We start from the raw sequence: 576,716 nt of genomic DNA, 5'->3' as shown, positions 1-576,716 counted from the left end.
GCCAAGCAGAAGCAGTTTTACGGCATACTCCAGGCCGATTTTAATTATTAAATCTATTTAAACTTATATTTATATATTTAAAAGATATAATTATTATTTGTGAACCTAAATTCCTTTAGCATTTATTATTTAAGGAAAATTATGTTATTTGGAATGATTTGTTATTAATTTAATATAATAATAATAATAAAACAAAAAATTATTTTAGGTAAATATTTTTAAGTTTTGAATTATTAAGCTATTAGTTATATTAAAAAGATGAATTCTTGATTATTCAAAAATGATTTAAATCTTATTTCTATATTTTAATTTATAAAAATGTAAAATTTAAATTTTAAGTAATTATATTTACATTTAAACATTTTATTAAAATATCATTGATAGTTCTATATAATATTCTTTATTTTATTAATTACATATCTTATTCATTTATTAATAAACATATTGATTAGAAAATATATAGTTAATAACAAGAGTGATGTGGATGTTGAGTCATATTCATTTATTAAATGGAAGAAGAATGAGCAATGCACAAGTGAGATGTTATCACCAAAATTGTGTGAGGATAGTTTAATTCCCCAAAATGGTTTTCATCTGAAATGTTGGTTGATCTAAAGCCCTATAAATGGTGTTTTGACCCTGCAATGAAGGGTGATTTTTGTCATATTTTCCTAGCCCACTAACGAATTTGGTGTGACTTCAAACTTTCTAATTTTATTTTAATAGCCAATGACTCATAATGTAACAATCCAATAGTTATAATAATCACATACACACATTTTCACCTTTAAAGGTTGTGTTTCTTAGTGATTATGTATACATGTGACACAAACATTTTCAATTCTGCCACTCACTCTTTGCTCCTTTATAGGGTGGATGGTGGCACTGAAAATATATCTCTCATCCACAAGTTAACTTATACTAATTATTATATTATATATTGAGTTCATTTAGAAGACTTAAAAAACAAAATTTGAAAATAGTATATTCTCTAACATATCGGGTGAAAGGATTCTTTTTAAATATACAAAAATACAAATATTTGGCAGTTTAAAACTATGAATGGAGGGTTTGAATTAAGTTAAATGAAAATATGAAAAAAAGAAAAGAAAAGAAAAAAGTAGTCCATTAGTTTTCATAATCCTCATCTAAGATATATAATAGTTGTGTCATGTCACCATATTGGGAGTAGAAATTAACAAAAATGGTATATATTGAAAATAGGGGCATTTTAGTTAGAAAGGTACAATTAAAACTAGCTGAGCTTGAATTTATTGTGCATTTAAAAAATTGGATGGACCAACAATAAAGTGCATAGATGTTATGTGACTAATGGTATTGTTGTGTATCATAGCATCTAGAGGAGGCTATAGACAATGTAGACCTACTAAATCAACAAGAGGGAAGTGGGTGGCCATAGAATTGGATATAGAATCTGCATATACAATAAAGGTAAGAAGACAAAGAAACCTCAACCAAAGGAGGATGGTGTTTATGAATTGATAAATGCTACAACATAGGCGCGATAAATCTATATAAAATATGTTTTTATTTTTTTCAAATCCAAAACATGATATCGATATGTCAAATATATGAGTAAAGTGAGGTTTTGTGTTGGATAGCATATTGGTTGAAATTATATAATTGGTGTGCTAAACATCCTCAACCAAAGGAGGATGGTGTTTATGAATTGATAAATGCTACAACATAGGCGCGATAAATCTATATAAAATATGTTTTTATTTTTTTCAAATCCAAAACATGATATCGATATGTCAAATATATGAGTAAAGTGAGGTTTTGTGTTGGATAACATATTGGTTGAAATTATATAATTGGTGTGCTAAACATCATTGAATATGTTATGTATTATAGGGGAAAGATGAGGTCATGGCAACAGATCGTGTCATATTAAATAAGGACACAAAAAATGTCGCAAGACATCAGGTAATTATTAAATTTTGACTTAACTTAGGAAGAATTTTGTGATATGTCCATCCATTTTCACGGTATTATTAGAATTTATAGTGTATTATCCAGCCTTGAAATAAATTAATGCATGTTTTTTATATTTCAGATAGAGATTGGAAAAAGTACACAACCTAAGCGTTTAACTAGCAAAAGAAAAAAAACATATGTACGTGGGCGTAGACCTAAAACTATTAAATCATGAATAAAACAGTGGGTGGAAGAGGATATGACATTGGATAATTCATACACAAAAAATAATTGCACTGAAGAAAAGGTTGGTCAAGACTATAGTACATGGGATGGGATTTGTTATGTAATATTTGATTATATTTCTTTGAAATTGATACATTTATGATTTATCCAATTCTTTTCAAACATTAAATAATGGTTGTGTTTGTCAATATGTAGAATATGATGATGAAATAATGACTATTAATACCCAAGTTTATCTAACTGGGCTATTAATATTTAGATGGGATGATCCAAACCATTATTTAAACAATGTCAAGGTGAGAAGAGCATATTTAAAGATAACTCTACCACCTGAGAAATTTGAACTGATGAGATTCACATATACTGATGACTGTAATATGCTACCAACTAGAAGCCTTAATGATGATGAGCATGACAGTTAAAATACAATGCATGAAGAAGGATTGAATGAGATTCTTACAAGTTTATTTGGGGATGGAAACAATGATGACAATAATGATTGTATGATTGATAGTAATGATGACAACAAGGGTAATTACCACCAACATAATGTTGGTGATAACAACCTGCTGAAAGAATCCATTAAGTAAGCAGAAATGACACCTGTGTTCAAATCGGGTGCAAGTAGAACCTCAAAACTTGCATGCACATTAATATTATTAGAAATTGATTCACTATTTGGTTGTTTATAAAAAGGATTCACCACCCTATTGAAGTGAGTTGACATCTATTTCTTACAATGCATTGCCAATTAGTCTATGTAATCCGTAAACATTCATCAATTTTATTTATATTTATTTAAGGAGATTTGAAAACCATAAATTGCTTATGAATAGTCATAATATAGATTGATATGTCAAACATGTTCATAATAAGTCAAACATTCAATTGATATAATCTTTGGCAACCTTACAGGGCACTAAAAACTCGAATATTTCCTTAAGAGAATGTGTTTCCATCAACTTGCAAAGAGGCACGTCAGTTGTGGGTGAGCAGGGGATTGAATATAAGAAAATTCATTCATGTAAAAATGATTTCATTTTATACATAGATGAATATCAATACAAGGAAGAATGCCCTGTATGAAAAGAGAATAGATATCATACAGATGTACAAGGTCCTACAGTTCCAAACAAGGTTTTACATCACATGCCAATTATACTTAGAATTAAACGAATGTTTCGTTGCAAGTCACTTGCACCATTGATGGACTAGCATGAAAAGAACAGGAGTAAAGATGGATTCATGTGAATTTCAGTCGACTCCAAAGCATTGAAACACATAGAGGAAAAATGGCCAACAAAATTCAAAGATGAACCTCATAGTATTAGTTTTGGTCTTTCAAATTATGGAGTGTTCCCATTATCTTTCATGATCTAAAATTATAGTGTTTTTCTAGTCAAATCGATAGTATACAATACTCCCCCATGGATGAGTGTTAGAAAGGAGCACCTTATGCTGACTCTCATCATTCCAGGAAAAAATCAAGTTAAAAACATGGATGTTTATCTTGTGGCTTTTATTGATGAGATGCAACTGCTATGGAAAGGCATAAGAATGTATGACATATCACGTCCTCCATCAAATAGGTCTTTCATGTTGTATGGTGTGCTATGTTGGACTATTCATGATTTCTCAAGACTTGGTTGTTTTTCCGATAAGATAAATAACAAATTACCTATTTACACTCATAATTTATTGTCATCCCAACTTTCATACTTAGTTTTATACTATTATTTTGATGTTATTAACCTTATTGAATTGTAGGGCTTCAAACAAAGGGGATATTTGCATGTCCAAGATGTGCAGAACAATTTCAAGGGTGGTATTCTAAATATCTGCATAAATATGCAATCAACATGGTTTTTCTACCACCAGATAATAGGTTTAGAAACCACCATAAGAATCAATTTGATGGAAAAGTTGAAAATAGGCCCTCCCATGGTTATGGGTCCACTTGATTGGCTTAAGAAGTATGAAGATGTTGAATTGAAAGCTTGGTGGGATTTTTTTGATGGGGATGATTCTATTGAAGAACCAGAATAAGTTATTATTAAGATGCCAAAAGGGATGAAAAGGAAATCCATATTTTATGAGCTCCTATATTCGAAGGATCTATTAATATCTCACCTATTAGATCCCATGCATGTCTTCAAAAATGTCCCAGATTCAATTTTTCGACATATAGTAGGAAAAGAGAAGGACACCTTGTCTTTGAGGAGAGATATTTCTCTTTCGCATACCAAATTTGATAGAAAACATATGTGGCCAAATAGGGAAAATGAAAAATATGCATAATCTCCATGGATTTTGAAAAAGAAAGAGCTAGACCAACTAGAAAATGACATTTGTTTAATAAGGACACCTCCTGGCTATGGGTCTTCATTAAATAAATCTTTTACAATTGATGGACATATCACAAGATTTAAAACACATGATTTTCATAACTTTATGAAGGTATTATATATCATCATTTAAAATTTATTGGTAAAATTTATTAGGTACTAAATATATTCTAATAGTGTATTATCTGACAAAAATAACTAATGATGATATTTATTAAATGTGTTTGACAACATATCATGCCATTCGCAATTAGGGGGGATCCATGTCTTACAGTGGACTTGAGGAATGCCATAAGTCGATTGTTAGCATTTGCAAGGTATGTAGTATGGAATGTTCATGTGTGAGAGACATAGAGATATTTAATTTTTTCCTAAATGTTCATAATAATTTAGTATTCTTATATTAGGTGGGTGAAATCCAAGGATATCCACGAATGTGAAATGCCAAAATGGAAGAAGCAAATTGCAGAAATTATATGTGTATTTGAGAAGGAGCTCCCTACAAGTTTCATGGACCTACAAGTCCATTTAATTATACACCTAGTTGATGGCATTGAATTGGTGGGTGTCGTATCGATGAGGTGGATGTTTTTATTTGAGGTATATGAAAACTCTAAAAAAATATGTCCGAAAAAAGACACATCTAGAGGGTTGTATGGCTGAAGGGTATGTATTGAATGAAGATATTTTTCTTCCTATGTGAATTCCTTGGTAAGGATTTTGAATATGGGTCATGTTTTTGGGATGAAAAATGAGCATTAGATATTATTCATGGAGAAAAACCATAATCTAATGGTGTTCAAGTAGAAATTAGTAAGTAAACTCATGATCATTGTGGTTGCTTTTATTGTGATCATTAATTTACTCTATAATTTATTTTTCAAATTAACAACATGACCTTTGGAGTTTGAAATAAGCACGTTGACATGTAATAGGTGTAGATGAATTTTTTATACTCAACAAGTTCATTTTTTACCACATGGACTTTATGAACAAATGGATTGATTTGCCTGATAAAAAGAGAGAATACATGTTAGAAGCAAGGAGACAGTTTAAGAGATCGAACCCAAGGAATACCCCATTTCTTATTGATCTACAAGGGGAATGGGCCAAACATTGCACAATAGAATGGGTTCTTGTGTTGGGTTGTGTTATATTCTTTCCACGACGTGGGGTTAGAGGGGGGGCGGAGCCCCCCCTTCGTTGCGTTGATTGTGCAACGGGGGGGCGGCAGCCCCCCTTGTCTGGGGGGTTTGAGGGGGTGGGTAGCCCCCCTCTACGGGGTTTGGGGCAGCGCCCCGGGGAATTATTTTTTTGGACCCTATATTAGGTTGGGTGGACCTACCTATGGTTTTGTGCATGGTTTACACACATGGTTTTGGCCGCGATGGTTTTCGGTCCATGGTTTTGGACGCAATGCTTTTCGGTCCATGGTTTTGGATGCTTCGGCATGTATAAATATGTATTGTAACATTGAAAGGAATATAATGAAAAATCAATCTGGTAGTCCCGGTTTTGGGATCCAGGGGAAAATATTTGTGTATATGTGTTTTATGTGTTATGCTCTTGCATTGTTTATTTTCTGTGTTTTAGAATTCGTATGCAGGTAATTTTTGTACGGGGTTAAAACCTACATCTTGAACAGATTAAAAATAAAAGAGAAGATACAATTATAGATTCAAACATAACAGAAGATGAAATCAACATGTCTAGAGGATGTGAAAGAAAGGTACAACTGGAATTTTACAGAATGTTGTTTCTTTACAGTTTTGACACTATTAACTATTTTAATATTAGTCAATATATTTGTTTTAATCGAAATAAATTACCTTTCACGAGAAAGGAAATATCCAGTAATGTGGGCATATGGTCGAAATTATCGTGTAGAATGTGTAGATGTAAAGAGAAAATCCTTTGATTGTGGCATCATGGTTGACTTCAAGCAATCCAGTCAATCAAGATCAAAAGATAAGAATATTATTGAAGGGAATCTACAATATGTTGGGAAAATACAAGAAATTATTGAGTTGGATTACCACTCTTTTAAATGTTATATTTTTAAGTGTAGATAGTATGAAGCATTTGAGAGGACATGTATACATGATACCCATAGTGGATTGTTTTCTATAGATTCCTCAAAGTTCCTACTGGAGGATAAGGAACCTTATGTTCAACCAATTCATTGTGAGTGGGTATTTCTTTAACTCAAATAATTAGAAGCGATAGTGATACATTGTTTATTGAAAATATATACATGTGTTTATTAATCAATAAATATGTTATAATATATGTCTAATATATGTATGTACTCGTTCATGTAAAGGTATTTTTCTATGAAGATATTCTGGACCAAAAATGGATATTTGTCATACATTATGATCCAAGATTAAGGCATGCATTTGATGATGCATTAGTGGATACTAAGAAAAGGAATGATGGCCAACAAAATGAGAGAGAGGGATTAGAGAAAATTGAAGAATTTGACATCCATGATGATGCGGAAGATGGTTATGTTCAGGAACAAGAAGATAACATTAATACAGAGTTACATGATGTTACGGAAGACAACAATATGGATGGTATAGAAAATGATGATCCAGATACATTTGGTAACAATATGGGTTGTCTATAGTCGGATTTCAATAATGATGAAGATGATGCAAGTCGAGAAGAGGATGATGATAATATTAACTACTTGAAATATCATATGAACATTGACAATGATACAATGGATGACATTGTTACAGAAAAGGATTTTAATGGCCAAGACTTCTAAATTTTCATAATTATTTATAATCCTTGTTTAAAAAATGATGATTCTTAGAGCCTAAAATTTGAAATGCTTCAGTATTATTTGTGTCAATACAAATTACCAATTGCAATATCATTAAAGTTTTCAAGATATGGTATGAATTGTTGGCAGAAAAAATTAGGATTACTTGAATTCTTCTTCCATTCATTTTGTATCAACATATGTTCATAAAAACATAAAAGTTAATAACATATTAATGTTTGTATCTCACAATGATTTGAATAAGCAACTTTGTTAACTTCATTAGTTTTATAATGTTTGCATTTTCATTTTGGTTGAACCGCTTTTAGATTTAATGATTGATCCAGGTAGGCTTTAATTTTTACAAGACTGTCGCACAAAGTCTATGCTAAGGCATATGATGACCAGTATAAAATAATCTCAACCCAAAGTTGTTGCACACATACTCTCAGCAATCAACAAAGTGGTTACACACTCCACATAGATTAAATATGAATAAATATTGCATAATAAGCTACGTTTTCATTCAACCACTCTCACAACACTCCTAAAAACCATCACTCATTAAATTTGCACACATAAAAGGAGTGCATTCCAAATTGTAACAACAAAGAAAATAGTTCACTGCCACACTAAACTAAGGGACATCTACAAGACTTAAGTTGTCACACCATCCAAAGATTACTGCAATTAATTAAATTACACATAATTAACTATAGCAACGGTGGTACTGGTCCCCTAGATCCAGGTGACCTAAGGGTGATTTCCCTAACAGAATGATGGTTGCAAGGTATCCTTCAGCTCATGGAAAACACCTATCCTCATTACTCCACCCATCCCTTCTCCTCAAAATGCTCAAAGCACTCTCTCGATTGAGGCTCTTTTATCTCGTAGTGGCCTAGCCTCCCTATTATTCTTCCTCTAGTTTCCTACCCTTGTGATCCTAGTTTCTCCCTCTGACCTCATCCCTCTGCCTCACTTACCTTGCATCACACTCACGAGCGTTGACAGAGGGAGAGGTCACCACCTAGGTCGGGGTAGAGTTCGTGGACGACCCCCAACCACCCTATATGAAACCTCCATAGCCACTTTGTTTGAACACAACATACCTGATCACATTTACAAAAAGGTGGTGGCCATGGAAGAAGAGGAGACCCATCGTGGACGTCCTTCCCTCTGGGCCCTCCAAAACATCCTGGCTAGGCATTTGAAGGACAAGGAAGAAGGTAAAACCAAGGCCACAAACTGAATTGTTTAGGTCTTCATGCTCTTTAGACACTCGTCCTCGTCCCTAAAGATTTTTTCCAAAGACCTGGATATTATCTACCCTACCAACATCCTTCCCTTGATGTGTCTTTTGCACACTCCCCTCTAGCTAGTTCATCCCCTCCCCACTCTCGCAAAGCTCCTATGCCTCCCTCTATGCCCCTTTCTCCCCCACTAATGATTAGATCCCCCCCCCTTCTCCCCCTCATCCCAGCCCATACGGGTGTTTCATTGTGGAGGAGCTTCCAGAGGCTACCAGTTCGGTGTAGGCTCGTGGAACCTCTTAGGCATGTGGTGGCTCTAGTTTAGCATCAGTTTGGCTTCACTATGACACGTGTTATATGTCGACCACTTGATCAGCACAAGGTTGGTTCTCTCTGTATGGTTTGCAGAACAATCTCATTTTGGCTTAATGGTGATCAGTGTGATATCACCCCTCATGCTTGTCCCATAAATGCCAAGTTTGCAAGTGAGGCACCCCCAGTTTTATTACAATTCACATTTTCAACCACCCCTTAGACTACTATCCAGAGACTATGAGACTCAATCCTCTTGTGTAATTTGTATGGGCACACATTTTTTAGAAACAATTTGGAAGTTGTAAGCTCTGGTTTCCCCCTTTAGGGGTAGATAACTTTTGATTTTTCTCTCTAGTTTCCTTTTTCTGAGGCAAAGATGAAACCTCATGGTTGTAAATAATGTATATTTCGTTGAGTTAATATAATGTTCAAGATATGGTATGAATTGCTGGCAGAAAAAATTATGATTACTTGAATGCTTCTTCCATTCAATTTGTATCAACATATGTCTGTGAAAACATAAAATTTAATAAAATATTAATGCCTGTATCTCACAATTATTTGAATAAGATTTCTTAACTTCATTATTTTTATATTGTTTGCATTTTATTGTTGGTCGACCCTCTCTTACATTTAATTATTGATCCAGATAGGCTTTAATTTTTACAAGGTTGTTGTGCAAATTCTATGCTAAGGCATATGATGACTAGTATAAAATAATCTCAATCCAAATTCATTGCACACACATTCTTAGTAATCAACAAATATATTACACACTCCACACATATTCAATGCGAAGAATTATTGCAGAATAAGCTACTTTTTCATCCAACCACTCTCACAGCACTCTTGAAAACCATCACTCATTCAATGTGCACTCCAAACTGTAATAGAAAAGCAAATAATTCACTATCACACTAAACTGAGGGACCGGTCCAGGGCTTAAGTTGTCACACCATCCAAAGCTTACTCCAATTAACTAAATTACACACCGAATTAAATATAACAATAATAGTAACAAAAATCACATAAATGAGAAATATTTATGTAATATGTCATTCAAAGACTCTCATAGCACTACTGAAAACCATCACTCATTCAATTCTGCACACATAAAAGGAAGTGCAATCCAAAGTATAGCAACAAAGCAAATAATTCACAACCACACTAAACTGAGGGAATGGTCCAGGACTTAAGCTGTCAAACCATCCAAAGCTTATTGCAATTAATTAAATTACACACAAAATTAACTGTAACAACAGTAGTAATAACGATCACATAACTAAGAAATATTTATGTAATTTGTGATTCTACCACTCTCACATCACTCATTCAATCTACACACATAAAAGGAAGTGCAACCAAACTCTAATAGCAAAGCAAATAATTCACTACCACACTAAACTGACGTATCGGTCCAGGACTTAAGTTGTCACAACATCCAAATCTTACTCCAAAACACACATAATTAACTGTAACATCAGTAGTAATAGCAATCACATAACTGCCCACGAGGGTTTGGATTGACGGTGAATGGGTGCATTGTTAAGGCACTCCTTGTGATAGGTCACCGGTTCAAATCCCCCGTGGGTACTTAGGTAGTCTTAATTAGAAAAAAAAAAATAGCAATCACATAACTGAGAAATATTTATGCAAACTATCATAAAACCACTCTCACATCACTCTTGAAAACCATCACTCATTCAATATGCATACATAAAAGGAAGTGCAATCCAAATTGCAACAGCAAAGCAAATAATTCACTTCCACACTAAACTGAGGGACTGGTCAAGGACTTAAGTTGTCACAACATCCAAATTTTACTGCAATTAATTAAATTACACACATAATTAACGATAACAACAACAATAACAATAATCACATAACTGAGAAATATTTATGAAATTTGTCATTCAACAACTCTCATAGCAATCCTGAAAACCATCACTCATTCAATTTGCACAGATAAAAAGAAGTGAAATCCAAACTATAACAGTAAAGAAAATAATTCACCGCCACACTAAACTGGGGGATCAGTCCAGGACTTAAGATTTCACACCATCCAAAGCTTACTGCAAATAATTAAATTACACACAAAATTAGTTGTAATAGTAACAAAAATCACATAATTGATAAATATTTATCCAATCTGTCATTCAACCACTCTCGCATCACTCTGTTGATGGTGCTGGAACTGCCAACATGTCATGGGATCTCCCCTATAAGAAGTCCCAATTAGACCTTAGACCGTTTGGTGTAGGAGTCTTAGTATTGGGTCGTATGGTAATGCCTTGACCACGATTTCGCACATAGGCGAGTAAGATAAATCTGTTGGTAGCAAGCGTGTGACAGCTGCAGCAAACCAAGGAAGGTGCATGAGAGGTTCTAACACACGGGGGTTGAGATGAGTGTGCTCCTTGGAAACTTGTGATAGCACACAGTTAATAAGGGAACACACGAGAAAAGATACATCACAACATGGAAGGAAAGTTAGCAAGCAATCCAAAATGATGGTTAAAGCAATAGCACATTTCAGAAATATTCATACATACATACACATATTAGTCTACACATGCATTCGTAAGAAAACCAATACATATATCATTTACAGTAAACTAGATAGCATAGAAGACAATAAAAAATATGTATGAAACATGTTGGCTCTTGTTATATTAAGAAGTATAAGTTCCAGTCATACAATACATCCATGTCCAACCACTAGTCTCGATAGCATAATGTTACAACCACAACAGCCTGCTCCTCCAAAGAGATGTACTAGCTCTGTGCAGTGGAGAAGCCAAGGCTCGTTGCAATACTATCCACGCTCTCTCCAAGATAGTTCTGACCAAAAACCTTTACAATGATTTATGAGGAAATATTTATAGCAAAGGGTGCGGTGACCCTTGACACTTCCCTTTGTGATAGTTCAACTACGCTCATGACTCTTCGTCTACTCTATGGTTGTTACATCCAACTGTCGACACTTGACTTACACTTGACAAGACATTACATTATAATGCACATGTACCAATGTGAGACAAAATGGCTTGAGCAAGCCATGCTAGACATCACTCTGGCTTAGACAACCATGGAAGTCCAACTCCTCAACATCATCATGTTGATTGATAGTAACATATTGATGCCAAGATTGGTAGTCCTTGATGGTGTTTGTGTGCTTTGCGATGACATTTGTCTGAAACTTGACTCTTGCCTCATGTTGTACTATGTAACAAACCCCCCCCCCCCCCCCCATTTATAAAAAGTAATAGTTAATATTTGACATATAAATGGGGACCCTTTTAAATTTTTAGGCCTTGAAAATAAATTCTAACTCTACAAATTTGCCTTAAAAAACCTTTAAAAAAAAATAACTCATGCTTTAAGCTCTTATCGCAAATCACATCTCGTAGTTTTCCCATGTAACAATTGTTAACATTCCATTGAAAATTCCAAAATGCGATATGCGATGAGGTCCCCACTATGATTTTCCAATCACAACACTTTAATTACACGCGATTGCACTTCACAAATCACAAATTGATAAAGCATGACATTGTTTCACCCCTTAAGAATTTGCGAAATGCGATATTGCGATTTTCGCAATCACATTTCTCATTAACTCCGAACAACGTTATATGGCAACGTTTGAAAGTTGTTATGCGCAAATAAAGTGTGAAGCGTGGAAAGTTACTGAGTTTTAATGAAATATTAAGTGGTTTGATAGAGTAATTAATGTTTAACAGCTTGAGGAAAGGAATTGATGTTTTCAAGTTATGGCTAGTTAACACACAAATCTCATGCAAAATATTCCCATGATTCAAAGTCATTTCAAAGAACTCTCAACCTTAATTTCCCTCCATTGTGTGCACTGATATATCTCTTTCATTTCAGGCAAGCTTCAAAAGAGATGTCATTACTGAAGGTGATGAAAAATCAGAAGAAGCAGAGCATTTCAGATCCTGAGGTATCTGAGATGTCGCTCATATTCGCTGATACAGTTTGCAGTGCCGATGGAGGAGCGACAACATGGGAAGTCATATATAACAGACTTGAAGATGAGTGGCCTCAAATTATTGTCACAAGGCAACAACTAACTCAATAAAACCTTCGGGGGTCCAATTCAAAGATGCTTCTTGCTCCTTCCTTCACAAAATAGGAGAAAGAGCCAAAATACTCCTATATACTGACATGATTAGATGGGTGGTGGAAAATCTCAGTATTGAAGACAGGAAATTCAGGAACTCAAAGATGGAGCTAATGGGGCCATTCAAAGTTGAAGACCTGAAGCAAATGTATCATATACCTGACCCTCAAGACATATATGACAAGTCATACTTGGCCAACTTTGCAAAGAAGAATGAAGAACCCTTCAAGATGATCCAAGGCTGGAGGGTCCTAGAGAACAAATTCAAATATGATAAGACGGGTATGTACCCCATTGCTTCTTTGGAAAATCCCCATAACTATGCAGCTTCTATGTTATGTAGGTTATATGGATTACCTAATAATACCAAATTCTCTATAGAATGGGTCCCTTTGATAGATGTGCGTGTCAATTCTCACATAATGAATTGGGCCACTATCCTATTTGATAATCTAGCCATTTCCATTTCCGAGTATCATTAGAAGAGATCCACCTCCACAAAGAACCTTCCTCCATTTTATTTCAGTGCCTATATCATGGATTCCATCTATTTCTGTACTAAGTTTCCAATCATGGGTTGGAAATGGACTTTGCAAGAGCCCTACCCCATCCATCTCAGCCACAAACATATGTGGGAATCCCATTATATACCCCATTTTTATAAAATATGCCATGGTGTTATTTTACCATTGCATCAATTGATTTTTAATAAGAAAGCCCCCAGGTTTTCTAAAGAAGCCGCTATAGACCTTCTCGTAGTAGGCAAGTATTTTGTTGAAGAATGGTTTACATATATCAAAGTTTTTGGCAGTATAGTGGACCTGCATGTACTCCCTTTGTATGTCTCCGACAAGCTACTAGCAAGAGAAATAGCTCACCAAACTGTGGGTAAAGGCTTAACCAAAACCCTAAAAGATAAAAAAAATTCATTGTGGCCATCCTTTCCCATCCGGTTTGGTTCTTTTTCATTGTCAAATTTCAACCATGCGAATAAGGAAATACTAAGCCTAGAGAGCCTTAGGCTCCATACTCTGCCAAAGAGGCAATTTGACCTAGACAAGATAGCTCACAATATTACTACTGCAGTAAATATCAAGCCATTCAACCATGAAGCTAATGATTCTAAAGATCTTTTAAAATCCATTGAATCATTCAAACAAGCATTCGATTGGGCAAAGGAAAATTTAAATCCTGATGATTTTGAAAATTTTCAAGAATTCAAAAGTCAGAGGCTCGAAACAATCCCATTGCATTTGTTAAGATTTGATGACAAGCCTACGCCTAGTGTAACGATCAATAGTGAAGGACCAAATTCTCTCATAGAATCTCAAGTGGATACAGGGAAAGCCCAGGATACAGGGAAAACATAGGATACAGAGAATACATCGGAACCCAACAGAAGGTTAGCCGAAAAACAGGTCATAAGTGACCTAACTAAGGATACCAGTCCCGAAATCAAAAGCAACGAATTGGAGTAGGAATGGGACCAATTTAAGAAAAGGCTATAGGATACTCCTAAGAAAATAGATGCCCAGGAAACCATGGAATATCATACTCCTTTGCAAACTCAGAAAACTTCAGAGTCTGAACCGATGGATGAGCAAGGCACAAGTTCACAACATACAGAAATCATTCCTGCTTTGTCCACATTGGAAATTATCCTAAAGGTGACTGAAATTCCTCCTTTAGATGTGTTCTACATCCCACTACATAAGGTTGTAGTGAGAAGATAGAGGAAAAGAAGGAGGGTGGAAACACCCGAGATCCCACCAGGGAATGAGTTGATGGACATAGTTTGGAAGGATATTCCTTCCAATCCTGCTGAAAATTTGACCAGATTGTCGTAGTTTACAGGGGCATATGCAACTGCCACCATGGATAAAGCCACTGAGGTATCTATTTTTTTAAGGGAGAGGGAAGAAAAGATAGTATAACTCGAGCAACAACTACAAATCGAGAAGGCAAACGTGAACCATCAAGCTGCTAAACAAATAGCCCAGTTGTAGCAGAATATGAAGGTATTAAATATAAGCCATGAAGCCAACATCTCTGCGAAGAACATGCAAATCCAAGAATTGAAAGAAGCCATGGAAAAATATAAAGATGTCCCTACTATCGATGAATTCATCAAAGAGGCATTAGAGCTAAATTCCCTTCTATCAAAACAACAAGATCTATTTTTCCAAAGAATGTCGCATGTCACTCCTTATCTGATCACTAGTGATCAGTTAACAGATAAGGCGATTGATCAGAGAACTAAATTTAATGATTTAAATACAAAGATCTTTGAATTCATTGAATGGAAAGAAACTGAAGAAGGAAGGAGAGCTAATCTGCCTGAGATTGAGGAGACACATAAGGACATTTTATTCATAGATTGGGATGCGCAGATCAAGCGGGCTGAATATGCAGTTGCAAGAGAAGCATGAGTGGAAAAGAACATAGTAAAAGCAGTAAATCACACCTTTCACATTACCAACTTGATGAAAGAAGGCAATCCAAAGACGTTGCCGAATTTGAATGACTTGGATAAAAACTGGAAGGCAAAGGTTAAAACCCAAAGGGAAGCAATCACAAAGTTATCAAAGACTGACTGGGAGTCATATTGGCAATTCCTTGTCAAACCTCACAGCCAAATAATGACGCTCAACTGTTCACTCCATTCAATGCAAAGGATGTTGTCACCTCTCACAGATGTTATCTTCACAAGACAGGTCAAAACAAAGTTTGGGGTACCTCCTCAAGTGAAACCGATGTCCGATATATGTGATATAAAGGAGAAGCTGGCAGACAGCAAGTCATCTTTATAACCTCTGCTCATCAAATCATTTTTATTTTTAGAGTTAGTTGCTAGTTAAGAGGAAGGTTGTTTGAAACCTCCTCAAATATTTTGTATAATCTATTTTTGAACTTTAGTTAGATAGTATTTATACCCTTCTCATGCATTTAGAGAAGGGTCCATAATTTTATCAAAAACATTTGCAAAGAATGCACTTCTGTAAGTTTGTGAATTCCTTGATGAAATTATGGAACATGGTCATTTATTTTGAATATCAGACTACTTTCCTTTGTTGATGCACTACTATATGCTTGGAGAATAATTTGATCTAAAGAAAGGAGTTGATCTATGTCATTAGTCAAATGAGCAAAACCTCACATATATGGTACTTTTATCTTGTATGATTAGTTCTGTTTTTGTTTAATTAGTGATAACATTTTGTTTTCATGAATTATATATGGAATATGTTCTTTATGTTATGCATTAATTGCACTACTGTATGATGCCTAGCTGAAAGTATTTATTTTCATATATGATAATTAGATATATGCGATATAGTTTATACATTTATTGGACTAACTATTTAGTCAAATAAATTATCTTTACATGTTTTCATCTTTGTTTAATACATGAATGATCTTTATTATCACTTAACAAACATATATCTTTTTAGGTCGCATATCGCACATAATACCTGGGTTTATATTAGAATAAGTTAGCTAGAGATTTGCATGATAGAATAGGCCATTTAGTTATCATTATTCTTACTGCAATCGCTTCAAAACCACCCATTCTCATTTTAAAACCCACATTGGGAAACTGGTCCCATCATCCCCAGTCGGAGCCACCACTTCAAACGGAAAAGGAGTTGTCTTTAAGGTCCAAACCGGGTGGTTATCCCCCATGTTGGAGTAGTAGAATTTTGAGGCTTCAACATTTTGGCGCTAGAAGGAGGGCCATCCAACTATGAATGGCATATAAATCTAAATATCAATTGAAAAACGTTCATAAGAGTCAAAACCCCTCCACAACTTCTACTTCTTCTAGATCTCGTTCAAAATCTCTGGATTAGAAATCTGAAGTTGTAGAAACATCTCCCTCATCTCCTGAAGTATTAAGACAACCACCTTCTCTAGATTACACTCCCGAGTCTCCCGAAGTTCACTCCTTGATACATAAATTGGAACAAATATCCATTTCTGTCGAGAAACTCGAGAGACCCGAAACCTTTCAAGAAAGTGTCACTTCCTTATTACGAGAAACTGGTGTATTAACTCGATTACAAAGTGAAAGGCTCATAATAACTCCTTTTGAGTTTCCCATTCATTTGCGACCTAAGAAAGTTTCCACATCAAGATCTGAATCAAATACCAGCAAGATCACATCACCTTTCCCTCCATTTATTTCCCCATTCACTTCTACTCAATCCACCTCTTCTCAACTATCCATTTCTTCAACTAGTACTGCTACTAGTAGTACTAATCTAGTAGTAAGCTCTTCACCATCCATACCTACTTCTGGACCGGCCTTCCCATTTTCCCAGTCTCCAACTCAAGTTATGGCCAATCAACCCGCTCAACCTTGGAAAAATCATGGTGTTGTACTGGTTGCTAATCCAAATGCTCTCCCAGCAAACCCGAAAAAATGGTTACCTAAGTATAATCCTGATGATGGTCTTCCTGCTAAAGAACATCTAAATAACTTTATGTTAGCCATGAATCTTAATGAAGTTTCACATGAAGATGTTGTAATTAGATTGTTTCCTTATACTTTCCAGGGACGCGCAGGATCTTGGTATTTTTCCCTTCCAGCAGGCTCAATAAGAAACTGGGATACCAGTGAGATCACATCACCTTTCCCTCCATTTACTTCCCCATTCACTTCTACTCAATCCACCTCTTCTCAACTATCCATTTCTTCAACTAGTACTGCTACTAGTAGTACTAATCTAGTAGTAAGTTCTTCACCATCCATACCTACTTCTGGACCGGCCTTCCCATTTTCCCAGTCTCCAACTCAAGTTATGGCCAATCAACCCGCTCAACCTTGGACAAATCCTGGTGTTGTACTGGTTGCTAATCCAAATGCTCTCCCAACAAACCCAAAAAAATGGTTACCTAAGTATAATCCTGATGATGGTCTTCCTGCTGAAGAACATCTAAATAACTTTATGTTAGCCATGAATCTTAATGAAGTTTCACATGAAGATGTTGTAATCAAACTGTTTCCTTATACTGTCCAGGGACGTGCTGGATCTTGGTATTTTTCCCTTCCAGCAGGCTCAATAAGAAACTGGAATACTTTTCAATAAATATTTCTTGCAAAATTTGGTGATGACAGGGCTATAGCATCTTTAGTCAATGATCTTTCCATCCTAAAAGCAGGTTCAGATGAAAGGATCAAAGAATTCAACTCCATATTTAACAAGCTACTGAGCAAAACCCCAACTGCCTATAAACCTCCAGTAGATGTACAAATAGAGTGGTACATATCCTCCCTTCCCTCTAATATCGTAATTTTTGTAGATATATCCAATAAGGATACCCTTGTAGAAAACATGAAAGAAGCTCTATCTGTAGAAAGAATAATTATTGCCTTAGAAAAGAGATCACAGATAGAAGAAAGGAAATCAAAGAAAGTAACATTCAAGGATGATTCAAAAAAGAAAGCTCCAAAGGACCCTTTCTACGTTAAAGGCCTTCAGAAGGTGTTAAAGACCATGTCAAATGAAATGGTCGAAATAAAGAAACAAGTTACAGAATCATCTTCTCCCAAGAAACATTTTCGCTCATTTAAGAGAAATCCTTCTTCTACATCTCAGCCACCAAATATTATTTCAAACACTGAATCTGATCAAGAACTGGAAGAAGACTCACCAACCGAAGAAGAACCTAAAACTGAAGAAGAAGTTGAGTTAAATGGAATGTGGGACTTCATTCTTCCAACTGAAGAGGAAGCACAAGCTATGCTAGTAACTACAAGAAGTAAAAACTCTCCTGATATGTCTACAACAATTCAGAAACAGAAAGCTGCTACTCCTGTAAAGGAGAAGACAGTAAGTAAGAAATATAAGACTAATCAAACTGATTCTATTCCATTAGATCCTCCAACTACTTCCAAAACTTTAGTAATCTTGGATACAATGGAATATAACATAGTCGAAGATATGAAAAAGACGAGAGCAAATATTTCATTACATGAACTGACTAAACTCAAACAACAACAGAAAACCTTACTCAGAGAGTTAAAAACAGTTCATCTAGCTCCTTTACCATCCGATGTGGTCACTAAAGCTACTTATGATATGGGAAAACCTCCTTCATCTTCAAACAAAGTAAATCCCATAGGTCTAGTTCTGATAGGTGATAGATCTATTTCTCATACACCTCCATTTCTTCTTACTTATGAGATTTTCAACAGAAACATCCATAATTGCCTTGTTGATTCAGGAGCATCTTCAAACATCATGCCAAGGACTGTGTGCACCAAATTGAATATTACACCTCAAAAATCTTCTGTGCACATAGTCCAACTGGAAAGAACAAAAGTAGAGGTACTTGGAGAAATGATATCAGTTTCAATCAGGCTTTCCTCCAACTCAAAAGTTTCACAGATAATCGATATTTTAGTGGCTGATATCCTTGAATTTTATGGTTTAATTCTAAGTAGGGATTGGTCTGAAAATTTACATAGATACTTTGCAACTGATTGGTCTCACATGTGGTTGCCACATAATGGTAAAGCTAACCAAATCAAAGTAGACCATGAGAAATTCATGAAGTACACAGTCATTAATATCAAGGGAAGAAATGAGCCAGTATCTTTCACCAATAATATCATCGGAAACTACTCAGCTAAATCATTCTTGGGATCCTTCAATGCACAAATATATCCCTTCTCGGATAATGTTGTAGTATCTCAGATAGAAAAAAAAATCGCAAACTGATGCTTCCAAATGTATAGATCTAGTTGATAAATTTGTAAATAATTCATTGTTCTGGACTCTTTATTTTGATGGTTCCAAGTCTGGAGATGGTGCAGGTGTTGGATGTCTCCTAATCATCCCGCAAGGAGAGAAAACCATGTTAGCCTGCAGGCTTGAATTTCAATGCACTAATAATACAGAAGAATATGAAGCATTGATTTGAGGGTCGTACAAAACCATTGGCCTTAATGTCAAGTATTTGCAAGTAAATGGAGACTCTGAAATAGTCATTAAACAGGTAAGAAACACAATCCATTGTGTCTGGGCATCTCAAACATTATCAATCCCTAGCCCAGAATATTTTACTTCTCACTCCACTGCTTTCAACGTTTCTTCAGTCCCTAGATTAAAAAATGCAAGTGCTGACATACTTGCCAATGTAGCATCTAAGATTATACCTTCAGAGGAATTTAGTCTAGATAGATTTTCCATAGAGTTAGTTTTCAGACCATCCATTCCTGATAATGTAACAAATTGGAGAGTGTTTAATAATGATGCTGATATAATCGATTTCCTTACATCAGAAGGATCTTATGAGGAACAAATCATAGATGAACATGAACATGACTTGCAAATCAATCATAAACAAGATCAAAACCCAATTCCAAATTCTGTAGTCAAAATGGAAGATCTCTATGATTTGAAAGACAGATTTAAGAAGATTACCAACTCCAAGACTCAGAGTTCTACTTTGAGATTTGAAGTGGTAAACCTAGGTACATCTGAAAAACCTCAAAATGTCAACCTAGGTCTTGGTTTATCATCCGAAGAAAGGATGTCATTCATTAAGTTGTTGAAAACATATAAAGGTGTCTTTGCCTGGGATTATTTAGATCTTAAGACCTATGATACCTCTGTAATTCAACATATTATACCGATAACCTCTAATGAGAAACCAAATCAACATAAACTTAGAAAGATTCATCCAAACCTTGAAAGTCAAATCAAATCTGGGTTGAACAAACTTCTAAAAGCAAAGATAATCTTTCCCATTAGACATTCAAAATGGGTATCAAATATGGTTCCTGTCAGGAAAAATAATGGAGATATTAGAATTTGTATTGATTTTAGGAACTTAAACAGAGCTTGTCAAAAGGATAACTTTCCTTTGCCTACCATGGAGCAAGTATTGCAATCAGTTGTAGGTTCTGAGGTAATGTATTTTCTAGATGGATTTTTAGGATACAATCATATTCTTGTACATCTAGATGATAGATTTAAGACAACATTCAAGACCAAGTGGGGGACATACGCTTATCAGAAGATGCCTTTTGGACTCATCAATGGAGGTGCTACATTTCAACACGCCATGGATATTGATTTTAATGGTCTGATTAATAAATCAATTACTATTTACCTAGATGACATTATAGTCTACTCTAGGAACATAAACAATCATTTGAATGACCTAAATCATATCTTTGAACTATGCAAGAAATATGGCATTTATTTGAATCCCAAAAAGTCATACTTTGCTTTAGCAAAAGGCAAGCTTCTCGGATTCATAGTGTCCAAGAAAGGAATTTATATTGATCCTGATAGAATCCAAGAAATTGAAAAGATTCCTCTCCCACATAACAAAAAGACCATGCAATCATTCCTAGGCCAGATCAATTTTGTAAAAATATTTGTTCCAGATTTCTCACAAATTGTTTTACCCCTTCAATCAATGATAAGAAAGAATGCAATCTTCAAATGGGGTAAAGATGAAAGAGAGTCATTTGAGTTAATCAAAAAATCTATCATCATTTCTCCTTCTTTAACAACTCCGGAATTTCTCAAACCTTTTGTGTTGTACACTTTTTCATCTGATACATCATATGCAGCAGTTTTAACATAGTTGAACGATCAAAACATAGAGGCACCTATCTCTTTTTTCAGTTCCAATTTACAGGGTGCCGAGTTAAACTACTCAACTATTGAGAAACAAGATTTTGTTGTCTTTAAAACCTTAAAACATTTCAGACCTTTTCTCCTAAAAACCCATACAAAAATAGTAGTACCTTACCCTGCAGTAAAGCAATTATTGATTCAAAGGGAAGTGGGGGAGAAAAGAGCCAATTGGGTCACTGCACTTCAAGAGTACGATGTAGAAATCCAGCCAACTAAAATTGTTATGGGCCAAGGTTTTTGTAGGATTCTAACTGGAGCTTCCCACTTATCAATAGAAGAAGACCAAGGTAATGAAGTGAAAATATTAGAGGTAAGCCTCAACAATGCACAATCACAATATGCTGATTTGAAGTTTTATTTTAAAAATGGATATGCTCCTATTCATCTCAATTATAAAACAAAGTGTGCTTTAAGGTTGAAATCAAATCAGTATGAATTAATTGATGATGTATTATTTAGAAAAAATTACGATTCAATATTATTAAGATTCCTAGAAAATCTTGAAGGTGAAACAGTTATGTAGGAGCTACATGATGGACTAGCTGGAGGTCATTTCGGAGGAAACACCACAGCTCACAAAATCCTACATGCAGGTTATTATTGGCCAACACTATTTAAGGATGCACATGACTATGCAAGAAAATGCAAAACTTGTCAAACTGCAGCTGGAAGAGAAAAGAAACCAGCATTCCCTTTGTAGCCAGTGAATATCCAACAACCATTTGAACAATGGGGGTTGGATATAATTGGTGAGAATGTTCCCAACTCTTCCAAGTAGCACAAGTACATCCTTACAGCTATTGATTATTTCACGAAATGGGTAGAATCTATCCCACTAAAGGTAGCTAATATAGAAAGTATTACAGAATTTATTGATCAGTACATAATCACCAGGTTTGGCTTACCCATAGCTTTAATGTTTGATAATGCATCTTATTTTTTCTGGAAATACTATCATAGAATTTTCTTTAAAAAGAGGTTTCAAATTGAAATATTCAGCCAACTGTTGTCCACAAGGTAATGTATCAGCCGATCGACAAAAAAAAAACTTATCAGAATCATCAAGCGGACTATAGACCAAAATCATAGGAATTGGCACAAAGCATTGGCATTTTCTCTTTGGGAAAATAGAATAACATAGAAAGCCCCAATTGGTTCTTCTCCTTTTGCTTTAGTTTATGGAAAAGAAGCAGTTCTCCCCACAAACATAGCAATCCCATCTCTCACCCTAGTACAATTTATCAATGAAAATCCTTCCTCTTCTCTTCAAGAAAGACAATTTCAGATCCTTAAGATTGAAGAAGAAAGAGAAAAGGTTAAAGCTACCCATTCCCATCGTCAGCAGTTATTCAAAGCCTCTTTTGATGCAACCTCTCCCAGTCATAAAACTTTTGAAGTAGGTGATCTGGTTCTAAAATGGGACAAAGCACATGAGGAAAAAGGTAAGCATACCAAATTCCAAAGACTGTGGCTTGGACCATTCCAAATCATTGATAAAATTGGTCAATCAACATTTCTCTTACAAGATCTGTAAGGTAGAATAGATTCCTTGCCCGTCAATGGGCAGATTCTAAAAAAATACTTTTCCTAGAAGACAACCTCTTCTAATTTTGTATCATATTGTTTTTAAGATACTTAGGAAAATAAACGTTAAAGTAGTATTTACTTTTTGGCTTCTCAAAATAAAGTCTCTGATAATATTTTGATTTTTTACTTCTATAAGTAAGAAAAGTTAAAGAAATAATTAGAGCATTTGAGTATCAAAATGAACCTTATTTCTTTGGAAAAACTTGACCTCGCCTAAAACACTTATTCTATGAACAAGCTCTTATCTTTATAAGATATAGATGTTTTGTTATCAGTCAATAAAAGAATCTTTAACCTAGTAAGGACTTTCTACGTATGAGTATCTCAAAACTCTATTATTATCATCCAAAACTCTTAAAAAGGGCCAATGATTCACCCCATCTAATAAATTTTTCTTTTTTCAGAGTGTAATTCTAAAATATACAAAACTTAAAAAATAATAAGTCTCATTACGAGCTTATTTACCATGATCATAGGGGAATAATTAAACTGATATTACCAAAACTGCATATCAAAACAGGGTAATAGCCAATGATCTAATCAATCAAAGGACAAGGGGTCTCATCAAGAGTCAGCTTGTTCATTTTAGTTACAACTAGTGAATGGCATTGTCATTATTGGGTTACCAAGCCTAGACAATGTCTTTTAAGAAACTTGAAAAGAAAATTACATGAAAAGAAAAACAAGGTCCAAATGAGAAAAAATCAAAAGAATATCATTTTGAATTTTGAAAATTGCTTCGGATGGGATAATGAATCATTGTTGGTTAAAAGATAACCCTGCCGAGGCTATGAATGCCTGCTGGCAGCAAAGGCTCTATCTATGATAAATGAGTAAACAATAAAAACTAATCTATAGAAGACACCTGCTATATCTCTTTAAATCTTAGTATTGACTGATGCAAACATTTGTATTTTTATCACTACAAGAGTAAAGTAGTTGAATAGATAGATTGAGTGAGTGATTATGATTTTAGAGAAATATTTTTTGGTTTATAACTCATGTAATTATTGTTCCTATAACTCTTCCTATTTTGAAAGTTTTAGAAATTTCAAAAGACCAATCGGAGATAGTTGGTTCTCCCAAGTGAATCGCCAATTGTTGTACTATGTAACACCCCCATTTATACAGAGTAATAGTTAATATTTGACATATAAATGGGGACCCTTTTAAATTTTTAGGCCTTGAAAATAAATGCTAACTCTACAAATTTTCCTTAAAAAACCTTCAAAAAAGAACTCATGCTTAAAGCTCTTATCGCAAATCGCATCTCGCAGTTTTCCATGTAACAATTGTTAACATTCCATCAAAAATCCTGAAATGTGATATGCGATGAGGTCCCCGCTGTGATTTTCCGATCACAACACTTTAATAACACACGATCGCACTTCGCAAATCACAAATTGATAAAGCATGCCATTGTGTCACCCCTTAAGAATTTGCGAAATGCAATATTGCGATTTTCGCAATCGCATTTCGCATTAACTCCGAACAACGTTATATGGCAACATTTGAAAGTTGTGATGTGCAAATAAAGCATGAAGCGTGGAAAGTTACTGAGATTTAATGAAATATTATGTGGTTTGACAGAGTAATTAATGTTTAGCAGCTCGAGGAGAGGAATTGATGTTTTCAAGTTATGGATAGTTAACACACAAATCTCATGCAAAATATTCCCACGATTCAAAGTCATTTCAAAGAAGTCATAGCCTTAATTTCCCTCCATTGTGTGCATTGATATATCTCTTTCGTTTCATGCAAGCTTCAAAAGAGATGTCATTACGGAAGGTGATGCAAAAGCAAAATAAGCAGATCATTTCAGAGCATGAGGTATCCGAGATGTCACCCATATTTGTTGATATAGTTTGCAGTGTCGATGGAGGAGCGACAGCATGGGAAGTCATATATAATAGACTTGAAGATGAGCGGCCTAAAATTACTGTCACAAAGGCAACAGTTGACTCCATAAAACCTTCGGGGGTCCAATTCAAAGATGTTGCTTGCTCCTTCCTTCACAAATAGGAGAAAGATCCAAAATACTCCCATATACTGATATGATTAGATGGGTGGTGGAAAATATCAATATTGAAGACTGGCAATTCAAGAACTCAAAGATGGAGCTAATGGGGTCATTCAAAGTTGAAGACCTGAAGCAAATGTATCATATACCTGACCCTCAGGACATTTATGACAAGTCATACCTGGCCAACTTCGCAAAGAAGAATGAAAAATCCTTCAATATGATCCATGGCTGGAGAGTCCTAGAGAACAAATTCAAATATGATAAGACGGGTATGTACCCTATTGCTTCTTTGGAAAATCCCCATAACTATGCAGCTTCTATGTTATGTAGGTTATATGGATTACCTAATAATACCAAATTCTCTATAGAATGGGTCCCTTTGATAGATGCATGTGTCAATTCTCAAATAATGAATTGGGCCACTATCCTATTTGATAATCTAGCCACTACAATTTCCGAGTATCATCAGAAGAGATCCACCTCCACAGAGAATCTTCCTCCATTTTATTTCAGTACCTATATCATGGATGCCATCTATTTCTGTACCAAGTTTCCAATCATTGGTTGGAAACGAACTTGCAAGACCCCTATCCCATCCATCTCAGCCACAAATAGATGTGGTAATCCCATTATATACCCCATTTTTATAAAATATGCCACGGTGTTATTTTACCATTGCATCAATTGATTTTTAATAAGAAAGCCCCTAGGTTTTCTAAAGAACCCGCTTCAGACCTTCTCGTAGTAGGAAAGTATTTTTCTAAAGAATGGTTTACATATATCATCATTTTTGGCAGTATAGTGGACCCGCATGTACTCCCTTTGTATGTCTCCGACAAGCTACTAGCAAGAGAAATAGCTCACTAGACTGTGGGTAAAGGCTTAACCAAGACCCTAAAAGATAACAAAAGGTCATTGTGGCCATCCTTTCCCATTCAGTCTGGTTCTTTTTTTTGGCAAATTTCAACCATGCAAACAAGGAATTACTAAGCCTAGAGAGCCTCAGGCTCCATACTCTGCCAAAGAGGAAATTTTACCTAGACAAGATAGCACACAATATTACTATTGCAGTAAAGATCAAGCCCTTCAACCATGAAGCTAATGATTCTGAAGATATTTTACAATCTGTTGAATCATTCGAACATGCATTCGATTGGGAAAAGGCAAATTTAAATCCTGATGATTTTGAAAAGTTTCAAGAATTCAGAAGTCAGAGACTCGAAACAATCCCAATTGCATTTGTTAAGATTTGATGACAAGCCTACGCCCAGTGTAACCATCAATAGAGAAGGACCAAATTCTCGCATAGAATCTCAAGTGGATACAGGGAAAGCCCAGGATACATGGAGAACATAAGATACAGAGAATATAGTGGAACCCAGCAAAAGTTCAGCCGAAAAACAGGTCATAAGTGACCTAACTAAGGATACCAGTCCCGAAATCAAAAGCAACGAATTGGAGAAGGAATGGGACCAATTTAATAAAAGGCTACAAGATACTCCTAAGAAAACATATGCCCAGGAAACCACGGAATATCACACTCCTCTACAAACTCAAAAAACTTCAGAGTCTGAACTGATGGATGAGCAAGGGACAACTTCGTAGCATACAAAAATCATTCTTGCTTTGCCCACATCAAAAATTATCCTAAAGGTGACTGAAATTCTTCGTTTAGATGTGTTCTATAGCCCACTACATAAGGCTGTAGTGAGAAGACAAAGGAAAAGAAGGAGGGTGGAAACACCCAAGATCCCACGAGGGAATGAGCCGATGGACATAGTTTGGAAGGATATTCCTTCCAATCCTGCTGAAAATTTGACCAGACTATCGCAGTTTACAGGAGCATATGCAACTGCCACCATGGGTAAATCCACTGAGGTATCTATTTTGTTAAGGGAGAGGGAAGAAAAGATAGTGCAACTCGAACAATAGCTGCAAATCGAGAAGACAAATGTGAACCAGCAAGCCATTGAACAAATAGCCCAATTGCAGCAGAATATGGAGGTATTAAAGATAAGCCATAAAGCTGACATATCTGTGAAGAACATTAAAATCCAAGAATTGCAAGAAGCCATGGCAAAATATAAAGATGTCCCTACTGCCGATGAATTCATCAAAGAGGCATTACAGCTATATTCTCTTCTATCAAAACAACAATATCTATTTTGTAAGAGAATGTCGCATGTCACTCCTTATCTGATCACCAGTGATCAGTTAACGGATAAGGTGATTGATCAGAGAACTGAATTTAATGATTTAAATACAAAGATATCTAAATTCATTGAATGGAAAGAAACTAAAGAAGGAAGGAGAGCTAATCTGCCCGAGATTGAGGAGACACATAAGGACATTTTATTCACAGATTGGGATGCGTGGATCAAGCAGGCTGAATTAGCAGTGGCAAGAGCAATAGGAGTGGCAAAGAACATAGTAAAAGCAGTAAATCACACTTTTCACACTACCAACTTGATGAAAGAAGGTAATCCAAATACGCTGCCGGATTTAAATGACTTAGATAAAAACTGGAAGGAAAATGTAAAAACCCAAAGGGAAGCGATCACAAAGTTATCAAAGACTAACTGGGAGGCATATTAGCAATTCCTTGTCAAACCTCACAGCCAAATAACAACGCTCAATTGTTCACTCCATTCAACTTAAAGGATGTTTCCACCTCTCACAAATGTTATCTTTGTAGGACGGGTCAGAAATCAGTTTGGGGCACCTCCTCAAGTGAAACCGATGTCTGATATATGTGATCTAATGGAGAAGTTGGCAGACAGCAAGTCATATTTATAACCTCTGCTCATCAAATCGTTTTTATTTTTAGAGTTAGTTGCTAGTTAAGAGAAAGGTTGTTTGAAACCTCCTCAAATATTTTGTATAATATATTTTTGAACTTTAGTTAGATAGTATTTATACCCTTCTCATGCATTTAGAGAAGGGTCCATAATTTTATAAAAAACATTTGTAAAGAATGCACTTCTGTAAATTTGTGAATTCCTTGATGAAATTAAGGAACATGGTCATTTCTTTCGAGTATCAGACTACTTTCCTTTGTTGATGCACTATTGTATGCTTGGAGAATAATTTTATTTGAAGAAAGGACTTGATCTATGTCATTTGTCGAATGAGAAGAACCTCACACATATGTTACTTTTATATTGTATGATTAGTTTTTTTTTGTTTAATTAGTGATAACATTTCGTTTTCATGAATTATATATGGAATATGTTCTTTCTGTTATGTGTTAATTGCATTATTGTATGGTGCCTAGCTGAAAGTATTTATTTTCATATATGATCATTAGATATATGTGATATAGTTTATACATTTCTTTGACTAATTATTTAGTCAAAGAAATTATATTTACATGTTTCCATCTTTGTTTAATATGTGAATGATCTTTATTATCACTTAACAAACATATATCTTTTTAGATCGCATATCGCACAGAATACTCAGGTTTATATTAGATTAAGTTAGATAGAGATTTGCATGATAGAATAGGCCATTTAGTTATCATTATTCTTACTACAATCGCTTCAAAACCACCCATTCTCATTTTAAAACCCACATTGGGAAACTGGTCCCATCATCCCCTGTTGGAGCCACCAATTCAAATGGAAAAGGAGTTGTCTTTAAGTTCTAGACCGGGTGGTTATCCCCCATGTTGGAGTAGCAGAATTCTGAGGCTTCAACACCTCCATAGTATGTAGGTACACTACTCGGGATCCTCTGTCCAACTCGTCTGAAAGCATGCGCATCATTGTCTTCAATGTGGCCAGACCAACAACATACTTGTGAATGATGTCTGTGTTGATGGGAAAGTTTGGTTTGGTGGCAATGTGCATCAATTCGTCGAAGTACGAGTTAAGCTCTAGTCGGACATGTGCCTTTGTCTTCACTTGGGTGAGAGTCCCAATAGATGGGATCGCATGTATGCGCGCCACAACATCCATACTCTTGAATACTCATGCATGGGAAGCCTGTATGCTAGTGATGAGCTACGGGAGCTCTTCATAGTTGCGGATTTGACTCTGAATACATGCTTTCAGCTCGACCACATTGGCCCTCATCATCTTAGGAAAGTGAAGTGGGGCTCCCTTGTATTTCATCATCCATGTTTTCATGTCATCAACAACAACATGCAAGTTCGTCAAGATACATGCTCTTCTAGCACATCGTCGTTGCCATCTGTTGAGATGGATGACTGCCTTATGCATGATACCAAACTTAGAGTACAACACTAGCGTAACTATGTCAAGGGACAATACTTCATCTAGTATTGCCTTCTTCAGTTCATCTTGGGTGGACGTTGTCACCAACTCTCCTCCTTGCTTGGTCGTTTGTAGTTCCTTCGCCTTTCGCTCATTCTTAGCTATCAGAAGGCGAACACTTGAGCTAGTGGCTTCAGCATGCACTATAGTTGCATTGGCCAAGGCTATTGGATGTTTGCGCACATTAGTCATGATCACTCATTCCTCAGCTTGCGTAGGAGATGTATGATCCTCCGGAGTGTAGCTGAGAAGGTGAGCACTTGATGTAGTGGCTTCGGCATACACTTTAGTTGCATCGGCCAAGGCTACTGGATGTTTCTGCACATCAGTCACGATCACTCGTTCCTCAACTTGCGTAGGAGGTGTATGACCCTCTGGAGTTGACACTCTGCGAGACTGCACAACTCTATGTTGAGATTTGTCGAATGAGATGTTGTGCATCTCTCCTTCCGGCTGATCACCAAGGATCTAAGTGCCTCCTTAGTCAATTGAGGCTTTCCCGTCATCTGGATGCGGTGAAGTAAGTAATTCAACCTCTTGGTGGTGAGGCATGAGGTTGGTGTCCTGTTCCAACTCTTGCTGCTCCATGTCCGCATCCAACTGTTGGATTGCTTGTTCTATCTCATGAGTGAAGTCTTGCTCCTGCGATGGTTCACCTTGTCTACCTGATGCCAGCTGTTCTGATGAATCCACTACCTGTATGGGTGTTGTTTCATATTTTTGCACATGTTGCGCCCCCAGATGTACCTGTTGTTGTTGTGCTTCCCTCTCCTGTTTTCACAACTCTTGTTCCTTCCAGATTTGCTCCCTCAACTCATGCAACTCCTTCTCTACTTCTTCCATTCTTCTCTTATCCCTCTGCCTTTGCATGATTCGCATGTCGCGCTAGTTCCTCTTTGCCTCTATAGCCATAGTTGCTTTCTCTTCCAATGGATCTGCTCGGAACTTGCAACTTTGCTCCTCCTCCATGCGATCGACAATCTTCCTCTTGCCCTTGTCGCATATCGGTATGCTTGCCTCTGCTACTACTGCTGCTATTGCTGTTGGTGCTCTCTGGGATGTTGCTTCGCTAACCACTCCATAGTGAAGTTGACCTTTTCACTGGGTCTGGAGAAACTGTAGCAATATCTCCGTGGGTCCTCCTCAACCCAATGAAATGCCACATTGATCCAGTTGAATTGTACTCTCCTGCAATGATCCTTCACAATGCAATGCGGGTCATACGGATTGTAACTTCGAAGGTTGAATGGATACTTCTTCATCTGTTCTGATTCAACATCCACTTGTTTGATACTTTGGATCTCATATAGCCCAATCCGCAACAAAGAGTGGGCCAAGGTGCCTTCTTCTTCCGGTGCAGTCAAGTTGTCAATCTTGCGGAGATGTGATATGCTACTTCCTGCATGACGAGTATGACCAAGGAAAACTTCAATAGAACATGTGGAGGCTTCTCCACGCTGAACATTCGGATGAAGGTGTTGGACAGTGAGGCATACCAATTAGCAATGTCTATCATTGCCTCCATTACTTCCTTTGACATGCAGAGTGGATCCTGTTCGAATATCATCTTGTAAACTAGGGTGAAAAAATGATTGGACAACCGTGTGATTCCTTATCTGAAGTTACATTTAGACAACAACTTGAAATATGTGTTCACAGTAGTCTCCATCGGTGACCATGCCCACTCCAAGCCCAAGAACTCTTGTCGGGTACAGATTGCATCTAAGATGTAGGCGGACATGTATATATTTGCATGCATACCTCCGGGTGACTGTCGAGCCTTCGTTACTTGTTCCTTCAGCTGATGAGCCAACATGTCGGACCAGTTACATGGCTTTCCTTCTCTGACTAGTTGGTCCAGCGTGATCACCCAACTCTGTGGGAAGGTTTCCGTGCTTTCTTGGCCATACAGTCGACATGAAAATATGACCAAGTATTGATACGCCTTCCATAGTATCTTTGTCTTGTAGATCTAGTTGGGTGTCAACCTGAATCGAGTCGACTCCTTTACCCAGTTCTTCAGAATGTCTCTGGAGTTAGCACTGTTGTTGGGTAAGCTGAAGGGAGTCTTCATGATAGTCGCGGGCTCTAACATCTGATACATCTCATCATAATCTCATGCCCAGAAGGTTGCAAGCTTCGTCCCACTGACACTGCTCAAGGTCATCGTCTTGGGATCAGTGTGAGAGATGATCCAGTGTATCATGTTCGCGCATGGGAACACGGGGTATCTGCATGTAATTTGGTACAAGCCAGACTTGTGAATGTTCACATACACCTGACAATCTTCGAGGTCTTCCTCAAAAGTTCCTACAAATGCTTCATTGACCTCTTGCCATTTTAACTTTATGTCCTTGTATAGAAATAGCTTTGTATCTTCATAGATGGGTAGATTAGAGGACATTCGCTCAACTGTTGCTCCAGCTGCATTTCCACCAGTGTCCTATGATCTTGCTCTCTTGGAGGCCATTGATCCTGTAATGATAAGAGGCGGATGAACACCTGAAAGATCTGGAGACAAAGCAATATGCATGGCAAGAAATTTGTTAGCGAAAACTAAAGAAAATTTGGGGAATGACATAGCACATACCTAGGGAACTGATAGGAAAGATTGTGCAATTTCTTCTGGGAGGCTGGGTGACTGGCTACTAGAACTGCGCAAAAGGTAGTCTGGGTTATCTGGGAGGCAAGACTCATTGTTGGATTTGCGCAATGTTCAATCTATACTGGCTGTTGGATTTGTGCAATGCGCAATCTAGACTGACTTTTGACTGCTGGGATTACACAATGCGTAATTCCAGTTGGGAGTGACTGCAGGCTCAAGGACTGCATTGCGCAATTTTCTAGGCCAGTAGTCACTGTCCCTTATAAATGCGCAAAACAATCTTAGAGGACAGTGCCTAGGTAGAAGTGCGCATTTCTGGAGAGGAAGGTAGAGCCTTCCTTCCCTAGATTGTGCAATGTTTTTCGATGAAGGCAGAGTCCGTGCCAAGGTTGGCCAGAATCACCGACGGAAAACTGAAAGGAAATATGAAAGTGAATGCACAATGACACTAAGTGAAAGAAGAAGTGATTGACAGTGCATGGAAACATGAATGAAAGATTCAGTAAATAGACCAACATGCATGTGGGTGAAGCGAGTCTCCAATTTGGCGACTGTTCGTGCAAAACAATTTCATGCATGTGACTTCAATGAGATAGCAATGAAAACTGAAAAGGTGCTAGGAAAAGCTAGTATGCATGTAAACGACAGCAAGTGTTCAGGGAAATCAAGCAAACAGCACTCACACAAGCGAAAACACAGAAAGCGATAGAAATGTGAAAAAGACAAGTTGAGGCCACTTAATCGTGAATAGCTAAGCTGGATGTGTTGAAGAGTCTTGGATGTGCAGTGGGATGTTAGAGCTCTAATATCAATGTGAAAGAATGAGCTCTGATGTGTCAAATAAATAAGTTTTCAGCTCATGACGCACATGCCATAAATCTAGGGAAAAACGACACTTGGAGGAAAGTTTCTAAAACAACTTTGCATGTAACCTCCAACTGCTAAAAATATCTCCCTGAATCATGGGATGCCTTTTACATGTTGCCTTTTTCTATTCTTGGAAAAAGCAAGCCATGCATGCAAGTTAAGTTTCCTTGGTCCTGGGTGGAACTGGTAAACCCAACTGCTCATGCATGAAGCTACTCAACTGCTGGAAGGAAATGCACACTTCTCGCTGGGAGTTGGGCTGGTTTCCCAGGAGATTTGTGCAATTTATGGGCAGAGCAGCTGACTGCTACCTAGATTTACGCAAATTCTACACTGAGCAGCCCTGTTGGGGAAAATTGTGCAATTTTCACTGTGAGGGTTGACTGGCAGAATTGCGCAATTCTGGAGCCCAACAGGCTGCCAAACAGGATTGCGCAATTTCTAGAGGGAAGGTTGGTTTCCCTCCAGAATTGCACAATTTCTTGGGGGATCTGCTCAGCCTACAGCTGGACCAATTTTGAGTGAATAGCTTGTGAGGGGAATGCATCAAGCTATGATTGACAGGTTGCCTTTGTGCAAGAAAAACACTAAAGCTTGTGTACTTGACGAAGCAAGACAAGGTGTTGTGGAAAGTTGGTAGGGAGGCTCCAAAATGAAGCTAAGGAAAAATTTTGGAGGGTGGTTGTAGCCGCCACAACACTTAGCAACACACTAGTAGAACTCTAGCTCTTTGAATGGACCTTGTTCGTGAAAAGCAAGTCTAACACCTCTGGAAGTGTTGTTCAGTTCTCAGCTCATATTAGTGTCGCATTAGGTTGATTGTAAGATGTAGCATCTTCCAAGCTCTTGGTCGATTGACACACATTCCAAGCCAAGGAAACACAGTTGTTTCGATTGGGGTTGAGGGGTATATTGGTGCACAAGAAGTATAGTCGTCAGAGTCTTAGTTTCATCTCTAGTGTTGCTCCACTGTCAGCAGGTCGAGACAGAACCCAGCGAAGTCACATAGGAGCACAAGCATGGCTCCACTGCCAGCAAGCCTCGTCATTACCTCGGTGGAGTTACTTGCATCACCTCTCTGCACAGGAAGCCTTTCTCTTATTTTTCCTTATTCATTTTTCATTTTGAATTTTTCTTACTTTTCAATTTTTTCATTCCTCATTTTTCTCAACTATGCATAACACTTATTCATTTCAGAGGTGGAAGAGGGATCCTGACTTATTGAGAGCAGAAGAGGTTGTTCTAGCAGAGACGTAATTTATTGTATCTCTGGCATGCTTGTTAAGGTTTTCCCCCTCACCTTACTCTACTTGATTGAGCTGACAAGGGTTAACCCAAAAATAACCAACTAGAGTAGGTGACACTAGTTAGCACACAAGCGTTGTGTTTTCACCAAGGTTCACTTCGAACGGTACATATTTTATTCGACGTATCATGGACTAAAAGTAACAAGTTCTTCATACAGAGGCAAGATGACAGATAACCAAGTAGTGATATTTGTACATGCCCTCTTGTACTTTACCCAGCTTGTTTCAAGAGTCATACATGGTTTCATGCGAAACTAACCTACGAACAAAACAAGCGAACTAACAAACAAAAAAACAAAACAAGAGCATAGGCAAAAGTGAAAGAAAATCGAGTAAGAAAACAAGAAAGCAAACGAACAAACAAACAAACGAACAAAGCAAACAAGCATGCAAGCAAACTGACTGAAAAAAAAAAAAAAAAAAAAAAAAAAAAAACAAAAAACAAAAAACAAAAAACAAAAAACAAAAAGCAAAAAGCAAAAAACAAAAAAAAAAAAAAAAACAAAAAACAAAAAACAAAAAAAAAAAAAAAAAAAAACAAAAACAAAACAAAACAAAAAAAACAAAACAAAAAAACAAAAACAAAAACAAAACAAAAAAAAAACAAAAAAAAAAAAAAAAAACAAAAAAACAAAAAAAAAAAAAAAAAAACAAAACAAAACAAAACAAAAAACACTACTCCTACTCCTAAACTAATGGTGCATGGGCATGATCACGTGAAGTGATATTTCCAATGCATCCACCGGTGCATTGGTTGACCCATGTTGGTGAAGGTTTGGTCCTCGAGCAACCCAGTTGTGTGAACTAGCAAAAAAGAAAGATATAATAATGAAAACAACCACACTTCGTGTTTCAAAGTGCCCACAGGACATAAGTGAGTGCAAGTGCATGACAAGCAGTCCGTGGACTTATCACGGTGTTGTATGATACTACATGCAGCTTTGAAGCATAAGAACACTCTTGATTGTGACATGCAAGCAAATGAGAGAAACAAAGATAACTTGTGTCATGCACATGTGCTTGCAATGTAAGATTCCTCCAATGCATGAGAGATAGGACCATGCATTTCGAGTGGAGGAAGCATGATCTGTGTGTGAGATTGATCTTCAATGCATACAGATGAGTGATGAGGAGCCTTGGGTGATTGAACAATTTCCTGATCGAAAGTGAGACTAACCCCAAGAGACCGAGGGCCTAACATAACCATCTGCTAGGGCTGAAGTGCCTCGACAGTCTTGGGTGTTTCAACTTCATCGTCAGATAGATCATCATGAACTGGTGCTTTGAAAAATCAACTGCGATAGGAACATGATCGTGATTGAATATGGGAGAAAATGGATCACGACAACCACGATCAGAAAAATCAATGATTTCATTGGCATCCTCATGATCTGATGAATCAAACAGAGGGGTAGATGAGAAGCGAACAAATTCATCCTCTATGTTTCCGGAAAAGGCAAATGAAAGATCAAGTGGATTTTCAATGAAAGACTTATCCTCTCTATTGTTGGATGATGAACTGACATCCGGTGTGTCCTGTTAGTGATCAACAATGGGTGCATCTATGGATGAAAATACACATCTAAAATCAAGGATGGCAGGTTCACCAAAGATGTTAGGAAGGAACAGAGGAGGGTCAGACAGAAGGGAGTCATCCTTCGTCGAGTGTTGATGCTCAAGCTCCCACTCATACTCTTCATGAATGACAATGCATGTTGTTTGTGCAACACCAACTCTGTCAGTGGCTTGTTCCTCGTTCACAACAAGTGCAGATTCTGACATGGAAGAACACAAGATAGTATCATCCAGAGGAACAGTCGAGTGCGAAGACAGAGTTTTCAAAACAGAATGCATATGACAACTCGATGGACTCACAACCAAATCTACGCGAAAATTAAGCGAAGTGATGTTGGGAGGATGTGAAAGTTGAACAGGTGTGTGAGCATGATACTCAACATCACTTGGCAATGGTGGAGTTGTTTGATGAAGGGATGGCAGACATTCACTCATGATTGTGACCGCATCCATCTAAGATTACGTAGCTCCATCACTGAAGAATGTTGAGAGAGGCTTGATTTCAAACTTATTCTTGAGACAAGCAGATTTCTTAACACAATTCTCGAATCGATCCCAAATATAGAGAAATTTCATCTGGCTCCTCGGAGCTTGAAATTGCAAGTCACCGAAGCGCTGCCAAAAATCCATGATCGATTCATGCGGAGCCTTCCATTGTTGTAGCAGTGTTTGGTCGAGATGGTCTGGATCAAAATGATAGCAAGTGTCTTTAATGAGATCACAGAAGTGCTCAAGTGAGTGCACAATGTTAGCTAGTAGGTTGAACAACCATCGAAGTGGAGATTCGTGAAGTGTGTATGCAAGCGGCAAGCTGGCTTATTCATCAGAACACCCATATTCCTCATGAATCATGGAAATAAAGCCATGTAAGTACTCAGGCCAGGCCACTTTCCCTTCACCATCATACGTGTAAGTGGAAAAGTGATCGAAAAACTCCCTCGTGATAGTGACATCTTCATTATTTGAAAAACAACGTGTAGGGAGAAGAGTGCAAGAATCCATGAAAGATATACAAAGGTTCAAAACTGGATGAGAGGACACAGCTTGTCATCTGGCCTTCCTTCTAGCGCCAAAAATGTTGACGGTGTTGGACCCGCCAACGTGTCAGGGGATATCCCCGATAATAAGTCCCAATTAGACCTCAGACCATTTGGTGTAGGAGTCCCAGCTGTGGGTCGTATGGTAATTCCTTGACCATGATTTCGCATAGAGGCAAGTAAGATAACTTTGTTGTTAGCAAGGGTGTGACAGTTGTAGCGATCCAAGGAAGGTACATGAGAGGTTCTAACACATGCAGGTTGAGATGAGTGTGCCCCCTGGAAACCTGTGATAACACGCAGTTAAGAAGGGAATGCACGAGCAAAGATACATCACAACATGGAAGGCAGGTTAGCAAGCAATCCAAAGTTATGGTTAAACCAACAGCACATTTCAGAAAGATTCATACATACATACATAGATTAGTCTATACATGCATGCATAAGCAAACCAATACATATATCATTTAGAGTAAACCAGATAGCATAGAATGCAATACAACATATGCATGAAATGTGATGGCTCTTGTTATATTAAGAAGTGTAAGTTCCAGTCATACAATACATCCATGTCCAACCACTAGTCCCAATAACGGAATGTTACAGCCACAACCGCCTGCTCCTCCAAAGAGATGTACTAGCTCTGCATAGCGGAGAAGCCAAGGCGTGTTACAATACTGTCCAATATCTCTCCAAGATAGTCTTATCGGAAGCTTGGCTGACCAAAAGCCTTTACAATGAGTTATGAGGGACTATTTATAGCAAAGGGTGGGGTGACCCTTGACATTACCCTTTGTGACAATTCAACTACCCTCATGACTCTTCATCTACTCTATGATTGTTACATCCAACTATCAAAACTTGACTTACACTTGACAAGACATTACATTACAATGCACATGTACCCATGTGAGACAAAATGGCTTGAGAAAGCCATGCTAGACATCACTATGACTTAGACAACCATGGAAGTCTAAAACCTCAACATCCTCATATTGATCGACAGTAACATACTGATGCCAAGATCGGTAGTCCTTGATGGTGTCCATATGCTTCATGATGACATCTGTCTGAAACCTGACTCTTGCCCCCATAGCATCTGGGTACACTACTCAGGCTCCTCTGTCCAACTCATCTGAAAGCATGTGCATCATTGTCTTCAATGTAGCCGGACCAGCAACATACTTGTGCATGATGTCTGCACTGATGGGCAAGTCTAGGCTAGTGGCAATGCGCATCAATTCGTCGAAGTACGAGTTAAGCTCTAGTCAGACCTGTGCCTTTGACTTCGCTTGGGTGAGATTCCCAATAGATGGGATCGCATGTGTCCGCATCACAACATCCATACTCTTGAATACTCGTGCATGGGAAGCTTGTATGCTAGTGATGATCTGTGGGAGCTCTTCATAGTTCCAGATTTGACTCCGGATACGTGATTTCATTTCAGCCGCATTGGCCCTCATCATCTTAGGCAAGTGAAGCGGGGCTCTTTTGTATTTCATCATCCATGTTTGCATGTCATCAATAGTCGTATGCAAGTTTGTCAAGATACGTGCTCTTCTAGAACATCGTTGTTGCCATCCGTTGAGATGGACAACTACCTTATGTACGGTACCAAACTTAGAGTACAACGCTCGCGTAACTGTGTCAAGGGACAATACTTCATCTAGTATTGCCTTCTTCAGTTCAGCTCGGACGGACGTTTTCACCAACTCTCCTCCTTGCTTGGTCGTGTGTAGTTCCTTCGCCATTCACTCATTCTCAGCTATCAGAAAGAGAACACTTGAGCTAGTGGCTTCGACATACACTCTGGTTGCATCGGCCAAGGTTGTTGGATGTTTGTGCACATCAGTCACAATCACTCATTCCTCAACTTGCGCAGGAGATGTATGATCTTCTAGAGTTGACACTCTGTGAGACTGCACAACTCTATGCTGAGATTCATCGAATGAGATGTTGTGAATCTCTCCTTCTGGCTGATCACCAAGGATCTCAGTTCCTCCTTGGTCACTTGAGTCTTGTTCATCATCTAGATGCGGTGATGCGGGTAAGTTGACCTTTTGGTGGTGAGGCATGAGGCCGGTGTCCTATTCCAACTATTGCTACTCCATGTCCACATCCAACTGTTGGAGTGCTTGTTCTATCTCATGAGCTAAGTCTTGCTCCTACGATGATTCACCCTATCTGCCTGATGCCAGCTGTTCTGATGAATCCACTACCTGTAGGGTGTTGTTTCATCTGTTTGCACATATTGTGCCCCCTACTGTACCTGTTGTTGTTGTGCTTCCCTCTCCTATTTGCGCAACTTTTGTTCCTTCCAGAGTTTCTCCCTCAGCTCATGCAACTCCTTCTCTACTTCTTCCATTCTTCTCTTATCCCTCTACCTTTGCGTGATTCACATGTCGTGCTGGTGCCTCTTTGCCTTTATATCCATAGCTCCTTTCTCTACCATTGGATCTGCTCTCAACTTGCAGCTTTGTTCCTCCTCCATGTGATCGACAATATTCATCTTGCCCTTGTCGTGCACTGGTATTCTTGCCTCTGTTGTTGCTAGTGTGGTGCTCTCCGGTATGTTTTTTCACGTTGCTTCGCTAATCACTCCATAGCGAAGCTGACCTATTCATTGGGTCTAGAGACACTGTAGCAATATCTCCATGGGTCTTTCTCGACCCAATGAAATGCCCCATGGATCCAGTTTAATTGTACTCTCGTGTAGTGATCCTTTACAATGCAATGCGGGTCATACGAATTGTAACTTCGGAGGTCGAATGGATACTTCTTCATCTGTTCTACTTCAAAATCCACTTGTTTGATACTTTGGATCTCATATAACCCAATCTACAATGGAAGAGTGGGCCAAGGTGCCTTCTTCTTCCCATGCAGTATAGTTGTCAATCCTTCTGAGATGTGATATGCTACTTCCTGCATGACGAGTATGTCCAAGGCAAACTTCAGTAGAACATGTGGAGGCTTCTCCGCGCTGAACATTCAGATGAAGGTGTCAGACGGTGAGGCATACCAATTAGCAATGTCTATCAGTGCCTCCATTACTTCCTTTGACATGCAGGGTGGATCATGTTCGAATATCATCTTGTAAACTAGGTGACAAAATGATCGGGCAGTCGTGTGATTACCCTCTAAAGATGCATTCTGACAACAAATTGAAATATGTGTTCATAGCAGTCTCCACCGGTGACCATACCCACTCCAAGCCTGGGAACTCCTGTCGGGCACAGATTGCATCTAAGATGTAGGCGGACAGGTAAATCTCTGCATGCATACCTCCGGGTGACTATCGAGCCTTCGTTACTTGTTCTTTCAGTTGATGAGCCAACATACTGGACCAATTACATGGTTTTCCTTCTCTGTCCAATTGGTCCAGTGCAATCACCCAAATCTTTGGGAAGGTTTTCGTGCTTTCTTGGCCATACAGTCGACATGCAAATATGACCAAGTATTGTTATGCCTTCCACAGTATCTTTGTCTTCTAGATTTGGTTGGGTGTCAACCTTAATCGAGCCGACTCCTTTACCCAGTTCTTCATAATGTCTTTGGATTTAGTACTGTTGTTGGGTAATCTGAAGGGAGTCTTCATGATAGTCGCAGGCCCTGACATCTAATACATCTCATCATAATCTCGTGCCCAGAAGGTTGCAAGCTTCGTCCCACTAACACTGCTCAAGTTCATCGTCTCGGGATCAATGTGAGAGACGATCCAATGTATCATGTCTGCGCATGAGAACGCGAGGTGTTTGCATGCAATCCGGTACAAGATGGACTTGTGAATGTTCACATATACCTTATGGTCTTTGAGGTCTTCCTCAAAAGTGCCTGCAAATGCTTCATTGACCTCTTTCCATTTCAGCTTGATGTCCTTGTCTAGAAACATCTTTGTATCTTCATAGATTGGTAGAATAGAGAAAACTCGCTCAACTGCTACTCCAGCTGCATTTACGTCAGTGTCCTATGATCCTACTCTCTTGGAGGCCATTCATCCTATACTGCTAAGAGGCGGATGAACACCTGAAGATCTAGAGACAAAGCAACATGCATGTCAAGAAATCTATCAGCGAAAACTAAAGTAAATTCTGGGAATGACATAGCACATATCTGGGTAACTGATAGGTAATATTATGCAATTTCTTTTGGGAGGCTGGGTGACTGGCTGCCAGAACTACGCAAAAGGAGGTATGGGATGTTTGAAAGCAAGACTAGCTGCTGGATTTGTGGAATGTGTAATCTAGACTAGCTGCTAACTGCTGGGATTGTAATTCCAGTTGGGAGTGACTGCAGGCTCAGAGATTGCATTGCGCAATTTTCTGGGCCGGCAGTCATTGTCCCTCAGAAATGCACAAAACAGTCCTGGAGGAAAGTGCCTGGGTAGAAATGTAAATTTTTGGAGAGGAAGGCAGAGTCTTCCTTCCCCAGATTGTACAATGTTGTCTCAGTGAAGGCAGAGTCTGGGCCAAGGTTAGCCAGACTCGCTGACGGGAAACTGAAAGTAAATATGAAAGTTAATGCACAACAACACTAAGTGAAAGTAGAAGTGATTGATAGTGCATGCAAACATGAATGAAAGATTCAATAAACGGATCAACATGCATGTGGGTGAAGCGAGTCGGCGAATCGGTGACCGTTCGTGAAAAATAGTTTCATGCATGTGACAGCAGTGAGATAGCAACGAAAAATGAAATAGTGCTAGGAAAATCTATTATGCATGTAAACAACAGCAAGTGTTCAGATAAATCAAGCAAACAACACTCACACAAGCGAAAACACAAAAAGCGACAGAAATGTTGAAAGAGGCAAGTTGAGGCCACTTACCAGTGAATAGATGAGTTGTATGTGTCGAAGAGTCCTTGATGTGCTGTGGGATGTCAAAGCTCCAAGATCGACGTGAAAGAATGAGCTCTGATGCGTCGAATAAATAATTTTTGAGCTCATGACGTGCATGCCACGAATCTAAGAAAAAGCGACACTTGGAGCAAAGTTTCTAAAACAACTTTGCATGTAACCTTCAATTTCTAATAATAGCTCCCTGAATCATGGGATTCCTTTTGCATGTTTCCTTTTTCTATTCTGGGAAAAATCAAACCCTACCTGCAAGTCAAGTTTCCTTGGTCCCGAGTGGAACTGGTCAACCCAACTGCTCATGTCTAAAGCTACTCAACTGCTAGAAGGAAATGTGCATTTTTGGCTGGGAGATGGGTTGGTTGCCCAGGAGATTTGTGCAATTTCTGAGCAGAGCAGCTGACTGCTGCTCAGATTTGCATAAATTTTGGACTGAGCAGCCCTGCTAGGGAAATTGCACAATTTTCATTGTGAGGGTTGACTCGCAGAATTGCGCAATTCTGGAGCCCAGCAGGCTGCCAGACAGGATTGCGCAATTTCTGGAGGGAAGGTTGGTTGCCCTCCATAATTGCACAATTTCTTGGGGGAGTTTCTCAGCGTGCAACTGGACCAAGTCCAGATGAATAGCCTATGAGGGGAATGCATCAAGTTGTGATTGACAGGCTACCTTTGTGCAAGAAAAACACTGAAGCTTGTGTACTTGACGAAGCAAGACAAGGTGTTGTGGAAAGTTGGTAGGGAGGCTCCAAAACGAAGCTAAGGCAAAATTTTGAAGGGTGGTTGTAGCCGCTACAACACACTCCTAAAAAGCATCACTCATTCAATTTTCACACATAAAAGGAAGTGCAATCCAAACTATAACAGCAAAGAAAATAATTCGCTACCATGCTAAACTGAGGGAATAGTCCAGGACTTAAGTTGTCACACCATACAAAGCTTACTAGAATTATTTAAATTACATAGAGAATTAACTGTAATAGTAGCAGTAAAATCAAGCACATAACTGAGAAATATTTATGCAATTATGTATTCCACTCTAACTAACCAGTGATCCCTGCTAAGGAGGGACCTTCCTCTTCAGCAGGGGCTAGTGCACTAAAAATCACACAAACTACTCGGAGGGAATTATTGAACCATAAAATTGATATTTTCATTAATAAAAGTATCAGGATTACAAAGCTCTGGTGTTTCCCCTTTCCAATCCTATTCTCCAATTCTTCGCTCTAGCCCTCGCGAGAAAACAATCATCTCTTTTAGATATCTTAATTAAAATGGTAAGATCATCATGAGAATCTTTTGATTCTCATGTGGTCTTAAAATAAAACAATATCTTAACAATTAAAAAACGATTTCCATAGAAGCGGTAAAACTATAATAGTTTCCTTTAATTACAAATAGAGTTACAAAAGATCTAAACCAAATGATTTTGATTCTCCACAAATAGTCATGAGTTATTTCTTTTGACTTTGACACACTCCTAGATCCAGTCTGATTAGGAAGGGTAGCACATGCTCAAGAAATTTTTTGTGTAACAGTAACATCTCTCAAAACCTTAATTGATACAAATTGGTAAAGGAACTGAAATGTAATCATGTAACAGTGAGCTTCGACAGACCATCGAAACTTGAAACAACCCATAGATTAGTTTTATGATAAAAACCAACCTAAGAAATTAGTTCTAATGTCAAATTATAAGTATAATTGAAGTAAGAAAACAACAAGTGAAAAATGACATGCTTAGGTGAATAAGGTTTGTTACAGTAATAAGATATGGTCCTTTTGGTCAAAAAGGAATAAAATAAACCGGAAAATAAGTAGGAAAAAAATGACAATTATGTGATCCGACATCTCCCCCCGGCTTAATCTTTTTCATGTCCTCATGCAAACTCATGTCACTGATGCCTTTTATGTTGAGAGTGAAATTGTGTGAGGTTGTATTCCCTTCCATGTATTCACCTCTGGCCCTATATCCTCGAGAAATAACCAATTCTCCCTCCCAACACTTATCAATAATAATATATGGATGTTGATACCAATGGGTGGGTAACCAAACAAGAGGGAACTTAAATCTAAGTCTTATCCAGCCTGCACCAATCTTCCTAATACAGTAAACATACCGAGGAACTCTAAAAAGTGCTTGTTCAAAATTCTAATAACATTATGTGTCTCCCTTCTTCAATCCTTTTCAAGAAATATCCCATCTCAACTTACTTCCTTCTAAGATACCAGTTCTCATTCCTTGTATATTTCTCTGGCATCTCCATAGAACTGATCCTCGGTGGTCCATCCACAGTGTCTTAGTGGCTGGAAACTACCATATTTTATTGTATTTGTGTGAAACAACTTCCACTAAACCAAGTACTCCCATAATAAATAATTATGCCCGTTCTTAATTAGTTGTTACAGTATCATGGGAAGTCAACCTATCTCATTTTCGATAAAAAGAAATAGAATCTTTGAGTTGTACATCTCCCACATAGGGTATCAAATTGAATGATTCATCCCAAAATCAAGTGATATCATGCAAGTACAACTCGCACAACAAATATTGTTCTAAGAAATTATCACTTTGAAATGTTTCTAGGAAGTTGTGTATCTCCCTTGTCTTATATCGTTGCTTTTCCTTCACGGTTGTTAATTGGTTGCTTTTTCTTTTCCTCGTGTTTCTTTAGGAAGATGACTTCATCTTTGTGAAAGAGTGATAATTTATCCCACTACTCTAGTGCCCTCATCAAATCTTCAAATTTAATGTGAGTGATTTCAAATGTTGTTTCAACATCCTCCTTCTAATCCTTTTCTCCTCTTGTTTCATTAAAATTGGAAAAGATGGAGGAAAGTAAACTTAAAACTGACAATGCATACTTATCAGAACTTCAGAAAAATTACAAACTCATGCAGCAGCTACAAAAGTATGAAGACCAGTCCTTTGTAATTCAAATGTTAGCAGAGGCTAAGAACAACATTTGGCAAAACATAAATGCCAACATAACAAACATGTGGCCCTCAATACAGATCATTTTTTAACAAGAGGAACTTATACACAGAGTTAAGACAGCAGTAGAAAATACAAAGGTGGATTTAGAGCACAGGCCAGAAGAAGCACAAAGAATCATCAAGTTCCTAAATTCCAAAACCAAGGAGGAACTAGAAGACTTGAACATTCCAGACAGAACAACAACAGTCATGGAAGTTAAGAGGATCTTGACTAAGAAGAATTTGATGATACAGTTGGAAAATAAATGTAAATATCTTGAGTTGCAGGTCAGAAGATTCAATATAAAATTCACATTGCTGCAAGAAAAAGGCTTGCCTACTCTCAAGAATTCTAATGGCCAATTGATCCCATTAGAAAATTATCAAGAACAACTATGCAACATAGGTGTTGATACTTCCAAGTTTACAAAAGCCAAAGGAATGATCAGTGGGGAAGAATTCATACAGGGATTCAGTTTGATTTGAATATCCAGCACGAGGTCCACCACCTTTTTGTAAATAAACCAACTTTTGACACTTACACCGAGGTGGATGAAAGGTTCAGGAATATGGTTAGTTTTTCTATCCCAAGTGAAGAAAGGTGGGACCAATTGCTAGAATTGGTCGAGTGAAGTTAAAAGAAACAACATTTCCAGGAAAGCAACAATAGTCATCACCAGACTCCTACATAGCCTCAACAACGTAGCAAATATTCAGTAGATTTTCCTACTATATCTAGAAATATCTATGTTTTTAAACAGATATTATTTTGTAAATGTATTTTATTTGAAATCCAATCTGAAATGTAAATATTTCTATAAATACTTAGAATAGAGACTTAGAAATGGTTGAACCATTGTGATAGACTTTGAGTAGACTTGTATCCTTTGAAGTTATTTCTGAAATAATAAAAGGATTCTGGATTCATTTCAAAACAGCTTGTGTCCTTGTAAGTTATTCTTTGTTATTATTTTTCACTGTGTTTTAATCTACATATGCTTGAAGTTTGTGGGAATTCTGGGTATGATAATATTGATTTTCAATTTATCTGAAATCCCCTTTGAAGTTATAATTCTTTACAAAGAATAGTTTTTTTTCCAAAGGAAAAAACGAAACTTTTTATTAAGATTATAAAAAGTTTACATTGCATATGCCGAAGCATCATTGTTCATTCTGAGTTTCTGTCAAGTCTGGATTACAAAAATTTCTGCCTTATGCCTGAAAACAGTTCCATTTAGGTGCTGTAGCTATCTCTGATTTGTGTTGTCCTGTGATTCTTTTGTGCCGGTGAGTCATACACAGAGACTATGAAACGATCATGAAGGAAAACAACAAAACCGGGTCTCCTCAGAATTGAGGAAAACAACCCGTCACTATACCTGAAAAGTTTAAATAGGCCGCAATATCGTAGCTGTTGGTTTTGAGGTTTTATATATAATACAAAATTTTGTTGATAGTCAGTAAACAAAAAATTCCTGCCAAAGATATCAGAAAGGTTGATTATAAGGTGGCTGGTCCGATCTTCTGATTTGGCCTTGATCGTCTTCTACTATTTGCCAGCTGCCCAAATCCTGTTGAAGACCATCTTTAGAGAGCTTATCCGCCATGTCATTTCTTTCCCTGTAAATGTGACATATGGAAAAACTGTTAAACATTGTTTTCAGTCTTTGAACTTCTCCCAGAATTTGTTTTAAAACTTGATTGCTGCATGTACTTTGACCATTTACCCATCTGATCACGTTTTGGGAATCCCCAAAGATTTGAATAGTGAGGGTGTGCCTTTGGATGAGCCAACATAAAAGGAGTTTGAGGGCAAGCAATTCTGCAAAATTATTGGAGCCTGTTCCTAGCCCCACGGAAGCTTTTAGAGAGTGAGATGGGTTTTCATGGATGACAAGTCCTGCTCCTGCTTTGTTGTTTTGAGATGCACCGTCGAAAAAAGCCCAAGGGATTCCTTCTGAGATCTGTACTTCAGGGACAATTCTTTGGGAGGAGGATTCCTTAGGTTCTGGAATGCTAGAAAAGATGGCAGCACCCTGAATTGCGGTGAGTGCTACAGGGGTATCTTTGTCCTGGAAGATGCTCTTGTTTCTAGCTATCCATATCCCCCAACTGATGATTAGGGGGAGGTTGCGCAGGTTCCCATCCGGATGCTCATTCCACCACTTCTGCCAGGCTTCTTGAATATTGTTGCCTTCCCAGACGAGCTTTTTGTTCAATAAGTTTCCAGTCTCACCCCATATCTTTAGTGATTCTGGGCATTTAAGAAAAAGGTGGTTAATGGATTCTACTTCTGCTTTGCATAAGGTGCATCTCCCAGGCCCGTGCATGAATCTGGTCTGCAGAATATCCCAAGTTGGGATTTTGCTCCTTAAAATGCACCAGAAAAGGATTTTAGATTTTGGAGGGCTCTTAAGTTTCCAAAGCTGTTTCGACCACCACTCCGGATCTCCCCATCCTTTCCTTGTCATAAGGAAGGTATACCCATTCTTTGGGGCATATGTCCCGGAGTCTGCATGAGCCCAGATTAGCTCATCTTGCCTGTCGCTCAGCCTTACATTGGACCTGAAGAGTTCCTGAGTGAAAGCATTCCAATCATTCCACCATCTTTGCTCCAGATCCAACTCTTCTCCATTCTTCCAAGCTTGCCCCCAAATGGATGAGAAACCTGGTTTCTCCACTTGGCTGAGGAAGCGGAGATCTTTTTCTTCCAACTGCTGAACCAGGTCAGGGGAGAGGGCATAGTTGCCATTACAGCCAACCCAGGGGTCCTTCCCAATCTTTACCTTTTCACCATTCCCGATCTTCCAAGCTAATCCTTGCTCAATCACCTTAAAAGACTCCAAGGTGGCTTTCCAAATAGCAGAAACATTCTTTTGGATCTTGTTTGGGTTCCTGATCCAATCTTCCAGGGGAGTTGGATCAATATATTTTCTTTTTACCGTTCTTGTCCAGAGGTTTTCCATCTTTATAAGGCGCCAACCTGATTTGGCAGCCAAAGAAAGTCTGAAATCTGGGAGGCTTTTTATCCCCCAACCACCCCAATCCTTTGGTCTCGCCACTTTCTCCCATGCAACCCAAGGGAGAACCGAGTTTTCTTTGGTCCCTGCCCACAGAAATCTGCTGCATATTCTCCTAATTTTCTCCAGGACTCCTTTTGGGACCCATGTTAGAGCTGCCCAGTAAACTGGGATGGCTAGAAGCACGGATTTTATTAAGGTCAGTCGCCCTGCTCTGGAGAGCCATTTGAAGCTCCAGTGACTGATTCTTGCTTCAATCTTTGCGATTAGCCAAGACCAATCCTCCTTCCTATAATCATTTGGCTTCAGCCAGAACCCCAGATACTTGAAAGGGGAGCCCATGTTGCACATTTCATATGGAAAGAATGAACTGAACTGCTCCTTATCGAGTCTGTTTAAACCTTCTTCAATGATTTGAGATTTCCTGGGATTGATCTGCATTCCGGTAGCTTTCAGAAAGAGCTCAAAGATAATTTTTAACTCCTTAAGTTCATTGGGGGAGCCATTAGTAAAAATCAGGATATCATCTACAAAAAGTAGGTGAGATATGAACAAGTTTACTGCTGCCTCAATACCATTTATCTTACCTTCCCTTTTGCTTTTATGAATCAGCTGACTTAGACCTTCAGCCACTAGGAGGAATAACAAAGGGGACAGAGGGCAGCCTTGCCTCAGCCCTCTCTGTCCTTTGAAGAAAGAGGTAGCAGCTCCGTTGATGAGGATAGCATAGCTGACATCTGTTATACACCCCATGATCCATCTGATGAAGTCCACTTTGAAGCCTAGGTGCGTTAGGAGCATGCGGATATATGTCCAGTTTATCCTGTCATATGCCTTTGAGAGGTCAATTTTAATCACCGCTCCCCTCTTGTTTTTCATCTTAACACTGTGAAGGACCTCCTGAGCCACACCAATTGCCTCATGGATTTGTCTTCCGTTCAGGAACCCAAATTGTTCAGGAGAGATATGCCTTGATAAAATTGGTTTGATCCTGAGAGCTATTACTTTTGCGATTATCTTATAGATGTTGTTGCATAAGGAAATAGGTCTGAAGTCCTCAAAGGATTCCGGAGCTTCCTTTTTAGGGATGAGGGCGATGAAGGTTGCATTGAAAGGACTGTAGACTTCTCCCTTCGATCTTGACTCCTCTACAACTTCTGTGATTTCTTCACCTATCTGCTCAAAAAAGTGTAGGAATAGCTCTACTGACCAACCATCCGGGCCAGGGCTTTTCTCTTTTGCCATAGACTTTATTACACTTTCCACCTCCTCCTTGGTGACAGGATCCATTAATTGGTCCGCTTCTTCCTCCTCCACATATCTGTGGAAACACTGCGCTGTTTGGATGACTTCCGCTATGGTGATCTCACCAGGGTCTTTGAATAGGGATTGGAAATGATTCACCCCGAGGGATGAAAGAGCCTCGAAAGTCTTGGCTTCCCTTCCATCTTCAGATTTTAGGCTCCAGATAGTATTGGCGCTCTTCCTCCCTTTAGCATAGTTATGAAAAAAGCTAGTGTTTTCATCCCCTGCTTTGAGCCATATTGCTCTGCTCTTGAGTCTCCATTCTTCCTCCTTTGCCAGCAGAATTTGATTCTTGAGCTTCTCCAGGCCTACAATTTTCTCCTTAGAATCTTGTGTCGCATAGCTGTCCGCCTCTATGCTTTCAAGCCTTTGGAGTTCCTCATTTATCCTGGTTAAGTCCTCATTCTGTTTTAGTTTCCTGTCCTTTGCCCATAAGATTGTTGCCTTTTTCAATCTTTTGAGATTTTCCATAAATAAGAATCCTTTATTCTCTTGGGATCCTCTGACAGGGTGAATCCATGTTTCATTAAACAGCTTGTTATAGGATTCATCTTGGAGCCAGGAGGCATTAAATTTGAAAGGAGCAGGAGGTTTTGTGGGACCTTTGGAGAGCTCAATATATATCGGAAAATGATCCGAGGGCCCCCCTTCTTCTACCCATTGCCTGAATAAAGGAATTGCAGCAGCCAGGTCCTCATTGATTAAGAATCGGTCTAGTCGTTTTGCCACCCTCGCTTCTCCTACTCTTTTATTCCGCCAAGTAGGTTTCAGCTTGATGAGATTTGCTTCTATTAGATTGTTTGAGGCTAAGAGGTTCATGAAGAAATCAGATTGCGGATCCTCTCTTGCATTTGGGCCCCAGGTCTCCGCTCTACCTAAAGAGAAGTTTAGGTCTCCTCCCATCACCAAGAATTTATTCTTCACGAGCGAGCTCTCCATCAAACCATTCCAGAAGGGAATCCTTCCTTGACATGGCCCATATATATTAATAATAGTAAAAGGGAAATCAAAATCCGTAGATTGACACTCAATCCCCATCACCTGCTTCATTCCCCATTGATTCCGGATCTTGATTCTGCCTTCTCTGATCCCCACAGCCAAGCCACCTGAATGGCCATCAGCATCCAAGCTGTGAATTCCCATCCTGGGAGAAGTGCTTTGAGCAATGATACAATGTCCTCCCCTTTTCCCAGGGTCTCCTGGAGAAGGATTACATCCGCCTTGGAGTTCAAAACTAACTCCCTCAGGGCCAGTTTTTTGGGTTTACTGGCTAAACCCCTACAGTTCCAAGAGGATATGATCATTTTAAAACAGGGCCGGGGCTTTGCACTGCTCTAAGTGCCCCTGTGATAGAAAGCTGCTTCCCATCTGCCACATCGAAAATAGCCTGGACTTTGGCCGCAGAGAGTTTTGACTTCCTACCCCTTTTTTTCCCGGGCTGGGACAGAGAAGGGGAAGGATCAATGCCCCCCACAGAAGGCAAAGAACCGGGTTTTGTTACCAGAGAGCGAAGGTTATAAGGGCATTGAGGAAGCTGGGCCTGGGAGGAGGGATCAAGGCAACACCCATCACGATTCAAATCCAGGGAAGGAATAGCAGCCGATAAGTTTTCAATACAGTTTTCAATACAGGTTTCCAAATTGCCATCGATCGAGCTTACATTTTTAACAGTTAGTTCGGGAGGGGAAGGATTAATGAGCGGATCAGCAACTAAATGATCATCCAAACATTCGTCTTTATTTGCAATAAGAGGAGAGAGGGATGGATTCAAATGCATACCCTTTTGATCCTCGACAGGGCTTGGGGCTGTGCTTGGAGACTCCTCGACCGCGGGCTTCGATGCTTCCTCTGGGTGCGCTCCATCTTTCGGCAAATCCTTCGGAGGTTCCTGAGTGTCAGCTTCCTGAGCATGGCTCCCCTGTTGCAGGTCTATGTCCATTAATTCCTCCTCCTGTGTTACAGAGAGCTCTTTGTTATTTTGATGCTGAGAACGCTGATAGATCATTTCCGTCCTCTCCCTCGTTCGCTGGAACCTCCTCCTCCGTCTTCCCAAGGGGCATTCCTTAGCCAGATGCCCATATTCGTGGCATCGGTGGCAACGGAATGGCAAGTACTCATAATCCAAGATTTGTTCGAATACATAATCCTTATATTGAAGATTGATTTTCTCTGCCAAACCTCCGCTAGGATTAAGGCTTACCAGGATCCGCGCCATGGCCCTGTTGTTTGTTTCCAGAAAAGACATATCAGTCTCTAGGTAAGTACCCAGTCTATTCCCGATCGCCTTAAACACTGATTCAACCCAGAGGAACGATGGCAAGCCTGGCGCCCTTACCCATACCGGAAAGACATCAACTTTTTCATGAGCTGCATCAAACATGGGGCTCCATTTTTTGAACAGCACCGGAATGTGCCCAAGAGACCAGTTCCTCTGCAATACCCATTCTGCTGCCTCTTTGGATTCAAAACGGACCGAGAACCATCCTTTTGGAAGTGTCAGGACCCAAAAATCTCTGATTAGGTCCGTTTGCCAATTCTGCTTCCCCCAGGATTTGATGAATTCAGAAGAAAAAATCTTCCCTCTTACTCTACCGACCAGGGTACTTTCAGCTACCTCCAACACTTCTTCAATTTTGACGTCCATCCCCAATACCAGGTTTCCTTCAACCCCTTGAGATTTAATCAATCTCTGTTTTTTCCTTTGCCCTTCTGAGAGTTTTGAAACTCTGGGGATGTCTCCTAGGGCTTCATTCTCCTGCTGCCCTCTATGAGCGCTAGGGCCGGGGGATTGGGAGATAAGGCTAGCCTCCAGGCAATGCTCCTTCGACGAATTTGGAAGAAAATTTAGGGAATCAAGACGAGTCTGATTGGTTACCTGAGACCCCTGAATTGACCGCCTATCGTCCCCCCTTGGATCCTGGGGTTCTTCAGGACGCTGATCCGGCCCTCCTATCTCTTTTGCGCTATTTCTGCAGGCTGCAATTGAAGCCCTTGTGATGGGTGCCGAACTTCTCGCATTTCCAACCGGGCTGTGCCCTAGCTTCGCTCCTAAGTTGACAATGTCTTCCAATCCGCCGGAGAGGACCGGTTCTGCAAACCCTAGAGACCCTTTACTTCCGAAAGGTGGGTTGATCGGGTTTGTCTGCGAGGTCCTCTGACTCGAGCTTTGGAGCGAATGTTGGAGCTTTCCTCCCTGATACACATTTACCGTTTCACACCGGTCCTTAGGCGAAATGGAGGGTATATGGATCTGTTTCTCTGGCTCCGAACAGAACGGACGTGTGGCTAGGGCTTCCACCGTTCCGAAGTAATGTTCAACGTTCTGGGGGGTTGGGTCTTTCCCCCAAACGGAGAGAATATCTTCCATGGATGGGTCTAGATCGATACCCTCATCCGAGATAACCATGGTTACTATCTGAAAAAACAGTCGATGTCGGATTGTCGGGTGCTGAGAGGTCACGGTCCGTAAAACCTATTCCTGTTTTCCCCCTGCAGGAAATTACCTTCGCGCTTTGCAGCTACAATGCCCTCCAGGTGTCTGTACTTTGCCGTGGATAACCTCCACCTGCCGATAACCTCCTATCTACCACCGGGACGGGAGCGACTGCCGATCTTACAAAGAATAGTTAATTAAACTATATGTTTGATTTAACTCCTCTACATCACTAAATATTCACTTTCCCTTAAGTTTCAAACATATATTGTTTGGTTGTAAAATTATTTTACACCCATCCACTGTATGTGACTGGTTAAATAATATGTTTGATGTTTAACAAATCATATAGTTTCTAAAGTTTCAACCTTACATGTCTCATCAAAGCTAAATTACTATTAGAGGTGAAGAATCATCCCTTCTAATAAATCATAATTAATTAAGAAATTGCACTTGTTTAAATAGTTTAGAGCTTTGGTCATCCAAAAACTTTAAAAACCAACAAAACATTATAGATGTGATGGCATAATTCCTAACCTAGAATTATCTTCAGAGGTACAACACTCACAATGCCTTCTCTCCTCTTCAATATGAAAGTAAATGCTCTTTTTGCAATAAATTTGGGCATAAAGAATCTGAATGCAGGAGCAAAGGACGACCAATGAGCAAATGGCAACAACATCTAAGGTATGGAAGAAGAAGACCACCAAATCTGAGAATTGTGGTCTAGCTTTATATGTAGGAGACCAAGAAAACATGTGTTATATTGACAATGGATGCTCAAAACACATGAAAGGTGATAAAGGTAAGTTTATGTCTTTTAATGAGAAAAAGAAAGAAAATAATGTAACCTTTGGAAATAATTCACCTACTGCTATCAAAGGAAAAGGAATTGTTTTGCTAAAAGAAAAAGTTAAAGCTAGAAATTTTTATTTGTTGATGGTTTAAAGCATAACTTGTTAATTGTTAGCCAGATATGTGACCAAGGGAATGAATTTGTTTTCAGATCAAAGAATTGTGTGGTTCGAAATCTCGATACAGGAAAATTCGTAATAAAAGGAACAAGAAATGCAGGTAATGTTTATGCCTTGGAAAGAAGTCTAGAACAATGTTACCTAAGCAAACCATAAGAAAGGTAGTTGTGGCACAAAATATTGGGACATCTAAGCTTTACACAAATACATAAGGCAAGCAAGCTAGGATCAATTTGTGATTTTCTGAACAACTCTCTTCTAGAAAATACTATATGCAAATCATGTCAATTTGGTAAGAAAACTAGGGTACAATTCAATGCCAAAGAAGGTTCCATAAGTAAGCCACTTGAACTTATTCATATTAATTTGTGTGGGCCAATGAGGAAAAAGTCACCTAGAGGTGAACAATATTTCATCTTATTTATTGATGACTTTACTAGAATGTGTTGGATTGGTTTATTAAAACATAAAGATGAAGCATTTGATAAATTTAAGGTCTTCAAATCTTTAGTAGAGAATGAGTTAGACTTAAAAATCAAATGTCTCAGATCTGACAAGGGAGGAGAATTCATATCAGATGAATTTTTTGATTTTTGTGAACAACATGGCATCAAGAGACAGTTCTCTATAGCTAAGACTCCTCAACAAAATGGGGTAGCAGAAAGAATGAACAAAACAATTCAAAAAATGGCACATTCCATGCTTGATGAGTCTGGGACACCTCATACCTTTTGGGGTGAAGCAACACATACAGCGGTAACTATTCTCAACAAAGCTCATATCCATGTAAACAGTGATAAAATGCCTTATGAACTTTGGTTCGATAAGCCTCCAACTGTCAAGCATTTTAGAGTCTTTGGGAGTAAATGTTACATAAAGAATAATAATGATAAGCTTGGCAAGTTTGAAGCTAGATCAGATGAAGGAATTCTACTTGGTTACTCCTCTAGAAGTAAAGGATACAAATTCTACAATAAAAACTTCAAAAGATAGTTGAATGCATTGATGTTGTGATTGATGAAGCATCCACAAGTACCAAAAGGGAAGCACCAGCAGATGACGAAGATGCTCCTACAACAAGCCAAAATAATGTTGAAGAAAGAATCAATGAAGCATCAAAATAAGGAAGTGACAATACAAAAGCATCAAAAAAGACTCCATCAAGGTATGTTCATAAAAATCATCTAGAATCTCAAATCCTAGGTAATAAGGAAACTGGAGTACAAACTAGAGGAACTCTTATTGGAACTCCTAATTATCTAGCCTTACTATCCACAATTGAACCAAAAAATATAAATCAAGCAAGCAAAGATGAATATTGGGTTAAGGCTATGAATAAAAAACTTGACCAAATAGAAAAGAATCATACATGGGAATTAGTACCTAGACCTCATGATAAGAATGTTATAGGGACAAAATGGGTATTCAAAAGTAAATTGAATGAGAATGGAGAAGTAATTATAAAGAAAGAAAGACTCGTTTGCAAAGGCTATGCTCAACAAGAAGGAATATACTGTGAAGAAACATTTGCACCTATAGCTATACTAGAAGCCATAAGAATGTTTCTTGCCATTTCAAGCTTTCATCATTTCAAAGTCTATAAAATGGATGTTAAATCTGCATTTTTAAATGGGGACCTAGAAGAAGAAGTCTATATTGAACAACCTGAATGGTTTATTCTAGGAAATGATGAAAAAAAAATTGCAAACTCAAGAAGGCATTATATGGGCTAAAACAAGCCTCTCGTGCATGGTATTATCGTCTTGAAAGGTATCTTCAACAATAAGGCTGCACCAAGGGGTTTGTAGATAGAAATTTATATATAAAGGTGGAGGACGGTAAACTTTTAATTGTTGTTGTTTACATGGAGGACATCATCTTTGTTAGTAATGAAGAATCCATGAGTCAAAGGTTTGCCTCTATCATACAACAAGAATTTGAAATGCCTTTACTTAGTGAAGTAACATACTTTCTCAGTTTACAAGTACAACAAGCAAAGAATGGAAATTTTCTCTCACAAACAAAGTACCTCAAGTAGTCTCAGTTCGCATGATGATTCTCCTACAGTCAACCAACCAAAATATAGATCCATGATTGGAAGTCTACTTTATGTCACAGGAACGAGACCATATATCAAGCATGCAGTTGGGATTGTTGGCCGATTCCAAGCAAATCCAAAAGAAGCACATCTTCAGGAAATCAAAATAATATTCAAATATCTACAAGGCACTCAAGAATTTGGATTTTGGTATTCCAAATATGCAGATCTTACTCTTCATGCTTATACAGATGCAGATTGGGCAGGAAATTTTGATGATAGAAAAAGAACTAGTGGAGGAGCATTCTATATGGGACCCCACTTGGTATCATGGTTCAGCAAAAAACAAAGCTCAATTACTTTATCTACTGCAAAAGCAGAATATGTTGTTGTTGGATCTTGCTACACACAACTTCTCTGGATGATGCAAACATTATAGGATATTCAAATAAATTTTTCTCCACCCATTTCAAATCTATGTGATAATACAAGTGCCATTAGTATTTCGAAAAATCCTGTTATGCACTCTAAGACCAACCATATTCCAATTAAATATCATTTTCTAAGAGAACAGATGCTTGAACAAAAGGTCAAACTAGAATATGTTTTCTCAAAAGAACAAGTTGCTAATATATTTACAAAAACTCTTCCATGTGATGCATTTGAATATCTCAAACATAAATTGGGAATGGTCTCTACTTCATCACTCTGTTAATATTTCAAGATCAGAGGGAGCAATGTATATGTTGTCTTGGAGATGATTATCATGATTGCTTTTGATATCCATATTTTTATTACTAACAATGCATCTGGTATAGTCACAGTGAATAGGATCAGATATTACAGGCTCAGGGGGAGCCATAGTTGTGAAATTTCAATTTGTTACCTTCTATATGTGGATCCTATGAATAACAGTCATGTATATATGCAAGCTCTAAACTGAACAGTCACGCATGTTTTTCTATGATGAAGAAATAAGCTCCAATTTTTCTTGTTGGTTCTAGAATTGGTTAAGTACAATCTGCAGATATGGCATGGGTTCAGGGCGAGCATTTTCTATGCTTCTAATAGTGCATTGTTGGCATTATGTTTGCTTTAGAATGCCTTGGTATATAATGATGTTTATCAATGGTGATGTTGCTTATGTTGATGAAGTTCTTGATTAATGATGCAAAAGTACAAGTTGTTGTTCATGTTGCTACTAACATATGCTTTTAGTGCAGATCCTATATGATATATGATAGTTGTTGATGACTATCATGGTCTTATTGAGGTATTTTGTCTTGATTATCAGTTTCATATATGTCACTTGTGTTGAGTCGATTTAATCATTGTCAATTTGACTGAATCGCAACCATTAATTATCAACCTAGGGTAGGTCTATTTATTTCAAAGGAGTATGCATTGTTTGTGTCGATACACTTCAGCCAAGAGTAAAAATAAAAGACAAAACAAATGTCATTGAATTTAATTGTAGAAAGTAACACTCATGCAGAAATCAAAAACATTCTACAGAAATGAAACCATACTTCATGTTACCAAGGAAAAGGCGTGCCACACACCATACCACTAACTAAGTCGGTTAACTAAATATTATGCTCAAATCAATCCTGTGTGACAACATATCAGAAATCTAGAAACAGAAATAAACCCATTCTGCAAATTACATGGCGATAGAAATAACTTCACACTTACTGAAAGGAACAATAATTAATCTACCACTATGCTACTGTTGCTGCTGCAATCCCTGCTAAAGAGGAGGGCCCTTCCTCCCTAGTAGGGCGCAGGGATGAAATGTGAATTAGTTAAATTCCCAACACCACGTTTGTAAAAACATCAAAACGCTATTCTTTGTATTAAAATGGTTATGAATTACAGAAGAAAAATGACGATAATGTCCCCCATTTACATGGAACTGGGTCCCCTTTATAAGATTTACATGTCCAAAATAAGAAACAAATCAGTCATGAGAATCTCACGATTCTCATGCTGATCAATATCGAGAGAGAATAGAAATCGTTACAACAGGTTCCAAATACAAGGCTTAATGTTGTTACATCTTTTCTCAAAATCACAACTGCCTTGATTCCTTAGTCGCCCATAGATAATACAATCTTTACGATAGTTGTCTTGTGGAATAGTCAACAAGATAGTTGTGGTGTAGTCAACATCCTGCGGTGTAACAGTGATTCGAGGTGTAACAACAATGGTTGAGGTGTAGTAGCAATTCAGGGTGTAACAAAAATGGTTTGAAATAAAAATTACTCAAAACCCCTTTGTGAATTATCACACCATTGTTCATCCTTTGGTCGTGGACTTTGGAGCATCACTTGAAATAAATAGAGCCAAAGAACTTTTCTCCATATTTTCCTTGGTTAGCCATCAAAAAGATATCACCTCATTCATATTTAACAAAAATGGAAAAATAATATGTCTTACAAAAATGGATTCTTATAAGTAGGAAAAAGGTAATTATGATATAAATTCCACAGGTTCAGATGTGAAATGGTCAAGGATGGGAGGGAAATGGTGTCCAAAATATGCACAAAACTTGCACCCAACATCTCCCCTAAGCTAAAGTAATTGCATGTCCTCATGCAAAATACTTCAAAGCTTGTTGCTATACTTCATATGTAGTTCTGTCATATTATAGGCACTAGCGGTGTCCTCCTCAGCATACCTGTAGCCTTGAGTGGCCATTAGCTGATGTGGCCAAGATTCCTCCTCATAATCACACAGTTCATACTAAGGCTGGTACTCCTCCACTGGTAGCCAAATCAAAGGATACTTAAACTTGAGTCCTATCTAAAAGGCACCCAATAGATCCACAATCTGGGCATGCTCTGGGACCTGTGCAATGGCAACCACGAAATTTTGAAAACCAAACAGGTCGCTCTCCTGTAGTCCTACAATACTCACCTCTATGCGTTTCTGGCACCCTGTTAGTGCACAACTCTTCATCTGCACAAAAAGGTTGAGGCGGAGCTTCACAATTCTTCTCATGTAGATGGTTTCCTATTCCCTGACATCCGGAACACTCAAAATTTTCCTAAAAAGTCATCTTAATTCTGCGTCCATACCTGGTTCAGCCTGGATCATTAATGTTTCCTTCTCTTCATTCGCATCCGCTGACTTCATAGCCATGTGCCATTCTATCTGATTTTTCATAAAATAAATAAAGGCACAACTGCAAATCGCCCATGTAAGAAAGAACACACACAACCATGTGCGTACTAGCATGCTCACAAATTATATTATGAAGGAAAATCTCGCAAAGCAAGCTTTGATCATGGAAATCACAGGCACGAAAAATGTCCAAAAAGGTTCAGGTAGAATTACCCAAATATGGTCTATTTTCATAGACCGCCTTCAACTGAAACAAGAAAAATCGTTCCCACAGAAAAACTAGGTAGGATGGAGAGGGTCTTCTACACCCTAACAGATTTAGGGTGATTTCATGCAGCTTATGTTTATCATTCGTTAAATCCCGAACCTGTTGTTGCAACAACTGCAACTTCTCTTCTTTCTTCTTCATAGCTGCCTATTTCCCCATCTTTCCCATTTTTCTACCAATTCCTTCTCAACCCATTTCTCCTTGAGCGAGTTTATTACTTTCTGGTATGCCGCCAATGAGATCCCTCCTTCTTGCAACAAGATTGCCTATTTTTTCCACTTCTGCAACTCTGATGTCAATAAAACTTTCTCCGAACACCATCTTGATCAAGACCCTATGTTCATTCACATGCAATATCACTTGGGGGTGTAACAGCATCCCAAGGATTGAGTTGCTATGTTTCAGCTGTTGGTTCTTGTGTAACAGCAGCGTCATTAATGGGTTCTTGTGTAGCAAACTCTTCTTTTCGTCCTTAGGTAGCTTCTGCCTCTATTGTTGGTTCTTATGTAACATGGGGGTTTCACTGGGGGAGCAATACCATAGCACGTGGATTCATATTAGGGGATATATATTGTGGAAAAAATGACATAATATATTGAACATATAATAGGGGGTAAAGGATTTTTATATTGGCAAGTATAAAAAATGGAGCTCAAAGTTAGCGAAAAAATATAAAGGGGTATAAAAAATGTTAATGAAAAAATGGATACCTACAATATCTAGTGAAAGTAGGGGTTATTTAAATTGGGAAGGTGCATTGGGTTTGTATTGGTTGGGGGTTAAATAATGTGATTTTAAGAGCTATTTTCCAATATGTAGTCAAATTAAGGGTATTTTTTAGTATGCCATGAATGCACGTGCTATGTCAGAGGTTCGTTGAATGAAGCCCCCGTGTTGTGTAACAACAGTGTCGTAAGTAGGTTCTTGTGTATCAGCTCTTGGTTCACTACCCATGGGATTCTCTATTTCAACTGCTGATTCTTGTGTATCAGCAGCGTTGTCAATAGGTTCTTGTGTAACAGCTTCCCAGGGTTCGTTCTGAGTTTCCATCGAGATGGTGCTCACAACACAGACTTTGTATCCGGTTTTTGCTAGGTTTGTGTTGCATGTCGCACGCAAAGGACCTTCTGCAAAATCTGCCCTCATTTTTTCCACTACTTCCGCCAAGGTATCCAGGCCTGGGACCTTTTCTTCTGCTCTACTTCCTTCTAATTACTCCCTTAATTTTTCATTTTCTTCTTCTAAATTTTTTATTTTAAGTAGCAAAAACTGAGTCTCATCCTTACCTGGTAGAGGGTCTTCTTCCGGATGGGGTTGTTCCCCTTCTTTTTGCTTCCCTGTGTCCTTGCTCGGTTCTTTGTTGGATGAAGGTGAAGGTTCCAGCCGTGAACTGACTTTTACCCTTTTCTTCGGTATCCTGCTGCCTATCAGCTTCTTCAATGATCTTTTCTCGATCCTACCCTCCGAAGATTGGCCTCGTTCTCCAGTCTCCCTTGCTTCCTTTGGGGCGTCAGGGATTTCAGTTTACCTCTTGTGGGAGGTCCTTGTCTTTCTACTCATAAATTCTTCCCAACTTCTGCCTTGTCATTCCAATGCATCCAGTATGATCAATTTAATAAGACCGTGATTGGTGACACAAGTTTCTAGGTGTGCAACAGTTTTTACAGCTGCATACATGTGCCTGATGTTTTCTAACAAGAAATATGGAAGGTTAACCAGTTGCATGTGTCGCAAGTGGTTTAGAAGTGAAAAATGGTAGTTGAACATGATCGTTTCCCTTCCTTTGCAGGTAATGTACTTGATAATGTACAGGGAAACATCTCCCCATAGCTGAGGGAGTGACAATTTGTAAATTCCCCTACCCTTCTTCTCCAATTTTTCCTATCCTCAAAGGAATTATTCCTTAAGAGAGGGATCATTTCTCTTTCTACAGAACCACCATTTCCCCACAATCTGTAGTGATGTCACACCGAAAATCACTACTTCTGTCACTTCTAGATTTAACCCCTGAACTTCCTTCTGGTTTTTATGCAAGTTCCGAGCGAATTCCATGGCCACTAACTCCTCTGATGCCTTGATCCATTAGAAAAATTTGAACTAGCCCGCTTCCTTAAAGACCTTGCATGCCATAGGGAAATTATCCAATGCTTCAGTCCAATGATGCTTTTGTCGGACTGCTACTCCTCCCATCTCTCTCCCAACACCCTTTACTCTTCTCTTTCTCTAAAAATTTGGGAATAAAGGTGCAATGCTTCGCTGAGGTTGATGTTAGGGCAGTGAAATAGGAAATAAAACAAGGATTTCAGGTTAGGGAGGATCGTACTACACACGGTATGGTTTCATTATTGGTCTGGATCATGGAGATCTAGCGTTAAATTCATTTTAATTCTTGGCATGATTGAAATAAAGGGATAATGATGACAAAGTTTTAATAATGATTACCGATTTTAAATTCGAGATCATAGATTACGAAATGATTCGTCCTCTCCCCTGAGTTTAATGTGACATCTGTCCTCGGCTGTCTAAAGAGATACCATATTAATTGCCATGATTGTTAAACAAAGGGAATAAGTGATTTACCTTTGTATGACATACCTAACGCGATGTGGCAAGAAAGGACTGGTAACAAGGATCAATGATATATTAATTCTAGTGATGATGTGCTAGTTGTATGAATTGCTCCCGCAGCATAGTGCTAATGAATACTCTCTCTTTTCTATATTGTGGCTGACGATTTTGTTGATGTGACTTCTTACAGGTTGACAGTTGTTACACATGTAACAGCAGACCCAATTTCCACGTTATTTTTATAATTGTTTCTTATTTACGTGATTCTTTAAATACTTACAAAAATAATTTACAAACATATTCTAATATAACTTGTAACAACATAAAAATAAAATATGCATGAGTTACATAATGTTGTTACAGAGGAAAAATAAATTTGCAACAGTTGCCACATAGTGGTTTTTAGCTATCACAATCGGTCTTTCTGCACCCCAGAAGAGGTTTTCACAGTCATATTTTTATTTATATGTTTTTATTGCTCCTTTTTTTATTACTGTTGGGTGTAACAGCTACCAATAGAAGTTGGTTTTTGGCTGTTACACTTATTAGAGAATTAAGAAATTGGCAACATAGGGGAATTGTCCCTTGCCTTCATAATCTGAAGGTTAGAATCCGTGACAGTGTTGATGAATGATTCCTTTGAAGCAGGTTTGTGATATAGCCGAAGACGGTGCCCATTAGCAAACAATGGTGTCCTAGCACTGTCAATGGTTACTAAATTTATAGTCCCATTATCGAAGACTATGTCAACTTCATAAGGACCTAGCCACCTACTGCAGAGCTTCCCTTTAAAATCCTTAAATATTGAATCATATAAAAGAGTCCAATCTCCTTTTTGAAATTTCTTCTTTTTAATGAAATTATCATGCCACTTAGCTCTTTGTTGTTGGACAATGTTTGTTTGTTGATTGGCAGCTAATTGTTTCTCATCTAGTTCATTAAGCTCATTCAACTATTGTTTTTTTGTTGTTGCCAGATAAATTTACTTGTAGTGTTGTTCTTAATGTCTTAATTTCAAATTCTATAGGAAACAGAAGATTTTTAACATACACTAATTCGTATGGTGAGAACCCTGTAGTATTACTCCATGTAGTCTAGTATGCCCACGGCACTTTGGGAAGTTTATTAGCCCAATTTCTTCGATGTCTAGCTACGATCTTGGTAAGAATTCCCTCAATAACCTTTTTGGTTCTTTCTACTTCGCCATTTGCTTGTGGATGATAAGGCGAAGTTATTCTATGACATATTTGTATTTTTCAACCAGGTTCTGAATCAAATGAGATGTAAACTAGGGTCCTCCATCTGTCACTATTTCTTTGGGTACTCCAAAGCGGACAAAAATATCTTCAAACAAGAATTTTGAAATAGTCTGCTTTGTAGCTCTGGTTAATGCTTTCACCTCAACCCATTTTGTGGCATAGTCTGTGTAGATCAAAATGTAGGATTTCTACTGATATGACGGGTTAATTGGTCCTACAAAATCTAGGGCCCATTTCTCAAATGGTTCTAAGACTATTTGAGGTTGCAACGACATCTCGTCTTATTAGAGTGGTTGACCCATTCTCTGGCAGCTGTCACATCCCTTCACGAATTTCTTAGCATCTTGGAATATTGTGGGCCAATAGTATCTTGTTGAGAGCACCTTGTATCCTGTTATCTTATCTGCAAAGTGTCCTCTGCAAGGTTCCTCATGACAAGCTCGAAGGATATCAAAAATTTCATCCTCCCTTACACAACGTCTGATCTAATGGTCTAGCCCAGTGTGATAGAGATTTCCTTCTATCCATGAGTATCTAGCACTTTGATAGACAATCCTTTTCTTTTCCTTATAGGATAGGTGTTAGGGAAATTTTCCTGTAGTAAGATAATTAGCTATGTATGCATACCATGGTGAGTGAACTGTAATAGCAAAAAGATATTCATCCAGGAAAGAAAATTCAATAGGCATGCTTTCACTACCAACATTCAGCCTAGAAATAAAATTAGCCACCACATTATCTTTCCCAGGTTTATCTAGGATATTTATATAAAATTCATGTAATAGCAATAACGACCCTCTAATCCTACCATTAGTGGCTAGTTTGTTTATCAAAAAATGAATGGCAGAGTGGTAAGTGTGTACAAACACTTGATATCATGTGATGTAGTGATGAAAATTATTGATGGCATGCACTACTGCAAGGAATTCCTTCTCAGTCATTATGTAATTGAGTCGAGTTGGAGTCAATTTTTTGCTTATATAATAAATGGAATATGGTTTCATGTCCTCCAGCTGGCCCAAAACAACTCCCACAGAAGTATCAGATGCGTCTGTAGTGATATGGAATGGAAAATTCCAGCTCGGACCCCGCAAAACAGGAGTTGTTGATACACAGTCTTTTAGTTTCACAAAGGCTTGCTCACGTTTTCCTATCCATACAAACTCTACATCTTACATAAGTAAATAAAATAAAGGAGATGCAATCTTTGAAAAAAAATCTATAAATCTCCTATAGTACCCTACATGACCCAAGAAACTATGTACCTCTTTCTGTGTCTTGGGGATTAGGATTTTCAAGATTACCTCTATCTTAGTAGGGTCCACTTTAATCCTGTTAGCTGAAATAAGATGTCCCAGCACGATCCCTTCATTCATAATCATGTGACATTTCTCAGTACTCAAAGAAACATTAGTCTATTCACATCATTCTAATACTTTTTCCAAATTAACTAATGTTGTTTCAAAGGCGTCCCCGTAGGGTGTAAAGTCATCCATGAAAATTTCTAGACAGTCATTCAACAGATCCGAGAAAATTCCTAGTATCACCCTTTGGAAAGTTGTTGGTGTGTTACAGAGTCCAAAAGGAAGAACCTTGTATGCGAAATTTCTGCAAGGGTAGGTAAAGGTAATTTTATCTTAGTCTTTCGGGGCAATCTGTATTTGGTTGTACCCACTAAACCTGTCTAAGAATGAGAAAAAATTATTTTCGGACAAGGTATCAAGGACCTGGTCTATAAATGGCAAGGGGAAATGGTCCCTTTGAGTGGCTTTTTTAAGTTCTCTATAATCCACACAGACCCTCCACTTTCCATTCTTTTTGGGGACAATGACAAGTGGAGATACCCATTGACTATCAGAAATGGGATAAATGAAGTTGGCATTCAGGAATTTCTGTAATTCTTCTTTTACTACCTTCTTTAATGCAGGGTTCATGCATCGATGTGGTTGTCTCATTGGATTGCAACCATCCTTCAAATAGATTTGGTGAGTGAACAGACTGGGATAGATACCTTTCATATCTGTATAATCCAATGTAAACGCATATTTGTACTTCTGTAACAGTTGTAACAACAATCTATTCTTCTCAACAATCAAGTTTGGATTGACATTAAGATATTTGTCTGGTTTTATTTCAATAGGACTGTTGTTAATACTTGGAGTGGTCTTCATTTGTTCAATGCTTAAATCTTCTACAGCATCTTCCTCCTCCAAGTCTTCAATGGAAGTAACAGAAATTGAATTACTAATAAAACCACTTATTATATCATATTTCATTTCATTCTTAAAGTATTGTGTCTTCTCGAAGGTGAGAATTGGTTGTGAGTGATCTGACTCGGGTTCAAATTCATCCCACAAGGGGTTTCCCGAATCCGTATCTGGTTTTCTGGGGGATAAAGGCTAATATTCTTGGTGGCCTTGTCATCAGAAATCATCATAGATCCAGACCTGCATCCTATGAATTCATCTGCAATGGCTAGCCACGGCCTTCCTAATATTAAAGGTTGCCCCCTCAGGTTTGATTTAGTTTGTAAAATAAGGAACTCAGCTGGATATCGCCAAGAATTTACTATGATCACTATGTCTTCTAACATCCCCTCAGGTCTGACACAGAACCTATCTGCGAATTCCAACATCGTAGGTGTGTGTCTTAGTCCATGTAACCCTAAGGTGATGAAGATCTCTTTCATCATTACATTAATGGTTGCCCCTAAATCAATCAATGTATTGGTAATGGTCTTGTCATCGATGTAAACAGTACCAGTAGGATTCCCTGTATCATTGTATTTGGTTAAAGGGGGTTGATCAATCATCAACTTGGACAACTTTCCCATCACATGAATAGTAGCAGGGTCCTTAGGCTTCCTTCCAGGTTTTTTAACACACAGGTCCCTTACTGTTTTTGCATAAACAGGCACATCTCTGATAGCATGTAGTAGAGGAATCTGTATGTGTAAGTTTCTCAACTCCCTAAGAAAATATGATTCCAGGTGTGAAGTCATACTAGTTTCTATTAGCCTTCGAGGATATGGAGGGTGTTTATTTGTTATAGTCAAATCAGTTGTTACAGGTGTATCAACTTTACTCGAACTGGTTGTTACAGGCACAACAGTCCCTTCCAAATCAATTGTTACAGGTGTGACAGTAGCATCAAAATCTGTAGGATCCCCCTTGCATGACTCACATTCTTCTTCGGCTATCATAGGGGAGAGATTTGGGTTAACCACTTTCCCTGAAGGAAGATGGATTTCGTTATACCCGAGAGGATTGATACAATAAGTCTGAAAGGTAGTCAAGGGTTCAATTTTCTGGGCCGCCTTATTGTTCAGGTTACGGTTAGGTTGCACAGGTAATTGGGGTCGTATAGAAGGTATAACAATAGGTGTTTGAAAGGTGGTAGTTGTAACTATTGTTGTACTGGTATTATGGGGAACTAGACCTAGGGAATTTCCTCTCCAATTATGATTCCAAGTATATGGTTACGATGGAGGTCATTGGAAAGGGTGTCGGAGGAGGTGCAGAGTACTACCGTGGAAATTGTTGAAAATTATATGTATTATTCCATGGATTAAAAGGAGAGAAGTCTTGAGGCATATGTGGGGGTCATGGTTGTCATGGTTTCCTGGATCCAATGAAGTAGGAAGATTGAACCTCCTCGCTTGATTCCTTAAGTACAGCTTTCAATCTGGGAAGCTCTAGTCATTGACCTGTGGAATGCTCTAGATCACAAATGCACAGGCTGATGTTGTTTACCCTACATTCCTTCCGGGAATGCTTGTCTTTTCATATTGGGCGAACACGGCTAAAGTTGCATCAGCCTCATCTTGTGCTTTCTTCACTTGTTCCATCGTTATTTGAGCAGACATGGTATTGAGAATATCGGTTTTAAGATTCTCGAACAAGTTTTCGATTTCTGCCCTAGTCACACCACCATTTGTGGGTTTCTGTATCCAGGTAGAGGCATCTTGTACCATGCTTCTCCCCTTCAAAGATCCTCTAGAGCATCTCAAACAAAGCTTTATTATCTTAGAAATTGGTTCCTAAGATATGTCCCCCTTCCCTAGTAGATTTAGGGTATCAAGGCAGTCATCTCTCATTCCCCTTATGAATATGGTCTTCAATATTTCTTGATCTAAGTCATTGTGTTTAGATCTCTGCAAATTGTAATGGAATCGCTCCACATAGTCCTCCAAGCTTTCTTCCTCCTTTTTTGTCATCCTAAATATTTCTTCCCTCAAATCTCTAGTTCTACAATAATCTTGATACTTAGATAGGAATGTCTCTTTCATTTCGCTCCACGTCTGAATGGTAGCAGAGCCTAATCACATGAACCATATCAATGCTACTCATTTTAGAGTAGCAAGGAATAATTTTAGCTTCTGAGCATCTGAAATATAATCATAGCTCCTACACAAGACATCAAATTCAAACAAGAAGGTGTCAGGGTCTTCTACAGTCATTCCTTGAAAAGATGGGAGAGATGACAAAGGAATGTTTTTCATGGGAGCCTCGCCTCTGATATCCCCTATTGGAAACTCAAAGGTGGTAATGGTGGAATTTGTTTTACTATTGTTTTTATTGTTGTCCCCCATTGTTGATCCTCGTGATCCTTGCAGTGACGGGTCTTCTTCAGACTGTTTTGGTGACTATCTTGTGGGTGAAGATTTGTTAATTGATAGCTCTGGCTGCTTCGGGGCTGGCTATTTCACTGCAATGCCCGAATCGGGATATTGATAAGTCATTGAATTCTTTTTCATATCAAGCTCTTGGTGTTCCCCACCGATTTCCCCTTGACCCTCAGCCCTAAGGTCCTAATCACTAGCCTTCCATTGTTGCTCCTAATTTGGATACTTAGCTTTGGGAGTGGTTCCACTAGTTTTAGGATGATACGGTCTAGAGACAGAGGAACTGGATGCCTCTATTCTTATTATGGGAGTAATAGCTTTTTGTGGCCCTGTTTTCCTTGTGTCCCTCTGAGAATTTGACTGTTCTTTTTCTGCTTTTGAGATTAGCTCATGAAAAAATGTTTTCCTCCCCAAATTTGCGCTCTCCTTATTTCTTTTATGACCCTCTTTTCCTGTGATTTATTAGAGTGGTTGTACTTTTGGATTTCTGTTATTCCTAAACTTTACACATGGACCCTATGTGTATTTATTCAAGCCCTAAGTGTCTCATCTTATACAGTGGTGAGCCCACTTAAGTATATTAGATCGATGCGCGGGTTCTTACCTCTCGTCTTACTGCCCAGCACCTATAAAGCTAAGAACACATCTAAAGAATCAAGGAATTCATACAACCTAAGTGTTCTAGTCACCACAGTGGTGATCTCACCCAGGTATATTATATCGATGCGCAGGTTCTTACCTCTCGTCTTACCGCCCAACACCTGTACACTAGAAACACTTTGTTAACAAAACACACTTGGCTGATCACACCGTCAACTGCCTTCCCCAACAACGGTGCCAAAATTTTGAGTCGATTTAACCACTGTTAATTTGACTCAATCACAACCATTAATTGTCAACCCAGGGTAGGTTTGTTTATTTCAAAGGAATATGCATTGTCTGTGTCGATACACTTTAGCCAAGAGTAAAAATAAAAGACAGAACAAATGTCGTTGAATTTAATTGCAGAAAGTAACACTCATGTAGAAATCAAAAACATTCTACAAAAATGAAACCACACTTCATGTTACCAAGGAAAAGGCGTGCCACACACCATACCACTAACTAAGTCGATTGACTGAATATTATGCTCAAATCAATCCTGTGTGACAACATATCAAAAATTTGGAAACAAAAATAAACCCATTTTGCAAATTACACGGTGACAGAAATAACTTCACACTTACTGAAAGGAACAATAATTAATCTACCACTATGCTACTGTTGTTGTTGCAATCCCTGCTAAAGAGGAGGGCCCTTCCTCCCTAGCAGGGTGCAGGGATGAAATGCGAATTAGTTAAAGTCCCAACACCATGTCTGTAAAAGCATCAGAAATGCTATTCTTTGTATTAAAATGGTTATGAATTATAGAAGCAAAATGATGATATTGTCCCTTGTTTACATGGAACTGAGTCCCCTTTATAAGATTTACATGTCCAAAATAAGAAACAGATCAGTCATGAGAATCTCACGATTCTCATGCTGATCAATATCAAGAGAGAATAGAAATCATTATAACAGGTTCTAAATACAAGGCTTATTGTTGTTACATCATTTCTCAAAATCACAACTGCCTTGATTCCTTAGCCGCCCATAGATAATACAATCTTTACGATAGTTGTCCTATGGAATAGTACCCACAGTCCTAGACAGTTGCGGTGTAGTCAACATCCTACGGTGTAACATCAATTCGAGGTGTAATAGCAATGGTTGAGGTGTAGCAGCAATTCGGGTGTAACAACAATGGTTTGAAACAACAAGTACTCAAAACCCCTTTGTGAATTATCACATCGTTGTTCATCCTTTGGTCGTAGACTTTGGAGCATCACCTGAAAGAAATAGAGCCAGAGAAATTTTTCCATATTTTCCTCAGTTAGCCATCAAAAAGATATCACCTCATTCATATTTAACAAAAATGGCAAAATAATATGTCATAAAAAAATGGATTCTTATAACCAGGAAAAAGGTAATTATGATATAAAGTCCACAGGTTCAAAGGTGAAATGGTCAAGGATGGGGGGAAAAAGGTGTCTAAAATATGCACAAAACCTGCACCCAAAAATTTGATGTAAAGGTCATGTAAAGACCTATGATGTAATAATTGTAAAATTTAGTCATATATGGACTATTGTGGTGAAGTCATGTAATCCCATCTTCTTGGGCATGTGATGTAGTTTGTAACCCTACTGTGATTGGGTGGTTGATGTAAGTTTGAGTCCTTGGTGATAGGAGAAGTCATATCCACTTGATTCATAGATTCATGTGCTTCATTACACATCCTTCAGAAGTTTCAGCATGTGCTCAGCGGGAGCATGGTCAGTACTCAGTTTTCATACTCAGCAGCTCTGATCTAGAGTGCTCAAGAGAGAATCCATCATCCAGCATTGGTCAGCCCTTTGTCCTTGATGTTAAAGGAGGAGAGTAACTTGGTGTTTGAAAAGCTTGGTGTTTCTACATATTTGTTTTCAGGTATCTACAGGTGGTGGTGACCAAACACCAAAGTGGTTGTCATCAAGTCCAAAGGGGGGGATTATTGGCATTATGACTAATGTGTTGTCCTTTATGGAAACCTACTTGATGAGTTGTCTTTTGATGAAAACCTACTTGATGAAGATGTCAACAGGATGTGTTTCATGTGACAAAGACATTTGGTCAAAGGCATAGCAGTTCAGAGATAGAGGAATGATAAAGATGAAGTTTCAAGAAGTATATGCGGGTTTTGTGAAGAAAAGTCGCGTATACACGCGAGTATGAAGAAGGAAAGGAGCATACAGTTTCTACACCATGGTATTCTAAATACCAAGGGTCTTTACCATAGTATTGACCCATGGTATTGAGCCCAACAACGGATATTTGATCCCATCAAAGAATACCATTGGCATAAGTGTGGTTTTGACTTGTGGTATTGGATAAGGGCTAAGATATATAAGGAGATGAAGGTCAAAGTACTTTGTGTGTGCAAGTAATGAATATTTCATGAATAGTTAGATCTGAAGCAAGTGTGCATGTTATGGGCTATTAATGAATTGTTTGATATGAAACTAAGTATGCCCTGGGAATTTGATGATGGATCAGATCTAATAGATCTGAAATGACTATCTTGATAATGGATTGGTTTGATCTGTGATATTTATGTCTGATGTGTGTTTTATTATGATGCCAAGAGATGAATATGTTCTGAATATTTGATGTGCAGCAGAGCTTTAAGTCAGTATTTACAGATCTATACGTGAGTTTTATATCTTGAAAGGCATGTATCTACATTGGTTTGATGTTCATAAGTAGTGTATCTATTCAAATATATACGCGGGTTTCATTCTTGAAAAGTGCGTATACACACGGAAATGCTTTCTAGAAAGCGCGTATATAAGCTAGGGTTTTGCTAAATAAAATGTCTTATCAGTCTAATCAATCTTGTTGTGTTTCTATTGTCTATCAATGAAGTCTTACGTGATAATCTGGGATTAACAATGATGTTTGAAGTTGAATTGATTGATTGAAGAAGTGATGATGTTGCTAGCTATAGGTGATTGAAGATCTATGATAGTTTCATAATGATCCAGTGTTTCATGGTTTAAATCAGTGTGTGTTTTAGATTAACAATGATTCAGTTTCAGGGTTATGTGTTGTGAGATATGTACGTGGGTATGCCTCATGAAAGCGCATACATATGCGGATATGCTAGAGAAAAGTAGCGTATATATTCTAATATTTTATTGATCAGGGTTTGCAGTGACAGAATCTAGTTTATGTGATGAAAATTATGTGGAATTTGATCCCATCAACGAATATTTGATCCCATCAAAGAATACCATTGGCATAAGTGTGGTTTTGACTTGTGGTATTGGATGAGGGCTAAGATATATAAGGAGAAGAAGGTCAAAGTACTTTGTGTGTGGAAGTAATGAATATTTCATGAATAGTTAGATCTGAAGCAAGTGTGCATGTTATGGGCTATTAATGAATTGTTTGATATGAAACTAAGTATGCCCTGGGAATTTGATGATGGATCGGATCTAATAGATCTGAAAGGACTATCTTGATAATGGATTGGTTTGATCTGTGATATTTATGTCTGATGCGTGTTTTATTATGATGCCAAGAGATGAATCTGTTCTGAATATTTGATGTCCAGCAGAGCTTTAAGTCAGTATTTACAGATCTATACGTGAGTTTTATATCTTGAAAGGCATGTATCTACATTGGTTTGATGTTCATAAGTAGTGTATCTATTCAAATATATACGCAGGTTTCATTCCTGAAAAGTGCGTATACACACGGAAATGCTTTCTAGAAAGCGTGTATATAAGCTAGGGTTTTGCTAAATAAAATGTCTTATCAGTCTAATCAATCTTGTTGTGTTTCTGTTGTCTATCAATGAAGTCTTACGTGATAATCTAGGATTAACAATGATGTTTGAAGTTGAATTGATTGATTGAAGAAGTGATGATGTTGCTAGCTATATGTGATTGAAGATCTATGATAGTTTCATAATGATCCAGCGTTTCATGGTTTAAATATGTGTGTGTTTCAGATTAACAATGATTCAGTTTTAGGGTTCTGTGTTGTGAGATATGTACGTGGGTATGCCTCATGAAAGCGCATATATATGTGGATATGCTAGAGAAAAGTAGCGTATATATTCTAATATTTTATTGATCAGGGTTTGCAGTGACAGAATCTAGTTTATGTGATGAAAATTATGTGGATTGGTATTCTGGTGAATGAGTTTACAGTGATCTAACTAGTTTGAGATTTATTTGGGTCTCAGTTGGTACAGTGATTAAGTGATTTGATATGATGATTGGTTTCAGTTTTATTATTAGATGGTAGTGGATCCAGTCTGAAATTTTGATGAACATGGCCTACAAATTTGATGTTTTGTATCAGGTGGATCCAGTGTGAAAATTTATGAAACGCAATCCACGGTAGTGCAGGGGTTTGGAGCTCCCTTCCAATGGGTGCTAGAAAATGAGAGAAGGTTGTAGCCTTCTACAGGTGGGTTCCTGCGTTCTGGTATAAGCCTGCACTAGTACAATACTGTAAGAATTATTTCATCATAATAAAAAGAAGACAGAGACGACAACAGAGGTCGTTTTTCCCACATTGGGTTTCCACCTAAAAATCATGGTGTTCATATGTGTTTTTTATGTGTGATGCTTTATTCTATTCTTACTGCATATGGTTACTATATATCTAATGTTGATGAAGTACTAACATACTAGTTCAAGATAAAATTGACTAAAAAACTAAGTTGACTGGATATATGCTAGTTGTCTGCATTAAAGTCGCGTACATACACAGGTTTACTTCATAATAGTCACGTACATAAATCATAATAACAAAATTACATCAAGTTTTGTTAAAATATTGATTCACCCCCACCCCCTCTTAGTATTTTTCTAATAGGGGTCAGCAAGTTACTACAGGAGGTTCATCAGGACCTTCTCACAGATTGTTTATCCTATTGCGTCATTGCAAAGGAAAAGTAAGAAATTTGAATGGATAGAGGAATGTGGAGCCAGTTTTGAGCAGTTAAAGCAGTTGTTGACAAATGCTCTGGTTCTAAATATTTCATATCCAGATAAAGATTTTGTGGTATGTGCAAATGCTTGCAAGAGAGGGATTGGTAGAGTCCTTATGCATGAAGGACATGTAGTAAGCTATGAATCAAGAAAACTTAGTGATCATGAGAATAATTATCCAAGACATGATCTTGAGTTGGCAGCGATCATCCATTCTTTAAAGATGTGGAGGCAGTATCTTCTTAGTAAGAAGTTCATCTTGATGAGTGATCATAGTGGATTGAGGTATCTATCTGACCAACTAAATCTAAATGCCAGGAAATCTAGATGGTTGGCCATGATTATTGACTTTGACCTTGAGATCAAGTACATTAAAGGTAAAGAGAACAGGGTTGCATATGCTCTTAGGAGGAGGATACAGGTGAATCATATAGCAGCTATGAGCTCCTATGGGACAGATTGATAGGATCGGATCTTGCAGGTAGGTCAGTAGGATGACAGGTATAGGGAGCTTATGCAGCGGTTACACCAGGGTACAGGTGATCAAGATGTGGACTATCATCTCACAGCAGATGGCTTGTTGAGATTTAGGGACATGATATATGTTCCAAGAAACAGTGAGCTCAAGAATCTTATCTTGAGGGAATTTCATGCTAAGCCATATTTAGTTCACCCAGGATATCAGAAAACATTGATAGCAGTGAAGAATTTCTACTATTGGCTGAATTTGAAGAAATAAGTGGCAGAGTTTGTGGCTAGGTGCTTGGATTGTCAACGGGTAAAATCAGAGTATAAGAATCCATGTGGTCTACTACAGCCGATTCTGATTCCAGAGTGAAAATAGGAGGTCATTTCCATGGATTTCATCGGAGTTTTTTTTAGGACATCTAAACAACATGATTCTATCATGGTTGTGGTAGACAGTTTGACAAAGGTAGCGCACTTCATTCTAGTGAAGTCTACATATTCATCTAATGATGTAGCACATGTATTCATCACAAATATAGTGAGGTTGCATGGTGTAACAAAGAAGATCGTATCAGATAGGGATGCCAAGATCACTTCTAAGTTCTCGAAAGAGTTATTTGTAGGTTTGGGTATATAGTTGGCCTTCAACACGGCTTATCATCTACAGACAAATGGACAAACAAAGAGGGTCAACAGGATATTAGAGGATATGTTGAGGATGTATGTGATGCATTAGTAGCAGAAGTGGGAAGAGTACCTTCCACTGGTTGAGTTCGCTTATAACAATGTGTATCAGGAATATTTGAGGATGGCTCTATTTGAGGCATTGTATGGATGGAGTTTTAATACTCTCATTAGTTGGAGTGATCCAGTGAACAGGGTGTTGATTGGACCAGACATGTTGGCAGAGATGGAATAGTAAATGCAAGTAATCGAGAATAATTTGAAGGCATCCCAGGACAAGAAGAAAATTTATGCAGATCAAAACAGGTTGTTTAAGGAGTTCCAAGTTGGGGAACAGGTATACTTGCGCATCAAGCCCAAGAAGATCTCCTTAAGGATTGGATCATGTGCCAAGTTGACACCTCAGTATTTTGGACCTTTCAAGATTCTTGAGAGGATTGGACCCATAGCCTATCGACTTTCACTGCCTCTCAGAGTGGAATTCCATGATGTTTTCCATGTGTCATTGCTTAAGAAGTATGTTAAAGATATTGATCATGTGATTGACTGGTCTATATTACAGGTGGAACTAGAAGGAGTTGGAACCTCAATGCATTTTGCAGAGAAAGATGCTCATGCTCTAGAACAAATTAATTGAGTAGGTTAAAGTGCAATGGAAGCACTTTGGGCCTGATGAAGCTACATGGGATATGGCAGATCAAATGTGGGCTATGTATCCTTCTCTATTCACAAGTTGAGTGAATATTTGTGGCATATGTTTTGGTGTGATGTTTTGGTATATGTATATATGTATATATGTATGTGGATGTAAATATCACCATGAGTTGTGTTATAAAGCTCCAATAAGAGATATGGGTGTCATGTCATTATGATTGTCATGTGATAATGCTTCTCATGGTGGTTTCCTTCTCAACAGGATGATCATTGTAAATATTGCAACAAGCTAAGTTATAAATCTCCATGGGAAGTATGTTTTTCTTTCGGTATTCTTGTTGGTTGAAGGTGTCATTGAACACCGAGGATGGTGTTCCCCTAAGGGGAAGGGTTATGTAACAACCCTAGTCAAAAATCCATGTAATAAAATTAATAAAGGAAAAATAATAACCATGGTCATGGAACACGTATTCCAAGCTGAATGTTGGGAAAAAAACATAGTGATGGGGATCACTCGTGATTAATTAATGGCTATGGAAATTGGCAAAGGCAATGGAAAAGGCTTTGGAAAGGCATGAGGCATTAATTGGCATTTTATTTATGAAAATAATGGAAATTAGGAAAAAAGGGAGGTGAAAGGTCACAAGTGGCATGTGAGGAGGAAAATAATGGAAAATTGAAGAAAATAGAGGCCTCATTAATAAAAAGGCTTATGAGGATCAATTTGTAGCTTTTGGTCAATTCATATTTTTGTCAGATCAATTTTATAACTCTCATTTTCTTCTCTTTCTCTCTCATACTCTTCGACACTTAGAGTTTTCTGGGAGCACTCTTGGAGGAGTGTGGCATACTTGGAGTTTTGGAGCAAGAAGGCAAAGGAAGAGCAGGAAAGCGCAAAAGGACATCGGGATCAAAAACTACATCGGGTTTTTCTTGCAGTTACCGAGTTGCATATATGATTTCCTTGCTAGTTTTGGCATGCATGGCATATGCATGTGGTTCCTTGGTTATGATTTGTCATTAGCATGGAGGATTTCCTGGACTGATGGTGGATTTTCCTGGCCTTGCAATTTCTTGGATAGCCATGGTGTTGTGGGTATCTTTCCTTTTGTTTTTTGGTTGGTTCTTGTTGGGTAAAATTAATTGCTTAATGAATAAATAAAACAACTAATCACCTAGACATTAATTATCAACCCGAGGAGCGTATTTTTATTTCAAGGCAATCGACAAAATATATGCATAACAATACCAACAGTTAACACTAGTTCTATATGATTGTAATCAAACTCATTCAAAAAGAAATAAAATGTAAGACTTGAAAACCAATACTAAATCAAAAAGAAGAAAGTAAATGACAGGAAAAACAATTATGCTAATCACACAACTTGAATCATTTCTAAATTAAATCACACTTTGCTAAATTGGAAATTTAAGATATTGCACTCAACATAATTCAAATGCTAATCTAGAACAATAAATTAAATGAAATCTAGAAATTGGATGAAATAACAAATCTGGAAAATGCAGCAAACAACAAATTAGTTAAAAGAAAGGAAATCTTCTTCAAGGAATGACAATTGAAATTCAAATCAACAAGAACACAACTAAACTACTATAGATGTTCAAGGCAGCACCTCGTCCGAGGTAGTGGGCCCAGCTGCCCAAGACTTAGTTCTACCTTGAGAAATAACTCAGATCAGATTACAAATAAGAGATGTAGAACTCAATGGATAACTTCCTTCATTAAAACATATGAGAGAAATAATTACAGCATAATGAAGCTCTTAGCTTTTCTCAAATTCAATAATTGTTCATCTCCCATCTCTCATCTCTTACCTATTCTCCTACATCCTATCTAAGAATTTTCCATCTCCTATCTACTAATTATCTCTCATTATTCCCCACTTATCCTTCTCATTTATCCTCTAATTCTCTTCTAATTCTCCTCCTATTATCCTCCATTTCTCCTTCTCTCTTCGGTCTATGTTTTCATTTAAATACACAGAGAGCAAAGAGAAGTTACAACAAAGCTGATTACAAAATGATTTCCATTACAAATTTGGATTTTACAAAACAAATTGATCAGCAAGATCATATCTGAAAGATCTTTCCATCAACATTCAGCAGGAACAAGTCAAATTTGGTATTGCAATTAGAAGAATTTGGAAAACGGCCACAACAGTAAATTTAAGAAAATCGTCTTCGAAGAACCTTCTGTTTCTCTTAACATAGGCCAAATTTTGGAAAACTTCTCATTATAAAACTAATTTGGTCCGTTTTGGAAAAAAAACCCATGTTTCGGATTTTCCAGATTCTCCCTCATTTGACCGAAACGTCTAATGCAAAATCGTCACTTCTTATTCCAGCGAATTTTTGAGTTGGAATATTTAATTATGGGTTGGAGATCAAATTTGCAATCTGGAAAAGATCTTGGAGGCTAAAATCATGAGTGATGTTACAACAAAATCATTAATAAACCATCATTAGTAAAATCATAATAATAATCATCAATTTATTAAAAATAAAGGAGAAGAAATAATATTTATCCATAAGAGCATAAATAATTATAAAATGGAATTATATGATAATTTATGATAAATTATGTAATAAAGAATGGTAGAAATGGATGAAATAGACGTTAAAAAGTGATAATAATAATGAAAAATTAGTGGCCCAACATACCCCCAAACTGAATATTTTGCATGTCCTCATGCAGCCCAAAGCCTCTGTATTAACCAAGCTATAATACAAAATTTTTCATCCCAACTCATGAAATTGATGGAACAAATGACTTCTTCCTCAAATAGTGAATATTCAATTTTAACAATGTTAATGAAGGCATAACAAATTTCATATTGACTTTCAACTATATGTATATGAATTTGCGGCAAAATATAATATAAGTAATGTCAAATTTCATTAACCATTTTCTCAAAAACTACAAACTAGATTTTACTGAAATTTGGCAAGCAGATTTCTACCATATTAATGCTTCTCTAATCCAAAAATCAGATTGTTTTGATGCGTGGATGATGAGATATAAACAAAATGGATGTATCTGACAGTGCATGATTTCTAAATTTTGACAAACTAATTTAACTTGAAATTTTCTAGGTTTGTGTATTTTAATGATACCTCTTTGTTGTCCAAAAATCAAAAGAATTCAATTCATAGTTTTAAAGATATACTCAAATCAATTTCTGCACTATATAAAAATGAAATTTTATGCCTTAAATGAGAAAGAAAGTAGAAAATATCCATCATGTGTAGCAATTCCTCCCCCAAACTGGAGAATTAGCATGCCCTCATGCAATGCTAGAAAAAAAATATTAGGTGGTTGCTACACTCGTTATTGAAATATATACTTGGTGTAAAACAACATGGAATAAGGGAGGTGTTGAGAACAAATAAAGAGATATATGAATGATAAAGAATATTAATGGCATGGTCATAATAAATAAATGAAAATAACACTCCCCCAAACTAAAAGATTTTATGTCTCTGAAAATGGGAAGTGGTAAAGATGTGAAATGAATAATTCTCAATGGATTTTCATGAAATTCTCCTAAATTTTTAATAAATCATCAACTTATGCTATTTGACCTCAAGTTTTACCTCCAAAAAAAAATGTGGAATGACATGTATGAACTGGCATTTGTTGAAGCTGATGTAGGTTGAGCTGATGTTGAAAGTGATGCAAAAGGTGGAAGCCATGTAAGTATATCATGTCTGAACGATTGTTATTGTTCACGAGTTGCTCGAGTCTCTTCTGTTAGTTGCAATAGTGTGGGCTCGCTGCGAATAGAGTTGCCCCCCATACTTGTTTTTCTCCTGTAAACAAATCACTATTCTGCATGCAAATTTCTTGAATCCACGGTTTTAGTTTTGAACAACAATAGATAAACCGCATGCAAAGATTTCAATCAGAAAAACTTTTGTACAAAGGCAATAATAATATTTTGTCAAATCAACAAGTTATGGCGGAGTTCAATAAGTATTACGCATGCTATCCCATAATGCATACATTCCCCCCTCTAATTAGAAAAGGGTGTCCATGACCATAAAGCATAGGAAAAAGGGAAAGGACGTTGAGGATTCATAAATGCAGTAGGAAAATCAATCAAAGCAGCGTAAATATGGCGAAAGCAATCAGAGCAGTACAGGGCAAAAGATTTGAAATTCCCGTAAAATAAAACAGGGATATAGATCATTATGTAAATAGATATTTATCTTAGGTGGAAAAATATGACGAAAGCATGACAGGTGATAAATGTTAATGACAGTTGGTAAAGTGATTAGACAATAATGATATAATGCATATCAGATATAGTTTACCATGCATGTTGGCTAATTGAATTAAAAATTTTGCTCAAATGAAAAATTCTCCTTTAGAAACGAATCCATAGGTGGTAATAGGGTAGAGAGTATTTGGAAGTGTAACATAGTACTTCAATACCGCAAGCAAAGCCACTGCTGCCAGCAGGTGTTCATAGCCTCGACAAGGTTTCTTTTTAACCCAAAAAAGATTCAGAGTCCTCCATTTAGTGTTTAGATGGTTTTCTGTTTTTTATTGTTATAAAAAGACCACTATGCTGGCATGGTAATCAGATAATCATAGTGCCATTCACTAGGATATAACCAAGTGATGAGGCTAGCTCATGATAAGACCCCCTATCCCTTTGACAGTTTTAACTATCAAGAAGGTCATTACCTTGGTGTGGTGGTCATAATGGAATGTCACATGTTACACCCTTATGATCATGGTAGGCTGGCTCGTGATGAGACCCCCTATCCTCTTTAAGACAATGCTTGTTACATTTTCATCTTTTTATATTTTAATGCTTTTATTGTAAAGAGAGGGAGGGTCATTTACTCCTTAAGAGTCAGGGATGGCATAAAAAATAAAAATAAAAATAAATGCCAATGAAAGTTATGCTTACCCCCCATATCATCATATCAAAGGGATTTATCCATTTGAAAGTGTAAAAGATAAACTAACATGGTATTAGAATAATAAATCATTTTATGATGTGTCTAAATAGAAGATATTCAACCAGTCATTTTATAGGTGCACCATGTCAGCTTCGGAATAAAGATAATCATCAAAAGGTTTTATAAGTCATAATGGTATTAATATTACTGTTTTTCTTTATCTTAGGCACAAATCCAACCAGATGGCTTTTTTTATTCAAAACATAAAAGAGAAAGAAAAATGGCAAAATGAATGACCGGCGATGGAACAGCAAAAATAAATCATAGTTATTCATTCTACTAATTTAAACAACAAACACACAAAAAACAAAATCGGGGTTGTTCAATTGATTGAACAGCAATCGTTCAATCGATTGAACAACATACACTCAAAAAGTGATGTTCAATTGATTAAACAACAATTTTCAATCGATTGAATATCAAAATCGAAAAGAAAAACATGCAAAAGTGTTGTTTAATCGATTGAACAGCAAACATGCAAAAAGTATTGTTCAATTGATTGAACAGTAATCGTCAATCGATTGAACAGCAAAACGCACAAAGTGTTGTTCAATCTATTGAACAGCAATCGTTCAATCGTTTGAACAACAAAAATAAAAAAACGCAAAAGTGTTGTTCAATTGATTGAATAGCAATCATTCAATCGTTTGAACAACAAAAATAAAACACGCAAAAGTGTTGTTTAATCGATTAAACAGCAATCGTTCAATCGTTTGAACAGCAAAAATAAAACACGCAAAAGTGTTGTTCAATCGATTAAACAACAATCATTCAATCGTTTGAACAACAAAAATAAAACGCGCAAAAGTGTTGTTCAATCTATTGAACAACAATCGTTTAATCGTTTGAACAGCAAAAATAAAACACGCAAAAGTGTTGTTCAATCGATTGAACAGCAATCATTCAATCGTTTGAATAGCAAAAATAAAATACGCAAAAGTGTTGTTCAATTGATTGAACGGCAATCGTTGAACAAAAAAATTAAAACACGCAAAAGTGTTGCTCAATCGATTGAACAGCAATCGTCCAATCATTCAATTGTTTGAACAACAAAAATAAAACATGCAAAAGTGTTGTTCAATTGATTGAACAACAACTGTTCAATCGTTTGAACAGCAAAAATAAAACACGCAAAAATGTTGTTCAATTGATTGAACAGCAATCGTTCAATCATTTGAACAACATAAATAAAACACGCAAAAGTGTTGCTCAATTGATTGAATAGAAATCATTCAATCATTCAATCGTTTGAACAGCAAAAACAAAACACGCAAAAGTGTTGTTCAATCGATTGAACAACAATCATTCAATCATTTGAACAGCAAAAATAAAACACGCAAAAGTGTTGTTCAATCGATTGAACAGCAATCGTTCAATCGCTTGAACAGTAAAAATAAAACACGCAAAAGTGTTATTCAATCAATTGAACAACAATCGTTCAATCGTTTGAACAGCAAAAATAACACACGCAAAAGTGTTGTTCAATCAATTGAACAACAATCGTTCAATCATTTGAACAAAAAAATAAAAAACACAAAAGTGTTGTTCAATCGATTGAACAGCAATTGTTCAATCATTTGAACAACAAAAATTAAAAAATAAAAACACAAAAGTGTTGTTCAATCAATTGAACAGCGATCGTTCAATCGTTTGAACAGCAAAAATAAAAAGAACGCAAAAGTGTTGTTCAATCGATTGAACAGCAATCGTTCAATTGTTTGAACAGCAAAAATCAAAAACGCAAAAGTGTTGTTCAATTGATTGAACAACAATCATTCAATCGTTTGAACAGAAAAAATAAAAAACACAAAAGTGATGTTCAATCGATTGAACAACAATCGTTCAATTGATTGAACAACAAACACGCAAAAAATACACACACACAAAAATAAGTGTTGTTTGATTGATTGAACAACAATCGTTCAATCGATTAAACAACAACACACACACAAAAATAAGTGTTGTTCAATTAATTGAACAGCAATTATTCAATCGATTGAACAACACTTACTAAACACACGCAAAGACAAATCTAATTTGTTCATTTTACCGAACAACAGTTGTTCATTCACCAACAAAACGGAAACTACAACTTTGAAGGAAGCAATACCTGAAATACAAAAACATAAGAAAAATCAGAAAAGAAACAACACTTTATTTAAAAATAGTAAATAAATAAATAAACTAAGTTACAACAACTATGATGTTATTTCCTAAGGGAATATCAATCTCTTATTGAAAAAATAAATAAAAAATGATCTCTTGGAAAAATGTTTTGGCAATAGTGACATGAATCTTCAAATGGAAATCAATTCTCCATTTCTTCTGTTATGAATCTGTTAGGTAATGAATTGGATGAAATTCCCTTGTTTCATTAAAATTTCTTTCAAGAATCGCTCGTTCATAAATTGACTTCTTTTATTCTCCTGGAACCTGCAAAAAACGAGTGTCTACCTGCAATAAAACATGAAATCGTGGAAGAAGAGAGGTGATCAGGCTCTCATAATCCAAGACATATGAAAAAAATAACAAGTAGTTACTCTATAAAACAAATCCACAGAAAGATAAACAAAGAAAAAATTATTTGTCACTTGTGGGAGAGCAGTGGTCGACCATACTAACCAGCAGTGTTTTAATCATAACTCCTTTGTTTTTCGTCTGATTTGAGTGATTCCAAAGCCAAATGAGAGCTACTTAAAATTCATATCACCAATAGAAACAAATTTTAAAAATTCAATGATATGATATGTCAATTTTACTTAGAACAACCTGCATAACAAAGTCATTTTTTATTACCCAACTTAGACCAACATTTGATATTTTAAGCATAACTTTTTTGTTTGATGACGGATACAAATTGGAGATTAAATTAGATTAATTATTTATCTCCAATAGAAACAAGTTTTGAAGATAAGAAGAATTTATGGGTCAAATACACAAGTAAACAACTAGAAAAACAGAGTTTTAAAAGTGCATATTTACGATATACAGTCAGTATTGTGGTCACAACTCTCTTATCCGATATCAAAATTGAATGATTCAAAATTCCTTGTAAACTAGATTCATATGGGAATACACCATAGAAACAGGTTTAAAAATATAGTCATTTAGGCCTCTAACAACTGATTGTCCTAACTCTGATCCTAAGCTGCCTACTAGAAACCCTATCACTGTTTTGGTTATAACGTTTTCGTTTCAAATCCAAATGGAGTGATTCAAATTGGGTTGGAAAGTAGAAATCAAGGGCTACTTAGGATAGAAACATATTTTAAAAATATTCACTTTTGGTCCCTCAAAAAATGACTGTCCCGATTGTGTTTTCAAAATTTTCATCAAGCCCGCAAGCCAAAAAAATATGATTTTCAATCAATGTTTCCAAATTGGTGATAAAAATGAATACGAGTGTTTGTAGAACTATTATTTTCAATATAATACATCTACATACACAAATAAATTAAAATATTTATCACCGATGTTGATTTCCACAACGTGTTGCAACAAAAACAATTATTTTTACATAAATAAATAAAAATGTATTTATTTATGTCGTTATTTATTTTATTTTCTACACTAACCTACTCTACTTTGAAAAATGAATATGCTTATGTATACGAGTACTTCCAGTGGAACCATTTTCGGAATAAGGCCTCAAGTATGTAGATACCCAAATTTGAAAAATGCATGTTAATAAATAATAGGGTATGAGAAGCCAACTTCCCTTGAAAAGATGGTGTCAAAAATTGTTGAAGAATGGAGTGATGCTGCAAACAAATGATGGAGTGAAACCAATATTCAATATATCCTTTACTTTCTTGATTTTCCATAGCCATCATATCATGAAGTTCTTGATTTTTTAAAACGGCTTGTTGATGCAGACTAGAAGAAACCTCATTTTCTTCCATAACTTTGACAATTTTTGGATTTGAAACATTCTCAATCTCAATATAAGTTTTCTACAATGGTGCATGTGAGATAGAATGGGTGGGAAGGGTAGCTAAATTTTGCAATTCAACACTGAAGCATGTTGTATTGGTTTATTACTATGAGGGTGTGGAATGAGTTGAGCAGGAAATTGTGTAGGGCATGGAGCATTTTTTATGATGTAGTTTACTGGGTTGTGTGGATGATTTTGATAGGCAAGCAAGATGTTGTGGAAGAATGGTGAGGAATATGAATGATTTGTTTGTGCTACAATATGAGGGAGAGTAGTCATGCAATCATAAGATGAATCTTTCCAAACTTGTAGACAAGATTGGTGGGGGTTATATTGAGATTGACATGGCTACCCTAACACAGGAGTATTCCATAATGGATTATGCAAGTAAGAAAATGGAGAGGAAGTGTTTTGAACCATACATGTAGGCCACGCTTTCCATGGTTTTGAAATTTTAGCAGCTTCTCCATCTATTTGGTATGATGCTTCCATCCTAGACAAGAAAGAACAACTATATATGGGATGCTCCTTTTGGCAATGAAGGCAAAACACTTCAACAAATTCTGCTTGATTTTTCTCAACCTACGAAACATGCAATTGTGTTTAGAGAGCTAATAAAATCATATTTAAAATTTTCAAATAAAACATTGATTTTAGCTCTTATGTCTCCTGTTCTTGTAGTAGATTTGGAAAAGATGGAAGAAAATTCTCTAGAATTCTTACCAACCTTGGAGATTCCTCTTGAATACCTTATGCATAAATCACAAACATCATCATATGATAGCTGAAAAACATCACCTTTTCTTATCAAATTTAAGAGTTCTAAAAATTCATCTTTGATTCCGTTAAGAATGAGTGTTTTTAAGATCTCTTTGCCAAATGCTGATGTTTTGATTTTTAAGGTTGTATTGAAATGGCTCTACATAGTCCTCCAAGCTTTCATCTTCCCCTTGTATCATACTGAAAATATTTTCACTATTCTTGCAATAGTCTTAGTACTTCTTCAAGAGTACATTCTTCGTGTCCTCCCATGTTTGGATGTAGTTCCCACCAAGGCTCATGAACCATCAGATTGTTGCTCCTTTTAGAGTAAGAGGAAACACTTTCAACCTTTGATCATTAGTAAAATAATCATATCCTTTATAAAGTACTTCAAACTCAAATAAGAATGTATATGGATCTTCATTTGCCAAACCATGAAAATTTGGTAGAGTAGATGGGGCAATGCTGTGAATTTGTGTCACTCCTCCTAGATCTTTGATAGGGAATTCAAAAGTAGCAATGTGAGCCATTTCTTACCATAATAGAAGATGTTCTTCATGTGTTGCTTTGAGGCTCCTCCTTCAAATGTTCCTGTCAATTGGTTAGTGGAATGGGTGGTGCTTACATCACCACTTGAGTGGAATTATGAGATTTTTTTCAAAATTCTACCTTTAAAATTCCTACTTCTATCAGTGCATGCTATATGACCTAAGCCTGACTATTGAGGGTAGACCCATCACTGGTTCCCCAGGATGCACATGTAGGTTCTTAACTTTCGTCTTCAATATCCAGCTCTCATGAATTCAGGTATGCATCTATAACCAAATATTAGTATGGTAGTGAAATTTGACTGTCTCCCCAGCAACGGTGCCAAAATTTTGGGTAAAATTAATTGATTAATAAATAAATAAAACAACTAATCACCTAGACATTAATTATCAACTCGAGGAGCGTCTTTTTATTTCAAGGCAATCGGAAAAATATATGCATAACAATACCAATAGCTAACACTGGTTCTATATGATTGTATTCTACACTATCAAACTCATTCAACAAGAAATAAAATGTAAGACTTGAAAACCAATACTAAATCAAAAAGTGGAAAGTAAATGACAGGAAAAACAATTATGCTAATCACACAACTTGAATCATTGCTAAATTAAATCACACCTTGCTGAATTGGAAATTTAAGCTATTGCACTCAACAGAATTCAAATGCTAATCTAGAACAATAAATTAAATGAAATCTAGAAATTAGATGAAATAACAAGTCTGGAAAATGCAACAAACAACAAATTAGTTAAAATAAAGGAAATCTACTTCAAGGAATGACAATTGAAATTCAAATCAACAAGTACACAACTAAACTACTGTAGATGTTCAAGGCAGCACCTGGTCCAGGGTAGTGGGCCTAGCTACCCAAGACTCAGTTCTGCCTTGAGAAATAACTCAGATCAAATTACAAATAAGAGATGTAGAACTCAATGGATAACTTCCTTCATTAAAACATATGAAAGAAATAATTATAGCATAATGAAGCTCTTAGCTTTTCCTCAAATTCAATAATTGTTCATCTCCCATCTCTCATCTCTTATCTATTCTCCTACATCCTATCTAAGAAGTTTCCATCTCATGTCTGCTAATTATCTCTCATTATTCCTCAATTATCCTTCTCAATTATCCTCTAATTCTCCTCCTATTATCCTCCAATTCTCCTTCTCTCTTTGATCTCTGTTTTCATTTAAATACAAAGAGAGCAAAGAGAAGTTACATCAAAGATTATTACAAAATGATTTCCATTACAAATTTGGATTTGGATTTTTTCCATGAGATCCCACATTCATGCTTGGAATATGGCACGGGGGTGATTTGATGAAAGAAATATTTGGTTCAGCCAATCTATGGTCGAGTGGTACATGGAAGTCCTAGACCTAGTTGCATTTTGCATATGTTAATAAGAGTTACTTTCCTCTTGTACTCTATGGGTAAATATACTTGTTCATATGTGGTTTTTATGGTTGTCTTATCTTTGTTATTTTTGTTGAATATATGTTGGTTATGAGGATGTTTTATGACAGTATTTGTTGAAAATGCAACAAGAAAATCCTGGTTTAATTTTCCCTTGAATTAAATTAGGAATAAAATTGTAATTCCATGTCACGAGACAACTTGTATGAGTTAACTAAGTTAATTTGACCTAGTTGGCTCAGTTAATTCGAGTTGAGGGTCTAACTAGAGTCATGTAGAGTGTCTCCTACTTTATAGGATCCCTGGTTGAGTTTATTTTGAGTTGTAATTAAATAATTCAGTCTAATTGAGTTAAAGTGAGTTAAACTAGTTCCAACTGATGAAGGAACTAGTATGAGCTCTAATATTGGGGTGTTGCTTTATGTGTTAAACCAGTTAATTGATGATTCAGCCATAAATAATGCATGCATTTCCGATCTGAGAGTTACCCAATTGAGATTGGAGTTAAAGGGAATTGTACTATCAGTTTTATAATCATCCAAATTGTACAGGTGGTGCATGCAGTCAGAGGAAGGCCTATGATGGATTGTGAAATTCCAATTGAGGAGTTTCTCTAATTAATAGGGGTTAATTCCCAAGGAAACAACAGAAGGAAATAGGGACTTGGGCAAGTAGAAAATTGGTTAAGTATTGGCCTAGGCTTGTCTAGGAAGCAGCGAGACAGATAGATATAGTGCGGAGGTTGCTCGGGTTTGATAAAAGCATTGTAATCTTATCATATTTTCTTACTAATGAAATATACATATAGTAGGGTTTTTAGTTGTGGCTTTCCCCAGGAAATCATTGTGTAATGTGTTGATTGAATTATTTCTCTTGTATGCTTCATGATTTCTCGATCGATTAATTGTTTTCGCTAATGAGTAGAGTAGATTCAAGTCTTTTGTTTTAGAAAATTACATAAGCAGTTTGAATCTACAAGGAATTTATACATGGTATCAGAGCTGAAATCACACTAGAAGAGAAGAATATGATTTTGTCTTTGCAGGTGAAATCAAATTTGTAGGATCATTCTTCAGAGCCAGCAGGATGTTATTCTATGGATTGAGACTCGAGTATGCCCTTGAGGGTAGCTCGAATTATATTGCTTGGAAGGACATGATGGAGGCAGTGTTGGAAGACAACGAGCTGAAGGAATTCATAGACAATGATATTCCTAAGCCTCCAACAATTGATTCTCAAGATCTGGCAGAGTGGAAGAAATGTGTGGCAAAGGCGAGGAGGATCATACTAGAAGGAGTTCGAGATCATATTGTCTCGAATCTCCATGGGAAGGATACACCATATGCAATGTGGAAAGCCTTGATAGACTTGTTTCAGAATAGTAGTGACCACAGGAAGCTAGCACTAAAGGACAAGCTTTGGAAGATCAAAATGGAGAAGGGCAACACAATACCACAGTACTTGAGTAGGTTCACCCAATGTCAGGATGAGCTTGGGAGAATTGGTATTACAGTTGTTGAAGATGATCTAGTCAACCTAGAACTTCTAGGCCTTCCCAAGAGTTGTCACAGCTACCAGGATTCGGTAAATGGGAGGGAGCATCTACCAAAGTGGGAGCATTTATGGTCCAACTTGGTGCAAGAAGAGATAATGCGAAACACCAGAGATGGGACCTCATACAAAGAAGTGGAATAGGACTTTTCACTAGTCATAAAAGTAAATAATGCTAAGGGAAAGAAGTCCCAAGGTGAGTAGGGCAAGAAGAAAGACTTGTCCAACATCAAGTGCTTTCACTGTCATGAATTCAAGCACTATGCCACGAAATGTCCACACAAGAAGGAAGCAAGAAGGAGTCTGTAGTAGCAGCAGCAGGTGAAGCTCTAGCTTCACAATTTGAGCTTGATTTTATTCTCATTGCATGCATAGAAAGCACTATAATGGAAATCATGTGGTATCTCGACAACGGCGCCTTGTTCCATATGACAGGGAATAGAGATCTCTTCAGTGACCTAGAGGAGAAAGATCTCTAGTAGAAAATTGAGTTTGGAGATGACAGGAAGTATAGCGCGACTGGTATCGGTACAATTAATTTTTAGAGGGAGTCTGGCTCCCCTCTCAGACTCAAGGATGTGATGTATGTACCAGGTCTAAGAATCTTGTTTTCTTCACAGTATTGGAAGACCATGGCTACATTGTTATATTTAGCAAAGGAATGTTTTTCCTTAGACACATCGCCACGAGACAGGTGAAGAAAAATGGTGTGTGAGTCAAGAACCTGTGTGCACTTGAGGTCAAAGATGCATGTAAATCCTTGAGGAGCAAGGCAAAGGTTAGAGACTTGGTGGTTGAGAGGGAACACAATTTACCTCCCAAAATGGAGCCTCAGAAGCAACCTCAACAAGTTGTGGAGCAGCCACAATAGGAGAAGCAGAGAGGATAAAGACTGGAAACATCCACTCAAGTAGAGACCTCTATTAGGGAAAATTTTGAGGTAAGTGGGCAATGGGAGAACATGTAGCCATACCTCCAGGTGTGAGGTGAGGCGATGTGAAGCAATAGTCCCAAGAGTTGCAAAAATTTGGGCAGGGTCTATTGAGGTGTTTTTTGTCTCATGGATCATTACCTTGCTATGGGGACCCACAGTATTCAGTAGCAAGCAGATCAATATCAGGCAGATACTGAGGACTGCAGAGCAGTGTTGACAGCAAAGTAGGAGGCTTAGTAGTAGAATCAGCAATAGCACGGTTTTCCCAGTAGACAGTTGCAGATTAGTGATTACTTTTATTTATTTTTTATTCTCAAAGCCAGATGTTGTAGTAGCAATAGCAATAGTGAGAGGTGTTGCATGCAATACATTACAAAGGTGTTGGATCAGAGTAGATGTGAATCCATTTCTTGTTGGGAGGGAGTGTTGAAAATGTAACAAGAAAATCCTGATTTTATTTTCCCTTGAATTAAATTAGGAATAAAATTGTAATTCCACATCACAAGACAACTTGTATGAGTTAATTAAGTTAATTTGACCTAGTTGGCTTAGTTAATTCGAGTTGAGGGTCTAACTAGAGTCAAGTAGAGTGTCTCCTACTTTATAGGAGCCCTGGTTGGGTTTATTTTGATTTGTAATTAAATAATTCAGTCTAATTGAGTTAAAGTCAGTAAAACTAGTTCCAATTGATGGAGTAACTAGTACAAGGTCTAACAGTGGGGTGTTTTTTCATGTGTTCAACCAATTACCTAATGATTCATCCATAAATAAGTCATGCATGTCAGATCTGAGAGTTACCTAGTTGAGATTAGAGTTCAAGGGAATTGTACTATCAGTTGTATAATCATCCAGATTGTACAGGTGGTGCATGCAGTCAGAGGAAGGCCTATGATGGACTGCACAATTCCAATTGAGGAATTTCCCTAATTAATAGGGGCTAATTCCCAAGATAACAATGCAAGGAAATAGGGACTTAGGCAAGCATAAAATTCGTTAATTATTGGCCTGGGATTGTCTAGGAAGCAGTGAGACAGATAGAGATAGTGCAGAGGTTGCTCAGGCTTGAGAAAAGCATTGTAATCTTCTCATATTTTCCGACTAATGCAATATACAGATAGCATGGGTTTTTAATTGTGGCTTTCCCCAGGAAATAATTGTGTAATGTGTTGATTGAATTCTTTCTCTTGTGTCCTTCGTGATTTCTCGATCGATTAATTATTTATGTTGATGAGTAGAATAGATTCAAGTCTTTTGTTTTAGAAAATTACATAAGCAGTTTGAATCTAGAAGGGATTTCTATAGTTTTGAAGTATGGATTTCATCATGTTTTGATTAGAAAATTAATGAACAATGAATATATGACCTCATCATCTATTGCGATAAGGCAACAATGTTTTCTTATGAATGTCAGATAAGTATGAGACCCTTATGCTCATATTTGTGGTTATGACCTGTAGATTTCATATTTGTGATATGTTTGACGAAATGTCTGTCATGGCTAGTAGGGGTCCAATCAATTCCTTTTTCAAGTATTTACATTAGTAACCTTGTTTTGATGTTATTTTTCATTTCTAGAAGTTTCATGAAGTTCTGGGCAATGGCCTGAGACCTAACCCTGAAAATGTGGCACAGAATCTGGGGTCGCTAGCTCAGAACTAGATGAAAAAGTATCCATTCATTGGCATGCCCTTGCTATGGGAGTGATTGGAGGGTCACAGTCACATGCATGCCTTGTCATGGGAGCGATTGAGGCTCTAGGTCAATGAAAAGGCAAGTTGTCTCAGGAGTTGGTCACCTGGAAGGTTTGGTTGGCTCCTTAAGGTTCTACAGCATGTGTAGAAGGTTAGATTGGTTGTGTTTTGTCATTCCCACATACTTAAATATACATGAGGAGTTGAATCATATCATAGTATCATCTCGTCACATTTTTGCCCCATCGGACTAGTTAACTTGGGTAAATGTGTGAGGAGGGTGTTTAGGAAATTTGTAATCTCTTGTTTTCAATTCGAATTCATAAGTAATATCAAATTTATATTAATTTCTACACTAACGTTAGCTTGGTAATTTCCAGGTGGCAACAATATCCAATCATGGTGCTCATTAGTTCTCTAAGAAAATAGTATGAATATGGGGTCTATCCAAGTCAATTTTAATGCTCTACATCTGTTGATTAGAACGTATAGTGCAACATTCATTAAACAAATTTTCATCAAGGAATAATTAGAAGAAATAAAACATGTGGTTAAACTTGATTCTAGTTGTAATATACTTTATTAATCACACTAAGGAATGACTTTACATCAAAAAATATTGCCATACAGGAACTACAAATCATAAATAACATAAATGAGAGAAAATGACACACAACATGAATACCTTGTTCTTCCTCTGTAGTCTTTTACATACTAGGTGCCTCCATCTTCATCCTTGACATTTTTGGTTCAATATTTATATTTGATTTCCAACATTGTTATTTTAGTGATTTTCTTGGATTTCCATGTTTCACTTGTTATTTTTTAGAATAGTGACCTCTAATAAAATAATATCACCCTGATATTGAGGTCGCTAATCTCAATATGTATTATTTTGTATTTTATTTTATTTATTTATTTATTTATCTATGTAACCCAGAAGATTTAACAATTGGGTCAATCTCGTACATGTGTGACACAAGGTCGATTATGGCCACTACCATTATACCTCTGGGGGCCTACAACCTGTCCTCCTCTACGTATACTAGATCATGACTTAGGGATTGAACCTTGGATCTCTTGGTTTGCATGACTTCACATCACTTTGATCGCCAATTGAGCTACCCCTGGGATAATATGTGTATTAACTTTAACTCCGAGACTTTTCCACAATTCCATTTGATTTCACCAAGCATACAAAAAGAAAATGATCTAAAGAATTCACCGTGATTTGAACCAAGTTCATACCTCAACAAAAAAATTATTGGCACACCACAATGAATAGATTCTACATAGCTTCTATATGAACCGTTGGCATGATGCCTACAAATTTTTATTTTCTATTTAAAATTATACCTAAGTTACCTCATACATTGATGCATTGCAGCCAAAGCAACAGAAAATCTCCATAACTCATTAGCCTTGTCAGATTCTATTATTTTTAGTGCTTTCTTGTGAATATATGCACTAGCCGAAAATAATCACTCATGTTATTTTATCCACTAACTTTGTTCCCACCCTACTGTCAGCTCTGCTTTCTCCCAGGCTCTCTTTCCAAAGAGAAAACCACAGAAGGAGGTACTCCTCACTAGACCTGCTCACTATGACTAATGTCTTGATCCATTGTCATTGTTTGCCACACCTCTTACATGTGTCCTATGTAGAGAATTCTAATGCTAACAACCAACTATACCATGGGTATCTTGGCTTAGGCTCAACCTAGACAATACACACACACACACACCATGGGCATGCACTAATCATATTGGTAGAGAATAGAAATAATCTCTAACAGATTTTCGATCATTGATTCTAGGTGCCTCACTTATTACTCTCAAAAAATGCCTTTTTAATATTTATAATATCCTATTAGATGTCTTCCACATCCTTTATCATTAGCTTTCCTCTTTGCAATTGGTTTTCATGTGTACCCTTTTTCCATAATAACTTGCTACACCATGACCATATCTATACCATCAAATTTCCTAGAAGACCTTATCTTTCCTCATCTTCACTCTATGAGACATTATCCCACAATTATTTCTCATCCTTTTCTTTCCTTTTTTCTAAATTGGCATAGATCTTTGAAACTATAACATACATGCAGAATCGCTATAGATCTACCAATGACCCTTAGCAGTTGAAGGAGAATATGTGTGTGTGTGTGTACGTATCATTTGGTTTTGGCTTTGTCATTAATTTCATGCTTATTTAAAACTAATCAAAAGGTTCCTTTTCATGGTTGGTCAAATTTAGAATAGATTTGGATGATGAATTCAAGTGAACCTGTGTATGTTGGTATATTGGATGATGAATTCAAGTGAACTTGTGTATGTTGGTTGGTGATTGTTCAACAACTTAATTACATAACCGCTTTTTTCACTCTAATTATTTGTATCACATGAACTTATTCTTTGATACAACAATGTATCTAATCTTGAATTTGATTTCTATTATTTGAATCTAAGTATAAGTGTAGAAGATTATGGCAACCATTTATTCAGTTAACCATATATGTACATGTGTCCAATTAATTTAATTCGTGTGAACTATTTCTGATATTTATCGATTTATTTTAATATTAGATTCAATTCTAGTCCAGCCACCTTGCTCTTCATTTGGATTGGGGTTGTTCCCTCTCTTGCTTGAGATAGGATCAAGTGATTTATTTTTAGATTAGTGATACATAATTATTTATGTAATATGGATATTATCTTAGAATGCATTTAGATTTAGGAAATCATATTAGAAAGTATCCTTTAGAGGAGAAATTCATTTAGTGGCAACCGAGCCCCCATACCAGTGATCTCCCTAATGTTGGGTTGGTCATTTCCAGGTATCAACAGTATCCAATCATGGTGCTCACTAGTTCTCTAAGAAAATAGTCTGAATATGGGGTCTATCCAATTCAATTTTAATTCTCTACATTTGTTGATTAGAACTTATAGTGCAACGTTAATTAAACAATATTTCATCAAAGAATAATTAGAAGAAAGAAAACATGCAGTTAAACTTCATTATAGTTGTAGTAGACTTTATTAAGCACAATAAGGAATGACTTTACATCACAAAATATTGCCATATGGGAACTACAAATCATAAATAAGAGAAATGAGAGAAATTTTCACACAACATGAATTCCTTGTTCCTCCTTTATAGTATTTTACATACTAGGTGTCTCCATCTTCAACTTTGAAATTTTTGCTTCAATATTTATATTTGATTTCCAACATCGTATTTCAATGATTATCTTGGATTTCCATGTTTCACTTGTTATTTTTTAGAATATTTAACTCTAACAAAATAACTTCACCCTGATATTGAGGTCACTAATCTCAATATGTATTCATTTTTATTTTATTTTATTTTTTAATTTCTTTTTTTATATATTTATTTATGTAACCCAGAGGAATCAGCAATTGGGTTAGTCTCATACTTGCATGACACAGGGTCAATTCTAACCACTACCACTACAATTTTGGAGGCCTACAAGCTATAATCTTCTCCAGGGGATTGAACCTTGGATCTCTTGGTTTGCACAACTTCACATCACTTTGATCACCAATTGAGTTGCCCCTAAGACAATATGTGTATTAACTTTAACTCCAAGAATTTTTGACAATTCCATTTGATTTCACTAAGCATACACAAAGAAAATAATCCAAATAATTTACCATGCTTTAAACTAGGTTCATACCTCAACAAAAAAAAAAAATGGGACACCATAATTCACAGATTCTACATATCTTCTATATGAATCGTTTTCATGATGCCCATGAATTTTTATTTTCCATTTAAAATTATATCTAAGTTACCTCATACATTGATGCATTGCAACCAAAGCAACAAACAATATCCATAACTCATTAGCCTTGTCAGATTATTTTTCTTTCAGTTCTTTCTTGTTATTATATGCCCTATGTCAAACATAATTACTCATGTTATTTTATCCACTAGCTCTATTCCCACCCTACTACTAGCTTTGCTTTCTCCCATGATCTCTTTCCAAAGAGAAAACCACGGGAGGAGGTACTCCTCATTGGACCTGCTCACTACGACTAATGTCTTGATCCATTTCCATTATTTTCCACACCTCTTACGTGTGTCCTATGTAAAGAATACTAATTCTAACAACCAACTATACCATGGGTATCTCGGACTAGGCTCAACCTAGACAATACACACACACACACACCATGGGCATGCACTAATCATCTTGATAGATAATAGAAATAAGATCTAGCATATTTTTTATCATTGATTCTAGGCACTTTACTCATTCCTCTCAAAAATGGCCTTTTAAGATTTATAATATCCTATTAAACGTCTTCCACGTCCTTTATCATCAACTTTCCTCCCTGCAATTGTTTTTCATGTGTACCCTTTTTCCACAATAACTTGCTACACCATGACCATATCTATACTATCAAATTTGTTAGCAGACCTTCTCTTTCCTCATATTCACTCTATGAGACGTTATCCCACAATTCTTTCTTATCCTTTTATTTCTTTCTTTTATAAATTGGAATAGATCTTTGCAACTATAGCATGCATGCAGAATCACTATAGATCTACCAGTGACCCAAGCAGCTGAATATGAATACCATTGTTAAGGATCACCAACATTACAACAATACTGATTGTTTTATATCATCTTGGTTAAGTTTGGTTTTTCTAGCCATAGTTAAATAATTGTTAGCAACTTTCAAGATCATGTTCAAGGGGTAAATTTTCTACACCTAACTAACTATAAATCAAAACAACTTCACTGCTACCTGATCTAGGGCGCCTTCCACAAGCCACCTTGATTCTTAAAGCACTAACACACCAATAAATTCATAATCTCTTCCAACAAATTAGATTGATCAAGAACATCATGGTTTTAGTTGCTTCGAGTAGAGGCTCTTGATCTAGAACAAAGTCCATCCATCAGTCAAGTAGCATCCCAAATAACAGTCGCTTATCCATTTTCAAATACCTTTATTCATTCACCCACCATCTCAGTTATATATGGGAGGGAGTCCACAATACAACTCTAGCCCCCACGTTAATATTCTCGTTGATCTTCACATATACTAATTCTCTTCACTCCCTAGGTTAGAGTTGCAGCGAGGATGTCGGTGGCTTGTCCTCGCACAGACTTGTATTTTCCTCATAGGAGAAATCAAAGACAAGCCATCTCCGCTCAAAAAAAAACAAAATAGATCAATGGACAATAATTATAGACAAGCCATAGAATAATTCCGCATTGAAGTATTATCTACTCTACTCTCCTACACATGTTACTCATAAGATTTCATTTTTTTGGGTCGTCCTACTAGGGAGTTGATCTTAATTCCACTATGATACCATGTAATTAAATGAGAGAGGATACATTATTACACATACCAAAAATTGTGTGTTGTCTCAAGATAGACACACTATCTTAGTCATAATAATAACCAATTGAGATAATATCTCAACTTCACACCAAACTAGGAGTCAACTAGCTTGACAAAATATCTCAAATCTAGCTAAATCTAATGACCTCCTAAAGGCTAGGAAACAAACTCCTTATGTAGAGACAAACTCTACCCAATAATGACCAATAATCATAACCAATAAAGATCCACCTTAACTCTAGATCTACCAAGGGCCGAGAGAAATCAAATCTCCCAAGATGCAAACTTCTTTTTGAATGCAAAACTTGAGGGAAGGTTTGCACCTTGAGAAATTTGATTCCTTTCAATCTTGGTAGATTGGAGTTAAAATGGATCCATGTTGGTTTTTAATAATATTATTTATATTTATATAAATCTCACATTTCAATAGATAGAGATATTCTTATTTTTAATTTGATTAAAACCCTAATAACCTCATTATGCATATAGTTAGATGTTTTATAATTCCTTTAATTACATTTTTTAATATGATATATGTGTGTTTATTAAATATATGTTTTGAAATATTAATCATTATTATTAGACCCTGCAAAGGCGAGACTCTAGTAATTGATTTCCCTATTGACTACTCTTAGTTTAGCATTAACCAATGCAACTTATAATGCTTAGCTTTGAAAAAAAACATTTATTTTTCAATATTATTAAAAAAAATATTTTTCAAACATTTTACTCACAATAGATAACTCGGAGGTCTTATTGTAGCCTTTGCACAATATAATGTAATGTGGACAATTGTTTTACATATTTTATGCCATAATTTAAGATATATTTGTATTTTATGGTTATGGTTGTGTTGTGACTATCAACAAACCCCCTTTTTATTAGTGTTAGTAATAACATTAATAAATGGGGACCCTTCCAAAAAATAAAATCTTAGCATTTAATGTTGCCTTTTTGTTTTTAGAATAAAACAATATGTCATATTGGAACTTGCTAAAACAATGGGAATTTACCTTTTCATACTCCAAGCGCATAAAACTTCATGAACTACGAGTTTCCTTATAAAAAGCACTACATGACCATAAGGCCTAAGAAAAACTTTATAACGGAAAATCTTGAATATTTAAGTAAGCCATAAAAAACCTGCTTTAGAAAATATTATTCTCTCATCGCAAAAGGTTACAACGGACATCCCTTATAAAAGTTACTCCTTGAAAATGCGATCTGCGAAAATGCGAGATCATGAAGCTTACAACCTCATCGCATCACAAATTCCAATATCGTGGCACTACTTTATGTAACATACCGAAATATTGTGAAATGTGATAGCGTCTCGCAAATTGCATATCGCAGCAAATCATGTAGTGATGGTTTTTAACAAGAACAGGTTTTGTGATATAGCGATCTGTGATATTGCGAAGAAAATACCAAAATCACTTTTATCGCAATTTGAAGGGCTCAGAGTTCTAGGATAGTACTTTCCGGTGTTCGATGCAAATTTATGAACATTAAAGTTTAGCATAATGGTCCATTCGTAGTCATTTATTAAAAACGATTAGGATCAGTGTAAAGAACTATTTGACGCAAGTTGATATCTTTTGATATGATTCAGAATTAAAGATCTCTCGTCACCTTATTTTCGTCCTTATATTGATTATTCATGTATTAACTATCATCTTTATCATATTTTTGCTCTCTGTTTGCAACTTTCAGGAAGAACACACAGAGCATAATACACGAAGAAATGGGGAAGAAAGGCAAGGCTCCTGCGTCTGAGAAGACAGAAATGACCCCATTATTCACAGACACTACCTGTAGTCGGGACGCAGGGATATCTACGTGGGAAGCTATGTATCAGTTGTTGGAGGACGAACAGCCAAGAATTATGGAAGTTACAGTTACAGCAGATGGATGTGGCTCTTCTGAAGCATCCCTAACTGAACTTACAGGCTCGTTTCTACACCGCATTGTTACAAGGCCGAAGATACTCCCCTACACTGACATGGTGAAATGGATTATAGATGACGCAGACATATCCGACAAAGAGTTCAAGACGGACAGCCAGGAAGTCATGGGGTCATTTTCTCCAAACAATTTGAGGCGTATGTACCACTTACCAGAACCCCAGGCCAGCTACAACAAGCAATTTGTCAAGAAGTTCACCGAGGAGAATGAAGACTTGGCAGAATGCACAAAGCACTAGTCAAACAATGAGGAAATATTAAAAAAGGATAAAAACGGTATGTACCCCACTGGCTCTCTTTGTTCTCCTTGTCGTTTTGCTGCTGCAATGTTATGTAGATTGTTTGGGAAACCAGACATCAACAAGTTTTCATTAGAATGGTTACCTCTAGTGGATGCAGCTACAAATGCCACAATAATGAATTGAGCCCAAATCCTGTCAGACAATTTAGCCACTGCAATTTTAGGGTATAGAACTAAAAGAAGCTTTGCTTCAAGGGTTTACCCTCCATTATTTTTGAGCGCCTATGTTATGGACGCTATTTGTTTTGTTTATGAATTTCCTATTATGGGATGGCGGTGGATGGTACAAAATCCACTTCCCATTCAGATATACCACAAAGTATTGTGGGAATCCAATTTCATCCCACATTTCTTCAAAATTTGTCATAAAGTTATGCTCCCGATTTATAAAATACTCTACAACCGAGATGCCCCAAGGTTTTCCCCAGAAGCTGAAGTGGATATTATCTCCGTGGCAAGGTGGTTTGGGGAAGAATTGTTCACGTATATCAGAGTTTTTGGCAGCATTGTTGCACCCCATGTGCTACCTTATTACGTCCTAGACAAACTGATGGCTAGGGAGATAAGCTATCATACCTGCGGCATGGGGGGAATGAGCAAGGTACTGAAAGATTCCAAGAAGGCCATTTGGCCCCAATTTCTTGTAGTATGTGGAGCATTTGCATTGCATGATTTATGTCATGCTTTCAAAGAAGTTGATAATGTATTATGTTTACAACTACCAAAGTTTCCAGGGAGGCAATATGATCCCTTTGGTGTTGTAAGTAATTTTACTACAATGGTTAAATAAAAAGTATTTTCCCATGAAGAAGATCCCTTTGATGATGTTTTTCTACAGAAAAACACCTTTAGAGAGGTCCCGCATATAGCACGAATTGTTTTTGACCAAGAAAGTCTCCAAAAATTTGACAATTACAGAAAGCAAAGGTTATCAAAGGTCCCATTTGACCAATTACGCATCGATCAATAAGGGAGCCTACTCCCAATGTTAGCATAAGTGAAGGTTCAAAAGAGAAGTCCAAGACAAGTTCTGAAAAGGAATCAGCTAAAAATTCTGGTGATCAATCCAAGAGTGAACACAGCAGAAGCAAGGAGTCAATAAAAGACACAGCTCAATCTACAGCAAAGCCTGATCAGCAGGCTTTGTCCCCAAAACAAGCTGAAATTCCCACTCCTCTTACAAAGCAAATAAAGCCACTCGTAATTGATCTAGAAGGGGAATGGGAGAATTTTAATAAGATACTTAACACAAAAGAACAGAGCGCAGAGCCATTGAGAAATCCAAAAGAGACGACTACGGAGATGGTAATAGAAAAGGCTATCAATACTTAGGAAACGGAGCACATTCCTATTGCTCCCTCATCTGAGATCATACTAAGGATAGAGGAAATTTCTCCTCTAGATGTATTCTGTAGCCCTCAACATAAGGCTGTCGTCAGAAGGCAAAGAAAGAAAAGAAAGCTAGATTTTGTGCTCGCTCCTGAGGATGAACCTATGGATGCTCTTTGGAAAGACCCCTCTACAGACCCGTCGAAAAATCTCACTAGACTGTCACAGGTAGCAGGTGAATACACTTCAGCAACTATTGATAAATCAATAGAGGTTCAATTATTACTTAAAGAAAAAGAAGATAGGATTTTGTTTTTGGAACAGCAGTTACAGCAAGTCAGCATCAATCAACAAGCAGAAACACAGTTGGAAAAACTCCAGCAAGACTTCCAGCAAATGCAATTGGCACATCAAAGCAGTTTGGTTAGTAAAGAAGAGAAATTACAGGATATGATAGAACTGCATAAAGACGATCCCAAATTTGGGGAGTTCATCATAGAAGCACTTGCTCTCAATTCCCAGCTTTTGCAACAGAAAGAACTACTATGCCAGAAAATTTCGCAATGGAATTCCCATTGTGAAATGAGCGATAATATTACAAATCAAGTCATAGAATTATGACTTGAACATGATTCAATTTTTAAGAAGGTCTCAGACTCCTTGAACTGGCAAAAATCTGAAGAAGGGAAAAGAGCAGACATGCCCAAAATTGATGAATCGCACAAAGAGATTTTATTTGCGAAATGGGATTCTCGGTTAAAAGAAGCGGAACAGGCAATGGAAGAGGCAACAGCAGCAGCAAACAGTGTCACTGAATGCATAAATGAAAATCTGCACAAGGCCAATTTGGTAGCAGAGACCACCCCGGGCTTCCTTCCAAAGGCACAACAGCTTCAAATAGTGTGGAAACAAATAGAAGAGGAAAGGGTAGAGGCGATTAAGCAGGTAAATAAATTAAACTGGGAAACATACTGGTAGTACCTGGTAAAACCACATAGCCAATGGATGACCCTGAAGTGCCTCATAACTTCTGCTGAGAAGATAGTGCAAGCTCTTGCCAACATCGTATCTACAGGACAGTTAAAAGTTGAAGTTGGCCAACCAACACTCTTGAAACCGATGTTGGATATTTGTGATCTAAAGGATCATATGCAGGATTTATCATAGATACAGTTTATCTTTGTTTTAGTTTATTTTTTCTTAAAATGAGACAGGTTGTTTAAACCTCCTCATCTATTTTTGTAATATTTATTTGTAGATTTCATAGAGTAGTATTTAAACCCCTCTCATGCATTTAGAGAGGGGTCCAGAGTTTTATCAAAAACAATTCTTCAGAACGTGCATTCTGCCCCCCACTGAGGAGGTTTTGGTAAAATTAATGGAACAAGATTTATTTCCTATATGAGTTTAATATTTGCTACTGAAATGCACTTTTGTACTCTTAGTGGATGTTAAGTGATTTGAAGATAGATCGATATTGTTGCAGCTCATAAGTAGAACATATTACAAATGTTATTTTTATCTCCTAATACTTTTTACTTATGTGTCAAGCGATAAATCATTTTCAATTATTTATATATGAAAGTTTGAAATGTTTAGTTATCATTATTGCACTTCTGTATGGTGATGACTTACTCTTTATGCTGAATATGTGAATGACTCTTATGCGATATATTTCTCATAATTGTTTCGGCTAATTTCTTATACGAAACAATCATTTTTAAATGGATTCTATTCTCATTGTGATTGAATGATCTTCATTATCAATTGCTTTTAGAAATTATTTTAGATCGCATAAGTAAGCGTTACTCTCGGGATAGTTTTAGAATTAGATGTTTTCTTTGATTATGATAGATTGCATATAGTAGTTAGAAGATAGATTAGATTTAGAACAAGTATTCACCCAATAAAACTCCAAAAAGAAAAACATCATCCCATTAGCACACACATCATAAACAAATTGGGAAATTGGTCCAATCATCCCCAATCGAAGCCACTATTCCAAACAGAAAAGGAGTTGCATTAAGGTCCGGACCGGGTCGTTATCCCCCTTATTGGAGACCCGATTTTTCGATCCTTCAACATATTTGGCGCTAGAAGGAGGGTCTGACTTTGAATGGAAAGTAAATCTACATCTTCACGCCATTCTAAGAATAAAACTCCCTCACCATCACCCTCAACTTCTCGTTCGCATTCCAAATCTTCCATCTCTGAACCAGAAGTTGAAAAGAAAAATATAGAGTACATTATTGAAATCCCAAACAAGCCAGATCATTCTTCTTCAAATCCCCCTGAGTTACAAACTTTAATTCATAAGTTATAGGGAATTTCATTATCTCAAGAAGAATCTGATTTTTCCCAAGGTAGTGTCACTTCTCATCTGACCCCGTCTCAATGACTGACTAGAGCACAAAGCAAAAAGCTAGGAATCCCACGAGTTGAGTTTCCTTTACCAAGTCGTAAGAAAGCTAGGAAAACGCCAGCAGCATCTCAGAGTGGGGTTCTATCATCATCTTCATCTACCATCCCATTTATATCATCACAAGGTCATTCATCCATCCCTTAACTCCAGATTGTGGTTCATACAGGTACAGGATCAATATCTTCCTCTACCCAACCACCTTCAACTACTGCCACACCTCCTCCTACTCATACTCCAACAATGGCAGGAAATCCACCACCAAGGCCATGGGCCAATCCAGGAGCTGTAAGAATGCCTGCACCTTTATCGCAATTACCAGCTCATCCTGAGAAATGGCTCCCCAAGTTTAATCCTGACAATGGCCTATCAGCCGAAGAGCACATAAATAATTTCATGTTGTCTATTAATTTAAATGGAGTAATAGAAGAGGACGCAGTTGTATGATTATTCCCCTATACTTTACAAGGAGCAGCAGGATCATGGTATTTTTCATTACCATCAGGCTCCATTAATAACTGGGATACATTTCAAGATCATTTTTTAACAAAATTTGGAGATGATCGATCTACAACAACCTTAATAAATGACCTCTCCAATTTAAAAGTCGAACCAAGAGAACCAATTAAGGATTTCAATTCTTGCTTCAATAAATTATTAAACAAAATACCAGCAGCGTCGAAGCCTAGCAATGAAGTCCAAAATGAATGGTATATTTCCGCTTTTCCTTCAAATTCAGCCATCTTTGTAGATAGAGCTACCAAGCCAACATTAGCTGAAAACATGAAAGAGGCGATAGCTGTAGAGAAACGTATCCTAGTCGTAGAAAAGAAAAACACCGTAGATGAAAGAAAGTCTAAAAAAGTGTCTTTTAGAGATGATCCTAAGAAAAAACAATCAAAGGACCCATTCGACCTGGAAGGATTACAGAAAGTTTTGAAAACCAGGTCCAACGAAATGGTTGATATTAAGAAATAAGGAGAAGAAACCTCTTCTAATAAACCTTTTAAACCCTTCAGAAGAAATCCTTCAACTGATCCTAAACCACCAAATGCTATAACAAACGCAGAATCAGAAGGGGAAGAAGAAGAAGTTTCGAATGAGGAACAAACTGATGATGATGAAGTCGTGGAACTACAAGGAATGTGGGACTTCATTCTTCCAGATGAAGAAGATCAAGATGCATTACCTGTTGCTACTAGAAGTAGAAATCAACTTAATCCTCCACAATCCAATTCTAAACAGAAAAACCCAAGCCTGACTCCTAAGGATAAAATCACAAGTAAGAAACCCTCACCAAAAGCTACTCAGACAAACCCAATTCAATCTGATTCAACAACTCCATATAAAACGCTTATCATTTCAGATGAAATGGAATATAACATTGTTGAAGATATGAAGAAAACCAAGGCAAACATCACTTTTCACGAGCTCAGCAAATTAAAACATCAGTAGAAATTTCTCTTGAAAGAACTAAATGCAGTACCTATTACGCCTCTTCATGCCGCTGTAATTTCACAAGCTACTCATGAAATGGGAAGACCTCCGACTGGCATTGCAAATAAAGTCGATCCAAATGACATTGCTTTGATTGGGGTAAGATCAAAATCCCATACTCTGCCATTTCTCCTTACCTTCAAAGTTTTCAATAAAAATTTGCATAACTATTTAGTAGATTCCAATGCCTCATCTAAAATTTTGCCTAAAACAGTTTGCGCAAAGTTAAATGTCCAACCTCAGAAATCTGCAGTATGAAAAGTACAGTTGGATCAGTCTCAAGTAGAGGTTATCGGTGAACTTAATCAAGTGACCATAAGGCTTTCATCAAACCTGAAGGTATGTCAAGTTATTGATATACTTGTCGCAGACATCCCTGAATTTTACGGATTAATCCTTAGCAGGGATTGGTCAGAAAAGCTTCACGGTTACTTCGCGACTGACTGGTCTCATATGTGGCTCCCTTACAACGGCAAACCAAATCAGATCAAGGTTGAACGAGAAAGACACCAAAAGTATATAGTGACAGAGTTAGAAGGAGAAAACGAGCCTGTAGCGTACAGCAACAACATAATTGGAAATTATTCTATTGATTCGTTCTTAGGGAATTTCAACGCTCATACTTCACCTTTTTTGGAAATTTCGTTTTATCTCAGATAGAAAATTTCTCTCAAACGAACACTTCTAGATGCATTAATTTTGTAGATAAACCTGTAAATAAAACTTTGTTTTGGAAATTATTTTTTGATGGTTCTAAGTCTAATGATGGAGCAAGAGCAGGTTGTATATTAGTTAGTCCAAAAGGAGAAAAAACCATGTTAACATGTAGACTCGAGTTCGATTGCACAAACAACACTGCTAAATATGAAGCGTTAGTTCAAGGGTTATACAAGGCAATTGGGCTTAATATCAAATACCTGCAAGTATTTGGAGACTCTGAGATTGTTATCAAATAGGTAAGAAATACTATACATTGTCTGTCAGGACACTTGAAGCACTATCAATCGTTAGTACAAGACCTGACCTCACACTTTATAGCATTTAATATTTCATCCATTCCAAGACTCCAAAATGCTAGTGTTGATCTCCTTGCTAATGTAGCTTCCAAGCTTATTCCATCAGAGGACTATAGCCCAGACAGATTTTCGATTGAATTAATCTTTAGACCCTCTATTCCTGATAACATTACCAACTAGAGAGTTTTCAACAATGACCTTGATATTGTGAGTTTTCTGACATCAGAAGGCTCTTACAATAATTAGATAATTGATGAAGACCAACACGACAAGCAGCTGGAACAAGGAAACAGCTATAATGTTATACCAAAGTCCGTAGTCAAGTTAGAGGACCTATATGACTTAAAGGACAGATTCAAACGGTCCACCAATTCAAAACTTCAGAGTTGAACTCTGAGATATGAATTAGTGAATCTGGGGACTGACATAAAGCCGCAGAACATCAACTTAGGTCTTGGTTTAACATCTGAGGAAAAATCAGCTTTCATTTTACTGTTGAAACAATACAAGAGTGTCTTTTCCTGGAATTACGATGATCTTAAAACTTACAACACTTCGATTATGCAGCATACAATCCCGATGATCTCTGATGAAAAGCTTGCTCAGCAGAAATTGAGGAAAATCAATCCTAATTTGGAAAACCAGATTAAGTCTGAGTTGAACAAATTACTAAAAGCCAAGATTATTTTTCTTGTTAGGCATTCCAGATGGGTCTCCAACTTGGTCCCAGTCAAAAAGAAAAACGGTGATATCCGGATTTGTATTGACTTTCGAAATCTCAATAAAGCTTGCCAAAAGGATAATTTTCAACTGCCCCCTATGGAACAGATATTACAATCGGTCACAGGGTCTGAACTGATGTCCTTTTTAGATGGCTTCTTGGGGTATAATCAAATCTTGGTCCACCTAGATGATCAATTGAAAACTACATTTAGAACAAAATGGGGCACTTACGCGTATCAAAAGATGCCATTTGGGCTAATCAATGTCGGTGCCACGTTTCAAAGGGCCATGGACATTATGTTTAAAGGATTAGTGAATAAGTCAGTGGTGATTTACTTAGATGACATAACAGTGTATTCTAAAAAACGCAGTAATCATCTCAAAGACTTAAAACAGATCTTCCAACATTGTCAAAAATATGGAATCTCACTTAATCCAAAAAAAATCTTTTTTTTTTTGCGTTAAGTGAAGGAAAGCTTCTCGGATTCATAGTGTCTAAATCTGGAATTCATATTGACCCAAATAGGATTAAGGAAATTTCTGAGATATCTTTACCCCATAACAAAAAAGCGATGCAGTCTTTCCTTGGTCAGATCAATTTTGTTAAAATATTTGTCCCTGACTTCTCAAGAATCGTGTCACCTCTCCAAGCCATGATAAAGAAAAACTCTCTCTTCAAATGGGGTCATGCAGAACATGAAGCGTTTGGCTTGATAAAACAAGCGATTATAAATGCCCCATCTCTAGCAACTCCAAACTTTTCTAATCCTTTCACTCTGTATACATTCGCCTCTGAGAAATCGTATGCTGCCATACTCACACAAGCAAATCAAGATAAAGCCGAAGCCCCAATTGCCTTCTTCAGTTCAAACTTGCAAGGAGCTAAATTAAATTACTTTGATGTTGAGAAACAAGCTTATGTTGTATTCAAAGCAATTAAGCACTTCAGACCCTTCCTTCTCAAGACTCATACCAAAATAATAGTACCATTTCTAGCGGTAAGAAATCTTTTGGTACAGAAAGATGTGGGCGAAAAGAGGGAAAATTGGGTCACAACCCTGCAAGAATATGATGCTGAAATTAAACCAGCAAATATTGTAAAAGGTCAAGGTTTTTGCAGGATGTTGGCAGGAGCATCGCACATATCAAAAACGCAGTCTCCAGACAGTGAAGTACAAGTGTATGAGGTAAGCCTAAATGACTCTGAATCAAGGTATGCTGATATCATGTTCTACTTAAAAAATGGATATGCTCCTCCACATTTGAATCATACAAAGAAAAGAGCCCTAAGGCTAAAAGCTAAACAATATCAAATTGTAAATGATGTACTCTTTAGGATGAATTATGATTATGTTCTCCTTAGATGCCTTGAGAAATCTGAAGCAGAAAAAGTATTGCAGGAACTCCATGACAGACCAACGGGCGGACACTACGCAGGAGATGTGACAGCACATAAAATCCTGCATGCAGGCTACTACTGGCCAACTTTATTTAAGGATGCACATAGCTATGTAAGGAGATGTCAGATTTGTCAAACTGTTGTTGGAAGACAGAGGAAACCATCGTTGCCATTACAGTCGGTCAACATCGATCAGCCATTTGAACAATGGGGATTAGATATAATAGGTGAGATCGTTCCTCATTCTTCTAAACAGCATAAATACATCCTTACAGCTACTGACTACTTTACCAAATGGGTACAATTCATAATCAACTCTGAGAGTATCATTGAATTTATAGATCAATTCATAATCACCAGGTTTGGCTTACCTTCTGCTTTAATGTTTGATAATGCATCATATTTCTCAGATAATGCTATGACTGAATTTGCGCTCAAAAGACGTTTTAGGCTTAAATATTCTGCTAATTATTATCCGCAAGGAAATGGGTTGGCTGAATCAATAAACAAAAACCTTATTAGAATCATTAAACGAACTATTAATCAAAACCATATAAACTGGCATAAGTCTTTAATGTACGCTCTTTGGGCGGATCGAATAACTCAGAAAACTTCTATTGGCACTTCTCCTTTTAATTTAGTTTATGGGAAAGAAGTGGTCCTACCAATAAATCTAGTTGTTCCTTCTTTAGCCTTAGTTCAATTCATTGAAGAAGCCCCTTCCTCATCCTTGCAATTAAGACAATTGCAGATCCTTAAGCTTGAAGAGGAATGAGAAAAGGCCAGAATTACCCATGCGCATCATCAACAATTAGTAAAAGCTTCTTTTGATTCAAACTCGATGTCTAGAAAAGATTTTCAACTTGGAGACTTAGTATTAAATTGGGATAAATCCCATGAAGAGAAAGGCAAGCATACTAAATTCTAACAGATGTGGCTTGGACCATTCCAGATTGTCGAACTCATCAACCCATCAACTTTCATGTTACAAGATTTAGCAGGAAAAGAGAATCTTTACCTGTTAATGGATAGATCCTAAAGAAATATTTGCCATAGAAGATGATCTCTTCTATTTCCTGTAGATTATAGTTTTTAGTTAAGTTTTCTTTTGATAATAAAATGGGGTTGAGAATGTTCACTTTTGGTTTTTACGAAAAGAATAGTGTCTCATGTCAATTTTGTTTTTTCGCTTGTATAAATGGGAGTGGTTAGGAAAATTAATCTCCATTTTTGAAACATAGGGTCAAGTGCTATCATTCTGAAAATTTTACCTGTTCTTTTGTTTCAACTATACAAGTTTTGGTTAGAATCAACCTTAGGAAGAAGTTTTCCTTATATCAGTCATAAAAGGTATCAATAACAAAACAAAGATTCTCTGTGGAAAAGTTATTTTTAAAACTCTACAATTGTCGTCCAGAAGAATTCTTAAGGAACCAATGACTTCTCCCCCACTCAAGGAAATTGCGAGATTCAAAGAGTAATCCAACTATGCACTTTAAACTTAAAGAATAAGAGGTCTCATCAAGAGCTGGCTTATCATGATCATAAAGATTATAACTAACTGACATTGCCATACTGCATATCAAAACAGGGTAATGGCTCAAGATTGTTTCAATCAAAAGATAAGGGGTCTCATCACGAGCCAGCTTGTTCAGTTAAGTTATAAATCAAGTGAATGGCACTGTCAATTTTGGCCACCAAACCAAGACATTGTTCTTTAAGTATTAAAAGAGAAATAAGAAAAGGAAAAAAGTAATAAGTGCATATGATGGTTTATCTTTAAAAATTGCATGTTTCTCAAGCGGGACACTGGATCATTGCTGGGTAACAGGTAACCTTGTCGAGGCTATGAACGCTTGTTGGTAGCAGAGGCTCTACCTACGACAAATGAGTACACCTAAACTGATCTAAGAGATGTCTTTGTCTTTATCTTTACAACCAAATAATGACTAATGTGAGTAAAATGACTAACTCTGGGAAGAAGATAATTAGAATAAAGATAGTTAGAACAAGATGTTGTTATTAATAAATAGCACTATTTACCTTATATTTCTAGAATGAAGTTTCATTTTCAAAAACCATTTCTATTTTGGAAGTTTTAGAAAATTCAAAAAATCAACAAAGGTAACTGGTTCTTCCAAGTGAATCGTCAATTCTTGTGACTATCAACAACCCCCCTTTTTATTAGTGTTAGTAATAACATTAATAAAAAGGGACCCTTCCAAAAAATCAAATCTTAGCATTTAATGTTGCCTTTTTGTTTTTAGAATAAAACAAGATGTCAAAGTGGAACTTGCTAAAACAATGGGAATTTACCTTTTCATACTCCAAGCGCATAAAACTTCACGAACTATGAGTTTCCTTATAAAAAGCGCTACATGACCATAAGGCCTAAGAAAAACTTTATAACGGAAAATCTTGAGTATTTAAGTAAACCATAAAAAACCCGCTTTAGAAAAGATTATTCTTGCATCGCAAAAGGTTACAGCGGACATCCCTTATAAAAGTTACTCCTTGAAAATGTGATCCGCAAGAATGCAAGATCATGAAGCTTACAACCTCATCACATCGCAAATTCCAATACCGCGGCGCTAATTTATTTAACATAACCAAATATCGCGAAATGCGATAGCGTCTCGCAAATTACATATCAGAGCAACTCATGTAACGATGGTTTTTAACAAGAAAAAGTTTTGCAATATAGTGATCTGCGATATTGCGAAGCAAATCGCAAAATCACTTTTATCGCAATTTGAAGGGCTCAGAGTTCTAGGACAGTACTTTCTGGTGTTCGATGCAAAGTTATGAACATTAAAGTTTAGCATAACGGTCCATTAGTGGTCATTTATTAAAAACGATTAGTATCAGTGTAAAGGAATATTTGATGCAAGTTGATATCTTTTGATATGATTTAGAATTAAAGATCTCTCGTCACCTTATTTTCGTCCTTATATTGATTATGCATGTATTAACTATCATCTTTATCATATTTTTTCTCTCTGTTTGCAACTTTCAGGAAGAACACACAGAGCGTAATACACAAAGAAATGGGGAAGAAAGGCAATGCTCTTGCATCTGAAACAGAAATGGCCCCATTATTCACAGACACTACATGTAGTCGGGACGTAGGGATATCTACGTGGGAAGCTATGTATCAATTGTTGGAGGATGAACAGCCAAGAATTATGGAAGTTACAGTTACAGTGGATGGATGCGGCTCTTTTGAAGCATCCCTAACTGAACTAGCATGCTCGTTTCTACACCGCATTGCTACAAGGCCGAAGATACTCCCCTACACTGACATGGTGAAATGGATTATAGATGACGCAGACATATTCGACAGAAAGTTCAAGACGGCCAGCCAGGAAGTCATGGGGTCATTTACTCCAAACAATTTGAGGCATATGTACCACTTACCAGAACCCCGGGCCAGCTACAACAAGCAATTTGTCAAGAAATTCGCCAAGGAGAATGAAGACTTGGCAGAATGCACAAAGCACTAGTCAAACAATGAGGAAAGATTAAAAAAGGATAAAAATGATATGTACTTCATTGGCTCTCTTTGTTCTCCTTACTGTTTTGCCGCTGCAATGTTATGTAGATTGTTTGGGAAACTAGACATCAACAAATTTTCATCAGAATGGTTACCTCTAGTGGATGCATCTACAAATGCCACAATAATGAATTGGGCCCAAATCCTGTCAGACAATTTAGCCACTTTTAGGGTATAGAACTAAAAGAATCTTTGCTTCGAGTGTTTACCCTCCATTCTTTTTGAGTGCCTATGTTATGGATGCTACTTGTTTTGTTTCTGAATTTTCTATTATGTGATGGAGGTGGACAGTACAAAATCCACTTCCCATTTAGATATATCACAAAGTATTGTGGGAATCCAATTTCATCCCACATTTCTTCAAAATTTGTCATGGAGTTATGCTCCCGATTTATAAAATGCTCTACAACCGAGATGCCCCAAGGTTTTCCCTAGAAGCTGAAGTGGATATTCTCTCCATGGCAAGGTGGTTTGGGGAAGAATTTTTCACGTATATCAGAGTGTTTGGCAGCATTGCTGCACCCCATGTGCTACCTTATTACATCCCAGACAAACTGATGGCTAGGGAGATAGCCTGTCAGACCTGCGGTGTGGGGGGAATGAGCAAGGCACTGAAAGATTCCAAGAAGACCATTTGGCTACAATTTCCTGTAGTATGCAGAGCATTTGCATTTCATGACTTAGGTCATGCTTTCAAAGAAGTTGATAATGTATTATGTTTACAACTACCAAAGTTCCCGGGGAGGCAATATGATCCCTTTAGTGTTGTAAGTAATTTTACTACAATGGTTAAAATAAAAGTATTTTCCCATGAAGAAGATCCCTTTGATGATGTTTTTCTACAGAAAAACACCTTCAAAGAGGTTCAGCATACAGCATGAATTGTTTTTGACCAAGAAAGTCTCCAAAATTTTGACAATTACAGAAATCAGAGGTTATCAAAGGTCCCATTGGACCAATTACTCATCGAACCAATAAGGAAGCCTACTCCCAGTGTTAGCATAAGTGAAGGTTCAAAAGAGAATTCCAAGACAAGTTCTGAAAAGGAATCAGCTGAAAAGTCTGGTGATCAATCCAAGAGTGAACATAGTAGAAGTGAGGAGTCAATAAAAGACATAGCTCAATCTACAGCAAAGCCTGATCAGCAGGCTTTGTCTCCAAAACAAGTTGAAATTCCCACTCCTCTTACAAAGCAAATAAAGCCACTCGTAATGATCTAGAAGGGGAATGGGAGAATTTTAATAAGATACTTAACACGGAAGAACAGAGCGCAAAGCCATCTACAAATCCAAAAGAGATGACTACGGAGATGGTAATAGAAAAGGCTATCAATACTCAAGAAACGGAGCACATTCCTATTGCTCCCTCATCTGAGATCGTACTAAGGATATAGGAAATTCCTCCTCTAGACGTATTCTATAGCCCTCAACATAAGGCTGTCGTCAGAAGGCAAAGAAAGAAAAGAAAGCTAGATTCTATGCTCGCTCTCGAGGATGAACCTCTGGATGTTCTTTGGAAACACCCCTCTACAGACCCGTCGACAAATCCCACTAGGCTCTCACAGGTAGCAGGTGCATACGCTTCAACAACTATTGATAAAGCAGTAGAGGTTCAATTATTACTTAAAGAAAAAGAAGAAAGGATTTTGTTTTTGGAACAACAGTTACAGCAAGTCAGCATCAATCAACAAGCGGAAACACAGTTGGCAAAACTCCAGCAAGACTTTCAGCAAAGGCAATTGGCACATCAAAGCAGTTTGGTTAGTAAATACGCTTCAGCAACTATTGATAAAGTAGTAGAGGTTCAATTATTACTTAAAGAAAAAGAAGATAGGATTTTTTTTTGGAACAACAGTTATAGCAAGTCAGCATCAATCAACAAGCAGAAACACAGTTGGCAAAACTCCAGCAAGACTTCCAGCAAAGGCAATTAGCACATCAAAGCAGTTTGGTTAGTAAAGAAGAGCAGTTACAAGATATGATAGAACTGCATAAAGACGATCCCAAAATTGGGGAGTTCATCACAGAAGCACTTGCTCTCAATTCCCAGCTTTTGCAACAGAAAGAAATACTATGCCAGAAAATTTCACAATGGAATTCCCATTGCGAAACGAGCGATAATATTACAAATCAAGTCGTAGAATTATGACTTGAATATGATTCAATTTTTAAGAAGGTCTCAAACTTTTTGAACTAGCAGAAATCCGAAGAAGGGAAAAGAGAAGACATGCCCAAAATTGACGAATCGCACAAAGAGATTTTATTTGCAAAATGTGATTCTCGGTTAAAAGAAGTGGAACAAGCAATGGAAGAGGCAGCAGCAGCAGCGAATAGTGTCATTGAATGCATAAATGAAAATTTGCACAAGGCCAATTTGGTAGCAGAGACCACCCCAAGCTTCCTTCCAAAGGCACAACAGCTTCAAATAGTGTGGAAACAAATAGCAGAGGTGATTAAGCAGGTAAATAAATTAAACTGGGAAACATAATGGCAGTACCTGGTAAAACCACATAGCCAATGGATGACCCTGAAATGCCTCATAACTTCTACCGAGAAGATAGTGCCAGCTCTTGCCAATGCCGTATTTGCAGGACAGTTAAAAGCTGAAGTCGACCAACCGACACTCTTGAAACTGATGTTGGATATTTGTGATCTAAAGGATCAGATGCAGGATTTATCATAGATACAGTTTATTTTTGTTTTAGTTTATTTTTGCTTAAAATGAGGCAGGTCGTTTAAACCTCCTCATCTATTTTTGTAATATTTATTTTTAGATTTCATAGAGTAGTATTTAAACCCCTCTCATGCATTTAGAGAGGGGTCCAGAGTTTTATCAAAAACAATTCTTCGGAACGTGCATCCTGCCCCCCACTGAGGAGGTTTTGATAAAATTAATGAAACGAGATTTATTTCCTATATGAGTTTAATATCTGCTACTGAAATGCACTTTTGTACTCTTAGTGGATGTTAAGTGATTTGAAGATAGATCAATATTGCTACAGCTCATGAGTAGAACATATTACAAATGTTATTTTTATCTCCTAATACTTTTTACTTATGTTTCAAGTGATAAATCATTTTTAGTTATTTATATGAAAGTTTGAAATGTTTAGTTATCATTATTGCACTTTTGTATGGTGATGACTTACTCTTTATGCTGAATATGTGAATGACTCTTATGCGATATATTTCTCATAATTGTTTCGGCTAACTTCTTATACGAAACAATCATTTTTAAATGGATTCTATTCTCATTGTGATTGAATGATCTTCATTATCAATTGCTTTTAGAGATTATTTTAGATCGCATAAGTAAACGTTACTCCCCGGATAGTTTTAGAATTAGATGTTTTCTTTGATTATGATAGATTGCATATAATAGTTAGAAGAGAGATTAGATTTAGAACAAGTATTCGCCCAATAAAACTCCAAAAATAAAAACAACATCCTGTTAGCACACACATCATAAACAGATTGGGAAACTGATCCCATCATCCCCAGTCGGAGCCACTATTCCAAACAGAAAAGGAGTTGCATTAAGGTCCGGACCGGGTGGTTATCCCCCTTATTGGAGACCCGATTTTTCGAGCCTTCAACAAGTTGCAATATTCATGCATGATTTTTAGATGTCTGTAGTGATTTTTTATTTTTAAACTCTACAAGAAAATCATCCAAAATAAAATCTTTGAAAATAGCTCATACTCATGTAGATAACATATTTATCATAAGTTACTTCGCACTATTATTATGTTGATAGGCATGTCTATTTTGGAATTAGTCTTCCAAAATAAAATTTTAAGATTTATCTTAAAAGTAGTTATGCACTTTTGATCCTTTTAATTAAATTGATTAACTAAAAAAATGTCATATGAAGTGAGTTATGTTTTTGGGGCATGTGGTATTGATAATCCATGGTATTGGTCCAAAGCCTATTTCCAAATTAAGAATCCTCTTGGTAGAGTGAGGATAAATATCCATGGTTTAAAATCTTGTTCCATGTTCTTTTAAATGTATATATATTTAACTTATATATTAATTCTTTTATAATTAACCAGTATAAGTCCATCCTAACCATAGATCTAGGATGTGTCAAAAGGGATCAAATCTTTTCAAGTGCAAACCAGTTTTAGAGTGCAAAATTTCAAAAAAGTACTGTATCCCTCGCATCCCTTATAAATTCCAATGAATTTGTCGTGATTTTCTCTCTATATATATACAATGTATACTTTTTCATTATTTAAATTGTACTTTTGAATTTTATATAGAGTACATAACTTAAAGTGGTAGGTTCAAAAAATCTTTGTTGGATTTTAGGGAAAATTGACAAAAAAAATATACCTTAAAAAAACAAAATGTAATATAGTGAATTTAACCATAAAAATTTATTTTTTTCAATTACTTTATATGATATATACATAATTTTCTTTTATAACAATGTATAATATATACATAATTGACATTAAGGACATTTTATTTATTAACTATGTTGTCTACGTTAAAATGGTTTTTTGTTATTAATAATTTTTTAAATATATGTCAATATTACTTATTCCTACATATTAAAATATTTTATAATGATTCACGTTGATTTTTTTAATTATATGAATATTTTTTAAATGTTATATATTAATAATTGAAATAATTACACATCTTCCTCTTATTATTCTTGTTAGGGATTAATTGTTATTTTTTGTTTTATTTTTTAACTTTCAATTACTTTTTTTCTTTAACATTGAATATTTTATTATATACAACATTAAAATATGTTACTTTAACATTTTATTTCTATATATAGATATATATGAAGTTGATATTGACATGAATTAGTTAACATAGATCTTCAAATAGTTTATTTAAATCTTGTGTTGAAATAATTTTGAAAAATATAAGGTTTAAACATCTCTCTCACAATTTCTTTTTTACTTATAATTACTTTTTCTCTTTTGAAAGTTGATATGAAATTATATTATTTCATGTGGACATCCAAATATTATATTTATCACTAAGAGTGAGTGAAATACTTTTACAACATGGAGCTGTAATATGAGCTAGTAGAGATGTAACATCAGCTAGTAGAGGTCCATCTTAACTCCTGATAGGGATCCTTGAGGTGCAAACCTTTCCTATAGTTTAAGAATTTTTGAATAGCATAGTTTAATTAAAGTTTTGTTGTGTAACCATATTCCTTTGCCAAAGGAACTTTATATTCTTTTTGTTTTCTTGAATATTGTCTACCCTTAATTTCCTTTGGTGATTAATAATATTATGGTTTATATTGAGCCAACATATATTTTTAAAAACAAATTAATGTAACATTACGGGACAATATCTTCCTTGTACATTGGGTTGTATTACTCTTCTCCACGTGAGAAAAAAGCGAGTGACCATAGTGAGGTTGGGATTATTGACGTTTTATAATGTTTTTAAGTAAAACTACCTAAACATGCATATGGCCACTTTTCTTTTCTATTTAGAGAATATTTTATTTTATTTTAGGAGGGACACGTGTCAATGACGATGTAACAGCCTCAATTAAATTTCATGTAATAAAGGATAATAAAGGCAAAATAAAACCAATGTCATGGGAAACATTTTCCAAGTTGAATGTTGCACAAAGCACTATAGTGGCACCACTTTTGGTTTATTTATGGCTATGGAAATTGGCAAAGACATTGACAAAGGCAAAGAGGCATTAATTGGCATGTAATTGTGAAAACAAAGGAAAATAGGAGAAAATGGAGGTGAAGTGACAAAGGAAAAGAGGCAACAATTGGCATTTAATTGTGAAAAAAAAAGGAAAATATGAGAAAAGGGAGGTGAAGTGACACAGATTTGCATGCTAAGGAAATTAGAGGAAAACTAAAGGAAAATGAAGGTAAAATTAGACATCAATAATAAAAAGGCATCAGAGACCAATTCACAACTTTTGTCAGTTTTGGCTTGAGGATAGTGTTAGACAGAGAAAGAGATCCAAGAAAAGAAAGCAAGCAAGTAAGCAAGAAAAGGAAGGAAAAGGAAAGTGAAGGAAATGTAGGTTTTAACCCTGTACAGAAATTACCTGCATACAAATTCTAAAATTAGAAAATAAACAATGGCGAGAGCATAAAACATAAAACATATATACACAGAGATTTACAAAAAATAAATAATAGCGAGAGAATAAAACATAAAATAGATATACACAGAGATTTACAGAAAATAAACAATGGCGAGAGCATAAAACATAAAATAGATATACACAGAGATCTTCCCCTAGATCCCAAAACTGGGACTACCAGATTAATTTTTCATTATTTTCCTTTCAATGTTACAATACATATATACATGTTGAATCATCCATAAACCCTAATTCATTAACCCTGGATTAGAACATAATCATAGTTCCCTTGACCGGATCTACAAAATACCATGGACAGAAAACCATCATGCCCAAAACCATGTGCGAAATCCATGCACAAAACCATAGGTAGGTCCGCCCACCTAATATAGGGTCTTAAAAAAAATATCTCAAGATGTTGCCACGGACCCTGTGCAGGTCAGCTACCCCCCCCCCCAACCCCCGCAACACCTGACACAACATACAGGGTGGGTTGCCACACCCCCCCCCCCCCCCCCCGCTTGGGGTAGTCATGGAAAGAATGTAACACAACCCAACATGAAAGCAAGGAGAAGGTTGAATTAGTAGCTTCACCAGGAGGATTTTGCAGGTGTGATTTCCTAACCGAGGTGTGAATGCCTGGTACATGCATTTGTTTATCTGATAAATTTGTTTTCATTAGCATGGGTTTTTCCTGGTTTGAAAGTGGTTTCAGCCTTGCCTTTCCATTTCCTAGATAGCCATGGTGTGATGGGATTCATTATTCATTAAGGTTTGGATTGTTGAAAAGTTTTTGAGTCAATGAGGTGGTCTCAGGAAAGTTCCCAATGGTTACAAATGGAGATGGTTTTCTTTGGGAAGCCCTTGATAGGTGGGTGGAGACAGAGAAATTTCTCAAGGTATGGTGAACAAAGTTTGACGCATCCATGCTTGTTTTAGTTTTGTGATCTCAGGATCAAATTAGGTGAGATCAAGGTAGCTTGAAGGTGGAGGTGCTTTAACCTCTAGAGTCCTTGGTTGATTGTGTCTTGGTTTATCCCATATGATCCCATATTCATGCTTGGAATATGGCACGAGGTGATTAGTCGAAAGAAAGATTTGGTTCAACTCAATATATGGTCAGGTGGTACGTGGAAGTCCCTGACTTGGTTGGATTTTGCATATGTTAATAAGAGTTATTTTCCTATTGTGATTTATGAGCACTTGTACTTGTTATTATGTTGATTTGATGGTTGTTTTTTCATGGTTAATATTCTGGTTATATGTTTGTTATAAGCATGGTTATATGATGTGCTCTAGTTATGGCCCTTGTTCATGATTTAATAAGTAATTGAATGATTGATGAATTCATGGGATAAAAAGTGTTGTTGCAACTACTTGAGATGACATTAAACCTTCTCAGTGATTTTGAGATGAAGTTCATAGTTTAAGATCAGATATGCATTCATGACTTGTAACTCACATGTTTTACCATATGTTTGACAAAATGTCTAGTGTGTTATAGGCAGTCTAGGTCGAGTTTATGATTCAAGTTTGAAGTTTTAGCATTTTTACTATGTCAAATATGATTCTAGACAGTTATAGGAAGTCCTGGGCAGTGGTCTGGAGGCTAGCCTATAAAAGTGGCTTAGATCTCAGGACCGTTGGCACAGAACAGGGGAAATTAGGTCATAATTGCATGGAAGCAAGCCTATGCATCCATTTGGAGGCCTATAACCACACTCGTGCCTTGTTTTGTGTGTGGTTGGGGTGTTAGGTCACTGAAAAAGGGTTCCAGCTTAGGCATGGACCACCTGGGGTGGTTTACATCGTTTTGAGGGCTCTGTGGTCTTTGTGGTCTCTAAGGGATGTCAATATAGTTGTCAGTTTATCAGCCCCACTTCGATAACTGGAACTTGGAGGTCGAACCATGTCATAGTACCACTCAACTTTACATTTACCCGGAGGGCTTATAAAAACAGGTAAATGTGGGGAGGGGCATGTTACAAAAAAAATCACACATTGCCCTCATATTGGGATATAAAATGTGTGTCTTTGTGTAATAATCATAACTAGCCTAGATTCATCTTAACTCTTGATCAATGAAGCATCGAGAGGGATCAAATCTCGAGGTGTAAACCTCTTTTTTGAGTAAAAACTTGAAGAAAGTTTTTCACTTCTAGATATTCAATCCCTCTCATAGCTTGATAGATCCTAAGCTAAGATGGATCTAGGCTACTTTAATTGTTAATTTTATTTTTTTGGTTTAATTTTTATTTTTATGTAATTTCACTATGTCAAAATGTTTTAATTTATAACTTTATTTTCCATTTTCATTTTTATTTTTATGTAATTTTACTAGGTCAAAATGTTTATATAACAGAATATAACAATACATTACAACATCACTTTCATACGGGATGGAGAGTGTCTCTCTACTCAAAAATGTAATAAAATTAAATTATATATATATATATATATATATATATATATATATATATATATATATATATATATATATATTTTGATTGTGAAATGAGAGGTGGTTTTTAGGCATGTGGTATTGATGAGCCATGAAATTGCCCCATAGTATGGTATGGTTAATAATATCCATGCTAAATTGGAGTGAGTATCCACCGTTAAAAAATATTGTTATATTGTAACTATTGTTTTGATTGTAAAATGAGAGATGGTTTTTGGACATGTGGTATTAATGAGACATCACATTGCCCATGGTATGGTATGGCTAATAATATTCATGGTAAAGTGGGGGTTAAAAATCTTATATTGTAAGTATTAATTTTTTTGTGTCTTAATAAAATTTAAATATGGTTACAAAATTATTATTTTAATTTATAAGGTAAAATGAATTTTAATTTATAGCTACTATTTATATCTTATAGGCGTAGTCTAACTTAGAGACCAAATAGTCTTTTTCGAGTGAATATCCATGGTTAAAAATCTTATATTGTAAGTATTAAGTTTTTTTGTCCTTATTAATGAAATTTAAATACGGTTACAAAATTATTATTTTAATTTATAAGGTAAAATGAATATTAATTTATAGCTACTATTTATATCTTATATGAGTAGTCTAACTTATAGGCGAAATGTCATTTTTCACCAAAATCCAGCAATACAATTTCAAGATTTGTTGTTGTTTAAAATACATTTTTGAATGCATGCACCTTTAAAATCCCCTAGGTAACTTGAATTATGCATATTAAACAATTTAAACTCAAGTTTTTAAAAATCTCTCTTGGATTTTGATTAAAATTAACTAGAAAAATGGTCATGAAAAAGGTCATTTCGCCTAGAAGTTAGACTATGCCTATCTTATATATTTTAATGTGATAGAGGTGTAGATATATCTCAAAAGTAATTATAATCTTTTTCTTTTACATTTAATTAAAAAATATTATAAAATTAAATTCAAATTAAATATTTATAAAATATTTAATTTTGAAATGAAAGATGGTTTTTGGGCATGTTGAATTGATGAGTCATGGTATTAGCCCATGGTATTGTAACAAAGTCTATGGTTAAACATATTGTTGTATTGTAAGTTTATTGTAAGTATTAAAGTTTTTATTTGCTTATTAATTAAATTTAAATATGATCATTGAATCATTAGTTGTTTTATAAAGTAAAATGGATCTTAATTTAGTGGTCATGTTTATATATTTTATATATTTTAATGCAATATGTATATTATACTTTTCTTTTATCTAAAAATTTATTCCTAATTTTATTAATAAAAATAAAATTACAATGTAAAAATTTGAATTTTATTATTTTTATTACTTTTAACTTTTTAAGGACACTACAACATCTCCACGGTACTGGGCTCTATATTACTTTTAACCAACATGTAAATGTTTACCATGTTTTGACGTTTATTGTGGATTGATGTCTATCACCATTTACCAACCATTATGGTTGCTCTCGTTTATGTTTTCCTCATAAGTAATCTGTAAATATGTAGACTTACTATTGGTTACTATCCACCAAAATGTATGCTAGTCATTGTGCCCCTGTAAGCAATTAATTTATCTACTTCACATCTCAATTTATGAGTCCCTATCAAAGCAAGACTTTTGCCTATTGATCAATGTAGGTTATAATTTTTTATGTAATTTTTCCCAAAGCATAATTTCTAATTTGAGCTCAAGGACTTGTAACACTTGTTTCTTTTTTTAAAACTTATTTTACAGTGATATGCATATTATGGTTTTCCTTAGAAAAAATTGTTTATAATTCTATTAATAAAAAGAAATTACAATACAATAAATTGAATTCAATCAATATATTATTTGTATCACTTATTACTTTTTTAATTGAATGACATGACATTATGTGTTCTTATTATTATTTTTTGATCTAATGCTTTATTTTATGGACATTATAGCATCTCTTCCATATTAAGTCCACATTTGAATCTTTACACTCACTTACAACCACTACAACATATGCCCCATATTAAGCCAACACTTAAATTTCTACACTCATTACGAACACTACAACCTCTCCCCCACATTGGGTTGTAGAGTGTCTTTCGATGCAACAACCACAAATATGATCACACTAAGACAAGCATGAGTTATAATGGAATTATATATTCTAACAAAGGCAAGGAAAAACTAAATGGTACTTGGGACCTTGGGGCTCAATGGTATATGTGTTCTCATGTCCATCATTAAGGACATCGTGATTAATTTGATAGGTGTGCCCTAAGATCATATTGGTGCACTCCAATCGAGCCACATCACAATTGATGTTGTTAATGTAGGGTTTTATGGAAAAGGAAATTTAGTGGCATTGTGCGATAAAGAGAGGGGTGCCTTACTTAGCATGGTATGGTATGGTTAAGGATGGGGTGTAATGGTATGGTTATATTAATAAACTAGGGCTTAGGATATGAGATCAAATTTGTATATATTGTCAATAATTGGATCATGCATGGCTTGATTTGCTAATTATGACAAAAGAGAGAAGAATAGGTAGAAGCTGAAGAGGTAGCCAACAAGGCAAGATTCGAATTCAAGAAGAATGATTGTTTACTTTAAGGAGATATAATTTTGGGAGTGAAGGTTCAATGGTGGGGGTATTAAGTAAATTTTTAGCCTCTTTATGAGCTTTCAAGGCATGACGGTTTATGGTGTCATGCATGGATGTGTGATGAAAAGTGAAAAATCTAATGCTACATGGGTGAGTAAAGGGGGTGTGGGGGAAGGGTGAGAGGGTGAAAGGTAATAAGTTAAAAGGGAAGCTAGAAGGGGTGATTGGAGGCATTTATCCTTTCTATATTAAGGAAATTCTTGAAAGCCTCATCAAGAGTATGTTGGTAACCAAGATAATATCATATTTCGTAGAAGGTTATAAACCAAAGTTAAATTTGATAATAATTACCTCTTCAAGGTTGGTGATCTACCATTGAGACTAAAGCATGCAAAAAAACCTCAATGAATAGCTGCATTATCTACCAAAAGAGTGTTGTAATTGCAACCAACTTGTAAGGAGATTCTCATGATAATCAAGTGAATAAAAATGTTGTGAAAAACAACTATGAATGTATTCCATAGGTTGGATACATCCTTATTTAATTCGACGACCAACGAAAGGTTAATCTAAGTTGATCTAACATTGCATTTAAGTTTGCAAATTATGGGAATATTAATGCCACTAGTTAAGTGTAGGACCCCCTAGATGTTGAATATCATGTGCTAATTTTTCAGCATCAATGAGTGTTTATTGGACATATAAATAGATATCAAAGTTATGAATATGAGTGTAACCATCCCTCCCACATTTACCCAAGTTCACAAGCTTGCCAAGGTAAACATGAGACGAGTGTCATTGTGACATGACCCAACCTCCAAGTTCTAGTTAATGAAGTGGGGCCTACAAACTGAACATTTACTAACATCCTACAGGGACTACAAATCACTCAGGATTTGGACAACCACCCTAGGTGATTAATCCCTAAGTTTGAACCTTTTTTCACTGACCTAGCACCCAAAACACATGCACAAAAGGCAAGGGTATGGTTATAGGCCTCCAACCACACGCATAGGTCTGCTTCCATATGGTTATGGCCTAAATTCCTCAGTTCAGTGTCTGTGGTCTCGAGATTTGAGCCACTTTTCCAAGTTAGCCTCCAGACCACTGCCCAAAAGTTCCTGTAACTTTCCATAATCATATTTAACATGATGGAAAAGCTAAACATTCAAACTTGAATCATAAAATTGATCTAGACTGCATATAACACACTATACATTACATCAAACATATGGAAAGCATGTAAGATACATGTCATGAAAGCATATATGATCATAAATTGATAGTATTCATCTGAGAATCACCAAGAAATCTCAAACCCCTCTCTAACTAGCTGCAATAACACTTGTTAGTCCATGCATTCATCAACCATTCCATAACTTATCAAAACATGTAAAGAGCCATAGATAGAATACATCATATAACCAACAAATAACCAGCATAGAAACCATGGCAAATCAATCATCACATCACCATCATAATCAATACAAATGCTCATAGATCACAATAGGAAAATATCTCATATTAACATGTGAAAATACCACCAAGTTAAGGACTTCCATGTACCACCCAACCATATATTGGGTTGAAACAAATCTCTCTTTCAACCAGTCACCCTCGTGCCATTCCAAGCATGAATGTGGGATCTCATGGAATAAACCAAAACCAAACCAAACCATGGATTCCCGAGGCCAAACCACCTCAACCCTCAACCACGGTGATTCCACCTCTAAAGTTTGGAAATCACTAACATCAACCAGATAGGTCTCTACCCAAGCTTTCCAAGGCTTCAGGAACTAGTAACTTAACCCACAACTTTCTAGGGCTCCATAGCATTTATTCCAACCACATATCCAGGAACTAGTAACTGAACCCACCAAGGGCTACAGAGTGTTTGTCCCAACCAATGGCTCCAGGAACTAGTAACTCAACCCAAGTTGTTTTGGGGCTTCTAGAGCATTTGTTCCAACCCACGGCCATAAGGAACCTAAGCACCAATAACATGGCTATCCAGGAAATGGGAAGGCAAGGATAAAACCCACTGTCAATCAAGGAAACTATCCATACCAATGACAACACGTAACCATAGACCCACATGCATATACCATGCTTCCAGGAATCAACAAGGAAATCACACATGCAACCTATTACCTGTAAATCAATCCAATTGCAGTTGATGAACCATTGTTTCCTTGTGCTTCCATGTTTTCTTTTGCCTTCTTTCTCAAAATCCAAGTGAATACTAGAGTGCTCCAAGCATGCTCCAAGAATGATCTAAGATTTCTCAAAGTGTGAAAGAGTATGAGAGAACAAAGCTAAACTGACAAAAGGTTGTGAATTGATCCTCATAGGCCTTTTTTATTATTGAGGCCTCTATTTTCTTCATTTTCCTTCATTTTTCCTCTAATTTCCCTTGCATGTAAATTTGTTCCTCTCCACCTTCCTTTTCTCCTATTTTCCTTTATTTTCATAAATAAATGCCAATTATTGCTTCTTTCCTTTGATAATTCCTTTGCCAATTTCCATAGCCATTAATTAATCACAAGTGATGCCCACTAAAGTTTTTTTCCCAACATTAAGCTTGGAATGTGTGTCCCATGACCTTGGTCTTTTATTTACATGGAAAATCAACCAGGGGTTGTCACAAACCTCTCCCCCTTAGGGGAACATCATCCTCTATGTTCCATGACACCTATGACCAACAAACCATTGAAAAACAAAACATACTACCCATGGAGCTTTATAACATAGCTTGATGCAATATTTACAATGACATCCTGCTAAAAAACAAAACAAACATATTGCTTATTGGAGCTTTATAACACAACTCATTGCGATATTTACAACAAAATCCATATACATATACATATACCAAAATCACATTTGCTTGAACCAACAAATAATGAAGGATATAAAGCCCACATCTGATCATCCATCTCCCATGTAGCTTCATTGGGCCCAAAGTGGTTCCATTTCACTTTAACCTATTCGATTTCTCTATTATGGAGCATGAGTTGTTTCTGCTGCAATATGCATTATGGTTTTGGCTGGAATTCTCCCTCTAGTTCCATTTATAATACATATGATTCAATCACATGATCAACATCCTAGACATATCTCTTAAGAAATGAAACATGGAAAACTATTGATTTGTGTAGCTTGGGAGGTACTCCAAGCCCTAGGGTTCAGGGTTTGGAGGTCAAAACGCCACAAGAGTCACTTGTGGGCTTGGAAACTGTTGTCAACTTCTAAAAATAGAGTTCCTGATGTACAAAGAGTACCAAATAACATAGAAGTTTGAAACCATATTCCAAGAAACAGAAGCTCTCAAAGCTAAATTGGATCTTCTCCACTGGATAGTGTTCGGAATAAGATTTCCAATGGTGAAAATCCAAAAACAGACTCTTAGATCAGAAGTTAGAGCGGAATATACCTTTTCAAAGCCAGAAAACAAAGAAAAATGGCTAAGGGTTAAGCTCATCGCAAATCACAATCGGGGCTTTACTGAAGCAGCAATAAGCGAAGACATCGATATATGCGATCGGTCGATCGTCGATATCTCAAATTTCAAATTGACAGGTCTAAGGTAAGGCATATAGGCAATCGGAGGGTCTCGACACAGTCTAGTGGATTATCGACGATTCTAGACAAGACTGGGGTTAAAAAGACTATGAAGTGGAAGATTCCCGATATAGTGTAAAGAGCCAAGAGGGGTCAAAAACCATTTAACAAAGGATTGCAGCGAAAAACCAAGGTCAGGTGGGCCCTTTTCTCTCACCTCTCACAAAGCGACACGTGGTAGTGATGATGTCACCCATCGCAAATTGGTAATCGGTGATCGCATAAAGCAAAGGTCCCTCCTCCACCGAAGTCCCTTCCCACCTGCGATTGTGATATGTGAAAGACCCTCCTGGATGCAATAGTTTATGCATCCTGCTTTCTGGAAGTCTCACGTCCAGACAATCGGCCAGCGCTAGGAAATGAGGTAAAGAGGCCCTCCCTCCCGTATTGCGATTGTGATACCACGAGTGGGCCCAATCCCTCAGATCATCGATCGCAAGGGTCAAGGGGAGTCCAAAGGCCCTAGCACCCGAGGACTAAACACCTGGTCATAGCCCCCATTCACATGTAGAAAAAGCGGTTGGAGTGGATCTAAAGGCCCCGTCTTGTAAAGGCTTTTAATGGAATATCTAGATACAAGAACTCCACGACCAGGTAATGAAGAACTTTAAAGGCCATGTGGGTTGGTAGCTATGGCATTTAATAAAGGAGATGGAGCATTCGAACTCAAGATGGACAGACCTAGACAGGCCCCTTGTGACACGAAATCCGGGTCGACGCTGACAGAAGTAAACGAGGACTTGGAAGCTTAGGAGGACTCGATTATCCATCATGGTGCCCCATACAGGGGGAAGACAAAGTACCACCCAGGCGACCTCTTCTTCTGTACTGTGGCATTAAATTGATAGTTGTCCACTCTTAGCTTTAAAGGATGAATGATTCAAGTAATAAAGGTAGAAGTGACGGGAATCGGTTGAGCAACATAGGAGGCCAGACAGTGAGAAAACTACAACCCGAGGTAGAGGTGATCACAGGGATGGGCACATAGATAATTTATTGATGTGTTCATCTACTCAATTGACCCGTTTTTGTAATCATGTAATGTGTCAACCCTTTAATGAGGCAATTAATATGTTGTAATGTTTTTGGGCCACAGAGCCATCCCTGGCTGAGACAGTTAGTCGATCTGACAGCTAAGACTCGGCAAAAGATATTTTGTTGTATTGAATGTTCAAACTCTCCCCTCTCCAGATAAATAGGGGGAAGTGACACTTTACAGAGGTTCAAAATTCTTAAGAAAGAACTACATGTATTTTCAGGTTGTATGACTTTAATATGCATACCTTTTAGAATATCAAGGAAATGGTGGTGATTCCCCTTTCGAGTAATACAGTATGTTCTCCCTCTGTTAAAATCCATTATGTTCATGTTTCTTCTTTGAATTCATGTAATCATAGCAGCGAGAAATATTTCAAACTTCTTCACAGATTCATTTGTATCGACTTGTTAATGCTTGTGCCTGTATGGATTATTGAAATTATATCTTTAAAATTGCGCTCCCTGAATCATAGCACCCATTCTCTCTTTTGTCCATTATATCCACCTGTAACTCATATAAGTGTAGAAATTCTTGATGCTTCGAGCTCTATGTGTTAAGTATATAATTCTTGATGCTTCAATATTTATGTGATGAGTTACTCCTTCTCCTTATCCTCTCTTATTGCTCTATCAAAGCTTATTAAATTGTAGGACCTTGAACCACTCGGCCCCCACTATTTTATGCATATATTTATGTGATTTGTATATGTGAAGAAGTACCAAAAATTCATGGTTTTCTCCTTTAGATGAATGAACCAACCCATTCCATTTAAACATATATATGTGTGTGTGTGTGTGTGTGTCCTATTTCCTGAGAATCATACGAGACACAAAGACTCTAGATGTGCCCAGGCACTAGTCTTGAAAGCAATCTGAGATTTTCTCTGGGAGCGACAACATCTTCTGGCGTCGTTGTCAGGGATCGTATTGAAGGATTTTCCCTTGGGATACAATAAGTTGAGCACTCTTTGTGTAGGTGAGAAAAGATGTTATGATTTCATCCAAATCACCTTGGTGACTCCACAAACCTCATTATCATTTATCATCCTAGATTTTAAAAAGCCTCAAACTCACTCAGATACCTCTCAGCGAAAAACCTCATTTGTATCTGACCCAGAAAAAATAATTTTCGGGAAAGTCTAGAAGGAGAAAACTCCTACTACCTATGCTACCATCTCATTAGTATTTGAAGCTTCCTCATCCAGCTCCCAACCCACTGTTACTCACTACTCGGGATTTACTCCTAAGACCCTTACATACCCTACTTTCAGTCTAGCCACTCCAACCATTGTGGTTTTGGCCCAAGTTCCTCTGGAAAATATTAACCCCCATCCATTAATCCATATGGTTGTTCTGGGTTTTTTGCTGAATAAATATGCCCACCTTGATTTACCTTAGCCCTTAAGTGCTATGCCCCAGGACTACCTAAAGCTTCTGCCTAGGTTCAATGGGGAGGATGAAAACACTGCACAAAGACACATTGAAACCTTTTGTGCTTTTGCTGAGAATCTAAATGTAGAACAACTAGATGTGGTCCTGAGACTCTTTGTACAATCCCTTGATGGAGAAGCCAGAAAATGGTTTAAATCCCTACCCAATGCCTCCATCACTACCTGGGAGGAACTTGAAAACTATTTCACACAAAAATGGGGTGAAAAGAGAAATCATGAGTACCTCCTCACAGAGTTTAATGCTATAAGGAAGAAGCTAAAAGAGGACACTTCAGAATTTATAAAAAGGTTCAATAAGCAGTATAATAACCTGCCTGGTGAGATAAAGCCTCCTCTAGTTGCTGCTCGCGTAGCTTTTTTGGGAGCCTTTGAATCTGACTTTGGTTTTACCCTAAGAGAAAGGAAGTCTCCCACTTTAGATCAACTCCAAGTCGATGCTATGGAGGTGGAAGCAAATTTCACCTCTGCAGGGAATTCAAGAGGAAAGCAGGAACCTACTGAGGATAAAAGAGGGGAAAGAAGAAGCATCCTCCTCTGGTCAAGCCAAAGAATCACCAGATCTGGAGTGGAATGAACTGGATAAACTCATTAGGATGTTATCACATAAGGTTGGAAGGTTGAACTTAAGAACAAGAGTCTCTCCAAACATAATGATCAAGGCAACAATGGGGTTATAACCCATAGTATAGAAGGCCTCCATTGCAGATACTTCCAAGGGAAAGAAAGGAATAACTCGATCAAATACCTCATCCTCTATATTTAGAAGATGATCCCGATGAATAATCGTTGAATACAAGATGATCCTGATGAATAATCGTTGAATACACATGAGATGCAGGGAGACTTGTATTCTGCTTTGTCTAAAGAAGAACATGAAAATATGGCTCGCCAGGAGACCAATCATGATAGAGAAGTAGCGAAAAATGAGGAGGATATAGATTATTATTGTACACAGTTTTCGGATTTCATGCAAGCATAGATACACCAAAGGTATGATCTAAGATCTTTAAGAAAGAGGTCGAGGGAACCAGAACAACAAGAGGGAACTACTCCCCAAGATATTCCCCCAGTACCAGATAAAGGGAAAGGTAAGCTGAATCCTAACTTGTCCAAGATTAAAGTCTCCTCAAATAAGGAAAGAAATAGTTCTGAGGAACACATAGAAAAGAAGGCACCTGTTCTACTAAAAACTTCCAGTGGTAAGGAAGGAGAAGCAGAGCCAGGAGGTATAGAAAAAGGCCAACCTATGTTTAATCTTCAGAAGGAGATTGAAAAGATAAAGATTCATGTTCCTTTGATTGAGCTTCTAAAGCAGCCTACTTATAAAGCTCAATTCTCTCAGTTCATGCATCCATCCACCTCTTCACCCACCCACTACTGTTTAAAAATTCAAGAAGAAATACCAATGGTTGTTTTTGGGCCTCATGTGGAAGAACTAGGTCCTTCTACTACACCCTTCTATGTGACCATGGTTATCCATGACCTCTTACTGCATAATTGCATGTTGGACTCCAGACCCTCACACAACCTCAGGCCATTAGAAAGGATGGAACAGCTTGACTTACAGATCACCAGGCCCTACAAGGACCTATACTCCTTTGACTCTACGAGGGTCAAATTCTTAGGAATGATAAAAGATCTGGTGGTAAACCTAGCTCAAATCCATATGAAGAGTGTGGTAATGGACATAGTAGTCTCCAATATTCCCCCTCGATTCGGCATGCTCCTATCTAGGCCTTGGGGTTCCAAGGTGGGGGGTTCGATCAAGTTATATCTAACTTATGCCACTATTCCCACTTTTGGAGGCAAAGAAAGGAGGTTGTACAGAGAGTCCAAGTTTGTAAAAACCGTGACCCCAACTAAAGGCTCAAAAAACTCCCCAGTGCATGGAAAAGAAAGTGACCTCTCCTACCTGTTTCTAAAATAAGAGGATACCATCTTAGAAGAAACATCAATACACCTAACAAGGCAATTAGAACACCATCACACAAATGAAAACAAATTATGGAAATTATACTTTGACGGAGCAAATTCCAAAGAGGGAAATGGAGTAGGAGTATTGTTGGTATCTCCTGAGGGCAGCTTGATACCCCTCTGATTCAAGCTGGAGTTTGAGGAAACCAACAATGTGGCAGAATATGAAGCTTTTCTCCTTGGGCTACAAATAACAAAGAATATGAATATTGAATGCCTAATGGTCTATGGAGACTTTGAGTTGGTTGTAAGGCAGATCAGAAATCAGTGCCAGGCCAAACACCCCTGTTGTTTAGGCATTGTTGTCTAGGCAATCCTCTCTACAGACAAAGATGATCCCTCTACCCCAATGAGTGGGACTAGCAACCTACGTGACAATATACTGGACACTTTCCTAAGTTACAATTGAAATAAGAGACGAAGAAGATGGCCTACCTCATTCTGATGCTAGCACGTTTTCCTTTGTTGAAGACCTTGAATCACTTGCGTCATGGGCTTGGTCCTGCTGCTCACAGCGTTTAAACACCAACACAAGATTTCAAGACACAAAAAATCATGCAAATACAAATATCATATTCAAAAGTAACCAACTTAATAGATCAAGGAGCATTAAGATAAATGATACATAAACATACACATTTGTGGAAAATGAACCAGCAGTTGTATATTAATACAATAAATGAGGAATCATACAACCAAGCCTTGATGTCAATAGGCTCTCCTTGAATGAATGTCCAAGTCCAATATAAGCTCTCCAAGCACTCCTTCTCCAAGCCAAATGAGTAGCATATAGGCACAATCTTAGCATAAGGGTGCAAATAGACAAAGACCAACCATTTGGGAATGGGAGAGGATGAATATATAAGCATGGAAAGGGAGTTAGGATCTCTCCAAAGATAGGATTAGGCCCTCATATCAAGAAGTTAGCTCATAGGGATAAGACCAAAAGTCCAAGTTGAGAGAACTCGACCTCATCCACGTCAAACAACCTCCAACTCGTTACTCCGGAAGCTTCTAGATCACGAAGCTTCTCATCCTCTTTTAGAAAATTTCCTTTTAGGGATCATCACGGGTATACAAGCAAATAGAGTGATGGAATCGTAGGGTTAGTATAGTGCAACTAGCTACCATTGCAGTTTTCAGTATCATAAGAGCAATGATCCTCAAATTAGATTTTTAGAGCCATTTCCTTCAAGGGAAGCTCAAGGCATTTCCAATTAGTGTTTTAGGGAGGATCTGAGTTGCATATTTGAATGAGTACACTGCATGATGGTCATGGGGCACTTCAGGGTATGTCACAGGGAAGTGCAAGAGGTGTGATAAAATATTGTGTAACAGATGCCCCCTAAAGCATGAAGGCAGAACAGGGAGTGATGGCTGAGATGCTTTATGAGCTTTTGCAAGGACGAGAAAAAACATTGTCAGGAGACCTGCAAATCAAGGATGCATATACATATACATATCTGATATCAAAACATGAATCCACAGTATGGACGCAACCATTTAGATAATAAGGACTATGTGAAAGGATCCATGGTATGGGCACAACCATCCAAATGAAAAGGATCATCTGTAAATCTAAGATCCAAGGTATGGATGTAGCCATCCAAGATAGAAGGATCACCATAAATGTAAATTCCCACGATATGGTCACAACCATCTGTATAGCAGAAACATGTGTACAATCATGAATAATACATAACTCCACGCAGCCTGAGTCATATCAGACAAGACTCAGGGTCTTGCACTCCATCCCAACCTGATCAAAGTACGAATTGTAACATGCAAATGAATGTGTCAAAGTCGAACATGCTAGAAAAAAACCTGATTACCAGCCACATCACAAGGTATGATAGTACAATCTGTGAATGTGAAAAAAAAGTTGAAGTCGAAACACTCATGGAATCAACCGATTGAAGGCCAATGATGAAAACTTGTCGTCAGATGCGAAGAACTTGCCATTAAGGCATGCAAGCTCTAAGGTATTGAAAGGGAGTTTCTAAGTCGCCTTCCTGGATAATGAGCAGAAGTCAACAGGAAGTGACCCGTCGAAGGAGGGCCATGATGAGTCCCCCATTATCAACACGAAACAAGGAATAAAGTGGAATGAAATGGATAATATCCAAGACTGTAACAATGGGTCAAAATATGTATAGGTAATAGACTGCATATAGGACTTCTCTTGAACATTGGTGACACGAATCTGGATTGTGACAGCACTTGACTCACATAGGATTAAAGGTCATGATGACAAAGTGGAATAATCAATTGAGAGGTAAAATGGATTACCCAAACCCGGAAGGACAAGTGACAGAGTGAGGATATCCCAAACCCGACACGAGAAGTAGAAGAGTGTCATGTTCAAGAGAGACATGTTGCCTATACAAAGGATGTTTCACTTTCACTTTTTCCCCACTATTTCTAGTGAGTACCTCTTTATTTTTACACAAGCTTGAAGAGGATACCATATGCTTGTCATATAATTTCACCCTTTAGATGAATCCATCCTAGTAAGTTTTACGAGTCCTTGGAAGGAGAAACTTGGGCTCGTCATGGTGACAAGTCTTTCGTCATTTAATTTTTACGAGTCCGACAAAAGAGTAACTCAATATCTTTTTCATATTTAGAGAGTTCGAAAAAGATATGAAAAATAAAACTCCATCAAGTCACTTTTCGTAATTTGTCTCTCAAATCTAGAAAGGTAGAAAACAATATTCGAGAGAACCTCTTGACCATGTTGGCCAAGGTGTACCTTTTTCGTAAATAGTCAATCTCAGCATGAAAAATGCGTAAACGTATACTAAGATGACGTCAATTCATTTAATTTAACAAGTTTGAAAAGACAAGTACTCGACAATATTTTCATTTTTCGAGAGTCAGAAAAGAGCTTAAAGATTACTCCTCCAAAAGGAATGAGTGGTATAAAAGGATAGCAACTGGTTCCAGTGATGATGGAACCGCTCAAAACATGTAAGGGTCAAGAGGCTGGCTAATAAGACCACTCATCACATATGTTCCTCAGGCATAGGTAAAACAACCAAGTGAAAGCATATGATCGGCCAAAGAGATGGTGACGATGGAATGAAAAGACCAAGGCTCATCTGGAAAAAATCGACTGATAAAAATGGAAATCACGAGATGTAAAATGGGAATGGTTTCATTTTTACACAAGCTTGAAACATGGGAAACTATGCTTGAGTATACTTGAATATGGTTTCATTTTTCCACAAGCTTGAAATGCAAACAAACTATACTTGGATTTCGTTTCATTTTTAAACAAGCTTGAAACAAAGATAAACTATGCTTGACTTTGTTTGCATGCCCCCGACATCATGACTTAATATGTGGTACATGCCCCCAAGCTTCAGCTCATTCACCTAAGTAGATTATTGGTTACTAACTTGTGGATGGAATGAAGGTTCACTTATGAGATCAAGTGAAAGACTCGACTGGAATTTTACAAGATCTAATCAAAGACTCGAATTTGAAGGGGATTGGTTTCATTTTTTAATGATTTTGACACAGGAAAAGAACCATGCTCATGACACCTTGTTTCATTTTTTAACGAGCTTGACACAAGTAAAAGAACTTTTCTCATGGAAACCTATTTCATTTTTTAACGAGGTTGACATAGTAAAAGAACTATCCTCATGGTCCTTTGTTTCATTTTTTAAGGAGCTTGACACAAGACAAGGAACTCTACTCCATATCCCTTGTTTCATTTTTTAAGGAGTTTGACACAATACAAGGAACTCTACTGCATATCCCTTGTTTCATTTTTTAAGGAGCTTGACACAAAACAAGGAACTTTGCTCCATGCCCTTTATCACAGCCCAAAAGAGGCCATGGCTTCCAAGAGGTTCTCATCAGATGGGAGAACAATACTCTAGAAGGGATACATGTCCAGGGATCCAAATGAAAAATTGGTCTCCAATGCCCCCAGTACATGGTGCATTACATCACCTATTAGATCATCAGTAGATGTGGGCATGGAACAGGTCGCCATGTAATTAACCTGTGGTGGGGGTGATATTGCTTGCGTATAAGAAACACTTAGGGATGATGGTTGATTGGGAGTTGAATCAAGACCAATGAATGTAAGTTGATCAATGATCGCAATGATTCCTTCATGCGGGAAACACATCACTCGAAAGAGAGAAGAAACAAGGGCTCTTAGGACATAAACATAGTCACGGCCAAGGAGTATATTAAAATATAAAGGACCTTGGACAACCATCACATCTATATAAATAGTCTTTCCTCCCAAAGTAATAGGTAACTTAGGAAGGACCCCTAACAGCTAAATGGTTCCTCTGTTAAAAGCTAACAAATTCTGGGTGATGGGGACAAGCTGAGGAGAACCTAAAGCTTGTCAAGAAGTTGAGGATAGAATGATATCAGATGCACCCTCATCTATGAATGTGCTAGGTACGGCCATATGGTAAGCATGTATTGTAATCTGGAAAGGCACATAAGATGGAAGACGATATCCTGCCAGCTGACTCCAATCAAAAGAAGTGACTAATCTACTCGGAGGGGGTGTCATAGGAACGTGAGAGCTTCCCTCTTTCTCTATGGGAATAGGAGAACTTCTTTCATGCACTTCAGGAATGGGAGGATTTCCCTCCAGTTCATTTGAAACTCAAGAAACCAGAAGAACCTGAGCAGTATGAAGTTCACTCTCTACTGGGAAGGTACGGTTAATTGAAGATGGATCCAATTCTACCATTTTCTCAACCAATGGTTGGTTGAGAATAGACTCATGAGACTCACTTTCAGGGAGACTGGGATTGACCAAAGATGAATTTTGATCAATCATTGGATCAACTAGTGAAGGATCAAGGGAAATCTTTCGATACCAAGTCGGAAGACGAGTTTGAGAAGTTTTAAGGTTTTCCAACTCTTTGGAAGCTTCATCCATAAGAGGAAAAAGGTGAATGGGATGATTACCTTCACACAACTTACAAGGAAATTTGACTTTTCCATTTTTCCCATGAGCTTTACTGTTACTAGTTGAGGGTTTATCACCAGCATGATCACCAAAGGCTGATGACAAAGGTTGAAGTGAACCTGTGGACCACAATTCTAAGACTTTAGGAATACCAGGACAATTTCGAAGAAGGTGGTCACCCTTACATAACATGCAAGGTAATTTTACTTTCGAGGGTTGGTGCGAAGATTTTTCGTCATTAGTTGCATCGGTAGCATCGGTAGAAGGTGAGCGATCAACTTTAGGATCAAATTGAAGTTGATGTTGTTCAGGTGGAGGAGAACTCGATTGAAAAGAAGTTTGGACACACGGAATCACTGAGGTCGAAAACAACCAAACTGGCAGACCAATGGTCAATCCAGGAAGGGACAACGTTTCCATATAAGGAGCACCAACATTTCCAAAATAAGGGAAAGGACTAAGATTCTCGTCAAGGGGATTTCCTTGGTTGATAGACTCAGGAAATGTTGCCATTAGTATCAACCTAAGATCTACTAAGGAGTATTTCCATAGGAACGTTGTTGTTCCGCGGTCAATTAATTGATTTTAGAAATTTAGAAAAAAATAAATAAAAAAGGGGTAATCTAGGCAAGAGGGTTTACCAAGTATCCATGAACCAAAATATACACCTTATCTGAAACCAATGACTTTACTTACGGCGGCCAATCTCCTTGAATGTTGTGTTCGGTGTATCACGTTTACAAGGCGGCCGACTCGGTTACCTGTGGCTAAAGGATAGCAACCTAATGGGGTCTCCTAATATATACGCAACGATACGGGGAGCACAAGTCCATGCTAGCACTTTCTAATGAAGAATCATTCGATGAGAGTGTCCCTATATACTTATCATACTGAAGTGCTTCCGATATACCCGAAAGTACTGGAGAACATTCTAAATACTTCCATACTGGGATGGGATTTCACCCTCGGATACACTACACGCAGTTAGCGACAGCTTCTATGTTTAAAGACGTCGGAACACGTCTCTAGCCTAGACCTCTAGATATTTACGTTAAGTTCCAAATGCTCCTTAAGTTAATTGAGGTAAATTTTAATGTTTATCTTCAATTAAGTTTTGGTTTTAAGGCTCAAAATGATGTCACCTGAACACCTATGATGCAACTATATGAGAAAAGGAAAACTTTTCGTTTCAATGAAAGCTAGACTAATCAAGGGAAGAAATTTCAATCAATAATGCATCAAACAAAACACATCATGCGAAAATGCATTTCACTAACTTTCATTTTCATCTTCCAAATGCAATGCCAAAAGTAAAAATATTTTCATTTTTCACTATCCTAAATGCAACTTTTTCGAAAGCAAAATGATTTTGACTTTGCTAAGATGCATTTATATGAATTATGATTTTATTTTCATTTTGAATGATTTGATGCACCTAATACAGTTTTTAGCTCTCAATCACTGAAAAGTGTTATCTACTTTCAATGATGAACCTCAAAAACAACTTCTCAATGAAACTAATCTAATGCATTTTGACGAAAAGTAAATTTCGAAATACAAGCTAAAATAAATGCAAAATGATGTTTCCAATTATTTCCACATAAAACAACACTCAATCAATCAACAAAACAAACATCTCAATGGCACCAACAAGCAGCAGGCGATGACCAATTGACTAGAATCCCTAAAACTCAATCAGGTTTCACTTCAAATCCAATGAGACAAATTTTGCAAATTAATCAAGACAATCAATCAAAGAACTAACAAATTCAAGCATACAAGATAGGAAAATACCTTAGGGGCCAAGACACACTGGATTCTAAAGAATAAACCTTAAAAATCGTCACATTCAAGGATCATCGCTACTTTATATACCCAAACCCATGACGATTGGGTTATCATCGCTACTTTGCATATCCAAATCCGCGATGGTTAGGGTCATCAGCACTACTTTATATAGCAAAAGTAGTGGTGATTTCAACGTGACCAAACAATGAAGAATTTTTTTTCCATCGCGACTGTACAGGTAAAAACTCACAATGCCATCGCAATTGTTAGATCTAAACCTGCGATGGGTGAGGAATATGGGGAAAAAAAGATTCCAAGAAACAATCCAGACTTAGAAATCTAAGGTAGTAATCAGTGATGGTATGAACCCAGACTGATGCAGACAAAGCCGAGAAATCGACAATTGGTCTAACTAGTCAAAGGATCTAATTGAAGGAATGGATGGAAAGGATTATAGCATCCCTAGTTGAGTGGCCATTTTGTTGCCTAGGAAATCCTCTCTGCGGACAAAGACGATCCCTCTAGCCCAATGAGTGGGATTAGCAACCTACGTGACAATCTACTGAACACTTTCCTAAGTTACAATTGAAATAAGAGACGAAGAAGATGGCCTACCTTGTTCTGATGCTAGCACGTTTTCCTTTGTTGAAGACCTTGAATCACTTGCATCACAGGCTTGGTCCTACTTCTTATAGCATTTAAACACCTACACAAGAGTTCAAGACACAACAAAGCATGCAAATACAAATAGCATATTCAAAAGTAACCTACTTAATAGATCAAGGACCGTTAAGACAAATGATACATAAACATACACATTTGTGGAAAATGAACTAGTATTTGCATAATAATATAGAAAAGGAGGAAGCATACAACCAAGCCTTGATGTCAATAGGCCCTTCTTGAATGAATGCCCAAGTCTAAGCTAAGCTCTCCAAGCACTCCTCCAAGCCAAATGAGTAGCATATAAGCACAATCTTAGCATAAGGGTGCAAATAGATAAAAACCAACCATTTGGGAATGGGAGAGGATGAATATATAGGCAGGGAAAGGGAGTTAGGATCTCTCCAAAGATAGGAATAGGCCCTCATCTCAAGGAGGTAGCTCATAGGGATAAGAATAAAAGGTCAAGTTGAGAGAACTCAACCTCATCCATGCCGAACAACCTCCAACTCGTCGCTCTGGAAGCTTCTAGATCACAAAGCTTCTCATCCTCTTTTATAAAATTGCCTTTTAGGGATCATCATGGGAATAAAAGAAAACAGAGCAGTGGCATCGTGGGGCTAGTATAGTGCAACTAGCAACCATCACGGCTTTCAGTATCATAAGAGCGATGATTCTAAAATTAGGGTTTTAGAGCCATTTCCTTCAGGAGAAGCTCAAGGAATTTTCCAATCAGTGTTTTAAGGAGGATCTACGCTGCATATCCAAATGAGTACACGATGGTCATGTTTCGGGCACTTCATGGTATATCACATGGAAGTGCGCGAGGTGTGACAAAATATTGTGTAACAACCCCAGATTGAGGACATACCAGAATGAAGTGCGAGATTTAATTGATAATTTCTTCCTGGGCTTTAATATCCAATTTATGCCCAGAGAAGGAAACAAAATGGTTGATTCCCTTGTTGTAGTATAAAGCAATTTCAAGCCCCACCCCCCCCCCCCCCCCCCCCCCCCCGCCCGAAAAAAAAATTCTCCTCAAGTATGAGGTGGAAGTCAAATATAGACCCTCTATACCTAATAATGTCAAGCACTGGCAGGTATTCAAGGACGATGAGCAAGTGAAAATAAGTCATTGGGGAGTTCGCTAACTCAACCATCGATCAAGAAGAGGAAAAAGAGGTAGATCAAGAAACCACTTCATGGGAATACACAGTGGTTGTACAAAAAATTCTACAACTGAAAGGGAATACCATTCCTCATGGACAAGTCCCGCTGGAAAGACTTTTTAACAAGGGATGACATAACCTCCAAACCAATGGCTTCGGAGATGGATGATCAAGCAGAAGATTGCAATATTGGCTCAGAGGATGAACCCCAGATGGTCAAGCTATCAAAAGGAATCCCCTTGAAATATAAACAAAGGTACTTAAATCTATTCAAAATCTACAATGATGTTTTTGCCTAGTCTTATGAGGATTTAAAAGCATTTGATACTAACATCATACAGCATAAGATTCCTTTAAAGAGTGGAATAAAACCATGCAAGTAGAAACTTAGGCAGATAAATCCACTCTTACTCCCCTCCATTGAAAAATAAGTGAGGAAACTTCTACAAGCCAAAATCATAATGCCTTTAAGGTATTTGGAGTGGGTGGCCAACTTAGTCCCAGTCCGGAAAAAGAATGGAGAAATAAGGCTATGTGTATACTTTCGGAATCTGAATAGAGCGTCATTGAAATACAACTACATGATGCCTAAGATGGATTATATATTGCAGAAGGTGGTTGGCTCAGTCAGAATGTCCATGACGGATGGGTTCTCTCGTTACAACCAAGTGGAAATCCACCCTGATGATCAAAAGAAGATTGCTTTCAACACCTTGTGGGGAACATTCATGTATGCTCGCATGCCTTTCGGTCTTATTAATGCAAGGGCCACATTTTAGATAGCAATGGATATAGCTTTTATCAGCGAGAAAGAAAAATTCGTGGTGGTTTATTTAGACGATATCATAGTCTTTTCTAAGATTGATGAAGAGCGCATCCTCTAGTTGAATCTCACCTTTGAGAAATGCAGGAGGTATGGTCTTTCTTTGAATACTAAGAAATCTCAGTTTGCCCTGAGTGAGGGGAATCTACTAGGACACATAGTAGCACAGGAAGGATTGAAGATCAATCCTAAACGAGTCGAAGCCATCAGTCATATTCCTCTACCCAGGAATAAGAAAGAGGTCCAAGCCCTTTTGGGGAGAATAAATTTCTTGAGGAGGTTCATACCCAACTATGTAGAAATAGTCAAGGGTATTACAGATATGCTTAAGAAGGAAAATGAAGTCAAGTGGAGCCCTTCTCCCCGAGATTCTTTCATTAGAATTAAAGAAGACTTGGTTGAAGCCCTGGTACTAGTCAACCTCGATTATTCAGCACCTTTCTATATCTTCTATTTTGATTCTATGCATAATATTGCCACAGTTCTGCTATAGAATAATAAAGATGGTTATGAACAACCCATCGCCTTCTTCAGCCAAGTCGTGAGGGATGTTGAATTGAAATATAACATCTTGGAGAAACAAGCCTATGCACTAGTCAAGGCTTTGAAGGCATTTCATATGTATGTGCTACAATCTCAAATCACAGTGTTTGTCCTAACGACTGCGGTCAAGGACATCCTGGTGCAAGGAGACAGTGAATGAAAAATGAGTAGGTGGATAGCAAAGATACAAGAATATGAGCTAGACATAAAGCCTACTAAGCTCATAAAAGGCCAAGGGTTGGCCAAGGTTTTATCTTAATCTAATTACCAGGCTTTAGGGATAAACCTGGTAATAGAGGAAGGCAGACGAGAGGATCATCAGAAAAGGATTAAAACATCCAAGTAGAAGATCTATGCTAAATATGAGGGATCACCCTCGTATAACAAAATCATTCATTATCTCTTATTCTTGAGGTGCCCGCTGGGGTTGGATAAATCCAAATAATGAACTTTGAGATTGCAAATGAAAAAATATATCATATCCAATGGTCTACTCTACTGGAAGGACCCGGTGGGAGTATTGATGTTATGTTTGTTAGAAGGAAAAACCCATAAAGTGATTGAGGAATTTCATGGAGGAGTTTGTGGAGGTCATTACAGCTGGAAGACCACAGCACATAAACTCCTCAAGGCAAGATTCTATAGGCCTACATTATTTGGAAATGTTCATTCCCAAGTCAGGTCGTGCCAGAAGTGCCAAGTGTTTTGTGAGAGACAAAATCTTTCTCCTCTCCCCCTGACAGTGGGGACTATACTTCATAGGAGAAATAAACCCATTGTCCAATTGCTAACACAAGCGGATATTAATGGCCACAGATTATTTCACCAAGTGGGTAGAGGCCATCCCAGCTAGAAACGCCACAGACTCAGTGGTAATTAAGTTTATGGAGGAGAACATATTATCTCGCTTTAGTTGTCCTATCAAAATTATCACTCGCAATGCTCAGGTCTGCAAATTTGCCAAATTCACTAGCTTCTTCCATAAATTCAATATCATCATCGGGAACTCCACTACCTACTAACCTCAAGGTAATGGCTTGGCTGAGTCCTGAAACAAAATTGTCGTGAGGGTGTTGAAGATGACCATCACCTAGAACCAGAGGAACTGGGACTCCCAACTAAAGTTCTCCCTATGGGCCAACCGAGTAACTCCTAAACGATCCACTGGAAAATGTCCTTTTGAGCTAGTGTATGGTAAGGCTGCAGTCTTCCCGATCCAATTAGCTATGTCAGTGGAGAAGTTACTACAAGAATCTGAGGAAGAGCCAAGTGCCTTGACACGAAGGATAAATCAGCTGGTCGAACTTCATGAAAACAGAGAACAAGTGAGGGACAAATTGTCAAATTACCATCAGATGATGAAATCCCTGTTTGACAAGAATGCCAAGGATCGACCTCTTCAACCAGGAGATTTAGTTCTCCGATGGGACATCTGACGGGAAGACAAAGGCAAACACAGAAAATTTGATCCACTATGGTTCGGCCCTTTCAATATTGCGGAAGAGAGAGGAAATAACACATACCTGCTTGAAAATCTAGATGGTGAATCATTGGAACTGCTAGTAAATGTTCAGTTCCTTAAACTCTATTTCCAAAACTAGAGGTACCTGCCTTGCACTCATTATAGATATCGGTGTGTGTATTGTAATTATTATATGAAATTTCTAGTTTCTATTGAAAATTCCACTTTCACAAAATTATTGTTTGTTTAGAAAATACTCCATGCCCAAAGAAGAAGTTCACAGTTTACAGGTTCTCAGCACCTTGCTAAGCAAGGAACTGTCCCCAAGTGGAGCCAATGTTGTCACCTTCTGAACACAAAGCTCCTGTTGTACAAAGAGTACCAAAGAACATAGAATTTTTCAACCATCTTCTAAGACACAGAAGCTCTCAAATATAAATTAGACCCTCTCCACTCGATAGTGTTCATAATAAGCTTTCCAACGGTAGGTGGAAGTCCAAAAATGGAGTCCTGGATCAGAAGTTAGAGCAGATTAAAGATACCTTTTCAAAGCTAGAAAACAAAGAAAAAATGGCTAAGGGTCAAGCTCATCGCAAATCGCAATCGAGGCTTTACTGAAGCAAAGGAATGGAATACATCGAAATCGGTGGGTCCAAGGGAAGGCAGATCGGCGATCGGAGGGTAACAGGCATAGTCTAGTGGCTTATTGGTGAATTTGGACGGCATTGGGGTTAAAAAGACTATGAAGTGGAAGAGTCTCGATATAGGGTAAAGCATCGGGAGGGGCCAAAAACAATTAAACAAAGGATTGCAACAAAAAACCAAGGCTAGGCGGGCCCTTTTCTCTCACCTTTCACAAAGAGACACGTGGCAGTGATGACGTCACCCATCACAAATCGACAAACGGTGATCGCACAAAGTAAAGATCCCTCTCCACAGAAGTCCCTTCCCTGTGATTGTGATATGCAAAAGACTCTCCTGTTACACAACATTTTGTCATTGTCCTTGTACTCCCCATTCCTTGATACTAGAGGACCTCTACAGTGAACCCTGCATGCTTTGCCTTCATGGAGAAACTCCCATTATGTCCCTCTTCACGAGCATATCGCTTCCCTTTTGCACCATTTCCCCATAAACTTTTGTTTTTCCCAATTTACAAGACCGGCACTAATGGCCTTTGTCTCCCCCATGCTGATGTGCAGAGATTAGCACTATTCCCCACGCCAATTGGTGCGAATGAGTTGTGTTCCAGTCGCGTCGGTCCTATTATGGAAAGTTTTTTAAATTAGAGCTGAAGCTTCCATCTCTAGAAGCTTTGTAACGGAAGTTTGGTAAATGGTTTGGCCGGATGGGGTCGAGGATGACAGTTTGGGCTTCTTTCCCCTATAATGATGGAACTACCTCAAGGGATAAGTCCTTCTCCAATGAGAAGAGGATCCATCTCCCATCCATCTTTCCTATATAAACCTCCCTTCTTCCCAAGCACAAACTAGTGATATAGTTAGAGTGTTGGCTGAGTGTGAATATACTATTTTTATTTGACAAGCAAGCTATTACTAGTTGTAGCCATCTAGTTGTGTAAGGGATAAGTGTGTTTTGGTTTGGAGTGAAGCCTAAAGGGAAGAGTCTTTAAACTATTGTTGTTTGAAGCCATCATGAAGTGCTAGAGGAAGTATGTAGGAACCTGGTCTTGTCAGAGGAAGACTACGATGTCAAGATGGATGGTTGTAATCTCTCTTTGATATTAATATATGCAACTATCGATTGATTTCCTACATGTTTTGTAATATTACATATTCATGTCTTGATGCTTCTTGACTCATTAAGTAGGTTGGATTGCAATTTGTCTATTATTATGTTTGTGTGTTGTTGTTGTTTACTTGTTTCAGGAGCTTGAAGAAGGAAGCGAGAGATTGTTGGAGCGAGCAAGCGAGGACATCATTAAGCAAGATAAGCGACCAAGAGGTAGGCCCTCTTGATTGATTCTAACCTAAGGAAATCTTCCATAGAATGTACTTATTGTGGCTAGACCCTTTATTGGGCTAAAGGAATTCTAACCTAAGGAAATATTCCATAGAATGTACCTGTTGTGGCTAGACCCTTTATTAGGCTAAAGGAATTCATTTGTGTCGGCACTTATAATTTTACTTCACCACACCTCCTGGATGTGATAGTTTTTGCATCCTTCTTTATGTAAGTCTCATGTCCGGACAATCGTCCAGCGCTAGGAAAGGAGGTAAAGAGGCCCTCTCTCTCGTATTGCAATTATGATACCCGAGTGGGCCCAATCCTACAGATCAATTATTGCAAGGGTCAAGGGGATTCCAAAGGCCCTAGCACCCGAGGACTAAACACCTGGTCATAGCCCCCGGTCACATGAATCAAAAGGGGCTATATTGGATCTCAAGGCCCCATCCTGTAAAGGATTTTAATGGAAAATCTAGATATGAGAACTCCACGACCAGGTAGTGCAAACCTTTAAAGGCAAGGTGGGTCGGCAGTTGTGGAATTTAATAAACGAGATGGATCATTCAAACTCGGCATGGACAGACCCAGACAGACCCCTTGTGACACGAAATTTGGGTCGACACTGACAAAAGTAAACGAGGATTTGGATGCTCGGGAGGACTTGATTATCCAGCATGGTGCCCCATACAGGGGGAAGACAAAGTACTACCCAGGCGACCTCTACTTTTGTATTGTGGTATTAAAATGATAGTTTCCCACTCCCAGATTTAAATGATGAATGATTCAAGCAATAAAGGCAGAAGTGACGATAATTGATTGAGCAACATAGGAGGCCAGACAATGAGCAAACTACAACCTGAGGCAGAGGCGATCACAGGGATGGGCACGGAGATAATTTATTGATGTGTTCATCTGCTCGATTGACCCGTTTTGTAATCATGTAATGTGTCAACCCTTTAATGAGGCAAATAATATTTTGTAATGTTTTTGGGCCACAAAGCCATCCCTGGCCAAGACAACTAGTCGATCTGACAGCTGAGACTTGGTAGAAGATATTTTTTGTAATGAATGTTCAAACACTTCCCTCTCTAGATAAATAAGGGGAAGCGACACTTTACACAGGTTCAGAATTCTTAAGAAAGACTACATGTATTTTCAGGCAGTACGACTTTAATATACAGACCTTTCAGAATATCAAGAAAATGGTGGTGATTCCCCTTTCGAGTACTGCAATATGTTCTCCCTCTGTTAAAATCCATTATGTTCATGTTTCTTCTCTGAATTCATGTAATCATAACTGCTATAAATATTTCAAACTTCCTCACAAATTCATTTGTATCGACTTGTTAATGCATGTGCCTGTATGGATTATTGAAATTATATCTTTAAAATTGCGCTCCATGAATAATAGCACCCAGTCTCTCTTATGTCCCTTATATCCACCTGTAACTCAGATAAGTGTAGAAATTCTTGATGCTTCGAGCTCTATGTGATGAGTTACTCCTTCTCCTTATCCTCTCTCATTGCATTGTGAAAGCTTATTAAACTGTAGGTCCTTGAACCACTCAGCCCCCACTATTTTATGCATATATTTATGTGATTTGTATATGTGAAGAAGTACCAGAAATTCATGGCTTACTCCTTTAGATGAATGAACCAACCCATTCCATATATATGTGTGTGTGTGTGTGTGCGCGCGTGTGTGTGATGTCCCCTATTTCCCGAGAATCATACGAGACACACAGACTCTAGATGTGCCCAGGCACTAGTCTTGTAAGCAATCTGAGGTTGTCTCTGGGATCGACAACAGAACCCAAGTATGGGGTTTTGCGCCAAATAATGTTTTGGGCATTTCTGTGGGCACATTTCTACATGTGATGGCATGAGACAATAGAGGGCGGAAAGGAGAATCCAACTCTTCGAGAATCATCGAATTCCAAGTTGTAGAAGTGGAGATATGAATTTTTGAGGTTAATTATGGAGTTTACACATGTGTGTCAAGGTCGGATTGGTGTAAAGTTGACATATGACACTTGTGGAATCCCTTGTGTGACGTAAGTTGACATATGACACTTGTGGAATCCCTTGTGTGACGTTTCAGGAAGCCCCTCTCTTTGGTATAAATAGAGGGTGATGTGTGAGGTTATTTCTCATCCATTGTGCAACACACATAGCCAACAAGATCTCATTGGAGGAGAGACATAACTTTGTTTTAGGCCGCAGAAGTGAAGGACAAACCAACGAAGTTTCAAGGTCTATTTTAGGGATCTTTTGGAGGGATGAGTTTACTGTAAGGGAGGCTGATGTATCTCCCTCGAGGGCCGAGGCAGAGGAATATTGTTTTAAGGGTTGTTTGAGGTGGTTCTTGGGTGGAGAAGCCTTGGGAGAAGCAGTGAAGGTTGTTGTCAGTAGGTCACAGGCCCTACCTCACTAGTTGAGGGCAATGTAGGGAATATTGAGGGTTCTTTATGCCCAGAACAACAGAAAACTAAGTAAATACCTCTCCAAGGGTGGGTCGCAGTCAAGGAGGTTTGTTTGGGTGACTCTTTAGGGGATGTTGCAGCAGCCCAAGATGCCCTAACCAATCACAGTCACAATATCAGTATTGCATGCTTGAAATAGCAGTGTGATGTGTGTTGGGTCATTCTTTTTGGGTCAGATTTAGATCATATTTTTGAGCATTCTGTGGGAGCCAATTTGGAGGCTTGGTTGGGTGATCGAAAGTCTTCATCATTGCAAATCTTGTAGTGTAGTATTAGGCATAATTGGTCTAGTGGAGTGCAGCGTGTTGATAGCCCAAAGTAGCCCAAAGTAGCCCTAGACAAGCTATCTTGAAGTGAAAAAGAGGAGTTCAAGGTTGGGTGAAGATTGGTGTTGAAGTCTAGTACCTTGATGGACAAAGGTGACTGCTAGCCTAGCAGTTTGGAGCTCGGGAAGTGGCCAACCTAGAGAGAAGATTGAATCAGCGCATGTACCTGCAGCAAAACTGACTTGAATCAATGCTAGGTGATAGCCCTCCTGGAGTCTCGATGTGTTTTCCTTTGAAGGACTAAGGGGAAGATAGTGAGAAGTAGGAAGTGAAGGACCGACAAGACAAGATACGACATTGAGTCTGTGCATCATGTTTTTCATTGTATCTTGTATACTGTAGACTATTGTATTATTCGGATTTGGTTTAATATAACAAAAATTGGGTTGTACATTATTGTACAATATTTGTTAAAAATTATGTTAGCGTCACTCTCATGTGTTAAAAACAATTATAAACCAAAGTTGGATTTAATCCTACCTTTCTAGATTGAGTTTGTTCCTCATGGTTAGGAGTCATTTTAGGCCTATTTAGTTGAGAGATTCTCTCCAACTAGTTAGGCTCCTAGATTAGTTTTTGGTTGAGAGATTTTCTCAACCATAGTGTCCAAGATAGACGCACTATCTTGAGACAAATTCTCCTCATGTATTTATATGTATCATAAACATTATTTTAATAATGAGAATGTGAAGAATACATCAAAGCTAAGGCCTTTTCCGCCATGTCTATTTTTTAATGTCTCCGTTATTTTAATGTTCGTTTATTGTAAATTCTTCATTGTGGTATAAGAGCCATATGGTGATTCTCAATGCATATCAGTTTTTTGTAATTAAAGGATAAATGGAAGGTTGAGTGGAATTTTATTGAGCGGATCGAGTCAAATATGAATGTAGTATGGTGTCAACAAAAATTGATTTCGCAAATACGATGATCACATCTACGTTGGAGATGAGCGTGTCTATTGCTACCAGAATTGTGAAAAGAGAGTCTATATCCAAGGTCTATCGATCTTCATATGTAGCATCCTTCTTAAAAACATCCGATGCCATAACATCATGATAAGGCTTTGCTCTAATCTCACTATCCATCGTATCACTCAGTGCGCCACGAGCTCCTAGTTCTTGGCTGCCATATGTGTTTTCATGTATTTCTTTAACATCTGCATTTTTCATCCCACTGTCAACTTCTGAAAGAATTTCTTGTTTTATATCCCATTCTTAACATGAAAATACATTTCATCGTCGATGTTATTTAAAGACTGGTATTTTTAACTTCCTATTCTCAATAGAAAGCCCGAGAAATTTTTCAGCGTTCTGTTTTGGAACAATTCGACTACAATAACAACTATGAGGCGAACTGTAGATGCTACCACCAATAAATGAACCAATCCATCTAGCGGTGAAGTTGTTGCTATGTGAGTGAGACACAATATACAACTGCACACACATGTTGTTGTTGCCTGTATTCAGTCTAAGAGAAAGATGAGGTTATATTTAGCATAAAAAGAGGCGAAATAGGATTTAATGATATCCAATGGTACATGATCAGTTGATGTGGAGAGAAATTTGTGAATGACATCCTTTTTGGATCGATCAGTTGACGGATTTGATGCGGTCTCCGTGATTTCAGAGAGCTGAATACAGAATGCAGAGTGAGAGGTTGTTTTTTTCGGAGTGGAATTTGGTGCATATGAAGTAAAACGACGGATTTTCTGCAAACACAACGCAGCAGAGCGATATATTTTTCCCTAATGTTTATGGTGTTTTTGTCGAGTTTCCTGCAGGCACCTTGGAGATTTTGGGACATAAATGTATAAAGATTCGAAATCGTGGCACGACATTGATGCTACATTGTGCCAAGGAGCTTATTTTAGGTTGAATTTCTTTTTTTTCAGAAGAAAAAAACCAGATAGATTATATTAAGAGAATATAATGAAACTTTGATACAGCAGTCAAATATTCCATATTGCCTGGAGACAACCACGGCAGAACAGAAAAAAACCGAGAATGGAATATAGATTGACTATGCGGAGAAAGTCCCGTGCCAGCATGAGGCAAAATGAGATCATTGGTCCTAATGAGAAAGGGAACAGAAATAGCGAGAGCACCATAAGCATATCGACCCAGCGAAGACCGCGGCTGGAAAAGTATACAAAAAAGTCAACATCAGAACCTGTAGGAGAGAGATCCCTACACATCAAGAGCAATAGAGAAATCAGATATCCGCAGCAAGATGGATACAAGAGGAGTTCTGAGATCTTGGAAAATACAATCATTTCTCCACTTCCATAAAAGCCAGATAACCGAAACAAACATGGAGCGAAGAGAAATGCTTTGCTCACTCCACCACCTGTAACCCTCCTGTACAGAAGCAAAAACGCGGTAAGGGAAACAAAAGCACATTTACATTTTACGTTGAATTTCAACTACGTGAGTCTGAGTTATATTATTGTGTATATCATGTAGAGGTGTGAAAGAGTCAACACCAGTTGGGGTTCAAGATCCACGTCAATCTAAAGATAGGCATTGAGCGTGGATGCAGAGAAATAATGCATTGTGAAGGCGTGAGATTTCGAAGGCTTTGCTAGGAGTTATGTCTCCCGTGCTGAGATGTGGAGGCAATTACTATCTTGTCATCGTCTAATTCAATGACAGTGGAGCATATTCATCCGTGCTCGTAATATTTTCCATTGCTCCTTTTGCGCGTGGGAGAGACAATGTGGAAATCACTGGACATCGTGGAGATCGATCAGCCTTAAAACGCTTTCAGCCCACGTCAACAATATTTTTGCACGGGTAGAAGGTATTATTAAAATCTCATACTTCATAAGGTTTGACTTGCGTACTTCATCTTCATTAATGCATAATGCCCACGAATTTTGGTTAAGATATATGGGAATAGTTTTTAATCGTTAAAAATTTTTAAAGAAAAACTTTTTATTATTTAATTGTTTTAACTTTAAAAACCAACCAAAAAAAATAAACCTTGTATGAAGAAGAGAAAGCGGGTATCACATATGTGTGATATGTGAAGATTTTAATATGTTTGAGTTTTAAGTGGGCATAAATTAGTGAAAGAATTTTTTGGGTGTGATAAGGTGTATTTGGAGCCTTGTATAAAGAAGAAAAAGTGGGTATATCATATATGTGTGATCTATGAAGATTTTAATATGTTTAAGTGGGCATAAATTAGTGAAAGAATTTTTGGGTGTGATAAGGTGTATTTGGAATGTTAAGGGAATTTTTTTTTAGAGAAAGTCATTGTTGTAATCAAAAGTAACGTTTTACTTTGAGAGAGATTGAGTCAGTGAACATCCAATTTCTGAAGGCATTTTGATTCCAGAGTTTATGAGTGTGGGATTCTCATTACTTGAGAAGTCTCAACGACGATGTTGTGAAGGTTGATGTAATTCAATACTTAATAAAGACATATTTTTGTGTGGTGTTGAAGTGTCCTAGATCCACCCGAAATTGAATAAGAGGATCTTAGGTACACTATGAGTATGCTTGTGATGGCTCATGCATTTTTGGATTCATGATGTTGCTTATTTTTTGTGTCTAGTTTTGACACTCTCTTTGTAATATGGTACACACGGAGTACACAACAAATGCATGCACATAATAAACTTTCTTTAAGCTTATGTAATCAAGCAACCTACAAGCAATCAAGAAGCCACAACACATAATCAAGTTGTCAACATTAGCATTCAAAGACTATTCTACATCAACATCCAATCAAGTTAATGAAGTTGTCATCTACGTCAACAATCAACTACATCAACAACATTTGCATCAATTCAAAATCATTTTTTTGGAAAATGCACTTGCACCATATTTTTTAAGAATAAGCTCAGTACAAAATTGTAACTTGAAAATCATAACTTGTAAGTTAGCTTGTAATCAAAGTCAAATTGAGTTGAATTGTAAGGGTGCATTCTCGGTTGAAACCAACACCCAAACTTTAAATTAATAGGGAATCAATTAAGCCAAGTGAGTCCATTGTTTTTAACGGAGTCATTCAAATCATTGTAAGCATTTCTCTTGGGTGCATTTTCGATAGTATTTGACACCCTTCTCTTGATCAATCAAGTGAGCGAGTTCAAGCAAGTGCAAAGTGCAAGTAAACAAGTGCACAACATCAAGTGAGCGAGTTCAACTCTAAAGCAAGCAAATGTGATATTCAAACAACAATCAATCATGTTCATATCTACAACAAGTGAGTGTGAGTTCTAGTATTCAATTATTCAAGTGAGCATGAATCAAAGCAAACAAGTTTAACCAAGCAAGAGATCAAGCAAATTCCAAAGCAAGTGAGCATGATAAACTAAATCAAGTGAGTGTGAGTTCAAGCAAGCAAGATCAAGCATTCAAGCGAGCGAGTTCTAAAAAAATCCAGCAAGTATTAAAAGCAAGCAAGTGTGAGTTCTAGCAAGTTCACATGGAAAAAAGCATTCAGTTGTTAAAGATTCTTAACAATTTGATCCTCTCAACTGCTGAAGACATGGTGCAAATCAGCAAAGCAACTCTTGTTGATATTTCAATGAATCTACAACAGGCACATGAAACAATTGAGTTCCTTCAACTGGAGTCGCAACTACAAAGAGATGAGTTGCAACAGAAGGGTGATGCTTCCAAGTCTTTCAACCATATAGATGAAGATAAAGATGTTGATTCCAAGTCACTCATCCAAACAAATTCAAGTGTAGAAGTTGTCCATGATCAAATTGAACTTGCTTCTTCCAAACCAATCATCAAGCCATGGGAAGAACTCCAAAGTAACAAAAATCGACGAGGATTAGGATATGACAAAGATGAAAACAACTTGCATATCCCAAATTATTCTAAGCCGATCAAGTTCATCAGTGCAGGATTTCTTGATCAAATAACATCAACAAGCCATATGCAAACATTTTCAAAGAAAATGTCACATGGAAGATCATTGTTTTGATCTCCATCCTTGTCACCATTGTGGAAAGCCAAATCAATCATCATAGAAATGTTGCAAACAACACCAACCTACTAGATTAAAGATCAATTATGCATGGATTAATCCTTGGGAATGGTCGTCAACAGTGTAAAATGATTGTATAATTTTTACAACATAATTAAATCTCACCTATTGCAGCAAACAATCAATTGAAGATGGTACTCTCATGCACCTGAAAGTAAGAGTACAACAGTGAAACTCTCTTACACCTAAAGGGGGGGAGTTCAGAAATCAAGTGCAAATGATTGTCTCTCCTTTCAGCTGACAAAGGGGGGAAATGATAATGGAATTAAGGGTGGCTGTCAGACTGAAAGTTTCGACAACATCAACAAAATTAGCCAGTAGGCATCATCATCAAATCAGCCAGTGGGCATCATCAACATTTTCTCAATAGACAAGCAATTGGGATGTTGATTGAAAGTAAAAGACAGATGGATCTTTTTGCAGCTTGGAACCTGATGGAGTTGTTAAGCAATTTTTAGAGATGTATCAGACTTGCAGCTAATTCATGTTCTCTTTAGATTGGATTTTTTCCAGCATCCAGCTTTGGCGATTTTTCAGGCAATGTTTTTGAGGATCAACAGTTTTAGCATGAGAACTTGGAAGATGGTTCCTAGTTCTTATTTTGGACTTATCATTGAGGGGGGGAATGTTAACCTCACTCTCATGTGTTAAAAACAATTATAAGCCCAAAATAATTAAATTAATTAAAATCAAGAAAGTTGGATTTAATCCTACCTTTCTAGATTGAGTTTGTTCCTCATAATTAGGAGTCAGGTTAGGCCTAGTTGGTTGAGAGATTCTCTCCAACTAGTTAGGCTCCTAGATTAGTATTTGGTTGAGAGATTTGCTCAACCATAGTGTCCAAGATAGATGCACTATCTTGAGACAAATTCTCCTCATGTATTTATATGTATCATAAACATTATTTTAATAATGAGAATGTGAGGAATAATACATTAAGGCTAAGGCCTTTTTCCGCCATGTCTAGTTTTTAATGTCTCTACAATTTTAATGTTTGTTTATTGTAAATTCTTCAAATTATGTATACTTGTGCATATGTGATTTACTGCTTTATATTTTCCTTTGTGCAAATTAGTTCTTTTTGATATTCTTGGTTTGGTAGCGTCAAAGATTTTAATATTCTAACCTAGACCCAAGGTCGTGGAAATTCAACATGGTATCAGAGTGTGCATGAGCTACTTTGGAAGCCAATGAATCAGAGTTGTGCATAGAGAAGTACATCTTAAGAGGAAGTTGGTCACATTATAGGTGACAATGTCGAAGTTGTAGGCTAGTATCTGGTATGAGGACATGTTGGAGGGGTTGTCCAACTATAGTCCATGGAAGGAAAGGATCAATTTGGTCTTGCAGGTCAACAGGATCTAGGAGTTTGTCGAGAAAGCCATCAAGAAACCAACTAATCCAAAGGAGTTGGAAGTGTACGAGGATTTGGATATGAGGGCAAGATTGATCATCCTAGATGGTGTGAAGGATGCCCTAATACCTCATTTGTCCAGGAAGAACACCGCGCATGAGATGTGGATGGCTCTTCATAATTTGTTCCAAAATAAGAATGAGAACCAGGTACTAGTATTGGAGGATAAGTTGAAGTCCACTAAGATGATAAAGGGTGAAGGCATGAATTTGTATATAACAATATTGTTTCAGATCAAATATGATCTTACTGCCATCGGTGTGACTATTTCAGATGGAGATATGGTGAGGATTTCCTTGAAAGGGTTCACTGAGGAACGGAATCCCTTCATTAAATGGATTGTTTCCAGAGAGAAATTACCAGAATGGAATAGGTTGTGGGATGACTTCATTTAGGAAGAGTTGTGAGATGAGGATATTCATCCAAAGAATAAGACTTTCAATGATGATGTGGCACTTGCAGCATGAATGAAGGGTAAGCAGAAGAAGGAATTGAGTAAGGTCAAGTGTTTCAATTATGGCGAGATGGGTCATTTTTCGTCAGATGTCCGATGAAGAATAAGGGCGATGACAAGAAGAATAAAGGAAAGCAGGTCGTCGGTGTTGCCACTTCTACCGAGATAGATAATCTTACTAAGAGATTGGAGGAGGATGACTTTGCTATGATCTCTCATTTCTCGTAGGGTATTGTCGATGAGGATGAATGGTACGTGGACAGCGGTGCGACGAAACATATGATAGGGTCATAGGAGGTTTTTAAGACTCTAGCTTAATGGGACTGGAAGTTTCACATGGTGTTGGGCAACAAGAGTCAGTTGGAGATCCGAGAATCAGGTGTTGTGTCATTCAAGATGTAGACAAGACGTGTGATGCGGGTCCAAGATGTACGTTTGTACCAGGACTCAGATATAGCGTGATTTTCATCTCGATGATCAAAAGGAATGGGTTTGAGGTATTTTTCTTGGATGGGAAGGCAAGACTCAGGCCTATATGCTTTAATTTCGAAGGGATTGTACTCAAATTTAGAGAGAATGGTCTCTGCAGGTTGACGAGCAAGCCTGTGGATCATGGAAAGAAGCAGGTGGAGTAGGTGCAGGTTACAGAGAAGTAGGAGTAGGTGTAGGATTTAGAGGAGAAGGTACAGGTTCCCGAGAAGAAGTTTCACCTTCCTAAGAAGAAGGTCCAAGTTCCACAGACTCATAGGGAGTCGAGTTCGAGAGGGAGCTTGCAGATTTAGAGGGAGATTACGTAGTCCAAGAAGAGTGCATGGTTAGTAGGGAGCAAGGGTGCACCTACAACTACCAAGAAGGAATCATGGAGAGATTTTAAGACCTTACAAGAAAAGAATAAGAAGTAGGGTGCTTCCAGCAGTGATAGTGACACTTCGGAGAGAGGTGTAGTTCATAAAACAAGGATTGTTGCAATTATGAGCGCCAGGAGTTGGGAAAGTGTTGCAAGTCGTGACGATGATGATGAGTTACTGCCTAGTCTTGGAAGTACCTCCCTCACTAAGAGGGAGTGTTGATTTGTGTAGCTTTGGAGGTACTCCAAGCCCTAGGGTTCAAGGTTTGGAGGGAAAAGCGCCACAAGAGTCACTTGTGGGCTTGGAACCCAAGTATGGGGTTTTGCACCAAATCATGTTTTGGGCATTTCCATGGTACATTTCTAAATGTCATGGCATGAGATGATAGAGGGGAGAAAGGAGAATCCAACGCTTTGAGAATCGTCAAATTCTAAGTTGTAGAAGTGGAGATATAAATTTTTGAAGTTAATTATGGAGTTTACACTGTTGGAAACACTGAGAGGGGAAGCAAATCAATATTTATTTTCAATTTTTATGTTTACCAATTAAGATTATTCACAATTATAGTCAGAAAAATAAGCAATAAGGATTTTATTATAAAGAAGTGAGGACATCAATCCTCTTTTACAAAAATTTGAGTACAATGATGTTTGAGGGCACCAACCCTTAAATCTAGCAATCTCCAACCTATTGCCAAGCTTCAACTTGTATTTTTGTGAGGCTCCAACCTATAGGGATCCAACCCTATTGTTCTCAAGGATCCAACCTTTTTTTTAAGAGGCTCCAACCCCTAGGGCACCAACCCTTTAGTCTTCTTAATAAAAATGAATACCTTACTTGAATTTCTCCACTACACTATTCAATTCTTCACTTGTCCAATAGCTCCAAAAACACCTAATGCTTCACTGTCCAAGGTTTTCAATCTTTTGTTTACGCTTCCACCACTTCAAGTCTGACTTGTTGACTGTTTATGCCTTCACTAGATGATCACAGTAAACTTGATGATGTTACCATAGTCATTCCATTATTGTATCTTCACTGATTTATCCTCCAAAGTGTCACTTGTTAACTAGGTTGCAATAGGTCTAAAAGATTGACCTTAAATCAATGCACTGTAGGTGCAACCAATTGTGACTGACTATAGATGATTTGAGCTTATGGTGGAGTCTGAGATCATTGTGGTGGGGTCTGAGCTCCTCTAGTGGACTCTGAGCTTACTATGTTGGGGTCCGAACTCCTATAGTGGATTTCGAGCTCAATGCAGTGTGGTATGAGTTCCTGTAGTGGATTTTGATCTCACTATGGAGGAGTCTGAGCTTCTGTGGCTTATCCAAATCAACCAAATGTTGTCCCATAGTCCAACCTTAACTCCAACAAATAATTTACGTGCTCATTTTATCACAGGTTTGAGGGTATGGTAGCTCACTGTTATAGTACCAAAAACTCCCAATTTTCTTGTACAATAGTTCACAGGAAAAGTTTACCAAAGACCAAGATTTCGTTTCTTCATTGTTTCAATAGTTTGAAAATCTCCACTGAGTTTTGATCCAAGAGGTCTGATATTTATTCAGATAGGTCTTGTTGAAGGTTACAAGGCATTGTCCTATATCAAGGGTATTGTCCCTTATTGTTGGTCCAAATGTTCCATAGGTCCAAGAGACTTGTTTCATCAAGTTTTTAACCCAATCAAAATTTACAGAATTGCTTCCTCTTCTCGGCCTTAAGCTTCCTCTCCTCGGCGCTGTAAAGTTCAAGAGTTGTGAATTGTTCACTTCTCTATATAATCCTTGACCAAATTTAGTGGGTTGATATGAAGGTCCGAGTTTCTATTTATATGTATTTTAATTTGAAATGAAGGTACACGTCCTATTGGAGTGAATCCGACTTAGTGTAGGTGAACATAGGTTGGCTAGGATAAAAAATCGGATATATGACCTTAAAAAAAATAAAAATAAAAAATATCTTCGGATAATGGGAGTTAGGAGGTGAGTGAGGGGCCACTAGAAAGATAAAAGAGTCCTCTACAATATAGTTAAGGATTCATTGTAAAATGATGTCTACAAGAGGTAAAAACAATAATTTTCTTTATGATTGTTTGGAATTTTCTAGTACAGGCCTTGGGATTTTTAGGATTCTCCATGTATAAAGATATTGGGACAAAATGAGGGTTAGGGTATTTTTATTAGGGCTTCAAGTGAGATCTCCAACCATCATTCAAGTGTGTCATATATGGTCTCCAACTGTCATGTGTCCAACCATCATCCATGTCATCATATCGTATCCAAGTGTATTATCATAAATGATAATTATTGACCAACAATCTCCCCTTTGTCTTTGCTGGAAATCTTCTTTCTTCCAACATTTTCTCCCCCTTTGACATCAATGGAAAATGGGGTGTCCAAGTACTCCCCCTATCAAGTTGCTTCTTGTTATGTTTCTCCCCATGTCATGTTACCTCTACCCTTGTCGATGTGTTCTCTTAAAGTGATGCAAGACAAATGACCCACATCTTTTGGTGAAGATATTCAAATGCTTCTCGTGGTAGGGGTTTTGTAAACTATATCTGCAATTTTCTCCTTTCTATTGAAATATTCCAACTTGATATTCTATTCAGCAACTTGTTCACAGAGAAAGTGGTATTTGATTGGAATATGTTTTGTCTTTGAGTACATAACTGGATTCTTTGAAAGATTGATGGCGTTGGTGTTGTCATAATAGATGATGATTGGTTGATCAGTCTCTATGTTGACATATTTCAATGCTTCCTTCATCCACAATATTTGTGTACAAAAAGATGCAGCAGCTATATATTCGGCTTCATCTATGGAGAGAGACATAGAAGATTTTTTTTGCTAAGCCATGACACTAGACAATCTCCCATGAAGAATGAATTTTTGCTAGTACTTTTTCGATTGTCTATGCTTCCAGACCAATCAGCATCGGTGTAGGCTATCATGGTAAGATTTGTTCTTTTGGGATACTATAGGCCAAAATTAGGAGTACCTTTCAAGTATCTAAGAATTCTCTTCATAGCCAACAAATGGGATTGCTTAGGAGCTCATTGAAATCTTGCCATCATTCCTACTGCTTGCATAATATCTGGTCTTGAAGTAGTTAAGTATAGAAGAGCTCTAATTATTGACCTGTAAAGAGTTGCATCTATCAAAGGGGATTCATCATCTTTGCTCAATTTGCAATCTGTAGTCATCGATGTGCTCATAGGAGCACATTCTTTCATCCCATATCTCTTAAGCATGTCTTTAAGGTATTTTGCTTGGGATATGAACATACCTGCTTTAGTTTGAGGTACTTGAAGTCCAGGGAAGTAAGATAGCTCACCAATCATAGAAATTTTGAATTGCTTCGACATGTTTTGAGCACATTCATGACTTACTTCATCATTATTGCTGGTAAAAACCAGATCACCAACATATACAAGGGTAACTAGTAATTTATCCTTGTTTATTTTCATGTAGAGATTACTTCCTACCACTCCCTTTTTGAAGCCTTGTTGTTGTAGATAATGATCCAATCTTGTGTACCAAGCTCTAGGAGCTTGTTTCAATCCATATAACGCCTTTTTTAACTTACATATGAAGTATTTTCCTTCTGCTAGATCAAACCCTTCTGGTTGCTCCATGTAGACTTCTTCCTTTAGGTCACCATTCAGGAATGTTGATTTCACGTCCATTTGATAGACTTTGAATCCTTTTGAACAAGAAAATGCCAAAAACATCCTTATAGCTTCCAATCGAGCTACTGGGGAAAAAGTTTCTTCAAAGTCAATTCCTTCAATTTGTGAGTATCCTTTACAAACAAGCCTTGCCTTATTTATGATAATCTGTCCATCTTCATTCATTTTGTTTTTGAACACCCACTTGGTTCCAATAATATTTTTATCTTTTGGATGAGGTACAAGTTCCCATGTTTCTTTTTTTTCGATTTGAAACATTTCTTCTTCCATAGCATTTATCCCATGAGGATCCTTACTAGCTTAAGCAAAGTTTTTTGGTTCTATCATGGATAGTAAGGCAACATTATCTTTTCTTGGTGTATTTTTCATCCTTCTTCGGGTTTGTATTCCATCATCTGTATTCCCAATAATCTGTTCTTCCGAATGGTGTTTTTGAACAAATTTTACTTTTGATGGAGTCTGAGATGGTTCCTTTTTATTTTCTTGATCATTTTCTTCCTTTGTTGTATCTTCTTCAAAATCTTCAAGAATAGAATCTTCTTCACAGACTTCAATTTCCTTTTCTAGGAGTGCCTCATCAATCTTCACATCAATTCTTTCTACTATCTTTCGTAGTTGATTATTGTAGCATTTATATGCTTTTCTCCTTATAGAATATCCAAGAAATATTCCTTCATCAACACGAGAATCAAACTTGCCTAGTGAGTCATCATTGATTTTCATAAAGCATTTACTTCCAAAAATTATGAAGTATTTTACCGAAGCAAGTCTTCCTTTCCATAATTCATACAAATTTTTGTCATTATTTGGTCTTAGTTGGGATCTATTCAAGGTATACACTGCCACCACAACTGCTTCTCTCTAAAACTTGGCTTGCAAATCCGCTGCTAGGAACATTGTTCTTGCCATTTCTTGCACGGTTCTATTTCTTCTTTTCACTACTCCATTTTGTTTAGGAGTTCTAGCTATAGAAATTTCTCTTTTGATTCCATGTAGATCACAAAAATCATTGAATTCCTTTGAAGTAAATTATCCTCCTCTATCTGTTCTAAGACACTTGATTTTTTATTTTTTTTCATTTTCCACGAAAGCTTTGAAATTCTTAAAACATGCAAATGCTTCAGATTTAAACTTTATAAAGAATACCCACATCATTGTAGTATAGTCATCTACAAATTGAGCAAAGTACCTTTCGCCTTGTAGAGATGGAGTTCTAGTTGGTCCACATAAATCAGCATGTATGATATCCAAAGGTTTTGAAGTTGAGAGTTCCTTAGCCTTGAAGCAAATTCTAGTTTGCTTTCCATGTTGACATGGGCCACACACAACCTGTCCCAGATTTACAATATTTGGAATGTCCCTTACTGCACTTGTTTTTCTAATATTAATCAAGTTTTCAAATTTTAGATGTCCCAATCATTTGTGCCATAACCAACTTTCATCTGTTTGACTCATATAGCATTTTTCTTCTTGAATCTTACTCAAAATGTATACGTTAGCAGATGTTCTTTCTCTTTTTCCCACAAGTTCTCCTAAGAAGTATTTTCTTATCTTGTAATATTTAGTACTGAAAATAACATTATGTACTTGGTCACAAATATGCCTAATGCTTAGAAGATTGTGTTTCAGCCCTTCCACTAGTAATGCATTTTGTGCTTTTCCCTTTCCATTAACAAGAGCAATTGTCCCTTTTCTAGAAATTTTAGCGGATCCACTTCCAAAAGGATACATTTCCATCCTTTTTTTTAATGAGATAAACTTCTTTTGGTCACTTGTCATGTGTCTAGAACATCCACTATCCACAAACCATTGATTTTCATTACTTTGTCACATAAATCTAAACCACATTTATCCATAGTGGGTTTTTCCTTTTTCAACTCTTCCCTTTTTGACTTAAGTGGAAAATTTTGTGCATCATGACCAAAATCATTGCACTTTGAACATTCGAGGTCATAATTAGCTAAAGGGTCAAATGAATTGTAGGTATTGATTTGACCTTTTTCTTTTGAACTACGTGGCTTGCTTTGACAATTGGTCCTATATCTTGAGCTATTATCCTTATAAACCTTTGAAATGCTTAGCTTGATGACCAAAATTTTTACAATGGAAACAACAACCAAGAAAAATAGTTTGATACCTATTAGGATAGCCTTGACTTGATGTAATATTCTTCCCTGGAGATAGCTTTCCTTCATTCCTTGGTTTGTTGTAGGTGGTCCTTTGTTCTTGGTGGAATGGCTTCTCTTCTTTTGGATGTTTGCAAAGGATGTCAGCATAACTTCTTTATATTATTTCATTGGCATTCTTCTTTGATGATTCGCCTTTTAAACCAATTCCAGACTTGTCATGTGGAGGTTTTTGAGTATTAAGGATGTTATCAAGAGTTTGAGAGCTTTTCCAACCTTTTTTAACTTGATCCAATTCTTTACTTAGAGAAACAATTTCAACTTCATGTTTTTCGCAAATTTCTTCTCTTTCTTTTAGTTTATTGTTCAAGAATTCTTCCTTCCTTTTTGCTTCTTATTTTTTCTACTTTGAGAGAAATGACCTTCTTTCTTAATTTCTCATTTTCTTCAATGGAACTCATTAGCAATTCATCCACATTTCCTTCATCTTCTTGTTCAGAATCATCATCATTTGTAAATGCCATGAATAATACTTCACTGCTTCCAGCATAGTCATCTTCTTCATCGGACTCATCATTATCTCTTTTGTGTAGAAAGGTATTTTTAGTTGATTTCTTCTTAGTAATCACAAATTCTTCTTCATCAAAGTCATCTTGTTTGGAGAAAAAAATATTCTTATTAGATCCTTTCTTATTGAACATTCTCTTTTTATATTCATCTTCATCATCTCTGTCATGTTTATGAGGACATTTTGCAGCATAATGTCTTATTCTTCCACATTTAAAACAGATGAGAGGATACCTACCTTTTAGCTTGGATCCTTTCCTTAGTTTTCTTATGAATTGTGATAATTCAGATTTAGTGTCAGAATCATCGCTGCTATAATGACAATTTTTCCCTTTCTTTGATGACTTTGAAGACTTGAATGTTTCTTCCTTGGAGTTTGGGATTCCTTTTCTCATTTCATATGCAATGATAATCCCATGAATTTCATCCATATTTAAAGTATCCAAGTCCTTTATTTCTTCTATGGCACTTACTTTGGAGTCAAATCATTCTGGAAGTGATCTCAAAACTTTTTGGAAAACTGTGCTTTCTTCAATGTTTTCTCCTAGGCCCTTGAGTGAGTTGACAACTTCATCCACTTAGAGGAAAAACGCTGCAATATATTCTTCGTCGTCCATCTTAAGACTCTCAAATTTTCTTCTATGTGTTTGGATTTTTTCCTTTTTTATCTTGGAGTATCCAGCATAGATAACAATAAGCTTGTCCCACATTTCCTTGGCAGAATCACAGTTCATAACTTTTGTAAATTATGAATCAAAAATTCTTGATCTGTTGGTGGAGTAGCTGGAGCTTTATACCTATCCAAAACTAATTTCCATACTTCATGTCCAAGATACATTATATAGAATGTCATCCTACGCTTCCAAAAGCCAAAGTTTGTTCCATCAAATTGGGGGATTTTTCCTGAATCCTGATTCTTCATTGTGACTTAAGAATCCTTCTTCCAACTGTTAGGTTGATTATGAAGAAGTTGGCTCTGATACCAATTGTTGGAAATACTGAGAGGGGGGTGAATCAGTATTTATTTTCAATTGTTATGTTTACCAGTTAAGATTCTTCACAATTATAATCATAAAATTAAGTAATAAGGATTTTATTATAAACGAGTGAGGACACCAATCCTCTTTTACCAAAATTTGAGTACAATGATGTTTGAGGGCACCAACCCTTCAATCTATCAAGTGCCAACCCATTTCCAAGATTCAACTTGGACTTTTGTGAGGCTCCAACCTCTAGGGATCCAACCCTATTCTTCTCAAGGCTCCAACCTTGTTTTTTAGAGGCACCAACCCTTTCGTCTTCTTAATAAAATTGAATAATTTACTCACTTGAATTTCTCGACAAGACTCTGCACTATTCAATACTTCACTTGTTCAATAGCTCCAAAACACCTAATGCTTCATTGTCCAAGGTTTTCAATATTTTGTTTAGGTCTCCACCACTTCAAGTCTGACTTGTTGACTGCTTATGCCTTCACTAGAAGATCGTAGTAAACTTGATGATGTTACCACAGTCATTCCATTATTATATCTTCACTGATTTATCCTCCAAAGTGTCACTTGTCAACTAGGTTGCAATAGGTCTGAAATATTGACCTTAAATCAATGCACAGCGGGTGTAACCAACTATGACTGATTGTAGATGATCTGAGTTGATGGTGGATTTTGAGCTCACTGCGGTGGGGTCCGAGCTCCTATAGTGGAGTCTGAACTCACTATGGTGGGGTCTGACCTCCTATAGTTGAGTCTGAGCTCACTATGGTAGGGTTTGAGTTCCTATAGTGGATTCTTAGCTCACTGTGGAGGATTCTGAGCTTTTGTGGCTTATCCAAATCAACCAAATGTTGTCCCAAAATCCAACCTTAACTCTAACAAATAATTTAGGTGCTACTTTTATCATAGGTCTGAGGATATGGAAGATCACTATTATAGTACCGAAAACTCCCAGTTTTCTTGTATAATAGTTCACAGGCAGAGGTTAACAAAGATCGAGCTAATGTTTCTTCATTGTTTCAACAGTCTGAAAATCTCCACTGGGTTCTGATCCAAGAGGTCTGAGATTTCTTCAGATAGGTATTGTTGAAGGTTGCAAGGCCTTGTCATAAATCAAGGGTATTATCGCTTGTTGTTGGTTTGAATGTTTCACAGGTCTGAGTGACTTGTTTCATCAAGTTTTTAACCCAATCAAAATTTTCAGAATTGCTTCCTCTTCTCGACCTTAAACTTCCTCTCCTAGGTGCTGTAAAGTTCATGAGTTGTGAACTGTTCACTTCTCTATATAATCCTTGACTGAATTTAGTGAGTTGAAATGAAGCTTTGAGTTTCTCTTTATATGGATCTTACTTTGAAATGAAGGGACACATCCTATTGGGGTGAATCTGACTTAGTGTAGGTGAACATAGGTTGGCTAGGATAAAAAATAGGATATATGATCTTTAAAAAAAAAATCTAGACTACTAGGAGTTAGGAGGCAAGTGAGGGCCCATTAGAAAGAGGAAAGAGTCCTCTACAAGATAGTCAAGGAGTCATTGTAAAATTATGTGTACAAGAGGTCGAAAAATAATTTTCTTTATGACTGTTTGGAATTTTCTATTACAGACCTTGGGATTTTTAGCATTCTCCATGTATAAGGATATTGGGACAGAATGAGGGTTAGGGTATTTTTATTAGGGACTCAAGTGAGGTATCCAACCATCATTCAAGTGTGTCATATATGGTTTGCAACTTTCATGTGTCCTACCATCATCCATGTCATCATATGGTATCCAAGTGTATTTTCATTAATGACAATTATTGACCAACATGCACATGTGTGTCAAGGTCAGTTTCATGTAAAGTTGACCTATTACAATTGTGGAAGCCCTTGCGTGATGTTTTAGGAAGCTCCTCTCTTTGGTATAAATAGAGGGTGGTGTGTGAGGTTATTTCTCATCCATTATGCAACACACATAGCCAACAAGAGCTCGTTGGAGGAGAGACATAACTCTGTTTTGGGCCGCAGAAGTGAAGGACAGACCAACGAAGTTTCAAGGTCTGTTTCAGGGGTCTTTTGGAGGGTCAAGTTTGTTGTAAGGGAGGTTGAGGTATCTCCCTAGAGAATTGAGGAAAAGGAAGATTGTTTTAAGGATTGTTTAAGGTGGTTCCTGGGTGGAGAAGACTTGGGAAAAGCAACTAAGGTTGTTGTGGGTAGGTTGCAGGCCCTACATCATTGTGTGAGGGAAGCGTAGGGAATATTGAGGGTTGTTCATGCCCAGAACAACCGCAAACTAAGTAAAGACCTCTCCAAGGGTGGGCCACAGTCAAGGAGGGATTTTGGGTGATTGTTTAGGATTTGTTGCAGTAGTCCAAGATGCCCTAACCAGTCACAGTCACAATATCAGTATTGGAGACTTGAAACAACAGTGTGATGTGTGTTGGATCATTTTTTGGGTCATATTTAGATCAGATTTTTGGGAAGCCTGTGGGAACCAATTTGGAGGCTTGATTGGGTGATCAAAATTCTTCATCGGTGCAGTTCTTGTAATGTAGTATTGGGCATAATTCGTCTAGTGGAGGGCAGTGTTTTGATAGCCCAAAGTAGCCCTAGACAAGCTATCTTGAAGTGACGAAGAGGAGATAAAGGTTGGGTGAAGATTGGTGTTGAAGTCTAATACCTTGATGGAAAAAGGTGACTCTTAGCCTAGAAATTTGGAGCTCGAGAAGTGGCCAGCCCAGAGAGCAAAAGTGACTTGCATCAATGTTAGGTGGAAACCCTCCTAGAGTCTCTATGTCGTTTCTTTGAAGAACTAAGGGATAGCTAGTGAGTAGTACGGAAGCGAAGGACCGACAGGACAAGATACAACATTGAGTCTATGCATCATGTTTGTCATTGTATCTTGTATACCATAGACTGTTGTATCATTCATATTTGGTTTAATATAACGAATATTTGGTTGTAAATTATTGTACAATATTTGTTAAAAATTATGTATACTTGTGCATATGTGATTTACTACTTTATATTTTCCGTTGTGGAAAGTAGTTCTTGTTGAGATTATTGCTTTGGTAGCGTCATAGATTTTAAGATTCTAAACTAGACCCAAGGTTGTGGAAATTCAACAAAAACATCATGGAATTTCACTATCGAAGGAAATGCAAGTTGGTAGGCCACTGGTCCAATCCTCTCAAGGATCTCAAAAGGAACGCAATATCGAGGTGCCAGCTTGGCACATGATCCAATGCTTAAGGAGATCCTATTGGGCTTGATGCAAAAGTACACATGCTCCCCAACCTAAAACTCCTTAAAAGATTTGTGTTGATTTGTTTAACTCATTTTCATGTCTTGTGTTCCCTTCAAATTCCTCTTAATAACTTGCATTTCTTGTTCCATATCTTCCAACATGTTTGGTTCAATCATCACACTATTCACTAGATCACTCCAACTTATAGGATTATTACAACTCTGCCCATAAAAAGCCTCTAATAAACTCATCTTCAAGGATTCTTAATACCCAATATTATATGAAAACTCCACCAGTGGAAGATATTATTCCCACTACCTATGTTGATGTATGACATACATCCTCAACATGTAATCAAAAATCTTGTTAACACTCTATGTTTGTCCATATGTATGCAGATGATAAGTCATTCTGAAAGCTACTTTGTCCCCAATCCTGCAAATAGCTCCTTCCGAAACCTGGAAGTTGTAACCCCCTCCTCCCACATCTACCCAAGTAACCATCCAACCGGGGTAAACATACGACGAGAGGACATTACGATATAATTCGACCTCCTAATTTACGTTAAGGAAGTGGAATCGACGGAAACACACCTTAAAAACCTTCAACATTAGCATTAGGACCCTCAAGAACCATCCCAACCTTTCTGCCAACCAGCCCCTGGGTCCCATTGAGATTTTAGAACACTTGACACCTGGACGCTCCCATTCTATAGGCCTGCCAATGTCTAGAAGGCACTGGACGCTCCCATGCTATAAGCATGCCAGCATCCAAGGACTATTTTGCTCAGTGTTGTGCCAATGTCCCCGGGATTTGAGCTACTTTTTCAGGCCCAGAGCCAAGGTCATTGACCAGAATTAAATGACACCTTTAGAATAGTAAGATAACAGGGAAATGACAATACAAACGCAATTACTTGAATAAGACTTTGACTTGACCCCTACTAGCCATGACAAACATATCACAATATGTAATCTACAGACGTAAATAATAGATCTAAGTATAAGGGTCTCATACTTAGCTGAGAATCATTAAGAGGCACAGATGCCTCAACACACTAACTGCCACTTCATCCATTAGATCATAGATACATTATTCATTCATTTACAAGTAAAAACATGACGAGAACCATACATAGCTACTTTCATAAAACATATACATAACCAACATAATAGCAACATAAATACCAAGGAAATCACAACCATACAATCCAGACATAAACCAATATAATACTCATAGAAATACCAGGAGAAATAACCTCATATTGATGATGCAAAATCCAAACCCGAGATGGGACTTCCACATTCTACCCGATCATAGAATGGTTGAACCAAATCTTTCTTCAGCCATTCACCCCTATGCCATCTTCCAAGCATGAATGTGGGATCTCATAGAAAACATCAATCCAAGACCATTCAAGGCTTCCAAAGGCCAGCCACCTCAACCCATCAAACAGTGATTCCACTTCATGGTCAGCCATCAAAAAACCATCATCAGATTGGTCTCTATCCAATCCTTCCAGGGCTCTAGAGCGTTTGTTCCAACCAAGGCTCTAGGACTAGTAACTCAACCCATATCTTATACCGGGCTCCAAAGCATTTGTCCAAACAAGGCTCCAAGACTAGTAGCTCAACCCACCAAGGGCTCTAGAGCGTTTTTCCAACCAATGCTCCAAGGCTAAGAACTCAACCCAAGATGTTACAAGGCTCCAGAGTGTTTTTCTAACCAAATCTCCAGGAACTAGTAACTCAACCCAAGCTAAGTAAACATGAGAACCAACCCAAAACAAAACAATGAAAATAAATCCACAATCACCATGGATATCCATGAAATGGCAAGGCTAGGAAAATCCACTGTCAATCCCATCCATCCTCCATGCTAATGATAGATCATGACCAACAAACCACATGCATATGCCATGCATTCCAAAACTAGTGAGGAAAACATACATGCAACTCGGTACCTGCAAGCAAAACCCTTTGTAGTTGTTGATCATGATGTCCTCTTGTTCTTTCCTGCTCTTCCTTTGCCTTCTTGCTCCAAAAAACCAAGTATGCCACACCCTCCAAGAGTGATCCAAGAAAATCCTAAGTATCCAAGAGTACAAGAGAGAGAATAATGAGAGAGCTCCAAAACTGAACTAATAAAAGATTACCAACTGATCCTAAGAAGCCTTTTTATGAATGAGGCCTCTATTTTCTTCATTTTCCATTATTTTCCTTCAATTTCCTCCTCACATGCAACATGTGACCTTTCACCTCCATTTTCTCCTAATTTCCATTATTTTCATAAATAAATGTGCCAAAAATGCCATTTTGACTTTCCAAAGCCTTAATCATTTCCTTTGCCATATTAACTGAAATGAACACCCACACTAGGATGTCTCACCCAACATTCAGCTTGGAATAAGTGTTCCATCAACCGTGGTTATTATTTTTCCTTTATCAACTTTTATTACATGGAATTTTCACCAAGGATGTTACAGAACGTTCCCCCTTGGGGGAACACCGTCTTCGGTGTTCAACAAAACCTATAACAAAAAAATTGTTGTAAGCAAAAGATATTGTCGATGGAGCTTTATAGCCTAGCTCGTTTCAGTATTTACAATGATCAACCTGCTGAGAAGCAAACCAATACGAAAACATAACATCATAATGACATGGCACCCATACCACTTATTGGAGCTTTATAACATAGCTCATGGCAGTACTTACATCCATATACATATGTACATATACCAAATATCACCAAAAAATATACCAAAAAATATACCAAAGCATATACCAAGACATATACCAAACACCATACCAAAACTGCTTTGCCTCAACCGGAAAAAAAATAAGGATACATAGCCAGCATCTGATCTGCCATCCCCCATGTAGCTTCATCGGGCCCAAAGTGCTTCCACTGCACCTTAACTTGCTCGATTGATCAGTTCCGGAGCATGAGCACTTTTTTCTGCAATATACACTGACGCTCCGACTCAAATTCTTCATCTAGTCACATTATCAACATATTTAACATACTTCTTAAGCAATGACACATGGAAAACATCATGGACTTTCATTGTCGGAGGCAGTGCAAGTTGATAGGCTACCATCCCAATCCTCTCAACAATACTGAAGGGTCCACAAAACTGTGGTGCCATCTTTGGATGTGCTCCAATCCGCAAGGAGTTCTTCTTTGGTTTTATGTGCAAGTACACTTGTTCCGCAACCTGGAACTCCTTGAACAACCTGTTTGGCTCTGTCTAGCTCTTTTTCCTATCATGTGTTGCCTTTAGATTTTTCATGATTACCTACATTTCATGTTCCATGTCTGCCAACATGTTCGGTCCAATCAACACCCTGTTAACTAGATCAATCCAGCTAATGGGAGTATTGCAACTCCGTCCATATAATGCCTCAAACAGACTCATCTTCAAAGATTCCTGATACCCATTGTTGTAAGCGACCTCTACCAATGGAATATATTCTTTCCACTTTCGTTGTTGATGCATCACATACATCCTTAACATGTCTTCCAATATCATGTTGACCCTCTCAATCTATCCATCTGTCTATGGACGATAAGTTGTACTGAAGGCCAATTTTGTGCCCAAACCTGCAAACAACTCCTTCCAAAACTTGGAAGTGAACTTTGCATCATTGTCTGACACAATATTCTTCATAACACCATGCAAACTGACCACATCTCTTATGAATACCTATGCTACATTGCTAGCTGATAATGTAGACTTCACTTGAATGAAGTACACAACCTTTGTCAACCTGTCCACAATAACCATGATGGAATCATTATGTCTCGTTATCCTCGGCAAACCTATGATGAAGTCCATGGAAATGACCTCGGTCATTTCCATTCTGGAATCGCAATTGGCTGTAGCAGTCCACCTGGGTTCTTACATTCTACCTTCACACATTGACAATCAAAACACCTAGCCACATACTCTGCTACATCCTTCTTCAAATTCGACCAATAATGAAATTTCTTCACTGTTGTTTCTGTCTTATGATAACCTAGGTGACCTGAATATGGTTTTGCATGAAACTCTCTCAAGATCACCTTCTTGCGCTCACTGCTATCTGGTACATATATCCTGTCTCTGAATCTAACCAATCCATCTACTGTAAGGAAATAGTCCACATCATATGCACCTGCACTTGTACCTGTACCTGCACCACCACATGTACCTATACATGTACCACGATCTATACATGTACTACCACCTTTACCTGTACCTATACATGTACTACCACATGTACCTATACATGTACCACCATGTACATGTACCTGTACTCTGTTGCAACTTGTGCACAATCTCCATATACCTAACATCTTGTTGACCTGCCTACAAGGTCCTATCCTATAAGTCTGTCCCATAGGAGCTCATAGCTGCTAAGTGATTTAGATGTATCCACCTACTAAGGGTGTCTGACACCCTGTTCTCTTTACCTTTGATATACTTGATCTCAAAATTGAACTCACTGATCGTGGCCAACCACCGAGCCTACCCACCATTCAAGTTCAGTTGGTCAAATAGATATCGCAAACCAATATGATCACTCATCAACACAAATCTCCTGCCCAGAAGATAGTGCCTCCACATCTTCAATGCATGTACGATTGCTTCCAACTCAAGGTCTTGCATAGGGCTCGTGCTCATTCAGTTTTCACGACTAATAGCGTACCACCTGTCCATCCTGTATAAGGACTCCACTAAGTCCTTTCTTACAAGCATCTATGCATACTACAAACTCTTTGTCTAGATCTACAATATTTAACATTGGTGCATGTGCCAACAATTGTTTAAGCTGCTCAAAACTAGCCTCACACTCCTTTTTCCATTCAAACTTCTTACCTTTTCTCTGCAGTGATGTAATAGGATAAGCGATTTGTGAGAATTTCTTGATGAACCTCCTGTAATAACCTTCCAACCCAATGAAATATCTCACCTCATCCACATTTCTAGGAGATACCCACTCTGTGATGGCCCTTATATTTTCTGCATCTACTACAATACCCTCCTTAGAGACAACATGCCCCAAGTAATGTACCTCAGTCTGAAAGAAACTGCACTTGCTGAGCTTAGCATACAATTGATGCTCTCTCAACAACCTCAACATTGATGCTAAATGATCGACATGCTCTTCCTCATTTTTATAATGTACAAATATGTCATAAATGAACATAATAACAGACTTATCCAAGTACAGATGCAACACACTATTCATCAAGCACATAAATGTAGCTGGAGCATTAGTCAAACCGAATGGAACTACAACAAACTCATAATGCCCATACCTGGTCCAGAAAGTTGTCTTGTAAATGTCCTCCTCTTTGATGCATACCTGATGATATCTGGATCTCAGATCAATCTTCAAGAACACTGTTGCTCCCTTCAACTGATCAAACAAGTCATCAATCCTCGGCAACATATACTTGTTCTTAATGGTCACTCTGTTCAACTTTTTATAGTCAATGCATAATCTAAAAGTACCACCTTTCTTCTTTACAAATAAGACCGGTGTGCCCTAAGGTGATACACTTGGCCTAATGTATCCCTTGTCCAACATTTCCTTCAACTATAGCTTCAACTCTACCAACTCAGGTGTGCTCATCCTGTAAGGTGCTTTTGATGTCGAAGCTGCCCCTAGCACCAACTCAATAGAAAATTCTACCTCCCTGTGAGGTGGCAACTCTAAAATATCCTCAAGAAATACATCCTTGAACTTATGTCGAACTGGGTAACTTCTCAAGACATATGCATCCTCAACTTCCTTACCCTTGTCACTAGAGATGTGTACTATGAATAACACACACCCTTTCTTATGACTATGTTTTGCCTGCATAGTTATCACCATCCTAACTGATGTGGCTTTCTTCTTTCCCCGTAAGACTCTTGGTTCCCCATTTTCATCCAAGCACTCAATGGCCTTGTCATAACAATCCACCTTGGTTCTATGAAGGTACAACCAATCCATGCCCAACAACATATTGTATGATCCCAACAGTAATACATTCAAATGTGTTGCAGTAGGCATACCATTCAAATCAAATGCACAAGCTCTTACCCAATGGTGAATTCGCTTCTTTTTACTTGTAGCTAACTCCACTAACCAAGATTCTGCATGCAATTCCTTACTCAAACCACACTTATCCACCAAGTCAGGACTAACATAGCTATAATTAGATCCAGGGTCAATCAAAATAAAAATAACTTGATCACAAAGCTTACCGTCCATCTCAATGATAGATGTATGATGGTCTACACGTTTGTTATCCAATTTGGTATAGATACAAGGAACACTCTGACCAACATCCCAAATAGTTTGTGCCTCCTGTGCACTATATATCTGAGGTCTACAACCCTGATACTGCGAGAAATATCTCATGTGATGATCCTCATCCAGCAACGCACAGGCTCCATATTCAGCTCCTCAGTTCGATGTCCCTATCCTCTATCAAATGCATTGAACCTCTTAGGTGGTGAAACATTCTCTTTATTACATGAAGCTTGTGGTCTTACTCGCTTCTTGTCCTATTTTCCCTTGTTCTTTGCATTACCTTTCTAGTTTGGCTTAGTCTAAGACTTGCGATTCGATTATTCGTAGCAATGCTTTAGATTTCGAATGGCCTCCTCCAATGATCCAGGCTCATCAAACTCAATTTTGTCTTTGAATGCCATCAGTAACCCACTAGTGAATTTTTTAATCTTGGCCTTCTCCTCCTTGAGGTAAGGCACATACCTTAGTAGCTCCAAGGACTTGCTAGTGTACTCATCATCTGCCATAGATCCCATCTTTAGCTCATAGAATTATTTTGCCTTGTCATCAAACTATCTCTCTGATAGATACTTCCTCTTGAATAGTTGCTCAAGCTCATTCCAAGTCAATTCTTCCTCGTGTATAACTTTGACATTCTTCACATCTTCCCACCAAATGTTTTCTTTACCTTTAAGACTGAATGTAGCTACTCTGGCTTTCATGTTCTCTGAATAGTCATGCAACCTAAAGAACTTCCTCATACCAAACAACCATGCCTTTGTGTCTTTTGATTTCTTCATCTCTCCATTAAATGTTGGTGGTTTTTCTTTCTTAAACTCATCCAGCAAGTATCCCCTATCACTCCTCTTGTACGGATGATAACGATATCAATCAGCATGCGTGGCAGAACTAGAACTAGAATGGTACTTGTGTTTGTAACCTCTCCTATCCCAAGTGTCCAACATCTGACATCTCTCACTGTGTCATCTCTATCTGACCTATGACCACCATGTGACCTACTTCCATATGACCCATTCGTTTTGTCCTCCTACTCATGGTTGATCCGAAGTGGTCCATGTCGCTGCAAATCTGACAAACTCTGAAGTATCACTGCATTTACCTTGCTAGCTTCTCATGTGCCTGTATGATTCTATTATTATCTGCCTTACAACTCCTTATCTCTTCCTTTAAGTTTCTCAGTGTATTTTCCAAATCGAAAGAATTCCCAACACCATATTTCTCATCTGATTCATAGGGAGAGTCTTTGTAGTCTACCATCTTGCTAGCCATTGGATATTTCTTCCTACAAGGTATGTCATGTTAGCTAAACCAAATAACAATAAACCAATGTACCTTAGTATAGTTCGGGGAGGATACCTTGTCTGCAAGATCAACAAACCAGCATGATACATGTATAACATAGTCATGATAGCATATGGAAACATAACACATAACCATATACCCATGCAACCATCATTCTAGCTAGGGTCCATTCATCAATGCATGACCTCATCAACAACACATACCGTGACCTCATGCATGACAACAACCATTACATCACTATACAGTTAACCACATGCATAAGCAATGCGTAATCCACCACACACATGCATAAACGAACAATACTTGTAACCAAACCTACAAGAATGTAACCAAGCATATAAGAATGATACATGTAAGCGACATGTAACTAGTCATACACTCATGATGATGCACTCCACAATAGCAACATCAACTTCCACATGGCGACAACACACTAACTGTTGGGGCCTTCGTTTTTAATTTTGGTTTTTGTGGGAAGGAATGCCAAGAAGAGGTGGTGGGGACAACGGTTAGGGTTGCAAAGCTGACAGCCAAGGAAAGGGATGGGAACTAAGAGTGAATGGGCAGTTGTGGCAAGGTGGCGGAAGTGAATAGAAGCAGTCGAGCAAGGGAAAATAGAAGGAAGTCAAGGGCAGAGTCAGTCGAGCAGAACTGGCAGTGGGAATGCTGGGCAAAGGATGAAAGGTGAAAGATAGCGCGAGGAAGGGGTTGGTGGTGAAACAGGAGAGAAGGGACAGGATCCAGAGAGTCGGATTAGTTGCAAAAAGTTTAGGACTCTCCTCTGCTCTGGCTATGACCATTCTCTATAGTTGTGTTCTTTGGGGTTATGCTCTTTGTGTATTTGATGAATAGGCTTCAAGCCTTTTGTAATTTGTTATGTACTCTTTTATATGCCAGTTAATGAAAGAAGTAGTTTGGAATCCTTATTGTATTGTTTTGTTTCTTGTGGGTTATTTAAAATTTTAAATGAAAGATCATTAGTCAGGTAGTTTCTTATGATGATAGGAATAGAACAACATGCTTGGATAGTACAGAGGGTTGAGGGCTTTGAGCTATTGATGTCTATTAATTGCATCTTCCTTGATAACCCCTTCAGCCCCATCTAACTTCAGTCATGGCACGCCTCAGGTGAGACTCCTTGCCCCTCCAGGTAAGGTGAAAATTTTGGCATTATCCTAGACTAGAGCAGAGTCTTGTTGGCCTCTTGAGCCTGAACCCAGGGTCTCCTCCCTGTTGTCATTTTCATGCCAACAAATGGTTCTGTTGCCAGGACCCAAAATCAAAAAGAGGGTTTCGGAATATGGTATCGAGGATTTTTAAAAAATAAATACAACACTGGTGGGACGACCAAGTGGATCGGTTTGTGTCACAAGAAGTTGTCCTTCGAAGTCATACTATCGCTAAGGTGAATGACAAGATCTTGTACTCAAAAGCTGCAAGCAGTCAGTACGAGATATTCTGGTGTAGGTTCCCAGAATAATTGTACAATTGGTTGTGGAGACTGTAAGTGAAGGGTCATCGAGAAGAATAGATGCCATCCCGTCACAGTTAGGCCCTCGCTGATATTGCAATGCTCCACCACCTAGACATCGATCTGACAAGGGTGGTAGATTTTTGGATACAAACTACTCTCGAGGGATACATGATCGAGTTCATGGTGGAAAGATATCAGTCCTTCTCGAAGGCTGATGTTGTGTTCAGATCTGGGCTAAGAGGAAAATTGTTGAAGGAAGTACCTCTTTGGATTAAGATTTTGATGGTGGAAGAAGGTTTAATTTCTTTCCAAGGGTTGAGCATGGAAGCTTAAAACTCCAGTGCTGGGGGAAGGATCAAAAGGGGGAAATTATACTAAACGGGGACTGTGATGCCGCTGAAAGGATGGATGTAGAATATTCATGGAGGGTTAGGGAAGTAAGAGCGTAGAGGAGAGCGTTGATAGTAGAGAACCGGCAAGAAAGGGCCATGCATGCAATGAAGTGTAGGCAGAGGGACCACACCAAGCAAGAGCGGTGTCGAAGGGTCCCGAAGGAAGAGATGAGATACCAGAGAACTTTGGGTATCTAGTAAAGGATCCTGCCATTCTGGCTTGAGAGTGTGCTAGAAGCACAAAGCCTTGGGTTCCAGGATATTGAGATCCTTGCAATCCTATATTACTAATACTAGTATTCCCACTACTGTTAGAGGTACCAAAATTTGTCTTATATCTAACATGCACACTATGTATCCATATTGTTTTAAGCGACTTAGCAACAAATTTACCAGGACTGTTGTAAATTACCAGGGGAAGGTTGGGGTGAACGAGGATGTGGAGCAACACTGGTACCTATGTGAATACATATGGAGAGCTCACCAGATGCCCGATAATGTGAAGCTGATCAAATTTTAGACCACCCTTAGGGAGAGAACCCTGAGATGGTTTATCAAATGGGTAGAGTTAAACCAGAATCCGACTGTAGATGACATCAAGAAGAGCTTCATGCAAGAATTCAAGCTTCCCCAAACAGATCAGCAAGGGTTGTCGAAGTTATGGGAGATAAAATAGCGGGAAGGGGAAACTGCCTGGGAGTTGATGCAGAGGTTCAAGGATGCGATCGGCAAGTTGAGTTACACCATAGACCCCAATCACCAGAGGGATTGGTTTATCAAGGCACTCCTACCCCTTACTCGGATGCCCTTAACACAATAGAATATTGAGACCCTGCAGGATGCTCTAGAGCAATAAACTCACATAGAGGCTATGGAAGGATATCCACGAGTATCGGTGGGGACAAGGTCACAACATCCATCAATCATGGGGCTCCAACACCATAGATCTAGCCTTACGGAGAAATTGAAAGACTTACAGTCGGTCCACCCAGCGATACCCAACATGTGGTGCACCCATTGTTTGGTTGAAGGTCACGTCGTGACTGAGTGCCCAAGACTGAGAGGCACGAGTACTACTTCAGGGCCCATCAGACCATTGGGGGCTCCACTTATAGTAGGAGTCACAGGGGTAGGATCTCGAGGGGAATTCACAGGCTGAAACCAACCTGAGTATTGTGAGGTCTGTAGGAGCTATGGACACTCACCACGATTGTGTCTGATATTGCATAAGTACTCAACCATACCAAACAATAAATACTGTGAGTTCTGCGCATCCACGACTCACCACACAGACCAGTGTCAAGCATTGGATGCACTAGCAGAGCGACTAGACTGGTCGACCTTCAGGATCAATGAGACTACTCATGGAGGGCGAGGAGGAGGAGGAGGAGGAACGAGAGGAGGAAGAACAGGGGGCAGGGGACCTGTGCGATGCTACAACTGTGACCAAGAGGGACATGTCACCAGGGACTGTCCTCTTCCAAGAAGACCTTGGTGCTCTCAATGTCGGGTTAACGCACACGCAACAGAGGATTGCCCCGAGTTGATTGCAAGATGGGAAGAGCGAACCAAGCATTGGGGAACTAACTTGATCAATGTAGAACTAAGGGATACTGAAATAATCCCATTGTCCAACATAAACATAGTTACTAGGGGTGGAAAGAAGACAAGGGCTGACCGGGGTAAGTGAGACCAACCCCCGATTATTCGAGTACCTTCCCCAAAACAATCATGCGACCCTCGAAAATAGAAGCAATACTATCAAGAGGCAACAAAGTTGTTCGAAAACTTGGTGGGGTCCCATAAGGACAGGGTGCAAGACTTGGTAAAACCCATTTTTTCCCGCCCAATTGAGGAATGGTTCAGATTGTTCTTGCAAATTGTCGACAATGATCAGATGTTAGGAGAGTTAAGCATAAGTCTGAAAATAGTTCTGTCGGAAGGATAAATTGGGGAAGAAGGAATCTCAGCGAATCTGTCGGAGAAGCACATGAGAAGAGTCTGAAGAAATAAGAAGAGAACAGATAGGGAATTCAGAATTGATGCACAAGTGGTAGGATTCCAAATCAAAGATACAATGTTAGACCTAGGTTCAGACATTAACATTCCACCGAGGAAATCATGGGAGGCACTGGGGAAACCATAGCTGAAGTACTCAATAATCTAACTACGAATGGATAACCAGTAGTGCACTTTTCCCATCGGAAGGCTGGAAGAGGTGGAAGTAGATGTAGAAGGAGTGAAGACACAAGCAGATTTCGAGGTGATAGATATAATGGGTGACAAAGATCCTTACCCATCACTGCTCGGCATTGACTAGGATTATGAGAATTATGTTGTCATCGATCTCAAGAAGGAGTTAATGATCTTCAAGGTGGAGGGGATGCGGGTAATACAGCCACTAGATCCATACCAGGGGCCAAGATTCACGGATCTGGTAGATGACTGAGATGAACTTGGAATGCTAGACCAACTCTATCGATTAACAGCAAGAAGGAGAGAGGATTACATCAATCCCATGGCAGAGGGATCAGTGAGTTAGAGGAGTATACAGAGCTTAGAGGTTAGCTCTGAGGCCACATGGGATGCTTGGCAGTAAGGAGTATACGAATTCAATACCAGATGTTGTGTTATGATATGCCGCATCAACTGGATGGAATAAAGGTAAGTGATTATCCCACTTTTCATGGCATAGATTCAGTAAATGTATTTCTAAATAAGGTTGATAGCACCATAACGGAAAGCCACAAGCTACCATTTTTGGACATTGCACTGCAAGGAACTCTAGTGTGCTGGTGGGGATATCACTGCAACACCCTTCATGACTGGGATAAGATCAAGCGGGCCCTGAGAGAAAGGTTCAATAAACAAGGGGACCGACCGCGAGAGAGTGTAAAATACGGGGGGACTCTGATCCCCAGAAACACCTAGAGAGATGCATAGACAAATGGAACAGGGAAAGGATCCCAAAGGAACTGTGGGTACACATGTTTATACACACCTTGGGTACAATCCCTCAGGCATGGTACATACAGGAAGAAATTCGAAGACAAACCAAGGATTGGGACACTGGCTGAACAATTTAGTAGTAGTTTCTCATTCAAGGATAATGATAGATGGCTAACCAAGGCTCTCTATGATATCAAAATAATCATTTTCACATCAGGGCAGTTGTGGGAAGGGTGCATTGACGAAAAGTTCCTATAATACTTTTACGAATTAGGGTACCCAGAGTTCATGGCTTGTAGGAAGGTGAGCGCAAATCCATAGGAGGATGATTTAGAGGGATTGAGGCACCTGACATTTCAGGAGACTGAAGGAGAAAGGGATATTCGAGAAGGACTGGTAACAGATGCCCCTCACTTGCTCCTAGTAAAACTGAGGAAGCACAACATTGGAACAGAAGAGAAACCTAAGATGGCATCAATCAGGGACTACTGGGATGAGCACACGACTAAGGAAATTTTTGATCTGTTTCGGGAGTATGAGGACTTATTCCCAGCTTCAATCGTGGAATTAAAAGGAATCAAAGGAGACATCGGGGAAATGAAGATTGTGCTAAAGCCTGATGCCAAGCCTATGAAGCACAGACCATATAGGCTGAATCCAAGAGTAAAATAAAAGGTCAAGAAGGAGATAGATAAGATGTTGGAAGTAGGACTCATCTTTCCAATAAACGAAGTAGAATGCATCAACCCAATAGTGATCTAGAACAAAAAGGATGCCACAGAGATAAGGGTCTGTGTAGACTACTGCAGCCTCAACAATGCTTGTGTACACAACCCATTCCCCATGCCTTTCAGTGATGAGGTCTTGGATAATGTTGCGGGGAATGAAGCCTACTCCTTCACAGATGGGTTCTTAGGGTACCATTAGGTTCGAATAGCAGAGGAGGACAAGAAGAAAACAACGTTCACCATGGAATGGGGCTCGTATGCATACCATGTCATTCCATTTGGCCTAAAGAATGCGCCTGTCATTTTCTCCCGAATTGTTATCGTTGCATTCAGATATTACATTCACCGATTCTTGGAGGTATACATGGATGATTGGATAGTTTACAACCTGTTGATGAAGCATGCCAACTTACTCAGAGTGATGTTTTATCGATGCAGACAATTACAAATCTCTCTAAACCTGAAGAAGTGTATCTTTGTAGTTCTATTTGGTACGTTGCTAGGCCACATCATTTGCAAGGAGGGTGTTTATGTGGACCCTGCAAAAGTTGTGGCAATTGTAAACATGGACCTGTCGGCCAATGTGAAGCTGTTGCGATTTATCTTGGGCCACACAGGGTATTAGCGCCAATTCATCTGCAACTATGCGTCCATCACCACTCTCGTGGAGAAGTTGCTCAAGAAGACGAAAGGATTCAGATGGATGGAGACTTGTCAAGCGAAATTAAACATCCTGAAGGAAAATTTGGTAAGTGTTCCCATATTAGTATACCTGGACTGGAATAATCAATTCCACGTACATGTCAATGCATCAAACATTGCTCTAGGGGCAGTGTTGGCACAACCAGGAGAAGGGAACTTGGATCATCTGATTTACTTTGCAAGTAGGAAGTTGTCGACTGTAGAAAAGAAATACACCACAACCAAGAGAGAAGAATTAGCCATGGTGTACTCCTTGCAAAATTTTCAGCACTATTTACTTGGAGTCCCATTCAAATTCTTCACAGATCACTCGGAATTAAAGTACTTGGTCAACAAGCTAGTCTTATAGGGAAGAATCTGCAGGTGGTTGTTGTTGTTCCAGAAGTTTACATTCATGTCATCATTAAACCAGGTCGGTTGAATGTGGGACCTGATCACCTCTCGAGACTGGAATCAGGGGAAAGTAGGGGCTCCCTGGATGACCAACTACTAGATGCTGAATTATTCCTCATAGAAGCAATACCAGATTACTTGGAGGAAATCACAGTTTTCCTGGCCACAGGACAATGTCTAGTCCAGGTATACTAATATGGGAGCACTTACCAGCTTATCCTTCAGGGAAATTTCCAATCCAGGTATACTAATATGGGTAGGCCACAATTGGTATATCAGTTGGGCCTCAATCAGGTCTTGCGGTGGTGTCTCCTTCAGCATGAAAGGCCAGATGTCCTATGGGAGTGCCACTCTAGGGTTGTGGGAGGACATGGCAGAGGAAAAGCAACGTTGAGGAAGGTTTTGCAAGTAGGGTTATGGTGGCCTACACTCTACAACGATACCAAATAATATGCAAAAGGGTGTGATGTATGTCAGAGAATTGGAAAACCGTCACATTGTGATGAGTTACAAATATTTGAGAAGTCAGCAGTGGATTTCATCAATTCAATCAATCTGTCGGCACGTTATTCTCAAGGACGGTATATCATGACATTTACTGCGTATCTCACATGATGGGTGGAGGCAGCACCAGTGAAATATTGTACAGCAGACACAACCGCGATGTTCATTTTTGAAAACATCATATCAAGGTTTAGGTGCCCAAAAAGCCTGACAAGTGACCAAGGAAGTCATTTTATAAATGAAACAGTTATGTCATTCCTGCATAATTTCTTAGTCCAACATCATAAGAGCAGCCCATACCACCCTCAGGCTAACAGGACGGTTGAAGCCTTCAACAAGATACTTGAAAAGGAACTAACAAAGATATGTTCAATGAGTTGAGATGATTGGGATGAGTGTGTACCAGCCACACTATGGGAGTATAGAACGACAGTAAAGCGATCACACAAGAAAACACCTTTCCAGTTGGTATATGGACAGGAAGCCATGGTACCAGCTAAATTTGCAGTACCGAGCATCTTCATTGCTCAAGCTACAAAGATCACAAATGATGCATCACTACAAAAGAGCTTGGAGGAATTTATGGAATTAGATGAAGCCAGATTTCTAGCTAAATTCCACCAGTCTATTGAGAAAAGGAGACAAAAGGCATCACACGACAGGCACATTAAGAAAAAATCATTCACAATCGAAGGGCAAGTTTTATTGTATGACAGAAAGTTCCAGAAGTTCCCAGGCAAGTTGCAGATGCATTGGCTAGGTTTGTTCATAGTTGTGGAGATTAGGAAGTCTAGAGCGGTGAAGCTCATGCAACTAGACAGAATATTGATACCGAGATGGGTAAATGGCGCACACCTGAAGCCTTTCCACCAACACAAAACCCAATTTTCTAATTTATGGGTTCTTTGAAAAGGGCCCATGGGTAGGTTTAGAGTCAGTAGGAATAAGTAAATAAAGCAGTCAGTATGTTTATTTCTTTACTTCCAACACAAGAAATCCCACGTGTTAATTCAGTTACGACACCTATGCCACCTCACTGCAACTGACTATGGTCAGGGAGGTCAATCACACATTTCACAAGTCTTATCCACCATACTTAGAGTCTTCTCTGTAATAATTAGGCAATAATACCCGTGTAAGGTAAATTTCCATCGAATCGTTTCCTGTTATGGAAAGAATTAACTAATAAACATCTGCCATTACGGTCACATTATTACCCATCTGCTCCACTTTGTACTTTTTCCATGATACGCCATCTAAGTCAAATACAACTCAGCCAACGACAGGTTAACACGATCAAGTCTGCATACGGAAAGTTGTCATAGTAATTAGTTAGCGAGTCTAGTCAGAAATGTTGTGTCGAAGTTGGTCTACTTAATTTGCATGGCTATGGAAGAAGTTTAAGAATTTCCAACTCAGGGGAAAAAATTGTTCGAGTGTCGGTTTGAATCTCAAAAATGTCTCCCAAGCATTCGCTATCAGCCTCTTGTATCTATTGTTTATCAATGACGCTACAAAATGACGAAGATAATCTCAATAACTAAAGATAAATTAGATGAGTGAATTACTATTTTGGAAACATTATATGGGAAATACGACAAGGTGACGCTATTTGACAACAACCTCTCAGATTGTTTCCAGTTTCCAGCGCTCAAGCGAGAGGTATATATAAAAGAATTTATGAAGGGTGATGGAACCAGGGCAACGAAGATCAAGGAAGCATTTCAAGGAATTCAGTAGTCGACATTCATCAATTTGAGAAGTCTACCAGTCTTTGGAATGTCTTTTGCTACAGTGCAATGCACTAGGATTCTAGTGATAAGGATGCATCGTGGTTCGCTCTAGTTAAACAAGGAATATCCAATCCATGTGGATGACATTCAATGCCTCACCAGATTATTAGTAACAGGGAATGCAGTCTCGATAGCATTCCAAGCAGGGGCAAAGCGAATCAAGAAAGAGGGAGACAACAACTATTACAACAAGTATAACACAAAGCGCAATGGCAAGGGCACTAAGATAGATTTAATCAACATAGACCATATCAGATTCTCCTGCTATATCATTGTCGAGAAAGTGATGTGGCATTCCTCCAGGAATGGGTATACTTTGGACACCATATCAGTTGCAGAACATTGTTCTGAAGGGGTTTCGCTCAATTGGTGCATGTTCCTGCTAAATAAGTTATTTGAAGCATGCGAGGATGTCTACAAATGAAGCAAAATTTTCATTTTCAGGTATTTAATCATGACTTTGGTGATGTCGAAATGGTGCCCACCAATAGGGAGGATAAACACCATGGAGAACATCCGGGGATCCCAGTAGAAAAGATATCAATGAGGTAGCCTTTAGTGACTGGTACAAGAAGATGCTCGCGATCATAAGGGTAGCAGAAAGAATCCCCAAGGGGCTGCTTGATAACTACTCGCAAGAAATTTGGTTTGGGGTGACACATCGCCAAACTTACCTCAGGCCATAATGTGTCCACCTAGAGACTTTTCAAATGAGGCCGCATAATTTTACATTAGCAGAAGGGGCATTCCACATAGAGGTCGGGTCGTAGCTCAGGGTCGCCTATGAAATCAAGGATGGCCAATAAAAATATTTGTTCGGGGGTATGCAATCGCATCTACAACCTTTATAGGAGATGTGGCTGGGAGCAGTAGGAAGAGGGGGGCGGAGAAGGACTTATAGCCAATGGTTAGGAAAATGGAGAAATATATGAGTTCCCTTAAGTAGACCCTTGCCAGCTTCACAAATTCATTAGGCACAACACCTTAGACTATTACTTTTCAATGATTTAATTTGTTCAATCCAATCATTACTACTCCCCTAATTGTGGCTATCCCCCCTCGCAGCCGTCATTCTCAGTCAAAGCCAACAATCCCCAAGCCCAGGAAGCCCAAAAGTACTAAGGTATCAGCAACCAAGAAGTAAAAGACCATGCCTGACATGCCTATTTTTTACCTCACCGGCGATGGACTCCAGTTAGTGTCGACCTCCCCAATCGTTGAAGAAACCCCATAATTCACCTCTATTATTTCACCCGGGTCGTGGGATCCATCCCCTCACATAAATTCTACATCCGCGACCCTGTCTGACACCATCCCCCCCCCCCCAGTACCTGGATAGCCACCAAAGAAATGGAAGTTGATTCGGTTGTCCAGTCCACCATGTCACTCAACGGGGGTGAAGGCCAAATTGTTGTCCAAACATCCATGATATCCCTATTACTAGGCTCGGGCCCAGTCCCAGGCGAGACACTCGCCTCACAACCACACTCCGCCGCGATCGAACCATTTAAGGCCTCATTCCCGATAAAATTCCCAGTTATTCCAGACCCGATCATTATCCCTCCCATTCCTCAATTTGTTGAAACCACACAACCTGCAACCTCCCCCCAATGCCACACTGAAAAATCTATTACTAAAGGCCAATCCCTGCAAAGTAGTTTCTTGGACCCATTCATGATGCATCCCAAAAAACTTCAGTGTTGATCCTCTACACAATTGTTCGGGTTTATCCAACAGGAAGCATAAAGGGCTGAAAATATCCACAACGACCTTGTTATCGAGCACGAGAAACAGAAGCAACAACTTGTCACTATTACGGCGAAGCGAGATTAGATCTGACATACCAATTAAGAGATGCAATCACAAGTTGAGTAGGTCACCTAATAACTATGATCCCTTTGGCCAATTGTGTTTGATTTAGTCATTGAAGCCCCCAAGGATTTTTCAGCATGCGCATTGGTCGATTGCTACAACCACATTCAGGTACCATGCATGAACCTTGTGGCTACCAACAAGGAGCCGAAGAAGAGTCAAGATGGTGTGAGATCAATGTTTCCCACTCTGTCTACTAGCTACATCACGGAGATCGAGCAGAAACTCAACATCGTTGCTACACTGAAAGCTTCTCTCACTGATGCCCTAGTGAACGGATATGTGCTAATGGAGCAGGTCCACAATTGGTTAGGAAACTTGGCCTTGAAAAACCATCCAGTGTATCCACGTCACCACTGACTCCAACAATGCCTCACTGATAGCAAGAACTATAGGGACAAATGGTAGCTAAAGTAGATTAATGAAGAGATTGCCTCACTCGAGGCCACGGTACAAAAAATTTAGGAGGAATCGACCAAGACTAATAAGAAGATTCATGATCTTCGGCCACCGGTTCATAGGCACGTTATTTCTCTGTGAGAATTATGTGACGAGGTATAAGAACAATGGAGAACCTTGCAGAACATTTGGCCTAATCAACTGAACTCCACAACAGCAGCTGAATTTCTCCAGAAGGCCGATACAATCACAGGTGCCTGGCAGACTACATTAGACGACTATAACCGCTTCCGCCAGGAGGCAATTGTCACAGTCCCAAAGTTGGGGCCTTCATTTGAAGAAGAAGGCCAAAGTGTAGCAGAAGAATCCTCGCACAAAGTAGGACCAACACAGCTAGAGGATGAAGCGGCAACCCTACAAGAAGAGGAACCAGCACGGCAACAAGCAATAACAGTAGAGGCACTACCAGGAACAAAAACAAATATGACAACACTCGAGATAGATTGACTCGGGGATGAGTCAAAGAACTGTGGTCAGGGCTTGTTGGGGCCTTCATTTTGAATTTTTGGTTTTTGCTAGAGGGAATGTGAAGAACAAGTGGCGTGGACAACGGTTAGGGTTACAGAGATGACAGCCAAGGAAAGGGACAGGAACTAAGAGTCAATGGGTAGTTGCGGCAAGCTGGCAGAAGCGAACAGAAGTAGCCAAGCAAGGGAAAATAGAAGGTAGTCGAGGGCAAAGTCAGCCAAGCAGAATTGGTAGTGGGAATGCGGAGCAAAGGATAAAAGGTAAAAGATAGCACGAGGAAGGGGTTGGTGATGAAATAGTTGTGTTCTTTAGGGTTATGCCCTTTGTGTATTTTATGAATAGGCTTCGAGCCTTTTGAAATCTATTATGTACTCTTTTATGTGCCAGTTAATGAAAGAAGTTGTTTGGAATCCTTATTGTATTGTTGTGTTCTTTAGGGTTATGCCCTTTGTGTATTTTATGAATAGGCTTCAAGCCTTTTGAAATCTATTATGTACTCTTTTATGTGCCAGTTAATGAAAGAAGTTGTTTGGAATCCTTAATGTATTGTTGTGTTTCTTGTGGGTTATTTAAAATTTTAAATGAATGATCATTAGTCGGATAGTTTCCTATGATGATAGGAATAGAATAACATGCTTGGATAGTACAGAGGATTGAGGGCTTTGATCTATTGATGTATGTTAATTGCATCTTCCTTGATACCCCCTTCGGCCCCATCTAACTTCAGTCGCGACATGCCTTGGGTGAGACTCCTTTCCCCTCTGGGTAAGATGAAAATTTTGGCGTTTTCCTATACTACATCGGAGCCTTGTTGGCCCCTTGAGCCTGAACCTAGGGTCTCCTCCGTGTTTTCATTTTCGTGCCAACAAAAACCATGATCAACATCATGCAAATGCAACAAGCACATGGAATGCAAGCATAAGAGACACACATGCAATTGACATAAATACATTAACAACACACACAACCCATCCAATTTGAGGGGTGAACCATACTCTATTACGACTTTGTAACCCCCTCCTCCCACATCTACCCAAGTGACCAACAAACCAGGGTAAACATGCAACGAGAGGCCACTATGATATGATTCGACCTCCTAAGTCACATTAAGGAAGTGGAATTGATGGAAATACACCTTACAGACCTTCAACATCAGCATTAGGACTCTCAGGAACCATACCAACCTTTCTGCCAACTAGCCCCTGGGTCCCACTGAGATTTTGGACCACTTGACCCCCGGACACTCCCATGTTATAGGTCTGCCAGTGTCTCGGAGGCTCTAGACGCTCCCATGTTATAGGCATGCCAGCATCCAAGGAATATTTTTCTCAGTGTTGTGCCAGTGTCCCGGGGATTTGAGCCACTTTTCAGGCCTAGAGCCTAGGTCACTGCCCAGAATTGAATGACACCTTCAGAATAGTAAGATAACAGGGAAATGACAGTGCAAATGCAATTACTTGAATAAGACCTTGATTGTACCCCTACTAGCCATGACAAGCATTTTTTCAAACATATCATGCATATGTAATCTACAGGTGTAAATAACATACCTGAGTATAGGAGTCTCATACTTAGCTAAGAATCGCTAAGAGGCATTGATGCCTCAACACACTAACTGCCATTTCATCCATTAGATCATAGATACATTATTCATTCATTTACAAGTAAAAACATGATGAGAGCCATATATATCTATTCTCATAAAACATATACATAACCAACATAATAGCAATAGAAATACCAAGGAAATTGGAGCCATTTAATCCACACATAAACCAGTATAATACTCATAAAAATACAAGGATAAATAACTTCATATTGATGATGAAAAATCCAAACCCGAGATGGACTTCCACATTCCACCTGATCATAGAATGTTTGAGCCAAATATTTCTTCATCCATTCACCCTCGTGCCATATTCCAAGCATGAATGTGGGATCTCATAGAACACATCAATCCAAAACCCTTTAGGACTTCTAGATGCCAACCACGTCAACCCATCAAACAATGATTCCACTTCACTGTTGGACATCGTAAAAACATCACCAGATTGGTCTTTATCCAAGACTTCCAAGGCTCTAGAGCGTTTGTTCCAACCAAGGCTCCAGGACTAGTAACTCAACCCACATCTTATACCAGGCTCTAGAGCATTTGTCCAACCAAGGCTCCAAGACTAGTCTCTCAACCCACGAAGGGCTCCAGAGAATTTATCCAACCAAGCCTCCAAGACTAATAAGTCAACCCAAGTTGTTACAAGGCTCCAGAGCATTTGTCCAGCCAAGGCTATAGCAAATAGTAACTCAACCCAAGCTACGGAAACATTAGAACCAACCCAAAACAAAACGAGGGAAATAAATCCACAATCACCATGGCTATCCAGGAAATAGAAAGGTTAGTCAAATCCATTATCAGTCTTGGCCATCCTCCATGCCAATTATAGACCATGAACAACAAACCACGTGCATATTCCATGCATGCCAAAACCAGTGAGGAAAACATACATGCAACTCAGTACCTGCAAGCAAAACTCATTTTAGTTGTTGATCTCGATGTCCTCTTGTGCTTTCCTACTCTTTCTTTTCCTTCTTGCTCCAAAAATCCAAGTATGCCATACCCTCCAAGAGTGCTCCAAGAAAACTCTAAGTATCCAAGAGTATGAGAGAGAGAGAGAATAATGAGAGAGCTCCAAAACTGAACTGAAAAAAGGTTACCAACTGATCCTCAAAAGCCTTTTTATGAATGAGGCCTCTATTTTCTTCATTTTCCATTATTTTCGTTAAATTTCCTCCTCACATGCAACTTATCACCTTTCACCTTCCTTTTCTCCTAATTTCCATTATTTTCATAAATAAATGTTCCAAATTCCATTTTTCCTTTCCAAAGCCTTATCCATTTCCTTTGCCAAATTCCTTAGCCATATTAATCAAAACGAACACCCACACTAGGATGTCTCGCCCAACATTTAGTTTGGAATAAGTGTCCCATCAATTGCGGTTATTATTTTGCCTTTATTAATTTTTATTACATGGAATTGTCACCAGGGTTGTTACAGAAGTGAACTTGGCATCTTTGTCTAATATAATCTTCTTGGGAACACCATGCAATCTCACTATCATCTTGATGAAAATTTGAGCTACCTCACTAGTTGAATTCACAGACTTAACTGCAATGAAGTGTGCTACCTTACTTAAATTGTCAACCACAACCATGATGGAATCATGTTGTCTCGATGTCCTTAGTAAAATTGTAATAAATTCCATGGAAATTGCTTCCCATTTCCACTCTAGAATGGGAATTGGCTATAACAAACCACCTAGATTCTTACACTCTACTTTTACTTGCTGACAGTCCAAACATTTAGTGACAAACTTAGCCACCTCCTTATTCAAGTTTAGCTGATGATAGAACTTATTAACTGTCTTTAGAGTCTTCTAATATCCCAAGTGACCTTAATATGGGTTGACATGAAACTCCCTCAAGATAAGCTTCTTGAGCTCGCTATCATCCAACACATAAATCTTGTTCTTGAATCTGACCAAGCCATCTGATTTAAGATGATACTCCTCATTCTTATCACCTTCACCCTGAGCTTGTAACATGTGCCTCAACTACTAATACATGTCATCATGTTTCCCATCCTGCAAGATCCCCTCCTGCAAGTCTGTCCCATAAGAACTCACTATTGCAATGTGATTTGCCTGCACTCTCATGCTGAGAGCATCTATAACCATGTTTTCTTTTCCCTTGATGTACCTAATCTCGAAGTCAAACTCGCTAAGGGTAGCCAACCATCTAGGTTGCTTGGCATTCAGATTGGGTTGAACAAACAATTAACTCAGTCCACTATGATCACTCATCAAAATGAATCTTCTACCAAGAAGGAATCCCTCCACATCTTTAAGGCATGAATGAGAGATGACAACTCAAGATCCCGAGTCATGTAGTTTTTCTCATGCTCATTCATCTTCCTTGACTCATAACATATCACATGTCCTTCCTACATTGAGACTCGACCAAGTCCTCTCTTGCAAGCATCTATACATACCACAAACTCTTTGTCAGGATTTGGAATCTTCAAGACTGCAGCATTTGTAAGCAAATGCTTCAACTACTCAAAACTAGTTGCACACTCTTCAGTCCATTCAAACTTCTTTCCTTTTCGGTGCAAGGATGTAATATGATAGGAAATATGTGAGAAGTTCCTGATGAACCTCCTGTAATAACCTGATAGTCCCATCAATGATCTAACCTCTTCCACATCCCTAGGAGCTAGCCACTCCATGATAACTTTAATCTTTTTCGGGTCCACTGTTATACCTTCCTTGGAAACAACATGTCCCAAGTACTAAACTTCAGTCTGAAAGAAACTGCACTTGCTAAGCTTGGCATACACTTGATGCTCTCTCGACAATCTTAACACTGATACTAGGTGCTCTGCATGCTCTTCCTAATTCTTAGATCATATCAATATATCACCAATAAACATTATCACAAACTTGTCCAAATAAGGACGCAACACATTGTTCATCAAACACATGAAAGTAGTTGGAGCATTAGTAAGACCAAAAGGAACCACTACGAACTCATAATGTCCATACCTGGTAAAGAATGTGGTCTTGTAAATATCTTATTCTCTGATGCACACCTAATGATATCCTAGTCTCAAATTAATCTTTGAGAACAATGTTGCTCCCTTCAACTGATAAAACAAATCATCAATTTGTGGCAAAGTTTACATGTTCTTGATAGTCACCTTGTTCAACTGTCTGTAATCAATGCACAACCTGAGAGTATCATCCTTCTTTAAAAACAACACTAGTGCACCCCAAGGCAACACACTTGGCCTAATGTATCCCTTGTTAAGAATTTCCTTAAGTTGCAACTTCAATTCCACCAACTCTAGAGTGTTCATCGTGGAAGTTTCCTTTGACGTTGGTGTTGCTCCCAACATCAACTCAATAGAAAATTCCAATTCCATATCAGAAGGCATCTCTAAAATATCTACTAGAAATACATCCTGAAACTGCGGCAAAACAAGATACCTCTTCAAGACTTTAGCATCGTCAACATCCTTCCCTTTGTCACTGGAAATATGAACTGCAAACAATACACATCCTTTTCTACAATTGTGCTTTACTTGCATAGTTGTAACCATTCTCACTAACGTAGGCTTCTTCTTTCCATATCATCAACCACGCACGCAATAGCCTTATCATAGAAATATACCTTAGTCTTATGAATGTACAACCAATCCATGCCTAAAATAATGTTGTATGAACCCAAATGAAGCACATTTAGATGTGTTGATGTAGGCATACCACTCAACTCGAATGCACAATATCTCACCCAAAGATGAACTCTTTTCTTGGTCCCTACAAATCATTCAGGAGCTAGAAACCCACCCCAGGTGATCAATCCCTGAGCTGGAACCCTTTTTCACTGACCAAGCACCCCAATTGCATGCACAACAAGTTAAGGGTGCAGCTATAGGCCTGCTTCCATGCACTTATGGCCTAAATTCCTCATTTCATTACATGTGGTCCTAATATCTAAGCCAATTTTCTAGGCTAGCCTCTAGACCACTGCCCAGAACTTCCTATAACTTTCCATAATCATATTTAACATAATGGAAAAGTCAAACATTCAAACTTGAATCATAAACTTGACCTATACTACCTAGAACATGCTAGATATTTCATTAAACATATGGAAAACATGTAACCTACAAGTCATGAATGCATATTTATCATAAACTAATAGACTTCATCATAGAATCACCAAGAAGGCTCCAAGCCCTATCTAACTAGCTACAATAACACTTGTTAGTCCATGTACTAAACAACCATTCCATAACTTATCAAAACGTGTCAAGATCCATATATATAATACATCATATAGCCAGCAAATAACCAACATAGAAACCATGGAAAATCATCCATAACATCACCATCATAATCAATACAAATGGTCATAGATCACAATAGGAAAATATCTCATATTAACATGTGAAAATGCCAACCAAGTTAGGGACTTCCACGTACCACTCGACCATAGATTGGGCTAAACCAAATCTCTCTTTCAGCCAATCACCCCTACGCCATATTCCGAGCATAAATGTGGGATCTCATGGAATTAGTCAAAACACAACTAAACCAGTGCTTCCATAGGTCAAACCACCTCAACCACAGTGATTCCACCTCTACAGTCTGGAAATCACTAACATTAACTAGATTGGTCTCTGCCCAAGGTGTTCAGGGTTTTAGGAACTAGTAACGCAACCTACAACCTTCCAGGGCTCCAGAGAGTTTGTTCCAACTGCAGCTCCAAGAACTTTTAACTCAACCCACCAAGGGCTTCGGAGCGTTTATCCCAACCAATGACTCCAGTAACTAGTAGCTCAACCCAAGTTGTTCTAGGGATTCCACAACATTTGTTTCTACCCACCGCCGTAAGGAACCTGAGCACCAATTAGAAAATCAAATGGAAGAAACCCAAAACATCATGGTTATCCAGGAAATGGCAAGGCAAGGCTAAAACCCATTATCAATCCAAACAAATCTCCATGCCAATGACAACACATAACCAAAGACTCACATGCATATACCATGCATCCAGAAATCAACAAGGAAATCACACATACAACCGGTGACTTGCAATGGAATCTAGTTGTAGTTGTTGATCCCATTGTTTCCTTGTGCTTCCCTGCTTTCCTTTGCCTTCTTTCTCCAAATCCAAATGAATACTAGAGTGCTCCAAGCATGCTCTAAGAATGCTCTAAGATTTCTTTAAGTGTGAAAGAGTATGATAGAACAAAGCTAAACTGAAAAAAGTTTTTGAATTGATCTTTTGAAGCCTTTTTATCATTGAGGCCTCTATTTTCTTCATTTTCCTTCATTTTCCCTCTAATTTCCCATGTATGAAAATTTGTATCTCCTCATCTTCTTTTTATCCTATTTTCCTTTATTTTCATAAATAAATGTCAATTATTGCATCTTGTCTTTGTCAATGCCTTTTCCAATTTCCATAGCCTTTAATTAATCACAAGTGATTCCCACTAGAGTGTTTTTCCCAACATTCAGCTTGGAATATGTGTCCCATGACCTTGGTATTATTTTATTTACATGGAAAATCAACCAGGGGTTGTTACACTGAGACTCTACATTCTCCCCATTCATAGTGTCATTGAGGGATAGAAAGGTGCACATCTAGTTGAAGCATTGAACATGCTTTTTGCATGGTAAGAAACTCAAGGCACATTTATTGTGGTCTTGGTTCTCTTGGGTGAGGTGCAAGACCTGAAGAAGGCATTGAGTGATATCCGTGTTCTTTGTCACGATGAATGAGGGTGTCACTGATACACAAAATAAAAAATTGAAGTTGTAAAACAAAATAATATATTTGGATTGGTATGCAACTAGCACATAAAGGATTTAGGAGGCAATGAGGGATCCTTAACCTAGATCTATCTAAGAGGCAATGTATAATCCTCAAGCTAGATGAAGGAGAGTAACATCTTTGAAAAGGTCATGAAATCCTACAAATATGACTAGAAAAAGGTTACCAAGCCACTCTCAATGTCTTGATACCAGATGATATAAGCAATAGGCCACATTAAATAAAATGACGAGGCAATTTAAAAATTCAATCAAATAGTGAACATAAGGACTACTTAAATGTACACTAAAATACACCCTTGATGATTTTGTCGTACATGTATTTATACACATATGAGAGAGAGATTCCTTTGAAAGTCTCCTATGAAATGAGAAATAATAAATAATAATAATTATTAACTACATTATAGACAATCATTTTATATTATCACCAAAGATAGGGTTATCTTTAATTCGGGAAGTTAGAACTTCTTTTGCAATGTGCTAAACATTATCTAATGCTAGGTATGCATTATTGGTCTGGGCATTTCTCTAAGATGGGCACCCTCATAATCCATATTAGGTACATGGTTAATTAGTGGGGCATAGTTAACTATGGAAAACTATATGTAGCATGGTTAATTATGGTCAATCTTGGTCACTCATCAATATTAGGTGTGTTAGTGGTGTTAACTATTGCCAACAATATTAAGAGGTTAGTGGTGTCATCAATATTAAGAGGATAGTGGTGTTAACTATTGCCATTTTAGGGTCAAATTCAACAATGAACATATGTTGTCTGCCATACACTAAAAGGAAAAGACCCTATAGTGGAGGTTTTTGCGGAAGCCCCTATAAAAATAGCCCAAAATTCCGTTTGTAGTAGAGGTGGGCGGGCAGATGTTTTAGCGGATGTTTTTTTAACTGTGCATCTATAATATACAAACACACCAGTGCTTTACTATACATATAAGCATTAGTGACTAATAGAACACGATGCACCATGGAAGATTTATTAAAAACAAAAACAAAAAAAAAACAATGCGCTAAATAAAAAAGAGCATCGGTGCATATACAACTCGATAACACTGGAAGAGGGTTAAATTTACAAAAATGTCGATTGCAAAATTCATTTCACCCAATCCAGTACTATACTGTAACACGACCCGGTGCTAAACTAGTACTCTAACGCCCCAATGCATACATAGTATAGCACATTATCGAAGCGTTATTTAAAACAATGATCCGCTACTTATATATAATGCCATTAGGGGAATTTTGAGGTCTAAATTGGGCCTCCTAAGGAAATTATAAAATGATAGTGGAAATAAGAAAACAATATTAGATTACATCATCAAATTTTAGGGGAAAAAACAAACAAACAAAAAACAAACTACTTTTTCAACACGTATTTTCAACTTATCTCCCTATGGATTTACTCAAAATTTGAGTGGGAACACTCGTTGGATGCATAGTTTGATTCTTCATCCAAGGAGTACCCATGTTGCATACCTTCGGTGGACCCTGCTACACAGAAAAAGAGAATTACATGAAAAAATGTGATTGCAATCACGTTTTTTCATGTATTTCTCATTTTTCGTGTAGCGGGGTCCACCTAAAGTATGCAACATGCGTACTCTTTGAATGAGGAATTAAATTTTGCATCCAATGAGTACTCCCGCTCGAAATTTGAGTAAAATATTTGGGAGATAAGTTGAAAAAATAGTTTTATTATTTTATTATTTTTTAATCTTTTTACTTTTTTACCCCAAAAATGGTGCATCATCCCGCATGCTTGACATCATCATCTTGAATCCTATTGGTTCTTATAAAGTTTATTTTGGTTGTACATTTTTCTTAGGAGGCCCATTTTAGACCTCAAAAGTTCTCTAGTGCATTGGTGCTTACACTACTCAATATCATCGGATAAAGGTTAAATTTTAAAAATGTTGGTCCTAAAATTATTTTCACCATATCAATGTTATATCCACTTGAAGCACCAGTGTTGTTATTGTATTAAAACGCCCTAATGCGTACTTAAAAAGAGCACTGCTATAGGATTTTTATTTTATTTTTTAAATGTGGAGCTATATTCCATTGAAGCATCAGTGTTATTCATGTATTAAAATGCCTTGATTTTTCTTAGAAAGAGCACCACTAGGGGGTTTTTAATTTTAAAAAAAAATGTGGTGCTATATTCCCATGAAGCACTGGTGTGGTTCATGTATTAAAACGTCCTAGTGCATCTTAACAAGAGCACCACTATAGGGTTTTTAATCTAAAAACAAAACAAACAAACAAACAAACAAACTACTTTTTCAACACGTATTTTCAGTTTATCTCCATATGGATTTACTGAAATTTTGAGTGGGAACACTCGTTGGATGCATAATTTGATTCTTCATCCAAGGAGTACCCATGTTGCATACTTTCGATGGACCCCACTACACGAAAAATGAGAAATACATGAAAAATCGTGATTGCAATCACGTTTTTTCATGTATTTCTCATTTTTCGTGTAGCGGGTTCCATCGAAAGTATGCAACATGGGTACTCTTTGGATGAGGAATTAAATTTTTCATCCAATGAGTACTTCCGCTCAAAATTTGAGTAAAATATTTGGGAGAAAATTGAAAATATAAGTTGAAAAAATAGTTTTATTATTTTTTTAATCTTTTTACTTTTTTACCCCAAAAATGCTGAATCATCCCCCATTGTTGACATCATCATCTTGAATCCTATTGGTTCTTATAAAGTTTATTTTGGTTGTACATTTTTCTTAGGAGGCCCAGTTTAGACCTCAAAAGTTCTCTAATGCATTGGTGCTTACACTACTCAATATCATCGGATAAAAGGTTAAATTTTAAAAATGTTGGTCCTAAAATTATTTTCACCATATCAGTGTTATATCCACTTGAAGCACCAGTGTTGTTATTGTATTAAAACGCCCTGATGCATACTTAAAAAGAGGACTGCTATAGGATTTTTATTTTATTTTTTAAATGCGGTGCTATATTCCATTGAAGCATCAGTGTTATTCATGTATTAAAATGCCTTGATTTGTCTTAGAAAGAGTACCAATAGGGGGTTTTTAATTTAAAAAAAAAAATGTGGTGCTATATTCCCATGAAGCACCGATGTGGTTCATGCATTAAAAAGTCCTAGTGCATCTTAACAAGAGCACCACTATAGGGTTTAAGAAAAAAAAAAAAAAATGGTGCTATCTTCCCATGAAGCACCATTTTTTTTTCATGTAATAAAATGCCCTGATGTGTCTTAGAAATAGCATTTATGAGCAGTTTTTAATTTTAAAAAATGCATTGCTATACTCCCACAAAGCACAGGTGCAGTTCATGTATTAAAACACCCTAGTGTGTCTTAACAAGAGCAACGTTATAGGGTTTTTAATTTAAAAAATAAAAAATAAAAATTTGGTGCTCTTGGAAACAGTATGCACTGCCGCGTTATAATAGCGCACTTAAACAAGGTTTAAAAAGAAAAAAACCTATGATCCATAAATTCCATTTTTACCATCTGCAGTGTTGTATAGCTCTGAAGCACTGGTGCCACTCTTGCCTCACGCAAGCGCCCTATTGCCAGTGCTTCTCTTTCTCACCATCCTTTCGTACCATGCTCAATGTGTGGCTTTCCAATTTTCTCAAATGGTGGTGAAATATTTTTTTCTCAATTACATGTCAACTATGCCTCCCCGGTGACCAAATGTCCGGGAAATATCTATGTTTCTCTCTAATTTAATTTTTTAGCGGATTAGAATTGCAAAATAGGTCCAAAAATCCATTCTTTTTGAATATTTTTTTCTTGTGTGGTTTTTTCGACAGGCTGGGTTGGCACCGATAGCGGTGCACCTTGTAAATTTACAAGGTGCACCATAATTCGACGCTTAAATCTAACACACTGTGGTGTTGTTAGTGCGTCTTGTAAATTGCAATGCACACTGGTAACAATTATAAATCGTACGTCAGTGCGTATATTTATAGGTTACTCCTGGTGTGCTTATATTTACCAAACGCACCACACACATAATATATAAAAATTATAGCTCGATGTGTTCAATAACATGAGTGTCCCGTACCGACACAGAAAGGTTATACGTACACACAGGTGCATAAGGTTGTCTTGACACACCGCGGTGAAAATGTATGTGTGGAACCAAAGTGGTGCGTCATATGCATGTACACATTATTACCAGTGTTGTTGTGTTTGATAGTGCACCGAAGCCGGTGCATTACTTTTTTTTGGGCACAGAAGGATGATTTTTTTCTCTTTTAAATTGAAATTTATGTATCCATATTTATAAATACATTTTCATTTAATAAATATATATATATATATATATATATATTTTATGTATGAGGCTAATGTATTTTATATGTTAATCATGTAATAGAGATGTCAACAGAGGGAGCAACAACATGAGAAGGAGAAAATGGCAGACCAATACAATGTGGTTTGACCATGGGAGTGTTGTGGGGAAAAGTATCCAACACGGAATGACCCTATCCCACTCTAAGGGCGATAGTTCCTTAGCAACAGCTGAAGCAAAGCTATCTAAAGTTACTTCTTTATGACATGCAAGAGATGAAAGGAAGAGATCCACTTACCGATGTCTTGCGCAAATGGTCGATCCAATCTCCTCTATTTGCCGCTTGCTCCCAGCTCCAAGTCTTCTCACGGGCCCAGCTACACGAGATCCTGCAAACAAGACAAGAAAAGGAAACTACAAGAAGCATGCATTCATAATTGATTCAAGGATTAGCATAAATCAAATACGCAAGTAAGACAATACACCATTGAAACACATGCGAATAGAAGAACCTCAAATGCTTTATTAATATAAGGAAGTAAGGTTCAGGCGGTGATACAACCATAAGAGGTCCAATCCAGCATCACCTTCCCGACGGAAAGAAATCTCCTCTTCACCTCCCTCAAGCAATCACCCAATACTCTCAACTGTAAACCAACAGCAATTCTTTGCACTAAATTCCGCCCTCCAAGATCCCATGGGATGAGATCCTTATATAGAGTTTTGGAGTGAAGATAAGTCAGCTTGATGTGTGACTTGTTGTCCTCTTCAACTCCAGTTGTTCTTCAGTCCTTCACTCGGAGTTTCTACCTTCCACTTGGAGTTTTAGAAGCTCTTAACTCATCATTAGGCGAATCTTCTGATCCAAGTGTCATTTTGGAAGCTTCCTGGGCACTGGCACATTGAGGAAAGATTCCTCCACATGTCAAAGTACGCCCAGCGCAGGTAGCCTTTGTTCCACTTGCTATGCAACGCAGGTACACCATAGAGCTTTTGACATTCAGCGCAGATGCTTAGTGGAGCAGCTGCTTTGATCCAAAATTGACCTGTTTTTGAGTGTTTTTCAGTGGAGAACTGATCTGAAGTGCTGTGGTTTGCTGACCTTGTTCCTCTAGGGGTAGGAACAACATGTTTAGGGACTTTGGATCCCTCAGATTATTGACATTTCATGCTCTATGTTGTAAGGCACAAAAATGTCTATAACAGGGAGGCACAAGAGAGGGAGAGAGATTTATACCCTTGCCCTATTAGCGCAACAACCAAAGCACTCTTGAGGAATGTAGGCCTCCTTAAGTACTATGAGGAGGCTACATCCAGCACACTTTGGCTTTTTGGCACAACTAATCCATTGATGGAATATCCAGGAATAGTCTGTCCACGTTGGTCTTGAGACATGGTATAGGCCTCTGAGGAGGACATATATTTTATCATTGGCTTATCTAGGAGAGGGGGAGATTTTCCTAAGTTCCCTGATGTCCCCCATGGGGTTTCAATAGAGAATCGGCTTGTCTACTCTCAGAGATATATTGGGGGTCATGTAGTTTCTCTAACATATTTTCAAGTATGTGGTGGATAGCTACGAATTGCTTCTTTTGTTACACAGGAGGTTAGGTGCCTCTCATTATTAGTGACCACCATTGCACACTATACTAGTGATGGGAAACACATTAATTTCCATCTTTTGTATTATGTCGATTCTTTGATGCAGATGCCACGATCTATCAGATGGTTTTCCATTTTTTTAGGTAGTTTTGTAGGGCTTTAGATAAATGGCATGTGATTATGCATGGGAGGACAAACTTCCCTTTCGCTTCATATCTTTTTTGTTTATTTTTTAAGAGGTTTCCAAAGACGAGGCCTAAATTTGATCATTGCCCTCTGAGGCTGATGACTGAGGTGCGGATGCGCATGTGGGGCCAAATGATGCCCAAGAGGGACCTACCAGAGTATCCAACCAGGATTTTCGCCCAAGCATTGGCACTACTGGCTAGTGAGGATGACCACATGTTTATCTTAGTGTCATGTCCATACACGGGGATGGATTAGAGACAGTGTCCCAACATCCTCTTCACATCGAATGGGCCTGCAGATGATAGAGGTAATATTGATGTTTTCTTTAAATTAATCTAGTTTCAATTTATTGCCTTAATTAATTAGAATAAAATTTATTCTAGCACATTATTTAACTTGTTTTATTAAATTGTTTAATGAAATTGTCTAATTATTGTCGTGCACTATATATTTTATAGGCATCGGAACATTCGTTGGGGACTTGCCTCCTACCCCACTAGAGGGATCATATGCAGAGATGGGTGAGGCCTAAGAGGGTGAGGCACATGATCCTCAGATGCAAAGAGGTAGCGTGGGCATCCAGGCCCGTAGGGATGGTCTCAAATTTAGGATGGACTACTGCGACCAATTGTATAGACTTTTGGTGGAGGAGGGACTCCACCCTGCAAGGGCTCAAGACATCAGGGCATATCCTAGGCTTCTAGAGCTCTTCAGGGACTTCATGCGTGATATGATGACTCTTATGCATCATATCGTCGGAGACACCATGCTACTGGCAGCGAGGAGGGATGTAGGTCATGCAACAAATACATCACATGAGTCTTCACACAGTGCTATATTGTTAGATCATGATGATGAGGGTGGTGATCATGCTTCTGGTAGTACTACCCCATCGGATCATGGTTAGGGTGTCGGTGATCCTTCTGGTAGTACTCCACCTCATTATCATTTGCCTCATGATGATCACCTAGTATTGGCGGCGGTGCCTCATGTTTCTCCTAAGAGAGCAGAAACGCCACCTTCTCCTCCACCTGATAGTTCAATTGTTGAGGCAATACATGACCATCTATAGTCTTCTGCTATAGACCAAGCTGCCACTACTATGTCTGTTGTATCAAATATTCGATAACAATTATTTGACTTGTGTGTGTGTCTGTGTGTACGGTGCATTTTTTTGGTTCATGTTTATGTACTTAATTTATATGTTGGTGTTGTCCACAAGGTCTTGGATAGACTATGATCGGGTGCTTTGTTAAGGCACTCCTTGATGTCAAGTCACCAGTTCAATTCCTTGCCCCGATCAAGGTGATATATTGGACATGATGAAGATGTAGTCTTTCCAAGCTTACCAAATATATATATATATATATATATATATATGTTGGTGTTGATTTGTATATTGTTAGGTCGTGTTAGATATGTTCATTTAATGTGTTGGCAAATAGATGTGTATGTGATAGCATTTATTTGACATGAGATGTATATTAATTTGAGGGTGTGTGTGGTGATGATGTTAGATTACAATGCTTGTGTTTTGTTAGATTTATCATGATGATGATGCCCTGTTACATTATTATATTTGTGTGCTAGCTAATGGAATTTATATGTGTTAGAGGTGTATATAATTAGACGATGGTAGTGAATTTGAATATGTATCTTAGGTGATATTTAAGTTTGTTAGATGGTTATCATCATAATGTTTATTTTTTTGAAATAATATTTATTATAGATTATGTAGTGGTGAACCTATATCAAAACTTTATAGATTAAATTACATGCAAAACAACTTACTTTAAAAGAAACATGCAAAGATTTTTTTATGAATTACAAAGTTTAGTATGATTGAAACTATAATTTTAAAATTACCATAAATATTTTTCTATTGCTTATATAGTTCATTCATATTCATTCTAACCTAATTAATAAAATATTTCAATACTCACAAGGAAAAAATAACTAAAGGTAAAATATTTTAGTTAGTTTTTAGTGAGACGAAAATGTGTAACTCAATCAATTTTTATTATAAAATAATAATAATAATAAATTATTCAAAAATACAATTTATACAATGAAAAATTACACTATGTTCAATCTATATATAGAGATAGAAAACCACTATAGATCCATCTTAATCACAAATTTATAAATCACTTAAAGAGATTAATTTTCTTGTTATTGTGGTTTAAATTTATCTTCTTCTTTTTTAATAATAAATATGAGTTAAATAATACAAAATCCATACTATATTAAATTTAACTCTTTGACAAATAATATATTTGATTATTTATTAATGAACAACTCAAGAAATATTATTTTTTCCACATACTTATCACGAGATAGTCACTAAAATTCGTGTTTTCACATTTCTCCTAGCTAATATTACATCATGTTCACAATGATAAAGACATGTCTACTTTAAATAATTTACTTATAAATACATAAAAATATATATTTATTTTAGAGAATCTAAATAGGAAAGAAAAATGCATCACCAAGTCTATGAAAGTCAAACAAATGCCTCTTAATCACCATCACATTATTTATCATTTAATTATTAGCCATAAAATATTTATTAATTCAACTTTTTATAATTAGCATTGAAAATAAAAGTCAAAATTGTTCCATTGTCCATGAATTAAAAATTAAAACCTTTCATGCATCCATGTAAGCCCATGTGTTTCTCTTATGGTCCATAAAAAGTTGTAAACAACATTTTATACATGCATAAGACCTTCGTTTATTTTACATAATGTTGAAAGAATTGGCATTTAAATGTAGTAAACATGACTTTACCTCTCATGTCAAGAATTTAATCTTACATATTAATACATAATTTTTTCATTGTTAAAGTCCTCAGATTTATCACTACATGAATTATATTGATTTTGAAATAAACAAGAAGAAGAAAACATGTGAATTGATTAATAAACCAATAAGTATATAAATCTAGAATAAATCTTCAATGTTGTTTCTAAATTCACTATTTTCTCATTTTGGTTATATTCTTCTCAATTTCCTATTTGAGAAGGATTGTGACCTTGAATCCTTATTATCATAGATATTGTACACCATGTTTTAAACTGCATTATATTTATGGAGATATGTTGCATAGTGAAAATAAGGGAGGTTATTTTAGTAGGCCTTTTAGTACACATATATAGCACAAATATGATTTTCCTTCTCGACTTTCTATCACTTTGTGAGTTATTTTAGATTTATACTCACAATGTCATTTGATAAGGGAGATAATATAAGTATATTTAAATTGACATATTAATAAAATATAGTTGTAAATTGATAACTCATGCTTATAATTACAATATTTTGATCCACATACTTATCACAAGATAATCACTAAATATATATTTATTTTACATAACCTAAATAGGAAAGAAAAATTCTTCACAAAGTCTATTAGAGAGTCAAACAAATGCCTCTTAATCACCATCACATTATTTATCATTTAATTCTTAGCCGTAAAAGATTTAATTCAACTTTTATTTATAATTACCATTAAAAAGAAAAGTCAAAATTGTTCCATTATCCTTGAAAAAAGAATTAAAACATCTCATGCATCCATGTAAGCCCATTTGTTTCTCTTATGGTCCATAAAAATATGTAATCAACATTTTATACATGCATAACACCTCCTTTTAGTTTACGTAATGTTGCAAGAACTGGAATTTAAATATAATAAACATGACTTTACCTGTCATGTCAAGAATTTAATCTTACATATTAATACACAATTTTTTCATTGTTAAAGTCCTCATATATTTATCACTACATGATTTATATTGATTTTGAAATAAACAAGAAGAAAAAACATGTGAACTGATTAATAAACCAATAAGTATCTAAATCTAGAATAAATCTTCAATGTTGTTTCTAAATTCCCTATTTTCTCATTTTGGTTATATTCTTCTCATTTTCCTATTTGAGAAGGATTGTGACCTTGAATCCTTATTATCATAGATATTGTACACCATGTTTTAAACTACATTTATATTTATGGAGATATGTTGCATAGTGAAAATAAGGGAGGTTATTTTACTATATTGAAAAACTTTGACGATGGTTGTAGTAGGCCTTTTAGTACACATATATAACACAAATATGATTTTCCTTCTCCATTTTCTATCACTTTGTGAGTTATTTTAGATTGATACTCACAATGTCATTTGAGAAAGGAGATAATATGAGTATATTTAGATTGATATCTTAATAAAATATAGTTATAAATTGATAACTCATGCTTAGAATTACAATATTTTGATCCATCTTGATGTCTATCCAAAGCCTATAGAATAAGTCTACTGTAAATTATATTTAAACACATTAAACAAATATGTTAAAATTTTAATTTTTAAATTATAAATTACACAATTGGAAATACTTAGTTTTAAGTGTAAAAATGTTTCCACTACAAAAAACATGTAAAAATGTTTGTGAATCTTACCAATTATATAAAATTCCAACAAGACGAATAAAAAAACAATATAATTAGCGAAATAAAGAAAACAAAAACATACAACAATAGTATAAATGATGAAATAACACAAGTACATATCACTCTTCGTCGTCATCACCTTATTATCTTCCTCGCTTGGCATGATAACATTATTGTTCTCAAAAATATGTTTTGATCCAAGGTCATGTCTTAATACAAACCACCAATCCCTATCCAACACATATGGGTAAAAAAACACTTGGTTGCAGTGTTTTAGGAAAACAAAAGGCTCCCTATCTTCATGCCACATCTTTCTAGATTTGATAGATATCGACCCACTATTGTGATCTTCCTTTACATTATTCTGATCAAAGGTGTCCCACCGCTTGCACCTAAAAATAACACATTGGAATGAAGAGAAGTCCACTTGAATGATCTCTTTTATCTTTCTGATGTAACCTAACGTCCCCTGTAGTAGGTTTTGATCATGGTAGCTAGCACGACTAGATTGGTCAAACTCGACTTCCACTCCACAGTCTTGTGTCATGCATCCATCATCGACATCCTCCATGCAAAAATGATATCCATGTGCCCACATAGATGGGAACAAATGCACCTATAAAAAAAGTGAAAAAAAATCATAGTGTCATGAGTCTAATAATTCAAAGATAATTAAAAATATAAAATATAGATGTTACAATTCAAAGTTGCAGTTTGAAGTAAAAAATGTGCAGAAATATATTATTACCGATTTGTTGCACCCAATCCCTATGTTTAACACATCCTCTTCAACACGCGGGTAACAACTAGATGTATTGTATTTCTCTTTGACTTGATCAGCACCACAACTATTAGCGCATGTCATTAACGTATTTTATTTTAAATGATTAGGATAAGGCATGCTTCTGCCATTCAACCGTTTGAATTATTTCCAGTCACTATCCCATTTCCTCCTCTTCTGTTCGTACAACGTGACCCATGATTGTGTTGCTTCCATATTGTAAAGAATGAATTTGTAATGAAATCAAATCAACATATATAATATGTATGAGATCAAAATATGCATTAATATGAAGTTCAATGTGAATAGTTATTGTGTAGAAATTTGACAAATGATAAGCCACTTACTCTTTATCATGCACCTCTTTCCATTCATTTGGAGAAGCTCCCCTTCTCTTTTGTCTTCATCCCTTTCGTCATCCCAAATCATCGCACCTGGTGTGTTTTCAATTTGCTTGATGTACTCACTAGCATAATAAAAAGACTCATACAATATATACCCCTCTGCCATAGACCCCTCAGGTTTTGCCCTTTATCGAACAAAACCTTTCAATTTCTTCATGTACCTCTCTAAGAAGAACATCCAACGACAAGAAACCACCCCAACTAATTCAACCTCATCTACTAGGTGAATTAGAATATGAACCTGCAAGTCCATGAAATTCATCGATAGTTCCTTCTAAAACATACAAAAAATATCAGCTATCTCTTGACGCCACCATGGAATGCGAGCCATATGAATCTCCTCTGATGTGATCCAATGTACAAATCAAAATAATTTAGGCATAGCACATCGTAGGTCTTAGGGGAAGTCATGGTTCACAAACCCACACACGAGCAAAGGATAATGACACAACACAGTCAATAGTACATTATACAAAAAATAATTATAAAATATCCGATTGCATAAAAATAATATTGAATAATAAAATCATGTCTTTGACATACTTACTCTTAGAAGGTTCAAATGGTCATGCGATTTCAACCCCAACAAATGATCTTCCATAGTGAAGCAGCGCCGAAGTGAAGACCCATATAAAGAAGGCAACCTCACGCTCATTATAACTTCCTTTTCTAGAGAAAGATAACTTTTTTTTAAATCCATGGGACGTCACCTTCTTTGAAAGACGAAGAGGGACCAACCTCTCCTCTAGTTTCTTGTCTTGGCCAATGTTTCTTTTTAATTTTTGAAGAAATAAGATATCTCCTAACAACAAATGTGTCATTTTCTTGCGATGATATGTGCCTCCATAATGAAGATGAAACATTTTTAAATATATGCATGGGATCTAGTAAGTGGGAAATCTTAAGATGCTCCCAATATGGGAGCACACAAAAAGACAAATTTCCTTTTCATCCCAATGGGAAATTTCTCAACATGCGTGTCAAAAAATTATGGATCATCAAACATAGGCTCGCTATTTCAATCGAACATTTCTGCAAACTACTTCTCCTTCTCTCTCTCATATGTTCTAAGACGTTCAATTGGTGTCATTATTGTAGGCCTTTGGGTTCTCTCTGGTTTACCATTGAAAACATGTGTTGCTTTGTAGTAAGGGTGTTCTTCTGGGAGGAATACCTTGGAGTAGTCATACACTAGATTTCGTAGGTGGTCGGACCACCTAACCTTCAGAGAAGGTCCACAACATTTACATCCATGATACCCTTTTGTTACAAGACCTGCAAAATTATTATATACATGACACATTAGTGATCATGAAGATCAGAAAATTACAACCAATTAAGTTAATATGTGAAACAATATTGTTACGTATATAAACAAATCAATAAAATTTTAATTTACCAAAGAAAACTACTAAGCTTGGATAATCAGGTATGGTGTAAGCACATATGCCATACAACGTAAAACTCCTTTCTGTTGTGATGTGTCTTGATACATTGTACACATGTATCCCTTCCCATAATTCCTTCAATTCATCTACCAATTGTTGTAAGTAAACATCCATATTCTTCACTTCTCTTCTATCGGGGACTATAAGAGACAACATAAAATGTTCATTCTTCACAGAGTGTAGAAATATGGTGATAGAATTGCAACTGCTCAAGAAGTTTGATCTAAAATTAAGAGACACAATTCTACTCTAATGATATGCAAAATTGAATTCTAAATTTAGAACAACATTCACAAACATGCAATAAGAAAAACCACACATGCACAATATTTTTCTAGGGGAACCCAACTGGGAAAAAAACCCTCAAACCTCTTTGCATTAATCAAATGAATAGATAATGTGAATAACCTATCTCTCTACTCAATGAGAAGCTTTGGCCCAGACTTAGTGCATTTATGCCTCAACTTGAGCCCCTATTTACTTGCGCAAATCCTGAAGAATTAGCCCCTAATTTTTAGGAATTTTCCTCTAATTGATTGTGCAATTCCCAAGGATTCATCATCTGACTCCATGCAACACTTGTACACTAAAATTAGTTTACAACTGCATGTTACATTGCCTTGGAATATTTACCATAGCTAAGGAACTCGAATTCTTTACATGCACTAGCTATTTTGAGTTAATTGATCAATTAACTAGATGATCGTTGAGTTGGACTATTGTCCAACTGCACAACTGAACTTCCACTAATTCCATCGATAGTTGGAACTAGTTCAATTTAATACAATTAGAAATACCTAACCTTGTTTGCTACAAATTAGTAATCATGCATGCATAACTAAACTCCAAGCCCTCTAACTCGAATTTACTGAGCTAACTGAGTGACAAGATCCATGTCACACAAGTTAACTGCCTCCAAGTTGTTTGTTGATGTGGAAATTCAAATTTTCTCAATTTGACCAAGGTAAAGTAAAATTGGGACTTTCTTGCTACACTTCTCAACACTCCCTCTTAGCAAAAAAGGGATTATCAACCAGCCCTATCATGCACCTATGGAATTCAAACTTTCCTCTTGACAAAGCCTTTGTCAATATATCAACATCTTGTTCCTCTATCGGAATGTATTATAGCAACATTATCCACCTCTCCACATAGTCCCGTAAATGATGATATTGGATATCTATATGCTTGGATCGATCGTGAAATACTGGATTCTCATAGAGCTTAATGCAACTCTAATTATCACAATAGATCACAGTTGTATCCATCATATGATCAAACAGTCCCACAAGCATCTTTCTCATCCAAATTCCTGTAATGCTACTTGAATTATAGCCATGTATTCTACTTCTGCTGAGATGAATGCCATAGATATTTTCTTCCTATTGTACCAGGAAACAACTGTGGACCCAACACTCAAAATTCCACTTGATGTAATATTTCGGTAGGATGGACACCCTGCCCAATCTGCATGTGTGAAACCACACAGCTTCTGTAACACCCTCCTCCCACACTTACCTAAGTTCATCAGTCCACCAAGGTAAATATGTGACAAAGAGTTACTATGACATGAATCAACTTATTAAGTATATTTAAGGAATTGAAATCAACAAACTGAAACTTTAGTAACCTCCCTCAGGAGCTACAGGACCCCTCTGAGCTAAAAAACCACCACAGGCACCCAAACCCTGAGTTAACTTACTTTTTCACTGACCTGGACTCCTAGTCACTTGCATAACAAGGAAAGCTAGAAATTATAAGCCTCCAGTCGCATGGATAACCCTACCTCCCAGCGACTGCAATATAAATTACCTAGTTCTATGCATGCAACCTTGAGATCTGAGCCACTTTTTCAAGGCTAGGATCCAGACGTCTACCCAGAATTTGATAGAACTTTCTAGAATGATGAACAATATCAAGAAAAATCCATTCATACAAAACTTAGACAATAACTTTGCCTAAAGAGGCCTAACCATCACAGGAATTTTTTCAAACACAGAGTGAACATATAGTCTATAGGACATAGTTACATATTTGAACATAAGGGTCTCATACTTATCTGATAATTGTCAATAATGTTTGATGCCATCTCACAATAGTTGCATTATCATCTATCAGTTCATACATTCATTAACCATTCATTTGTTAATTTTTCATAGGGTTATATTGTTCATTGCTTTGATAATTGCATTTCTTCATTAACACATTAAGTTCACCCCATAGCATCATAACATTATACAGATTTGCATCATTATTCATCAGCATATGCAACTATGTAGAAAGAACAATAACATCATCATCAATGCAACGGAACATAAAGGAGCAATAGAAGAAAAGCATGCACACATAGAGACACCAGGATTGGTCGGAGACCAGGTAAAACCCCACTATGGGGAATACCCTTGCAAATATTCTTCTAATATATTTTCATCAAATGATTAAGAAAAAGAGAGTACAATGATCCATATCTCCACAACAACTAAAATATCCATGAAATGCATCTAAACATCAAAACTCTGATTCATATAATTGTAATGTACTATCACTGCTTGTAGCCTGTTGTCAAATGCTTCGGTCACTAAGCGAAATCTTCAGAATACTAAAATCTCATCTTGGAGTCTTGGTCACAAGGAAGAGGAGATGTGTGAGTGACTATGATAGACACGGTTGCTTTCTAGAACTGCATGATAGCGACTATGGTAACTTGGTTTCTCCCATACCATTCTATGCGAGCGACCAAGGACAAAAATGACCCAAAAGTCACTCTCATGACCACTATGGGCCGGCGTCTAGAGACCCAAATGCTCAGTTCTGTGCCAGCAACTTTGAATCAGAAAACCCTAGTTTAGTGCGAGCTTCATCCTAAAGTTTCAGACCCTTGAGTGAGCTTCCTCCGCCAGACCTGTGTGAGCCAAGGAAAAATAGAAGAGGAGAAGAGAGCTTGATGTGTGTCTAAATGAGCTTGAGTTCCCTTCTATTTATAGGCTTACATGAGGGTCCACTTGACCTTTCCATTGGTACATGTGTATAGGGTTGACCTGATCCAGAATATATGTATGAATAAAAGAATTCATAACTCAACTTCCGCTTGTCCAAATGAGGTGATATTTAGGTCGATTTTGGTCCTATTGAAAATAGGAATTCAATGAAATCATCATCTCCAACAAATGAGTAGTCCAAAGTGGAATTTGATCACATTTGCATAATTTTAACATCATTTACCAATAAAAAACATAATGAGAGCCATAACTTGTCATAAAGTCATGCTTATAACCATCATATAACCAGAATAATAAAAATGATAGAACAACCATCAAATCCACATAATAACAAGTTTAAATACTCATGAAATACAAGAGGAAAAAACTCTTATTAACATATGCAAAACCAACCAAGTCAGGGACTTCCACATACCACCTCACCATAGATTGGGATAAACCTAATCTCTCTTTCAGTCAATCACCCACATGACATATTCCAAGCATGAATGTGGGACTCACAACAAAAAAAACAAGGCTTTCTTAGGCTTTACCACAATCCCTCCAAAATCGGTCAAGGGACTCCTAGGCCCAATACACTCATCTATACAACTAGGCTTTACTGCAATCTTGCCATTACCATTCAAGGGATTCCTAGGCCCAAACAAAAACATACACTGCCACTTTACTGCAATCCCACCAAAACCCATCATGGATCACTAGCCCCTAAACAATATTGGATGCCTCCGGATTTCTTCACCAATACCTTGAGGAATTTTCCTGTCTACACCCTCAGCCTTTACCGCAATCCCACCATTACCGATCAAGGGATTCCTAGGCCCTTGGGGATTTTCTAGAGACCACCTCACCTAGTTCCAAAACAATCCGGCAATCTAAAGCTCAACCAAATGAAAGAACCCCATCACAGCATGGCTATCTGGAATTGGCAAGGTAAGGATGAAACCAGTGTCACACCTAGCAAGACCCATGCCAATGACAACAAGAGAACCCAATACACACATGCATGTACCATGCATGTCAAAACTATCAAGGAAACCACACATGCAATTCGATACCTACAAATTGTTCTCGTTGTAGCCAATTGATCCAATTATTCCTTGCTTGATCCTTGCTTCCCCTTGTTTTCTTGTCCTTCTTTTTCCTTCCTTTCTCCAATGCTAGAGTGCTCCAAGAATTATCTAAGTGTCCAAAAGTACGAGAGAATAGAGAGAGAGTTCCAAATTTGAATTGACAAAATCTTAACCAACAAAAGATGTGAACTAATCCTCATAAGCCTTTTTATCAATGAGGCCTCTATTTTCTTCAATTTCCTCTATTTTCCTTTAATTTTCTCCTCACATGCAACATGTGACCTTTCACCGTCATTTTCTCGTATTTTCCATTATTTCATAAATAAAATGTCAATTAATGCCTCTTTGCCTTTTCCATTGCCTTTTCCAATTCCCCCTTAGCCATATTAACTAAATCAACATCCACGAGGATGTTTTGCCCAACATTTATCTTGGAATAAGTGTTTCGTGACCGTGGTCTTATTTTTTCCTTTGTTAACTTTATTACATTAACTTTTAACCTGGGATTGTTATAGACCCCTCCCCCTTAAGGGAACACTATCCTTGGTGTTATACGACACCTACAACCAAAAATACCATTTAAAACCAAAACATATTGCCGATGGAGCTTTATAACTTAGCTCAATGCAGTATTTACAGTGAACAACTTGTTGAAAAGCAAACCAACATGACAAGCATGACAACCATGCCACTTATTGAAGCTTTATAACAAAACTCATTGTGGTATCTACAATAACGACCATACATGAATATATTCATATACCAAAACTCCTTCGCCTCAACCAGCAAAAAATGAAGGATACATAGCCTGCATCTGACCAGTCATCTCCCATGTAGCTTCATCAGGCCCAAAGTGCTTCCACTACACTTTAACTTGCTTGATTGCTCAGCTCTAGAGCATGAGTTGTTTCCACTTCAAAATGCCATGAGGTTCTGGTTTGAATTCTCCTTTTGGCTCTACCTGCAATACAGACCAATCAATCATATGTCAACATATTTCACATATCTTTTAAGTAATGAAACATGGAAAACATCATGGACTTTCACTATCGAAGGTAGTGCAAGTTTGTAGACCACTGATCCAATCCTCTCAAGGATCTTGAAAGGCCGGAAATACCGAGGTGCCAACTTCGCACATGACCCAATCCTCAAGGAGCTCTTCTTGCGCTTGATGCGCAAGTACACATGTTCCCCAACCTGAAACTCCTTAAACACCCTATGCTGATCTGCATAACTCTTATTTCTGTCCTATGATACCTTTAGATTCTTCTTGATAACCTGCGTTTCCTGTTCCATCTCTGCCAACATGTATGGTCCTATCAACACCATATTCATCGGATCACTCTAGTTGATAGGAATATTACAACTTCGCCCATAAATTGCCTCAAACAGACTCATTCTCAGTGACTCTTGATACCCATTGTTGTAAGCAAACTCTACCAATGGAAGATACTCCTCCCACCTCCTCTACTGGTGCATAACATACATTCTCAACATGTCCTCCAAAATCATGTTGACCCTCTCTATCTATCCATCTATCTACGAATGATAAGTTGTACTGAAAGCCAAATTTGTACCCAAACCTACAAATAACTCCTTCCAAAACTTGGAAGTGAACTTGGCATCTCTGTTTGACAAAATATTCTTCGGAAAACCATGCAACCTCATTATATATCTAATGAAAACCTGTGCTACCTCACTAGTTGAATTCATCGACTTAACCGTTATGAAGTGAGCTACCTTTGTCAACCTGTCAACCACAACCATGATGGAATCGTGTCGTCTAGCTGCCTTCGACAAACCTGTAATGAATTCTATGGAAATGAACTCCCATTTCCACTCTGTAATCAGAATCGACTGTTATAACCCACTTGGATGCTTACACTATGATTTTATCGGTTGACAATCCAAGCATCTTGCAACTAACTCTGCCACTTCTTTCTTCATATTAAGCCAATGGTAGTAATTCTTAACCATTGTCAATGTTTTATGATATCCTAGGTGACCTGAATACGGCTTGACATCAAATTCCCTCAAGATAAGCTTCTTGAGCTCACTGTTGTCCAACACATAGACCCTGTCCCTAAATCTGGCCAAACCATCTGTCGTGAGATCATAATCCACATCTCGTTCACCTGTACCCTGTTGTTGTAACATGTGCCTAAGCTCCCTGTACTCGTCATCCTGTTGCCCTACCTGTAAGATATGATCCTATAAATTCTCCCCATATGAGATCATAGCTACTATGTAATTTACTTTTACTCTTCTCCTAAGATCATCTGTAATCATGTTCTCCTTACCCTTGATGTACCTGATCTCGAAGTCACACTCACTAAGTGTGGCCAACCTTCTAGCTTTCCTGGCATTCAGATTCGGTTGGTCGAACAAGTACCTCAATCCACCTTGATCTCATCAGAATAAACCTCCTACCAAGAAGATAGTGCCTCCACATCTTCAATGCATGAATGATCCTTGCCAATTCAAGATCACATGTCACATAGTTCTTCTTGTGCTCATTCAGTTTCCTTGATTCATAAAATACCACTTGTTCCTCCTACATCAGGACTCCACCAAGTCCTCTTTTGCAAGCATTTGTACACACCACGAACTCTTTGTTCGGATATGCAATATTTAGAATTAGAGAATTTGTCAACAACTACTTCAACTACCCAAAACTTGTTGCACATTCCTCTATCCATTTGAATTTATTTCCTTTCCTCTGCAACAATGTAATAGGAAAGGAAATGTGTAAGAAGTTCTTGATGAACCTCCTATAGTAACCTACTAACCCCATGAATGATCTAACCTCATCCACATTTCTAGGAGCTACCCATTCCATGACAACTCTTATCTTTTCCAAATCCACAACTATACCTTCCATAGAAACAGCATGTCCCAAGTAATGTACCTTTGTCTGAAAGAAACTGCATTTACTAAGCTTGGCATACAATTTATGCTCTCATAGAAACCTCAATACTGCTTCTAAGTGTTCGGCATGCTCTTCCTCATTATTAGAATATATCAATATATCATCAATGAATACAATAACAAACTTGTCCAGATAAGGATGCAACACATTGTTCATCAAACACATGAAAGTAGTTGGAGCATTAGTCAAACCGAAAGGAACTCAAACAAACTCATAATTCCCATACATGGTCTGGAAAGTAGTCTTGTATATCTCCTCTTCCTTGATGCGTACCTGATGCTAACATGATCTCAGATCAATCTTTGAGAACATTGTTTCTCCCTTCAACTCATCAAACAAGTCATTGATCCTTAGCAGCGGATACCTCTTCTTAATCGTCACCTTGTTCAACTACATGTAATCTATACACAACTTGAGAGTACCATCCTTATTCTTCACAAACAACATCGGTGCACCCCAAGGTGACACACTTGGCCTAATGTATCCCTTGTCAAGTATTTCCTTCAACTGCAACTTCAATTCCACTAAATTCGATGTGCTCATCCTATACAGTGCCTTTGATGTTGATGTTGCCCCTGGTACCAACTCAATAGAAAAGTTAACTTCCCTGTGAGGCGACAACTTTGAAATCTCTATTGGAAACACATTTTGGAATAGCTGCAAAACCAGATACCTCTTCAAAACCTCAACATACTCAACATCCTTACCTTTATCTCTGGAAATATGCACTACAAATAACACACATCATTTCTTGTGACTACACTTTGCCTGCATTGTTGTAACCATTCTAACTAATGTTTCCTTCTTCTTACCCTGCAAGATTCTTTGTTCTCCATTGTCATCCAAACACTCAATAGCCTTCTCATAATAATCCACCTTAGTCCTGTGAAGATACAACCAATCCATACCCAACAACATATTGTATGATTCCAATGGAAGCACATTCAGATGCGTTGATGTATACATATCATTCAACTCAAATGCACAAGCTCTTACCCAATGATGAACCATTTTCTTTGTACCTATAGCCAACTGCACTAACCAAAACTCTCCATGCACTTATTTATTCAAATCACACTTATCCACCAGGTCGGGATTAACATAACTATAATTATATTCAGAGTCAATCAAATAGAAACAACTTGATCACAAAGCTTACCGTCCATCTCAATAATAGATGCATCGTGATCCGCCTACTTGTTAGCCAATGTTGCATTGATCCGAGGAATGCTCTACCCAACATCTCCAACCATCTACGGCTCTTGTGCACTGTATATCTGAGGCCTACCACACTGATACGACAGGAAATCCTTCTTGAGATGCTCCTTGCCACATATCCAACACTGAAATTGTCCCCTACCATCACCTCTATTATGCTGCTCTCCAAGTTGCGACCCATGTCCCTTCTCAACTGCATTAAACTTCTTGTAAGGAACAACATTCTCTTTCTCACTTGCATCCTGAGGTCTTGTTTGCTCCGGTGGCCATTTACATTTATTCTTGCCTTTCCCTTTCTAACCCTATTGAGACTCTGTCTTATGCTTTGATTGCTCATAATAGTGTTTCAACTTCCCAATGACTTCTTCTAGTGACTAAGGCTCATCATACTCAATATGATCCTTAAATTCTAATGGTAATCCAATGAAAAATATATGAACTTTGGTTTTCTCATCCTTAAGATACTGTACATACCTCAAAAACTCCAGGAACTTAGTTGTGTACTCCTCATCTGCCATTGATCCCATCTTTAGCTCATTGAACTCATTGTATTTACTATCATAGTACCTCTCTAATAAGTACTTCTTTCATAAAATCCTTTTGAACTTATGCCAACTCAACTCCTTCGTCTTGATGTCTCTGACCCGCTTCACGTCTTCCCACCAAATGTTCACCTTCCCTTTGAGGCTCAAAATAGTTATCCCAACCTTCATGTCCTTGGTGTAATAATGTAACTCAAAGAACTTATTCATCCCAAGCATCCATGCCTCTGCATCTTCTGGCTTCTTCAATTCTCCATCAAATTTAGGTGGCTTCAATTTCTTGAACTCATTTGACAAATATCTCCTATCACTCCCCCTAAAGGGATGATAGCGATGATGACCATGATGCTCGTCTGTTGGGTCCCTATAATACTAGTGATTACCCCATTACTATTGTAGTTGCATCCCTTATTAATATTGTTGTGCCCATATTATCCCCATATTGTTATTACTGTGACCAATAGAATCCCTCTATTGTTATTTTTGTGGATTTATATTATTATTTTTAGGTCGGCTGGGTTATATTGTGACTCCTTAGACTCCTATATATAGAAAGGAGGTTTTGTCATTTGTATCATCCAAGAATTGTTCATTTATGTAATGTAAAGGAGGTTTCCCCCTCGAAGAGGCTGAATTCTAAGGCGTTGATCTATCTTTTCTATCTTTTCTTGAGCTGGTTTCATAACATTTGGTATCAGAGCTTGGATTCTAGGGTTTCGCTGCTCCAAATAGGTCATCGTGGCATTTTCGCTATAACTTTTTTCTGCGACGTTTCAGAAGCTAAAAAAAAACACATTTGAGAAGACATCGTGCTGAAGCTCGGGTCCGAAATTCAGAGATTTTGGCACTATATTTGTGGAGATATGATCTAAGGAAGTTGGTCTTTTTGCAGACTCCTGAATTAAATTCCAAACAAGTGACCTGGGAAAAATCGTCATAACTTTCTCTCTCAGCATCGGATTGAAATTTTGTAAGAAGTTACAGAAAGAGGATGGACAGTAGTTTCTTGTAGATATTTTTCAGAGCCAAAGTATGAAACAGTGACTCATGGCACGTCGTACAAGTTCGCTCTACTGAACTAGTCTATAATCAAGTCACTGTGGGAGATTTCGCATAACCCTTCCTTGGAGAATCCAATTTGGGTCAGACTAGTGGCATTGGAAAGAGGACACAGAGGGCTACTTCAGGTCACAATTTCAGAACTGGATGATCAGAAAGTACATAGATACATCAGAGGCAATATCGAGCTCCTACAAAGTGAAAAAAAAGGTGTGTAGATTTTTTTAAATTTTTGCTTAAGCTTGGTTTGAAAATTTATTTTGAAGGAATTCAAAGGGCATAGTAGAGCATTATTGTCGGTAACTGATGCCCCGAGGAAAGAAAATGCAAACATCTAGTAAGCAACCTGAAAGCTCTAGCATGACTCATGAAGAAGAGGAAGAAATGCTACATGATAGATCAAAATTACAAGAATAAGTGCAACAAATGTCACTCTCACAAAAGCTAACAGAAGCTAAGATAAATAGCGTGGAAGCTAAGATGAATGGAATGGAAGCTAAGATGGACAACTTGAAGATAGATTTGAACACAAATTTGAAGACAGGCATGGCAGATTTGAAGACAGATTTGATAAATTTTCTACAAGAAATACTTACTAATGGTGAAAAGGTAGTAAAGGAAACTCATGATGCGAACAAAAGAAATGTTAATCATGATTTCTTAGACTCTAATGTGGGATCGAAGACCCACCATATTCCAAAAATCGATATGAGGAAGTTTGATGGCAAGGATCCCGCAACATGGATATTACAAATGGAGCAATTTTTCGATCTCAATAATGTGCAAAACACACAAAAGATACGTATTGCAACTTTATATTTGGAACCAAATCAGTTTGTATGGTATCAATGGCTTTGCTCTCGTAAACAAATTATCACTTGGGCAATTTTTACGGAAGAATTGATAGCACATTAAGAGGATACAAAAAGCAACACTTTTTTTAGCCAATTGATAAGTCTCAAACAAAAGGGTTCGATAATGGAGCACATTGAGGAGTTCCAAAAATTGAACATAAGGGTAAAAGATATTCCAGAGGAGCATAGGATTGATTTGTTCATAGGGACTTTAAAGGATAATATCCAACATGATGTTTGCCTTTGGGAACCTGATTCATTAGAGAAGGCATTCAGGTTAGCAAGAAAAATGGAAAGCAAAATTATGGCAACCAAGAAGCATACCACTCACAACTATAAAGATGGAAGTGTGGTTGCCCCTAGTCTTCCACAACCTATAAGGTTGGCACCACAAAAATTGGAAGAAAAAAGAGCAAAAGGGCTTTGTTACAGTTGTGATAGCAAATACACTAAAGGTCATAAGTGTGCTGAGAAGAAATTATTCTACATAGATTGCGAAAAGGAAGAAGAAAAGGAGCAAGAAAGGTCAAAAGAAGAGGATATACTCCAGGAACAAAGCCTAGATAAAGAAGAAATGAATCCACCCATATCTTGTAATGCATTGGCGGGAATTACCACTCCTCGAACCATCAAGATAGAAGGACAAATTAAGAAAAAAAGGTAATAGTGTTGATTGATTCAAGAAGTACCCACAATTTTATTCATTGTAAGGTAGCAAAAGAATTGAATTGCTTTTTATATCCAACACCAGAGTGTCAAGTGATGGTTGCAAATGGAGGAACAATAAATTTCTCTAGAAAGTGCCATAATATCAAGCTATCGATGGGAGAGTATGTATTGACTAGCCCAATGCTTTCCATTCCAATGGGAGGTGTTGATGTTGTACTAGGAGTCCAATGGCTACAATCCTTGGGTACAATAGCTTTTAATTTTCATGAAATTTTATGTGGAAAGAAAGGAAGTTGAATTAAGGGGTATTGCAGGGAAACCGGGAAAGATAATTAGCTCTAATGGTATGACAAAGCTTCTAAAAAAGGAACAAAGGGGTGTAATTGCACAATTATGTTCGCTAGATGTTTCCACATTGCAATCATCTATTTCTCCGGATCTCCAAAAAATCTTGGACAATCATTCCAAGGTATTTGAGACTCCCAAAGGTCTCCCACCTATTCGTGATCATGATCATGCTATTCATTTGATTCCAAGAAGTGTTCCTCCAAACATCAGGCCGTACAGATATCCCTATGCCCAAAAGAGTGAAATTGAACGTATGGTTACAGAAATGCTAGAGGCTAGTAAACTTCAACCGAGTCAAAGTTCTTTCTCTGCTCCAGTAGTATTAGTGCACAAGAAGGATGGATCATGGCGCATGTGTCCGGATTATAGGGAGCTCAACAAGCTCACTATTAAAGATAAGTTTCCCATTCCCGTCATTGATGAATTACTGGATGAATTGCATGGATCAATTTACTTCACCAAGTTGGATCTTCGTTCAGGATATCATCAAATCAGAATGAATACTGAAGACATTCTGAAAACAGCATTTAGAACTCATGAGGGTCATTATGAATTTTTGGTCATGCCTTTTGGCCTTACCAATGCACCTTCAACATTTCAAGGTTTGATGAATTCCATTTTCAAACCATTCCTTAGAAATTTTGTGTTAGTATTTTTTTATGATATACTAATCTACAAGAAGTCTTGGAAGGATCATGTTGAACATGTTAACAAGGTGATACAACTATTGGAGGAGAAACAATTATATGCAAAAAGATCCAAATGTTTCTTTAGAGTACAAGAGGTGGAATATCTGGGTCATATTGTATCTCATGAAGGAGTTAAGGTAGACCTTAGCAAAATTAAATCCATTAAGGAATGGAAAATCCCCACATCCATAAAGCATCTGCGAGGATTTCTCAGGTTGACAGGGTATTATAGCAAGTTTTTTAAGAATTATGGGAGAATAGCACCACCTCTAACAACATTATTGAAGAAAGATGCATTTTCATGGACTCTAGAAGCAATAAAGGCCTTCGAACATCTTAAAGAGGCAATGTGCCAAGCACCAATCTTAGCTACACCAAACTTCACAAAAACCTTTATTGTGGAATGTGATGCTTCAGGAAATGGAATTGGTGTTGTTTTAATGCAAGATGAAAGACCCATTGCTTTTGAAAGTCGTCCAATCAAGGGAAAGTTTTTACACAAAGCTATTTATGAGAAGGAAATGTTGGCAATACTCCATGCACTTAAGAAATGGCGACCCTACCTAATGGGAAGACACTTCAAGGTAAAAACGGATCATGATAGCCTTAAATACTTTTTAGAACAAAGATTATCCTCTGAAGAGCAACAAAAGTGGGTCACAAAGATGTTGGGTTATGACTTTGAAATCATCTACAAAAAAGGGAAGAAAAATGTGGTGGAAGATGCACTCTCAAGAAAGGATGAGGATGTGGAAGCATTGTTGTGCGCCATTTCTATTATCCAACCAGATTGGATAAACGAAGCAAGGGAGGAATGGAAGAATGATGAGAAGTGTGGGCACTTATTCGAAAGATACAACAAGATTCCAGTACGTCTGATACATTTAGCTGAAAAAATGATTCTTTATGGTACAAAGATCGCTTATACCTCTGTAAGAATTCCCAACTAAAACAAAAGATTCTTATGGAATTGCACACTTTTCCCTTAGGAGGGCACTCAGGATTTTTAAAAACTTACCACAGGGTTAAGAAGGAATTTTTTTGGGATGGCCTTAAATCAGATATTCAAAAATTTGTGGCGGAATGTTTGGTTTTCCAACAAAATAAAGTTGAAACAATTAAGACACCGGGTCTATTACAACCTTTATCCATTCCAAGCCAACGTTGGGAGGAGGTTTCAATGGATTTTATCACAGGTTTACCCAAGTCTAAGGGAAAGAGTGTCATCATGGTGGTAGTCGACAAACTTACCTAGTATGCACACTTTTGTGCATTATCACATCCATTTAAAGCTTGTACATTTTCTACTGCATTTATGGAAACAATTCAAAAGCTACATGGAAACCCAAAGATTATTGTAAGTGACAGAGATCCCATTTTCACTGAAAATTTTTGGACATAATTATTTTCTTGTCTTGGTACTCAATTAGCTCATAGCTCATCTTATCATCCCCAATCTGATGGGCAAACTAAGTTAGTAAACAAATGTTTGGAAGGATATCTTCGTTGCTTTGTATCTGATAAACGGACACAATGGGTCAAATGGTTGCCTTTGGCTGAATGGTGGTATAACACTTCCTTCCATACAGCAACAAAAATGACCCCTTTATGGCACTTTATGGATATCAGCCACCATCCATCACATCATATTTAAGAGAAAATTCTAAGGTTCAAGCAGTGGAACATCACATCGAACATCAACAACAAGTCCTCCAACTCTTAAAGGATAACCTCGTGTTGGCACAAAATAGAATGAAACAACAGGCAGATCAACATCGCAACAAAAGAAGTTTTGATGTAGGTGATTGGGTATTCCTACGGCTACAACCATATAAACAAATGTCCCTCAAGCAAGCTAAGAAGGATAATAAATTATCACCAAAGTATTATGGTCCGTACAAGGTGTTGCAAAAGATTGGTGCTATGGCATACAAATTGTAGCTTCCTGCAGCTTCTCGATTGCACCCAATTTTCCATGTTTCATGTTTAAAGAAGGTTATAGGCGACAAGATCCCAGTTCAAACAATATTGCCAGAACTTGACGAGGAAGGAAAAATTATATTGGAACCGGAAGCAGTCACAGAAACAAGAACTCGAAAGCTACGAAATCGATCAATTTCGGAGTATCTTATCAAGTGGAAGAACTTATCCGCTGAAGATTCCACATGGGAGGATGAGAATTTTATACAGAAGCACCCAGAACTTCTCAAGCGTTGAGGACAACACTTTTTTGAAGGAGAGGGGCATGTTGGTCCCTATAATACTAGTGATTACCCCATTACTATTGTAGTTGCATCCCTTATTAATATTGTTGTGCCCCTATTATCCCCATATTGTTATTACTGTGCCCCATAGAATCCCTCTATTGTTATTTTTGTGGCTTTATATTATTGTTTTTAGGTCGGCTGGGTTATATTGTGACTCCTTAGACTCCTATATATAGAAAGGAGGTTTTGTCATTTGTATCATCCAAGAATTGTTCATTTATGTAATGTAAAGGAGGTTTCCCCCTCAAAGAGGCTGAATTCTAAGGTGTTGATCTATCTTTTCTATCTTTTCTTGAGCTGGTTTCATAACATCGTCTAAACCAAAAATAGATTAAAGCCCATGTCCACTGCCTCTCCTATCAGGTGTATCCAAGAATATGACATCTCTGACTGTGTCGTCTCTATCTAACCTGTGCCTACCATGAGACTTGTTACAATATGCTCCATTAGTCATGTCCTCTTGTCCATGGCTGATCCTAAGCAGTCCCTATCTTTGCAAGTCTGACAAACTCTGAAGGATAATTACGTTGACCTCTTCTTATCTCTCTTGTGCCTTGGCAAGTATCTCTTGTGATTGAATGACTATGTCATTATCTACTTTGCAACTCTTTATCTCTGCCTTCAAACTTCTGAAAGTGTTTATTATATCAGGAGAGTACCCATCACCATGTTGTTCATCTGATCTGTAGGGAGAGTCACGTGAACTATAATCCACCATTTTGCCAGTAATCTTTGATCCTCTTCTTCATGCAAGTATAACATGTTAGCTAAACCAAAATATAAACATAATTAACATACCTCAACGAAGTTTGGGGGAGACTATATCATCTGCAAGGTCAATCCAGATTAGCACGATACATGTATAATCATAATCACATCAATATACTGACCCCATGCATGACATACCATTGCATACCATAACCTCATGCACGACAACCATGACCATAACAATGCACGCATAAAAAAAATATAGACACTGAAATTCATAACAAATACATATACAACTGACATGCATTCATGACAAACATATTTTGGTCGTCCAGTCCAAGTGTGAACCATTCTCTAATACCAATTTGTAACACCCTCCTCCCACACTTACCCAAGTTCACTGATCCACCAAGGTAAATATGTGATGAAGAGTTACTATGATATGACTCAACCTCCTAAGTACATTTAAGGAAGTGGAATCGACAACCTGAAACTTTACTAACCTCCCTCAGGAGCTACAGGACCCCCAAGAACTAAACAACGACCCCAGGTGCCCAAACTCTTAGTTAACTTACTTTTTCACTAACCTGGACTCCCTGTCGCTTGCATAATAAGGCAATCCAGCGACTGTAAGCCTCCAGTCGCATGGATAACCTTACCTCCCAGTGACTGCAGTCTAAATTATCCCGTTCTATACATGTGACCCCGAGATTTGAGCCACTTTTTAAGGGCTAGGATCCATACCTCTACCCAGAACTTGATATAACTTTCCAAAATGATGAATAACATCAAGACAAATCCATTCATACAAAACTTAGACAATAAAATGACCTAACAAGGCCTAACCATGGCAGGAATTCCGTCAAACACATAGTGAACATGTAGTCTACATTGCATAGTTACATATTTGAACATAGAGGCCTCATACTTATCTTAGAATTGTTAAGAAGGCCTGATGTCCTCTCACAATAGATTCATTATTATCTATTCGTTCATACATTCATTTACCAATCAAACACATGATGAGAGCCATAACTATAGTCTGTAATAAGCCATGCTTATAACAAACACTTAACCAGAATAATAACAATGATAGAACAACCATCAAAGCCACATAATAACAAGTGTAAATACTCATGAAATACAAGAGGAAAATTTTCTCATTAACATATGAAAAACCAACCAAGTCAAGGACTTCCACATACCACCCAACCATAGCTTGGGTTGAACCAAATCTCTCTTTCAACTAATCACCCCTGTGCCATATTCCAAGCACGAATGTGGGACTCACAAAAAAATAACCAGGGCTTTCTCAGGCTTTACCGCAACCCTCCAAAACCAGTCAAGGGACTCCTAGGCCCGAAACCCTCACCTATACAACTAGGCTTTACCACAATCCTGCAATTACCAGTCAAGGGATTCCTAGGACCAAACAACAACATACACTACCAGGATTTACTGTAATTCTGCCATTACTGGTCAAGGGATTCCTAAGCCCTTGGGAATTTTCCTGAGACCACCTCACCCCATTCGAAAACCATCAGACAATCCAAAGCTCAACCAAATGAAATAACCCCATCACACCATGGCTATCTGAAATTGGCAAGGCAAGGATGAAACCAGTGTAACACCTGGCAAAACCATTGCTAATGATAGCAAGAGAACCAAATACACACATGCATGTAACATGCATGCCAAAGATAGTAAGGAAACCACACATGCAACTCGATACCTGCAAAGTAATCCCATTGTAGCTGCTTGAGCCAAATCTTCCTTGCTTGATCCTTGATTCCCCTTTCTTTCTTGTCCTTCCATTTCCTTCCTTTGTCCAATGCTAAAGTGCTCCAAGAATGCTCTAAGTGTGCAAGAGTATCAGAGAATAGAGAGAATAGAGAGAGAGTTCCAAAATTGAACTAACAAAAGCTTAACCATCAAAAGCTATGAACTGATCCTCAAAAGCCTTTTTATTAATGAGGCCTATATTTTCTTCATTTTCCTCTATTTTCCTTCAATTTCCTCCTCACATGCAACCTGTAACCTTTTACCTTCTTTTTCTCCTATTTTCCATTATTTTCGTAAATAAATTTCCAATTAATGCCTCTTTGCCTTTTCAAAGCCTTTGCCATTTCCTTTCTCAATTTCCCCTTAGCCATAATAACCAAATGAACACTCACTAAGATGTTTTTCCCAACATTCAACTTGGAATCAATGTCTGTGACCTTGGTCTTATTTTTTCCTTTATTAACTTTATTGTATGAACTTTGAACCTGGGGCTCGTACAACTTCACTCCTTCTGTCCATCTATACCATAATCCATATTGGGTAGTTCCTCTAAGGTACCATCATACATGATTTGCTACCTTCCAATACAATTTGGTCGGCTTAACCATAGCTTGGCTCATCTAGTTGACTACATAACACATATATGGTCATGTATTCACAAGATACATCAGTGAACCCACTAACTGTCGATAAATGGTAGCATCAACCTCTTCACTTGAAGTAGAATTCTCCTTCCTCCAATTGGTCACTAAAGGTGTCTCCATGGGCTTATAACTCTCCATGTGAAATCTCTGCAGTATCTTGGTGGCATACTTGCCTTGAGACACAAACAATTCCCCATCACCTTGCCATACTTCCAACCCGAGGAAGTAGTGCATGAGACCCATGTCCTTCATCTCAAATTCCCTTGTAAGGTCCTCCTTGCAAGAGTTGATTAGCTACTCATCACCTGTCAATATTAGAACATCAACATATAAAACAATGATAAACAATTTAACTTCTACCATAATATGATATAGGTTCACATGCACTTTACTTTTGGTGAAGCCCAATCCAGTGAGATAATTGTTGATCCTGGTGTACCAAGCTTGGGTGCCTGTTGACACCATAAAATACTCGCCTGATTCTGCACACACGAGACTCCTGATCAATTGTCTCAAAAACTTTTGGTTTTTTGATGTACACTTCCTCCTCAATAACACTATTGAGCAATGTTATTTTTACATCAATTTGGAGGATCTTCCACCCCATCTGCGCAGCTGGTGCAAGAATTGATCTAATGGATGAATACCTTGCTACGAGAGCAAAGTCTTCCTCATAGTCAATTCCCTCAACTTGAGAGAATCCTTTGGCCACAAATCTGGACTTATACTTCTCTCTGCTTTCGTTTGTTTCATGCTTAACCTTGAAGATCCATCTCAAACCCACAACAAATTTATTTGTCGTCTTGGGACCACTTCCCAAACACTGTTCTTCCTGATGGATTCATATTCTTCCACCATGGAATCAACCCAAACCAATTGCTTTACTGCTTCCTCAAAAGAGGAAGGCTCAGCCTCTATAAGCTCAGTCATTAGAGACATGTAGCCAGTGTACCTCTCAGGTGACCTCCTTTGCCTACACAAATTTAAAGGAGCTCCCACATTCTCCTTTGCATCATGCACCAATCTATCAGCTTCCCTGGTTCTTTTTCTACCTTCTCTGGATGGTTCTGCTTGAGAAAATGTCTCCACCCTGCCTCCTCTCTACTCCTCCAATTATGGTTTCTCTACAACTTTTTAAGGCTCTTGCTTTGGATCTAAAAGCTCCTCTTCTAGTAGGATCTAAAGCTCCCTCTCAAGAGAGCACCACATCACTTTCTCCTCATCATAATTTACATCCCTTCACACAAATGTCATTCTGAGGGAAGGTAAGCACACATGGTAATTGTGTGGAGTTTCGGTGTAACCCACAAAAACTCCCAATTATATTGTTGGCTCAAGATTCTTCCTCTAATCTTTGTAGACACGACAGTAAACAGAGGCTCCAAAAATTCTGAACTGAGACACATCTGGCTTTCTCCTCGAGAAATCCTCCTCTGGTGTAATATTATCAAGAATCCGATGAGGACTTTGGTCCTGCAAGTAGACTATTGCGTTACATGCCTCTGCCCACAAATGCAGTGGCGAGATTTGGTCATGCATCATAGCTCTTGCAGCTCCCATAATGCTCTGGTTCTTTGCCTCAGCTACCCCATTCTGTTGTGGTTTGTGGGGTGTTGTCAACTCTCTTTGAATTCCTTCTTTGGCACAACAACCCTTGAACCCATTCGAAAAATACTCACCATGTCATCTTCTACAACAGTCACACCAACCCCTCCAAGCTCATCCCAAACTTGAGTAAATCTGCTGAGATATTGTGGAATAGTGTCATTCTTTTGCATCTTGATATTTCAAATTTTTTCCTTGAGGGCTAGTTTTCTATGGTCACTGTTATTCTCGAAAAGCTCTGTCAGTGCCTTCCACATTTTAAAAGGAGTTTATTTCCCCTGGAGATTTGATACAATGTGGTCTCGCACTCCCTCCAAGATAATTCTCCTCGCCTTGGCTACATCTTTCTTCCATTGGTTAGGTTATGTGCATTAGTTGATCATGGCTTTTCAATGTTTGTCTTGACATATTCCAACAATCCATTTTCATCAAGCAATGCTTCCATGCGATTCTTCGATGCAATGAAATTCGAGCTGCCTTCCAAGGCATACTCTAATCTCAGCCCGTTGAAGGTCATCTTCCCAATTTTGAATAGATCCTACTACATTGAAGTTGCAAATTCGAACCTCCTGAGGAACAACTTTGAAATTCCTATTCTAATGTGAATCTAGCTCTGATACGATGTAGAAATATGGTGATAGAATTGCAATTGCTCAAGAAGTTTGATCTAAAATCAAGAGACACAATTATACTCTATTAACCTGTGGAATTTAACTCACAATTTAGAAAAACATTCACAAACATGCAATAAGAAAAACCACACATACACAATATTTTTCTAAGGGAGCCCAACTAGGAAAAACTCCTCAAGCCTCTTTACATTAATCAGATGAATAGATAATGTATTACAATTGCTTGCCTGCTCTAAGCACAATCTGCAAGTGAATAACATATCTCTCTGCTCAATGAAAATATCTAAGCCAAACTTAGTCAATTTTTACCTTAGCTTGAGCCCTTATTTCCTTGCGCAAATCTTGAGGAGTTAGCCCCTATTTTTTAGGAATTTTCCTCCAATTTATTACACAATTCCCAAGGATTGATCATCTAATTGCATGCAACACCTGCACACTCAAACTAGTTTATAACTGCTTGTTACACTACCTTGGAATCTCCACCATAGCTGAGGAACTCGAATTCCTTGCATGCCTAGCTATTTTGAGCTAATTAATCAGTTAACTAGATGATCACTAAGTTAGACTATTGTCCCATTGCACAATTGACATTCCACTAGTTCCATCAACAGTTGGAACTAGTTTAACTGAATACAACTGGAAATAACTGACCTTGATTGCTACAAATTAGCAATTACACATGCTTAACTAAACTCTAAGCCCTCTAACTTGAATTTACTATGCTAACTGAGTGACAAGAGCCATGTCACACAAGTTAGTTTCCTCCAAGTTGTCTATTGATGTGGAAATTCGAATTTTCTCAATTTGACCAAGACAAAGTCAAATTGAGAATTTCTTGCTACACTTCTCAACACAGACAACCATGGGGGGTTATTGTTATTGATCACTACTACATGCTAAACAAAATAGTTGGTGTTTTGGAGTGAATATGGGTTGACGCCATCCATGGCTATGTTGAGTTGTAGACTTCATACTTCATCCTTGAATTTTTCAATCCATGTATGCTATGTATGCTTCATGACTATTGAAATTGTTGGGATTCGCATAACTCTCGACTCACTTCTGTGTGAGGCATGCCATCCCTACAAATAACTAATTATTTGCAACGAAATAGCCTTTGAATCCTTGGGATTATAGGCATGCGCCTCAATATCATCTGAAGAGGACCATGTGATTTACCCTTTTTTATTTACGGCTTGTCATGCCCACATTTCAGACATATCTCTTGTCTCGATATTCTCCTCTATATAGAATACAATCATTCAAAAATGCATGATATGATATGTTCTCAACACCTAAAATTTTCAACCCCTGCTTTACCTCTTTGAACCTACCTAACAAGACATTATCACTCAGAAGAAACTTATCTTTGAATAACCCGCAATTGGTCGGATATATAATTGTACAATGTCAATATTTAACATTCCTAAAATCGACCATTTTTAATGTTGATTGTGTGACAAGATTTCTCAAAATATAAGGGCCTTGATCATGCAAATGAATTACCTCAATATTGTTGAGAAACAAACATTCAACATGCCAAAATTTGCTTTCAAGTTGTACAACAACATCGTTTTTCCTAGCTTAGTAGACTTTGACTTGCCGCCACATCTAAAGAGAGGGGTGGTGGAAGCATATTTCAAGCTTTCGAATAAGGTATCAGTGATATGAGAATCATCCCCTAGCTCATCATTATGGAATGCATCTCAAACATGGCCTTCATGGCAGTCGTATCTCATAAGTAATCATCCATACCAACCTCTATTTGATTGCCTCCATTTCCAACTTGTGATGAAGAATTACCATTGTTGTAGTCATTCTTAATTGGTGAATCTGGACGTTGTGGGAAATGAATAGGTGGTTGATCCAACCATTCTTTGTATGCTTCCACTTTGAGTCTTGCTCTTAATGCAACCTTCTCTCGATTTGACGTTGTAATGGGGTGCACTAGAATACGGTAGGTGGGTCGCTCATCAATACCAGAATCCTAATTTCAAAAAATATTGACCATTAGTACATGAATGATATTAGTAAGCACGTTAATGCAATTGGTTTGTTGAAATTACATTATACCAAACAATTATTATCATTGTTGATCCAGGATTGCGGCTTGAAGATGCCATGTTCCAATTGGCAAGGTGAAGTGGCTATCCATTTTCATATACCAAATATTTGCGTTATGTTGCTCTTGATAAGAGCTTCCGACGTTTTTGAAATGGAGGAATATTTTCTGCATCTGAACTCGATTATAAATCAAGATCCTGCAAATTTGGATACATTTTTATTCAAATTGACATGGATTAAAAAAATTCAATTAGATAATCGAAATATAAATAATATTTGAACTTACTCACAATGGAAAGGGAGAACTACACAAAGGAATTTGATCAATAATATGTAACGAGCTGGAATTTGAAGAATTGGCTATTTGATATTATGAGATCATCTCCCTACATTTGAGAAAAACCAGAAATAAAATTTTGTGTACATATCTAAAATTAATTTCGAGAACCATGTAATCACAATTTGAGTTTCAATATAGTTTTCAAACTATTTTTCAAGAATAAGGCGACTTTAAGCGGAAAATGTATAATATGAACTATTGTAACTCATGTGGATGTCTCCTAAAGGATAATTTGAGATGAATATGCCATTTTATGTGAAAATAAAATTTCAGATATCTTTTAAACCCCATTGATGCTCTTATCAGGACAAATCGCACCAATGCATTTAAATAATAATCGCACCGAGGTGTTCAAATAATAACCGCATCAGTTTCTCCTTCCCCAGTGTAGAAGAGCGAGAGAAGTATGGATGGTGCAGAATTGTCGAGGAGAAGTCGAAGGATTAACCTCCACTGGTTCAATCTGTTGTCTTCCACAACTGTGCAGGTCCTGTTCCGGTCTCATATCTATGTCTATGTCTCTCTGGTTTATGTTTCTGTCTATGTCTGCTTTGGTTATGTCTCTCTCGTTTACATTATGTCTATGTCGGCTCTGGCTGTGTCTATAACTCTTTTGTTGCCCCTGCGAGGGCTGTACTACTCTACTCCGGTGCCCCTGCACGGGATGTTTTTTTGCATGGTAAAGATTCACTGTCATATTTTAATATACTGTGAGGATAGTTTTGTCTGGTCGAGCAGCCCCTGCGAGGGCGGGTCTGGTGTTGAGAAATCTTGCTCCAAAGAGCCACAGTCGGCCTTGGGCAATCTGAATATATGCCTGTAATGTTTTTCTTCTGTACATAATAAAATAGATTAGATTTACCGAGAAAAAAAAAAAAAGAAAAAAAAAAATTAACCACATCAGTTTCTGACATTTTGAAAAAAAAAAAAATATCCTATCATATTGGTGCTCTTGTAAAACACAACATCGATGCGTTTAAATAAAAACAACAACAATCTGCACTTGTTTCTGGGGTTTCAAAAATAAAAATGAATTCTACCATATCCGTGCTCTTATAACAATTACAACACCGCTGCATTTAAATACAAAACCACACCGTTGCATAAAATATTAACCGCACTATTTTGAGATTTCGAAAATATATATATATATATATATATATATATATATATATATATATATATATATATATATATATATATATAAATCTATCATGTCGGTGTGTTTAGAAAATCTGGTGCCCCAACAATTTTGGTGCGCTTTACTTGTAAATGCACCGATTCTCTTTACTATCGAATGCACCAATGTTCGAATTAAAACAAAAAAATGGCAATTAATTTTTCGAAATATAATTTTATAAAGTCTTTTAAATAGTACAAATTTATTCACTATTTCATTATTTTTCCCAAAATTTCAAGGGAGTGATTTGCAAGAGAGACATACCGGGAGCACTATGCAGCAACATAATACTTTGGAGCAATAGAACTATTCAGAAGATCAGAAGTTGAAAGGTATGGCGATTCACTCAAAACCCTGCATAGTAAAATTTTTAAATTTTATTGTTGATTTTACTAATAATTTTTTTTATAATTTTTGTTAGGGTTTAATTAAAAGAGAGATCATTTGCAAGAGAGACATACTAGGAGCACTGTGGAGCAACAAAATATTTTGGAACCGCAAAAAGATCAAAATTTGAAAGGTATGGTGATTCACTCAAAACCTTGTATAGCAAAAATTTTAAATTTTACTAGTATTTTTTACACGGTGGGAAAATCGATCATAACTCAGTTGTCAAACTAACAGTGAGGACAACCATCTTTGGTTGCTATCCATGAATGCAAGCTGGATCATCACCTTTTCAAGGAAAACTCTGCCACCTGGAATAACCCGAAGGTGGTTTGTAAGGGGACAGGCTTTCACTCTTGCAGATGCCTTTGGGTCTTGGATCGTTAACCTATATCCTTACGTCCGAGGAAGACAAGCTCTTTACACAGGCAGAAGCAGTTTTATTGTTGATTTTATTGTGATTTTTTTACAATTCTTGTTAGATTTATTCAAAATTCATGAGAAAAAACACTGCATAGTAAAAAAGCTACTATTGATTTTACTAGTAAATGTTTTTACGATCTCTGTTCCTATTTAGATTTAATTAAAATTTAGAGAAAAAAAAAATCAATACTTACCTTAAACCCTTGCTTCTTCTTGCTTATGTGACTGCAAAATTTCACCTTAGGGTTTAACTCCCTCTACCACTTCACAATTAGGGTTTTTCATTTTAGGTATTTTAGATTTAATGGGTTTGTGTACTTACTATATATAGGGCGTTTGACATGTAAAGTAAGGGAATCACTTATTGACTTGGATCCAAACCCTGTCGACCCTTTTTTTTTTAAGCAATGTTTGTTTCATGGTGCGGCCTGTTTAATATAACACACCGGTGTTGGCAGTGATTTTATCGTTACATATCACAACAAATCTTGTCGACCTTGTCCAGTCTATTTATCAATGCACCCAGTGTAATATAACACACCAACGCACGTCTACCAAATAACATCGCTAATTGATGGTGGTGATTTTATCATTACAAATCGCACGACCATAATTAAAAATTATTTCAAAATTTTAATTTTTGTTGTCAGCGTTGAACAATTAAACGCACGGTGCATTTAGTATATTAAACGCACTAGGGGTGTTTATTCAAATAACCACATCGGTTACTAGTGCTCTTTCTGGCTTAAAATTATTTGATTTATGTATAAAATATATTTAATGACTTATGTTGAATGGTACAAGTTGCATATTGATAAAAAAAATATCTAAGAAGTTTTCAAGTAACAAAAATGCTGATCGACACAATTATAATACATCCAAAAAAACAAAGAAAACAAGTTCTTTGTAAAAAAATTTACAAAATTAATATGTTTGAACTATATGTAAGTTTAACTAATATGTATTGGTTAGTTTGTGTCATGCAAAGTCAAAAAATGAAGAAGGTCGATAAGATTATATCTAATCTAAGTGCCGAAGAGCGTAAAATCTTCATAGAAAAATTGCGGAAGGGTGAATCGGGTGAATGAAAAATAATATTCAATATGAGTTTTTTTTTGGAATTTTTATAAATAATATACTTAAGAATATTACATAACATGTTCCAAACAATCTAATAATTCATATATGTTGAATGTTCTATATGGAGCAACAAACGAAGGGAAAGATCAATGTTGTTCTAAGAAAAGAAAAATGATAGAACATGTAAATGACGATGAATTGGTCCTTAGCTCATCTAGAGTGGTGTTGGAGGTTAATGAAAGGGGAGATTTTTTTTACAAAACTATGAGGGATATAGTGGAACGAACGTATAGACGTACTTTCCATTTACAATACAAAAATCTATCCAATGATTCCAAGAACCAAATTATATCTAAACTATAAGAAGCACTTCTAGAGCAATGATCAGTGAGACCTTTCAGACTTGTAATAGCAAAAACATACAACAACAAAAAATAATAATTCAAAAGGTAATATTTTATTGTAGCGGCTACAACCACCCTCCAAAATATTTTCTTAGCTTCATTTTGGAGCCTCCCTACCAACCATCATTAGCACCACGTCTTGCACTGTCAAGTACTTAGGCTTCAACTAAGTTTCAGTGGCCTGCCGGCCTGTGCATGTCAACTTGTTTGTCTCCCTCCGGCAGGCCGACATTCCGGACTTAGGTTATTTGCTGACTGAGACACTCCCCCAGAAAATTGCGCAATTCTGGAGGGGAACCAACCTTCCCTCCAGAAATTGCGCAAATCAACTAGAAAGCCTGCTGGGCTCCAGAATTACAAAGAACAGTCAGGCAATCCTCCTTTAGAAAACTGCGCAATCTGACCCAACACTACGCCTTAGCCCAGAAATTGCTCAATTATGGGAGGCAGTGACCTTCTCAACCCAGAAATTGTGCAATTCCTAACAGGAAGCTAGCTCTGCTCAGCCCAAAAATTGCACAAAACTACTGGGCAGCCCGTTGAGCTCCAAAATTGCATAGTACAGTCAGATAGTCTTCCTTGCGAAAATTGTGCAATCTGGCCCAGCATTGCATCACAGCCCAGAAATTGCGCAATTTTGGGCAGAATTCTGCTGCTCCTCCTAGAAATTATGCAATCCCTCTGGGACATCTAGCCTAGCTCCTCCCAGAAATTGTGCAATTCCCTCTCTTAGTCAAGCAAGTTGTCGCATGTGCCTTCAGGTTGACCGATTCCCTCCGGTATCGAGCAAAACCGATTTTCATGCATGGGCTTCTCTTCCCGAAATAGCAAAAGGCATCCCTAGATCTAGGTATCTATTCTTAGCAGCCGGAGGTTACATGCAAAACTCATTTTAGAAACCTCCCGCCAAGTGTTGCTTTTTCCTAGATTAGTGGCATGCGCGTCATAACCTCGATCTTATCAAAACTTATGAACCGAATGCTACAGAGCTCATTCCTCACATCGATCTTACGTCTTTGACATCCCACATCGCATCCAGGAGTCTTCAGCACTTTCAGCTTAACTGTTTCAGGGTAAGTCTGCTTCTAATGTCTTGCACTACATTTCTGTGGCCTTTTGTGTTTTGCTTTGTGTAAGTGTTGCCTTCTTGATTTCAATGAGCACTTGATGTCATTTTGATGCATGTTAGCTTGTAGAAGCACCATTTCAATTTTCATTTGCATCTCACTGTTGTCGCATGCATGACACTATTTTTGCACCGAAGGTCGCTGTTGCGGCGACCTGCTTCACACACATGCATGCTTTCCCGTTTTCAGAATCTTACACTTATTGTTTGCATGCATGATCATTCACTCTTTTTTACACTCAGTTTCACCATGTAATCAGACTTCTCATGTTTTCAGTCACTCGTCGACGGGTCTGGGTTGCCTTGGCCCGGACCTTGCCCTACTCAGCTAGCATTGTTCATTTTTGGAATTAAAGGCTCTGCCTTCCCTCCAGAAATTACGTAAGCCTGGCCCAAAACTTACCTCCAGGCTTGCATTGCGTAATTCTGGGAGGTAGTGTCTCGTTGGCCCTAGAAATTTCGCAATGCAGTTTGCTGGTTTGCATGTCACTGCTGACTGAGATAGCGCATTATGCAATTTCAGTCATCAGCATGCTATGTTAGACTATGCATTGCATAGTTCCAGCAATCAGACAGCCTCCCGATAGCCCAGACTGTGCCTTGTGCAGTTTTGGCAATCAGTCTCACAGCCTCCCAGTGAAAATTGCGCAATCTTCACAGACAGTCACACATGTATGTTGCATGAAAGTCCTCCAGTTTGTTTTGGTTTTCAACCGAGAGATTTCTTGCCATGAGTGTTGCTATGTCTCGTGTCCCTCTGCCTCTCAGTAGCACAGGTGTAATGGCTTCTAGGAGATCAGAGTCAAATACACCATTGAGAGCGCAACTGGGGATGTAGTCGATCAAGTGTCTATTAACTTGCTTGTCTATGAAGACATCAAATTGTTCATGGACAAGGATATCAAGATGAAATGGTAGCAGCATCACAACGAGCAACACCATCAGCAACAACAAAAGGTAGCATACCTACGTGCGACAAATGCAAGAGGAAGGTTGTTGACAAAGTATAGGCGGAGCAAAGTTGCAAGTTCAAGTAGCTCCACTTGTCATGAAATCAGCTTTGGAGATTGAGGCTATGAGGTGACAGCGCGACAAGAGGATCGCGTGAAGGCAGATAGAGAAATAGAGGAGTTGCAGGTGCTGAAGCGACAACCCAAGGAAGAACAAAAGCTGCAAAGACGAGAGAAGGAGTTGTAGCAGGAACAGGTACAGCAGGAGGCGAAACATGCACAGACTGATGAAACTGCGCCCATACAGGTTATAGATCCATCCCATCAACTGGCACGGAGTAGATAGGGTGAGCAGTGATGTCGACCACATGCAAGGGAGTTAAGGAGCATGCATGTCATTGTGCGCACACATGCAATCCCACCATTGGCACACTCACCAGGACGAAGACAAGAACCAAGTCCAACTGGCGTTGTACATGTAGTTTGACAGTTGATACGCATATCCACCGGCACACACTTGGAGATCAACACAGATACTATGCATCAGTGTGTTGCTGGTCCAGTTGCACTCAAGACGATGATGCGCATGTTATTAGATGAGTTGGACAGAAAAGATGTATCAGTGTACCAGGATGCAACAGAGGCAAGAGTTCGCTTTCAACAGGATGTCACCATTGAGCGGGTGGACACCACCACGGACCACCAAGATTTGCATCAAGTTCGCCATCGTCGACCATCGCGAGGATGTCGAAGAGTTGGTCATATCACAGTTGTCCGAGTCTTAATGGTGTCTTGCATGGGTTGCTCAAGCCTATTTTGTCTCACATGGGTACATGCGCATATGGTATGTAACATCTTGTAAAGTGAAAGTCCAAGTGTTGATAGTTGAATGTAACAGTCATATGGTAGGTGAAGAGTCATGAGGGTAGGTGAAGAGTCACAAAGGGGAATTTCAAGGGTCACCCCACCCTTTGCTATAAATAGAACCTCATAACTCATTGTAGAGGCTTTTGGTCAACCAAGCTTCTGATAGGAGTATCTTAGAGAAAGCTTGGAGAGTATTGTAACGAGCGTTGGCTTCTCCACAGTGCAGAGCTAGTACATCTCTTTGGAGGAGCAGGTGGTGTTACACAACATTTTATCATTGTCCCTGTACTCCCCATCTACGATCCTGGAGGACCTCTACAGTGTACCTAACATGCTTTCTTATCATGAAATGCTAGCAAAAGTGTGTGGGAACCCGGATATGTTGAAGGAGAACAACAATGTCAAGACATCGGTTGTAATCTCTTCTTGAACTAATACAGGTGCAACTATCAATTGATTTCCTACATGAAATGTCATCTCACATATTTATGGCTTAACGTTTCTTGACCTGTTTAGTAGGCTGAATGCAATTTGTATGTTATCACGTTTGTTGTTTGTTGTTGTTTACTTATTCCAGGTGTTTGAAGGAAGAAAACATAAGATAGTTGGAGCGAGGAAGCAAGATTGTCACCAAGCGGAATAGCATACTAAGAGGTAGGCCCTCTTATTTGATTGTAGCTTAAGGAGATCTTCCATAGATTGTTTGTTTGTGGCTAGACCCGCTCTCTCTAGCTAGAGGAATTGTTTTTGTCCGCATTTAGAATTTACCCACACCACAAATTAGCGACTCCACTAGGGATCGAACCCAGAATCTTTGGTTTCGCAGACTCCACAAATTAGCACAAATTGGCGACTCAACTGGGGACCCAATCCTTCTGTTTGTTTGTTTGTAATTTCATGGTTTTGTGTGAACTTTTCTAGTATCACCATTTCCCTTTAGTCCTGTCTACTTTGCCTGGTTTACTGCTCTGGGTCTGAAATTTACAGTAGAAAGTCTAGTCTCAGCATTAGAAAAAAAATTATTTTTTCCTTGCATCCTCGGTCAGCGCACTTATTTTCTTAACATTCGCATCAACCCCCTTCTGGCGCTTGTTGTCAATTAGGCCATCGTGTTGATGCCTGTAGGTAAACATTAGAGTTTTCCCTAGATCTTGACCAGCGTGTCTTTCTCTCTTGATTTCTCCCTCTAAGCTTGTTTAGGTTGTGTTCTCCCTGACTAGAATGCTTCATTTGGTTTGTTTTATGTGCTTGTTGATTTGCCTTCTTTTTACTTGATTTCTTGAGTCCTTGGATGGTTGGTGGCCCTAGGGCATCTAGGTTTTCATCCATTCAGTTGATTGTGAACTCAATGAGTCAAGTGATTGGTGAATTTACTCCTTGCATTTCATTTGTAGTCCTCTTGTTTCTTTGATCTCCATCACACAAGTTTGAAAGGTTTTGTTTGCTTAAGCGTCTCCTTTCCAACATAGATTACATTGCTTGTCTTGTTTTTGGTAGAGTCATTCCGTCATTGGTTTAGAAGAAAATCTCTTTTGTGTCTTTTCATTTGCTTGAGGATTGATTATCTTGAAAAAAATTTCATTGAAGTGTTTTATGAAAGATTCATTTTGTCATTTCATGAAAAGTACATAATTCTAGTTTGTTGCATCAATGTGTTACATTAGGTAGCATCATTAACAACTAGAGTTGCATTTGCATTTGAAAAGAAAAAGGAATTCTCTTTGCTTGTGAAATGACTACTTGAAGTACACTTATTAGGAAAATAGGAATTGGAAAGAGTTTTTCATTAGTTTATTTTGAAAAAGTAAAGTAGTGAAAAAATCATTTTGCTTTCAGTTGCTTGATTGTTTGCATTTGATTGTGTTTTCTACTCTCTCTAGTGTAAACAATTCATCGAATTGAAAGAGTCTTGTCTCATTTAGCTGCATATAGGATCTTTCGAGTCACATCACTAAGGCCTGAAAAACCGAGACATAATTCAAGATAAACTTTAAAATGAACTCAATTAACCTAAGGCACATTTGAAACCTAACGATCACATCTAGAAGGTCTAGGCTAGAGACGTGTTCCAGCGTCTTTAAACCTAGCAGCTATCGTTAGCTTCGGCACTAGATAGCGCTAGTACATACTTGTGCTCCCCATACCATCGCGTATATAAAGGGGGACCCCATTAGGTTGCAATCCTTTATCCATAGGAAGCTGAGTCTGTCGCCTTCTAAACGTGATATACCGAACACAACATTTGGGGAGATTGTCTGCCTGTACTTCTCAGTTCGCCGGGAGGTATTCTACAGTTCACGGTTACCTGGTAATCCTTTTTACCTAGATCATCCTGAGTAGTCATTTGATCTTTTCGCCTCATTAAACTTAAAATATCATCCGAGCGCTTTTCCTTTCGGGCTTGTATCAAATCGAAAGTGATAGAGTCATCTTTGTTTCTTTCTCGACTCTTAAAACATGAAAGAGCACCAGTTTGTTTATGCATCTTAAAAAATTGTTACTCGCGATCTCATAACATCCTTGTTAGTCTTTTCTAGACCAAATCATGAGTATTCCTTAAAGTACATTTAAAAGCCTTGAAATTTATCTCTTTTTTCCTGTTATTTGAGACGAAGTCATCGTGGCTGAACCATCTAGTTCACCTAGTTCCTCTTCCTCTCCTCCGTCTGAAAGATTATCCGAGGAGCCATTTCTTGAATTACCGCAGTCACTTGAGGACAAGGTGTTCAACTCAGAATTGTTTTGAGCATTCAACCTTTGTCATCTCGTCCTCCAACTCCCTCATATACTGGGTCACCTTTTGATATTGGCCTGGAATCCCTGAACAATCCTGTCCAGACTCCTGAGAGTTCTTCGATTACTGAAAGTCAGCTTGGACTGGTTGTTTATCCTCCAAATCCATTGTTCAATCCTATTGTGATATAACTGCAACGTCCATACAGTCCGTACAATCAGCGGGGTATTCCTTTGGAATTATCCCCTTGAACATCTTTAATCATTCATCGTCACTTGTTTCCACCTATGGAATCCAAAGGCGAAATTCCAGTCTCCTCTCTGGGTCACTCGGAGGTCTCCACTCCACACACTGTCAAAGAGGAAGAATATCCTTTTCCTCCTGAAGGTTTCCCCTACACGGGAAGCATTCTCATCAGTGTTTATAGATATTTTCCACCTAATTATGTGACTTTAGCACAATTGGTTTCAGGCACACCTAGTGCCTCGTCACCTTGCCATAACCCTGTTTGGGCATCTAGTGCTATGCCTACCATTGGTATGTTCATTCAGAACTCGACCTCCCAATAAACATTGATTTCTGCAGTCACTTCAGTCCTGGTGCAACCCACCATTCGGAATCCTCTTGTCTCGTTGGTTCAAGTAACCCATCCGATTCAACCGACGGTCTCGAGTCATGTCTCTCTTAGTTCTTCAATCCCTCCAATAAATGGACAAGGTGTGCCGCCTAGGGGGCAGCATCCAAATGTTTCTATGGTGTCAAGCACAACCAATGTGAGTGGCTCACAAGCTCACATGGTTGGGATGAACCAGCATTCATCTGGCGTTATTCAACACCTTGTTAGATCAAGCAATGTCCAGTACCAACAGGTCCAAAATCTCGTTGGTCCGTCTGGGTCAAGCAATTTCCAGTATCAGCAACCTTATGAGGCTTAGGTTCAGTACCAAACTCCTTAGGTATCATATGGTTCTCAAGGAATGGTCAATCCGCCTTACTTCCTTCACCCTAGATAGTATCTTCAGCCTGGTCCGTCCACCATTCCCAGTGGCTATGGCCAGATTCAGTTCGGAAATTTTCAAGGTACCAATCCAGGAACTGTTCAAGTACCCTTGTAGCAGCAAGGACAGCCTCTGCAGCAACAAGGGAAACCTTTGTTGTAGAAAGGACAACCTCTGGAGCAACAAGGGCAACCTTTGTTGCAACAAGGGCCATCCATGTAGCAGCACGGGCTATCGCAGCAAGGAAAACTGCAACAGTCGCAAGGTCAGCCCTTACAACAGTTGCAACAAACCGTGCAGATGCAGATGCAGTATGTTCAGCAAACCTCCCAGTCTATGTCTTCGCAAGTCCAACCTCCGCAGCCGCAGGGACAACCTTTGCAGCCGCAAGATCAACCCTTGCAGTAGTAGGGCCAACCCGAGCAACAGCAACCCTTGTACTCGTATCAACAGGGGCAACCCTCGCAAGGACAAGGTCAGGGTCAAGTCCTACAATGGCAGGCACAAAATCCTTATGTCCAAGGGCAGCAGGTCTTAAATCCTTATGTCCAGGGGCAATAGGTTCAGAACCTGTATGTCCAAGGACAGCAGGTGCAACATCCATATGTCCACGGTCAACAGGCTCAACAACCTTTTAACCATATGTTTCTTATCAACAACCTATGGCTGGACAGTTTCAAGGCTTTCAAGGTCAAAATCCACCCTACGGGCAAGGTAACCCACAGTGGGGGCAAAATCAAATTCCCTATGGACAAAACCCTCCACTATGGGGACAAAATCCTTACCAGCAGGGATGGGCTCCTCCGGTTGGACCCGCTTATCGACCTCCAATGCCTTTTAACACCCAATTGTCGTTCTTGGCTACACTAGAGTTGCCAGATGTGTCTCAACTCACAAATGATCCAATTCTTCATTTGCCATACTGGCCTCCGGTCCCTTCCAAGATTTTGAGTGATTGTCCGAAGTTTGAAGGAAAAGCAAAAGAGGATCCACAGGCCCGTGTGATGACATATCACCTCTGGTTCTCCTCAAATTCTTATGTTGATGATTCCATTCATCTTCGTCTTTTCCAACGAACTCTTACAGGTGTTGCAGCTAAATGGTATATCGAGCTACCTCAAAATACCTATCATGACTTTAACACTCTCTCCATGGCCTTTCTCACACATTTCCAATTGTCAGTTCGTTATGGAACCAACACCCATCTGCTAACGTCACTCAAGCAAGATAGTGCGACCCACATCTCTGATCATATCCATGAATGGAGGCATCGGTGTCGACTGATTAAGTTTGATATTGTTGATCAGTTGTTGACTGAATGGCTCACTAAATCCTTCATCAACAAAATTGCTAAGGACATAGCTATGGGAGGATATGTCACCGAGGAACAAGCTATCATGTGTGCCCAGAATCTAGACCTTGTTTATTCACAGTCTAGCACGCTATATGACATGTTACATGATGCACCCAGACCATCATCTGATCTGACATCATCTAAGTCTCCTACTACACCTCTTGTCAATGGAGTAATTGGTTCAGTGACACAGACACTTGCAAAATCTTCTTCTAAATAGAATTTGGTCTCCAACATTGCTTCCAATGAGTCTTCTCATAATCCACCTGGCCCTAGTAAAGCCTTAGAGGCCCACGTTGTTCAATATACCACAATGAACAAATCCTCGAAAGGTAAGAAGAAAGGCAAAGGAAAGGGCAAAGCCAATGCCCCAAAACAGGGTCCTCCTAAGTCGTTTGCTGGTGATGGCTCTCAACAGAAGCCTAAGTATTCGTGCCTCATTTGTGAGGAGGACTACTATATGAAGGATTGTCCCAGATGATCCGAAGTTAGTCATTTTCTCAAAGGGACCCCAACTGTCCTAAAAGAGCCATTTCCGTCCCAACAAACCCAAATGGTAGACCAGCCTCAATCATTTTCTTCGTCAGGTTCTCAAGTTTTCATGATGAGTACACCCATCAATGTGGCTACTAGATCAAAATATTGTCAAACTCCTACCTTGGAAATAGGGAAAGAAAAATAAGCTACCCCTTCTTCTTCTACCCCGTCAAGTTCTGGTCCTCTTCATATAGAGTGACCTAACCCTAATTTTGTCATTCGATCACCTTCTCGAGGTGTGCTACGGAAATCCTCGTACAATCCCAACGCTCGCGCTGCTCAGCACTATAATATTGTTGAGGATTTGGCTCAGGTGCCATCAGCTATGTGTGCTCTCGAGGTGCTTCAAATCTGTCCGTCTCAACGGAAATCATTACTGTCGGCTATTGGGGGTATTTATCTTGTTGATTCCAGTCTTATAAGTTTTGATCTAGAAAACCACGTTCTGTGTCTTCCTCATCAGATTGCCTTTCTCATTCATGTAATCATCAATGAGAAAACCATTCATAGCACCATCATCAATGAAGGTGCCTCTACCTGCATCATGTTAGTCGCTTGTTGGAAGGCAATTGGTTCTCCTACTCTGAACCAATCCCCTAACACTTTGGAGGCTTTCGACGGGCGTGATTCGCAACCATTTAGTGCCTTACCCAACTTTTCCATTACTTTGGAGGGCAAGACAATACACGTTGAAGTAGATATCGTTGATGTTAATCTCAACTATAATCTTCTACTCGAATGGAGTTGGACCCATGCGATGCATGTTGTAGCCTCTTCCCTGTTCCGCGTGATTTGTTTTCCCCATCAAGGGAACATAGTCACAGTCGGCCAACTGTCCTTCTTTGCCTCTTCCTCCTCATATGGCAATGTTATGTATGTCAATCACACCGGTGCTCCTTATGAGAGTGTGGGGGCAGGACTTTTTAAAGATCCTGCTTTGATGGGGATTTTTCCGATCCCACCTCCTCATGTTGCCTCTATCAACATGATTTTGGTCAAGTTTGATCCTTGGGTCGTACCTTCACTAGATCTAGTTCATACATGGGGCGAGGTTATGCACTAAGTTTGACCGAAATCAATTATGTCGAAATTTTTTCGGCCGCACCTTCGGTATCCTCTGATCCTCTTGTGTCGAGGACACCTCTCGATGTGTATTCTCAATTCCCGTGGCTTGGTGCTTCAGAATCTCCTGATCCCTTTGCCGAGACTTTTCTTTCTGACGAGAGTATCATGGAATTTATGTCTTTGGAGGAAACAACTTGGAACGACACTCATCATCGTTCCTTCTTCCTTCCTAGCCCGACGGTCATGTTTACTTGTCTCGAGGAGTTCTCTTCTAAGTTTCCCTCCCTACCACTTTAGACGCCAATCATGACTCATGAAGTTTGGTCAGAAGGAAACATGGGTAACATTACCCAAACGATGCCAATTGATATTTCTGTCAAGCCTGGTATCGTTGAAAATGTACATATCTCTCCAGATGAGATCAAGCTCTATACTCGTATGTTCCAAGAGTTCTAGGATGTGTTTGCATGGTCATATGAAGAAATGCTCGGCATTGACCCAAGTATATTCGTGCAAGAAATACCAACTTACCCTCATGCAAAGCCCATTCGCCAATGGCTTCGTCCAGTGCACCCTAGAAAAGCAGTCGTCATCAAGGGTGAAGTTGAAAAACTTCTCAAAGATGGATTTATTTATTTGATCCCTCTTACGGATTGGGCTCAAATATTGTACCGGCGACAAAGAAACAAGGCACTATTCGCGTTTGCGTCGATTACCGTGATCTTAATCGTGCATGTCCCAAAGATAACTATCCCACTCCCTTCATTGATCAGATCATTGATGAATGAGCTAGGAGCGAAATATTTTCCTTTATCGCTGGTTTTTATGGTTACAACCAGATTAACATTGCATTGGATGATCAAGAAAAGACAGCCTTTATCTGCCCATGGGTTCTTTCTCGTAAAAATATCCCTTTTGGCCTTAAGAATGTTGGGGCTACATTTCAGAGAGCGATGTCTTATGTGTTCCACGACATTCGCAACATCATTTAGCCTTACTTGGATGACCTTCCTGCTCATTCTCGTAAGTGCCATGATCACCCTGATCATCTCCGACAAATTTTCCTTCGCTGTAGACACTACAACATTCGGTTGAATCCGCATAAGTGTGTCTTCTACGTCGAATCCGGACGACTCCTTGGCTTTATTGTCTCTAAGGAAGGCATTCACCTTGATCCTCTTAAAGTCGAGGCCATAGTTAATTTACCCCCTCCATATTCATTGCATCAACTGAGAGTCTGCAGGGAAAATCAAATTTCCTCCATCGTTTCGTACCAAACTATGTTGAGCTAGCTTCAGGATTCACCCAGTTGCTCAAGCAAGGAACCCCGTTTGTCTGGGATGAGGTCGCTCAAAATTATTTCGATGACCTAAAGACTGTCCTCATCAATGCTCCTTTGCTGCATCCCTCGAACTATCATCGTGATTACTTCCTTTATCTAGCTGCAACCTCTAGTACTATTGCCATGGTGCTGGTGCAGGACGATGACAAAGGAAATGAACATGTTATTTATTACCTCAGTCGCAATCTCCTTGACACCGAGACACGTTATGCTCAAGTCGAGAAGTTAGCTTTGGTTGTCGTACATGTTGTTCAGCGCTTTTGGCACTACATTCTCTTACGCACTACCACTGTGATTTCGGAATGCAACCCCATGACCTACATCTTGACTCGTCAATTGCTGGGGGGAAATATTCGAAGTGGATTGTTATCCTCCACGAATTTGATTTGGTGTTTACTACTGCCAAATCTAAGAAATCAATGGTTTTCGCAAAGTTAATTTTATCCCTTCCTTTTGCATCCCTTCCTGCTAGTGCTAATGAGCAGCTCCCAGACGAGACTCTTTTCTTGATTAACACCCTCGACCCATGGTACGGTGATATCATCATGTATCTCCAGACATCCACATTCTGGTCTGCGTTGACTAAGGATGATCGTCGACGCATTCGACATCAATCCCAACCCTACCATATTATTGGAGATACTTTATACCATGTCAGTGTCGATTCAGTTCTTCGCCGATGTCTTACTCTCGAGGAGGCTGAGAGAGTTTTGAATGACTACCATTCTGGCGCATGTGGTGGTCATATGTCTGGATATGCTACTGCTCAAAAAATCCTTCGTGCTGGTTATTTCTGGCCCTCCATCTTCAAGGATTGCATCCTTGTTGTTCGCAAGTGTCATGAATGCCAAATTTACCAACGAAAGATGCGCGCCCCACCCGCTCACCTACACCCCGTTATTACCATCAGTCCTTTTGCCAAATAAGGCATCAATTATATGACTTGTAACCCTCATTCGGTCAGGGGGGAATGGATATATTATTGTTGTCGTGGACTATTTCACCAAATGGGCCGAAGAAAAGCCTACATACTCTGCGGATGGTAAAATGGTGGCTCAATTTCTATTCAATCACGTTATTTCCAGGTTTGGAGTGCCTCAAGCCATTGTCACTGACCATGGCTCCCATTTTCGAGATAACATGATGGCTGAGTTGTCCTCTACGTTGGGCTAGCGCCACGATGGCTCAACCCCGTACTACCCTCAGGCCAATGGCCAAGTTGAAGCTATGAACAAAGTATTGGTCACGATGCTTCAGCGCACCATTGGGATGCACAAATCAAATTGGCATCCCATGCTCTTTTCAGCTTTGTGGGCTTACCGAACCTCGACCAAGGACATAACTAGACTCACACCATTCCATCTAGTCTACGGTTTGGAAGCAACTTTACCGATTGAGTGCAAAATTCCATCCCTCAAGCTGGCTGTCGAACTTCTCTCCGAGACGTCACCCTAGGAAGAGCGTATCTTGTACCTAGAAAGACTTGATGAGACCTGTCGTCTTGTTGCTCTAGTGATTGAAGCACAGAAAAAGCCGGTCAAATCCCACTTTGATCAGTTTGTCTCTCCTTGAGCCTTTTCTAAGGGTGATTTGGTTCTTTTGTATGACCAGGTTAATGATAAGTTGGGGGCAGGCAAGTTCGAACCCATGTGGCATGGGTCCTACATGGTTAAATGTGTATTACAGAAAGGGGCCTATGAGCTCATTGACTTTGAGGGAAATCTCTTAGACAAGCCCTGCAATGGGCTTTATATTAAAAAGTACTATGCTTAGATGGTACTGGAGTCGTGTTTAAGCTCTTTTCTCGACTCGTAAATCTCAAATGAAAAGATCACCGAGTATTTTTCCCTTTTTGACTCGTAAAAGAGAATAAAATGGGGGGTCTACTTTCAAGCTCTTTTCTAACTCTTTAAACACGAAAATATTGTCGAGCTCTTGTTGTTTTCAACTCGTTAAAGGCTATGAAACATCGTGTCGTGTGCCTAGTATACATTTACCTCTTTTTTGGGCTAGTATGCGCTATTTATGAAAAAGGTACTCCTTGACTGAAATGGTCAAGCGGTTCTCTCAAGTATCGTTTTCTACCTTTTCGGGCTAGAGAGGAACAAATGTATGAAAAGGGACCATGTGGATTTTTCTTTTCTGTGTCTTTTTCAAACTCTCTAAACATGAAAAAATACCGAGTTGCCCCTTTGTCAAACTCGTTAAAACATCAAACGACATTGGATTTGTTGCCATGACGAACATGAGCTACTCCTTCCTAGGGCTTGTTAAACTTACTAGGTCGGATTCGTCCAAAGGATGAACTTACAGTGCAAGCACATGCTATCCCCTTCAAGCTTGCGATAAAAAATAATTGCGGTACTTGCCAGAAATGGTGGGGAAAATTGGAAATTTTATCAATTATCTCGGCAACTCACTCTTAAACATGAAACTTTTTGTTTTGTGTCGGGTTGGGATATCCTCATTTTCATCATTGACCTTCCTGGGTTGGGCCGTTCATTTTTTCCTTCCATTTGATCTCTGCCACGTCATCGTGACCACCGATCCTATGGACCCAAAAGATGCCAAACTCTGGAATCATGTGACAGATATGTTCAAGAGTTAGTCCCTTTGCAACTACACTTACTCCTGATTCTCTTTATCATCTGAAATCATTTTCATCCCTTTGTCTCCTGTCGATGACGTGGGACACATCATGACCCTCCTTTAACATGGTCGCTTCCTGTCGACTTCAGCTCATTATCCAGGAAACTGGTCGAGAGACTCCTTTCCAGTACCTTAGAGCTAGCATTCCCTAATGGCAAGTTCTTCGCACTCGACGACAACTTCACATCATTGGCTTTCAATCAGGTGATTTCACGGGTGTTCGACATCAATTCCTTTATTCACATTCTATGAACTGTGCTGCCAATACCTTGAGATCCATTGTCATTATTGGTGGTTTCTCTCGCGCTTGTTAACGGTTCACATCATTGACCGGTAATCAAGCGACTTCTTAGCATGTTTGACTTCAACACATTCATTCACATGTTAGGATTTGTACTTTGATCAGGTCGTTTGGAGCACAAGACCCTGGGCTAAGATTACACAAGTCCAGGTTGCGAGGCGATGTGACATGGTCATGTTGATATACATGTCTCTTTCATATGGATGGTTGCGACCATACCATGAGTTGTTATATGTGATCCTTCTCATTATTGGATGGTTGCGACCATACCTTGGTTTCGTTATGATCCTTTCCGGTGGATGGTTGTGCCTATGCCTTGGATCCATACCACGATTCATGTATTATTATTTAGAGTTTTTAGTGATGTATATTTATCTATGCTTTCTTGCGGGTTTTCCGATGACAGACTATGGTTCCCCGCTTCCACTTGTAAAGCATTTCACCCCTCCTCTAGCTCGGCCTTCATGCTTTAGGGGGCATCTATTACAAAGCATTTTGTCATTGTCCCTGTACTCCCCATCTACGATCCTGGAGGACCTCTACAGTGTACCGGACATGCTTTCCTATCATGAAGAAAGTCCCATTGTGTCCCTCTTCATGAGCAGAACACTTCCCTTTTTCATAATTTCCCAAAAATAATTTGTTTATCCCAGTTTACAAGATCGTCACTAATGACCCGTGTCCTCCTCACGCCGATATGTGGGGATTACAACTGTCCCTAGCACTGATTGGATCGACTGAGCCCTTTCCCAATCGCACCGATCCTATTTTGGAAAGTTTTTTAAATATGGAGCCAAAGCTTCCAGCTCTAGAAGCTTTGTAACGAAAGTTTGGTAAATGTTAGGCCAAATGGAATCGAGGAGGTCGGCTTGGGCTCCTTTCCCCTATTAGGATGGAACTAATCCAAGAGATAAGGCCTTCTCCCATTAGAAGAGGAACCATCTCCCCTCCATCCAAGCTATATAAACCTCTCTTTTTCCCAAGCACAAGTTAGCTTGTAGTCCTAATTAAGTTATGGTTGAAGTTTTGATTTTGGAGTAGTCAGCAAGTTACCCGTAGTTTGTAGATTTCTAGTTTGTGTTTAAGGGAGAATTGTGAATTTGGTTTGGTGTGAAGACTAAATGGAATAGCCTTGAGACTACCATTGTTGAGGCTATCCATGAGATGCTAGCAGAAGTGTGTGGGAACCCGGATATGTCGGAGGAGAACAACAACGTCAAGACATCGGTTGTAATCTCTTCTTGAACTAATATAGATGCAACTATCGATTGATTTCCTACATGAAATTTCATCTCACATATTTATGGCTTAATGTTTCTTGACCTGTTAAGTAGGCTGAATGCAATTTGTATGTTATCATGTTTGTTGTTTGTTGTTGTTTACTTGTTTCAGGTGTTCGAAGGAAGAAAACAGAAGATAGCTGGAGCGAGGAAGAAAGATCATCACCAACAGAAATAGAATACTAAGAGGTAGGCCCTCTTATTTGATTCTAGCTTAAGGAGATCTTCCATAGAGGCTAGACCCGCTCTCACGGGCTAGAGGAATTGTTTGTGTCCACACTTAGATTTTACCTGCACCACAGGCGGTAGTGACTGTAACGTTGCGCTACCGAGACTAGTGGTTGGTCATGGTTGTATTGTATGATTGGAACTTTCACTTTTAATATAACAAAGCCAACACATTTCATGCATATGTTGTTATTGTATTTCAGCTATCTCGGTTACTCTAATGATATATGTATCTGTTTGCTTACACATGCATGTATGGACTCTTTCTATATAAGTATGTATGAATCTTACTGAGACGTGTTGTTGGTTTAACCATCACTTTGGATTGTTAGCTTACTTGATTTCCAGTTTGTGATGCATCTTTGTTCACGTGTTCCCTTCTTAGCTGCGTGCTTTCATAGGTTTCTAAGGGGCACACTCACCCCACTTTCTATGTGTTAGAATTGTTCATGCACCTTCCTTGTCTTGCTGCACATGTCACACCCTTGCTACCAACAAGGACATCCTACTTGCCTCTGCACGCAATCGTGGTCAAGGCGATACCATACGACCCACTGTTGGGACTCCTACACCAAACGGTCTGAGGTCTAGTTGCGACTTCTTACTAGGGAGATACCCTTGACATGTTGGCGGGTCCAGCATCGTCAACATATTCCTAATTAAAATAAGTTTATATATATATATAACCGAAAAGAGTAGGATTATTGTATTAATATTTTCCCCTATGCAGCCAAAAACCGAGAGATTTACAAAAATAGTTCAGAGCCACCAATGGGCATCATAATTTGAATTATGCTCTACCAAGCCCAATTTTTTCATTTCCAAAATTACAAAATTCTCCCTCACTCTTTGACTACTGTTATATATACTACAGAACTTGTTGGCTTATTGGGGCCTAACCCAGGTTTGGAGTTAATTAGCCAAACAAATCCCTGTACTACTGGTCCTTTCAGCAACAGTCCGCAGAGCGTGGACTGAGGTCTCACCCGAAGCAGTATGGGGGGATGCTGGAACCAGGTTTCCGCACCCTTGAGATGTCGGAGGGGGTTGATTTAGTCCAACTATGAATACCTTCGCGCAGGTTAGTTCACACACTTTCCTGACTTACGGGGCCTTCATGCCCTATTATATTCGCCTTTGCACAGCCCTACCCAGGGGCTGTGGAGCTGTCGCGCTGCTGGAGCAGTGACGTGCACTATTTCCCTAAGTCACACTGTGGATCTTACTTATCTTCTTATAGCAATTAGTTATCTTAGCATAAACATATACCTTATATTATATTCACTTACTCTGCACATTCATATAAGTTCGCGCAGTAAATAAGTAGTAAGCTTACAATTCATACCCAATATACTTCAATGCATAAAACAGGAAAGGATACACAGAAATATGGTAAAAATTCTCTTTATTAATGTTTCCAACGGTTACAGAATCAACTCGCCCTACGCACTCAGCTGCAGACTACTAGGCCTCTACGCACTCAGCTGTAGAGCCTTCTCCTACTCTACAACCCAAAATTAGACCTTACACTTCATATACTCTACTATGCTTCTATTTCATCGTCATCAATTCATTTTTCAGATATCCCTTTACACTTAGAGCCTCACTCTATTTGTACAAACCCATGGTCTGCGGACCATGGGTAGATCTCTCAAGCCGACACTACATTTACAAAAGTAAGGGCGGACAACCTTATGATTCTATTACAACTTCGCGCTCTGCGCCCACAAATCGCAGAGTCTTTACAATGGACTTAGTCAAAATTTGGGCCTTAAGCCCCAAAACTTGCCTTGGGGGGATCCCACACCTAATAGGCCCCCAACACAAACATCGTGACTCGCCCTTGAGTCACTCTGTCGATGTGGAGATCTTCACATGGAGACCTTCCAACTCTACTAGGACAGTTACAAGGTTGGCAGCGCACTGAGCGGTTGCCTGTTGAATCTCCTATACTCGTTGTTCTAAGACCGCGGTGTTGGAACTGCTCCCCTATATCTGTTCCTGTGTCCGCGAGCTTGCCTTCAATTGTTGCTGTGATTAAGAAGGCCTTGTCGATCCAAGGCTGAACACGCACCTTCAAAACTGCTTCTTTGTGTCGCGCTGCATCTACTTTCTCCTTGAGCGCTTTGGCCTGTTGCATTCGCACGAGCCGCTATGTGAGGGCCACCATCTACATGGTCCCTTTAATGTTGTCATACTATTTCTGTAGCTCACGCGCCTTTGTTTCTAAGCGTTGTATGTTCAGGTCCTCCTGCAGATTTGTGACGACCTCGAATGATTCTTCCAACATTCTGGTGCAGTCCCTTACTACACTGTTGATCTCCTCCATCCCCGATGTAACGACGTTGGCACATTGTTCCCTTACTTCTGGAGGAGTTGAAGGTTGTGCCTTCAACTGCAGCTCTACTATCTGAAGATTCAGCTCCAATTGAAACTTAGCCATTTATTCTTGTGCCTCGCGCACCCCTGTTGCTAATATCTGGATGTGCGCTTATGCTTGTGCTTCTGCTGGGATGGCCAGCTCAGGGACCATCTGGCAGGCTTCTTCAATTACCTGCACCATCTGCCTGTTCTGAGACACGACCTCATCATGTTGCAGGCTCAACTGCTCCATGTTGATCCTCTATTCACTTAATACATATAGCGTGCGACTCTCCATAGCCCGTAGTACTGCAGTAATCCCATCTTGCAGAACATAGAGCGTCTCTCGAGGGAGCGCAACCATGTTGATCCCTATGCCTTTCAATGTATTGATCGTAGGCCTTTCGGCCTCATTTGTTGTAACTAGTGCCCCTTCTCGCAACATTATTGTGTTGGTCGTACGAGTGCGCAACATTACCTCGGTTGCGGTTGTTCTTACTGCGAGGCTGGTCGAGAGGGTACCAGCCTGAGGAGCGTGCACCTACAACTCATAAATCTATACTTGAAGGGCCCCCAACATAATCTGATTCTCCTCCCCAAAGTTTTGGAGGGCCTCTGTGGTGACGTCACGCACCGTCTCTCCTATATCATGCAGATCTCCCTCAGTAAGGGTGATCAGGTCGATAGACATCTTAGATGCTTTTACCTTCTTGCGCGGCCCCATCTGCTAGCTCGGGCGTTGGCGCTTCAATTATGTTGACGCTGCTTGGGGTTCCGCGTTGCCCTCCTCTACCTCTGTTTCCATCTCTTGCTCCTGCTTAAGCGAAGGCGACTTCTCGCCCTCACGCTCCTTCTCTGCAGCCTTCTGTGCTGCTGCTGCGGCCTTTTTTTGTTCCATTGTTGTCTGCGCAGCGTCCCAATCACTCTACTACGCATTATATACCCTGTTCAGTGCTTCGCACACTTCGTTAAAGGCTTCTGTGTGGGTAGCCTTTTGCGCACTCATTCTTTCCACACTTCGTCATCCCAACTGGAGGGATTGTTCACGCAATTGCCTCGCCAACACCTGCTTATTAACTGTATTCCCGAACACGAAGTCCATGTGCATCCGCACAGGTTGTTTAGTATATTCCTACACCCATCTGGACAGATGTGCGCGCAAATCATTCCGTCCGTCATACTTGTCTTTTAGACGCATCTAAGGCTTCCCAAAACACATGCACATCATTCTCTTGCATTCGCGCCAATCCTCCAAGCTTCCTTGGTGCGTACCCCACCACCTCACAGGCGTAGCACGTAGTACCCATTTCAAAGCCTCGAAACGTTGTTGTTCAAGTACCTCTCTTTCAAATTTGTTTAGGAAAGCATCTACCTCACTTAACCCATCATAAGTAGGCAGATCCCTCACTTTTGTTGATACGCAGCGCAGCAATCTTATCATCATGTTGCATTTCAGCGTGGTTACCTAATGTAATCGGTTTTGTCATCACTCTATCTCCTCATTAGAATCTGACATACAGGAGCTTTCACGCTCCCATGAGATTCGTCCATCCGCGGTAGAATTTACACAGTCTTGCTCTCGCGCGGTTATCTTGTAGATGTAGTCTAAATCGTCGTCGCTTTCATAGTCACGTACTGGCTCCGTGTAACACGATCCTTCCACAAGGTCCAAAAGTACAACTACGCGCAAAGACTTTTTCTCAAAAATCATCTTGCGCTTCTTCAGATTTATCACCCCATTCGTGTCAGTGGCCCAATCAATTCCTAATAGCGCAAGGTAGGGATTGTTGTCACCAACAATCTCTATCACTTCAAAGTCTGCTAGCGTGCTTACCCCTTCAATATCCATGGTGATTCCCTACAATCTCCCCATAGGTATGATCTTTTGTTGGTTCGCCATTCGCAGCTGGATAGGAGACCATTGTAGCGTAGGCCTTCCCATGCGCTCCCATGTCTGCTTTGGTAGAATGTTCACGTCCGATCCTAAATCCAGAATCACTTGCTCCATCTCATATTCTCCAATCTGCACGGTCAATCTCATTTCTCTTCTCATCCTCGTCGCATGCTTTCCAATCTTCCGGACTATGCGGGGTTCTCCTGGCATGGTCCCAGCGCATCTATTTATGAGTTCCTACAATCCCTTTACAGCCTTACTGTCGCACAATAGCTTCATGCATGTTTCTAGGAATGTCGTGAGCATTGATGGGTCCATTTCTGGCTCCGGTCTGTCTTTGCTTCCTGAAGTGGAGGCATCAGCGAAGCTCTTCCTAGCTTCCATGAAGGTTTCCTTAGCGCGCTCCAAATCAAACTCTGGTTCTTTCATCGGAGCCTTGCGAACCCAAGTACTATCTTCAAGCTGCTTGCCTTTATCATCCCCTATCATAATCCCACTTTGAAGCACAATGTTCACGTTAGGGTCTTCCTCGCGCGGCTCATACCTCATCATTTGCAGGTTTTGATTCGGGGGAGATTGGAGTGCTCCCTTGTCGCGCAGGCTTGCTATTAATGTGGCACAATCCTCTGTCTCATGATCGAACAAGGTACAATACAAACATGATGGACGTGTTGGATTCGTACAATCATGGGCATAATGGCCTGGCCCCCCGCAATTATAACATATCAGCTGTCTGCGACCTCTTCCATGTCCTCCTCCACCTCAGCCTCATCTGCACCCCTGAAATCCCGTTCGTGCCACTCCTACGTTCTGGTCAAGGGGTCGTGTTTCAGCCTGAACTCTATAGGTGGGAGTCCTATCCATCATCAGTTCATAGCTTGTACATGTGTGCTCATCGTGTCCAACTGATATACAAAAATAACAGAACAATTGTTGTGAATTCTGTGTGTACTTTTGCAACAAATGGTAGTTTTTTGTAGCATGCTTTCCTCCTATTTGACAAATTACGCACCATAACGCAGGCGTCGCACTAGGTCTTGCTTGGGCCTCCGGTCTTAACGGCATCGATCCTTATCCCGTGAGGTAATTCGCAAACATTGGGCAGTGGTCCTTGTCATGACCCTGACCCTTACATTTAACACACCATACCTCGTCGCGCACTTCCGAGCGAGCTATCTTGTCATGTTTCAGACTCTACATCTTAAGGCATAAGTTTTTCAACTGCATGTGGATCTGTTGAACTCCCAAGTTAGGATCCTGTATCGGGGTCTCATGTAGCCTCATCACGATCTCCAAGGCCTCTGCCTGAGTTGTTAACCTTTTTTGTGACAGCACGTTCCTCAAATGCGGCGTTAGCGATGCTACAAACCATTCGCGGTGTTTCCCATTCGTCAAGGTCGTATTAGCTTCACGAATTGTGCACTTCAGTCTCTGATCTAATTCCCAAGGGGTCTCGCCTGGTAGCATCGTGATCTCCTTGAACCCAATGATCGACTGCGCCTCTGACTTCAGCCTGCTAAATTCTCTATTCAACGCAATTTGGATGTCCGCGATCGCCGCATTTGGATTGTCATTCAAATGCTTAATATACCAGGTCAGTGCGCGATCCTGCAGAGGATTGACCAATGTCGCTTTCTTTATATTGTCATTCGTAACTCCCTGCGCTTCCCATATAACTTTTATCACAAACCAAAACTGGTCCGGATCTTCATTTCCTACTCCCTTGAACATCGACAGCTTTATCGCACTTGCCATGTTGACTTGGAATGGTGGTGGAAGTGGTACGGGCGAAGATGGGGGTGAAAGCGGTGAATTTGGTGGTGGTGTGGGTGGAGGTGGTATGCGTGGAATCCTCTGCCTTATCAAATTGATCGCACTTCTTGGTGAGACCTTCGCGAGCTCTTCCTTATCCCCTCGCGGAGGTGAAATCAAGGGGCCAGTTTCTAGTTCTGCACTACCTTCATTTTTGTAAATTCTCCCACTTCACGTAGCCCCAAACATCAATGTATTCGCATAATCCGCTTTTCACACAGTATCATTTTAATCCAAGTGTTCAGAGACTTAACGTACTTACCTTGCAGTCCTTTGAGGAAGCGTCGCTCTGCCTCGCTATAGCTGACTGAAGTATCTACCGTGAACTCAATAATGAATCCTCCTATAATTTGATCGAGCCAGTGATCAACAATGCGCATGATCTTATCCTCTGATGCTTCCAATCTGCGCACCAACTCTGGGGTCCACACAATAGGACTGTCAAGCTTGTACCTTCCTTGGCTATCTGCTAACTTCGCGATCCACTCGTACAACTTAGTAGGGAAAGATGCAAAGAAAATTTTGTGGATCTCTATGTACAGGTAGCAGTCTAACCACTCTTCTTTTGATAGTTGTGGATTCTTGTTCTCATGCGCCACGAACTCATGAATTCTCTTGTCCAACCAACCTTCAATTTTTTTCTTATTTGGATTCCAATGAGACGATATCAGACATCTCTATGCAGATTTCGGTCTCGGCAACGGAACCATTTGTTGGCTTGTTGGGGCCTGACCCAAGTTCGGAGTTAATTAGCCAAACAAATCCCTATACTACTAGCCCTTTCGGCAACAGTCCGCAGAGCGCGGACTAAGGTCTCACCCGAAGCAGTATGGGTGGATGTTGGAGCCAGGTTTCCGCACCCTTGAGATGTCTGAGGGGGTTGATTTAGTCCAACTGTGAATACCTTCGCACATGTTACTTTGCGCACTTTCCTGACCTGTGAGCCTTCGCGCCCTGTAATATTTGCCTTTTCTTAGCCCTAACTAGGGGTTGTGGGGTTTTCGCGTTGTTGGAGCAGCGACCTGCACTATTTCCCCAAGTCACACCATGGATCTTACTTATCTTCTTATAATAGTTAGTCATCTTCGCATAAATAGATAACTTATATTATATTCACTTACTTATCACATTCATATAAGTTCGCGCAGTAAATAAGCAGTAAACTTACAATTCATACCCAATATACTTCAATGCATAAAACAGGAAAAGATACACAGAAATATGGTAAAAATTCTCTTTATTAATGCTTCCAACGGTTACAGATTCAACCCGCCCTGTGCACTCAATTGCGGACTACTAGGCCTCTGCGCACTCAGCTGTAGAGCCTTCTCCTACTCTACGACCCAAAACTAGACCTTACACTTCAGATACTCTGCTATGCTTCTATTCCATCGTCATCAATTCATTTTTAGATGTCCCTTTACACTTATAGCCTCACTCTATTTATACAATCCCATGGTTCGCGGACCATGGGTAGATCTCTCAAGCCGAAACTATCTTTACAAAAGTAAGGGCGAACAACCCTATGACTCTATTACAACTTCGCACTTCGCGCCTACATATCGCGGAGTCTTTACAATGGACTTAGTCAAAACTTGGGCCTTTAGCCCCAAAACTTGCCTTAGGGGTATCCCATGCCCAACATAATTGGTTCAACATATATTTACATTTATATATTGACATTGGAAAACAAGCATAAAAGACACATGGGACTAGCTACTCCTCCATCACTGTCGGGTTCTTGAGACCGATTCCAGTATTTTCTTCCTCTGACCTCAGGCTTTTCTCCACCAACTTGAGCTGAAGGTGCTCAATTTGTAGATGCAGAGCATCAACTTTGTCTTCCAGTTGACGAATTCTCTCGTTTTTTCCCAATCGTTGTTCTTGCATCTCAAGAGTCTACTTCTGTTATTAATGAATACACCTTTGAATTACCGACAACCCTTATTTTATTTCCACATGTTATTTATCATAGAGACCGCAATCATGGTCGAACCGCCCTCTATCCTTCATAATGCGCTGTGGCGCTCTGCTCGAACAAGGCCGACGACAGCCTCGGTAACTTGAAATCAAGCTACCCTCCTCTGCTAGACTGAAAACTTCCATACTGACCGCGGGGGTGGGGTGACCAGAACTATGGCACCAAGAGAAATTAAAGACTAAAGAACCAAAAGAAAAATTTTATGAGCTTCTGTAAGGCTGCACGAGACCGACTGAAATAATATACCTTCAACCAAAACCAATTCACACTCACAAGCTCTATTACACCATCGTCCATGGCTACCACTTCAGAAAACTCCTTCTTGCCTAATTCACCAATTATGCCACCCTCAACAACGACCAATTCCTTCCCACGACTACCCTCTAAAACCACCACCGTGCAGATTACCCAGACCTTGCCACTGGGTCATTAAGCTGGAAACCCCCAAGACAACATCAAACCAATTCTTTTGATAGAGGATCATACTGTTACTGCTTCTTATATAGAGAATTCTGATCTGGAACCTGAAGCAAAGTAGTTGAGCTATACTCATTCCTCTTAAATCCCGATGCTCTTCCATAATTCTTCTGACCATGAAATTGACCTCCCGCTTGTCCGACCACTGCTTCCCTCGCGTGAACTGGCCATCCCAAACTAGATGGATTAAATGCCTCTCCCACTTCCCATGATTTTGCATGTTTGCGTCTTGAATTCGTCGGCTATAGGGACTGCTCCGAGGAGCATTAACCAAGGCTCCCACACATAAACATAGACTGATTCCAGGTGTAGCACCATCCCAAGGACAACAGTCATGTTGCATCGTAAGCTAGGCACCACTCTGAGGAGGGGTGCCACGAGGCAGAAAGAGGGGCCAGAGGATATGAAGGTCGATGGGACAGAGGCAAGGATAGGAGGGGAGAGGGTGACGAGGAAAGGACTACCAAGGTGGTCGAGGCAGAAGGTGAAGAGAGATGTGGCAGATGAGGTGGAAGGGAGGGAGATGGGGGGGGGCAAGAAGAGGAAGAGAGGAAGAAAGGGGAAGCGGTGGAGGAAGGGAAACGAGCTAGGGGAGATTGGGGAAATTAACTTCATGCTTTCATTCCCATTATAACTCTTTTTCATACAAAAATCAATCTTAACTATCAATATTTTGAGATTCTTATCAACCATTAGGGGATGGTAATCGATCCCACTATGACATTCACCTCACTGCTTTCTTCTTTCATTATACAGGCCATACTGGCTTGCTTACGAGCTTCCTTATTTTTAACTCTTAGGATGTGGAAAAACTGTATTTGTTCAAAGAGAGGTATCATTCCCTGGGTTCTATTGATGATTTGGTTCAATTTATTATTTTGAGCTACCGAATTGTAGTTCATATGCTTGATTATGTGTCTTCATTCCCAGACCCTAGGAAAATCTATCTTCTATGATTCCTTAAGGATTAATGAGAATTATATGTATATATTACTGCAAACTATTCATTTATTAATATCAATTTTGTTATATTTAGTTTTCATATATTGATATAAAAATAGTTTATTACCTTCTTCTTCTTTTCAGGAAAATTATGAAAATCTCAAAGGATCAACGAGCTGATATGTGAAACATGCCAGTAGGAATGTCCAAAAAAGTGTACAAGGAGATGGTCAAAGAAATGGACATAATTGCATCATAGGAGGAACCATCTCAACAACAATGTCCTTCAAATGCATGTAATCATGATTTTGTACATATAAACAGATAATTTAGCATTAAATATTAATTTTCAAGTATTTTCTTGCAGAAAATATAATAAAATGGAACTCATTCAACATATAGAATAGCACGACAAGGAATAAAATGGTTGATATCAAAGTTTGTGAGTAATTGCTAATATTTCCTTACAACAACCCAAGGTTTCATTTTTGTATATTTTAAGTTGTTTTACAACAATGATCCTTGAATGTCTTCGAATAGTTGCTAACATACAAAGAAGAGCCATCAGAAGAATTGATTGGCATTGGGTTAAATATGGGTTGTGAGTATATGTTGATATATCAAAAATTAATTGTGAAATTTGCAAGTATCTATGTTGTTTTATCTTCTCTTAGTTTATAATTATAGAACAAAAAATTTATTTATATTAAATCTATTATTTATAATGGGGTATAAAACTTGCAGGAAACAAAGTATGAAACTATGCCAATAGAAAAGTTGTTGCAACAAGGTATGATACTTGGTTTTGAAACAATGTGTACAATTTAGGAGTCACTTCTTGCTATGGTACATTGCTATTCGATTTACATTGATGTATATTATTTATTTCAATTTTCATTATTCTCACCAATGTAGATATACTCATTACAATTATTTTTATGTTTGCAGATGGAACAAGATTAAGAAGACGAAAACAATCGATGCAATCAACAAAACATTCGTCCAAATAACCCAAGTCATGGAAGTAGTTCTAGCACTGACAACAGTTCAAGCGAAGAATGATGATCTATTTGGATATCAATACAAGTTATTGTATTTTTTAACTCATAACTATCTATGAAAATCAAACATTTTGTTTAATGTAATGGACATAGTGTCCCAATTGAAAGACAAGGGGCTGCCAATAACAATCCCATTTTGTATGACAAAAAGCTTCTTATCGATATATATAAAATACATTTTAATTTATTCTATTGGGTTATCCAATGTCGATGTGAAATGTTATGCCACTAATTAAATATATGGATGATTCAATATTATAGTGAAGAGATGTGAAATCTGATAATATAACAAATTAATTCAAACATCATATACAAATGCACTAATCAGAGTTTAATTTATATGAATAGTGATATAAGTTATATATGTCCATTTTTCGACGAATAACATATTTAAAAAATCACAATAATTGCATTGTCACTGGTCGATGTTTCTAAAAAAAAAGAAATCTCATATAAAAAATTGGTATGTCCATAACATAAACATGCACTAGTATGTTATGTTATCTAAAAGCATTGTTATGACATTTTTTCATGGTCGGTGCCTTTTATGAAAACGACAACACCGAGAGGTTTAATTCTTCAAGCATCAATATTGTTTGCAATTAACGCCCTCGTGCATTGTAATTCTTAAAGCACTAATGCTTTCATAGAACTAACGCTTCAGTCTTACAAAATAATATTTCTAGCACCGGTGCATTATTCAAATTAATAACACATGTTTGTTTATATCAAAGGTGCACCGGTGCCTTTATACAAATCATACGCATTGGAGTTTCGAATTTAAATAAAAGCATTGGGTCTGCAATATTTTTTTGCCTGCCTCCGTGTCGTTCGTTAAAAGAACAACCCATGGTGTTTTTTAATATATACACACCGAAGCAATATACATTTCAGGCATCGATTTTATTTGCATTCAACTCCTCGATGTTTTATGCAACAACCCTGGTGAAAATTCCATGTAATAAAAGTTAAAAACAATAACCATGGTTGATGGGACACTTATTCCAAGTTGAATGTTGGGAAAGACATCCTAGGGGGTGTTCATTTGGTTGTTTATGGCTAAGGAAATTGACAAAGGCAATGGCTAAGGCTTTGGGAAGGCAAAATGGTATTTTTGGCACATTTATTTATGAAAATAATGGAAATTAGGAGAAAAGGAAGGTGAAAGGTCACCGGTTGCATGTGAGGAGGAAATTGAAGGAAAATATTGGAAAATGAAGAAAAAGATGCCTCATTCATACAAGGGCTTACGAGGATGAGTTGGTAACCTTTTGTCATTTGAGTTTTGGAGCTCTCTCATTATTCTCTCTCTCTCTCTCTCTCATACTCTTGAACACTTAGAATTTCTTGGAACAATTTTGGCATTGGAGCAAGAAAGGCAAAGAAGGCAAGAGCAATCAAAGATCAATCATGGAAAGGTAGGATCAAGCAGCTACAACAAACTTCATTACAAGTATTGAATTGCAAGTGTATTTACCTTGCTATATTTGGCATGCATGGCATTGCATGTGGTTCTTTTCTATCATGGCATGGGTTTTGCTAGATGTAACAGTGTTTTCAGCCTAGCCTTGTCATTTCTGGATAGCCATGGTGTGATGGGGTTCTCATGTTTTGGTTGAGTTGGATTGTCGGATGGATTCGAAGATGAGTGGGGTGGATCTCCGAATGATAGAGCACATGGCCTAGTGGTCCCTGAACCAAACTATGGATCACGGTAAATTCATTGGCCCAGTGACCCCCGAGCCAGACTGTGGGTTGCGGTAAAGCCAGGATTGCATTTCCTCAGTGGGCCTAGGAATCCTTGTCGGTGAATGGAAAGATATACAGTAAAGCCAAGAGGTAGTTTGCTCTTCGTTGGGGCTAGTAATCCTGGGTTTGGGATATGCGGTAAAGCATGGAGAGTGGGTCTTAGTTTAGGGCCTAGTGATCTGGGTTCGGATTATGGTAAAGCCTGAGAGACAGGAAAATTCCTCACGGTGTAGGTGGAGAAATACGGTGGCATCCATGCTTGTTTGGCTTAGTGATCTGGTGGAGATCACGGTAAAGCCTGTTATGATGTGTTCATTGTGTTGGCCTAGTAATCTGGGATGGATTACGATAAAGCTTGGTTTATATTGATGAGGGTGAGGTGGTTTAGCCTCAGTATGCCCTGGTGGGTTATTTTGGTTTGAGTCCCACATTCATGCATGGAATATGGCATGGGGGTGAATGGTGGAAGAGAGATTTGGCTCAACCATTCTATGGTCGGGTGGAACATGGTAATCCCATCTCTGGTTGGTTTATTGCATTCATTAATGAGAAATTCATTCCCTTGATTTCCATGTGCAAATGTATTGATGTATATGTGGATTTTGATCGCTAATATGTTTATGGTAATTTTGTTCCTATTATGCTAGTTATATGTATATTTTATGACAACAACTATGTATGGCTCTCAACATGTTTTTACTTGTATATGAATGGATAATGTGTCTATGACCTAATAAATGATAATGCAACAAATGACATGAGGGAACAATGGTTCATAGCGATTCTTAGATAAGTATGAGATCCCTACACTTAATTATGTTGTTTACACCTGTAGGTTACATGTTGATGATATGTTTGACGAAATGCCTGGCATGGCTAGTAGGGGTCTGGTTATGGTCTTGTTCAACTTATTACTTTTGCGTCATTATTTCCCTACATTTTTAATGATTTCAAGATATTACTCCATTTTGGGCGGTGGCCCGGGCTCTGGGCCTGAAAAAGTGGCTTAAATCCCGGGGTCACTGGCACAAAACTAGCAATTTTGGTCTCTGGTCACTGGTAGGCAAGCCTGTGAGAGCGAATTTAGGTTTCTAGGCGCTCCCTTGCCCATAGCATGAGAGCGACTATGGCCTAAGAGATATATAAAAACAGTGGGACCCAGGGATAGGTTGTCTGAGTGGCTGACATGTCTCCTAAGGGTTCTGTTACTGATGTTGGATGATTGTGTGTGATGTTTCCATCGATTCCACTTCCTTAAGGTCACATAGGAGGTCGAATTTGATCATAGTAGCCTCTCGTCTCATGTTTACCCCGGTTGGCATGGTTACTTCGGTGGATGTGGGAGGAGGGTGTTACAGAGTGGTATCCGAGCATGGTTCAATTGTCAGACTAATGGGCATGTATGTTGGTCATGCATGCATGTCAGTTGCATGTATGTTTCTTACACTTGCATTTCATGTGCTTGTTGCATTTGCTTGATGATTGAGTATGGCTGTAGTAATGTTGCCATGGATAATTTGATATTGATTTCGTCAAATATATTTGTCATGAGCATATGACTAGTTACATATGGATTATATGTCGCTTACATGTTGATTTTATGTCGCCTACTTACATCCTTGTATGTTAGGTTACATTCTTAAGTATTTTGATTACATGTACTAGTCTTGTAGGTTGATTACAAGACTTGATCGCTAATGTTCGACTACATGCGTTTATGCGTATGAGTAGTTAATTAGGTATTGCTTATGCATGTTGTTGGTTGCAAGTGGCAATTTGTACAATGGAGTAATGGTTGTTGTCATGCATGAGGTCATATCATGCAATGTTGATATGGCCTTGTATTGATGACTGGACCCTAGCTAGAATGATGTTTATGCATTGATGCACTTACTTGTTGTATATCTATATGCTATTATGTCTATGTTATACATGTATCACACTGATTTGCTGATCTTGCAGACAAGGTATCCTCCCCGAGCTATACTGAGGTACGTTGATTTATTGTGATTTGGTTTAGCTAACATGATATACCTTGCAGGAAGAAAGAGAAAATGGCTAGCAATATGGTTGGCTACAAAGACTCTCCCTATGAATCCAAAGAGCAACATGGTGTTGGGAACTCTTTTGATTTGGCAGCTACATTGAGAAATTTGAAGGAAGAGATAAGGAGTTGTAAGGAGGATAATGACCGGATCATACAGGCACAAGAGAAGAAAGCATAGGTTAATGCTATTCCAGACCAGGTATGGGATTATGAGTTTGTTGTTGTCCATTTGGCTTAACTGATGCTCCAACTACATTCATGTGTTTGATGAATAGTGTGTTGCATCCATATTTGGATAAGATTGTTATTGTGTTCATTGATGATATACTGGTATATTCTAAAAATGAGGAAGAGCATGCTGAGCATTTAGCAGCAGTGTTGAGGTTGTTGTAAGCTCAACAAGTGTAGTTTCTTTCAGACTGATGTACACTACTTGGGACATGTTGTCTCCAAGGAAGGCATTGTAGTAGATCCAAAGAAGATAAGGGCCATCATGGAGTGGGTAGCTCCTAAGAGTGTGGATGATGTGATATCTTTCATGGGTCTGGCAGGCTATTATAGGAGGTTCATCAGGTACTTCTCGCAAATTGCTTATCCCATCACATCATTGCAAAGGAAGGTAAGAAGTTTGAATGGACAGAGGAGTGTGAGGCTAACTTTGATCAGCTTGAGCAGTTTTTGACACATGCACCAGTGCTATAGATTGCAGATCTGGACAAAGACTTTGTGGTATGTATAAACGCTTGCAAGAGAGGGCTTGGTGGAGTCCTTATGCAGGATGGGCAAGTGGTATGTTATGTGTCCTGGAAACTAAACGAGCACGAGCGAACTACCCAACACATGATCTTGAGTTAGCAGTGATCATACATGCATTGAAGATGTGGAGGTACTATCTTCTTGACAGGAGATTTGTACTTATGAATGATCACATTGGGTTGAGGTATTTGTTTGACTAGCCGAATCTGAATGCCAAGCAGGCTAGATGGTTGGCCACGATCAACGAGTTTGATTTTGAGATCAGGTGCATCAAAGGTAAAGAGAATAGGGTGGTAGATGGGGATAGGTACATCACTTGGTAACTATGAGCTCCTGTGGGACGAACTTACAGGATTGTATCTACAGGCAGGTCAGGAGGATGTAAAGTATATGGAGATTGTGCACAGGTTTCAACAGGGTGCTAGTACAGGTACATGCTATATTACATATGTAGGTACATGTACATGTAGTGGTACAGGTACAGGTGGCAATACGGGTACATGTGCAGGTATAGACATAGGTGCAGGCATAGGTACAGGTGCAGGTGTGCATGGTATGGATTATTGTCTTACAGTAGATGGATTGGTCAGGTTCCGAGACAAGATATATGTACCGAATAACAATGAGCTCAAGAAGGTGATCTTGAGAGAGTTTCATGCGAAACCTTATTCAGGTCACCAAGGTTATCAGAAGACACTGACAGCGGTGAAGAAATTCTACTATTGGCCGAATTTGAAGAGGGATGTAGCAGAGTTTGTGGTGAGGTGTTTTGGCTGTCAGTGAGTGAAAGCAAAGTGTAAACTTCCAGGTGGATTGCTACAACCGATCACAATTCTAGAGTGGAAATGGGAGGTCATTTCCATGGACTTCATTATAGGTTTGTCGAAGATAGTGAAGCAACATGATTCCATCATGGTCATTGTGGACTGATTAATAAAGGTTGCACACTTCATTCCGTTGAAGTCTACATTCTCAGCTAGTGATGTGGCACAGGTATTCATCAGAGATGTGGTTAGACTACATGGTGTTCCAAAGAAGATTGTGTCAGACAGGGATGTGAAGTTCACTTCCAAGTTCTATAAGGAGTTCTTTGCAGGTTTGGGCACAGAGTTGGCCTTCAGTACAACTTATCATCCACAGACAGATGGACAAACAAAGAGGGTAAATAGGATATTGGAGGACATATTGAGGATGTATGTGATGCATCAACAGTGGAAGTGGGAAGAGTATCTTCCTTTGGTAGAGTTCGTGTACAACAACGGTTATCAAGATTCATTAAGGATGAGTCCTTTTGAGGCATTGTATGGGCGAAGTTGTAACACTCCCATCAGTTGGAATGATCCGGTTAGCAGGGTATTGATTGGACCAGATATGCTGGTAGACATGGAACATGAAATGTAGGTAATGAAGAAGAATCTAAAGGCATCACATGACAAGCAAAAGAGTTATGCAGATAGGAACAGGTTTTTCAAGGAGTTCCAGGTTGGGGAACAAAAGTACTTATGCATCAAACCGAAAAAGAGCTCCTTGCGGATTGGATAATTTGTTAAGTTGGCACCATAGTTTTGTGGACCATTCAATATCATTGAGAGGATTGGGCCAGTAGCCTATCGACTTGCACTTCCTCCGATAGTGAAATTCCATGATGTTTTCCATGTATATTTGATTAAGAAGTATGTTAAGGATGTTGATCATGTGATTGACTGGATTGTATTGCAGGTGGAACTTGATGGAGAATTCCAATCGGAGCCTCAGTGTATATTACAGAAAAAGATGCTCATGCTCTGAAACTGAGCAATCGAGTAAGTTAAAGTGCAGTGGAAGCACTTTGGGCCCGATGAAGCTACATGGGAGATGGCAGATCAAATGCGGGCTATGTATCCTTCCTTGTTTGCCAGTTGACGCAAAGCAACTTCGATATGGTGGTTTGGTATATGCTTTATGGTGGTTTGGTATATGCTTTATGGTGGTTTGATATGTGCTTTATGGTTGTTTGGTATATGATTTATGGTGATTTGGTATATGCTTTATGGTGGTTGATATATGCTTTATGATGGTTTGGTATATGCTATATGATGTTTTGATATATGCTTAGATACGGTGTTCATTATATGTTTTGATATATGCTTTGGTATATATTTTTGGTGATGTTGCTATATGTACATATGTGTATGGATGTAAATACCACCATGAGCTATATTATAAAGGTCCACTATGTGGTATGGGTGTTATGTTATTATGATTATGTTGTCATGTTACTATGTTATCATGTGGTTATGTTATCATGTTACTATGATATCATGTGGTTATGTTATCATGATGTTATGATGTCATGTGGATGGGCACTCAACAGGATGATCATTGTAAGTACCGTAATGAGTTGTTTTATAAAGCTCCACTATGCGGTATGTTGTCATGATGTTTTGTTTTGAGCAGATCTTTCATTGTAAATACTGCATCGAGTTGTGTTATAAAGCTCCATGAGCAGTATGTCTTATTTCAACAGGTTGCTGAGGTATATGTGTGATTGAACACCGAGGATGGTGTCCCCTAAGGGGAGGGCTCTGTAACAGCCCTAGTGAAAATTCCATGTAATAAAAGTTAAAAACAATAACCATGATTGATGGGACACTTATTCCAAGCTGAATGTTGGGCTAGACATCCTAAGGGGTGTTCATTTGGTTGTTTATGGCTAAGGAAATTGGCAAAGGCAATGAGTAAGGATTTGGGAAGGAAAAATGATATTTTTGGCACATTTATTTATGAAAATAATGGAAATTAGGAGAAAAGGAAGGTGAAAGGTCACAGGTTGCATGTGAGGAGGAAATTGAAGGAAAATAATGGAAAATGAAGAAAATAGAGGCCTCATTCATAAAAAGACTTCCAAGGATCAGTTGGTAACCTTTTGCAGTTGATTTTTGGAGCTCTCTCATTATTCTCTCTCTCTCTCTCTCATACTGTTGGACACTTAGAATTTCTTGGAGAAATTTTGGCATTGCAGCAAGAAAGACAAAGAAGGCAAGAGGAAGCAAAGACCAAGTAGGGAAAGGCAGGATCAAGCAGCTACAACATGCTTTATTGCAGGTATCGACTTGCATGTGTATTTTCCTTGCTAGATTTGGCATGCATGTGGTTCTTTTCTATCATGGCATGTGTTTTTCTAGGTGTAACAATGTTTTCAACCTAGCCTTGCCATTTCCGGATAGCCATGGTGTGATGGGGTTCTCATGTTTTAGTTGAGCTGGATTGTCGGATGGATTCGAAGCTGAGTGGGGTGGATCTCTGAATGATAGAGCACATGGCCTAGTGGTCCCTAAATCAAACTATGGATCACGGTAAAGCCACTGGCCTAGTGACCCCTGAGCCAGACTGTGGGTTGCAGTAAAGCCAAGATTGTGTTGCCTCGGTGGGCCTAGGAATCCTTGTCAGTGAATGACAAGATATACGGTAAATCCAAGAGGTGGTTTGCTCTCTATTGGGCCTAGTAATCCCAGGTTTGGAATATGCGGTAAAGCCTGGAGAGTGGGTCTCGGTTTAGGGCCTAAATTCCTCACGATGTAGGTGGAGAAATCCAATGGCATCCATGCTTGTTTGGCCTAGTGATCTGGTGGAGATCATAGTAAAGCCTATTATGATGTGTTCATTGTGTTGGCTTAGTGATCCAGAATAGATTACGGTAAAGCCTGGTTTTTGTTGATGAGGGTGAGATAGTTTAGCCTCGGTATGCCCTGGTTGGTTCTTTTGGTTTTAGTCCCACATTCATGCTTGGAATATGGCATGGGGGTGAATGGCTGAAGAGAGATTTGGCTCAACCATTCTATGGCCGGGTGGAACGTGGTAGTCCCATCTCTGGTTGGTTTATTGCATTCATTAATGAGAAATTCATTCCCTTGATTTCCATGTGCAAATATATTGATGTATATGTGGATTTTGATGGCTGATATGTTTATGGTAATTTTATTCCTATTATGTTGGTTATATGTATATTTTATGATAGCAACTATGTATGGTTCTCAACATGTTTTTACTTGTATATGAATGGATAATGTGTCTATGACCTAATTGATGATAATGCAACAAATGACATGAGGGAACAATGGTTCATAATGCTTCTCAGACAAGTATGAGATCCCTACACATAATTCTGTTGTTTACACCTGTAGGTTACATGTTGATGATATGTTTGACAAAATGCTTGACATGGCTAGTAGGGGTCTGGTTATGGTATTGTTCAACTTATTGCTTTTGCATCATTGTTTCCCTACATTTTTAATGATTTCAAGCTATTACTCCATTTTGGGTAGTGGCATGGGTTCTGGGCTTGAAAAAGTGACTTAAATCTCGGGGTCGCTAGCACAGAACTGGAAATTTTGGTTTCCAATCGCTAGGAAGCAAGCCTGTGAGAGCGACTTTAGGTTGCTAGTCGCTCCCTTGCCCATAACATGAGAGTGACTATGGCCTAAGAGATATAGAACAACATTGGGACCTAGGGACATGCTGTCTGAGTGGCTGAAATATCTCCTGAGGATTCTGTTGTTGATGTTAGATGACTGTGTGTGATGTTTCTGTCGATTCCACTCCCTTAAGGTCACATAGGAGGTTGAATATGATCATAGTAGCATCTCGTCTCATGTTTATTTCGGTTGGCATGGTTACTTGGGTGGATGTGGGAGGAGGGTGTTACATTTTAGTTATGTATGCAACCCCGATGCTTTTATATATTTAGCGCATCGATGTTATTTTTCCATGAAGCGCACCACTAAAAAACATTCGCTAAAACCTTCGACCACCCAAATTTTTTTAGTTGTGATGAAGTTCTGTTATAATCTCCGCTAAAACATACGCTACTGCAAACGAATGTTTTAGCCAATGTTTTTTTGATGATTTTTGTCAATTTTATAACACTAAAAACCTCCATTACAACCTCCGTTAGAAGGTATTTTCCTTGTAGTGAAATCACAATTTAGTTAATTATAGTAAACCATATTGTTTGGTGGTCATTAAGCCACGATTTAATGTTTAGTTCGTGGGGACACATCAAACATGATCAACCATAGTCAATTATTGTTAATATATTAAAGGAATATAGAATCAATGGCTAGTGGATTAGTAGTGTCAACCATTATAATAAGATTACATTTGCTCATTGACACCTATAATCAACCACTGTCTAAGATTGTCAACCACAATGAACCATATTTGTTCGTGGTCAAGTTTAGGTTTAAGAGTTAGTGATGAGTTAACATGGTAGCCTTAACCATGGATGATTATATGCAACCACAATCAACCATTGTTATTGGTTTATGGACTAGCACAATCATATAAATTAAATGGTTGGTAAATGCCTATAGGAATTAATCCATAATAAGCATAGAAACGCTTACTTCACCATACATCTCAAGTTGTTAAAAAAGAAGAATTAACTAAATTATAACTTTATTTAAAATAATAATGATTATATTAATGATAAAAATAATTAATATATAAGTTAAACACGTATACATTTTAAAAAACCATGTAACAATATTCTTAACATTAAGATTCACCCCACTTTAGCATGGAAATTCTTAATCTGTAAATATGATTTGTTACAATGCTATGGGCCAATACCATGACTTATCAATACCACATGCTCAAAAAACCATAACTTGTTTCTATTGACACTTGCTCATATGACATTTTTTTAATCAATGAATTTAATTAAAAGGGTAAAAAAAACATAACTTATTTGGAAACAAATCTCAACCATTAATTTGTGGATACTACTAAGAATATTTTAGAATATTCTATTAATGTTAAATCCTTACTATCCACTTATTGGGTTAGGCAATATGGAGGAGATGTTGTAATGCCCTATCTTGTCTTGTAACCAACCTAGATCCATCTTAACTATGAATCTACCAAGTGCCAAGAGGGATCAAATCTCTCTCTTGAGGTGCAAACCTCTTTTACAATGAAAAGAAAGCTGATCCATCTCGACACTTGGTAGTTCTAGCATTAAGATGGACTATGTTGGTTTAATTATTAGCCTTTGAATATGCCACATTAGAGAAGAAGACCATGGGAAAAAAACCATGGGTTAAGAACACCATGGGAAAAAACCATGAGTGAGGATAATTTTATGTTTTTATAATTAATTAATTTTATTTTGACTAAGTCAAATTATTAAATATTACAACATCTCTACCAAACCGCTGGAGAGCACCCGTCCACACAAACATTTTGACTTGGTCAAATTACATAAAAATAAAAATAAAAAATAAAATTAATAAATAAAATGAAATTGAGGTAAAATAGTCAATTAGGGTTGACAATTTTTAGGCTCTGGGTTTTGACAACAATGATTTTTCCAATAGTATTCTTAGTTAAGAATATATCAAATATAACTCTGGATCTACCAAGCGCCCAAAGGGATCTCTTTTGAGGTGCAAATTTATTTTAGAGTGAAAAGAGATTTGATCCCTTCCGACACTTGGTAGATCGAGAGTGAAGATAGATCTTGGTTGATGATTATTCATAATTAAATTAAAATTCTGTAAGCCTTATTCCAAAATAAACATGGCTATCAACATAATTAATGTCTTAATGAACACTAGTAATATCAACCATTACCATATTAAAATTGTATATAACCAAATATAATCATCCATATTTATCAGTAATAAATTTATAAAATTTAATTATATTAAAACCTAACCAACATTACAACTATTTATCAATAATCTATTCGCAAAATTAAATTTCATTAAAATCCCATAAACATTACAATTTTCCAAATAGAAAAAAAACTCAATAAAATTTACAAATAAATCTAAATAAAACACACCAAAAAATTCAACACTATCAAAAACTGTTGAGACACACAAAAATTTGAAATTTAACAACTATAACTTGAATTTATAAAAATATCTACAAATTTTTTATCAAAATCTTATTAAAATTTCTATAAATTTTCAAACAAATTAGACCAGGACAAAAATAACCCTCTTGAATAATACCAAAATATCCTAACCACAAAAATTATACAAGCACAACTATAATAACACGTGCCATAAGAGATTGCTTCTCAAACAAGTAAATCTTTAAATATCTATTAAAAACGAAGAAGACAAAAATTCTCGAGAGGGCCCATATCACATGGCGGCAAAACATTAGTTATTGGCCATAACACGGAAACCGTGGAACAGCTACGAGAAGGGACAAATTACACAAAAAAATAATTCAAATCAAAGGAGGCTTGCAATCGAAGGCATGAACAGCCACGAGAAGGGACAAATTACATAAAAAATAATTCAAATCAAAGGAGCCTTGCAATCGAAGGCATTAAACAACACCAATTCATTATCAAACACTTACAAATCATCCCTTTGGATGTAGACATGTTATCCAGTTGTACAGGTAAAACATTGTAGGTTGGAACACTGATGATTGTTGGCCGCAATTTACTTTGTTTTATAAGAAATATTTAATAAATTTTGATAAGTTCAAGGAGTTATGTGGGGTGTTTTGTTTTGTTTTAATTTTAATTTTATGTTGAGGTCGAGAAGAATAGGTAATTTGTTGAGATTATAGGCTAAGGTTTAGGTTTAAATCTTATTAATTTTTGTTATAATTTTTAGGTTAATGTTAATAATATATAAGTTAGTATATAATATATGGAAAGGTTTATAGGCATATTTATAAAGAGATTTTATTACAAATGATATTTATTTTTAGAGTTTTATCACAACAGGTTAATATGTTTTGTTTTGTTTTTTTTTTAAATTAAATATAAATTTATAAAAATTAAATACAAATAAAGAGATGAACAAACTATACTCTCAACTATCCAAACTAGAATCCAAATTTTAAACTTAAATTTTCATAAATAATATAAAATAACATATTAAACAATTGGTTTTGGGTGATAGTCTAATTGGCAAAAAGCATGTGGACAAGGTATCCAAGTGATTAGAAATTCAATCTCCAAAATATGTCTCACCCGCGAAACAAAAAAAACATATTAAATAATTGTGAAAGCTTCCGTTGAACCAAAAAAACATATGAAATAATTATGAAAGCTTCTGCTGAACCAAAAAAATATTAAATAATCGTGAAAGCTTAAAAAATGTATGCCCTACAGATCCTTAATAGGCAAATAAGAAAAGTTCACTCTTACCAAATACTTCTTAATTCTTAACGGAAAAAAAGAAGCTAAAACCTCACTCTTAATTCCTTATCCCAAAAAAATACTCTTGTCCCAACCACAACTTTTAGAGCATACTCGCGGCCAGTATATCTCAATTTTTACTGATACACAAATTATTAGTACATTTCAAATTCTTGAAATAAAAATAAATAGAATTGGATATACCGTAATGCAATACCAATTCCACTAATTGAAAAAATAATAAATAAATAAATCCCGATAACCAATGGTATATATATGAGCAGTAACTAAAAATTACGATTTTAGATATGTTCTTTCGTCACTTTAAACTGTGCCCACCGCGTGATGGACGCGGAATGGCAGGTTTACATGGAAGAGGAAGGAGAATAGTCTGTCCGAATTCATATGAGCAAAGACGATTTATGCTGGAAATTCTTTCATGTTAAATCTGACGATTGATCACCAAACCCATAAGAGAAATACGCAGGGGAAGAAGAATCGCAGAAAGAGGATTTGAGGAAGGCTTGGGCGTGGAAGAAGGGGTCAGTCCGATCATGGCCGACGTATCAGCATCGATAACCGAGCCCCTTCTCAGGCCTTACCATTACCCCTCTGCGCGTAATTTTTTAAACTATGAACTCTTTCAAATTCAAAGCATTCATTTTTAGTTTTCTTGTTTATTTTCTACTGAGATTTGAACTCCAAGTCGTGGAACTGTGAATGAATGATGCTTGCTATTTGCAGAAGGCCAGTTGGCGGAGTGGGCACAGGATCAATATGTGGGCTCTGCGCCCAGGCAGCCTGCGAGTGTTGAAGTGGATGCGATGTTGACAGTGCAGGAGATTCGAACCGCTGCGTCCTCGGATCCTTACCCGCCCTCGATCCATAGCCCTCTTCTCACCACAGCAGAGTCTACCCCACAAGGTAATTCCCATTATTAAACGAGGAAGGAATTTTGAGGTATAAAATGTGCTTCAGGTTTGTAAGTTCGATTCAGAGTCGTCACAGTATTAGTTGTGGAAAGTTTGGCCTCTTGATCTTTCAACACTACAATGTAGAAATTACTTGTGACTCAAGTTTCCACGGTGGGGGAACTGGTGGGCTCCGCCTTTTGAAATCAAAGTGGAGGGGGACACCAAAGTACTTCATCTATCGAATTTATACATATGATTTGAAAAAAAACAAAACAGAATTGGTTTGACGTGAATCAGAACAAAAAAAAACTTGAAACGTGAAATAAAATGAGATGCAGAAATTGGCATGAAAGACAGCAGGGAAGTCCTCTAGTCCAGATGGAGCAGCTGCAGCAACAGAGAACTTGGTAGTGTTGGAGACAGATCTGGGTGGACGAGGTTCTTCAAGAAACATCTTCGAGGGAGTGTTGAAAATGATAGCGAGAAAGGGTTCCTTGATTTGTGCCTTAATCAAAGGGACCTCAACGAGTTCTTCCTTAGCATGCTGGAATTCCTATAAGTTAAGACAAATTCCTAAGATTTATGATAACTCCCTGCAAATTAGGACGAGTTCTTGTAATTTAGGATGAGTTACTAAAAATTAGGATGAGTTATGAAGCAATTAACTAATGTGCAAAAGTGGAAGGCTGAGTTCATTGTCTTCTAGTGCGAGTTAACTTGGAAAAGGACGAGTGACAAGTCTTTAATTGTAGATTAAGACTTAGGATGAGTTGTGTTGGGACTCTGGACACCACATATCTCCACAATGGTATGATATTGTCCACTTTGGGCCTAAGCCCTCATTCCAATGGAGATATTTGTTCATCCTTATATACCCATGATCTTTCCCACTTCTACCACTTCTAATCAATGTGGGACTTTGTTCGTATACCCAAGAATCCTCCCCTCGAACAAAGGACCATCGAGCCTCCCCTCAAACCATCCGCAGGACCATCGAGCCTCCCCTCAAACCATCCGCAGGATTCTCCCCTCTCTACCAACCAGGATTCTCCGCTCCAATGCGTTGGAAGCACACACCTTACATGGTAGCACCACCTGTCTCGAGAGCTTGCTCCATCCCAGGTCAACTCCTCTTCACCGTGTTGGAGAACAAGACACGTCCATGAAGAATCCGGAGCACACCGCCTGTTTAACCGAGCTCATCCACAGGCTTACGAGGGCTCACCATCTTTGTTCGACATTCCGAGCATTCATCCACTTGGGTAACCTCGAACTTGGCTCCGATACCACTTGTTGGGACTCTGGACACCACATATCTCCACAATGGTATGATATTGTCCACTTTGGGCCTAAGCCCTCATGGATTTGTTTTTGGGCTTTACCCCAAAAGGCCTCATTCCAATGGAGATATTTGTTCATCCTTATATACCCATGATCTTTCCCACTTCTACCACTTCTAATCAATGTGGGACTTTGTTCGTATACCCAACAAGTTGCATGAGCCACTTCAACTTAGTTAACAACTCATTCACCAGTTCGATTCCTAAAATATTGACTTGCCAGATTTGGCCATTCGAATTGCTTATAAGGAAGAGCGAAGGCACAATTGTAATCATTTATCTTGAGCACAAGTATCATGTGTGAGCTTGTGAGGGGATTGCGTAAAGGAGGAGGAAAGGAGATCAGGGTCTTGCCAGTGTTTCAACTTAGTACAAGCAGAGGAAATCAGATTGGTTTCTATTGAAACAAAGTTGTATTGTAAGAGATCTATTGCTTAGTATTCTATCAATAAAATTCTCATACAAGTACAGGGTTTTCCCAGTTGGGTTCCCTAGAAATATTGTGTTGTTGAATTGTGTATTTATTTCTATTCCTATTATGATGCAAAATTAGTAGAGAAAATTATGTGTCTATATGAAAAGAAATTAGTTTCAGATTGTTCATATTAGCAGTTTGTAGTCGAGAAAACGCCAGTACGCAAGTTATGTGTGTGGAGATTCTAAGTGTAAGTATAATAAGTAATTTTTGTATTATTGAAAACTGAATGGTGAGTTACATTCCCTCGGATGGTGTGCCTAAACAGGCATTGACTGGTCACGAGGGTTTGATTGGTCATGCCTTTTGACCTTTCATTATATATTTATTTTTTATTAATCTTAAATAATTAAATAATTATTATATTATTATTTTTTTATGAATTATTTATTCATAACATTGCCACCCCCTTTTGAAGAAATTTCAACCCCCACTCCGGTTATCAGTTTTCCTTATCACTCCATGCATTTAGTTTTAAATCCAGGCATGATAAAAAATTCTAAAATCTGGAAATGACAATATTTTCTGAAAACACAAATTTAGAGATTTCACAACTGCTGAAATTGCAGAAATAAAACACAGCGAAATTATGACAACGACACACAGAAAATGACACAGTGATTTTTGGTCAATGTGACCCTGGAAAAATCCCTTACAACTCTTGGGGAAACCCAGTTTGAGAGCTCTTCTTTATTTCTGAAAATGCTTTTACAGAGAAACTGAAATACACAGTAAAGATTCCAGCAACCACAAATCACAACTTATCTCGATTTCCGTGCTTGAACTCCACCTCGAAAATCGTGCCAATCAGTAAATAGCCAAAATAGGAATTTGTGCAGTAATAAAACATCATTAAACGCTGTACGACTTGCCTCGAAAAATGTTCCCAAAACTTGCTGTACGGATCGTACGGGTTTCAACAGTACGCTTGCCTCGAAAATCGTGCCCAAATTTGCCTCGAAATTCATGCCCTTGCTGCTGTCCCTCTTCCTCGATTTTTGTGCCTTTCTCCTGCTGTACGGTTTTGCCTTGGGATGCATGCCAATAAATGCTGCTGCCCAGATTTGCTGAAATATCTTCTTGCTGCTCTCCTTCACTTCTTCACTGCTCAGAAATTTTCTCTTTGCTCTCTCTTCTCTTTCTTTCAAATGCTCATGAAAGAATGAATTGATCTTTTCCTCTTCTCTTCTCCTTTTAACTCTCTAAATGACCTTTTGGGTTACCCTAAGGCCTAATGGCTGAGATTCATTTAGATCTAGGGATGAAAATAAATGTGCATTTAATTCTCACTTTCTATTTTTTAACTCACCCACTTAAATAAAGACCCACTTAGCTTTTTATTTCCATAGTCACTTTTTCACTTTCTAATTCTTCATTGAATTTAATAAAGTCACCTTTAAATTAGAATGTAACTTTACCACTTATAAAGTCACTTTTAAATTAGAATGTAACTTTACCACTTATATAGTCACTTTTAAATTAAATTGACTTTACCACTTATAAAGTCACTTTAGGAGAAAAATACAAATAAATTTGGACACTTTTCCCTAGGCCAAAGATTAAAACCTTAGGGAACTACCCTTGTTCTCTGATACCCAAATTTTAACACTCCCTCTTACCGAGGAAAGTGTTCCTCACCACTCCCATCTTGTCTCTGAAGTAGACATGCTTGCCTCGTGGTAAGGCTTTGGTGAAAATGTCCGCTACCTGCTCATTTGTGGAAATGTACTCTAGCTTGATAGCTCCCTTTTGGACATAGTCTCTAATGAAGTGATACTTGATCTCAATATGCTTGGACTTGTCATGAAAAATTGGATTCTCCGTGAGTTTTATGCAACTTTGATTATCACGGTGAATTACTGAAGGTCTCAATGCCTGACCAAATAGACCAAGCAACATCTTGCGAAGCCATATGGCCTCACAACTAGCCAAACTAGCAGCCATATACTCTGCCTCAGTTGAGCTCAATGCAACTGACTGTTGTTTCCGGCTGATCCACGACACAACTATCGAACCCAACCCAAAACAGTACTTGGAAGTACACTTCCTATCTGAAGCACAACCTGGCCAATCTGAATCCGTGTACCCTTCCAGTCTCTCTCTATCACCCTGTCTATAATCCAGACCAAAATCTGTAAAATTTTCTGTTTCCCACCCTGGTTTTCAGTTTCACCTTATTTCTCCCATATAGTTAAATGCCCATTCCCATAGCCATACATTTAACAGACTGAAAAAATAAATATTGCTGAAAACACAAATTCTGGAAATTTTTCAGAGTGCTGGAAATTGCAGAAATAAAAAATCAGCAATTAAAACAGCCATTAAAACACATTTAAACTCAGTGATTTTTGGTCAACTTGACCCTGGAAAAACCCCCTACAACTCTTGGGGAAAACCAGTTTGAGAGCTCTTCTTTATTTCTGGAAAATGCCTTTTACAGAGAAAATTTTCAGCAAATAAATTTAAGCAAAAACAGAAATTTCCAGCAAGCAAAACTTATCTGTTTTCAGCCCAAACGACAATCTGAAAAATGCTGGAAGAGCTGTACGGAACGTACGGATGTACGGACTGTACGAACGACCGTACGGACTTGTACGGACAGCCCTCGGAAAAAGTGCAGAAAATCGCCTCCTCGATATTCGTGCTGAAAAATAATTTTTCCACTATTTTGCTCACAAAAACTGCCTTTTTCTGCTTGTTCTTTATGCTGTTCGGATTTGCTGAAGTGCTGCCTTGGTGTGTGTGCCAAACTGCTGCCTCTTTCTCCTCCTTGCCCAGAAATCTCCCTTGCTCTCTTGCTCTCCTTCTCCCAATCTGCTCATGAAAGAATGAATGATCTTTTCCTCCTTTTCCTCCCTTAACCCAACCCTAAATGACTTTTGGGTGATCCCTAAATCCAATGGCTGAAATAGATTTAGATCAATGGCTGAGATTAAATGCTCATTTAAATCTCACTTTCTATTTTTTAATTCACCCCACTTTAATAAAGACCCACTTAGTCATTTATTTCCAAAGTCACTTTTCCTTTCTAATTTTTCATTGACTTTATAAAGTCACTTTAAAATTAGACTTAGTAACTTTATCACTTAAAGTCACTTTCAAATTAGATTTAACTTTATAAAAATTATAAAGTTACTTTAGGAGAAAAATTAAATTCTTTTGGACACTTTTCCCTAGGCCAAAGATCAAAGCCTTAGGGAACCACCTGTCCTCCGGTACCAAATTTCAACAAAATCCACAGTCCCCTGCAAGTAACGAAGAATGTGTTTTGCAGCCACCCAGTGCACTCTCCCGGGCTCACACATGAACTGACTCATAGTGTTAACTGCAAAACATATATCTGGTCGAGTGTTGACCAAATACATCAATTTACCAATCAGCTGTCTGTATAGAGTAGGATCCACCAACTCGGAATCAAAAGCATGAAGCTTCTTCCAGTTAGTGATCATAGGTGTAGACACGGGTTTGCAGTGCTCCATGTGAAATTTGCTAAGAATATCCACAATGTACTTCCCTTGTCCCAGGAAGAAATGCCCCTCCTCTTGCCACACCTCCAATCCCAGAAATAATGCATCAAGCCGATATTCTTCATTTCAAACTCTGAAGCAATATCTCTCTTGTAACCCTCAATGAGTTTCTCTGCACCAGTGATGATCAAGTAATCAACATACAACACCAGAATAAGAGGCTCCTCACCCACCACAATGAAGTATATGTTTGGATCAACCTCACTCTTTGTGAAACCCAACTGCTGCAAGTATGCATCAATCCTAGAGTACCAAGCTCTAGGAGCTTGCTTCAGGCCATAGAGTGCCTTTTTCAATCTGCATACATGGGACTCCTTCCCATGCACCTCAAAACCCTGCGGCTGCTCAATATAAACCTCCTCCTGAATGAAGCCATTGAGAAATGCGATCTTCACATCCATCTGGTGGATCTTCCAACCCATCTCTGCTGCAATCGATATAATGGAGCGAATAGATGTATACCGAGCTACGGGAGCAAAGGTCTCCTCATAGTCAACTCCCTCTACATGTGAGAACCCTCTCGCCACAAATCAGGCCTTGAACTTCTCGATGCTGCCATCTACAGCATGCTTTATCTCGTAGAGCCATCTGGAAGTAACAACTGATTTACCTTCAGGCTTCGGCACTACCTCCCAAACATTGTTCTTCATAATAGAAGAATACTCCTCCATCATGGCCTCTCTCCAGACCTGCTGGTTGGCTGCCTCCTCATAACTAGAAGGCTTAGAGTCAACAATGCTTGTTACCAATGCCATGTAACTATAGAACCGCTCAGGTGGTTTACTCTCTCTAACCTGTCTCTTTGGCCCAACAACTGATGTGGCCTCGCGTAAGGTATCTTGAAGCCACTTGGGCTTCCTCTTCCCTGAGCATACTTCTCCCACCGAAGTGAAAGAATCCTCATCATCATCAGAAGCCTGAACTCCTGAAGGCCTGCCAACTGACCTCATGCCTGAATCTGTGCCTGTAGATGCTGAAGTACCGTGCGAACTGTCCATTAGTGGACTACCCTATGAACTGCTATGCGGACTGCCCTGCATGCTGCCCGAAGAACCACCTACCTGACTTTGAGAGCCACTGCTCATTGATGGACCTGACACTGTAATCGATGTACCTCCTGATCCCTGACCACAAAATCCCTGTGACTGACTCAGTTGCTCCTGAGGGTCTGGTGACTCTGGATACTCTAACTCCCGTGACCTCCTGAAAGCTCTCTCCTCCTCGAACTTCACATCCCGCCTGACAACCACTTTCCTCTACAGAGGAATATAAATCCGATAAGCTTTCGAGGTCTCGCTGTAACCCACAAAGATGCCCTTATCTGCAGTGGGCTCTAGCTTGGTCCTGTTCTCCTTGGGGACATAGGAATATGTAAGGCACCCAAAGATACGAAAGTGCCCAACATTAGGCTTCTTCCCAGAAAAAGCCTCCTCCGGAGTCACATTCCCCAAGGCACGATGTGGACTCCTGTTCTGCAAGTACACAACAGTGTTGCATGCCTCTGCCCACAAAAATAAAGGTAACGCCTGATCATGAAGCATGGCTTTGGCAGCCCTTGCAATGGATCTGTTCTTCCTCTCCGCAACCCCATTCTGTTGGGGGTAGTAAGGAACTGTGAACTCCCTTCTAATGCCCGTCTCAGCACAAAAATCAACAAACTCACCAAGGGTATACTCCTCTCCATTGTCCGACTTGAGGACCTTGATCTTCCTACCTGTCTGGGTCTCCACAAGAGCTTTGAACTCTTGAAACCGCTTGACGACCTCACTCTTGGTCTTCAAGAAATAAATCCAGGTCTTCATGGTGTGGTCACCAATGAATAAAACATAGTACTCATAGCCACTCAAGGATACATGAGACATCCGACCACTCACATCGGTATGAATCAAGTCAAGGATCCCGGTCACTCTGCTGTCACTGCTAGGAAAAGGGGATTTGGCAAACTTCCCCATAGCACATCCTCTGCATACATCAAGGTGATCAGAACTGAAATCTGGCACACTAGTGGTGATCTCCTGCAATGTACTCAAGGCCCCATGATACATGTGCCCCATCCTGCGGTGTCAAATCTCACACAACTTTGAATACTAGGTCTGCTGTCGGTCCTGTCTCGGGTGCTGCTACTCAATGCCATCAGGGGCTGGAATGAGAACTTGTACACCTTGGCATGGCGCACACCAATCTCTCTAGCTAAAGAAGCTGGAGTTCCCCTAGGATATATAAGCACTTGCCCTCTCTTGAACAACACATCATACCCTCTGTCCTCAAGTGCTGAGATGGATATCAGGTTCTTCTTCATTCCAGGCACATATAGAACATCTGACACTTTCAAGGGAGGTTTGGGTCCCCTATCAAATGTCAATGTCCCCACACCGACTGCTCTAACAATGCTGTCATCACCAAGTACTACCTCCATATCAATATCACCCTCTGAAAGCTCTGAGAAGTATTCTCTAACTCTTGTCATGTGGCGGGAAGCGCCATTGTCAACATACCAAATGCTAGAAGATGCTCTGCTAGTAGTGGGGAATGCAGACTCCCTCTGAACCTGTATGGCAGGTGATCCTGCACTAGTGGCCTCACAAGCCATGAACCCAAACTCCCGATCAAATCTATTTGAGAAGCTCTCTATCTCTGCAGAAGTTGCCATGGGTTTGTCTTTCCCTTTCTTGTTTTTCTTCTCCGGACACACAACAACATAGTGTCCCAACTTTTGACAATTCCAACATTTGACTTTGGAAGAGTCCTTCTCCTTGTTTTGCTACTTGCATTTACCTTTGCCTTTGCCTCCACTGTTGGAAGCTTACTTCTTTGCTCTGCCCTTCTTGCCTCTTGTTAACAATGCCACACTATCATCCTCCTCCACTTGTTTGGTTGCCCCAAGATGGTTCTTTCTGATCTCATTCTGAATGCAATCATCCCACAACCTCTCCCAATCGGGAAGGTTTTCTCGTGCAACAATGCCATCCACAAAATTCTCCTAAGTCTTAGGAAGACCATTCAAAGCAATCCTCACCAACTCAGTGGGTGCAATGATCTCACCTACGACTGCCAACTAATCTCTCATTGAAGTGATCTTTGTGAGGTATGCTGTAGCACTGTCAGTCTTAGCCATTTTAATGGCCTTCAGTTTCTCCTTTAGGACCATTTTTTTGTTTTCATTTGAGCTTTGGTAAAGACTGGTCAAGGCTGTCCACATCTCATGTGCATAAGTCTTTCCTCTCACATGAGGAATGACATGATCTTTGATTCCTTCCAGAATCAATCTTTTTGCCTTAGCATTCTTTTTGTTAAACTCTGCCAACTGTACAGGGTCAACAGGTACTGCTACTGGGTTCTGTGTGGTATTTACCATAATGCCCCAGACTTTTACTTCTTCAAAGATGCTCTGGATTCTCTCCTTCCATGCACTGTAGTTGTTCTGCCCATCCACCTGTCTTCAACTCTCAAACCCAAAGGCATGTTTCATTGTCCTACCAAATTGAAATTTTCAAAGCTATGGGAAAGGTTTCTGCTTTTTGTGTAAAAATCAACTTACTGTAATTTTCACTTTGCTGTCCCAAACTGCACTTTTCAGCGAACCAAGCTCTGATACCATGAAGAAATTTCAACCCCCACTCTGGTTATCAGTTTTCCTTATCACTCCATGCATTTAGTTTTAAATCCAAGCATGATAAAAAAATCTAAAATCTGGAAATGACAATATTTTCTGAAAACACAAATTTAGAGATTTCACAACTGCTGAAATTGCAGAAATAAAACACAGCAAAATTATGACAGCCACACACAGAAAATAACACAGTGATTTTTGGTCAATGTGACCCTGGAAAAACCCCCTTACAACTCTTGGAGAAAACCAGTTTGAGAGCTCTTCTTTATTTCTGAAAATGATTTTACAGAGAAACTGAAATACATAGTAAAAATTCTAGCACCACAAATTACAACTTATCTTGATTTTCGTGCTTGAACTCCACCTCGAAAATCGTGCCAGTCAGCAAATATCCAAAATAGAATTTTTTATAGCAATAAAACAACATTAAATGTTGTGTGACCTGCCTCGAAAAATGTGCCAAAAACTTGCTGTACGGACCATACAGATATCAACAGTACGACTGCCTTGAAAATTGTGCCCAAATTTGCCTTGAAATTCATGCCCTTGTTGCTGGCCCTCTTCCTCGATTTTTGTGCCTTTCTCCTGTTGTACAGTTTTGCCTTGGGATGCGTGCCAATAAATGCTGCTGCCCAGATTTGCTGAAATATGTTCTTGCTGCTCTCCGTCACTTCCTCACTGCTAAGAAATTTTCTTCTTGCTCTCTCTTCTCTTTCTCTCAAATGCTCATGAAAGAATGAATTGATCTTTTCCTCTTCTCTTCTCCTTTTCACTGTCTAAATGACTTTTTGGGTTACCTTAAGATCTAATGGCAGAGATTCATTTAGATCTAGGGATGAGAATAAATGTACATTTAATTCTCACTTACTATTTTTTAACTCACCCACTTAAATAAAAACCCACTTAGCCTTTTATTTCCATAGTCACTTTTTCACTTTTTAATTCTTCATTGACTTTAATAAAGTCACCTTTAAATTAGAATGTAACTTTACCACTTATAAAGTCACTTTTAAATTAGAATGGAACTTTACCACTTATAAAGTCACTTTAGGAGAAAAGTACAAATAAATTTGGACACTTTTCTCTAGGCCAAAGATCAAAGCCTTAGAGAACCGCTTGTCCTCTGGTACCCAAATTTTAACACCTTTAAAGATGCTTTGTCCTTAAAGCATAACAATAAGGGTTTTATCTAGTTGAACATGTTGTTATGGAATGACATCTATTTCCTTTGACTTTGTTTGTGTCTTGTGAGTTGGTGACATTCTCATATGAATCTACACCTTCCTTGAAGTTTGGAGTGTTAACACCATGTAATTTATACTATATAGTGTCGTCCTTGCTAACTAAATTCCATGAATTGTTCTCCAATCCAAGGTTTGTAGTATAGCTTCCTAATTGCATTAACCATTCTGAACCTAGCACTATATCCATTTCTTTGTGTGGTAGGGCAAATAAATATGTCTGTAGCTCTAGTTCTTGCATTTGGATTGAAACCTTATGAGTCATGACATTCTCCTATCTCTTCAAACTTTTGCGCAGTAGCGACAGTCATGGCCAAATCCTTGATTGGGCATACACAAAGATCAAGTTGGTTAGTAAGATCGATGCTGGAGCACTGCCATAATCTACAAGTATATTGACATTTATGCCTTGTATGATCCCCTTAAGCTTTAGGGTTTTAGGTCGTAACCTTCTTGTCATGTTTGTTGGTGGTGTTGTAAGCTTAGTGTTCTTTCTTTTTGGAGACTGATTTCTCTGCTTTTGAAGGTGTGGTGGAACATATTTTGCAGTTGTTTGTTGTTTTTGATCTTTTGAAAAATTACTTCCTTCATCCTGATTTTGTTGGACACATGAGATTGCAGCTAATGATGGTTCCTTAGGATCTGAATCTTCATTGTGTGTGATACCGATTTCTTCATCAAGTTCTTGTACTTCAACTTGCCTTCCATCTACTATTTTATAGTAGCGTAAGGACGTGTCTTCACATTTATGTCCTGGCATCCAATTTTCTCCACACTTGTGACAATTATTTTTCTTTTTTATCATTTTCTCTGACTCATTACTTGAAGTGTTTGACTCTTTCTCAACTTCATAAGCATACAATTTCTTGTTAAGGCATCTGTGTCTTGAAGTCCATTTGTCTTCACAATAACGCATTTGTTTGATTATTTTTTATCTGAGTATTGTTGTTGGTCTTCGTTTTCCTTGAATGATGACATTTTAAACTTATGCTTTTTTTCAATGAGCTTTGTTGCATGTCTAACCAATGTTGCACGAAGCGGGGATGAAACGAGGATGTTTTTTGGAGGCCGGGACGCAGAAGCGTCATTTTCCAAAAATCTATGAAGTGAAGCGCCTTGGAAGCATCTACTATATATATATATATATATTTTTTTTTTTTTTTGCATTTATATTTAAAACAAGCATCCCAAATACCAAATTAGTTGTAGAAGACATGAAAACATGCATATTTTTACATAAATCAAGATAGATATGGCATCCATGATTCCATTGTACATCAATGATTAATTATTCAAGCATCAACCATCTATATTCTAGCAATTACAAACATACATCAGATTTTTAAGCATATTATAAAACATAAAACACAGAGCATATTATCTAACAAGTGAGCAATTGTCAAAATTTGTCATGTCCAAAATTCAAATAATAATGTTTACAAAATAGGCCACTTGGTCACTGCCAAGACAAAAAGGTTCAAATTCACAACGAGCCTACAGGTCTAATGATTAATCTATGACAAAAGTAGTAAATTGTGAATATATCTATTGATCTCTCCTCCTTCCACCACGATTGAAGAGAATGTGGCGGTGGTCCTCCACGTGGTGGCAATGAAGAATGTGCCTGTGGAAGTTGTGGGAGTGGTATTGAAACTAATGAAAACAAAGCCCCTGCTGTTGGTGTTGAACCATGGAACCTGGGAACCAAGGGACCAGATGGGGGTGGCATCTCAACTCGATCATCATCATCCTGGAATCGCTCAAACAATTCATACAAAAAAAAACCACAGTTTACAAAAAAAATCAAAAATAGGAATTAGAGAAATGCTTTATAAGCAAAATTCATACCACAATGGACATACTTGGACAAGAGCATCCTCTAATTGCTCTAATCGCAACACTTCATCCTCCAAATTGGGCTCCTCTGGATTCTTGTCCCAAACCTTAAGGTCTTTATTAGTTTTTGCATCATCACAGTAATGGGACAATAATGGCAAATTGTAATGAACATAAACCAAGCTCTCTCCCCAGTCTAAACTCAACTTGTTCCTTTTAACACTGTGGATGAAAGAATAAGAGCTCCAACACCTCTTTGCAGAAGAAGTGTTTACCACCTGTGATAGCACCCACAATGCCAAAGTCTGTAGAAGTGGAGTAGCACCTCCATGCATGTTCCACCATTGAAGAGAAGAAAAAGTCTCTCGATCTCTAATTGCATGCATGCTCCCAAATGGGCCAATGCTAAGCGTATAGTTGCTCAACTGTCTCCGTACCATGCAACCTTCTCCTCATCAGGGATTAATTACTCAATGCAATCATATATTTTTTGTGAACCTCTTGATCTAGGTGTGGTTTTCTCCTACTCCCCCTCCAGGCGCTGGTGTTGAAAGCCATGATGGATGATAGCATTTAGGTGTCAAAACATATGCTAATGCATGCAATGGAACATTTAGCATTTCCCATCGGTTTTCCACCTCTGCACGAATATAATTGTACAAGGTGATATCTCTAGGCTCAACAATGTCTTTAATCTGCCCCAACATGCTATCGATTTGCTCATACACCTCCCCAATTATTGGTCGATCTGAATCTCCAAACTTGATCATGTAATAAATTGGTTTGGTGAATTGCAAAACATATTCAACCTGTGACCAAAAGTACATGTCAAGAATAGTGTCCTTGGCTACATTAGCACAATCTCTATCAAGGTTAATTTCCTTCCATGATTCAGCAGTCACCATATTAGTTAAAGCTTGTCTCACCTTCACTAGCTGCCTGAAGGTGAGGTAATAACTTGCAAATCTTGTTTTTGCAAGTTTAAGCAACTGCAACTTGGAGTAAGTGACATAGAAGCCCTTGTATGCCCTGTGATAAATTTAATGAGTTGCTTCCCTCTCATGTAAAGCTCATTAATCCACCCACATTATTTATGCTTCACAATATCATGCATCAAAAGGTTCAATGTGTGAATCAGGCACCTAGACCAAAAGATGTGTGGATGAGTACGCTCAATAACTTTTCCTGTTGCCTTACAATTTGCTGCATTATTTGTGATCACTTGAACCACATTATTCAAACCAACATTTCTGATTGATTGCAATAGGAGATCTGCAATGTTTTGGGAAGATGCACTGATGGAGGAGGAGTCATGACATGTAATAAATACTGCACCACTAGCAGAAACACCAAGAACCTTTATCAACTGTTGGTTTTTAATATTTGTCCACCCATCTGATACAATGGATACCCCACAATCTACCCACTCATTTGTAAAACATGTCAAATCTCTTTGAACCTTTGCTTTTTCTCTTTCTAATAACACTGTTCTAGCTTTCTCATAGTTGGGGGACTTGTATCCTTTTGGGGCTTCATTGATGGCCTTCACCATTTCATGCCAACGGGGAGAGCGAAGCACATTGAATGGTACACCGCAAACACAAAGAAATTGGACTGTCTTTCCATCATCTCTCCCAGCAACATTCAAGAAATCCCCTATTGTTCTTTTACCTCCAGAGCTTGAAGAAGTACCGTGAGGAGATGAGCTACCAAATCTAGAGGTTGCACTTGATTCAGACTAAGTTTTTTGTTTCTTGCTTTTTTGTTGTGCAACCTCCTCTATTTGGATGTATTTTCTTCTTTGTTCAGCTGAAATGTTTGGGCAAATTTGTATCCCCACAACACCCTTTTTATCATCACCGCCCATTGCCCCACAAAGATGCCTCCTCACACAGGTATATGAACCACTAAATAGTTTTCCTCCATGACAACCATGAGGGCACAAAAATTTATAGCTTCCAACACCCTTTCCCCCTTCAAGTTTGGTCACATAGTTCCACAAGGGTGTTAATTCAACTTTCCCCTCTAGTGTTTTAGTGTTCCCTTCAGGTTCATTCCCTTCCTCTTCAAACCCTTCATCCTCATCATACATTGGGTCACTCATATGGGGGCCACTATCCTCTTGTTCTTCTTCCCTTCTATTCCTACTCCCCCAAAGTGGAATGATACATAGAAGCCAAAAGAACACCATCTTGGAATATGGATATAGGTGGTGGACAACCTGCAATTAAATGAGCAAGTAGAAAGAATGGGAAAGAGTAGGAGAGGGAGGAGAAAAATACAAAAAACAATGACAAAAAAATGAGGGAGTTTGCACTTACCTCTTTAGCTCTTGTAGATGGAAGCCCTTCTTTACTCCTCCAAGCTCTTCCTCCTTCTCTTAGGTCCTCCTCCTTCAGTCCTCCAAGCTCTCCTCTCTTTTTCCTCTCTTCTCCAAGCTCTCATAAAATAAAAGTGAGCAAATGAGAGATGAGAGGGTCTTTAATCCATTCACTCCTCACCCTAACCCAAGGTGGACCCACCCCCAACAAAGAAAAACAAAAAGAAATGAAAAGAAAAGCACCACTTTGTGGCTTGCGCGGTGGAAACCACTGCTTGCACGACAAAGCGGTCGCGATCCATACGGATCCGACCCGGAAATGCCGCGGATCATACGGCTGATCCGCCGTACGAAACACGTTTCGGAAAATTCGAAATGCGGAACGGGTCATACGGCTCCGAAATGGCAGGAACCGTATTTTTCAGCCTAATCCACGTTTTGGAGGGTGGATCGCCCACAGATCCGTACGAATCGCGTTTTAGGCTTTTATCCTGGGGGGGGGCGTTTCCTGCAACACTGTGTCTAGCTTCTTTGATAGTTTGAGGTTTGTACAATTTCAATTCTACGCGAATATACTCCTTAAGTCCACTTCTATACATTTTAAGCAATTGTTCATCGGCGAATCCTCTTTGATGTGTGGTCAATACTTCCCATTCGTGGGTATACTCGCTCACATACCCTTTTTGCTTGAGATGAACAAATTTTTCGTAGACATCATCTTCTTCTTCATCGAAAAATCCTTTTAGCAAGGCATCCACAAAAGTTTTCCAATGAAAGGAACGGGCGTCACATTTTCTAGACCACCATAGGAACCAATCATATGCCTCTGCTTCTAAATTGTTGGAAGCCGTTATGATTTTCTCACGTTCACCTAATGGTGGGTTTGATTAAAAAATGGCTTCCATTTTATTAACCCAAACAATAACGCCTTTATGGTCTTTACCATCGTACTTACTCCTTAATTCGCTGATAGTCTTTTTCCAGAAATTTTGTATAGTACTGGCTACCTGAGAAATGTATTTGCGAAATTTGCGGAATTCCATGATTTGGGGGATCCTCACTATCTGTAGTTTTGGGACTTTGCGTTGGTTCTTGAGCTATTAAGGGATTAGTAAAACATGAATTCACTTTTTCTATTAACTGATCCATTCTTTCTTCTTCTTCGTTAACCTTACGGGCTGATTCATGCTTGTCTTCGTCTCTTAACCTTAAGAAGACTTGCCATCGATAATCAAAGTCTCTTTTTTCATAGTTCTGCATGCCTTGCAACATTTTTTTCAATGTTGTCTATTTTTTTATTTTTATTTTATCTCAGTTGATAATTCCTCTTGAGTTCCGATTATTCTTTTCTGTCCTTCTCCTAACTTCACTTACATTTTTTCGACATTTTCAAGGCGATTTCGTACTTTGTCGAGTTCTTCATGATATTTTTTTTGTGTAGACCTCATTATTATTATTCCCCAGTTTGTTCATTTTTTTTGCAGAACTTGCTTTTTTTAATTAAATAATATATATATTTTTAAATAATTATAATAAAATTATATAACTATATTATATAACTTATAATTTAATTAAATAAACTATACATTATCACCAAACAAGGAGTGGGTCAGAAGGTTGACCACGGATTGACCAGTGGTGATGGTCGATGAATGGTATTGGCTGATGATGAAGTGGAACGACGGACTGGTCTGAGAATTGGCGGCGGACAGAGGAATAGGCGGAATAGAAAAAGTCTCGAATTGGTGGATGAAAGAGACAGGCAACTGGGTTGGTTGCTTGTCAGATGAAAATGGTTGACGAAGATTCTGTGACACAGGGGTGCAAATGGCAGGGTTGTCGGACTGTGATGGTGGGTTGATCGAGTAGGAGCTGTGGCATGGACGAGGGCGTAAGCAAGCAACGACAAAACAGTGGAAGACATGAACGGTGGGTCAAGGAGTGTTGGGGGTAACGCAGGGACAAGGAAAACAATTTAGACGGGCAATTTAGCGCGAGGAAGAAGGAGCGACACAGGGTTGAGTGGAAGGAGAAAATACAATAATGAATGTACGACTGAGTGATAAAGCAGGATCGACACAAGGCTCTGATATCACTGTAGCCAAGAAAACACCAATACACAAGTTATGTGTGTGTAGATTATGAGTGTAAGTATAATAAGTAATTTTTGTATTATTGAAAACTGAATGGCGAGTTACATTCCCTCGGACAGTGTGCCTAATTAGGCATTGACTGGTCATGAGGGTTTGATTGGTCATGCCTTTTGACCTTTCGTTAGGTAATTAATTTTATTATATTATTTTTTTATGAATTATTTATTCATAACACAGTTGCAGACTTTCGTGGATTTTCTACATCTATTGTTAGAAGAAAAAATGGCTTCATTTGGGGCCTCTTCACAATCATGTTGGCAGCTTCAAGACATGTAATCCCAAGGAATCGTATATCATAAGATTAGATAAGGATTAGTTTCAAGAATGGAGGGTCAACAAGGGATGTCATTCTCTTTTCTTTGATGGAGCTTCGAAGGGTAATCTAGGGGAGGCAGGGGCGGGAGGGGTTATCTTTTGCACCGATGAAGAGATAGAGATGCTATTCGCCCGGGGCTTAGGAACGTCAACTAATAATCAAGCAAAATTTCTAGATTTATGGCAAGGCTTAGAGATAGCAATAGCAAGGCGGATACAACATTTGATAGTCTTTGATGGCTCCATGATTGTTATCCAACAAATTCACAAAATTAAAGAGATATCAGAAAATGACCTCTCTCCATTGATATTAAGAATCAACTTGCAAATCCAGAAATTTGAAAGCGTGGAATTTTACCATATCAAAAGATAGAATAACCAGGTGGCAGATTCATTGGCAAATCAAGGCACTGTCCTTGAACAAGGTTTGATCATCTAGGACCAAGGAGCCCCAACATAAAGTTTCATACCATGATCAAAATCCTAAATAAATCTTGGGATGTCTTCTCAAAATGAAGAGAACCCTAACCCTTGAGATCTAATGGCTGAGTTTAAATCTCAGCTCATTAGATCATGGGTGGAGATCATTCCCTCTCTTGACCCCTTTTTATATGTGTCCCCCTCAATTAATGAGACTCCTAGTCACTTTTAATGTTTTTGTACCATGTGCATTTTTTCTCTCATAAAGTCACTTTTAAAATATAAAAGTCACTTTAATAATAAAGTGTACCTTGTACTTTTCTTATAAAGTCACTTTATGACACAAGTGACATTAATATTAAAATACATGGTACATAACCCACCAAAAGTAACTTTCCTCCATGAAATTAATATAACTCATAATGTCACATGACAAAAACACATTAATGTGTCATCCTAGGCCAAAAGGATAAATGCACTAGGAAACACCTCCTTGGCACCCCTCATTTTTCAATAAAAAGAGTGAGAAGGCAACCTAATAGCCAGGAAAGGACTTGAGTAAAATCAAGTGCTTTGTTTGTTGTATGCATAGTGATTATGCATCATATTGTCTAGATAAGAAGAACAACCAAAGTAGGTAGCAATCTTTGCAGAAACTCAATTGAACAAGTTCATTGCCATGTTTGAGAAGGATTTCTTCATGAGATATTGCCTTTCTACTAACGAGATTTCAAGGTGTGTGGTATGTAGACAGTGGGGCATCTCGACATACGACATCAACTCCATAGGAGGCTATTTCTTGGAAGAAGTGTAAGTGTAATTGCATAATTTTTTTTTTCACGTGATAAAATTATGCTAGGGTTTTTCTGATTCCATGTCTAAATGCATATCTTTAATGGAAAATCTTGCTTGACTATTGCATGTAAATTTGTCTTCCTTGAATACCATAGGGGATCTCCTAGAGAGCTTTCCCCTATTTAATTTTCCCCCTCATAAAAATATAGTTAGGGTTTATCAAGTGAAACTAGGGTTTTTGCCCCTTAGCTCCAAGCATAAATTCAATTTCCCTCAAATTTAGCCTTAACGACTCCATCACGCAAGTAGGAAAAGGCATTGGGAATCCTTGTAGTGGTCAAAAATCATAAAAACCTTTATCTTTTCTTCTTCTCTATTTTTCTAAGTCTTTTAAGGCAAGCTACTCGGGCTAGGGCGAAATTCAATTAGGGTACTTATTGGATGGATGTTGGAGCTTAAGTAGCTTGAATTCATCTTTGTTGATCCTTGGCACTCAATATCTAACATTTTTCATGGTTGAATTTCTCCTAATAGGGTTGATGTCATCTTTTCAAAGCAATTTGTGCCTTAGAAAATCCTTAACCTTAGCTAGGGCTTCAAGTTAGAGCTTAATTTAAGGTTTTCCTTCTCCCTTTGTGATTTTATCATTTGCAAGCCCTTTCTTGGTTCTTGTATGCCCATGCATCCCTTTGTTGATCTATACCTTGAAACCCTAGGTCACAAGTGCCTCCTTTAGGGCTTTGTATATGGTATGTTGTTCCTACACATAAAGAATTGGCCCTTGTCCATTGAAGAGGTACCTTTACTTGGCCTATTCATTCACATCACCTTGAGAAATCTAGCTTAGAATATCCTTTAGGTGAAAATTGGGAAGCTTCCCGTGTGGTGAAATTCCACTAAAGAGCAGGAGGAGGATTGCTGAGGTGACAGTGGCAATCCACCTCATTGTTGCAACAAGGTTTGACCTTTGCCTTGTGAGGCCTCTCACAAGGCCTGCTACGTTTTGAGGCAACAAATCCCATTTAACGAAGCATGTATGCTAATATAGGTTTTGAAAGATTCATCCCAAGTCTTTTTATCTTTCTTATTTTTGGCTTCACAATGCATGACTATTGGTTACCTCTATTACCAACATCATGCCTTGTTCATTCTAATAACACATTGAAAGTTTTGTTTCATTTACTTAAATTAACCAATCTTGATCAGGTGATTCCTTCTTTATATGATCAATGATCATTCTATTTCCTTACATTTAAAGGGGTACTGGTCTATGAAAACAAAAGATCTGAATTCTGGCTTGAATGTAATCAATGTTCTTTGTGGAGTTGCCATGTGTTGAACTCATTTCTGGTCAATGATAATATATTCACGAAGTGTTTGTTATTTTGTTATTGAACCATATACCTACTTTTGAAAAATCCTACTCAACATGTTATATATTAGTTCAACATGTTAGGAGTCAACATCTTATATATATTACTTCAACTTCATCAAGTTCCATTCGAATAGGAGTTGTTATATGATACAAGGTGAATCTTTTCCAGACAAAGAACACTATTTATGAATGGTATATCTTGCACAGATGGAATTGTAGCACAAAGTATTATTGGCACATACGTTACTTGTTTTGGATGGTTGTGATGGTGGTTTATACAAGTCTTTATTTTATTTGTATGTTTCGTGTGTATACTATATACACACACATATATATCGGAAGTGTTGGTTTTGGCAACCTGTGTGCAATAATTGAAAGGGTTATTTACTACATGGGTTTGGAATGATGATGGCACTTTTATCTTGGGAGTTGACAGGCTTTGTAGCCAATAGCTAGCCCACCACCTGCCCCCTGGTACCATGCACCTGCCTAGGCATTTAATGTAGGATGTAGTGGTGTGTTCAAAGCTCTTGAACTTTGCTCATTGATCTGCATCCAGTGGTCTTAAATTGTTTTGGCCTTTCCCATGACCTAATTCACCCTCATGCAATATCCAATTTGCTCATTTGATTTTTTAATGAAACTATTACTTGGCTCTGGTGATTTTTGGTTAGTACCACTTTGGCTTGTATACAGGGCTCATTGGCTGTCCTTGAAGAGCAACATTGTGGGCCTGCTTACCTGTGCTATTTTAAATGGAGTTCTGCAGATTTTTGTTGAAGTTGGAGCTCAATTGGGTAATGCCTACAGAGGTATCTCTTTAACAGGCTTGCGTTGCTTGAATTTGTGCTTGTTTGCTTTGTGTTCTATACTACTGCTCTGGCGAATGTTTAGTTTGTGGGCTGTTTTGAGTCTTGACACTTCATTTTGCCCTGTCTTGTTTGTAGCCTTGCCTTGGTCATCTTTCTTGTACCATGGTTGATATTTTCTTCTGCATGCATTGCTATTTCGGCAAGCCCTATCTCAGTCAACTACATTGAACTTTAGCCAGTTTTGAAACACAATTTCACATGGCTACATCCTTTATGATAATGGTAATGAGTAAGATCTTGGGTTATATGAAAATTTTGTTGTCCAAGCCATGGCTCAACCCTTACCTCCAACATTAATATCAATTTTTATGCCTTTGAATATTAACTTGCATGGTTGCTTTGTAATGGAATTTATAAGTTTTCGCTCTAGTGTTTAATTTAATACATTCTCAAGTTGCTGTGACCTCACCTTCTTACTTGGATAATTTGGCTCTTGCAAGTACATACACCCATTCACTGGTTATGGCTGATATTTTCCTCATGATTTACTGGCATTTTGACTTTGGCTTTACCTATCCGCAATTCAGTTTGAGTTGTTTCGCTGGTTATGAAATATTTATGCCAAGTGTTCCAAAACCTTTGCCTCTCCTCGCTTCATTTATACAACCCTTCATTTTGCTCACTCAAGTACTATTTACTTAATTGTTGCAAACATCGACATCGGGATAAAATCGGCAAGGGTTCGGAAAACAAAAAAACCATAAAAATCGGGAAAATATCGGTAAAAAATAGCAAACATCGGCAAAATCAAGATACCATCAAAATATCGGTAAAAATTGGCAAACATCGGCTAGGCCAAAAAATCGTGATTTCGAGATAAAATCGGGATGTTATCGAGATGTTCGCAACACGGATTTACTTGTCATGAGTTTTAACTGAGTACTCAACCTGAATTATTCAGGTTATATATGAGCTACCTTTAGACTTTGAACATACCATTCATATAAACTATATCCTTGCTTGATTGCATTGAGCTCCCTTTTGGTTTGATTACGTATTTATCATTATGGAAAATGCAATGATTTTATCGGGCAACATCATGGTTCATCATATGGACTCAACATTATTAGGTTTTTGTTTAAGTATTGGCTCAATGGTTATGGTCAGAGTCCGTAAATTTACTTCCTTTTCATTTATTCACTTTCACTTGCTGGCATAGCTATTAGTTCATGAACAAATCAATGAATCCATATTGAAATTATGTAGTGACTTTCCTTTTTCTCTTCTAAGTTTTAAGAGCTTCATTTTGGTTATTTTACAGAAGTTGTATTTAATGAGGAAATGTGGCCTCTGGTCCATTGCACGATATCTTTTCTAGTTCATAATTTGTCTCTATCTTTTCATATTAAAACTCAAAGCTTGATTCATGCCCTACAACAAACACATGTCCAAATTTATTCCATATTTTTTGATTAGTCAGTATTATTACGGTTTGGCATAATTTAAGTTCATGCCATATCTTGTTCATTAATGTCATTATAATTTTATTCTTCAAATGGGCTTTTGCATTAAGGAACGTGTTCATAACATGCATGCCAAAATAACTGTGTCATTCCTTTTCCCTTTAATCACCTTCTAGCCTTGAAGCTTATTGCAATCTAAATATGAGACATAAGTAGTAGTTAAATGCATTGTTTTGGTTTCTAGCATGATTCGTCTGCTGTTTTCTTTATTCTGAGGTTGATGACGATGTAGGGTTGCAAGGCAGATTCCAAAATTATATTTGCATACTTTTATTGTTTAAAAGACGAGTTTTTGGAGCAAGGTTGCATGGAGCGAGAGCATTGTTTTCCAAAATTCCTCTGGAGTGGAACATCTCTCTCTCTCTCTATATATATATATACATCTGCCAAATTAGTTGCAGAATATATGAAAACATGCATATGTGTGAAGATATAAATGGCTTCCATAGCACATTCAAGATTGATGATTAATTATTCGAGCATCAACAATCTACATTTTCGCAATTACAAACAAACATACAAAATTTTAAGCCATGTAAAAGAAAGTAGACCATTAACATTTGGAATGAAATAGGCTATCTAGCAACTATCAACAATAACATGACCAAATAGTTATGTTTACAAAATCGGCCATTTGCACACCGAAGTATGAACACTGTGTTGTCGCATAGAATGTCTAGGCATTGCGACAACGACTCAGATCGAGGGCTGTCAACCTGTTAAATTTTGGTATGTTCTATGCTTAGAGCAATTTATTTCAATTTTCACAGTTAGCTCAATATCTTTTCCAGATTAGCAATCACATCAGCATTAAAGTAAACTGCAGATAGAACATAAACATAAATCGCAAAAGACAAGCCAAGACAAGATGACACAAGATGTGGCGCTAGCCAGGGACAAACTCCAATGTGGGGAAACCCTTGATCAATTCTTCTTATATGTTCTTCAACAGTTCAACAGAGAGAGAGAGAGATAGTACATTTACAACAAAAGTCAACACTTTGACTTATCTAGATAAGAGCATAGATCATCTCTAAGAAGATGATACATGAGATTAGTTGAAGACACGCTGCTTCAACTGATTCTCCAAGGGGACTCCTTCACCTATCATTGCGCTGCATCTCGTCATCATGTTGCACCTCACTGTGCTGCACCATGCTGCACCCATCATGACAATGCTGGACCTTATGACCATGCTGTACACATCATACCGCCACACCTTATGCTGCACTGCTATCCCAGTATTTAGCATTGTTGTACCTTGTGCCACTGCTGCACCATGCTGTCACCCATGTGCTTGCCGTGCCTTTGCTGCACTAAGCACCATGAACTTGCTGTTGCTGTTGCAATACATCATGCCGCTGCAATATATCATACTGCTGCACCTCACCATTGTGCTGCACCTCATTGCAGCATTCATCATCATAGTGCTGCACTTTGTTATATTTGTGCTGCACTTATTATGCTATGATACACTTCATCACTATACCCATCATCATCACAACGCTGTCACATCATATCAGTCAAACAGTGATTCGGACAACCTTCACAATGTGGTCATGGATTGGTTAGGGCATCAATGACAGTCCTCCCAACCTTCACACCTTAGCTACAACATCCCTACCAAGGCTACGATCATCCTTCTTTAGCACTCCTACATCCCACGTTGGCTTGTCATACCCTAGCAGGCCTTATGCCCTCCTAACGTAGACCTGTAGGTGTGATAGGGACTGCGGCTTGCTACAACAAGCCTATCCCTTGCTGTGGTAGCCCTTTCCAAGGGTTATAGCCCCATAAAACTATGCCTTTGGCCCTCAAGAACAGCTTGCGGCATCCATGACAGTCTCTTGGCCTCCACCAAAGTGTCACTACTGCTCTAGCAGTTATCTCGGCCTCCATTGATGAACTCAGCCTCCTTCACGCTGTCTTAGAGCCTCCCTTTCTTGCTGTGGCTAGGGATTAGGGCTGTTGTAGGTGGACTCTTTCTCCTCCACGTAGGGTACTTAGGCTTCTACCATGGCTGCGTTAGATAGGGCAGCGTTAGGGCTTCTTGTAATTGAGATAAGGGCTGTCTTTTATGACAGCGTTTAGGGCAGCATTAGGGATTGTAAGGACAACGTAGGTCTCTTCACCATGACTGTGTTAGGGCTTCTCCATAGGGCAGCGTTAGGGCTTCTCCATAGGATTGCGTTAGGGCTACTTCCTCCTAGATTTCTCTCACACTAAAACCCAAGACAAGTGGAGAGAAATCAAGAGAGAAGTTGTGTGTAAAATGATTCTCAAGTCATCTCCTTTTATACTAAAACGTTGAGCACATGAGGGGTTTATTTGGTTGCTGGCCAACCTTGACGAATTGTCTTATAACACAAACAAATTCATAACTCCATGAACACTTATCGGAATCGGATGATCTTTAGATCAATCCTACACCGCTCGATGAGAGGGACCCAAGAAAAATATCAGTTGCCATAAATAAGATGACCCACATGGAGTTTGGCCCTAGTTGCCAATTTTAACACTCTCTCTCAACTAGGGAGAACTCCATCCGCTGATCCATATGTCCGATTGTACTATCTCTGCCATCAGTGCCCTGCACTGCTCTGCTCTGCTGAACCATGAAGAAGAAGAATTGATCATGAATGTCTCATACCATTCTTTATTGACCCGAATTCAGTTTTATTGATCCCAGATCAATATCACAAGAGAGTGTCTCACACCACTCATACTGATCCCAGATCAATGGAGGTCATCCTAGCATAGGGAGTACGGTAGATACAATGATGCGTCCATCGATAGTACTACTATGGTCCCTAACTCCATTTCCCTGCTCATTGATCATATGAGAGGTACTTCTTATGAGTCCTAGACTGCATGGGTAGGATGCCTTGATAGGAGAACTAATCATCCTGTCCCTAAGTCGCCTCGAGGTATCACAGGGGAAGGCTGAGCCATTCACCCTGTACACAGCGCACCATTAGGGGAGGGTGAGTCGCCCTATGGTTGCGTGTTGCTCCAGTAGTACCCCAAGCCCCCCAGAGCTCCCAGAGCTCAATGCATGCAACATGCAGGACCCTCATAGGAAGGTCTCTGAACGACTCCAAGTTGTTCGAGAAAGTCACAAATTTGACCTTTCCTTGGGGCTTTGACAAAATGTCTGCGACCTATACATCAGTCTCAATGCGATGGAGCCTCCTCGCTCATCGACGTACCATATCCCTGATAAGGTAGTATCTGATGTCTATCTGCTGGAGCAATCATAGAATACGGGATTCCTCAACAATCGAATCCCCCCCTGGTTGACACAAAAGATCACGGTGGTATCCATCATGTGTACAAACAACTCACTGAAGAGCTTCCGCAACCAGGTAGCTTCATATGAGATCATACTCATAGCTATGTATTCGGTCTCGGCAGTGCTTATAGCAACCGACTTCTGCTTCCTGCTCATCCATGATATCGAAGCAAAATCCAAAGAGAACCAACACTTAGTAGTGCTCTTGCGATCCTCCACACTGCCTGCCTAGTCAGCATTCAAATAATCATGCAGCTTCACACTTCTGGCAATGTATCTCAGTTAATGAGAGATTGTGCCTTGAAGATATCTCAGAAGATTCTTGGCACCAATCTAGTGAGGCTCAACCATATATGAGCTCATCATGCTAACTGCAAAACATATGTCTGGATGGAAGTTCACCAAGAACATCAATGCGAATGAGTTTATGAAACTCAGAGGCATTTCCCAAATCTGGTCCGGCATCACTACCATATAACTTCTTGAAAGTTAAGATCCTCGAGGTAGTCACGGGCTTGTAGTTTACCGTTCCACATCCGGAATCCAACTCCCTCTTACTTCTGCAAATGAGAGGGTCTGCACCTGTCAGAAATAGGTCGTCCTCAGAAGGTGCCGGTATGAGAGGTTTATCATCCACAACCTTCAAGCAATGGTTTGGATCGGTTTCACTCCTAGTGAATCTCAGCATCATCAGACAACTATCAATCCCCTCATACTACGCCCAGGGTGTTTTGCTTCAAGCCATAGAGGGCTTTCTTCCACCTGTATACATGAGATTCCTGAATCTCAAACTCCTCGGGTTGTTCCAAACCTGTGGACTTGCTACATGAGGGGAATGGTCCCCTTGTAAAATTTTCCTTCAGTACATCTTGGACATGTACCTTCATGCTCTTCTTGAATTCAGGCATCTCTGTCACCATCTGACTCTTATCGGGTAGGGCCCCATAAGTAGACCTCCGGTGTTATAGATGAGATATGTCAATTGACATGATCCCTAATGGACCATCCTGCAACATGACACAAATTGCCAACCCTGAACCCATGAGAAAAAGCATCTTTAAAAATTCTATTTTCAAACACGTACCTTTCCATCGATGAATGCCACCGTGAAACCTTTGACTTCCATTGCTGAAATGGACACTAGGTTCTTATTGCGATGAGGTACATAAAAGAGATTTTGTAATTGAATTGAGTTACCCTCATTCAATTGAGGGGTAACATTTCCTACACCCTTTTCGGTATAGGTGGCATCGGCTCCAAGTATAATCCCACGATTGTTTCCATCTCTTACAAAATTGGAGAGAGCACCCTTGTATCTGATGAAGTGCCTTGAAGCACTTTAATCAATAAGCCAGATTCCCAAAGAATCTGAAGGACAGGGCCAATACACGATAACGCTTCTTTATTTTATCAGAAACAACATTTGATTCTTCATACCTGGGGTTCTTTGCTTTCTCTGAAGAGTCAGCCATTTTCTTGATGACCCGCATTACTTGTCATTCCTCTGATCATTGAAGATGTCCCTGGAATGATTTTTATCATCATCAAGTGATGTGTTCCTGCCATTTGGCCACTCCTTCGCATAATGGCCAAACTTATTGCAAACAAGGCATCTGTCTTTCTTTCCACCCTTAGATCCAGACTTCCCATTGAAGTGATCTTTAGGCCATCAAAACTTTCGCTGCGCCATTCTGATAATATTCTTTGCTTCGACTTCACCCTTTGTGAATTTGAAGAGGGATGAGAAATCCATTGATCCTTTTGTCCTTTCCCAACGGTCTTTAGTGATTGCTCTTTCACTCTTGCTTGGGCATTGTCTTCACCTCACCTCTGAGACCATGTTAATTTTTGGTATGTTCTATGATTAGAGCAATTTATTTCAATTTTCACATTTAGCTCAATATCTTTTTCAAATTAGCAATCACATTAGCATTAAAGTAAACTGCAGATAGAACATAAACATAAATCGCAGAAGACAAGCCAAGACAAGAGGAAACAAGATGTGGTGCTAGCCAAGGACAAACCCCAATGTGGGGAAACCTTTGATTAATTCTTCTTATATGTTCTTCAATAGTTCAGCAGGGAGAGAGAGAGATAGTACATTTTCAACACAAGTCAACACTTTGACTTATCTAGATAAGAGCATAGATCATCTCTAAGAAGATGATACATGAGATCAGTTGAAGACATGCTTCTTCAACTGATTCTCCAAGGTGACTCCTTCACCTATCATTGCTCTGCATCTCGTCATCATGCTGCACCTCACCATGATGCACCATGATGCACCCATCATGACAATGCTGGACCTTATGACCATGCTGTACACATCATACTGCTGCACCTTATGCTGCACTGCTATCCCAGTGTTTAGCATTGTTGTACCTTGTGCCACTGTTGCACCACGCTGTCACCCATGTGCTTGCTGTGCCATTGCTGCTTTGTCTTCTTGTTGCACTAAGCACCATGAACTTGCTGTTGCTGTTGCAATACATCATGCTGTTGCAATATATCATACTGCTGCACTTCACCATTGTGCTGCACCTCATTGCAACATTCATCATCACAATGCTGCACTTTGTTATATTTGTGCTGCACTCATTATGCTATGATACACTTCATCACTATACCCATCATCATCGCAATGCTGTCACATCATAATAGTCAAACAATGATTTAGACAACCTTCACAATGTGGTCATGGACTGGTTAGGGCATCCATGACAGTCTCTCGGCCTCCACCAAAGTGTCACTACTGCTCCAGCAGTTATCTCAGCCTCCATTGATGAACTCAGCCTCCTTCATGCTGTCTTAGAGCCTCCCTTTCTTGCTACGGCTAGGGATTAGGGGTGCTGTAGGTGGACTCTTTCTCCTCCATGTAGGGTACTTAGGCTTCTACCATGGCTGTGTTAGATAGGGCAGTGTTAGGGTTTCTTGTAAATGAGATAAGGGTTGTCTTTTATGACAGCGTTTAGGGCAGCATTAGGGATTGTAAGGACAATATAGGTCTCTTCACCATGACTGCGTTAGGGCTTCTCCATAGGGCAGCGTTAGGGCTTCTCCATAGGACTGCATTAGGGCTACTTCCTCCTAGATTTATCTCACACTAAAACCCAAGACAAGTGTAGAGAAATCAAGAGAGAAGTTGTGTGTAAAATGACTCTCAAGTCATCTCCTTTATACTAAAACGTTGAGCGCATGAGGGGTTTATTTGTTTGCTGGCCAACCTTGACGAATTGTCTTATAACACAAATAAATTCATAACTCCGTGAATACTTATCGGAATCGGATGATCTTTAGATCAATCCTACACCTCTCGATGAGAGGGATCCAAGAAAAATATCAGCTGCCATAAATAAGATGACCCACATGGAGTTTGGCCCTAGTTGCCAATTTTAACACACCTTGATCCCCAATCTTTGTTTAAGCTGTCTCCCAACAACAGGCTAAGGGGGGTAGACCTTACAAAATGGAATGAAGGAGAACTAGTTGGCAACCAACTAGTTTAGGAGACACAGTCAAGCGACCAAGTACTCGTTTTATATTTAGCAAGACTTATAGGTTTCGATTAAATTTAAATGATTGATACCAGTGCCTTATGGAGTCAACAATCTTGCTAGGAAATTTAGGACCAAGTAATTGATGAACCACTACTGCTTGGAAGAATAACTATCTTATATGAAGTGCACATTCTAAGGCTAATGTGGGATGCAAAAATCTTGGTTAATTTTAGTTAAAATGCCTATCTAAATTTTAACCCTTCGATCCTTTCTATATTGAGCCTAATTTCGTAGTAAATGGCAGAGAGAAGATAAGGTGAAGCACACTAAGGTGTGATTAAATATCCCTCTCCTGAAAATCTAACATACTCGGTGCCTCTGGCGCTGCAGAGAGTTGTGGCTCTGATGATTGCAAGGTCACTGTTTTAAGTACTATTAAAAGCAGGCTTCTCAAGCAAAGTTGGATGGGTACCTATCTTTCTATCGACTGAGATTATACTTGGAAGTAAATTTTAATTATGCAAGGCTAACCTAATATGCAAATGCATGAGATGATTAGAAGATGGAGCAAGATGGAGTTAGATTCAAGGATTGAAAGTGCTTATGCCATGATCTATTTCTGAGTTATATATATAAGCCCTTAATCGGCATAATGAATGTTCACCTCACTAGATTGAAAGATAACTTCTCAGCAATATGCTTAAAATATCACAATATAATGCCCAATTAAATCACAAACTTATCACTTCAATTTATCTAGATTCTTTCCAATGCAATTATAGCTCAAAGAGAACAAAAGCTTTTTCACAATTTAATATCAATGCCAATTATATAGATGCTCAAAGATAATCATTTGAGGAAACAAAAGATATGCAATTTACCATAATTCCATGAAAGAGTATTTAACAATTACTTGAAAAATTCTCAAAAAATTTAAAATGCAATAAATATCTCAATAATTCAATTAATTAAACCATGCTTAGAGTTAATTAAATGACGGGCAATCTGTTAAATTTGGCAACTAGGGCCAAACTTCACCTTGGACAGCTCATATGAGGCAATTGATATTTTTATTGGATTCTTGTCTTCGAGAGGTGTATGATTGATCTAAAGATCATCTCATTTTGACATGTACAAATGGAATTATGAACTTATTTTTTTTATGGACAAATTGTCAAGGTCGGCCAACAAACTAATGTAGGCTTAGAAGCCCAGCAGTGACGTCTATTCATCCTCAACGTTGCATATAAATAGGAGCCTCCTCCTCATTTAGACACTTCACTCACTCACACATCTCTCTCTCCTTCATTTATTGGGTACGGATTTCTGAGGTAGCTCTCCACACGTGTGAAGAAGGGCAGTTCTATTCCAGCCATTGACCAACGTTGAGCAAAGTTGCAGGAAGTGTTTTGACCAGCGTTGACCAACAATGTTGACTTGTTTGACTGCATTTTTGTGAGGGATATCTCTGTTTGGGCAGGCCACATTTCTGGGGCACAGAAATCAAGGCAAATTGTACTGTTTGACTAGCGTTGACTGCAGAAGGGTTTGACTACAACATTGAATTTCGTTGACCAGATTTGACTGGATATTTTCAGATCGTTTTTGCGCTGATTTGATTTGCTGTTGGAGGCCGAGTTGACCAAGTTTGATCGAGTTGTTTTGGAGGTAAAATTTTGCCCTGTTGACCAACGTTGACTTTTTCGTTAGGACTTTCTGTAGCTGCTGTTTGTTGGGACAGATTTCACTATGATTGGGCAAGTGAATATTGCATATACTCTCTCTCTCTCTGCTGAACTTTTGAAGAATAATAAGAAGAATTGATCAAAGGGTTTCCCCACATTGGGGTTTGTCCCTGGCTGGCGCCATATCTTGTGTCCTTTTGTCTTGGCTTGTCTTCTATTGTTATTGTTTATGTTCTATTTTCATTTTACTGTCATGTTGACGTGATTGCTAATCTAGATACTGATATTGGGCTAATAAGAAAATTGAAGTAAAATTGCTCTTAAGCATAGAACATACCATTGTTATCTAAAATTAACACAATCTCAATAGATGTCAAGCAGAAAAATGTTCAAAACCCTTAACATGCAAAAGACTTTAGCAATTAAATTTCGAAAATTAATTACCATGAGGAACCAAGAAATTCAAATGCTAAACACTTCAAACAATTCGGAAGTAAAATGATTTTACGTAAGTGACCCAAATCTAGAAAAATTTCATATTTTCCTATAGTCAAACTTTAGAGATAATTTAAAAATATTTAAATGTGCTTTAGTTATACATTTATTGGATTTAATGTGATAAACCATTTAAATATGAAAAATCAAAATTATAATTTTTAAATAGTTAAAAAAAAAATTCTATTTATAATGGGCCAAAGGCCACATAAAGAATTTAATTTGAAATATGAATTTTTTATTTTTTATTTTATTTATTATTATGATTATTATTATTTTTTTTTTAAATTTTATTTCTTTTAAAAATAAAAAATAAAAAAGCAATGCTAAAAAAATTAAATCAAATGAAAAAAATAAATAAATCAAATGAAAGTCGACTAAGTTATTTTTTTTTTTTGATTTCTTTTATTTTATATACATAAATCTAACCCTAAATAAATAAATAAAATGAAGTTAATAACAAAATTAAATTAAAAAATAACTAAATCGAAAAGACTAAGTAAAAGAAAAGGGAAAGTCGAGGGTTAGCCTTGTATGCAGGTCAAAGGAGGAAGATGGCTGAGGAGGCAGCGAGGGGAGCACCGTAGAGGAAAGACAATGAATGGAAAGGAGGGGCTAACGCGCAGAGGGACGAGGAGATGGGCAGAGTTGCGAGGAGGGAGAAGCAAGGGATGCAGAAGGAAGATGCAGCGGGAAAGAGAGGGAACACAGCAAAACGAGGAGCGAAGGAGAAGGGGCGCACAACAAGAAGATGCGAGGATTAGGGCCGCAGAAGGGAAGGGACGCAAGTAGAGAGGAGAAATGGACACCAACTAAGGAAGAGAAGTCGATGATAGAAGGAAAGGGCAGCGGACGAGGGTGAAATGAAAGAAGAATAAAGGGAGAAAACGCAGAGAGAGGCCAAGCTAGGGCCTCGGATAAGAAGAGCTGAGGGGAAGAAGAAAAAAACAGAAGGAGAGGGTTGCGATTTGGCAACAGTAGAGGGAGAAAACGCAGCAAGAAAAAACAATTTCAAGCAGAAGGAAAGAAAGGAAAAACGCAAAGGGCTTAGCAGCGAATGGTAGCCCAAAAAACCGTAATAAATTTCCCAAAAATTTATATTTTAAACTGATATATTCCTGCTTCAAATTTCCTCTAAAAAAAGCTCGTGAAATCCTCAAATCTAAATTTGAAACCCTTGGCCTGAAAATAATTTTGAAAATTTGTCCCTACAAAATGATATTGAGACCAAATCTTGCCCTCCAGGGTCTAGATCTGACTTCAAATTAAAATTTTCCACAATTTTTTTCTTCAGATCCGCACCTGCAAAATAAAAACAAAAAATACCAAGATCCCAAATATACAAAAATGAATAAACCCCCAAGAACCCAAGTTAGAAAATTTTCAGATCTATACAAAATATTTACAGATCTATGCACAAGAGTTTGCGGATCTGTAAGATCTGAGGAGTATGAGTCCAACTCTGCTCCCAAATCTTAAGATCTTAGGCTCTTACTAGCCAAATCTATCAAATTTTCCACAAAATATTTAAAAGATAATTTTGGTTTTTTACAGAGGTACTAGCCCAAAAATACCTTGTAGAAAAATTTAATCGTTAGATAAATCCTGAAGCTTATATGAGGTAGGCTCTTGAAAAAATATGTGTTGATAGTTGGCTGGTCCAACCGAGGACTATCCCCAAATGTTCAATGAAAACCTGAGAGATCTTCTGCAAACACTAGATCAACCATCAAGCCAAGTAGAGAACTAGAATAACAATAAAATTATGAAGGAATAGAGATACTTGCTAAATTATCAAAATTAAAAATGTTACCCTAGATCCAACAATCTGAATAAGATACCTGTATTCAGATTATTCTAGGAGAGCTATTGATTGATAGCTTTCATATAATATTAAGCACAAATTAAAACAATGTTACCATAGATTCATAAAGAGGAACAACACTGCAAGTTGAAACCCCAAATATTTTTGCATTAATTCGAGAAAGTATACAAGAGAGCTTGAGAGCTTAGTACGAGATTCAAAGATCGGATGAAAAATAGACTGACACCGACATCTAATTTATAGATAAATTCTCCAACGGCTAGTTGGCTTGATCCCTGTCAAATTAATTTCGACCGTTCATAAAGGTTTAATTAATCTTTAATCATCACCATTGAAATTATTTATTTTTTGAAGAAAAATCTAATTTTTCATTTAATTGATTTTTAATTAACTCAAAATTAATTATTTTGAGTTAATTTCCTCAAAAAATTGATTTTGGCTTAATGACCAAGGCCCAAGGATCCAAAATTTCTTGATTTCCTGAATATTCCCTTGGCGAGGGACCTCCAAAAATTCATTTCTTTAAGACCCACAAATTCCACCTTTGGGAGAATTTAATTTTACCTAAGACACAAAATTAATTAAATTTCTAGCTTAAGATTTTTAGTTTAATTTGGTCACAAAATTTAATTAATTGACTTATGAGGGGATTAATTATTTTTCCAACCCTCTAATACTTAGCCATGGTGTCTAATTATGAGGGACCATGCACTAAATATTTTTTACATCAAGATTTTACATTTTAATACATGAAGGGGGAAAACCTGTTTGTTATAGACCCTAAAAAAATACCCATTTCTGCGACACAAAATATAATCCAATAGACCAAGTGACTTGTAATAAAATAATTTAGCCAATTAGCTAGGATTATTCTCAAATCACTTTTACATAGACTTGATCTAAAACACTAGGACTCGCCTAAGATCTTAGCGACAAAATCCACTCTAGCTTTGGGGTAAGAGTGGAGGGAAAAACTTTGCCGATCATTTGTGTCTAAAGACACAGATGAATCAGTGAGACAAAAAACCTCCTAGAATGGAGATCGTCACCAAAACCATAGGTTTACCTAGGTTGTTACATATAGACATGGTCATACTAGGATTATTTACATTATACATATGCAAAATGGGTTGACATCTTTACAAAACTGCTGACTGATGATGAAATCTGAAAGGCGCGAACACTCGAACATGATAGATCCCTTTTGTGAAAAAAGGGGTGTACTGCTATGGGGTCGTTGACACAGAGTGGTCAACAGATTGAAAGGTCTATTCACCCCAAACAATAAACTAAGCTAGTTGCTAAACATCTCTCTACAGTAGTGTTCACCATTGTGAAAGCACCCATGTTGCCAAATGTTGTGGTTGTGGGGTAGCACCACCATGCATGATCTACCACTCTTTGACAAACAATGTTTTGCCATTTTTTGTATCGGTATCCCCATCATTATCATCATCCTTCATTCTTTGCCTCTTGTCTTGCCTTTGCATGTACCTCGATACTCTAGGGACCCACCCAATTTTGATGAAACTTCCTAATCGAGGCTTAAAATATGGTAGTAAAAGCTTAACATGCCTGATCAATGATTTTGGTTTGAGTGAAGGGTACTTTTTTGCTAAGGCCACGACAAAGGAGTTTAATAATCAACACTACAAACATTGGGGTACATATAGGGCTTGGTGCTCTTGATTAAATGCCAATCACATACTCTCATATGTGATGGAATCGAATGAAAACGCTGCAATCCCATTGATCCTGAAATCCTGAAAACTGTTGACTCTGCTGAATTTTGAATGGGATATGAAATTCTATTTTCTCCCTATGAAGTCTGGAAGTTGGAATCACTCTCAAACACCCTGAAACATTTAATGGTAATGTTAAAAATTTATGTAAAATGATACCTTTTCTTATATTTTCACTTTAAGAATTTAACATTACCATTAAGGAGCATCCAAGGAACACCTAGGGAGTGTCCAAGGAATGCTTTCGGAGCACACTCCTTGGCTCCAGAAGTGTCCTTGGGAGCACCATGATCTTGAATTGGCAGGGAGCATGCCCAAAAGGTCCAAAGTGTGCTCCTAGGGGCACTCCGTAAGCACTTTCTTGAAAGTGTAACTAGGTTCGGTCTTCATAATGACATGTGTAATTGTGATTTTATGTAATTGATGAAAAGAAGAAAAATAAAATTATTATTATTGTAATACTTGTCTCATGGGTTTCATGAGCAAGGAATTTTATTTTTTAGTAATGGCTCCCATTGTGAGTCTTTAGGTTTTGTCATATAGTCATAAAAGTCAATTTGAGTCAATGTCATGTATGAAGGACTCTTCTTGGACATGTTACATTTTTGTACGGGTCATTATAATAAGAAAGCCCTCCAAGACCAAGTAAAAGTATCTTCCTCAAGTCGGCTCAAGATGAAAATAAGATGATCTCCAAAAGGCATGTCGGCCTAGTCTCCAAGTAATGTCGGCTAATTTACATGGGAAAACTACTATTTATAGGCAGCTCGACTTTCATCCTAGGCACTGAATTCAGTTATGTATCTGAAACACATTAGGAGGTGCAAAAAGGAGAGATAAAAGCCTCTCATCCAGTGCAAGGAGGAGGAAAATTCGAGCTATTTTGGCACCGTTTTGGTTACCTTATCCTCGCACGTGTGACATGTATTAAGGGTTCTGCAGTAGGGTTTCCTCAGTCAGCGAAGAAGCCAAGAAGAAGATCTCTATATCAGCATACATGCTAGCCGAGGTCACAAGATTGAGTCTCCTAGTCAAGCAAAGAAGGAAGATATCTTCTAACAACTCACACATGTGAATTATAAGGGTACAGATAGGCCGAGAGTTGCAGATCTGTGGATGAGACCGAAGTTTCAGAAGTGCAGACAGTTTGACTTGCATTGACCGAAGGAGGAAAGTGCAATAAGTTTGATTCAAGAAGAAGGATCTCATTAAATATTTATGTCTTTGTCTTGGAGAGGCAAATAGGTCAAGGGTCTTGGTCTTGGTATTCGTCAATTGAAGTCTCTATAAGAAGAAGAATTTGTTCAGGTTTTTCCTCTCAAGTGGGAGAGATTTTGGCCTTGGCTGATAGCCTATATTCTATGTCTCATCTCTTTATGGTTTATGCATTGGTAGCTGTTTGATGAAGAATAACACTATAATAATATAAGTAAAAGAAGATCCTAATCTGAAGTAAAAAGCATTCACAAGCAGTTATTAATAGAAGAGAAATCACTTACCCTTAATGCGCTAGATTTCTCAACATGGTTTCAGAGTTAAGGTGACTAAATCAAGGAAGGGCATCTTATCAAGGGACACTCAAGGATCAAATATTGAGGAAGGAATCAAAGCGAAGATCATCTTGAAGTCAAGATCTACAAAGGAAGCATCATAACCCTAGATCAAAGAAGTCTACAAAGAAGTATTGGGATCATCATCAAGAAAAGAAGGCCAAAACCCTACATCTACTCAAGTTGAAGAGATCTACGAATCAAGGTAAGCTTGAAGTTTATTCATCCAAGAAAAGCACTTCAAGATCAAGATCATATCATCATCAATCAAAGAAGCATTCCTGGGATCCGCTCTCAATCACTTTGAAGTTGAAGTGTTTTGAAGACTATTCATCCAAAGGAAGCTAGATCAAAAGGCGTTGTCATCAAGACTCTAAGGCGATCTCTCTCTCGTTGAAACAAGATTCCTACCATTGAAGACATCATCAAGAAGTCATCATTGATCTTCATCAACAAGACTTCACCATCAAAGGATCCTAAGGGATCTCCCTCTCTGTGAGATCAAGGATCATTATTGAAGAAAACTATCTTCATCAAGGAGAAGTTTTCTATTCTCTATATCATCATCAACATCAAGGAAGCAACAAGGAGAAGGAGCATCCTATCAAGTAAGTATATGAAAGGTGAAGTTAGGGCTCAAAGGATTCTCATAGAATCCATCAAGGATCCCCTCATCCCATATGTATCCAAACTTGAAACGTCCAAAGAAATCTATGACAAACTGGTAGAGTTGTATTCTGTAAGCACTGCTGGAGAAGTCATCTCATTGAGGTAAGAACTCTACAAGCTGAAGATGTCAAGGGAAGATGGAATAGACTCATACTTTATGAGGATATCTGAAATCCGGGATCAAATACAAGATTTGGGAGAAGTCATGTCTGATAGAGAAATGACTATATTTGTACTAAATGCACTACCAGAGGAGTTGGATAACTTTACTTCAAGTATTTATGGGATGAAAGAAGCTACTCCATTCCAGGATCTATGGTCACTATGTAAGATTGAAGAATCTAGACTAAAGGCCAAATTTGATGTGGGAGTAGGTGAGCATAATCAAGCTTATGCTTCAATGACAAGAAGAAAGGGAAAATTTGGGAACTATGGTTCTCGAAAAAAGAAAAGCAATGTGACCAAGATTTAGTGCTATGGGTGTCAAGAATATGGGCAGTACAAATGAGATTGTCCTAACATCAAAAGGGACAATAACAAAAGAGGTAGAGAAGAAGCCCATATCACCGAAGAAGTGGAGGAAGCTGAAAAGAAGAAGTCGAAGAATGAGGAAGTAAGAAATCTCTACGATGACTAGGATAGTCTTCCTCACTTAAGTTCTTTTCAAATTCCTAAGTCTTTTGTTGTAAGATATGGCTATGATGATTCACTAAGAAAAATGATGGGATGCATCATGGCATCATAGAAGCATTGAAAGCAAGAGCTCGTAACATCATTATAGAGGAGCGTGAAAGATAGTTGAAATTGAAATCTATGGCAGTCAATTATGGAAGGATATAGCTCTTGGGAACCTCTTTACATAAGTGGCACTTATGGAAAGGAAAAAGGTCATCTAGGTCAATGCTCATCATACATCAGTCAAAAGGAAACATCTGCTAGATGGGGATACTCTAGATCCTCAAGATTCTTTGATGGAATCTTCATCGAAAGGTTCACCGATCAAGAGAGAAAGCAAGTGTTTCATCAAAGAAATCCAACTTGGGGAATTCATGGGATGATGGTATGATGACATAAGAGATGAAGCAGATCAAGGGATTGAAGTTCTTTCAATCAAGGAAGTTGCTAAAGAAAGTCTGGATGACATAAAGAAAAATGAGGTATGTATGCTTACATTTGATATTGTAGAGTCATGTCATATGGTTGCAGGTAACATGGATCAATGCTCTATCTTGAGAGCATAATCAAAAGGAAGAATCTCCTCCTTCGAAGGGATGCAAGAATGCATGAGTCACACATTCACTAGATGAAATAAACATAATATGCCCTCATATGTAATATGAGGTGGTTGACGTTAATTGGAGGAACCCTGATTAGAAGTTCATGGGAATGAAATGTGTAAAAGAAAGGAAGGAAGAGATCGTGGAATATGCAACCATGGTAAAAGCAATCAACATCCGAGAAACCAAGAGATCTGACTAGGATATCTCCAAGAAAGATATGTAGACTCTGATGAAGTCTGAAAAAGAAAGAGACCCTTGACAATATATATCTTTGGGAGATGTGTTGATATGTATGCAAGATGTTGATGCAAACTAGAAGTTGTCATGATGAAAGACCATCACAAAGGTAATTTTTTTGTTTGTAAGCTTAGCAGTACCTTTCATTCATTCATCTATAAACAGGCAAGTTACAAATATATGTGTCGTTCAGTGGCCTCAACCTGTCTAGTGGGAAACCAAATCTATTGGCCACAGAATCACATTATAAGCCATCGAAAACATAAATAGTTTGAGTCTTTTTAGCCAAGCCTTGTAAGGCTGATAGTCTTGAAACCAACTAATAAACATCATACTGAAAACATAAATGCTACCCGACATAAACAACCAAAATTAAGCCAAAATTAACAGTCATAGCTTCGACCTATTAATCATCTGACGGTTCCACCGGAGCAGGATCTTTAGCACTTGATCCTGGTAATTTGGATTGCGACAGACATGGGATATGCTGCTTGATGCTGCCCAGACTGGGGTTTTGATTTTGCAACTGATGTTGGATAAGATAGAGCTCATTTTGAATGTCTTGTAGGCCCGACTCGGCCTCATTGTGCTCCGTTGTTGTAACAACCCATTAATAAAATTTCAGACCTTAAAACTTTATAAATATATATCCATGTATTAAATTTTATAAAGTATATGGTTAGACCTTATAAATATGAATTTATAAAATATATTAATTAACTTATACCATATATAAATTAAATGTTATGATATATTAATTAACTTTATATCATATATAATTTATATGTTATAAGACATAATACTTAACTTGATATCATATATTATTTAAATGATATAATATATATATCCTAAAACCTTATAGCAATTATAAAACAAACGTTCTACACTATATCATTACAACTTTATAACATTTTAAATGTAAGTTATAAGGTATCAATTATAACACTTACACGTATGGGAAATATTGTAATGTAAATATCAGCTGCCCTAAAAATCTATGCGTATCCCTGCCATTAATAAAGTCAGTGAGACCGGATAGATAGTTATTGCTGAGCGCCAAGGACAATATGAAATATCGGGAGCCATCAATGTATGGGAGGCGGTGGCTGCAAGTGGGAGGGCGGCCACCGCCAGGTGAGGGATTAAATAGCAGGGTCTGAACCTGAAGGGGGGGTGAAAAAACCAGCGAATTATGGATTCAGCAGGAGAATACCAGGAGAAGTAACCTTGCAGTGGAAGAGTCTTGAGTGATCTGAGTTCTGGGCACGGAGGGACAGAGAGCCTCTGTGGAAAGCTTCTCTGGATTGAGCAACCAGGTTGCTCTGTCTGGTAGGGTGGTATTGGCCATCCCTAAATTGAATCAAATCAGTCAGCAATTAAGGATTACCAGTTCAGCAGCGGAATCGGAAGTCAGCAAGCAGCTCAGGTAGGTGCAAATTTCAATTTTATGCATTACTGTTTTCAAATTTCATATGCGTGTCTATCTGGTTACTGTAAATTCGGGATTAGGGTACTACACATGGTATCAGAGCCCAGTTTCGAACCCTGGAGACCTTACAGGCCCTAGGAGTAATTAACGCTGTAACTTTGCATAAACACCCACCGAGTAAATTTACGTTGCAGCTAGATTAGCTCCATATTGGAAATTTGCTCATTTTCCTTGTCTGAAGATGATCTATAAATGGTCATTGAAATTTGAGCGCTCTGTCTCAGTTACCTTTAAACCAGCCTGACAGTAGAATAGATTGGTAGAGTAGGCATCAATCTAGAATGCAATTATCAAAATAAGGAAGCTTCAGTATTATATAAAATAAAAGGGAAAGATGTTAAATGTAAATTAGCTGGATGAGAGAACCCATTCATATCATTATCGTATCAGCTGTGAGGCCATCACAATCATGACTCTCTGCACCGTTAAGTATGATCCTGTCCAGGGCGAAGCGATATCCTCTTGAACCATGCAGCTGATAGCATCGTGGAATGGAGCCCGAACTTGAATCCATTTCTTAGGAAACAACCCCTGTTCCTAGAAAACATAATATATCAACGCATTCTGCATCCTAAATAAGACAAATTTGAGTATCGTCAACAAATGTTGACCCGAATCTACGCAACTTATTTAACATCTATTTAAATATGAATAATAATAGTTTCTTTACAGTAACAAAATAACAATTTTATCAATGAGAAATATGTGAGGTTAAAATTTATAATCTAAAACAATTGCAGAAAAACTTGACTTCAGCAAATCTTTTTTTTTCAACAGAGCATAAGCACATGCTGCCCACGAAAGAAAGACGTATATGCACCAAATATTCCTATGAATTTCGAGAAATTCGACTCTCCAAGCCTGCGTTCAAAATAGGTTTCAGGATCGCAGCTATCTCAGAAATATATCAAATTCACACGGATTGGATGACATGTAAGGGCCAGACGGTATCAACCGATGGGAGGAAAGCCGCGAGGCACGTAGATCTCCCTTTTCTATCTAACCCGTGGCCATGGAATAAATCTCTGTTGACGGATGGCAATAAATTATATCGCTAATGTATATTATAAACTATATATTCGAACTGGAGCCCTTAAAACATAATCATAAATATTTAAATTCATTTAAAATATATTTGTCCAGCGTTTCAGAAGCCATGGGTTGTATACAAAAAAGGGTTTACGGTTGTTTGATTTATAAACATAAAATAAACAAATAAATAAATAAATGGGTGGGTACTATAAAGTACCGCTTTTCAATTCTTTAGTCATATCCCCGTGTTACTAATCGAACCCGTGACATCAAACATAGCATTAATATTATTAAACACGAGATCACAAATAAGCTAAGTCCCGTTCTTGTGGTTTAATGGTAAACACGTTGCGTTAGTAATGAGCTGGATCTGTTATGTTGACACTTTAAATAACACCGTAAGAGTTAAATACAATATATATATATATATATATATATATATATATATACCTAGCAACGATTGAAATAAAATCACTTTTATATCACTCTATGACGGCATAAAGAAGAACTCAATTTTCTGGTTCTGGATGCCCATGTGGCATTGGCAGACGTGGAAAACAAAAATGTCCTTTAAAATTTCTACTTATATATTTACATTAATTACTGGGAAATTGTCTTGCGAATTGACGCATAGTGCCTGTAGTTCCGCTTGTGGGTCTCTACGTCGCTTGGATCTTGAATGTGTTATCTAAAATTGCAATAGATAAAATCTATATATAATAAAGTAGAAATGAGTAACGCATTATATATATATATATATATATATATATATATATATATATATATATATATATATATAAAGAGCATAATGGAGGAATAAAAAAATATAATAAAGTAATGTTAAAAAAAAAAATAAAAATAATAATAATAATAAAAAATAAATTATCACATATAATTCACCAGAATTTTAGCATCGTTCTAGCCTTTTTTATCTTTTGATAAGGGCTCCAGTTGACTGATTTCATTCAGCTGAAAGATCTCAAAAGTTCATCATTCAAATTGTGTTTTTAGAGGATCTTCTCTTCTGAACAGTGAGCAGAATTGATCAAGAAGTCATTTCTGTTTAGAGGCAGGGATCCGTGGCGCAATGGTAGCGCAACCTTCTGATCTAGGTCTAGTGAATGCTCTTTCCAAATAAACTTGCATACTTCAAAAGCATATCTTGATAATCCTCAACTTCATTTGACCATGTATTTGACACATTTATCACATGAAGATTTTGTTTCAACCCTTCATTTTTATAGATTTAATCCATATCCAAGTAATATATTCAGAATATAAATATGTATGACCTTCCTTAAATGTAATAGCTAGATTGAGGTATGGCAGGTATGTTACCAACGTACATTGTAACGAGACATTTAACATTTTTCAATCATGGATGTTATTTGGTAAATAAACTTTAGATGTCTTACCTTAGGAGCTAATAACCATACACTTCTGCATTATTCATTTTTAGAAAACCCTGCATTAGGACAAGGAGGTCGCGTGACCACCCTCCTTGACCTCGGTACCAGTAAGATCCGCCTAGCGGGTAAAAATAGCAAAACTATACCCGTTTTTAAATGTGAAGCTGCAAAGAAATTAGTGTGTTAAAATTCGATTATTCGCCTTAATTTTTTTTTATATATATATACATTTCATTTGTGCTCAGGGACCATTACTATGGTAAAGACGTATGAGCGACGACGACGTGACCAGGCAGCATCATCACCATTAATGCCGCCACCGTCGCCATCGCCATCCCCCTCACCCTCGTCACCACCAAGGCAACCGTCAACATCAAACGCTCCAGCGCCAGAGTTGGCTGTGATAATGAACTCTTTGGAGGCCTTATTGGAGACATTAAAGGAATCAGCTAAGGCTAAAAACAAAGAGGAATTTCAGCGTGTAGCCACCAGTTCAGCGGAACCACATAATTTGGAGCCCAGAGGATCGAGAGAAGACATCTCTAGAGAGCTTCAGAAAATTAGACTCCCAGAATTTTCGGGAGGTCGAGCTGGTGAACGCGCTGAGGCATGGCTGGAAGGGATGAACCGGTGCTTTAGGTTAAGAGAATATTCACCTTCAGCAAAAACAAAAATTGCCGTGTTTCAACTAAAGGAAAGTGCCCTGATTTGGTGGGGAAACCTGGAAAAGCAGCTACACCTTACATCAGACAACGTTCCTTGGGATCTGTTTGAGGAAAGGTTCCGCGCGAAGTATTTACCTCCATATTTTCAACAGCAGCAAGCCAGAGCCTTTCATACACTAATTCAGGGAAGTAAAACGGTGGAAGAGTACGAAATAAGGTTTATGGAGCTGGTAAAATACATTCCCTACTTAGACTCTGATGAACGGCAAGCTGAACGCTTCATATTTGGGTTAAACCCTCGCATCAGAGCCTTGGTAAGTATGTGGAAACCATCATCGGTAGCCGAGGCAGTCGAATGTAGCCGTTATGCAGAAGAACACCTTGGAATCAAAAGGGATATAGGGCCAGCAGGTCCTTTACAATCAGGACTTCCAGGGAAGGCTCCCCGGAACTTTTTCCGAGGAGGTAGCTCGAGGCCACCTTACGGCAGCAGGTTTACCCCAAGTGTGGGGACAAGAGTTCCCATGGCAGTAAACACTATAGCCGCAAAATCGTCCAACACCAGACCTTGGGCATCGCGAGGGACTTCCGGCAGAGGAAGGAGCGCGGGAGGAATCAACAGGGGAGGACGCGGCTCGTTCCCTAGAAATTCACACCTTGACTCAAGAGGATCAGCGCAACTCAATTGTTGGGGGTGCGGGGGGCCGCATTTCCAGCGTAACTGCCCAGAAGCGTCATCAGATATATGGCAAAGGACTGGGAAGGAGCCAGTATCAGGCAACCGAAGTAATCATAGAATTCATGCAGTAGTCAACCACGACCAAGCAGCCCATCAATCCACTGTAGTGGAATCTTCAGGTATGATCAATGGTGTAAAACTCAAAATCTTATTTGATACTGGTGCCACAGATAGTTTCATTTCGTCATATGCATTAAACAAATGTGGGCTGGCAGCTCGTAGACAAACTGATTTCCACCAAGTGGAAATGGCCTCAGGAGAACTCCAAACCGTAGGCTTGAGTGTGGATCAATGCAAAATTGACCTAGGGGTCTGTTCGACTAAACTAAAGGTCTATGTCACAGCCCTAGGGACGTATGATCTTATCATAGGTATGGATTGGCTGGAAGCTCACCAAGCGTGGGTAGATTGTTATGGGAAAAGGATTTTGGGCTTGAATGATGAGGGAGAAGTAATCCAAATTCAAGGAATCAAGAGAGAAATTTCTTTGCGCTACATTTCGGCAATGCAGGTGAAGCGTTGTTTAAGAAAGGGTTGTCAGGCTTATGCAATTCACGAAGTAAGCCAGGAAAAGGGACCATCCTTAGAACAATATCCGGTGCTAGCTGAGTTCCCGGATGTATTTCCAAAAGAACTACCTGGATTACCCCCGGTAAGAGAATTAGATCTCACTATTGAATTAAAGCCAGGTACCCAGCCGATTTCTAAAACGCCTTATAGAATGACAGCTCCAGAACTTCAGGTGTTGCAAATCCAGTTGAAGGAACTACTCGATATAGGGCTTATTCGGCCCAGTACCTCACCTTGGGGCGCTCCTGTAATTTTTGTGAAGAAGAAAGATGGATCCTTAAGATTATGCATAGACTATCGGGACTTGAATCGTGCTACAGTAAAGAATCAATACCCTATGCCGCGAATCGATGATCTTTTCGATCAAATGAAAGGAGCTTCTGTCTTTTCAAAAATTGATCTTCGATCAGGGTATCATCAGCTAAGGATTTCTGAAAATGATATTTCTAAGACAGCATTCCGGACACGTTTTGGGCACTATGAATTTACTGTGGTACCATTTGGGTTAACAAATGCGCCAGCCGTATTCATGAATCTTATGAACAGTGTTTTCCGTCAGTATCTTGATAAGTTTGTACAAGTCTTTTTAGATGATATTCTCATCTATTCCAAGAATGAAGAAGAGCATAAGGAGCATTTGCGGTTAGTATTGTCCTGCCTTAGAGAACGTCAGTTATATGGAAAACTGTCCAAGTGTTCCTTCTTTCAGGAAAAGATTCATTATTTGGGTCACATCATATCAGGTGAAGGGATTTCAGTAGATCCGGAGAAGGTAAAAGCGATCATGGACTGGCCAATACCGAAAAATGCACATGAGATATGAAGCTTTATGGGCTTAGCAGGTTATTACCGGAGATTTGTGGAAGGGTTCTCCAAAATCGCGAAGCCAATCACAACCCTCCAGCGTAAAGGTGTTAAGTATGAGTGGACCGAGGAATGTAATAATGCATTCTCTGAACTCAAAAGACTACTCACCAGCGCACCAATCCTAAGGGTCCCTGATATGGGCAAAGACTTTACAGTATGTACTGATGCATCCAAGCAAGGGCTGGGTGCAGTATTGATGCAGGATAAGGGAGTGATAGCTTATGCTTCCAGAAAGCTAAAACCTCATGAAGAACTCTATGCTACTCACGATTTAGAATTGGCCGCTGTAATGCTAGCTTTAAAAATCTGGAGACACTATCTGGTGGGACGAAAGTTTACACTTAAAAGCGACCATCAAAGTCTACAATATTTGTTCACCCAAAGAGACTTAAATGCCAGGCAAAGGCGATGGAGTGAATTCCTAAGTGAGTATGACTTCGGAATATCATATATTAAGGGAAAGGAAAATGTGGTAGCCGATGCCTTAAGCAGGAGACCCCGGATATTTTCTCTCATACCCATTAAAGTGGACTTAAGACAACGAGTGCTGGATCGTCTTATAAAAGACAGCTGGTATTTAAAAGTGAGGGCAAGTCTTGAGGGGATTAAGGCAAAAGAATCTAAGTTCGAGGGTTATGAATTAGAAAGCGATGGGATCTTGCGATTCCGCGGAAGGATGTACATTCCTGATGATAAAGATCTTCGAGATACCATCCTCAGGGAAGCTCACAAAGCCGTATATTGTGCTCATCCTGGAGTAGGGAAAATGTATGCGGATACCAAGAAACTCTTCTTTTGGGCAGGCATGAAGCGGGATATCACTCAATTTGTTGCAAAATGTTTGGAATGTCAGCAGGTAAAGGCAGATCATTGTCACCCAGCGGGTCTCTTACAGCCCCACGACATTCCTATGTCTAAATGGGAGACCATCTCTATGGATTTTATCACTGGACTACCTCTTACTTCTCAAAGACACAATGCCATTCTGGTAGTGGTCGATAAATTAACAAAAAGCGCCCATTTTATTCCGGTAAAAGATACTTATGATGTTGCTGACGTGGCACGAGTATTCATAAACGAAATTATCAGATATCATGGAGTACCTAAAAAGATTATATCCGATAGAGATTCGCGATTCACTTCCAGATTCTGGACGTGCATGCAGACAGCCTTAGGTACTCAGCTAAATTTAAGCACGGCTTACCATCCTGAAACTGATGGGCAGACTGAAAGAGTAAATCAAGTACTTGAAGACATGTTGCGGATGTATGTAATGGATCAGCAATCCCATTGGGAAAAGTATTTACCCTTGGTTGAATTCGCTTACAACAACAGTTACCACAGTTCAATTGGGATGCCTCCATTTGAAGCTTTATATGGCAGACCGTGCAGAACACCGTTAAGTTGGGACAGGTTAGAAGATCGAGTAATAATAGGACCAGAATTAATCCATGAAATGGAAGCGCAGGTCAGGCAGATTAGAGAGCGATTAAAGGAAGCACAGGATAGACAAAAGAGTTATGCTGATGCTCACCGGTCTGATAGGAGGTATGAAGTAGGGGACCAGGTCTTCGTCCGCATCAAGCCAAATAAAAGTACTATTCGATTCGGAAAAGGGACAAAGCTGTCATCCCGATTTATAGGACCGTTTAAAGTCGTGGAAAGAGTTGGACCTGTGGCCTATCGTCTTGCCCTGCCATCTCACCTGCATAGAATTCATAATGTATTTCATGTTTCTGTATTAAGGCATTATGTAGCTGATCTATCTCATAACATCCAGTGGAAAGAATTGCAGGTATCGGACGAGGGAGTCATAACGGTCGAACCGTTACGTATACTGGAACGTAGAGTTCGACAGCTGAGGAACCGCCTGGTGGACCAAGTTAAGGTCCAGTGGGACAAGTATAGTCCTGGATCAGCGACTTGGGAGGATACAGAGGACATATGTCAGAGATACCCTAGTTTATGTCCATTTTGAAGAACTTTACACTATGTTTAGTATATATATTTACTTCACCTCTGTCAGAGAACCAAAAACATTTGAATGATTAGTGATAAACATGAAACTTTGCGGCATAATATATGTTTAAAATTCCTGCTGGTACGTGGATACCAAAATAATATATGTTTAAAATTCCTGCTGGTACGTGGATACCAAAATAATATGTGTTTAATTCCTACTGGTACATGGATACCAAAACAATATATGTGATTATATTACTCAATTATAAATGTTGAAGTAAAGATTAAGACTGTCAAATGAATTTACTTCTGGTAGAAATTGAACAATATAAATCTATTTTATTTTATGCATGTCAAAACGAGCAACTGAAATAAAAGACAGGAAGTGAATACACCCTATAGAAAAGTTAGAATACATGCATGAGAAAATGAACAAAATTCTGTTATATGTAGATAATACATAAGTTATTTCGAATATGCTGATGCACATCTTACAAATGCCGGGTAAGTGTAAGATTGCAGATAAACTATGATTGCAGATAATTGATCCAATTTTCGAGATGACCACGTGATGACAGAACTCAGATCAGTTAAAGCTCAAAGTGATTCTATGATAGGGTGGTAGCCCTGATTTTACTGGAGGGGTGGAGGTGTTACCCACCGTTTATCCTTCGAATCCTGGAGTCATGGGAGGACTGTGCGAGTCACGCTCCCCTAGACGTGTGATGATGACTGCCGGATGCCTACTGGGAATCAGGTCGGTATAGCCGACGCTGTTACCTTCGTGTTATGAATGGTTAGGTCAGTAAGATTGACGCCATGGCATACTCTAGTAGAGGTCGGATAGGATGGGAGCAGAAGAGATTAGGAAGGATAGGATGAGTTTGAATAGCTTGGGGACCTGGATAGAAGGGTCGTGTCCATTAAATCCTTGAACCTAAAAGCTCTAACTTCGGGACGAAGTTTTCAGAAGGGGGAATGTATGTAACAACCCATTAATAAAATTTCAGACCTTAAAACTTTATAAATATATATCCATGTATTAAATTTTATAAAGTATATGGTTAGACCTTATAAATATGAATTTATAAAATATATTAATTAACTTATACCATATATAAATTAAATGTTATGATATATTAATTAACTTTATATCATATATAATTTATATGTTATAAGACATAATACTTAACTTGATATCATATATTATTTAAATGATATAATATATATATCCTAAAACCTTATAGCAATTATAAAACAAACGTTCTACACTATATCATTACAACTTTATAACATTTTAAATGTAAGTTATAAGGTATCAATTATAACACTTACACGTATGGGAAATATTGTAATGTAAATATCAGCTGCCCTAAAAATCTATGCGTATCCCTGCCATTAATAAAGTCAGTGAGACCGGATAGATAGTTATTGCTGAGCGCCAAGGACAATATGAAATATCGGGAGCCATCAATGTATGGGAGGCGGTGGCTGCAAGTGGGAGGGCGGCCACCGCCAGGTGAGGGATTAAATAGCAGGGTCTGAACCTGAAGGGGGGGGTGAAAAAACCAGCGAATTATGGATTCAGCAGGAGAATACCAGGAGAAGTAACCTTGCAGTGGAAGAGTCTTGAGTGATCTGAGTTCTGGGCACGGAGGGACAGAGAGCCTCTGTGGAGAGCTTCTCTGGATTGAGCAACCAGGTTGCTCTGTCTGGTAGGGTGGTATTGGCCATCCCTAAATTGAATCAAATCAGTCAGCAATTAAGGATTACCAGTTCAGCAGCGGAATCGGAAGTCAACAAGCAGCTCAGGTAGGTGCAAATTTCAATTTTATGCATTACTGTTTTCAAATTTCATATGCGTGTCTATCTGGTTACTGTAAATTCGGGATTAGGGTACTACAGTTGTGTTGGTGGTTGCATCCATTGCTTTGGCCACTATGCACTTCATTAACCAGTAAAGATGAATGGACTGTCTGAACATGGTGAGATGACCGCACGTGTAGGTCTAAAGCGAACAAAGTTCCTTTTTAAGATTAATTACTCCAAAAGACTTGGAATATCAAATTATCCATTAAGGATATAAATATTATATTAAATAAAATGAATAAGAATGATGATGAATTACAATGAGAACGAGAGGCTTGCTTATATACCAAGCAAGTGTCTCTTCATGAAGAGTCATGTCTTATTAGACATGCCTCTTCAACCTAATTACTACTTAACTAATAATTAATTATGATTATTATCATTTACATTATATTTATATTATTTATATATTTTATTCGTTACATTGCCTCCTTCCTCAAAGAGCTTTGTCCTCAAAGCTTGTCGATGAAAAAAAAGCTTGATCTCTTTTTCGGCTTTGAAAGTCTTTCTGTTTTGGAATAGTCATCCTCGTCGATACAAGTTGATATGATCTTCTTAGTGACAAACAAAATTGTCGCACCGAGAAGGGATCAGACCATCCCAGATTAATCTTCTGTATAGCATTCTGATCACTGGAATTTTGTGACGACTTGTTAGCATAAGACTGGATTGAGATTACATCACTATTATCTGGAACATCAGTTTGTTGTTTCGGTTCTGACTTGTTCAAATATGTAGCATGGTTGATTCGTCTGTTCTCATGATTCGGATGCCGATATGGAACCTTTTTTGTTTGATTTTTCCTTACTGGGCATGTGACATTTTTTATATTTTCTTCTGGCGAAGATGTTGAGTTTGTTATGAAACATTCATTGGGGATGTTCATCGTTTGAATTGCAACATCCACGTGCGTCTTTTCTTCAACTTGCTTGTCTTCTTCCTGAGTTGTGACATTCACTGAATCGGTATGTGTTGTTTTGTCATCAACTTGAATTCCTACATTTGATGCTTCCTTCTTGATAAGTTGTTGTACTTGGTTTTCTAATGACTTCTTATCCTTCTTTAGTATCTTAATTTGCGTCAGCAATTTTTCACTATGGTTTTTAAGTCGAGAAACTTCTTCCTTTTTGTCAATAGTGATTTTTTCAATTTCATTTTGCATATTTTGTAATACTTTTTTACCTTCTTGAGAAATTACTTTTGAAATATCCAATATATCTTCTGGCGTTACTGAATTGGGTTTCAGTGTAACATCTTGGAGCGTTATTTTCTTCTTCTTGTAAGAAAATGTTAAAAACTTTTTCTTAGTATTTATAATAAAGGAACCTAGAGTTTTCATCCATGGTGATCCCAAAACAATGTCACTATCGTTAAAAGATAGGGTTTGCACGGTGAATTGTGAGGTAAAAGTATAATCTCCAATATTTAGGTGTAAATTGCTTATATCGTATTGTTTGCCAAAAAAATTTGTTTCAACTATATTTGATTCAGGAATCACCAATTGATTAGCACATTTAGGACTAACATAATTACTTCTTTCAGTAGGACTGATAGAGATTATGATGTCTCTTCCTGCGAGTGATCCTTTGATGTTAAATAGTGTGCGAACACATGTACTACGGGTTTCAGGAAACCTTTCATTACTAGTCTCCATTTTTTCCTTGATGTTTTTACGTAAACAATATGTCAACTGGAGCTATTTTTATTATAAAATATCACTTATTTCTCCTATATATATTTTTCAAATATTCTCCTCTTCTTCTTCTTTTTTTGGTTCGCTCTTTTAATAAAAATTTTATATAATAAAAATTTATATATATTATAAAATTATAATTATATAAAATTTATATATACTTTATAATTATATAAAATTTATATATACTTTTTTGAGACCCACTTTTCCTTTTATATGTAACTATATAAGGCTTATATAGTATCCTTTTTTATAATTATAATAATATTTTTTTCTCGGAAAATTTGGATGAGACGTGACTCTTGGTACGGTCACAATCTTTAGATTTGAACGATTAAAATTATTTAGATCACACTTTTTTTTCTCCAATGTTATCAAAATATCTTTTACTTTTAAAATACCATGGGCTATTACCATGGGTTGTTTTAAAACCTCCTGTAAAAAGTAATATTTACCTTTCACATAAGAGCTTTTGTATTCTTGTTTCTTTAACTTTTAAAATACCATGGGCTATTACCATGGGTTGTTTTTAAAACCTCCGTTAAAATGTTCTCCACGTAAAAAGTAAAACATATTCCTTTTTTTTTGTTTTTCTTTTTTTCCTTTAACTTTTTAAAATACCATGGGCAATTACCATGGGTTGTTTTTAAAACCATGGGCTTCTCCACGTAAAAAGCTTTAAATATACTTTATGAGATTTTGTATCCGTTTTGTTTTTTGTTTTTTTTACTTTTTATTTTGTTCTTCTTTTTTTTAATTTATTTACTTATATTTTTTTTTGGTTATTTTTTTTTTTTTAATGGCCAAAGGCCTAAAAAATGGAGAATCTCCCAATATATAGTAAAACGCTTCAATTATGACAGCAACAAGGTTGATGATAGGTTGATAGCCAAAGGCCTGGTGATCAGCCAAACGTGGCTCCGATACCAAATGAAGCGAACAAAGTTCCTTCTTAAGATTAATTACTCCAAAAGACTTGGAATATCAAATTATCCATTAAGGATATAAATATTATATTAAATAAAATGAATAAGAATGATGATGAATTACAATGAGAACGAGAGGCTTGCTTATATACCAAGCAAGTGTCTCTTCATGAAGAGTCATGTCTTATTAGACATGCCTCTTCAACCTAATTACTACTTAACTAATAATTAATTATGATTATTATCATTTACATTATATTTATATTATTTATATATTTTATTCGTTACAAGGTCCCTAATTAAGAGGGAGCCTAGAAACAAGTTTCTTACTTGGAAGAAACTTAGAAGCAAAATTCCTAAGCCAAGAGGGAGCTTAGGTATATTCCTTTCGGAGGAATGAGTACATTCTGTTATTGGAATAGATATGTCCTCCCTAATTAAGAGGGAGAGATAAACATATCATTCTTGTCTTCACTGGGGAAGACATAATGGAGGATTGGGTAAACATCTAGCCTCTGATGCTCTTTGAGGATGAGTTAGGACATCCAAGATAAGAGTAGTTGTAGATGACCGATATTCTTTGAGGACTGGGAATCCAAGATAAGAATAGTATTGGTGGAACACACCCTGAGAACTCGGGTGGGGTATGTTCTGAGAGAGACAATGATGAGGGTGTCTATACATCATTGGTTTCGCCAACATTGTGCTCAGATCTCGTGGAGAGATAGCGCTGTTAGTCAAGGCCTTGCTATGTGACAATGTTGGTTGATATGATGCTAAACAGATGGGTTACCAATCCGACTCTTCTTATGAGAATTCTTCAGATCGAGAATGACCAAGTGCCATTATGAATACCTCCATGGTTAAGAGGGAGTTTTGAAAAGTGTAACTAGGTTCGGTCTTCATAATGACGTGTAATTGTGATTTTATGTAATTGATGAAAAGAAGAAAAATAAAATTATTATTATTGTAATGCTTGTCTCATGGGTTTCATGAGCAAGGAATTTTATTTTTTAGTAATGGCTCCCATTGTGAGTCTTTAGGTTTTGTCATCTAATCGTAAAAGTCAATTTGTGTCAATGTCATGCATGAAGGACCCTTCTTGGGCATGTTACATTTTTGTATGAGTCATTATAATAAGAAAGCCCTCCAAGACTAAGAAAAAGTATCTTCCTCAAGTCGGCTCAAGATGAAAATTAGATTATCTCCAAAAGGCATGTCGGCCTAGACTCCAAGTAATGTCGGCTAATTTAGATGGGCAAACTACTATTTATAGGTAGCTCAGCTTTCATCCTAGGCATTGAATTCGGTTATGTATCTGAAACACATTAGGAGGTGCGAAAAGGAGAGATAAAAGCCTCTCATCCAGCGCAAGAAGAAGGAGGAGAATCCGAGCTATTTTGGCAGTGTTTTGGTTACCTTTTCCTTGCACGTGTGACATGTATAAAGGGTTCTGCAGTAGGGTTTTCTCAGTCAGCGAAGAAGCCAAGAAGAATGTCTCTATATCAGCGTACATGCTAGCCAAGGTCAAAAGATTGAGTCTCCTAGTCAAGCGAAGAAGGAAGATATCTTCTAACAGCTCACACGTGTGAATTACAAGGGTACAAATAGGCCGAGAGTTGCAGATCTGTGGAAGAGACCGAAATTTCAGAATTGCAGACAGTTTGACTTGCGTTGAGCGAAGGAGGAGGAAAGTGCAATAAGTTTGATTCAAGAAGAAGGATCTCATTAAAGCTTTATGTCTTGGTCTTGTAGAGGCAAATAGGTCAAGGGTCTTGGTGTTGGTATTCATCAACTGAAGTCTCTATAAGAAGAAGAATTTGTTTGGGTTTTTCCTTTCATGTGGGAGAGGTTTTGGCCCTGGCTGATAGCCTATATTCTGTGTCTCTTGTCTCTTTATGGTTTATGCATTGGTAACTGTTTGATGAAGAATAACTCTATAATAATATAAGTAAAAGAAGATCTCAATCTGAAGTTAAAAGCATTCACAAACAGTTATTAATAGAAGAGAAATCACTTACACTTAATGCCCTAGATTTCTCAACAGCTCTCCTGCTCGGAGTGTAGTAATGGGGTTGGAGCAAGGTGGTGGGGGAGAGGGGGGGAGGACGCCTCCTTCAACTATGGTTTGGAGCAGAGGATAGGGGGGGGGGGGGGGAATGCTTCCTTCAACTATGGTTTGGAGCAGAGGATACCATGGGCATAGAAGGGGTCATGGAAACAAGGCTGGTGACATATGGAGGGGTCGAAGAAGGATGATAATTTGATTCTCCATGCACTTTGATGCCTAGTCTGATCAGTTTGCATGGTTAGCTCAAATTGGTCATTTACACGTTGCCTTAATGCTTAGCTTGATTTATCGCCTTTCCCACCTGACTTGCAACCACATCCTAGTATTTCCTGAGATTAATCGTGTTTCTGCCGCTGCTGCTAATGAGGGAGGGGCGGAGGGAAGGACTCCTTCAACTATGGTTTGGAGCAGAGGATACCATGGGCATAGAAGGGGTCATGGAAACAAGGCTGGCGACGTATGGAGGGGTCGAAGAAGGATGATAATTTGATTCTCCATGCACTTTGATGCCTAGTCTGATGAGTTTGCATGGTTGGTTCAAATTGGTCATTTACACGTTGCCTTAATGCTTAGCTTGCTTTATTGCCTTTCCCACCTGGCTTGCAATCACATCCTAGTATTTCCTGAGATAAATCGTGTTTCTGCCGCTGATGCTAATTTTAGGGATACTAATCCTATAATGTCTTTTACTGGAAATGATGGATAGGGAGATCCAAGCCCAATTCCCATCCTCAACGAAATTCAGAAATTTACCTGATTCAGATTCTATTGCTTCGCTTCCTCCTTCCAAAAATACAGTAAGCCCTGGGCTTGAATCTGCAGCAGAGAAAGGACCTGTGAAAAACAAACAATAGATGCACATTCAAACAATATCCATGCGTCCTCAAGACCCTCTAATGGACCTTGTGTAATCTCTGGTCCTGTTAAGTCTACTGAAGTCTCCCGTGTATGATCATGTAGTAGGATCTTCCCAACATCATTACGTGTCTCTCGCTACACCTGTTCAGAACTGAAATGAGGATAATAATTTCATTGAAGACATGCATCCAAATATGCCTGCTCCCTTGCAACCCATGCTTGGTATTACTCGACAATTCTTTTGATCCCAACCTGGTCTTACCACTCAGTAATAGAAGTGACTTTATGCTTGTGTATACTTTATGATGGACTTACCTATGCATAGATGGTGACATTCCTATTTTGGAACAGCTAATACATGGACTTCATATTATCTTTTGTTATACACAATACACATATATTCAGCAGTTCGAAATTTTGGCAGGGATTACCTTGGTTTTGAGGTGATATTGGCAGTGTTTTGATGAAAAACAATATTTATATCAGCACATGTAATTTTGCATGTTCGTTATGTGCAAGTTTAGTTCTTAATTATTAATTGTTTTATTGACAATGCGTTATGTTAGTTTGAGTTCTTTGGGAATGGAACGATAAGGTGATATAAAGAGGAAGAGGAGGAATATGTAGTTGAATTGTTTAAGGTTGACATAAGGTTATATGAGCTTTGGGAAAGTCGTTGAAGCTAATAGTGCATTTAAAAGTTTCTAGTTGATGGGATTCAACCTTTTTGTTATTATCCTAAAATCATATCCTTAGATACATCTCATGTTAAAGTGACTTTGCTTTCTCGAACATCTTGTTAGTTAGTCACTTTTATATTATTATTAGTATTATTTAAATATTATGAACAATGTAACTGCTAACTACCTTCTCAATACTATAAAGTGAGAAGAAGAACCAAAAAGATAGAAGAGAGAGGAGAGGTATGTCAAAAAGTTCTGCTAAATTATAAATGCCATTATGTTATTCACTCCATCCGACTTATTCTAGAGGATCGACCAACACTGATAATAATAATAGAGATGCTCTATAAGGATATTAATGTATGTTCTGGGTAAAATTCTCTCTTGAAATTCAGGTATAGATTTCTTTTTTGTCATAGTTTTAGTAAATTATTGTTGACTTGACTTGGTACTAATTGGTAAATCAATTGTAGAAATAATATGTTCAATAAGTATGATTATTCACTTCTCTCAAGTGAAGAATTTGTGATTCTACTATCTAGTGCTTATGTTTTTGGACATTTTAGCTCGTCTTTGTATGATTTCAAAAACATTCTAATAGGTTTTGAAATAGGTCCAACCTTTCATAGGGGATTTCCGTCTGGTCATTATGTCATGAATGTATTCATGGAATAATTTTATCTTTGATTATTGAGATTCTAATCATATCTTGATTTTAGTATTAATCGTTTACTTCTGTTTTCTATTTTCTTTAATGATTGATTATTCTTAAAATTAAAAAATTACAAAACCAAAAATGAAGTATAATGAGAATGGTTTCTTTCATTTCAATAGTCTAAGTTTCATTTTTGGATTTTGTTTGCTTTAGTTGATTACTAACTTAACACTAGAAATTCATAAAATGCTTCAAACATTAAAATCTAAAGACAATAAAATGTTTTAAACTTATTGTAAGATTAATCAATAAAGAAACCTCCTTTTTTTTTGTGTAAATGCTCGACTGTTTATTACTTCAAAAAGAAATTACATAAGAGATAGCTTTGTACTACTGGTCTGCCTGAAGGAAGACCAGACCAGCAGTATAAGTTCAGAACCTTGAGATTACATTAGCCTCTTTTAATCATGGTATCCGACAAAACAATAAAAAGATTACAAAATTTAGGAGATGGATGTTAGGCATGCAGGCCTATCTCTTCAGAGCAATAGCTGCAAAAATGGAGAGCATCCAGAATTTCAGAGAGAGACATACTTGGAGTGAATCAAGGGTGAAGAATCACCATGGAACTCGGACGGGCTGGGCCATATTTGTAATATCCCCAATTTTGCGAGTTTGAGAATTTTGCCCAATTTTGGTAATATTAATTAAAAGGGGCAAATATTATCTTGGAGAAAGGTGACAAATATTATTTTATTGCAGATTGGCGACAAATTATTAATTTATTAAAATGAAGGAAAAAGTCACTTAGTGGAAAATGACCCCCACCAATAAAATAATAATTAAAATGGGAGTCTAGAAGCATGGGGAGAAATTATAAAAGGAGGAGGGACTCATTTGTTGATCATCTTTTTGACTATTACACTTCACATTACATCTTCTCTTGGAGCTGTTTAGCACAAGAAGAGAAGTGCTGTTTAGCACAGGAGTTCCAAGCGGAATTCCACCCTCATTTTGGAGAACTTCGAGTGTCTCCCTAGTGAGGCAAATTTGGGGAGCTCAATTCAGAGTTAAAATTGAGCATATTTGCAGGTTATTACAACTAGTGTGTGTTTCTTTGAGGGCCCATAATTGGTTCGAATTACTTGCGGGGAGATCAATTACGGAGGAGCAGAAGAAGGTTACTTGGGAGCAAGAGCGAAAATGGGGAGTGAGAGCAGGAGCAACATTTTCAGAAGCTCCCAGTTTGGGAGTGAATTTTTATGATATATATATATATATATATATATTATTTTGATGCATATATGTCAACAAAAGCATGTAGAATGATGAATTAGATATAAAAAGCATAAAAACATAGATTGAACCTTATAGCACCAATCATCTAGAAGTTATAATCTTCATCAACCATGTCCACAAGTTAGTAACATACAACATATTGGGTCTCATGATTCATCAATCTTAAAGTTTCAAGCTTTCAAAATTCAATATATAACATTTATCATCATTGATCACCAAAGTTGTACTTGTAAGCTAAGTGTAACCATTACAACAAAGAATATCTAACATGAAATGAAATGAAATGAAACAACTTTCAACTTTCACGAAGCATCATATTCATAATTCATTACCAATGAGTTATAATTGCCAACTTCAAACTTCAAACTTAAATTGTCATATATTGTTTACAAAAAATATCATAATAAATATGAAAGAGTCAACAATTATTAAAACTACTAGAAACTAGAAAAGACAAGTAAATCTATTATCTACAATGTCCTCTTGCCACGAGAAATGTCTAATTTCTGAGCAGGTCGTGGTGGTCTTCTAGGAGTCTCCTCCCACATAGTCGCATGACCAGAACCAAAAGGCACATGTCCTCCACGTGAGGATGTAGATGGAGTCGGCGACAACAAAGGAACAATAGTTGGAACTCGAGCACTGGTACTACTACTGGATGGTGGGGGTGGCATGGTTGTTGTTGCTTCATCATCTTCTCTCAAATGTTCTGCTTCCAATTCTTCAAGATGTATAGTGCCATCCTCCAAATTATCGTCCTCTGGGTGGTTGTCCTAAATTTTATATGTTGGATCCTCATAAGACCGATCACAATAATGACTCAATAACCTCAAGTTGTAGTGCACATAAACCAAGCTTTATGCCCGGTTTTCATTGAGTCTGTTTCTTCTCACATTATGTATGAAGCTGTAGGTGCTCCAACACCTTTTTGCAGAAGAAGTATTTACAACCTGTGAGAGAACTTTTTTTGCCAATTTTGGCAAAAATCCCATGTCGCCATATGCTTCCCACTATGTGAGAGCATCAAATTTGTCTCTATCTTCCATTGCATGCAAAGAACCAAACAAACAAGTGCAACTGAAGTATATGCCTAATTCAAGATGCAGATTAGCACAGTCCTTGTTAGGTACCAACTTGTCTAATGCTTCCATATATCCTTTAGATACCTCTGGTTTGATCCTAACCCTACCCCCAGGTGCAGGTTGGCCCAACCAAGATGCAGAGTAGTATTTTGGCATAAGGATATACGCCAAGGCATGTAGTGGAACATTAAGTTTATTCCACTGTGCACGCACACAATTGTGAATCATTGTATACAAATTGGGATCATTTTCTTGAACAATATCTTTTATTTGCCCCAACATGCTATCCATCTGCTCATACACCTCCCCAATCATTGGTTTACCTGTATCTGCAAAATGAATCATGCTATAAATAGGCTTGGTGAACTGCAATACGTCCCTTACACATTCCCAAAACAAACCATCATGTGCGGTCTCCTCCACCTCTTCAAAACCTTGCTTGTCAACTGTATTTGGAGCCGTCCTTTAATACCTGCTAGTGTTGACTTAATACCATGCTAGCCAATGACTTTCTTACCTTCAAAAGGCACCTGAAGGTGAGGTAATAGCTAGCAAATCTAGTCTTCACAATCTTCAACAACTCCAATCTTGAGTGACTGCGGAAAAGCCCATGGGTATTGCTATGATTTGTAATAAAATTTATCATCTTTTTGCCTCTCTTGTACACATCACCAATCCATTTGTATTGTTGGTTTTTGTTCTTAATAATATCATGCATCAAACGGTTCATTGTGTGAACCAAACACCCAGACCAAAATATGTCGGGGTATTTATCCTCAATAATTGCTCCCGCTGCCTTACAATTATCAACGTTATCAGTGATATTGTATGGCCCAATACGTTCAATTGTTTCAAGTAATGGTTCTGCAATGTTGATGCCGGTCTTGAACTTCTCTGAGTAATCATATGCTGAAAGGAAGATGGCACCACTAACAGACACATCACGAACACTTATCAATGGATTGCCTTTTACATTTGTCCATCCATCAGATACAATGGACACCCCATGCTCATTCCAAGAATTTTTCATTTTACTCAAAGAATGTGCTAATTTTGCTTTTCCATGATCAAGTCCAACGATTCTAGCCTTGTCATACCCAGGGCTCTTGTATCCTTTGGAGGCATCATTTATGGCAGAAACCATTTCATGCCAATAAGGTGAGCGAAGAACATTGAATGGTATCCCACATGCATAGAGAAATCGGTAAATTTTTGAATCCACATCATTTCTACACCCTTCGTAAAGGAAATTTGATATAGTTCTACACCTTAAAGAGATGTTTGTTCCTGTTCCTCCATATCCACTGCCATGTTTTCCATTATTTTCCATTATTTTATTTGGATATTTTGTGGTGATTAGTAGGGATGAGTTTGAGGGAATTCTTGGGGCCAAAATTCTACATTTCTAGAAGTGCGCGGGGTCTCGAGGCAGGCTTGTGCAGGGGCTGGAGGAATAGAGGTTGAGGAGAGATAACGGCCGGAGATTGGAGGTATACCTCAAGGGAGAATTGAGCCAGAGATGGGAGAGATTTCTAGTGGTGTATTTGGACTCAATTAAGCAGTATCAAAACCGTGGGGCGTTTTATAGCCAAATTGGACAATTTGCACTTGTTGGGGGTCACAGGGGGTTGGTGGATTCAACTCAAACCCTTTCTGGGTTTTTGTGGGTTTATTGAGAGGAGTCTCCAACTAATTTTACAGATTTTTTTGGGCGATATTCAGGCTTAAAATCCTCATTCTTATAGCAGGGCGAATTGTTAGTTCGCTGGGGAATTTGCATCACTTTGTGCGTTCGATTTTGGGTTGGAGATATGCCAAACCTTTTATGGGTATTTTCGGGTTTGAAGAGAGGAGCTCGTGGCGCAATTTCAGAGCATTCCAGACATTATTTTGAGCAGAACTTCCAATTCCATTTGATAGCCTATAACAGATTTTCTGGGCAGCGTGCATTATCAGTTTGGAGCCATTTCAGTAGTTGGGTCAACGAGATTTCACCCAGGGTTTGCATAGCTTGCATAGCAAACCCAGGTTCCATTATTCTTACTCATGTACTCAGATTCCTATTGATTAATAAAATGGCTCAACTATTATGCTTATTTTCTATGGTGTTCTGCTTTGGGTGCATGGACTTTAATTTTAATTGTTGTTCCTAGTTCATGTTTTTGGTATTTATTGTTATTTTCCAATTAGGAATATTACACACATATAAGAAAACTGAGCTAAACTGTGAGGCCACGAATTGTTGAAGAAAGTGTAACTAGGTTCAATATTTACAAATGTAATTTTGATCTTTGTACTTGTCAAGAAAAAGAAATATTATTTTTGTAAATTATAAGAATGAGTTTCTTGCTCATTCCATAGGTCTAGGAAGGTTAAAGAGTAAAAGACATTTGTAAAGAGCTCTTCTTGAGCTTATGTATAATGTATACTAGTCTATAAAATGGTGTCTAACAACCCTCCAAAATGACAAGCACAATCCTCTTCATGTCGGCCAACAAATGAATTAAATAGAAGTCATGTCGGCATGCATAAGGAGACACAATGGGTCACTTGGTCAAGTCGGCTTAATATGGAGACATAACGACTATATATACCCATCTAGCGTCACCACAAAAGAGCAGAACAAAATCTCGGACAAGTCTCTGAAATCTCAGATGGGTGCAGGCAGACAGAATCTCGGATGTCTCTGAAGTTTTAGTTGGTGATTACAGTGAGTAATCACAGTCTTAAGATCTTGCATTCCTCTCTAAAATCTCGGTTAAGTTAAGTGTTACAAGAATCTTGGATGGAGACATTATTACAATATTTCGGATGGAGAAAGGATCTATGGTTCTAGGATGAATGATATAGGAGTACACACTCTCGGCATAAGTATTACAGTGATATATGCACAACATGACAATGACAAGGATGATCTCAGTGAAGAGAACATAGTGATATACTCGAAGTTCTCAATGCAGTCATAGTCCTGGTAACAAGGATGATCACAGTCTCAACGTAGAGAAAGGATCTCATCATACATCAAGGTGTCATCACAGTCATGAAAGATTATAATGAAGACTTCGGTGCAACAGTGATCTCAATGAAGGAGTAGTCATGATGCAGCAGTGATCTCGGTGAAGGAGCAGTCATGATGATGATCTCAACAGTGACAAAGAAGAGGATTGGTGCCTTGGTCTTGGAGTGGCACAATAGGTCAAGGGTCAAAGGTCTTGGTATTTGTCAATTGGAATATCTATAAGAAGAATTTTGTGCTGGTTTTCCTCTCCAAGAGGGAGAGGTTTTGGCCCTGGCAGAGAGCCAACATTTTGTGTTCTTGTCTCTTTGTTATGGTAGCTATTTAATGAACTAAAGAAGACAACTAACTTTAAAGAATATGCTAATAAGCCAAATGTTAAAATGCCTCACAAATAGTTATCATGTTAAGAAGAATCTCATTAACTACATGCCCTAGATTCTTCAACATGGTATCAGAGCTAAGGTGCTAAAGTCAAGGAAAGGGCAGGAAAAAGAGACACTTAAGGAATTGAAGGAATTGAAAGATTAGTCTTCAACAAGTAGTATACAATAGCAAGACAATTCAAGATCAAGTAATCTCAGTTAAAGTGAAGTCCCAATGCTAGTGCTCAGAATTCAGATCATAGTCAAAAGAAGGAAAACACAGTACCTCTCACAGTTTCAGTGCTAGCCCCAAATTGGGTGTCATTACAATCTATGTCATACCACAAAGATCTCAATGACTTAAGTCTAAAGCAGTTTTGATGCTTGGTAATGAACAACGCTCGAAGTACTCAAAAATCTTTGCTCATGCGAGTCAACTCAAGCAAGGTTCTACTCCAGCAAGGAACACTACAACAAGGTTACAAGGATATACAATCACATCATACATTACAACAATATCACTTCAGTAGGAGAACACAATGCCACATCTCGGATGGGCATCATGACAATACTCTCAAATTCTTGATTTCGATTTCATACCCTCACAAGGAATCAAGTAATCTCAACATATTATAAAAGCAATTGTGCTTGGCGTTAAACAAGGCAAGGAAGTCTCAAGAAAAGTCTTGGAACTCAATTATACCAGACAACTCAAGCAAGAATTCCATTGAAGGAGATCATTCAAGAAAGCATCAAGGTGAAGATTTCATCTTCACATGACAAGTAAGTATCTTTTCATTCTATATTCAAGTTTGGTTAAATGACTTCATGATTGCAAGGACATCTATGAATTGGATGGGTTATCAAGATTCCTTGCATGAAGGAGGAGGATAGACATAGTCCTCTAAGTAGCTGAAGTCATCAAAAGGTCTCCTCTGAATTTATGGAAAGGGATACTTATGAAAAGATCCCCTCATATAACAACATTGGAGACATCAAAGAGATGTATATGATAAACTCATGCAATGAAGAAGATCACATGAAATCTGACCTACATGGAAGTAAAGGTATCAAAGGATGTAGGATATCTTCATAAGGTCTTGTATACAAGATCTAGAAAGGAAGATAACCATCGTTAATCTATAATGCACTAACAAATATTCAAGGTAACAAATGTCCATGAACAAGAAGGTTACCTCATTCAACAATTTGTGGTCTCTGTGCTAGATAGAGAAAGACAAGTTGATGGCAAAAGTATTGAAGGATAAAAGAACTCAACCATGTGCAGAAAGGAAAGGCAAGGTTGGTCCTCAAGCAAGACAGAATAAGTATAGCTAAGACTTAATGCTATGGAAAGATTTTGGAACTCATATCACTAGACAGAAAAGAGGAAGCTGAAGAAAAGGGCCAAGAAAAGAGGGAGTAACAAATCTCTCCTACGAGTAAGATGATATCCCTCACAAAAGGGTCCTATCATAAGCTTTTGTTATAAGATATGACAATGATGATAAGATGCATTGTGGCATCATGGAAGCATTAGAAACAAGAGCTCGTGACATCACCATGGGAATCATGAAGGACAAAATCTATGACAAACAAAACATGAAGGATATAGCTCTTGAAAAACTCAGTGGACATTGAAGGAAAGAGTCATCTAGAACAAGGCTCATCATACATCAAGTCAAAAAGGAAACATCTGCCAATTGGGGATATACAAGATCCTAAAAAATTCTCTGATGGAATCCTCATCGTAGGGTTCACTAATCTAGAGAGGAAGCAAGTGTTTCAACAAGAACTCCAACTTATGGAATCCATGAGATGATGGTATGATGACATGAAGCAGATCAAGGGATTGAAGATCTTTTCAATCAAGGAAGCTGCTGGAAGAAGCCTCGATGACCTGAAGGTAAAATAAGGTATGTATGCTTGTGTTTAATATTATAATGACATGTCATATGGTTGCAGGTAACATGGATCATTACTTCTATCTTGAGAAGCATGATCAAGAGAAAAAGGATCTCCTCCTCTGAAAGGATGCAAGAAGGCATAAGACACACTAGATGAAATCAACATAATATGTCCTCATATGAAGTATGAGGTGGTTGATCACAACTAAGAAACTCTAATTAAAAGCACCTGGGAATGGAATGTGTAAGGAAGGAAGAGATCGTGAGATATGCAACCCTGATGAAGGCGATCAACATCCAAAAGATCAAGAAGACTTGACTAGAAAATCTCCCGGAAAGATATGAAGACTCTGATGGAAAAGATGAAGACCCTTGACAATGGATATCTTTGGGAGATGTGTCAACATGAATGTAGGATGCTAATACCTACAGAAAGATGTCATGATGAAGAGCCACCTAGTAAGGTACAATTTGCTGATACATTTTGATTTCTTGAATAATATCTAGATAATTTCATGCAGGGCTACTTACAAGTACATCTAGCATTCATGTGATAAATGGAAGAAACATGATGAGAAAGAAGTAGTCATATGACGAAGGTTATAGAAATGAAGAAAGCCACTTTCCATGAAGAAAGGAATGACATGACGAACTAAAAAGGAAAGTGATCAATGGTTGTTGCCCTACAAGGAAGAAGCTCAACTAATTTTCATGACATCAAGGAGAGAAGTTGATCAAGTAGCTAAAGGACCCACAAAGAAGAAGTTGCTGATGTATAGAAGAGTCCATAGCTAATAGGGAGCTCTCATAGGTCCCTGATCAAGAGGGAGCTTAGATTAGATCACCCCTGATTAAAAATGAGTGACAATTGTGTTTTTCTATTTCATGTGTCATGCACTAGACCAGGACTAGTAAGTCTAGGTGAAGGCCATGAAGAAGAAATGTAAACACATGATATCCTCCTTAGTTGAGAGGGAGAGATAAACACAACATTCTTGTCTTCACTTTGGAAGAAAGAATGGAGGATTGGGTAATCATTTGGCATCTGATGCTCTTTGAGGATGTGTAGGGCATCCAAGATAAGAGTAGGTAAGAGGACTGATATTCTTTGAGGGTTGGGAACCCAAGATAAGAATAGTCTTAGTGTTGATTTGGGGTAGCATCGGATGTGCTCTAGCCATGAAAATTGGTGGAGAGGTTAAAGCACATGAGATCTCCAAGACCCAGAAATGGTTTGGGCAGATTCTACCCGGTTAAGGAAATATTAAAATAATTAATATTTTTAATGGAGTTCCTAAGTCTAAACTTAGGAAAAATAAAATATTAATGGGTATTAATATAAAATTGGCTTAGAAGGTTCTAAAGGACATGGATCAAGTCAAAGCCGTTGATTAGAGATGTAATCTCGGCCGTTGAAGACGCAACAGAATAAGTATAAGAGGAGGCTTGAGGGTCAGTTGGAGATACACGAAAGTAATCAATCATTCAATTTTCTAAAGCGGGGTTTGCTAAGAGAAATCGAATCAGTGATCAGAGTTGCAATGAGGGGCAGTGAGTATGAGGCAGAGAGGCAGAGATAGTGCCAGAAGACCAGCGTAGAAGCGAACGCAGAGCCAGAGGGAGCCACACAGAGGCTAGCAGGGACTGCGTTGAGGCCAGAAGGGCCTGCGTCATCCACGCAAAGGTTGCAGGAGTGGCGCAGAGAGCTAGAGAGGCTGCGCAGAGCCTCAGAAGGCTGACGCAGAGGCCAGGAGGGCCGACGCAGTGCTTCAGATTGTGCTGGAGACGATTGCGTGGGGCAGACTTTCTGAATATCTGCTTCCGAAGAGAGGTATTACTGCTAGATTTGTTTATCTCTGTCGGGTGAGCCAGTTTGGCACCCATTATACTCAAAAAAGCTGCTTAATAATAAAAACCCTCAAAACTGCTGCACCGGTTTTCCCAAGTTGGGGTTTTCTGGGGACGATTGTCCAAAAATAACGGTGTCACTTGTGTGTTTGTCTAATTCTTTCAACTGTTGATCTATAGATGGTTGAGATTGTAATGTTTATTTCAATGTTTATATGGTTAAATAACTTGTTAGAAATTAAACAAGTAGGAAAAATAAACCAGAGAATACAGATAAAATTTCTAACGGGTAATACTTAGAAATTTCAACACCTAGAAGGTCATACTCAGTGAACACCCGGGTGGGTATGTTCCTTGAGAGACAATGATGAAGGTGTCTATAGTCATGGGTCTCGCCAACATTGTGCTCTGATCTAATGAGAGATAGAGCTATTAGTCAAGGCCTTGCTATGGAAAGAATGTTGGTTACTATGATGGTATACAGATGGGTTACCAATCTGATTCTTCTTATGAGAAATTCTTCAGATTGAGAATGACTAAGTACCATTATAAATACCTCCCTAGTTAAGAGGGAGTGTTAAAGAAATTGTAACTAGGTTTGGTATTTACAAATGTAATTTTGATCTTTGTACTTTTCAAGAAAAAGAAATATTATTTTTGTAAATTATAAGAATGAGTTTCTTGCTCATTCCATAGGTCTAGGAAAGTCAAAGAGTCAAAGACATGTGTAAAGATCTCTTCTTGAGCTTATGGGTAATGTATACTAGTCTATAAAATGGTGTCTAACAGCCCTCCAAAATGACAAGCACAATCCTCTTCACGTCGGCCAACAAATGAATTAAATAGAAGTCATGTTGGCTTGCAAAAGGAGACACAACGGTTCACTTGGTCAAGTCGGCTTAATATGGAGACATAACGACTATATATACCCATCTAGGGTCACCTCAAAAGAGCAAAACAAAATCTTAGACAAGTCTCTGAAATCTCGGATGGGTGCAGGCAGATAGAATCTCAAATGTCTCTGAAGTTACAGTGGTGATTATAGTGAGTAATCACAGCCTTAAGATCTCGCATTCCTTTCTAAAATCTCGGTTACCTTAAGTGTTACAAAAATCTTGGATGGGGACATTATTACAGTATTTCGGATGGAGAAAGGATCTATGGTTCTCGAATGAATGATATATGAGTACACACTCTCGTCATAAGCATTACAGTGATGTATGCACAATATGACAATGACAAGGATGATCTCAGTGAAGAGAACACAGTCATATACTCGAAGATCTCAATGCAGTCATAGTCCTGGTAACAAGGATGATCACACTCTCAACGTAGAGAAAGGATCTCATCATACATCAAGGTGTCATCACAGTCATGAAAGATTATAATGAAGACTTTGATGCAACAATGATCTCAATGAAGGAGTAGTCATGAGGCAATGGTGATCTTGGTGAAGGAGCAACCATGATGATGATCTCAGTAGTGATAAAGAAGAGGATTGGTGCCTTGTTCTTGGAGTGGCACAATAGGTCAAGGTTCAAAGGTCTTGGTATTTGTCAATTGGAATCTCTATAAGAAGAATTTGGTGAGGGTTTTCCTCTCCAAGAGGGAGAGATTTTGGCCCTAGCAGAGAGCCAACATCTTGTGTTCTTGTCTCTTTGTAATGGTAGCTATTTGATGAACTAAAGAAGACACACTAACTTTAAAGAGTATGCTAATAAGCTAAATGTTAAAATACCTCACAAATAGTTATCATGTTAAGAAGAATCTCATTAACTACATGCCCTAGATTCTTCAACACGAATTACCTGAAACAATGCATGCTGGATATCTTTTATTGGCCAACTTGACCATGAACCAAGAGACTGCAAGAAACGAGGTCTGGTGTTGAACCCAGGTTGCGCATGCTAAGAGGCACGAACCTTTGTATCATTACCCCATGATGCTGCCAACCACCAACCAACCCAGCGCAACACAGAGCATACCCTGCAACAGGACTGTGGAGAAACCTTAACACAATGAACCTCGCTTGAATTACACGGCCGATGATGAGCCATGCAAATTGAACCAAAGTCAAACACAGAGGTGAATGACCAACTGGTTGAATGAAGGACTATACCGAATTTGAAGGCATTCATGAGAAGGGAGCCCTTTAGAGCAACCTTCGCATTGAAATTAAATAGGAGAGCTTGTGTGATAGGCTAATTAACAACAACAAACGAGCAGGCCGACTTGATCGCCATAGTAGCCATGAGAATTTGTTGGGAGAAAGGGTGCCTGGTAACAAATGTAGAGCCACTGAAATTCTCCATGCTTGAGAATGCCAATGAATTCCCATGGCAGGTCCAACCAGTGAATACATAAATGCTGAGATAAAAACCTGCATGACTATCTACAATCCACATATCAGAGCTTGAAACAAAGGTGACAGTACCATTTTGGGGTTGCAGAGGAATATTTATGGTAGGAATACACCATCCCATAATGATGGGCTCTGTCACACACGCGAGAAGGCCTTCCTTGGCATGATTCCCAACCATTATGAGACTGCACGCCCAAGAGTACTCACACCTAGAGACTGTAAATGCTCACTTCACTTGGGAATTTAACGACTTGTACCATTGCTTGGATGGAGACGCATGATAGGTCAGATGGCCTGTACATCGAGAATGTTCTGTCATTTTTATGATGTCGGGCTTGAATCATCACTAGTAGTGGGGCAAAAGAAACCTACTCCTTACTCTAAGCCTACATTGTGCTTTTTTTAAGGCAAGCAAAAACAATAAAGAGGACCTTTAGGGGCTATGATACATGGGCATTCTTCCCACATTCCACTTGACTTCACGAGGACATTGAGATGTTGAGTGTGTAATTACCATATTTGTAATCAACAAGTTCTACTTATCACCCCTAAATAGATGTTCAAATGTTTGTCGCAAATATCAATATGTTGTGGACATTGCGATATTTTGATTCTCTTAGTGTGATGATATACATTTTTTAATAACTGAAATGATTATCGTTTGTATTAAAATGCCAAACCAAGCAATGAGTAAATACAAAGCAAAAAGGGAGTTTTTGATATCAAAGTTTCACAAAGATCCAAAATTTCGAAATATGTGCCAATTATCCAAGCAAATTTAAAAATACTAGCACAGTAGTTAAAAGTCTTGCTATAATAAAGCCTAATAAATTGAGCTAAAACTAACACTAACTTGCAAGTTTCAAAACATAAGAAAACTTGAGCTTGAAAGAAAGCTTGTTGTCTGCTTCAAAAGAGAGCTCTGGAGTTTGTGTTCTATTGAATGTTACATTTATCGTTATAGGCAATTTATTGCCGGGGGTCCAAAATTTTAACTATTGGCAATATCAGGGAATTATCCAGAAACTTTAAAAATAAAAAAATACTCACTTTTTTAATTTTTAAAACTTCTAAAGCAACATCAACATCAAACAAACACATTGTCACATAAATATGAAGATAAAACTACTATATAAAATGTGTAAGATATCAAGTGGTACATCAAACATCGATACGAAAATATGATATTTGTCCTGAATCTCCTAAGTCACAAGTCCTAATAAGATCAAAGAACATTGCATCAAAACAAAAAGGTGTATCTCATGAGATGATCATCATGAGGCATTTAGATGCTACAAGCCTACGAGGCTAATCATGATGCACTAAAATATCAAGTTTCAACGATTCATCTACCCCTTTTATGGGCAAAGGTCACTGGTGTCATTCTTCCTCTAGAAGCAGTAGGTGGACGTGTTGAGCCTGAGCTTGAAGTGGAAGGTGAAACTCTTGGGGAAAATGTGGAAGATGAAGTGGGATGTCTTCTGCCTCTTCGCTTACTTGGCAGTGTTTGTGGAGGTGGTCGTGGTAGTGGTAGCTGTGTCTTTGACACACTCTCAAATTCAATATTCCCCCCTGCTCTAAATCTGTCTCTCCTACAAGTGGAGCATCCTCCTCCTCATCCTCTTGCTCCAACCACTTATGTGCCTCCTCCATGATAGGCTTCTCGGTCTCCACCCTCCATGGACTCGTGGTGTCAAGTGCCTCCAATGAAATGGCATCTGTATCAGGGACTTTGTTTATCTACTTGAACCATAACTTGAGATTGTAGAAAACATATACCATGTCATTGAGGCGATGGACATCTAACCTGCATGAGGGGCATTTTGTGATTAATCATTAGAGGAATCAGGATTCAGGATGATGTCCCACATATGCCATAAATTAAATTAATGAACTTATAAGAAAACTAAATTTAAATTTGAAAATTTCCAAGTTTCTAACCTGTTGCGCTTCTTGGAGTGTATCTTTTCAAAGACACTCCAATTGCGCTCACACCCTGAAGAGCTGCAAGTTTGACTTAGCACTCAAATGGCAAGTTTTTGCAACTTTGGGACTCTTCTACCATAGTTTGCCCACCAAACATCTACAACAAATAAATGGAAAGGATTCAAATTTCCAAGGAAAGACAATGACTTATATTTCAATTTTCCATTAAGTAACAAATGTCAAAATTTCAAATAGAATCATAGATAGTCATAGAAAGGAAACACATTGAAATTTGAAAGTGAAAATTGAAATAAATTTTACTTGTAGCTTACTTGGCATCCTAGCGGTCCTATCTTGGATAGCCATATCATACCCAAATGTCCATGAACTCAAGTTATATACCTCAAGGTGTTTGGAAATCTCATTGCGTTCAACAGAAGTCAACACCATCCTCTGACTACATTGGTAAAATCCATCCATAACCTCTGCATCAAACCTCAATCCACATCCATAAGAGAATGTAAGGTTGGAGTAGAGCCTTGTTGCATGAATCAAATGATGGAGAGTGTTGTTCCATCGCTCATCAATCACACCCCAGATCTCATCTCTTCTAGTGAATCCCTCTTCCTCCTTGCCCTTATAGTATCGGTGGATAACTTCCTTGGCCCTATCAATAGCCTCGTACAAGTAGCCCATTGTGGGCTTCTCAACATCAACCAAGTGATGAACCTTTACTAAAGGTTCATTGATAGCTTTGATACCTCTCCATGAGCAACTTGCCAGCAACAACATAGTTAGCAACATTGTCTGTAATGACTTGGACAACATACTGCAGACCTATCTCCTGAATGAAGTTATCCAATAACTCACATAATAACTGTGCATCTTTAACATATGCATATGCATCAATAGATTTGATAAACATTGCCCCCCTTGGGCAATTAACCAAGAAATTCATAATGGACTTTCCCTTCCCATCTGTCCAACCATCTGACATAATGGTGCATCCTGTGATCTCCCATGATTCTTTCAACTCAACCAATCTCCTTGTGCAATCAACCTTTTCCCCTTGAAGGAGATGCCCTCTCAAGTCATTATAAGAAGGGCCCTTGTAGCCCGAACCAACAATGGCAACAACTTCAAACATGGAATGGTAGAATGGGTTGTTCTTGGCAATGTTGAATGGTATGCCACTCCATAGAAAGCATTTCGTCGCAATTTTGTTGGCCTCTATTGAAATTTTGATGTTCTATGCTGTAACAATCACTTGTTACAAAACTTTTTTATGCTCTAATATTAGATAAGCAATCATAGATAGAACATAATTCAAATGCATAATAGAAGACAAGCAAGAACAAAATGAGACAGAATTTAGGTCCAATGACCAAGGCAAAACCCACAAGGGGAAAACCCAACCATATTCTTCTTCTATTAGAAATCAATTGTTCAACAGAGATACAAAGTACAATGAGAGATCAAGAGAATGAGTAAGTTCACCCAAATCTGAACAAGTTGTTGCATGAAGATCAACAGTAGCAGCAACAGATGCACACATTGAATCAACCTTCCCTTCAATTGAATCAACACTGAAGCACTGAATCAACCTTGGCTCACCAAGTTCTTCTCTTACTCTCCAAGTCTCTCTCACAAGATCTTCTTCAACTCTCTCCAACTCTCTCTCAAATTCTAATTCTTCTTTCACAATGCACAAGTAGCGAAGGGTGAAAGAATGAGGCATGCACACACACACATACACACACATATATATATAGGAGCAGCGAGTCCATGCCATAAAGGAGGAGTAACTCGCATGCCAAGAGGGAGAGTAACATATGCCCATTTAGGAAATGTAACTCATGCCATTAAGAAGGTACACATGCCTTTGTAACTTATGCCATTAAGAAGGAGAGTGTAACATATGCATTAAAGAGTGCGTAAGAGGAATCTTTCATGACATGCTTTAATGAGAGCGTAAGAGAATGTAAGAGGAATATTTTTATGACGAGCTTTTAATAAGTGCAAGAGTGTAAGAGCATTAATGAGAGTGTAAGAGGAATATGCCATGCCAATAATGAGAGTGTAAGAGAATTGTTGCTGCAAAAACTAGCGGGCCTAGTTTGTAGGCTAAAGCGGGAAGGCACAACAACAATTTGGTACAAAGGCCCACTGTCACCATAGCCTATGCCCCCTTCTCTTCTCGGATTTTCACTGATAGAAGCAGTTCCAGTATCCCTCACTTGTGATTAATATGTCTATGATAGGGTTCAAAGTGAGGCAAGGATGGCTCATTCAATGGAAAGGTTCAATTAAAGTGTGAGCTTTGGGAGAAGCTAGTAAGACTTTCCACGAAAAACCCCTTGAAAGAAATGTTATACGAGACCTCGGGTTGAGAAATTTGGCAAGGTAAGAGTTCATCCAAGGTCAAGATAGTTAAGAGAAAAGGTTTTGTATGATATACTTCAATAAGTAGTTAAGCATAAACCTTCAAGAAATCCCTAAGTTGAAGGATTAACTTCTAGGGTTCCCACTTGGTGTGATAGCTAGGGCATCAATTTATTTGAAATTCCATCAACGGAATTTGTTCAAAATTGGAGGATGCCTAGAGGAGACACGAATGAAGAAATTTGTCCGGACGGAATCCCAAAATTCCTCCTCCCTAAAATTTCACACCAAGCCCTAGAAAACCTCCTTATCCTTAAAGGGATGAAGAAAAGAGAAAGAAAAGAGGTGAAAAGAATGATGTTTTGTTGTGTTAATGTGATCACCAAGGATCTAGGACCAGTGCCTAGCTATTGGGAAGATTGGAGTCAAAATGATCAAGATTTGGGAACTTCACTCTTCAAGGAGGCCTAAAGAAGCAACTTCACTAACCCTATGGATGCAGCTACACGACAACTTTAGACTTTTATACTTCGATGGCAATTGTTATGGAGTTTCAAGGATGCAATGCAAATAATCCTCTAGGAACATTCATTCATTCTTTGTCCAATGAGTAACACATGCAAAAATCTCCAATAGTTTCAATGATTCCACTAATTCACATTAATTAGGGCACATTATTTCACCATAAGAAAATGATTCCATGCATTAGACATCCATTAAAACAAAAATATAGCATTATATTGCACTTACAAGACAAAGAAGAATATATCCATCCAAAATCTTGCCAACAAGAAGCTCCAAGAGAGATAGCGAAATTTTTCCACACATCAAAATGCATTTATTCATCCAAATCATTCCACAATTGCAGGTCCAAATTCTTTAGAGAGAGATATCCCAAATCCAAGTGATGATGAGTTACAAAATGAGGCTCTCTTCAATTTATATGAGCCTCTCACAAGTTCAAATGGTCTAATTAGCCTAATTAAGCCCCTAATTATTATTTTAATGTGCAAATAACAATAACTTTGGTGACAAGCCCACCAAATAGCTCATATGTGTAAAATAAGCCTTCCTAATGAGGCTGAAATGATAAAATAATGGTGCAAAGGGCCGTTGGAAGGCCAAGATAAATCCTCAATGTGCCATGATGAAGAGGAGGGCTCCAAAAATGATGATCAAGGGGGTGACCCCTTTTTTTCCAAGCAAAACATCCTATGGTGCTTGCAAGTGGCTGTGGGGCACAATCAATGGTCTCATGGGTCTCCAACTTAATCAAACATGTCGATGCTCCATCAATAAGGGCTAGAATGATGACACATGCCCTCCCATGTCTTTCTATACAAGACATATCCTCCTCTGGGACCTGGATCATTTGCTAAATTGCCTGGGGTATTGTGGTCCAAGTGCATCATCATCTATGGATAATTGGGGCACAAACAAGCAGTTGGTGGTGTTGAAGAAGCCCGTATGGTAATCAATGCTCCCTTGTGGTGGAGGCCCATGGCTCTCAACGTTCACCCTTCAAGTGCCATTATGATTCTCTGAAGGGCTTAGATCCCATATAGGGAGGCCAAGTCAAAGATGGAGACCACCTGCAATCTTGTATAAGATCCAATGCGTCTCCTCACCTTCCAGTACAACCAATCATTAGTGTAATTGAGTAAATAAGCTTGCTAATCAGGGGCAAAAGTGGACACTTCATAGTGGCATGCCCTTCCAAATGGGCTTCAAAATGTACAAGTGTTTCCTTGCTCGACAAGAGAGGTTAATAAAGGACCCTATTAGGTGGTTTCAACCTCTAAGGGAGTGACAAGTCCATGGTACATCCATCAAATGGCAGGTGGCATGTGAAATAATGATGAAATGGAATGGGGCAATAGGGAAGGCTCCAAGCCACATGCCATGGTACAAGGGTAGCTAGAATGAGGGAAGCCCACACCTTGGGTATATGAATGTAGGAGGGAGAAATCGTGGTACATGAGTTACCTCGACCTTTGTTTTTCCACCCTTCTTCATATGCCTTGTCTTTTATTGGTTTTTCTTTCTTTATTGCTTGGGGCTCTAGGGGATGAGAGCATGATGTGTATGATGTAGCAATGATTACCCACTTAAGGTTGGGTAGTTCATTGCCCACTAGCGGTTGGGACAATCATGGGTTCCTTAATGATGCGGGGGAGCACTCATAGGGGCCTTAAGAACCAGGGTGATGGCCATAGTAATAGGGGGTAGAGCTCATGTTTGGTTTTTGCCCACATGCTAAATTTTTATGTCCCAGCCATCTTTTGCATTTTGTGGTACATTTCCTGTTGTAAGTGGCCAAATTATGCTTTTATCTTTCTTTTTAGCTACATCAACCTCCGGTCATCGTTACAGGCCCGACCCAAAGTGTGGACAAGCAGAGGGGGAAGGCTAACACCTTGTGGACCCAATGGACAAATGTGGACCTAGATGGGAAAAGTGTGGAAAGGGCTTATAATGAGCGGAGGGGAGTGAAAGATATGGTGTCGGGAAGCGAAACCATGCAACCAAAATTAGGGTTTCCCATGTAGTGCCACTCCTAAAGCTGACAACCAATAGAGGAGATCCCATGGGACTAGGATACAAGATTAACCACCAAGTTGGGACAAGGGAACAAGAGTACAATCCAAGCCCATTCTTTCCGCCGAATCCCCCCACTAGTCCATGTCCAAATGTGCCCAAAAACGAGTAAGCATAAACACTCAATTACATAATGAAAAGTCATATCGTGGTTGGAAGGCCCACCTTCAAACATGCGATCATAATAAATGGGCGAGAGCACACAATGGCTAACTCAGGGGGCAGAGAATGGTGGCACATTGCGCTATTTGGTGGCTGCTGGCTGCTGACTGAAGACAAATATGGGAGAAATTTTCTCCTATAGGGGCCACTCGCTAGTGGTGGGTAACAAGAAGATTATTGAGAGCCATGATTGAGAGACTTGAATTTCTTTTTAATAATAATATAATAGTATCATAAGAATAAGAATAATGATATTAATGATAATATTGATGATTACGTTGAAATTGAACTATTATGATTGATTGATGATTAGAAGGGATTTTCCATCAACAATACTTGATTGCCAATTGATGCAAGGTGATTTACTATTTTTGGAAAGTCATACTTGAGACTTTCTATTTTTAGAAATTCATCCTTGAGCTGCCAAATTTTCAATAGCCTCTTCCTTCTCCTTCAATTTCACCATTGACCGAATAGAAGGTTGCCCCATAGGCACGAATCTTGTCACAAAGAAAGGTGAGGACGCTAAGGGGCCATGCATTGTAGAAGGTGAGGCCGAGGATTGGCTTTTCCCCACTCCTGAAAAGCTTGTGGATCTATTTGCAAGCCCAATCCTTGCTTCTTCCTTTTGGTCTCTCTTCTTATGCATTTGAAAAATGGATTGGTTTGCAATATGGATAATTTATGGGGTGTATGTAGGGCTAAGCTCCACTTCAGTCCCTGGTGTTTTGGCAAGGTGGTATTTCAAACAAATGATTCCACCAAACATTTCCATGCTACATAACTTGCAATTTGATCTCATTCTATAATGACCCTCATAGGGTGGACCATACTCCCACTTTGGATCCAAAGGCTTTGGCATTTTGATTCTTGAAATGTGTAGAGCATGTAGATTCTAGAGTCTAGAGCATTGATTCAATTTGTAAACCCATGGGACAAAAAAAGGAGGGAAACTTAGAATTACAAATTCTGAAATAGAATGCAAATCCACAAAATTTAAAAACATGAAAAATGCTCAAATTAAAGTACCCTAGCTACATAAGTATTAAATCCTCCATTCAAACAGAGAAAAAAGAGGTATATCTAATGAACATTGCATACCCTATACTAGATCTTGAAAAACAAAGAAAAGGAGATTTTTTTTTTACATACCTGGAAATGTGGAAATGGTATATTATAGATATCCACTCCACAAATACTCAACTAATGGCGAAAACAACTATGGAATTTCCTTTGTTTGCTGGTTATAGTCAGGTCACAAGGTCACTATACCTCTCAGAGCTCAATCTTAGCGAGAGAAAAATTGAAATGAGAAAAAAAAACCCGACCCGGACGCTTTAAAACAATTTAACGCGCAACGGGGCAATAATTTCCATTATCTCGCTATAAATATGGAAATTATCTATTTATCACGATAATTTCAATTTTGCCAATTTATTAGGATAAATAGTGGTGATAATGTCAACGAGGTGGTTTTTGACGATAATATCACGATATGTGCAACACTAGTTCTATTTGCCATGTCTTAATATAATTGTTGAATTGTTTCTTCATCCTTGACTGCAACTCTAACATACCTAATTGAAACACTAGTTCTATTTTCCATGTCTTAATATAATTGTTGAATTGTTTCTTCATCCTTGACTGCAACTCTAACATACCAAATTGAAATCATTCGTTGAGAAACCCAAGACTAGGAATTTCAGGCCAAATCAAGAATTGATTGATATAAAATGCTGAAATCTGCTTCCAATTTCCCAATTTGTTAACTTTGATGAGCCACTAGTGTTGATAATTTAACATTCTTGGCCTCTTGAGGGTAGAGTCGTCATTTTGCTATTGGAATGGGAGAACACTAGATGGAGATCGTTAATTTGTGTAGCATTTCGCCTTTGAACCTTGTGCGAATAAAAAATCTGACAACAAGTGCAACAATGGTTGTGCTTGTCCATGGCACTCGAATGCCTAAGGGACAACTCAAGAGAAAGTTAGACAAAGGGTCTCAAGGAACCAAACAAAGAGCAACAAGGGAATATAGCCCGTGCATAGATCCCTTATCCACCAAGAACTATAGATTGGGATAAAGAAATAGAGTGGAACCAAGAATCAAAACCCATGTGCAGAGACTCTATCCTCCAAGTATAGTTGACCAAAGCCAAAACACATATCCTATTTAGAAAAAAAGGGGCAAATCAAGTGAAAGGAGGGCTCCAAAACTAGACAGTTCTCACCAAGAACACCTAAATTAGCTAGAACCCATCCTAACTTTAATCCCACCTTTACATTCAAACTCCATTGCATCAAGATTAAAAGGCATTCTTTCACCAAACACCATGGAGTGCGAGTAGTGTATAAAGGAGTACACTTATATAAATGTTAGTCGCATCGACCTTAATGCAACACACTACTTGTCCATTAATTTCATATGCATGCAATGTGTAAAATTTGAGTGCCTATAGTTCATGGTATAAATCATCCAAAGGGTGTCACCCATTTATGCTTAGCATCTCCACATTCAATTTGAATCCCCTATTTTCCTTCATATGTTCCAAGCGATTGAAGACTTTTACGACTTGAATAAATATGGTGGACTCGAAGCTTCTAGCTACCCCATGAGCTCTTTGTATCAATCTGGAGATATATGCATTCTATGATAAATAATAATTGTGCATTTGACGAATTATCATAGTTGAAACTCTAATCATTATTAATTTCTTGGTTCCTTTTGATTGTTGGTGGTTTCCTATAGCCCTTTAGCAAAACTTAATTTAGTTTGCCCTTTGAGGTTGATGACAACTTCCTTGTGCCTACCGACGCTCTCTTAGCTTGATGATTAATCGCTTGAAAAATCCAATTTTTTCAAACTTTGAATATATCATGATAATCAAGAAATTGTGAGGTATTTCTAAAAATATCATGATTTAGTGGAAAAAATTGTTGCGTCCACAATAGGTTGCTTACAAAATCCAAAACTTTGACTCATCTTAAAAAATAAAAGTAAGCTATTTGAGATCAAAAGGGAAATTTATTATCTTTTTAAGGCCAAGGAATGACTCTTGAATTTTGATTCACATTATGTAAACATGATTATATAGCAAGAGGAGGTGTGACCTTTGGGATACATATTCCAAAGTCACTTCCTGTTCTAACTCTTCAATTTTCCTTAATTTTACATATTTACAATTTTCTCACCAAATCCCCGAGGATTAGGTGTCTAACATTCCCTCCCTTAATCTGAAGGGGTGTTTGTGAGCCCAAGCATCATTCTGAATCTTTCAACCTTTTCTCTTCCAAGTGCTTTGGTGAAGATGTTTGCAATTCGCTCATTTGTGGAACAATGTCGTAGATTGTTGATTTGAGGTAGCATCAGATGTGCTCTATTCACGAAAATTGGTGAAGAGGCTAAAGCACATGAGATCTCCAATACCCAGAAATGGTTTGGGCAGATTCTAAACAGTTTGGGAGATATTAAAATAATTAATATTTTTAATGAAGTCCCTAAGTCTAAACTTAGGGAAAATAAAATATTAATGTGAATTAATATAAAACTGCATTAGAATGGTCCAAAAGTCATGGATCAAGCCAGATCTAATCTTAGCCGTTGATTAGAGACTTAATTTCGGCCATTGATTTGTCAACGAGAAAAGTATAAGAGGAGCCTTGAGGGTCACTTGGAGAACATACTGAGGGAGACCAGTCAGTTCAATTTCTGGAGCGGGGTTAACTGAAAAATTGAACAAGTGGTTTGGTGAGCAGTCAAGAGGCAACAAGTACGGAACAGAGAGACGGGATTAGCCATTGAGATCAATGCTGAGGCAGGAGAGGTAGAAGCAGGGCATTTTTGGCAGAGGTAGAGGTAGCAGGAGACTACACAGTCACTAGTTGGGCCTACGTGGGTGACGCAAAGAGGCCTAGGGCTGACGCAATCAAGCAGGGCTGACGCAGAGTCTCTGAGAGCCACGCAGAGGTCAGCGGGGCTGACGCTGGGATCAGGAGAAGTGCTGGAGAATTTTTTTTTTTCTCTGTGGGTAAGCTAGTTTGGCACCCTGTTGTACTGAAAAATGCTAAATAATAAAGTCCTCCCTTGCTGCACTGGTTTTCCCAAGTTGGGTTTTTTCGGGGACTGTTGTCCAAAATATTTGTGTCAATGTGTTAATTCTTGTGCATATGTTTGTTTCTGTATTACGGTGTGATATCTGCAGCATTATTTATTTTAATGTTTATTGAAGTAATTTCATAAATAACTTATTGAGGAATAAGTAGGAAAAGTAAATCAGTTGCTGCAGTGATAGAATTTTCACATGGTATCAGAGCGAGTAATCAGAGATAGGAAGGGAAAATCAGTTATGGGTTGAGACCACGATGCAGAGGCATCCACGTCAGGGGACTCTCACAAATTTTCAGAAGATTGCACAAGAGAAAGAGACTTCGATTTCTCTATGTTGGCTTCCAGGCTGGAAGAAGAAGTGGCTTGTATGACTAGTTTTGCATCATCAGAAGTGTGGTATATAGACAGTGGAGCCTCGTGGCATATGACGAGAATCAGGGAATGTTTCTCAGAATATCGAGAAAAGAAGATGAACTTTCAGATCACCATGGGGAACAAGGAAAAGTGTACTCCAGTAGGGAAGGGTACCATAGTTTTTCAAATAGAATCGGGAGAACGGTTCCGTGCTACAAATGTGCTGCATGTACCAGGATTGGGGATGAACTTACTTTCCGTGTCGCAACTTCAAGGCAAGGGCTATGACGTCTACTTCATCAAGGAGAAGGTATACGTCAAACACCTGAGCTGGAAAAAGAAAGTGCAGATCGGGATCAAAAGTAATAGGTTGCATAGATTACAACTAGGATCACCAATGGCACTAATAGGCAGTCATGGAGACAAAGACTTGAATGAACTATGGCACAGAAGAATGGGTCACTTGCACCATGGAGCTCTGAGAATTCTTAGGAGCACTGTAACAGGAGTTCCGGATCTGAGTACGGAACGAGATGATGTATGCAAGGGATGCGCTCTAGGAAAGTATGCCAAGGCAACATTTCCTAGGAGCAAACACAGGGCCAAGAGTGTAGTAGGATTGATACACTCAGATATCTGCGGACCTATGTCCGTCAAAGCTCTCAGTGATGCCGAGTACTTCCTTACCTTCATTGATGACCACTCAAGGAAAACTTGGATTTATTTTCTGAAAACGAAGGACGAGGTTTTCTGTCGATTCAAGGAGTTCAAGGCTTTGGTGGAATATCTGACTGGGAAGAAAATAAAAATTTTGCGCTCAGATAATGGTGGAGAATATGTCGATAAGAACTTAACTGATTTTTGCGCTAAGGAGGGCATCAGAAGAGAGTGGACAACTCTCTACAATCTGGATCATAATGGAGTAGCAGAAAGAAAGAATAGGACTATTGTAGAAGCATCTAGGGCCATGATGTATGATCAAGATATGCCAAAATTCCTGTGGGCGGAAGCATGCAACACAACAGTCTATGTTCAGAACAAGACTCCTCATCGGGTATTGGGCAAGGTTACTCCAGAGAAAGTTTTCACAGGGAAGACACCTGAAGTCAGTCATTTTAGGATATTTGGGAGTTTAGCATATTGCCACGTACTCGAAGAAAAGAGGAAGACGCTAGATCAAACTGCAGAAAAGGGATATTTGGTGGGATATAGCGAGAGCGCTAAGGCATATAGAATTTATCTTCCAGGGAGCAGGAAGGTAGTAGTTCGACGAGATGTAAGGTTCATGGAGGACAGGGCTTTCAGAATATCTCGTGAGATGCCTTCTGAGGAGTAGTCGAAAGAGGAGCCGCTGGTTAAATCTCTTCAATCAGCAGAAGTAAAGAATTCTTCCTCAGGTCAGGAAGATTCTCAGGATGAGGAGGAGGAGCTAACAGAAGCACTTGCTGATAGAAGAAGAACTAGTAGGAAACTTCGTCAGATTCTGCGAGATGCAGAGGACTTCATCGGTGCGCCAAGAAACAATAAGGGGGAGCGAATATAGACAGATAGATGTCAGGTATTAGTAGCTCAGGATGGAGAGCCTGCCAGTTTCAAGGAGGTAGCTCAACGCCAGGTTTGGCTAGATGCGATGGTAGAGGAGTACAACTCCATAATGGTGAACGATGTCTGGGAGGTGGTGCCAAGGCCTCAAGATAGATCAGTGGTAGGTTCAAGATGGATCTACAAGATCAAATACGCTGCAGACGACAGTGTTGAGAAATACAAGGTCGGGTTTGTGGCTAAGGGGTATGCTCAAAAGGAAGGAATTGATTATGAAGAGACCTTCGCCCCGGTAGCTAGGTGTACATCTATTAGGACGTGAATCTCTTGTAGCTCAAATGGGATGGGAGATTCATCAGATGGATGTCAAAACGACATTTTTGAACGGGGTAATAGAAGAAGAGGTATACATTGAACAACTAGAGGGCTTTGAGACTCATGAGAAGAAGTCTCATGTATGCAGATTGAAGAAAGCCTTGTATGGGTTGAAACATGCACCGAGAGCATGGTATGGTCGAATAGATGGCTACTTGCAGAAGATGGGATTTGTCAAGAGTGACATGGATCCGAATCTCTACCATTTGGTTGTAGAGAATGAGCCACTAATCTTAGTATTGTATGTGGATGATCTTTTTATGATAGGATCATCCAGACTCATTAGGGATTGCAAGAAGAATCTAGCCATAGAATTCGATAGGAAGGATTTGGGACAAATGCATTACTTCCTAGGGTTGGAAGTCTGGGAGCAGAAGGGAGAAATCTTCCTTAGACAAGGGAGGTATGCTACAGAAATCCTAAATTTTTTTAGGATGGAGGACTGTAGACCCATGGCTACTCCAATGATCACCAACTAGAAGAAGATTGATGCATCAGAAGACAAGGATGTCGATCCCACCCTATACAGACAACTCATAGGGTTCCTGATGTATCTGGTCAATACTAGGCCAGACATTTGCTATGCTGTCAACACCCTCAGTCAGTTCATGGTGGAACCAAAGAGGGCACACTGGGCAACAGCTAAACACGTTCTTAGGTATTTACAAGGAATAGTCGATTATGGGCTCTTGTACACCAAAGGTAAGGATATCAGTTTGAGTGGATTTACTGATGCAGATTGGGCAGGAAGTTCTGTGGATCGGAAAAGTACCTCTGGGTACTGTTTCAACATTGGATCAGGGATGATCTCCTGGTGCAGTAGGAAACAGAAGTCCATGGCTCTGAGCTCATTTGAGGCAGAATGTATGGCAGCAAGCACAGCTTCTTGTGAGGCCATATGGCTTAGAAAACTGCTTGTGAACCTATTTAGAAGGAATATGGAGGCGACCAAGATCATGTGTGATAATCAGAGTTGCATCAAGTTGTCTGAGAATCTAGTGTTTCATGATAGGTTGAAGCATATTGATATCCGGTGTCACTTTGTCAGAGATTGTGTCCAACGAGGAGTTGTACAGTTGAGCTACACTCCTACAGGAGAACAGGTGGCGGATATCCTTACCAAGGCCCTTGGAAGGACAAATTTTGACTACTTCAGGTAAAATATGGGGATGGTAAAGAACCCGTTTCAGAAGCAGAAATGGGACTGATAGCAGCACGGATGCAGAGGGAGTTGCAGTGCAGATGCAGTGTTGGGAGAAAGGACCAACAACAGCACATATGCAAAGGGAGTTGTCGTACATATGCAACAGTGGCAGTAGAAGAGCCATGAGCAACAGTACAGGATAGAACAATGCAGAGGATGTTGGGCAAGGAGGCTTAGCATCAGCACAAGGACTGATGCCAGATGATCAGGGTGATACTCAGTGAGGAGTACTACTAGAGCACAGTCCTCGCTAAGACGGAGTGTAGCATTGGATGTGCTCTAGCCACGAAAATTGGTGGAGAGGCTAAAGCACTTGAGATCTCCAATACCCAGAAATGGTTTGGGCAGATTCTAAACAATTTGGGAGATATTAAAATAATTAATATTTTTAATGAAGTCCCTAAGTCTAAACTCAGGGAAAATAAAATATTAATGTGAATTAATATAAAACTGCGTTAGAATGGTCCAAAAGTCATGGATCAAGCCAGATCTAATCTTAGCCATTGATTAGAGACTTAATCTCGACTGTTGATTTGTCAATGAGAAAAGTATAAGAGGAGGCTTGAGGGTCACTTGGAGAGCATACTGAGGGAGACCAGTTAGTTCAATTTCTGGACGGGGTTAGCTGAGAAATTGAACAAGTGGTCTGGTGAGCAGTCAGGAGGCAGCAAGTACGGAACAGAGAGACGAGATCAGCGCTGAGGCAGGAGAGGCAGACGCAGGGCACTTTAGGCAGACGCAAAGGCAGCAGGAGACTGCACAGTCACTAGTTGGGCCTGCGTGGGTGACACAGAGAGGCCCAGGGCTGACGTAGAGTGTTTGAGAGCCACGTAGAGGTTAGCCAGGCTGACGCTAGGATCAGGAGAAGTGCTGGAGAATTTTCTTTTTTTCTTTGTGGGTAAGCTAGTTTGGCACCCTGTTGTACTGAAAAATCGCTGAATAATAAAATCCTCCCTTGCTGCACCGATTTTCCCAAGTTGGGTTTTTCCGGGGACTGTTGTGCAAAATATCTGTGTCAATGTGTTAATTCTTGTGCATATGTTTGTTTCTGTATTACGGTGTGATATCTGCAACAATATTTATTTTAATGTTTATTGAAGTAATTTCATAAATAACTTATTGAGGAATAAGTAGGAAAAATAAATCAATTAATGCAGTGATAGAATTTTCACATAGATGAATAGTCTTGTCCTCTACATGATGTCGAAACAAATGATACTTTGTGTTGATATGTTTGGTTCGTGTTGGAAAATGTAACTAGGTTTGGTCTTCATTAAATCTATTTGAGTCATCTTTTAATGTACTTGCCAAAAGAATAAAGAAAAATAATTATTATTATTATTATTGTGACTTATTAAAGCATGGGTTTCATGCTTGGGTCACCATGTTTTAGGTCAAATTCCCCATTGAGGACTTCTAGGATTTATTCTGAGTCAATAGAGTCATTGTACTTTTAAAGAGACCCTTCTTGGGCTTTTGAATCATGTAAAAAGGTTTAGTATTGAGTCAAATATAATTTATGTATCCTCCACATCAAGTCGGCCTAGAAGAGATCAAGTCGGCCTAAGGACATCAATTCGACCTCCCTTGAAGCCTATAAATAGAAGCAAGTCGAATTCATTTGGAACACACTCTCTCACAAGAAAGTTCGATATCTCTTGAAGCTAGAAGAAGTGCGAAGTAGAAGAAGAAGGGGAAGGAAGTGCGAGTTGGGTGGAGTCTAAGGAGAAGAAGAAAAACAAAATTTTGGTGCCTCTCTCTCTTTGTTTTGTGCCCTAGTTTGGGAGATCAAAGTCTTCCAAGTTTCGCTGATGCCGGAAGTTACTACATAGTCAAAGTTGCTGGAAGAGAGGTCAAAGATCTGGGAGGTTGACTTGGTGTGGAGGGAAGGTTTGGTCTTTGTCTAGGGTGAAGAGTCTCAAAGAATACTATTGAAAGGAAGAGAATTTTGACTGGGTTTTCCCCTCGAGGGTGGTTTTGCCCTGGCATAGTACCTATATCTGGTGTCCATTGTTTTATGTGCTTTCACTTTGATAAATTCTTGATGAACTAAAGAAAGAAGATATAAAGAAAAAATAATAAGAAGTCAAGAACATCACAAATAATTATCAAGTATAAGAAAATCTTTCTACCTTTTTGATTTTCTAACATGGTATCAGAGCTTTGGTGAAGAAAGAAGAAAAAGGTAGTCTCAAGCACTTGATCAAGGAACCATTCAAAAGGATTATCTCAGGGAAGGAGTCTACTATATTCAAGGAAGATGTCTAACACAATCAAGGGAGAGAACAAACTTGAAGGAGCCTCAAACTATAGGTCTTGGAAGAAGAGGATTGACCTCATCCTTGAAAAGAACAAGGTACTAGACTTGGTCAAAGGAAAAGTAAAGAAGCCTACAAATGACTCTAGTGATGCTGACAAAGTAAAATTCAGAGAATTAGAATTGGTGGCCATGACTCTAATGGTAGAAGGAATAAAGGACAATCTTGTCCCATTTATAGCCAACATCAATCATGCTCAGGAAATGTATGAAGCCTTGTCAAAGTTATTCACTATTAAGAACATTGGTCAAGTGGCAAGCTTGAAGAGTGAAATAAGCACCACAAAGATGAATAAAGAAGATACAGTGGCCTCATTTTTTGTGAAAATAACAAGAACCAGAGATGATCTTTTGGCCATTGATGAAATTGTTCCAGACAAAGAACTCGTGATCACTGCTCTACTAGGATTGCCACCTACTTGGGGTGCATTTGCTGTAGGACTTAACAGTTGGAAGGAAGCTCCCACCTTTGAAGAACTATGGACTGCATGCAGTCAAGAAGAATTGAGGATCTCTCTAGTTGCCAATCCTGAATTAGTATCAAATGCCTACATTGCTCAACACAAAGGAAAGAAATCGAAAGGACCAAAGAGGAAGGTAGACATGTCCAAAGTAGAATGCCATCAATGTCATAAGAAGAGTCACTATAGGAGTGACTGTCCCGACAATCCAAGAAACAAGAAGAGAGAAAGGGATCAAGTCAACATTGTTGAAGAAGGAGACCCAAAGAAAGTCAAACCCAAAGAATCATGTATAAGGAATTAACACTATTAAGTCCTTTGCTTTTAGTCTTAGATATTCTATTTTGCTTTTTTATAATTTATAGGTTTTAGCATGTTTTTTGGAAAATACCTTTTCTTTTGTTTTATAAGTTTATAGGTATCCCTCATGCTTTGGAGGGAGCCCCCATCAACTCCCAAAGATAAGTATCTCATTTCCTTTCAATTTTTGGTTTCATGTACAAATTTAGTTTTGATTATATTAAATACCAATCACCATTCTCCCTCTATTGTCTTGATTAGGAAGACATCTGCTATATCCTCAAGGAGTATGGAAGAAAGCCACCCAATATAAGGTTTGTCAAGAAACAAAGGTGTGCCTTAAACTACAAATCATTGACTTCTTTATAGTAAATGTTTATTCATTTGACAATCTATTACTAACATTGTTGTGTCTAGCTATATTGAAACATATTGATTCTTGTTCTGGGTAATTCATCAATTGATAAATCTAACCCACTCATATTCTTAACTGATTTTATAGAACCCTAGATAGGTTCTCTGGAAAACCCTAACCTAAGGGTATGCTGACAATGTGTGAAACCCTAGCCTGCTTAGGGTTATTGTGAAATGCTATTTGAATTTCTTGTTGATGATGTCATGTCTAGGATTTCAATATGATCATGAAATCTTAGCTTGCTAAGGTTGAATGATGTTTGTTTAAGATCTCGAATCTTTGAAATTTTGGAATAGTAGGGTTTGCTTTGCTATGTTATGAAACCCTAGATCTTTAGGGTTTGGTTGGGATTATAAGCAAAACCTTTGTTATGTATTTGAAAGAAAGATACTAAGAATGAAACCCTAGGTATATATATATGTGTGTAAATTTGGTCGAAACCCTAGTTTGGTCTAGGCTAGTATATGTATTAATGATATGCTTATGCATGATAATGAATTCCTAGATGTGTGTTGACCTAGTTATTGATGGTCATAAGTCTTAGGATTTAATATAAGTCCTTGTCTGAGATTCTAGGATGATGATATTTGGAAATCTAGGGTTTTGCAGCTAAACCCTAGTAGTAGTTAAATTCTCTAGTATGTGTGATATAACAATTTGAGATCTATTTATATAATGATTGTTGAGATTGTGAAAATGAAATTCTAGGGTTTTGGAGTTAAACCTTAGTAGAAATGAAAATCTCTAATGTATAATGACAATATGATGATTTGAGATCTGTGTAAGATTGTTGAAATTTGAGTTTTGGTTAATTGATGCTTAATTGAAAAACTAGGGTTTGCAACTAGCCCTAGTGGAAGCTGGTCATGTTAATGACTAAGTTGTAATTGGTTTTGGTTGATTCTCTTGTATGAAATCAAGGATTTGTATGAAATCCTAGCGGAAAGTCTAACATATGAATTCTGAAAGTTGTTAGATGCCTTGCATATCTATATTTGTTTGAATTGTTTCTAGGGTTTGCTACATGTTGTAATAGGGTATGCCATACCTTTGAAAGAAACATTGAAACCCTAGATGTAGTGAAAGCTGTTATGAAATAATCTAGGGTTTATGACAAAATCCTAGCAAGATGTTTAAGAGTATGTGTCTCTTGTTTATAATTAAGTTTGGTATTTGATATATGTAAGGTTGAAATGCTTCTGTAATTCTGATATGGCTAACTTCATGCTTCTATAGATTTGGTTGTACTCGTTATCTAAGTTGTGCAGGTACACAATCTTCAATATGGTGAAGATGTTCGTTGATGTGATAAGCGTGAGGATGATGATGATAACTCTGATGAAATTGTTGGAAGCCACGAAAGATTCTCCGATGACGAAAAGAAAAAGTTATCTCCTCGAGGAAGCCTAAATAGAATAGATCTCCCTAATATTAAGAGGGAGTCTGGATAAAGAGATGCTTCCTGATTGAGAGGGAGGGCATAGCTTGGTTTTGATTGAAGAATGAATTTCGGAGGATATGTTGCTGCATGAGAAGTAGGAAAGGAAAGTGTATGATTGAGGAATATTTTGTCAGATATTCGGTTGATAGTCCTACTATGAAAAGTTTAGAAGCAACATCAAGTTGTTTGGAAGACCCCAAAGGTTTGTATTTGATTATGTACATGTGAAAGTATATTATTGGTTGGGGTTGTGTTTGTACAGGTGAATCTCTCGAAGGTTTTGTTAACAATCAGTTTGATTTGGAGAAATTGGTTAGGCTTTGCGAGTGAAGCATTGCCTGGGATGACATCTGGCCGACACTTTGTGTTGATGTCTAGGTCCTGAAGTTGGAAAAGGTGGTGTTGATTATAGAGCTCTGTTTTTGGATACACACCTGGATCTTTGGGTTGGTGGTTAGTAAGCCAGCCTGATGGTACCTAGAGAGGCTGAAAGCTCAAGTCCATCTTAGTCCCACCCGGATAGATTGCCCTAGTCAAGAATCTAGTTCGTGGCATTGTGGTGCCTAAATTATTGGGAGACCAATGGATAGATTTCCTTGGTCAGGGATCTAGTCCATGGCATTGTGGTGCCTAAAGTTCTTCATTGTTCATATAGTTGAGATCTTTCTTGTACTTGTATATGATGAATACCTCCCTAGTTAAAAGGGAGTGTTGGAAAATGTAACTAGGTTCAATCTTCATTAAATGTATTTGAGTCATCTTGTAATGCACTTGTCAAAAGAATAAAGATTTTATTATTATTATTATTGTGACTTATTAAAGCACGGGTTTCATGCTTGGGTCACCATGTTTTAGGTCAAAGTCCCCATTGAATGCTTCTAGGATTTATTCTGAGTCAATAGAGTCATTGTACTTTTAAAGAGACCCTTCTTGGGCTTTTGAATCATGTAAAAAGGTTTAGTATTGAGTCAAATATAATTTCTGTATCCTCCACATCAAGTCGGCCTAAGGACATCAATTCGACCTCCCTTGAAGCCTATAAATAGATGCAAGTCGAATTCATTTGGAACACACTTTCTCCCAAGAAAGTTCAATATCTCTTGAAGCCGGAAGAAGTGCGAAGTAGAAGGAGGGGAAGAAAGTGTGAGTTGAGTGGAGTCTAAGGAGAAGAAGAAAAACAAAATTTTGGTGCCTCTCTCTCTTTGTTTTGTGCCCTAGTTTGGGAGATCGAAGTCTTCCAAGTTTTGCTGATGCCAAAAGCTGCTACATAGGCGAAGTCACTAGAAGAGAGGTTGAAGATTTGGGAGGCTGACTTGGTGTGGAGGGAAGGTTTGTTCTTTGTCTAGGGTGAAGAGTCTCAAAGAATGCTATTGAAAGGAAGAGAATTTTGATTGGGTTTTCCCCTCAAGGGGGGTTTTACCTTGGCATAGTGCCTATATCTGGTGTCCATTGTTTTATGTGCTTTTGCTTTGATAATTGCTTGATGAAATAAAGAAAGAAGATATAAAGAAAACTTAATAAGAAGTCAAGAACATCACAAGTAATTATCAGGTCATAAGAAAATCTTTCTGCCTTTCTGATATTCTAACAGTTTGATCATAAAATTTGGGATTCTTGGCCAACTTAATTGCAAAAGTATTATCAATTAGAAGGGGAGTAGAGTTCACTTTTTTCTTTTGCAAGTCTTCAAGAATTTTTTTGAGCCACACAATCTCCTTGGTTGCTTCTACAGCTGCTGCATATGCTGCCTCTGTTGTGGAATCTGCTTGAACTGACTATTTGTGTGACCTCCAAGGACAACTCTTGATCTAAGACTCATAACATAGCCTGAAGTAGACACTCTGTTCTCCTTATTTCCATCAAAGTATGAATTAAAATATCCAATCAAGCTAAACTCTTTTTGCAACTGACCAATGTCCTTCACAAGGCTTTTGCATAAACTTGAAAAGGATTCCAACAACAAATGAAATGTCTGGTTTGGTGGTGGTCAGGTAGATAAGACTTCCCACAAGCTGTCTATATTTAGTTGCATCCTCAAATTCATTTCCTTCTATAGATGTGTGCTTCAGATTTTGTTCCATTGGAGTGGACAAGGATTTCATCCAGCGATGCCAAACTTATTCAACAATTCTCCAATGTATTTATTTTGAGAGAGGAATGCATAACTTGGATGTTGGGTCACTTCAATGCCCAAGTTATAGTGAAGGTGTCCCAAATCTGTCATCTCAAATCCTTTCTTCAATTCTTTCTTTATTGATGTAATATAGTTTTCATTGTTCCTTGTTATCAACAAATTATCTACACATACCACAAGATAAACAACAATTTTGTCAACTATCTTGACAAATAGAGTTGCATCATCTAGATTAAGTGTTTGAAATTTAATTTTAGAAGATGCTCAGTCAATTTTGTTGGAATTTCTAAGTCTAATCGTTAGAAATTCTTCCTGTACTATCTGATTTATTTCTTCCTACTTGTTCATTTACTTAACAAGTTATTTACCATGTAAATATTGAAAATAAATACAAGTACAGTATCAACACATACAGATCATCAACTGAAAGTAAACAAGCACACAAGTGACACCATTGTTTTTGGACTAATGTCCCCGGAAAAACCCAATGCGGGAAAACCGGTGCAGCTATTCAGAGGGTTTTATTATTATGCAATTTCAGAATACAACCTGGGTGCCAGAAATGGCTCACCCAACAAAGAATGCCCTTGGCAGTAGTACCTCTTAGTCGGAGACAAGTATTCCGGCTAAATCACCAGATAAACGATCCCACAGCAACAATGCAGCTTCTGCTGCTCTGCGTCACCTTGATAGGAACTACATCACCCTATCCATCTCTCCAGCTCCAATCTGTCCCACGAAAATCTCCCAACGCTGCCTCCAGGGCCTGCGTCAGCCTCTCTGGCCCAGTGTCAGCCTATCTTGCCCAGCGTCAGCCTCTCGGGGCTCTGCGTCAGCTTTTGGAGCCTCTGTGTCTCACACGCTAGCCCTCTCTGGCTGTGCGCAACTCTTGGCTGCCTCTGCATGGCCTCTGGCTGCCTCTGCGTGGCCTCTGGCTGCCTCTGCGTAGCCTCTAGCTGACTCTGCGTCAACCTCTCCCGGCTTTTGCGCTGATCGTCCCGGTACTAACTCTGCCTCTCTATTATCTATTCACTGCCCCTCAGCTACAACTCAGATCACTTCACTCAATTTCCTTAGCAAACCCTGCCCGAGAAAATCGAGTTCTTGATCTCTCTCGATGTGTTCTCCAACTGACCCTCAAGCCTCCTCTTATACTTTTCTTGTTGGTCCATTAACGACCGAGATTAAATTTCTAATCAACGACTAAGATTAGATTTGGCTTGATTCATGACTTTTGGACCATTCTAACTCAGTTTTATATTAATTCACATTAATATTTTATTTTTCTTAAGTTTAGACTTAGGAACTCCACTAAAAATATTAATTATTATAATATCTCCCAAACTGGTTAGATTCTGCCCAAACCATTTCCGGGTCTTGGAGATCTCATGTGCTATAGCCTCTCCATGAATTTTCGTGGCTACAGCACATCCGATGCTACCCCAAATCAACAAAATTTTCATACCAAGCTCGTGGTACTTGTTTTAGACCCTATAAGAATTTAATTTGTTCTTGCCCCTTCACAATAAAGCCTTCTGGTTGAGACATGAAGACATTTTCTTTCCAGTCTCCATTCAAGAAAGCAATCTTCACATCCCCATCTGATTGACTTTCCATCCATTTTGAGTTGCCAAGGCAAATAGAGTTTGAATGGTGGCACTTTTTGCTGTGGGGGCAAAGGTCTCTTTGTAATTGACACTTTCGATCTGTGCAAATCCTTTTGCCACGAGCCTTGCTTTGTGCTTGTCAAGTGAACCATCTAATTTATAATTTTTCTTGTAGACCCACTTGTAGCTAATTGATTTGGTTCCGAATGGAGGGTCCTCTAGCTTCCATGTTCCATTCTTTATGCGAGCACCATACTCCTTTTGCATTGTTTCTTTCCATTCATCATGAGAAACAACTTATTTAAAGGAAGTTGGTTCAAAATTAGTCGACAAATTCAATTCACAATCATATGGAACATCCATATCATCAACATAATCAAAATCATCTACATCATCTCCATTTTGTTTGGTGGAACTTCGAGTTACTGTCTTTCTGACCTCATCAGGGTGAACACTTTCAAGTGTTTTGGTGAGCCATTTTGGGGAACCTTTCTAAGATGGTCTAGGTGGCTTTGTTGATTGAGAGGGTGCTGCATCGAAATTTAGTGGCTAGCCTTCCAATCCTCTCAATCAAATCACTTAAAGGGTCTTCCTTATTTGAAAGAGTGGCTGAAACTTCATGAGGGGGAGACGATGCTTTAGAAAGGGATTCCATAAATTGATCCAAGATAGGGAATCCCCCGGTCAAGATGTGGAATCTCATTATCAGATTCATGATGAGTTTTTGCATGATTGAATCTATCTAAATGGTAAAGTTGCTGCTCAATAGTATTGTCAGGCTTTGGAGATTTAAAAAAAATCACATCTCTAGACAATATAAACTTCTTATTTACCTCATCGTAGAGATGATATGATTTGGTGGTATTTGAATACCCCAAGAAGATGCACTTTTGACTCCTTGCATCAAGCTTGCTTCTTTGTTCCTTAGGAATCAAGGCATAGTAGGTGGAACCAAAAATCTTGAGATGCCTTATCGAAGGAATGTGGCCATACCATATTTCATAAGGAGTCTTGTTTTTGAGAACATGAGATGGACATCTGTTTTTGATATATACTGCACATAGAACTGCATCAACCCAAAACATCAACTTTATATTTTTGAAGAACATCATTGAGTGAACAGTGTTTAAGATTTTTGAAAAACATTATTGAGCGAACATTATTTAAGATAGTCCCATTCATTCTTTCAGCTACACCATTTTGTTGAGGATTGTAAGGAATAGTAGTTTGATGTTGAATCCCATGTTGGCGAAGATAGTTTTCAAATTCATTAGAAGTATATTCTTTTCCATTATCAGTACGAAGAGAGCCAATATGTGATTGTGCATCATTTTCAATCCATGCATGAAAATTTTTGAAAGTTTCAAAAGCTTCTGATTTACTTTTCAACAAGTATACCCAACACATCCTGGTGTAATCATCAATAAAAGTCATCATATATTTATTTCCATTTGTAGAAGGAACATGCATAGGGCCACACAAATTAGAATGAATTAGTGCAAGCTTTCTACGTGCTTTGGAAGTAGAATCATGAAATGGTTGTTTGCTATGTTTTCCTAGGATACAAGCATCACATTGCTTCAATTTCCTTGGAATAGTTGGCAAACTAGAAACACCATTTCTTTTCAACAAATGAAGACTGTCATAATTAAGATGTCCAAATCTTGCATGCCATAGAAGATTGGATAGTAATGTACCTTCATTGTATTGAGAACTTGTTAATTTTCTCTTAGGACTATATTGTTCTTTGCTTAAAATAATTGCATTATATCATTTACACATTGAATTCACCCCATAGCATTATAACATCATTACATCATATGCAATTATGTAGAAAGAACAACATCATCAGTGATGCAACATAATAGTAAAAGGAACATTAGCAGAAAAGTTGGCACACAAAGAGACAACAGGATTGGTCGAAGACTAGGGCAAAACCCCACAAGGGGGAAAACCCATAATTCTTCTTCTTCTTCTATTAGATTTCATCAATTGTTCAACTGAGATACAAAGTACATCATCATGAGACATCATAAACCATATTAGGCCATCTAGGGCCAATTCAAAGTGGTTCACAACTAAGTTTGTGAACAATATGAGACACATCTAAGAGAGTTACCAACATAAACAAAATCTTCATTGAGAGCACTGTCATGTATGCCACGATCACTACAATATAGATCCCGATCATATGCGTCATTGCCATCTCTGGATCATAACAGAGACCGCTGTCATCATGTGTCACAAGCAAGATTACTATCATCATGGAACACTATCATAGCACTGACATCACAAAATAAGGGTCAAAGAACTGTCACTATCAATCTTATTAATGTCATCAAGGGTGTTGAACTGTCATGCATCATTGTTCATAATATTGCAAGGCAACACATACATATTGCTTTGTACCAAATGTACTGTTTTGTATACAATACCATACACACTGCTTATACATATACTACTGCAAACCATACCATACATATTGCTGGAGCGAGATCATTCCATACATCACTTGTGACTGTAGATTGATGCCATATGCAAACCGTTGTGAAATCAAAGCTGATTACAATGTAATTACGTTAGAGTGAAGTTAGTTAGATAATGCAAATTCTTTGCATACATATGTTAGACTTATTCAAGACATTGTGATGAACTAGCGAAGTTGATGGTATTATAGTTATGCAAGAGTGCGAGATTCATGTAGCCATTATATGAGACCTCACGTTATAATAATGACCATACAAAGATACCATTATTACAGTGAGATTCTACAGACCACAAAGGAAGATTCTTATCGTATCATTACTCTAAGTGCCATATTATTGTAAAGAAACAGATGCAAGGAGAGATATATAAATGTGAGAGCGAGACCGTATACAAACGTTGTGATCATTCAGAGATGTGATAGGAGTCATTACAATGCGAGTATATATCTTGTGCAATGATGCAAGACCAATATCCAAAGGTGAGATCACGTCTAGAATAGAGGTGCGAGACTAATGCAGGGATATGAGACCATATAACGTGCCATGGTATAATCCAGAACAGAGAATGGCAATGCGAGAGTGCTGTCGTAGAAACAAGAGTCATATAAAGTAGTCATGCGAGCTATGTTGCAGGAAATGTTGGGGAAGAGGTTGTTTCGGGCAAAAAACAAAATGGAAACGGTGAAACGCATATGGTATGGCCTTGAAATGTGTTTTAGGCCATATTGGCGCGTTTCACAATGCTGAAATGTGGCCTGGTATAGCCTACAAGGCCATACGACCATGTTTCACAAAAAACTAGTTTTTTTTGCATTTTTCTTTTTTCTTTTTTTATTTGGCGATTACAATATTTTGTGGATGTTTCTAGACGACTCTTGCAAGTTATAAAAAGACTCTCGCTTCATTCCTTCATCACACAAATTGAGCAAGTCGTTTCACTTGGAGAGGGGCAATTTTAGCAAGGAGAAAAGAGGAAGAGAGCAGTGGTTTCAGCTAGGGCATTTTCAACAGTGAGCAAAGGAGATTTCAACAGCAAGAAAAAGAGATTTCACAAGCAGATTCGGAGTGGGGAGTTTCCGGCTACGGCATTCTTGGTTTTTGGCTCAACTACAACCATCTTTCTCTTGTGTTTTGTGGCATTTTGGGGTAGCTTCAGCCACAAAAATTCATTTTGGTAAGAAGCATTCATTTTCTTAGTTTTTGTCCCACTATTCTTCTATTTTTTGAGGGTTTATGCCTCCCAAAAATGTGAAAAACGTTTTTTCTTTACAAATTTGTATTTTTCATTTTTTTTGCAGCAATGGCTTCCAACCAAGGTGCAAGTTCAACCCCCAAGTCCAACCAGAGGGCTGACTATTATCCTCTTTGGAGGCATGTTTAGAAGCTTCAAAGATGTGCAGGTGGTGGCTCATGGGAATGGCGATGTAATCTTTGCAGTAATTCATATTAGGGCTCCTACCCAAGAGTGAAGGCGCATCTTTTGCATGGAGGAGGATAGCGGATTGCAGGTTGCACAAGACCAACATACCCAATGGTGAGGAGGGCATATCAAAGAGAGAAAGATGAGGTTGATGGACTTAAAAGAAGGCATGAAGAGATTACTAATGCTACTTCTCAAGCTTCACCAAACATTGAGCCAAGGATTGTGGTTGAAGCAAGGGAGAGGAGAGCCACTCAACAACAACAACAACTGCCATCCAAAAATACCAGAGGGGCATTCGCTTCAGTTCAAGATAGCAAAATTGCTAAATTGGTGAATGTGCAAGCGAGAGAAGAAGCTGATTCCAGAGTGGCTAGGTGCATCTATGCATGTGGTATCCCATTCAATGTTGTTCGCTCTCCTTACTGGCAAGATATGATAAGGGCAGTTAACAAAGCTCCCACGGGGTACAAGGGGCCCAACTATGAAAAAGTCAGAACTCAGCTTCTCAAAAATGAGGAGCTTGTGGAGGATATCTTATCACTGATTTGTTCTTCTTGGAGTAGCTCTGGGGTTAGCATAGTCTCAGATGGATGGACAGATACAAGGCGTAGGCCATTGATAAATATCATTGCCACTTCACCAAAAGGAGCAATGTTTTTAAAGGCGGAAAATTGCTCGGGAGAGGTAAAAGATGCACACTTCATTGCTGATGTTATAATAAAATCTATTAAACAAATAAGACCTAAAAGGGTGGTGCAAGTTATGAGGATAATGCACCATTTTGCAAAGCTGTAGGTTTAATTATTGAGGGGAGCTATGACCACATCTTTTGGACACCTTGCATTGCCCATAATCTGAATCTGATCTTTAGAGGAGATTGACAATATAGTTTAAGGATAAAGGAAATCACAGGGGAAGAAAGGGAGATCGTTAAATTCATCACCAACCACCACCAATCTCAAGTAATATTTTGAGAGTACTCCAAATTGGAGTTGTTAAAAGTTGCTGAGACAAGATATGCCTCAAACTTCCTAATGTTGCGTCGCCTTGTTGAGGTTAAGCAACCATTAGTTTCTATGGTGGTGAGTCAACTCTGGGCTGAGTGGAGACAAGCAGATTTAGAGCGGGGATATATGGTGCGTAGATTGTGCCTTGATGAGGAGTGGTGGAGCAAGATAGATTTCTTGCTAAAGTTCACAACCCCTGCATTTGAGCTTCTTCGGAACATTGACATGGACCAACCTTTCTTAGGAGAGGTATATGATGGCATGGATACCATGGTTGAGAAAACTATGGAAATCATTTCACAGGAGTCTCCACAACTTTTATTTGTTGATGATCATTTTGCTGATTTAGTCAAGAAAATCATTGTTGATAGGTGGAACAATTTCAACACTCAATTGCACACTTTAGCACATGCCTTGAACGCCAAATTTTATGATGAGGAGCTTATTGCTCAAAGCAATGGGAAGAGAAAGGCACCCCATAAGGATAGAGAGGTGGCTAATGGAGTGAAAAAATCCTTATGAGAATGTTTCCAACTCATCTACATAGGGAGGTGAAGGAAGAATTTACCAGTTTTGCTGTAGGATTAGATGATTATTCAGATATATTAGCTTTGGAGGAGAGAAGCACCATGAATCTAGTTAGGTGGTTTATTTGTCATGGAGAAAATGGTGTACATTTGCGAAGCCTTACCATTCGTGTTCCTTCGCAAGTGGCAAGCTCTTCATCAACATAAAGGAATTGGAGCACCTATGGTTTTATTAATTATGTGAAGCGCAACATGTTGGGCTCACAGAAGGAAAATGATCTTGTTTATGTGCACTCCAACCTTCGCCTTGCATCTCGTAGGGGTCCAGAATATAACTGTAGTCCTTGTAAAGAATGGGATGTGGATCTAGAAAGTCTTGATTTGGAGCTCTCTCTTGTTGCCTTGAATATTGAGGACTGGGAGCCTAGAAGTGGAATTGGCCAATCATCTTCTTCAGCTCCAACATCCACTATTGAGCATGCTTTTGCTTCTATTTTTGACGAGGATTATGATGATGAGGATGAAGATTGAAGACTATTAGTCTTTAGTCTTTATAGTACTTGCAACCCCATAGTCTTTATTGTTCTTGCAGCCTCATATATAAAATAAAGGTTGATTTTGGATATATAATAAACGCTGATTTTGGATGTTGTTACTTTCATTATGTGATGATTCATGAGTAAATGTGATGTGAGACTTATAGTTTATGCATTGACATTGGACAATTTAATCATAATATGATAAATTATAATGTATCATGTATGCTTTATGCTTGCACATAATGTATCATGTATGCTTTTGATCGCGTTTCCTCATTTCCAAAATTTGGGGGGGCCATGTTTCGTACCCGTACTCGTTTCCCCGTATCGTGCAACTTAGCCTGCGAGATTATAGAAGAATGAGATCATATGATAATCCAAAACGAGGGTCTTGTAGACATTCGATCGAGAGAGCAAGAGTTATGTGCCAGATGCGAGACCATAGATAGATAATCAAACTACAGAATGATGATTCATATATCTCTATGAGATTCAAGGGTCTCAATTTATACAAATAGATGGAGGACAATCAAAACCCTTGCTGGGGCCAACTTGGGTCTTTTGGAGGGAAACTTAAAATTCAAAATTTAAATTTGCCCAATGGAAGTTTTCCTTATGACCAACATAAATCCTCTTTAAGGTTTCTTATGGGAATTTGACCCTGGCTACCAATTTTAACAGAACAACATGCAGAGTTCTATGCATGAGTAGATGTTCCTTGTAGCTTCAACAGTCTTTCCTCCTCTATTCCAGTCATGACAACTGTGTTGTCTAATACTGTTCTTATCTCAACTTTTCCATCAAACATATGATTGGAGTGTCCTTGATGCGAATGTGAACAAGGGACAACAAGTTTATCCACAGTTTTGGAAGGCAGAGTACATCATGCAAAAGAGAGTACCCTGTCTCTATGATTCTTTCTTTCATGTCCTCTCCTATCGCCTCTTCCTTTAGGAGAATCTCGTGACCAATTCTTCTCCTTTTGTGCAAGGCACATTGCTTCTTTAGGGGATTAAGAAGCTGTCTTCCTCTTCCCAAACGCTTTCTCCCATCCTGCCAACCTCTCCACAAGAGTGTCAAAAGTAATGCCCTTGAGTTGGGCACTAGCTTGTAAGGATTCAAAATAGTGAGAGTATGTAGGATAGAGGGCCTTGACAAAGGCTATGAGAGGAATGTCCATTTTAACTCTAATGGATTCTACATCATGCATGATGGCTCTAATCTCTGAGGCTAGGACCACAGTGTCATAATCCTTCAACTGCAGGTTGAAGAGCTTAATCATCAACTGAATTACTTCCAATCCTGAGTGTGAGTCATATAAATCTTTTAACTTCTTCAATGCATCATAAGATTTTGTAATTGGAATAATATGATGACTCACATCTTCACTTATAGAACAACAGTTAAGTCATAGGCCTTGTTGTCCTTGTTCTCCCAAATGGCTAGCTCCGTATCTGATGTGGGCTTGACGGGTGCATTGTCACCTTATCCTTCATCGATGCCTTTCCATATGTCATTAAAGATAAGGTTCTGCCTGATCTTTTCGGACCATTGTTGGTAGTTCTCTTTTCTAGTTAGCACAACACCAACAATAGAGATGAGCGAATGCATCTTCGAACAAAGTTAAGGCGAGTGCAATAATAATCTCTATTGGAAAAAAGTCTAAAATATCTCTTTGTTTACTTAAAAAAATTGCTGTAATATGTTCTTGATCGTTACATAAAGCACCACACTATATATAAATCATGTTAAAAAAGGAACACCTCTAATATCAAACTTTAACTTATATGTATACTATTCAGAACCTTATATGTATAAACAAAATTTTGAAAGCGTGATGGTATGTGAATGCAATCTATATGTGCAACAAATCAATGACTATAGATTTTTGCCAGGTCTCACCATAGTTTGGTTCCCTATGATCTGAACCCTCAACCTCATCTCACCACTTGCATTCCCCTTGTTCTCATAATGCACACATCAATTTTATGCCCTGGAAGAGGAAGAAGATTACAAAAAAATAGTGAGCAGAGCAGGCAGGGAGTAGACAGGCCAAGGGATTTAGGTTGAGTAAGGTTTTCAGGCTGGAGATGAGCGCGAACTCTCAAAGCAGACATGCATTTGATGGTAAATGAGCTCGGTGTGGGCCTCTTTCTTTTGGAAATACTGAGAGGAGGGTGAATCCGTATTTCACTTAATTTAGTTAATTTTAATATTCAGAGCGTTAAATAACATTAGCATGAGATCAAACATAAATCCACATCATAACACCATTCAACAATGCACATCAAAGAGAGTACACAAGAGATTTTAGGTGGAAACCCTTCCAGGAGAAAAACCACTGAACGCTTCTTAATATAGGTCTTTAAAATTTACATCAATAGGAAGCTCTGACTTCCAAGCTTCTCCAGCTACAGTTATAAAGAGGCTCCAACCCCCATGATTTATGATTTATCAGCTCCAACTGAAAGGATGCTCCAACTCCCTGGTTTACCAGCTCCAATTAGAAGGACACTTCAACGCCTTGGTTTCCCAGCTCCAACTGGGAGGACGCTCCAACGCCCTGATTTATCAGCTTTGATTGAAAGGATGCTCCAACACCCTGGATAGAATCCAACCTGCCCCAACACCACCCTGCTGCCCTTAAGTGTTCTCAGGCTCCAATCTGAAGGAGACTCCACTTTCTGCCTTGCACCACCCTGCCACCCTACTCAGCAAGCTACCACTTGCCTTGAAGGCTCCAATCTTCAATTCACCACAGCGGACCACTTTCACAATTTTCAGACTGGATCCACTTCTTCTCAATAAACAACATCAAATTGCAATGCAATATCTGCTCAATAATCAAATTTGCTTCAATACCAATGATATCAAGACAATTTGGTTACCAAGCCAAAGTCAGCAACAGTAAACCTTTGCTTATGAATAGCATCAAGCTCAAACAACCTGCTGATCAGACGATTCTACCCAAACATCTCAGACCAGAAAATATGTGAAAACCCTTCATCAATTTCATGAATCTCAACAGCGCTACAAGCAACAATATATTCAGGAACAACAATTACTTGAATCAGCATAACACTGTCAACAACACTGTCTCTTTTATCAATGATAGAACCCTAGAATCTGCAATATGCCATCAATAATACATTTCACTACATCCTTTGTACCAACGCTCTAGATTACAATTGAATACATTTCTGCCCATAACATCTGTTGCAAAAACCCTAGTAGCAACCAAAAGCAACTCTGCTCATCAATTAGCCATCCATGACTCAAGCAACATGTCCTTAACATGAGCAAGGATAATACAGGGCTAAGGGCTAATACACGTCAGCTATATTGTCAATAAGATACAAATAGATTATTACTACTATCTGTGCCATGGTCAACAAGAGTATGCCATGAAGATCCAGTCAACAAACTTTGTTGAACTGTCATGTTTATTTACAGCTGTAAGAATCCCTTGATGAAAAATCTTTGACTGCTTCCCTAGTACAATCCTTATCACTTGTAGATATCATTGATGCCAATTCCGAAAAATGCCTTCAATCAAAGTACACTCCTTCAGATCTCTGGATTATGCTTCAACTTCAATTGGATTGGCTGTCTGATCAGGAGCATAGTACATACAAGGTCTGTCAAGGAATGCTTCAAAAATGTCCTAAAACCACCTCCACAAACTTTAGATCAAACCACAGGATTAAGGGTTGAATAAAAATGCATATACAACCTGCTTCCAGCTCCTTTAATGGCTCAGCTTTAGAGTGATATTATCTACTTCTTGAACTGAGATTTATGCCTCACTCAAAGTGCTTCAGGTAGCTCAGATTAGAGCTTAAATCTTGACTCATGTAGCTGCGATTTTCATGCCAAAAATGCCCTTGAAACAGAGCCAAAAGGAGTCCGAACAGTGACAGAAAACTTTGCTTCGATCTGACCTCAGAACTAGTTCACGAGAGGCTTTAGAACATAATGAAATGTCTTAGAAAAAACCATTTTTTTGGGCCAAAATACTCAGGTTAGGGCATTCAAAAAACAGTGAAAGAGTTGAATTAGGTCTGCCAGTTTTATCACAAGCAACTTCAGTAAAATTGTCCTCAGATCTGCTACACTTCATCCTCACGGAACCTCCAATGTATGGTGCCAAGAATGCCAAGAACAAGCTTTAGAAAAATATCTATACAAGATCCAAATTCAGTGGCACTTAAACAACCTTCACATTTGTGTAATAAGCCCTGAGAACAGGCGTTCCAGCCATCAAAAATTACTTTGGAAAACTTCAAAATGCCATGGCCAAATCAAAATTTGCTCCCACGGATGTGTCAGTGAATGACCTCATAAATATATGAACGATATCCTGCTCAAGGGCCTAATTTCTTTTGCCTCAGGACTTGCGGCTCTGTGGTGGAAAGTTACCTCAGAGAGATCCAAATTGAGCTTTGGAGGAGGCCGAAAACCTTCAACAGAAAGCCTCAGAAAATTGTCATGGGCTTCTGCCTAAAAGGGGTCAAGTTACCTCAGCAGTTTAGCCACAAAAGGATTCCAAATACACCATTTGTGTCCAAGAATTTGCCAACGGTATCAGTGATGTAAGGTCAGAAACACACTCTGAATAGTCCTCAGGATATCTGCCTCTGGGAGGCCGAAATAGGGCCTCAGGGTCTGCGCACTGTTACAGGAGTACAGCCCTAGACATGTGTGAATATACCCATGAAGCAGCCTCAAACAATTGCAAGGAATATGTTCTGTAGATAGCCGCAGAAATCTGTCATAAACCCAACCAAAAGCAAACAAGAAAATACAAACAATACAAGCCCAAAAACCCTTCTGAACTCAGCCTTCTACTTTTGTTATGCGTTCTGCTCGGGCCTCAGATAAATAGACGAATTTTGCTTCAGAAAATCGAGTTCATCATTCTTGCCTTTGAAGAGGATGAGTTCTTTAATATATATAGATGATGGAGGGGCTTTTTAGGGGCGTGACATGGTCTAATAGACAGGAACCGACCTTTCAAAAATTTGAAATTTGAAATTAAAAGTTTGGAGCCAAAACCGACTGACTTAACCTCCAATTTAAATCATAATTAATTACCCCTTTTTAATTAATCTTCCCTCCACTTTTACAAGCCGAATTTTGTTGGAAAGGCCTGATCACAGTTTAATTTAATTTTCTTGAGAATAAATTACACTTAATAAGCCAATCAACAAGCTGTCCTTATCATCTTGTTTTTGGGATTTTGACCAATTTTGGGGCACAAACTTTGACCGGGCGTGTCTCCTCAACTGTGAGGAGTTATGTGGCATGCTACCTAGTGTTTTAAAAATTGGCCGAGCCAGACCACCGCCTAGGTTGGCTCGGTACAAAAACCAGGCCAAAGACCGGTTTGTTACCGAACTGGCCGAGTTGGTCACCGACTCGACCGAGTTCGACATAAACCAACAGAACTAGTCAAACTCGGTTAGCGGCAGAAAATGGAGGGAAAGCAGACTCCAAATTTGGTTTTTTTTTGGTTTTAGGTTTTTTGCATGTCCATCTAACCTCTCCCAAGCCTATAAAAGTTACCCAACCCCTCACATTTCCTCACAACTATCTCATTGTATTTGTGTGAGCATTTGTGAGGAGTTTTTGAAGAGTTGTGGAGTTGGTTTTTGGAGCAGCAGTGAGGAGTCTCTTGTGCAATCATTGGAGCAGCAGTGAGGAGCTTCTTGGGCAGTGATTGGAGCAACGTTGAAGAGGCTAGAGCATAGAGGTATTTTTTTTTTTACTTCTCAAATCTGCCTTTGCTTGTGTTTTTTTTTTCGCAAATCTGGAAATTGAAAAGAGTATTTTTTGTAAAAGAAATGAACATTGAAGAGTTGTTTTTCGTTTTTTTTCATTTTCAGATTTGTTTCCTTTCATTTCCAAGTCCAAATATCAAAAATTGGCTCGTAGAATGAAAGATGCTACTTGGGCATATGCTGAGATGATTGATAATCAAATGCATTGCGACTTTTGTCATATTAAGGGAGGTGGAGGGGGCATTCATAGGCTGAAACAACATTTGGCTGGTATTAGAAGCCAAATTGCTCCATGCGCAACACCAAGAAATCAAATTGGGGATATTAGGAAGGAGTTGCTAAAAAAATTTGAGAAGTTTGAGGAAGAAAAAGCTAGGCAAAAAGAAATAGAGGCTGAAATTGGGAGGAAGAGGAGTATAAAATACATAATGGCTTCTAACCCCAATTTTGATTATCAGGGCTCTTCATTTGTCCCTTGCACTAATGCATCCAGATTCCAACCCCTTTCGCTATGTTCCTCCCTCTTTGGAGTCTATTCAAGAAAAAGGTAAGGGTAAAATTAAAAAGGGTGATATCAAAAGTTATTTCACACCCTCCTCTCCCTCTGATAATGCTCATGGTCCTCAAGCTAATAGAGGTCAAATGTAGCCCACTTTAGATGACCATTGGAAGAAAGAATTGAGAGAAACTGCTTGTGATTACATAGCTAGATGGTGGTATGATGCTGATATCCCCTTCAATGCTTCTCGTTCACCATATTATGAACCTATGTTTGATGCCATATTTGTTGCTGGAAAGGGCTTCAAAGGCCCTACTATGCATGAGTTAAGGGGATCTCTTTTGCAAAAAGAGGTTTGTCCATTGATGAATATTTGAAAGATTTCAAAAGCTCATGGGAAAAAACAAGATGTACCATCATGTCAGATGGATGGACTGATCAAAGGAACTGTACCATCATAAACTTTCTTATCTTTTGCCCACAGGGAACCATGTTTCTAAAATCAGTTGATGCATTTGATAGGGTGAAAGATGCACACTTGTTGTTTTAACTTTTGGATGAGATTGTTGAAGATGTGGGGGTGGCTAATGTTGTTCAAATCATCATAGATAATGCCTCTAACTATGTTCTTGCTGGTAAAATGTTAGAGGAAAAACACAAAACCATCTTTTGGACCCCATGTGCTGCACATTGCATAGACCTCATGCTTGAGGATATTGGTAAAATAGATTGGATCAAGAACACTGTAGAGCATGCCAAAAGCATAACAAAATATATCTACAATCACTCATGGATTTTGAACCTGATGAGGAAACACATAGGGGGCAAGGATATTGTTAGGCCTGCCATCACTTAGATTTGCAACTCATCTTTGACATTGCAATCTATGCTATCCCAACATAGAAACTTGCAAAGGGTGTTTTCCAATGATGAATGGAATGAATGTCAATGGTCTTGCAAATAGGATGGCAAAGATGTGAGAAAGAAAGTTAATGAGGACATATTTTGGAAAAGGGCAGCAAAGATTGTGAAGGTTGTTGAGCCACTAGTTAAGGTGTTGTGGTTGGTGGATGGGGAAATATTGGCTATGAGCTTCATTTATGAGGCCATGGATCAAGCAAAGGAGCAAATAAAGGCAACATACAAGGATAGAGTGGCTAAGTATGGGCCCATTTGGGAAATCATTGGTCAAAGATGGAACAATCAACTCCATCGCCCTATACATGTAGCTGGGTTTTTTCTAAACCCAAGGAATCATTATAAAGCTTTGGAGGCAGAAGCTTTGACTGGGAGGTTAGAGATGGATTGATTCACTGCATTGACCACATGGTCCCTAAGGAGAGTGACCTAGTGGAGATACACCGACAAATCACTTGTTTCAACAGAGCCACAAGTACCTTTGGTAAGAACCTAGCAAGGATTGCAAGGGAAGCATATAAGCCAGGTAAACAAACAATTTCAATTTTCAAATTCTTATTTTGTTAAATTGTTTATAATTTGAAAGTTGGATATAATTTGTTGAGCTAACTCATTACACAACTATGCTTTTTGCAGCACAAGGGTGGGAGACATTTGGTAGCCATTGTCCTCAATTGCAGAAGTTTGCAATCCGTAGTTTGAGTCAAACTTGTAGTTCTACTGGGTGTGAGCGCAATTGGTCTGTCTTTGAGAGGATTCACACGAAGAAGAGAAATCGTTTGGAACAAAAATGGTTAAATGATCTAGTCAATGTCCAATACAACCTTCGGCTAAGACACAACCAATTGCTAAACAAAAGACCTAATACAGATTCCATTGTGTTGGAAGACATTGATCCAACATCAGATTGGGTAGTGGAGAGTCATCCAATAGAGTTTGATTCCGATGAGGATATTGGTCTTGATCTGGATTTATAGATGGAGGCATTAGTTGAACATAATGTTCAGTTAAACGCAGATCCACTAGTACCAGGCCCAACCCCAAATCCTCTAGTTGCAAGCACTTCCTCTACTTAGCCACGACGCAAGCGCATAACTGAGATCGTGATGAGGAGGAGCCATGGGTTTCGCTATTTGACTTTGATTCAGAGCCTGAGTCATATGATGTTGGCTTCTCTAGCAGTAGCCAGTAGTGACTAGTGACTAGTGATGTTTTACTTTTGTTGTAGAGGCCATTTAGAGCCTCCTTGGTTATGTGTTTTTGTTATGATCTCTATATATTACATGTATTGGACAATGCACTGGGTGCCATTTTGATATAATGGATTTATTCATGAGCCTACTTTGATCATATGTTGTCTTCTCTATATATTCTAATGCTTTGTGTTTGGAAACATGAATGAAAATCTTTAAAATTATGCTTTTTTATAAAAAATAAATATTTAATGTATTTTTTACAAAGACCAAGTCATTGAAATCAACTAGGCCGAGTTGATACCGAGCTGGAGTTGGAGTTAGAGTCGACCCTTGACCGGTTCAGAGTCTGAGTCGGAGTTTTAAAAAATTGGTGCTACCTATGGTTGGAATTGGCACGACGAACTCTATTAATTGATGAAAGTCCTGCTTGAAATTGCACTGATCTTTTTATCCAATTTTTTTTTATCAAAAGCGGGGTAACATGACCATGCCGTAGGAGCTTCTCATCCTTCCAAGTCTTCTTGTTCATTGGAGCTTCCAATCATTGCTTCCTTAAGAGCATTAAGAGCATTCAAGACTTGATGTTGGCATCAATGACAACACCGTTCAACACTTTTATTACAATAGAAGGCTTAAAGGTATGCCCAAATGAATCCACGCTCTCAAGATAGTGTTTGGAAGCGCTCTTTTAATTTCAGGAATATGTGTGTGCGACTGTAATATCCCTAAATTTTATTCGGCAAATTTGTTGCAATTTTACCGCAAAATTTACACCATAGATTTACTTATTTGAAACTCAATCAAACAACAATTATATTTGCAATGTACCTCTATAGACTGCAACTTGAAAGTACACAGGAAGAGATAACGACAAACTGAGCTTTATTTATTAACTGGAATAATGCAATACATGCAAGTACATCTACGAATATCTACCAATAGCTGAGCTGGAAGATATATGAGATGGCCTCCAAAAATATTTGTTGAACTTGGCCTTCAAAACTGTAACTGAAATGATGCCCAACTTGGAGATCTGCGTGATCCTTGTTCCAATGCACAAATTTTCTACTGCAAATCTGCTTGCCAAAACTCCACTGAAGCACCGTGATATTTCTGGGTGAAATCTCCTCAAAGAGTGTTGGTTTTTCATCCAACACACTCACAATGGAAGCCCAAGGGTTTCCGTTTTGGGGCTTGTTGAAGCTGGGAACTCCGTTCTCCAACCACACTATAGCAAATAATCCATAAACCAAGCTGCCCAAAATGATCCCCCTTCCTCCTTTTAAAGGCCCAATAGATAGATGTCCAATCTTCTAGAAGTTTTTTATTTTATTATCCTTCTAGCTTTTCTCCTCAATTAGTCATTTTCCCTTTCTTTTAATTAATTAAGTGACTAATTAAAGTCACTTTTAATCCGAGAAAATGGTAAATCGCTCCCCATACTTTCTCTAGCCACTGGAAGTCACTTCTCAGCATCCCATCATGTAGATCTTCTCATTTTGGTTCCATTGAGCTATTACACCAAGGTGTTCCATCAGATATTCCTCTCGGAATGCCACCTTAAGTGTAATTAATTAAGTTATGCTCAATAATAATAAAATTCATCATAATGTATTGGAACCAAAAGCATCTGTATAGAACTTCTCCTGATGGTGGAAAACACCAAGCGAACATTGTCGGACTCTGTAAAACTCCTCAAAACTCCCTCGAGACCCCTGGTGACATAATCCTGCTCTCGTGACCTGGCCATCCCATGCCCCAGAAATCTATCCTGGTTGTAATATAGAGGAAACTGAAAATGGAGATATTACAAGTCCTCCCGCCCCAAGTTTGCTTGCCCTCAAGCAATCCACATTTGACAACTGCAAAGGCATCTGTACACCAATGCTAGGATCCCATGTGAACCATTGTGCCACATACCACTGCATCATCCAATCATGTATGGGTCCCTTAATACTTACATCCCAAACAAATTTTTGACTCATCTTGCTACCAATAGATCCCCCTGGATCCCAATGCCACTGAGGCCAATCATCATCGCCCGTATCCCAAGGCTTTAAGTGTGCCCCATCTTTGGCTATAGATGTTGCTCCACCAATAGAATAACAACTCATCACTTCTCTCCAATCCAACCCTTGGCATAGATGAAGGTCAACCCCACCAAGCTAATGCTGGGCTAATGTAATTGGAATGCTGATGGACCACCGATCTTCATCCCATTGCCAACCGGAGCATGTAGAATGTAAGGGCCCTTGTTGTATTAATCCCTTGACTGCGAATATCGTTCTATCAATAGGAGACCAATTCATGATCTCTCGCCCATCCATCTTGTGGGAAAGAGCAAACGCATGATCACCAACACATGGTATATGTCTATTATGCCCAGGCTGCTCCATACCCAACTCATATCACTTTGCTCGGTTAATCTGATCAACCCACAAGATCGGTCTAGAGGATACTACCCTCCTCTCTCCAATGCACATAGGTAACTCTAGTGTGCTGCAAGCCCTATCCATATGCTCCTGAAGTGGGCTACTTTGCATCTACAAAATATCCTCCCTAATGTGACTGGAAACTCTATGCTCCTCCAATCTACCAACCTCCTGCAAAACTGTCCTGTTAGGCTCCAACTCCTCCCGACTGCTATCATCTAAAAGTTCTGTGGTTCAGATGGATGCCTTTGCATCTGCTTGTTCCTCATCAAGCGCTGGCCCCTCATCCATGGCTCTGACTTGATCCCGCAACTGGCTCTCCCAAGATGACTCATCTTGCCCTCTATGTATGTCATCCTCCACATGCCCATGTACTACTGGGTGCTCTTCGTGATGGACCAACTTTAGTTTCCAATCCTTCAAGTCCCTTTGAATGTCCTCTTCTTGATTCTCTTCAATCTATTGCTCCACACATGCTCCCTCCTCATGCTGATATTGATGAATAGACGAAGTGTTGTCCACTTCTTCACATGCTTGCTCGTCAAGTGAAAAATCAGTGTCACTAGCAAGGGCTTCCTCCTCTTCGTCATCTCCCTTTTCCCGTCCACTTGTGCATGAATTATTAGACTCCCAAGGCTCCTTGCAGATAAAGCAAAGGTCCTTCCTTCTCAACTCATTCCTGCTACATGTTTGGATCCTTGCATCCTGCATCTTCATCAATTCTTCCTGGGTCGGTTGTGTTCTGAACAACCTCTTGTCTTTCTCAACCAACCCTTTGGCTAGCTCATAGGTGGCTGGTGAGACAACTCGTTCCTTTCTCCAAATGGGCAACAAGCTTGATCGCAACTGCTTGCAAGAGACACCACCTTCAACTAGTATTGAAGATAAGATATCTTACATGTTGGCTTTTACCTCCTCAGGGTGATGCTCTCTGATGTTGGTGAAGACGAATTGGCAAATAATAAATTTGAAGGATTAGATCATCCTGTCCTAGATCAAGCATGACTACGTAGGATCTAATTTTGGACATGATGTCTAGGATCACGAGCCTCCTATCAAAGGATGAGCTCTGGGTGTCATGCAATCCTGGATAACACTCCACAATCAACTAGAAGACCTCATGATGTCATCATTGTAGGGAGATAGGGGCACCACTATCCTTGGAACCTCCCTGAAACAGGAGGCGACTATAAGCTTGACTCTTTCACCTGAATGCTCCAAGAATCTAGTTTGTATCAAAGCAAGCATAGCTGGCTTCGGGGCCCAATTTAAACTCCAATCAGATTGATTCACCTTGGAAAGATGCCTTTCCAATGTGGGAAGGACATCTTCCGTTCTTACAGTCTACAAGTCTGACCCAAGTGCATAAATCCAATTCTCTAATTCCTTTTCCTTCTGTAAATCCCTCTGCTACTTCTGTGTCAGCATATAATGAATTTCTCTGGAGAAAGGTTTGCTATTCTATCTTGCCTTTGGTTGGTTTGAAGAGGTACTGCTGCTAGCGGGTTTGAATTGTCGTTGATCAGGCTCCTTGAGGATGCCCTTGAGGGTTTCTAAAGACCTTTCAAGGTCTATCTTAGAATCATGCCTCTGTTTTGCCAGCATGTTGTTGTAGGGTGCACTAAAAGGTTTGGTCAAGATGAAATTTGTTACTGCTTTAGGTGCATCTTTGTTTGTTGTCTCAAGAACAACATATTGTGCTTAGATATGAGATTAAACGTGGAGTGAATACAAGTACTGATCTCGAATTTGCAATGCCAAGTCTGCTCCAACATTAATGTACAGTGGCCACATAAGTTACATCCAATGAATTTGACCCTTTCCCTTTAGCTAACGTAGCCTTCAAAGCATATACATAGTCAACAAATCAAAGCACAACCCTTTCTCTTCAGTGTACTCAACCAATGTAATGAAGAACATTCAACTAATATCAGCCAATAGCATTCAGTCTAACAAATCTCAAAGTTCTCTTTGACAACTTTCTTCGAACAATTGGCATGCAAACAATCAAACTTAGGAGCAGAACTTGAACTCGCTTTACTGTCAAGAAAAAAATAAATTCATCAATGTTTTGATGGCACAAGCCTGGAAAATTCGCTCCAACATATACTGTACCCACTTGGCCTCTAGAAATAATCTGCTACATTTTTGAGCAGCAACATATCCTCCATAAACAATAATTCTAAGCAATACAGTGCTCAGTCAATACATCAACATCTCAGAGGCAACTCTGCCCAACACTTTGTCAAAGACTCAAATGCTTCAAGTAACTCTGCCCAACACTTTGTCAAATGCATAGTCAAAATGCATGGTCACTATTCCTTCACACTCAGGAAGGCACGATAAACCTCTGTTCATTTATTTTGCTTACCTTTCTTAGTAACCATCAGATCTGATCTTTGATTCATTATATCTGTACATTCAGATTACACATACACCGACAAATCACACTGTAGCATTATGTGCACACTACTCACAGACCATGACCAATTGCCATGATCTAACAACTATTGTATTCTATAGATGTATACATTCGGCTCTAGTCACTCTGCATCGTACCTATGTTTTACTCCATATGCACTCATTGCACAGATTATACTGAGATCATTCACCATCTATGTGCAGACTACTCACATGTTCATTCATCAAGGCATTGGAAACTCATTCAATCTCAACGATACACATTAAAGATAAAATGATCTATGATACATCGCATCACACTCAACGCTGCCAGGTTGATCCAACGCTACAACCATACTTAGGTTCGATCCATTGGGCTAAATGTCAATCACACTGATCTGAAGAATAATGCTACTGGTATATGCATTAAGATCTGAATTGCTCCATACACGGGTTCAATCCTCTTGCCTACTCAATCACATTCTATGGCCACCCACCACGACTTAATTACATGGCTACATATGGTATATTGCTTCAAATCACATACTGTCTCTAAACTTTCGTGGATTCATAGCAATCCCATAATTGCACCTCCACGAATTGGTATGTTCACGTACAACACTCGACCTTCACGATTATATCTCAGCCGAGAACATTTGTTGCCTTCTAGGGATGTAGATTGCATGATTTGTTGGGTCCACACAATCCGGCCTTGGTTTTCTGGAACTTGCCTCACTAAATCTGAAGATCTGGCCTTATAAACACTCTGGAACCCAGCTACAACAGTTGATGGCTTCTTTGCGAGTTCGGCTTTAGGCAATCATCGATCAATTCATTGCATGGGGCAGTGACTCAGGCTGAACTCTCTTGGGTGATGACAACTCAACCCATAAATTTGTTGAATTCATCCCTGATCGAATCGTAAACTTGGTCCTAACAGATATTAATGAAATCAACCCTCGTCTAGGCAGTAGATTTGTTCCTTTGTCAATTCATAATGCGGTCCTTCTAAGACCCTGTGTCTTAGCCCAACGAAGTACTTTACATTGATCCATAAATTCAGATTCAGGGCTTTAGGGGATTCGAACTTTTCAACAATCAATGAACTCGGTCAATGATTCAGCTTCAAAGAGTACGAGTAGTCACCTGATCAATATTTTAAACAATGTCTCGGGCCTGCAAAGTACCCTAACGACCATCATTGAACTTGACTCTAAGAAATTTGGTTGGCTCTCTTTACTTGATTCGACCCCTTCTTGCTCCCTGAAATCGGCCTAGCGGGTGTTACAGGCTCTACCTCTGTAGATAGATTGGGCACAACATACTGGAAATTTGCCCCAATATATTCACTTGGATCTCAACTCGGCAATTCCAACCAACATGAACTACATGTGTGGCCCTTGCGCACTTCTGATGAGAAATTCTCCAAGAACTCGACTTCAATAAAGTTAGAGAAATTTGGCCAAAGAATTCGGCTTCAACACAATAATGATTTTGACTCCTACAACAAATAATAAATCTGGCCCAACAAATTGACAAGAAAACCCTCAGGTTGGCAAGCAAACCAAGTTTGATAGCTCTATAATATCCCTAAATTTTATTTGGCAAATTTTCTGCAATTTACCTCAAAATTTACACCATAGATTTACTTATTTGAAACTCAATCAAACAACAGATAAATTTGCAATTTAACTCCATAGACTGCAACTCAAAAGTACACAGAAAGAGATAACAACAAACTCGACTTTATTTATTAATTGGAGTAATACAATATATGCCACTACATCTTACTAATAGCTGAGCCGAAAGATATCTGATGGCATCAAAAAATATCTGCTGAACTTGGCCATAAAAATTGCAACTGAAACGATGCCCGAATTGGAGATTTGTGTGATCCCTGCTCCAATGCACAAATCTTCTACTGCAAATCAGCTCTTTAAAACTCCAGTGAAGCACTGTGAGATTTTTGGGTCTCCTCAAAGAGTGCTGGATTTTTGTCCAACACACTCATAATGGAAGCTCAAGGGTTTCCATCCTGGGGCTTGTTGAAGCTGGGAACTTTGTTCTCCAACCACACTATAGCAAATAATCCATAAACTAAGCTGCCCCAAAATGAACTCCCCCTCCTCCTTTTAAAGGGCCAAATTGCCAATAGATAGATCTCTTAGAGGCTGTTGCGCAGCCCTTGCGCAACCTCTTTGTTGCTATCTTTGCCTCCCTGCAGTGTATTCTCTGGATCTGGAAAATCTTCCCCTGGATCACTGTCCCTGCCCCTCTTTGCCTCCCTTCTCTGGCAAAAACTGTTCTAGCAACTGCTGCTGCTTTCTGGAAGATCGAATTGCCCAAGGAAATCAATCTCAAGTGTGTGTTCTCCATCTACCCATTGACCTCCTCTTATAATCTCCAGTTGGGACTCCAATGACCAAGATTAAAACATAATCGATGGCTGAGATCATTTCTGGATCGATCCGTGTGAGTTTCTAGATGATTCACACCTTTCTCAATTAATATTGATTAATTAACCACTTTTCCTAAGTTTAGACTCAGGAAATATTTAAAAATAGGCTAATAATCTGATTGAGACACTTCTAGGTGGAATTTCCAGAAACAATTTTTGGGTTATGGAGAACTCCCGTGTTTTAGTTTCTCCACAAAGTTTTGAGACTAGAACACCTTCGATGCTACAAAAACTAACACCATCGAGCTATTACACCAAGGCGTTCCATTAGATATTCCTCCCGGAATGCCACCTTAAGCATTATTAGTGAAGTTATGCTCAATAATAACAAAAATCATCATAATGCAATGGAACCAAAAGCCACTGTACAAAACCCCTGATGGTGGAAAATGCCAAACGAACATCATCGGACCCCGTAAAACTCCTCAAAACTCCCCCAGGACCCCTAATGACATAACCCTGGTCTCGTGACTTGGCCATCCTGTGCCCTGGAAATGCATCCTAGTTGTAATATAGAGGAAACATGGGGATATTACAAAGACACTCTCTCAATGTTTCCTTATAAGCGATACTGGGAAGGTTACGCTTTCCTCGTCAAACATCATCTCTGTTGCCCCATTGGACTCTCTTGGGCAAAGTGTAGAGTTTACAGGGTAAGCCAAAAAACACCACTGTAATGCACCATTTGACACGAGTAATGGGCTTAGGGTTGTATAAAGGCTAACTGAGGGACAAAGCAATGGAACTTCAACATGCAGACCTAAGAGATGGCAGGACTGAGCATATGATAGTGATGGTGGAGTTATTGAGCCAGGTAGAAGTGCCTAAATTTGGGACCTGTGACTATGAGACCATGTTAGGCCAAGGAGTGACTCCCAAATGTTGATTTGCATTAATGTAAACATGATTTTATAACATGAGGAGGTGTGACCTTTGGGATTCATATTCCAAGCTTGCTTCCTGTTGACCACTACGTGTCAACGACCCATAGCAGTACACCCCCTTTTTTCGCAAAAGGGATAGCGCCTGATTGATGTGTTCGTGCCGTACAACTATCATCATCAGTTTCACTTCCAAGATGTTATGTAAACCCTTTCTGCATGTGTATAATGTAAATAATCTCAGCAGATCCGTGTCGTGTATGTAATTGCCTAGGTAAACCTACTTTTCTGGTGACGATCTACATTCTGGGAGGTTTTTTGTCTCACCGATCCATTCTCGGATGGTTGGCAGAGTTTTCCTTCAGTCTTACCCCAAAGCTGGAATGGATTTTGTCACTGGGATCTTAGGCGAGTCCTAGTGTTCTAGATCGAGTCTATATAAAAGTGATTTGGGAATAATCCTAACTATTTGGTTAGGTTATTTTATCAGAAATTGCTTTGTCTGCTGGATTATATTTGTGTCGTAGAAATGGATAGTTTGTGAGGGTCTATTACGAATGGGTTTTCCCCCTTATGATGTAAAAAATATGAAAATCATGATGTAAAGTGTCTTGGGGGTTGGAAAAATAATTTATCCCCTCATAGGCTAATTAATTAAATTTTTTAGCCAAAAATTAATTAAAATCCTAAGCCAAAAATTTAATTAATTCTAGGTCCTAGGTAAATTTAATTTTTCCAAAGGCAAAATTTGTCAGTTCTTAAAATTTGGACTAAGGTAAATTAATTATTTTGATAAATTTTAAGCCTTTGATCCCTGGGGTTAAGTCAAAGTCAAAATTTTGGAGAAATTAATTCAAAAATTTAATTTTTGAATTAATTTAAATGCATTTAATTGAAAAATTCGAATTTCCCCAAATATTTAAATATTTCGACGGATCAGATTAAAAAGAATTTTAATCTTCATCAATGGTCGAGATTGCTTTGACAAGGATCACTCGAACTAGCCGTTGGAGGATTTATCTATAAATAAGAAGTCATTCGTCAGTTAATTCATCTGACCTTTGGGTTTTGCCGGTGTTACTTTTCATGGAAATACTGTAAGATGTGTTGTTTTCATGCGTAAATTTTTTTTTTACCCGTTGATGATAGCTTCTGAAGAGTGATTTGAGTATAGGTATCTTGCTCAGTCGCTGGGGTTTGAATAATAATCTAAATTCTGAATGTAATAGCAGGTATCTCTATTTATTTGAGTTTTATTATTGTTTTCTTGCTCTATTTTGATCGCTGAATTGAGTTTTGCAGGAAAGTCTTGATTTTTAGATCTTCGGGCATTAGGGGAAGTTTTCAGTTTGACCAGCCAACTCTCGATCCGTGTTTTCTGAAGAGCCCAGCTAAATTTAATCCCGGGCTTATCATAAGATTTTTACTGGTGATACATGAAAGTTTTCAAGCTATAAGCACTTCCTTTAAAATTTGAAATTTTTTATTTTTATGTACTAAATTGATAAATCTGGCTGTTGAGAGCCTTAGATTATTAGATCTGGGAGGGGAGTTGGACTCACACTCCTTAGATCTAATAGATCTACCATTCTTGTACATAGATCTGTAAATTATTTTTGTTTTTTTGACTTGGGTTTTTATGGGTTTTAGTTTTTATCATTGTATATATTGTTTGGGTGTTTTCTTGTTGTCGTGCAACTAGAGATCTAAGGAAGAAATCTGTGTAGAGTCTAGATCTAGGCCTTGGAGGGTAAGATTTGGATCTCTGGGGTTCATCAACATCATTTTGCAGGAATATTATTCAAATTAATTTTGCAGTCCAAGGGTTTAAAGAGTTTTAAATCTAAAATTTTTTATAAGGGTTCCAAAATTCTTAGATCTGGAAATTGTCATGAGGGTTTCAAGGTTAAATTTGAAGCAAGTGGGTTCAACATTTTAATTAAGATTTCCGGAATTTTTTCAAGGAGTTTCTGGGCTACCATTTTGCTGATTGGTTTGCTGCCTGTATTTTTGGATTCATTGTGCAATTTCGATTTTTTTTTTTAAAACCCTCGCTGCCATCTCTCTTAAACCTACAAGGGTCCCTCATCTAATTGATCAACAACTCTCTTCTCCATCCATTTGCTGCCATCCAACGCTGCAACTCTCTCATCGATGTCTGTTCTTGTTGGAAACACTGAGGGGGGGGTGAATCAGTATTTCTTATTTTTTTTAATTGTTCTAGTGATTGCCAAAAGCATATATAGATATGTATATGTATACACAGAACACAGAAATCAACAGCTGGAATAAATGCTTTTATTAAAACTCAAGACAGTGCAATGAAATAAATACAATATAAGTATATATCTGACTGTGAATAGTTGCCAAGCTCCAACTTGGACTTCAGTGAGGCTCCAACCTCCAGAGCACCAACTCTGTTTAGCAGTGGTTCTGCACTTAGGAGCACCTACCCCTAATGACTTTAGTCCTGTTCAGTTCTGAGGCTCCAACCTCTTGGGCTCCAACCCAACCTTGGTATACACTGGTATGTTGCTGCACTCTATTCAGCTGAGGTTCTCTCACTCCTACTCTCCTGCCTCTGCTGCTTCTGCTACCTCTACCGCCTCCGCTGCTTCTGCTGCCTCTTTTGCCTCTGCTGCTTCCACTATCTCACACTCAGGTTCTTCATCACAACAACAACAACACCAACAGTTCTCTGTTTTTACTGTTTTATACATTCCCATCCCTCTATCCATTCGTTTCCGCTTACACTGCCTCTTAGGCTTCCTCCTCGGTCGCTGCGGCTTCCTCTTTGGTCTCTGTGGTTTCCTTTTGTCTCTTCGTGCTTCAATAACACTTCTGAGACACGTTGATTCAGAAAAAAACAAGGATTGAGTCATACGCAGATGACACATATTCCACAATTGTAACAACGCTCCTGTTTTCTCCTGATAGCAGGCATACACAGGGACTGCTTCATTTAACGGACAGCCACGTCCTATTGCAATCATAATCGCCATGATCCACCCCTTTCAATTGACGTTCAACCTTCTGAACCATTGGAATAGCCATCATAAGCCTTTCGGCTTAAAACACCCCGCGCAAGCCAAAATTCCATTACACAAAGAATATGAGAAAAACAGTAAAAAAACTGAAGGGCGGACTTCAGGGTGCATTACACTCGTATTTATTTCTGCATCAGGTCCGTGCTTAAATCACAATCGGCGGGGATCCTTTATATATCGGACCCATGACTCCGCCGATGGCCGACGACCGATCCACCACGGGATGCGATATTATATTAAGCCAAGTTATAATGAATAATCGGGTCCACATGCGTCATCACAATCGGCACATAACAGGAGGACAACCCTTTGGGTATTGCGATGTGAGAGTCCCGATAGGGTGGATGCGATATTGCATTCAACCATAACACAATGTCGCATCGGGTCCGCATGCGTCATCGCAATCGGCGCATAGCAGGAGGGCAGCCCTGTGGGTATTGCGATGTGAGAGTCCCGATAGGGTGGATGCGATATTGCATTCAACCATAACACAATGCCTCATCGGGTTTGCGTACATTATCACAATCAGAGGTTTCGGTGGTGACACATAGCCAAACCGCCGATTAGCGCTATCGCTGATATACATATATATGCCGATATATATATAAACTTCTTCGCCGATAGTGTGTTTGCCATATATATTTGTTTTGTCCTCCGTTTGCCCTTCGATAGTGTTAAACGCCATATAACTATGTTTTTGCCGCCGATGGGTAAATGCATATATGTATAAGCCTTCCGCCTCCCTTTGCGTTAAATGCATATTTATATGGTTTTTAACCACTGATAATGTTAAAACATGCATACGTGGGTTTTACGGGCCCGATAATATCTTTATATATATATATATATATATCTATATATATATATATATAAGTCTGCGCCTCTGATGGTTTTAAAAAAACACACTCTGTCTGCTTCCTTATAGCTCTGCTTGTTCCTTTGTTGTATATATATCTGAGTTCTGCTCCTCTTCGCTCTGTCTGCTCCTCTTGGCTTTGTTTGCTCCTCGAACATTGCCATATTGACATTAATGACAATCTGTGTCCAACAATCTCCCCCTTTGTTATTGATGGCAATATTCTTCTGCTCTCTCCCCCTTTGACATCAATGGCAAAGGAATGCATATGGACTCCCCCTGTCAAACTGCTCCCCCTGTCTTGCTACATCTCTATGAATGAACTTGAGTGATGATAAAGAAATAACCCCCATCTTTTGACACAAATGTTCGAATGCTCCTCGAGGAAGAGGTTTTGTGAAAATATCAACTATCGGCTCCTTAGTACTGATATATTCCAGGACAATGTTTTGTTCAGCTACTTGCTCATGGAGGAAATGATACTTGATTGGTATGTGTTTGGTTCTTGAGTGCATCACTGGATTTTTGCTAAGACTGATAGCACTTGTGTTGTCAGAATAGACGGTAATTGGTTGATCTGTACATATGTCAAGATATTTTAGAGCTTCCTTCATCCATAGTATCTGAGTACAACAGTCTGCTGCAGCAATATACTCGGCTTCGGCTGTGGATAATGATATGGATCACTGTTTTTTGCTGAGCCAGGATACTAAGCAGTCTCCTAGGAAGAACGCATTTCCACTAGTAGTTTTCCGGTCATCTATACTTCCAACCCTATCAACATAGGTGTATGTAGTGACAGTTAGTGTTGAGCTCTTTGGGTACCAAAGACCGAAATCAGAAGTTCCCTTAAGATATCTGAAAATTCTTTTTACGGCTAATAAATGGGATTGTTTGGGAGCAGCTTGAAATCTTCCCACCATTCCTACTGCTTGCATTATGTCTGGTCGTGTAGCTATTAAGTATAGAAGGGCTCCAATCATTGACCTGTAATGAATTGCATCTACTAGAAGGGAGTCATCATCTTTGCTCAGTTTGCAGTTTGTGGTCATAGGTGTGCTCATGGGTGCACAGTCCTCCATTCCATATTTTTTGAGCATGTCTTTTAGATATTTGGTTTGAGATATACACAATCCTGCTCTGGTTTGAGATATTTGAAGTCCAAGGAAGTGTGACAGCTCTCCTATCATTGACATATCAAACTCTTTTGACATGTTTTGAGAAAATTCATGGCTCATTTCATCATTATTACTAGCAAAAATCAGATCATTGACATAAACAAGAGCAACTAGTAACTTACCTTGATCTGTCTTTATGTATAGATTGCTTCCAGCCACTCCCTTTTTGAAGCCTTCTTGTTGTAGGTAATGATCCAATCTTGCATACCAAGCTCTAGGAGCTTGTTTCAACCCATATAAAGCCTTTTTCAACTTACGAACTAAGTCCTTTCCCGCTGTTAGATCAAACCCCTCTGGCTGCTCCATGTAGACTTCCTCTTTGAGTTCCCCATTTAGAAATGCTAATTTCATGTCCATTTGATAGATTTTGAATCCTTTTGAGCAAGCAAATGCTAAGAACATCCTGATAGCTTCCATACGGGCCACTGGTGCAAATGTCTCTTCAAAGTCAATTCCTTCAATTTGTGAATAGCCTTTGCAGACAAGTCTTGCCTTGTTTCTGATAACCTGTCCTTCCTCATTCATTTTATTTTTGAACACCCATTTGGTTTATATTATGTTTTTGTCCTTTGGACGAGGTACCAGCTCCCATGTCTTGTTCTTCTCAATTTGGGTCATTTCTTCTTCCATGGCTTTTACCCAATGAGGATCCTTACTTGCTTTTGCAAATGTTTCTGAGTCTATCATAGATAGGAGGGCAATGACTTTTCTCTTGGGTGTGATTGTTATCCTTCTTCGGGTCTGCACACCTTCATCTTTATCACCAATGATCTGCTCTTCTGGATGATGACTTTGGACATACTTCATCTTTGAAGGGGTATTAGGTGGTTCTCTTTCCTCTTCTTCTTCTTCTTCTTCCCCATCTATTACTTCTTCTTTAGGTTCTTCTTCTTCAATGAGAGAGTCATCTTCATGTTCTTCAATTTCCCTTTCTGGAAGATCTTCATCAACCTTTACATCAATGCTTTCCACTATTTTCTTCAGTCGATAATTGTAGCACTTGTAAGCCTTGCTCCGTGTAGAGTATCCAAGAAATATCCCTTCATCAACCCGAGAATCAAACTTTCCGGGTGAGCCATCATTTATTTTTATGAAGCACTTGCTTCCAAAGATCTTGAAGTACTTCACCGAAGCAGGTCTTCCTTTCCATAGCTCATAAGGAGTTTTTTCACAATTTGGTCTTAATTGAGTTCGATTCAGTGTATAGACAGCTGTCCCTACTGCTTCTCTCCAGAATTTAGGTTGTAAGTCTGCTGCTAATAGCATAGTTCTTGCCATTTCTTGGACTGTTCGGTTTCTTCTTTCAACTACCCCATTTTGCTGAGGTGTTTTGGCAGCCGAGAATTCCCTTTTAATTCCATGAATATTACAGAACTCATTAAACTCGTTTGATGTGAATTCTCCTCCTTTGTCTGTTCTGAGGCACTTAATTTTTGAATCTTTTTCATTTTCTACAAGGGCTTTTAGATTCTTAAAACACTCAAAAGTTTCAGATTTATACTTTATGACATATATCCACATCATTCTAGTATAATCATCAACAAATAACACAAAGTACCTTTCTCCTTGGAGTGCTTGATTTCTAGTTGGCCCACACACATCAGCATGGATGATCTCCAAGGGCTTTGATGTAGAGAGCTCCTTTGTCTTGTGGCTGATTCTGGTCTGCTTTCCATGTTGACATGGACCACATACTGCTTGATTTGGTTTGAACAGCCTTGGGATGTCTCGTATAGCTTTGATCTTGCTGATATTGATTAGATTTTCGAAGCTTGTATGTCCAAGTCGCTTGTGCCATAGCCAACTCTCATCTGTCTGACTCAAGTAGCATTTATTTTCTTGAATCTTGTTCAGAATGTAAATGTTGTCTGGTGTTCTCACCCCTTTTGCCACAAGTTTCCCTGAGGCAGAGTTCCTTGTTTCACAGCCTTTGGTGCTGAAAACAACCTTATGTCCTTGATCATAGATTTGGCTGACACTCAAGAGGTTGTGTTTGAGTCCGTCAACCAGCAGAGCATCTTGAGCTTTTCCTTTTCCATTGATCAGAGTAACTGTTCCTTTTCATGCAATTCTGCCAGATCCGCTTCCAAAGGACACATTCCCTTCCTTTTTGCTCAGTGAGACAAACTTCCTTCTGTCTCCTGTCATGTGTCTGGAGCACCCACTATCTACAAACCACTGGTTTCCATTATTTTGAGCATATAGAACCAGGCCGCATTTGTCCATGCTAGAGTTCTTGCTACTCGTCTTTCTTCCTTTGATTTATTAACCCTTTTAATTTACTTTTGATTTAGTCTCTTCATTTTACCACATTACATTAATTTCCTAAGGAATAATTAAATTGTTCATCTAAAGTTCCTTGGTGTCTTTTCGTGGTAAGTGTTTTCTGTATTGGCAAGTGCGACTAATGTTTCAAAAATTTTATTGGCTATAGGAGAAAATTAATTAATTCTAGATCTGGGTTATTGAAGAAGATCATTTTTAATCTAGAAATTAGAATCATTGTTTAGCATTTAATGTTCCTAAGTTTTCATGGGATTTAATTGCTAGATTAATTGCAATTTTAAGCATTCGCATTTGATCGTTCATGATTATCACTATTCCTCACATTTGTAAACTGCTCCGGATAACTTGTTTTTTTTACTTAATCTATGGTTAATCAAATACTAACGCACTGGTCTGTAATCATTTCTATCTTGTGGTTGTGTCTTGTGTTTAATCTATTCATCTCAGTTGACCAAGATTTGTTATAAATTCATCAAGTTGTCCATCTTCAGGTCTCCTAGAGCCTGTGTTTCACATGCTATTCTTGTTCATTCACCTTAGGGACTACCCCCCTTGACTTGTCTAGGAGAGAGTCTAAACGGAGTGAGTAAGGATTAGAGTGATAGCCCTTACTCTGAGCGTTGTCGCGGTGCCTAGACACTTTGTGTGACAACACTTCCTATTTTAACTCTGCAATTATCTTTAATTTACAAATTTTCACTCAATCCCTGAGGATAAGGTATCTAACTCTCTTCTATTGAGTTGAGGGGGGAAATTGAGTGTTGCCATCACCATTAGAATATATGTTATGGAGTGGAAATTAATTCATTGACACCATTGGGAATTAGTGGAAATTGCATGAAATGGGCTTATATTTTACAAAAAATGTGTTGAAAATAGTAGCGAGAAGGGTCCTTATTTGACTCGTGCCTTAGTCAATGAGACCAAGAAGCATTTTTCCTTAGCATGTATGAGTTCCTAAAATTTAGGACGAATTCGAAAATATTAGGGCAAGTTCCTATAAGTAAGGACAACTATGAAGTAGTTTGTTGATGTGCTAGAGTGGGAGGCTCAGTTTAGTGTCTTAGTACGAGTTAGTTTTGGAAATCGACATGCGTGAGTCTCAAGTTCTAAATTTGGGCAGGACGAGTTACATGATTCAATTAGACTCAATTAACTTATCAATCACTAGTTCTGTTTCCAAAAGTAAAACTTGCCAGATTTAGCCTATTCGAAAAGCTTATAAGGAGGACCAAGGCACAAAATTATTCAATTGTTTTGTGAGCACGAGTTGTTGAGACAAAGCAATAGAGAGCACATGTTTGTGTGTGTGGGCTTGTGAGAGGAAGAGTGTGCAAGAGAAGCTTGAGCACAAATTGGTAGAGGCTATTTAGGAAGCAGATCAGGTCTTGCAAGGGTGTGTTTCAACTTAGTACAAGCAGAGAAAACCAAATTGGTTTCTAGTGAAACAATATTGTATTGTAAGAGATCTATTGCTCAATCTTCTATGAATAAAATTCTCAATCAAGTAGAGGGTTTTCCAAGTTGGGTTCCCAAGAAAAAAATTGTGTTTTTATATTGTGTGATTGTCTTATTTCTGTTCCTATTCCGTTGCAAAATTAGTAGAGAAAATTCTGTTTCTTGAGTTACAAGTTAGGTTCAAATTTGTTCATTCAAGCAGATTAGAATTTTCGTGGAATTTCTACATGGTATCAGAGCAGGAACAAAATAAATACCAACACCAAGATTGATTAATCGATCCACAAGTGCATTCATCATAGGAAAACAAGCTTAGGAGCCACAGATCCCAGAAGATCGAGCTGGGTAGGAGAGGAGAACTTGTTATGTTCTGGTTTTGTCTCAAGCTCTAGTGCAGATCAAAGGAGGAGAGCTGGCTGAAGTTCTGTAGCGGTTTGGCATGTTGGTTTGTGTATGGATATTTTGTATTTTGGCGCGAGGATCTCCTGGAGTTTAGTGAGGACAAGAGCCCTAAATTCTGTGGACACAGGAGGCCGCAAGGTTTGGTATCAGAACAAAATTTAGGGTCGAATTTTCTTGACCATCAACACATGAAGGTACCTAAGGCCGAGACCTTTTAGTGACCCGAAAATTGTGTTGGAAGGCCGAATTGTGGCAATCGCAGGAGATAAGGGTCCGTGCTGTAATGGAGCAGTAAGCTGGTACAGGGGCTGAGAATCTCAAGGGCTGCGCTGTAATGGAGCAGTAAGATGGTACAGGGGTCGAGAATCTCAAGGGCCACGCTGAACATAACAGAGGAGGATGCAAGGTATGCCTCTGTTAATGAATGCTAAGGTGGATAGGTCCTTCCAAAAGGATTTGGACAACAATTTAATATGTCCTAGTTAGGGCTTCTTCTTATGATGCATGGGAACCCTAAGGATTGTCTAGATCTCTGTTGATTGCGGCCTAGTCCTGAGTATGGTGAAGGGGTTGTGACAGTAAGTAGATAGATCTCTGTAGTGGGCAGAACTATGAGGAGAGTGACAGTGTGTAGGGTTGACTTGGAGCAGGAAGAGGAGGGTTGTTCATAGGTGAGGAACAACAATGCATGCCATCCCAAAATTCAGTCACTTTATAGTGGGTTAAAGGATTGATGGAGGGCTGGTTGGATGACCTAAGGATTGGCTTTTAAATAATCTTTCAGAGCAGTTGAAAGGGTGTTTAGAGGGCTGATTGTGTAAGCCCTATGTACAACATCTTGGTGAAGCAGGAGGTCTGTAAGTGGGTAGATTTAAAAACCTCATGTACAATGCTCATTGGAGGAGTTAATGGGCTATTAGGAAGCGAATTTGTGTGCCCTAGTTCAGTGGGTTGCAAGAGGGCAAACTAGCGATAAGAGGGCAGTTGGACAAAGACCATAAGAACGTGATCCTTTGGAGCAACAAAGGACATTATTAGTGGGCAACTTGTAAGTCCCTAAGAGCTGACAATCTTGAAGAGTAGGAGAGCAGATAGTAGGCAGTTTGAGGAGCCTATGTACAGGGGCCGAGAATCTCAAGGGTTGCACTGAACATAACAAAGGAGGATGCAAGGTATGCATGTATCGATGATTGCTAAGGTGGATAGGTCTGTCCAGAAGGATTTGGACAACAATGTAATATGCCCTAGTTAGGGCCTCTTCCTATGAAGCATGGAAACCCTAAGGACTGTCTAGATCTCTGTTGAATGCGGCCTAGTCCTGAGTATGGTGAAGGGGCCATGACCCTAAGTAGAGAGATCTCTGTAGTGGGTAGAATTGTGAGGAGAGCGACAATGTGTAGGGTTGACTTGGAGCAGGAAGAGGAGGGTTGTTCATAGGTGATGAACAACAGTGCATGCCATCCCAAAGTTCAGTCACTTACAGTGGGCTAAAGGATTAGTGGAGGGCTGGTTGGATGTCCTAAGGATTGGCTTTTAAGAAGTCTTTCAGAGTAGTTGGAAGGGTGTTTAGACAACTGATTGTGTAAGCCCTAAGTACTACATCTTGGTGAAGCAGGAGGTCTGTAAGTAGGCAAAGTTAAAAACCTCATGTACAATGCTCATTGGAGGAGCTAATGCACTGTTAGGAGGAAAATTCATGTGCCCTAGTTCAGTGGGTTGCAGGAGGGAAAACTAGTGATAAGAGGGTAGTTTGACAAAGACCCTAAGAACGTGATCCTTTGGAGTAGCGAAGGACATTGTTAGTGGGTAGCTTGGAAGTCCCTAAGAGCTGAGAACCTTGAAGGAGTAGGAGAGTAGATAGTGGTCAGTTTGAGTAGCCTATGTTTAGTCTTCTTAGAGCAGCCAAGAGAGATTGATAGTGGCTGATTTGACGGCTGGAGATGCAAGTATTCTGAAGTAGCAGGAGTTGCAGTGATCAATTGAAGAGAAGGCAAAGTACCCGCCATATGTGTTCAAGGAGCATCCTTCCACATGACTGGGAACAAGAAGAGTTTCAACCACTTGAAAGAGAAGGACATGCAATTTCAGATTGAGCTAGTAGATGATGGTTAGTATGCAGCTAGAGGAGTTGGTACTATTAGTTTTCAGAGGGAGTCAAGTAATCCTCTTCATCTCAGAGATGTTCTCTATGTTCCAGGATTGAAGCATAATCTTGTTTCAGTGGCTACCCTTGAGGACAAGGGTAATGATGTCATCTTCAGCAGAGGTAAAGCTTACCTCCAACACTTAGCTTCTGGATGTAAGAAGCAGATAGGTGTAAGGGTGAAGAATCTCTACAACTTGCAGGTAGAGACAGGTGCAACCTCGAGTAGCAAAGCAAGGAGTTCCGTGAGTAGAGAAGTGGTGGTTGAGTGAGAGCAGGATAGAGCTCTCAAGATGGAGCCTCAACCAGTATATCAGTTTCAATCTAAGCTAGTTGGTAGTTGGGTTGACCAGCTGGATGATGAGGAGCATAGTCGAGGGCGAGTGGGGGTAGCCACTTAGTTAGAGACTCCCAGTATAGGGAGAGTTCGAGCCAACTAGGCAGAGGATTTGGTTAAGGGAGATCAAAAGAGAGTTGAATCTTCCAGTATCACTTCCAGCCAGAGGGAGCAACCACAAAGGTACACAGGGTACATGGCACTTATGACTGAAGTGATAGACTCGCAGAGCATGGTGAGAAAGAACAAGTGTCCAAATCAAGTTCCATAGAAGAAAGCAGGGAAGTCTTCTAGTTTAGAGGAAGCAGCTGCAGCAACGAAGAATGTGGTAGTGTTGGAGATAGATCCGGTTGGACGAGGTTCTTCTAGAAGCACCTTCCTCGCTAAGAGGGAGTGTTGAAAATAGTAGCAAGAAAGGTCCTTTGACTTGTGCCTTAGTCAAAGAGACCAAGAAGCAATTTTCCTTAGCATGCATGAGTTCCTAAAAGTTAGGACGAGTTCCTAAAATTTAGGATGAATTCCTAAAAATTAGGGTGAGTTCCTATAAGTTAGGACAGTTATGAAGCAGTTCGACTGATGTGCTAGAGTGGGAGCTTCAGTTTGGTGACCTCCTAGTGCGAGTTAGTTTTCGAAATTGACATGCGTGAGTCTCAAGTTCTAAATTTCGGCATGACGAGTTACATGAGTCAGTCAGACTCATTAACTCATCAATCACTAGTTCGATTTCCAGAAATAAAACTTGCCAGATTTAGCCTATTTGAAAAGCTTATAAGGAGGACCCATGCGCAGAATTATTCAATTGTTTTGTGAGCATGAGTTGGTGAGACAAAGCAATAGAGAGCACAGGTTTGTGTGTGTGAGCTTGTGAGAGGAAGAGTGTGCAAGAGAAGCCTGTGCACAGATTGGTAGAGGCTATTTAGGAAACAGATCAGGTCTTGCAAGGGTGTTTCAGCTTAGTACAAACACAGAAAACCAGATTGGTTTTTAGTGAAACAATATTATATTGTAAGAGATCTATTTCTCATTCTTCTATCAATAAAATTCTCAATCAAGCAGAGGGTTTTCCTGGTTGGGTTCCTTGGAAAAAAATTGTGTTTTTATATTGTGTGACTGTTTATTTCTGTTCCTATTCCGCTGCAAAATTAGTAGAGAAAATTCAGTGTCTTGAGTTACAAGTTAGGTTCATTCAAGCAGATCAGAACTTTCATGAAATTTCTACAAAATGAGGGGTCTAACCTCAACAAGGCTGCAAGGGGCTCATTATCCCCTTTACACTATTATAGCAATTTTTAAAGTCGAAAGCAATTGGATTATCTTCTTCGATCACTAACAGTCTAATGGAGAGGATAAAATCATAATTTATTTTGTTTATAGCATGTAGACTTAGATCAATGCAAAGTCAAGAAGATAATTCAAAATTTTTGTTAACTTATAGAAAATTCATGTACACGAGTTATGGAGCCCATCTTGGGAGATAAATTTCTTAAAGGAAAAAGTCCAATTTATTATATTTCTTGATGGAATTTTGAGACCGAAGAGTCAGATCTCAGGAAAAGGTTCAATATCTATGTGTAATGTATCACGACAATGATCATATATGTCTTATATATTGGTTTGCTTTTCATAATTATGTGGCAATGCATTTATTTGATGTTGTTGCTTTAGATGTTTAAAAAATTGAAAACAAATGAATATTTTTCTATTTTTTAAAGTTTGCCAATAATTTTGCCGAAGTTAAGTTTCTTTCTTGATACTTAACAATATATCACCAACACAAATTTTGAAACTTTGGATCAAACAGAGATTGTCGATAAATGCTTTGAAATATATATTTGTTGCAGTTGCTACATATAAACAAAACAAATAGTTCCATTGTTTACATTTAGCTGAATGATGGTGTAACTCTACTTATCATACATTCGCTTAGATGACACCCTTCAAAACCCTATACAATTATGAGCCACCAAGATGGAGGGATTTTGCGCTAACAGATGTAACAGTGCCTGCTGTTAGGGACCCCCTTGAATAATCGTAGAAAATTCAAATATTAAAAGATAACCTATTAAATACATAAAATTGGACGAGACAACAAACAGAGAAGCATAGATTGGAACGGGACTTCAAAGAAGGTGATTGGGTGTTTGTGAGACTCAACCATACAAAGAACTATTTTTAAAACAAGAAGGAAATGAACTGTTTCCCCCCCAAGATTTATAGTCCATATCAAATTATCTAAATGATCACTGCCTTCAGCACTTCAGCTTGAGATGCTGGAGAACCTCTCGTTGGTATTTAATATTCTTTTGTGTAGACAATGGTTCTACAGTTAACTTCTCTACTTCGACATTGCACATATATATAATTTATTGTGTTTGTTTGGCCTTTACCTTATGATTAAGATGGATTGTGTGTTGAAAGGTGCATTTTTTGTGTGTAAGTTTTTAATTTATTTGTTTGTTTGTTTGTTTTTTCTTTTTTTTATGTTGTAGGTATAATGTTGATTATATTCATTCTCGTTATGTTGAAATTCATCTTTTTTGAGTTAACCTAGATAAATGCTAACTAGTGACTTATTTTTTAATCACACGGTTCACCTTTTGGTCTATTTGAGTCATGATAATATTGAACTCTAGTTACATCAAGTGTGAATGCTTATACAGAAATTTTCGAATGCAATATTTTGTAGGTTTTTCACTCACAGAACAGCCTCCCCAAGAAAGTCGGCTCAAGACAGTTGGCAGGTTAGGTTACAACTCTAAGGCCATGGATGCAATGGAAACAATAATTGGCTATTATATATCTTACTCTTCATACATATGCTTGTTTTAATCTCTTATTTAATATTGGAATTTAAGGATTTACATGAATCGGTATTTAATCAAATGGAAATGTAGGTGCATGATTATTTATGTTTATTTGAAATGCATGCTTTTGAATGTCCAAATTTAACATTGAAGCTGAAATGATGAGGTAAGAAAAACCAATGTGTGTAACCATGGATCCAATAAGATCCTTTACTAATGTTCCTGAGACATTAATTGCCTAAGGGACAAAATATCCTATCGGTCCCTGTAGGCTATAGTCCTCAATAAAGGGGAAAAACCCTAAAATACCGTATGTTGGGCAAGTTTTGGGGTAGATGGGCAAAGAAACCCAAATTTGGGGTTTGGAATATTTTTTTTCAATTAGTTTAAGAAGAAGAGACCTCTCTAGGAAACCTATAAATATGAGAGGGATGAATTCATTTTGGATCATCATTGTGGATCAATTTGTCTCTGTTTTTCTTGAGCTTGAGGCTCTGAGGGTTTTAAGATCCCTTTCATGTCAATTTTGGTGGTGAAAGATTCCACCCTAGTTGTCTCATCTCTATCTTTGTTTTATTCTGCGCTAGTTCGGGAATACTATCTGGAGGAAAATGAAAATTCTGTTGATTCTTGTTCTAGCATAGGAGGATCATCTGGTAGGGCAACGAGCTCCATCTGTACTTGATTATGTTATAGGACCACTATCTGAAGACCAACGAGATTTTCTGATGATTCTTAAAGTTGCTCTGGCACGAGTTTGTTCTAGTCAAAGGCAGAAGCTAAAGTGAGATTCTCCTAAGGTAGACGGATCTGTTGAGGAGCTAGAAATAACAACTTCTGGCACAACCCTGTGTCTGAGGGACTACTAATTGTTTGAAATAATTAAGCCCTAAATTCCTGAAGCAGACAATTATTCTTAGCCACCTGAGGACTTGGTCTTGTGAAGCAACATATTCTGAAATAAAAGTGCGAAGACAAGCTGAATCAGAGAATTCACTTCCTGAATTGATGCCTTAAATTAGTGTAGCAAACCGAGGTTTTAAAATAAGGACTGAGCTGGCATTCATACCTAGGGAGTAGACGGAGGCAGAGGAGATGATTCTCATAGCAAGCTGAGGTTTGGGAAAAACACAACATCCATATTTGTGGAATAAACGGAAGGCTGAAAAAGACAAAACTTAGAAGAATGCAGATCCTGTAGCCAAATAGGCTTGAATTTGATACAGGAGTAGAATACGAGCAGATCAAATTTGTGCATAAGGTTAGAGGATTGATATTTTTAAAGTTACTAGTTAGGGTTTGCATCTCGAGTGTCACATTTGTTTCTGTCTGTACAAACTATATTATGGGATTTACAAACATTTTGTTGTATTGTTAAATCGGATCGTGACTGAAGTTTGGGTTTATTTTAAAGAAGTGCATTTTGTTGTTGTAGCTTGAAAGCTGGATACTGTCCATTATAGATTATATTATTGTCTTGCCAAGGTTTTATACTACTGTTTGCAAAAGATTGAACTGTTAGATGACACACTATTGGAATAAAATTTGACTGTTCGTCAATCGTCTTAAATTAAGTCACTGCATTAGAAAAAGAAAAGAAATTGCTACAATAAATTCTAGGGCAAAATTAACGTAGATCACTACAGTGGTATCAGAGTTGGCTTGCCCTGCCAGCCTGTGAGTAATTGGGTTGATGTCACGAACCTCATACCTTCAAGAAGCTTTCAATGGAAGATTGGCAGAAGCAGTCTTGGGAAAAGACTAGGCAAGTTATGGCTACTCAATGGCCACATAACCAACAACTGTTAACTCAGTTTGGGGATAATGCAGGTGTTCCTATTCAACCTAATTCCCCTGGACCAACTAGCTATGGGATAGCCAATCAGAAAACTCCCAGACCCTGGTTGCCCCAATTCCTAGATGGGCAAAAAACAGGGAATTGTGAAACACTACAACATAACAATGATACTTCATATTATTGGAAGGAGTACGAAATTCTAAAAGAAGAGATGCGGGCAACCTTAACCTTTCAGGAGTTATGTGACATTTTCTGCGAAGGCAGGTCCAGGAAATGTGGTAGGAGCACACAATAGAAAACAAGTGTAAAGAAATGGACCGATCTTTGGACTAATTGCACGAAATACAGATCAAATAATTTTGTTGATAAGCCCAAGACTGAAAAACAAAGTACAGAAGAAACTGAAGCAAAAGGCAAAAGCATGGACATGGCTGTATCTCCCTAAAGAGGAGGTAGGCAGGCTTGTTTGAAAGAAATAAAAATGTGGTTGATGAATAGTTGTGGAACAAAGATCAGGATTTTCGACCATAAAATCCAAAAGGTAAATATGAAATTGGGGCATCTGTCCAGGATACCATGTCAGACTCAATGGAGCTCAGAGCGAAGAAGGATGCAAGCAATGATGAAGCACAGACAAAAGATAAAAATTATGAAAGTCATGAAGCAGCTCCAAAGGATTCAGTTGGTGATGATGAAACTGACATCCCTGAGGATTTGACCATAAAGGATGCATATACTCATCCTATAGGAATGCAATCACATGCAGAGGAAGAATTTCTTTCTGAAGATATGGAAGTGGAAGAGCCTACAAATTCACAAATAGATGAGGAATAGCAACCTGGATCCAATCACAATAATAAGACTACTGAGAATACTGTAAAAAAAGACAAGGAACATTAAGTTTTAGAAGACTTTGATATGGATGCTGGCAAGCAAAGCGGTGAGTTTGGTGGGGAGCTACAACAAGAGAAACCAATGGAAGCATTGCAGTTTTTCCTGGGTGATATCATCCTTATTAAAGGGAAAAAGATAAAGGATACAGTTTGCATTGTTCTGGTTGATGATACTTGTGAAGAGCATAAGATTAGAATGAACAAAGTTGTTAGGTCAAATCTTAGAGTAAGATTAGGGGATGTAGTTTCTGTTCATCAGTGCCTAAATGTTAAGTATGGGAAGCGTGTGCATATTCTTCCTATAGATGACACAATCGAAGGTGTTATTGGGAACTCTTTCGATGTGTACTTGAAGCCTTACTTTTGTTGAAAAATCTAGGGCATCAATATTTAGGTGATTTCTGTTCAATTAGTAACTGCTTGTGAGTGCTTTTTACTTCTTTAGATTAGGGTCTTCTTTACTTAGGTTACTAGTGTTCTTCTTCATCAAACAACTACCAATGCACGAACATAAATAGACAAGCGACAGAGAATGTAGGCTATCAGCCAAGGCCAAAACCTCTCACTCTTTGAGAGGAAAACCCGCACAAATTCTTCTTATAGAGATTCCAATTGACGAATACCAAGACCAAGACCCTTGACCTATTAGCCACTCCAAGACCAAGACACTAGTTCTCTTGACTGTCTTCTGCTCTTTTCTTCTTCTTGACTCCTCTTCCGCTTCGACCTTCTTAGCACCGAGACATAGTTACCACCGAGACCTTGTCATTGACATGACACAGAGATCTTATTTCTGTGATGGCATTGAGTCCTTATTGATTCCTTCATACTGTGGTGGTACCGAGCCTTTCTCACTGTGGAGGCACCGAAACAAAGTTACAGTGATAACATCAAAATGAACTATGGATATACTGAGATCATCTCCTATCCAAGCACACTGAGATGGTCACCAAATTGTGATAGCAACGAACTGTGGTGGCACCGAGACTGTATTTCTGAACTGTCGTGACAACGAGACTATATTTTTGAACTGTCATGACACCGAGACTGTATTTCTGAACTGTCATGACATCGAGACTGTATTTCTGAACTGTCATGACATCGAGATTGTATTTCTGAACTTTCATGACACCAAGACAGAGAGACCTGCTTTGTGATAATACCGAACCTTGATCACTGTAATTTCACAAAATTTCTAATTGTTGTACCAAGACAATTTTTCTCTTGACTGAGATAGCACCGAACTTATCTCTGCAATCCTGTACCCTTATCCGAGCTCCTTCACCGAACTTGCCTTTGCAATCCTATCCGAAATTGCCTCTGCAATTTTTGTCATCCGAATTTCAGAGAGATCCGAACTTACTTCTGTGGAATAGGCCGAGCTGCCTATTCATGGTAGTCTGCCCATGAATATGAGTCGACATGATCTAATGAAGGGTTGTGTCTCCAAATTAGGTGAGCTGACATGAGTTTTCTACTTCACCTTGAAGCCGACTTGAAGATGGATAACTTGTGCTTGTCTTGGAGGGCTACTTGACAATCCTATAGACTTATATTGTAATATCCCTAAGGAAAATTAACAGTAAATATGCAAAACAAAATAGACAAAAACACCATGAAACAATAACAAGCAATCAGACCATAAATTGACACCCAAAAACTGCGCTGTATACTCTTTTTATTAATGGAAAGAGGTGTACAAATAGGTTTTGGAATGAGTGCCTCTGTGCTTGCTCTAGGCAAGCTAGCAAAACCCAAAATGACAAGTGAGACACCCTCCTCCAAAATTGCTGCTATGCTACCTAAGTACTGCGTTGTAGATGCCTAGAAATGTGCTGCTACCTGAAAGGATTTGCTGCTAGGGCCCACTCCACTACTCAAAAAATTCCGGGAAATTAATCCTGGCCTCTCCTCAATAAACCCAGAATAATCTACAAGGGGTTTGGCCAAAGCTTGACATCGAAAATTCAACCCACTTTGGCTTGGATGGCTTTGCTGCTGGGCAAATCAACCCATTGGGAGAATCTGCTGCTAAATGCTCCAAAAATGCCTGCAATCCCTCTTAGAAGGCTCCCCAAGCCTTCCCTCCGAGTTTCCACCTCAAACTCCACTCACTCCTCAACCTCCCGGAGAGTCTCTACCCAAGACTGCGCAGTCCCTGCGCTGCTGTAGCTTCCTCTCTGCTGTAGTACGACCTCACTGCTGTTGGTATGATTTGGGACCAAGTAGAATTCCCTCCTTGCGTTGGCACTCTAAGTACACCGAAGTAAGGGCTGGGATCTTTACTCGGAAACACCCGTGTGCTGAACAACACATGCAGACTTGGCTCACTAAATCAAGCATGCTATGTCAAGAGACAAATTTTGAAATGATAGATGAATAAGCCAATGAGAGTCCCTCCTTCCTTTTTTCAAGTTGCCTCCAAGATTGCCCATGTGGGCCCACATCGAATTCCCCACACCAAATACGCTCCAATGAGAGTGTACTCTCCATGTGGGCCGAAATTCCCTTGTGGTGGCTCCCACGCTCCACCAAGGCCGCAATCTTTCATCTAACTCTAATGTTGGAGTGCCTACTACGCTAAAAATCAAATTTGGGTCCTCTAAGCGCCCTTCTCCTAAGTATAACCATGTAATAAACCAAAATTGGTATTTACTTAGTAAAATACGAAGTAGGAATATCACTGTCCTCCTCGCCAAAATGTTGCTTGTCCTCAAGCAACTGCAATGAAGGATCATGTAGAATCTGTTCCCCCTCCTAGGTGGCATCCTCATCCAGCAGATTCCTCCATCGGATCAAAAACTCCTTAATGACCCTGTTACGCAGATGCCTCTCCCTACTCCTAGTATCCAAAATGCCCTTTGGTTTTAGCACTAATTGCCCTCATCGTCCATAGAGGGTAACTCTGTAGTCGCTGTAACCTGCTGTCCCAGTGCCTTTTTCAGGCAAGACACATGAAAGATGTGCACCCGGCTCCTCGAGGGTAACTCCAGCTCATATGCTACCTCCCCCACCTTCTGAGTGACACGATATGGTCGAAAGAAGCGGGGTTTGAGCTTCTTGGCCCCCTTCTGGTTGAGTGTAGACTGCCGGTATGGTTGGAGCCTCAAGAACACCAAGTCTCCCCTACTTCGAACTGCCTCTCAACTCTGCGCCTGTCTGCATAAAGCTTCTGCCGGTTTTGGGCCATCCACAGGTTATCTTTAAGAGCCCTCAAAATATCTTGGCTCTCCTGTATCAAGTCCTTGGCCTTTGGGGCCTTGCTGTCTCCAAACATAATGTCAGTGAAAGACAATGCATCATAACCATACAAAGCTTGGAATGGTGACATACCTATGGACATGTGGTGCGTAGTGTTGTAGCAGTATTCACCCAAGTGTAGCCACCGTATCCATGCTCTCTGCTGACCTGTCACATAGTTATGCAAGTAGCCCTCCAGCCACTTGTTAACTATCTTCGTCTACCCGTTTGTTTGAGGGTGGTAACTGGTACTTGGGGTGAGCTCAATACCCACCAACCGGAATAGCTCCTGCCAAAATCCACCCATGAACCGACTGTCCCGGTCACTGACAATGGTCTTTGGGAGACCATGTAGCCGAAACACCTCCCTGAAGAACAATTCGGCCACTTGTGAGGCTGAGTATTGGGTTGGGATGGCGAAGAAGTGAGCATACTTCGTCAAGCGGTCCACCACTACGTAGATGCAATCTTTGCCCTGTACTGTGGGCAGCCCGATAATGAAATCCATCGATATGCTCTCCCATTTCCCCTCTGGAATGGGAAGCGACTGCAATAGGCCCACGGGGTGTGTCTGCTCTCCCTTGTTCCACTGGCATGTGTCACACTCCCGGATATGCCTCAGAACATCATCCTTGAGGCCCTTCCACGCAAAGCGCTCTCTAATGGCCTGGTATGTCTTCGTGAACCCTTGGTGCCCCGCTAATGGTGAATCGTGGGTAGCTTGTAGAATCTTCTCCCTCAGTGGGGAGTTGGGTACCAAGTAGATCTGATCTCGATAGTAGATCACCTCGTTCATCACCCGATACCGGTCATCTGTCACCAACCCATCAAGGACCTCACACGCGAACCGGTCCTTGGAGTACTCCACTAGTAACTATGCCCTCCAATCCAGGGCAATGCTCATCAAAGAAAGAGTGGCGGGCCGCCTGGACAACGCATCAACCACTACGTTGTGCTTCCCTTTGACATACTCAAGGTCAAAGTCATATGCTTGGAGCTTGCTCACCCACTTTTGCTGCCTCTCCTGCAACTGTTTCTGCTCCAAGAAGAACCTGAGGTTGTTGTGATCTGTCTTGACTTTAAACCTGTTCCCCACCAAATACTGCCTGAACTTGGCCAACACATGCATGATGGCCAACATCTCCTTATCATAGATGGAGTACAGTAGCTCATGGGGCAGTAGCTTCCAACTCTCAAGAACTATGGGGTGCCCTCCCTGCATCAACACGACCCCCACACCCGCTCCTGATGCATCACACTCCAACACGAAAGGCTGAATGAAGTTAGGAAGTGCCAACACTGGGAGCTACTCATGACCTCCTTGAGGTGGTCAAATGCCTCTTGCGCGTGGTCCACTCGAAAGCCCCTTTCTTCGTCAAGTCTGTGAGGGGTGCTACTAATTGGGAGAAGCCCTTCACGAACTTCCTGTAATAGGTGCAAATGCCTACGAAACTCCTCAGCTCGGTCACATTTCGGGGCTCTGGCCAATCCCGGATAGCCCTGATCTTCTCCTCATGTACTCTAACACTGTCCACCCCAATGATATGCCCTAGGTAGAGCATCTCAGTCAGCCCAAACTCGCACTTGGACAAGTTAGCATAGAACTGTTGCTCCTTCAGAATGCGCAATACTGTCTCAAGGTGCTACAAATGCTCCTCCCAAGTTCGGCTATAAATCAATATGTCATCAAAGAATACCAGCATGAACTTCCTCAACTGCCCACGAAACATGTGGTTCATGCATGACTGAAATGTAGCTGGTGCATTGGTCAGCCTGAAGGGCATAACCAAGAACTCGAAGTGCCCATAATGGCACCGAAACGCTGTCTTTGGGACATCTTGGTCCCTCACCCGGATTTGGTGGTACCCCGACCGCAGATCAATCTTTGAAAAGAACTTAGCTCCCCTCAACTCAACCATCAACTCATCTATACGTAGGATGGGGTAGCGGTTCTTCAGTGTCTTCTTGTTGAGGGCCCGATAATCAATGCACATCCGCAAGGACCGATCCTTCTTCTTCCACAGCACAACTAGTGAAGCAAATGGGCTAGAGCTGGGCCTGATATGCCCAAGTGCCCATAGCTCATGGATGGCCCTCTCTATCTCATCTCGATATGCCTTGGGATGTCAATAAGGAGTGGTAATGACGACTTGCACTCCCGGCTCCAACTCGATAGTGTGCTCAAACTCCCAGACAGGTGGTTGACCTAGTGGTATGTCCCCAAACACAACTGGATGCTTGTCAAGAATAGCCTGTATCTTTGGATGTGGTGGCTTGGGCTTGCCCCCAACGTCTGAGCTCCTCAACTCCGCAACCCACTTAATGTCTCCATGTCTCAAGTCAGCCTCCACCTTGTGGGCTGAAACGGTCTGTGGTGGGTATGAGTGCATTCCTTGAAGCAACATTGTCTCACCATCTGGCCCTACAAACTCCATCTCCAACTTTCTCTAGTCGGTTGTGACTTTGCCAAGTGCATAGAGCCACTGGACTCCCAACACCACGTTGGTGTTCGGTACATCTACTACAAAGAAATGATTTGTCATGGAGTAGTTCCCCATGGTCACTGTCAAAGCTGGCAGATAGTGAGTGCACTGCATGGTTCTATCCCCAAGCACAAGAACTGAGAATCCCTCAAACTCCTCAATTGTGATGCCTCTCCTCTGAACCAACTAAGCATCAATGAAATTGTGGGTAGCCCCACTGTCCACCAAAACTGATACACATTGCCCCTGAACAGTGCCTCTGATCCTCAAAGTAAAAATTTTTGGGTACCCCACGCAGTGATGCAAGGATCCCTCTAGAAGGTGTAAAGGAAACTCCCCCTGGTGGTGGTGGTGGTCCTCCCTCCTGAGGTGCTGCGCTGTCCTCTCCACCCATCTCAAAATAGTTCTCGTCCTTTGCATTACCATCAGAGAAGACCTTGATGTAGTGGGCCTTGCCTACTACACATCTGTGGCCTGGTGCCCACGACTCCTAACAAGTGAAGCATAGTTTCCTCCTCATGAGGTTTCTCAAGGTCTCCTCATCCAGCTGCCTACGCCCCTCATTGGCCCTCGGTGGTGGAGCCCTGGTGTCCTTCCCCCTCTGCTGGAAACCCTATCTAGGGGGTAGTGGTGCTCAAGCCCTAGGTAGGGTATCCTGTAAATCTTGGGCTCTCCCTATTGCATCCTGTAATGTAATGGGCCCGTTGGACCTCACTAATCCGTGCAATGGCTCTGCTAGCCCATCCACAAACATGTAGATCCTCCTAAACTCTGACAAGTTAGGCACCATCACAGACAATCGCAGAAACTCTGAAGTGCAGGCTTCTGCACTCCCGGTCTGCTTGAGCCTTGTCAGCTCCCCAAAATACTCCTTCGAATCTTTCCTCTCAAACCGCTCCAACACCCTTCTGGTGAAATCATCATAAGCTGTTACTTCTGCATGTCCCAATGTGGTCAACCCATGGAACCACTAGTCATGGGCTCTCCCGTCCAAATGCAATGTGGCAATCTTGATTGTCTCTCCTTCTGTCATTTGATTCAGCTGGAAATAGACATCCAGCTTTTCGACCCATGCCTTGGCCGAGCTCTTGGAGGAACCATCGAAAGTTGGGAGAAATAGCCTCCCCACAGTGCGTTGCAAGTCTGTCCCCTGCATGTAGCCTCCTCTACTCTGTCCCTTGGGCCTATTCTTGCCCTTCATCTGGCAAAAATCCTTGAAAGTAATGGCCCTCCCAAAATCAGGTCCATAGGACTGATACTCCAGGAAATAGTCCCCATAAGGTGCCTCCTCCTACTCCAGTTGCCTACTAGCTCCAGATTGTAGGAATGTAGGAATGGTGGACCTAGGGTGTGTGTTCGGAATCAGTGGCATGTTGGCATTGAGAGATGCGAAGTGCCAGACCCTTCTGCATAGTAGAAATCCCCTTGGACTTCCTTACCCTTGTTACCATTGCCATTTCACTGGCCCATTCCTTCAATGTTCCGGGATAAGTCCTGTACTGCCTTCAGTGGGAGTTAGGCAAACTCCTTTTCCTCATCCCTTTTGTGTCCTTCATTGTCCCCCATGTTGGCTTCTTCTACCTTAGGCTCTGTAGTCACAATATCAAGGGTGATCTCCAACTATCTTTCTTTGCTTCTGTACCTTTGCCTTTGGTATGTCACGTTCTTCTTATCCTCCGGTGTTATAGAGTGCGCTACTCCCACAGGCTGTGCCAAGTCTATGAGCTCTGATACCACTGAATATCCCTAAGGAAAATTAATAGTAAATATGCAAAGCAAAATAGACAAAAACACCATGAAACAATAACAAGCAATCAGACCACAAATTGACACCCAAAAACTGTGCTATTTACTCTTTTTATTAATGGAAAAAGGTGTACAAATAGGTGCTGGAATGAGTGCACATGGGCTTGCTCTAGGCAAGCTAGCAAAGCCCAAAATGACAAGTGAGACGCCCTCCTCCAAAATTGCTGCTATGCTGCCCAAGTACTGCGCTGTAGATGCCCATAAATGTGTTGTTGCCTGAAAGGATCTGCTGCTAGGGCTCTCTCCACTGCTTAGAAAATTCCGGGAAATTAACCCGGCCTCTCCTCAATAAACCCAGAATAACCCACGAAGGGTTTGGTCAAAGCTTGACTCTGAAAATTCAACCTTCTTTGCCTTGGGCGGCTCTGCTGCTGGGAAAATCGACCCACTCGTAGAATCTGCTGCCAAATGCTCCAAAAATTTGCAATCCCTGTTAGAAGGCTCCCCAAGCCTTCCCTCCAAGTTTCCACCTCAAACTCCACTCACTCCTCAACCTCTCGGAGAGTCTCTACCCAAGACTGCGCAGTCCTGCATTGCTGTAGCTTCCTCTCTGCTGTAGTATGGCCTCACTACTGCTGGTATGATTTGGGACGAAGTAGAATTCCCTCCTTGAGCTGGTACTCAAAGTCCACTGAAGCAAGGGCTGGGATCTCCACTCGGAAACACCTGTGTGTTGAACAACACATGCAGACTTGGCTAACTGCTCAAGCGTGCTATGTTAAGAGACAAATTCTGAAATGATAGATGAATGAGCCAAATGAGAGTCCCTCCTTCCTTTTGTCAAGTTTCCTCCAAGATTGCCCATGTGGGCCCACATCGAATTCCCCACACCAAATACGCTCCAAAGAGAGCGTACTCTCCATGTGGGCCAAAATTCCTTTGTCGTGGCCCCCATGCTCCACCAAGGGCGCAATCTTTCATCTAATCTAATGTTGGAGTGCCTCCTACACCAAAAATTAAATGTGGGTCCTCTAAGCCCCCTTCTCCTATGTGTAACCATGCCATAAACCAAATTGAGCAAAATTGATATTTACTTAGTAAAATACTAAGTAGGAATATCACACATAGACATTTGTAACATGCCCAAGAAGGGTTTTTTAATCCTAAAGGCTCACAATGGGAGCCATCTAAAAATAAAATTCCTTGCTCATGAAACCCATGAAGCAAGCATTACAATAATAATTTTATTTTTCTTCTGCACATTATTTACATAAAAATTACAATTACATGTCATTATGAAGACCGAACCTAGTTACACTTTTCAACAACTTCTTGGAAGCCTATCGACCAATAATAAAATGAGACCTTTTCTAGTACAAGGAGGAATGAGAAGTATAAAATTTAAAATCATTAAGATAGATTTTGGTCAGTATTGTGTTGTTTCTCCAGATATTGAATTTTTTTGTGAGGGAGAGCCAATAAAATGAGAAGCTGAAGACAGATTTGATTACGTTGGCTATGATGATATCGGTGGTGTAAGGAAACAAATGGAACAGATCAGAGAATTAGTTGAATTACCACTAAGGCATCCCCAACTTTTCAAATCTGTTGGTGTTATGCCCCCGAAGGGTAATTTGTTTTATGGTCTTCTTGGTTTAGAAAAAACCTTGGTTGCTAGCGAAGTGGTAAATGAGATTGGATTTTTCTTTTACCTGGTCAATGGTCCTCAAATAATGTCAAAACTTGCTGGAGAAAGTGAAAGCAATCTTAGAAAGGTTTTTGAAGAAGCAGAGAAGAATGCTCCATCTAACATTTTCATTGACGAAATTGACTTCATAGCTCCAAATAGGGAGAAAACAAAGGGTGAAGTAGAGAGGCACATTGTATCTCAACTATTGACATTGATGGATGGTCTAAAATCTCGATCTAGTGTGATTGTAATGGGAGCAACAGATTGGCCTAGTAGCATTGATCCAACATTTAAACGGTTTGGTAGGTTTGATCGAGAAATTGATGTTGGGGTTCCAGATGAGGTTGGTCGACTGGAGGCTTTTCACATCCACACAAAGAATATGAAGTTTACTGAAGATGTTGATCTTGAACGTATTTCGAAGAATACACATGGTTATGTTGGGGCAGATATAGTTATTGCAGCTTTGGTTCACTATGGTAATGATGAACAAACATCTGCAAGTAGATTACAATCACCTAGTATTGATTCACAGTTGAAACCTGATTGTTGTAAATTACTGAATGCTGCAGTCTCAAGAAACATGACAGCTGGCAATGGAAATTCTGGCAGGTAGAAAAAGAGTGGCTCTAGTGCAGGCAATGATATGATAGGGCTTAAAAATGTTTTCAAGGAATGCACTGTTATTGGATTATCTTCAGCATCGAAGTATCCTAGTAAGTCTGATTTCTCAAGAAATGGGAATGAAAATAGGTGATACAAGAAAGAGAAATGGTCACCTCAGTTAAAAAAATTCTTTAGTAATGGGAAAGAACAAATTGGTGTTTTACAGACATTGCTTATTTCAAGTCTAGGTTGTGGTGGTCCTCTATTTCCTGCGGAGTTGCTAAAGAGTCTCAATGAGGAAAGTCAAAGAGGGTTAATAGCTGCTAAGGTACAAGCTCATCTTTGCATATTAATTAGCTACATGGCAGAGGGTGATTCAAATTAGCGTAAGGAGCTCATTAATGAAGGAGCTATTGAGGCTGTTTTACTCAGTATGGGATTTGCATTTGGGTGGAAGGAGGAAATTTCTAGTTTTCATATGATTCGAGCTGGAGTGGACATCTACATGGAACCTGTCCTGGAAATTCAAAAAAAACAATTCGCGAGAGATATAGAACAATTAATGACATTACTTGAGTGACAACATGCTGATTTTAATGAGGAGAGAAAGAAAATGGAATCCATATTCCAAGTTGAACGTCCATCATCACTTCCACAAAATGATGTAAGCCAGTGTACCGAGAAAGTGCAGCTAAAAGATCAAGAGAATGGCAAAATAGCCAAACTTCAGTGAAACAAGAAAGCGTTAGAACACGAACATAAAAATCTTGTGGATATGCATTACAAAGAAATAATGGAAAAAGATGAAGAAATTTCTCGTCTCAAGGACCATGTCGAAAAATTACTAGCACAAGTGAAGAAGACTAAGGTCACAAAGAAAGAACTCAAGAAGCACTTATCAGAACAAGAAGAGGAAACCTTGCGTTTAAAGAACCTTAATAAAAAGTTATTAGAACAAATCAGAGATCTAAAAGATGAAAAGCTTAAAATTCAAAACACTGAAAATAAGGTTGATAAATCAGAAATCAAAGAACTTTTACGTCTGAGAAACCATAATCAAAGTCTATTCACTAAAATTAAGAAACTTAATGATGATAAGAAAGCATTAAAAGACAAGTTAGAACAATTCACTCAAGAAGAAGTATCGAAATCTCTAGTCATAACAGTCCAAGTTGAAGATAAGGGAACGAATACCGATCCAGTGAATATGACAACTCAAAAAGACAAGTCAGTCGAAGAAACGACACACTTAGATGTTGTAGTTCAGATGATTAACATCCCAAGTGAAGGTTTTGTAGCCAACTTAGCAACATCGTCCCTTAAAGTAAATCAAAAAATTTCCACACACTTAATAAGGGAATATCAAACCAAAAAAGTTCTCTATCGGCATCCAAATCATGAGAGTGGAGAACTCAACCACGCTACGTATCGGGATCATTCAGAACAGAAACAAAAAACTGATGTTCCAGAGAAGAGTGATGTAACCTCAATCCAATTCTATGATGACAAGTCATTGCAAAATTCCAGTAATCAAAATATTCCACAAAAGATTAATCTAGGATGGTCTGATCCCTTCTCAGTGCGACAATTTTATTTGTCACTTAGAGGATCATATCTACATGTATCGACAAAGATGACAGTTCCGATATAGAAAGACATTCGAAGTCGAAAAAGAGATCAAGCCTTTTTCATTAACAAGCTTTAAGGACAAAGCTTTTTGAGGAGGAAGGCAATGTTATGAATAAATATATAGGCAATAATGTAAATGATAATAATCATAAATAATGATTAGTTAAACTAGTAATTAGGTTGAAGAGGCATGTCGAAATGAGACATGACTCTCCATGAAGAGACACCTGCTTGGTATATAAGCAAGCCTCTCGTTCTCATTGTATAATCATTCTTATTCACACATTTAATATATAATATTTGTATCCTCATGGATGTCTTTATATTCCAAGTCTTCTGGAGTAATTAATCTAAAGAAGGAACTTTGTTCGCTTCAATGAGTGATTCCTTGTTAGACACTATCAATATCAGGGAGTGTTCATACATTCTCTTAGATGCTCCATAGTTGGGGAAATGTGCATTTGGAATATTTAAAATATAATAAGCCATTGAGATTTGTCATTTTGATAATATGGAATATCAAGCCTCAAAAAACAAAGATGGAACATTATTCATGCCAAAGATGTTATGCTAGTGAAGGAAGCTATGGGGGAAAATAGTGGGTAAACCTAAAAAGAATTTACTCTAAAAGAGCTAATGATTGAAACAAATCCCATGGAAGATTGACATTGAATGTTTATTATTTGAAAAGGTCCATTCGTGTGAAGTGCTTTTGTCTAGTATTAGTTTTTTTAATAATTCAATGAACCATAAAAATTAAAAAGAAAGTTTTCCTCAAATATATCATTTGTCATGAGTTATCATTATTTGGGTAGGGCGCTGCACACTATCATTAATTCTTTGAGCACTTCGATAGTGAGCTAGTGCCACTTTTGTTGAAGAATCTAAGGCAAGATGACATTAATGATTCTTCTAACTATGAAAACTTCTTGTGATGTCTTTTTACTTATTAGGATTATCTTCTTCTTCTTATTATTATAGTGTGTTCTTCAATCAAACAACTACCAAAACAAGAGGATCAACAAGATACAAGTTCACAAGATGTAGGCTCCAAGCCAGGGCAAAACCTCTCCTCTTGAGAGGAAAACCCTTCAATCTCTTCTTATAGATTCTTTATTGATGAATACCAAGACCCTTGACCAACACTGAAGCCCTTCCAGGACCAAGATCAACTTCTCTATAATGTGCTTGCTTTACTGCTTTCCAAACCCAACAGAATCTCTTCTGACAACACTACTTTGACCTCCAGCCACAGCTTTTTGGCCCTAACTGTAGATCTGCAACTTCGGCCCCCCGACAACAACTACTACTTCGCACGTGTGGACTAGAACTGCTTCTTCTTTGCCTCCAGCGGCTCGCTTGACCTAATTTGTCTTCTGGATCTAGAAGGGGACTTTGTTGGCCCTTCCTTCAGCCCTTTTTCATCAAATCGAACCCTCACAACGAAACCCTAGCCAAGCAATAGAAATCGTAGCGACCCTCTTCTTCGCATGTGTGGAGAGAAAGAGAGAGAGATGAACCCAAAAACACTTTTTCTCATTCTTCTGCCTTCTTCACTGCCCTTTTTTGCTTCTTCCTTCACATAAGAGAGAGAGGAATGAATGTGTCCAAATGAGGTCAAGTTGTCTCCTATATATAGGTCTTCTAGGGGTACGAATTCCAGCTTCTAGGTCGACTTGGTCTTAGAAGGCTCAGTAGAATACAAAAATAATTCTTTTTACAATTTACAAGATGCCCGATGGGGTCTTCATATTATGACAATGTCCCTATTTGACTTCTTGACCTAGGACAACCCTAAAAGCACTTTCAATTAGTGCTTGACCCAAGCTCAATAATAATAATCATAATAATAACCATTTTTCTTTCATTTACAAAATACAAGAATCAAAAGTACATTTCATATTTATGAAGACCGAAACTAGTTACACTTTTCTTCAACATTCCTCTCATAAATGGTACATGGCTATTCTCAATAGTAAAGAGATCTCATATGAAGAGCCAGACTAGTAATCCATCTGTATAGCATCATTATAACCCACATTGTCACATAGCAAGGTCTTGACTAACAACTCTATCTCTCAATAGACCAGAGCACAATGTTGGCGAGACCAATGATTATAGACACGTTCATCATTGTCTCTCAAGGTACATACCCACCCGGGTGTTCACTGAGTATGACCTTCTAGGACTATTCTTATCTTGGGTCCGGAACCCTTAAAGAATATCGGTCCTCTTGCCTACTCTTATCTTGGATGCCCTACCACATCCTCAAAGAATATCAGATGCCAGATGATTACTCAATCCTCCATTCTTTTTTCCAAAATGAAGACAAGAATGATGTGTCTATCTCTCCCTCTCAACTAGGGAAAATATGTCAACCAATCCAAGCTTGTTTCTAAAATACACAAGCTTCTTATTGGGAAGAGATTTTGTCAAAATATCAACAGTTTGATCATCGATGGGGATATACTCTAGCTTTAGTACACCATCTTGTACCAACTTTCGAATGTAGTGGTACTTGTTGTTTATGTGCTTCATCTTTCCATGAAATATCGGGTCCTCAGACAGTCTTATACAATTGGTATTATCACAATGTATTATGGTAGGGTCCAACGGTCCTGCAAACAGATCAGATAACATCTTCCTTAACCAGACCGCTTCCTTGCTCACTTCACAGGCTACAATGTACTTGGCCTCAACACTACTCAAAGCCATTGTCTCTTGCTTTCTGCTCATCTAAGAAACCATGGAGGATCCCAAGCTAAAACATCCTCCGGTAGTGCTGATTCCATCCTTCTTGCTGCCTCCCCAATCGGAATCAGTAAATTGTTCTAGATGAACATCTTTTCCTTTTTCATACTTCAGGCAGTAGTGGATGGTTTCATGCAGATATCTTAGTATATGTTTGGTAGCTATCCAATGATTATGTCTGGGCTCCATTTGGTATTGACTGAGAACATTTATTGCAAAACATATGTCTGGCCGAGTATTCACCAGATACATCAAGGAGCCAATCAATTGTTTGTACTTAGTAGGATCCACTGGACTGGATTCAAAATTCCTTAACATTTTCAGTTTGTGATTGTTAGAGTTGTCATGGGTTTGCATTCCATCATATCAATCCTTTTCAATAACTCGATCACATACTTTCCTTGTCCTTGGTAAATTTCATTTGGTTCCTGCCAGATTTCCAGTCCTAGATAATAATACATAAGTCCTAGATCCTTCATATGGAATTCAACTGCCAACAATTTCCTACATTCTTGAAATCTTTCTTCATCACCAGTTATTAGAAGATCATCTACATATAGAAGAATGATGACAGGTTCATCATTCTCTACTTTGATGTAGAGATTGGGATCTGTCGTGCTTTTCTTGAAACCCAACCTTTGCAAGTATGCATCCATTCTAGCATACCATGCCCTAACAACTTGCTTGAGGCCATAAAGTGCCTTCTTCAATCTGCAAACATGTGTTTCTCTATCCTTTACTTCGAATCCCAATGGTTGTTCTATATAGACTTCTTCATCTATGGTACCATTCAAGAATGTTGTTTTGACATCCATTTGATGTACCTTCCATCCCATTGATGCTGCCATAGATTGGATCGTGGTATACCTTGCTGTGGGAGCAAAGGTCTCTTCATAGTCAATGCCTTCTTCCTGAGAGAAGCCTCGAGCCACGAATCTAGCCTCGAATTTATCTATGCTTCCATCTGCAGCATTCTTGATCTTATACAACCACTTAAACGTTAACACTGATTTGTTTTCCGGTCTTGGAACAATTTCCCAGACTCCATTATTCATAATAGATTGGTACTCCTCATTCATTGCATTCTTCCATTCTTGGTGTTTGGCTGCTTCTTCGAAAGTGGAAGGTTCATTTTCATTGAGCTTCGACATGTATGCTGCATATCTTGAGTATCTTTTCAGTTTCTTGCACTCCTTGAATCTTCCTCTTGCGGTGTGACCTTCTGCTTCTTGAAGTGTAGAAGTTAATCAGTTAGGTCTATTTCTTCTTTCAGGGAGAGAGATTGGTTCACTGGGACCTTCTTCTTCATGATGAGAGACTTCTTCTTCCTTATTAACTTCTTCCTCAAACATAGGAAGATCCTCCTCATCAGAATCGGATGGGAGATCTTTGGATTTCTTGAAGGAAATGCTCTCATAAAAAATTACATCTCTGCTTACTTCTATTTGATGTCCTTCCTTTATGTAGATCCTGTAAGCCTTGGAAGAGTTGCTATATCCAACGAATATTCCTTTCTTGCTTGCGGGATCTAGCTTCTTTCTTTTGTCCTTGGGAATGTGAATATATACAGGACACCCAAATATCCGAAGATGATCAATATTTGGTTTCTTCCCAGTGAAGACTTCTTTTGGAGTTATATTGCCAAGTGACCTGTGAGGACTTCTATTTTGGATGTATATTGCAGTCTTCGTTGCTTCTCCCCATAGAAATTTCAGTAGATCTTGATCATGGAGCATAGCCTTGATACTTTCTTCTATGGCTCTATTCTTTCGTTCAGCTACTCTATTCTGCTTGGGATTGTATGGAACTATAAGCTCCCTCTTAATCCCAACCTCCTTACAGAAAGCAATGAGTTCTTTGGAAGTATACTCTCCTCCATTATCTGACCTTAGAATCTTTATCTTTCTTTCTGTAAGATTTTCTACCTCTGCCTTGAATTCTTGAAATTTTATGAATACTTCGTCCTTGGATTTAAGTAAATAAACTCAAGTTTTCCTTGGATGATCATTAATGAAAGTAACAAAATATAGATGACCTCCAAGTGGTTTAGACATGGGACCACATACATCAGAGTGGATCAGATCTAGAATCTCTTGAGCTCTAAATGTACTATGTGCAAATGGTTTCTTTGCATTCTTTCCCAGAGCACAACCTTTGCAGACTCCTTGATGGTCTTCCTTGAGATTTGGTATCTTATTTACAATGGAGTTTAGAGTTGGCAAGATCTTGTAATGTAGATGGCCCAATCTTCTATGCCAAAGTTCACACGGACTTATCTCAATGTGGACAAGTGCTTGACTTAGAGGGGATGAGAGTCTGTAGAGTCTTCCTTCTCGAACTCCAATGGTTCTAGCTTTTTCAATGCTAGAATCTTTAGCCCAAACCACTACTTTACCATCTATAAAAGCAACTCTATCTCCTTTTTCTTCTAATGATGAAATAGAAATAAGATTTTTGCACAAACCTGGAACATATAGAATGTTGTTGAGATGAATGTTTCCTCCTCCTTCCAGCTCAATTGATGTAGATCCAATGCCTTTTACCGGATAGATCTTGTTGTTACTAAGCTCCACAGAGTATGAGGACTTTCCTTTGGATAGGGTTTTGAGTTGTTTGTGATGTCCAATCATGTGTCTTGAAGCTCCACTATCTATCACCCATATATTTTCATCTTGAAATGTTTCGGTGAGGGTTGAGAACAATACTTCATTCTTTGAAGATTTGAGATCTTTGGAAGGGAAGAGACTATTCCATACTGCCTTGAAACTTTGCTTGATGAGACTTGCTAATGATGAACACTTCTTTTCAAGCCTCTTCATAATAGAGTTGACCTTCTTCATGCCTTGTGCGAACCATAGCTCTGATACCATGTTGAAGAATCTAAGGCAAGATGACATTAATGATTCTTCTAACTATGATAACTGCTTGTGATGTCTTTTTACTTATTAGGATTATCTTCTTCTTCTTATTATTATAGTGTGTTCTTCAATCATCAAACAACTACCAAAACAAGAAGATCAACAAGATACAAGTACACAAGATGTAGGCTCCAAGCCAGGGCAAAACCTCGCCTCTTGAGAGGATTATAGATTCTTTATTGACTAATACCAAGACCCTTGACCAACATTGAAGCCCTTCCAAGACCAAGATCAACTTCTCAATAATGTGCTTGCTTTACTGCTTTCCAAACCTAGCAAAACTTCTTCCGACAACACTACTTTGATGTCCAGCCACAACTTTTCGGCCCTAACTGTAGATCTGCAACTTTGTCCCCTCCGACAGCAGCTACTACTTCGTATGTGTGGACTAGAACTGCTTCTTTGCCTCTTGTTGCCTCGCTTGACCTAATTTGTCTTCTGGATCTAGAAGGGGACTTTGTTGGCCTTTCCTTCAGCCCTTTTTCATCAGATCGAACCCTCACAACCAATGTTGCACGAAGCGGGGACGAAGTGGGGACGTTTTTTGGAAGCGGGGACGCGGAAGCGTCATTTTCCAAAAATCTAGGAAGCGAAGCGTCCACGGAAGCGTTTGCTATATATATATTTTTTTGCATTTATACTCAAAACAAACATCCCAAATACCAAATTAATTGTAGAAGACATGAAAACATGCATATTTTTGCATAAATCAAGATAGATATGGCATCCATGATTCCATTGTAGTTACTAGTATGTACAACAATCATCTATATTCTAGCTATTACAAACATACATCAAATTTTTAAGCATATTATAAAACATAAAACATTTAAGCATATTATAAAACATAAAACATAGAGCATATTATGATTTATCTAGCAAGTGAGCAACTGTCAACATTTGTCATGTCCAAAATTCAAATAATAATGTTTACAAAATATGTCACTTGGTCACCGCCAAGACAAAAAAGGTTCAAAATTCAAATTCGCAAGCCTACAAGTCTAATGAGTAATCTATGACAAAAGTAGTAGATTGTGAATATATCTACTAATCTCTCCTACTTCCACCACGAAGAGAACGTGGCGGCGGGCCTCCACGTGGTGGCAATGAAGAAGATGGTGCCTGTGGAAGTTGTGGTTGTGGCACTGAAATTGATGAAGAAGAACCCCCTGTTGTTGGTGTTGAACCATGGAACCTAGGAACCAAGGGACCAGATGGGGGTGGGGGTGGCATATAACCACGATCATCATCACCCTGGAATCGCTCAAAAAATTCATGCAAAAAAAAAAACACTAGTTAACAAAAAAATTAAAACTATGAATTAGAGAAATGCTTTATAAGGAAAAATTGGAAAATTCATACCACAATGGACATACCTGGATAAGAGCATCCTCTAACTGCTCTAATCGCAACACTCCATCCTCCAAATTGGGCTCCTCTGGATTCTTGTCCCAACTCAACAAGTCTTTATTAGACTTTGAATCTTCATAGTAATGGGACAACAATCGCAAGTTGTAATGAACATAAACCAAGCTCTCTGCCCAGTCTAAACTCAACCTATTCCTTTTAACACTGTGGATGAAAGAATAAGAGCTCCAACACCTCTCTGCAAAAGAAGTGTTTACCACCTGTGATAGCACCCGCAATGCCAAAGTCTGTAGAAGTGGAGTACCCCCTCCATGCATGTTCCACAACTCAAGAGAAGAAAAAGTCTCTCGATCTTTAATTGCATGCATGCTCCCAAATGGACCAGTGTTAAGCGTATAGTTGCTCACCTGTCTCCGTACCAATGCAACCTCCTCCTCATCAGGGATTAATTTACTCAATGCAGCCATATATTTTCTGTGAACATCTTGATCTAGGTGTGGTTTTCTCCTGCTTCCCCCCCCCCCCCAGGTGCTGGTGTTGAAAGCCATGATGGATGATAGTATTTAGGTGTCAAAACATATGCTAATGCATGCAATGGAACATTTAGCATTTCCCATCGGTTTTCCACCTCTGCACGAATATAATTGTACAAGGTGGTATCTCTAGGCTCAACAATGTCTTTAATCTGCCCCAACATGCTATCCATTTGCTCATACACCTCCCCAATTACTGGTCGATTTGAATCTGCAAACTTGATCATGTAATAAATTGGATTGGTGAATTGCAAAACATATTTAACCTGTGCCCAAAAGTAACTGTTAAGAACAGTGTCCTTGACTGCATTAGCACCATCTATGTCAGTATTAATTTCATCCCATGATTCAGCACACACCAAATTAGTTAAAGCTTGTCTCACCTTCACTAGCCGCCTAAAGGTGAGGTAATAACTAGCAAATCTTGTCTTTGCAATTTTAAGCAACTGCAACTTGGAGTAAGTGCCATAGAAGTAGTTTACCCTTGTATGCCCTGTGATGAATTTAATGAGTTGCTTCCCTCTCCTGTAAAGCTCAGTAATCCACCCACATTCTTTGTGCTTCACAATATCATGCATCAAAAGGTTCAATGTGTGAACCAGGCATCCAGACCAAAAGATGTGTGGATAAGTACGCTCAATAATTTTTCTTGCTGCCTTACAATTTGCTGCATTATCTGTGATCACATGAACCACATTATTTGGACCAACATCTTTGATTGATTTCAATAGGAGATCTGCAATGTTTTGTGCGGATGCAGTGATGGTGGAGGAGTCATGACATGTAACAAATACTGCACCACTAGAAGAAACACCAAGAACATTTATCAAATGTTGGTTTCTAATATTTGTCCACCCATTTGATACAATGGATACCCCAGAATCTACCCACTCATTTGTAAAACGTGTCAAAGCTCTTTGAACTTTAGCTTTTTCTCTTTCTAATAACACTGTTCTAGCTTTCTCATAGTTGGGGGCCTTGTATCCTTTTGGGGCTTCATTGATGGCCTTTACCATTTCATGCCAATAGGGAGAGCGAAGCACATTGAATGGTACACCGCAAGCACAAAGAAAATGGACTATCTTTCCATCCACATCATCCCTCCCAGCAACATTAAGGAAATCCCCTATTGTTCTTCTACCTCCAGAGCTTGCAGAAGTACCATGAGAAGATGAACAGCTACCAAATTTAGAGGTTGCACTTGATTCAGAATGAGTTTTTTGTTTCTTGTTTTTTTGTTGTGCAACCTCCTCTATTTGGATGTATTTTCTTCTTTCTTCAGTTGAAATGTTTGGGCAAATTTGTACACCCACTGGACCCTTTTTTCATCACTGTCCAACACCCCACAAAGATGCCTCCTCACACGGGTATATGAACCACAATATGGTTTTCCTTCATGACAACCATGAGGGCATTCAAATTTGTAAGTTCCACCACCCTTTCCCCCATCAAGTTTGGTCACATAGTTCCACAAGGGTGTTAATGCAACTTTCCCATCTTGTGTTTCAGTGTCCCCTTCAGGTTCATCCCCTTCCTCTTCAAACCCTTCCTCCTCATCATACATTGGGTCACTCATGTTGGGACCACTGTCCTCTTGTGTTTCTTCCCTTCTATTCCTATTCCCCTTTGCCATCATTAAAACCAAGAGTGGAATGATACATAGAAGCCAAAAGAACACCATCTTGGAATATGGATATAGGTGGTGGACAACCTGCAAGTAAAGGAGCAAGTAGAAACAATGGGAAAGAGTAGGAGAGGGAGGAGAAAAATACAAAAAAAATGTCAAAAAAATAAGGGAGTTTGGGGTTTGAACTTTCCTCTTTAGCTCTTGTAGATGAAGTCCTCCAAGCTCTTGCTCCAAGTTCCTCCTCCTTCTCCTAGCTCCTCCTCCTTCAATCCTCCAAGCTCTCTTCTCTTCTCCTCTCCTTTCCTCTCTTCTCTTCTCCTCTCCTCTCTTCTCTTCTCCAACTCTCATAAACTCAAAGTGAGAAAATGAGGAATGCATGGGGGCTTTATTCCCTTCATTCCTCACCTTAACCTCACCCTAACCCACCCCCTTTATGCTAAGTCAACATAAATTAAAAATAAAAAATAAAAATGAATTTTTGCCTTGTGTGCGGCCTCTTCAGGAAGCGTACGCTTCCTCCTCTGAAGCGCCACGCTTTCGAGGCCCGAAGCACCGTACGAAGCGCGCTTCGGAGGCCTGGAAGCGGTGCTTCCAACCAACGCTTCCGAAATTCCAGGAAGCGGCAAAAAATTTTGGAACGCTTCCGGCGGAGCTTCCTAGGCGCTTCCACATGGGACGCGCTTCCGGGCTTGGAACCGGGGGGGGCGCTTCGTGCAACATTGCTCACAACGAAACCCTAGCCAAGTAGCATAAACCCTAGTGAAAAACTGCAGAGTTTTGACCCTCTTCTTCGCACGTGTGGAGAGAAAGAGAGAGAGATGAACCCAGAAACACTTCTCCTTCTTCTGCCTTCTTTGCTACCCTTTTTTGCTTCTTCCTTTGCATACGAGAGAGAGGAATGAATGTGTCCAAATGAGATCGAACTGTCTCCTATACATAGGTCTTCTAGGGGTACAAATTCCAGCTTCTAGGCCAACTTGACACGCTGGCCGGTCGATTTGGTCTTGGAAGGCTCAGTAGAATACAAAAATAATTCTTTTTACAATTTACAAGATGCCCGATGGGGTCTTCATATTATGACAATGTCACTATTCGACTTCTTGACCTAGGACAACCCTAGAGGCACTTTCAATTAGTGCTTAACCCAAGCTCAATAATAATAATAATATTTTTTCTTTCTTTTACAAAATACAAGAATCAAAGGTACATTTCATATTTATGAAGATCGAACCTAGTTACATTTTTCTTCAACAACTTTTGCCTCTCTCACCGTCGGTGATCAGATTCGTGCATTTTTGACATCATGATATCCAACCCTGGACTTATTCACTTGGTCTTCTACATCACTGGGGCCTTTGATCCAATTATATACATGTTTATGAGGCTGTCGTATTGTTACTCCTTTTCTCAATTTTATCTTAGATTTAGCTTTGGCATGTTTTATGAATTACATCTGAACTCCCACATTGTACTCATACTGGATGTATCCTCTAGTCCCATTGGACATCAATAAAGTTATCTTATCTTATCTTTGCTCTGCAGATTTGATATTCTCTCTTCCTCTATGTGTTGAATATGTAACTATGGTTAGTCTTCATAATGTATATTTGGTCACTTGATCTATTTGTAACTATGTTCGGTCTTCATAATTTCTTAGTGCTAGAGTCAAAAGAAATTATTTTGAGTCAAAATCCCATTGCGACTTTTTTAAGTTGTCAAGTCGGCCTCCCTCCAAGTCAAGTCGGTTCTGGCTCAAAGGGCACCTATTCAACCTAGATAGATCACTATATAAAGGTAGTTCCTCCTCCTCCGCTTGGGCATTTGATCTTACACACACAAGACAACTTTTGGGAAGCTAGCGAAGGACAAGAAGGACAAAATCTCTCTCTTCTTTCTCTCTTGTAACTCGCATATGTGGATTGGAGTCTTTCTCTGTGGTCCACATTTTTTTGGGCATTCTATTGTAGGGATTCAAAGTTTTCTGGGTAATTGGGCAGTTGCTGTAGGGCCAAAATTTTTGGGGAAAATAGGCAGGGAGAGTGAGTTGCTGGATCAGATTGGGTGACTTGACTTGGAGGGGAAGACCAGGTTTGACCATAGGTCTAGGTGTGTCTCTTATTGAACAAGAAGAATTTCTCTATTGAAAAGGTTGCTGGGTTTTTCCCCTTTGTGGGTTTTCCCAGGGTAATCTTGTCTTCATTTGTGTATTGTGATCTCTACTGTTCTACTATTCTTTATGGTTGAATTTCTGAAGTATAATTGCTAAATGATATATTGAAATAAGCTAAAAGAAGATCTACATCAAAAGTAATTATCATAATCTCATAAATATTGTGCTAACTCTTATTGCACTAAGAAAATCAACATGGGATTAGAGCTTTGGTGTAGGAAGGAAGGAACATTGAGATCACCTTGACAAAACCCTAGAGAGCTTTTTATTCAAGTCCTTGTAGATTGGTTTCTGTGGCTTCTATGAATTCTGAAAACAAGTTAGAGGGAGCATCAAATTTCAAAGCTTGGAATGTTAGAATAAATATTATTCTCGCCAAGAACAAAGTTTTGGACATTGTGACAAGAAAGGTTACTGAACCATTGAACCAACTGATACAACAGGAAAAGAAAAGTTCAAGGAGGATGACATCACTGCTATGAGTCTTATAGTGGACTTCATTAGAGATCATTTGATTCCCTACATTGCAAAACTCGATACTTCAAAGAAGATGTATGATGCCCTAATGAATCTCTACACTGTCAAGAATGTTGGTTAATCCATGAGCTTGAAGAATGAACTTCGAAATCCAAGAATGACTAATGATGACACAGTGGCTTCATACTTTGTAAGGATTTCTCAAATAAAAGATCAGATTCAAGCAATTGGTGAATCCATTCCTGATCAGGAAGTAGTAGTCACAACACTGAATGGTCTTCCTAGATCATGGGATGCTTTTGCAGTAGGTATAAGCAATTGGAAGGAAGCTCCTACATTTGAACAACTATGGGCATCTCGTGCTAAAAAAGAATCAACGTTGATGACTAGAGATCTTCAAGATGAGGAAGTTCAAGCCCTTGCAGCTCGCTTGAAGAACGAGGGAAAGAAGAAGTTTGGACCTCAACACAAGAAGTTAGGAAAGGGATCTTCTTCCTCCCTATTGTCGCTACTACAACACCCTCCGAAATTTCACTACATGTGAATTTTGGAGCCTACTATCATCGTTGTATCTAGTGTTTCCTCGATCATCAAATGTCGTCTCATGTTATTTTATGAGTTTCAAGTGTCCTTGAATGATCTCAAGTGTCATTGCATTGATTAAAACATCTTTAGGTGCATTTCATGGTCATAACATCTTTGTTGTTGTAAAACGACACTTTTGGGTCGCAGTCGCACACACTTCACTCGTGGTACTTGGGGAATGTGTACAAAGTGGCGTTTTAATGTATATTTATCATTGTTCAAGCTTGTCTAAGTTTCTTGATGAGTTGGTATGAGTCGCACATGGTTTTACTCTTAAACTCATCCTGTTCCGCCCTTGCCTTATCACACAGACTTGGATAAATTTCGGTTGCAAAACGAGCTCATTAAGGCTAAGAGCACATGAGCGCACTCTGAAGCCTTGATGTGAGATCCTTTGTTGTTTAGAAGTGCGCCATGCGCCCTCCAAGAGCACAAAGCGCACTCCTTAATCCATCTTTCCCCTTCCTTGTTCTGAATTGCGCCCTTCAAAAACCAAGCCTCCCTTTGAGCACATTCCTTCGCTCTAAAGGAATGCGCCCTCCTTGGGAGCACTCCTTTGACCCAAAGGAATGTGCCCTCCTTAAGCACATGGGCACACCCCGAAGGCCTTAAGCTCCACCCTTCAACCTTCCACAATGCGCCATGCGCCCTCTTGACCCTTTGAGCACATGAGCGTACTTCGAAGGCATGAAACTAAATCCTTCAGCCTTTGCACTTGCACCATGCGCCCTCTTTGGTCTCTTGAGCGCATGAGCACACTTCGAAGGCATGAAGCTACATCCTTCAGCCTTCAGACTTGTGCCATGCGTCCTCTTTGGTCTCTTGAGCGCATGAGCACACTTTAAAGGCACAAAGCTTCATCCTTCAGCCTTCGGACTTGCGCCATGTGATCTCATCGGTTTCCTTTGAGCACAGCCCTTCGACCCGAAGGAATGCGCCCTCCTTGAGTGCACTCCTTCGACTCGAAGGAATGTGCCCTCCTTGAGCGCACTCCTTTGACTCGAAGGAATGCACCCTCGTTGAGCACACTCCTTCGATTTGAAGGGATGCACCCTCCTTGGTTTCTTGAGTGCATGAATGCACTCTGAAGGCACGAAGCCTCATCCTTCAGCCTTCAGGAGTGCGACCTGTGCCCTCTTTCTCTCCCTTGAGCACACATCGCACTTGGGAAACCCAAAGCCTTCCCCTTCGTCCTTCGGACTTGCAACATGCGCCCTGCCTTGATTGCCTTATTCCCTTGAGCGCATGAGCGTATGACAAAGCCTCAAAGCTTCCCTTCTTCAGCTCTTCAGCCTTTCAAAGTGCGCCCATGCGCCTAGAATCACCTTTGACCCTTTTGAGCGCACCAAAAAGGTATAAACAGAAAATATGCATAAAACATGTTAGATGAGATTTTTAGGCTGATAGTTTCTCGTCATGGGTGATGCAAAAGTAGGTATTCCAGGGATCTCATGGCAAGCACACACGAGGAAGATCGGGCAAACACACGAGGAAGATCGGGCAAAGAGGATAAACAAAGGAAGCATGAAAAGAACCAAGAACACACTTGAAACTTGATGATCAAAGCACCCCAAAGATGCCAAGATTGAAGACCCTTTGGTGGGTGAAAGCGCCATGACCAGAAGATAAACAAAGAGAAAAGACAGAGTGGTAGCCGTGTCACCATTGGAGAAAGTCCATGTCATTAGGGACTATTAGTCTCGGTCATCAAAGATAGTGACATGTCAAGTCTCATCATATGATGATGTGGAAGTCATGATGTAGTATTGTAATCATTGTGAAAGACAAAATGTAATGTGCGGAAGTCCAAGAGTCAGATGTGGAATGCACTTAGTCATATATGGACAAAATGTCTTTAAGAGAAGTCCAAAAGTCATATAGAGAAGTCCAAAAGACATTGGAAGTTCAAGAGTTGTTTAGAAGTCCAAAGGACACATTAGAAGTCCAAGAGTCATGAGGGTAATTCAAGAGTCATGGGGATATGAAAGGTCATTCCCCTTATTATAAAAGAAACCTCATAACTCAAGCAAAAGGCTTTTGGAGGCTTAAGCTTTGGAGAGCTAGTCTTGGCTTCTCTACTTGGCATAGGAGAGAAAAACTATTCTTTGGAGAAGCAAGGAGTGACTTAATGTTCCACTATTGGAACTAGTGTTCGCCATTGTAATTGATGTACTTGGATCTTTCACCTTATAATTGAAGCTCTATGAGCCAACACATTTTCATGCATGTATCACAAATGTTTTAGGACTATTCTTGGGATGTTTATGGTATATGTTGTGTTCATATGTACTGGAGAAATTGAACTATTTCGGTGGCTTCGGTACTCATATTGTTGAATGTGTGTTGTATTCGCTTTAATATCGTTGTGTGAACTATTTCGCTAACGAATCTTTCCATGCTCTTGTGTGCCTCTTGTAGGATAGTACTATTACTTTTTTCTTAGAGACTCACTTCATGTCTCCTCTAGTGAAGGTTTCCTTTTACATCCTGCAATTGGTGCTTCACAATGTCAACTTACTTGCTTATTCAAGGTTTACGTATATAATCTCTTATGTTATCCGTTGAAACTAAGATGAACCTTTGTGTTATGGTGGTCGGGCTGATACTTCGGATGGGGCTCCTACTCCAAATAGTGTGAGGTCTAATTGGGACCTCACATTGGGGAGATCCCCTTGAATGTTGGCAGGTCCAACACTGTCAACACTCCCATAAGAAGAAGACTTATCAAAAATCCAATGTTATGGTTGTTAGGAATATGGACAATTCAAGAGAGGTTGTCCTAATATGGCTAAAAACAAGAGGAGAAAGGGGAAACAACACACTTTCACAAAAGATGTTGAGGATGAGAAACCAAAGAAGCCCAAAGGTGACAAAGATTTCTTTTATTTCTTTGCTCTAATAGGTTTTTGCAGATGATGAATACATGTGGCTGGTAGATAGTGGAGCATCAAGGCACATGATTGGAGAACGTGCAAGTCTTTCAAGCATGACAAAACAGAAGCTGTCCCAAAGGGTTGAACTTGGAGACAATCATAGCTATGCAGTCAAAGGAGTTGGAAAATGTTAAAATTGGCAACTAGGGCCAAACTCCACATGGGTCATCTTATTTATGACAACTGATATTTATCTTGGATTTCTCTCTGAGAGGTGTAGGATTGATCTAAAGATCATCCGATTCCGACATGTACAAATGAAGTTATGAATTTATTTTGATTATGTACAAATTGTCAAGGTCAGTCAACAAACTTATGTAGGCTCAGAAGCCCAACAGTCACGTCTATTCATCCTCAACGTTTTCTATAAATACATAATGCCTTAGCCTCATTTGGACACACTTATCTGCACACATCTCTCTCCCCTCATTGATTGTGTACGGTTTTCTGGGCAACATTCTTTCTCTACATGTGCGAAGGAAAGAAGGTGAAATTTCTGTTTTGGGCATTGACTGCGTTGATCGAAATTCTGGGATAGTTTGACCATGTGTTGACCGACAATGTTGACCTCTTTGACTGCGATTTTTGGAGAAATTTTGTCCCAGTAGGCTGCATTTCTGGGAACAGAAATTGAGGCAAACCATTGACTTTGACCAGCATTGACTGCAGCTAGGGCTGACCGCAGGTTGACTGTTTGACCAGATTTTGACTAGGCTGATTATGGATTGTTTTGAGAGCTGATTCATCTTGCTGTTTGGAGGCCGAAGTTGACTGAAGTTGACCAATTTGTTGATGGTCAAATCTTCCCTGTTGACCAGCGTTGACGTTTCTGGTTAGGGCTCTTATGCTGCTGTTATAAATTATCAGACTTGTAAATTGTACTATCTCTTTATGCTGAACTATTGAAGACTATAAGAAGAATTGATCTATGGTTTCCCCACATTGGGGTTTGTCCCTCGCTGGTGCCACATCTTGTGTCCTCTTGTCTTGGCTTGTCTTCTACTGTTTATGTTTATGTTCTATTTGCATTTTACTATCATGTTGATGTGATTGCTAAACTGGATATTGATATTGGGCTAATAAAGAAATTGAAGAAAAATTGCTCTTAAACATAGAACATACCATTGTTGCCTAAAATTAACATGGTATCAGAGCTGAGGTGAAGACAAAGCCCAAGCAAGAGTGAAAGAGCAATCACCAAAGATAGTTGGACAAGGACAAAGGGTTCAATGGGTTCCTCATCTTACTTCTCAGCTAAAGACAAGCTCCATGATAAATTTGACTATCATGGATGGAAGATGTCTCTTGATTTGACCTTGGAAGAAAAATAAGTGATGGATTATGTGTAGGGTAAAATTTCTAAACCTTCTTCAAATGCACCGACTGCTGCGAAGACCAAGTACAATAGGGCTGAAGTCAAAGCGAAGAAGATTATCAGGGATTCCATTGACAAGCATCTGGTGGCCTATATCTCTGAATTGAAGACCTCCAAGGAAATCTACGACAGGTTGGTTGGCATGTTCAAGGTTATTAATGCTAATCAAATTCTATTTCTCAAGAATAAGTTGAAGGATATTAAGAAGGGCAAGGATGAGGACATTCAATCCTATTTCTTGAGGATAATTGAGATCAAGAATGATCTACTCTCGATTGGAGAAGTCATTCCTGACAGGGAACTTACTCTCACCACCCTTGGAGGACTCCCACCTGAGTGGTATGTATTTAGAACCACTATACTCAACAATGATCGGATTCCAGGGTTTGAAGAATTGATGTCGAGATGCATTCAAGAAGAAAGAAGAATGGTGGAGCAAGAAATGCCTCCTAATAGAAGCGACCCCACTGCGTTCTCCGCTCATGCCAAGAGGAAGAAAAATGCAGGTTCAAAGGAGCAAAGTCAAGGAAGACCGGGTTTCAAAAATGGAAGGAAGGGAAGGTGCTTTGTTTGCAATAAGTTTGGCCACTATGCAAGGGAGTGTCCAAATAGAAGGGACACATTGCATGGTGATGATCACAATCATTCTAAAGGCAACTTCAACAACAACGATCAAAGGAATGACAGGTCCAATGGCAAGGGAAAAAGGAATGCGAGACATCAAGGAAATGGTCGACTCTCCAAGAAATCAAGGAACTCTAGGTATGAAGAATCCAATGTTGTCAACAATAAGCAAAAAGAGTACTATCTTATATTGGCCCTCTCCGTTGCCTCTCCTCCGGACACTTTGGGAAACTGGCTGATTGATAGTGGTGCCTCAAGGCACTTCATCGGATACAAGGAAGCCCTCTCTAATTTGATAGAAAAGGAGACAAACTTGGAGATCATCCTTGGAGACGATGCCACCTATCCCGTGAAGGGAGTAGGGAATGTTACCCTTCAATTGAATCAAGGTAACATTATTCATTTGCAAGTAGTACTATATGTACTCGATCTCAAGAAGAACCTGGTGTCCGTTTCGGCAATGGAAAACAAAGGATTCAAGGCGGCTTTTATCAATGGAAAGGTACGTGTTTGGAAAAGAAATTTTAAAGATGATTTTATTCTTGGGTTCAGGGTTGACACTTTGTATCAAATTGGAGGAAGTCCATTAGGAGCCATGTCTTGCGACACATCTCTACAATCTGAACTATGGCACTTGAGGTTTTCCCATCTTCATTATAAGGCCCTACCCGATGTGAGACAGATGGTGACAGGTATGCCCGAGTTCAAAGTAGAGCATGAAGGTGTATGTCCGGGATGTGCCGGAGGAAAACTTACAAGGGGACCATTACCCTTAAGTAATAGCAAGACCACAAACATATTGCAATTGATCCACTCTGACATATCTGGTATGATGCTCGTAAACTCTTTGGAAGGATACTTATATTATCTCACCTTTACGGATGATTATTCTCGCAAGACCTGGATCTACTTCTTGAAGAAGAAGGATGAAGTGTTCACCTGGTTTTGACACTTCAAAGCCTTGATCGAAAACCAATTCGAGAAGAAAATCAAGATATTGAGGACTGATAATGGGACTGAGTACAAATCCAATGAATTCCAAGATTATTGCAGAGAAGCTGGCATTAAGAGGGAGACTACAATGCCATACACTCCCGAGCAGAATGGTGTGGCTGAAAGGAAGAATCGCTCTATTGTAGAAGTTGTTCGTGCCATGCTTCATGATCAAGGCCTTCCGAAGTTTCTATGGGCTGAAGTTGCAAATACCGCCGTGTATGTTCAAAACCGATGCCCTCATCAAGCATTGGACTCCAAGACTCCCGAAGAAATGTTCACTGGTAAGAAACCCGATGTCTCTCATTTTAGGATTTCTGGAAGCTCCGTATATTTTCATGTGCCAAAAGAGAAAAGAAGCAAATTGGGTGCTTTTGGGAAGAAGGGAATCTTTGTGGGCTATAGTGAAAAGTCTAAGGGATATAGAATTTATGTGGCTGGTCAAAAGGAAGTTGAGATAAGTCATGATGTCACCTTCGACGAAGATATGGCCCTCAAGAAGATCAACAACCTTCCTAATTTAAGGAAGGACAAAGAAGCTGACACAGGAAATCAGGGTGAAAAAGAGGACGAAATGATGCCTGATGTTGATGAACCTATGGATCTTTGATCCTCCTCGTCGTGAGCCTTCCTCCTTCAAGAGGATACCCTCATGGCTTAGGGAGACTCTCTAAGATGACGAGAGACATTGCACCAAGGGGGACTTTCCGTAAAAGCAAGAAGCCAAACAGGTATCAAGGATATTTGACCGCCATGAGCACTATCATTCAAAATGAGCCTTCATCATTCGAAGAAGCCGTAAAGCAACAACTATGGAAGGATGCTATGAATGAAGAATAGGAGTCAATTATGAAGAATGATGTTTGGGATGTGGTTCCTAGACCCCAGGACAAATCAGTTGTCACTTCTAAGTGGCTCTACAAAATAAAGCACGAAATTGATGGAAGGTCAGAAAAGTTCAAGGCTCGCTTTGTTGCTCGAAGCTTCTCTTGAAAGGAAGGTGTAGATTACGATGAGATATTTGCACCTGTTGCTCGATACACCACCATTCGTTCGATCATAGCCCTTGCTGCCTCGCAAGGATGGAACCTACATCAGATGGATGTCAAGACCGCTTTCTTGCATGGTTCGATCAAAGAGGAAGTCTATGTGGAACAACCCGAGGGATTTGAGGTTCATGATCGGGAATCTCATGTGTGAAGGTTGAAGAAAGCTCTCTATGGGTTGAAGCAAGCACCTCGGGCTTGGTATGAGAGGATCAATAGCTATTTGATGAAGTTGGGATTCACTAGAAGTGAAGCCGATTCGAACCTTTACTTTAAGGTTGGAAATGATAAACCTCTCATTCTAGTACTTTATGTGGACGACCTCTTTTTGACAAGTGCAAACCCTCTCATTCACAAATGTAAGAGGGAGTTGGCTTTTGAATTTGAGATGAAAAACCTAGGACCGATGCACTATTTCCTAGGGTTGGAGGTTTGGAAAAAACTAGGTGAAATTTTCCTCTCCCAAGGAAAATATGTTGTAAAGATATTGGAAAGATTTGGGATGGTGCACTGCAAGTCTGTGACTACTCCGATGGAACTTAACTTTAAGAAGTTATGTGGTAGTGCTGCTGGACCTGAATTGGGAAATGCTTCTGAGTATTGTCAACTCATAGGAGCACTAATGTTTTTGGTGAACTCCCGTCCGGACATATGTTTTGGAGTTAACACATTGAGCCAATACATGGTTGAGCCTTATCATATACAATTGATGGTTGCCAAGAATCTTCTGAGATATCTTCGGGGCACAATCACTCATGGACTGAGATACACTGTCGGAAATGTGAGGCTGTGTGGTTATTTTGACGCTGATTGGGCTGGCAGTGTGGTGGATTGCAAGAGCACTTCTGGATGCTGTTTTTCTTTGATATCTTGGATGAGCAGGAAGGAGAAATCGGTTGCCTTGAGCACTGCCGGGGCCGAATACATGGCTGCTAGTATGGCCTCCTGTGAAGCTATTTGGTCGAGGAAGCTCTTCAGTGAGCTATTTGGACATGTGCTGGATACCACTGTGATCCTTTGTGACAACCAAAGTGGGATCCGATTATCAGAGAATCCCATGTTTCATGATCGCTTCAAGCATATAGATATCAGGTACCACTTTATTCGGGACATGGTACAACAAGGAGTAATAAGGCTCCATCACATTGGGACTGATGAGCAGGTCGCCGATATTTTGATGAAGCCCCTGGGGAAGGTCAAGTTCTTGGCCTTCCGAGAACAACTTAGAGTCGTGGAGAAACCCTCTTATGAGGGTCCTTTATGAGATGGACATTGAGCTCTGGGAGCTTCGGGGGGCTTGGGGTACTTCTTGGAGCGATGAGAAACCATAGGGTGAGTGGTTCAGCCTTCACCTAGTGGTTTGCTGTGTACAGGGTGAGTGGTTCAACCTTCCCCTGTGATACACCTTGGCGACATGTAGGCAGGGTTAGTGGTTCATCCTTCTCCTGCTGAGACATCCAACCCATGCAGTCTGGGACTCATGGGAAGTACCTCTCATTTGGCCAATGAGTAGGGAAATGAGGATAGGGACGATAGTACTACCGATGGACGCATCGTGTACTACCGTACTCCCTATGCTAGGATGACTAATATTGATCTGGGATCAATGGGAACTGACTTCAGGTCAGTAAGAGTGGTATGCGGCACTTTCTTTTATTTGGGACTGACTTCGGGTCAATAGAGAATGGACATTCTCGATCACTCATGGAGAGCAGAGCAGTGCAGATGGCACACAGATGGAGTTCCACAACTAGGGTCATCTTATTTATGACAACTGATATTTTTGTTGGATTCCTCTCTCTGAGAGGTGTAGGATTGATCTAAAGATCATCTGATTCCGACATGTACAAATGAAGTTATGATTTTATTTTGATTATGGACAAATTGTCAAGGTCGGTGAGCAAACTTATGTAGGTTCAGAAGCCCAACAATCACGTCTATTCATCCTCAATGTTTGCTATAAATACATGATGCCTTAGCCTCATTTAGACACACTCATCCTCACACCTCTCTCTCTCCTCATTGATTGGGTACAATTTTCTGGGCAGCATTCTCTCTCCACACGTGCGAAGGAAAGAAGGTGAAATTTCTATTTTGGGCGTTGACTGAAATTCTGGGGGAGTTTGACCATGCGTTGACCCTTTGACTGCGATTTTTGGTGGAGAAATTTTGTCCCAAAAGGCCACATTTCTGGGCACAGAAATTGAGGCAAACCGTTGACTTTGACAAACGTTGACTGCAGCTAGGGCTAAAATTGCAGGTTGACTTTTTGACTAGATTTTGACTGGGTTGATTTTGCACTGTTTTGAGGGTTGATTCATCTTGCTGTTTGGAGGCCGAAGTTGATTGAAGTTGACCAATTTGTTGAGGGTCAAATCTGCCTTGTTGACTAATGTTGACTTTTCTGGTTAGGGCTCTTTTGCTGCTGTTATAAATTATCAGATTTGTAAATTGAAGACTCTAAGAAGAATTGATCAAGGGTTCCCCACATTGGGGTTTGTCCCTGGCTGGTGCCACATTTTGTGTCCTCTTGTCTTGGCTTGTCTTCTACTATTTATGTTTATGTTCTCTCTGCATTTTACTATTATGTTGATGTGATTGCTAAACTGGATATTGATATTGGGCTAATAAAGAAATTGAAGTAAAATTGCTCTTAAGCATAGAACATACCATTGTTTCCTAAAATTAATAGAAAAGCATCCATAGAACTGGAATCTGGTAAAAATGTACATCTCAACAATGTTCTTTATTTACCAGGTTTGAAAAAAAATCTTGTCTCTGTTTCTTGTTTGGAAGATAAAGGAGATAGAGTATCTTTTGTGGTTGGCAAAGTACTTGTTTGGTCCAAGGGCTCTAGTATAGATGATGTTAGGGTTACTGAGATTCGTGATGGAACGCTGTACAAACTTGTTAGTCAACTAGATCAAGCACTAGTACATGATGAAGTCAATCCAAGTGAACTATGGCATAAAAGGTATGGACATATTCATATAGAGAGCATTGCCTGAGTTGAGTCAAATTGTTTTAGGGGTTCCTAAACTTCAAATAAAGAATGATGGTGTATGTAAAATTTGTTCTCTTGGGAAGAACATTAAGAAACCATTTCCAAACAATGATAATAGATCTAAGGAAGCTTTGGACTTGATTCATTTTGATCTGTGTGCTCTGATGCCTGTGAAATCGCTTGGTGGCTTGTTGTAATATGTGACATTTATTGATGACTTCTACCGTAAGACATGGATATATCTCTTGAAGTCTAAGGATGAGGTATTTGACAAGTTCCAGGAATTCAAAGCTGAAGTGGAGAACTTGACAAGCAGGAAGATCAAGATATTAAGATTTGACAATGGAGGAGAATACACCTCGAAGGAGCTTGTTGCTTTTTGAAATCAGGCTGGGATTAAGAGGGAGCTAATTGTCCCCTATAGTTTACAACAGAATGGTGTAGTAGAATGAAAGAAAAGGTCCATTGAAGAATCTGTCAAGGCCATGATACATGATTTGGACTTGCTATTGTTCTTATGGGGGGAGGCATCATGGATAGTTGTGTACATTCAAAATAGAAGTCCTCATAAAGTTCTGGAAGGTATGACTCCTGAAGAAGCATTCTCTAAAAGGAAGAGGTTGGTCACATGAGAATCTTTGGTTGTCTCGTATATATTCATGTTCCTAAGGATAAGAGGAACAAGCTTGAGCCTTTAGGAAAGAAATGAATATTTGTTGGTTATAGCGAATCATCGAAAGCCTTCAGAATATACATTCCAGAGCAGTGACAGATTGAGGTCAACAGAGATGTCACCTTCGATGAGAAAGTGGCATATTGGAAGTCTAAGGAAGTCTCCATGGATTCCTTGGATGAAGTGAAGTAGGAGTTCTCAAAGGAGGAGCATTTGAGCTCTATAGAATGTACCAGAAGGCCAGAAGGGCCTCGAGATCCAACCAAACTAGTAGTAGTTCTAGAAATCAAGAAGAGACCAACATGGCTTAGATCTACATTGGAAGAGGTAGAAGGACATGCAACTCCTAATGGCACATCTAGAGAAGTTAAGAAACCCAAGAGGTTTTCTAGCTATGCAACTCTCATGACAAAACTTATTGATGCAAAACCTTCCACATATGAAGAAGCAACTAGCCAGTAGGTGTGGAAGGAAGCAATGAATGAAGAGTACCAATCGATCATGAAGAATGATGTCTGGGAGATTGTGCCAAGGCTTGAAGGGAAGTCAGTGGTGACTTCCAAATGGATATACAAGATCAAGCATGTTGCAAATGGTAGTATTGACAAATACAATGTGCGGTTTGTGGCTAGAGGATTTTTCCAGAAAGAGGGAGAAGACTATGATGAGACCTTTGCTCCAGTTGTCAGGTACACCTCCATTAGATCCATCATTTCTCTTGCTGCTTCGTTGAGATGGAAGTTGCGCCAGATGGATGTGAAGATTGCTTTCCTCAATGGTGTAATTGAGGAGGAGGTATACATAGAGCAACCTCAAGGTTTTGAGGTGTTTGGAAAGGAGTCTCATGTTTGCAGGTTAAAGAAGGCATTGTATGGACTCAAGCAAGCTCTAGGAGCTTGGTATGATCGCTTTGACAACTATCTGACAAGACTGGGATTTACCAAGAGGGATGTCGATCCAAACCTTTACTTTAAGGTTGTGAAGAATGCACTTGTGATCTTATTATTATATGTTGATGACTTGTTTCTGATAGGTGCTAAGCCTCTTATCATTCAATGCAAGAAGCAGTTGGATTTTGAATTCGATATGAAGGATCTTGGGTTGATGCATTATTACTTGGGCCTAGAAGTATGGTAGAAACCTGGCGAAGTCTTCCTTGGTCAAGGAAAATATGTGTTAGAGATCCTTTAGAGATTTGGTAGGATGGATTGCAAATCCATGGCGATTCCCTTGGTGACTAACTTGAAAAATTTAAGAGGCTCCGACTCTAGATTGGTAGATCCATGTACCAATGGTTGATTGGTTCGTTGATGTATTGTATTTGTTTTGCTGTGAACACGTTGAGCCAGTTCTAGGTTGAACCGAGACATGAACAATGGATTGCAGCAAAGCACATTTTGAGATATTTGCGTGGTACAATGACTTATGGCTTGAGATATGTTGCAAACAAGGATGTATAGCTTTAAGGATATACGAATGCTGATTGGGAAGGAAGTGCTAAAGATAGGAAGATCACCTCGGGAGTATGCTTCAATTTGGGATCCACTATGATATTGTGGATGAGCAGGACGCAGGGGTCGATTGCACTCAACATCGCTGAAGTAGAGTACATTGCAGCCAATGAGGCGTATACCGAAGCAGTATGGCTCCAGAAGTTGTTTGCAGGATTGTGCGGCCAAGGGTTGGAATCGACGATGATACACTGCGATAATCAAAGCTGTGTGAATTTTTCAGAGAATCATGTGTTCCATGACAGGTTGAAGCACATTGAGATTAAGTACCACTACATTTGTGACATGGTGCAGAGGAGAGCAATAAGGCTCCAGTACATCTCTCCACTTATGAGTAGACAACTGATGTTCTGACGAAGCCATTGACAAGAGATAAGTTCATGTACTTTAGAGACAAGATGGGACTCGTGGAGATTGTCTCTCTCATTGAGAGGGAGTGCTGATATGTCCGCAACATGAATGGACATTCTCAGGTAATGGAGTATGGGTCCAAGAAACTTAGAGTGCTCAACAGACAGGGTTAAGTGAGTGTCTTTTGGAGGAGGACCTTGATCACACACCATGAATGGTGGAGTGAGGTCCTGGACCTTGATCACACACCAGGAATGGTGGAGTGAGGTCACCCAGCATATGGACCCTGATCACATATCAGAAGGGTGGAGTGAGGTCCTGGACCCTGATCACACACCAAGTAGGGTGGAGTGAGGTCTTGGCCCAGTGTGCTCATCAGGAAGAGTGAGTGAGTGTTTGTGAGTTGAGGGTCTCAACACTTTTGGCCTAGGAAGAGGCCATGGGATTTGAGGAATGATCACTTTGAAGAAGTGATGATACGCTGATGACATTGCCATGGATTTGGTACCACCCTAGATATGGCCACTAGCAGATGTTGATAATAGATGATGACGCTGGTGTTGATGGATAACCTTTTACTTCAGAGAAATTTGTCAATTTGAGAACATCTATGACAATGATTATGAACACCTCCCTAGCTAAGAGGGAGTGTTAAATTTGTAACTATGGTCGGTCTTCATAATGTATATTTGGTCACTTGATGTATTTGTATTTATCATTGTAAAGCATATTTATAAATGCTAGAGTCAGAAGAAAATTATTTTGAGTCAAAGTCCCATTGCGACTTTTTAAAGATGAAAATTTGAATTTTTGAAATGTAATTTTTTGCTCCTAAATTTGTCAAGTCGGCCTCCCTCCAAGTCAAGTCGGCCCTGGCTCAAAAGACACCCATTCGACCTAGACATATCACCATATAAAGGCAGTTCCTCCTCCACTTGAGCATTCGATCTCACTTACATAAGACATTTTCTGGGAAGCTAGCAAAGGACAAGAAGTACAAAATAGGATGAAATGTCTCTCTTCTTTCTCTCTTGTAACTCGCATGTGTGGATTGGAGTCTCTCTTCGTGGTTTGCATTTTTCTGGGTATTTTGTCACAGGGGTTTGAAATTTTTAGGGTAACTAGGTAGCTGCTGCAAGGTCAAAATATCTCGGGCAACTGGATATTGCAAGAGGGCCGAATTTCTGGGTCCGGGAGGGAGAGCGAGTTGCTGGATCAGATTGGGTGACTTGAATTGGAGGGGAAGACCAGGTTTGACCATAGGTCTAGGTGTGTCTCTTATTGAACAAGAAGAATTTCTCTATTGAAAAAGGTTGCTGGGTTTTTCCCAGGTAAATCTTGTCTTCTTTTGTGTATTTCTATGTTGCACTAGTGTTGGGGACAAGGGAACGGGGGACATGTCCTCGGAACAGTTAGAGCGCACCCCAAAATTTTCAGGGGATGGCGGGTTGGCGACGAGAATTATATATATATATATATATATATATATATATATATATATCTATATCTATATATATATATTCATAATTCACTATAAACATTTGTAATTATTTCAAGCTTTTAAGCATAAAAAATTATAAACATTTGTAATTATTTCAAGCTTCTAAGCATAACAAATTATACTTTATAGTATTATGTACAACCCTTACACTTGCCAACTATGAAAAATATTGAGAAATTTAAAAAAGGGTTGTGTGACATTCCATAATTGGCCACTTGACATGTGCTTTAGCTTTAGTAAACTTAACTGTAACTACTTTCAATTTGTAATGAGGTCCATGAAGAATCTATCAGACTAAGAATTTTCTTTATAGCAGTTTTTTGTCCTCATATTTCTTGTTAATGATGACTATGTTAAACATAAAAGGCATACCCTTCTCAATAGGTTTGCAAACTTTTAAGATGGTGTTGAAAACCACTATAAAATACTTTGGGTTTGTAAAGAGATTAAATTCATATTTCAGATTAAGAAGGGGATTGAATAGGAATTTTATAAATATGAATTTATAAAATTCATATATCAGATTAGAAGGGGATTGAATAGAAATTTTGTACCCAATCTAAGTCACTATTATCCGATCGTTTTCACAATGCTTGAGGTTGGGATGGTGGAAGCATTGAACTTGAATGACTCCTCGAAACCCACGTACAATATGTAAAAGCTGAGATGATCTGAAAAATGAAAAAGAACAAGAGCAATAACCACAAGGATTACTCTTTTAAAATGTTACATTTTTTGTTTTCTTGACATGGAGGTTACTTGTAATTTTACCATTGAAAATACAACATCTAAATGACGAAAAAGCCAAATTGAAAGCCATCATACAAAACCCATGTTTTGAGCTGTAAATTGTACAAAAAATTTAGATTCAATGCATTACAAAAATAATGGATAGGAAAATGATCATATTTAATCATCAATGTACATGATTGTCAAAATTGAATCTATATGCTTGGATTATCCTTGAGATCTGCCCAAAACATCCTTAAATCTGCCCAAAAAATCCTTGAAATTTGCCAAAAAACATCCCTGAAATTTGTTCGGAACATCCCTAAAATCTGTTTGGAATGTCTCGGGGATGGTCAGCAAGTCCTTGATGAAGTCCCCACCAGTTTGGGGATGTTTCCTAATGGTCCAAAAGTCCCCAGAACGAGGGGATGCAGGGTATGTGGGTTTTTTTTAGGGGGGGATAGGTCCTCATGTAACATAGGTGTATTCCGATCTCCACTGTTCTACTATTCTTTATGGTTGAATTTCTGAAGTATAATTTCTGAATGATATATTGGAATAAGCTAGAAGGAGATCTACATCAAAATTAAATATCAAAATTTCAGAAATATTGTGCTAACCCTAATTGCACTTAGAAAATCAACACTATGAGCACTTTTAGGAGTAAGATGACTTCGTGCTACACAAATGTTGATTTCTTTGCTCCTCTTTTTTCATGGGTTGATCTTGATGGCCTTCACCCTTTAAGGCCTATAGAGAGATATTGATGTCTTGGCCAGTTTTTGTGACCTACAATTAATTATCAACTTGGTTAAAGTTATGGTTATGATGTTTGATGCATCGAATATATTTTTGTCTATCTTACATTTCCACATTTGGAGGAAGAAATTGAGTTCACGAGATCGTACACCTAATTGGGAGTCTAGTTTGTGGGGCTCCACTTTAACATGCATTAGGCCTTCCAACCCTGGCATAGTAAAGGGTATGGCTTACGATCTTCAATGCATCGAAGAGCTTTTTCTTTGACTTGCATTTCCACCTAATTGAGATCTTGATACTATACACCTATTTGGGGATCTAGTTTGTAGGGCACTTTAGCATGTGTTAATCCCTCTTTCCCTAACTCAGTTAAGCGTATGGCTTCCTCACCGTCCTTGAGAGATAGTGTTTCCAGAAGTAGTTTTAGGATATCTCGTCCAAACTTCAACTCCTAGAGATGATTATCAATCCCATGGTCCTCTATAGTTCAGAGATTTGGGGACTTAGTTTGTTATAGACTAACTAGGCCAAGATTGAGAGTGTAGACCTTGCTTCTAAAGTGCATCATTTAGTGCAAGTGTATGGTCCCCTAGCCCATTATTCAAGTGGAGTTTGGAGCTCACCATTTTTGCCTTATGGTCATCTTTCATTTGCTTTCTTTACTATCGAGAGTCTAAACATTTAGGGATTCTATCTCTAGGAGAGCGAGGTATCCCTACCTATCACTCTGGTGCCTAGAGGCTTTCACCTTATATTTCCACATAAGTGGTGCACAAGGTTGCTACACAAAGTCCTTTCGATTTCTCTAGTCAATGACCATTTCCCTAGAGAATGTTCCCTCCTTTAGGTACTCTCTTGACGTTCCAGACCATCTCCTACTAATCAGATAGGAATTGAATCATGCTATCAAAGAGGACATATATAGGTTGTACATCTATGTTACATGGACCTCAGCTTTGGGAGCCTATGCTTGACGATGCCCTTCTATCTAGAGTAGCTTTTGGAGTTGTGGGATTACATTATAATCTCTCCCCCATACACAAAAATAATCGATGCACTCAATGAGGATCCCTTTAGGTCAGCTTCGACTTATGTTATGGATAGAGAGGTTGGAGTTTGCTTCTTGCTCAACCATGATACTAAAGAGTTGCCTAAAAAGCATTCTCCTCCAATTGTACTTTTCTTTTCATCAATAGTTCCTGCCCAATCTGCATCTGTATATGTTGTTAGAGTGAAGTCCTTCTTGAATACTACAAACCAAAGTCCAATGTGCCCTTTAGATATGTGAATATTCTTTTTGGTGCTTGCACGTGTCTCTTTTGGCGCATATTGAAATCTTGGAACCAACCCTACTGCTTGCATGATGTTCGACCTTGATGCTATCGCATATAGTAGGTTGCCAATCATTGACTTGTACAATGCTTGATTTGCTTATGGGGTTTTATCATCTTTGCTCAATTTACATCCTATGATCATGGGTGTATTGGTAGGTGCACAATCTTCCATTTCAAAGGTCTCCAAGATCTCCTTGATGTATATGGTTTGAGAAATGAATATGCTTTTGCTGGATTGAGAAATCTACAAACCTAGAAAGAATGACAATTCTCCAAGCATGGAGATCTCAAACTCTTTTTGTGTTTCTTTTGCAAACTTTTGGCACATTTTGTTGGCATTAATTCCAAAAATGATGTCATCCACATATACCACAATGATTAATAGATTTTCATTTTTTGTTTTGATGTAAAGATTGTTGTTTGCTGCTCCTCTTTTAAAACCTTTATGTTGTAGGTATTTGACAAGTCTTGAATACCAAGCTATGGGAGTTAACTTTAGTCCATAGAGTGCTTTCTTTAGTCTAAATACATGATCCTTGTTTTATGACAATTGAAATCCTTTTGGCTATTCAACATATACTTCTTCTAGATTACCATTTAGAAAGGCTAACTTGATATCCATTAGATAGAGTTTGAGTTCTTGAAACATGCAAATGCCAAAAACATTCTAATTGCTTCTAATCTTGCAACTAGAGCAAAGTTTTCTTCAAAGTCAATACCCTCAACTTGTGTAATATCCCAAATGGGATATTTTGCTGATTATACAAAATTTTAACTCAACCAAAATTTCACGATAAAATTACTATTCAATTAACAGAAGATTGCCATGTAAAAAATATCAAGTAGAGTGCATGCAATTCCATAACACAATGAGCATAAATAATCTCAGGTTTCATTATAATAAATAACTGAAAGAGTGTACATGATGATATCACTGAAATAGCTGAGATAGATAATTTGGTCTCCAAAACTGATCTGCTCCACTGCTGAAACCGACCCTCCCAAAACTGAACTGAAATCTATCACTGCACCTGTGAATTCTAGTTGAATCCACCAAGGAGATGAGGTGGGTTTTCATCCACTATCACCCAAATCGTCCGAGGGTTTCCGTCCTGGGGCTATTGCTGAAGTAGAGAACCGAGTTCTCAAACCTCTCCACAAGAAGAAAACACAAATCCAAGATGTCCTCTAATGGCTTCCTCTTCCTCTTTTTATAGATCTGATGGACCCCTCTAGAACCTCCCATTTTATGATTATCTTAATCATTGAACACTTTTCCCTCTTTTTATTTTAATTAAAATATTCTTTTTAATGTGGGAAAAGGGTAAATTGGCCACCATGCCTCCTTAGGTCACTGAAAATCACTTCTAATCATTCCATCCTGTAGATCTTCTCATTCCAGTTCCAAAGAGCTATTACACTATGGCGTTCTGTCAAGTATTCCTCTCGGAATGCCACCTTTGGTGTAATTGACTGAGTTAGGCCCAATAATAATCCTGTTTTTTCGAAAGTTGTTGGAATGCGATGGAAGGAAAGGCAAGTTGTGCAGGTGATGAAATGCCCGCTGATGAAGTAAACTTGCACCCGTGACCTGTCTGCCTCCAACCCTGAAAGTCCATCCTAACCATGCCATGAGGAACACCAAAAAAAATAACATTACAAATCCTCCGGCCCGAAGATTGCTTGCCCTCAAGCAATCCAAACCTGTGGACTAATTTGGTGGCCCAATGCAACTGAGATCCAATGCCTGGATCCCACACAAACCACTGGGTGATGCTCTACCTCTATGCCAACCCACCATGAACGAACCCCTCAATGCCCAGATCCCAGACCATCCCCTGACTGAACCTGTCATCAACCAATCGTGCTAGACCCCAATGCCACCAAGAACAAGTATCAATCCTCCATGGCTCTTGCTATGCTATAACTCCAACCATGAGTTTTGCTCCATCCGCACGTACCAACTCATCACCTCTCTCCAATCCTACCCTTGGCATAGACCAAGGTCAATCTCACCATGCTGATGCTGTGTTGAAATATTGATGAGTGGCCAGCTTACATCCTGCTGCCAACTGGAGCATGTAGTATCTCTCACAATCTAAGGGGGTCCTATAGTGCAATGCTCCTGACTAAAAATGATACTCCATTAATAGGGTACCAGCTTATGATATCCTACCAATCCAATTCATGGACACCTGTGTAAGAAACAAGTATACTAGGTGTTACACAGTAATTTGTCATTGTCTTCACTCCAATCTTCCTACTGTGTCATGTGTCCAAGTCATACATGCTCATGCTAGACAAATGCTCTCTGATGTTGCCAAATGACCCACTTTTCCAAAGGTTTCTGCCTCATCACGTCTGTTGGCTAAATAAACGCGCTGAAGGGCGCTCCAAAACAGTCCCGAAGTGCTGCCATCGCGGAAGTACACCTGATTCCTGCGATGGTCCGATTTTATGTGCCAGCGCGACTATCGTTTGTAATCTTCGGCGATGACTTGACTTGCTACTTTATTCAATAGCGATGTCAGCATGGAAGACCAGTTATGTGCCCGCGATGATCCAAATTGGGCAAATTTGTTCCAACAGTCGGCCTTCCAGATGACTCCAGACCTGATTGTTGGCCTAGTTTATGTCGCCCTCCTTTCTCTGGCGTGGCTGTTCTGTCATTTGTGCTACCTTCCTTGGAGATAAGCTCACTCTCCCACCTTTTATGGAGACTCCTTCTCCTATTTAAACTCTCACCATTGCTATGTGCTGCTAGTTTGGAGTTCTTAGTCTTTGGAATGGTTGCTGATAGTGCTGTTAGTGTTTGTGAGTTTGCTAGATAGCTGGTGTGAGTGTGACAAGTGTGGGATTGTTGATAGCTTGAGGAAGGTTGTGAAGTGCCCTTAATCTTGTGTAAAACTTGTGAGTGAGAGAGACTTGTATGTTGGGAGATCCATCTTAAAAGAGTGAATGCTTGAGGAACGTGCTGGTTGGATCCATCTGAGAAGGCTTGTGACGTCAAGACCTTGGTTGTAAGCTTACTCTTATTTCATTATTAATGCAATCAATGATGTTTTCCTATGTCTTGTATGTAATGTACTTGATAGCTCATGACTTCTTGACTTTGTGAGTAAATAGATCATTGTTGTTCCGGTTACGTGCTTTGTTGTATTTCCTTTGCATTGTTTCAGGTTGATTACTCATTAGGAGAAGGAAGCGGAAGCTGGAGCAGCGCAACGAAACTCCATCGACCACCGGTTGAGGTAGGCCTCCAACTATGACTGTCTAAGGAAAGCTATTGTTGATCTGTCCTTGTTTGTGACTAGACCCACTCTAGGGCTAGAAGGGTTGCCTCTGTCCGCAGAGGGAACACTTTCCTGCATCACAAATTAAGGACTTCCTCTGAGAGGGGCAGCTCTGGAGTACTTCTAAGGTGGACATAGCTGACGGAGCCTGGGCTAAGTCCTCAACGATGCTGTAGTGCTGGGCAGCACGAGCATTAGGGTTGTAAGAAGATTTCCGGAGTACACCTTTAGGAGGGGGTCGGACATGCGTCTCAGTGCTAGGTCTTTCGATATGGAGCGGACCAGAACTGGATGGAGGAGCGCTAGAGGTGACCTTAGGCTCTTTCCCGGCAGGTGACGAATACTCTTTTGCCCGAGTACTGATGTGGACGGGAATTGTCCCAGCCATAAATACTTGAGAACCAAAGGGAGAAGAGGATTGGGATGGATCAGCCACCATTTGCGTTTGCTGCGAGGGAAAAGGCTCTTTGAGCACAGCAGGAGTCCCGGGAGCACCTTTCAACAAACGACTAACTTCAGACCGCCTTGGGCAGTCTTTGGTATAGTGATCCTCGTCACAGATAAGACAAGGGTACTTGGGTTTGCGTTTGGCGCCTTCCTCGGGTGGAGGCTTAGGGGAATCCTACTTAGGTTGATTCGCTTTATTCTTTCCTTTTCCCTTCTTCTTTCCTTTCGAGGCTTTGTCCGCCGTGGTGGACTGAATGACGTTAACCTCGGAAGTACTACCAGAATTGGATACAGCCTGAGAAGTATTTTCATTCGGAGCATTCGACTTTTGCTTCCCAGGGTTCGCGGAAGTTTTCTTTGAAGGCGGATTAACAGAACCGATGATACCGTCAACAGATGGTGTTGGCGGGGCTTTGGAAGTTCCGGGTCTCGGGGCATCAGGCAAATAATCATATAGCGTACCGGACTGGGAGTAAACCAAGTCAAGGTACTGAGCGCGCGCAATAGCCTGCTCTTCAGTTACACATGCCCCCATAGCAATGTCCCGTGCTATCGGACCGACGAATGAGGTCGTGAACTAGTCGGTGAGAAGCTGATCGGGAATCCAAAACTTAATCAAACGACGACGTCGTCTCCATTCATGGATATGATCAGAGATATGCGTAGCCGTTGTTTGTTTTAAGGATGTCAGGAGGTGTGTGCCTGTTTCATATCGAATTGGCAACTGAAAATGAGTTAAAAATGCCATAGCCAACGAGTTAAAATCCTGAAAAGATCCGCGAGATAACTTAATATACCATTTAGCAGCAAAGCCAGTGAGAGTCCTTTGAAAAAGGCGGAGCCGGATTGAATCATCAAGCCACGAATTTGACGAACACCATAGATGATAAGTCATAACGTGAGCTTGGGGATCTTCTCCAGCTTTACCATCGAATTTGGGACAATCACTAGGAATCTTAGTTGGAACCTGGGGCCAATACGGATTATGAAGAACAGGATCATTTGTCAGTTTGGACACATTCGGTAATTCCAACGTTGCTAAAAAGGGTAATTGAGGGTTAAAGGACATCTGAGGCCGCAGGTAGGAGGTAGTACTAGAGTTCCAGCCAGTTGTCGGTTGCCCCCATTGATTTTGTCCAGACGGGTTTGGCCCAGGAGGGTTTTGTCCGTAGGGATTTTGTGCATAGGGGTTATAGGATGGCTGACCCTAGATTTGCCCCCCAGCATTCCATTGATTACCAATTTGGCCTGCAGGAGCAACATAAGGTTGCTGGTAATTCTGATAAGGACTCACCTGCAGTTGTTGATAATTTTGATACGGGGCAAATTGAGTTTGCCCTTGGGATTGCTGGAAACCATAAGGCAGCTGGGCTCCAAACTGAGCCTGGGAGGTAGGCTGCGTTTGATAGGTTGGTTGGGATTGAGATCCAACCTGCATTTGAAGACCGGATTGGGTCTGGAGCCCAGCCCGGGGCTAAAAATCAGGTTGAGCTTGAGAAGCAAAAATCATTTGAGTGCTCGGTTGAGCAGGCCCAGAAGGATGTCCTTGAGAGAATTGAGGTTGAGCCATCTGGCCAGAAGGTTGACCTAGTTGAGATTGAGATTGACCCATCTGCCCAGAAGGTTGAACTTGCTGGGTGTTGGGCTGTCCTTGCACAACTGAGGGTTGTCCTAGTTGACCGAATGGCTGAGCAGACTGGACAGTCGGTTGACCTGATTGGATTTGAGGCTGACCGACTTGTCCAGATGGTTGACCATACTGGATAGTGGGTTGGCCCTGCTGAACGTAAGGTTGACCGACTTGCCCAGAAAGGTAGCCTTGCTGGATACCAGGTTGACCTTGTTGGATGTAAGGTTGTCCCGGATTACCAGAAGGTTGCGCAAAATAGGTAAAAGACGGACCACCAGAGGCCGAAGGTTGTCCCTGGAAGGGTTGTCCTTGTGGGCCTCTAGGTTGCCCTAGATAAGACTGCCCGTAATACTGTTGCCCATAAGAGGTTTGCATGTAAGACGGTTGGCCTTGATGAGGTGGTCCTTGAAGATGTGCAGGCAATACTTGGCCACCTCCATAACCAGTGGTGGTCCAAGCAACGGATAATGGGACCGTGACCTCAACCGCAGGCTGAGGGGGCAAAGGTCCATGGAGATAGAGATGAGCCCCTCTAGAATCATAATAATGAAACAGATTTTGAGGATCCGGATTCTGAAGAGCATGCAGATATTGATCGTATGCCCCCCTTGCTGGAATAAAACCAGAAGAAGGTGGGGCACTTAGTGTAGGATCAACAACTCCGGGGACGGATGCCGATGGGCCACTATTTGCTGACCCTGAAGAAGGTCCAGCAGCAGCGGTCACAACTGAGGATGCAGTAACGGCGCCGACAACGGGGGTTGAAGAAGCCACACAGATAGTTGGAATAGTCGGGACGGAAGTGACAAACACATTGTGAATTTGAGGAATAAAGGACTCCGAGGTCGGAGTAATGGTGTGTGACCACATAGAACTCGTGGGGGGTCCTAGAAGACATAACATCCCTCAATGCCTTATAGCGTAAAGGCAACGTAACACCAAGAGGGGTGATACGAAAAGGTGCAGTTTCCGTTGAGGTGGGAATTTCACCGCTCGTCGCAACGGATTCTTCACTTGTGACGGGGGATGTGTCCTCCATATCAGAAGAAGACATTGGGACCGAAATGCTAGGAGGAGTACCGGGAATATCTTCTTCGGAAGGCTCCCAAATGGGGTTCCAGTGAATTTCGTAAGTCTCATCCTCTAGAGCGCGAGAGTTAATTGGTTGGATACTCGGAATAACAGGGAGAGTCATTTGGCAACATCAGAGAGCATTTGTCTAGCATGAGCATGTATGACTTGGACACATGACACAGTAGGAAGACTGGAGTGAAGACAGTGACAAATCACTGTGTAAGACTAGGTTGATATGGGTCCCTGCTCAACTCAGGATGCTCTATCTGGTCAATCAACAAGATTTGTCTAAGGAAATCTGCCCCTCTCTATAATAGGCAAAAGTGGGCAAGATGTGCTACAAGCCCTGTCTATGTACTCCTGAAGAGGACTGCGACCTGGAAATACTGTAGCTCTACTGGCTGCCACTGCACCTATATGCACTGCATCATTGGGTAGGCCCAAAGATGGACGCACCACCATCTCCAACAACTCCTCCCTCCTTTGATCGGGAACTCCGCGCTCTTGTCGTTTACTAGCCTCCTGCAAAACTACCCTGTCATCTTCCAACACCTCCTGAGGAGAAGTGTCTACAAATATTTCCACCCAGCTAGCTGTCTGTACATTTGTTTGCTCCTCATCAATGGCTGACCTCAAGGGTGACTGCTCATCCTCCTCCATCATGGGCTCAATATGAATCTCCAACTGGCTCTCCCTAGAAGGCTCCTCCTGCTCTACCTCTATCACCTCCTCAGTGTCACTCAAGCATGAGTGATCAGGCCCTCAAGGTCCCTTGCAGATGAAGCAAAGTCCCTTCCTCCTCAGTTCATTCTTGCTGCATGATCCACCAAACCTGAGCAACTCCTCCCTGGTCAATTGTCTCCAGAACAATCTAATATTTTGCTTAACCAACCTTTTGTGGATTTCTAGTAGCATCGTGTAACGACCTAGCTAAATTGATCCATTATATAAAGTTTTAAACCTTATAATAAAAACAAATGTGATAAAATTTAAACAATAAATGTGTTAAGTTTTATAAATACAATTTAAAATTATAAATATATATAAGTTAAATTTTATGGAATATATAATTAAACTTTATAATATATATATATATTAAATTTACAAACTACATAATTGAACTTTATATTATAAATTTTATATACTATATAAAGGGACTTTATAATATATATATATATATAATCCAAATGTTATAAGATATATATAGCTAAACTTATGAATATACATATGCAGCGTAAAACACAACCTATGCTAGCATACCTAAAAAAATCATTAAAGGATCCATTAATAGGGGGCGCGTCCAACCAACTGAGAATTTATAGCAGAGCGCCCTTTGCCAGGAAAAGATCTGAAGGTTAAATTGCATGGAGAGCGTGTCAAGTCGAGGGAAGGCGGTGGCTGCAAGTAGGAGGGCGGCCACCGCCAGGCCCGGGGATAAAAACCGGCAGCATGGATCGAGAGAAGGGGGGGGGAAAAACCAGAGAGGGGCAGAGAGAACCAGAAGCAGAATTTCACCAGGAGAAAACCAGGAGAAGATAACTACCCATTGGAAGAGCTTTAAGGGGTCTGAGGTTCTGGGCACGGAGGGACAGAGAGCTTCTGTTGAGCAGCTTTCTGGATTGAGCAGCTAGGTTTGCTCAGTCTGGTTGGGTGGTATTGGTCTCCTGGAGATTGGATCAAAATAGCCACGGCATCACCAGCAGCAGAATCACTAGTTCAGTAGCAGAATCAGCAGCAGTTAAGGTAAGTACCAATTTAATTCTTCAGGCTTCTGTATTTCAGATTTTAGTTACTGTGTGTTAATGGTTATTACACATCGGATGTGCTCTAAGTTTCAAATTTTGTAGGGAGACTAAGGCACATGTATTCCAAGGAACTCCGAAAGCGTTTTGGGAAATTCCATCGAGAAACAATTTTATTAAAATAATTAATTTTTTTTAAAGGGACCCTAAGTCTAAACTGAGGAAAATAAAATAATTAAAGGGTATTAATATAAACTGTGGGTGTAACTTCTAAAAGAAGATGAGGATCAAGTAGAAATGATCTTAGCCATTGATTAGCTTTTAATCTGGGTCCTTGAATGTCAATGAGGAGATTATTTAAGGAGGCTTGAGGGTCACTTGGAAGACACACAGAAAGTTAATAAGTTTGATTTTCTGAAGCAGAGTAGAGGTGTTGTCGGGAGAATTTCAATAGTGAGCTGTTGCAGTGAGGGGCATGGAGTATCTTCTCCAGAGCCCAAGATACGCAACAGAGGGGCAGAGAGACACCAAGAGAATGCAATGCAAACCCAGGAGGGGTTGATGCTGGGCCAGAAGGGCCCATGTAGTGCTTGACGCAGAGCCAAAAGGGCTCACGTAGAAGCAGCGTAGTCTTTCAGCAGAGGTCCGAGATTTGCCGGGAATTGACGTCTGAGCCGAGAGGGTTGACGTCAGAGCTCCAGGAGGCAAGTAGACTCAGCAGCAGAGCTGACGCAGAGCCTTTGAGGCTGACGCAGGGGCTACGCAGGGCCAACGTAGAGATAGCCTGGGACAGTTGGTTCAACTGTCAGATCAGCCTGGACTTGCCGGGTAGAGTGAGGTAATCTCACTAAGTTTTTCTGCCAGTTTATTTTCTCTATAATAGGATTGCTAGAAGGGCATCCAAAGTTGTATTCAGAAACTACTGCTTAATAATATAAAACCCTCAGAGTTGCTGCACCGGTTTTCCCACATTGGGTTTTTTCGGGGACATTTGTCCAAAAAACACTGTCATTTGTGTGGATTTTTCTCTGTTGTTCTGCTCTTGTTTTGGGCAAATTAATTAATTAAGTAAAGGCTGCAGTTGTATTAGCTTCGATATTTGCTGTAGGAAGTAGATAATTTGTCTCAGTAATTAACAAATAGGAGAAGTTTAATCAGTTGCTACAGTAGTAGATTCGGGTGGGATTCTCGAATTTTCACACCTTTCGGCTAGCTCATAAGCAGCGGGCAAGACCATCTATTCCTCTCTCCAAATGGCCAACAACTTAGACTGTAACTTCTTGTAGATGGCATCACGATCTCCCATAACTGAAGACAAGATGGACTGCATGTGTGCTTTGACCGTGTCTAGATGATGTTTCTTAATGCTGAAAAAGGATTGGAACATTTAAAGAATCAGGTCATCACACTCTAGATCAAACATGATGTCATTGGTTCGGAGTTTGGCCATATCTTCCAAAATCCGGAGCTTTTTCCTAAAGGTAAGACCCACAATGTTATCCAAATCCTGAAAGGTCTCTACTATCAATTTGAAAACTCTCTTCATAATATCATCATTGTAAGGAGGTATAGGTGCAGTCAACCTCATAATGTTGCTGAGACAGGTTGCAACTGGAAGTTTGACCCCTTCACAAGGTTCCTCCAAGAACTTGTGTTATATGAGAGCAAGCATAGCTGATTTTAGAGCCCAAATTAGTTTCTTCCCTTCTAACTGGTTTACTTTGGAAAGGAGTGCATCCAGTTCATCTAGTTTGAAAAGGACTTTCCATGTGACCTTCATGCGTTTTAAATTTGTCCCAAGTGCGAGGATACATTGTCCAATCTTAGGTTCTTTCTGTAGATCCCTTGGCTCTTTCTTTTGAAGAATGGCATAAACGCCTTTTGAGAAAGGCCTACTGTTATGCTTGGTTTTTTGGTGTGTATCATTGTCCATTGAGGTGCTGTTGTGTTGGTTTATGAGGTATTTTAAATACTCTATTTTTATTGTAACAATACAAGGCTATGATAAACAATGCAAGGCACGACCAATCACCCTACGTAAATCAACAATACATTGTCCAACAATCTATGGAAATAATAATAATGCTAACAACAATGGTACACATCACTGACATCTCTCCAATAATACTTGGCACTCTTACTGATCCATGATCTACTTCAATTGTGTAATGTGCTTGACCAAGAAACCCACACGCTGGGTTTAACACATTCAGTGATTTTACTGCTACCAATGGTGTTTCTGATTTTAGATTCTACTATTCAAAAAGGGTTTCATAACAATTAACTCAGGAAGCATGAAAATGACAGTTATAAAATGTTCCCCTCTCCACTAGTAACATCTTCAGAAAATACACAACAATCACTATGAGCATGCAACTATTAATTCACAGACGTGGTAGATATAAGAAATAGTGGAACCTGGAGTGTGCACAACCAATGGAGCCAATAATGCACAGTTAGCTTCAACCTTTGATTCCCAAAAGCATGAGCAGGTTACAACCAAGAACTCATTTCAGGATTGAGATGAATATTCTGCCTTCGCCCCAACAACTCGATCAGCTACAAGAGTGTTGGGAAAATTCGTCCTTCTCTTCCACTAAGCAGCTCAGAATTCAAGAGTACTTCCAGCCAAGGATTGCACATGGCCACCCTTCAACAGCATCTAGATAGTCCTCTGAGATCGAGACAATAGCTACAACAAACCCAGGCTGACAGTGTGATGCTAAAACTGGAGCAAATCCAAACAGAGTACTCAAGCTTCCTTTATACTCTCTGTTGTAACAACCAATTTGGTCAACACAGTCTCTTCTTTGTCATAATAATAATCCTACCCAGTTATACATGAATTTTTCTGAGATTTATTTAGCAGACTTAGACAAGTATTCAACCCTTTCCATAGTGTGCAACAATTCGACACTTGTGACAGTTGTTGATGCTCCAAAAATAATGCGACCCTCTTCCCAAATATGCACAGATAACAGAGCAAGATATGCACAGATAACAGAGCAAGGCTCTCAGCCTCCCAGAGCAAAGGAACGCAACTTCTCCTACAAGGTTTGACCTTCAATTAGGTAGTGCGCTCAGTCAACAATGAACATCGACTATAAATTTTATTTGAGGAATCACTGCCTCAAAACTTCACGCGTAGTACCTCCAACAATATGAATACAACCCACCACTAGAAATGATTGCAGGCCACTATTCAGCTCAAAATCGAGCCAAGAAAAGGAGTAGCTCGTACTGTGGCACACAACCCTCGAATCTATTGATAACGCTCTGGACAATTCGGCCGTGGTGTTCAAACTGCGACTTTCTTTGAGATTATCTTGGCCTCTAATCTCTGGGAAAGAATAGCAGCTAGGTTGTGCTGAACACAACTTTCTCTTGGCATAAAAAGAACATTCGGTGCTATGGATCGATATTGTAGAAGCACATTCCTTCATCCTCTGGTGCATCACGTCTTGGGCACATTCCTATGCAGAGAATATATTAACGCACAGCCAACGTCACTTAAAATTCATGCACACTGTTATTCGACAAAATTTGTCTTTGCTGCTCAATTCGTGGCTCAATCTCAATCTGTCTCCTGTGTAAATCGCTTTCTCAGCTGCATGGAGTTTATCTGGCCATCTTACAACCTCGCTGTGTCTTTGTCGACCAACGATAAGAGCATTCTCAATCGCTGTCACTGCGGCCTCAAAACGAGTATGTTGGCATTAACTGAGTCACGACCCACATGACCCTCTGTTCCCTCACGTGGCTCCCACAATGATTGTTCCTCCTGTGCGGCTCCGACACCAACAAATGTGGCGTCCCAACTCACATGGTCATTTACCCGGATTTGCCGAATATGGATTACTGCCGCCAAAGATTCTTAAGTTGTTGCTTTGCCCTTTGACCTGTTGCAAAAATTGATCACTTGCTGTCTGCTGAAAGACTGAACGTGCTCGGCTTCAACAAACAATTAATGATTGACCTTCTAATTTCTTGGTCTGCTGGGAATACAATTTGGCTCCCTTTTAATTAATCGACTCAACAATGAAATCCATAATCATTTTGCTGCTTGGAACAATGATCCTCTTTTAATCTAAAATCCTATATCTATATCACCAAAAATATGATTTTATAGATGATGCTTTTGGACAAATCTGGGTGGTGTCATTATATATTGGCATTCTATTTCTTTTTGTTCTTTCTTTTCTTCTTTCTCTTCCTCTTGTTGAGAAATCTAGGGCAGCTAAATTAGGATGATTTCTCTTACTTTGATAACTGCTTGTGATGTTCTTTTACTTGATGTAGTTTGTAGTTAGCTTCTTCTTTACTTGATTATTATTATGTTCTTATCATCAAACAACTACCAAAATATGAAGATCAATGAGACAAGAGGACACAAAATATAGGCTTCTAACCAGGGCCAAAACCTCTCCTCTTGAGAGGAAAACCCACAAGAATTATTCTCTTCTTATAGAATCTTCAAATGACGAATTACAAGACCTAAGACCCTTGACAAAGACCCCTCCAAGACCAAGTCAAACTTCTCCTTGATGAACTTGCTTTTCACAAAGGCAACCCAAGTCAAACTTGCCTCATAGCAGTTGCAACTTCTCCTTTGACTAAACTTTCGGACCTGCAATTTTGATTGTAATTTTGGCCTCTATAACCTACAATTTTCAGCCTCTTGCAATTACTACAACTTCACACGTGTGACAAATTTTAGCTGCTTAGCGCAATTTTGATCTTCTCTCCTTCGCTTAGGGGACTTCCTCCTCTTTCGTAACTCGACTTCCTTTCTTGATTCCTTTGCTTCCATATTTCAGCTTCTCTTGACAAATATGCAATGAGGTCTAACTGCGACAATAATGATGCCCTAGTTTTGCATGTGTGGCCCAAAACAATAATGAAATTTCGATTTTATCTTTCTTTAGATCTTCTCTCCTCCTTTGCTAGGTCTCCTTGTTTTCCTTGTGCTCTTCAACGAACTTGATGGATGCCCTTTCAATGAGGTCGAATACTTTGTATATATAGTCATTCCTTTGGAGCCGAATAGTCATCATGAGGACGACTTGTCACTACTAGGCCGACTCGATCTTGGAGGAGGACATTTGACTCTAAATAAATTTCTTTTACATGATACAAAGTGCCCAAGGGGGTCTTTTATATATGACAATGACTCAATTGACTTCTTGACTCTATGACAAACCTAGAAGCACTCAATGGGTGCTTGACCTATAAATAAATTGACCTTGATCATGAAACCCATGCTACAAATATAATAATAATTTTTCTTTCTTTTTACAATATACAAGAATCAATAGTACATTTCATATTTATGAAGACTAAACCTAGTTACATACTTCAACTCCTCTTCTTGTACTTAGTAGATTGTCTCCTCTAGATCTTAATTCGTTTGTGACTTTTCTTTTTGAGGTATTTCTTCATTCACTCTTACATCAATACTTTCTACAACCTTGTGTTGGAAATAGTAACTATGTTTGGTCTTCAATAATGTACTTGAGTCATGAAGTAATGAACTTGTCAAAAGAATAAAGAAAATTAATTATTATTATTATTATTGTGACTTATTAAAGCATGGGTTTCATGCTTGGGTCACCATGTTTTAGGTCAAATTCCCCATTGAGGACTTCTAGGATTTACTCTGAGTCTATATTGTATATTTAAAGAGACCCTTCTTGGGCTTTTGAATCATGTAAAAAGGTTTAGTATTGAGTCAAATATGAATTATGGAACCTCTACACCATGTCGGCCTCTGGGAAGATCAATTCAGCCTAAGACCCTATTTGACCCCACAAGAAGCTTGTAAAAGGAAGGACATCGAATTCATTTGGAGCATCACTTCTCATCAAGTTCGAATTCTCTGTACTGGGCAGAAGTGCGAAGTGGGTAGCTAGGAAAGTCTGTTGCTGGGAAGCCGAAGTGAATGCGAGTTTGGGTGAGTCTAAGGAGTGAAGGAAAATCGAAATTTTGGTGGTGGTCTCTCTGTTTCATGCTCTGGATGAGGAGATTGAAGTCTTCCAAGTTGGACTGCTGTCGGAAGCTGTTAGCTGCTGCAAGTTGCTGGGAAGAGGCAAATCTTCTGGAGGCTGACTTGGTGTGGAGGAAAGGTCTGGTCTTGGTCTAGGGTGAAGAGTCTCAAAGAATACTATTGAAAGGAAGAATTACTTTGACTGGGTTTTCCCCTTGAAGGGGGTTTTGCCCTGGCATGTGCCTACATCTTGTGTTCATTGTTTTATGTGCTGCTGCTTTTGGTAATTACTCGATGAACTAAAGAAAGAAGATAGAAAGAATCGTAATAATAAGAAACATCACAAGTAATTATCAAGATTGAGAAAATATTTACTGCCTTTCTAATTTACCAACACCTTTTGCAGTATTTTGTTGTAGCATTCGTATGCCTTGCTTCCACATGCATAGCCAAGAAAGATACATTCATCTGTTCTGAATCAAAATTGCCTAAATTATCTTCATTTATCTTTATATAGCACTTGCTCCCAAATATTTTGAAATATTTGACTGTAGGTGGTCTACCTTTCCACAATTCATAAGGTGTTTTCTTGTTGTTCACTCTAATTTGTTCTCTATTCAAAATGTAGACTGTTGTGTTGACTGCTTCTCTCCAAAAGGTGGGTGGTAGTTTGGATTCATTCAAGATTGTTATAGCCATTTCCTGTAAAGTCCCATACTTCCTTTCTACAACTCCATTTTGCTGTGGAGTCCTTACTTCTGAAAAATATCTCTTGGTTCCATGATTCTGGAAAAATTCATCATATTCATTAGAGATAAATTCGCCTCCTTTGTCTGATCTTAAGCACTTGATATTTAAATCAGTCTCATTTTCAACTAGGGCTTTGAAAGCTTTAAACTTCTCAAATGTTTTAGATTTTTCTTTAAGAATTGTAACTCATGTCATTCTTGTGTAATCATCAATAAGCCACATTAAATAATTATCACTTTTTAAAGTTTGTGTTCTTGCCTCCCACAAAGGTCTATGTACAAGTTCCGATGGATTTGATGTTGAGTACTCCTTTGTTTTGGAACTAACTCTCATTTGCTTCCCTTAGTGACATGGCTTGCAAATGGTGTCCATAGGTTTTGACATACTTGGCATATCTCTTACTGCTTGTGTCTTGCTAAGTTTTACTAGACTGTCAAAGTTTATAGGTGTTAAAATTGGCAACTAGGGCCAAACTCCATGTGGGTTAGCTTATTTATGGCAGTTGATATTTTTATTGGATCCCTCTCATCGAGAGGTGTAGGATTGATCTAAAGATCATCCGATTCCAATAAATATTTATGGAGATATGAATTTATTTTGATTATGGAATTATTATCAAGCCGACCAGCAACTTGAGTAGGCTCAGAAGCCCAAAAGACATGCCTATTCATCATCTACATTTTAGTATAAATAAAAGAGGATTTGAAGTCATTTGCATACACTCTTTAAGTGATCTCCTCTCCACGTCTTGGGTTTTTGGAGGAGAGACACTAAAGAGTACGTTCGGCCAAGTATGATGCCCTAGCCTACACGATGTTCAAGAAGCCCTAACACATCTGAAAACAGTCCTGTAATGGAGTCTCCTAGCCATAGTAAGGGAAGACATTCTTACGCTGTTCATGGAAACCCATACACAGTTCATGATGAGGATTCTACGCAGATCATATACGCAAATCATGGAGACCTTATACATATACGTTGCTCATAGTGAATGATATATGCTGTGGATGTTATACGCTGGTTTCACGCAGTCATAACAAATATGTTTATGCAGTCATGGGAGATATTCACGCAGTCAATGTTCATGTTGTCATCGGAGATATTCATGTAGTCAATATTCACGCTGTACATGTTGACACTAATACACAGATCAATGAGTCTCATATACACTGTACATGATGACACTAATACGCAGATAAATGAGAACGCAGTCAAAAGAAAGACTGTTCACGCTGACAAAGAAGTTTCATCTCTGAAATTTCATGTGAATATGAATGCTAGGACCTGCAAACAAGAAGGGATAGAACTTAGAAGCAGATCCGCATTAGGGCATGTGCTTAAGAGTATGTCTCCACCTCGGATGTGTATAAGGACAGACGGATTAAAACCACCTCCAACGCAGACAATCACTAAGATCTTTGCATGAGCAAACAGAGGCACATTCTCGGCGGATCTTAGTATAGAAGATCATGATGATCTCCCAGTCAGATCTGTAAGGATATTAATGTACATATGATTACTTATACTTGGTGACCAATATATATATTGATGGTAAGGAATAATCTCTGTGATATGTTATTAATTACAGCCTTATGATAGTTATAAGATCATGACTTGATCTCGATATAACTCTCATAACTCAGTGAATAGTGGTATAGAAGATGATCTCGCAAACTTGATCTTGGTGACACTAATATGAAGGTATAAAGATCATCTCAACGTCTCGGAATAGTCATGGTGTATAATCCTCTCATCAAGTGATGAATGATGATGAATGAAACAACATGATGATGGAAGATGTAGCACAGTGGGCAGGATAAATAATGAGCAGCATGATGATGAGAGCAGATGAGAGTAGCTCAGTCATCAGGTTCAACACTGTGACAATACAACATGGTCTCACATGGCTAGGTGCAACAAATGGACGAGATGCAACACTAAGATAGGTGAAGGAGTCACCTAAGAGAATCAGTTGAAGCAATATGTCTTCAATTGATCTCATGCGATATCAAAAGTCAAAGTATTGACTTCTATTGTAAATGTACTATCTCTCTCACTTTCTCTGCTAAACTTTGAAGAACATAAAAGAAGAATTGATCAAGGGTTTCCCCACATTGTGGGGTTTGTCCCTGGATAGCGCCACATCTTGTGTCCTCTTGTCTTGGCTTGTCTTCTGCGATTTATATTTATGTTCTATCTGTAGTTTACTTTAATGCTGATGTGATTGCTAATCTGGAAAAGACATTGAGCTAACTATTGAAAATTGAAATAAATTGCTCTAGCATAGAACATACCTAAAATTAACAATAGGACCCATTTTCTATGCCATAACCAACTTTTGTCTACTTGTCCCTATACAACATTTTTCTCCTTTGACTTCATTGAGGATGTATACATTGCTCGAGGTCCTGTTTGCATTTTCTACTAATCTTCTTGAACTCGCTTTCCTTATCTCACATCCTTTAGAATGAAATATGAGGTTGTAACCTTGATCAAACATTTGACTGACACTTAGAGGATTGCGTTTTAACCCTTCAATGTACAAGACATTTTGTTTTTTAGTCTTTCCATCATCAAGACTAACTGTACCTTTTCCAACTATCCTTGTAGAAGCATTACCCCAAAGGTAACATTGCTTCCTTTTTCTTCCTTTAGGGCAAGAAATTTGTTATGATCCCTTGGCATGTGTTTTGAACATCCACTGTCAATACACCACTGGCTTCCTTTGTTTTGAGCATACAATGTAAGTCCACATTCTTCCTTCTTTTGTTCTTCTTGCTTCCTTTTCCATGCTTCTCTGTGTTCTTCTCTATGCTTGGTAAGAACATTTTCTTCCTTCTTGTGTTTAGGAGACTTTTTTATGCTACCTCTATAGTCACGTGCCGAGTCCATCGTTATTGCACTTATAACACTCAATATTGTAATCAAGTAGGGGAGCAAATGAATTGTAGTTTCTCTGAACGAACCCATGACACATGAGAACTTTTGGTTTTTTTGCTCACATAATCATTCTTTTGAGGTCTTATAAGATACTCTATTTCTATCATCTCTCACATGATCAATTCTTGCATAAATTCTATAATCTATTGCTTTATGACCAAAATAATTGCAAGAAAAAGAAGAGCTAAAGAAGAGATTTTGGTACTGAGTTGTGAACAACCTTCTTGGTGGAACAACTCTTTTGAACTCATTCTTGTTGTTCTTGTGAGAAGAATCAAGTTTCTGTTGGTCTTCGTTTCCTTTCTTGTTGTTGCTTTCATTGTTGATGGAGCCTTTGAGAATATTAACATAGTTTTTAGGTTTTTCTTCATTTTCCTTTTTTGATGGCTTTGTGACCTCAATGCTTGGATCGCCCTCGGGGATCTTTTGTTTTTCCTTGTAGCCAAAACTTGTCTTGATAAGTGGTGACCTTTGGCAACTGAGAATATTATCTAAGATTTCAAAACTCTTTCCAAACATCAAGCTTCTATTCAACTGATTGATTGCTTTCTCTAGTTCCTTTAAGGAAATGATATCAGCTTCTAGCTTCTCGCAATTTTCTTGCTTTTTCTTTCAATTGGCTTCTCACCACTTGTTCTGTCCTTTTTTCCACTTCTAGTTAGGTCTTTAGGATCATAACTGTTTTTCTTGATTCATCAATATCATGATCCTTCTTTTCATATTTTTGCAATTCCTCCTTTTGCTTTTTATTCTTTCTACTTCAACACAGACACTGGCATAGGAGAATATTTGATCCTTGGGGATGAAGTAATTAATATACTTGCCTAGGGTGTTCCTGTTGGAATTGTGACTAGGTTCGGTCTTCATAAACGTCATTATATAAATATGTATTTTATGTAAAAACAAAAGTAGAAAATTATTATTATTTTCTAGCATGTTCTTAATGCTTTATTTTGGTCAAGAGAAAAAGAAAAGGGGCATGTTCTTCGTGACCCTATGAAAAAAAGAAAAATTGAATTTTTTAAAGTGTCACTAGTCCCTCAAATTTGTCAAGTCAGCCCTCCTAACCATCATGTCAGCTTTGCTCATAGAGGCACCTTTTCGGACAGGGAAACAACTATATATTGGCACCTATCCTCCACCATTTGGCAACCAATTCGGTGATCATCCCGTGGAAGATTAATTCGGGTTGTGGCATGGAAATATGAGGCACAAACTTCTGAAGTAAAGCGACCTACCTGTGACATGTTTTGTCTGTAAACAATGCGAGATTCTGAGGCATCTTCTCTGTAAACATTGTGAGTTTTCTTGAGGTATCATCTCTGTGATAGTGTGAATTTTTCTTGAGGTATCAGCTCTGTGACAGTGCGAGTTTTTTTGAGGTATCTTCTTTGTGACAATGGAAGTTTCCTGAGGCACCTTCCTCTGTGATATACGAGTTAATCAATGGATCACACCTTTATGACATGCTACCTTTCTGTTGGACCAGATCTCTATGACATGTGAGTTATTTGATGGACCAAATCTCTATGTAATGCAAGCTACTATCTTTGATGATGCAAGCTACAAGAAGGCAAAGTTTGGAGGGATGGCTTGGCAGAGATTGAAGGGACGACTTGGCACTGGTTAGTTTGACTTGGATCTCTCTTGTTGACGCATAATCTATAAGGAAAGGATTGATAAGTTTTCCCCTTGTGGCTTTTGCTGTGGCCTCTAGCCTACTTTTTGGTGTTTCTTGCCTTTTGTGCATTGTATTTGTATAATTGCTTGATGACCTAATGAATAAAAAAATGCTAAAGCCAAAATATATGTAAACAAGTCACAAGTAATTATCATGTCTAGAAATTCAATCTTGCAACTGAATTTCAACATGGTATTGGAGCTAGTTACAGTCCAAGAGAAGTCTAGTTTGAGTTGGTTAGAAGACAAGTTTGTGCCTCTCTTAAAAAGATGTCATCCAATTGAAGTAGATGATTGAGTTTACAAGGAGTATTTCTGGACGTAGCATTTATGGGCTTATTTAGAAGGTGTTGTCCTCTGAGATAATTCTAGGTTAATTAATTATGCCAGAGCATCTAAAGTATTTTGTTTGTTTTAAAAGTTTTTTGGATGACCAATGTGATGAGCAGGTTTAGGCAAGTGTTTAAACCTTATTAGTACTGCACACTATGGAAGGGCTAATTCTTTACCTCTAAACAATAATTTGATTTATAGTGTATGGAAAGGTAGAATTGAAGAAGCTATGATTTCCTAAATATCCAGATTGAATTTTAGTTAATCATATGGAAGCATGCAAGTAAACAATGTTTATAGCCCAACAAAATGTATTTAACCTTATGAACTATGAAACCGGATCGTCATATTTTCCTCAAGTGTCCGAATCCTACGAATCGGACACGATTCGCAAGAATTCGAATCCTAAATTTGGGATACGTCATGTCCTAACGGGACACACTCGAATCCGGGTCGTGTCTCGTTAGGACACAACGTGTCCTGAAAACTGGATTCGAATTTGCCGAAAATGAAACCCGCGGGCTTTAAAAACAACGCATTCCTATTTTTATTTACCATTTTCTCTCATTCGTTTTGCAAACGGTGAGCTGTGGGTATGTTGTTAGAAGTTTGGAGCAAGGAGCCAAGGGTTTGGAGCGCTCGACAAGGAGATTCAAGCACCAGGTAAGTGCATTTCATCTCTATTTTTTGCATTTGTATTACAACAGTTTGTATATGCATTTATTTTACAAATTTGTGCATGTTTTGTTTACTTTTTTTTTACAGTATTCATAGCTCAATCAAGGGCAGCAGGTAGGGGGCAAAGGAATGGGAAAAATGTCCCCATTGGAGATGCCCCTCCACCCCCAATATCATTAGAGTCTGCTGCAAGTAATGTTGAGGGAAGACTTCCTCCTAAAGACAACATTGAGAAATATCCCTTGTGGAAATATGTCACAAGAGAGGATGGGCCAAGCACCAAGGGGAAGGGAGGACGCAATGTGCATTGGAGATGCAACTTTTGCCACAGTACTTTTACAAGCACATATTTTCGTGTGAAAGGCCATTTGTTGGCTTTACCAGGTTGTGGAGTTGGAGCTTGTAAGGCTGTTCCTTTACAAAAGAGGAAAGAAATGGAAAAAGAGTTCACTGTTGGTATGGCAAATGTGGTTGCAAAATCAAGAAAAACCAAGAATGATGATCCCCTTCCATTTTTGAGGAAAGGCACCACCAAATTTCCATTTGAGAGTTCTATTGGGGGACAAGCAGCAAAAAGAAAGGCAATTTCACTTGGTCCAATGGACAAGATTTTTTAAAAAGAGAAACGTGAAGAGCTTGATCTCACCATTGCCTTCTTTTTCTATCAAAACTTCATATCCTTTAGTGTTGCACACTCACGTCTATTTATTGAGATGTGCCGAGCTCTAACTCACGGGTCTCCATCATGGTATGTGCCTCCTGGTTTAGAGAAGCTTAGAACCACATTGTTGACGAAGGCAAAAAAAGAGGTGCAAAAAATGCTTGAGCCTATTAAAGCATCATGGCCAACATTTGGGGTTAGCATTGTTTCTGATGGATGGACAGATCCAGCACGACACCCACTCATCAACTTCATGGTGTCTTCCTTGAATGGTCTAGTTTTCTTGACAGCAATGGATACACTTGGAGAATACAAGGATGCACAATTTATGGGTGAGTTATTTATTAAAGGTATTGAAGATGTAGGTGTTTATTCTTGTGTGCAAATCATTATAGATAATGCACCTATTTGCAAGGCTGCTGGCATGATTGTGGAAGCTAAATATCCACAAGTGTTTTGGACACCTTGCATTGTCCATTCATTGAACTTAGCATTGAAATCCATTGCTTTTGATGTGCTTTGGATTGGTAACATTATTGAAGATGCACGACATATCCGTAACTTTGTGCAAAATCATATAAATGCCCTCACTATCTACAAGGAGTACAACAATTTATCATTGTTGAAGATTGCTGATACACGGTGTGACTCTTCATTCATCATGTTGAAGAGGTTGAGGGTGGTCAAGACCGCTGTTGGGGCCATGGTTATTTATGAGTTTTGGTCTTTTTGGAGAAAGACAGATCAAGTAGCCTCTAAAAGAGTGAAGGACACAATGCTAGATGATGCTTGGTGGGAGAGGGTAGATCTAATTATTCAGATCATGGACCCTATCATTTCTTTGCTTCGATTTGCAGATACTAACAAACCCATCCTAGGAGAGGTTTATGAGGGATGGGATTCCATGATTGAGTCTGTGAGGAGCATTATTCTACAGAGGGAGTGCGCAGAGTATGAGACATCACCAGAGGTCTTCTGTGGTACTATACAAGATATTCTTGTCCGCAGATGGGACAAGAATTGCACACATTTACATTGTTTGGCTCACTCATTGAACCCAAAATACTACAGCCATGAGTGGTTGAATGGTGGACCTTCCCACAGATTCCCTCCTCACATGGATGGTGAAATCTCACAGGGGAGGAAAGATGCATTCAGGTGGGTTTTTCAGGATAGAGCATTGCTTGATGAGGTGGAGGATACCTTTGTAGAGTTTTCCACTGGCACTAGTCGATTTGCAGGATATGATGTGATTAGAGACAGGGGGGCTAAGAAGCCCTATTCTTGGTGGGCAAATCATGAGGCAACAAGCCCTCCTCTTCAGCAGTTAGCCATGAGGCTCCTCTCTTGGGTGACTTCATCCTCTTGTTGCGAGAGGAATTGGAGCACATATGGGAATTTGTATAGTGTGAAGAAGAGCAGGCTTGAGCAGTCCAGGGCAAAGACAATGGTGTATGTGCACACCAACCTTCTTTTTATTTACAGGTAGAGGGAAGAGTGGTTGAAGGGAAAGACAAAGATGTGGGATGTCTTTCCTGATGATATGGGTCTGGACAACAGTGTTGAGTTGGCATTGGCCAACTTGGATCTCAATGATCCAGTGCTAGAGCCTATTAGATTTGATGATGGTGATATTGTAGAGGGGTCATCCTCCACACCAGCAGATGCAGAGGCGACTATGGATACAGGGGATGAGGAGGATGCGGAGGAGAGCAGTGGTGACCATGATGATGAGGACATTGATGCTGATTCTGATGATGACTATGATGATTGATAACTCATGAGTCATGGGCTACCTACTGCCTTGAGACTTGTATATCTGTAGTTGTTTTATATTTTCTATTTCTATTTGCCATTGGCATTGCACTACCTATGTAACAGATTTTGATTTGATGACTTAATGAGAAAACTACAGCTGTCAGTATCTTTATCTTACTATCTTGTCTTTCTCCTATTGGATCATTCATGAATTGAATATGTATTATGATTTATCATTTATGAATTTAGAATTTATGATCATTGATTTATCATTTGTGATTTATGTGATAGTGACATGTATTTGAATTTTGTATGTACTATGCATGCTATAATGTTACTAACTTACTTTGTAAATAGTAAAACTAACATCTAGATGAAGATCTATGTTTGAAATCAATGAATTTGTGTAATTAATGAGAATTTGTGTAAGAAATATCTAATTTTTAATATATATATATATTTAATAATAAAATAATATATGACGAATCCTACGTGTCCTGTTCCGGGGGGTCAATGTGTCTGAATCTGACACTCGAATCCCTGTATCCTATGAATCCCGAATCCTCGTGTCAGGTTACTTAGCTTATGAAGATGGTTGACAATTTATAAATGTAGAGGAGCTTAGACAGATAGTCCAATAAGTTATTCCCTAAAATAGATTATAACTTCATGGAGCTTTAAGATAGATTGATATTCCGTTTTCTTTTACCCAATTATCTTCACAAAACTTAAATACATGTAGAATAACAATGATGAAGTGAAAAACATTAAGAAAAACTCACAAAGAGACAAGTTGTTTGAAGTAAATCTAGAATCCTTTCATTAATGTGAAGAGAATTCAGTTTGATACAATTCTGCTTTAGAAAAGCTCATGCAAGGGTTCAACCCCTAATACATTGAGTTATTGTTTATTTATACAACAATATAAAACTCTAGAAACATCTGAACTAATTTACAAAAATAGTACAAAAAAATAGAACTGTTTAAATTGTTGAGATGCTGGCACTATCTTTGAGGAAGTTGTTGATGATTTGGCCCCCAAAATTCTGTCCCGCTCTCTGTTTGTTGGAGATAAAACTTTTTTACTCAATGGTATCACATAACTCATCCTATCTTTCATCTGTTGGTATAGAAAGATTTATTAGCTTTCTATATACCTCATCTACCTCAATACGCTTCTCGAAAGTGGGCTTGTTGATGAAGATATGCTTGATTTCATGCTTGATGGTTAAATCAAAATCTAATGCTTCAATAAATGCTTTGCCTGTAACATGCCCCTTAATACCTACAAACTTTGATGTATCTATGGCAATGCTGTACAACTTCTCACAGTAATCTTCCAAGCTGATAAGTTTGTCATTTGGTGCCACTAGCCATGGCAGTCCCCTTTGATTTAGTAAATTGAATTTAGTGTGAAATCTTTGGACAGTATTTTCCAGAGCTTGAGACTTGGTCTCCAATTGAGTCTTTAAATTCCTCTTCTGTGGCACCTTATTGATCTCTAGAATAGTTTCTATTCTGTCTGCAATTTGAATTTGTTCCAACTCTGACATGGTCTTGGAATTCAAGATTCTGATCATGGAAGTGGCCTCTGCTGGTTTTTGTCCTAATGTTGTTCTGACCCGTTCAATGGTTGTTCTGCATCTATCAATTAACTCTTCTTGCTCAAATATAATCTGGATAGATGGCCAAACCTCAGTTATGGCATGATTGATATCTACCCATATCCTTTCCTTGGCTTGGGCCAAGGTGTGAGCCATTAATAACGGATTTTCCAACTGGCCAATCTTCTTGGCCAGTTGTTGAGATTTCTGCATTTCTTCAAACAAAAGCGAATCATTTTTAATTTTATGAGCTTCTACATGTTTGAGCTTTGTTGGAGTCTGTCATTTTCTTGTCTCTGAAAAGACAAGCCTTGCACAACTTTATTTAAATCTTTAGGTGTTGATGTCGAATCCCCTGTTGTATCTGCCACTGTGATGGCTGTCTCTGGAGCTGTCTCCTTCATTTGTATATTTTCTCAATGATCAGTTTGAGCATATCTTCCTTATGTTGTTCACTTTCTTCAATCTCTTTTGTGAATGGATCTTCTGTAGAAGGCAGTTTACGCAGTTTCCTAAGTGCTGCAATGTCTGCATTCTTCTTCCTGATGATCTCCTGCACTGCTTTGACATCCCTGGGATCATATCCCAACTTAATCACCAAATCTTCCAATGTTTTAATTCTGGTGTCCTTTTCTAATGAAGAAATCTTTTCCTATTTCAACTGAGCTTGGACATTTGAGAGGGATGTCCTTAACTTTGAAAGCTCTATGGCAGTATTTGTCATGGTCGAGAAAGTCATTTCTCTAGATGGTCTATGCATATCCATTTGATCAATAGGATGTATTAATTTTGTATCAAATGAGAAAATGTTTTTTTTATAATCTGCAAAAGACTTTGGAGATGGCACTTGAGCTTGTGAGAATGCTATTTGCATCCTTCCCTTTTCACTGTCAAATGCTGTCAACAACCTATGCTGGGAGGTAGAAGTTTGCTTCCAAAATTGAGCATAGGTGTTGGCCTTTGGATTTCATTCTTCTGCTTAATCTGCAAAAACTTGCTGAAGATATTGGGGTCATCTAGTTCAGCCAATTCTATTGACTGTGACTTATCTGTAGTATTCTTTGAGGCCGAAGAGGATAGAGTATTAGGGAGGTGCTCTTCTGAACCTGTAGAAAACTGCAAACCACTCATGACAATAGTATGCCGCTCTTCCTCATTTTGAATGGTCACATCTGGGAGTTGTGTCTTCTGCTTCTTCTGCTGAATAATAAACTCTTGAGCACTTATCTCTATATAGGCTGGAGATGAGGGTTCTTCTCTTTGCCTTTTCCCATTTTTGTCTTGAGGTATAGGAGTGTGAAGGGTAGCTGTAGACAGAGTATGCTCTTTTGCTTCTTGAAGTGTATTCTCCTCTCACTGGTCTTGATTCATAAATTTCTCAATTTCTGGCCTGAGGGTATGATTATAAGGTGTAGTTTTAAGCTCCACCCTCAGATTGGAAATAATACTGAATGGATCATATGCCCAGGTGAAACTAGGCTGAAAGTTGAGCTGTTTGAGAATGGAATCTGCTTCATCACCTGCTGCCCTAATATTGCATATAAATGGGCCTACTTGAGTTTTAATTTGAATTGTGATTTCCTTTTCCCTGAAACAAAATGGATTTCATCCATGTTTATCATTTGTCTTATATATTTCAGAGAGAAAATTCTCATTGGAACATACTTTGGCAACTTGTATGGAGCCAACTCACATCCATATACTCTTATGTATGTGTAATTTGGTATAAATACCAGTCTCCAGTGTTTGTCTGCTCACTCAAGTGTAAAACCCTTTTGATTTTTGCACTAATCCTAGGCTCATCCTAACTGCTAAGAAGCCCTGCAACTATATGCACAAAACTGTCAATGAATTCTGCAAATTTAAACTTAGTTGAGTTTCTTTTGACTAATGAGGTCCACTATGTTACTGCTTGATTGATGCCCTGATCATCTTGCCTGTGTAGGTTTATGGTAAACCTATCTCCTTGCTGGAAAAGAAACATGTAAACTAGAATAGATGCATACTTGAATATGCATTCAATAGTAATTTTCATCATTTGTTCATGCATATTATCAACCAAAAATTGGCTAAAATTATACATGAATTCTGGCTTTTGCTCAGTGGAGAAAATGGATAGAAAGCCTAAGAGAGGCTCATCTACCCATTGGTCTGATGGATACCCTAAAAGGCAAGAAATTAGGGCAATTATATGCTTGGATTTCTCATGGAACATGGAAGCTGGGTAAGGGGAATTTTTCTTAGGAAGTTGAGAGTCTTATGGGAGAAAAATCTCAAAGATTTGAGCTCTCTGAAGAAAGGTTAGCTTATGGTATAGGTCCATTAGAACAACTGTAGAGAAATGGCTAAGGGAGTCATTTTGAGGAATCATCATCGTCTGGTTTATGGTTTTTGGTATAATGGAAACCAGAATGTCTCCGTTTTGAGCCACAATGGTTCTCTGCAGTGGATTATACCTGGCTTGACACCACATGAACAGATCGGGGAAATAGTGAGTCTGAAGAAAAATAAACATAGGCAATAATTATTCCCACAGGTTAATGTCATCCTGCTGATCAAGATAATTTTGCTTTAACCAGTGATGTAATTCGAACAAGTCGAATTCACACTCGGTGTCAGCAATCTTAAAGTATTGGTCAGCTAAGGGAATACGGTCTAGGTCTAGGGTAGTAGAAGTGTTAGGATTGTCATCAGTTTTGGTTGCTGCTAAAAGACTGGGCTTTTCCCTTTGGTGCCATCACTGTGGAATTTGAAAGTGAAAGAATGTTAGAGGACAAAATTTGGCTTTAACAGGTCCCTGGAATGACAAATCAATCTATGTCAAGGGTGTTTGGGCTTTGTATGGCGGAAATTTGACATGTGTTGAATAGTAGGAGTGCGGAAACTCTGAATAGTGCTTGCAATTGAAAACAATGATCAAAATAGCTAGGGGAGCCGCACAATATGTATCAAAGTGTTTTTATAGGCCTTAATGAATTACTGTTGGGATGGAACCATTACCAAATGGGATTTTCGGTTCATTAATGAGTAACGGGAGCCTGGTAATAGATAGGAGTGTAACGGGTGAATGATAACGGGAATGTAGCAACGAGTAAGAGATGGACAAGTGGCGGAATATGATAGGCGGAGGGAATGCACGGGAAGTGATGTGTTAACCGTTGGCGGGAGTGGAGCAGCAATAGCAGAGTTTGGAGGGGTGGGGGCGATGGTAAGTGGTTTAGGATGAGGGGGGTGCGAACTCACGAGAGAATGCCACGTTGCAGGGGGGCTGCAAAAAGCAATACTGCTTTTCGGACCCCCCTGGCGTTAACGTGAAATAGGACAGGGGTATGCGAATTGGTTTCCATGCCGCTGATCTAGGCGGGGAAAATCAAGGTTGTCGATAAGTGCACTTTGGATATCGCAAAACGACAAGACATCAAATCATTTCTCGAAGGAAAATAAATTCAAGTTTAAAGCTTATTACATAGCGCTAATCATGTTTAAATGACATGATTAGTTTATTTTTCAACTAAATAAATATATAAAAGCATAAATATAATCCTAAAGGCGCATTTGCTCAAGAATGCGTTTTATTTCCTAAAGAAACTCCTAACCCTATCTATTACAAATATATAGTTGACCAAGATTAAATACTTAGGTCACTTTTTTCCTCTAATCTATCATATCTTCTAATTTCAACCAAGATTAAACGGTTTGGTTGAATTATTTTCTAATCCTAAAACATAAATTTAAACATGTGATCATGATTTCATTGTATGATTCAAACATAATTTATTTCAAGTGGCATTTGAGCTTGCTCACTTGTGCACTTATTTTTCTTTTGATGGGGTTTTCTTTTCATTTTTTCCAACTATTTTCATTTTTCCATCCTTTTATTCTATTTTTTATTTTTATTTTTATTTTTTATACCTTCTTTTATAAATATCTAACTTATCAAAACTATTTATGTTACAACAACGGCTCCAACTAGGCACTGCTTCATCCTGCAGGATGCAGAGAACTTGCAGATCCATGTGCCTTCTCCTTGGGCTAATGGGGTCTCTGTTGAAAACAATTACACACTGCATGCAAAAATGAAAACAATCCGGTGATGTACAAATGATGAATGATTGAATGAATTTCAATAATTGATATAATGCTTCAAATATTTCGCATTGACAGGAAATGAGGAATATTGTCCTTCCAAGTTCTGCAAGATAATTATATTATTTCCTTTAACGTCTGCAATGCTAAAAGGTCCAAACCAGAGATTATCAAACTTGCCATGTTTTCCTTTATCTTCCCTTCTTGTATCCCATCTTAATACTAAATCTCCTTTAAAATCTCTTTCTCTAATATTTCTATCAAAAAGACTTTTCATTTTGTTCTGATATTTCCGAAGCTTGTAATGAATCTCATCTCTGTTTTCATTAAGTTCTATAATCTGATTGATTCTCCTAGTAAAATCATTAGTTTTTGTAAAATCCTCATGACAAGAAAAGCTAGATGTGTAGGAAATATGGCTTCCTTACCATAAACAAGCTGAAATGGAGATTTACCTGTTGATCTCTTTGGAGAGATTCTATTTTCCCAAACTGCATATATGAGATGGTTGTCCCAACTCCTTTTGTGGTCCTCCATTGTTTTCTTAATAACTTTAACCAGACTCTTGTTTGATGACTCTGCCAGTCCATTTCCTTGTGGATAGTAAGTGGTAGAAAGATGCAACAAAATTTGGTATTTCTGACAAAATTCAATCATCTTGACACTGCTGAATGCTGCTGCATTGTCTGTATCTATCTTTTGGGGGCATCCAAACCTAGATAGTATATTCTCTTCAATGAATTTAATAACTACAATGTCAGTTGCTTTTCTAAAGTAATCTGTGGTAGTCAATATCCATCTATGCTCGCTGCTTGAGGGTGGATTAATTTCCCCAATGAAATCCAATCCCCATTGTAGGAAAGGTGCTTGTACTAGTACTGGAACTAGAGGAAATGTTTCTAATCTCTGTTTTCCAACAAACATTTGGCATTGGGTATAGCTTCTAACCTTTGCTCCTACTTGTGAAAACAATGTGGGCCAATAAAATCTTGCTCTTAAAATCTTATATGCTATAGCCCTCCAAGCATAGTGTCCTCCACAAATACCTGCATGAAATTGATCAATAATTCCTTCTGTCTCACTTTCTGTCAAGCAAAGTAAAAGGATGTTGAGTGGGTCCTTCCAATACAGATTTGCATTGATAATACAGTGTTTTATGGATTTCAACTTTAGTGTTTTACATTGATTCTTTGTAAATTCAAATGGACACTCAAAATCTCTAAGAAAATGCACAATATCAGTGTACCATTCAGATAACAAAAAATTCTCATCAATATGAATTGGAGTTGATTGGATTGAAGATGAAGGTTCTTGTGGATTCTTCTGTGCTGAAGTTTGAGAAGGTTCTTGTGGATTCTTCTCTGCTGAAGATGAAGGTTCTTGTGGATTCTTCTCTGGTGTAGTCTGAGAAGGTTCTTGTGGATTCTTCTCTGTTGAAATTTCAAAAACATAATTTATTCCCAAGACTTTACAATTTGACTCAGCTAAGAGTTTAGCCAAGCCTTGACCCTTTACTAACTTTGTAGTTTTGATGATGAGATCAAATTCCAATATCTTAGTAATCCATCTTCCTCTTCTTCCATCAGTATCAGGTTGAGTTAACACAGTTTTAACAACACTATTGGGGACATAGGCAATAATGGAAGAGTGAAGGACATAGACTCTAAAAGCTTTCAGTGCTTGAACTAAGGAATAGGCATGTTTTTCAATAATATCATATTTGAGTTCAGCATCTCTCATAACTTCACTAAAAAAGGCTATAGGTTGGTTATCTCCATCCTCATTCTTTTGCAAAAGAACAACAACTAAGGTAGATTCAGAGGTAAAGGAAAAGATGCTAAATGGTTCAGAATAGTTTGGATTAGCCAGTATTGGGGCTTCTGAAATGGCCTTTTTAATTTGGTCAAAAGCATATCTTGCTGGAATTGTCCATTTAACTTCATGATCTTTCCTCAACATATCAGTGATATCCTTAACTATTTCAGCATAATTAGGTATAAATCTTCTTAAAAATTTGATTTTTCCAAGAAAAGCCTGAATTTCCTTCTTATTCCTTGGTAATGAAAGTGCTTGGATAGCTGAAACTCTTCTAGGATCAATGACCATTCCTTCCTTAGAAATATTATGGCTAAGCAATTTTCCTTATTTGAGTGCAAACAAATACTTTTTGGGATTAAGAGAAATCCCAAACTTCCTACACCTGTCAAAAACTTTCCTCAAGTGCTTTAAATGTTTTTTATCAGAATTAGAAAAAACAGTCAAATCATCAAGATAAATGACAACAAATTTATTTGTCTTACCCACAAATGCTAAATCCATAGCTCTTTGAAAGGTAGCTCCAACGTTGGTTAATCTGAAGGGCATCCTTGCATACATAAATGTACCCCAAGGAGTTGTGAAATCTGTCTTTTCTCTATCTTCTGGGTTCACCATGATCTAATTGTATCCAGAAAAACCATCTAACATAGAAATTCTATTAGCACCTGAAATTTTTTGAAGCAATTGGTCCATCTTGGGTAATGGATAATTATCTTTCAAAGATGATTTCTTTAAATTCCTAAAATCTACACACAGTCTGATTTCACCATTTTTTTTCTTACTGGGACTAAATTAGCAACCCAATCAGAATATGTCAATGGAACTATGATCTTGGCATCAAGTAGCTTTTTAAGTTCTTTTTCAATGGTAGGAAGAAGGACATGATTAATTCTCCTTAACTTTTTCTTAAAAGGTTTAGCTTCTAGTTTTAAAGGGATTTTATGCTCAATGAGAGTTGTATCATATGTCTTCAACTCACTATAAGACCAAGCAAAAACATCTTTATAAGCTTTAAGGAGAGCTAAATATTTATCTTTCACTTCCATTGACAAGGATGCAAAGATTTTAATATTTCTGATTTCTTCTAAAGTTCCAATATTACATTCTTCTATATCTTCTTCAGGTGAATTTGATAATGGATTTTTAGGAACATCATTATGGTCAAACAAATTTTCAAGAGGGACCAAGCCCTTAGGAATGAAATTGTTAGATAACTGAATAATACTATGATCAACAATTCTTGAGTCAAATTGTGAAGTTTGATCTTCCTTATTTGACTCATTATTATCCAACTGGTTTTCTTCAATTTGTAAGGCTGAAAAATTCATCAATTACTTGCAAAAAGGATTTCAACTGCTCATCATCATCAAATATTTGCCAATGTTTAAGATTGTCAGGAATTGATGGCCTATACTTAACTTGAATTTGATATTGGACAAGCATTTGATCAAGAATTTTAAAAGAACTAGCTGAAACAACTAAAGAATTTGCATGAATATTTTCATCCCTTGGAATAACAGTGATGTTAAATGCTTGAAAGAAATTATCCATTGAATCCCATACCTCATTTCTATAAGATCTAAGTCTAGGATGCTTTGTTTGACAAAGATTCCTTACTTGTTTGACAATGAGTTCTGAGTCACTGAATACACTTAGATTTTGCACTTTAAGGCTTTTGGCTAATTCCAATCCTAGAAGGAAGGCTTCATACTCTGCTACATTATTTGTCACATCAAATTCAAGCTTATAGGATTGAGTTATATTCTCTTTGTCTGGTGAAACTAGTACAATACCAGCTCCAACTCCTTCCTTTGAGCAAGAACCATCAAAGTATAATCTCCAAATATCAGTCTTAATGGTCTTTGGTTTCTCTACAATGTTTTCAATGCTAAGCTGAGTGTTTTGTAAGTTATTTGATGATAATTCAAAACATCCAAAGTCTTGATCTACTGCATAAATGGGATGATTTCTTGCTTGATCTGATTTGCAAACAATATTCATGAATCTTACTTCTTTGTATAATCTAAGATGCTCACCTCCATATACAGGAATGGTACAATAGGACATGCCCATTTGAAGACTTCCTCCTAATTTAGCACAACAGGATCTTGATAATAACATGCCAAATTTAGGAGGGATATCAGTGACTACAATGTCTAATACCACACTCTTAATAGGGATTTGAGCTAAAGTGACCACTAGATCCTTTATAAGTCCAAGATAGGGTACTTTCTTGGAGTCAAAAGTATATAGATCATGATAAGTTCGGGTAACCTCTAATTGAAGTTGGTCCATGATTACCTTTGGCATCAGATTATGGGAGGCTCCAGAATCTAACATGCAATTATATAATAAGAAATCATGAACTTTTAGAGTTACATAGAAAGGTGGTACATTTTCATCAATCATATCTGAGCTGGGACCAAAGACTACTGAAGGTTTTTCATCTTGTAAGCTTATTACATCTCCTTCAACATCAACACTGAATGACTAGATCCATTTAGAAACTTGATTTTTATATCCTGGATTCTTTGAAAGTTCAGATAAAGGAATGGGTATTTTGACTCTTTCTAATTCCTTTTCAACATTGAAAGTGATTAAAGCAGTTTTATCAATTGAAGTTGTTTCATTTGATTGATTCAATGGTTGGATTGTTGTTGTTTGAGATTCAGTAGATTTGATTTGTGGTTCATTTACAATGGGATTTTTGGGAGGTCTACCAGGCCCTGACCTAGGTCTTAAGTCATATCTCCTATTCAGTTCTGCAATCAAAAACTTAGAAAAGGCCTGATACTTTGAAACTTGTGAGTCTTCTTGATCTTGTTGAGAAGACTGATTTAAAGGAACAGAGACAATAACATTTTGTATAGATGAATGATCAAGATTATTTATATCCTCAGTAATCAAAGGGCTAGTGTCTTCAGGTTGCTGATCATCAATCATCAATGGAGGTTGAATTTGTTGATCAGTATTTGGTCTTTGTAAGATTTGGGTTTGGGGAGCTCTCCTAAATTGAGTTTGAGGTCTAGTAGCAGTTTGTTGAATTGTTCTAGGCTGAGTTTCTATTTTTGAAATTCTATTTGAAAGGTTTCTAAGTAATGAAGTGATTTCATCTATCTTTTGATCTTCATTTTTAGTTTTTGAGGAAGAACCTTCTTCCTTGGCTTTCATTTTCCTCTTAGCTTTTTCTGCCTTAGCTTTAAGTTTAGCTGATGCTGACCTATTGGCTTCAACTTCTATAGCATTTGTTTGCATGTCTTCTAGGGTATGAGATGTCCTTTCCCTAAGCATAACTGCAAAATCATCTTCAAATGCTTTAGAAAATATAATTTTGGCTGCTGCTACTAGTGGTTTACAGTCAGGTGGCATTTTATGATAAATTTTATTGAATCTTTTTATGAAATCTGCCACTAGCTCACCATGGTTTCTTTTCAATTCTTCAAATTCTGTGAGAAAGTAAACATGATCCTTCTTAACCCCCCACTAATTCTTAAATATGGTAGTTAATTCATTCCAAGATCGAATAGAATCAACTCTTAGTTGTCTAAACCAAATCCTAACATTCCCTTCTAGTGATTGAACAAACAATCTCATATATACATCTTCATGTTCTATGTTCATGTTATCAGCAAAATCCAAGAAGGCAGCTAAATGATCTTCAGCAGACAAACCAGTTTCTCCATTAAACCTTGGTAGGTGTTTTAAATACCCATCAGGAAAATTATTGAGTATATTAGGAAGCTGTAAAGCAGCATACCTAGCTTGAATAATAGGTTGAAAAGCAGCCATATTTGAAGATGAAGATTATTCAGTAGAAGATGTGGTAGATGATGATGAAGTTGTAGGTGAAGATGGAGGTGTAAAAGTAGGTGGAGGAGGAAAAGAGGGTGGAGTATCTCTTAAAGTTTTAAAAGGTGTTTTGATAACTAACTTCTGGACCTCTATTTCAACTTCTTCTTTGTTTTCAAACAAAGGATTCGAATATACAAAAAAAGTTTCCTTAAGTTGGGTAGAAGTAGATGGAAAAGTATAATGAGTGGGGGAGATAAAATCAGTAGGTTTTAACTCAGGTAAATGTACATCCAATTCTTCTTCTGACTTGGGTGAATCTGAAAATATTTCAAGAATTTTATATGATTCCAATGAATGGACTAAAAGAGCTGACTACAGATCAACTCCTTTGGATAATAGTTCTAAAACCTTAGGTGTCAAGTCAACGAAATCTAATGGAGATGGTACAAACCTAAAGGGATCAGAGGCTGAAATATCCTCAGGTTGTAAAGGTACAAAAGAAGAGGAAGAAGCCTCAAGTCTCCTTCTTAAAGAGGCTTCTCTTACTAGTCTCTCTGGATCAGATAATGGAGAGACAATTTTAGATTTAGAATGAGACCTGGTATGTCTTGAAGGAGCCAGTTTGGGTTTGTGAAGTCGCCAGGTGAAAGATTTTAACCTACTATTCCTTTATTCATCTTAAAGGAAAAGCTTTATCGTTGTCCCAATGAAAAATAATTCAATATTCGTTCCCCAGCAACGACACCAATCTGATGTTGTCCTCTGAGATAATTCTAGGTTAACTAATTATGCCAGAGCATCTAAAATATTTTGTTTGTTTTAAAAGTTTTTTGGATGACCAATGCGATGAGCATGTTTAGGCAGGTGTTTAAACCTTATTAGTACTACACACTATAGAAGGGTTGATTCTTGACCTTTAAACAGGTAATTTGATTTATAGTGTATGGAAAGGCAAAAATTAAGAAGCTATGATTTCCTAAATATCCAGACTGAATTTTAGTTAATCATATGGAAGCATGCAAGTAAACAATGTTTACAACCCAACAAAATGTATTTAACCTTATGAAGATGGTTAAAAATCTATAAATGTAGAGGAGCTTATAAAGACAGGCAATCCAATAAACTATTCCCTAAAATAGATTATAACTTCATGGGGCTTTACAATAGATTGATATTCAGTTTTCTCTTACCCAATTATCTTCACAAAACTTAAATACATGTAGAATAACAAAGATGAAGTAAAAAACATTAAGACAAAGTCACAAAGAGACAAGATGTTTGAAGTAAATCCAAAATCCTTTCATTAATGTGAAGGGAATTCAATCTAATACAATTTTGCTTTAGAAAAACTCATGCAAGGGTTCAACCCTTAATACATTGAGTTACTGTTTATTTATACAACAATATAAAACTCTAGAAATATCTGAACTAATTTACTAAAATAGTACAAAAATATAGAACTGTTCGAGGAAAATGTTGATGACTTGTCCCCCAAAATTTTGTCCTGCTATCTGTTTGTTGGAGATAAAACTTTTTTACTCAATGGTATCACATAACTCATCCCATCTTTCATCTATTGGTATAGAAAGATTTATTAGCTTTCTATATACCTCATCTACCTCAGTATACTTCTCAAAAGTGGGCTTGTTGATGAAGATATGATTGATTTCATGTTTCATCGTTAAGTCTGTCATTTGGTGCCACTAGCCCTGGCAGTCCCCTTTGATTTAGTAAATTGAATTTAGTGTGAAATCTCTGGACAATGTTTTCCAGAGCTTGAGATTTGGTCTCCAATTGAGTCATTAAATTCCTCTTCTGTAGCACGTTCTTGATCTCTAGAATAGTCTTTGTTTTGTCTGCAATTTGAATCTGTTCCAACTCTGACTTGGTCTTGGAATTCAAGATTCTGATCATGGAAGTGGCCTCTGCTGGTTTTTGTCCTAATGCTGTTCTGACCTGTTTAATGGATGTTCTGCATCTATCAATGAACTCTTCTTGCTCAAATATAATCTGGATAGATGGCTAAACCTCAGTTGTGGCATGATTGATATCTACCCAGATCCTTTCCTTGGCTTGGGCCAAGGTGTGAGCCATTAATGATTGATTTTCCAACTGGTCAATCTTCTTGGCCAGTTGGTGAGATTTCTGCATTTCTTCAACCAAAAGAGAATCATTTTTATTTTTCTAAGCTTCTACATGTTTGAGCTTTTGCTGGGGTCTGTCATTTTCTTGTCTCTGAAGAGACAAATCCTGCACAACTTTATTTAAATCTTCAGGTGTTGATGTCGAATCTCTTGTTGTATCTGTCACTGTGATGTGTATCGCTGTCACTGGAGTTGTATTTAACTGTGCAACCTCTTCTTTTTCTTTAAGGAGTTTCTCAATCCGCTCCTCCATCTCTTTCATTTGTATATTTTGGTCAATGGCTAGTTTGAGCATATCTTCCTTATGTTGTTCACTTTCTTCAATCTCTTTTGCCAATGATCTTCTGTAGAAGGCAGTTTAAGTTGTTTCCTAAGTGCTGCAATGTCTACATTCTTCTTCTTGATGATCTCCTCCACTGCTTTGACATCCCCGGGATCATATCCCAGCTTAATCACCAAATCTTCCAGTGTTTTAATTCTGGTGTGCTTTGCTAATGAAAAAATCTTTTCCAATTTCAACTGAGTTTGGACATTTGAGAGGGATGTCCTTAACTTTGAAAGCTCTATGGCAGTGTTTGTCATGGTGGAGAAAATCATTTCTCTAGACTGTCTATGCAAATCCATTTGATCAATAGGATGTATTAATTTTGTATCAAATGAGAAAATGGTTTTCTTATAATATGTAGAAGACTTTGGAGATGGCACTTGAGCCTATAAGAATGCCATTTGCATCCTTCCCTTTTCACTGTCAAATGCTGTCAACAACCTATGTTGGGAGGTAGAAGTCTGCGTCCAAAATTGAGCATAGGTGCTGGCCTTTAGGGTTTCATTCTTATGCTTAATCTGCAAAAACTTGCTGAAGATATTGGGGTCATCTAGTTTAGCCAATTCTGTTGACTGTGACTTATCTGTAGGATTTTGTGAGGCCGAAGAGGATGGAGTATCAGGGAGGTGCTCTTCTGAACCTGTAGAAAACTGCAAACCACTCATGACAATAGTCTGCTGCTCTTCCTCATTTTGAATGGTCACATCTGGGAGCTGTGTCTTCTGCTTCTTCTATTGAATAATAAACTCTTGAGCACTTATCTCTGTACGGGCTGGAGATGAGGGTTCTTCTCCTTGCCTTTCCCCCTTTTTGTCTTGAGGTATAGGAGTGTGAAGGGTAGCTGTAGACAAAGTCTGCTCTTTTGCTTCTTGAAGTGTATTCTCCTCCCACTAGTCTTGATTCATAAATTTCTCAATTTTTGGCCTGGGGGTATGATTATAAGGTGTAGTTTTAAGCTCCACCCTCAGATTGGAAATAATATTGAATGGATCATATGACCAGGTGAAACTAGGCTGAAAGTTGAGCTGTTTGAGAATGGAATCTGCTTCATCACCTGCTGCCCTAGTATTGCATATAAATGGGCCTACTTGAGTTTTGATTCTGAATTGTGATTTCCTTTTCCCTGAAACAAAATGGATTTCATCCATGTTTATCATCTGCCTTATATATTCCAGAGAGAAAATTCTCATTGGAACATACTTTGGCAACTTGTATGGAGCCAACTCACATCCATATACTCTTATTTATGTGTAATTCTGATATAAATACCAGTCTCAAGTCTTTGTCTGCTCACTCAAGTGTAAAACCCTTTTGATTTCTGCACTAATCCTAGGCTCATCCTCACTGCTAAAAAGCCCTGCAACTGTATGCACAAAACTGTCAATGAATTCTACAAACTTAAACTCAGTTGAGTTTCTTCTGACTAATGAGGTCCACTATGTCACTGCTTGATTGATGCCTTGATCATCTTGCATGTGTAGGTTTATGGGAAACGTATCTCCCTGATGCCCTGATCATCTTGCATGTGTAGGTTTATGGGAAATGAATCTCCCTGTTGAAAAAGAAACATGTAAACTAGAATAGATGCATAATTGAATATGCCTTTAGTAGTAATTTTCATCATCTGTTCATGCATATTATCAGCCAAAAATTGGCTAGAGTTATACATGAATGCTGGCTTGTGCTCAGTGGAGAAAATGGATAGAAAGCCTAAGATAGGCTCATCTACCTACTGGTCTGATGGATACCCTAAAAGGCAAGAAACTAGGGAAATTATCTGCTTGGATTTCTCAGGGAACATGGAAGTTGGGTAAGTGGGATTTTCCTTAGGAAGCAGAGAGTCTTCTGGGAGAAAAATCTCAAAGATCTGAGCTCTCTGAGGAAAGGTTAGCTTATGGTATAGGTCCATTAGAACAACTGCATAGAAATGGCTAACAGAGTCATTTTGAGGAATCATCATCACCTGATTTATGGTTTCTGGTATAATGGAAACCAAAATGTCTCCATTTTGAGCCACAATGGATCTCTACAGTGGATTATACATGGCTTGACACCACATGACCAGATCGGGGAAATAGTGACTCTGTGGATAAATAAACATAGGCAATAATGATTCCCACAGGTTAATGTCATCCTGCTGATCAAGATAATTTTGCTTTAACCAATGATGTAATTCGAACAAGTCGAATTCACACTCGGTGTCAACAATATTAAAGTATTGGTCAGCTAAGGGCATATGGTCTAGGTCTAGGGTAGCAAAAGTCTTAGGATTGTCATCAGTTTTGGATTTACTGCTAGAAGAATGGGCTTTTCCCTTTGGTGCCATGACTGTGGAATTTGAAAGAGAAACAATGTCAGAGGACAAAATTTGGCTTTAATAGGTACCTGGAATGACAAATCAATCTATGTCACGGGTGTTTGGGCTCTGTATGGGTGAAATTTGATAGGTGTTGAACAGTAGGAGTGCGGAAACTCTGAACAGTCCCTGCAATTGAAAACAATGATCAAAATAGCTAGGGGCGCTGCGCAATATGTATCAAAGTGTTTTTATAGGCCTTAATGAATTACTGTTGGGATGGAACCGTTACCAAACGAGATTTTCGGTTCATTAATGAGTAACAAGAGCCCAATAATGGATAGGAGTGTAACGGGTGAATGATAACGGGAATGTAGCAACGAGTAAGAGATGGACAAGTGGCGGAATATGATAGGTGGAGAGAATGCATGGGAGGTGATGTGTTAACCATTGGCAGGAGCGGAGGAGCAATAGCAGATTTCAGAGGGAAGGGGGGCAATGGTAAGCGGTTTTGGACGAGGGGGGTGCGAACTCACGAGAGAGTGCCACGTTGCAAGGGGCTCGCAAAAAGCAATACCACTTTTCAAACCCCCCTTGGTGTTACCGTGAAATAGGACCGGGGGGGTGCGTGGTTTCCCCGCTGTTGATCTCGGCAAGGAAAATCAAGGCCGTTGATAAGTGTGCTTTGGATATTGCAAAATGACAAGACATCAAATCATTTCCCTATAGAAAACAAATTCAAGTTTAAAGCTTATTACATAGCGCTAATCATGTTTAAATGATATGATTAGTTTATTTTTCAACTAAATAAATCTATCAAAGCATAAATATAATCCTAAACACACATTTGCTCAAGCATGCATTTTATTTCGTAAAGAAACTCCTAACCCTATCTATTACGAATATATAGTTGACTAAGATTAAATACTTAGGTCACATTTTCCTCTAATCTATCCTATCTTCTAATTTCAACCAAGATTAAACAGTTTGGTTGAATTATTTTCTAATCCTAAAACATAAATTTAAACATGTTTGACCATGATTTTATTGTATGATTCAAACATAATTTATTTCAAGTGGCATTTGAGCTTGCTCACTTGTGCACTTATTTTTCTTTTGATGGGGTTTTCTTTTCATTTTTTTCAACTTGTTGTCGCACAGAGTGTCTAGGCACCGCGACAACGCTCAGAGTAAGGGCTGTCACTCTTGATCCTTACTCACTTTGTTTAGACTCTCTCCTAGGTAAGTCAAGGGGGGTAGTCCGTAGGTGAATAGATGAGGATAGCCTGTGAAAAAACAGACTCTAGGAGATTTTAATGATGGATAACTTGATGAATTTAAATGATTAAATCAGATTGATAGATTAAACGCCAAAGTAAACAAGACACGACCACACGGTAGAAATAATTCTAGACCAGTGCCTAGATATTTGAATCAACCATCAATAAAACAAGCTATCCAGATCGATTTTCAATATGTGATGAAAAAGTGACAATAACACTGCGGCATGCAAAGAATTCCAGATCTAAAATGATTATCGTTAATGACCAAGAATTAATCAATCTTTTCCAAAAGCCAATATGATTTATCGCACTAGACTATAGAAGAATCGTGAGAATTTAAGATTTAGCATTTAACATCAGAAACACCAAGGAATTTAAAACTAATCAACGGGTCAAAAATTGAAATTTTAATGGGCCATAGGCCACATTAAAATTTTTAAACGTTTAAGTGAAAAACCCCTTAATTGTAAATCCTTAATCACAATTTAAATTTTTAGAAATTTTAAATTTTTTAAATGTTTAGAATTTTTAAATTTTGAAAATTTTAAATTTTTTTAGGATTTTTTAAAGTTTTTTTTTTTTTAATTTTTTAATGTTTAAGGTTTTTAGATTTTTTATTTTTTAAGGTTTTCCAAAATCAAAATGAAATTAAAAAACTAAAGAAGGTGAAATAAAATGAAAAAAGAAAAGTGTTAGAATTAAAAAAAAAAAAAAATCGAATTTAAATGTATATACACTAACCCTAAGTCCTAAGTTTTAAAATATATATACAAGTGGAATAAGAACCAACCCAAAAGAAAAAACTAACGTAGCATATAAAAAAAGGGTTTCGAATTTTTCGGAAGGAGCTCAGCGTGACGGCGGAGGAGGTGGAGCGAGCAGTGTGGGGAGAGAAACGTGAGAATGGAGCAGCGGATTGCAGGTCAAGGAAGGGAGAGAGGGTGCAGATTTGGATCGAGGGTTAGACCGCGTGAGGGTTTGGAGGAATGTGTGGGCAGCATTTGCAAATATCGAGGGCAGATGGAGAGGAAGGTTTCAGGAGCACGTGGAAGAAACGCAGAGGGTAAGAGACAGAGCTCGAGGGGACGTGGATACAGAAGCGGAAATGGAGGGATGGCAGCACGCAGGTGGGGATGAAGGGTGAATTGGAGCAACAGACGAAGGAAAGCGCGAACAGGGATAGCCGAGAGCAGGGATGGAGCAATGCTCTAGTAGCGTGGAGAGGTATGACAACAAACAAGGAGCACAGCAGGTTTGATGGCAACATAGAGGAAAAAAGGCAGGCAATGAGGAGCGAAGGGAGGAAATTATGCACAGGCAGAGGAGGACTGCGAGGATGGAAGAGATTTCGACAGTGTTGCGGGTATGGCTGCCAGCGAGGGTTTTGTAAAAAAATTTCGGAAATTTACAACGAGATAAAAACACAACCAGCGAAACAACAAACTTAGACGGATGATACCCATAAAAACCCAGATATTTCCATAAAACTTTAATTAAAATGTTGCATTTCTGTTTCGGATTTATCAGTGAACCCCTTGAAAATTTTCCAGATTTGAATAAAATATTAAATCCATTTGCTTTAGATTTGACCCTGAAACCCTCATTGAAATTCTAGATTTGAAAACTAAATTAATTCCCTGAAAAAATGATGCTGATGGACCTCCAGAGATCTAGATCTTACCCTCCAAGGCCTAGATCTGGGCTCTGCACAACTTTCAGCTTCAGATCTACAACTGCAAGTCTGCAATACAACAAAAAACACCCAAACGATATACACAATGATCCAAAAACCCTGAAAACCAAAGTCAGAAAACCAAAATTAATGGCAGATCTATGTACAAAAATGGCAGATCTATCAGATCTAGGGAGTGTGAGTCCGACTCCGCTCCCAGATCTGATGATTTGCGGCTCCCAACAGCCAGATCTGACGATTTAGCATAGAAAAATTAAAATTTTTTGAATTTTAGAGGAGGTACTAAGCTTGAAACCCTTCATGCATCACCCATAAAAATATCTTATGATAAGCCCGGGATCAAATTTAAACTGGGCTCTTCAGAAAACATAGATTGGGAGTTGGCTGGTTCAGCCGAGAACTTCCCCGAACGCCTGATGATCTAATAATCAAGGATTTCCTGCAAAACTCAATTCAGCTGTCAACATAGAGCGAGAAAACAATAATAAAATTCAGATCTAATAGAGATAGCTGCTATTATATTCAAAACTTAAATTATCATTCAAACCCCAGCGACTGAGCAAGATACCTGTACTCAAATCGCTCTTCAGAAAGCTATATCAATGGCCAAAAAGAAATATATGCATGAAAATAATACATCTTACAACATTTCCATGAAGAGTAACACCAGCAGAAATTAACCCCAAAGTCTTTCTTTATTGCTCATAAAAAGATTACAAGAGAGCTTTTTGCTTAGTACACGATCAAAAGATCGGATGATACTGACTGACAAATGACCTCCTATTTAAAGATAAATCCTCCAACGGCTAGTTCGAGTGATCTTTGTCAAAGTGATCTCGACCGTTGATGAGGATCAAAATTTCTTTTAATCTCATCTGTCGAAATTTTAAATATTGAGGAAATTTCGAATTTTTCAATTAAATGCATTTTAATAAATTCAAAAATTAAAATTTTGCATTTATTTCCTCAAAATTTTGACTTTGACTTAACCCTAGGACCCAAGGCATAAAATTTAGCAAAATAATCAATTAACCTTAGTCCCTGGACCTGTTAAAATTTAATTTTTTAAAGGATCCATGAATTTTTCCTATGGAAAACTTAAATTTACCTAGGACCTAGGACCTAAGACCTATGAGGGGATAAATTATTTTTTTAACCCTCAAGACACTTTACATCATGATTTTACATTTTTTACATCTCAAGGGGGAAAACCCATTTGTAAAAGACCCCTCACAGACTACCCAGTTCTGGGACACAAATATAATTTAGTAGATCAAACAATTTGTAATAAAATAACCAAACCAAATAGTTAAGATTATTCCCAAATTACTTTTACATAGACTCGATCTAGCACACTAGGACTCCCCTAACATTCTAGTGACAAAATCCATTCCGTCTTTGGGGTAAGGCTGAAGGAAAACTCTGCCGACCATGGGTCGGTGAGACAAAAAACCTTTCGGAATGTAGATCGTCACCAGAAAATTAGGTTTACCTAGGCAATTACATACACGACACAGAGCTGCTGAGATTACTTACAGTTTACACATGCAGAAAGAGTTTACAATATAACATGATCAGTGTGATGATGATAGTCGAACAATATGAACACGTCGATCAGGCGCTACCCTTTTGCGAAAAAGGGGGTGTACTGCTATGGGTGGTTGACACGTAGTGGTCAACACAACTATTTTCATTTTTCCGTTCTTTTATTCTATTTTTTATTTTTTTTTATATTTTATACCCTCTTTTATAATTATCTAACTTATTAAAACTATTTATGTTACAACAGAGGGTATGAAAAACAATCAAGAGAGTTCAAGGCTAATAAATTATTTTTCTTTGGAATAGGAATAAGTCTGAATCCTTTGTCTCTCTATAAAAGGCCGAAATTATCTCTATATGACATGAAGTTCTGTGAAAACTACAGATCCAAAGATTCTTTCTCTGTGTAAGCGACAGGTTCGAGGGTTTGCTACAAGAACCGTAAAGGAAGCCCGTATTAACTTGACAAGTTGTCTATAATATTGCTCCTTATTTAAGATCCTAGATGATGAATAAGGTTCATGTTTGTAACATAATTCAACTCCTATGATAAGTCCATGAAATTATGGTGAGATCGAGCTTTTATAATAAGATCAGTGATCTAATCTTGTGTATCCAAACTATGGAAGAGTGAGTAGAATTTAACATCACAAGTAAAATCCAAAGGCAGTAAATTAATTCAAATAACTTCCAGTGAAAATCGCTTCAGATAAATGATCTCTGTTGAGAAGAGCACTTACATTGTCAATTTGCAAAAATGACATAAAGACATCCAAATTCTTCCTATGGAACATGCCATCCAAAAATTGTGGTATCTCTGTTCTATCTCTGTGGTACTCGAAGTGAAGTTATTCAACCTACAATGTCACGAGTTTTGGTGAAGACATATCTGAAGACAAGCTCAAGCATAATTCAAAGTTCATTTATGAAAATAAGACATCTTATAAGTTTCCTGAGCATAGTCTTGTGCTCTAGTCAATGATCTACAGTGACAAATCCGAGGTTTGTAACACTCAGTACACTTGACCGAGCCATGAAGAAAAGGATGAGTCTCATATAACTAGAAGTTTGAAAGTATGTATAACATATGAACCATCTCAAGGACATTTCTTTGAAGCAACTTGAAGTAGTTGTATCATATTCAAGGAAGATAGGTAAAGTTTCCAAAGAGATACATATAAGCCTTATTTTTATTTCTCAAGAACTGGGCATATATTTATGTTAAAGTTCTCTTGCATCTAAGATGTATGCTCCTAAAAGATCTCCACCTCTTGTATGGAAGGCTTGTGAATAACATTTCTAGGGTTTGCAGCTAAGACATTTGTATATTTGTAGAATTTGCAAATTTGAAGTATGGCATGTCTTGAAGACTTTGGATATTGAAACATCTAGGGTTTGTAAATCCTAGCAAAGATTTAAATTAGAAAACCCTAGGGACAAACTCTAGTACTGATAGTTTTTCGCTGACAAGAAGAAGCCCTAGCTCTTGGAAATGATAGACATGAGATCTTGCTGATGTGAGGACAAGGATGGTGAAAATTACAAAGGACTAAGATTAAGTGAGAAATGACTTTTCTCAAAAGATAAGTACTCTACATCTCCTTTCCTTGTTTGCTACTGTTGCTATTGTCTTTGTACATTGCCTAGTTATATTTGTTCTTTCATAGGCTCCTAATAAAGTTTGTAGGTAGATTATAAGAACTGCCCCAGATTTGACAACATATGAAAGAATTGGAAGAACGTCATAAAAAAAGCAGAAAGAGCAAGCAATATGAAGTATGCATTGAGATAGCAACATGAAGGTTCTCACAGTAAGAGGTAGATGATCAAAGTAAGACGATTGCCTCAGTTAGAAGAGTCACCCCAGGTTTTGAAGAAGCTTCATGATTAAAGAAGGTCTCTTACTTCGAAAAGGAAGGACTCATGAAGAAGTATTGACTTCAGAGGGAATTGGAAGTAGAAGTTGACATGAAGGATCTTTCACTACGACTTGAGACTTGAGGATACATCGTTTGTGTTGGCAATGCTAATGATGAGTAAAAATAATACTGATGGTGGAGATCTGGCATGGTTTCCTAGAAGAGTATGAAGCAATATTCTATTGCATTGCGGACACAAAAGATGTGGCAGTTGGTATAATTAACTGTGAATCAGTTTGGCTTCGTAAAATGTTTAATGGATTATTTGACGACGTGTTGGATTCGATCGTGACTCTCTACAAAGATTGTCAAGAACTTGAGTTTTCATAGAAGATGGAAGTGCTTGATGATTCGAGAGCATGGTGTAGATAGGAGCCAAGAAGCTACAAATAAGAACTCCACGGATGAACAGGTAGCTGATGTAAGCGAAGTATGAGCACTTTCGACACAAGCTTGGGCTTGTAGTTATCTCCTCCTAAGATTGAGAGGGAGTGAGGATGGGCACTGTGTTCTTCATGTGTCATGTACTATGGCCAGGACTAACCAGCGTAATCCTAGTGCATGAACACGGGTAGGAAGAGTGGTGGATTGGATAAGAATCCTGGACAAACATTCTTGAGTCATGTATTGTTACTAGGACTAACAATTGCAAGAGTCAAGTACATGGACTTGGTAAAGAATGGTTTGGTGGATGAACTTTTCCTTGGGATTTGGAAATGGTATTGTGAGGACATACTTGGTGGGGTGTGTTCCTTGAGAGGCGATAGTGTCCAATTGAATGCCTCCCAACATTGTGCTCTGATCTAGTGGAGAGATAGAGCGTACTTGTCAAGGCCTTGGTAGTTTGACATTGCTGGTTATGATGATGCCATCATCATTGATGCTTATCAATCTGGATCCTTTCTTATAGAAGTTCTCAACATGAGAATATCTGGATAAGTCATTATGAATACCTCCCTAGTTAAGAGGGAGTGTTGGAATTGTAACTAGGTTTGATCTTCATAAATGTCATTGTATCAATATGTACTTTATATAAAAACAAAAGTAAAATATTATTATTATTTTCTAGCATGTTCTTCATGCTTTATTTGGTCTGAAGAAAAAGAAAAAGGGCATGTTCTTTGTTACCCTATGAAAAGAAGAAAATTTGAATTTTTTCAAGTGTCATTTGTTGAAAAATATGTAACTAGGTTCAGTCTTCATAAATATGAAATGTACTTTTGATTCTTGTATATTGTAAATGAATGAAAAATTATTATAGTTATTTTTGGAACATGGGTTTCATGCTCAAAGTCTTTTATTTTAGAGGTCAAGCACCCATTGAGTGCTTCTAGGGTTTGTCCTAGGTCAAGAAGTCAAAAGAGTCATTGTCATATGTTGAATACCCCTTTGCGCACATTTTAACTTGAAAAAAAAATAATTTTTGTATTTTAAAGTGTCAAGAAACCCTCCATGACCAAGTCGGCCTGCTAGAAAAGAAGTCGGCCTAATTTGAGGACCTTTGTCCACCTTGGAAGCTTATATATAGGAGGGAACTCGACCTCCTAGAGAGACAATTCATTCTCTCATCAAGTGAGCGAAGAAGAAGAAACAAGCTAGCAAAGGAAGGAGGAGGACGAAGATAAAGTGTTTGGCTATTTTCTCTCTCTCTCCTCACACGTGCAAAGGATGGAAACTAGTGTTTCTGCTGCTGGGTTAGGGTTTTGTTGTTGCAGGATCGAACTTGGGAGAAGTGCAGAAAGAAGATCGAAGGAGGGATCATTAGGTCATCCTCAAGTCCTAGAATAGAAAGAAAGTCAAGAGAAGGTCTGAAGGAGTCTTTGAAGGCCGAAATAAGCTCACACGTGTGGAAGCAATTGCTGTTGGGAGAGCCGAAAATTTCAGACTTGTAGTAGAGGCCAAAATTTTGTTGCTGGGGTTCGAAGTTGTGCTGATGGAAGAGATTTGACTGGGTTTGACTTGGACAAAGGAAGCACATCATTAGGAGACGTCGGACTTGGTCTAGGAAGGGTATTGGTCTTGGTTTCGAGGTCTTGGAATTCGTCAATTGAAGAATCTATAAGAAGAGAAGAGATTTGTGGGTTTTCCTCTCAAGTGGAGAGGTTTTGGCCTTGACTTGCAGCCTATATCCTATGTACTATTGTTCTTCTTGTTCTTGGTAGCTGTTTGATGATAAACGGACATAATAATAAGAGAAGAAGTTAATAAGTAAGAAAAAGTAAAAAGATATAACAAGCGATTATCATAGAAAGAGAAATCATCCTAACTATTGCTGTATAGATTTCTCAACAAGGTATTAGAGCTAAGGTTGGCTAAGGGCATAATGAAGATTACTACACTAAAGAAGTTCCTGTTAAAATTGGCAACTAGGGCCAAACTCCATGTGGGTCATCTTATTTATGGCAGCTAATATTTTTCTTGGATCCCTCTCATCGAGAGGTGCAGGATTGATCTAAAGATCATCCTATTCCGATAAGTATTCATGGAGTTATGAATTTATTTGTGTTATAAGACAATTCGTCAAGGTTGGCTAGCAACCAAATAAACCTCACATGTGCTCAACGTTTTAGTATAAAAGGAGATGACTTGAGAGTCATTTCTTACATACACTTCTATTTTGATTTCTCTCCACTTGTTTTAGTGGAAGAGAAATCTAGGAGTGGAAGCCCTAGACATTGGAGGAAAAGAGGCTGCCCTAGACGCAGATGGAACGCAGATGGAAGGCAGCCCTAGACGTAGATTGAAGGCAACCCTAGATGCAAACTAAAGGCTGCCCTAACGCAGATCTAATCCAACCCTAAACACTGATCTAATCCAACCCTAAATGCTGGTCTAATTCAGCCCTAACCGCAATCAAACAAGAGAGTCTTAGCCGCAACATGAAGGGTCAAAGGGACAACGTGTAGGCTGCCCTAGACAACATGAAAGGCTGTGTGGACAGTAGAGTCTTAGCTGCTGTATAAAGGGTCAAAGGAACAACGAAGAGGCTTCCCTAGACGCAGATGGAAGACAACCCTAGACACAGACTAAAGGCTGCCCTAATGTAGATCTAATCCAGCCCTAAACGCTAGTCTAATTCAGCCCTAACCACAGTCAAACAAGAGAGTCTTAGCCACAACTTGAAGGGTCAAAGGGACAGCGTGTAGGCTGCCCTAGACAGCATGAAGGGCTGTGTGACTGTGGACAACAGAGTCTTAGCCGCTGTATAAAGGGTCAAAGGAATAGCGAAGAGGTTGCCTTAGACAACGTGAAGGAGCTGTAGGGACAACGTGGCCTTAACCACAGTTAAACAAGCCAAAAGGAATAGCATAGGTGTGGAGGGTTATTCCCTTGGAGAACCGCAGTCTTTAGAAGGCTGTCTTGCTGATTTGTATGGAGGATAAAGGTTGTAGGGTGATGCCCTAACCTGTGATGTAGTGCAGTAGTGCAGCATGGTGAAACAACAGATGGTAAGCATGGCAAGCATGGAGCTGCAAGGGACAACTGTATAGTAAATTAGGACAGCAAAAGAATGCTAAGGCAAGACAACAGTTGTGACATGGCAACAAAGGTACATGGTGCTGCAAACTCATTGGATGGCAACAAGCATGGATAGCAGCATGTTGGGACAACAACTATGATGGGACAGCGAACAATTTTGACATGGCAGCAAAGGTACATGGTGCTGCAAATTCATTGGATAGCAGCAAGCATGGACAACATCATGTTGGGACAGCAACTATGATGGGACAACCCAATGGCATGCTAATTAGGACAACAATGACATTGTGCAGCGGTGGCACAATAGGACAACAACAACATCAAGTACATGGTGGCAAACATGGTGCTGCAAACACATTGGGATAGCTAGGCTATGATGCTTGTTGGAGCATAACAGTGGGACAATAGTATGGCAAACATGGAATGGCTATGTCACCAACAGTGGGACAACAATATGGTACATGGGACAACTGTGGCAGCATGGTACAACAAGTGCAACATTAAGTGCAATAGTATGATGTGTACAACATAAGGTGCAGTGGTATGATGTGTATAGCTTGAGGTCTAGCATTGTAATGATGGGTGCAACATGGTGCAACGCGGTGAGGTGTAGCATGATGAAGAGATGCAGCACAATGATAGGTGAAGGAGTCACCTTGGAGAATCAGTTGAAGCAGCATGTCTTGAACTGATCTCATGTATCATCTTCTTAGAGATGATCTATACTCTTATCTAGATAAGTCAAAGTGTTGACTTCTGTTGTAAATGTATTATATATCTCTTTCTCTCTCTCTGCTGAACTATTGAAGAACATATAAGAAGAATTAATTAAGGGTTTCCCCACATTGGGGTTTGTCTCTGGCTAGTGCCACATCTTGTGTCCTCTTGTCTTGGCTTGTCTTCTGTGATTTATGTTTATGTTCTATCTGCAGTTTACTTTAATGCTGATGTGATTGCTAATCTGGAAAAGATATTGAGCTAACTGTGAAAATTGAAATAAATTGCTCTAAGCATAGAACATACCTAAAATTAACATGGTATCAGAGCTCAAGTGAAGAAAATGCTTAAGCAAGAGTGAAAGAGCAATCACCGAAGACAGTTGGGAAAGGACAAGAGGATCAATGGGTTCCTCATCCCTCTTCAAATTCACCAAGGGTGAAATCGAAGCAGTGAATATTATCAGAATGGCGCAGCGGAAGCTTCTGATGGCCTACCTAAAGATCACTTCAATGGGAAGTCCGGATCTAAGGGTGGAAGGAAAGGCAGATGCCTTGGTTGTAATAAGTCCGACCATTATGCAAAGGAGTGTCTGAATGGTAGGGACACATCACTTGATGATGATAACAATCATTCCAGGGACGATTTCAATGATCAGAGGAATGACAGGTAATGCAGGTCATCAAGGAAATGATAGACTCTTCAAAAAAGCAAGGGACCCCAGGTATGAAGAATCAAATGTTGTTTCTGATAAGATAAAGAAGTGTTATCTTGTATTGGCCCTCTCCTTTAGACTCTTTGGGAATCTGGCTTATTGATTGTAGTGCTTCAAGGCACTTCATCGGATAAAAGGGCGCACTCTCTAATTTGGTAGAGATGGAAACAATCATGGGATTATACTTGGAGTCAATGCCACCTATCCCAGAAAGGGTGTAGGGAATGTTACCCCTCAATTGAATGAGGGTAACTCGATTCATTTACGAGAATCTCTTTATGTACCTGACCACAAAAAGAACCTGGTGTCCATTTCGACAATGGAAGTCAAAGGTTTTAGGGTGGCATTCATCGATGGAAAGGTACGTGTTTGAAAATAGAATTTTCAAGATGCTTTTATCTTTGAGTTCAGGGTTAGCAATTTGTATCAAGTTTCAGGATGGTCCATTGGGGACCATGTCAGTTGACACATGTCATCTATAGCACCGAAGGTCTACTTATTGTGGGGCCCTACCCGATGTGAGTTAGATGGTGAATGGGATGCTTGAATTCAAAAGGAGAATGAAGGTACATGTCTGAGATGTACCGAAGGAAAATCTTACAAGGAGACCATTCCACTCATGTAGCAGGTCCACAGGCTTGGAACAACCCGAGGGGTTTGAGATTCATTGGGAATATCATGTGTGCAGGTGGAAGAAAGCCCTCTATGGCTTGAAGCAAAACACCCTGGGCTTAGTATGAGAGGATTGATAGCTGTTTGATGACGCTGAGATTCACTAGGATTGAAGTAGATCCAAACCATTGCTCGAAGGTTGTTGATGATAGACCTCTCATACTGGCACCCTCTGAGGACGACCTATTTCTGATAGGTGCAAACCCTCTCATTTGCAGAAGTAAGAGGGAGTTGGATTCCGGATGTGGAATGGTAAACTGCAAGCCTGTGACTACCTCGAGGATCTTAACTTTAAGAAGTTATATGGTAGTGATGCCAGGCCTGATTTGGGAAATGCCTCTGAGTTTCATAAACTCATTCGCGTTGATGTTCTTGGTGAACTTCCGTCTGGACATATGTTTTGCAGTTAGCATGATGAGCTCATATATGGTTGAGCCTCACTGGATTGGTGCCAAGAATCTTCTGAGATATCTTCGGGGCGAATTGAGATACACTGTTGGAAATGTGAAGCTGCATGATTATTCGAATGCTGACTAGGGAGGCAGTGTGGAGGATCTCAAGAGCACTTCTGAGTGTTGATTCTCTTTGTGTTATGCTCGATATCCTAGATGAGCAAGAAGCAGAAGACAGTTGCTTTGAGCACTGCTGAGACTGAATACATAGCTACAAGTATGACCTCGTGTGAAGTTGCCTGGTTGCGGGAGCTCTTCAGTGAGCTGTTTGTACACATGATGGATACCACCATGATCTTCTGTGTTAACTAGGGGGAGATTCGATTGTTGAGGAATCCCGTATTCTATGATTGCTTCAGTATATAGACATCAGATACTACCTTATCAGGGATATGGTACGTCAATGAGCGAGGAGGCTCTATCGCATTGAGACTGATGTACAGGTCGCAAACATTATGTCAAAGCCCCGAGGAAAGGTCAAATTTGTGACTTTCCCGAACGACTTGGAGTCATTGAGGGACCTTCTTATGAGGGTCCTGCATGTTGCATGCATTGAGCTCTGGGAGCTCCGGGGGCTTGGGGTACTACTGGAGCAACACACGACCATAGGGCGACTCACCCTCCCCTAATGGTGCGTTGTGTACAGGGTGAATGGCTCAACCTTCCCCTGTGATACCCCGAGGTGACTTAGGGACAAGATGAATGGTTCTCCTATCGAGGCATCCTACCCATGCAGTCTAGGACTCATGGGAGGTACCTCTCATTTGGCCAATGGGCAGGGAAATGGGGTTAGGGACCATAGTAGTACTATCGATGGACGCATCGTTGTATCTACCGTACTCCCTATGCTAGGATGACCTCCATTGATCTGGGATCAGTATGAGTGGTTTGAGACACTTTCTTGTGATATTGATCTTGGATCAATGAAATTGACTTTGGGTCAGTAGAAAATGGTATGAGACATTCTCGATCAATTCTTTTTCTTCATGGTTTAGCAAAGCAGAGCAGAGCAGAACAGAGCTCAGTAGAGACGTGCAGGGCACTGATGGAAGAGATAGTACAGTTGGACATATGGATCAGCGGATGGAGTTCTCCCAAGTTGAGAGGGAGTGTTAAAATTGGCAACTAGGGCCAAACTCCATGTGGGTCATCTTATTTATGGCAACTGATATTTTTCTTGGATCCCTCTCATCTAGAGGTGTAGGATTGATCTAAAGATCATCCTATTCCGATAAGTATTCATGGAGTTATGAATTTATTTGTGTTATATGACAATTCGTCAAGGTCGGCCAACAACCAAATAAACCCCACATGTGTTCAACGTTTTAGCATAAAAGGAGATAACTTGAGAGTCATTTCTCACACACACATATATCTTGACTTCTCCCCATTTGTTTTAGTGGAAGAGAAATCTAGGAGTGGAAGCCCTAGACGTTGGAGGAAAAGAGGCTGCCCTAGACGCAGATGAAAGACAACCCTAGACGCAGACGCAGACTAAAGGCTGCCCCAATGTAGATCTAATCCAGCCCTACAAACTGGTCTAATTCAGCCCTAACCGCAATCAAACAAGAGAGTCTTAGCCGCAGCTTGAAGGGTCAAAGGGACAGCATGTAGGCTGCCCTAGACAGCGTGAAGGGCGGTGTGACTGTGGACAACAGAGTCTTAGCCGATGTATAAAGGGTCAAAGGAATAGCGAAGAGGTTGCCTTAGACAATGTGAAGGAGTTGTAGGGACAACGTGGCCTTAACCGCAATTAAACAAGCCAAAAGGAATAACATAGGTGTGGAGGGTTATTCCCTTGGAGAACCACAATCTTTAGAAGGTTGTCTTGCTGATTTGTATGGAGGATAAGGGCTGTAGGGTGATGCCCTAACCTATGATGCAGTGTAGTAGTGCAGCATGGTGAAACAACAGATGGTAAGCATGGTAAGCATGGAGCTGCAAGGGACAACTGTATAGTAAAGTAGGACAACAAAAGAATGCTAAGGCAAGACAACAATTGTGACATGGCAGCAAAGATACATGGTGCTGCAAAGTCATTGGATAGCAGCAAGCATGGACAACAGCATGTTGGGACGACAACTATGATGGGACAGCCAACAGTTGTGACATGGAAGCAAAGGTTCATGGTGCTGCAAATTCATTGGATAGCAGCAAGCATGGACAATAGCATGCTGGGACAACAACTATGATGGGACAGCTCAATGACAAGCTAATTAGGACAACAATGACATTGCGCTGCCGTGGCACAATAGGACAGCAGCAACAAGAAGTACATGATGGAAAGCATGGTGCTGCAAACACACTGGGACAGCTAGGCTATGATGGTTGTTGGAGCATAACAGTGGGACAACAGTATGGCAAACATGGAATGGCTATGTCACCAATAGTGGGACAACTGTATGGTATATGGGATAGCTGTGGCAGCATGGTGCAACAAGTGTAGCATTAGGTGCAACAATATGATGTGTACAACATAAGGTGCAACAATATGATGTGTACAACTTGAGGTCCAACGTTGTAATGATGGGTGTAGCATCGTGCAATGCGGTGAGGTGCAGCGTGATGAAGAGATGCAACACAATGATAGGTGAAGGAGTCACCTTGGAGAATCAGTTGAAGCAGCATGTCTTCAACTGATCTCATGTACCATCTTCTTAGAGATGATCTATGCTCTTATCTAGATAAGTCAAAGTGTTGATTTCTGTTGTAAATGTACTATCTCTCTCTCTCTCTCTCTCTTTTGAACTATTGAAGAACATATAAGAAGAATTGATCAAGGGTTTCTCCACATTGGGGTTTGTCCTTGGCTAGCGCCACATCTTGTGTCATCTTGTCTTGGCTTGTCTTTTGCGATTTATGTTTATGTTCTATCTGCAGTTTACTTCAACGCTGATGTGATTGCTAATCTAGAAAAGATATTGAGCTAACTGTGCAAATTGAAATAAATTGCTCTAAGCATAGAACATACCTAAAATTAACAGTTCCTAAAGAAGTGTATGAAGGTGGCAAGTCAACTGAAGAAGGGCATCAAAAAAAGTATGGGATCTCCTATTTTCTTCTAAGAAGGAAGTGACCAAGGCATCTACAAATGATGAAGGACTATTCTCAACACTCACTTGCACATTTGAAGATGAGAATATTTGGGTGATCGACAGTGGAGCATCAAGACATATGACTGGTCAACACAAGCAATTAAAGACATTATCAAAAGAAAATTCCTACTCCATAGAGCTTGGTGACAATAAAGGCTACCCTGTGAGAGGAATTGGATCAATTTGACTTGAGTTGAAGAATGGAGGAAATATTCATCTCAACAATATCTTATTTGTTCTAGGTTTGCATAAGAATTTACTTTACAATTCATGTCTAGAAGACAAAGGTGATAGAGTTGCTTTCATTGATGGAAAGGTGGTAGTATGGGGTAAAAAATCAAGCATAGAAGATGCAAGAATGATTGGGATCCGTGAAGGTAGACTTTACAGATTGTTAACTCCCCTCACTCAAGCTTTGGTTCACATTGATGCTAGCCCATGTGAACTTTTGCATATAATAGTTGGTCATCTTCACTACAAAGTCTTACCAACCCTAAATTCAATAGTGAATGGCATCCCCAAACTAAAAGAAGATCATGAAGGAGTATGCAAGTGATGTGCATTGGGTAAGAACACCAAGAGACCTTTTGGAAGCAGTGCTTCAAAGTCAAAATAAATCTTGGATCTTATTCATTTTGATGTCTGTGGTCCTATGACTCCAAATTCACTTGGAGGTCATCTATATTATGTCACATTCATAGATGACCATTCAAGGAAAACTTGGGTTTACTTAATGAAATCCAAGGATGAAGTATTTATCAAATTTCAAGAATTCAAAGCTGAAGTAGAGAACCTTACAGAAAGGAGAATCAAGATATTAAGATTTGATAATGGAGGAGAATACACATCCAAGGAAATTATAGCCTTATAAGGAGTCTGGGATTAAGATGGAGCTGATAGTCCCATATAATCCCTTGCAAAATGGAGTCATAGAACGAAAGAATCAGTCCATTGAAGAAAGTGTAAAAGCTATGCTACATGATCAAGATTTGCCGAAATTTTTGTGGGGTGAAGCTACAAAGACAACTGTATACATACAAAATCGAAGTCCCCATAGGTCACTAGATAACATGACTCTTGAAGAAGCATTCACTGGGAAGAAACCAAGCGTGGATCATCTCTGAATTTTTGGTTGTCCTATCTATATTCATATACCAAAGGACAAGAGAAAGAAGTTGGATCCATCAGGCATGAAGGGAACATTTGTTGGCTACAATAATTCTTCTAAGGCCTATAGGATCTACATAAAAGAGGGACACCGAATAAAAGTTAGTTGAGATGTGATATTTGATGAAAGTATTGCATTCAAGAAATTAAAGGATCTCCCCATGGACTCTTATGATGAAGAACTTCTGGTATTTGAAGAGGAAGTTACTAGGGAGGAAGAAGAATCAAATCATGAAGATGAAAGTCCCAGTGAACCTATACAACCTGTGGTAATCCCCGAGGCTAGAAAGAGACCTAACTGGTTGAAATCTACTTTATTAGATGTAGAGGGTCATGGAGCAGCTAAAGGCACATTTAGAGAAAGCAAGAAGCCCAAAAAATATTTAGGGTATGCAACATATATGACAAATTTAATAGAAGTAGAGCCATCCAATTTTGAAGAAGTTGTCAATCATCAAGAATGGAAAGATGCTATGAACGAAGAATACCAATCTATAATGAAGAATGGGGTATGGGAGATCGTACTTAGGCCTAATGACAAGTCTGTGGTAACTTCCAAGTGGCTTTACAAGATTAAACATACGACAGATGGAAGTATTGAAAAATATAAGGCAAGATTTGTGGCTAGGGGCTTCTCTCAATAAGAAGGCATCGATTATGAAGGGACATTTTCTCCAACAACAAGGTATACAACTATATCATACTCACTGGTCCCTTTGGCAGCATCGATGGGATGGAATATACATCAAATGGATGTCAAGGCTGCATTCTTGAATGACACAATTGATGAGGAAGTCTATATAGAGCAACTCTTGGGATTTGAAGTCAAAGATAAAAAAACATATGTTTGCAGATTGAAGAAGGCATTATATGGCCTTAAGTAAGCACCAAGGGCATGGTATGCAAGGATGTATGCATACCTACAAAGATTGGGCTTCACAAAGAGTTATGCTGATCCAAATCTCTACATCAAGGTTGTGAAGGATGAACCCGTAATCATTCTTCTATATGTGGATGATCTTCTCTTGACAGGTGTAGAAGGTCGAATCTAAGAATGCAAGAAGCATCTAGCAACATAATTCGATATGAAATATCTTGGGTTGATTAACTACTATTTGGGACTGGAAGTCTGGCAGGGGCCTGATGAGATCTATCTAGGTCAAGGGAAGTATGTGATCGAGATGTTGAAGAGGTTTGACATGACGGATTGCAAACCAATGACAACCCCAATGATCATAAACTTGAGAAGACTAAGGAGTTCCGAATCGAGCCCAGTAGATCCGACTAGGTATAGACAATTGATTAGCTCACTGATGTACTTTGTGAATACTCAACCAGACATGTTTTGCAGTAAATGTTCTCAGTCAGTTCCAAGTTGAGCCGAACCATGATCATTGGATAGAAGCTAAGCACATTCTGAGATATCTACAAGGTACAATCCACTACTGCCTGAAATATGAAAGGAGGAATGATATCCACTTGATTGGATATACAAATTCCGATTGGGGAGGCAGTGAGTAGGATGGAAGGGATCACTACAGGAGGATGTTTTAGTTTGGGATCCTCCATGGTCTCATGGATGAGCAGAAAGCAAGATTCAGTTGCTTTGAGTAGTGCCGATGCTGAATATATTGCAGCCTGTGAAGTAAGCAGAGAAGCTTTCTGGTTGAGGAAGCTGCTATCTGACTTGTTTGAAGGACCAATGGACCCTACAGTGATACTATTAAAATTGGCAACTAGGGCCAAACTCCACAAGAGTCATCTTATTTATGACAACTGATATTTTTCTTGGATTCCTCTCTTCGAGAGGTGTAGGATTGATCTAACGATCATTCGATTCTGACATGTACAAATGAAGTTAAGAATTTATTTTGATTATGGTCAAATTGTCAAGGTCGACCAACAAACTTATGTAGGCTTAGAAGCCCAACAGTCACGTCTTTTCATCCTCAACGTTGCATATAAATAGTAGGTTACTTAGCCTCATTCGGACACACTCATCTTCACACTTCTCTCTCTCTCTCATTGATTGGGTACGGATTTCTGGGCCACTCTCTCTCCACACGTCCGAGATTTCAGGAGAGCGAAATTTCAAGAGAGCGAATTTCTGGACAGTTTGAACAAGTGTTGACCAACATGCATTGACCTCCTTTGACTGCGTTTTTGTGAGGGCTATCTCTGTTTGGGCAAGCCACATTTCTGGGCACAGAAATCGAGGCTAAACGTTGACTGTAGACTAGCGTTGACTACAGCTAGGGCTAACCGTAGGTGGGCTGTTTGACCAAATTTTGACTGGGCTGTTTTTGGGCTGTTTTGAGGGCTGATTCATCTTGTTGTTTGGAGACCAAAGTTGACAAATTTTTTGAGGGTCAAATCTGCCTTGTTGACTAGCGTTGACTTTTTTGGTTAGGGCTCTTTTGCTGCTTTTATAAATTATCAGATTTGTAAATTGTGCTATCTCTCTCCGCTGAACTATTGAAGACTAAAAGAAGATTTGATCAAGGGTTTCCCCACATTCGGGTTTGTCCCTGGCTGGTGCCACATCTTGTGTCCTCTTGTCTTGGCTTGTCTTCTACTATTTATTTTATGTTCTATCTGCATTTTACTATGATGTTGATGTGATTGCTAATCTGAATATTGATACTGGGCTAATAAAGAAATTGAAGTAAAATTGCTCTAAAGCATAGAACATACCATTGTTGCCTAAATTAACAGATACATTGTGATAACACTAGTTGTATAAGATTGTTTGAAGACCCAATATTTCATGGAAAGACAAGGCATATAAACAACAAGTATCACTACATTTGGAAGCTAGTACAAGATGGTGTGTTGCAGCTACAATATATCTTCACTGGTGAGCAAGTTGCTGACATATTGACAAAATCTCTTCCTAATAAGAAGCTTGTTGCTTAAGTACACAAGTTTGGTTTGGTTGATATATCCTCCCTAGTTGAGAGGGAGAGATAGACACATCATTCTTGTCTTCACTTGGGAAGACATAATGGAGGATTGGGTAAACATCTGGCATCCGATACTCTTTGAGGATGAGGTAGGGCATCCAAAATAAGAGTAGTTGAGGACTAGCTATCCAAGATAAAAATAGTCCAAGAAGGGCATACTTTGTGAACACCCAGGTGGAGTATGTGCCTTGAGAGACAATGATGATGGTGTCTATAAATCATTGGTCTTGTCAACATTGTGCTTTGATCTTGTGGAGAGATAGAGTTGTTAGTCAATGCATTGCTATGTGACAATGTTGGTTGTTATGATACTAAACATATGGGTTACCAATCCGACTCTTCTTATGAGATCTCTTCAAATTGAGAATTTCCATGTACCATTTATGAATACCTCCCTAGTTAAGAGGGAGTGTTGAAAAATGTGTAACTAGGTTTGGTCTTCATAAATATGAAATGTAGTTTTGATTCTTGTATATTGTAAAATGAAAGAAAAAATATTATTGTTATTTTTGGAGCATGGGTTTCATGCTCACGGTCTTTTATTTTAGAGTTCAAGCACCCATTGTGTGCTTCTAGGGTTTGTCCTAGGTCAAGAAGTCAAAAGAGTCATTGTCATATGTTGAAGACCCCTTCGGGCACATTGTAACTTGTGAAAGGAATTATTTTTGTATTTTAAAGTGTCAAGAAACCCTCCAAGACCAAGTCGACCTGCCATCAACTATTTTCTTGCAAGCCTTCTCTACAACATTCATCAGATTGAGAACAACTTCTAACGCAAGTAAGTATTGTGATCTTTTTTCTCTAGTCATCTAACAATGTGTTTACAATTTCCAAGGAGAGCATCAAGTCCTATAAATCATTGATCTCTCAACTAAAGAATTTCAAGGCATGAAAACTCAAGGTATGAATATTTATAAGCTTTCATTATGTCGTAGATGGTCTATATAATTCTAGCCTAGATAAAAGAACCTTAAACCTTACCTTCTAGGATTTATAAAGCAATCTAGGATGTCAAGTAAAATCTTAGTATTAATTGGAAGGAAAGATAAATTTGATTTTTATATAAAGGATTCCATCCTCCATTATAGACTGAGAGCTAACATCATATTCTAGGTATCTCATATTCTGTCTAGAAGTATTTGTTACAGGTACAAAATAATGGCATTTCAAGGAGTCCCTACAAGGTTTGTCAAGAAACAAAGGTATCTTCTAAACTATAAAACATTGATTTCTTTATAATAAATGTTTATTCATTTGACAATCTATTACTAACATTGTTATGTATAGCTATATTGAATCATATTGATTCTTATTTTGGTGATTCATCACTTGATAAATCTACCCTCTTATTCTTCACTGATTTTATAGAACCCTAGACATGTTCTATGGAAAACCCTAAGCTAAGGGTATGCTAATGTGAATGTCTAAAACCCTAAACTGCTTAGGGTTATTGGGAAATGCTATTTGAAGTTTGTGATGATGTCATGTTTGGGATTTCGGTATGATCATGAAAACCTAACTTATTAGGGTTGAATGATGTTTGTTTGAGATCCTGAACCTTCGAAATTTTTGGAATAGTAGGGTTTGCTTTGCTATGTTATGAAACCCTAGATCATTAGGGTTTGGTTGGGTCTCTAAAAAACCCTTATTATGTATTTAGAGTCCTAGGAATGAAATCCTAGGTATGTGTCCATTGATTGAAACCCTAGCTTGGTCTAGGTCGGTATATTTCTAACATTTAATATTGTTTGACATATGATGTGCTTATGATATGCTGATGAGTTCCTAGATATATGTGTTGACGTAAGTGTTAATGGTCATGAGTCCTAGGGTTTGGAAACAAGCCCTAGTCAAAGTTTGATGGTCTAGGATGATGTTTGGAAAATCTAGGGTTTAGTAGCTAAACTTTAGTACTAGCTAAATTCTCTAGTATGTATAACCAATTGGAATTTATGAATCTATATAGTGATTGCTGAGAATTTGAAAATGGAAATCTAGGGTTTACATCAAACCCTAGTAGATGCTAGTCATGATGTTGATTAAGTTGTGATTGGTTTTGGTTGTTGAAGCTCATATATGAAATCTAGGATATGTATGAAAATCTTAGTGAGGAGTCTAACATATGAATTCTGAAAGTTGTTAGATTCATTGATTTGATTTATTTCTAGGGTTTTCTATATGAAGGGACTTGTCGTCAAAAGAATATTGAAACCCTAGACCTAATGAGTTTGATTAATGAGCTATGAATGTGAGTTAAGGTTTGTAACTAAACCTGGGCAAGAAGTTGTAGTATTGAAGTATAGTCTCTTGCTGATTATGTTTGTAAAGTCTAAATGATTTCGTTGTTATAAGATTTTGATATGGCTAACTTTATGCTTCTATAATTTTGGTTGTACTTGCTATTTGAGTTGCGCAGGTACATCATCACAAAGTTGGTGAAGATGATCATGAAGTAAAGTTGATATGAATGATAAGCATGATATATGAATGTTTCTGATAAGAAGGATGGAAGCCATGAAAGATTCTTCGATGTCGTAAAGAAGTAGAACTCCCTAGGTTAAGAGGGAGTGTGGATGAAATCTCCCTAGGTTAAGTGGGAGCCTGGATGAAATCTCCCTAGGATAAGAGGATGGTTGAGAATATTCCTTGTATAGGAATGATTAGGTCCTCTTTGTTTAAGAGGGAGTGACAGATATGATTCTCTACTTCATGTGTCATGCACTAGACTAGGACTAACAACTGTAAGTTTTAGTCAAGGCCATGAGTGAGAGAAGGAAATTGGAGAATAAGGAAAGAAGAATCTGATTGAAGAATATGTTGCTGCATATGAGGTAGGAAAATAAAGTATATGATTGAGGAATCTTTTGTCAAAGATTCGGTTGATAGTCCTACTATGAAAAGTTGAGAAGCAACATCAAGTTGTTTGGAAGACCTCAGAGGTTTGTATTTGATTATGTACATATGAAAGTATTATTGATTGGGGTTGTGTTTGTACAGGTAAATCTCTCGAAGTTTTTGATAGCATGCTGGTTACCGATCAGTTTGATCGGAAGAGATTTGTTGTTCTTGATCTGCCGGATCAAGGTGTGTTGAGGCTTTGTGAGTGAATCATTGCCTGGGAGGACATCTGGCCAACACTTTGTGTTGATGTCTAGGTCCCGAAGTTGAAAGGGTGGCGTTGTTCATTGAGCTCTGACACACACTTGGATCTCTGGGTTGATGGTTAGCAAGACAGACTGATGGTACCTAGAGAGGCTGAAATCTTGAGTCCATCTTAGTCCCACCCAGATAGATTTCCCTGGTTAGGAATCTAGTCCATGGCATTACGGTGCCTAAACTTCTTCATAGATGATGTGGTTTGAGATCTTCCATGTACCTCTTTGGTTTTATGTAAATATGAATACCTCCCTAGTTAAGAGGGAGTGTTGGAAATTGTAACTAGGTTCGGTCTTCATAGTTGTACTTGAAGTCAAAATGAAATGTACTTGTCAAAAGAAAGTGAAAATAATTTTATTATTAATTTGAATTGACTTATTAAAGCATGGGTTTCATGCTTGGGTCAATTATAGGTCAAGCCTCGATTGTAGGCTTTAGGTTGTTTTCAAAGTCATTTATTGTTTGGTCAAAGAATCCTCCATCAAGTCATCCTCTTCAGCAAGTCATCAACTCGACCTCTTCATCAATGTCTTCAAGTCAACCTAAAATAAATCATCTTCAAGCTAATATATTCATGTCGGCCTTATAACAGTAACACATCTTTTCATAATGTCATGTCGGCGCATTTGTATGGTCAAACTACTATATATATAGGCATAAGGTCTTCACATTTCTTTCACCACATAAAAGTTCGAATTTCAAAGGAGATTCGGTGCTAGAACAGAGGAAAGATGCTCGCATTTCAGAGGTAATATTTTGGTGATATCACAACAATGTTCTCAGTGTAATCACAAGAATTCAGATTATAGAGAAGAGGTCTCAGTGTCACAACAGAATCTCAGAAAAGGATGTTTCAGTGTCACTACAGTGAGTAAGTTCGTATGATTTCGGTATCATTGTTGAATTGTGAAAGACAAGCTTCGCATTATAGTTTCAAGGATGACTTGATGGAGGATGTCATGGGTCTGAATTGTAAGGGTCTTGGTTGTCTCATCTTTTGAATCTACTGAAGGAAGAACTTGTGACTGGGTTTTCCCCTCGAGGGGGCTTTTGCCCCGGTAGCGTGCCTACATCTTGTGTCCTCTTCTTTTTATTGTTTGGCATTAGTCTTGATGGTAAGAAAAGATAAATCGAAAGATCTAACAATAATAACAAGAACATCACAAGTTAATGTCATAATAAGGGAAATCATTTAACTGCCAATGTATGGATTTTCCAACACTGTGTACTTGTGTACTATTGTTCTTGGTAGTTGTTTGATGATAAACGAACATAATAATTAGAGAAGAAGTTAATAAGTAAGAAAAAGTAAAAAGATATCACAAGCAGTTATCATAGAAAGAGAAATCATCCTAACTATTGCCCTATAGATTTCCCAACATCATTAGTCCCTCCATTTTGTCAAGTTGGCCCTCCTAACCATCAAGTCGGATTTGCTCATAGAGGCACCTTTTTCAGACAGAGAAACAACTATATATTGACACCTATCCTCCACCATTTGGCAACCAATTTGGTGATCATCTCGTGGAAGAGTAATTCGGGTCTGTGGCATGGAAATCTGAGGTATAAACTTTTGAAGCAAAGCGAGTTACCTGTGATATATTTTCTCTGTAAACAGTGCGAGTTTCTGAGGCATCTTCTTTGTAAACAATACGAGTTTTCCTAAGCTATCATCTCTATGACAATGTGAATTTTTCCTAAGGTATCATCTCTATAAATAGTGGGAGTTTTCCTGAGCTATCATCTATGTGACAATGCGAGGTTTTGCTGAGGTATCATCTATGTGACAATGTGAGGTTTTGCTGAGGTATTATCTTTGTGGCTAGGAGTTTTTCTGAGGTATTTTCTTTGTGATAATGGAAGCTTCCAGAGGCACCTTCCTCTGTGATATACGAGCTAATCAATGCACCAAACCCTATAGATTTCTCAACATTATTAGTCCCTCCAATTTGTCAAGTTGGCCCTCCTAACCATCAAGTCAGATCTGCTCATAGAGGCACCTTTTTTAGACACAGAAATAACTATATATTGGCACCTATCCTCCACCATTTGGCAACCATTTCGGTGATCATCCTGTGGAAGAGTAATTCAGGTCTGTGGCATGGAAATCTGAGGTATAAACTTTTCAAGTAAAGCGAGTTACCTGTGATATCTTTTCTCTATAAACAGTGCGAGTTTCAGAGGCATCCTCTTTGTAAGCAATACGAGTTTTCCTAAGGTATCATCTCTGTGACAGTGTGAATTTTTCCTGAGGTATCATCTCTATAAATAGTGGGAGTTTTCCCGAGGTATCATCTATGTGACAATGCGAGGTTTTGCTGAGGTATCATCTTTGTGACTGCGAGTTTTTCTGAGGTATTTTCTTTGTGACAATGGAAGCTTCCCAAGGCACCTTCCTCTATGATATACGAGCTAATCAATGGACCAAACCTCTATGACATGCGAGCTTTCTGTTGGATCAAATCTCTATGACATGTGAGTTATTTGATGGACCAGTCACCAGATCTCTATGTAATGCAAGCTACAAGAAGGCTACTATCTCTATTGATGCAAGCTACAGGAAGGCTACTGTCTCTGATGATGCAAGCTACAGGAAGGTAGAGTTTGGAGGGCTAACTTGGCAGAATTTGGAATGCTAACTTGGCACTGGTTAGTTTGACTTGGATCTCTCTTGTTGACGTAGAATCTATAAGGATTGATGGGTTTTCCCCTTGTGGATTTTGCCTTGGCCTCTGGCCTAATTTCTGGGATTTCTTGTCTTTTGTGCATTTGTATAATTGCTTGATGACCTAATGGATAAAGAAAAATGATAAAGGAAAAACCTCTGGCCTAATTTCTGGGGTTTCTTGTCTTTTGTGCATTGTATTTGTATAATTGCTTGATGACCTAATGGATAAAGAAAAATGATAAAGGAAAAACATATATAAACAAGTCACAAGTAATAGAGAAAAGCTCTTTCAGATTAATCACATGGGATTTTTAACGCCAAAATCCCATGTGATTAATCCTAAAGAGCTTTTCTCTGTTAATTATGGATCACAGAAGTCTGAATTCAGCAAGTCACAAGTAATTATCATGTCTAGAAATTCAATCTTGCAATTGAATTTCAACAGTTCCATATGGTTTTGAAGGTTGGTTTGTTCAGGTAGTGGAGCGAAAGATGAGGTAAACAAACCAAGACAAGGACTGCGATAGGAACCTCATTTTCGAGATTAAAATAAGGGGTACATCGGTTCAGATACATCCCTTGAGTGCCATGAAAATAAGTCCCACTTCGAAAGTTCAGATCTCGATCCTCGTTGAGTTGGAAGAGGAAGGCAAAGTAACCCTATGCGCAAAATTGGAATGAGAATTTTCCTTGGAGATGGGGCTTCCAGTTCTTCTGTGCTCATATTGACATAGCCTTTGGAGAAGGCCACAATCCAGTAAATTGCCTGATTAGACCCTTGCTTGTTAGTGTCAGAGCCATTTGATAGGATTTCAAAGGTAGAGGAATGATGGGAAGCTCATCGATCTTCTTGATAAAATGGGTTGAAGTTTGTTGGAATTGTAACTGGGGTCGGTCTTCATAATTGTCATTGTACTTGTGTCAATATGTATTTTATGTAAAAATGAAAAGAAGAAAAAATATTATGTTTTCTAGCATGTTCTTCATGCTTTGTTTTGGTCAAAAAGAAAATGTAAAAGGGCATGTTGTTCGTGACCCTTGTAAAAGAAGTGTATTTGAATTTTTGACTGTCATTTGTCCTCCAATTTGCCAAGACGTCCTTCCAAGGAACAAGTCATCTCTGCTCTTAGAGGCACCTTTTCGGATGAGGCAACCACTATGTATTGGCAACATTACTCCACCATTTGGCAAGCAATTCGGTGCTCATTTGTGGAAGAAGAGTTCGAATGTCTGAGGCAATATTTCTTCTGTGGAATGCGAGGTCTCTGAGGCTACATCTCTGTAATAATGCCAGTCTTTTGTGGCACTGCACTTCTGTGGTATGTGAGCTATTTGAGGGACCTGACTTCTGTGGTATGCGAGCTATTTGAGGGACCAGTCTCTTCTGGTATGCGAGCTATCAGAGGCACATAAATCCTGTGAACCGAGGTTGCACTATAGGCCAAATTTCAGTCCTATTGGAGATAGACTGATGGCATCTTATGAACAGACTTATGGTCTATCTTGTGACAGACTTGATGTTGAGATTTGGTGGAGAGCTGACTTGGCACTTGGGTTACTGGTCAGTTTATCTATGACTTGGATTTTTCCTGTTGACTAAAGATTCTATAAGGAAAGGATTGCTGGGTTTTTCCCTTATTGGGGCTTTTCCCTGGCCTCTGACCTAATTTCTCATGTCTCTTGTCATTTTTGTGCATTGTACTTGTATAATTGCTTGATGACCCAATGAATGAAGTAAATGATAAATAGAAAACATATATAAACAGTCACAAGTAATTATAAAAATTAGAAATTCATGCTTGCAATTGAATTTCCAACAGAGTTTATTTTGAAGTCTTGTCTAGAGTTGCTACAAAGGCTTGAAATGCGATCAGATTCAGATCTGGATCTGAGGGAGGGCCTTCTCCTCTGGGGAGAGGTGGCTGCCATTGCCTGAAGTGGCGTTGAATGCTAGGGTTTCTAAGGCAAAGAGATCACAACTTTTTTATTAATTACTACGTGAACAATTGTTGCATTCCAGTGAATTATTACAGAGGTTTACATGCAATATTATGGCAGCATTCCGACATTAATTTTATAATATGCTAAAATGCTGTTTTTTCTCAGGGTTTAGTTTGATATTTGCGGATATGTTTGGTATTGAGATGCATATTTTCAGAGCTTGATATAATCAACAATTGCCATTTATTGTGTTCATTGGTGTCCAGTGTATCAGTATTGGTAATAATTGCTTAGAAATTCATAGTTTTTTTCCCATTTGGTGTGTTATGTCCACTCTGTTTCTTTGTATGATATATTCAAGGTTAAGTCCTCTTTATTCATCTTCTTTTTTAAGGGTGTTTCTTGTGTATATCTTGTATTAGATTTGTTTTTCCTTACTAATATCAAACTGGCGAATCTCGTTTGAGAGGTGCATTGTTTTTCTTGAGTTCAATCAAGAGCAAGATATTCTACTATTGTTTGTACTTCGTAATTTTTTTAGTTTTGATAGAGAGAAATATTTTTATGGCATTTATACAGTCTGACTGTGCTTTGCTTTATCAGTCCACAGGTGCTGGATGAGGTAGAAATCAGAGAATTACTTATAGACCATGTTGGTCATCGTTGTTGTTGGGGAAGTCGGCCTGCTCGTAGATGGAAAATACATACAGTGGAAGATTGCAATGCATATGTTGGTACCTTGGAAACCTTCATTGAAGAGAGAGATGTCATAGGAGAAGTAGAACCTTATGCTGGTGGGCAAATAGATGGGAAAGATTCTGGTCCAGAACCTGGACCTTGGGAACTGGATATGAAATCAGAATTTCCACTTCTGTTTGTATCACGAAAAGAGGCCAGGGTGAAGGTTCCACATTCTGATGTTGTAGAAAAGTGTTCGGGTGGGCATTCAAAGCTACAGCAATATACCGCACATTTTACATATTTGGAGAGTACCTGAAAATGGGTTTTGAATTTTAATCAAGTTCTTTCCCATAATTTATTAGAAAATGACATAATTAATTTATTCTTCATGAATGTGGAAAATGGCAGGCTGTGCTGGCCGTGGTGAGCTGCCTTGTCCTAGTTGCAACAACAACAAGGAAGCTGGATACTTTACCACTCAAACAACGATGATGTGCTCTGTTTGTCATGGAAGGGGCCTAATTGCACACACGGATGGATCGGATACAATGTAAGAATGTGTTTTGCAACTCATGCAGGCATTTCTTTCTGTTTGTGTGGTTATCAAAAATATTTTGACTGTATGGTCACCAAAAATTTCTTCAATCCCTATTATACTTACCCTGATTATATATTTTGATCTGTTTAAACTTTACTGTATTCATATGTTTGCTTTTTTCCAAGTTTCAGTTATTTTGCTTGCATTGTTTGCAGTTGTGGGAACTGTAAAGGAGAGGGAAGGATGCCTTGTTCCGTTTGCCAATCTCGTGGTCTTATCAAGTGTGAGAAGTGCCGGGGAGATGGTTCTCTTCTTACCCGAAATATTGCTGTTGTCAGATGGTACACATTTTTGCAACATTTTGTCTTTGGATTGTGCTTTAGAGAAAATGAACTCTTGTAGTTTTCTTTTACTCAAAATTGTTCCTGCTTTTTTTCACACATGATGGAAAAATCGGGAAAGGTAGGGAAATATATGCAGTTAAAATTCTTGAAGCTGTAGAGAGAAATTCATGCCTAAATGTTAAATCACGGGCAGCGTTACCTCACAAACTAGCATTTTCTAGTTGAAGTCCAAAAGAGCATTGCTAGCCTACGGGAATCTTGAGAGGTTATCGGATGTCACCACAATAACCTTCTCCCATTCATTAAGTTGGTCTTCTCCATCTGAAAGGGGGGCTTTCCTAACGTAGGATTGCTAAAGCTTAGGCAATAATAGCTCAAGGTGAAACGACGAGGGGTTTTAGCAAAACAAAAGTGCTGATATAGGAAAATAAAAATATGATATGGGTAAGTCAAGCTTATTGCTTATCCATTGGGCATGGATTCAAAGGATCGAACTATGAGTGATGCTCTTACATCTCATTAAGATATTGCTTATCCATTGGGCTTGGATTTAAAGGATCGAACTATGAGTGATGCTCTTATATCTGATTAAGACATGATAGAACTGAAATGAATTAATCTACAATCTTCCTTAATTTGCTAACATAAAACTGAAATGAATTAATCTACAATCTTCCTTAATTTGCTAATATAAAATGGGAAATATACCTGGAGAATCCATTTAAGGAGAACCTTTAAAGATGGAGGATGTGCTTATCAAATTAAAAAGTAAATTCCATCCAACTCAAATTAAGAGATTTGACCCTAACATTGACATTTCCATCAGATAGATAACCAACAAAGGTATTGAAAGGGAAATCAACCTCTAACAAGACACTTCAAAGAAGTAAGTTGCAACAACTCAAATTTAAAAAGATAGGTTCAATCACATCCTTATATTATCCCTTTCAATCATATCCTGTTGCAAATATATACATTGATAACATTTAATAAGTGAAGCTCAATATATACTATATACAACTCATAGGATAGAAACCTTTGTACTTGCATTTTTTTTTCATTTTTTCTATGTGGTTCACAGGCCCAGAGATTGGTGACTACTATATCCACTGAATATTTGTACCCCGCAGATCCACCGAAAAGATCACTTCCTTTCAGCTCAACCATAGAGTGTCACCCCAGGGTGTCAAGAGAATTGAACCAGTGACCTCTCTATAGCAAAAGTGAGAATTGAACCAGTGACCTCTCTATAGCAAAAGTGTTCTAACAATAGAGACTCGACTAATTAAGCTAACCCTCGAACAAACCTTCTGGATGTAATTGCATTACCTTCTGGATGTCATTGCATTACGTTCTAGATCTCTTCAAATTAGCTGGAGGCGAAATTCTCCAAATCTAACCATACATCAAATGGGAAGAACTACTCTTTATATAAAGTCTTTCTTAACCTTAGCCGCTGGATTCGGTTAATTTGAACTTTCAGGTTCGAAATTTGTCGGAATTTGAAGTATTTCGAATTACTACATCGAAATTCATCGAGATTCATTTCTTGAAAGGTTAAAAATTAAACCCTCCATTTCATTGTTTTTTCTATGGCGTTGTATTTCATCTCGTCACATTGCATTCCTCCTTTCTCCGAGCGCTCTCAAACGGGACGATCGTTTCACACGCGGACACGATTGATTACCCATCTATAGGAGTGATTACCTTCTCTCATTCTGTAGCCGCCGTGTTGTAGTATATAGCCTTTGCCATCCATGGGTATCGTTCAATTGGGAACGAGGGGCAAACAAAAGCCTTGAGGGTTGCCTGCTTTATCCGCAGTCACCGCAATGTTATTTTTAATTTTTGTTATTTCATTTCACCTAGATTATCGTTTTTCTCTATTAATATTTCAATTTACATAGAAAGTGTAGGTATGATCTGAACCCTTAAAAGTAATTTTATTTATCAACGTATTAAGTTCTAACAATAATTTTTTTTAGGTTTTTTTCTATTAATATTTCAATTTACATAGAAACGTAGGTATGATCTGAACCCTTAAAGTAATTTTATTTATCAACGTATTAAGTTATTACACAATAAATATTTTTAGGTTTTTTCTATTAATATTTTAATTTACATAGAAATTGTAGGTATGATCTGAACCCTTAAAGTAATTTTATTTTATCAACGTATTAAGTTTTAACAATAAATTTTTTGGTAATCTAGAGGAATGCCTGACATGTAACTACCAGTAAATCTTTAGGGTTATAATTTGTCTTTATCTTTTTTTCTGTAGCCCAGGTCACAAATAACATTTACAGTTTTTATTTTTCTTACCATAAAAATACATAATATATTTCGTGTATCTTTACTTGAAAAATATATACATGAAACTAATCATATTTTAATCATATTTTCATATTATTGATTAGGTTGTGATCCAAGTGGAATTTCAATGAAACTTTTAGCCAAAGCCTCAATGCATTCTCCACCAGGGGGAGGTGTTTCAGAATAGATATTGGGCATAGTCTTGAACGTAGAGCCAAATCTTGAACATGCAGCAAATGACACCGTTCATCAACATGTCACCGGTCACAACCAGTGTTTTTAAAACCGGAACCGGTGACCGAACCGGTCCACCTAGCTAACCGGTTTACCGACCGGAACCGGTCTAACCGGGACTGGTTTGGTCTAAACGAACCGGTTTTTAAAAAATACATTAAATAATTAATTTTTAATGAAACAAAACTATTTTTAAGATGTAAAACCATGATTCCAAGCCAATAGAGACAAAATATGCAAAGTTTGCTCATTTATATACCATGCAAAGGTGAATATATCAAAATGGCACCGAGTGCAATACATATCATCGACAAAATAGCAAAATACATAAGAAATGAGGCTCTAAATGGCCTATAAAGTCCAAAAACAATGCTGCAAGCTATGAGGCCATTGGCCTACTACAAGTCTACAGTGTACACATGATCAATCATCAAGTCCATCACCGCTACTAGACACAGGATCATCATCAGGAGCTACATAGACATCATCTGGTTCAGAGTCTGAGGATGCCTCTGCCTCATCTGCAACATCAGTATCAATGCCACCAATGACAATAGAAGTGGACCTAGTGGAAGCACGAGTTTGTCGACCTGCACGACTAGTGCCTTCCATTGGTTCCTTGCCTTTCCTTGATGCCGCTACTGATCCTGGTTCTGATGCCGCCACATAATCTGCCTCATCCTCCGCTAAAGCCATGTCGATATCAAAATCAGCCTCAAACACAGGATCTTCAGTCTCCTCCACCCATTCTGATGTTGGATCAATATCGTCCAACACAATGGGATCTAGATCAGGTGATTTGCTCATCATTTGGTTCCTCCTCAGTCGAAGGTTGTATTGCACAAAAACAAGATCATTTAACTGTTTTTGTTCCAAACGGTTTCTCTTCTTCGTGTGTATGCGCTCAAAAACAGACCAATTGCGCTCACAACCTGAAGCACTGCAAGTTTGACTGAGGACTCTAATTGCAAACCTTTGCAATTGAGGACACTGGCCACCAAATGACTCCCACCAATGTGCTGCAAAGAAAAAGACAATAATTAGTAACTTAGTTTATAATTTGAATTGTAAAGAACGTAAACAATTTTAACTTGAAATGAAATACAAAATGGAAATTGGAATTGCTTACCTGGTTGGTCCACATCTCTTGCCATCTTTGCCAAGTTTTTGCCAAAAGTACCACTTGCTTGATTGAAAATAGTAAGCTGTCTATGTATATCCAACTGGTCTACATGGTTAGGGACCATGCGCTCCAAGCAATCAATCAATCCAGCTCTGACCTCCCCATCATGCTGATCTCCTAGCCGATTTTTATAGTGATACCTTGGGTTCAAAAAATACCCGGCTGCATGTATAGGACGATGGAGTTGATTGTTCCATCTGTTATCAATGATCTCCCATATACGGCCATATTTAACTAACCTGTCATTGTAAGCTGCCCGTATCTGCTCCTTTGCCTGATCCATAGCTTCATAAATGTAGCCCATGGCCAATCTTTCCCCATCCACCAACCTTAGCACCTTAACAAGGGGCTCGGTAATTTTCACAAGCTCTACAGACCTTTTCCAAAAATAAGTGTCTAACACTTTCTTTTTGGTGTCTTTTCCATCTGGTCTACGAGCCCACCGAGATTCAGACCATTCATCAGAGGAAAACATTTTCTGCAAGTTTCTATGTTGACCATTGAGACATTGCAACGTGAGGAAGTGAGTTGCAAATCTCGTAATTGCAGGCCTAACAAGCTCTTTGCCTCCAGTGTGTTTCCTCATTAGGCTCAATACCCATGAGTGGTTGTAAATGTATTTTGTAATGCACTTGGCATGCTCTACAGTGTTTTTTACCCACTCCACCTTGCCTATATCCTCAAGCATGAGGTCTATGCAATGTGCAGCACATGGAGTCCAAAATATGGTATTATATTTGGCCTCAAGCATCTTTCCAGCAAGAACATAGTTTGAGGCATTATCAGTGATGACCTGCACAACATGCTGCTCCCCAACTTCCTGAATAATGTTATCCAAAAGCTCAAATAGAAGGCTTGCATCCTTTACCCTATCAGATGCATCAACTGATTTCAAAAACATGGTTCCTTGAGGGCAAGAAACAAGGAAATTAATGATAGTGCGGTTCTTTCCATCGGTCCATCCATCTGACATAATGGAACAACCTGTTTTGACCCATGACTCTCTAAACTCAGTCAAATACTCATCAATGGAAGATATCTCTTTTTGCAAAAGAGCTCCCCTCAAGTCATGCATACTAGGGCCTTTGAAGCCCTTTCCTGCAGCTATAACAGAGTCCCACATAGCTTGGTAATAAGGTGAGCGAGCAGCATTAAATGGGATATCTGAATCATACCACCATCTAGCAATGTATTGGTGAGAAGTTTCTTTGCATTGTTTTTTCCAATGCTGATCCAAAGTGGGTTGAGAACTTGGCTGGGAGGAAGTGGGATTAGATTTAGAAGAAGCAATGGTGGCAGAAGATGAGAAATAACTTTGGATGTTTGGTCTCTTTGGTCCTCTTGACGGTTGGCCAACTCCAACAGAAGGATGAACATAGTGAAAGGGGTCATTGGTGGAAGGGATAGAAGTGGAGTCTTGAATCTCATAATCATCATACCCACTCTCTTTCATGGCTTCTAATAATTCCCTCTTCCTTGCAATTTCATCTTGGATGGCCTTCTCCCTAGCCTTATCCTCATAAAATTTTTCAAGCTTGGCAATGTATTCTGCCCTAATAGGACCTAACAGTGCATTTGGTGCATCACATGGCTTTACTTGGCCTCTTACCCCAGCCAAGTGTTGTTTCAACCTAAGAATACCCCCACCTCCAATAGATTTATGGCATAATTTGCATATCATTTTTCCCTCAACTACATCACAATGAGCCCATGCACTGTCCTTTCCTTTTGGAGCCATGTTTGCTTGAAATAATAACAATTTGCAAATAAATCTGCCATTTAAAAAAAAAATTGCAGCTAAGGAACATGGAAAACCAATGATAAATGTAGGAAAAAAAATGCACATGCAAGCTACAAAATTTGATAGCATAGAGCTAGAGAGTTCATAGGCTTAGCATAGATGATAGATCATTGAAGTGAGAAGTTTATAGCACAAAAAAAATAATTCATGGACAGCAGACCCAAATGAGGAATTATCAAGTGCAAATCCTTACCTGGAAATGCAAAGTAGCTCCCTTAGCCTCCTCTTGATGATGGCAACTCCACTGACAGCTACACACTATCTCCAAAATAGCTCCAACTCCAACTCCAAGATGACTACTTCAGCAAAAACTCCACACTCTCCAAGCTCACAAACAAACTCACAAACACTCACAAACACTCCAAATCAGTTGTGTGAGACAAATGAGAGTGAGAGGGGTGTCTTATAGCAAGTGTGAGGGTGTTTTTGGAGGGAAAATCCCTTTCCCTCACCCCCAAAACCCCTAAACCGCCCTCACTTCCCAAAAAACCGTGAACTTTTAGCATTACCGGCGGCCTGTCCATAAACCGGCCGGTTTAGGACGGAACCGGCCGGTTAGCAATAAACCGGCCGGTTCCGGCCTAAACCGGCCGGTTTTTACCGGTTAGGTCACTTTTTCGGGCAAATGAGGTTTGTAACCGGGTTTTTTCACCGGTTCTGACCGGTGAGCCTCCCAACCGGCCGGTTAGGCCGGTAACCGGTCCGACCGGAACGGTTTTTAAAACTATGGTCACAACAAGTAGATTTGAACTCGAGTTTCAACCATTTCACATATTTCAGATTAGCTCTACCAATTGAGCTATCTCTCCAGACAATTAAATATTTCTTTTAAAAATAGAAATATAATTATTTTTAATTAAAAATTTATTTTAATATTTTTAACTATTTTTAATAGGTATAATTTTAATATTTTTAACTATTATATATATAATTTTCAATAATCTATATATATGCAATTTGGACTTCTTACCTTTTATCTTGTGATAATTTATTTTGGTTGAGTATATTAAATTTTATGGTCTATATTTTTAAGTTTATAGTTTTTCAAACCCAATGCAGAATTTTATTCTCAAATTTGTTCATCGTTAAATTTTTATTTAACTTCAAGGTTATTGAATCACGACTTGAACCAGGTGACTTAGTGTCAACTATTACAAATAAAAAATAATTGTTTTACTAGATCCTTGGGACCTTAGTTTTCCAAGAAATAACAATAAAATATTACATTCAAACTTTCTCAACAACTTCCTTACTAATAGTAGCAACAAGTTGGTTGAGATCCACTTTCTTCTCTAATAAGAACTAATAAAATATACATTTTTATCTCTAAGGAAAACAATGTAATAGTACTCTCATGTAACCAACTCAATGAGACAAGACCACACTCATAAAATAATGTTGATTATGCCCAGTGATTTTTCCAAAGCGACTTTGGTTATGCCAAGTGTCTTTTCCAAAGTGATTGACCATGTAAACAAGCTCTAATGTGTACTCTCAAACTCCTCCAAGGTAGGTTGCTTTTCTAACAACCTTCATACATGAGCAATAACCAATTCTCAATAGTATTCTTCCAAGGTAGTTTTTTTGTTTTTGTTTTTGTTTTTTTGTTTTTTTTAAATGCGAGGGGTTAGTTTCCTTTAGAAGCATTATGGGCTCTTTTTTTTTTTTTTATACATATATTACAAATTGCGTGTCAGAACCGACACATTGAGACACATGAATGCCATCATCAGTACAAATTGAAAGACATTGTTTACTGAGGCCATAAATTTCGGAATTTGATGATTTGTTTTCAAAAAATCTGATCATAGTAGTGTTTGAATATTTTTTTTTTAATTGTAGAAATAGATTCAAAACCATTAAAATCTTGCTAGGCATCCAAAATTCTGAAGCTTGACAGCTATAACCCAGATTTCCCAAAATTTCTACCAGATTTTAGCAAAAATCATGTTAGAATTTATACTATTTTCCAGACGAATTTGTGACCTCATTAGATTATAATTTAAAATTACAATAACTGCCCTGATATTTATGGGATTCTTTATTATAACTACGTTTTGGAGATGCTATTGCCACATTTGCATCCTATGGTGTTGATCTTGTAGCAATCACAACACAACACTCTGTCAAAAGATATTTGCTGATAAGCTAGCACATATCATCCTGTCAAATGATATTTGCTGATAAGCTAGCACAGATCACGAAAGGTATCCTCTCATACCTGCCATTCAAACGTAGTTACGAGACCAATAATATGCAAGTACAAGGAGCGCGTGCGGGTGTTCCAAGCCAAAATGCACCCTGAAAGAGCATTAATTACTAGAGATATCCAGAGAAGGCTTGGCCCACAATAAAGATCAATAAAAATCCCACACGTGCATGCATCTTAAAAATAGGAAAACCTTCTCACACGTGCCAAGTAAAAACTCCATGATGTGATATCCAAGGTGTAGTAGTTTCGTCAAATGGCTAAGTACAAGGAAGAAGAGTTTGACAAGTGTACTTGGGATAAGGAGTTAGAGAGAGAAAAATACTATATTGAAGTGTTTAATCTTATTTATAATCATCAACAAAAAACATACATAGATGCCAATATTTCTTGGAGAGCCAAAATTCTTATTGCTCAGTTAAGGACTAATTCTCATCAACTCCATTGTGAAATAGGGCGCTGGAAAAGACTTAAAGAAGTGTGGGAGGAAAGAGTATGTATTTTTTGTTCTTCCGGAAAAGTGGAAACAGAAAAACACCTCATTTTAGAATGCGAGGCCTTCAAAAACCACAGGGAAAGTTATGCAGATATTCTAGCAGCTAGCTCTTGGGATAATCTATTTAGTGAAGAGTTTGTTGAGAAGCTGAGAGTGTTTATTGTGAGGCTTCACAAAAAAAAGCGAATACATCAACCAGATGAAAAAACAATCTGTCACATAGAGTATCTTGAACCTCGTGGACGTTAAAATAATTTTCTTTCTTTCTTTTTTTTATCAACCAATAGCCCTCAATCCATGTGCCTGGAATACATACATGCCAACTACATGAAAGAGGAGATGGCCACATAATCAATCAATAAAATACAAATAAATATGAGTATGTCTCCAAATGTGTGAAAATAAGAGGGGATGGCCACATGATCAAGCAATAAAATACAAATAAATACGAGTATGTCTCCAAATGTGTGAAAATAAGGGGAGTGCTCCATTTAAGTCAAAGCTCCATGTCATAATAAAGTCATCCAAGTATTGATAACCCCAAACAGGCTAGGGTGCTCACAACATAGGCTCAACTTAGGCTCAACTATGCCAAATAAATCCATTAAATGACACTATAAAACATCAACACGTGAGAAGCCATATTTGATCATCAAAACTTAGGAATCTCTTAGTGGATGGGTTCCTATCCCAAAATGCACCAAGGGCTAATCAAATATTTGAGCAAATGCTAAGCAAAACCGTCCAATACCCTTCATATGCTAGATGTGACCCTCCAACCACTGAAAACATGCCATATCACCCTGATGAACATCTCCATCAATAATTACTAGGGTGTTCTATCAAGAGCCATAATACCCACGTTATCATTATGATCATCCAACCCCTTTGGGCTCTAAAATCATATATGCAAGGATAATTATCATCTAAACAGATGAAGAACAATATACCAAGTACAAAATACCATGATGCCAATATAACTCACATAGCAAGCATCACAATCAACTATTCACTATCATGCTGATTCATCCACCAAAATATGCCACCTTAAAGAGAGAACCAATAACAATCCATCACAATGGGAGAAATAAGTCTCTAAAAAAGGGTAAGAAGCAACCAAAATATAGCATCATCTCCAAGTGAAGCCAAACCTCATGAAGCTATCATCCCGCAAATCTCTGAAATGTTCAAATCACACGTGTAATCCTCATGCACTGTGAAGTGTAAGAGGCAGTTTCTACCTATTTCCTGATTTCCAATTTATTTGTCAGGTATCATTGCTGACTTTCATTTCCCCTGTTTTTACATTTTTTTCATAGCTATTGAAGCTTTGATATACCATTTAATACTGGTCTGGGGATCAAATTGGATTTGTGCTTGTGTAGGAGGACTCTTATGACCAGGAAAGTCAGTGCCTGTAGCAGTGCAGCATCTGTTCCAGATGAGGTCTTTCACAGAGCTAAAGGAGTACAATTGTGCAACGTTCAGGCTTACCAGTGCAAGCCCACAAACTTCTCGGATTCATTTGTCCTCAACAAATTCTCGTCTGATATTATTGCTGATAGGGCTCCTGTTCCTCCAACTGCAAGAGTTATATGTGAAAGACACCAAATCACTGTTGTACCTGTTATACGAGTAATCATGACCCATCGTAATAGGTCATTTACTTTCTATATAATAGGCCTGAGTAGAGAGGTGTATGTTAAGGACTATCCATTCCAGTATTGCTGGGGGCTTTGTTCCTGTCTCGATTGGCTGAGTCATTGAACCAAGTGAGTCCTCTGATATAAGTGCGAAAGTTCCAGACGATGAGGCTGTTACCTTCTTTCACTGGCTCAGTGTTATGTGCGTAATTTAGTTATTTTAATGGTTTTGATTGTTTGACGAGTATATGTAGTACATTAACCGCTGGTGTTAGCTGCCTGGATTGTTGGGAGAGGTCATTATATTCAATTTATTTATTTTTTTAAATAAAAGGATTTCCCTTTATAGCTGTTAAGGCATGTTCCATTGCACAAAATATGATTTTCTTTCAATGTCACTGTTCGTATGATTTTCTTTCAATGTCACTGTTCATATGATTTTCAACCTGATTCCACTAATGCATTGCTTATATTTTTGGTCAAGTTTGCGAGGCGAGAATAATGGAATCCCATAATTAGATATCTCTACAAAATTAAATATGCAATACTGATTTCTATAACCAAATTTATAATTAGATACAAAATTAGATATGCTATGGAAAACCTGTAATCAGACGTACACATGTAAAATTGAACATGGTTTTCAACCATGAGTGGTACCTATTATTTGGTGCTTTTCTGGTAGATGCAATATTTTCAAGAAGCTGCGTGCTTATCCTATTGTCATCCTACACATAATAGGCCTTCCAAACTATTAAATGCCTTGAACCAGGGCCGACTATAATTCTATCAAAATTTCATTAACGTCCTTTGGAAGTTTCTCATTCCCTCTGCCCAAGTCTCTTCTTGGATGTGCATAGCTTACATGCAACCAGGGATTCTAACTTGATTATACAACCGTATTGGTTCTAAGATAAGTTCCGTATGGAGAAGAACACAATTCAGAAATAGGTCTGTAAAGAAGGATATGGAAATAATGGTTTGGTCTCCAGAGGGTTTCTCTAGCTCTGAAACCCCGATCAGCGTAGAGGGATACATAGTTTGTGCCCTACCATGGACATGATTGATGAGTCCACAGAAATGTAAGGAGGAATGTGTTGATGAATGGAGAGCAATGTAAACAGGGGAAACCATCAGATTGTATTGACTCTCCAACCGTAGAAGCAAAACAAGAAGCACGGTTTTCAAATTTCACCCACATGGGAGTTGGAAGGATGTTTACAATTAGCTTTTGCTCGATGTCTTCCACTAAACATCTACTATGAAGATGTTTAGTGGCCACACTGGGATATTATGCACGTGCGGTAAGTACTGTTAAGGGAGTGTAGAAGTAGCATATTTACCTAGGGGAATGCTTATACTGGATTGTACAAGTTTGGAAGTTTGGATTTTCTTTAGCTTTGATCATAGAAATAGTGCCACTATTGGCGGAGAGATTTCTGGAAGCAGTGTCCTTGGGATGCCCCTCAATATGATTATCTCACTCAAGATCACATCTGGCTACCTCGACCAGTTTGCCAATAACCAATCATATAAAGGAGGAGGAAGATTTGGAACCATCTTGCATTGAAGGGTATCAAAACAAACCAAATACATGCTCTCATGAGTCATCGATATCATGCACCAGGGCTGCTAACAAGTTCTGTTTCTTTTGTTGGAACCGTGCAAAGTATTTGGCTAAGTTACGTTCCATGATGTTGGATGGACTTCTGACTATAGGCAAACAGATTTCTGAAGAAGTGACCCCGGGGAGGCCCTTACTATGATTATCTGACTCAAGATCACGTGTATCTGCCTATACTAGTTTGTCAATAACCATTCGCGCTATGGAGTAGGAAGATTTGGAACCATCTTGCATTGAAAACTATCGAGACAAACTGAATATTTACACTCATGGGTCATCAATACGATGTGAAAGCTATGTTTCCATTTCCTGATAATTGTATCTAACACCGCAACTGCTAACACACGATAGCTTCTTAGCACTTAGAGTGTTGAATTTTTTTCCCTTAATCCAATGGCCAGAGCCATACGTGGGAGATATTGGTCATTGGTGCTATGGAAGCGTTCCTCCCTTATTGGAAAAGCTTGGGGAAATTACTTCATAATACTAAAGTTTTTCTAAATTCATTTAGACAGCAAATTGTATACTTGTATGTAATAAATATAAATATTAAGATAAAATCTAAATATTAAGAAATAATAAATCTTATAATTATTAATAAATAATAATTGATAACTAGTGAAGAGATTTGGTTTAATAAAAATATACTATATGTTTTTATTAAAAAATATGAAAAAGACAAATATGTAACTATGTTATATTCTAAATATTTTGGATATTTAATTGGTGACATAAATTAGTTTTTCTATTTGATATTAGTGTCATTTTTTTGATCTCAAATATTAAACATATTTCACTTTTCAGAAATTACCACCATTGATTTTTGGCCACCTCACATAAAGTTTTATATATATATATATACTACTGTCCAAGTGTCAAGGAGAAATTTAGTATTACAGAGAAGGAAAAAATAAACATATATAGGATCGTTAAGCCATCCTGTCTATCCATTGCATAACTGTTATATGTTTCTATAGCATTTTGGTTTTTTTGGTCAAAATCCTACAATACAATTTTTGTGAGATTGTGAATTCTTAATTGTTAAAAACGTGTTTTTGAATGCACACTGAAAAATCTTTGGGCCACTTGGATTATGCAAGAAAAACAACTTAAATTTGTGATTCGAACAAAATACCTATTCAAGTAAAATTGACAATAAAATACGTATTAAAACAAATTTGACTAACACCTGCAAATTTAGTTTGCTATAAATCAATGAAACTATGCAAATTAAATTAGAAATCTTACAAAAATTGATCGTCATGCAAATAAATTAAACAAGTTTGCTGTACCATCGAATTTGGAAAAATATTTTTTGGTTGGATTGAGCTTTTTTTATTTAAAATGTGTTTTTGAATGCATAAATGGATTTATTGTGCGAAAAACTCTTGAAACACTCGTACTGTGAAAAATTCACAGCTTAACTATTAAACTATGGTATGTTCTATGCTTAGAGCAGTTTACTTATTTTTCTTCTTATTACACACAGATTAGCAATCACATATACATAAAGTAAAGTGCAGATAGAACATGAAATGATCAACAGAAAACAAGCCAAGACAAGAGACACAAGATGTGGCAGCGAGCCAGGGACAAACCCCAATGCGGGGAAACCCTTTGATCAAATCTTCTTTTATCTTCAATAGTTCAACAGAGAGAAATACTACAAAATCAGAATTCTGTAATTTTATATCAGCAGCAGCAAAGCCTAGATCAGCAAAGTCAAACTTGGTCAAACGAGTGGAAATTGACCTCTAATATGATTGGTTAAATTCTGGTCAGCTAACCCTCGAGCAGCTTGAAGAAACAACCCTTGAACAAACCTGAAAATGCAGTGAAACTGTAGTTGGCTGAAGTTAACTTGTTGCCCCAAACTAGGGCAGTCAACACCAGTCAAACCAGGGGTTAGATCACCTCGATTTTCGTGCCAAAATCTACGGCCTGCCTAGGAGAGGCATCCACACCAAATCCATACTCCTAGATGGTCAATGCTTGGTCAACGCTGGTCAAAGAGATGACTTGCAGCCGTAGCGTCCTTCTTTCTTCGTTTGCCTTGCCCTAGAACGTCTTCTTTTCCAGCCACAAGTGTGTGAGAGAGAGAGGCTCCTTTGATGCGTAGGAGAGAGAGAGAGAAGATGAGTGAATGAATGAGTTCCAAATGACTCAACCTCTCTTCTATTTATATGAAATGCTGGGCATGTGTGCCACACACTTAGCTGCTGGTCAACCTTGACAATTTGTTAAGTAATTATAAATAAATTCATATCCCCATAAATACTTGTCGGAATCGGATGATCTTTAGATCAATCCTACACCTTTCGTTGAGAGGAATTTAGGAAAAATATCAGCAACCATAAATAAGGTGACCCTCATGGAGTTTGGCCCTAGTTGCCTAGTCAACATTGATATATCCAAGTAGTCTCACATCTCCGACAGTGTATCTCAATCCATGAGTGATCGTGCCATGAAGATATCTCAACAGATTCTTGGCACCAATCCAATGTGAGTGGTGAGGCTCAACCATATGTTGACTCAATGTGTTGACTGCAAAGCATATATTCGGACGAAAGTTCATCAAGAACATCAATGCTCCGACGAGTTGACGATACTCGGTAGCATTTCGTAAAACAGGTTTGGCAGCACTACCGCTTAACTTTTTGAAGTTAAGCTCCATCGGGGTAGTTATAGGCTTGCAGTCCACCATGCCGAATCTCTCCAATATCTTCACCACATATTTTCCATGAGATAGGAAAATCCCCCTTGGTTTCTGCCAGACTTCCAGTCCTAGGAAGTAGTGCATAAGTCCTAGGTCTTTCATCTCAAACTCAGAAGCCAGCTCCCTCTTACATTTGTGAATGAGAAGGTCTACACCTATTAGAAAGAGGTCGTCAACATATAACACCAGTATGAGAGGCTTGTCATCTATAACCTTAAAGTAAAGGTTAGGGTTGGCTTCACTCCTAGTGAATCCCAGCTTCATCAAGTAGCTATCGATCCTCTCATACCACGCTCGAGGTGTTTGCTTTAGCCCATAGAGGGCCTTCTTCAACCTGCACACATGAGATTCTCGATCATAAATCTCAAATCCTTCGAGTTGCTCTACATAGACCTCCTCCTTGATCGAACCATGTAAGAACGCAGTCTTGACATCCATTTAATGTAGGTTCCATCCTTGCGAAGCAGCAAGGGCTATGATCGAGCGAATGGTGGTATATCGGGCAACATGTGAAAATATCTCGTCATAGTCTATACCTTCCTTCTGGGAGAAGCCACGAGTGACAAAACGAGCCTTATACTTTTCCGCACTTCCATCAACTACATGCTTTATCTTGTAAAGTAACAATTGCTTTGTCCTGGGGTCTGGGGACCACATCCCAAACATCATTTTTCATGATGGACTCATATTCCTCGGTCATAGCATCCTTTCATACTTGATACTTGACAGCGTCTGTGAATGACGAAGGCTCATTTTGGATGATCGTGCTCATGATGGTCAGGAATCCCTGATACCTGTTCGGCTTCTTACTTTCACGGAAGGTTCCTCTGGGTGCAATGTGTCCTTTAGCATCATCAAGTGTCCCCCTAAGCCATGAAGGCCTCTTCCTAGAAGAGGAAGGCTCTTGCGGAGGAGGATCAATAGGATCCATAGGTTCTTCCACATCGGGCATTGTCTCATCTTCCTTTTCCTTCGGTTCCCCGGTGTCAACTTCTTTAGATCCCCTTAAAGTAGGAAGATTGTCTACTTTGCTTAATGAGGGCATCGGTTTTGTACATATACGACGGTATTTGCAGCTTCGGTCCATAGAAACTTTGGAAGTCTTTGATCATGGAGCATAGCATGGACAACTTCCACAATTGTACGATTCTTTCTTTCCGCCACACCATTCTGCTCAAGAGTGTATGGTGTAGTAGTCTCCCTCTTAATGCCAGCCTCTTTGGAAAAGTCATGAAACTCATTGGATTCATATTCAGTCCCATTATTAGTCCTTAAGGTCTTGATCTTCTTTTCGGTTTGATTTTCGATCAAGGCTTTGAAGTGCCGAAACCAGGAGAACACTTCATCCTTCTTTTTCAAGAAATATATCCAAGTCTTGCGAGAATAATCATCTGTAAAAGTGAGGTAATATAAATATCCTCCCAAGGAGTTCACAGGGATCATACCGGATATGTCTGAGTGAACCAATTGCAATATATCAGAGGTCTTGCTTTGGCTTGAGGGGAATGGTCCCCTTTTGAGCTTTCCTTTGGCACATCCTGGACATACACCTTCTTGCTCTAATATGAACTTGGACATCTTGGTCACCATTTTTCTCACATCGGGTAGAGCTTTATAATGAAGGTGAGCAAACCTCCGATGCCATAGTTCGGACTGAAGAGAAGTGTCACAAGACATGACACCCAACAGACTTCCTCCGACCTGATATAATGGATCAACTCGAAACCCAAGAGTAAAAGCATCTTTAAAGTTCTTTTTCCATACACGTACCTTGCCATCGCTAAAGGCCACCTTGTAGCCTTTGTCTTCCATTGCCGAAATGGACACCAGGTTCTTTTTGAGATCAGGTACATATAATACATCTTGTAAATGGATTGTATTTCCCTGATTCAATTGAAGAGTGACATTTCCTATGCCTTTCAAAGAATATTTTGAATTATCTCCAAGAACAATTTCCAAGTTGGTTTCCTTTTCTACTAGATTAGAGAGAGCTTCTTTGTAGCCAGTGAAGTGCCTTGAGGCACCACTCTCAATAAGCCAATTTCCCAGCGAGTCCGGGGGAGCAGTAGTAGAGAGAGCCGCTGGTAGATAATATTCATCTTGCTTATTGTTAGCAACGTTAGATTCATACCTGGAGTTTCTTGCCTTCTTGAAGGGTTGTCCTCTTCCTTGATTTCCGACATTTCTTTTGCCTCTGCCATTTGACCTGCCATTCCTTTGGTTGCCTCGAGAGTGATTTTGATCATCATCCCAGTGTGAGTCCCTTTTATCAAGGCACTCTCTCGCATAGTGGCCCGTTTTATTGCAATTGTAACATCATCATTTTCTTCCACCCTTCGGTCCAGCCTTTCCTTTGAATTTAGCCCCGGAATTGTTTTTTCTTTTAGCATGAGAAGAAAAAGCAGAGGGATGGCCTTTAAGTGCGGGCATTCTTGTTCTTCCATCCTTATTTCTTCTTGAATGCATCTAGCCATCAATTCCTCAAATACAGGAATTACGTTATTGTTGAGAAGAGTAGTCCTGAATATATACCATTTAGATGGAAGTTCTCCAAGAGTTGTGAGTGTCATTTCCCTGTCAGGAATTACTTCCCCAATAGATAGGAGATCGTTCTTAATCTCGGTGATCCTTAAGAAATATGCTTGCGTACTCTCATCTTTGCCCTTCTTAATTTCCTTTAGCGTATTTCCAAGGAACAAAACTTCATTTGCATCATTAACTTTAAATAAACTCACCAGTCTATCGTAGATTTCCTTGGAGGTGGTCAGCTCGGAAACAAAGGCCACCAAGTGCTTGTCGATAAAGTCCTGGATGATCTTCCTTGCTTTGACTTCTCCCTTGGTCCATTTGTTCCTAGCAGCAACATATGCATTTGATGGAGGCTCAACAATTTTGCCTCTCACATGGTCCAACACTTCCTGTTCATCTAATGTTAGATCGAGAGACATCTTCCATCCGTGATAGTCAGACTTCTCACGGAGTTTGTCTTCAGCAGGGAAATGTGTTGAGGACTCCATGATTTCTTTAAGATAGCCTTGCGAACCTTCTCTTCGGTGATTGCTCTTGCTCTTGCTTGGGCTTTGTCTTCACCTTAGCTTTGATACCATGTTAAATTATAGTATGTTCTATGCTTAGAGCAATTTACTTATTTTTCTTCTTATTACCCATAGATTAGCAATCACATATACATAAAGTAAAGTGCAGATAGAACATTAAATGATCGATAGAAAACAAGCCAAGACAAGAGACACAAGCTGTGGTAGCTAGCCAGGGACAAACCGCAATGCGAGGAAACCCTTTGATAAAATCTTCTTTTATCTTCAATAGTTCAGCAGAGAGAAATAGTACAAAATCAGAATTTTGTAATTTTATATCAGCAGCAGCAAACCCTAGATTAGCAAAGTCAAACTTGGTCAAATGAGTGGAAATTGACCTCCAATATGATTGGTCAATTTCTGGTCAACTAACCCTCGAACAGCTTGAAGAAACAACCCTTGAACAACCCTGAAAATGTAGTCAAACTGTAGTTGACTGAAGTCAACTTGGTGCCCCAAACTAGGGTAGTCAACGCCAGTGAAACTAGAGGTTAGATCACCTCGATTTTGTGCCAAAATCTGCAAGTTGTGTAGGAGTGGCAACCACACCAAATCCGCACTCCTAGATGGTCAACGCTTGGTCAAAGCTGGTAAAAAAGATGACCTGTAGCCCTAGCGTCGTCCTTCTGCATTTGCCTTGCCCTAGAACGTCTTCTTTTCCAGCCACACGTGTGAGAGAGAGAGGCTCCTTTGATGCGTAGGAGAGAGAGAAGATGAGTGAATGAATGAGTTCCAAATGACTCAACCTCTCTTCTATTTATATGAAACGTTGGGCATGTGTGCCACACACTTATTTGCTCGCTGACCTTGACAATTTGTTAAGTAATTATAAATAAATCCATATCTCCATAAATACTTGTCGGAATCGGATGATCTTTAGATCAATCCTACACCTCTCGATGAAAGGAATCTAGGAAAAATATCATCAGCCATAAAGAAGGTGACCCTCATGGAGTTTGGCCCTAGTTGCCAATTTTAACATTAACATGTAATTTTAATCCATTCATATCAATTTCTACAAATTCAACTAAAAAAAATATACCAAAAAATCTTCCAAAACTGCAAATGAGCATACTAAGAATTTTTAAATAAATGAGTCCATACAACAACCAACGGTCAAACCTAGCATTGTTCCTATTAATTACAGCGTCGTCTACCAAGGCGGAGGATTTGCCTGGACGACCAAAAGTGGCCGAAATCTGGGCAAAAAATTTCAAAAAATCTTGCAGTAGTAGGGTTTGAATCATGTTTTTGATGGTGGAAATGGATTCAACGCCATCAAAAACCTTTAGGGAACCCAAAATTTTGAAGTTTGGCAATTGTAGCTTGGATTTGCAAAAATCCTTGCCGGATTTTATCAAAATATTGCTGGAATTTCCATGATTTTCAAGGCAAAAGAACAATGTCGTTAGACTACTGCATTAATTACTATGTTGCCCACAGCGGTACAATACGGATACGCTGCCATAGCACCAGCCAACCTACACATCAATCCCCTGATTTTGTCAATCACCTTTCATCACTGTCATTTTAGTGACCAACCACATCATTTGCTACCTCTCAAATTATAGACATTATCTATGGAAATAATAATTTGGAAGTGGATTAAGTGTGTTTATGTTATAATAGAATGGTTTTTTGAATGCTTTCTTCAGATATATTTGATAAAATTGGAACAATAGAGAGAAGATAGATTAACATCACTGTATACAAGGATGACACGAATAAATCTAGAAATGGTCTAAATTTATTATGAAAGAAGTGTAATATGCAAAAAGTAATTGATAGCAAAATTAAAGTAAAAACAATGAAGAACAAAATGAAAAATATAAATATTAAAAATGAAATTGCTTTATTTACATAGTTATTTGTTACTTGAATTGATAACTATCTTAATTTATTATTAATATTTTTTAAGTGATTTTTTTATTGATATTAAGCAAAATTATATAAATAAGTTTGCACGTTTATATTTTTTTCCCTATCTATAATAGTGGGCATGTTGTTCATATCCATTTTTACTTAATAAAATGTTGAAGAAAACATAAATAATGGTTGTTAATTAGTAAGTGTATTTATTTATATTTTGTTCTATATTTTGTATTTTTTTTTTTTCATTTTTTAATATAATTTTTTATATTTGACAATTCAATTTAAAACCACATAAAAATAGCCATCAACTAATTAGAAAAAAATAAGTTATATTCCAAAAATTATTATTATTATTTTAAAAATTTTAATAATTTGTTTTTCGACACTTTAATAAACTTCATAAAATCTATTTAAAAATTTCAAAACTAATTGAAAATCAAAGCTTTTTGACCAAAATAAAAAAATATAAGATTTGTTTTTTAAATTTCTAAAGTTTTCCCCGACTGGTCATATATAATAGATGGTGACAAGGTGTTTTGGGAAGGTACTTCATGTGGTAAAGGTTACTGGTTGGAAACTTGACGAGCAAAAATCCAACGATGCTAATGGCTAGTGTAGTCCATGCCAAGTACAATTCTCGAGTGATTTTGACTAAGATGTCCATGGTTGTGACTACTCAAACCACAAGTTAGACATGCCAATCATCTCAGGACACATTACTTAACAAACAAAAAAGATATTTTGTATATTGAAACTCTTACGGTAGAAATCACATTATAATTTTGGAGTCTACGTGTTTCGAATCATCCAATGTGGTTCATCGTAACGCTGAACCATACTAGATGGCTCGAAGCGCATAGACTCGAAAATTATAATGTGATTTCTACCAAAAGAATTTCAATATACAAATTATGAATCACAAAAGCTTTAAAAAAAAAAGAACTCGTGAAATTTAAAATGTAAAAAAAAAAGCTTAAATATTTTTTTCTCAAAATAAATAAAAATAATATTAAATCATTAATTATAATGATAAAATTATTAAAAAAATATTCTATTAGAATTGAATTACATATTGAAGATATATTGAAAAATTAAATATCATCTTTTAAATTTGAAAAGCTTATGAGATTTAAAACCAAAAATCTTAAATATTTTTTCCCCAAAATGAATAAAAATAATATTAAATCATTAATTATAATAATAAAGTTATTAAAAAAATATTCTATTAGAATTGAATTACATATTGAAAATATATTGAAAAATTAAATATCATTTTTTAAATTTCAAAAGCTTATGGGATTTAAAACCAAAGGAAATTAAAGAGTATTAAATAATTATTTTTTTTCACGAAATGGATAAAAATAATATTAAATTATTGTATTGAGAGGTGCTTTACAACGCAATATAGAGGAGATGTGTAGGTGCTCTACAACAATATAGAGGAGATGTGTAGGTGTAATGTAAGTATTTAAACATTTTTACATGTGGGTTCAATATTTTTGAATTTGTATTAACTTGTAAACATGTACATTTAACTGGATTAAATAATAATAAAAGGTTAAAAGTATATAAAAGTATGTATATAGGAGTTTTTAAAGTTAAAAGTATAAAAATAATAAAATTCAATTTGTTGTAATTTTGTTTTTGTTAATAAAATTATGAATAACTTTTTATATAAAAACATATAAAAAACTATGTATAGAGATGATTTAAATTTAAGAGCATTAAAAATAATAAAATTCAATTTGTTGTAATTTGTTTTTAATTAATAAAATTATGAATAACCTTTTAGATAAAAACATAATATACATATCACATTAAAATATATAACATATAAGTAGTAGCTATAAGTTAAGATCCATTTTACTTAAAAAATTATAATAATAATTTTGTAAGCATATTTAAATTTAATTAATAAACACATAAAAACTTAATACTTACAATAAATTTACAATATAACAATATTTTTAAGGCATTATTCATGCCCACTTTACGGAAGATATTATATTATTAAATTGCATATACGCTTTGTTACAATACCATGTGCTAATACCAGCGCTGATCAATACCACATGCCCAAAAACTATCTTTCATTTCCCAATCAAAATATTTTATAAACATTATATTTGAATTTAATTTTATAACATTTTATTAATTAAATCTAAAAACAAAAAGATTATAATTGTTTTTTAGATATAAAACTATTTATCACATTAAAATATATAAGATATATATAAGATATAAATAGTAGCTATAAATTAAGATTCATTTTACCATATAAATTAAAATAATAATTTTGTAACCATATTTAAATTTCATTAATAAGCACATAAAAACTTAATACTTACATTATAACAAGATTTTTAATCATGGATATTCGCGTCAACTTTATCTTGGACATTATTAACTTGTAAATAGGTTTTGTTACAATACTTTGGGCGACTCGTCAATACCACATGCCCAAAAACCATCTCTTATTTCACAATCAAAATATTTTATAAATTTAATTTTATTACATTTTTGTGCCAAGAAACACTTTCTAGCGAAATATAGAAGAAACATTGTAATGTCATGTTATGTTATCTAAACATTTTTACTCAATCAAATTACATTAAAAAATATTAATTATAATTATTAATTAAAACATTTTGACAAATTATATAGAAATAAAAATAAAAGTAAAAATAAAATAAAATAATAATTATAATTGTTAATTATTAATAATTAAACCAAACTAGATCCATTATAATTTCAGATTTATAAATTTATGGAAGTGTAAAATTTTCCTCAAGTTTTATACTAAAAAAAAGTTTACACCTCTATAAATTTTTGTAGGTGCAAATTTTTCTTCAAATTTTATACTTAAAAAAAAATTTACACCTCAAAAGATTTGATTTCTCCACACTTAATAAATCTAAAATTAAAATGAATCTAAATTAATTATGATAATTAAGTTATTAAAAAAAACATATTTTTATATATTAAAACTATTAAAAACAAAACCAAAGAGTCAAACTTCATATATTCACTTATTAGGGAAAATATATAAACGCTATAATTAAAGTATCATTTGCTATAGTGTTTTGACAAAGTAAGTAGAATTTCGTAATGAAGAAAATGAATCTTAGTTGATTAATTATAATAATAAGGTTATTAAAAAAAATATTTATATATATTAAAAAATAAATAAACAAAAGAGTCAAACTTTATATATTCACTTATTATGGAAAATATATAAACTCCATAATTAAAGTATCATTTTCTATAGTTTTTATGACAAAGTAAGTCGAGTTTCATAATGAAGAAAACATAACGTTTCTTAAAACTATAAAAAAAATATATGTGTTTTTTTTTTAATAAAAAAAAATAGGTTATTTTTTATTTTTTATTTTTTATTTAGGGTAAAAAAAACATTTGTATTTTTATAATTTTTATTGTGAATAATAATTATGTTATTATTAAATGTGCTGATTAATTAATAATTTTTGAATCAAATATAATTAAAAACATACAAAATTAAGTATAATTAAAAATATATATTTGTGGGCTGAAAAAATATGATATAAACCAGTTATAATTAAATATTGGATATTGTTTATTTTATCATAATTTATTATTATGTCTTTATTTTGTGATGAGAATGACATAGTTTTAGGTTTACCCTTAGGTGGAAGCATCAGGGACCTTCTTCTTCATATTAAATATGAAGAAATTTTTGATATTTTCTTACAAGAAAAAAAAACATAACTTTATAAGATGTTATAATAAAGTTAGATTATTAGAAGACATTAATGATATCTCGAAAGTGTTTCTTCAAGGAAATTAAAAGATGGTGCAAAAATGTAAAAATAATTTGACGAAGTTATCACATATAAAAATGAAGAAATTTGTCACCTCAACAATCATATCAAAACTTGATCACACAATTAAGAAGTTAAAAGGTGAGAAAAGGTTGATGAAAGACAATTTGAAAGCATTTAAGCCTTGAAGTGAATAAATTCAAGTTGAGAAGGGAACGAATATAGATTTGGTGAATATCATGTCTCAAGAATATGCCAAACTAGTTGAAGTAAAGACATACTAAGATGTTGTACAAATGATGGGAGTTTCAAGTGTACTTAGTAATAAAAATTCAATTATCAACAAGGTAACACTAGGTCATGAAAAAAAAATGATACGGAAATTGAGCCAAGAAATTCTAGAAGCATGATATGGGAAAGTTACATTAAAAATGAACTTTATTGACATCCCAATCACAAGATTAGGTGTCTTAACTAGCTAGTGTATCAACATTATTTAGGATGGAAATAAATGATTTATCTTCCGAAGAATATTTATACTAGTGCCATTATGTCCCAATATAACAATTCATTTTGAGTATCATTTAAGCGCAATGTTCCACAAAGGACTGAATTAGGATGGTTAGATCCTTTTACGATTTGAATTTTTTTCTTATTACTCAGAGGTACATATTGTCTCATATCATCAACTATGAGAGCTCCAAAAACAATATTGATTGGAAGATATTACAAGCCAAAGTAAAAGAAGTTATGGTATTTCATAAATATGCTTTAAGGATAAGGAATTTATAAATGGAAAGCCAATGTAATATATGTCTCACACACACACACACACGTACATGTGAAGAGATACATCTTTATGAAAATGTATGATTTTTAATGAAAGGGCATTGTTGTTGCAAAATATAGCAAGGCCTAGTGCAAAGTCTCACTAGGTGGATTCAAACCTCAGGGAAACAAGAGATCGATTGACATTGTCACCTCAACAACCTTTCTCCATATATTTAATGGCATTTAACCATAAGGGAGGATTCCTTAAATATCACCTAAAAGATATTCAACGAGTATGGATTAAGGTGATTGAGGAAGGTCTAAATATTTGGATATAGTACCAGTGGAGCCTAGATGGCATATGTAATCCTAACTAAAGTTAAGCTACTTTATTCCTAGACCAATTAGAGGATTACTATAAGTTAGGGTTTTCCATATTTTCAATGATAATGCAAGTGATGTCATATAACAACCAAAAGAAAAGGCCTTTCAATGACTAATCAACAAAGGGACAAAGACCTTGAGATAGATACCAAGGATTTAGGGATTTTCAATGGAGTTTTTATGGTTGAAAATATGCATAGATAACAAAAGAATGATGACATCAACCCTAAAAGATATGGTTTAACATGCAATAATGTTAGATTTTACTTTTGCATATTTATTAAAGCATTCCCTAATTTAAGAGTAATAAAACATCACACATAAATTACTCTTTAACATTATTTCACATAAAGCCCTAACCATAACACTAAATATATAGGAACTGGAAAGAAAAATGAAAAATTTATTAATAAAGAGGGTTGAACAACATAGCTATGACTATTGCCTTATTGTAAACGGGTTTGATGGACTCTTTTAGGGAAAAAAATCAATGAAAATGACCTTGTTAAAGTAAGGGGCGATGACTAGGGCGTCCACTTAAAAACCCTAATGATATCCTTGTGAGGGGATATTTAAATTGAAGAGATACATACTCATAGTTCTCTTAAAGGTTTCTAAGAAAACACTTTTACATATCATAGAGGACAAAAATTCAAGATAATTTTTGCAATTTATATCACGGAACAATTAGAAATCGTACTACATAAATACAACATGCAAAATATTGAAAATATGTCGTAAACTTACAAAATTTTCTAAGGGAAAAACTTCAATCAATCCTAGGAATTTATCTATAGAAAAAACCATCTCCAAGAGAAACTTGCACCATAAAAAGATCAAATTTTGGCCTAAATAGAGACAAGAAGACTAATTCACACTCTTTAATATGAGAACACTGACGAATGAGTGACGATGAAAAATGAAATAAGGATTCTTCTATTTATATGAGTTCTAACGAACCTTATTTCCATAATTTACAATCAAATCCCTAAAACAAGTTTGTTTAAGCATTCAATAAGTGTGAGGTCACATGCTAACCTCAATATAGCTCAAAAACCAAAAGTATATATGCAAAAAATAGCCTAGATATGTGGGATATAATGTCCTCCACAATGACATCATCCTCCATAAATGCTCAATATGCCACAAGAAAGTTATAAAATAGATCATGAGTGCTCCTCACTCCAAGAAAAGTTCAAAGTGCATGGGTATGCCTTCAAAAGTGCCTCCAAAACCATGACGTCATCACAATTGTGCCCTATGTCACTCTTCTAAGGGAAAACACCACCCTTCTAGGGGAAAAAAGAGTGATATGGCACTATCATGCTCAAGCATTGGGGTCCAAAAGTGATGTGCAAGACCTTCCATGTCAAGGATAACCAACCATCATCTAGGCTTTGAAACAAACAATGTCCATCAAACAGTGCCAAGGCCAACTTAGGGGTATCTTGGGTCCATCTAGCCACATCATTAATAAGTCCAAATCCCAACCTCATAATTTCATCATGTAGGATACATATGGGGGCCAAGTACCCTATAGAATCATCTAATAGCACAATGCTCATCTTTGGAGTGGTAAAGTTGCATCATCAATGCCATAATTGATCTATGGTTAGGCTACAACGACCTTTGGAGTGCTGCTGAAGGGGATCAAGACCAACTTTGAAGGGGTTTTATATTGTTGTGATGAAATTGTCTGACAAAGATCTCTCAAGATCAAAGTGCTTGGGCATGCCTTCATAAGTGCTTCCAAAACCATGATGTCATCATGATTGTCCCCTACATCACCCTTCTAGGGGAAAAAGGAGTTACATGACACTGTCATGCTCAAGCGTTAGGGTCCAAAAGTGATGCGCAAGCCATTCCATGTAATCTCAAGGACAACCAATCATCATCCAGGCTCTAAAATAGGCAACGTACATCAAATAGTGCCAAGGCCAACTTAGGGGTATCATGGGTCCATCTAGCCACATCACTAATAAGTCCAATGCCCAACCTCATAAGTTCATCTTTTCCTCATCTGTGTTATAGACATTTTTGTGCCTTACAGCATGAAGCATGAAATGTCCATAATCTAAGGGATCCAAAGTCCCTAAACATGTTGTTCCTACCCCTAGAGGAACAAGGTCAGCAAACCACAGCAATTCAAATCAGTTCTCCACTGAAAAACACTCAAAAACAAGTCAATTCTGGATCATGTCAACTGCTCCACTGAGCATCTGCGCTGAATGTCAACTGCTCCATGGTCTACCTGCGCTGAATGTCAACTTCAACAAAGGCTACCTGCGCTGAGCGAGTTTTGACATGTGGAGGTCTCATTCCTCAATGTGTCAGTGCCCAGGAAGCTTCTAAAATGACACTTGGATCAAGGAATTCGCCTAGTGATGAGTAAGAGGTTCTAAAACTCCAAGTGGAAGCAAGGATCTCCAAGTGGACTCAAGAACTGAAGAAGAACTGGAGTTGAAGAGGACACTAGTCACACATCAAGCTGACTCATCTTCTCTTCAAAACTCTATATAAGGATCTCATCCCATGAGATCTGAAGGCTGGAATTTGGTGCAAAGAATTGATGTTGGTTTACAGTTGGAACTATTGGGTGATTGCTTGAAGGAGGTGAAGAGGAGATTTCTTTCCGTCGGGAAGGTGATGCTGGATTGGGCCTCTTATGGTTGTATCACCACCTGAACCTTACTTTCTTCCATTAATAAAGCATTTGAGGTTCTTCTATTCGCATGTGTTTCAATGATGTATTGTTGTACTTGCGTATTTGATTTATTCTAATCCTTGAATCAATTATGAATGCATGTTTCTTGTAGTTTCCCTCTCTTGTCTTTTTGCAGGATCTTGGTGTAGCTGGGTCCGTGAGAGAACAAGGAGCTGGGAGCAAGTAGCAAGGAGAGAAGATTGGATCAACCATTGGCGAAAGACATCGGTGAGTGGATCTTTTTCTTCCCCCTTTTTGCATCTCATAAAGAAGTAATCTTAGATAGCTTTACTTTGATTGTTGCTAAGGATCTATCACCCTTAGAGTGGGATAGGGTCATTCCGTATTGGATACTTTTCCCAACAACAAACTGGCGACTCCGCTGGGGATCGTATCTTGTTGGTAGCTTGTGTTTCTTGCTATTCATTTCCTAAACACAGGGAGTACCGAATCGAACTGCATTTGAATCTTTCAAATGCAAAGTAGAGGGCAGCTACTCTAGCTCAGTTTCTGGGCATGTTTATGATTTGAAGAGCTGATCCACAAGGACTCTAAATAGCTCTTTGTGATAGTCTTCATCTTCCTTTAGTCATCCTCTAGTGTGTACTTGATTGATAGCCTTTGATTTGGCCTAAAACAGTTGATTTTTGAGCAATCTGTGACCCGGAACCTGAGAGAAACGAAAGTTTTCTCTTCAGCGCAACTGCAATGAAGGCAGTCTGCATTTCAACGCAGGTCCCGAAGGGGCTACCTGTGTTGAATGTCAAACTGACAGTGCAGAGCCTGCGCTGAACCAGTTTTGCATTGTGCAACTGGGGTTCTCTGCTTTCTGTTGCCCAGTTTTCAGTATTGTTTTTGCAGCCTGTTATCAACCATTGTACCTATCTGAAACTACCTTTCTTTGCCACTATTCCGCCTCGGTTGTATAAAGAAACTGTGATTGTTCTTTTTGTATTTCTTACTTCATTTACAGTTTCCCATAACGAAAGTGAACTAGTCTTGCTGTGGCCTCTTAGATCTAGACCTGTGATAAAGTGTCGTTTTGATCCTAAGAGTTAGTTTGTTTGCTGTTCATAGCTGATTGAGCTTTTGCTTTCGTCATATGGTTCGAATTTAAGTATTTCTAGTGTTGAAACAAGTAAATCTTAAGGTGTTCTTTTGATTTTGGACAAAAGCTTGTTTACTTTCACTTGAAATTGGATTCGAAATTATACAACAGCTTTCTTTTTGTAATACATCAACATTAAGAAAGAGGAAAAGAAATACCTGCATTGTGCATGTGCATTTTGACAGCTTGCATGTTGATTTAGGAAAAAGTGCATCAGTGTGTGCTCTATGATCTGTGTGAAAAGATGATGTCTTTCTTTTCCCTCAGTAGTTAAGATTTTCATAAGTTGAAAGAATTGAAAAAGCTTGCTTATCATTCTTAGACTGCATTTAGGAGTTGTACCATACATCACGTGGTGATCCATAAAGGCAAACTGCTAAGCAAGATCAACCTAAAATGAATTGAATTTACATAACAACGCTTTGAAACATAACGAAAACACATAAAGGTCTAAGCTAGAGACGTGTTCCGGCGTCGTTAAACGTGATATCTTAGCGTCGAGTGGTTGGGTGATTCCTCCACGGTGAAGCGATAAGTATCAATACGGACTTGTGCTCCCACGTACCGTCGCATATATATTGGGAGACCCCTATAGGAATAAAGCCTTTATCCATAGGAAGCCGTGTCGGCCGCCCTACTGATCGCAATGTAGTGAACACAGCACGAAGATCGACCACCCGTACCGTAAAACGTATTCTGTGGTTTTGCGAAAGGTTTGGCACACCCTCTGCCTAGAACTCCAGAGCAGTTTCTTTTGGCCTTTTTCAAACTCTATAACTGAAAAAGTCCATCTGAGCATTTGTCACTTCGGGCTCGTTAAAACATCGAAGGAGACTAGAGTCATCTTTAGCTTTTTCTCGACTCTTAAAAAGTGAAAAAGCAAGTTGTGTCTAAAGCGTCGTTGTATAAAATTTATTTTAAAATGGAACATAATCACCTCCCATTCCTGCGTTGATCTTTAGGTTGAGAACATGGAACACACCAACCAAGGAATTCCCCATGATGGAAATCCTAGCCCTTTCTCCTCTTGGGGAGAAGTTGGTGCGCCCCACATGGCCACATTGTCGCTTCCAGGACTGACAATTGGCCTGCCAATTTGGCTATTCTCAACCAGTGTAGTTCAGAACACCACGGTTCCTGAATAGTCGAGTCAACAGTTAGATCAGTCTAGAGCTGCCCTCCAGCCTTCTACTTCTTATAAATCTTCCTCCAATCCTTCCTCTTCGCAAGGTAGAGCCGGCAAAAGCCAAGCTCCCATGGAGAAGAAGGAGAAGAAGAAGAAAGAAAAGAAGAAGAAGGAGCCTAAGGCGACTGGGGGCAAGCAAAAGACATCTGACAAAAATCCACACACAGCACAGACCGGGCCTAAATCGCCATGTGTCATATGTAGAGGAGACCACTTCCACCGAGATTGTCCCTGTATTCCCCGGATACTAAGGGACTGGTCCCCTCGTTTGCACAGTTCGGGAGCATCAACCTCTGATAGCCATGTTGAGTGCTTACCGTCAACCAGCGAAAGTGAAGGTTCTAGACAAAGAGGGGGAGCAAGATCCCCCTGCAGACTGTGTGAAGGCGATCATGCCATCCACCGTTGTCCCTTCTTAGACGAAGCGAAGAGAGTTTTGGAAGATCGTCCGGTTTCACCGTTACGACTTCCTCCTAGATACAAAAAACTCGTGCCAAGTCCTTCGTTGGTTGAAAATATAGCTGGCCCGCTCAAGTGGTCAGCTGAAGCGTCAGTCACTGAAAATGAACCTACTGAATCCAGACCGGACGAAAGTCCAAAGGTCGAAACGGCAGTTGACCCGGTTCTCCCTTCAGAAGTTTCATCTTCAAATGACATCGTCACTGAAGATTCATCTTCAGCTGACACCCTCACTGAAGAGAATAAGGATGACACCATCCAGATTCTTTTCATCAACACCGACTCTGATGAGCATCAGGGCAATGCGCCCATTCCTTTATCGCAGGAAGGAACATCGTCAGGGTCATATCTGGCCGTGTATTCGGTCCCACCACCAAGCAACCTGGTTGTGTCCTTTGATTGGAACCAACTAGGCAGACCCCGGTTACCAGCCAGTATACCATTCAGAATTATAGTCCAAATATACAGAATGGTAATGGCTGGAACTATTATTGATGAAGGGGCATCTGTGAGTATCCTTTCCTCTATTGCTTGGAAAGCACTGGGTTCCCCGGCGCTTTTACCTGAGATAAGAAATCTCTCGGGTTTTGATAAAGGAACCAGTCGACCATTAGGGATCCTCCCCAATGTGCCCATTACATTGAAAGGGAAGGCCGTTCAAATGAACGTGATGGTCGTCCAAGGACCCTTGGATTATAACCTACTCCTTGGACGAGACTATATATATTGCATGGGAGCGATAGTCTCCTCACTCTTTAGAGTAATGTGTTTTCCACACGAAGGAAGAATGGTCAAGCTCGTAGACCAACTTTCATTTCCGGGATCACGCATCGCAAATAGTCAAATACCAACCCTGAATGGTCTTTTCAATCAAGAAAGGTCTCCACCCCCGGTTCTTCTTCCTGATGAGTGCGAGTGATTCGGGAAAATAGGACTGGAACCCAGGGGGCATGCATCCTGGTCTGCTTCGGGCAGAAAAGACCCTGGGTATAAGGTAGAATTTCCGCGAGAGAATATGACTAGTCCGTACCCCGTCCCATCCTTCCTCTTCGTAAGGTAGAGCCGGCAAAAGCCAAGCTCCCATGGAGAAGAAGGAGATGAAGGAAGAGGGGTTGTTCTGGAAAAAGATTCTTTTGTCAAAGTTATGTGTTTAAGGCAGCGCCACTCACCTTTGTCTATTTTTGTAGACAATGCCGAAGAAATGTTTTGTTTGAAAGATTAACGAGACAATCTTCGGGTAACCTGAAAGAGGTATGCTTTTGGTAAAACAAATGTTTTGTCTTTGAGGAGTGTCCTTCTCTTGTCGCAAGTAGCTGTTCTCTTGCGACCTTGCAAAGATCCTTTAAAGTTAGACTAACGAGAAAAACCAAGTAGCTGCTCTCTTGTGGTCTCGTATAGTCCCAGTAAAACTAGACTAGCAAGGAGACAAGTAGCTGTGAACACCCAAAGAAAAGCAGATGTGGAAACTGGAGGGATAACCTTGAAATTGTACTTTATACCTGGGGGCATGCAAACCTTTTGGAGTGCAAGCGAGGAGCGATTATTTATCTGCTTTTTGGATTAGTCGTAACCCAAACTTGCGTAAAGAAAGGATATGGAGCAAAGCTTAAATGAGATGAAGCTCCATAAAAAATAGAATCTCCAGGAGACATTTCTTACCTTATGACTGGTATAAAACGAGCAGTTTTGGCAAAGTTCATGCTCGTTAAAAAATAAACGCAAAAACGAGCAGTTTTGGCAAAGTTCATGCTCGTTAAAAAATAAACGCAAACCGAGCAGTTTTAGCGAGAGTTCATGCTCGTGAAAAAATAAATGCACCTGTGAGCAAGCTTTCCCCCAGAGTTCAAGCTCATCCAGAAAAAATGAACCGGTAAATAACCATTTGAGATCGTAAATTCATCAGCCATAAAAGCCTTGGTCGTGTTTGCACCATCACCTCCACTTTTCATTTGGCCGATCATTCACCTCCACTTGATTGTTTACCTATTTTGAGGAACAGCTGCGAAGAGTGATTTCACCTAGCCATCCTTGTGACATTGCCGTGATTGGAAAATTCCAACCTGTACCTGGAATCTGCTGCTATCCCTGTTTATCACTCGTTCCTCAAAATACGAGTCTTCTTTGAGCTCTTTTCATTTGACTCGTAAAACATGAAAAGTTTGCCGAGTTTTGGCCTTCCAGCTCGTTAAAAGGACCGGAAGAGCTATCCCTCCTCTAGATTTTAATCTTTTTGGACTTGAGGGATTATTGCACAAAAAGATCGAGCGTTTGTCTAGTTCGGCTCGATAAAACTATCGAACATTCATCCCTTCTGTATTGTTTTATACTTTTTCGGACTTAAGGGATTAGATGACGAAAAAGGACCTTTGGAGTTGACTTTACGTACCTTTTCAGACTCTCTAAAAATGAAAAGGACCGAGTTGTCTTTGTCGCTAGACTCGTTAAATGAATTAAATAGCGACAAACTTGTCTTTAGACGAGAACGAGTTTCCCTATCGCTAGGCTCGTTAAAACATAGCGATGGGCTTGCCCGAAGGGCAGGTTATAGAACAAGCATATGTTATCCTCCTCAAGCTTGACAAAAATAAAGAGGTACTGGTCAGAAATGACTGGGGAAAAATTGGGAGAATCTCAAAGCTGTAATGGTAGCAAGTCGCTCTTGAACATGACACTTTTGCCTCCGTACCACATCGGGTTGGGTTGTTTCATTCACCGGTCTCATCACCATGGTCTCACCATACCATCCACATTTGGGGTAATGCTACCGATCCATCACATCAGTGTCGTTATATGTTCAAGAGGTGTCGTTTAGGAAGAGTCAACCGTGTCCCATCCACTACCATACATCATCTTTCATCCTCTCATGACCGCCACCCTGAATTATATTTCACAGATCGTTTTCGCCTTCATCACAATCATTAGCTCCGTTCCGTGTCACTGATGTGGGATCCATTAAGACCCTCCTTTGACGGATCGCTTCTTGTCGACATCAGCTCATTATCCAAGAAGTTGATCTAGGAACACCCCCCTCAGTACTTTGAAGCTTGCATGCCTCAATGGCAAGTTTCTCACTTCCGGCGACAGGTATACATCAATGACCTTCGACCGAAAGATTTTGCGTGGTGTTCGACGCCAAGTCCTCTATTCACACCACATGAATTGTACTGCAGTACCTTGAGGGTCATCATCATTATCGGTGATTCCTCTCGCGCTTGTTAACAGTTTACATCATTGACTGGTAATCAAGCGATGTCTTTCCATGTTCGACTCCAAGAAATTCTCACATGGATCGACTTGTACTTAGAGTGAATATCGGACGAGTTTGAAGACCCCGGATCTAGTTTCATCCATCCGGGCTGCGATATATATTCAGGAAATAAAAACATTGACATGTGCAGCAGATGATCATCCTACTCAAAGGATGATAATTTCAGCAGAGAATTATCAGTCTACCATCAGACGATCGTCTGTTCTATGTACAGAAAATGTATTTATAAAGCTGAGCATGGGAAATGCCCGCCTCAGCTAGATCATGAAAGCAGTATGAAAAATAATGTATTGTATTGTATTTTATTACAGGTCACCTCCCGGCGATTGAATGAACTTTGGATCCTCCTGATAAAGAATTTCACCCGATAAACGACCTCATACTTTAGGGGGCAACTGTTATAGACATTTTTGTGCCTTACAGCATGAAGCATGAAATGTCCATAATCTAAGGGATCCAAAGTCCCTAAACATGTTGTTCCTACCCCTAGAGGAACAAGGTCAGCAAACCACAGCAATTCAAATCAGTTCTCCACTGAAAAACACTCAAAAACAAGTCAATTCTGGATCATGTCAACTGCTCCACTGAGCATCTGCGTTGAATGTCAACTGCTCCATGGTCTACCTGCGCTGAATGTCAACTTCAACAAAGGCTACCTGCGCTGAGCGAGTTTTGACATGTGGAGGTCTCATTCCTCAATGTGTCAGTGCCCAGGAAGCTTCTAAAATGACACTTGGATCAAGGAATTCGCCTAGTGATGAGTAAGAGGTTCTAAAACTCCAAGTGGAAGCAAGGATCTCCAAGTGGACTCAAGAACTGAAGAAGAACTGGAGTTGAAGAGGACACTAGTCACACATCAAGCTGACTCATCTTCTCTTCAAAACTCTATATAAGGATCTCATCCCATGAGATCTGAAGGCTGGAATTTGGTGCAAAGAATTGCTGTTGGTTTACAGTTGGAACTATTGGGTGATTGCTTGAAGGAGGTGAAGAGGAGATTTCTTTCCGTCGGGAAGGTGATGCTGGATTGGGCCTCTTATGGTTGTATCACCACCTGAACCTTACTTTCTTCCATTAATAAAGCATTTGAGGTTCTTCTATTCGCATGTGTTTCAATGATGTATTGTTGTACTTGCGTATTTGATTTATTCTAATCCTTGAATCAATTATGAATGCATGTTTCTTGTAGTTTCCCTCTCTTGTCTTTTTGCAGGATCTTGGTGTAGCTGGGTCCGTGAGAGAACAAGGAGCTGGGAGCAAGTAGCAAGGAGAGAAGATTGGATCAACCATTGGCAAAAGACATCGGTGAGTGGATCTTTTTCTTCCCCCTTTTTGCATCTCATAAAGAAGTAATCTTAGATAGCTTTACTTTGATTGTTGCTAAGGATCTATCACCCTTAGAGTGGGATAGGGTCATTCCGTATTGGATACTTTTCCCAACAACAATCTGAGGGTAAATATGGGGGCCAAGTACCCTATAGAATCATCTAATAACACAATAATCATATTTGGAGTGGTAATGTTGCATCATCAATGTCATAATTGATCTATGAATAGGGTACAATGACCTTTGGAGTACTACTGAAGGGGATCAAAACCAACTTTGAAGGGGTTTTCTATTTATTTGATAACATATTCTAACAAAAGCCTCTCAAGATCAAGTGAAATCAATAATCATTAGGGACAATAGCCATTAACACATTATAATGGACAATACCTAATGTTAGGGGAATAAGAATACTTCATACAAAACTCACCTTCAAATGTCTAACTAGATCAAGAGATGTAAATAAGTTACCTCACTTATATTAGGATGATTAGTTCAACAACCCTATTAGGTGTTTCCATCCCCCAAGGGAAGTGACATGTCCTAGGTTAGCCCATCAATCTATAGGTGTGTGTAACAATGATGATTGCAAAGTAGGAAAGACTTTAGGGTAGATGCCACAACCATGTGACCAACTAATGGAGATTACAACACCTTGAGTGTATAGATGTAAGTTGGTAGAAATTTTTGTATGAGTTACCCTTTTCCTCGACCCACTTTTTCCACTCCTTTGGTGTACCTTTCACTTTAACTATTTGTTTTTTTTTGGTGCATAACTTAGGAGCCCAATATTTATTTATTTATTTTTCTAATATCCCTTTAAGATGAAGTAATTTCTTGCTCATTAAGGTTGTGAATTACATCCTTTCTTTAAATGAAGCATTAAATACTTGAGGAATTGGGTGATGACTAATGAGGGAAGTAAAGATCATGCTAGGATTTTCCCCACAAATTAAATAATGTCCCAACTGTGTTTTGCTTTTTACATTTTTTTTCGTTGTGGATTTTTATGCTTTTAACTTTATTTTAGCTACATCAACCTCCAGGACCAAGTTTCTGGGCCGTAAATCAAGGATGTGGAAGAAGGATGCTAATCCCAATGACCAATGACCACCAACTTGAAGAATGGAGATGTGGAAAGATGGAGAGTGGTAAGTATGGATTGCCTTGGAGACACTACATTAATTAATGCTTCCCTAATAGTTCCCTTCCTAAAACCTAAGGCCTCATAGGATGTCCCACTAGACTAGAGTCAAAGACTAATCTCTTAGGTAAAATTAGGGAACAAGAATACAATCAAAGATCGGTTAACTATCCAATTTTGCCTCATGGTCTATATTAGTATTTCCATAACATTAAATGAAACCACATGATTTCAAAAGTATTAAATTACCTACCGATGGATGACCCACCTTCCTTTAAGAAGAAATGTTGGATGGGAGAGAAATATGATTGGAGAAATAAGTGGAGAAGCATGGATTAATGTTATGTGTTGATTATATAATGTTGTTGGCTGTCTAGTTGTCAAAAGAGGAGAATTTTTTTCTACTAGGGGTTACCCAATTTTTGGTGGGTAACATGTTTCTCCACTCAGGGACATTTTATCACCATAGAATGCATGATCCATGTCCTCAAATCAAAAGTGCATGAGAACCTCATCAATCTTTGGTGCTCATAGAACTGTTACCTATACACTTACAACAAATTATTGATAACAACTGAGTAGGGTGCTGATTATCACCCTTTAGATATAGGATAATGATTCGAATTGGATCATTATATTGTTTTTCATCTATCTTGATGCATTTGGAGTGGAAAAAGTGGAGGAATCAGCTCATAGGACCATTTTTACCGATGGAACCCAATTTGGCAAAACGAGGTTTGAAACCTTCTGGGAGCATTTTGAGGCATCAAATGGCATTTTTTGGGGTAAAACTTTGCTGATTTATTGCAACACCTTTTCATGCTATTCTACACATAGAGACCTTTCCAACGGCGTAAGAATCACGTCAATTGGACTCCGTATGCAAAACTTATGCCACTTAGAAGTTGACCTTCCTTTTTTCACACCTATAGTTCTGGAGGATGTTGCGTTAGCCCCCATTATTCATGGAAAAGGGGCTAGAATTTTTTTTTTGATATAAGATACTCTAGAAGAGTCTATTTTGTAACTCTAGTTAAGCGTTGATGTAGTCAAAATTAGCTAGTAGTAGGATATCGAGTTGTGTTATAACCAGGCTACTAGGAGGAAGAGGCATTCCATTCTTTCGAGAGAATTTTGTTCCATAGCTGAGGAAAGATAGCTAGGAGAGATAGGAGGTAGAGCACACAAAGAGGATCTGTGCACTGTAGTAGCCCATGGGCCACATGCATTACTTCTTTGTACCTCTAACCATATTTCTAGACAGAGAAAGAGAGTGAAGCGACCTCACCTTCCAGCTGGGTTTTCTCCTGAAAGGGTTTCCCAGAGAGAATATCTTGTGTCTTGTGTGTGTATATGCTTATTTTGTCGTTCTCTACTTTCCTGTATATTTTTCATTCGCATGCATGCACTAATTACAGTTAAATCCACAGATCTTAAAGTTTAATAAATTGTAATAGTGTAGATTTTCTAGAGTTTTAGTATAATATTATTAGATATGTTGTGATGAACTGTCCAATGGAATATCAATGGTAGTTTACAGATCATTTGGTATCCAAAAGGGTTTCTTTGGGTATTTTGTGTATATTGCAGGGATCTAGATCGGCGGGGTAGAAAATCATAAAACCCTAATTATGGGCAACGAATCTGTAAACAAACCTTGTGATCCTGTAGAGGTGAGGTTTTGGCGGCTCGAACAACAAGTCACGGATATAAACTGTAATGTAAACCTCCTCATGGTGGCCCTATGAAATAATATGGGGATATTTGGAGAAGATGGGGGTTCGAATGCAAAGGAAAAATCAGAAGGGGGATTGAGAGATTGGGAAGACACAAAGAACTAGCCGAAGAAATAACCCAGAAAATATCAACCCAGTACGAGTGTCGTGAATCAATCCTTGTTCAAAATGGAAGAAAAGTTTGATATCAAGTCGTACCATGATGAGATTGACACTGTGAAGATGAACCACTAGTTGCAAAAATTGGAAGTTTATTTTAGTGTCCATAAGATCGAGGAAGGGAAAAATATCTCATTCGTCCGACTAAAATTAGAGGGCCATGCACTGACTTGGTGGGAGAGCCACACGTAAACCTTGAGGTTGGAGGGAGAACCTCTAGTGACTAAGTGGGAGGATTTAAAAACCCTCATTAAGTCACAGTTTTATCCCATTGGGTACTTGCAGGACCAGTGGATCTGGTGGCATTACTTCAGGGGAAATCCAGGCCAAAGCATTCAGGAGTACACCACATAATTCAGAAATATGGCTATAATGCCGAGTATCTTTGCAAAGAACCTAGATGTACTCCTCAAGTATTTGGGGAATCTGAACCGCCAACTACATGAGAAAGTGATGTTGTTCAATCCCAAGTCGGTGGACAAGGCTTGTGTACAGGGACAATACCTGGAGAACATAGGCCTGAAAATAACACAATCAAGTGGATCAAAGTAGAAGGAGCAACAAGAAGATTCTAAGGAGGGGAAGAAGAAGAAAAAGGGCGAAAGATAAAAAGATGGTAGCTATAACACACCAGTGCAAAGATCTTGGCAACCACTACAATCACTGTAACATTGATGGCCATACAGAGGAGAAGTGTTAAAAGTTGCATCCAAAGCTAAACTTGAAGAACAAGAAGAAATATAATAAGAAGAAGAATCTCATGGCCATTGATTCTAGAAACCAAGTTTAAAGCTACTCATATGTGGATGAGAAGTTCGTCTGTATGTCAGTAAAAAAGGAGGTGAATCTGAGTAGCCTTCAGCAACAGGAAGAGAAAGAAATGACAAAACTCTTCCATATAAAGATATAGGTCAAGAAGACAAATATTGATGCTCTATTTGACATAGGATCGCAAGTGAATATCATTGCAATAGAGCTAGTCAAGAAGTTGGGTCAAAATTTCATGATCATCCAAACCCATATCCATTGGGATGGGTAAATAAGGATGCAGAGCTGAAGGTAACAAAACAATGTAAAATTAGATTTGTTATCAGTGTTGATTTTATTAATGAAGTAGATCTAGATGTGGTCCCCCTTGATGTACATGGAATCATGTTTGGGAGTCCATACATGTACATGCATGAGGAAATATTCATGAGGAGAGATAACCAACATTGGCTCATCAAGGATGGAAAACCGTTCATCATCAACGTGCACAAAGGCAAGTCGAAAATTTCATTGGTAAGTACCAACCAAACCAAGACATTGATCAGTTCCAGAAAGAAGTATGTGTTATTATTTCTAAGAGAAAGTCATTCTGAAGAGGAGTCAATAAGAGGCAAGGCATCCCTAGAGGGGTGTACTAAGAAACAAAAACAACAACTGGAGGAGTTATAGGAATACAAGGATGTGTTCCGAGATCCTAAAGGGTTACCACCTAAGAGAGAAGTGGAGCATGAGATCCAACTATTGCCAGACTCCCCATTGCCAAGTATTGGGCTGTAGAGGAAGTCTGTTATAGAAGCAAGTGTGGTGAAGAAACAATTGCAGCAACTGTTGGAACATGGTTTCATTCAACCAAGTACATCACCATGCAGATCACCCATCATCATTGTGCCGAAGAAGGATGGGACTTGGCGGATGTGTATAGATTAGAGGGAATTAAACAAAATCATGCTCAAGAACAGATACCCCCTACCCTAGATAGATGATCTTTTGGATCAGTTGCAACAAGAAAAATACTTCACCAAGTTGGACTTGAAATCTAGATATCACCAGGTTCGAGTCAAAGAACAAGATACATGGAAGATTGCCTTCAAAACTAGGCAATGTATGTATGAGTGGTTAGTTATGCCATTTGGCCTATGTAATGCACCAACTACATTTATGATATTAATGAATGATGTACTGCGCCCTTTTATAAATTCATTTTTTATTTTCTAGTTGGATGATATACTGGTATATAATGCTACTTGGGGGGAGCATATGTCACATTTGACGCAGGTGCTAGAAACATTGAAGAAGCACCAACTACTAGAAAATCTCAAGAATTGCGAGTTTGCGCAGTAGTCTTTGGTGTATCTGGGGTATGTGATCGGTGGGGGAGAACTGAAGGTAGACCCTTCCAAGATGGAGGCCATCATGAAATGGCTGGTGGCTACTAATGCTTATGAGGTTAGGAGTTTCCTTTGAAGTGGAGACAAATGCGAGTGGGTATGCTATGGGAGTTTTCTTAATGTAGGGAGGAAGGCCTGTATGCTACAATTGTAAAGTATTTCATGAGTTAGTCCTTAAATACCCTACCTATGACAAGGAGATCTATGCCATGGTGTAAGCTGTGAAGAAGCAGAAGCACTATCTGATGGGAAAGGAGATAGTAATCCACACAGATCCCCAGCTGTTACAATACTTGTAGGCCCAGAGTAAGCTACAACAGACCAAGCATTACAAGTGGATAGGTTTTTTATAGTAGTTTCATTTGGTGATCAAGTATAAGAAGGGAAGCACAAACAAGTTGGCCGACATGCTTTCAAGGCCACCCACATCAAAGACTACAAATTTTGGGACTCTTATCGACATGGAGCCATTCACACATGATGCATACAGAGAGGCATATTCAGAATATGAGGACTTCAAGGAGGTGTATCAGTAGTTGCAGAGTTAGAGTCATGTGCATGATGGCGACAACACCATTGACTACCATCTCCAGGATGGGTTACTCTATAGGATGAATAAGCTATGTGTTCCTAAAGGTGAGCATTTGTAGCTGATTAGAGAGGCTCACACCTCTAAGATTGCAGGGCACTTTGGTGTAGGGAAGACCATGTCTAAGTTACAAAGGTATGTGTATTGGCCCAAGATGCAAGAGCAAGTAGCTAGGTTCATAAGAGGATGCATGCTTTGTTGTACCAACAAGCCTAGCAACATGAAGTAGGGTCTATATCATCCCTTACCTGTACCTAATCGTCCTTGGGAAATCATTTCCATGGAATTTATGGGAGGTTTACCGACAACTAGGAAGGGAAATGAATACTTGTTGGTGGTAGTTGTCAGGTTCAACAATATGTGTGTTCTGATGCCTTGTAAAAAGACCATCAACATATAAGAAGCAACCAACTTGTTCTTTGGACAGGTCTGGGTGCACTTTGGGATACCAAGGAGCATCATTTTAGACATGGAAACAAGATTTCTTAGTGCATTCTAGACTACATTGTGGGAGAATATAGACACAAAATTGAAGAGATCTACAACATTCCATCCACAGATAGATGGGCAAATAGAAGTAGTCAACATGACTTTGGTGCAACTTCTAAGGGGATACAACCATAAGCATCTGAAGACCTGGGATGAAATCTGATATATATATATATATACCATTCCTATAACAAATTATTCCACATTTCTATAGGAAAGTCCGCATTTGTGACTTGTTTTTGATATTTTCCACCTTCATCTTTAGATATTGCATATGGGAAAAAAGGAGGAGTGAGGGAAGATCTTACAGGAGATGCTTTGAGGGTCGAAAAATTTATAGAGAAGATCATGAAGATCCATCTACAAGTATAAGAAACACTACAAAAGTCACGGGAGAACTATAAGGCCAGACATGATCAACACAGAACATATAAATCATTAAAGGTGGGAGACAAAGTATGTCTATAGTTGAACAAGGAGAGGCTACAGGGGCTTGGTAAGAAAATCAAGGCTCTAAGGTATGGTCCCTTTGAGATACTGGAAAAGGTGGGTGATAATGCCTATCGACTCAGTTTACCACCATATATGCACATTTACTTAGTTGTGAATGTAGAAAATTTGAAACTCTATGAGCCTTCCATGCTAGATCATGAAGAGGATCAGGTCCTACCTTTTGGCACCATACGCTTAGGCATAGTTGATAGAAGATACAATGTTGAAGAAGAGGTCCAAAGCTACAAGATAAGGGCAACATGATCTTTGGTAGATTGGGTTGAAGGGACAACTTCCAGGCAAAGCTAAATGGTACACCAGAGAGAAGGTGGAGGAAAAGTTTCCTCACCTCATTAAGTAAAACCTTTTGGGGACCAAAACCCTCCCAAAATGGGGAGGTGTGATCTAAATTGGATCATTATATTATTTTTCATCTATCTCGATGCATTTGGAGTGGTAAAAGTGGAGGAATAAGCTCATGAGACTGTTTTTACCAACGAGACCTATTTTGGCGAAACGAGGTCTGAAACCTTCCGGGAGAGTTTTGAGGCATCAAACAAAATTTTTTGGGGGTAAAAAATTGCCACTTTAGCATGACATATTTTCATGCTATTCTACACACAAATACCTTTCCAACTGTGAAAGAAGCGCGTCAATCAGAGTCTGTATGAAAAAGTTATGCCACTAAGAAATTGACCTTGCTACTTTCACAACTATAGTTCTGGAGGATGCCATGTCAACCCCCATTATTCATGGAAAAGGGGCTAGTCACGTGTTTGTGATGTAAAAGACTCTATAAGAGTCTATTTTGTAACTCTAGTTAAGAGTTGATGTAGTCAAACTTAACCACTAGTAGGCTATCGAGCTGTGTTATAATTGGGCCACTAGGAGGAAGAGACATTCCATTCTTTCGAGAGAATTTTGTTTCATAGATGAGTAAAGATAGGCAATAGAGATAGGAGGTAGAGCACACATAAAGGATATATGCACTGCAACAACCCATGGGCCACAAACATTACTTCTTTGTACATGCAACCATATTTTCAGACAGAGAAAGAGAGCGGGGCGACCTCACCTTCCAGCTAGGTTTTCTCCTGAAAGGGTTTCCCAGAGAGCATATCTTGTGTCTTGTGTGTGTGTGTGTGTGTGCTTATTTTTTCATTCTCTACTTTTCTGTATAATTTCCATTCTCATGCATGCACTAATTACAGTTAAATCCACAGATTTTATAGTTTAATAAACTGTAATATTGTAGAATTTTTAGAGTTTTAATATAATATTATTAGATCTATTGTGACGAACTATCCAGTAGAATATCCACGGTAGTTTACAGATCATATAAAAATAGTACAAAACAAAATGTTAACTAAAAATAGACATGATATTTAACAACTACGTAGACACATCAACATGAACAATATCAAAAGTAGGATGCTCAAATCAAGAATACAATGCCCATAATCCTATTTTAAACTATTTTATCATGATTATGTATGAACTAAGTATAGTCATACGACCAATGAAGCCACCACTTTATCACATCTAAATCACAACTACCCCTATGCTTAATCATGAGGTATAACTCGGAAATGTCATAATTAACACCATTATCTCATAATACTCAAATGCTGTATCAAAGAAATAAGAGAGGGTGGTGGGAAAAATGCAATAAACCAACCATGGATTATCATTGCTGTCAGGAAAGGGAATCGACGACAAAGAGGGAAGAGAAATTTGTTTTCCCACACTGTTGCATCCTCTCCAGCAACCTAAAGATAGAGTAATCAATGATCACTAATAAACACACTTGCCCAATAGTTATCTCAGACATACTACTCTCATTGATGTCACTATGGACTTGCAAAGAGTGGAATGAAGAAAAATATGACTAAAGTAAAAGATCTCTACAAAGAGGTTGTCTGTCACAACAATTAAATTTAAAATGGGTAACCATATTTGGTTCACCATGTTGATAATCCATAGGACATGAATTTGGTAAAGGAATGAGATCCAAAAAAAAACAAAGATGGCTTGAACAAAACAATAATCATATATTCATGATCATCACATGATGCATAAGGCTGGACAATATCACTATTACATTAATATCGATATCATAAATTGGATCCCTGCTAAAATGATAACAATTAACATCCCACTTCCCCTCTTCCATGTGCGAAAAATCATCAATTTTATTCTCTAGAGGATTAATGGGATAACCATAAATGATGAAATGACCTTGCGTGCCAAGGAAAATCAATGTGACTTATGTGTATGGAGGTCGCTCTAATCATTATGAGAGTGCTCTACCTCCATGGATGATCAATATACTTCATACACTTAGACTTAAGTGTGGAAATCAAAAAGCGAGGATAGAAAAAACAACCAAATCCTTGAGTGCACCGAGAGAATGTTAGCACTAAATGACATAAAATGGGTCAGACCTTCATCATGTGCACCAAGTTAAGGAACATTATGTTAGAGGTTGATGGTATGTGTACCATTTCCATCAAGGGGGGAGATGTTGCCATGTACACCCTTTGTATTAACAGGTGGGACGACAACAATGCCTCCCCCATCTATCCCAAGTAAGCCACCTTATCTAGGGCAAGTATATTTCCTTTTAAATTTTAGATTAAAATGTTTTTTTGGTATACAATAAGAGAATAATAAAATTAAATAATATAAAAGTGATCAAGAAATTATTATTTTTGAATTAAAATGAAAATAATTTTTTTCTTCACAAGTTAAGAAAACAATAACATTAAATAATACAAAGAGTGATTAAAACAGATGAATCCATAAATCATCTCTTCATAAGCTGCTCTTTCACCAAACAAGTTTGGATGGACATCAAAATTTCTTGCTCTCAAGCTCTAGACTGGGCGATCTAAAACATATATCTTTGTCTGCAACATTGGTTCACACACCACCTTCCCGACAGCCTAAAGAGGCTCCCTCTATGTGTTAGTTGGGGAATATGGCTTGAAATTAATGCTTCCAATTTTTAGAATAAAATCCCAAACTCCACAAAAGTATATTCACAAGGCCTGGCCTTCTCTCTTTCTTCTCTCCGTTTCCATCAATCAACTCGTACACTCATTTGGATCTCGTCATCCAGTAAACAAACTCTCAATGGGAATTTTTTGATGGAGTTGTGACATGGTTCTCCTTCAAATGGTGGAGCAGGAGGCATTCTACATCTAAAAAATTCACATTCTTTCTCTTTCTTATCAAATATTGGGCCAACCACAAATAATCGTGCTAAACTTTTTTCTCTTTACATCGTTATTCTTCTTCCAATTTCAAACAATGTCAGATCTCTCCATATATGGAAAATCACAAGTGGTTGTAAAAAGGATGACAAAAAAGTAAAATGGATGCACGATATTTGAGACTGAAGAAGGCCAAAGGACAAAATCTCTTTTTGAACCTTGGGTTTGAGAAATATTTTGGATTTCTTTTCATTTTTATTCTATGGTTGTCAATGAACACAATGTTAAAATATCTTTAATGATGTTTTTATTTTAAACTATTGCTAAACCATATATATATATATTGTTTTTTGTTTTTATTTTTTTACTAGTGACTACTTGGAAGAAATCCTTTTCTTTATTTAGGATTGCCTCAGGGACAATTTAATTGTTAGTTTTGTCAGATCTCAATACTGATTGTAAGTCTAATTTTTTCTGACCATAGCAACTGTATGCATTTTTTGTATAAACACAAGAAGAACAAATGGAAGGGATTTGTGCCATACAAATGCACTAGCATCTACAAATGTAACCTCATTTATATCTTTTAAATAAAAGTTATAAACATTTTTCTTTGAAACAAAAAAAAGTGACCAAAAAATTATTATATGGATATTTTTAAATTTGACGAACTAGTTGTAATAATTATCATTTTATACTTAACATAAAATGTTTCCAAGAACATTTTCATACAATTCCAAATCTCGTTCCAACAGTTATTTCTTAACTATTTAGAAATTTTATAACGAACTTATTTCTCTAATGAACTTGATATAGAGCTTAATATTTTGGAGGCTTACAATACCATCTCATCTAGATAATATCATGTTCAAAATGTAGAAAATGAGGAACAAGATGAGGAATGATAAATCCAAAATACACGAGGGGACTCTTCTTTGATATAGGCATTCCATTTATGGTGCAAGAATCTTGAATGAAATTGCACAAATTATGTGACACTTGTTATTTGATTAACTTCATTGTTCCTGTATTTTGGATGAACTGGAAATTCTTCATGGTAGCAAGATTACTATATGTCACTTTGACGTTTCATTTTAGGTAAATTTAGGGTTTATATTTTTATATTTGTTAATGTAAAAACATAGTGGTGAAATATCATCAAAGGTAATAAAATTTCCCCCTTTTTCTAAACATGCAAAATGAGTATATTCCAATTTAATGAATTTTATTTTCCTATTATTACACATGGTTTTATACTTTATCAAAAAAATTTCAATGTTTTGTAATTTAGTAAATGATTCACCGTGACTTTACAAAGTTCTATAATTCAATGATACACCAACAATTTATAAGATTTTATAACTTAGTGAAAGATTATTCAAAAAACCATATACACATATTATATTATTGATAAAATAGCCTTAATATTTTCCCATGTATGAAAGGGTTTTCCCATTTACATATAAATTTGGGGGGTTAGTGGGATGGTTCTTAAAATTTTCCTTGTCTAGCTTCATTTGATTTTATAGTTATTGACTAGTTGCAACCATAATGTGTTAGTTTCTAAACTATGTTATTTTTTAATATTGTTGAACCATTGTGTGGACTAAACATAGTTCATAGTTTATTGTATCTTTGACTCTCTATTGAGTGGATTGTTGTGTGAACCAAACAAAGTGCATAATTTTTTATAGCTTTGACACCTTCTTGAATGAATTACTATGTAAACAAAACAGAGTGCATAACTTATTGTAGCTTTGGCTCTCTCTTGAGGGGATTGCTATTGATTGTGTGGTTGAATAGACTATATATCTCTCAATGGATTTGAATTTTTTTTGAATGGTTTCTTTCACTTTACTAGATCAAATTATGTGACCGTAATGCCCCACTTAAATCTTATCATGCAATTTTTATTAATGTTTACATTACCTGAAAATATTGAGAAATATTGATGAATACCTTCATTTTGGAAACTATAAATTTATTTACTAATATAAAATTCATTATTTCTATTTTATTCAAATTCCCAACTTGCCTTCTAAAATTGAATCTTAGGTAGGATATGGTCCCCTTCCAATATATCAAATTATATATATTCATCTCACATTCCCAAATGTACTCTCACATTTACTAGGGAGAAGACATGGTCCTCTCCATTTAATTACATCTCACATTCCCAAATGTACTCTCACTTTTACTAAGGAGAAGACATGGTCCTCTCCATTTAATTACATCTCACATTCCCAAATGTACTCTCACATTACTAGGGAGAAGACATGGTCCTCTCCCTATTTAATTACGGAGTTGTCTATAATGCGACTTTTTGAGATTCCGGTGACGGAATCCGGCGGAAGAAATTGAGATGAAATCATGATTTGTTGCAGTTAAAATGGTTTTTTAACCGCATATTCGGATTCAGCACCCTGAAAAACCCCTGGGAGGGTTTCATTGCGCAGAAATTAGCTATCAAACTTGGATTCCAATAAATCACTGCCGGATTTTCACCGGAAAAAATCGCCGAAAAGGCTTTCAAAAAGTCGCGTTAAAGACTACGTCTTTAATTACATCTCACATTTACTTGGGAGAAGACATGGTCCTTTCCATTTAATTATCAATATATATATATTCATCTCACATTCCCAATTGTACTCTCAGATTTACTTGGGAGAAGACATGGTCCTCTCCCATTAATTTCCCAATTTTATATTCATATCACATTTCCAAATGTACTTCCAGATTTACTTGGGAGAAGAAAAGTCAACTGTAAGGATGGAGAAGAAGTTAATGACATTAGTGAGAGGTGGTTGAGACGGAGAAGAGAGGGAGGGTATAAAAGGGAAGGAGGAAGGGAGAAAAGGGGATGTGGGGGTCTTGCTTTGATTTTGGGGTTGCTGTGATTTGAGTTGGCTATGATTTTAGGATTTCTGTGATTTTGGAGATCTAAGGAACCTATGGAGGTTTCTTGGGTTTGTTGAGAAGAGGATATTGTTCATCTTGGTCTGGATTATTCATTTTGGACACACTACATCTGGTTGGGCTTGGGCTCGGAGGGCTTGGGAACCTGTGGGGGTTTACTGGGCTAGGAATTATTTCCTAGTTGGCTGGGAGGTAAATCCAGTTGGGTTAGTCAAGAGGAGCGTTCAGTAGGAGCAACAGCTCAAAGGCATCTCCACCAGCCCCCGGTATAGGTATTCCTCTATAGATTACTCATGTAAATTTATTGAAATGAAATGTTCACTATAAGTTATAGGGATTAGAATGTAAATGGTAAAATTTTCATTGTTTAAAAAGTATTGTAAGAAAGTAAATCATTTCCTTTTATTGCATTTAAATTCCAGAGAAATAGATCTGTTAGAAGACCCTAGGATAGGGCCTTACACATGGTATTAGAGCTTTGGTTCAAAATATGGATCCAAAACCCACTAAACCCAAATTCCACTATAAGAACTTGTAACCCTTGTAAGGACTCATAATCCTAATATATAGATTCTTCAAATTTGCCATCCAAAGCCCACCTTGCACCTATTTTCAGATCTTAAATTGCCTCACGTGGTATCAAAGCAATCTTCATTCGCAGATGCCATGTAAGTGCAGATCCATGAGATGGACTGTGTAAGTGTGCTTCCAAAGAACCGTTTTGCATAAGCTCATATACTAGCAACCTTGTCTTCCCATGGACACAGAAACCCAACAAAGACACGAGGTTTGGATGCTTGATTTTGCTCATTAGTTCAACTTCACTCTGAAATTCATCGTCTGCCTGTTTTCTGTTTCATCTAGCATCTTGACCGCAACACAAAAATCATCAGGGAACTCAACAATGTTAGAATCCTTATTTTTTTCTCCCTTCAGGGCGTTTATATCAGGTCTGATGTCTCTGATCGAAGTCTTTGTGCTGTTTGAACTCTGCATCTTGGAGGTTGGAGTCCAGCCTGGTCCATATCCTCTGGATCAATCACAAGTGCTCCATTTGTCCCTTAAGTTCCAGATTTTATTCGTTATACATTTTTGGTTATCCATGGTTGGTTATCCCTAGCCGGATGTCCTTATTCTATCAGGCGGTTAGAGTCTGACTGGGAGATTATCTGGGTAAAAATTGGAGGCAGTGCAGAGCTTGGTTGTATCCTGGAAGCAGTCCCCTTATGCACATATAGACACATCATCATCTTCTGGATGATACAAAGGTTGCTAACATAACATTTTCTTGGAGTTAATGCAACATAACCTTGATTTCTTTTGGTATACCACCATAGAGCCGTAATTTCAACTTTTATGTCATTTGAAATTGGCATATGAAAATAGCTTGGCATCATATGTCGATCTTCTATTGTGGAGACCGACTGTGCATTTGCTTCTCTAATCCTCAACGTTTTGGAGAACTTCCTAAATGAGAGCACCAACGTGAGAACACAGCGGGATGAGTTTATCTTAGATTTATTAGGACCTTTGTTGACTATACAAAAATTAATGCTAAGCTTGTTTATGGGGTGTGATTTTAGGATTTTCACAATGTTGAACCCGTAGAACTTGTCATGTATCCTCTTACAAGAGAAAATCCCTTCAAACATGAATCCATCAACCTAGGAACGTAAGCTTGTGGATAATTGAAATACAACTACAGACTTCCATGAGGTTAATACATTGAAAATTGATTAGATTTGATGATCAAAAATTGATGATTAGGCTTTTGCATTCACCTTGCGAACGATATTCATCTCTCATCTCTTTTGGGAACTAGATTGTTGTATTTTTAAGCATTTGTGGACCCATCGACATCCCTTGCTACTCGATGTCATCACCTATGGGACATACATACTATATTGGCATACAACAGACACTAGAAGGAGGTCATGCTTGTCTAAGCATTCCTTGGTTTCACTGATGTCATTGAAGCTGCAATGATGGTAAAATTCTTGGTCTAGCTTTTGCACAACTTAAAGAAAACAAGCATACATTCCTGATCACTTTCTTTAGGCTTTTATGGAGAACAAAAGGTACAATGTATCAAAGCAGGTTACTTGTAATGAAGTTTCGCTGACTGCTATAGCTTCCTTTTCTCTCTATTTCTAATTTGTTTCTTGAATATATTATGGAAAAAAAAAATCTTGGTAAACTCTCCAAGATGAGACACCTGATGATGTCTTACATAACCACCACTGTTGGGGCGAACCCCAAATCAGTACCATTGGTTTGCAAAAATAATTCTTTATGAATAAATATGGATCAAAATCATCGATTTCATCATCTTCATCAACAACTCTGGATTCTTGGCTAGCCTCATCATTGCACTTCAACAATTTAGTTTGCTGCATTGCTAGAAACAAGGATGCCCCATCTGAACTTAACCAAACCTTCCTGGACTGATTCTGAACCATGCCTATGAACATCTGATGCATTTTGATCATCAAGAGGCCACTCAATGCCATTCTGAGCCACATCAAAAGCTGTTTTTGAACCATCAAGATCATCATCATGAAGATTACCCGAATTTGTCTCAGACCCTTGCACTACTTCTACCACATCAGTAGAAAGTCTGGTCAAAGTTTCTTTTCATATGTCACCTGAATTTGGAGAAGTATCTATTACACTCCTTTTATGTTCTTCACATGAATCCCTGTTCTCATTTCTTTTCTTTAGCAGCTGACTTTTATGGACCATAAGTTCACCTTGATCAACTATACATGTTGCTGTAGTTCCACTGCTAGCATCCTTTGACATATGAAAAATGGGCGAAAATATTGTCCCCATGATAGATGGATGTGCTTTCTTTCGTTCAATGCATGGGTCATCAATGGTAGAAAATGCTAATCTCAGATCCTGACAAACGTCATCACCCAACTCTGTATTGGCATTTACAGCTGTGGCACTGTTGCCTCCAATATTTTGACGATTGGGAGAAACAAGGCTAGTAGAAACATGAACAATTCTATGCTTTCGAGCAGAGGAAGTAATCAATTCTGCAACTTTTCTTTCCTTCATTTCAAGATCATGACAAGATTTTTTTGCACCTCCTATTAGAACTGGGGCATATTTGTTCACTGTTACCAACTCTTGTGGAAGATTTCCTTGATTTGTTCTTCATCATTATTCTATAGATGTATTGCTTTTATCTGTAATTCTTTTCAACCTTCATGTTATGCCAAAAATAGTTAACCGACCACAGCAACCAATTGTGTTCTTCAGGTTGAAATTTTACCCATAAAATTACACAAGGAAACATCAACAAGATTCCAATCTTGAAGCTCTCCCAAATCTCTGACTCTTTTGTTTAGGGGAATGGTCCTCAAGTAGCTCATGACATCAGCCAAGACATATATCTCCACCACGACAGAAAAGTCAATAGCTTCTACTACTTCCTCATTGTTGTCTAACTTGCCAAAGACAAATAAAAATGATCCATCCACAGAAACAAGAGCTACTGAAGCAGGTGAAGGAAGAATTAGTAGCCTAGGTTTCATCATCGGTTGTTGATGGAGTTCCACCACCCTAACCCTGTTTGTATCATCAATCAGGATCAATTCCCTTTTTCCCGGTATCATATGCATCTAGATTACGGTTCCCATGCCAAAAATTTACGAAGATCCACATCTACCCCTGTCCAATCTAATTTGCGGAAAGAATCATCAAACTTGTGTACTGCAACCTTAGAGGTTAGCTTATCATATAGGGCTACAAATCGAGTACCTTCCTCAAAAGAAAATAAATCGTAACCCCTCCTGAATCTTCGAATAGGATTTATGCCATATAACCTTGAACCCATGCGCGAGTAGCTATAAACATACAAGCATGGATCAACCAAATTCTGAATGAACGCCAGTAAGTGCCCAGACTTGAAAGCCATCAATTATAGTATTCGTCCTATCTCAGGGTCAAGGGTAACTAACTCAAATTGATTAGTGCACATAGGAGTGATTCGGTACTTGACATTTCGGCTTAACTCCTCCAAATCATTTTTTCCTTGGCATCAACTCATAAATCTTCCCTGCAATGCTCGGTTTCTCAATTCTTTCAATTGAAAACCTTCAGAACAACCTGTTCATAATAAGTATACCAAATAATCTGAACTTCACAAAGCCTTGATCGAACCTACACATGGGACATTCAGCGTATCTATATGAAATACACTCAGATGCACAATTTTAACACTGTAACACACTTTACAGGAAGATAATCCTTATTGCTAAATACTCCTTATTTAACTTTGGCAGAATGAAAACTGCTGTAGGACGAGTTGGTTGGTCCCATGTCCTAAAGGATGGTTCTTCATTAAGACTACTTTGAAAGGGATGGTTTCCAGAGTGGTAGATTTTGAACTAGTGAAATCAAAAGGAGAGAACTTTTTTGAAAATGGGCTAAGTGGGAATGAAAGTTCCAGTTTCATTGATAATATGCATAACAAAGCCAAATTATTGGAGAGGAAATCTCAACTACCTTGAAGAAGACTCATAGAAACTCAAGGGTGTAGTTGTAGCCTGCAACATGATCATTTTCCCTTTGGATGTCCCCTGAACCTGCAGGCGTTACCATAAAAGAAATCTAGGATACTGGCTTCAAATTATATTATTGGTGCTGGGATATCGGTTTCATTTATCTCTCCCATATGTTTGTAGTGTAAAAAGATATAAACAATATGAAAACAAATCCTATTACCAACTCCAGTCTCTAGAATTTTGGTAATTGGAATCAACTTGCACAAAAAAAATCTCACTCGTATTCCTTATTAATACAATTCTGCAGCCTTAGTGCCTAAAGTCAGGCAGATTGATAAAAATCAAGGATTAGAGACCCATTTCTTTATGCAAGCAACAATTCTTATAGAAAATTATTACAAAGAGAAACATTTTATGTTAGAACTCATCTCCGTAATCAAACAAGGTTAAAGGGGCTTGTCACAATAGTTAAAGAGACAATCACAACGCCTATGATAGTATGAAGAGGAACTTTTGATGTGCATGTAAATAAAATGTGGTAGATTTCTTTTCTACTTTAAATGGAGTTCATTAAGGTTATTTTCTCTCTTTAATAACAAAAATATATTATAATGGTAGTGATTTGATTTAAAATCAAAATTTAGCTAGATATCAAATTAATGTATAAAACCTTCTCTTAAATTTTATGTTATATGGCATGTTATGTATTTTAAAATGGCTGGTGGGAGTTGGTATTTTCAATGGTATTTAAATAATTGAGAATTTCAGAGTAAGTCATTGATTTTTCATAAATGATTTCATCGTTATGGGAGAAGTCCTCCAAGCAAGTAGATGGTTGGAAAACTACAGTAGCATTTATTATTAAGCATTGGACCTGGGATTAATTTGATATATTTAAGCTCACAAGACACTTATCCATGCAGGCTTAGTATATATTTTGGAAATCAATATTAATACTGGCAATCAATTAAATATATTGGCATATTTAAGATCACTGAAGTCCAAAGATTGAATGTCTTCTTAAACAAAATTTTAGCATGCGGGAACTTGGATAGCACGACTCCTTAATTTGGCTTCTAGAATGGTTACCCTGATGGCAACGCTTGGCAAAATGCTTAGTAATATTTTTCCACTCCATGCTCTAAAGATGGGAATGAAAATAACAGATAAAAATATTTGTTGATTATTTATGTCTCCTCTTAATAGTTAGAAGCATAATTTCAAGCCTTTTGGATTGGACTGCTTCGAGATTTTGGTAATCAAATATCCAATGTTAATGACTAAAATTGAAGAAACAAAAAGAATTTGCATAAAGAAAAACTTTGGTAACAAGTTACAAGCCTGTGGATTGGACTACTCTGTGCCACCACCGATGCAACTTGGAGATTTTGGTAATCAAACATCCAATGCTAATGTCTAACTTTGAAGCAATGAAAAGAGTTTGGAATATGCTCTTTTTAAAAGACCAACTTTAGGTACAAGTTTCGGTTAACAAATATTTGCAATATCATCCCATCATTAAGCTCATGTTTAACATTGAAGGAACATAAAGTGTTTGGAGTATACTCTATTCAAAAGACTAACGTTGGCTACAACTTTTGATTAGGAAATATTTGCAATATCATCCCATTGTTAAACCGGTAGGTTCTCTATTTTTTTTTTTTAATTTAATATTGTAAATTGAAAGTAATTTATAATTTTATTGTTTTGTTTTCTTAGGGTTTGAAGTTTAGGTTCTTGCTCTGGAATATTAGAGCGATTTCAACGTCTCTAACTTAGAAATATTTAGTTAAGGTGCAGAGCATGAGAAACTTCCAGCAATAAAGAAATTTTGCAAAACCATTTTGGAGATGATGAATAAAGAAAAATTGTAGAAACCATTTTGGGGGACTTTGACGAAAGTGATCAGATTAGAGACAAGAAATCCAGATAAAGGAAAAACTACTCTCCAAACCCCAAAACCCAGAAATGTTACTTTTGTGAAACTTGAGAATAAAGGTAATGAAATGTATCTTTAAGACATCCCAAAGGATGGTTGCGTTGGACATTACTATAGAGTATGCAAAGAGACCCTCAACACCAAAACCTGAGACCCAATTACCAATCAATCTTATCAGATTGTGTTAAAAAGAACTTCAGCAGCTCGAGGGTGGAAGTGTGCAACAATATTTTCAACGAAAACCCTATTTTGCAAACTATTTTGGAATTGTACTTTCTTTCCAAAATGTGTTAGTGTAATATGCAATATCCTTTAGAGAGCTTAAACATTTTTTTGGATGGTTTAATTGGGCAGTACTACCTGTGGAAGTATTCAAGTTTTATTGTGCAAGCATTATACAAATAATGATAGAGATGACCAACTGAAGTAAGACTTCAGAGGGAGCTATAGAATCACTGGCATAACACTTGATGACTCGTCTTGCCTAATGATTATTACATGAAGGAAGCCCATGATGAAGGATGTTGATCCAATGACTCTGATAATTCGTTATATCTTTGAGAAGATGCATGGAAACTATATGATTATGATTGGATGACTTTGGCACATGAACTAAAGAATTAATGATACGAAAGTTAGCAGGTTATGGGCAAGGTCACTTTCCTGACATTCAGAGGGATCTATGGTCAAGCTATGATGATTAGTTTGTGAAGATGTAGCTATTCTATTTCAACATGCAGACCAAGTTCATTAATTGTATAGTTAAGTCTGCCACATCACAATAATTAAATTTGGCTGAAGGACGTGTCACTTGAACGTTTTGAACAAACTCTGAAATGGTATCAAAATTCTGATTGAAGAATGATGTGAACTATATTTACATTGAAAATCGCAGTTTTGTTCCCACTAATCTGTACCTAAGGTCTTGTTTGTTGCCCACCTTAGTGTCTATTAAATATATGGATGGTGTGAACAATATTTGCACTGAAAATTGCAGTTTTTGAGCTAGTAATTTATACCCAAAATGTGTCCCAATCTAAAGAATGTAGTCAATTATATTTTACATATGAGGGTGGTTCTTAATTCTGTTGATAGAAGATTATCATTATTCTTATTTAAGATACAGTAGATTTTCCATTCGGATAGTAGGATTATCTTTCAGATAGTATATTTATCATTCTTCATGGAGGAAGTCATAATAACAAATCTCGAGTTTGAGAAGTAAACGACTATGAAGCATGGAAATTTAGATTAGAATGTGTTGAAATATCTTATATGTCACGTTAATGATTATTCTATGAGTGGTGGAATTATCTAGTGAAAACATAGATTGAATACCATGGACTTGTGTAAGGCTTATTGTGATAGTTGTTTTTAATGATCTTAAATTAAATGAGAAGATCAATTCGTAGAGAATTTGGGATTTTAGAATGGAAGCTTATTTAGTCAATAAAAGACCAGTGAAAATATTAGAATACACTTTTACCCTTATTTTAGTGTTGAATAAAAATGTCGTGAAAAATAATGTGTCTCTAGTTTTGGATAAAAGGACCCTCAACTTTCTTCGCAACTTTTGTGGTCACTAGCCACTTGTGAAAGGAGTGGGCATCTTTAGAAATGTGGTGCCATTTAGAAAGGAAATACTAATAGCAGTAGGGCAAAGACAATTATTCCATTCATTTATTTATTTCTCATTTGTCTGGTCATATTGTGAGCTGCAATATATATCATGAAATTGTTTTAGTACTAGTAAACAATGATTAAATATATAAAACCTTTGACATTTAGAGGACATTTCTCTCAAATTACAAAAAAAAATAAAGTATGAAAATCATGAGGGAAACAGTTTCTGAAGTTTTGAGTCTTTTATTTTCAAGTTAACTAATTGGTTTGGAAGATGAAAAGCCAACAAACTAGAAGAGTGAGACTTTTTATTTTCACTAAGGTATTTATATGCATGAAACTTATACTAGCACCTTCTAGTGGAATTGATAGTGCACTAATCAGTTGCTTGCCAATATTTTGGTTTTGGTACCACCTTATAGTTTATCCGGGTTCAAATGCTATTTTCCATGGTGGACAGTTGAATCTGTTTCAACTCTAATTGTTATCGAGGGGTTTCACAAGGTTGTCACATGAGCATCTGCGATGCCCATTTTGACTTAGATAGTTACCCATGCTAAGGCTCTATTTTGCAGCCCCATGTTATTATTTATGAACATTATGTAATATTGATGCAATTGGTTGGACACGTGAAACTACTTATATAAATCAATTGATAGATTTGATATTGATGATGGAAATGGTTGATGTATGGCCTAAATGTATGACTCACTTAGTGGTGAATTATCTAGTGCATGACTTATCAGAATTATTTTGTTTCATATATGGCTCAAGTGGATATGATTGGTTTAAACAAATGACTTAGTGAATTTATGATTTATTTCCAGTATGAACTGCAAGATTGACACGTGGATACTAGACTTAATAAAATGAGGATTATATATCTTGTTGTTATATAAATGCATGAATGAGAGCCCGAGATCTACTCTTCCATTGAGGGAAAGTCGAGACATCTCATGAGGAAGGTATAATGTACATTGTTCTATTACATTTGGTATCCACTTGATATGCACTCATATGACATGAGTAAAATGCAAATGACAGGTGGCAAGACTACCTGACTGGATTATTCGATGACAAGTCCAACCAGCTCTGTAGTGTGGTCCATGTTAGGGCGTTGACCCTAGTTGTGAAGGAGGGGTGGAGGCATTTCCCACCGTGTATGCTCCGAAACCTGGAATTGTGGGAGGGCATGGGTGGACACGCTCCCTTAGACGTGTGATGATGATTGCTAGTTGCCTGCTGGGGAAGTTAGGTCAATGTAGTTGATGCTTCCACCCCTGACTGGTATATGCATTAAGATCTGAATTGCTCCATACACGGGTTCAATCCTCTTGCCTACTCAATCACATTCTATGGCCACCCACCACGACTTAATTACATGGCTACATATGGTATATTGCTTCAAATCACATACTGTCTCTAAACTTTCGTGGATTCATAGCAATCCCGTAACTGCACCTCCACGAATTGGTATGTTCACGTACAACACTCGACCTTCACGATTATATCTCAGCCGAGAACATTTGTTGCCTTCTAGGGATGTAGATTGCATGATTTGTTGGGTCCACACAATTCGGCCTTGGTTTTCTGGAACGTGCCTCACTAAATCTGAATGTCTGGCCTTATAAACACTCTGGAACCCAGCTACAACAGTTGATGGCTTCTTTGCGAGTTCGGCTTCAGGCAATCATCGATCAATTCATTGCATGGGGCAGTGACTCAGGCTGAACTCTCTTGGGTGATGACAACTCAACCCATAAATTTGTTGAATTCATCCCTGATCGAATCGTAAACTTGGTCCTAACAGATATTAATGAAATCAACCCTCGTCTAGGCAGTAGATTTGTTCCTTTGTCAATTCATAATGCGGTCCTTCTAAGACCCTGTGTCTTAGCCCAACGAAGTACTTTACATGGATCCATAAATTTAGATTTAGGGCTTTAGGGGATTCGAACTTTTCAACAATCAATGAACTCGGTCAATGATTCAGCTTCAAAGAGTACGAGTAGTCACCTGATCAATATTTTAAACAATGTCTCGGGCCCGCAAAGTACCCTAACGACCATCATTGAACTTGACTCTAAGAAATTTGGTTGGCTCTCTTTACTTGATTCGACCCCTTCTTGCTCCCTGAAATCGGCCTAGCGGGTGTTACAGGCTCTACCTCTGTAGATAGATTGGGCACAACATACTGGAAATTTGCCCCAATATATTCACTTGGATCTCAACTCGGCAATTCCAACCAACATGAACTACATGTGTGGCCCTTGCGCACTTCTGATGAGAAATTCTCCAAGAACTCGACTTCAATAAAGTTAGAGAAATTTGGCCAAAGAATTCGGCTTCAACACAATAATGATTTTGACTCCTACAAAAAATAATAAATCTGGCCCAACAAATTGACAAGAAAACCCTCAGGCTGGCAAGCAAACCAAGTTTGATAGCTCTATAATATCCCTAAATTTTATTTGGCAAATTTTCTGCAATTTACCTCAAAATTTACACCATAGATTTACTTATTTGAAACTCAATCAAACAACAGATAAATTTTCAATTTAACTCCATAGACTGCAACTCAAAAGTACACAGAAAGAGATAACAACAAACTCGACTTTATTTATTAACTGGAGTAATACAATATGTGCCACTACATCTTACTAATAGCTGAGCCGAAAGATATCTGATGGCATCAAAAAATATCTGCTGAACCTGGCCATAAAAATTGCAACTGAAACGATGCCCGAATTGGAGATTTGTGTGATCCCTGCTCCAATGCACAAATCTTCTACTGCAAATCTTCTCTCTAAAACTCCAGTGAAGCACTGTGAGATTTTTGGGTCTCCTCAAAGAGTGCTGGATTTTTGTCCAACACACTCATAATGGAAGCTCAAGGGTTTCCATCCTAGGGCTTGTTGAAGCTGGGAACTTTGTTCTCCAACCACACTATAGCAAATAATCCATAAACTAAGCTGCCCCAAAATTAACTCCACCTCCTCCTTTTAAAGGGCCAAATTGCCAATAGATAGATCTCTTAGAGGCTGTTGCGCAGCCCTTGCGCAACCTCTTTGTTGCTATCTTTGCCTCTCTGCAGTGTATTCTCTGGATCTGGAAAATCTTCCCCTGGATCACTGTCCCTGCCCCTCTCTGCCTCCCTTCTCTGGCAAAAACTGTTCTAGCAACTGCTGCTGCTTTCTGGAAGATCGAATTGCCCAAGGAAATCAATCTCAAGTGTGTGTTCTCCATCTACCCTTTGACCTCCTCTTATAATCTCCAGTTGGGACTCCAATGACCAAGATTAAAACATAATCGATGAGAGCCATCTGAAACTCCAATGTTTTAGCTTGGATTCGATTCTTGCAAGGATCTAGTTCCAATCTTTGTTCCGGTAGTTATCAGGTTTGAGAAGAAATCCCAAGTATTTGAAGGTATCCTCCAGCGCTTTGACATCGAAGTTTAGGACCATCTTCACACTGCGCAACATTTCCCTAGACAAACCTATGCACGTGAGAGAGGATTTTTTTTCGTTAATGCAAAGACCAGTAGCCTTCAGGAAAAGGTCGATGATCCTTTTGAGTGTCTTGCAATCCTCCAGGCTGCCATTACTGAAAAGAATTATGTTGTCAATGAATAGAAGGTGGGTAACCCAGAAATTTTCAGCAGCTTCGATGCCTTTGAGATCCTTGTCTTTTTGCGTCGTGAATCATAAGGCTGATTCCCTCTGCTGCCAGCAGAAACAGAAGTGGGGAGAGCAGGCAGCCTTGACGCAGACCGCATTCCGGGCTAAAGAAACTGGAGGCTGCTCCATTAATCAGAACAGCTATGGAGGAGGTAGAAATACAACTCATTATCCATTTCACAAAGTCATACCTGAAGCCCAGATGCGTTAGAAGAAGCCTAAGGTACAGCCAGCTGATTCTGTCGAAGGCCTTTGACAGATCGATCTTCACTACTGCTCCTCTCTTTTTCCCAATTTTGAGGCTATGAAGAGTTTCTTGAGCAACTCCAACCGCTTCATGGATTTGTCTGCCATCAAGGAATCCAAATTGTTCAGGAGAAATATTTCTGGAGAGGAAGGGTTTCAATCTGGAGGCAATAACTTTTGCTATGATTTTGTAAACACAGGTGCACAGGGATATGGGCCTGAAATCTTCAAAAGAGCCCGGGAGGTCGGTTTTGGGAATAAGAGCAAGAAAAGTGGAGTTGAAAGGATGGAGAATTGTCCCTGTGCGCCTTGATTCTTCCACAACTGCCACTAGCTCATCACCTATGAATTTGAAAAAATGAAGGAAGAATTCGAGAGTCCAACCGTCTGGGCCTGGGCTTTTGTCCTTCTGCATAGATTTTAGAATATCCTCAACCTCCTCCTTAGAAACAGGTGCCATGATAGATTCGTTTCCTTCCTCCTCTATGAACCTAGGAAAGAACTGGGCAACTCTTATAACTTCAGCAATAGAGGCTTCCTCTGGTGCTTTTAAGAGTGCCTTGAAGTGATTGATCCCTAGAGAGGCTAACTCTTCAAAAGATCGAGCCATATCTCCATTGGTTTTCTTCATTTCCTAGATAGTATTTGAATTTTTTCTTCCTTTGGCGTAGTTCTGGAAAAACTTGGTGTTGTCGTCCCCCACCTGTAACTAGATCGCTCTACTTTTTAACCTCCAGCTCTCCTCCTTGCTCTGGAGGATTTTCTTCCTTTCCATCTCCAGATCAAAAATTTTGGCCCGAGACTCTTCTGTTCTATAACCAATACCGCCTGGGTCTTCTAGAATGGCAATCTCCGAATTGACATTTTCCAGAGTTTTTTTATCATTCAGTGATTTCTGAAGGGCCCATTGCTTAACAGCCACCTTCATCCTTGTTAAATTTTCTACAAAAGCCTTGCTGCAACTCTCGCCTTCACTGAGATTAGCTTTCTTCCAAGTGCTGTGGAAAAGGCTAGAGAAGGAATCATCCGAAAGCCAGGAGGCATTAAATTTGAAGGGAATGCCTGGTTTAGAAAAGGAACCCTTCACTTCGAGAAAGACAGGGAAATGGTCTGAAAGACCGCCTTTCCCAACCCAATGTCTGAATGCTTGAAGCTTATCGGCCAGCTGATCACCAAGAAGGAACTTGTCAAGCTTCTTACCAACCCAATCATCGCCAATTCTTCGATTCCTCCACGACGGGCGCATCTTGTGCGAGTAACATCCAACATAGGAGAGGAGGCCAGTTTATTTAGAAATAAGTCGGAAAGGGGGTCTGCTCTTGCTCTGACCCCCCAGGATTCTGTCAACCCCAGAGAAAAATTAAGGTCTCTGCCTATAATAAGATTTGGGTGTGCCAGGAACGATTTAGCAAAGAAAGGGTTCCAGAACCTTTCCCATTCCGAAACAGGACCATAAACATTTATAATGAGAAAGGGGATGCAAAGATCGATGGAGTAAAGTTCCACAGCCAGAACATTTTCCCATCCCCAAGAGGAGGTCTCTCGAAGAATCTTCGGGTTGAAACCCAAAGCCACCCCTCCCGAGTGACCATTGGCGTCGATGACATGAAAGCTCCAGCCCGAAAGGAGCTTAACAAGGCAACTTGTGACTTCTTCCCCCTTCCCCAGAGTCTCCTGGAGTAAAATAATATCAGGTTTATTGGACCTGACCATTTCCTTCAGAGCTAGCTTTTTGGGTAGGCTAGCTAGACCCCTGCAATTGTAGGATAGAATGATCATCGAAAACACGCAGAGGGTGTCCGCTTTGCTCTAAGCACCCCTGGAAGAGACATCTGCTTCCCGTCAGCAATGTCAATGACAGCCTTCAACTGTGCCTTTGACATATTAGATTTCCTTCCTCTTTTCTTCCTCTGACCTGTTGACTCCATGTCTGAATCCAATCCGCTCACAACAAGCCCTTTTCCCTTTCTGTTAGCTATAGGCCTAAGATTATAAGGGGGGTCAGGACTCCGGTCAGAAGGAGGGGAAGAATAGGCGTCGACTAAGGGAAGAGAGGTCAGCGTTGGGGAAGACGGAATGGTCATAATAACACTATCTGAGAAGGCTTGACCCTTCCTCAGATCCGACATTTCATTCAAGAGTTGTCTAAGAGAACTAGACTCTTCACAGCAAGACAGAGATAGAGAGGCTTGACCCTTCCTCAGATCTGGCATTACATTCAAAAGCTGTCTAAGAGAACCAGACTCTTCACAGCAAGACAGAGAAAGAGCATTAGAGAAATACAAGGATGAGGGAGGGGACAGAAAACTCGCCTGAGCCTCCCCTGCCTTTTTAGACAGAGATGAGGATCCCAAGGAAACCATCGGATTTGAAATGAATTCGTTTGCTGCAATACCCGATTGATCCTGATAATCAGCCGACCCCTGCTTCAGGGCCGAAACCTGAGCGGATACCATGGAGTCGCTTTCCTTGATCAGAGCCTCTGGTTCGAACATGTTTGCCTTTTGGCTTGCCTTCTGGATGTTTCTTCTTCTCCTTTGTCCTCGATTTCGACGGTGTCCAAGAGGACATTCCCGGGCCAGATGTCCGAATTGATGACATCGGTGGCATCTGAAAGGGAGGTTTTCATAGTCTAGGGTCTGAGTAAACTCAAGATCACGGCATTTCAGGATCATAGCGTCCGCCAGTCCCTCTCTGGGGTTTATGCTTACCAGTATACGGGCGACTCCCCAGTCGTGCGATTGAAGATATGTGCTATCAATGGTGAGAAACTTGCCCAGAGTATTACCCATGGAGGTGAAGGCCGATTCGGTCCAGAATTGCATGGGGAGACCTGGAAGTTTGACCCAGACTGGGGACTCCACCTCTTTTTCTTTCTAGGCGTCAAACAGGGGTGTCCACCTTTTGAAAAGGATTGGCCTCTTCCCGAAGCTCCAGTTCTTTTCCAGCACCCAGTTGACATGCTCCTTGTGTCCAAACCGAATACAGAACCATCCTCTGTCCAAATTTTTGATTTGTTCTGGCTGAACCGGAGCTTCTTTCCATTCAGTCTGAGTCCAAGCCTTGATGTAATCTACCGAGAACTTTCTTCCTCGAACTCTGCCAACTAATAATGTTTCTGAGGCTTCCATAGCCTGATCTATACAAATATCCACTCCAAACACACAGTTAGGTCTCTCCTCCTTAATTCTGATGGGTTTGATCTTCTTCTGCTTTCCACCCCCTCTGTCCTTCCTGGGTTCTCCTTTTCCAGAATTCTTTTTAGCAGGATCTGCTGCCGTTTCTGCCCCATATAGATCAGCTCTTTTATAGTCATTGACTCTAAAGTCTACTTCCGCCTCTACAGCCGACCTTTTTATCCCAGCCCCTGAGGTAAGAGCCAAACTTCGCGCTCGTACCTCTTTTCCGGAACCTTTCGGCTCCCCTTCTTCTTCTTCATTGGTCGAAGGCTTTGTCAAGGTGGAAGTCAGTCCTCCCAAAAAAGGTTTTGCAGCTGAGGCCCGATCCTGAGCTCTTGTCTTCATGCTCCATTCTCCCACTGCTTTTTCAGGAGCCCGGGGGTACACTACCAGATTCAGAAAGAAGATTTTCAGGTTTTCCTCTGAGACATCCTGACCCCAGCAGGCAAGTAGGTCTTCTGGCTCTGGGTCAATGTCGACGGTTTCACATTCAAAAGACAGCTCCCGAAGGGAATCAGGACCCGGGTCCACCATCTTTTGGTCTAAACAGGTTTCTGACTTGTTAGCCTCCAGTCTGCATACCCATTTCCTTACTTGCTTCTACCCTAGCTCGCAGCCTCCCAGTGCGTTCTGCGTTCTTCCTTCCAACAGCGCTTGCACTGTCATTCAACACCGCGTTTCTCTACCTCCATATGCGCACAGCGCTTAGTCTTTACATTGCTGATCTACTGCCAAACGAGGCTCCTGCCCTCGGCCTCCAGGTTCGCATATTTCTTCTCCCGCCGCTAGGGTTTAGTTGCAGAGCGTAGGCAGCATAACCCACCAACTCCCTTTGTGCTATCGAGAACCCTGTGACATTTCCTTGCTCCGCACAATCCTACAATCGTTCAGTTCCCCAACCTGGGTAGTGTAGTTTATAGTCCTGCGCCTCCTTTCAGCTGCCTGGAGTGCTATGACTATGCTACCCTCATATAGTCACCTGGCTAGATCACCAGTGTATGGCTTCAATCGGCTGCCATTCACCTTTCTTGGGAAGGGATCCCTATTCAATTTAACCAACTGAACTGCTCCATCGTCGGTAATCTCCTTAATGGCATAGGGCCATAACCAGTGCATTTTGAATTTCCATGGAACTTTTTCAAACTTGCTGTCATATAACAAAACCAAATCATTTACCTTAAAGGTGCGCAGCTTAATGTGTCGATCATGCCATGCTTTTTCGCGCTACTTTTGGACCTGTTGGTGAAATCCAGCTAGAAATATCTCTTCCTCAAGCTCAGCCAGTTGCGTGAGCCTCTCTTCCATGGCTCCTCAATCCGTCATACCCGTGAGTGCCGAATGCATAGACTGGGCACAATTGTTTTGCATGGGCATCACTGCTTCAACACCATATACAAGCCTAAAGGGTGTCTGTCCAGTCAACTTTTTGCATGTCATTCGATAGGCCCATAATACTATGGGTATGTGTAGGTCCCAATCACTTCACTGACCATTGCAAACCTTGGTCAACATGTTTTCCAATGCCTTATTGAATGCTTCCACTGTCCCATTAGCATGTGGGTGATAAGGCATGCTTTTCTGGTGATATACCTGAAATTCCTCCGTCAACGTACTGATCGTCTCATTTAGAAAGTGCGTACCATGATCTCTCATCAGAATCTTTGGACACCCAAATTGTGTTAGTACATACTCAAAGAGGAACTTCGCAGCGGTCACGCTTGTGCAGTCCTTCACAGGTTGTGCCTCCACCCATTGAGTCAAATACTCAGTCGCGATGATAATGTACCGCGCTCCCATCTTCTTCCCTTGGGGTTGAATGGGTCCCACAAAATCTATCACCCATTTCTCAAAATGTTGTAACTTCATCTGTGGGTTCAGAGGAAACTCATCCCTCCATGATAGCTTGCTAGTCCTTTGACACACATCACATTCCTTACAGTAAGTTTTTAAATACTAATGGAGGGTTGGCCACCACAACCTTGCACGTAGAATATTCTACGCGGTTGCTCTTCCTGCATAATGGCCTCTCGTGGCACCCCCATGAGTGTCCGCAAGGATACTGCTCCTTTCAAACTCCGGTACATATTTTCGTAATACTTCATCAGATCCCATTTTGTACAGATGACCGGCAATGACAGAAAAGTCTGCCAGGCGCACCACTAACTCCTTCTGCTGGACGGTGTAACCTTCCGGGGCGGTTCCTGTCGTTAGGAAGTGTATGATGTCTTCAAAGTGACCATTTGCGACGTGCACTGCAAATAGCTGTGTGTCAGGCAATCGCTTGTCCAAATTAGTGGGCTCTTCCCCCATTTCGATGCACGACAGATGGTCTAGTCCCGCGTTCAGTCGTCCAGGCTTCACAATAACCTCAAAATCATACTCCTGGAACAATAACAACCACATACAAATTCTTCCCCAACATAGGCTTATTGACCAGGTACTTCAACACAGAATGATCCGTATACATCTTAAAATGTCCACCCAGGAAATAGTGTCTAAACTTTTGGAGCACGTATACCATGGCTAACCCTTTGCGCTCGGTGGTGGAATAGTTCTTCTCAACCTTGGATAACCTCCAGCTTGCAAATGCTATAGGATGGTCCAATTCTCCTCCGTCAGCCTTTGTTAATACTACTCCTAGTGCTATACATGATGCATCTACATGTACATGAAACTCCTTCTTCCAATCCAGGAAGACTAAAATTGGCGCGGTGACCATTTTTCCTTTCAATACATCCAAGCTCTTTTGATAGTCCTCGTTCCAATAGAACGTGACATCCTTTTTCAACAACTTCTCCATAGGCGCAGTGATCTGGGCATAGCCCTTGATAAACTTCCTATAATACCCAGTATGTCCTAAGGTTGCGCGCAACTGATTTACACTCCTCGCTGCCTCCAAGTGAAGTATCACTGTGATCTTCACTGGATCTACCATCAGTCCCTGTCTACAAACCACATGACCCAACAGAGTCACAAAAGGAACACAAAACAAACATTTCTTCAGATTGAGCACAATCTGGTACCTTCGACACGTATCTAGCATTAGGCGCAAGCTTGCCACATGGTGTTTTACCAACCTAAACACAGTCTAGTCATCAAAGTACACCTCCAGAAACTTATGAATGAATTCTTTGAATGCAACAATGACTACGCGTGAAAAAATCGCAGGCACATTCTTCAACTCGAAAGCCATTACAGTGTACTGAAAACATCCCCACTCAGTCATGAAGGTTGTCTTTCTTCTATCTTCAGGCGTGATTTTAATCTGATGGTACCCAGAGAACCCATCAGTGAAGGAGTATGCTTCTTGGTCACCTACATTATCCAATACCTCATCATTGAACGGAGTCGGGAAAGGATCATGTATGCAAGCATCATTCAACTTCCTGAGATCTACGCATATCCTTATTTCATCCTTCTGCTTCTTTTCCTGTACCACCATTGGGCTTACCCAATCAGATTCTTCTACGGGCTCAATGATGCCTGCCGCGAGCATCTTGTCTAGCTCTAAGCGGAACTTCTCCTTATACTTTGGATTGAGATGGTAAGGTCTTTTCTTAACCGACTTTGCGTCAGGTTTTAACGTGATCTTCATAACACCCAGGTCTACTATTATCCCCTTTAGCTCCGTAAACTTGGTAGGGAAAAAATCCTAGTATTCGTGGGGCAATTCAGTGACCTTATCTACAGTCGCGTCATTCCAGTAATCTCCAATCTTTGCGAATTTGGGCTCCTTCTTCATACCAATATTTACCTGTTTCGTTTTCAGCGGCGCGGTTATATCAAGATTATCAATTTGTGGTCCCTCGACCTTGCGGTGACCCTCGGTTTTAGGGATATTAATCTTTTGTGGATCCTTGTCTTCTTCTTCAGCAGTCACGTTATAGCATTCCAGCACGTGGCTCAGCTGAGTAGTCCAATCGGGTTGAATCAGATCCAAAGGATCCTGCGGTATCCTAAAGATTGTTGCTTTAACTTCTTGTAGTGCTTTGTCAATACAGTCAAACCCATCTTTGAAGATGCACGTCATGATGAATCCTTCACGTAGAATATCCCATTCACCTGTACCATGGCAGGGCTCTATCTTCAAGTACCAGTTCATTGGGATGACATCCACGGTGTGACAGAACAAGTGCACCCATTCAGGTTGGGGCTTCACTCCATAAGCCTTAGCCCATTTGGCCAAGTGTGCACATGGATCATCCTTCCCGTCATATTTCTCTGGCATTTGTAACTTCGGCTTCCTAAAGTGTGTTCTCATCATCCTCCTACACTTGCGCCAATCATCAAAACTACCCTTGTGTGTACCCCACCATCTTGTGGGCATAGCGCGCAGTGCCCAATCCAAAGCTTAGAAGCATTTCTTTTCTGGTACTTCCCTCTCAAATGCATCCAAAAATACATCTACATCATTCAAGCCATCATAAGTGGGCAGATTTCTTACCTCTGACGATACACAGCGTAGCGACCGGGTCATCATGTTACAACTCAACATGGTTACTTCATGTAGCCGATTCTGCCAGTGCTCTAATGCTTCATTAGAGTCTAAGGTGCAGGAACTCTCGCGATCCCATGTAATTCGTCCATTCGCTATCGAATTCACCCAATCTTGGTCTCGCACTGTTATCTTATATATGTAGTCCAAATCGTCATCGCTTTCGTAATCGCGAACTGGTTCAGTATAGCATGATCCTTCAACAGGATCTAGGGGTACTATTACGTGAAGCGGTTTCTTTTCAAATATCGTCTTTCGCTTCTTTAGGTTGATTACCCTGTTCATGTCAGTAGCCCAATCAATGCCAAGGTGCGCAGGGTAGGGGTTGCTGTCATCCACAATTTATATTACTTCGAAGTCAGCCAATGCACTCGCACCTTCAAAATCTACAATTACTCCTTGCAACCATCCCATGGGGATGATATTTTGTTTATTTTCCATCCTTAACCGAAACAAAGACCACTGCAACGTGGGTCTCCCCATCAGCTCCCAAGTCTGCTTTGGCAACATGTTCGTGTCTGACCCCAGATCCAAAATAACTTGATCCATTTCATATTCTCCTATCTATGCGGTCAGTCTCATCTCATGTCATGTCCGTGCTTTATGCTTACCAATCTTTCGTACCATGTGCGGTTCACCTGGAGTGTTTCCGACGCATCTATTTATAAGTTCCTGCAACCCTTTCACAGCCTTGACATCGCCCAAAAACTTCATACAGGTTTCTAGAAAAGTTGTAAACATAGAAGGGTCCATTTCCTAATCAGGCTTATCCCTGCTCCCTGAGGTAGAGGCCTCAACGAAGCTCTTCCTTGCTTCGATGAACGTTTCGAGTGCGCGCTCCAAATCAAATTTAGCCTCCTTTGCCGGAGCTTTGCGAACCCATGCGCTGTCTTCGGATTGTTTTACCTTGTAATTGCCCGTTGCAATTCCACTTCGGAGCACTATGTTCACATTCGAATCCTCTTCGTGAGGCTCAGACCTCATCATCTGCAGGTTATGAGTCAGCTGAGGTGGTAGCACCCCTTTGTTACGTATCCTTGCTATTAGCGTAGGACAGTCTTCTGTCTCATGATAAAACTGAGTACAATATTTTCACGACAGACCCGTCAGGTTAGTGCATTCGTGAGCATAGTGTCCTGGTCCTCCATAGTTGTAGCAGATTAGCTGTCCCCTACCTATGCCAGGTCCTCCTTCGCCTCAGCCTCGTCCGCGCCCCTGAAAGCCTGTTCGTGCCATACCAGCGTTTTGTTCAGGAGGCCGCGTTTCTGCCTGAACCCTATAGGCAGGTGTTTTGTCCATCATTAATTCATAACTTCTGCGGTTGTGATCATCATGCCATACCGACCTGTAGAAGTTGCAGAATAGTTGTTGTGGTGTCTGTACAAACTTTTGCAGCAAGTGACAATTATCAATTGTATGTTTCCCTGCTACCTGACATATAGCGCACCACAATGCAGGCCCCACGCTCAGTCCTTCTTGGGCCTCCAGCCTCAAATGCATCGATCCTCTTCCTGCAATATAGTTT

At 38.6% G+C, this 576,716-nt stretch overlaps 3 protein-coding genes, 1 non-coding gene and 2 pseudogenes across 4 annotated transcripts; 4 read left to right on the top strand and 2 right to left on the bottom strand.

Moving 5' to 3' along the window:
• The first annotated feature begins 268,649 nt into the window (after positions 1–268,649).
• LOC149152610 (uncharacterized) lies at positions 268,650–518,662 on the top strand. Its single transcript, XM_089440718.1, has 7 exons — positions 268,650–268,960; positions 269,087–269,266; positions 396,903–396,957; positions 507,468–507,802; positions 507,954–508,095; positions 508,299–508,424; positions 518,049–518,662. Exons 1-7 carry the CDS (start codon positions 268,897–268,899, stop codon positions 518,428–518,430), a joined length of 1,284 nt encoding a protein of 427 aa, XP_089296844.1. The 5' UTR covers positions 268,650–268,896; the 3' UTR covers positions 518,431–518,662.
• LOC149152613 (uncharacterized) lies at positions 311,426–316,273 on the top strand. The gene is made up of 2 exons (XM_089440717.1): positions 311,426–312,723; positions 315,837–316,273. The coding sequence occupies exons 1-2, from the start codon at positions 311,457–311,459 to the stop codon at positions 315,887–315,889; spliced, it is 1,320 nt and encodes a 439-aa protein (XP_089296843.1). The 5' UTR covers positions 311,426–311,456; the 3' UTR covers positions 315,890–316,273.
• LOC149152612 (cell division control protein 48 homolog A pseudogene) lies at positions 408,488–411,153 on the top strand (annotated as a pseudogene).
• LOC149152611 (uncharacterized) lies at positions 509,672–512,379 on the bottom strand. Its single transcript, XM_089440720.1, has 2 exons — positions 512,104–512,379; positions 509,672–511,993 (listed from the first exon to the last, which is right to left on the bottom strand). The coding sequence occupies exons 1-2, from the start codon at positions 512,219–512,221 to the stop codon at positions 511,398–511,400; spliced, it is 714 nt and encodes a 237-aa protein (XP_089296846.1). The 5' UTR covers positions 512,222–512,379; the 3' UTR covers positions 509,672–511,397.
• Positions 518,663–527,383: 8,721 nt separating the features above from the next.
• Positions 527,384–527,492, top strand: LOC149152609 (U6 spliceosomal RNA). The gene has a single exon (XR_016263863.1). It is a non-coding gene; the product is annotated as a U6 spliceosomal RNA (small nuclear RNA).
• Positions 527,493–557,687: 30,195 nt separating this feature from the next.
• LOC149152608 (uncharacterized) lies at positions 557,688–558,804 on the bottom strand (annotated as a pseudogene).
• Positions 558,805–576,716: the final 17,912 nt, after the last annotated feature.

Source organism: Pinus tabuliformis, chromosome 9, assembly GCF_031772625.1.
Source record: "Pinus tabuliformis cultivar Carrire ecotype Pingquan chromosome 9, CPIR1, whole genome shotgun sequence".
Taxonomy (NCBI): Eukaryota; Viridiplantae; Streptophyta; class Pinopsida; order Pinales; family Pinaceae; genus Pinus; species Pinus tabuliformis.
The sequence above is the reverse complement of the archived record's forward strand: the minus strand, read 5'-3'. Positions and strand labels throughout refer to the sequence as shown.

Coding starts and splice junctions, on each gene's coding strand:
- LOC149152610 (XM_089440718.1), top strand. CDS start 268,897: ATGGCCGACGTATCAGCATCGATAACCGAGCCCCTTCTCAGGCCTTAC. Junction 268,961..269,086: donor TTACCATTACCCCTCTGCGC/GTAATTTTTTAA, acceptor TGCTATTTGCAG/AAGGCCAGTTGGCGGAGTGG. Junction 396,958..507,467: donor CGGCTCAAGACAGTTGGCAG/GTTAGGTTACAA, acceptor TTGCTTTATCAG/TCCACAGGTGCTGGATGAGG.
- LOC149152613 (XM_089440717.1), top strand. CDS start 311,457: ATGGTAAAGACGTATGAGCGACGACGACGTGACCAGGCAGCATCATCA. Junction 312,724..315,836: donor CACTGTAGTGGAATCTTCAG/GTATGATCAATG, acceptor AAAGAATTGCAG/GTATCGGACGAGGGAGTCAT.
- LOC149152611 (XM_089440720.1), bottom strand. CDS start 512,221: ATGGTCCCTAACCATGTAGACCAGTTGGATATACATAGACAGCTTACT. Junction 511,994..512,103: donor AAGAGATGTGGACCAACCAG/GTAAGCAATTCC, acceptor TTTTCTTTGCAG/CACATTGGTGGGAGTCATTT.